The sequence below is a fragment of the Oncorhynchus nerka genome, linkage group LG1 (assembly GCF_034236695.1).
Source record: "Oncorhynchus nerka isolate Pitt River linkage group LG1, Oner_Uvic_2.0, whole genome shotgun sequence".
NCBI lineage: Eukaryota > Metazoa > Chordata > Actinopteri > Salmoniformes > Salmonidae > Oncorhynchus > Oncorhynchus nerka.
In genome coordinates, this window is record NC_088396.1 from 11,179,795 (window position 1) to 11,737,448 (window position 557,654).

At 43.6% G+C, this 557,654-nt stretch overlaps 7 protein-coding genes and 2 pseudogenes across 17 annotated transcripts in view; 4 read left to right on the forward strand and 5 right to left on the reverse strand.

The window, feature by feature from the left end:
- Positions 1–54,876: 54,876 nt before the first annotated feature.
- LOC115130711 (cyclin-dependent kinase 5 activator 1-like) lies at positions 54,877–55,767 on the forward strand (annotated as a pseudogene).
- A 13,534-nt stretch (positions 55,768–69,301) lies between these two features.
- On the reverse strand, positions 69,302–73,921 carry LOC115139280 (protein FEV). Its single transcript, XM_029676518.2, has 3 exons — positions 72,429–73,921; positions 71,873–71,944; positions 69,302–71,390 (listed from the first exon to the last, which is right to left on the reverse strand). Exons 1-3 carry the CDS (start codon positions 72,475–72,477, stop codon positions 70,852–70,854), a joined length of 660 nt encoding a protein of 219 aa, XP_029532378.1. The 5' UTR covers positions 72,478–73,921; the 3' UTR covers positions 69,302–70,851.
- A 3,461-nt stretch (positions 73,922–77,382) lies between these two features.
- On the reverse strand, positions 77,383–80,061 carry LOC115139342 (beta-crystallin A2-like). Its single transcript, XM_029676649.1, has 5 exons — positions 79,955–80,061; positions 79,470–79,656; positions 78,551–78,692; positions 78,146–78,288; positions 77,383–77,904 (listed from the first exon to the last, which is right to left on the reverse strand). The coding sequence occupies exons 2-5, from the start codon at positions 79,625–79,627 to the stop codon at positions 77,757–77,759; spliced, it is 591 nt and encodes a 196-aa protein (XP_029532509.1). The 5' UTR covers positions 79,628–79,656; positions 79,955–80,061; the 3' UTR covers positions 77,383–77,756.
- A 6,414-nt stretch (positions 80,062–86,475) lies between these two features.
- Positions 86,476–90,084, reverse strand: LOC115139401 (uridine 5'-monophosphate synthase-like). The gene is made up of 6 exons (XM_029676779.2): positions 89,840–90,084; positions 89,383–89,536; positions 88,509–89,195; positions 88,051–88,226; positions 87,687–87,801; positions 86,476–87,330 (listed from the first exon to the last, which is right to left on the reverse strand). The coding sequence occupies exons 1-6, from the start codon at positions 89,987–89,989 to the stop codon at positions 87,137–87,139; spliced, it is 1,476 nt and encodes a 491-aa protein (XP_029532639.1). The 5' UTR covers positions 89,990–90,084; the 3' UTR covers positions 86,476–87,136.
- Positions 90,085–95,908: 5,824 nt separating this feature from the next.
- Positions 95,909–114,527, reverse strand: LOC135573772 (kalirin-like; annotated as a pseudogene).
- On the reverse strand, positions 114,421–389,547 carry LOC115139459 (kalirin-like). 3 transcript variants are annotated; one of them, XM_029677004.2, is made up of 48 exons: positions 388,933–389,547; positions 284,803–284,877; positions 282,728–282,842; positions 264,171–264,363; positions 262,269–262,781; positions 255,666–255,788; positions 250,744–250,935; positions 249,696–249,827; positions 247,596–247,826; positions 227,680–227,802; positions 221,693–221,884; positions 213,675–213,844; positions 210,513–210,687; positions 203,861–204,056; positions 199,530–199,696; positions 195,678–195,797; positions 192,272–192,490; positions 191,540–191,689; positions 186,906–187,020; positions 186,438–186,553; positions 186,086–186,208; positions 182,282–182,464; positions 179,812–179,933; positions 178,525–178,591; positions 178,026–178,135; positions 177,634–177,703; positions 176,881–176,970; positions 176,470–176,562; positions 173,571–173,682; positions 172,971–173,161; positions 171,210–171,311; positions 170,656–170,798; positions 170,287–170,389; positions 155,796–156,042; positions 126,154–126,425; positions 124,861–125,001; positions 122,669–122,787; positions 122,273–122,339; positions 121,452–121,555; positions 120,795–120,864; positions 120,548–120,634; positions 120,324–120,416; positions 120,129–120,179; positions 119,766–119,843; positions 117,910–118,095; positions 117,540–117,711; positions 116,551–116,792; positions 115,868–116,125 (listed from the first exon to the last, which is right to left on the reverse strand). In XM_029677004.2, exons 1-48 carry the CDS (start codon positions 388,997–388,999, stop codon positions 115,868–115,870), a joined length of 7,080 nt encoding a protein of 2,359 aa, XP_029532864.1. In that variant the 5' UTR covers positions 389,000–389,547. The 3 variants fall into 3 exon arrangements, with proteins under 3 accessions (XP_029532777.2, XP_064859589.1, XP_029532864.1); XM_029676917.2 differs by lacking the exons at positions 262,269–262,781; positions 264,171–264,363; positions 282,728–282,842; positions 284,803–284,877; positions 388,933–389,547 and adding an exon at positions 123,957–124,052 and having other exon boundaries at positions 114,421–116,122; positions 255,666–255,765; XM_065003517.1 differs by lacking the exons at positions 262,269–262,781; positions 264,171–264,363; positions 282,728–282,842; positions 284,803–284,877; positions 388,933–389,547 and adding an exon at positions 123,957–124,052 and having other exon boundaries at positions 114,421–116,125; positions 255,666–255,765.
- Positions 389,548–390,413: 866 nt separating this feature from the next.
- Positions 390,414–392,399, forward strand: LOC115130771 (ropporin-1-like). Of its 2 annotated transcripts, XM_029662216.2 has the most exons (6): positions 390,414–390,475; positions 391,166–391,276; positions 391,404–391,506; positions 391,638–391,799; positions 392,017–392,198; positions 392,293–392,399. In XM_029662216.2, exons 2-6 carry the CDS (start codon positions 391,176–391,178, stop codon positions 392,366–392,368), a joined length of 624 nt encoding a protein of 207 aa, XP_029518076.2. In that variant the 5' UTR covers positions 390,414–390,475; positions 391,166–391,175; the 3' UTR covers positions 392,369–392,399. The 2 variants fall into 2 exon arrangements, with proteins under 2 accessions (XP_029518076.2, XP_064875504.1); XM_065019432.1 differs by lacking the exon at positions 390,414–390,475 and having other exon boundaries at positions 391,131–391,276.
- An 11,039-nt stretch (positions 392,400–403,438) lies between these two features.
- On the forward strand, positions 403,439–487,382 carry LOC115139762 (myosin light chain kinase, smooth muscle-like). Of its 2 annotated transcripts, XM_029677555.2 has the most exons (34): positions 403,439–403,627; positions 415,943–416,091; positions 421,603–421,759; positions 434,512–434,719; positions 435,868–435,910; positions 436,327–436,492; positions 436,791–436,956; positions 437,210–437,231; positions 437,395–437,954; positions 438,146–438,349; positions 439,467–439,601; positions 450,372–450,524; positions 453,830–453,967; positions 455,875–456,072; positions 456,256–456,502; positions 456,871–456,951; positions 457,295–458,076; positions 459,414–459,530; positions 460,397–460,465; positions 471,670–471,723; positions 472,103–472,150; positions 472,665–472,792; positions 473,033–473,189; positions 474,618–474,923; positions 475,082–475,108; positions 475,297–475,381; positions 475,691–475,894; positions 476,506–476,723; positions 476,987–477,110; positions 481,192–481,344; positions 481,760–481,883; positions 482,789–482,879; positions 483,157–483,285; positions 485,678–487,382. In XM_029677555.2, exons 3-34 carry the CDS (start codon positions 421,607–421,609, stop codon positions 485,914–485,916), a joined length of 5,529 nt encoding a protein of 1,842 aa, XP_029533415.2. In that variant the 5' UTR covers positions 403,439–403,627; positions 415,943–416,091; positions 421,603–421,606; the 3' UTR covers positions 485,917–487,382. The 2 variants fall into 2 exon arrangements, with proteins under 2 accessions (XP_029533415.2, XP_029533500.2); XM_029677640.2 differs by lacking the exon at positions 471,670–471,723 and having other exon boundaries at positions 403,440–403,627.
- An 18,016-nt stretch (positions 487,383–505,398) lies between these two features.
- The window catches only part of LOC115139874 (formin-like protein 2), a 119,774-nt gene continuing 67,518 nt past the window's right edge, over positions 505,399–557,654 (forward strand). For all 7 annotated transcript variants that reach the window (XM_029678202.2, XM_029677844.2, XM_029678112.2 and 4 more), the window contains exons 1-3: positions 505,399–505,992; positions 544,385–544,468; positions 550,108–550,188. In XM_029678202.2, coding sequence (XP_029534062.1) covers positions 505,879–505,992; positions 544,385–544,468; positions 550,108–550,188 — 279 coding nt within the window. In that variant the 5' untranslated portion in view covers positions 505,399–505,878. The remainder of the gene's footprint in view (positions 505,993–544,384; positions 544,469–550,107; positions 550,189–557,654) is intronic.

Sequence of the window (557,654 nt, forward strand, 5' to 3'; positions counted from 1 at the left end):
CGCCCTTGCTCTTTTTTCTCAAAAAGCTCGGTCCGGCGAAGCGAAAACCTGCCCCTCCGCCTGCCCTGACGGAACTGGGGCTGCAGTGTGTGGGGCATTTTAAAGTCCTGAGGAGGATAAACGAGGTGTGTTATAGGTTACAACTTCCTACTTATTATCGTATTAACCCCTCGTTTCATGTGTCTCTCCTCAGGCCGGTGGTGGCTGGTCCCCTACAAGAAGGTGAGGCGCCTGAGGTCCCTCCGCCCCCTCTGGACTTCGAGGGGTCCCCGGCATACACAGTAAGTGCCATTCTGGACTCGAGACGCCGGGTGAGGGGCCTACAGTACCTCGTGGACTGTGAAGGGTACAGTCCGGAGGAGAGGTGCTGGGTACCGATGGGGGACATTTTGGACCCCTTCACTCCTGAGGGACTTCCACCGCCTCCACCTGGATTGAAGGTAACTCAGTACCAGACCGAAAAATGAATGGACTTGAGTAGGGCATTTCCATCTATTTATTTAACCTTTATTTAACTAGGCAAGTCAGTTAAAAACAAATTCTTATTTACAATGTCGGCCTACCCCAGCAAAACCCTAACCCGGAGGATGCTGGGCCAATTGTGCACCACCCTATAGGACAATTATGGCCGGTTGTGATACAGCCTGGAATCGGACCAGGTTTTGTAGTGACGCCTCTAGCACTGAGATGCAGTGCCGTAGAACGCTGCGCCACTCGGGAGCCAAAAGGTAATTCCACTGTAAAACAAATATTAAAAAATCAGGAGCTTTTGTTATATCTCTCAGATATAGGACAAACATTTTGGACGTTTTAATTTTGGACTATCTGTTTTTCCATGTATGAATCTGTTTTTCAATGTATTTCTATGGGCTAATAGCAGTGAGGCCAAATTCAATGTGTTTCTAAGGGCTAATAGCAGTAAGGCCAAATTCAATGTGTTTCTAAGGGCTAATAGCAGTAAGGCCAAATTCAATGTATTTCTATGGGCTAATAGCAGTAAGGCCAAATTCAATGCGTTTCTAAGGGCTAATAGCAGTAAGGCCAAATTCAATGTTTCGCTCGCTCCGATGCTTTTTCCGGTGAAATAGTTTCAATCACTTCTGAATTTAAGGAAAGTTGGTGGGTGAACATGGCCCTGTTCGGATGCTGGAATTATTTTAGATGAACGTGTGAAGGTAACCAACTTTTTGAGTTGATTTGTTTGACAATCAGATGAAAACACCATGACTAGTTGTGTTCATTGCACATTAAAATGGCGGTGATGAACCTGGCGTTAGTGGCACTAGTTTTTACTTGATGAAATTGTAAACTGACGTGCGTTTGACACTTGCGTATCCTTAGCGCCAGCCGGAAATAGAGCTCTCTCTCTCCAGCTGACAGGTTGGGGATTAGCAGGCCTGCCTTCAAAGCCAGATCTAAGTGTGTGCAGATTTACTCAGAACACAGGGGATAATTAAGCCAAGGCCCTGCTTTACACTGCAACCACCTAGAACCAAAACACCTTTTACCTGTATTTAAGACACGATTGAAGACACCACATTGTTACCCTAAGCATTTGTGTACAGCTTGTCATATGCAGGTTAGACCATTTTAAAATATGTATCTCCATTTGCAAGTCAGCACTAAAATGTTATGACGTTTTTGACCTCTGAATCACTAACATACACTAAATAAAGTAGAGCATTGACATTCTGCCTACCACCCCCGTCTACCCAAACAAGAAGCACTCTAACTACACCATTCAACAGCATGCAGTTATGTGCTGAAGCATATAAAAGAGGTCTTAAAATCAAATATTTCATCGCAGAACTCAGTTTCATATGGCATGACCGTGCTGCCTAAGGAGTGGGTGACGTGGTCGGGATTCCCCATTGCCTGCTGTCCTGTCATCAGGTGGAGCTTTCCAACACCTTACCTTCTTCTACGTTAATCTGTGCTTGTGTAAACATACTCTGGACAGGGAAAGAGAAATGATGTAACTGGCCAGCATAAGGAAAAATTGTGAAAAAAAGAAGTTCCACGAAACTACGAACTCAAACTCATTTTCTCCTCTATGACATCTGGCTAACAGGTGGGTAACCAGCTGTGGCGGCAGGGAGATCTACTGAGACTGGAGATCTACTTCCCCTATAGGACAGAACAGGAAGCACACCCTCAGGACGGGGCTGAGGTACAGATAGGCCTCATGATCTCAACAGAAATCTACTACACAGACAGCAGATGTCAGAAAACAAGAGTGTGTGCAGTACTACTGTAAATTATTTCTCAGTTTATTGATTTTGGGATCAATGACAGCAGAGATCTCTAGATGAAAACCATAATAGCTAGATGTTGAGATGGTCAGCTCATAGGTCAGAGTTAGGGTTGCAAAGGGAAGTTATATTGTTGGAAACTTTCAAGGTTTCCCAGTAAACTACCAAAAATGTGGTAACTTTCAAGGTATTTTATTTTATCAGATGACAGATGGTCTTTTTGGAACTTCAGATTAGCACCGGTGTCTGTAATTATCTCTGATCCTTTATGTGACCTTATCACATGTGAAATATATGCAATAATTAAATAAGATGATTTTAAAATACAAAATAGACTGAGCTGTAAAACATTATCCTAAATATAAACCATCAAACTTAGTGTTTAATATGAGGGTTTCATCATGAAATATCCCTTTTTGACGAACATAGGGGCCTATTTAATGAAGACAATTTCATTAGAATCCAGCTTCTCTTTAATAACTAGAACCAGTAGCAAGGCTGTGTTCCAAATACCACCCTATTACCTTATAGTGCATTACTTTTGGACAGGCACATAGGGGATAGGGTGCCATTTTAAGGGAATTAGGTTACCATTTGGGATGCAAACCCAAGCCTTGGAGCTCAACATTCTATAGATCACATGTTGTAGGCTCTCAGTGTGTTAAAGTCTCTGTGTCATTCAGAGACCACACACAAATCATCCGGCTGATAAACCATACAACACCTCCAATCTGCATAATGCATTCCCTTAACACATTTTCTGGTAGAAGCATGCCGCAAACAAAGCTCAATGCAATGGGAGCAAGCTGTGGGCCAGATCCTAACATATAGACACAGTCAATTGATTGAAGGGGCAATCCGGGATTCAAAGAATAAGAAAGGCACTTGAACGAAGCTCATGAGGCATTTATACATTACATCATTCACAAATCAATAGCTGCAGTATATATCATTAATAAATAAAGTTTAAAAAAAGAAATGTATGCACCAATCCCATGAACCGATTACAATGACCTTTGAATGACAGACAGAAGGCTGTGAATTCTTTATAAACACAACACTATACGTGTATATTATTACAGTTATATTGTCCATATGGGGGGCAATAAAGTATCACTAAATAGAGTGGAATGTTTAGATGAACTCTTGTTAACACATCATTGACCAAATTTAGTTTGGACCTAATGCTTTGGAAAATGAAGTTAACCATATTGGTCAACCCGGTGACTTATTCATCGATTTTCTTCACCGTTCTATTCTACTAACGCCTGACATTATGTTCCTCTGGCAGCCGCTGGCCGCCCTAAGTATTTCACCGTGGCGTATTTGTGAATGACCATCCACGGTCTGCACACTGCAGAGACCCTGTCTAGAATAAAACTCTTTAAGGCAGTGATTAATGTCTGTCTGCGTTACTTTCCCCAGCACTGTTCCTTTCTGAATTGGCATTCTTTCAAGATTACACCTTTTTTTACAGGCGTTGAGGAGCGGTCTCCACCAGAGACAGTGGGACAAGCACAGGGCCCTGGGGCCCTGGTGGTCAGACAGACAGCTGGCAAACACAGACGGATGGGTATCCCCGCTGGGGCTCTCACATCACACTACCTAACTACACACTTAATGGGGAAATCTGGATTTGATTCATCATTATATATAGCCTTTGATTTTGGAACGGGGGAAAAAATGATAGATACCTCCACGAGCTTTTATCCCATCGGAACCCAAAACACAAGGTTGTTTAACTCCACTGTTTCGATTAAAAGCATGGTTAAAACTATAATTTCGTTCTTATGGCTGGTCAGTCCTTGAATCCATAGCGCCGTCTATTAACTTGAGAGTGGTTACATTTCTCCATCCCCTCAGCTGTGTCGGGCTGACCTATATGTTGTTGTTTGAACCCCAGACTGCCAATTTAACCCCATGGTATGGACCCGTTTAAAGACCAGCACTGGCACTAGGACTTGCATCAACAGCACTGTTTCTCCATGTTCAGTAATGTTTGCAGAGGGGGGGGTTCTTGGAATCAAGTGGGAGACTAAATGAAACCAAATGATCTTCCAAATATGTGTTGGGTCCCTGACAACTCAAATTAAATCATTAACTTCCAAACAAAAACACCCAGCTAAGTGGTTTGGGCTGTTGGTGGCCCTGACTAGTTATTCACATGCCTTTTTGATTTGATTTATTAGGATCCCCATTAGCCAACGCCATTTGCGACAGCTAGTCTTACTGGGATCCAACATATAACGAAAAAGACAGAACACAGACAAAATACTAAACAAATTACATATATTTAAAAACATGAACATGTAGTGTGTGTGCATCTATCAGTTACCCATGCATGTCAGTACATACACACAAAAAGAACGTCACGTGAGGGAGAGGCGTTGTGCAGTGAGGTGTTACTTTATTAGTTTTTTAAAAACCAGGTTTGCTGTTAACCTGTGCTTTATAAGATGGACATGGGGACTATGAAAAGACCCCTGGTGGCATGTCTGGTGGGGTAAGTGTGTGTGTCAGCGCTGTGTGTAAGCTAGTCTTTCCTCAACTCTTAGACAAAACAGACTGGCATGCATAGTATTAATGTTAGCCCTCTGATTACAATGAAGAGCAAGACGTGCCGCCCTGTTCTGGGCCAGCTGCAGCTTAACTAGGTCTTTCTAATCAAAATAAGATAAAACTAGAGCCTGCAAGACTCTAGTCTGTGGAGTGGAGTGTGGTGTCAAAAAGCAGAGCATCTCTTTATTATGGCTCGACCTCTCCCCATCTTTACAACCGTTGAATCTATAAGTTTTGACCATGACAGTTTACAATCTAAGGGAACACCAAGTAATTGTACCTGTACATAGCCCACCTATAATTTAGCCCAAACAACTACCTATTTCCCAACTGTATTTAATGTATTTATTTATTTAGCTCCTTTGCACCCCATTATTTTTATTTCTACTTTGCACATTCTTCCATTGCAAAACTATCATTCCACTTGCTATATTGTATTTACTTTGCCGCCATGGCCTTTTTTTGCCTTTACCTCCCTTCTCACCTCATTTGCTCACATTGTATATAGACTTGTTTATACTGTATTATTGACTGTATGTTTGTTTTACTCCATGTGTAACTCTGTGTCGTTGTATCTGTCGAACTGCTTTGCTTTATCTTGGCCAGGTCGCAATTGTAAATGAGAACTTGTTCTCAACTTGCCTACCTGGTTAAATAAAGGTGAAATAAAAAAATTAAAAATTGAGTCATCTCAACTTGTTCAACAGCCACACCATGCATTTCCAGTGGTGTGGGGGCTGTGCTTTGGCAAAGTGGGTGGGGTTATATCCTTCCTGTTTGGCCCTGTCCGGGGGTGTCCTCGGATGGGGCCACAGTGTCTCCTGACCCCTCCTGTCTCAGCCTCCAGTATTTATGCTGCAGTAGTTTATGTGTCGGGGGCTGGGGTCAGTTTGTTATATCTGGAGTACTTCTCCTGTCCTATTCGGTGTCCTGTGTGAATCTAAGTGTGCGAATTCTCTCCTTCTCTCTTTCTTTCTCTCTCTCGGAGGACCTGAGCCCTAGGACCATGCCCCAGGACTACCTGACATGATGACTCCTTGCTGTCCCCAGTCCACCTGGCCATGCTGCTGCTCCAGTTTCAACTGACCTGAGCCCTAGGACCATGCCCCAGGACTACCTGACATGATGACTCCTTGCTGTCCCCAGTCCACCTGGCCATGCTGCTGCTCCAGTTTCAACTGTTCTGCCTTACTATTATTCGACCATGCTGGTCATTTATGAACATTTGAACATCTTGGCCATGTTCTGTTATAATCTCCACCCGGCACAGCCAGAAGAGGACTGGCCACCCCACATAGCCTGGTTCCTCTCTAGGTTTCTTCCTAGGTTTTGGCCTTTCTAGGGAGTTTTTCCTAGCCACCGTGCTTCTACACCTGCATTGCTTGCTGTTTGGGGTTTTAGGCTGGGTTTCTGTACAGCACTTTGAGATATCAGCTGATGTACGAAGGGCTATATAAATCAATTTGATTTGATTTGATTTGATTTCCAGATTCAGCTGAGGTCCAGAACCTAGGGAATGATTTGTAACAAATACAATGCTCTTAGTTTTAAAGATGTTCAGGACCAGTTTATTACTGGCCACCCATTCCAAAACAGACTGCAACTCTCTATTAAGGGTTTCAGTGACTTCAATAGCAATTGTTGCTGATGCGTATACAGAGCATTCATAAAGTATTCAGACCCCTTGACTTTTTCCACATTTTGTTACGTTACAGCTTTATTCTAAAATGGAATAAAGAGTTTTTCCCCTTGTCAATCTTCATACAATACCCAATGATGACAAACGCATAAACAGGTTTTTAGAAATGTACATTTACATAAGTATTCAGACTCTTTACTCAGTACTTTGTTGAAGCACCTTTGGCAATGCTGTCAACATTGAGTCTTCTTGGGCATGACGCTACAAGCTTGGCACACCTGTATTTGGGGAGTTTCTCCCATTCTTCGCTGTAGATCCGCTCAAGCTCTGTCAGGTTGGATGGGGGGCATCGTTGTGCAGCTATTTTCCTGTCTCTCCAGAGATGTTCAATCGGGTTCAAGTTTGGGCTCTGGCTGGGCCACTCAAGGACATTCAGAGACTTGTCCCGAAGCCACTCCTGCGTTCTTAGGGTCGTTGTCCTTCGCCCCAGTCTGAGGTCATGAGCGCTCTGGAGAAGGTTTTAATCAAGGATCTCTCTGTACTTTGCTCCTTTAATCTTTCCCTCGGTCCTGACTAATCTCCCAGTCCCTGCCGCTGAAAAACGTCTCGACTGTATGATGCTGCCACCACCATTCTTCACCGTAGGGATGGTGCCAGGTTTCCTCAAGACGTGATGCTTGGCATTCAGGCCAAAGAGTTCAATCTTGGTTTCATCAGACCAGAGAATCTTGTTTCTCATGGTCTGAGAGTCTTTAGGTGCCCTTTGGCAAACTCCAAGTGGGCTGTCATGTGCCTTTTACTGAGGAGTGGTTTTCGTCTGGCCTCTCTACCATAAAGGCCTGATTGGTGGAGTGCTGCAGACATGGTTATCCTTATGGAAGGTTTTCCCATCTCCACAGAGGAACTCTGGAGCGCTGTCAGACTGACCATTGGGTTCTTGATCACCTCCCTGACCAAGACCCTTGTCCATCGATTGCTCAGTTTGGCTGGGTGGCCAGCTCTAGGAAGAGTCTTGGTGATTCCAAACTTCTTCCATTTAAGAATGATGGAGGCCACTGTGTTCTTGGTGACCGAAAATGTTTGGTACCCTTCCCCAGATCTGTGCCTCGACACAATCCTGTCTCAGAGCTCTACGGACAATTCCGTCCAACTCATGGCTTTGTTTTTTCTCTTGACATGCACTGTAAACTGTGAGACCTTATATAGACAGGTGTGTGCCTTTTCAAATCATGTCCAATCAACTGAATTTACCATAGGTGTACTCCAATCAAGTTGTGGAAAGATTTCAAGGATGTTGAATGGAAACAATATGCATCTGAGCTAAATTTTGAGTCTCATAGCAAAAGGTCTGAATACTTATGTAAATAAGGTATTTCTGTTTTTTATTTTTAATGTGCAAAAATGTCTAAAACATATTTTTGATTTGTCATTGTGTACATTGTTTTATTTAAGCAATTTCATATTAAGGCTGTAACAATACAAAATGTGGAAAAAGTCCATGTGTCTGAGTACATTCTGAATGCACTATATGGTTGAATCATCAGCATACATGGACACAAATGCTTTATTTAATGGCAGTGGCAGGTCTTTAGTAAAAATAGAAAAGGGTAGAGGGCCTAGAGAGCTGCCCTGCGGTACACCACTCTTTACATTAGAGGAGCTTCCATTAAAGAAAACCCTTTGAGTTCTATTAGATAGATAGCTCTGAATCCACAATATGGCAGACGTTGAAAAACCATAACACATAAGTTTTCTCAACAACAGGTTATATATGGTCAAAGGCTGCACTGAATTCTAACAGTACAGCTCCAACAATCTTATTATTATCAAGTAGCATTGTATTTGGTCAATACAAAACAAGGTCTGGCAGCAAGCTGATAGAGTCTGCTGTTAGAACAAGTAAACGTCGCTTTACCACTCTTGGGTAGCGGAATGACTTTAGCTTCCCTCCAGGCCTGAGGACAAAGACTTTCCTCTAGGTTCAGATTAAAGATTAATTAAACAAATTCAACTTTGTTTAGCAAATACACATAAAACATCTGACTTTAATCCATATTTTCACACTTAGATTAAGCTCACAATTCATTGTAACACAATCAGTGTCTTGGACTCATTAAAAAATTTATTAAATATCTTACTTTATGAGTGGAGAGATATTGAATTGTGAATGTTGAACTCCGCAGATAATCACTTCTCCAGAATAATTTATTGTGTTAAAAAAAAATCATCTTTAGGACATAATTGAAACCTTGTGAACTGTCCTCCAATGTATGCCTGTCTTCATATTCCTACTGTATTATCATGAATAGTCAGGGGCTTTATCCTATTACATTATGCCTGTAGACAGACCCCCCCCCCCCCACACACACACACACATACACACACACAAAGAAGGAGAAGATCTGTCCGCATACCTAGAAAAGGCCTCCTGCCTAATTTAGGTAATGAGCTTTAGGCCGCATGCCCTAAAAATGAACTGGATTCAGCTCTGTTTTACTAATTAGATTTTGGCATTTCTGCCATTCACCATCAAGTGTTGCACTCCCAGAGACATCAGTTGGCCTCTGCAGATCTTCTCTGGCCATCTGAATCAAATCTGTTTCATATGACTTAGCTACCAGAGGTCTCACAGAGTTTATCCTGAACCTCTGATCTGCTCTTTGACTCCTGAGTGGTTTTACTTTGGTTCATCTCTTCAAATAATCTCCCAAGGTATTATCATTCTGGTATCTACTAGTTGTAGGATGACAGTTGATCAAATGCTTAGCCTACTATGAATCACTGTGTGGTCTTTTTTATGTACCGCCGACAATCAGAAATGCTTGAATCAGAAATGTCAAGACCGTGTACATTGAGGGGTTTAACTTTAGTTTGGTAGCCTCAGATTGGAAGTTTCCAATGAATGTTTGTAAAGGAGCTTGATTTTCTCCTCCCTCAAATTGATATCATGCTTGTCTATTCTGTTTTATCTACCAGAGGGTGGGAATGGAAGCTAATATTTGGATTGCCATGTTGCAAAAGGCTAAAGGTGATGGAATACCTCTGCCTCTGACAGTATTTTCCTGTGTGGATCAGTTGGTAGACCATGGCTCTTGCAACACCAGGGTTGTAGGTTTGATTCCCACGGGGGACTAGTATGGAAAAAAAGTATGGAAATGTATACACTGTAAGTCGCTCTGGATAAGAGTGTCTGTAGAATGACCTTCTTGATCCAAATCAGTCAGGTTTCAAGACTAGTCATTCAACTGAGACTGCTCTTCTCTGTATCACGGAGGCGCTCCGCACTGCTAAAGCTAACTCTCTCTCCTCTGCTCTCATCCTTCTAGACCTATCGGCTGCCTTCGATACTGTGAACCATCAGATCCTCCTCTCCACCCTCTCCGAGTTGGGCATCTCTGGCGCGGCCCACGCTTGGATTGCGTCCTACCTGACAGGTCGCTCCTACCAGGTGGCGTGGCGAGAATCTGTCTCCTCACCACGCGCTCTCACCACTGGCGTCCCCCAGGGCTCTGTTCTAGGCCCTCTCCTATTCTCGCTATACACCAAGTCACTTGGCTCTGTCATAACCTCACATGGTCTCTCCTATCATTGCTATGCAGACGACACACAATTAATCTTCTCCTTTCCCCCTTCTGATGACCAGGTGGCGAATCGCATCTCTGCATGTCTGGCAGACATATCAGTGTGGATGACGGATCACCACCTCAAGCTGAACCTCGGCAAGACGGAGCTGATCTTCCTCCCGGGGAAGGACTGCCCGTTCCATGATCTCGCCATCACGGTTGACAACTCCATTGTGTCCTCCTCCCAGAGCGCTAAGAACCTTGGCGTGATCCTGGACAACACCCTGTTGTTCTCAACTAACATCAAGGCGGTGGCCCGTTCCTGTAGGTTCATGCTCTACAACATCCGCAGAGTACGACCCTGCCTCACACAGGAAGCGGCGCAGGTCCTAATCCAGGCACTTGTCATCTCCCGTCTGGATTACTGTAACTCGCTGTTGGCTGGGCTCCCTGCCTGTGCCATTAAACCCCTACAACTCATCCAGAACGCCGCAGCCCGTCTGGTGTTCAACCTTCCCAAGTTCTCTCACGTCACCCCGCTCCTCCGCTCCCTCCACTGGCTTCCAGTTGAAGCTCGCATTCGCTACAAGACCATGGTGCTTGCCTACGGAGCTGTGAGGGGAACGGCACCTCAGTACCTCCAGGCTCTGATCAGGCCCTACACCCAAACAAGGGCACTGCGTTCATCCACCTCTGGCCTGCTCGCCTCCCTACCACTGAGGAAGTACAGTTCCCGCTCAGCCCAGTCAAAACTGTTCGCTGCTCTGGCCCCCCAATGGTGGAACAAACTCCCTCACGACGCCAGGACAGCGGAGTCAATCACCACCTTCCGGAGACACCTGAAACCCCACCTCTTTAAGGAATACCTAGGATAGGATAAAGTAATCCTTCTCACCCGCCCCCCCCCACCCCCCTTAAAAGATTTAGATGCACTATTGTAAAGTGGCTGTTCCACTGGATGTCATAAGGTGAACGCACCAATTTGTAAGTCGCTCTGGATAAGAGCGTCTGCTAAATGACTTAAATGTAAATGTAAATGTAACACTGAATAACACAGTCCTGAATGTTTAAAAAGACAGTAAAAAAATGAATCCCAAGGAATAAGGTTTTGAAGTGTCTGTCTTATCTAAGTGAAATAAGATAGCTCAGGAAATATTTTGGGACACATATTTAACCCCTTATTTTTGTTGCCACAAATGTACCTCCATACTTCCAGTCATTTGTATGGGTTACCTTCAGACGAGTCCCCTGACACTTGCTCCAGTCAAGCTCTATGGCTACCATTTCCTGTTTTTGTCTGTCACTGCCTCCAGGCACCCGCAATGCAATGTCAGCTTGTACCGCACTGTCGCCTCTCCACCAGCAGGGTGTCCCTCTCCTTCGACCTCTACTGTTTTCACTGACCCATGACTTCCACCCCTGCAGCGTCTCACCTTCCATCCATACCAGCAATTAACTCCCACATCCCAGCCAGTTATAAACCAACTGCTCCTGCAGGGGTTCGGCCCCTGGTCTTCCCAGCTTCAACGCTCTCCTAGATCAGTGAACCAACTGCCTCTGTTCAAGTCTTCAACAGCTGTCCGTATTCTAGCCTTGCGGAAGTCCGCCACCCCCCTCCGTCTGCCTACATCCAGATGCTGAGATCAGGTTACGTCACCATTACAGTCTCTCCAAGCTGGGATTTATTATTCTATTGACGTCCTTTTGCTCCCTGTGATGTTCAAAGGTTACATCCCCATTGTCTACCTACTTCCATTATTTTTTAAATGTATGTTATTTTACCTTTATTTAACTAGGCAAGTCAGTTAAGAACAAATTCTTATTTTCAAAAATGGCCAAGGAACAGTGGGTTAACTGCCTTGTTCAGAGGCAGAATGACAGATTTTTACCTTGTCAACTCGGGGATTCAATCTTGCAACCTTTCGGTTACTAGTCCAACACTCTAACCACTAGGCTACCTGCCACCCCTTTATTATCTCATCATGTCTGTCATCACTGTCCTCCAGATACCCTCATCTTCACAATCAAACACAGGAAATCGATCAGTTTGGCACAACCACACAAGTCTACCTATTCTAGCTACCATCTACCCTCAGCCCTTACGAACTACTCACCTACTTCCTAAAGCTCAGTCAATCTCAACATGCCTCTACATCTGATCTGGCTCCTCGCCTCTCGCAAATGGTTCCATTCCCATCTAAGACAAATATTATCCCAGTCCGACTATCTTGCCGACCAATTCTCTGGACACTCCTTCAGCATCTGAGCTGCCTCCATGGCACCTTGACACGGCATCCCAGACCACACTGTACAACTCATCGGAGGCTGGTCCGCTCAAGTTTATTGTTCCTACATCCGCTCTGACATCAACAACATCAGGACAGCCCACAACATGCTCATCTCTCAAAACCTGCATTAACTCAAGCAGTCCCTACCTCATTTCCACCTCACACACTGAATCCAACCCAACCAGCCAAAAGAGCATTGTCTCCCCAGCTGAGCCTGGTCCCTCTCAAGTTTATTCCTTGCCATCGTCGCTTCTGCTTGCTCTTCTGGTGTCAATTGTTGGGTCACTATGTGGGCATCTCATCCATATGCCTGGACTACCTCAACTATATTGCCAGTCATTCAGCACCTGAAGTCCAGAACAGCTCACTTCCTCTCCAGTGTCCGACTAACTTGGAGTTCTCTTTTTGGGGATTGCCATCCCCACAGCAGCCAACCTACCACGTCTACTAATGATGTCTACCTGTGACTATAAGCCCAACTCTACTGAGTCCACCCCCTGGATCCTTCATCTGCAGCCCTTGGCTCATCTGGTCCATTCTAATTCCTCTCCTGAAACATCATTTTTGCCTCCATTCCTCACCAAATATTCTAAACCCGTTTAAATGTCTGGTCCTTAAATTTGTGAAATAGTGTTAAAAATGTACAGAAATTCAGGAGAGAGTACCAGACTTGAATGCAACACTTTTAACTAGTTGCATTGAACCCAGCTCCCTAGCAACTCAACAAGCACCAGCTGCTACGAATTGCCAATCAGCTCCAACGCCTGTTTGCAACACTTTGACTAGTTGCCTTGAACATAGCTCCTCAACAAGCATCAGCTGCTACCCATTGCTAATCAGCCGCCACACTTGTCCTCACTCTCCTTAATTGCCACTGACCAAATGAACATTCCTCCCCTTTGTTCTACAGTGCATGTTCTAAACGCTTTATTACATGGTGTTATTATAAAGTGTTTCCCTTTGATATGGGTTCTGTTTGAATCGACTAAAATGAACAGCTTTGTATTTTACATTGTCATGCTAGCTCCATCATGTTGGCGCAGGGGACTAATTTCATGGAAAGAGAACAAAAGGTCAAACGTTGAAATATCACTGACGCTGTACCGCAATAAAAAATAAAAAATCTATTTATTATCAATGCCTAAGCAAATGAATTTCATGCATCCTATTGGTACTTGGCGTTCAAAACAATTCAACTAAAAGCTATTAGTGTTTTTGAAAATCTTATTGAAACATTCAGTGAAAGTTTGAAGGAAGTTATTCAAAAACCTTTACATTTGAGTTCAAAACATTTCACAACATTTAGAGACTCTTCTCAGAGTCTCTTCTCTTCTTTGAATCTAGCATTTCCATTCTCAAAACATGAATAAAAACTCACAGGAGAACTTTCAGGGAACCATAGTAAAACATTCAACCTAAACATGTACGTTCCCAGAAGAGGCTACATTTTCACTTCCATTCTCAGAACGTTTAAAAAAACGTCCAGTTTACCGGTCAGTAAACGTATGCTTCCATTCCCAGAACCAATAGGAAACCAAATAAGTACTTTCTCACCTTCCAAGGAACCAAATGTACTAGCTGGGCTATAATCTGGAATGCTTTACCAGTTGGTATGGGCTATACAATTTGTGAAAAGAAACATTTATATCCAACTTTAATTGAATTTACCAAATTCACACCATATCTCCCTAAAGGTGCTCTGTCATCTGGGATCACACGGGAATCTCGCGTTGCAGCTACTAATGAGTATGGTGACTAGGGAGTAAACTTCGGAAAATTCAGATTTAAACATGTATTTTTTACACACATTGTCCAGCCCATACCGACTGATAAGGCATTCCAGTTTGTAGGTTTGCATTCGGCTTCAGGTAAATTTGATTTGATACAGGTAAACCAGAGTGCAGGTAAATCTGTTTTTGTGGTACGGGATGTTGCCTTCAGTGACGAGAGATCAATGTGTACAGGTCTCCCAGAGCAAAGAGGCTACAAAATCCCAGTTTTTTGTTTTATTTACAATCTCAGACAAGACAACACTCCCCCCAACACAAACCCCCACACACCAGGGTTGGGGTCAATTAAATCTAAATTCCAATCAATTCAAAAAGTAAACCAAATTCCAATCCAATTATAATTTTTTTAAGAGAATTAGAATTGGAATTTCAGTGAACTTCCTGAATTGTCTGGAAAATAAATGGAGTTGACCCCAACCCTGACATACACCCACACACACTCCCAAATGCACTCTCCCGTGTCTGGAGTCCCTCGTCAGCACAGGTGTGGCCGTTGTGACAGCGTTCACACATTATGCCCTGTCATCGGCTGGTTTATTTTCTGACCCGTGGCCACCCTTCTCTCACTTCTGTACCTCTGACTTTGCTTTTTCTATAAACAAATACATTTGGAAATGTTCTGTCACTGTTTATGGGGATGTGTGTGTGCGAGGCGAATGTCTAAGCCCATATCGTGGAAACAAGTGATGTTTAGATCTGATAATCCCTTTTATTGCGGGAAATGGGTTTCAGATGTTGCTCTCTGGCTGATCACTTTGGGCCTGAGCTCCCTCGTCATGTCTTATAAAACCACTTCAAGGGGAGGCTGATGTGGGATGATAGCGGCTTCGGAGATGGAGGCTCAGGAGTTAGCCTAAATGCTCCCCTGGGTCCCTATGAAAGAACAACTGCAATATTAGCAGTAGCAGTGTGATCTATTAGCCCATGGTGGAATAATAAAACAATAACAAACTAAACATTTAACCATGTTCAGTACAGATGCTAAAACCAATAGCTTTTAGGATTTATTGATTGGATGTTGAAAAGGCCACTTAGCATTTAACAGGGCTATATAAAACAAATGAACACAACATTTACTATAATTCATTTCCGACACCTGTTGGAAGGATCCAATAAGAAGCCTGTGGATGTCACAGCCACTATTCCAGTAATAGGATGATTCTGTTTATTTTCTTTGGATGACTTCTTTCTACCAGGGTGAAGACTTTGGTAATTCACTAGGGAGGCCTGGGAGTTGATGTCATGGTGAGAGGGAGAGAAGGTTGAGAGAGAGTTAGAGAGAGTTAGGGAGAGTTAGAGAGAGAGAGAGAGAGAGAGAGAGATTCAGATTCAGTAAGAGAAAGAGACCACCATCTACAGCAGAGAGAGAGAGAGGGAGAAGGACGGAGGGATGGTGGTGGGGAGGGGGGAGAGAGATTTGGTATCCTTTGTTGCCCTCTGTTGGAGGTTACACAAGGAGATGCTCAGACAGTACCAGTATACAGCAGTGGAACTGGGCAAAATCAGTCTCCAAGATAAACTCAAAACCAATTATGTTCATAAGTATATTTTGACCCTGTATCTGATATCTCACATAGATGATTGCAAACATCTATGAGGGGGTGAGTGTTTTCTTTAATATATTTGTCAAATCTGTCTACTTTTTGCCCATAATGCCAGATCAGGGAGCAGAACAGGGTCTGTTCTTATATCTTATAATGATGTTCTTCTGTTCATCAACAGGTGGAACATCTCTCTCCGGAGACCACCGCCTCTCAAAGACGCTTTCCCCAAGACAGAAACAGTGACCTTATTACTTCCAGAGGGAATACTTCTTTCTCTCTTTTCTCTTTAATTTGACAAGTCATAGTGTTGTGCTATAGTGAGATGGAATTACATCATCCACTGCATGGAACAGAGCAGAGCTAGGCACTGCTAGGCCTTTTCAACATGTGCTGTTGATCTTGGCCAAGGTGTCTGGAGCAGTGCAAGGCCCGGTGAGAGGTCCGGGAAACAAGAGGTCCCTCTCAGGCTAGGAGGAGAGGGTCGGTAGGAGGGATGCAATGATAGCAGACCTCTACAACCACCTGTCGATAAGAATGCACCTACCAGTTGGCCTTGGAGCTCTCCCTTACTGCTGGCTTCTGCGTCAAAGAGATAAACCCAATGGCTACATCCCGAATGGCACCCTGTTCCCTATATAGTGCACTACTTTGTACCCAGAGGGCTCTGTTCAAAGTAGTGTGCTGCATAGGGAATAGGGTGCCATTTGGGATGTAGCCATTGGGTTTATCTCTTTGACCCAGTACCACGCAGTACCACGCACAGTCATATCAATGAATTCTCTCATTGTGTAACAGCGCACCTATATGTGTGTCATAACTACTCTACAATACGTATTCAAGGACATTTGCTTGGCTACTAAGATGTGTTTTCATTGAGTTATACATGTGATGCAATTTGGGTGTTATTCGTTATTTTCTTTAAAATAGCCAAGTTAAATTACCAATCTGCTGTTTTGTAGCCAAGAGGTGAACACGGTACACAAGCGACAATATGGAGCTACTTAAAGTAGTTTATCACATGGATTTCTTCCCTCAGAAAGAAGTGTGAGACAGCTCTCTGAATGGTAAAACATCTCTGAACATCAAAGGTGCTAGAATGTGGGCCTGGGGTGAAGGAATCTTCCCACTGTGAATACAGGGTTAAGACAGGCCCCACTCCGCCGTTCACTCCTGTCATAAAAAACAACAGGCAACCAAGTGATGATCATACAAATGTATTTATCTGCCCTGAAATCAAGCGCTGAGAATCTTTCCAGCCAATTGGATGTCCGAGTGTGATTCCCAGGGCCGGGGAGGAAGAGGGTTTATTTTTGGGAAGGAGAGGGCTGGCCCATCAAAGACCAGGCTGATGACAACAGGAGTTGTGTGTAATGTATTTATCTGCTGGGTTCTGCCTTTCATGACGCGCTTCTTGTTAAATGTAATCAGGGCTCTGTGTGTTTGTCATGGCAGGGCCTGAACATTAAGGACAACCCTGTCTTACCATACAGGACTAGCATTGTCGACTGATACACAGTAGTCGACACTCACAGGTCACAGAAAACGGGCAAGGCCGCCACCTGTCAGGCATTAAGGGTACTGCACTGACTGTTGGGCACAGGTAATGTTTATCATGACATGCCAGACAACACAAGCATTTTTTGCTGCAGGTTATTGTGGTTTTGATAATTAGGACTCATACTCGTCTGATACAAAGTATGAAAAAGGTTCAGAAATCACCAAAATGGTCTCTATTACTGCTGTCATACTATTCACATTATATCGTGCCTCAGAATTTATTTTAAAAAACTTTAGAAAAATAAATATTTCACAAAACCAGGTGAAGTATTAGCTGGAAGATAAGTGTGTGTTGTGAATGGATTGTTTTGAGGAGAGCCGACAGAGCTGTAATGTCCCAATCAAACACTCTATTTAGTCAGATATCTCCCAGGACAGAACACATCTATCAAGGCCAGCAGGAGAACCCCCATTCTTCACATTGCTCTCCCATCTCTTCTCTTTTTCAATGTCTATGTCCCAAATCACACCCTATTCTCTATATTGTGCATTAGTTTTGAACAGTGCTCTAGTCAAAAGTAGTGCACTATAAAGGGAACAGGGTGACATTTGGGATGCACCTTTTCCATTCGTTTCTTGTTCATGAAAATGTTATCGCTGTTTTGTTTTTATAAGCTATATGATAAAGGGTAACGGCTATAGGAGAATGAAGAAGGACATCTGCAAATGACTGTTATTTTGTATTCTCAATGTTTCTTTGACCAAAGAGAGTCAAAAGTTGAGTTTAGAATGAATCACATGATCAATGAGACAGAATCACGTAAATAGTTATCCAGATGGAATTCATTTGGTCATCCTGTCTGCATACCTCGACTGAGATGGCTGAACGCTCATTGTTCAGGTTCACTCTAAAGGGGCAAGTATTTATCTTACCAAGCGGTTGCTTTATCAAGCACTTATCTAACCAAGTAATATATTTTCAAACAATATAGTCAATGCACTATTTTGTTACAAGGGATCTATATTATAGTCATATGAATCACCTTCATGTGTAGGTGATACATCAAATTTTTTAAAGAATCATAATTAAAAAAGAACCCCCCCATCATGTCCACTATGAGAGATGTTTGCGTGTGTACGTGTGTGCTTGTTTGTGTGTGCAGTGCTGCCCCTAGCCTTCTGGGAACCCTAAGTGAGACTTGGTTAGTGGCCCCTCTCCTGACAATGGAAAGAAGCATTTAAAGTTTTAAAGTTAATTTGCTGCAATTCTACACATTTTGCCTTGGGTTGTATAGAACATGTTGCAGTTCTATAACTAATTTCATGCAATTCTACTCATTTTGTCATGGGGCAGAGAGTATAATTAGCAGTTTTACAACTCATTTCCATCAATTCTATAAATTTTGCCATGGGGTGTAGATTTGTTTTTGCAGTTTTAAAGCTAATTTCCTAAAATTCGAGACATTTTGCCATGACCGCTTATGTCGATAAGCACGTCCGGGCCTTTTAACTGAGATCTGCTCTGCGCCTCCCTAAATGGCAGCCTTAGATCACCTGCTACTCTACAGAAAGAATGCTTGATTTCATTGATGTGTTTGATCTCTGTTTTATCCCCAGGCCACAAACAAACATTTCTCTATTACTGTGCTATTTAGGGTTAGTCCCAAATGAAACACTATTTCCTATGTATCACAGTACTTTTGACCTGGGCCCAGGGCGCTACATAGGGTACATTTTGTAATTTGGGACGCAAGCCCTGCTATGGAATTCTGGCCCTTGACCTTGAAAGCTTTGTAGACTGGTTGGCGTTTTTCTCAATGAGAATCTGAAATACTCCTGAACACGGCAGTCTTTCTGTTCTTGTGTTGCACGAAACTCCTCTATGATGGCCCAAACAATTTTTCCTACTCAAGGATGGGAAATATAGAACAAATGTGAACTCCTGTGATGTCTGATGTGGTGGGAGTGTGTTGGCGTGTGTGTGTGCGTGCGTGCGAGCTTGCGTGCACATGCACATGTGTGGGAGTGTATGTGCTGTGTTTCTCATGTCCCTTCTCTCTAGCCGTGGTTTCACCTTGCAATAACATGTGGTTGTCATCATCCGATCAAGATGATCGGATCACTATCTGATTGAGATTTGTTGCGTCCACACAATAAAATGTGTATATTGCTGCACACTGCGTCCGTACTGTGATCAGATTCTCCGGTCCCTCCCTATATACAAATGAATCCAACCTGCCTCGACTCTCCCCTCATGACCAAAGTTATATAAACCGACAGAAAACAACGCACTATTATAGTCAATAGTTTTATGGTCTCATCATTACAGCTTACTTTTCTTATCCAATGATTTAAGACTGAGCATAATGGACTATGTTCCGATATCCTCGACCTGTCCACAGCCGTACAAATAAATATTCAGATAATCTTTCTGATCCTTAAAAAAGTATCTGGATGTGTGTACAAAATACAATGACACTTAGGCCCTAATGCACATCAGCCATCTAGCTAATGTTAGCGTTGGCCACCTAGCAAACATTAGCCACAATGAATTGGAATTCGTAACATATCATACGTTTTGGAAAATGTAATATAGTGTACATTTAGAACACTCGTAAAATATTGTACGTTTTGCAAATTCGTAACATATGATGGACAACCACAAATTAATACATAACATACTTTACGTACAGAACAATAGGAAATGCTCTGAGACCAGGTTGAATTTTTCACTCAGGCCCTCCTTCCAAAATTTCCTATACAAAAAGTAATATATCGCCATATATATCAAAGAACGTGACATATATTTAAAAATATATCATCATATATTTTAATAACATATACTGCATGACCGACAGTATGTGAACACCTGCTCGTCGAACAGCTCATTCCAAAATCAGGGGCATTAATATGGAATTGTTCCTCCCTTTGCTGCTAGAACACCATCCACTCTTCTGGAAAGGCTTTCCACTAGATTTTGGAACATTGCTGTGAGGACTTGCTCCCATTCAGACACAAGAGCCTTAGTGAGGTCGGGCACTTATGTTGGGCGATTAGGACTGGCTCACAGTCGGCGTTCCAATTCATCCCAAAAGTGTTCAATGAGGTTGAGGTCAGGGCTCTGTAGAGGCCAGTCAAGTTCTTCCATACCGATATAGACAAACCATTTCTGAATGGTCCTCACTTTGTGCATGGGGGCATTGTCATGCTGAAACAGGAAAGGGCCTTCCCCAAACTGTTGCCACAAAGTTGGAAGCATGGAATCATCTAGAATGTCATTGTATGCTGTAGCGTTAAGATTTCTCTTCACTGGAACTAAAGGGCCTAGCCCAAATCATGAAAAGCCCACCCCCAGACCATTATTCCTTCTCCACCAAGCTTTACACTTGGCACTATGCATTGGAGCAGGTAGCGTTCTCCTGGGATCCGCCTAACCCGGATTGGTCCGTCGGACTGCCAGATGGTGAAGCGTGATTCATCACTCCAGAGAATACGTTTCCACTGCTCCAGAGTCCAAAGGCAGCCAGCTTTACACCACACATGCGTTGGGGCTCCTGAGTTTGCGCAGTGGCTTAAGGCACTGCATCTTAGTGCTAGAGGCATCACTACAGAACCTGGTTCGATTCCAGGCTGTATCACAACTGGCTGTGATTAGGAGTCCCATCGGGCGGCGCACAATTGGCCCAGCGTCGTCAGAGTTAGGGTTTGGCAGGGGTAGGCCGTCATTGCAAATAAGAATTTGTCCTTAACTGACTTGCCTAGTTTAATGAAGGTTAAATAAAAAATGTAAATGGTGCATGGTTATCTTACTTTTGTGTGTGGCTGTTCGCCCATGAAAACCCATTTCATGAAGCTCCAAACGAACTGTTCTTGTGATGATGTTACTTCCAGAGGTAGTGAGTGTTGCAACCAAGGACTGGCAATTTTTACACACTACGTACTTCAGCACTCGGCGGTCCAATTCTGTGAGCTTGTGTGGCCTACCAATTCACAGCTGAGTTGTTGTTGCTCCTAGATGTTTTCACTAGCACAATAGCACTTTACAGTTGACCGGGTCAGCTCTAGCAGGGCAGAAATTTGACTAACTCACATGTTGGAATCCTATGACAGTGCCACGTTGAAAGTCATTGAGATGTTCAATAAGGCAGTTCTAGTGTCAATGTTTGTCTATGGAGATTGCATGGCTGTGTGCTCGATTTTATATACCTGTCAGCAACGGGTGTGGTTGAAATAGACAAATCCACCAATTTGAAGGGGTGTCCACATAATTTTCTATATATAGTGTATATGTTTCCACCATGCATGCCTATATACATATATTGCCATATTTAATTTTTTGGTACGGGTGGGGAATATCTCGCGCTCCTTATCTATTTCTATGGGCACAACACAAGCACTGTTCATGACACAAACTATTCACACCCCTCTTGTTGGTGAAGAAACAATTTGGCAACACCAGATTGGTAGCCTTTTGGCATGAGCGCATCGGCGGATCATTGGGTGAGTCAGAGAAATGGAAAGCTATTGATGGATTCAAGATGAGGTCGTTTATATTGATTCTCAGTTTGTCAGTGTCGAAGTAGCCTGTCATTTCAATCATTTGTGCGGTATTAAAAAAGTTTCTGCCAAAGGCTTCGTCGTGATGTGACTATAAATGAATCTGATGACTGTTATTTATCGAATCAAACTATCTATGTTTAATTGTTACTCGATTAAATTAATCATGTCACAATCAACTCAGGAAATTTGGGGCACCATGAGAGAAGTGGTTTACCGATTTACCATCTCCTGAATGAACTCAATAATATAGATTTTGATACCAGACACTAATTCATAATTTCCTCATATCAGTCTCATTCTGAACGTCGCATACTTCATGAATCTGCACAAACCCGAGTCTTAGTAATCATCCCGTACCACACAAATTGATTTGATTATTTAGGTTACACACATAGGTTATTGATTAGAAACTTAATACGATGACAACAAGTCCCTAGCGGACTAACACAATATGACACTTGTTACATAAGATGGAGTGAGAAAAAGAGAGAACGCAAGAGAGAAAGAGAAGCAACACATGGATACATTTGGAAAATATGCTCACAGTGACCCTAATACCATACTAGACACCAGAAAGGAGTTGTCTGCTGCATTACAATTTACGATCGACATGAGATGTAAAAAAAAAAAAAAAAAACACATCAACCCTTCTTTGCAGGTGAGAGGGCTCTATAGACGCTGATCCACTGTCCTGATCTTTGGATCCTCACAGGAGAGTCTCCAGTCATTTGACATGACAATTGCATGAAATGTGTTTCTAAAAGGCTACATTTTTCCCAGTCCCTACACAGCAAATTGGCCAGTGTTGATTTTTCAGTGTAACTCTGCTAGTTAGGTTATTTTCCTGCTGAAAGGGAAATTTGTATCCTTGTGTCTGGTGGATAGCAGACTGAAGCAGGGTTTCCTCTAGGATTTTACCTGTGCTTTTCTGAAAAACTCCCCAGTTCTTAACGATTACAAGCATACCCATAACATGATGCAGCCATCACTACGCTTGAAAATATGGAGAGTGGTACTCAGTAATGTGTTGTATTGGATATCCACCAAACATAACACTTGTATTCAGGACAAAAAGTGAATTGCTTAGTCACATATTTTGCAGTATTATTTTAGTGCCTTGTTGCAAACAGTATGCAATTTTTTGAATATTTTTATTCTGTACAGGCCTTCTTCTTTTCCCTCTTTTCAATTAGGTTAATTATTGTGGAGTAACTACAATGTTGTTGATTCATCCTCAGTTTTCTCCTATCACGGATAATGTTTTAAAGTCACCATTGACCTTATGGTGAAATCCATCTCCAGCAACTGTGTTCGGAAGTACTCCTGTATCTTTGTAGTGACTGGATGTATTGATTCCCCATACAAAGTGTAATTAATAACTTTACCATGCTCTAAGGGCTATTCAATGTCTGCTTTTTTTATTTGCCCCATCTACCAATAGGTGCCCTTCTTTCCAAGGCATTGGAAAACCTCCCTGGTCTTGGTGGTTGAATCTGTGTTTATAATTCACTGCTCGAATGCGGGACCTTATAGATAATTGTATGTGTGGGGTATAGAGATGAGGTAGTTATTCAAAAATCATGTTAAACACTATTATTGCACACAGAGTGAGTCCATGTAACTTTGGTGACTTGTTAAGCACATTTTTCCTCCTGAACTTACAGTATTTAGGCGTGAATAATTATTGACTCAAGACATTTCAGCTTTTCATTTTGAATTAACTTGGAAAAATGTCTGTGTGTAGTCCAGTGAATTTTTGGGGGACATTTAAAATATTTTCAATTTAGGCTGTTAGACAAAAACAATTGAGAAAAGTTAAGGGGTGTGAATACTTTCTGAAGGATGATTAATCTTATGATTAATCTTATGCTACATAAAGATAAACAACATACATACATTTTTCTAAACGCTGGTAGATTACTGAAAACAGGTTGGAGGTGAATACAAACTCCAAATGTTGGATATCCTAACTCTGGCTGGATTCCAAAGGAATTACAAATCGCTTTGCCAGCAGCATAATGTAACTTGCAGGCCTGACGTAGCCTATGTAACATGTAAACCAGGATTTTCCTAATACCACTGTGTTAGTGTAAAACTAGGTCATCAAAGTAAGGCCTTATGATAAGTGTAATGCATTGTCATGAAGTTTTAACAATAACGTTCACCTAGGTACTCATTTGGTGAAAGCACAGGCCTTTAAAAGGAAACCATTCAACAACCATGTCTTTGTCACTAACAAATGCACCAATGGGTGGTAACTCTAAAATCACCTCCGGGAAAGAAAAGGCACCATAGGAATTATGCAAATTAGGCTTTACACCATATCAACACCCAAAATCACTTACTGTAACAATTATTTTGCATAACACTAATAGGAATTAACTCTAGATTAATAATAGTGTTGAACAGAAACAATACTGTGAGTCCCCGGCATTTCCTGGTTGCAAACAATTCTAACAGTTCGGCTAACAGTTCGGCTAATTTATGTGACAAAACAAGCAAGTATAGTGTCTGTAAGCACCTCTACTCTACTGCTTTATGCCACTGCGCAAATGTGATGATATGCATGCAATGCTTTATTATACACTGCTCAAAAAAATAAAAGGAACACTTAAACAACACAATGTAGCTCCAAGTCAATCACACTTCTGTGAAATCAAACTTAGGAAGCAACACCGATTGACAATAAATTTCACATGCTGTTGTGCAAATGGAATAGAAAACAGGTGGACATTATAGGCAATTAGCAAGACACCCCCAATAAAGGAGTGGTTCTGCAGATGGTGACCAGACCACTTCTCAGTTCCTATGCTTCCTGGCTGATGTTTTGGTCACTTTTGAATGCTGGCGGTGCTTTCACTCTAGTGGTAGCATGAGACGGAGTCTACAACCCACACAAGTGGCTCAGGTAGTGCAGCTCATCCAGGATGGAACATCAATGCGAGCTGTGGCATGAAGGTTTGCTGTGTCTGTCAGCGTAGTGTCCAGAGCATGGAGGCGCTACCAGGAGACAGGCCAGTACATCAGGAGACGTGGAGGAGGACGTAGGAGGGCAACAACCCAGCAGCAGGAACGCTACATCCACCTTTGTGCAAAGAGGAGCAGGAGGAGCACTGCCAGAGCCCTGCAAAATGACCTTCAGCAGGCCACAAATGTGCATGTGTCTGCTCAAACGGTCAGAAACAGACTCCATGAGGGTGGCATGAGGGCCCGACGTCCACAGGTGGGGGTTGTGCTTACAGCCCAACACCATACAGGACGTTTGGCATTTGCCAGAGAACACCAAGATTGGCAAATTCGCCACTGGCGCCCTGTGCTCTTCACAAATGAAAGCAGGTTCACACTGAGCACATGTGACAGACGTGACAGTCTGGAGACACCGTGGCGAACGTTCTGCTGCCTGCAACATCCTCCAGCATGACCGGTTTGGCGGTGGGTCAGTCATGGTGTGGGGTGGCATTTCTTTGGGGGACCACACAGCCCTCCATGTGCTCGCCAGAGGTAGCCTGACTGCCATTAGGTACCGAGATGAGATCCTCAGGCCCCTTGTGAGACCATATGCTGGTGCGGTTGGCCCTGGGTTCCTCCTAATGCAAGACAATGCTAGACCTCATGTGGCTGGAGTGTGTCAGCAGTTCCTGCAAGAGGAAGGCATTAATGCTACTGGCCCGCCCATTCCCCAGACCTGAATCCAATTGAGCACATCTGGGACATCATGTCTCGCTCCATCCACCAACGCCACGTTGCACCACAGACTGTCCAGGAGTTGGCGGATGCTTTAGTTTTTTCCCTTTATTTTTTTGAGCAGTGTATATATTGTGCTTCGGTACCTCAGAGCTACCCAGGTCACTATTTTCTAAACCAGGGGGATTTGTTAATTTTGAGCACCTTTCCCCTGAAAGGTCTGTGCACGGCCCTGTTTAGGTTTATTTTTTCAAATATTGGTTTTAAGCTGACATTGGACGTGGGAACGGGCGAACCCTTTTTCACTAAATCGCAACTTTAAATGCTTGGTTTAATTCTGATTGGACTGTGGAATTAATAACTTGCTTTCTAATGACGACCATTAACTTACTTCTGGATGAATTGTAGTCCAATAACGGACTAAAGGAGCCTAACATAACTCCTTATAGTCCAAGGACCTTACATGTTCTGTTCAGAGATGAATTGGCGCTTGCAGCCAAAACAGCCTAATAATCAGTGGCAATTTTAGCATGTAAATCTTATTGGGGGGGGGGGGGGTGCATGCCAACAAAGCCACTACACAACACTAAACAATACATTAAGTGCATAAAATGGTGACAAACGGTGCCCACAAACTGTTAGGGCCGACATAAAGCTGTCCCAACAGCAGTCCCAACATCTTACCACTGCTGCACCTGGCTATCAGCGGAGCCTTGTCTGGCAATGAAACAGTTCATTGATTTAATGCCTTCAAAAAAAGATTGCTGACGCCGCTGACTTGCTTAAACAAATGTGTTTTTTAATGACGATTGAGATGTACAAACTATGGCATAAGGGGACGACAAGAGGAAAGGAGGTAATCCGTCATTTCGATTAAGACATTAATGAGCGAGCTAGGACAGACGTAGGGAATAAAATTATTTTTTTCAGCACTTTTGGAATGTACAGATATAGAATTCAGAACATGGGCCATTCTTACAGTGTTCTCCCTGTACATCAAGTCAGAACTGTAGTATAAATAAAGGGGACATATAATCATACAATGAAAGCTCTTACAATATTCGATGATTCCATTTCTATAAGACAGTTTATAGGCTACATGTGCACCACCAAGTCAGACCAGTTGACAAAATTAAGAGGGGTAAATAGACCAAATTATGAGGCACATGGGCAACTAACATCTTACTACACAACATACACATAGTATTACTTTCTTAGCTACAGTATGCACATCTCCATGGCATATTACATAATTTATGCAGCAGCATACAATACATTTTTGGACTCACTTTGTTGTACTGTCTTCACTTGAACAGGAAGGTCCTTCGTGGGCATATTTTGTCATCAAAGTCTGACATTCTCTGGATTTATGGTTCTTTCAAAACAACTGGGAACTCAGAAAAAAACAAGGTTTAATCATGATGACGTCATTAATCTTCAAGTCGTAGCTCTAGAAAGAGGCCGGATTAACAATTCTGAGTTGGATGACCGTTCAAAACTTATTTTCTCAGTCGGAGCTCATTTATTCATGACTTCCCAGTTGTCTTGAACTCACTGAAGTCAAGCTTTCGCAGTTCCGAGTTAACAGTTGTTTTGAGCGCGGCACAAATCATGCTTTATTGACAGCATGGCCAATGTTGACTGTTTATCATTTTAAACGTGGAAAAGAGCCCCTTAATCCCAGATTTGGGACCACACAGCCACTGTCACTGATTCCTTCCAAACCACTCCTTGTTGAATTTGCGATTTCCAACTCGTTGTGTAATGTTTATGCCCAATGGCCGATGAGCACCGATACGTTTTACCTATAATTTCTCTTCCATATTTCTCTTCATATGACAAGGATTAAAAAGGATTTGCCAGTAGATTGTTGACTTGATTCATGATGATGACTGCTAGCTTAGATTTTGAAAGTATGATGTTGACATAATCAGTCCAATCAATGTTATTGTACATATAATGTGATTTGATGTAATTTTATCTGAGGTCAATGACCTTGAGCCTTCTTGGATGGGCACTTCTAATTCCATTTCAGCACCCAAAGGGCTAGAATTTTCGAGGTCTACCCTTAGACTTGGTGGTAATGCAGTGTCCCCATGAGTGACAGAACAATGCGCCATATTTTCTGCTGGCTTGCCCCACCACAGAGAGCACTGAATTAGGCTGAAACACCTGCATTTTGGAGCTGCCTTTTTCAAGAAAACAAAAAAAGAGACCATGTTTGTATGCGGCTTTATTAACTTAATGATATATATTTATTTTCATATGAAAACTGGTATGTGACATGTATTAATGCCAAAATAACATGCGAAACAGGCAAATATAGGCGCGAAAGGTAGTTAGCGTCTGTGAATGTTTTAGAAGAATTGTAGAGGTATCATTGTCCATAATTATCCCTCAACAGGCTGGTGTGATACATTTTTGGATGGCAGGACAACATCGACGTTGGCCGAATGTAAATGATTTTGCTTTCAGGATTTGTTTACACTTCAAGGATATCCGTACAAGATACGTCTTCGACCACCTCCATAGGTGGTTAGGATGATCTAATCACAATCAGATCACAATGCATCTTTTGATTGTCTACACCTGTCAACAAATGTGGACAAGTTCAGGACAACAGACACATGTCAGAGCCAGCTATAAACAGGGCTTTTGTTGTGCTGCTGTGTGTCTTATCAGGCTGTCTATGGCCAGCTGCAGTGGCAGGCAGGCAACTCCCCCATGGAAGGACCTGTGATCTGGCTTGCCTGCCTGCCACCCCCTTCCCCCTCCCTCCCTCGTGCCTCTGGCCACAGTGCTGTGCAAAGCCCCTGCTGAAGGCCTTGATGGACAAGGCCTCGATAAGACAGGATACCTGATCCCTCTGTTTGCTTTTGATGTGCTTCACGACAACAGCCAGACAGATTCTTCTTGTAGAGAGAATGGGCTGAGGGTATAGGCTAGTGGGAAAGTGAGAGGCTTCATCTTTCTGGGAATGAGTGCTGAATGATTTCAGTGTGGTAGTCCAATTAAATGTATTGTATTATTTCTTACTACTTGTCCTATACCATAGCATTGTAACTGTCTGGGATTGATTTATTTCATGTATCTAATAATGGATTCACAGATGTATCTAACTATTTGTGAATAGTTTCATTCTCAAGCTTTTAAGAGCACTTGCCTTGCCATATAAATGGTTGTGTCTAAACATTAAATGAAGAACAATTAAGTTAATGTATTTAGCAGAGAAATAGCTTTTCCTGTAGTAGTAGTTGGTATAGGCAGGTCGTTTCCATTGGTTGTGTGACTAGACTCCTGGCAGTGGCAGATGGGTTGAAAGGAGGATTCTGTCATGATGGGCAATATTACCCTGATAGAGGCATTGGGGTCTACCATTTCACCGTCTGGACTAATTAAAATGCTTGCTTGAAGTGGTGAAGACTTGCTGACAGAATAGATCAACACGCTGCCTCCATAGGCATATATTCACTATTGGGACACATTCACTGTACATCTGACTGAGGGACGAGCCTGCACCCTGGTGTTCGTTTTCAATAGTTCAGAAACAACTAGCACTTGTGACATATTAGTTCCTGATGCACTACAAGAATAACAGCCAGGCCAGCACTTGTGACATATTAGTTCCTGATGCACTACAAGAATAACAGCCAGGCCAGCACTTGTGACATATTAGTTCCTGATGCACTACAAGAATACAAAAAATACTCAATTGAATCTGTGTAACCCTACAATTAAATGTTTGCACTGTATAATAACAATTTTCAAAATGACATGACCCTCTCTTTCTAAATTAGTAAATGCAATTAAAACATAATGTAAAGTTTTGTTACATTGTCGTAAAAACTGAAAATAGGAATAGACACTTTTATTATGACATTTTGGAACACAGGTGGTTCTCTGCACTATCACTAGCACTAAATGACCACAAGGTGGAAGAATGCAACTTTGAGAATGGAAAGTAAGCTTTTCAGTGGTTCAGCACAGCAAGTGTTCAACCATTGAGTTAATCAAGACGCTTAAATAACAATGTAAACTTGATTAAGAACTAATCAAAATTACAATGACCACAATATACATGTAAAATAAATGTTGATGTTCATTTCATTTTGTCTGTGCAACTTCCCTATTTTCCTATTATGTGCTATTGGTTGTCATGAATAGTATTGTGGTGCAAGTTGCTTTTTACTTGTGTGAAACTGAATTCTTCCAACCGATATTCTACATCTGGTGGATTTGGACACAAGCCATTTCCTCCACCCAACTCCAATTGTTGTTAGTGAACAGATGTGATGTGAAGCCTGTCACTTCTCTCTACACTCACACCCACTCACTCACTCACTCCCCCTCCCTCTTTCCCTCTCTCTCTCTCTTTCCTTCTTTCGATATCTCTCTCTCTCACTCTCCATCCCTCCCTCTCTTTTGCTCTCTCTCTCTACCCCCTCCCCCCTTTTCCTGACAGCAGTCATCTCTCTACAGCAGACTGACAGTATGAGTATGAGACTGAATCAAACTTTCACGGGAATCACTTTGCATATTCCCACGTCCAGTGCCAGCGCAAAACCAAATATTTTAAACACTATCAAATCGGCCCCTTCTGCAACACTGTCGCTTTCCTCCCTCTCCTCACATCCCAAATAGCACCCTATTCCCTTTATAGGTCACTACTTTTGACCAAGGCCCTTCGGCACTCTAAAGGGAATAGATTGCCAGTGAGGGTATTATAAAATCAAGATTTACTCACATGCAGTGAGTTTATACATCTTTACTGTACCATGAAAAACCATGAAGAACTCTTTTGCTAATATAAATCATTATTGTAGGAGGTTGACAACACTCCTAGAACAGGTTTGCAAACCAGTGTCCTGTCTGTTCCTTTGACCAAATACAATTAAATCCGAATACATCCAGATGGCGTAGCAGTGCAGACGTGGTTTGTTGTCCTCTCGTTTACTTTTTGTATTTTTCGTCTTTTTTGTATATATTTCAATTTGTTTTTCAATCTCTTTTTCCATTTTTAAATTAAATATACCTTCCGGTAACCCGCCTCACTCAATGTGACACGGATCCGCTCTTTTTTTAGAACCTATAGCCAAAACTTTCATCAGAAGGTAGCCAGCTAATTAGCTAAGTTACTAGCTATTTAGTCATTGTTAGCCACTGCTAGCAGCCTTTACCCTCTGCACAGGCACCAGCCGTTTATTTAGCCTGGATAATACCTGCCAGCCTCGGACTGTTTTTCTCCACTACAACGCCAGATTCCAGCTGTAAACCTTGGACCATTGATCATCACAGCTAGCTAGCTGCCACTGAGTGACCCAGCCCCGAAGCTAGCCCTGAGCCATGCGCATCTCCCGGCTAGCAAAGGAGTTTACCACAACTACAATATCTCCTTTGCCATCTGGCCTGGTCCCTTCGTCAACACGGCACCCCGCTGTACCACCATGACTGGTCTGCGGACGTAATTCCTTCAGCTGTGCCTCCAACCGGCCTTTACCGAACGACGAGCTTCTTACCCCGGACTGCTAACTTTAAATGCTGTGTCTCCCACGTGATAGCGTAGCAACGACTACCCCGCGGCTTCCCTGTTCCATCTATTGCTGTACACTGGACCCTATGATCACTTGACTACATAGCTGATGCCTGCTGGACTGTTCATTTATCACGGTACTCCACTTTGTTTACCTTTACCTCTGTCGGCCCTAGCCCCGAACTCAGGCCCTGTGTGTAGTTAACCGACCTTCTCTGCCCATTCATCGCCATTTTACCTGTTGTTGTTGTCTTAGCTGATTAGCTGTTGTTGTCTTACCAGTTGTTGACTTAGCTAGCACTCCCAATCAACACCTATGATTGCTTTATGCCTCACTTTATGTCTCTCTCAAATGTCAATATGCCTTGTATACTGTTGTTTAGGATAATTATCATTGTTTTAGTTTACTGCGGAGCCCCTAGTCCCACTGTACATGCCTTAGATACCTCCTTTGTCCCACCTCCCACAGTGACCTCACCCAGTATAACCAGCGTGTCCAGAGATGCAACCTCCCTTATTTTATTTTACCTTTATTTTACTAGGCAAGTCAGTTAAGAACAAATTCTTATTTTCAATGACGGCCTAGGAACAGTGGGTTAACTGCCTGTTCAGGGGCAGAACGACAGATTTGTACCTTGTCAGCTCGGGGATTCGAACTTGCAACCTTTCGGTTACTAGTCCAACACTCTAACCACTAGGCTACCCTGCCGCCCCATCATCACTCAGTGCGTGGGCTTACCTCCACTGTACCCGCACCCCACCATACCCCTGTCTGCACAGTATGCCCTGAATCTATTCTACAACGCCCAGAAATCTGCTCCTTTTATTCTCTATCCCCAATGCACAAGACGACCAGTTTTCTCGGCGTTACTCTGGACCCTGATCTCTCTTTTGAAGAACATATCAAGACCATTTCGAGGACAGCTTTTTTCCATCTACGTAACATTGCAAAAATCAGAAACTTTCTGTCCAAAAATGATGCAGAAAAATTAATCCATGCTTTTGTCACTTCTAGGTTAGACTACTGCAATGCTCTATTTTCCGGCTACCCGGATAAAGCACTAAATAAACTTCAGTTAGTGCTGAATACGGCTGCTAGAATCCTGACTAGAACCAAAAAATTTGATCATATTACTCCAGTGCTAGCCTCTCTACACTGGCTTCCTGTCAAAGCAAGGGCTGATTTCAAGGTTTTACTGCTAACCTACAAAGCATTACATGGGCTTGCTCCTACCTATCTCTCTGATTTGGTCCTGCCGTACATACCTACACGTACGCTACGGTCACAAGACGCAGGCCTCCTAATTGTCCCTAGAATTTCTAAGCAAACAGCTGGAGGCAGGGCTTTCTCCTATAGAGCTCCATTTTTATGGAACGGTCTGCCTACCCATGTCAGAGACGCAAACTCGGTCTCAACCTTTAAGTCTTTACTGAAGACTCATCTCTTCAGTGGGTCATATGATTGAGTGTAGTCTGGCCCAGGAGTGGGAAGGTGAACGGAAAGGCTCTGGAGCAACGAACCGCCCTTGCTGTCTCTGCCTGGCCGATTCCCCTCTTTCTACTGGGATTCTCTGCCTCTACCCTGTTACGGGGGCTGAGTCACTGGCTTACTGGGGCTCTCTCATGCCGTCCCTGGGGGGGTGCGTCACCTGGGTGGGTTGATTCACTGTTGTGGTCGGCCTGTCTGGGTTGGCGCCCCCCTGTTGTGCCGTGGCGGAGATCTTTGTGGGCTATACTCGGCCTTGTCTCAGGATGGTAAGTTGGTGGTTGAAGATATCCCTCTAGTGGTGTGGGGGCTGTGCTTTGGCAAAGTGGGTGGGGTTATATCCTTCCTGTTTGGCCCTGTCCGGGGTGTCCTCGGATGGGGCCACAGTGTCTCCTGACCCCTCCTGTCTCAGCCTCCAGTATTTATGCTGCATTAGTTTATGTGTCGGGGGGCTACAGTTTGTTATATCTGGAGTACTTCTCCTGTCCTATTCGGTGTCCTGTGTGAATCTAAGTGTGCGTTCTTTAATTCTCTCCTTCTCTCTTTCTTTCTCTCTCTCGAGGACCTGAGCCCTAGGACCATGCCCCAGGACTACCTGACATGATGACTCCTTGCTGTCCCCAGTCCACCTGGCCATGCTGCTGCTCCAGTTTCAACTGGCCTGGGCCCTAGGACCATGTCCCAGGACTACCTGACATGATGACTCCTTGCTGTCCCCAGTCCACCTGGCCATGCTGCTGCTCCAGTTTCAACTGTTCTGCCTTACTATTATTCAACCATGCTGGTCATTTATGAACATTTGAACATCTTGGCCACGTTCTGTTATAATCTCCACCCGGCACAGCCAGAAGAGGACTGGCCACCCCACATATGCTCTCTCTCTAATTCTCTCTTTCTTTCTCTCTCTCTCGGAGGACCTGAGCCCTAGGACCGTGCCCCAGGACTACCTGACATGATGACTCCTTGCTGTCCCCAGTCCACCTGACTGTGCTGCTGCTCCAGTTTCAACTGTTCTGCCTTATTATTATTCGACCATGCTGGTCATTTATGAACATTTTAACATCTTGGTCATGTTCTGTTATAATCTCTACCCGGCACAGCCAGAAGAGGACTGGCCACCCCACATAGCCTGGTTCCTCTCTAGGTTTCTTCCTAGGTTTTGGCCTTTCTAGGGAGTTTTTCCTAGCCACCGTGCTTTTACACCTGCATTGTTTGCTGTTTGGGGTTTTAGGCTGGGTTTCTGTACAGCACTTTGAGATATCAGCTGATGTACGAAGGGCTATATAAATAAATTTGATTTGATTTGATTTGATTTTGCTAGTCTTTAGCCGTACCCTCATCCTACTCCTCCTCTGTTCCTCGAGTGATGTGGAGGTTAACCCAGGCCCTGCGTGTCCCCAGGCACTCTCATTTGTTGACTTCTGTAATCGAAAAAGCCTTGGTTTCATGCATGTTAACATCAGAAGCCTCCTCCCTAAGTTTGTTTTACTCACTGTTTTAGCACACTCCGCCAATCCTAATGTCCTTGCCGTGTCTGAACCCTGGCTTAGGAAGGCCACCAAAAATTCTGAGATTTCCATACCCAACTACAACATTTTCCGACAACATAGAACTGCCAAAGGGGGAGGAGTTGCAATCTACTGCAGAGATAGCTTGCAAAGTTCTATCTTACTTTCCAGGTCTATGCCCAAACAGTTCGAGCTTCTAATTAAAAAAAGTAATCTCTCCAGAAATAAGTCTCCCACTGTTTCCGCCTGTTATAGACCCCCCTCAGCTCCCAGCTGTGCCCTGGACACCATATGTGAATTGATTGCCTCCCATCTATCTTCAGAGTTTGGTCTCTTCGATTATAATTACAGCCGTATATATTCCCCCCCAAGCAGACACATCGATGGCTCTGAACTAACTTTATTTGACTCTTTGCAAACTGGAATCCACATATCCTGAGGCTGCATTCATTGTAGCTGGGGATTTTAACAAGGCTAATCTGAAAACAAGACTCCCTACATTTTACATTTACATTTAAGTCATTTAGCAGACGCTCTTATCCAGAGCGACTTACAAATTGGTGCTTTCACCTTATGACATCCAGTGGAACAGCCACTTTTTACAATAGTGCATCTAGGTCTTTTAAGGGGGGGGGGGGGAGAAGGATTACTTTATCCTATCCTAGGTATTCCTTAAAGAGGTGGGGTTTCAGGTGTCTCCGGAAGGTGGTGATTGACTCCGCTGTCCTGGCGTCGTGAGGGAGTTTGTTCCACCATTGGGGGGCCAGAGCAGCGAACAGTTTTGACTGGGCTGAGCGGGAACTGTACTTCCTCAGTGGTAGGGAGGCGAGCAGGCCAGAGGTGGATGAACGCAGTGCCCTTGTTTGGGTGTAGGGCCTGATCAGAGCCTGGAGGTACTGAGGTGCCGTTCCCCTCACAGCTCCGTAGGCAAGCACCATGGTCTTGTAGCGGATGCGAGCTTCAACTGGAAGCCAGTGAAGAGAGCGGAGGAGCGGGGTGACGTGAGAGAACTTGGGAAGGTTGAACACCAGACGGGCTGCGGCGTTCTGGATGAGTTGTAGGGGTTTAATGGCACAGGCAGGGAGCCCAGCCAACAGCGAGTTGCAGTAATCCAGACGGGAGATGACAAGTGCCTGGATTAGGACCTGCGCCGCTTCCTGTGTGAGGCAGGGTCGTACTCTGCGGATGTTGTAGAGCATGAACCTACAGGAACGGGCCACCGCCTTGATGTTATTTGAGAACGACAGGGTGTTGTCCAGGATCACGCCAAGGTTCTTAGCGCTCTGGGACGAGGACACAATGGAGTTGTCAACCGTGATGGCGAGATCATGGAACGGGCAGTCCTTCCCCGGGAGGAAGAGCAGCTCCGTCTTGCCGAGGTTCAGCTTGAGGTGATGATCCGTCATCCACACTGATATGTCTGCCAGACATGCAGAGATGCGATTCGCCACCTGGTCGTCAGAAGGGGGAAAGGAGAAGATTAATTGTGTGTCGTCTGCATAGCAATGATAGGAGAGACCATGTGAGGTTATGACAGAGCCAAGTGACTTGGTGTATAGCGAGAATAGGAGAGGGCCTAGAACAGAGCCCTGGGGGACACCAGTGGTGAGAGCACGTGGTGAGGAGACGGATTCTCGCCACGCCACCTGGTAGGAGCGACCTGTCAGGTAGGACGCAATCCAAGCGTGGGCCGCGCCGGAGATGCCCAACTCGGAGAGGGTGGAGAGGAGGATCTGATGGTTCACAGTATCGAAGGCAGCCGATAGGTCTAGAAGGATGAGAGCAGAGGAGAGAGAGTTAGCTTTAGCAGTGCGGAGCGCCTCCGTGATACAGAGAAGAGCAGTCTCAGTTGAATGACTAGTCTTGAAACCTGACTGATTTGGATCAAGAAGGTCATTCTGAGAGAGATAGCGGGAGAGCTGGCCAAGGACGGCACGTTCAAGAGTTTTGGAGAGAAAAGAAAGAAGGGATACTGGTCTGTAGTTGTTGACATCGGAGGGATCGAGTGTAGGTTTTTTCAGAAGGGGTGCAACTCTCGCTCTCTTGAAGACGGGAGGGACGTAGCCAGCGGTCAGGGATGAGTTGATGAGCGAGGTGAGGTAAGGGAGAAGGTCACCGGAGATGGTCTGGAGAGGAGAGAGAGAGGAGGGGATAGGGTCAAGCGGGCAGGTTGTTGGGCGGCCGGCCGTCACAAGACGCGAGATGTCATCTGGAGAGAGAGGGGAGAAAGAGGTCAGAGCACAGGGTAGGGCAGTGTGAGCAGAACCAGCGGTGTCGTTTGACTTAGCAAACGAGGATCGGATGTCGTCGACCTTCTTTTCAAAATGGTTGACGAAGTCATCTGCAGAGAGGGAGGAGGGGGGGGAGGAGGATTCAAGAGGGAGGAGAAGGTGGCAAAGAGCTTCCTAGGGTTAGAGGCAGATGCTTGGAATTTAGAGTGGTAGAAAGTGGCTTTAGCAGCAGAGACAGAGGAGGAAAATGTAGAGAGGAGGGAGTGAAAGGATGCCAGGTCCGCAGGGAGGCGAGTTTTCCTCCATTTCCGCTCGGCTGCCCGGAGCCCTGTTCTGTGAGCTCGCAATGAGTCGTCGAGCCACGGAGCGGGAGGGGAGGACCGAGCCGGCCTGGAGGATAGGGGACATAGAGAGTCAAAGGATGCAGAAAGGGAGGAGAGGAGGGTTGAGGAGGCAGAATCAGGAGATAGGTTGGAGAAGGTTTGAGCAGAGGGAAGAGATGATAGGATGGAAGAGGAGAGAGTAGCGGGGAGAGAGAGCGAAGGTTGGGACGGCGCGATACCATCCGAGTAGGGGCAGTGTGGGAAGTGTTGGATGAGAGCGAGAGGGAAAAGGATACAAGGTAGTGGTCGGAGACTTGGAGGGGAGTTGCAATGAGGTTAGTGGAGGAACAGCATCTAGTAAAGATGAGGTCGAGCGTATTGCCTGCCTTGTGAGTAGGGGGAAGGTGAGAGGGTGAGGTCAAAAGAGGAGAGGAGTGGAAAGAAGGAGGCAGAGAGGAATGAGTCAAAGGTAGACGTGGGGAGGTTAAAGTCGCCCAGAACTGTGAGAGGTGAGCCGTCCTCAGGAAAGGAGCTTATCAAGGCATCAAGCTCATTGATGAACTCTCCGAGGAACCTGGAGGGCGATAAATGATAAGGATGTTAAGCTTGAAAGGGCTGGTAACTGTGACAGCATGGAATTCAAAGGAGGCGATAGACAGATGGGTAAGGGGAGAAAGAGAGAATGACCACTTGGGAGAGATGAGGATCCCGGTGCCACCACCCCGCTGACCAGAAGCTCTCGGGGTGTGCGAGAGCACGTGGGCGGACGAAGAGAGAGCAGTAGGAGTAGCGGTGTTGTCTGTGGTGATCCATGTTTCCGTCAGAGCCAAGAAGTCGAGGGACTGGAGGGAGGCATAGGCTGAGATGAACTCTGCCTTGTTGGCCGCAGATCGGCAGTTCCAGAGGCTACCGGAGACCTGGAACTCCACGTGGGTCGTGCGCGCTGGGACCACCAGATTAGGGTGGCTGCGGCCATGCGGTGTGGAGCGTTTGTATGGTCTGTGCAGAGAGGAGAGAACAGGGATAGACAGACACATAGTTGACAGGCTAGAGAAGAGGCTACGCTAATGCAGAGGAGATTGGAATGACAAGTGGACTACACGTCTCGAATGTTCAGAAAGTTAAGCTTACGTAGCAAGAATCTAATTGACTAAAATGATTAAAATGATAGAGTACTGCTGGGGTAGGCTAGCTGCGTTGTTGACACTACCCTAATCAAGTCGTACCGTTGAGTGTGAAGTTTCTACAATGCTGCTTTTCGGGAGCTAGCTGGCTAGCTAGCAGTGTTGGTTACGTTACGTTGCGTTAGGAGAACGACAATAGCTGGCTAGCTAACCTAGAAAATCGCTCTAGACTACACAATTATCTTTGAAACAAAGACGGCTATGTAGCTAGCTATGTAGCTAGCTACGATCAAACAAATCACACCGTTGGGACTGTAATGAAATTAAATGAAAAAGTGATACTACCTGTGGAGCGACGCGAATGCGACCGAATGCGAAAGTTCTATTCAGTAGACGTTGGCTGGCTATTGGCTAGCTAGGAGTGTCTCCTACGTTAAGGACGACAAAATAGCTGGCTAGCTAACCTCGGTGAATTAAGATAATCACTCTAAGACTACACACTCTAAACTACACAATTATCTTGGATACGAAGACAGCAAAGACAACTATGTAGCTATCTAATACTACACTAATCAAGTCGTTCAGTTGAGTGTGATAGTTACTACAGTGCTACGGTAGCCGGTGAACGTATGCTAGCTGGCTAGCTGCTAGGCAGATAGGAGGGCGACGAAATACGATAATAACGCAATTATCACTCTAAGACTCCACACTCTAAGCTACACAATTATCTTGGATACGAAGACAGCAAAGACAACTATGTAGCTAGCTATGTATCAGCATAAATTGTATCAGCATATCGATTGCGCAACCAGGGCTGGTAAAACCTTGGATCATTGCTATTCTAACTTCCGTGACGCATATAAGGCCCTACCCCGCCCTCCTTTCGGAAAAGCTGACCACGACTCCATTTTGTTGCTCCCTGCCTACAGACAGAAGCTAAAACAAGAAGCTCCCGCGCTGAGGTCTGTTCAATGCTGGTCTGACCAATCTGATTCCACGCTCCAAGACTGCTTCCATCACGTGGACTGGGATATGTTTCGTATTGCGTCAAACAACAACATTGACGAATACGCTGATTCGGTGTGCGAGTTCATTAGAACGTGCGTTGAAGATGTCATTCCCATAGCAACGATTAAAACATTCCCAAATCAGAAACCGTGGATTGATGGCAGCATTCGCGTGAAACTGAAAGTGCGAACCACTGCTTTTAATCAGGGCAAGGTGACCGGAAACATGACCAAATACAAACAGTGTAGCTATTCCCTCCACAAGGCAATCAAACAAGCTAAGCGTCAGTATAGAGACAAAGTAGAATCGTAATTCAACGGCTCAGACACAAGAGGTATGTGGCAGGGTCTACAGTCAATCACGGATTACAAAAAGAAAACCAGCCCAGTCACGGACCAGGATGTCTTGCTCCCAGGCAGACTAAATAACTTTTTTGCCCGCTTTGAGGACAATACAGTGCCACTGACACGGCCAGCAACCAAAACATGCGGACTCTCCTTCACTGCAGCCGAGGATGAGTAAAACATTTAAACGTGTTAACCCTCGCAAGGCTGCAGGCCCAGACGGCATCCCCAGCCGCGCCCTCAGGGCATGCGCAGACCAGCTGGCTGGTGTGTTTACGGACATATTCAATCAATCCTTATCCCAGTCTGCTGTTCCCACATGTTTCAAGAGGGCCACCATTGTTCCTGTTCCCAAGAAAGCTAAGGTAAATGAGCTAAACGACACTCAATTCCGCCATGAAGTGCTTTGAGCACTCAACGTAGATCCATTCCCACAAAATAGAAGGAGATGATTGCCCTGGACTTCATCGGCTCAAAAAATAACAGCAGAACAAAAAGAAGGAGATGATTGTGGACTTCAGGAAACAGCAGAGGGAACACCCCCCTATCCACATCGATGGGACAGTAGTGGAGAGGGTAGTAAGTTTTAAGTTCCTCGGCGTACACGTCACAGACAAACTGAATTGGTCCACCCACACAGACAGCATCGTGAAGAAGGTGCAGCAGCGCCTCTTCAACCTCAGGAGGCTGAAGAAATTTGGCTTGTCACCAAAAGCACTCACAAACTTTTACAGATGCACAATCGAGAGCATCACCGCCTGGTACGGCAACTGCTCCGCTCACAACCGTAAGGCTCTCCAGAGGGTAGTGATGTCTGCACAACGCATCACCGGTGGCAAACTACCTGCCCTCCAGGACACCTACACCACCCGATGTCACAGGAAGGCCATAAAGATCATCAAGGACAACAACCACCCGAGCCACTGCCTGTTCACCCCGCTATCATCCAGAAGGCAAGGTCAGTACAGGTGCATCAAAGCTGGGACCGAGAGACTGAAAAACAGCTTCTATCTCAAGGCCATCAGACTGTTAAACAGCCACCACTAACATTGAGTGGCTGCTGCCAACACACTGACTCAACTCCAGCCACTTTAATAATGGGAATTGATGGGAATTGATGTAAAACATATCACTAGCCACTTTAATCAATGCTACTTAATATAATGTTTACATACCCTACATTATTCATCTCATATGTATACGTATATACTGTACTCTATATCATCTACTGCATCTTTATGTAATACATGTATCACTAGCCACTTTAAACTATGCCACTTTGTTTACATACTCATCTCATATGTATATACTGTACTCGATACCATCTACTGCATCTTGCCTATGCCGCTCTGTACCATCACTCATTCATATATCGTTATGTACATATTCTTTATCCCTTTACACTTGTGCGTATAAGGTAGTAGTTTTGGAATTGTTAGTTAGATTACTCGTTGGTTGGCTGCATTGTCGGAACTAGAAGCACAAGCATTTCGCTACACTCGCATTAACATCTGCTAACCATGTGTATGTGACAAATACATTTGATTTGATTTGATTTTGTTAGGTGACCTAAACTGGGATATGCTTAACACCCCGGCAGTCCTACAATCTAAGCTAGATGCCCTCAATCTCACACAAATGATCAAGGAAACCACCAGGTACAACCCAAAATCCATAAACATGGACACCCTCATAGATATTATCCTGACCAACTTGCCCTCCAAATACACCTCTGCTGTTTTCAATCAGCATCTCAGCGATCACTGCCTTATTGCCTGCATCCGCTATGGGTCCACGGTCAAACGACCATCCCTCATCACTGTCAAACGCTCCCTAAAACACTTCTGCGAGCAGGCCTTTCTAATCGACCTGGCCCAGGTATCCTGGAAGGATATTGACTTAATCCCGTCAGTCGAGGATGCCTGGTTGTTCTTTAAAAGTAATTTCCTCACCATCTTAAATAAGCATGCCCCTTTCAAAAAATGTAGAACTAAGAACAGATATAGCCCTTGGTTCACTCCAGACCTGACTGCCCTTGACCAGTACAAAAACATCCTGTGGTGGACTGCAATAGCATCGAATAGACCCGTGATATGCAACTGTTCAGGGAAGTCAGGAACCAATACACAGTCAGTTAGGAAAGCAAAGGCTAGCTTTTTCAAACAGAAATTTGCATCCTGTAGCTCTGATTCCAAAAAAGTTTTGGGACACTGTAAAGTCCATGGAGAAAAAGAGCACCTCCTCCCAGCTGCCCACTGCACTGAGGCTAGGCGACACGGTCACCACCGATAAATCCATGATAATCGAACATTTCAATAAGCATTTCTCTACGGCTGGCCATGCTTTCCTCCTGGCTACCCCAACCCTGGCCAACACCCCTCGCAGCTACTTGCCCAAGCCTCCCCAGCTTCTCCTTCACCCAAATCCAGAACGCAGATGATCTGAAAGAACTGCAAAACCTGGACCCTTATAAATCAGCTGGGATAGACAATCTGGACCCTCTCTTTCTAAAATGATCCGCCGCCATTGTTGCCAGTCTATTACCAGTCTGTTCAACCTCTCTTTCATCTCGTCTGAGATCCCTAAAGATTGGAAAGCTGCCGCGGTCACCCCCCTCGTCAAAGGGGGTGACACTCTAGACCCAAAATCTTACAGACCTATATCCATCCTGTCCTGCCTTTCTAAAGTCTTTGAAAGCCAAGTTAATAAACAGATCACTGACCATTTCGAATCCCACCGTACCTTCTCCGCTGTGCAATCCAGTTTCCGAGCTGGTCACGGGTGCACCTCAGCCACGCTAAAGGTACTAAATGATATCATAACCGCAATCGATAAAAGACAGTACTGTGCAGCCGTCTTCATCGACCTGGCCAAGGCTTTCGACTCTGTCAATCACCGTATTCTTATCGGCAGACTCAATAGCCTTGGTTTCTCAAATGACTGCCTCGCCTGGTTCCTGGTTCACCAACTACTTCGCAGTTCAGTGTGTAAAATTGGAGGGCCTGTTGTCCGGACCTCTGGCAGTCTCTATGGGGGTGCCACAGGGTTCAATTCTCGGACCGACTCTTTTCTCTTTATATATCAACGATGTCGCTCTACACCTATCTGGTGTAATACTCATATTTGGTATCCTATGTGATCTTAGGTACTGTATGTTCCCTGTAATTCTCTCACTCTCTCGCTCTCCCCTCCCAGAGGACCTGAGCCCTAGGACCAAGCCTCAGGACTATCTGGCCTGAGGACTCCAGGCTAACCATCTGGTCCTGCTGCTGATCCAGTTTCTGCTGTTCTGCTGGCGGCTACGGAACCCTGACCTGTTCACCGGACGTGCTACCATGTCGTCCTGCTGATCCAGTTTCTGCTATTCTGCCTGCGGCTATGGAACCCTGAACTGTTCACCGGTCGTGCTACCTTGTCCCAGACCTGCTGTTTTGACCTTCTCTCTCTGTCTCTATCTCTCTCGCTCTCTCTACCACACCGGCTGTCTCGTCCTCTGAATGCTCGGGTATGAAAATCCATCTGACATTTACTCCTGATGTGCTGACCTGCACCATCTATAACCACTGTGATTATTATTTGACCCTTCTGGTCTTAATGGCCATGCAATCTTATAATCTCCACCCGGCACAGCCAGAAGAGGACTGGCCACCCTTAGGACTTGGATTTCATGTAATGGATTTACACAAAATAGTCCAAATTGGTGAAGTGAAATGAAAAAATTTAAAAAATGAAAAAGTGGTGCGTGCATATGTATGTTGTTATGAAGCCCTTAAATAATATCTGGTGCAACACTTACCTTCAGAAGTCACACAATTAGTTAAATAAAGTCCACCAGGAGGCAATTTCAGTGTCACATGATCTGTCACATAATCTCAGTATTTTTACACTTGTTCTGAAAGGCCCCAAAGTCTGCAACACCACTAAGCAAGGGGCACCACCAAGCAAGCGGAACCATGACAACTAAGGAGCTCTCCAAACAGGTCAGTGACAAAGTTGTGGAAAAGTACATATCAGGGTTGGGTTAGAAAAAATATCAAAAACTTTGAACATCCCACAGAGCACCATTAAATCCCAAAAATATTTAAAGAATAAGGCACCACAATAAACCTGCCAAGGGAGGGCCTCCCACCAAAACTCGCGGACCAGGCAAGGAGGGCATTAATCAGAGAGGCAACAAAGAGACCAAAGATAACCCTGAAGGAGCTGCAAACCTCCACAGCGGAGATTGGAGTATCTGTCCATAGGACCACTTTAAGCCGTACACTCCACAGAGCTGGGCTTTATGGAAGAGTGGCCAGAATAAAGCCATTTCTTCAAGAAAAAAATAAGCAAACACGTTTGGTGTTCGCCAAAAGGCATGTGTGAGACTCCCCAAACATATGGAAGAAGTTACTCTGGTCAGATGAGACTAAAATGGAGCGTTTTGGACATCAAGGAAAATGCTATGTCTGGCGCAAACCCAACACCTCTCATCACCCCGAGAACACCAGCTCCACAGTGAATGAAGCATGGTGATGGCAGCATCATGCTGTGGGGATGTTTTTCATTGGCAGGGACTGGGAAACTGGTCAGAATTGAAGGAATGATGGATGGTGTATTTCTGTGCATCAGAGGAACCCATCCATCTTGAAGGAGCTGGAGCAGTTTTGCCTTGAAGAATGGGAAAAAAATACCAGTGGCTAGATATGCCAACCTTATAGAGACATACCTCAAGAGACTTGTAGCTGTAATTGCTGCAAAAGGTGGCTCTACAAAGTATTGACTTTGGGGGGGGGGTGGGGGGGGTGAAAAGTTATGCACATTCAAGTTCAGGTTTATTGTCTTATTTCTTGTTTGTTTCACAATTTTAAAAAATCTAAATGGTAGGCATGTTGTGTAAATCAAATGATACAAACCCCCCCAAAAATCTATTTTAACCTCAGGTTATAAGGCAACAAAATAGGAAAAATGCCAAGGGGTGTGAATACTTTCACAAGCTGTTGTATGTCAACTGCTGATGTAAATAAATTTGATCAATTGATTATTGGTCTCGAACACAAATGTATATGATGGTGTGTATAAACATTATGGATAGTATATGAATAGAAAGGGTGTGTACAGCAGTAGTTACAGTATATAGGATGAGCCTTGACTACAATACAGTATATACATATAAAGTGGGTAAAACAGTAGGTAAACATTATTAAAGTGTTTAATGACTATGTACATAGGGCCGCAGTCTCTAAGGTGCAGAGTTTTTTTTTTTTTTTTATTTCACCTTTATTTAACCAGGTAGGCTAGTTGAGACAAAGTTCTCATTTGCAACTGCGACCTGGCCAAAATAAAGCGTAGCAATTCGACACATACAACAACACAGAGTTACACATGGAATAAACAAAACATAGAGTCAATAATACAGTAGAAGAAAATAAAAAACAAGTCTATACAGTGAGTGCAAATGAGGTAAGTTATAAGGAAATGAATAGGCCATGGTGGCATGGTAGATCGGCAGAAGATGAATGTGCAGGTAGAGATACTGGGGTGCAAAGGAGCTAAATAAATAAATAAATACCAGTATGGGGATGAGGTAGGTAGATGGGCTGTTTACAGATCTGTAAACTGCTCTGCAGTGATCTGTAAACTGCTCTGACAGCTGGTGCTTAAAGCTAGTGAGGGAGATGTGAGTCTCCAGCTTCAGAGATTTTGCAATTCGTTCCAGTCATGGGCAGCAGAGAACTGGAAGGAAAGACGACCAAAGGAGGAATTGGCTTTGGGAGTGATCAGTGAGATATACCTGCTGGAGCGCATGCTACGAGTGGGTGCTGCTATGGTGACCAGTGAGCTGAGATAAGGCGGGGCTTTACCTAGCAGAGACTTGTAGATAACCTGTGGCCAGACGAGTATGAAGCGAGGGCCAACCAATGAGAGCGTACAGGTCGCAATGGTGGGTGGGTAGTGTATGGGGCTTTGGTGACAAAACGGATGGCACTGTGATATACTGCATCCAGTTTGTTGAGTAGAGTGTTGGAGGCTATTTTATAGATGACATCACCGAAGACGAGGATCGGTAGGATGGTCAGTTTTACGAGGGTATGTTTGGCAGCATGAGTGAAGGATGCTTTGTTGCGATATAGGAAGCAGATTCTAGATTTAATTTTGGATTGGAGATGCTTAATGTGAGTCTGGAAGGAGAGTTTACAGTCTAACCAGACACCCAGGTATTTGTAGTTGTCCACGTATGTCAGAGCCGTCCAGAGTAGTGATGCTGGACGGGCGAGCAGGTGCGGGCAGCGATTGATTGAAAAGCATGCATTTAGTTTTACTTGCGTTTAAGAGCAGTTGGAGGCCACGGAAGGAGAGTTGTATGGCATTGAAGCTCGTCTGGAGGTTAGTTAACACAGTGTCCAAGGAGGGACCAGAAGTATACAGAATGGTGTCGTCTGCGTAGAGGTGGATCAGAGAATCACCAGCAGCAAGAGCAACATCATTGATGTATACAGAAAAGAGAGTCGGCCCGAAAATTGAACCCTGTGGCACACCCATAGAGACTGTCAGAGGTCCAGACAACAGGCCCTCCGATTTGACACACTGAACTCTATCAGAGAAGTAGTTCGTAAACCAGGCGAGGCAATCATTTGAGAAACCAAGGCTGTCGAGTCTGCCAGTAAGAATGTTGTGATTGACAGAGTCGAAAGCCTTGGCCAGGTCGATGAATACGGGTGCACAGTAATGTCTCTTATCGATGGCGGCTATGATGTTGTTTAGAACCTTGAGCGTGGCTGAGGTGCACCCATGACCAGCTCTGAAACCAGATTGCATAGCGGAGAAGGTATGGTGGGATTCGAAATGGTCAGTAATCTATTTGTTAACTTGGCTTTCGAAGACCTTAGAAAGACAGGGTAGGATAGATATAGGTCTGTAGCAGTTTGGGTCTAGAGTGTCACCCCCTTTGAAGAGGGGGATGACCGCGGCAGCTTTCCAATCTTTGGGAATCTCAGACGATGCGAAAGAGAGGTTGAACAGGCTAGTAATAGGGGTTGCAACAATTTCGGCAGATGATTTTAGAAAGAGAGGGTCCAAATTGTCTAGCCCGGCTGATTTGTAGGGGTCCAGATTGTCTAGCCCGGCTGATTTGTAGGGGTCCAGATTTTGCAGCTCTTTCAGAACATCGGCTATCTGGATTTGGGTAATGGATAAACGGTGGGGGCTTTGGCGGGTTGCTGTGGAGGGTGCCGGGCAGTTGACCGGGGTAGGGGCATCCATGTGGAAAGCATGGCCAGCCGTAGAGAAATGCTTATTGAAATTCTCAATTATAGTGGATTTATCGGTGGTGACAATGTTTCCTAGCCTCAGCACAGTGGGCAGCTGGGAGGAGGTGCTCTTATTCTCCATGGACTTTACAGTGTCCCAGAACTTTTTTGAGTTAGTACTACAGGATGCAAATTTCTGTTTGAAAAAGCTTGCCTTAGCTTTTCTAACTGCCTGTGTATATTTGTTCCTAACTTCCCTGAAAAGTTGCATATCACGGGGCTATCCGATGCTAATGCAGAACGCCACAGGATGTTTTTGTGCTGGTCAAGGGCAGACAGGTCTGGCATGAACCAAGGACTATATCTATTCCTAGTTCCATTTTTTTGAGAGGGGCATGCTTATTTAAGATGGTGAAGAAGGCACTTTTAAAGAATAGCCAGGCATCATCTACTGACGGGGTGAAGTCAATGTCATTCCAGGATACCCCGGCCAGGTCGATTAGAAAGGCCTGCTCGCAGAAGTGTTTCAGGGAGCATTTGACAGTGATGAGGGGTGGTCGTTTGGTCGCAGACCCATTGTCGCAGACAATGAGGCAGTGATCACTGAGATCTTGATTGAAAACAGCAGAGGTGTATTTGGAGGGCGAATTAGTTAGGATGACATCTATGAGGGTGCCCGTGTTTACTGATTTGGGGTTGTACCTGGTAGGTTCATTGATAATTTGTGTGAGATTGAGGGCATCAAGCTTAGTTTGTAGGATGGCCGGGTGTTAATTAAGCATGTCCCAGTTTAGGTCACCTAGTTGAGTACCGGGTGGTACACAGCTAGTAACAGTGACTGAAGTTCAGGGCAGGGTAATGTGCGGAGGCCGGCTAGCCTAGCTGTTTTCCAGTCTCTCGGTCCCAGCTTTTATGCAACTGTACTGTCTCTGCCATCTAGATGGTAGCGGGGTGAGCAGGCCGGGGCTCGGGTAGCTGAGCTCCTTCATGATCTTCTTGGCTTTCCTGTGACACCGGGTGCTGTAGATGTCCTGGAGGGCAGCAGTGTGCCCCCAGTAATGCGTTGTGCTGATCGCACCACCCTCTGGAGAACTCTGCGGTTTTGGACAATGCAGTTTCGGGTCTTACCTGACACCCTGGACCCATTACAGTTTGCATACCAACACCACAGATCCACGGAAGACGCAATCACCATTGCACTGCACACTACCCTATTCCATCTGGAGAAGTGGAATACCTATGTGAGAAAATGCTGTTCATAGACTACAGGTCAGCTTTCAACACCATAGTCGCCGCCAAGCTCGTCATTAAGCTCAGGGCCCTGGGTATGAACACCTCTGTCTGCAACTGGATCCTGGACTTCCTGACGGGTAGACCACCCCCTCCTCAGCCCCTTCCTGTACTCCCTGTACACCCATGACTGTGTGGCCACGTACAACCCCTACAATATCTGCCAAGCGGTATCACAGCAGTGGCATCATTAGGCCTGGGCTTGTTTTAGATCCAGCCCCAAATCTTCTGATGGTACGATACATATTTTTGTCCCCCACAAAATGTCAGATTGGTTATAGAAACTGAATAAAAACAGCAATATACTGCTAGGCAGTAGCAGGCATTACAAGAAGCCACTAGAGTGACGCGGTGCCTGCTGTAATTGGTCAAGATTTCACAACGCATTGGACCGCACATGTCCATTTTTCCCCCTCCCCACACCTACAGTACTGGTTAGATGTCAATGAAGAACTCAGAGAAGAACTCCTGTCAGTCAGTATTCGCAATGTCTTCTGTAAGAGACGCAAAATAAGCGAGCAGATTGAGCCGGAGCAGGCAGCAGTGAATGAGGTGTAGTGGGTAGAATAGCTAGAAAGTCAAAGTGCAGCAGCAGCAGAGTTAGCCACAGGTTTGGGCAGGGTTGGTGGTAGCTAACTAGCTAGTTTCTCTCAGCATAAGAGCTAATGCGAATAAGCTAGCGTTAGCGCTCAGCATCCTTAATCTATTGGGTGTCAGTCAGAGTTATTTAACAGTATATTTAGGGAATGGGAAAGCTATGGATGTTAATATAATTCACAATATTATTATTTACATTTATATTTGATGAGGTTTGTTACTGTAGCTAGCTAGCATGACTGGCTAGTAACTTTAGCAGCTACTGGCTGGCTAGCTAGCTGAGACCAAAGAGATGAGAAAATAAATTCTGACTAAAGCACATTATCTTCTGACAGTGACACAGTGGACTGAAGCTGAACATTACTACAACTAGATAGATTTAACCCTGTTTAAAATGGGCAATGTTGAGTTGGTAGAACGGACCAAATTAAATGAATCGTCGAGGTCTTATAACCTATTCCATTATACAGGTAAACATGCTTGGCTCATCTCTTTTTATTTTTTATAAAGGCTGTGTAACTATTTGTAAATAACTGCCCATTATTACATTGGTTGAAAATATTTAATTGAGCTTTCTTACTTTTTTAAAATTGTTGTTGCATTGTCGAGAGGTGAACCTGCATGTAAACATTTAATTGCAATATGTACTCTGTGTATATCCTGTGTATATGTCAAGAGAGACACACCAGACAAGACACAGAGATAGCAACAGAAGAGTATGATATGACGAAGACACACCAGACAAGACACAGAGATAGCAACAGAAGAGTATGATATGACGAAGACACACCAGACAAGACACAGAGATAGCAACAGAAGAGTATGATATGACGAAGACACACCAGACAAGACACAGAGATAGCAACACAATAGTATGATATGATGGAGACACACCAGAGAAGACACAGAGATAGCAACAGAAGAGTATGATATGACGAAGACACACCAGACAAGACACAGAGATAGCAACACAATAGTATGATATGATGGAGACACACCAGAGAAGACACAGAGATAGCAACAGAAGAGTATGATGTGATGGAGACACACCAGACAAGGCACAGAGACAGCAACAGAAGAGTATGATATAATGGAGAGAAACACACCAGAGAAGACACAGAGACAGCAACAGAAGAGTATGATATAATGGAGAGAAACACACCAGACAAGACACAGTGACTGTAAAAGAAGAGTAGGATATGATGGAGAAAGACTTACCAGACAAGGCACAGAGACAGCAACAGAAGTATAGGTGATGGAGAGAGACGCCAGACAAGACACACTTTTACAGTTTTTCCAACCAGGACAGGACGAGAGAGGAGGGTAGACAAAAGAGACAACAACATAAAGGACTTAAGAGACAGAAACATAAGAGGGCATACAAGAGAGACTGCGACAGACAACACAGAGAAAGTGATGGAGTGGAACAGAGGGGTGAGCACAAAGTAGACTGTATCACTTAAAGGCTAACTCTCAACCCAATTTCAGCCGTTGCACAACCCCTTCAAAAAAATGCATTCAGGTGAGACGTTTTGGGTAGAGGGAATTGCTCATAAATAATCATTTTTGGGTGGCTAAACACAGTTGTACCTGATTAGGGCTGTTGCTGTGACCGTATTCCCGCCACACTGGAGGTGTGTCACGAGGGCAGTCAAATTCCACGTGACCCTTTAGTCACTGTAATTAGGCATCTCCAAGCTCTGATGCTGCTGATGGTCATTAGTAGCCTACCAAAGTTGCTAACTGCCTGGTACTCAGCACCCTATTGTCCCTCAAATCACTCTGACATAAATGCCAATGTAATTGAGTCCATGAGCTCATGTTGCTTAACATTTCTATAGGCTATGCAATTGTGTGAGAAAACAGAGTGAGGGTCCCATCAGCTTTCTATAGGCTGAGACTACTATATTTATATATCAACTTTCCAAATTTTAAGCACATTGCTTCTCTTTAAAACAGGAGTATAGCCTACCTGCCTGGCAATAAAAGGAACCTTGGGAAAGCGTCCTCCATTCACCATTCAAGTGCATAGATAACATGTATTTTTTCTCGCTGCCCTTGTTTCGAGACAGATGCATGATAATGGTCCATTCTAAATCAAAATACATTTTACACATATTATTTTGTACATGTAAAGACAAGATTAAATCAAGAATAGTGTGACAATATTAGCCTATCACTTGTGAATTATGTATTATCACTTGTGAATGACACCCAGCTTATTAAGGCAAACAGCCCATGCTTTCTTTTGTGACATTTTCAAATCATAGTCTCACACCTCATGTAGCCTAGCCCATAGGACTATATGTTTTGATAAGGTTTGTATCAGAACTAAAGTGTCCAAATACCTTCTTAAAATTAGACACATTAATCCACTTTACAAGGGCTGTAAAGCCTAACTGGCATACATACACAGCACCTTGAGTTTCAAGTTCGGGGAAGATCATTTTCACCATAAAAAGTAAATGTGGGCAGTTCTTCCAATATCTTCAATATGCACCTCGGAATTGGATAAGGACGTGCGCAGGTGCATCCCCGATGTGTCTGTCTTCACTTGTAGCCTGTGAGAAAGACCCAATCACATGACGGAGAGCCATGTGAGTGAGAGGTGCTTCAGCAGGCTGCAAAATAAAATTATTACAAGGCTAGGCTAGCCGGCCTCCGCACATTACCCTGCCATTGGCCGAAAAAGGCATGTCTTTTTTTCACTGCCAGACAAAGGGGATGCAGTGAAATTTGAGGTATTATCAAGTGTTTGTCAAATTGTGAATAAGAGACTGATGAATTGTGTACAGCCTGTGCAAAAAAAACAAAGCAGAGCTCATGCCTTTTATGCAACTGTATTCAAATCATCATTAGAGTCGCATCATGCAGTCTTAGAATGTATTAAAAATCAAAACATATAGCACAACATTTCTATCATTTCTATCATTTCATTTCTATCTATCACAAGTTACATAAATAACTCTAAATTAAGCATATGGCAGTACCTGTATCTTTGTTAACCGCTCAACACAGATACCCACATGTGCGCACCCCCTCAAATCGTTTGGAGAAAATATCCTTTCTATTTCATTCAGTTATGTTCAATTATATTCTTCATACTACAAAATAATATAAAATAATGCCACGAAATTCTAAGCAAATCTTGTCTGCTAAATGACCTAGTGTAGCCGACAGCAAAGCCAGATCAGGGTCTAACATAAGGACAACTCAGAGTATGCAATTCTTTTCAACTGAAAGAGAAATCTGAAATCTTCATATCATGTTTCTTTAGATCTATCTAAAATAAGTAATATATTTATTGTGATGGTGTAGGTTGGTATTACATGGATTTATTAAACTTTTAAAATTGTAGATGTTCTAAAGGTCTGCATCAGTGGCTTGTAGGCTGTGTGTGGAAGCCAGGAGATGCTAAATGTGTTTATGTTAATTAACGGTCAATTACCGTGAGACCGGCAGTTACTTGCTTGACAAATTTAGTTAACTAGGCAAGTTAGTTAAGAACAATTCTTATTTACAATGACGGCCTATTTGTCATTGTACGCTGCCCTATGGGACTCCCAATCACGGCCGGATGTGATACAGCCTGGATTCGAACCAGATACTATAGTGACGACTCTTGCACTGAGATGCAGTGCAGCTAAATACACATCATTCTCTCTCTCTCTCTCTCTCTCTCTCTCTCTCTCACACACACACACACAGTCAACGTTGCTGTTCAATTACATACTATTTATTCAACTGCGTTACCAAGACACTATCTACTTTACATTTGTAAATACAGTCATACTTGACATAGCACATTCATAATCTATACTGTATACCACAGGAGACTGCTGAGGGGAGGACGGCTCATAATAATGGCCGGAACTGAGCAAATGGAATGGCATCAAACACATGGAAACCATGTGTTTGATGTATTTGATACCATTCCACGGATTCCTCTTCAGTCATTACCACAAGCATGTCCTTCCCAATGAAGTTGCCACCAACCTCCAGTGCTGTATATCCTATTGTGTACGTATCAGTTTATTACGATGCATACTATCTTATTCTGATTACATGTTGTTATTTTTTGTTGTTGATACTTTTATTTGTATTATTGATATTGATTATGGAACTGCAATGTTGGAGAGCTAGCGTGTAAGCATTTCACTGCACCTTTATACCTGCTGTAAACTGTGTACGTGACTAAATCAATTCCATTTTTTAAATGTATTTTTTATCGTTAAACCCATAACCACCTCCCTATTAGAGAACAACTTTACTGTTGCAGTTCATTTTAAGTTATATACAGTGTTGGGGAGTAGAGAACTACATTTAGTTCAACTAGTAATTTAACTACATTTTGCAGTAGCTTGGTGGTAGTTTAACTGAATAAAAATGTTGGAAGTGTTTTCAGTAGTTAATTACTTTTTTCCATGTCGTGGTGTAGCTAACTACTGGAAATACACACTACTTTTTGTCTAATTCTCACTTGAAAGACGTTGGGTTTAATAGGCAATTACACATTGTGTTAGCATCTGACTCCAGAGTGATATGTTCTTGAAATTAGTAGTCTATGATATTTCAGATTTAGATGTACTGTACACAATGTACAGTAGTTTGGATGTAGTGAAATCCTTTTTCAAATTACCTTGAGTTAAGTAAGCTATATTTTTTTAAAGTGTAGCTTTAATATAGCTTGGTAAACTTAACTCAGCAAAAAAATAAACGTCTCTTTTTCAGGTAATTTCAGATAATTCGTAAAAATCCAAATAACTTTACAGATCTTCATTGTAAAGGCTTTAAATACTGTTTCCCATGCTTGTTCAATTAACCATCAGCAAATAATGAACATGCACCTGTGGAACAGTTGTTAAGACACTAACAGCTTACAGACGGTAGGCAATTAAGGTCACAGTTATGAAAACTTAGGACATTAAAGAGGCCTTTCTACTGACTCTGAAAAACACCAAAAGAAAGATGCCCAGGGTCTCTGCTCTCTGTTCTGCGTGAACGTGCCTTAGGCATGCTGCAAGGAGGCACGAGGACTGCAGATGTGGCCAGGACAATAAATTGCAATGTCCGTACTGTGAGACGTCTAAGACAGTGCTACAGGGAGACAGGATAGACAGCTGATCGTCCTCGCAGTGGCAGACCACGTGTAACAACACCTGCGCAGGATCGGTACATCTGAACATCACACCTGCGGGACAGGTACAGGATGACAACAACAACTGCCCGAGTTACATCAGGAATGCACAATCCCTCCATCAGTGCTCAGACTGTCCGCAATAGGCTGAGAGAGGCTGGACTGAGGGCTTGTAGGCCTGTTGTAAGGCAGGTCCTCACCAGACATCACCGGCAACAACGTCGCCTATGGGCCCAAACCCACCTTCACTGGACCAGACAGGACTGGCAAAAAGTGCTCTTCACTGATGAGTTGTGTGTTTGTCTCACCAGGGGTGATGGTCGGATTCGTGTTTATCATTGAAGGAAGGAGCATTACACTGAGGCCTGTACTCTGGAGTGGGATCGATTTGGAGGTGGAGACCGTCATGGTCTGGGGCGGTGTGTCACAGCATCATTGGACTGACCTTGTTGTCATTGCAGGCAATCTCAGCGCTGTGCGTTACAGAGAAGACATCCTCTTCCCTCATGTGATACCCTTCCTGCAGGCTCATCCTGACATGACCCTCCAGCATGACAATGCCCCCAGCCATACTGCTTGTTCTGTGAATGATTTCCTGCAAGACAGGAATGTCAGTGTTCTGCCATGACCAGAGAAGAGCCTGGACCTCAATCCCATTGAGCACGTCTGGGACCTGTTGGATCGGAGGGTGAGAGCTAGGGCCATTCCCACCAGAAATGTCTGGGAACTTGCAGGTGCATTGGTGGAAGAGTGGGGTAAAGTCTCACAGCAAGAACTGGCAAATCTGGTGCAGTCCATGAGGAGGAGATGCACTGCAGTACTTAATGCAACTGGTGGCCACACCAGATACGGACATTATTCCATTTCTGTTAGTCACATGTCTGTGGAACTTGTTCAGATTATGTCTCAGCTGTTGAATATTGTTATGTTCATAGAAATATTTACACATGTTAAGTATGCTGAAAATAAATGCAGTTGACAGTGAGTTGACGTTTATTTTTTTGCTGAGTTTATATTTTCAGAGTAGCTTTCCCAACACTGGTTGTACATTATATAATGTACTTACTTTAAAAGCCCTAAATTCCCCTAAAAGTATGCCTTCCCCTATAGGTCCTTTCAATACTTTTAATTTGCTCAAATTATTCATATTGCTTTGCGCCATGTAAATCTAGATGTTTAAAGTCTTCTTAATGAGGTGTTTGATAGGATTAAGTCATCTACTGATTGGGTTATCTATCAATGGAAGCTTGTTCTCGAAAATGATATCCAATAAAATGTCATGTGGTCACTGATTATCTCTCTCATTGGTCCAATCAGCTGACAGTCTTACCCTATGTATGGGGGTTGGCAGATTTGAACAACTAGTCCTTGTTTACAGAATTATCCCTGCTGCTTTTGACTGTCTCTAAATTCCTCACTCAGTGTAAAGTTCTGTCTGTTTACTGTTGAGTGTTTGTGGGGAAGTGTGTTCTACAGAGTGGTGATGTAAGAGGCGAGCATCACCTTCTGGAATTTCACCCATCAATATCCACTTGACTCCTAGCAGCATTTCCACCGCCTACGATATGGATCCGCATAGTCAATGGACTTAAGTCTGTGCTCTGACTTAACCTCCACCGTATCCCGGAGCGAATTCTCTGCAGGGGAGGAACGTCATCTCTCCAGGCCGTAGCTGTGAAGAGAAGATTATAGGATGGGAACGGTGCTCTCCATATACCCTACATCAAAGAATGAAGCTATTCTGGATGAGGGGGGGACCATGCAATTAAAACGGGGGGCATAAAAAAGCAGTCCATGCTTGTCTCAGCTCTCACATTTAAGAAAATGGTTTTTCGAATCGACCAAGAAAAAGAGTCGCAAGAAAGTCACCCCAAACGCCTCACAGGTGAACAGCAGCCACGTAAATCAGCTTAATAATGAAAATAACAAGAAATCCCAGCAATCGAGTACAGATGGTAAGAAAGGACCACTCACTGTACCAGTGCCGATGGTTACTACCCAAAGTCTTCAACCCAATCAACCCCAGGTCCCCTCTAAGAATGTGGAACTCTTAGCTGTCCAAAAGCAACCTAGCAATGTAGACCTCCTCTCACCGAGGTGTGTGATTATCCAGGCATCGAACGGGGAGCAGTTGCGCTGTCTGGGAGAATTTACATGCCGGAGATGCTATAAAGTGAAGCTCACTTACAGTGAGGTCATTATATGGTTCCGAAATGTCGACCAAACCCTTCTCCTCTAAGGCTGGCAGGACCAGGGATTCATTACAACTGCTAACTTGGTCTTCGTCTACCTGCTCTGTAAGGTATCGATACCCGATGATCTCGATAGCGCATCCGAAGTCCATAGTGTCTTCCTGCTCGGTCTCTATTTATCCTACTCGTACATGGGTTGCGAGATATCTTACCCTCTGAAACCCTTCATGATTGTGGCCAATGACGATCATTTATAGGATAGTTCTATGAGCATCATCAATAACACGAGTGCCAAAATGTTGCAGTTAAATGCAGACCCTTACTTTTTCACGGAGGTGTTTCAAGAGATAAAAGCTGAAGGAAAGTCTAGGGACAAAGACTTGGACCATTAAATCAAAGGAGAACTCTGATGAATGTTTCACAAAACCAATGGAGTCGTGGTTTGAATACACTATTTAACCGTTTTCAAGGCCAAGGCCTACTAGATTGGAGAATCCAGTCTATTCGTTTCTAAACTATTCATGTTGACTTGTACCAGTGTTAAAGAAAACTGTAGTAGCCTACAGAACAACTGAAGTATTCTAAAAGTAGGCATATCTCCTTTGTAAACTTTTGCAAAAACTGTAGGAATGTAAAAGGGACACTGTGGATAATAGAAATGTCTGCAAATACATCAATATATGGGTAATCTAGTGTACTTTTATAATTATCTGGGTGTTCGGTTATGTAGATCTGATGTGGGCAAGAATAGCAGCATGTTATAGGTCAAGATGCTGAGCAAACCAATGTACTGAATAGCCTTTCTTTACTCATCGTTCCCGTTGAAGCCTATTCTAGCCCTTTGGACATGATGGAATGGAATGTATAACTAAAGAGATTATTTATCGTCATTTGTGCCAATTAAAAACTGGTTTACATGAAATTATAACAGATTGCCTACATTGGCAAAAAATATAATTTTTTTGTATAATTTTTTTATTGAGCCATTTTGTTGATGTACTTGTTGAAGCAAAAAATATCAGTTACACTGGTTTCTGAATGTAATGTGCCCTATTTGTAAACTTGTAATGGTGCAAGAGCTGGCAGCTGCTTTTCAGCATTGTAGGTGCATCTATCCAATCACCCTGGTCTCAGAGCATTTTGTATTATTCTGTACGTACATCAGAACACTCCAGTTAGTATGATATGTTACATTTTGTGAGGTTACAGATGGCTACTTAAGGCAAAAATAAAAGGAGGGTGTTTGGTCGAGGTGGATGGGTGGACGTATAATGCAAACGTCTAGAAACCCAAATGTTGTGAGCTTGAATCTCATCATGGGCAACCTGAGCATTTTAGCTAATTAGCTACTTTGCACCTACTTAGCATGTTAGCTAAACCTTCCCCTAACCCCAAACTTAACCCTGTTAGCTAACCCTTCACCTAACCCTAACCTTAACCCTTTTAGCTATCCATTCACCTAACCCTAACCTTAACCCTTTTAGCTATCCCTTCCCTAACCTTAACCCTTTAACCTAAACTCCTAAATTTAACCATAACTCCTAACCGCTAACCCCTAGTCTAGCTAATCATAGGAAGCTCGCTAACATTAGCCACCTAGCTAGACTTCGTAACATATCATACGTTTTTCAAATTCATTACATATTGTACATTTAGCAAATTTGTAACATATAATACAAATTGTATTCATAATATAGCATACGCAATGGGTGATGGACATCCACAAATTAATACATACCAAACGAAATGTAACATATCATACTAAATGGAGGGTCTCAGATTTAAGAAATACAAAATGCTCTGAGATCAGGTTGCTCTGCATTGAAACATTGGAGAAGATTTGCAGCTATTTGCACAGTCTGAAAGAAGGCCAAGCCAATATAAGGTATTTAAGCAACAAGGCACGCGGGGCAACCCATTTACCTGTGACTGTCTTCATGATACAGCACTGCCTCGGGTGCCTTATTTATTTTATAAAATGGTTACCAACATATAAAAAGTCTGTTCTGGACTTGGGGACTGTGAAGAGACCTCTGGTGGCATGTCTTGTGGGGTATGCATGGGTGTCCGAGCTGTGTACCAGTAGTTGAAACAGACAGCTCGATGCATTCAACATGTCAATACCTCTCACAAATACAAGTAGTGATGAAGTCAATCTCTCCATCTCTGATCAATCTCTCCATCTCTCATCTCTGCATATTCAGAATGTTAGCTCTCTGTGTACATCCAAGGTCCGGCCGTGCTGCCCTGTTCTGAGCCAATTGCAATTTTCCTAAGTCTCTCTTTATGGCACCTGACCACATAACTGAACAGTAGTCCAGGTGCGACAAAGCTAGGGCCTATAGGACCTGCCTTGTTGATAATGCTGTTAAGAATGTAACACTTTATTATGAACAGACTTCTCCCCATCGTACCTGCTGTTGTATCAATATGTTTTGACCATGACAGTACAATCCAGCGTTACTCCAAGCAGTTTAGTCACCTCAACTTTCTCAATTTCCACATTATTTAGACACCCTAAAGACTGCACATCATGGTTCACCATCAGCCACAAACATCTTAAGAATAGGCTACCAGCCAAACAAGCTTATAAACAATGTAAACAACACATTTGAATCTTTCCTTACATATTTTCATTTAAATTCATACAATTTCGTTCTTCCACCAGAAGATATAGTAGGCTTGCGGTTGATGTAGAACGCCTCCTGGTGGCCATGTTGGAAGACCACCACATTCATTCTTCTGACAACAACAGCTGAGTGGCTACCCCAAACTGTATGATAACAGTGCCTAAAACTAGTTGATTCATCACCTCTGTCATTTTCTGTGGAGTATTTGGCTGCTCTGGCAGATTCCCACAATCATGAAACCACATTGGTGACATCAACGAGATAAGACTCAAGAACTGTCAGAAAAGAGAATGAACCTTTTTGGCCCGTCAAGACCTCAACACAGACAGCAGTCAATACAAGGTTACAACAACACTAAGTTAGCCAAAATTAGCTAGCTTGTAGTCTAGTTATTAGCATGTGTCGCTTGAGTTTCATGTTTTGGGGAAGCAATTTTTTCACCCTTTAAATCAAAGGATTGCATGCATGCATCTAGCATCGCATTGGCAGATTATTGTAAGCCTGAGGAGTAGATTGGATAGTGGTAATTTAGGCTAATAATAAGCACGTAGTGGCATAGGTTTATAGGCTATACCAGAGACATTTCTTTCCTTTGCAGGGGGGAAATGTAGCCTTTGATAAACATTTAATGCAATTCTACTACACTTTATATGACTGGAGAGGAGAATATTTTTTAATACGATGGTAGTCTAGGCCTACTCTACTGACACTGACAACAAATTCATAAAAACGATCTCGTCTTGAAAGCAACCATGTAATCTAGAATGAAAAGTGGTCCTGGATAAAAGGGATTCAGCTTTTGTCAAATTAACGTAAACATTTATATTTTTGCATTTTAGCTAAACTTAACCTAATTCTCCTAAACCTGCTGCATAAATTATCCTAATCTGCTATGAAATGTCAAATATTACATTAATTTGACAAAAGCTGGATACCTTCTAGCCATGATCAGGTGTGCTTCTCATTTGTTTATGAACTGTGGGTTCACCAGCTGACCTCTAATCAAGACACCCATGTCAACGGGATTCCCACTGTGGAGATGAGCAATGCCGCAGCAGCATCAGTTTCTACTTCTACTTTGTCCTTTTCCAGATATGAAAGGACACATTCGTCAGTTATACGAGATTGTCATATGCTGTGCTTTGGACAATCTGAATGATCCTGTTGAGCCATTTCAGTAGAGAGCACATTCACCTTGTCATCATGACAAACGTTCCCCCTTAAACTGTGTGAATATATAAAGTGTCATTTGGAATGTGTAAAATAATATTGTTGATATTGTAAACATACTGTATTTTAATAATAGGCTATGTTGTTGTATGAGTGAAATGACAATATTTTGTCGTGTCTGCCCTGCCTAACCCCATTGAATATTGTAAATATCAAAAGTAAGCTTTGGCAATATGTACATTGTTACGTCATGCCGAGAGAGAGAGCGGGGGGGGCGGGAGAGAGAGAGCGAGAGAGAGAGAGAGAGAGAGCGAGAGAGAGAGAGAGAGAGAGAGCGAGAGAGAGCGAGAGAGAGAGAGAGAGAGAGTGTGTGTGTGTGTGTTCTGGAAGTAAAGCTGTTGCTGAGGCAGTGATGACGTGAAGAGCCTCTCATCCACTTTCACTTCCTAAGCCTTTCGCCTTCATCTGTTGGCTATTTGCATCCTTTTTATGCAATATATATTAGAATAAATATGCAGGCCATACAGTTAACAGTATCATAACATTAAGGGGTGGTTGGATAGTCTTTAAATAATCAAAGGACTTTACGCATTTCAAGAGAGTGAAACACTGATACTTTATGGATATTTGCGGCTACTAGAAACCCTATTAACATACTTGGTCTATAAAGATACACATTTCATTTTGGAAATACATTTTGGTCATGACAATAACTTATGTGATCAGTATTACAATGACCAACTTTACTCATGAGACAATGTGGTTAACATTGATACAAGAGGAATTCCCCAGAACTAGAACACGTGGGCCAAAGGCTCCTCCAGTTGATTGGTTGGAATTTGCTGCAGTCTGATAGAAGTGTCTGTGTGACGACGGGGTAGGCTGCAGTCAGAGCTTTGTCGGGTCCTAGGAATATATAATCGAATAGGGTGCCATTTGAGATGCAGCCCGGGTCTGATGGCCGGCTGGCGCATTCCTCTCCTCTTCCTCGTCTCTATAGTAACCAGTGGATTACTGAATGACTATTGGCCACATTGTCACATCAAGCATTGGCCGAAGAGCAACACTGCAGACAGAGCCCACTGTGGAATCAATAAGAACACTCATCCACAATGTCTGAGTGTGAGATGACCCATGTACTGTGGGCGGATATAGGCCTGGTACTGTGGGCGGATATAGGCCACATTAAGTTTTTCAAAGCTTCTTTATCTATCATATTGACCTAGGTAATGTCTAATGGATTAGAAAACAAATTATGCAAAATGTCATTGTAGTGGTGCTGAGGTATAGCTTGGTGGTCAGTCTGTTTTTGATATTAACCAGCTCTTTTCTGTTTTCATTCCCATCCTCATAACAAAATGGATTTCTGAGAGAAAGTCCACATGAAATGCAACATTAGTCAACATTTCCATAAATGTCCTTTGACCTGACAAATTCATTGAATACAGCTCAGCGTTCAACTCCATAGTAACCGCCAAGCTCATCACTCAGCTAAGGACCCTGTGACTGAACACCTCCCTCTGCAACTGGATCTTGTTCTTCCCCTTGTGGTGAGGGTAGGCTACAACACATCATCCACACTGACCCTCAACACAAGGGCCCTGCAGGGGTGCGTGCTTAGTCTCCTCCTGTACTCCCTTGTTCACCCACGCCTGAGTGGCCGCACACGACTCCAACACCGTCATTAAGTTTTCCAACAACACAACGGTGGTAGGCCTGGTAGACACACACCAACACAGTCATGGAGAGGGCACGACAACGCCTCTTACCCCTCAGGAGGAGGCTGAACAGATTTGGCATGGGCCCTCAGATCCTCAAAAAGTTCTACAGCTGCACCGTTGATAACACTGACCCGCCATTCTCTACAACACTGTCGTTCTCTACAACACTGTCGTTCTCTACAACACTGTTGTTCTCTACAACACTGTAGTTGGACAAAGTTAGCTGCACTTTAGATCTCTAGTACATAGAGATGTAGGATCTTAATTTGAGCCAGTTAGATTCAGCAGAAAAATAATACTGCAGCATCAGGAAATGGGAATTATTATGTGGATTATAATTAACTGACATTTTTTGTAGGGGTTGGTACAATTTTCATTAGGGCAAATTAAGTCTGAATTTTCAAAGTGGAATTTACAAACTTTAGAAGCCTTTTTAAAACTCAAATACACTACAAGTTTGCAATTCTCAGCAGCAAAAGAGTGATCGAAATTAAGTTCATACATCTTTACACTGAGACAGAATCAGACAAGTTGACCAGTCATTGCTTCAACTACACCACTTCTAAGACCCCTGTAACATTTTCGCAAATTTCTCCTTAGATAGGCCAGCTGCAAAGTCAAAAATGGCTGTATTGTACAAATGTAATTTAAGGTTAGTGTTAGGCATTAGGGTTAGAAGTGTGGTTAAGCTTAGAGTTAAGGTTAGGTTTAAAATCAGATTTTATGACATTGTTGCTGTGCCAGATAGTGACCACTCTGCAAAGCTGCCTCCAGATTAATGACGAAAAATGCTAGAATGCAACATTTTCACTCAGATGATATATTACAAGGTCAAAATATCTGTGCATGACCATCATGTCTATGAATAGTAAAATCATTCATATACTATTTAGATGGGTGTTTTAATGTTGATTTATATATATTAGGTTTATATTTATCTTAAATGTTGTACTGACTGTAGTGAAAGTCCATCTTTTGGTCTTTGTGCCACTGTGGTAGAGGTATGACTTAAAAGCAAAGTTCAACTAAATGGAAAAGGAACATGAGGGATTATGGGCTATTCTTTTCACTTACTATAACTGCCACTCCTAATCTGTTCAACAAGACTATACCTGATCCTGCATGTACTTGCAGTCAACTCGACTAGCTACAGTATTGGACACCACTCAACTGCAGCTATATTGACTGAGCTTAATCCACTTTAGCCCAGTTAACAGTGAATGGGTTGAGGTAAAAGATCACGCTGTGGGTGGTAGAACGTGCAGATGTGAATGGTAGCTGAGGACACAGAGTCATGTTTACCATTGAGAGAGAAAGGTGACTCCCTTTGCTGAAAATGTATGACGGCTAACACTTCTAGAAATAAAACAATGGATGACCAACTGACTAAGAATAGTGAACCCTGAATTTCAACAACCTACACATTTATCTGTGTCCCTGTTCTTGTACTGCACCTTATGGATGATCAAAACTCAATTACGGGCGCCCAACCAATCACCGCCCAAACAGATCCACAGATGATGCAATCACTATTGCACTCCATGCTGACCTTTCCCACCTGGACAAAAGGAACAATTATGTGAGAATGCTATTCATTGACTACAGCTCAGCGTTCATTTACATTTACATTTAAGTCATTTAGCAGACGCTCTTATCCAGAGCGACTTACAAATTCAACACCATAGTACCCTCAAAGCTCATCTCTAAGCTAAGGATCCTGGGACTAAACACCTCCGTCTGCAACTGGATCCTGGACTTCCTCAACACTGGAGCTCCCCAGGGGTGCGTGCTCAGTCCCCTCCTGTACTCCCTGTTCAACCATGACTGCATGGCCAGGCATGACTCCAACACCATCATTAAGTTTGCAGACGACACAGCAGTGGTAGGCCTGACCACCGACAACAACGAGACAGCCTATAGGGAGAAAGTCAGAGACCTGGCCGGGTGATGCCAGAATAACAACCTATCCCTCAACATAACTAAGACTAAGGAGATTATTGTGGACTACAGGAAAAGGAGGACCGAGCACGCCCCCATTCTCATCGATGGGGCTGTAGTGGAGCAGGTTGAGAGCTTCAAGTTCCTGTGTGTCCACATCAACAACAAACTAGAGTCCAAACACACCAAGACAGTCATGAAGAGGGCACGACAAAGCCTATTCCCCCTCAGGAAACTAAAAAGATTTGGCATGGGTCCTGAGATCCTCAAAAGGTTCTACAGCTGCAACATCGAGAGCATCCTGCCTGACTGGTTGCATCACTGCCTGGTATGGCAATTGCTCGGCCTCTGACTGCAAGGCACTACAGAGGGTAGTGCGTACGGCCCAGTACATCACTGGGGCTAAGCTGCCTGCCATTCAGGACCTCTACACCAGGCGGTGTCAGAGGAAGGCCCTAAATATTGTCAAAGGCCCCAGCCACCCCAGTCATAGACTGTTCTCTCTACTACCGCATGGCAAGCGGTACCGGAGTGCCAAGTCTAGGACAAAAAGGCTTCTCAACAGTTTTTACCCCCAAGCCATAAGACTCCAGAACAGGTAATAAAATGGCTACCCGGACTATTTGCATTGTGTGCCCCCCCCACCCCTCTTTTTATGCTGCTGCTACTCTCTGTTTATCATATATGCATTGTCACTTTAACTATACATTCATGTACATACTTCCTCAATTGGGCCGACCAACCAGTGCTCCCGCACATTTGCTAACCGGGCTATCTGCATTGTGTCCCGCCACCCACCACCCGCCAACCCCTCTTTTACGCTACTGCTACTCTCTGTTCATCATATATGCATAGTCACTTTAACCATACCTACATGGACATACTACCTCAATCAGCCTGACTAACCGGTGTCTGTATGTAGCCTCGCTACTTTTATAGCCTCGCTACTGTATATAGCCTGTCTTTTTACTGTTGTTTTATTTCTTTACTTACCTATTGTTCACCTAACACCTTTTTTGCACTATTGGTTAGAGCCTGTAAGTAAGGTCTACACGCTGGTCCGACCAATCTGATTCCACACTCCAAGACTGCTTCCATCACGTGGACTGGGATATGTTCCGTATTGCGTCAGACAACAACATTGACGAATACGCTGATTCGGTGTGCGAGTTCATTAGAACGTGCGTGCGTTGAAGATGTCATTCCCATAGCAACGATTAAAACATTCCCAAACCAGAAACCGTGGATTGATGGCAGCATTCGAGTGAAACTGAAAGCGTGAACCACTGCTTTTAATCAGGGCAAGGTGACTGGAAACATGACCGAATACAAACAGTGTAACTATTCCCTCCGGAAGGCAATCAAACAAGCTAAGCGTCAGTATAGAGACAAAGTAACAAAGTAGAATCTCAATTCAACGGCTCAGACACAAGAGGTATGTGGCAGGGTCTACAGTCAATCACGGATTACAAAAAGAAAACCAGCCCAGTCACGGACCAGGATGTCTTGCTCCCAGGCAGACTAAATAACTTTTTTGCCCGCTTTGACAATACCGTGCCACTGACACTGCCCGCAAACTAAAACATGCGGACCTTCACTGCAGCTGACGTGAGGAAAACATTTAAACGTGTCAACCCTCGCAAGGCTGCAGGCCCAGACGGCATCCCCAGCCGCGCCCTCAGAGCATGCGCAGACCAGCTGGCTGGTGTGTTTACGGACATATTCAATCAATCCCTATCCCAGTCTGTTGTTCCCACATGCTTCAAGAGGGCCTCCATTGTTCCTGTTCCCAAGAAAGCTAAGGTAACTGAGCTAAACGACTACTTCTGTCATCATGAAGTGCTTTGAGAGACTAGTCAAGGACCATATTACCTCCACCCTACCTGACACCCTAGACCCACTCCAATTTGCTTACCGCCCCAGGTGGTGAGGGTAGGCAACAACATCTCCACCCCGCTGATCCTCAACACTCGGGCCCCACAAGGGTGCGTTCTGAGCCCTCTCCTGTACTCCCTGTTCACCCACGACTGTGGCCACGCACGCCTCCAATTCAATCATCAAGTTTGCGGACGACACAACAGTGGTAGGCTTGATTACCAACAACGACGAGACGGCCTACCGGGAGGAGGTGAGGGCCCTCGGAGTGTGGTGTCAGGAAAATAACCTCACACTCAACGTCAACAAAACTAAGGAGATGATTGTGGACTTCAGGAAACAGCAGAGGGAACACCCCCCTATCCACATCGATGGAACAGTAGTGGAGAGGGTAGTAAGTTTTAAGTTCCTTGGCGTACACATCACAGACAAACTGAATTGGTCCACCCACACAGACAGCATCGTGAAGAAGGCGCAGCAGTGCCTCTTCAACCTCAGGAGGCTGAAGAAATTTGGCTTGTCACCAAAAGCACTCACAAACTTCTGCAGATGCACAATCGAGAGCATCCTGTCGGGCCGTATCACCGCCTGGTACGGCAACTGCTCCGCTCACAACCGTAAGGCTCTCCAGAGGGTAGTGAGGTCTGCACAACGCATCACCGGGGGCAAACTACCTGCCCTCCAGGACACCTACACCACCCGATGTCACAGGAAGGCCATAAAGATCATCAAGGACAACAACCACCCGAGCCACTGCCTGTTCACCCCACTATCATCCAGAAGGCGAGGTCAGTACAGGTGCATCAAAGCTGGGACCGAGAGACTGAAAAACAGCTTCTATCTCAAGGCCATCAGACTGTTAAACAGCCACCACTAACATTGAGTGGCTGCTGCCAACACACTGACTCAACTCCAGACACTTTAATAATGGGAATTGAAGGGAAATTATGTAAAATATATCACTAGCCACTTTAAACAATGCTACCTAATATAATGTTTACATACCTTACATTATTAATCTCATATGTATACGTATATACTGTACTCGATATCATCTACTGCATCCTTATGTAATACATGTATCACTAGCCACTGTAACTATGCCACTTTGTTTGCATACTCATCTCATATGTATATACTGCACTCAATACCATCTACTGTATCTTGCCTATGCCGCTCTGTACCATCACTCATTCATATATCTTTATGTACATATTCTTTATCCCCTTACACTTGTGTCTATAAGGTAGTAGTTTTGGAATTGTTAGCTAGATTACTTGTTGGTTATTACTGCATTGTCGGAACTAGAAGCACAAGCATTTCGCTACACTCGCATTAACTTCTGCTAACCATGTGTATGTGACAAATAAAATTTGATTTGATTTGATTTGTTGTATTTGGCGCACATGACAAATAAACTTTGATTTGAAATAACGAGAATTCTCTTGTATGTAAAATGGCCGGCTCTTGATTGTAAGGAATTCTAGATCGGGTGAGCAGAAGGACTTGGGTTCCTGTATGTTGTTATGATTACACCATGAGTCGTTAATTATAAAGCATACACCCCCGCCCTTCCTTTTCCCAGAGAGGAGTTTAGCTCTGTCGGCGCGATGCATGGAGAAGCCTGGTGGCTGAACGATTCCGACAGCATATCCCAAAAGAGCCATGTTTCCGTGAAACATAGGATGTTACAATCTCTGATGTCTCTCTGGAAGGCAACCCTGGCTCAAATTGTGTCTACCTTGTTGTCAAGAGACTGGACATTGGCTAGTAATATACTCGGGAGTGGTGTGTGATGTGCACGTTTACGGAGCCTGGCCAGGTGGCTGCTTCGTAGGATGGCATATCACTGCAGAATACTGTGGTAGCCATGCTGATTACATGTGCCTTGAATTCTAAAGAAATAACGGACAGTGTCACCAGCAAAGTACCCCCACACCATCACACATCCATGCTTCATGGTGGGAACCACACAAAGACACAGCGGTTGGAACCAAAACAATCTCAAATTTGGATTCATCAGTCCAAATGACAGATTTCCACAGGTCTAAATTCCATTGCTTGTGTTTCTTGGCTCAAGCAAGTCTCTTCTTATTATTGTTGTCCTTTAGTAGTGGTTTCTTTGCAGCAATTCGACCACGAAGGCCTGATTCACATAGTCTCCTCTGAACAGTTGATTTTGACATGTGTCTGTTACTTGATCTCTGTAACTCATTTATTTGGGCTGCAATTTCTGAGGCTGGTAACTCTAATGAACTTATCCTCTGCAGCAGAGGTAACTCTGCGTCTTCCCTTCCTGTGGTGGTCCTCATGAGAGACAGTTTCATCATAGCGCTTGATGGTTTTTGCGACTGCACTTGATGAAACTTTCAAAGTTATAGAAATTTTCTGGGTTGACTGACCTGTCTAAAAGTAATGATAGACTGTAATTTATCTTTACTTATTTGAGCTGTTATTGCCATAATATGGACTTAGCCTTATTAAAAAACGTCTTCTGTATACAACCTCTACCGTGTCACAACACAACTGATTTTCTTTCCAGGTGACTACCTCTTGAAGCTGGTTGAGAGAATGCCAAGAGTGTGCAAAGATGTCCTCAAGGAAAATAGTGGCTTTGAAGAATCTAAATAAAGAAAACCCCTGGAATGAGTTGGTGTATCCAAACTTTTGACTGGTACTGTCTATTAAAAAATCTTGTAGGTTTTAGCATAGCTTTAAACAGTTTAGATCGGTATACATATCTTGCTTGTGCTCCTTTTTTAATCTTTTGAAAGTGAATGTCATTGCTATAGGGACATTTCCTTTAAGTGTTCTATAGTGTGAGAACAAGAATAGAGAAAAACTGAGATCATGCCTTGGCCTCTGTTGGTCTGTCAATGTGCAGACAGAGGGAGAGGAGACCGGGTATTTGAAATGGGTCTGGTGTTTCGAGCGCTGCCTGCCTGACATCAATAGATGGCTCTATTGATATGCAGGTCACACACACATACACTGCCATGTTCTTATCAGCCTCCTCACAATATGCAACCATGCGGGAGGCATTCTCCATCTATGACTTCAAATGGGCTCCACAGACAACGAGTGAATAGTTGTTTCTCTGGATCTCAAACCACTGACAGCACTGCATGTCTAGATGTAGGTTTAGGTTACATACAAGCTTATGTGAAGTAATTCTTTACCAGATACAGGCAATCTGACATGGAAGGCATGTTGACCCATACCATCAATATACTGTAGTTAATCCACAATAATAACCTAAATGACAGAGTGAAAAGAATGGAGCCTGTACAGAAAAGAAATCTTCCAAAACAGGCATCCTGTTTGCAACAAGACACTAAGGTAATAATGCAAAATAATGTGGCAAAGCAATTCATTTTTTGTCCTGAATACAAAGTGATATGTTTGGGGCAAATCCAATATAACACATTATTGAGTACCACTCTCCATATTTTCAAGCATAATAGTGGCTGTATCGTGTTATGGGTATGCTTGTAATCGTTAAGGACTGGGGAGTTTTTCGGGATAAAAAAAATAAGCTCAAGCACAAGCAAAATCCTAGAGGAAAATCTGATTCAGTATGCTTTCTATCAGACACTGGGAGATGAATTCAGCTTTCAGCAGGACAATAACCTAAAACACAAGGCCAAATCTAGACAGGAGTTGATTACCTCGAAGACAGTGAATTTTCCTTACTGGCCAAGTTACAGTTTTGACTTAAATCTGCTTAAAAATCTATAGCAAGACCTGAAAATGGTTGTCTATCAATGGTCAACAACCAACTTGACAGAGTTTGAAGAATTTTGAAAAGAATAATGGGCAAATGTTATGCAATCCAGGTGAGGAAAGCTCTTAGAGACTCGCCCAGAAAGACTCACATCTGCCAAATATGATTCTAAAATGTATTGACTCAGGGGGTTGAATACTTATCTAATCAAGACATACAGTATTAGTGTTTTCATTTTATTTTTTTTATTTTTTACATTACAGAGTATTTTGGGTTGTTTTTTGACAATTAAAAAATGACAATTGAATCCATCATAATCCTACTTTGTAACAAAACAAAATGTGGAAAAAGTCAAGGGGTGTGAATGCTTTCTGAAGGCACTGTAAATGTGTCCAATGACCTGATCCACAGCAATGAAGGTGAACAAATATTTTGAAATAGCACAACTTCATTTTGGTCTAGATTTAAAGTAACACAAAACGTTTCTCCCTCAAACCAGAATAGCACATGGAACAGTGGGTCATGTTTTTAAATGTAGATCATTTAAATGTTATATAAATGTTATGGAAACAGTATGACGCCGCGCCCCTGTGTGGCTTAAAATAATGTAGGCTTAATTACACGTCACCATAAGATCCTCAACCAAGCTGAGAGCGAAAGATGTGTTGCGCACTTGGAAAAATCATCTGCAAATTCTAATGAGGATAATGATGGTCTTGTGCACATTTTCATACATTCTGTGATAATTCAGCAAAAAATAAAATGCATGTAAAATAACATGCTAAGTTCACAAAATGTCACAAATCTAGGCTACAATAGGCCTAATAGCATGCATGCCTAAACCTTAACAAATGACAATCAACCACTGTACAAATGACACTCGATTTATTCAATAACATGTTCATTTTATAGGCTACAGTAGGCTAACAACAAGAGAACGAATAAGATGTAATGGAATAGGTACACGTGAAGAGTTTAATTCCAAAACGTTATATAGACCTACCCATTTTCAGAAATGTTGGTAAATTAGCTTTTATTGTTTAAACAAATTATGAAAGAGGTTAGTGGGTTTTTTCCCCACTATATCTAATCATGGCATGGGGTTGTTCAATGACAGATATGTATTTGTTTAAAATCTATCACTTGATGGTTTCATTTCAGAGACAAATAATTACGTGTTTTTCAAAATGCTACATATGCGCCTCACTCTCAGGGAAATAGGTAGTACTGCTAGGTTTTACAGAGTCAAATGTAACAAGTAACAAAAATGTGTATAAATAAATGTACAAATTATACATTTAGGGCACAACATACATATTTTTTAAATCAACTTTTTTTCATACAGTAATATGAGATCTGTATCTAAAACAATTAGCCTACATTTTCCATTTGACAGGATATGAACATTCCATTCCAGCTAAACAATGGATGTATAACATTTTGCAAAAAAAAGTATAATAATCATACACAAGAAAATCTGAGAACAGTACTATTTTACACATAAATTAAGGTACCTATAAGCAATCATTTCCGATGAAAAACACAAATGTGAAAAATTGGTGGATATAGCTTTTCGGAAAAATTAGCCTACAATTTCAAAGATCATTTCTAAGAGGTTTTAAGTGTTAATCGAACAATCTATGTATTTTTTTCCGTGCATAAAAATGTCGAATCTGTGTGTCAAATGTAAAAATAGTCTATAAAGAAAACGTATGAAAACGAAAAGGCAACCCCTTTTGTTGTCGTAATCTAGTAGACACCTGCACTGCATTGTAAACTGCCTGTGTAAGCTACATCTACATAACGAAGGCTATTTAAAGTGACGATATATCTGTATCTCCATAATGTTTTTAGAGTCGCAGTAATATCTCTACATTGAAAAGTACACTGCAAGCTTATTTGAGATCAAATCAGTATTTATATGCCGAATTAATAGCCACCTGGAGGCGCTAGAAGCCAGACAATCTCTTGCAGACACCAGGAATGCGTTCAGCAGGACGCATCGTTTTGCAACGTCCGGGTAGCGAAAACATGCATCTCTGACATGTAGAATAAGGAAATTACGTCTGGTCTATTTGTAGTATTTATATCTGCAACGTTCGAGAACTTTTTCGTAATGTCTTATCAACGAGAGAAAAATAGGCAAGACAATGGTTCTTAATCTAGATTTTGTTTGAAATAGGCTTCATATCTTTAAAAAAAAAAAAAAAAAAAGCATGTGTTTAAATTTTAAACTTTCCATAAATGATTCGTGATTTTCCCATAGACCCATTTATTGAGGATTTAAAAAAAATGTTGGTCCACAAGAGGAAAAATCATAATTCAGAGACCTAATTTAAAAAGGCGCGCGCCTTCAGCTACCATTGTGAATTATGATTAAGCCTTTTTTAACAACGTTATTGGTAGAGTTAATAGGAGTCAATTGTAGTGGTTATTGATATTATTCAGGTTGTTGATGTTGTTGACGCAGCTGATGTGCGAGGCAGACACAGAACCAAACGGTCCCGGGGGTTGGAGGTTGTGACTGTGGTAGAGAGTCGGTGGCGACCCCGGCCAATAAGAGAATCCAGACGAACCGACGCCTGGACCAACCAGGTTTAGCTTTGAAATCCCCGAAAAGGGAATGGGGGCAAAATTACTCTGGAATTTATAAAGAGCTTGCTCTGTTGATGAGGGTTGACAAACCTGAGCCAACCCGTGAAAGTCGAACTTGTAAGCATATCGCTTCCCATGGACCTTTGTCATGATGTTTTTGTCATAGTAGTACCGCAATGCGCGGCTGAGTTTGTCGTAGTTCATGTTGGGCTTGCTTTTGCGCTCGCCCCATCTCCGGGCCACCTCATCTGGTTCAATTAGCTTGAATTCTCCATTCGTCCCTTCCCAGGCGATGCAGGACATGTTGGCGCTGTCTGACAGGAGTTCGAGGAGAAACTGCCATAGCTGAATCTGTCCACTGCCTAATCAAAATAACACATAATAGTACACATGTGTGACGGTGACAATACAGGAAAATAAGCATTCATCCTTTGATAGGCTATTTGAAAAATGTATTTAACTTTATTTCCAAAATAAGTGTACAATTACGCATAAAATTAACATGTCGATAACCTAGCAGTAGTTGGACAATAATTTGGTTCAATTTCCTCCATGTCTATGTCTTACAATTACAAAAGCAAGAAAGAAAATGATTTGTCAAAAAAAATGTGCCTAGTTCACAAACAACCCAATTACGTATTTATTGTCCACTCTTGTAGAACCCCTTTTTAAGCGTGTTATCATTTTCTTTCATGTGATCAATCAATGGCAGTGTTTCTATGGACGGTAGATTATTACAATTATTAAAAGGTAAACGCTTATATTAATTCTTAAAAATGCTCTGAATAACTACAATGTTGGGTTGGGATGCATATATAAATACAAAATTTAAACAATTTCTTACCTTTTTGCACTCCTGTGTTTATGGGACTCCAGGATGCACCTTTGCTTTCTTTCAACAGATTTTCTGTTGGATCTGCAATAGACCGGTCATTAACACAAATAAATATGTTATTAAACCAATATTATTTGAAAATATAGCATATATTAATGTAAAATAAGTTTTCATTGCAAAATTATGTTAAAATACAATGAAACATTAGAAAATTCTGCAAAATATATCCTTATTCCACGTTGAAATATCTATCTTCAGATTGAAAATATTATAAAAAGCCTTAAAAAGCTATGGTTTCATTTTATATAATCTAGTCTCTAACTAATGCTCGGTTTTCTAATATTTGTAGTTTTTTTCCTCCAAGCTTTACGGCTGAAGCCAGGAAACGCGTTCAGGAAAGAGGATATCCGATTTCCGACAAAAGAGGAGACAGGTTACAGATTGAAAAGGCAGAGCAATCGCTAGCTAGAAGCAGAATCACTACCGAAGGAATAAAGACGATTTCCCTCATCTGAATAGCCTATAAATAAATAATATTTTCAATGTCACGTACAAAAGCACGAACCTGAGAGATACATGTTAAACATAAGGTTTCCTCCGCAGTTCTGTCTCATTGTAGCTGTTGTTCAAGAAAGGGTTGGATTTCATTCGGGCAAAGATTTTTATTAAACTTTATCTCATAACTGTGATCTGGAATAAATGTGGGACAGATTGAAGTTTCCAGGCAACTGTCACAAACCCCATCTCGGAGACAATATTCAGACAGCAATTTCCTCTGGTGCATTGCTTTAATTAAAAGAGCAATTTGCCTCTGTCATCTCTCCCCGGTCTCCACAATAAAAAGATCCGAGAGAAATTCGGTCTTATCAATCCACCATCAGGGTTTAATAAAGTTTCCGCGTTAAGATCAGAGTTTCTATGGAGAATTGAAGTGTTTGACATGGAAAACCAGTTCAGATCCCCTCTCTTTTCCGCCTCTTTACCTCTTTGCAAACACAGAGGCCTATTTCATGTATGAAAATAATATTGACCTTAAAAACACGCCTCAATGCACCTGGGAAAACAAGAAAAATGTATCACCGACCTTATGTTTATAGGCATAAGGCTATATACAATCGGAGTGTAATGAGGCTAAATCTAAAACAATATCTTAAATTATGTTTATCGATGTAAAGCCACGAGAGAACAATTCTCTTTTAATCAAAAGCAATCCTGCAAGGACGAGCGTCCAAACTACCCCCCAAGACCCCATCCATGATCCACAAAAGCCCATTAGCCTAATAATAGCATAACAATAACAACAATAGGCCTACAAATAATAATAACAACAATAGGCCTAGTAATAATAATATAAGGAATCCTAATCATACTCAGAGCCATACCCATTATCATGAATAGGCCTAATAATACTGAGGCTCGGTATACTAATAAGAAATAATAATAAGTATTTTTAGAATAATGACAATGCATTTTCTTTATTAAGATTTTCCTTGAAATACAATAACTGTATCCATATAAACGTGGCCTAGTCCTAGCCTAAGGAATATGAAGAAAAATACACTGTGGGCAGATAACATTAATGAGATCAGCTATGAAAATATGCAGTGAGTAAGTGTAATAAAAAGGGAATGACAGTATTTAAGGCAAACACTTTATTAGCTGTCATATGCCATGGACATGCAAAATGTACAGCAAATTGTAGATTTTGTAGACGTTTTATGCTACTTTTACCAACTTCATAATACGTATTTCTAATCACAACACCGGACAATAATTAAATGCAAATAATAAACACAACATATTACATTTCTTGTAAATCAACATGTATTGATGCAAATGTAATATTTTCACGAAAATGTGTTATCAAGTCATAGTTGTCTAGGGCAAAGATAACAGGAGCAAACGATATGAGACCAGAGAGTATGTATGTGACTGCTAAGCAAGGCTATTATATGACTCATGGAGTAGGCGACAATATTCCACGTCCCCACCACGCCTCTCTCTCCACGCGTTCCGCTGCTGCCGCTCTCAGAAGAGTTGTGTCTGGCGTCCCAGACTTGCTTTAGCTGCCTGAGTCTTTAAACAGGTCGCAGGCAACTTAAAACAAGCCTCGAATGCTAGATCATTTTCGAAAGGTTTGAATGAAATATTATTGTCCCGTTCTGGTGTGTTCCAAGTTATAGTTTCAGTTTTGATGTCCTTATAGTGTCCTTATAGTTTCAAATAAATATTTGTCAATTCAAACAAACGATAGGCTCTAAAACTCTTCGAATCATAATTTGACACATGTGCGCATAAATCATATTGTCAGTGGTGGTAGTTATGCACGAATCTCAAATTAGGATTCCACCCTTCAATAACACTTTAGATAAAGTCTATTGACTGTAAAGCAATCCCACAGAAATACCTATATAATTGTATGCATCTGATTACAAAATGAGACCATTCCTATGTGCGCACAGTAAATCGATGGTGAGAAGCCAAGACAAGTGCAGTGCCTTCTGCATTTAAAATAATTCCCAACTCGTTCACAGGCAAAGAGAGTACTAGGCTACCTAAAAGACTATTTATATATTCTCTTACTCATCGTTGGACTTACCAGTTTTTCGGGATTGAAACACAAGCAACACTGGCCTAACCTATTCCCCCACCATCCGAAACGACTGCCAAGCTCCTCTGCACTGTGCGGCCGTTTTAATCAGTCGGGATAGAAATGTGTATTTGGGAAAGGTGTGTATAGTTGAACATTTATTAAAAGATCCTGGACTGGGTGTGGGCCTGTGTCTTTTACCGGTCTGCGGTTCATGAGCAAGTCTCTGGGTGTGTAGGCTAACGCGGAATTGAATGTCCTGGACCTGAACTGTCAGACCACACAGCAAACAAACATTCAATAAGGATGTAGCAAGTGTGATTTAAAACGTAATCCGGTTCAAGTAAACATGCATATATTATACACAACTTGGCAAATGTGTTAGCCTTATCATGCAATGGCAGTCTCAACGATAGCCTGACCCTACATAGCGGGGCTCTCCCCCAATTTAAATAGTTTATTTGGTCTTAAATTAGTTTGTCATGGCTGCAGTGGTCAGCACCTTGGACAACTCACATTGTCTGGCTGCATGTTAGTCGCCTTGGGCCAGGTTTGGAGAGAAGCCTACTTCATTTCAGATTAAGAGCCTTCTGCCTTCATTCATTCATATGGGCATTAATCATGGGCATTAATATGGAGTTGGTCCCCCCCTTTGCTGCTATAAAAGCCTCCACTCTTCTGGGAAGTCTTTCCACTAGAACTTGGAAAATAGCTGCGGGAACTTGCTTCCATTCAGCCACAAGAGCATTGGTGAGGTCGGGCACTGATGTTGGGCAATTAGGCCTGGCTCGCAGTCTGCGTTCCAATTCATCCCAAAGGTGTTCGATGGGGTTGAGGTCAGGGCTCTGTGCAGGCCAGTCAAGTTCTTCCACACTGATCTAGACAAACCATTTTTGTATGGACCATGCTGTGTGCACAGGGGTATTGTCATGCTGAAACAGGAAAGGGCCTTCCCCAAACTGTTGCCACAAAGTTGGAAGCACAGAATCGTTTAGAATGTCATTGTATGCTGTAGCATTACGATTTCCCTGAAAAACAGCCCCAGACCATTATTCCTCCTTCACCAAACTTTACAGTTGGCACTATGCATTGGGGCAGGTAGCGTTTCTCCTGGCATCTGCCAAGCCCAGATTCGTCTGTCGGACTGCCAGATGGTGAAGCGTGATTCATCGCTCCAGAGAAGTTCCACTTCTTCAGAGTCCAATGGTGGTGAGCTTTACACCACTCCAACCTGCGCTTGGCATTGCTCGTGGTGATTTTAGGCTTATGTGCGGCTGCTTGGCCATGGAAACCCATTTCATGAAGCTCCCGGCGAACAGGTCTTCTACTGACGTTGATTCCAGAGGCATTTAGGAACTCAGTAGTGAGTGTTGCAACCAAGGACAGATTATTTTTATGTGCTCTGCACTTCAGGACTTGGCGATCCATTTCTGTGAGCTTGTGTGGCCTACCACACAAGCCGTTGTTGCTCCTACATGTTTCCACTTCACAATAACAGCACTTACAGTTGACTGAGGCAGCTCTAGCAGGGCAGACATTTGACGAACTGACTTGTTGGAAAGGTGGCATCCTATGAATGTGCCACATTGAATGTCACTGAGCGCTTTAGTATGGGACATTCTTTTAAAAAAACATATTTGAAAGGTATTTTGAAGTTTTATTGATAGCCTACCTTTAGGGCAGAGAGGGATGTAGAACACCAAATAATGCATGCAGAGCAGAATTAGGCCGATACCCACTAATTATCAAAATCCAGAAAAGAGCCGTTAAATTCTATAACCACCTAAAAGGAAGCGATTCCCAAACCTTCCATAACAAAGCCATCACCTACAGAGAGATGAACCTGGAGAAGAGTCCCCTAAGCAAGCTGGTCCTGGGGCTCTGTTCACAAACACAAACACACCCTACAGAGCCCCAGGACAACAGCACAATTAGACCCAACCAAATCATGAGAAAACAAAAAGATAATTACTTGACAATTGGAAAGAATTAACAAAAAAACAGAGCAAACTAGAATGCTATTTGGCCCTACACAGCGGCGGAATACCTGACCACTGTGACTGACCCAAAATTAAGGAAAGCTTTGACTATGTACAGACTCCGTGAGTATAGCCTTGCTATTGAGAAAGGCTGCCGTAGGCAGACATGGCTCTCAAGAGAAGACAGGCCATGTGCTCACTGCCCACAAAATGAGGTGGAAACTGAGCTGCACTTCCTAACCTCCTGCCCAATGTATGACATTATTAGAGAGACATATTTCCCACAGATTACACAGATCCACAAAGAATTCGAAAACAAATCCAATTTTGAAAAACTCCCATATCTACTGGGTGAAATTCCACAGTGTGCCATCACAGCAGCAAGATTTGTGACCTGTTGCCACGAGAAAAGGGCAACCAGTGAAGAACAAACACCATTGTAAATACAACCCATATTTATGCTTATTTATTTTATCTTGTGTCCTTTAACCATTTGTACATTGTTAAAACACTGTATATATATAATATGACATTTGTAATGTCTTTATTGTTTTGAAACTTCTGTATGTGTAATGTTTACTGTTAATTTGTATTGTTTTTCACTTTATATATTCACTTTATATATTATCTACCTCACTTGCTTTGGCAATGTTAACACATGTTTCCCATGCCAATAAAGCCCTTGAATTGAATTGAATTGAATTGATATGTCAGAGAAAGTGAGTGTCGTAACTGGGGGTCGATCCATTGCCTCCAGGGGCATGTATGTGGCATATATTGTCGATTTCGCTTGGTAAAGTTTTATGGCTCTTTTGATTGTTGTCACAGTAAAAGAAAGGTGGTCCTTTGACGCCCCAGTTTAGCCCCCAACCCCTCTTTTTTTTTGTATAGGCTTCATGGTAGGCTACGACAAAACACAACATTGCAATAACAAATGGTGGAAACAATAGTGATCTCTTGCTTTTGTTTATTGGAAATAAGATACAATCTGACAAGAACAATATACATCCTATCCTAACAGAAAGGTGGTATTTACCCTGGTTTATGTATTGATGTATTTGTCAGGTCATGAAATGCCTTTGTGATTCACTTGTGTTGGAGTATACAGCTAGCCACTGTGGCAATGGGTTGTTAAGACTCTACCACAGGCTTTTAAACAGCTAGATAGCTAGCAATATGTCCTGATCAAGAGTCCGTTTTTTTTAAAGCAAGGAATTGCCACAATCACTCTGTTTCCGTAGTTTGAATAAAGCCTTTATTGCCTATTTTTAATATATGTCATGGTCAGTACATGGTAGCCGCTGGAGGATAGTGTCAAGTGGACTTAGTGCTGGATTCTGCGGATAGACTGGACCTGGTTGGTGTGAGCCTGGGTGCTGTACTCATTGTAGTGTCTGTACTCTCCCTGGTGTCTGTCTCTCTCCAGGATGTACTGGTAGCCACGGTAACCGGGGAACTGATAGGCCACCCAGCTGTGAAGAGAAGGGCACATGTTTTTCACTTGATCATTTTTCTAATGGGACTCTTATCACACAAACTATATGAGGCTGCTATGTAGGTAACATGTGACCGGGTGCAGTCCTAAGCTGTTATGAAATGTACAAAACCAATCGTCTTGGGTGATTATGTCTTTGTCAATGTACTCTACGTATCAGAGCCTAGAGTGTTTGTAACGGAAGCATACATAGGTTACAGGAATAAGTAAAGACTCACGCTCCGGAGTTGACTTTAATTGAGGGCACCTCCTTGCTGCACCAGCCCATAGCCTGTAGAGAGGGGTAGTCATCGCACATCTCGAACTTGCGCCCCTGGAAGTCTTCACACTCGTACAGAGTCACCTTGCTGTCACTGTGGTTCTGTTGATAGAGGTGCAGAAGCCTTGATTCGTTTTCATATGGCCTCATCATATTTTAGAGATTTTTGGGAAAATCCAAAACGGATGGATTTGAGAATTGTGGTATGATTGTACCATGATCAAATATAAACACAAGCATCATCTGTGAATATATTAACCTTAACCTAAAAACATTATTAATATTACTGTGCTTCATTCCGAAATATGCTTTAGATGGGCGTTTTCTTTATCATTGAAATGACATTTGTGTGGGAGGAACTTACAGCACACTTAATAGGTCTGAAGGAAAGCATATGCTCGGTCCTGTAACTGCTGTTTCCGCTCCAAGCCTCGTAACGGGGGTAGTCTCCCTTCTCAAGGATGAACTGCTGGCCCTGGAACTCAGGGTACTCAAAACCCACCCAGCTAAACGACGGGCAGGGGGAAAGAGGGAATCAGAAAGAAAGAGAGAAAGAAAGAAAGAGAGAGAAAGAAAGAAAATGGAGTGCCAGGTTAGTTCACAAAAGTGCAACGCCCCATGGCACAGAGCGCTGTGTTGATTACAGGACAAAGGGCCAAAGCAAACACCACATGCTGCGCCTTTGGACCATTATCAGATCGCCAGTCAGCCGCTTGAACAGAACACAAGGCCGGCAGCTGGGACTCAATGGAGATTACAACAGTAGTCTACTTAGACTGACTGACAGAAACAAAACAACGAGCTACATTTAAGGTTAATAACGCGCACAAATCGATTAGCTCATGTATTGCGTTCAGCTATAACATTTGGTCCAACCCATGTGAAAATGATACATAAACTATATTGCACACAGATTGCCCAAATCAGGCTATCAAGTGTTGAGTGGACATGATAATGATAACGAAACGTAGCATTGTCATACCAAGCTTTGCTTATCATCTGAGGGCAGGTTCACAACAGTACAGTACAACTGCAATTGTAGAATATAATATTCAAGTATACATTAGCTTCTGAGAGGAACTAAGGCTAGAAATGAATGTTACAATGACCATATTTCTCACTTTCTACTCAAACACAACCTATGAGCTAAAAATCCTCAATACCATTGATTGACCAAACAACAACCATGGATCTGATATAGTAATACTACATTACTACTCTACCAGTAATGTAGTACAGCTCCTCTGTTTTAGGCTGGTGTAGACATCCAAAGAGAGACTTACGGTCCGTTCTCGACCTTGATGGAGCGGATCTTTTGGAATCCCCTCTCCATGATGTTCTGACACTCCAGCAGGAACTCACAACGCTTTCCCTGGAAGTTCTCCTCCTCCCAGACAGTGATCTTGAACTGGCCCATCTGCTCCATCTGCTGAGTGTTCATGGCTGCTACTTCCACCGTGAGGTTGCTCTCTACCAAAGGGGGACAAGGAAGACCAGAGATGAGGAAACTAGGCTAAAATGGAGAGCTTCACTCTGGGTTCTCTGGTAGCTAGCTATACATGAAAGTGAACACTGATTCCTGAGCTAGGTGCGAAGCACCAAACAACTCATGTTGAATGAGTTGAGCTCTCAGTTTGCACTGGGGAAATATCAGATACAAATATCAAATATATATCTCCCATACTGGATGTAATCAATCCCACTGGTTGGCAGGCCGATGCACAGGAATCAGATGTTCACATTCTACCTAGGTAGTGTGAATACTTACAGAGAGTACTGAGGTGGAACAGATCCAGTGTAACAATGTCGAGTCCTAGGCCCTCACTTCTGTTTTTATACTACCAAGCCCCTCGTTTACTGCCGCTTTCGCACAAGCCTTGCATACTCAGCAGCGGCAGGCTGAAAGCGTGCATTAGTCCACACCATTGTGGAGGCTCCAGAGGCCTATTGTGGGAAGCTTAGATTCACTGACTCATCAAAATTGCACCCAGAGCCTGTGCCAGCCTGATGAACCCGGCCACAATAGCAACACACTGACACGACAGTTTGATTGGAAATTGGGGATAATGGCAGAATTCTTGGAGATTAACCCCAGAGGTGGGTACAAGGGCACGAATGTGTGGTTGCCTCTACCCATGCCACCGCACAGCACCCAACATGGCACCACTGTCATCTCTCATTGGAAACAAAATGAGAAACAGACAGATTTTCTTTTCAGGAATAATTCATATTCTTTCATGTTGGATCATGTTTATGCTTCATATGGTTGAAAGAAAGCATCTTAAATGTATAACCCTTGTGATACCTATTGTTGTTCACGCTAAATCTATTCTCGTCATATTAATTGAAAGGAACGTGAGAAAGGATTCTGACATGTTCCTGTTAGCACTCAGTTCTCATCCATTTACAATGCAGATTGTTCTATGACGTCAGTGTTTTTCAGTTGCTGAGTTGTCAATGGGTCCAAATAGTTTCTGTGCCTTTGTGGAGCTTATGAATGCAAAGTGGAATGTGGATCTGTGGATCTTCTCATCAATACGGATGGTTGACTTATAAATGTGTATCATATTTTATTTAAAGAGGCGCTTGGATATTGCAGTGTTACTTCATGATCTGGATTCTTAGTATAATAATACAAATGGAACCTAGTCATGTCAGTCAACTTGCAATAATACCTGCCTGCAGTGACATCTTGTGGCACAACAGTTCATTACAGCGACTGGTGATAATAGGCTGTAAATATGACGATGACACATTTGAAGTGAGGCAACATATCATAGAGACATATGGTATGGTCAGGTGACGTTATAATAGGAAGAGAAGTCTGTGCATAATAGTATTGTATTTTCATGAACAAATTCACTAGGTGAGGGCTTTAGAAGGTTGTTGGCCTAACTCTTGGGGGGACGTCCCAAATGCCACCCTATTCCCTATAAAGTGCACTACTTTTGACCAGAGCCTTGTGGCACTGGTCAAAAGTAGCGCACTAAGGGATAGGGTGCCGATCGGGAAGGAGACTTGGACATTTTGAATTTCAGTTTACTTCCTGAATTGACTGGATTGAAATGGAATTGACCCCAAAGCTGTGGTAGACTTAAATATACTTGCTGATGGAAATTGAAAGTAATCAGACTTCAGACTTGGATGGGTCCTCTGTAAATGTGTTTTTATGGTAGTTATACCCTTTTCTGTTGTCTCCGTGTGTGGCCACGTGTGTGTGCCTATATGCTTCATTTCTTGTGTGTACAGCAGCCCCTTTGAGTGGGGTGGGTTCATTGTTCTGTCTTACCTGTGTGGCCTTGTTTGCCCTGGGGCAGGTGGACATGGTGACAGAGCAGTAGTCACCCATCTGCTGGCCTTTGATCCCCCATTGGATAGATTAGATTTGTCAGCTCATCAGCTGAAGCCTAATTTCACTTGGAAATTCAGCTCTCCCTATTTGCATCCGACACATAGGGCCTACAGTAAAGGCTCAGAACTCAGAACTCTACTTTGAATCTTTATCTCCTTTACAGCAGTAGTAGGAAAGTAGTAGGCTAGTCTATTCTTCTGCTCTGGTCTCACGGGTCTCTGATAGAGGGGATATTGCTCATGAAACTTTTAAATGCTCGGTTGTACCATTTCTATGTTTATAAATGAAATGGAACCTGTGAAATATGATCATATCAGATGCTTTTCACAATAACAATGAATATTTACTTATTGTGCATTGGAAAAGTGTTGGCAAGTCTATATTAATTTGACTCTGGCTACAAATACCTTTATATTTTATTTCAGATATTATAGATACTATTTAATATATTATTTGTGTTGGATAAAAAGAGAGAACGCATAGAAATGTCAATCTATGGTCCACTGCACTTTGACAGGTTGACCACTTCATTTAGCAATGCTGGTACTATGTTTGCCATCCTGAGTAGCCAACCTGCAAACAGTTGGCGGAGGTGCAGGTTGGAAGAACCAGTCAACCAGGCAGCAACCAGAGCAAACAACATTGTTTGAACATCTGTTTTTTTTCTCCCTCACAGCATTTTCTCGTATCCATTCATTGTATCTTACACGTTTCGGCTAATAAACCATAGAGTGATGTGAGATGAACCAGGCTAGAGACAACTTTAGCTATCACAATTATCCCCCTTCATTTATTTTTTAAATCAATGCCCCTCTATAGGGCAACATGTGTACGTGTGATAACTGTGTGGTGTAAGTGAGGCAGACTGTTTCTCAGGATCCAGTTTCTCCATGGTAACAAAGCCCTCCAGCCCTGTGCCTATCTGACTTAGTCAGGGAGGTTGCGTAAGCATTGATATATTGTCAGGAAGTGATGCTGCTATTGCCCACAAATTCATAGTTCCAGGTTACCCTTCAAATTTATTTTGTATTTATTCGATTTGTATTTATACACGGAGTCAACATTGAGACCCAGGTCTCTTTTTTCAAGTGAGCCACTCAAACAACAAGAAAATATGATGGATAATGCTATAGAATATACATTGAGTTGTACCCCTTTTGCCCTCAGAACAGCCTCAATTATCCGGAGCATGGCGTCTACAAGGTGTCAAAAGCATTCCACAGGGATGCTGGCCCATGTCGACTCCAATGCTTCCCACAGTTGTGTCAAGGTGGCTGGATGTCCTTTGGGTGGTGGACCATTCTTGATACACATCGGAAACTGTTGAGCGGGGGAAAAAGGCAGCGTTGCAGTCCTTGACTCAAACAATTGCACCTGGCACTGACTACTCTACCCCGTTCAAAGACACTTACATCTTTTGACTTGCCCATTCACCCTCTGAGTGCCACACATGCACCATCCATATCTCAATTGTCTCAATGTCTCAATTGTCTCAAAAGCCTTCTTTAACCTGTCTCCTCCCCTTCTACACTGAATGAAGTGGATTTAACAGGTGACATCCACAAGGCATCATGCATTTCACCTGGATTCACCTGATCAGTCTATGTCATGGAAATGCTTTGTGTATGTTTGAACCAAGGACATATCCATACACATACCTGATCAGACACTGATCCCAACATGTGCAAATATTCACTTACAGCACCTTTCTTCAGAATATCGCCTTGAGGAGACACAACTCAACAGAAGATAAGTGGCATACAATACAACTTTATTGTCCAATGTGAATCAGAAATATCTATTTTTATTGCTATAAGGTTGTAAATGGACAGGTCTTGTGTTCTGCTTCAACGTGAGTTGGTGCTACCTGAATAGTCAGTGAGTGAGCAGACGCAGACCACCACCAAATGACCTGCTCCCTGTGTGTTTTTCCCCTCTCTGCTGCTATAGAAACAAATCCTCCTAAGGACAAATTTGAACAGGCCATGACAGCTCAGGCAGGTGACATCTGCTCTGTGAATGGCTCTGGCTCTGCATCAGAGTGAACCGCAACAAACAGGCAGGATTTACCCGAGGCCAAGACAGGGTGCCTCCGAAATGGCACTCTATTCCCTATATAGTGGACTACAAAAGTAGTCCCCTATATAGGGAATAGGGTGCCATTTCAGACGCACCCAGAGAGGTGCTGCAGAGCCCTGGATTCTCCCCCTCCTTCTCCCAGCCTCTGTGCTCCACTGCTTAGGTAAAGCCAGGCAGTTACAAGAGAAACAACCCCCAGGCATTTTCATATTTCATTAGCAACCTCTTTAACTGTCATTTGAAACAGCACACAGCCCACAGGGCAACACTTGTCCTCCACTTAGGCAACAGGTAGCAGTTGAACAGGCACCACAAATGCAATCATGCTTTTCTACAGACACACACATTTGTCTGGGTGTTATGATAGCCACAGACCTAAAGAATAATAGCCCATGGGGGAAAAAAATGAGCTTATTTGATCTTACACATAATTCTCTCAAGATGATGTAATAGGATAAGAGAAGGTTGATTTGATATCTGTATAGTCAGAATGAATTGAAATAGTCACAATTTGTTTGCATCTGTGAGAGAATCCCACACAGTTTTATAGGTTGCTGAGACAGGGCAAATAATAATTTTCGTTAAGTAATTTTGTCCCAGTCATGTTTATCCATAAAACAGAGCAGATATGAAATGATAAGAACATATATTGCTCCATGAAAGACTGAAAGATTGAAGACTTGCCTGAGACACCAGGGAATGACAAAATAATATTGTGGGTACATATTTTACAGAGCCAATAACTGCTCTGTAGAGTAAGTTGAGGAAGTGTCATGTTGGAGGTTTAGGGTGTAACTGCAGCATAAACTGTCACTAGCATGAGAATATGGGCTGTGAAGTCTCCTTACACTGACTTTAAACAAATATTTACTGGAACTTTGTAGGGAAACATGAGAGCAGAAATGATTACATGGGAAAGCCTTTACCAGGCTGTTTAGTGGCTCGTTCATACAACGAAAACGGGATATGCAAATGTCTACCTGCAGTTATGCTCAAAGTAGAATGGAACTATACAGATACACGTGTTAATCATCTCATCGAAGTGGTGTGTGTGTGGTGGGGTAACTGGCACTACAAATTATACTGTCGGAGGTGGAAAATAGATGTTTCTGAAACGTATGCAAAGCAGTGATATGCCTATAGTGTATGATGTCTCTGTGCTTAACTGAAATGCAAAATGTTTTACAGTGCATGAGCAATGGAGAATGACGTGCTGTTTTTATGATGAGCTGTTTGTTATAGGCTACATTCTGCATTTACTGGAATAAATGTCCAGACACCTATGAATTTCATAGCTCATTTAACAGAGTAGCCTTGCCTCTTCAGAGGTACAGATCCCAGGCACCTGAGGATCCAGCCAGCAGATGGTCCATATCAGATGGCTGTTACTTGGCTGGTTAATGATTAAGATAGCTACAATTAAGAAATGACCAGCTCCCTGATTCCCGGTGCACTCTGACATAATGATGACACTATTGGCGCTAAATGGTTGGATATCATCATTACAGCATGTCCATAAAGAAAAAACCTAATGGTATTTAGTAAAAGGAAATAACTAGGTAATATACGTCTAATAACTAGTCATAGTAAAATCCATGGAGAGAACAAACAAAAAAATGGTAACATAACTGTATCCATATAAATCAAGAGAATACTATTTTTTTTTTACTTGTCCAGTTGCCCCCAAAAAATCGGGGTTCGAAGTGTGTATTTGTGACAGGAAAATACAGCAGCATCAATGAGAACGACTTCATGTCGCAGTATGAACTTGCTCTTCTGTTTTGTAGAAAATCTGTACCTGCTTAACGCGAGCCGAACGAACAAAACTTCATCTTCAGGTATTGTGCGTGTGGCTCAACGTGAGGCAAATACAGAAAATCAAACGAAATATGATGATCCCGTCTTGGAAAAGCAGTTGCAGACGACGTTATACTCTCCATTTCTCGCTGCGTCCACACACCTGGAAAGGTGCAAAGGTTAACATTGATGCCAATACAAAAAAATGCAGCCTACCTGTCTGTAAAATTGTCATTCACAATTTAATCCAACATACACATTTTTCCCGACATAAACTTACCATTGCCTCTCTATTGTCGGAGAAACAAAAGTGAGAAGACATTTTAAAAACGCACTAGCAGTAATACCTGCGCATTGTGTACATCTTATAGGCAACACTGAATGCGTCTGGCACGTTGTAGGTAGCCTATATATACTCCTGGCATGGTAGGCCATCCTTCCATTTATCTTCTCTCTCCCTCTTTTTTTCAGGTTGGTTTTAAAAAGAGAGAGGATTCTCCAGTGGACACCTGTCGCACGGTGCGTTGCTCAGGTCCAATATTGACACAACAGCCAAGGGGAGGGAGAGCAGACGTAGACGAGTTTAGCTCTTTATTATGCCAACCCTCCCTCTCTATGCAAACCAACCGTGCTTTGCGCTCGGTCCAATCGATGAGATGGCAGGGTTTGCTGACCTTTGTGCTCAAGCTGAACCGGTGGAGAATGGGACATTCAAAGGTGGCTTCATTCACCTGTGTTGAAGGTAGGAGAAAACCCACCTGCCTGCCCCCCTGCTCTGTTCCCCATCATGTCATTTACACATATTTTCATATCATGTGGCTTGCAAATTAGTTCCTTACCTCGTCATCAGAGCTTGCCTTGCGAAAACACTGGCGTGTTATGTAGACTATGCTTGATTTCACAAAGTAAAAAGTAGATGCAGACGCTTCCACACCTGCATTGCTTGCTGTTTGGGGGTTTTAGGCTGGGTTTCTGTACAGCACTTTGTGACATCGGCTGGTTTAAAAAGGGCTTCATAAATACGTTTGATTGATTGAGATACCATATAAAATGAAACAAGCTCAGCATATTCACGCTTTATTAGTGGCTAGAGTATACAGCAAACCCTACACCTGGATGGCACATCACAAATAATCATCAGAGGGACAAAGACTTCACTGGTTCACCAATACCTTGTTAACACAAGTCAATTGATTGTTGCAATGTCAATGAATTACTACACAATGCCAAGGTTTGTTTTGTAAAATTAATCTTTTGACAGTCTTCCATCTGTAGAAAACACCCCTGATAAAATGTTTATAGACTTCAAAGAACACTGATAATTACAGCAAATGTATTTATTTAATTCATTTCACAATTCCATATTCAACACAAATCAACACAAATCATTTAAAAAATGGCAAATTAGATTATATAAAAATAACACTATGGGAGAAAAAAAACTGAAACATATCCCTGTCGCCAAAGGTTAAAATAGCATTGTCGCAGTTCAGTTGATTTAGCAAGTTTTGTAACTAGTTGTGGCTAAGAGAAAGGTCTCAGCAGCTGGTTGGAGGGAATAATCATGTTTCACATTAGCGATGTGGTGTCTGCTCTAGTCTTGTCAGCATCCAAATGGCACCCTATGTGCTACATAGTGCACTACTTTTGACCAAGGCCCATAGGGCTCTGGTCAAAAGTAGTGCAATATATATGGAATAAGGTGCCACTTAGGATGTAGCCCTAGTCTTTAGCGTCTCCTTGGCTAGATGTGTTGAGTCTCTTGGTGTATGCGTTCCAGCCTGCCTCTCTGTACTCTGCAGCAGCCTTCACCCTATCAGAGGCCCCCAGGATACCACGGCCCACGATGATGATGTCAGAGCCTCTTTTACAAATCACATCATCAGGACTGGAGTACTGCTGGCCCAGACCATCTCCTGAAACAGAAAGGATGAAGATTATGATCAATGAACAGTGTGGTGCTGAAGAAAACACCACCCTAGTTTGTTGCTGAAGAGGTAAAAAAAAAAAACTATGAAAACAAGGGCTGCAATTCAAAATGGCACTCTATTCTCAACATAGTGCATTACTTTTGCCCATAGGGCTCTAGTCAAAAGTAGTGCACTGTTAGTAATAGGGAGCCAATACAGACAACCAAGATAAGTGACCCAGTCTTCATTTATTGGACACTAGCACCATCTAGTGGCAAGGAGAGCTTACAACAGGACATTCTGAAAATGACAGAACACTGGACAGGATGGATGAAGTGGTTAACAGGTATAGAGTGTGGTACCTCCTGACTGCATCTGCACCCCTGGAGTCATGTGTACAAACTCAGGCTTGTTGCTGATCTTGGCGCCAGAGATGAACCCAAAAACAAATTCAGAATGCTCCTCAGCCATTTTCACCTATGGAATGACAGAGACAAAAAATCATGACAGAGATTAAGGATTACATTAAGGAATCCAACTATTACTACAGTTAATTTGTCCGATGCAAACACCCTTATTAAAACATACTAGAATGTAAAACCGGCTTTCACGGTGACCCTGCAAGATGACACTGTGTCCTGATTTGTAACACATTGCAGAGAGCTGTGGGAGGTTAGAGAGGGACAGAACATTCTGAGGAAATTCTTGCTGGAGCGCTTTGCTTACCACAGCCTGCGTGTAGTCCCCTGTTGCTAGGGAACCCTGGGAGCTCATCTGACCTATGAGGACACAGCCGCGGTCCAGCGGGCGGCCCACCGCACTGAGCCCCTTCACCACCCCAGGGCCTGGTACCGCATGGGCATTAACGATGTGAGACCACGAGGAGATCTGGTAGAGCCCACCTGAGAAATAGAGGAAAACACACAACAGTCAGAAGACTTAGAAATAATAGCAACCAGATATTAATTAAGATTGAAAAGCATGTTTCAAAAGGTTAAGGGGACAACTGCTGTACAACAATGCCCCTTATTTGCTGGAGTTGGACAATGTGTCTATTTTAACACGGGGCGTGTTAGTTTTGCATAGCCTGGGGCTCTGGGTGGGAAGAGTTTGCACATTTAAAGTGAAAACACCACCCACCGAGGGGCACACAGCAATGCAAAACGAGTGCGCCCACTAATCACCTTCATACTGGTGCTTGACAGTGTTCCCGATGTCAGCAAACTTGCGGTCCTCAAAGATGAGGAAGTTGTGTTTGAGGCCCAGGTCCCTGAGGGACTGGGTGAAGGCTGGGCTGAAGTCCTGAAGGATGTCCACGTGGGTCTTCAACACACACATCTGAGGCCCCAGAGAGTCGGCCAGCTGCAGCAGCTCCTCGCAGCCCGTCATGTCCGCCGACACACATAGGTTGGTCTTCTTTTCTTCCATCAGTCTGAGGAGCTGGGCGGCCAGAGGGTGTGTATTCTGGAGCTGGGCCCTGTCTCCATAGCTCAGCTCCGCCGGCTTGCAGGGCTTTTTGGCTGCAGGCGAGCCGTTCTTCTCCTCCTCACCAGAGGGCTTGTAGGTGTTGTTCTCCTGGATGAACCTGCACACGCTCTGGGCCGTGAGCGAGTCGATGCGCTCTGCCTGAAACAGGGTGTTGAGGAGTTTGGAGATGGAGATGACGGAGTGGAGCGTGATGCCCCTCTTGGCCAGCATGGCCCCGCCGCCCTGCTCCCGGTCCATCAACACGATGGCATCAGTCACCCTTAAACCCTCCGCCTGGAGCACCAGAGCCGTCTCCATGACGCTGCTGCCGCTGGTCACTACATCCTCGATGATCAGACACGTGTCTCCAGGGTGAATAGTCCCCTCTATAATCTTCTTAGTTCCTAGGATAAAGAGATGGAACATATTGTGGCCATGATGGATGTCTGATATGAGAGATCTGGAATCTATTTAGACTGATGAAATGCTCTAACACTTGCTAGCTCCAACTGTAGACTGAACTGATGGGATGCTTAAAATTAAAAAAATACTCAAAGAGAACAATCAAATTTGACCATCATGAAATCGCACCATAGTCTTTGGCTTCTTTTCTTCGGATGAGCATGGGCAGCTCGTGATTGGAGCAGATGATTGTAGCCAAGGGCAGAGCAGTGTATGGGACTCCACACACAGAGCTGTATTTTAAGTCCTCATCTTTGGCGCGTTGATAAAGAAGACTTGACACCTAAAGGCAAACAAACCCATCAAAACACTTACTCAACTCCAACTAATGAGCTCGTAACATACATTTTACAATTTGATTACCTCCGAACAGACGTAGGTCAGCGTTTTCATAACTCGGTCCTCGGGACCCCAAGGGGTACACGTTTTGTTTTTTGCCCTAGTAATCAAGCTTTGGTCATTTGAATCTGCTGTATTGTGCTAGAGCAAAAACCAAAACGTACACCCCATTAGGGTCCCCATGACCGAGTTTGGGAACGCCGACATTGCTGTTTCCAATACTCATGGAAAACACGTGTTTACCAACCTGGTTCATGAGAGTTGGGTAAGAAACAATAACTCTGAGATCAAAATAAATCGGCGAGGTTATTCCACTCTTCAGCGTGAACGTTCCGAATTTCACTGCCTGAACATCATGCAACTTTAATATTAAACTTTCAAGACAGACGTTTTCCATTTTCAATGTTTTAACTCCGCTTGCAAATATCAGTAGGCTTAGATAGCGGTCTCACTCGTCAAGCGGCATCTCGTCAGACACTTAAAAAAGTGTTTCCGGGTCACGGAATTTTCAAAATAAAGGTCCACAATTTAATATTATAAACGTGACATTAACATGTATTTATTTAGTCATGATATATGCTTTTTTTTTCTGTCTAAACACGAACAATTATTAATATTTGTTCATATTTAAGTGACATGTCCATTACATTTCGGTCAAATAAATACCCCCAATGCAATACACTGTAAATGAAATACATACTGGCTTATAGAAAGAACTATTCTAGGTGCTGAAGTAAAAGTGGGGTTGGGACTACTCACTAGGGTCTATAGAATCTATATATTGTTTTTATTTCATGGGGGACAGAGGTCTACATGCCCGGTAACACTTTCTACTCCAACCCACTCCATTGGTGCCTATAAATTACATATTGGCTTATAGAGAGAAAACTATTCTAGGTGCCGAAGTAGAAGAAGGGTTGGAATTTTCTCAGTAGGGTCTGTAGAATCTAGATATGGTGTTATTTCATGGGGGACTATGTCTAAATACCCAAATATCCACCCACTCCCTGTTCACTGCAATGCAATACACTGTAGGCCTATAGGTGATTACTTACTTCCAATACACAATGTAAACAATGATGGTCAGGCATACCTGTTAAAGACCTGGATTAACCTAATGATGATGAGCCAATTGCACATTTTACACATTTAATCAGCCCAAGGCCAGTGTGCACCTATGCCAAAAAATGGATCTTGGCCTGAAACGACTTAAAATGGAGCCACTGTACAGGAAAAACGATAGATTGTGTATCCATAAAACCAGGGTCCAGACTACTCACTAGAGGCCCTAGAATACAAAACAGCAATTCAAGCCTAGGATGAGGTACACCAAGGCCAGACCTGCAAGGCTTGGTAATCACATCTACTATGAGGCTACGCGGTCAGTACACTCATGTTGAGTCTAAATCAACATGTAAAGTGTTTCATGTTTCCATGTTTCATGAGCTGAAATAAAGGATCCCAGAATTTTTCCATATTAACAAAAAGCTAATTTCTCTCAAATTTTATACACATAGTTGTTTACATCCCTGTTAGTGAGCATTTCTCCTTTGCCAAGATAATCCATCCACCCGACAGGTTTGGCATATCAAGAAGCTGATTAAACAGCATGATCATTACACAGGTGCACATTGTGCTGGGGACAATAGAAGGTCTAAAATGTGCAGTTTTGTCACACAACACAATGCCACAGATGGGTTTTCCAATCCTGTGGCGGTCCTCATGAGAGCCAGTTTCATCATAGCACTTGATGGTTTTTGCGACTGCACTTGAAGAAACTTTCAAAGTTCTTGACATTTTCCAGATTGACTGACCTTCATGTCTTAAAGTAATGATGATGGACTGTCATTTCTCTCTGCTTATTTGAGCTGATCTTGCCATAATATGGCCGTGGTCTTTTACCAAAAAGGGCTATCTTCTTTATACCACCTCTACCATGTCACAACACAACTGACTGGCTCAAACTCATTAAGAAGGAAAGAAATTCCACAAGTTAACTTAACAAGGCACACCTGTTAATTGAAATGCATTCCAGGTGACTAGCTCATGAAGCTGGTTGAGAGAATGCCAAGCGTTTCCAAAGCTGTCATCAAGGAAAAGGGTGGCTATTTGAAGAATCTCAAACATAAAATACATTTAGATTTGTTTAACACTTTTTTTGGTTACTAAATGATTCCATATGTGTTATTTCAGAGTTTTGATGTCTTCACTATTATTCTACAATGTAGAAAATAGTAAAAAATAAAGACAAACCCTTGAATGAGTAGGTGTTCTAAAACGTTTGACAGGTAGTGTACATCACATTGGGGTTTAGATCAGGGCACAGTACCATTACTGCAACAACATTCGTTTTTAAATAATATTGTCAATGCTTTACATTGGGGAATGAATTGTACTGCCTTGTTTGTGGACTATTGTGGCCAGGTTAAATCTCAATTCCTTGAAGTGCATAAAGGGGTACCCCAGGGTTTGATTCTGGAGCCATTATTATTCACGCTGTATATAAATAACATTGGAAATACTGTGAAAAATGTGAAATCTTTATGCCGATGATACAGTATGGTATTCTGTTGCACCATCTGTAAACATAGCCTTTTCACATTAGCATTCGGGATTTCCAAGCACTTACAGTCACTCTTGGATCTTAAGTTGGTACCTAATGCAAACAAAACCAAATGCATGCTATTTTCTAGGTTTTCCAGACTTAAGTAACCTTGAAGTTACTAGCCTGAACACAAATTGTTTTGTTGAGTTCCCTCCCTCTTTATAAATATCTTGGTGTCTGGCTAGATGGTCAATTGGAGATCAAAATTGGATTATTCTACAGAAATAGAGCAGGTGTAGTCTGTTGATAATAGAAAGTTGTCCATGCCACTTTTATGTCTGTTTTAGATGCAGCTTCCACACTTAAACCTCTAGATGCTGTTTTCCATAGTGCCCGTAGATTCATTACTGCCGATTTAAATCTTATAACTCACCCTTGCGTATTGTATCAAAAGGAGGGTTGGGCCTCTCTATTTGTAAGAAAGAAACACTCGTCAAGGTTAAAACAATAGAATACCGTAGAAGAGCACAATATTGGATAGTGCTAGAGATTCCAAGGGTGGCTTCTGATTTAGGGAATGGCTGCTTTGGTTTTTATGCTCCACAGATGTGGAATGTGTTGCAGAGGAGGCTCAGGCTTGAATGCCTGTTGTCCTTTATGATGTGTGTGTTTTGTATTGTGCAGGGCTCATTTGGAAAAATGGACTTGGTCTCAATATGACACCCTGTAAAATAAAGGTCAGTAAATCAAATACAAGTCTCTATCTTTCCACATTGGATTGTGCAACATTTGCCCATTATTATACTTTACAAAAATATAAACCAAACATGTAACAATTTCACATTTTTTACTGAGTTACAGTTCATGTAAGGAAATCAGTCCATTCAAATATTCATTAGGCCCTAATCTATGGATTTCACATGACTGGGCAGGGGCACAGCCATGGGTGGGCCTGGGAGGGCATAGGACCACCCACTGGGGAGCCAGGCCCAGTCAATCAGAAGGAGTTTTTCCCCACAAAAGAGATTTTTAACAGACACAAATACTCCTCAGTTTCATCAGCTGTCCGGGTGGTTGGTCTCAGATGATTCCGCAGGTGAAGAAGCTGGATGTGGAGGTCCTGGGCTGGCGTGGTTACATGTGGTCTGCGGTTGTGAGGCTGTTTGGACATACTGCCAAATTCTCAAAAACAATGTTGGAGGCAGCATATGGTAGACAAACTAACATTCAATTGCCTAGCAACAGCTCTGTTGGACATTCCTGCTGTCAGCATTTCAATTGTACGCTCCCTCAAAAGCTTAGAAATCTGTGGCATTGTGTTGTGTGACAAAACTGCACATTTTAGTGGCCTTTTATTGTCCCCAGTACAAGGTGCACTTGTGTAATGATCATGCTGTTTAATTATCTTTTTAATATGCCACACCTGTCACGTGGATGGATTATCTTGGCAACGGAGAAATGCTCACTAACAAGGACGTAAACAAATGTGTGCACAACATTTGAGAGAAATAAGCTTTTTGTGCGCACGGAACATTTCTGGGATCTTTTATTTCAGTTCATGAAACATGGGACAAACACTTTACATGTTTTGTTTTTGTTCAGTGATTTTCAGAATTCTTCAAGCTTGGTCAAATTGGTTGAATGATCATTGCTGTTTTAAAGTCATCATTGGCCTCATGGTCAAATCCCTGAGTGGTTTCCTTCCTCTCCGCAACTGAGTTAGGAAGGTCTGTATCTTTGTAGTAACTGGGTGTATTGATACACCATCCAACATATAATTAATAACTTCACCGTGATATTCAATGTCTGTTTTGTTTTTTATTTGTACCCAAATACCAATAGGTGCCCTTTGTGAGGCATTAGAAAACCTCCCTTGCTCTTTGTGATTGAAATGCACTGTTCGACTGAGTGACCTTACAGACAATTGTATGTGGGGTACAGAGACGAGGTAGTCATTCAAAAACCATGTTAAACACTTAGTGCACACAGAGCCCATGCAACTTATGTGACTTGTTAAATTATTTAGGCTTGCTATTACAAAGGGGTTGAATTCTTATTGACTCAAGACATTTCTAACATAATAATTCCACTTTGACGTGGAGGCTAGTGACACAAAATCTCAATTTAATCAATTTTAAATTCAGGCTGTAACAACAAAATGTGGGAAAAGTCAAGGGGTATGAATACTTTCAAAAGGCACTGTAATCTTAAGCATTTTACCACTTAGTTTTAGGTAGCAATAGTATCACATCTTGCTAACGTGAAGCAGAACTGATTCACCAATTTGCTCAGTAGTAGGTTTGAAGCACTGTAAAATGGAGCATACTACCAGCTTTGTATTTGGTTAGGCATGTACACATTGTTATAGTTTTATGGTTGTTTATGAGTTGCCATTAAATTGCCTTGCCTGTAGGTATGAGAAAAATGTCATCAGCATAACATTTAAATATTTGATGACGAAGATTGATTTTTGTGAGAGAGTCTACTGTACTGTACAACCTACCTATAGGAATGCTTAATGTGCTTCACAAATGGCACCCTATTCCTATATAGTGCACTGCTTGACCAGTGCTATAGGCCCTAGTCAAAACTAGTTCACTTTGTAGGGAATAGGGTGCCATTTGGGAAGCACACATGACGAATGAATGATAGGTCTCTGCGTCCGCTGTTACAAAATGTTAGAAGCATCCTTTCATAATTTGAATAAATACATAACGATTTAAAATCAATCAAGTTATACCAGTTCTCATATTTAAATAAATAATACATCCAGAAATTAAGTAATTAAGGTCTGGGTTTTCAAATCCTACACTATTGGGGCAATACTACATTAAGTGTTCAATCAGTGTTCTAGACCCTGAGTGCTAATTGCACAAGTAAACTTGTAAAAAAGTAAAAAATATTGAGTAAATGGGTGACCAGTACTAAGTGTCACAGGTGGGATCTGAACCCCAGTCTCTGAGTTCGGGAAACCAACACCTCAAAGGTCCAATGCAGCTGTTAAAAAAAAAACTCAATATCAAATCAATTCTGGGTAAAAATTAAGTGCCTTACTGTGAATGTTTTCAATTAAAATGATCAAAAAGAAACCCAAAATAGCTTCCTAGCAAAGAACAATTTCTCAAATAAGAACTTTGCTAGGACTGACTGGGAGTGGTCTGAGTGGGGAGGGGAAAACTATAAACTAGGTGTTATTGGCTGAGAGGTTTGGAACTCTCTTATTGGTCTAATAAAGAGATTCTCACCAGGTGGGACAAAATTCCATCCCAACAAAACAGGCTGAAATTTCAGGTGGTCTTTTCAAACAGCTCTAACACTAAAAGGCCATTATCATTATTTTCACAATTTCACAGTATTATTCCAACCTCATAGTGTGGAAATATAGAACGCAGGAAAGTCACGTTTTTGACTGCACTGGCCGTTTAACCATTAGACACAAATTCCTCTTGGGTCGAGGGTGACACTGATTTTGAAGTCGCAGGGCAGTCCGACTCACCTCAACTACATGAGCGATGAGAGCTAATGTGAAGACTTCAGATTTGTTGTAAACGATTTGGGTCTAAGAAAGAGAAATATGCAACTCGTTGTTTGGTCACTGCCCTATTCGGATTGAAATTTGCAGCCTGTCCTTCCAGCTTTGACCATTCAAATCACAACTAAACCTGAGACCTATGAATGGGGAACCAACAAAATGCATTCAAAGTGAGCTTGGAGGTGACAGACGTGTACCAACAAACAAGAATGATGTACAAAAGTGATGTGAGAAGTTAATCGTGTTGGATTCTTTCATTCATATCTCAAACCGCACCGTTGGAAAAATAACCGTTGTACTATATCTCCACACTAAGGGATCAACGCTGAATATTTCTTCACAGACAATAGCACTTCTACAAAGGCTGACCACATTCTACAATAAATTACATTCAACAGTTCTATTACCGTTCATAGATCTTTCTCTGATAGTTAGTTAATCATTTCCAAGGATAATATATTACAATTTTGGCATTTCCAATACATAGACACCATAAGAGTGGTAGGGCTTCATACTACAGCTCTGAAACATCTCGATCAATCAAATGCCAATGTCTTGTCTTCTGGCATCTTGAACACAGTAATGATATTCACACAACATGTTTGTTGACAAGCTACAGGTATTATCTAGTATCCAGAGATGGAAAACCATGTTTCAATGGCGGAGTCCTGGGGTGTAATCATTAGTCCAAACAGTAGCAACGAAAACAAGTTTCTATTGGACAAATTCAGGTAGGTCCCTCCCCGTTTGGTTCAGTTTACTATCGGTTTGGTTCTGTTAAGTGCCTAGTGAATACACCCCCGAAGTACTACTAACAGAGTGTTTTTTGTTTCACCTTTGTGTTAATTGACTGTTCACGGGGTAATTATAGGGTGTGTCCCATGCTGCTGGTCAACAGTCCCTTGATGTTGGTTACAGGGCGCACGTCGTGTAGTTGTCTCCGTCTGTCGATGAAGGATGCCAGACGGCCCGTGTCCAGTGGGGTCTTGGAGTAGTCTCCACTGTGGGCACTCACCCAGGGGTGCTGAAGACAGATGGTGGCAATGGGCCTCTTCCGGGGGTCCTGCTGCAGGGTAGAGCTTATGAAGTCCCTGGCCGCCTGGCTCACTCCCTGGAAGTAGTCCTCTGGGAAGCAGAAGTCCAGCTTGCAGATATTGACGCAAGTCTCCTCCAGGCTCTCGTCCAGGAAGGGCGAGACACCGCTCAGCATGACGTAGGCCAGGACCCCGGCGCTCCAAACGTCAGTGCTCAGGGACACCGCTGTGCCCTGGATCAGCTCAGGAGCCGCAAACTCGGGGTTGCCCAGGAGAAGATGGACATAACGGTGCCGAGACACCTGGACCGCATCTCCAAAATCTATGAGCTTGATAGAAGGAACAGGCACGTGGAGATCCACCAGGAGGTTCTCAGGCTAGAGACACGATATGAATGCGTTTGTTAATGGGTTTGACCAAGATCAGGTTAAAAGGGACATTTCACTGAAAGTTTCTCAGGTGCTTTTAGACCACAAAAGTTAACTAATTTCCATTCATTTGGGGCGTCGTGGGACGTGGTTTCATCTTGACAGGCTACTTTAGAGGTCTGAAAACATCTGTCAAACTAAAGTGTAACGTCACTTTAATATATGTTCTTAGCATTGGTACTGTTGTGTGCTTTGTGTTCACCTTAAGGTCTAGATGGGCCACTCTGCAGGTGTGGAGGTGCTGCAAAGCCTCTAAGGTGTCCTTCACAAAGAAGGCCACCTTCTCCTCCATCAGCTCATCATGGGCCACCAGGTAGTCCAACAGCCTCCCGCCCTCCAGCCTGGGAGCAACACGAGACAAAAATGTATACAGACCACACTATGGCACTAGGTGCGTCCCAAATGGCACCCTATTCCCTACATTGGTCAAAATCAGTGCACTGTGTAGGGAATAGGGTGCCATTTGGGACGCAAACAATGACTATGTTTATTTACACTAACAAAGCCAAGTGTAAACTATAATCCCTAGCCTGGGTCCTATACTGGGTTCTCTTCTATGAATTTCATTCCATGAGCTTCACATGTTAATGTTGGCAGTTGGCAACACAGCGAGAAGTTGGCTAAAAGCAAAAAGAGACAAACACCAGGCTGTACAATAATCTATCCCTCTTTCTCAATTAATCTTTCCTCGATTCCTCTCTCCTTGCCGCCTCCTCAATCGTATTGGAGGATAAGGTCCAAAGTCCCTGCACCCGGACCTTCTTCTCCAATGCATTTTGAGAAGGAGGTGAGCAGAGATGACGCAAGGAATCAAGGGAAATATGAATTGAGAAACAGCCCAAGTCCACAGCAGAAATGTCCTTACAGCTCGAAGACCAACATGAGGGAGGTGGGGGACTCGTAGGTGTCAGTCAGAGCCACCAGCTGAGGATGCTGGACGTGGCTCAAGATGTCTGCCTCGTGGTCCACCTGCTCCTTCTTTTGCATCTTCTTAGTGATGTACTTCACAGCCACCTCCTTCTTGCTGGCCTTGTTCAGACACTTTCTCACTACGGAGAATCGACCCCTGGAGAAGGGAGAGGAGTAGGAGGGTAGTTGTAACAGGTAAAACATTTAATTGTTGTAAACTGCTGCTGTGAGCCTTTATGAGAATTTTTATGAAAAATACCAATAAAATACAACAAATTATTATGATAGGCTGCTTTAAAACAGCGGGGTGGGGGGGGTGTACTTTACCGTCCAATCTCACAAATTTCCGTGAAACTCGATTCAAAGTTGTCTTTCCACTGAATGCCCATTCCATCGTATGTGGAAACTTAGAATAGAGAGAAAACAAATGGAATACTTTATTAGTCAATATTTACATTGTCGCTACATTCGTACAGTAACGTTTCTTTCTTCAAGGACCTCTCGATCTGCCATGACTGGTTTTTGTGATGAGGGTGAAATGCCAAGACAATGCTTCCAAAATGGCACCCTATTCCCTTTATGGTGCCCTACATTTGACTATAGGGCTCTGGTCAAAAGCAGTGCACTGTATAGGGAATGGGGTGCCATTTAGTATGGATTCTAGGAGCAGGCACCTGGGCCCTGGTCAAAAGTAGTGCACTATATAGGGAATAGGGTGCCATTTAGGACGTATACATAGTCTAGGTATAGCTTAACTCCCTCCCTGCTTGTAATGTGAAGGATGTGAAGGAGGGTTTGACTCACTCCCGCTGGGCAGGGTCACCATGTTGGAGGGCTCGCTGGGTGGACTGACACCCCAGGGGTTACTGGCACTGACCCGGAACTGGTAGTGCCCCCCAGGGATGAGATCTTCAATCTTAACACACACATCTACCGTAGAGACCACTGACTGCTGCCACAGTAGGGAGTCTGCAGGGAAGAGAATGAAGAGGTCAACAAGTTCTAGCTCAAAGATCTCAGGTGACTGTCAGTAGCTTGTGAATTGTAGGTGAAGTTGGGCCTAGATGGTGATCTTGGGTCAGTTTTGCATTTCCCCTACTAATGGTTAGGGTTAGCATTGGGGAGGTGAGGCTGATCCTAAATCTGTATCTTGGTGCAACTTCACCCCAGAGCCAGAAGAGATGGGTCTACTGTACCTTCCTGCCTGTACTCTACTGTGTAGCTGGACACGGCACAGCTAGCTGAGCTGGCAGGGGGGAGCCAGTGGACAGTCACCGCATTGCCACGGGCCTGGCAGGTGCTGTTGGGATACCTGAGAACAGACATCAGCCCAACATCAGTAGTCTCCATGGTCATAGAGAACCTCACCTCCTACCTCATTCCTCCCTACATCCATCATCCATAACCCCCCTCTCTTCCTTTCCTCTTACCTTGGACTTTGATAGAGGCAGAGGAGGAGGCAGTGCCATGGTCGTTGACAGCCATACAGGTGTAGATGCCAGTGTCCTGGGGCATTAGGTTACAGATCTTCAGCAGAATGTCACCCGTATCCCTGGAGACAGACAGAGAAGAAGAGGCCCGGTTGGATTGGTTGCTGAAAATGGAGCTTGACCTATGTTACATTTGAGTTCAATCCCAAATGGCACTCTATTCCTTACATAGTGCACTACTAAAATAGACCGTAACCCTATAAGTCCTGGTCAAAAGTAGTGCACATAGGGAATTGGGTGCCATTTGGGACAGAATGTTGATGTATGCTTTAGCTGATTGCTTCTTTTACTGAGCTCCATCTAATGTTCATGCTAGTCCTCCAACAACAGGTTTAGTCTACTTAATGGATGGACAATGGGATTAGGCTACAGGCATTACCTTTAAGCAATTCTCAGACAATAGATTGGAACTTTTCCCTATATAGTGGGGTACCACTGGAATGGAACTATCAAACATATGGTTTCCACGAATTGGACACGTTCCACTTAATTTATTTGAGCCATTACTGTGAGCCATCCTCCCTCCATTAGGCTCCACAGGATGTCGCTAAATACCTGCGTTCATCTAGACCAGGGGTTCCAAACTTGTTTCCCCAGGGCCCCCTATATAACATTTGAAAAATGTCAAACTGGAGGGCCTAGTAAAATGTTGTTGTTTTGAAGCTAATTTCCTGCAATTTTACATAGTCTAGCAAGACTCATGGCATCTTTTAGGTAGGCTATTTAATGATAATAATAATGGTTAAGGAAAACAAAGTTTAGATCTGATTTCCCCAAATGTTATTCCACTACCAAATATGTTATGATCATTTATATGAACCCTCAATTTAATTATACATATTCTCTTTTACAGAAAGTGAATAGATCAATTGATAGTGACAGTCACACATTGTATAAGATCCCTTTCCAAGCAAAGTCCGATTTCTTTGACTCCTCGACTTTAGAAGGTTGTAGCTCAGCTTCTGAATGTCAGAGAGACAAACCATTCTCGTGAATCAGAGTTGCATCTTCCTCGGGCATTTTACTACTTGTTTCTAGCCTAAAGCATTGTCGATTTCTGTTTAGTTTTAGATCGATATCAACAATTGCGAATTGTAAAAAAATATATATTACAAAATAAGGAGCACTACCCTCCTGTAGGTTTTCGCTCTGAATAACCTGATTCAGTTTATCAAACAGCTAATTATTAGAATTAGGTGCCATAGATTAGGGTTGGAGTGAAAACCTACAGGACAACCTGCATTGTCATCTTCTGTACGTAAATCCGAGACACTGCTTTTAGTATGATATGTTTGTACGGTATACAGTACCTTCAGAAAGTATTTAACCCTGGACTTTTTCCACATTTTGTTGTGTTACAGCCTGAATTAAAAATGGATTAAACTGTTTTCTCTCAACCATCTACACACAATACCTCATAACAACAATGTGAAAACATGTTTTGAGTAATGTTTGCCAATTTACTTGAAAATTAAAAACAGAAATATAGCATTTACATAAGTATTAACACCCCTGAATCAATACTTTGTAGAAGCAACTTTGGCAACGACTGCAGCTGTGAGTCTCAAAGCTTTTCACACCTGGATTGTGCAACATTTTCCCATTATTATTTTTTTAAATTCTTCAAGCTCTGTCATATTGGTTGTTGATTATTGCTAGGCAACCATTTTCATCTAGATTTAAGTCAAAACTTTAACTCGGCCACTCAGGAACATTCACTGTCCATGGTAAGCAACTCCAGTGTAGATTTAGCCTTTTTTAGGTTGTTGCCCTGCTGAAAGGTGAATTCATCTCCCAGTGCCTGGTGGAAAGGAGACTGCACCAGATTTTCCTCTAGGATTTTGCCGGTGCTTAGCTCCATTCCATTTATTTTTTATTCCTGAAAAACACCCTAGTCCTTAACGATTACAAGCATACCCTTAATATGATGCAGCCAACACTATGCTTGAATATATGTAGAATGGTACTCAGTAATGTGTTGTATTAGATTTGCCCCGAACATAACATTGTATTCATTGTATTCAGGACAAAAAGTGAATTGCTTTGTCAAATGTTTTGCAGTATTACTTTAGTGCCTTGTGTGAGAGCAAAATTGCAAGATTGTTATAATGCTGTTATTGCATCAAATGGTTGTTTTACTCAACAGAATATGGGGTTGTTAGAATGCTCATCTGTGTGTGACATCTGTGTGTGACCTCAATCCTATAGAAAATGTGTGGGCAGAACTGAAAAAGTGTGTGCGAGCAAGGAGGCCTACAAACCTGACTCAGTTACACCAGCTCTGTCAGGAGGAATGGGCCAAAATTCACGCAACTTATTGTGGGAAGCTTGTGGAAGGCTACCCGAAACATTTGACCCAAGTTAAACAATTTAAAGGCAATGCTACCAAATACTAATTGAGTGTATCTGACCCACTGGGAATGTGATGAAAGAAATAAAAGCTGAAATAAATCATTATCTCTACTATTATTCTGACATTTCACATTCTTAAAATAAAGTGGTGATCCTAACTGACCTAAAACGTAATTTTTCAGGAATTGTGAAAAACAGAGTTTAAATGTATTTGGCTAAGGTGCATGTAAACTTCCGACTTCAACTGTATGTTGTTGGACATTGATCTAGTAATGACACCAGGATAATTTTACCTTGTTATGGAAAAATAGAGACCAGTCATATAATATAATATGGGAGTGAATCGTTTGACTCGGTGGCGAGATACATGTTGCAGTGTCTGAAGGTGCCTGGGGGTTTCATTATCTCCTTGAAATGTTTCCCCGGCCTGTGGTCTTGGGGAGAGCAGTGAGTGAGATTGAGGCCAAAAACTACCAAATTTAATAAGGCCTGGCCATTTGTGTGTTTTTACCTTAAGGTTTGCAAATACCCACACACACAACACACTTGTTATGACTTTGTTGGTGTTTTTAAAATACTATGTTTTGATTTTATTGTAAGTGTACTATTTCATTTGGGTTTAGTGCCATGTTATCTTAAAAAGGGGCACACGCAGACATTTCATTTTCTGAAGTTTCCTTTTCAGAGTTTTAATTGAACACGTTAATTATTTTCCTAAGACATTTACTGGAAACCTGGGATATGAAATGTTTGACTGTTTCTTATGAATTTGTCTAATATAGTAAGAAACACTTCTTTGGAGGGTTTGTACGACCTCTGTCCTGACTTTCCTGTGTGGTTTGATCACTCTCACTGGAAAGCCATTTGGATAATGAATTTAAGGTCATTTGTAATACTGATTTGAAGGTTATTTGTAATATTGATAATTATGATATAGTTTATAATTCTTTGACATATTTGTGATTTGGACCAATGTGAAGAAGGAGAGGGTGTTGCCTTTGACTGAGGGTAGGCTGTCTTAAGTCTATTTTCCTATGACCTTATGGGTATACCTTTTTGTTCTTTATGGAGTTAAGGATTAGTGTTTCTATAGTTCTATTTTGACTAGTAGTGTTTTTTTTTTACACATTACTCACATGGGGAGTTGTGTGTCAAAATGGGGGAAGTAACAGTCCTCTGAGGTTTTGGATTGAAGTTTACACACCTGGAGTGATATGTGAAGGAGTGTATTGTTGTGTTGTTTGTTCTGTTCTGTTTTGATACAAATCTCACCAGATTAGGTCTGCTGGATTGTTGGGATTTCTCCCGGTGGGTTATAGGTCTAACATCCTGATCCTGTGGCTCTGCGATGAAGTTGCCAGTGTGACGGGGAGTATAAGCCCATTTGAAAATAAATAATTCAATTGAAAGGGTTGTTATTCTCTTTGACACATGTTTAGACATTGGTATTAAGAATAATTGGTAAAAGTAATAATTGATCATATAGTCAATGCTTGTCTGGATTTCCCTGAATCAAAAATGAACTGAACTAAACTATTGTTCTGATCTGTTCTCTCTTGAGGTTATCATGAAGGGTGACGTGAGTCTGTGTCTTAATGCACGGAAGAGATAATGCGGCCGAACCGTGGGTGTACCTCAAAACCCCTAATTGACTGAAGAAAAGCGGGGGGGAAAGCGTGCAATACGGCCCTATCCGCACCACTTCTACCGAGAGACCTTAGTCCTGAGCCAGCACCCTGTGTGCAGCGTCCAATTGGAGCCATCAACTGCTTTTCTCTCAGGAGTGTGACAGGTGTCCACGTGGAGGGAGCATGGGGAAAAATCTGTTCCAAACTTCTCTTATGTTGCTGGTATACATACTGGTTGACAAATGGACAAGACATAATGGGTGGTAAAGGTGGTGGCGGCTCAGGTGAGACATTGAAATTGGGACATTATCATGGGTCATCCACTTTGAACTGTAAAGCTATTGGAGGAAGGCAATGAGGAAGATGCCAGAAGAATCAGTGCCTCGAGGGGTCAGGTTGATTGTAGAGGTCCACAAACTACATAAAATGTATAGTAAATTTAGATTAAGAATGCATTAGGACACTGATCTGTAATTATAATCATGATAAGTTAAAACTAGAATTATAGCATAATTATACTGTATGTTAATGTAAATGTACATTCTGCCCGTGTTGATGTGCGTTAAATTGAGGGGTTTTGACTGAGTGACGGGACTCATTTAAATCACTGAGCAATGTCATTGTAAATTTGGGTTGGATAATTAAATGGGTTTTGATTATGATTTGGAAAATGAATAATTTTTGTTTAGTATGTTATTAACTATACGAGTGAAGCAATTCATGTATTATGGAATGATTGTTTTGATTGCTGTTATGAACTAAAGATGTTGACACTATTCTCAGCATGCCCTGGTGAATGGAGAGGGTGAACTCTGATGCGGAGAGTGAAACTGATCCTAATCTATTTGGTCTATAGGCATTGCCTTATAAATAGTGGAATCATGATGCTTGTCTTGGGTCATGTTCATTAGGCAACAACGGAATACATTTTACTTAAACAAGAGCCACTACCTGGATTTGTCCAACAAGATATGCTAATTTTAGTTTCTAGTCATTTCCACCATGCTGATCCATTGGAGTGTGATAGATAACTAAAGCTTATTTTATTCAACTCCATTGTTGCATGCACTTAATTATGCATTAAATATGAGCTTTTCACCATCTATGAAGATGCACACTAACGTTCAAAAATTTGGGGTCACTTAGAAATGTCCTTGTTTTTGAAAGAAAAGCACATTTTTTTGTCCATTAAAATAAAATTGATCAGAAATACAGTGTAGACATTGTTAATGTTGTAAATTACCATTGTAGCTGGAAATTACTGATTTTTAATGGAATATCTACATAGAGGCCCATTATCAGCAACCATCACTCCTTTGTTCCAATGGCATGTTGTCTTAGCTAATCCAAGTTTATAATTTTAAAAGACTAATTGATCATTAGAGAACCCTTTGCAATTATGTTAGCACAGCTGAAAACTGGTGTCCTGATTTAAAGAAGCAATAAAACTGGCCTTCTTTAGACTAGTTGAGTATCTGGAGCATCAGCATTTGTGGATTCGATTACAGGCTCAAAATGGCCAGAAACAAAGACCTTTCTTCTGAAACTCGTCAGTCTATTCTTGTTCTGAGAAATTATGGCTATTCCATGTGAGAAATTGCCAAGAAACTTAAGATCTCGTACAACGCTGTGTACTACTCACTTCACAGAATAGCGCAAACTGGTTCTAACCAAAATAGAAAGAGGAGTGCGAGGCCCCAGGGCACACCTGAGCAAGAGGACAATTACAGTAGTGTCTAGTTTGAGAAACAGACGCCTCACAAGTCCTCAACTGGCAGCTTCATTAAATAGTACCTGCAAAACACCAGTCTCAACGTCAACAGTGAAGAGGCGACTCCGGGATGCTGGCCTTCTAGATAGAGTTCCTCTATCCAGTGTCTGTGTTCTTTTAATCCCATTTTAATCATTTATTTTTATTGGTTAGTCCTAGATATGGATTTTTTTTGCAACTTTGACTAGAAGGCCAGCATCCCAGAGTTGCCTCATCACTGTTGACGTTGAGACAGTAATTAAATAATGTTTTATTGTTTTGAAGAAATGTAAAAGTCTCCTTTTGATTACAAAAATTCCACCACACTTGTTGCAAACAAATCCAATCTAATTTTATCGGTCCCATACACATATTTGGCAGATGTTATTGCGGGTGTAGCGAAATGCTGGTAGATATTGAAGACTTGCGCAAAGAACCTCACTAAAGATGGCAGTGATGGAGCCGTAACATGGAGCCTTAGAACGCCTGGCCATGCTACCCAGCTCTAAAAGGTTGCATGTTTTGGAATATTTTTTATTCTGTACAGGCTTCCTTCTTTTCACTCTGTCAATTAGGTAAGTATTGTGGAGTACAGTGCATTCGGAAAGCATTCCGACCCCTTGACTTTATCCACATTTTGTTACCTTACAGCCTTATTTTAAAATTGATTCAATTGTTTTTTTGGGTCACCTTCCTGACCAAGGCTCTTCTCCCCGAATTGCTCAGTTTGGCCGAGTGGCCAGCTCTAGGAAGAGTCTTGGTGGTTCTAAACTTTATCCATTTAAGAATGATGGAAGCCACTGATCTTGTGGATCTTCAATGCTGCAGAAATGTTTTGGTACCCTTCCCCATATTTGTGCCTCGACACAATTCTGTCTCAGCTCTATGGACAATTCCTTCGACCTCATTGCTTGGTTTTTGCTCTGACATACACTGTCAACTGTGGGACCTTATACAGACAGGTGTGTGCCTTTCCAAATCATGTTCAATCCATTGAACTTACCACAAGTGGACTCCAATCAAGCTGTAGAAACATCAAGGATGATCAATAGAAACAGGATGCAACTGATCTCAATTTCGAGTCTCATAGCAAAAGATAAAGTTTTTAATTTTTTTTTTTAGCTTTGTCATTATGTGGTATTGTGTGTAGATTGATGAGCATTTTAGATTAATCCATTTTAATGTATTGGAAAAAGTCATGGGTTCTGAATACTTTCCGAATGCACTGTAACTACAATGTTGTTGATCCATCCTCAGTTTTCTCCTACTGTATCACAGCCATTCAACACTGTAACTGTTTTAAAGTCACCACTGGCCTCATGGTGAAATCCCTGAGAGGTTTCCTTCCTCTCTGGCATCTAAGTTAGGAACGATGCCTGTATCTTTGTAGTAACCGGGTGTATTGATACACCATCCATTTTTTACCCATCTACCAATAGGTGCCCTTCTTTGCAAGGCATTGGAATACCTCTCTGGTCTTTGTGGTCGAATCTGTGTTTAAAATTCACTGCTCGACTGAGGGACCTTACCTTACCTTGTATGTGTGGGGTACAGAGATGAGGTAGTCCTTCCAAAATCATGTAAAACACTATTATTGCACACAGAGTGAGTCCATACAACTTATTATGTGACTTGTTAAGCACATTTGTACTCTTGAACTTATTTAGGCTTGCCATAACAAAGGGGTTGAATACTTATTGACTCAAGACATTGCAGCTTTTCATTTTTACTTAATTTGTAAAAAAAATTAAATAATAATAACATAATTCTACCTTGACATTATGGGGTATTGTGTATATGTCAGTGACCCAAATCTATTTTAAATTCAGACTCTAGCACAACAAAATTTGGAAAAAGTCAAGGAGTGTGAATACTTTCTGAAGGCACTGTATATTCATTTGTGGAAGTCCATCATCCATGTTGTATTATATGTTGCGAATTGCAATTGGTTGTGGCTAACATTAGCTAGGTGGCTAACGCTAACATTAGCTAGTCTAGGTGTTAAGGGTTAAGGTTCAGTTAAAGTGTTATGGTTAGGAGTTAGGTTAAAGGGATGAGTTAGGGTTGGGCAAGGGTTAGCTAACATGCAAAGTAGTTGCAAAGTTGCTAGTTAGCTAAAATTGACGATCAGTTTCGAACGCTCAACCTTTTGGTTGCTGCACATTCGTGTTATACCCTCGACCAACCACCTTTTGTTTTTTTTGCATTAAGTAACCACACCAAACGTAACATACAATATCATACTGATTTGAGTATCTTTACAATGTTATGTCTAGTCTATGAGACAAGACTGTACAGGAGGGTAGCGCTCCAGGAACAGGGTTGGAGATCAGATCTAGAACTTCTAACTAGAAACCTTATAGTCCATTTACCTAATGTTGATAGTGAACCGACAGTTGTTGACAACCGGGCTCTGATCGGGTCCTTTCAGAGTGATGTTGGGTTTGGGACGTCCACACACTTTACAGCACAAGACCACCGTCTCCCCAAATGCACATGTCACATCAGCTAGTGGTATCAGGAATTCTGGAGCCACTAAATACATTCACACACAGTGTCAGCTAACCACACCACATTCTAACAACAAATATATGCTACATCCTAAATGACACACTGGATAGAGCACTACTTTTGACCAGGACCCATGGAGCTCTGGTCAAAAGTAGTGCACTATTAGGGAATCGGTTGCCATTTGAGACACAACCAGACTCAGGATCCATGACATATCAGTAATTAAGTAATTGATTTCACTCTTAAGCATTGAAATGCAGGGGCTTATGTTCTGATAGTTCATCTTACCTTCTTGTATAAAATTGGGGTTCATTATCTGCAAAGAAAAGGTACGGCTGTTAGGCAATATGAATTAACTAATGTTCTTGTTTGGAATACGCACTGTTTTATAGTGAGTGAATACATACATACCTCAGAGAGTTCTGTGTTACAGTTGTGTACTACCATTTAAACATTATTTGCAATATAGGCAACTGTACAAGGGCATCGTACCCCACATTTATTTGTGACATTTAGGCATACTATGCCTTTAAAAATATTCAAAAACCCATTTGAACAAAACGCATAATAGAAATATTGTTCTCAATAAAAAACAGCATGGGATGCAAGCACCAGGGGATCCAAAAGAAGATGGGTCAGGAGTAGTAACATGCTTCAAGGGGTTTGTGAGAGGCTTTTTTCACATTCATGAACCTATTCCAAGGTAGGAACACTAGGTTGCAGTAATGCTCCATGGAAACCACACTGCTACACAAGAAGAGAACGTGTGGATGCTTGAGCTCAGACAAGTGGAACATGCAGCACCTACAAAAATATCACTAAAACTGCTTTAGGGATATAATGACATGAAATAGGAACAATTGTATTGAAAATCAAAAAGGATGGACATCTTTACAACAGACTAACACACCTGCTGATAGGTCAAGTCTGTTAAAGGCAAAGGAGGATGCTTTTCCAATACAATGACCACGAACTGGAACGGAGGAGGAACTTAGAGCATTTTCAATAGTGTAATATGTGCCATTTAGCAGACTATTTAGCAACTTACTGTTGGTTGTGCGTGTATCTATTTTTAATATGGGTTGCCCGTGAAGGAATTGAACCCGCCATGCTCTACCAACTGAGCCACACAGGACCAAGTGAGCTTTAGAGGGGAGCAGGCTGGTTTAGTTTATTAGGATCCCAATTAGTTGTTGCTCATGCAGCAGCTACTGTTCCTGGGGGTGCACAGGCTGTAGAGGAGTTACAATTATGCAGGTGAGCACAAGACGTTGAAAATACATATTTTCAACGTCTTTTCAACCAAAAAGACGCATTTTAAATGTTTTTTCTTTTGCTCATGTGTTTCAGGGGTGTAATCACTAGGAACCAAACAGAGCCAAACGGAACAAAACGGTGAGGGACCTACCTGACTTTGTCCAATATAAATGATTTTTTTCGTTGAAAAACATCTTCCGTTTGGAGTAAACAGTTTCTGTTGCAATACGTTTCACTAAGGATTACACCCCAGGTGCCTATCTGATATATTAATATTGTGCACCAATCAGTGGCTAATGCATTTACAAACTCCACCCATGGCCTCATTGAGGCTGGATCCAGAAAATGCAGATAAGATAAGGAGCAGGAACAAAAACTGGTTCCTGTTGGTTCCTGTTCAGGGTACATTTTCAAAATGGCCGCCAGTCCACCCATTGCATAACCATTGACTTGGAAGGGGATGTCTGTCCTAGTGATGATATTTCTATGGATGAAACCTCTGTATCTAGTGCAACAATATGTGGAACCTGGTGTTTTGGGAGAATGCTCCTGACCACAGTGGAAACCCCTAAGATGCTCTGTGTAGTTTCCTCTTGCTAATATGTAGACTTCCCTACGAGCAAAAGACGTTGAAAAGACGTTACAAATACGTTTTGTTGGTTGAAAAATATGTTGAAAAGACATTTTCAACTTCTTGTGCTCACTGAGTTAGCTACAGAAACTCAACTGGGCAGCATGCATGACGGCAGATCAGCGTGTACTACTACCTCCATGCTAGTTTTGGGGAGTTCATCATCGCAATCTGACTCCTCTGAGCTGTTTGACTCCTGCGGTTTGGGATGAGAGAAAGCAAAATTAGAGAGGTTACAAAGGCCCTGGGTCCCCAAGCTAGAGGCATGGTCAGGGCCCGTATTCACAAAGTGTCTCAGAGTATGAGTGCCGATGTAGGATCTGTCCATACAATCTTATTCATTATGATCGAAAAGTCAAACTGATACTAGCTCAGTCAGCACTTCCACTCAGAGAAGCTTTCTGAATGTGGGCCAAGGATTCTTTGTAGGCTATTATACAACGAGTGGGTCTAATCCTGAATGCGGATTGGTTAAAACCGCATTACAGCTGGTGTCTATTCCACAAGTTACCACCGGACTAAATCTATGACTTAAAATGCCTATTTACTCTGTTCCATCAGACTGTGCAATCCACTGTCCCATCAGCCCAGCCAAGCAATTTACAAACCTGATCTCCACTATAAAAAGCATCTAGAGATTATCTCACATTTCTTTTAGACTAACATTTCGTTTTCAACAGCGGAGATATGTATAAAACTTGCTGTCGGTTTCTCCGACATTTGCAACACTGTTTCAATATTCAAATTCGATCTCCAGCTGTCCCATTGTAATGAACAGGAGTTGGGACAAGACAGGCAGCGTTTCTTAGCCAATCGAAATCATGAATCGGCTGGCATTATTTTTATGGATATATACAAAGAAATGTCACCTGAAAAAAGGTACAACAAAACGAAGTGCAGCTAGTTTGCAGTCTTTCCAGCTTCTATTTGAAATAATTGTGTTCACTGTGTTGTTGGCTAGCTCCTTTGAACAACAGTGTCCTGACGAGAGAGCACATTTTCTATGCCAGGCGAAATCTCGCCTCATTAGCTCATTGTTTTGGGTGTATACAAATATTGGACAGCTGTAGATCAAATTTGAATATTGAAACAATGTTGGAGAGACCGACAGCAATCTTTACAAATAGCTACCTTGCTGTTATTCTAGCTGCTCTTTTTGATGTGACTGTAAATTAGCTGTTGTTGTCTCCCTTACAAGCAAGGGATAAGAACGTTGCCAGCCAGTATGGCAATGGAACATTTAGAACGAACGACTGGGTCGCGTCCATACTGTACATACAGAACATAAAGACTGAACAGAGCGCAAGGATGAAATAGTATGAATAAATTCTTCAAAGTAAATTTTTTAATGAAAATATGTCAATCATTATTTGAATATGTTGGTAACCTGTTGTATAAAAGTGATAATGCCAGAGAACAGGATATAATATATTGGCACCCGTGCCAATATATTCTCCAAACACAGGCTTCTAGGGGCATTATCACTTAACTGTGTATGGGATTTAGGTTCATCCTTGCACAAGACATAGTCCTGACACAAATCTAGGGTTGCTATCCAAACCGGCTGATCGTTCGTTTGTTCTATCAGTTTGTTTGCTAGAGGCGCGACCCAGTCGTTCGTTCTAAATGTTCCATTGCCATACTGGCTGGCAACGTTCTTATCCCTTGCTTGCTAGGGAGACAACAGCTCATTTACAGTCACATCAAAAAGTGCAGCTAGAAAAACAGCAAGGTAGCTATTTGTGGCACACGTGCCAATATATTCTCCAAACACAGGCTTCTAGGGGCATTATCACTTAACTGTGCATGGGATTTGGGTTTACTAGTAAATATAGTGCTAAAGACAGAGTATATGTAGACCATACTCCCCAAGCATTCCTATATATCTGAAAGGATTGGATACATACACCTACAGTGCAAGGTAACTAATTGTTTTATCTTGGATGGCCTATGGGGGGGATAAGGGCTAGAGGTCCAATCCAGCATGTAGTATGTGGGAAGGCTTGAATGTACGAAAAGAAAGAGTGAATCTGCAACGTAGAGTTGCTTGGGAACGACCGAGCCTATTGGACGTAAATGTATGAATATATACATATTGGATGAGCTGGAAAATGTAGCTACATTAAATCATAGAAATTATCGAGCTGACACCTGAAACAATGCAATCTAACAAGATAATTAACAACACACTAAAGCAGACCTGTGATTATGTGCAGGTCTCTTTTTCAGTTCATATTTGATGATGGGAGTGTAGGGGTAGTGCCATAAATATTAAAACAACCCATGACGAGGACAAACTTGCAAGCAAACTTTGTGTGATTTTTTTTGAATGGTCATAATTGTCAAATTAAAACAATGTACTCTAACATGCTTAAAATGATAGCTGGATTGGCAGACTTAGCATAGCATCATTTGGAATTGATACGGGTTTACTTTGAAATGCACTAATACTGTACATTGATACAGAAAGATAATGTAATGTACAGTGCATTTGTATTCAGTATTCAGACACCTTGATTATTTCCGCATCTTGTTACGTTAGAGCCTTATTCTAAAATGTATTAAATAGTCTTTTTTTCTCATCAATCTGCACACAACACCCCATAATGACAAAGCAAAAACCGGTTTTTAGAAATGTTTGCACAAAAAATTATCACATTTACATAAGTATTTCAGACCCTTTACTCAGTACTTTGTTGAAGCACCTTTGACAACAATTACAGCCTCGAGTCTTCTTGGGTATGACGCTACAAGCTTGGCACGCCTGTATTTGGGGAGTTTCTCAAATCTCTGTCAGGTTGGGTGAGGAGCGTCGCCGTACAGCTTTTTTCAGGTCTCTCCAGAGATGTTCGATCAGGTTTAAGTACGGGCTCTGGCTGGGCCACTAAAGGGCATTCAGAGACGTGTCCCGAAGCTACTCCTGCGCTATCTTGGATGTGTGCTTAGGGTTATTGTCCTGTTGGAAGGTGAACCTTCGCCCTCAGTCTAAGGTCCTGAGCGCTCTGGACCAGGTTTTCATCAAGGATCTCTCTGTACTTTGCACTGTTCATCTTTCCCTCTTCCCTGACTAGTCTCCCTGTCCCTGGTGCTGAAAAACATCCCCACAGCATGATGCTGCCACCACCATGCTTCACAGTAGGGATGGTGCCAGGTTTCTTCCAGACGTGATGTTTGGCATTCAGGCCAAAGAGTTCAATCTTGGTTTCATCAGTCTAAAGAATCTTGTTTCTCATGGTCTGATAGTCCTTGAGGTGCCTTTTGGCAAACTCCAAGCGGGCTGTCATGTGCCTTTTACTGAAGATTGACTCCGTCTGGCCACTCTACCATAAAGGCCTGATTGGTGGAGTGCTGCAGAGATGGTTATCTGTCTGGAAGGTTCTCCCATCTCCACAAAGGAAGTCTGGCGCTCTGTCAGAGTGACCACCTGGTTTATGGTCACCTCCCTGACCAAGGCCCTTCTCCCCCGATTGCTCAGTATGACCGGGCAGCCAGCTCTAGGAAGAGTCTTGGTGGTTCCAAACTTCTTCCATTTAAGAATGATAGAGGCCACTGTGTTCTTGGGGACCTTCATTGCTACATACATTTTTTGGTATCCTTCCCCAGATCTGTGCCTCAACACAATCCTGTCTCGATGCTCCACGGACAATTCCTTCTACCTCATGGCTGGGTTTTTGCGCTGACATGCACTGTCAACTGTGGGACCTTACAGTATATAGACAGGTGTATGCCTTTCCAAATCATGTCCAATCAATTGAGTTTACCAATCAAGTTGTAGAAACATCTCAATGATGATCAATGGAAACAGGATGCACCTGAGCTCAATTTCGAGTCCCATAGTAAAGGGTCTGAATAGTTAAGGTATGTTTTTTATATACATTCATTTTTCTCTTTGTCATTATAGGGTATTGTGTGTAGATTGATGCAGACATTTCTTTTTATTTAATCCATTTTAGAATAACATAACAAAATGTGGTAAAGGGGAAGCGGTCTGAATGCTTTCCGAATTCACTGTATAGTGAGATCCAGTTTCAGTGTGTTTTAATTGAACAGCTTATAATACCGTCATGCTAAACACATTCTCTGGAATGAGGACTTTCATTTAGGAGATAGCTTCATGGGTTCCAGGACATATGTTATCAAAATGGTGGTTTCACAGTGGCATTAATGTAAACAAAAGTTGTTAATTTGAACAAAAACAAAAGTTAGCTTAATCAAAAACCAAAACCACCACAATTCACAGACAAGAAGTCACTTGACTCGTTAGTGTCATGCATAAGGGGGAGTCAAACCAAAGTGAGAGCAGACAGTGAGTGCAGTTAGATGATCATGTTCAAGTGTTGGGAGATTATTAACATCACGGGACACAGGTGAGGGATTGGCAGCCAGGGTCATAGAACTCCATCTCCGCCGTTAGCCTGCTTACTCACTTCGACAGTGACCTTGGTGCTGAGAATCTCCTTGGGCTTACGGAGTCCATTCTCAACCCTTGCGTCACCACCCTTGCCATTGATATCCTTTTCTGTCCGCTTTCTCGAGCGCAGGGTATTCCATGAAAGAGATTTCCTGTTGTGCCAAGAAATGTACCAGTCAAATCCAGGCTTATTCACAGTGAGGGGAGAGGAGGTGCAGGGGGGACTGAGTGGGGGCTAGCCAACTTTATTGAAAGAAAAGAAAATCAGAGTGAGATTGAGATCAAGAGAAAGCAAAAGAAAGAGAGAAAGAAAAGTACCTTCTTTGTAACAGAAAAACAAAAGGCTAATGTTCATATTTGTATCACAGTGTATTAGAAATTTAGACACACAAGACGGACAAGCTATTTAAAATGTGACTTCTCCATATGCTACCATACCTTGATTCTCTTACACCATAGTGGACACACAATTTGTGTCAAAGCAGCATAGTTTGTTGCGTCTGACCAACCATTCAATGGCTCTACGTTGTCATGAGATTTTCAATGATGCTGCTTTGTACACAACCAACTTTTCTCGAGGACCGGTGGGGTTAGTACAAAATTGAAAATAAAGTTGTCTACTATAATAAAATCGGACTACATCAACAAAACGGGTAAAAAATAAACAAATCATATAGAAAGTGAATAAAGTGCTGTTGAACTAATGTCTTCACTCCTTTATGTAGATCCCAGAAGTGGTGTTTTGTGTTTTGTCAATGTATTTATACACCACCGGGACCAGGCCCATGAGAATGATGATCACTTTAATAAAGCCCATGATTTAGAAATGGTCCATCATTGGGAAGAAATGGATGGCAAGCCACAATCAAACTTGATAGAGATCTTTACACATGAAAATCAACATTAGAAAATAACTGGTAACTGATTTCACTATTCATTTGATCCTCAATGTGAGATAAGAATGGAATCTAGGTCTAATGCTGTGAGAGCAATGGTCAGCGGAGAAAGGTACAGTTTGACTGCAGAGTTGGCGATATAAAACAACGTCACTGATGTTCTTCGAACGCAAACAAGTTCCACTTCTGTTGCCTTGCAAATGCATGCTTACGTCAAAATGGTCTTTTTACATATTTCAAATGCATTTCAAATGTCTAGTTACACTACAAGCACAATGATTAACATTGTGACTATCATTATATTGCACAACCTGCCTTCTTTAATAATGGATTCTCTTAAATAGTGCAAAATACTTCATACAGGAATGTACTGAAGAGAGTGCATCAGTAAACAAACCAAATTAACGCTTACAGTAAACCGCCAACATATCTGATAGTAACAAAATAAAAGTTCTAAAAATAAAATAAAAACACAATCTGTACAAATTGCCATAGACAATAACAAACTTTCTCCACTTTGAGAAATAGGCTTCAGTCCATCAGGCCGTTCTTTTCCTTTTTCTCTCTCTTTTTTAAACGTGTAAAGAAAAAAACGATGTTAGAAACAGAAATGAAAGTCCAGACCAGTCAATTCCACATTGATGTAAGATTTTCTCTGTGCGTTTTCTCTACCATGAAGCCATGATTCTCTACAGTCCGTTAGCTCTTTTCAGATAATGATTTAATAAGCCTTTACATATATTAACAAACAAAAAAAGGGAGAAAACATGATCCCTGTGTAGTCCAACATTTCCGAGTTAGTTCCCATTAAGGGGGTTGGGGGTAGGGATTGGAGCAGACAACTTTCACCTCATCCAATCAGAGCAGCTCCGTGGGTGTGGTGGCAGGGCTTACGGGACACTTACTTGATGCTTGCGTCAGCAGCACTGTCTTTGAGCGTTTTAGTGAGGGGTCCCAGGATGTGGCCTGGGATCCAGCCCTCGGCTGCAGGAGACTGGCTGTTGGCAGACCGGTAAACTAGGTACATGTTCTGCTGGTTGGTGGCCATGATCTGCACCATCTCGCCCTGGATCACACAGATCTCATTCTCCTTCAGTGCACTGTAGTCCTGTGTCACCATCATTGTGGAGGACATGCCGTTACATCCGCCGCCGTGCTGCTGGGTGGGGGGGGGTACAGGAAGGAGGATGATTATATTACAACAGTGGAAATCACAGCACTGATACAAACCTGTATACACATTCAAATAACGAACCTTTCAAAAGGGCCCGAGTCATCACATACAGTACAGTACATCGAGTCAATTCCTTAACTCTGGCTTCAGTTCTTCTTGTCAGCAAGTTTGAACACGTCGTCTCCTGCTGAAACGCAGTAAAACTAGGCCAGCCATCAGAACTAATAATAGCCTGAATTCACACCTGCAATGTTCCAACCTCCTTAGTTCTGCAGTGCTAGAGATTTGAGAGGGGGGGGTAACACTAAGACCTGGGTGTGTCCTGGCAATTGGCATTGGACAGAACTGGACTAGACTGGAGTGATCTGGACTGGTGTGGTCTGGACTAGATTTAACTAGACTGGACTCACCCTGGTGGACTCGTAGCTTTCGCTGTGTTTCGTGGGGTCGAAGCAGGGGCTACCGTTGGAGGTAGATAGCTCGAGAGGGGTGGGGGTCCGTCCCGGTCCCGCCAGGGGGGGCTTCTCTGCCCCCACAGAGGAGGAGGAGAGGGGCCTACTGTTACAACTAGGGGGCCGGCTGCCCGATGGGTTTCTGGTGAGGGAGTGAGAACTACCCTTCTCCTTCTGGTACTCAATAGGAGACTGCAGGGCTGTGGAGATAGTCAATTGTTACACACACTAGTTAATGGCAGATAATCCACATAATACACAGACAGATCAGGACCATGATAGAGGTGAAAACTACTCTGTGTTGAGGCTGTAGTTATGATTAAACCATTCTTGATATATCTAGGGTTGCAAATTTTCCAGGTTTTCCAGAATTCTTGGTTGGAAGTTTACCTGAATCAGAAGTGAATGAGCATGAATTCTGGAATCCTCCTACTTGGATTTCTTGAAATTATTCTGGGAATCTTACTAGAATCTTGCAACCCTAGAGCTGGCTAATGACAGTAGAGGTGTTTGATGGCAAGCGGTACCAGAGTGCCACGTCTAGGACAAAAAGGCTTCTCAACAGTTTTTACCCCCAAGCCATAAGACTCCTGAACAGGTAATCAAATGGCTACCTGGACTATTTGCATTGTGTGCCCCCCCCAACCAAACCCTCTTTTACGTTGCTGCTACTCTCTGTTCATCATATATGCATAGTCACTTTAGCTATACATTCATGTACATACTACCTCAATCAGCCTGACTAACCTGTGTCTGTATGTAGCCTCGCTTCTTTTATAGCCTCGCTACTTTTATAGCCGGTCTTTTTACTGTTGTTTTATTTCTTTACCTACCTATTGTTCACCTAATACATTTTTTGCACTATTGGTTAGAACCTGTAAGTATGCATTTCACTGTACGTGACAAATAAACTTTGATTTGATTTGTCAGGCAGGACATTCTCTCACCAGACAGGAAGTTGCTCTGGGCATCCAGGACCTGGCTGACATGTTGGACCCACACCTGCTTGATGTCCAGGTTGACTGCCTGCAGGGTGAAGCGCTCGGCCGACCCTCGACACGACAGCACAAACTTACACGGGTCATTTTCAACATGCTCCTCCAAGCCCAGGTAGCTCACCTGTTACAATGAAACACAAGCATGCTAACCCATCAATGCACAAATCATTATCAACGCAAAAGTAGGAAATAGGAAAGTTTTCAGAAACAGCCAGTTTGGCCTTTTAATCATAATGAATAAGAGGGGTCAGCACTCTGAGACGCTTTGTGAATGTGGGCCCTGATCTTATTGATTGTGGTCGTGGTTGACGTAATTCACCTTGATGCTCTTCTTGAACTGGTAGCCCGGCGTGGATGAGCCCTTGCGGAGGAGCTCGCTGAAGATGACGATCTGCTCAAACAGGAAGACCCTGCGCTCCTTGCTGCGCGACAGAACGCCCGTATCCTGCTCTGTCACGAAGAATGTTTCCTGCTGCAGCAGCTTACCCTGGCTGGTCAGCTTACCCTGGGGGACGGAACAGGAACACACACGCGCAAACACACACACACACGCACAGGTTCAGTTATGACTGGTAGGCCTGATCACCGACAACGATGAGACAGCCTATAGGGGAGGAGGTCATAGAACTGGCAGTGTGGTGCCAGGACAACAACCTCTCCCTCAATGTAAGCAAGACAAAGGAGCTGATCGTGGACTACAGGAAAATCAGGGCCCCATTCACATCGACGTTGGCTGTAGAGGAGCGGGTCGAGCGATTCAAGGTCCTTTGGTGTCCACATCACCAACGAACTATCATGGTCCAAACACACCAAGACAGCCGTGAAGAGGGCACGACAAAACCTTTTCCCCCCTCAGGAGACTGAAAAGATTTTACATGGGTCCTCAGATCCTCAAAAACTACAGCTGCACCACCGTGAGCATCCTGACTGGCTGCATCACCGCCTGGTATGGCAACTGTTCGGCATCTGACCGTAAGGCGCTACAGAGGATAGTGTATACGGTCCAGTACATCACTGGGGCCAAGCTTCCTGCCATCCAGGACCTATATAATAGGTGGTGTTAGAGGAAAGACACCCAAGTCATAGACTGTTCTCTCTACTTCCGCACAGCAAGCGGTCCCGGAGCGCCAAGTCTAGAACCAAAATGCTCCTAAATGGCTTCTACCCCCAAGCCATAAGACTGCTGAACAATTAATCAAATGGCCACCGGACTATTTACATTGACCCCCCCCCCCCCCCCATTTGTTTTGTACACTGCTGCTACTTGCTGTTTATTAGCTATATGCATAGTCCCTTCACCCCTACCTAAATGTACATTACCTCAACCAACCTGTATCCCCGCACTCTGACTCGGTACCCCCTGTATATAACCTCGTTATTGTAATTTTATTGTGTTACTTTTCATAATTTTTTAAACTTTAGTTTATTTAGTAAATATTTCCTTAACTCTTTTTGAACTGCACTGTTGGTTAAGGGCTTGTAAGTAAGCATTTCACGGTAAGGTCTACACTTGTTGTATTCGGCGCATGTGACCAATAAAGTTTGATTTGATTTGACTCAACGTCTATCAACACTGGAGAATAAAGCAGAGTCAGCCATCCCCAAGTCTGTCTGTCAACACAGGGGTATTACACGGTCCATCAGCCCCTTCTCTCCTCACCAGGTCATAAAGCTAACAGCAGGCACTTGGTCCGAGACCAGGGTTGCGTCTCAAACGGCACCCATATAGTGCTCTGGTCAAATGTAGTGCACTATATTGAGAATAGGGTGCCATTTGGGACGTAGCCCAGGCCATTGTCAAACAGTGCTTTCATCTCCCCACGGTTACAGCAGGCAAGGCAAATCTTTGCTTATCTTGGAGGTCAGAGATTTCATTTAGTCGTGAGTGTCGTCAAAGTGACTTTCACGATGGCTGTGGAGGAACAAACAGACTGAGCCCTGGCCTGGTCCAGACAGGTAACACAGCTTCATTCGTACATTTTGAGCATGGGATTGAAACAAACCTAAAATCACAGCGCTAACTTCCTGTACACGTATGACATAACAAATCACATCATATCGTGCTGTTTTCTATTTAATGTATACGCCTTTATTGACTCCCTGGGAAACAGTGGCAATTGCTACTGAGTGGAATATCCTGGCTAAATAAATACATGACATGAAACTGTACAGCACCTCATAGCCTTGTAGTCTGCCAAGATTCATCATGTCATTGCACAGCTTGGGGACCTGGGACATTAAACCAACTGCTTTCTGTAAAACACATTAAGAATGGTGTGAGCATTGAAGTAGATATAGCCACGCTGACGGATACACAACACAACAACTAAGGTTACAACTTCCAGTAACTTTCCCAAAAAAAGCCTAAGCTTTCCAGAAATCCTGGTTGAAAGTTTCCTGGAATCAGGAAGATTTCTGAATTTTTCCCTACAGATTTCATGAATCTTCCAAATGGGATTTCAGAAAAAAAACAGGTATTTTTGGGAAACCCTAAACAACACATACTCTATAGCTTCAATCGCAAATCGTTTCTGTTACCTCTAACTCTTGGCAATCTAGTCCTGCTTTGGAACTATACTTCAAGAAGTCCTGAAGGAAGATACAAATAAAAAGAGTTAAGTAATTAATAGGGTGAACAATAAAATAATGGAACGTTTGGTGTAAATCGAGTATATCTAAGACTTTCATATTACAGGGTTCCTTGAATGCTGGAGTTGAGAATGTTAGCCTTACCTTTAGAAGTAGCTGATACTTGGTGATTCTCTGAATTGGCTTTATGAGAAAGTCACTTATGCCCAGTCTTGAACTGATCTCTTGCTGTAGGCCCTAAAGTAGAATTAGATGCAAATAGGATTTGGCTTATTTATAATGCAAATATATATATATAAAATATATAAAAAATATATATTTTATGCACAGACGTTCTCAGGCTGCTGTGTATGTGTGGTATGGCTCACCTCGAAAAATGTGTCGTACTCAGCGACGATAAATTCAGACTTGGGCTTGTTCTGGCAGTAAACCACATACATGTGTAGTCGCCTCTCCTGTTCAAAAGGAGCCACAGTATTAGTACATTTATTTTCCAGTTATATGGTTGAAAATGTCTGAAAAATACTTTTAAACCCCAGTAAGTCTGTTAAATGTGTCTAACTTGAAGTTCTACAACACCCATCATCTCATCCGAACAACAAATGAGACACGTACATGTTTTATGAAAAGCTCAGGAAGGTGCTCGTTGTCTTCAAGACATTTCTCCAGCTCACCGACAAAAAAACTGTGGGAGGAAGCATTCTCTCAATCACAGTGTATGGTTATGAGACAAGCCAAAATAGTGGTATATTTTACTACACGCCTACGTTTGGTCTTCTACCAGGGGTTCCCAACATTTATCCCCAGCACTACCTTTTTCACATTTGAAAAATCCCCCCCTTTACATGTTTTTATGATTGCTTACTGAGATGGCTATATTAAATACACCACCAGCTTGATTTTGTTTAATTTGAGGGAACAAGGAAAATTGACAAACGTGTTGTTTTGAAGCTCATTTCCTGCAATTCGACATAGCTTTAACAATACTCATGAAGTCTTTTCGGCAGGATATTTAATGATAATAATAATAAATAAGGAAAATAAAGTCTAGATCCGATTTCCCCAAATGTTATTCAACTACCAAATATGTTATGTTATATTATGATCATTTATATGAACCCTCAATTGAATTACACACGTTCTCCTTTACAAAAAGTGATTTGATCAATTGATAGCAACAGAGTCACATTGTGGTCAAAAATAGTGCACCACGTAGGGAATAGGGTGGCATTTTGCACACAGACACAATCAGCAGACTGGAAAACGACTTACTCTCTGTGCCAGTCGTAGATCTGGTGAATATTCCCAAAAACCATTTTGTCTTTTCCTTTCATATCTTCAGGTACTCCCTTCTCCTCCATCTTCTTCATGAACTCCTACAAGGGGGGAAAAAAAGAATAATCAGACCGAATTCAGGTCGTGACCTTGATGTGACTCGTCAAGGGAAACATGAGAGTCCGACAATAATCAGCAGTGTAAAACTATCATGTGGTGGAAAAAGAGTATAGGATTACTACATATGGTTGAATTCCTGGACTGCATCCCAAACGGCACCATATTCCGTAATTAGTGCACTACATTTGACCAGGGCCTATAGTGCACTATATAGTGAATATGTTGTCATTTGGGACTCAGGTCCTGGACGTGAGAAAACCCCTATGCCCTTATCTCCCTATGTAAGACAAAACTATACTCAAATGAGGTTTTCTAAACTGCACATAAATATGGTCATAAGTCAGAGAGCTTCTCTGTGACTTTGACATAAATACCAAAGGACACAATGCAAATAGGACGACAACAAGGACACAGCCTGGCTGCTATTCCAGCACCAAACACTTGTATGTGTCCCAAATGGCACCCAAATCCCTATATAGTGGCCCATAGGGCTCTGGTCAAATGTAGTGCACTAAATAGGGAATGGGGTGCCATTTGGGACGCACATCTTGGAGATTTACGACTTCTAAAACTAGAGCAGTGACTGGTCACATTCCCCACTGTTACTAGGACACCACTGTTGCCTCTCTCTCTCACGCTCCTTCTGCACTTTTGAGGCTGAATAGTCCCCTGCTAGGACGAGATTGTTCTCAACTCACCTCCACTACAATGCCCAAATCCTTGACATAGTCCTTCTCCGTCTGTACCAGCTCATTGAGGACAAACCTGAGGAAAAGGACAAGTGTGTTCAGTGACCTGAATACACACAGGAGGCAGCATTTCTCTGCAGAGTGAACCACCTCTATACACAGTCATGCTACAAACAAAGGGACTTTAACTTGGGAGTGTCAAGAGAGGCAAGGGCCCTAGTTTGTGTGCCACTTTCTCTCAAAGTGTGCACTTGAACACTCCCCTTCATGGACTTAAACCCAATGCATTGGTGTAATCACTGGCTGGAGGAAGTTTCCACCATAGTTAAATCCATGATGGGGAGTGCGCAAATGCACACTTTGGGAATTGGGAGTCAGCCAGAGGTTTAGCTACATGTCTCATACATGCGTCCACGCAGAGCTTTAGCCTTCTGCTCCAGTTCAGGGTTCCTGGGCAGGGCTGGGCTGGTCTGTTCTGGAGGAGTCAAATTGGTGAAGCTGGGATAGGCACCTGGCTCCAGATTCTAACAAGGGGGAAGAGAGAGAGGATATGAAGCCAGAGGTCAGAGGTTATAGTCACACAGTCCACTGCTGTGACTCAGGGAGAGGGAACTGATGAGATCACTCTGCTTTAATGAGCTACATAATAAGTCTATGCATCTCAAAAACAGTGTTCGATTGTATTGTGCTCTTTTGGAAATGGCTCCACGTGCACAAAGCTGAAAGAGAGTTATCAAAAACATTGTCAAATTAACAAACATTTGGCCTCCCGAGTAGCGCAGCGGTTTAAGGCACTGCATTGCAGTGCTAGCTGTGCCACTAGAGATTCTGGGTTCGAGTCCAGGCTCTGTCGCGACCGGGAGACCCATGGGACAGCGCGCAATTGACCCAGCGTCGTCCGGGTTACGGGAGGGTTTGGCCAGCAGGATGTCCTGTGGCGGGCCAGGCGCAGTGCACACTGACACGGTTGCCAGGTGTACGGTGTTTCCTCCGACACATTGGGGCAGCTGGCTTCCGGGTTAAGTGGGCATTGTGTCAAGAAGCAGTGCGGCTTGGTCGGGATGTTTTCGGAGGACCTTTGCCTCTCCCCAGTCTGTATGGGAGCTGCAGCGATGAGACAAGACTGTAACTACCAATTAGATACCACGGAATTGAGGAGAAAAAGGGGTCAACATTTTTTTTAAATAATAATTTTACGAACATTCACAAGGAAGCTACTGTGCATTAGATACTCGGAAACGTATCACACGATCTCTCATCTGACGCCATACTACTTCATCTTAATCTTTATCTGATCTGTTTGTGGCAAGAGAGGCTGAGCCTCAAATGGCACCCGATTCTCTATGCCCTATGGGCCCTGGTCAAAAGTAGTGCACTAGGCAGGGAATAGGGTGCTATTTGAGACGCAGCCTCTGTTCTATCAACCACATTGAGAGAGGAAGCTGTGTGTTAACTGTCCGGCGCGATAACATGAACATCTGATGTGCATCTCAAAATGGTGGCCCCCAGTCAGCATGACATGGTTGCTTAGTGGCCTTTGAGAAGCGGAAGTTGGAGTGAGTAGATGACGTCAAGAGAAACAGGGGGTTAGTTTAGAGATGGTTAAGAGATTGTCACCGACTGTTAGCAGTGTGCAAAGACAGCGTAGAAATTGCCCAATGCCATTTTGTATTGCATTCACCTTAGCACTTACCATCTTAGTTTGGACCAACTTTTCTATTGCACTGACAAGATCCGCAGTGCTGGGGACATCGGCGGAGCCCTGACGCGCAGTATGCAATGCGGAGGACTGTAAAGGCACGGTTTGGGAGGAAGGGAGTGTTAGTAGCAGGGAGGAGGAGAAAGGGAACAGGGACAGGGAGACAAAGGTAGTTATTAGTCAGGACCTTTGAGCAGCTACAAAAGGCAAGCTTTAGTGGAGAAATGTGAGGTGCTATTGGAATTATACACGAGCTAGATCAGTAAGCAGTAGGCCAGAGACAATTTAGTGACAAAGAGTGCGTCCCAAATTATAGTGCACTAGTTTTGACCAGAGGCCTTGGTCAAAAGCGGTGCACTACAAAGGGAATAGGATGCCATTCGGGACACAGTCCGTGTGGCGTGATCTTGTATATAGAGTCAAGTGAGAGAGTGAACGTGACACCGTGCAACAGTGTGTTAGTTAGGTCAAACACAGTGCAGCAGCTCTTCCAGCTGTAAACCAAGCCAGTGTACATAATGCCTCGCATTCATCAGGGCACAGCAGACACAGACTCTGCTGTAGACACATCTGGTAGTTTGTGGCATAGTGTTGTACTGTACACAGAGACAGCAGAGGGGAGGGGGCTGCAGGTGGACACGTCTTATGAGCCTGTGCTGAATGACATAACAGATTCTCTGCGACCAAGGTGCTTGAACACAAGTCCATTAACCGAAGGGAAGATATTCCTTTTGAAATGTTTTTGTCCTATTTTCTCATTGTTGCTAAGTCTGCCTTCCAAAGGGCACCCTATTCCCTACATAGTGCAATACTTTTGACCAGAGCATAACAGGGTGCCATTTTGGACGCATCTAGAAGAGGTACTACGATGTCAGAGAGAGAGGGTGTCATGTCATACCTTCTCCTCCTGGGACGAGGGGTCCTTGATGATCTCCATGGGGGGCGGCAGGGGGGTGTGAGAGTCATCCTCGGGCTCCTCCTCTCCTCCGCTCTGCATTCCAGAGGAGGGCTTGGACAGGGGACCCTCCTTTCTGCCCCTCTGTAGAGATAGAAAGGGTAGAGTCAGGGGGGGAGCAGGGGGAGTTAATGTGAGCCATTGTCCCGGGGTTCACTGGGGTGCCCTGCTCCACCACAGTGCCTCTCTGTCTCAGAATCACACTGGGAGCCACACAGCCACCCAGTAGGACGTCACTTCAGGCCTGGGGCTGCATCCCAAATGGCACCCAATTCCCTATTATGGTGCACTGTACAATTAGAGAGAATAGGGTGCCATTAGGGACGTGGCCCTAATTACAGTCCCACTGATCGGCGAGATCAAATCATGTGGGACACTTCTGTGACCATTCCTTGAGGTTTAAAAATATATATATATCATGGGGCTCCGCTAGGAGTGAGAACAAGGAGTCTACTTTTCAAGGTACTGTGAAATTATACTGTAGCTGTCTAATAACATATGGTGATTATGCATTTCTCTCACTTTTCTATCCTTGTGGGAGGCATCTAAAACATTTAGCAGTGGTTATAGTACAGCACAACATTGCGCTGCAATCCGCACATTTAAAATGGAAAGATACACACTAGTGCACTGACTAAAATAGCTTGAAGGCTCCAATTTACACGATGATGCCCATTGTTCATGACTTGTGATTAAACCAACATTGCCTATGCACCCTGTAGAATTGTCCCATGGTAATTGGGCTAGGATGTCATAAGATAACAGCTCATACTGTATCCTTGGGAAACTGCTCCTCCATACATGGGAGGGTCAAGATTCGCTTTAGATAAGCAATCCTTGTAACGGACCTTTTCCTACAGGTTCAAGAGAAGTTCAACAGTCGGATCTAGAGGAGAATCCCATTGGTTTGGATAACAATGGGTTAAACTGGCGTTGCCTGAGCTGTACTTCTAAATTTGATCCAATCACTTAACCCTTTGTAAAAACTAAAAGAGCCTGAAAGAAGCACAAGTCCACCATAAGCGGTCCCTGAAGGACCGTGATGGACACGTCCCTTAGAAACCCATCACTGTATGTACAGAGACGCGCTGGATGGAGAGAGTGGAAAGAGAGAGAGGAGGCTGAAGAGGACGCAGAAGAGACGGTGATTGTTACCTCGTCTGCGCTCGCGTCCTGCGAGAGAGTTGAAAAGAGAGAGCGAGAGATGCTGTGGAGAGGAGTCAGGACACTCGTTACCTCGTCTACGCTCTCGCCGTGCAGGGTGCTCTCGGGCGGCCCCAGGTCGATGCTCTTGCGGCCGTCCCTCTTCTTGTGCTTGTTGGGTAACTTCTTGATGCTGCTGCCGTGGCTGAGGCGGCGCACAGGGCTGGTCAGCCACTTCTTCAGGGTGTTCCCCGAGCGCTTCGGTCCCGGAGAGCTTGAATGGATGGAGCTCTGGGATGCCTGGGGCTGCAGGCTGGCCACCGACTCGGTCTTCGCTCCCTCGGGCCCACTGACCGAGTAGTTCTCTGGAAGGAGACAAGACAAACAGCATTTTAGACTTCAGAATTCCACCCTGACAGCATTCTGTCATACACACACCTTTATAGTACCCAAATACACAGCATGAGCCTCTGAGTCACACACCAGCACTCTCTCGTTGGCTTTGTGTGCATCCCAAATGGCATCCTATTCCCTATAGTGTACTACTTTTGACCAGAGCCCTATGGGCCCTGGCCAAAGTAGAGCACTACATAGGAAATAAGGTGCCATGTTGGATGCAGACTCTGTCCATACACAGTGCTAGCTTTCTGTACTAACTATGCCTTAGTTATCCCTTGCAGTCTGACATCCACTAAGAAATACCAAACTTCCCAAAAGCACAGGGTGAACAGTACACAGTCATTTGTTTATTAACATTGCCCAATGTAATACAGTGTAGGAATGCAGCCATGTGTATACCGACAATACTCAATGGAGCCTAATACTGTATAGGGATGCAAGTCACACAGTGTGCTCATTTCAAGCCTCGGTTTCAGAACACAACACATCTCCTTTTGACCGTTGATATTATTTCTACAAACAGGGCCTGTGACAAATGTTATTTTTTCCCCCTCAAAGATATATTTCCAGTGTGTTAGCTGATAATTATGCACTTTTCTCTGTAAATATTTGATGCTCATGTTTGTTTTAAGCCAGTAAAAAGATAGTGGAAATGTTTACTGGACAGTTGCTTTTCTGACTTTTATGTTAATAAACTGCAACTTGCTTCATAATTGCTAAAAGGTGGACTAGTTTAGGCTATTACTAACTATTTAACCAAGTTGAAGACATACAGTGCCTTCGGAAAATATTCAACCCCCTACTATTTTTCCACATTTTATTGCGTTACAAAGTCGGATTAAAATGGCTTCCATTGTTATTTATTATCAACAATCTACACAAAATACTCTAATGTCAAAGGGGAAGAAAAATTCAGACATTTCTCAGAAATGTATCATTGCTAGACAGCCATTTTCAAGTCTTGCCAAAGATTTCAAAGCCAATTTAAGTCAAAACTGTAACTAGACCACTCAGGAACATTCAATGTCATGTTGGTTAGCAACTCCAGTGTAGATTTGGCCTTGTGTTTTAGGTTACTGTCCTGCTGAATGGTGAATTTGCCTTCCAGTGTCTGTTGTAAAGCAGACTGAACCAGGGTTTCTTCTAGGATTTTGCCTGTGCTTAGCTCTATTCCGTTTTTTTTATCCCAAAAAACTCCCTAGTCCTTGCTGATGACAAGCAAACCCATAACATGATGCAGCCACCACCACGTTTGAAAATATAGAGTGCTACTCAGTGATGTGCTGTGTTTGCCCCAAACATAATGCTTTGTATTCAGGACAAAAAGTACATTTCTTTGCCACATTCAAAAATCATGTTAACCACTATTATTGCACACAGAATGAGTCCATGCAACTTATTATGTGATTTGTTAAGCACATTTTTACTCCTGAACTTTTTTAGGCTTGCCATAACAAAGGGGTTGAATACTTATTGACTCAAGACATTTCATTTTTTCATTTTTTATTAATTTGTAATAATTTATCAAAACAAAATTCCACTTTGACATAATGGGATATCGTTTGTAGATTAGTGAGACCAAATCTCAATTGAATCGATTTAAAATTCAGGCAGAAACACAACAAGAAATATGGAAAAAATGAAGGGAAAAATGAAGTTGAACACTTTCTGAAGGAACTGTATGTGCAGTTGGATCCAGACTAGCTCTGGTCTACAGGGCGAGGACATTTGCCTCTGCACTCTGTTACAAAATTCCTCTATGGATGGATACATAGACCCAAAAGAGAGCAGAGGTCCTCACATAGATCCGACTGGTGCCAGAGAGTGATTTGAGCAAAAGCTCCTGAATGACGTATTTGTCAAACTCCTCCCGGTCCACCACCATGCAGTCAAAAGCGAAGTACAGTAGGGTACACCATAACAAAACATTTAACAACAGAACACACAAAAAAATCCATTTTCTCCCAAATGAACACAATCCTGAAGTATCGTCAGTACTACTAACCATAAAAGCAGAGAGAACATCCATCCCCTTGAGATAAAACATAGCTTGATACTAAAGGAAACATTTGGCCAAGCCATTGAGAAGAAAGGGGAGATATGTTTGTGCTGTGGAGGCAGGCCTGCTGTTGACCAGGCCCGCCAGGTCAACCAACATACAAGTCTGTCCATGATGTTGAAAAGACCCAGGATGTTGTTATCAGCCGGATAGGGAGATACAGTGGGGCAAAAAAGTATTTAGTCAGCCACCAATTGTGCAAGTTCTCCCACTTAAAAAGATAAGAGGCCTGTAATTTTCATCATAGGTACACTTCAGCTATGACAGACAAAATGAGAAGGAAAAAAATCCAGAAAATCACATTGTAGGATTTTTTATGAATTTATTTGCAAATTATGGTGTAAAATAAGTATTTGGTCAATAACAAAAGTTTATCTCAATACTTATATACCCTTTGTTGGCAATGACAGAGGTCAAACGTTTTCTGTAAGTCTTCACAAGGATTTCACACACTGTTTCACACATTCCTCCATTGCAGATCTCCTCTAGAGCAGTGATGTTTTGGGGCTGTTGCTGGGCAACACGGACTTTCAACTCCCTCCAAAGATTGTCTATGGGGTTGAGATCTGGAGACTGCCTAGGCCACTCCAGGACCTTGAAATAATTCTTACGAAGCCACTCCTTCGTTGCCCGGGCGGTGTGTTTGGGATCATTGTCATGCTGAAAGACCCAGCCACGTTTCATCTTCAATGCCCTTGCTGATGGAAGGAGGTTTTCATTCAAAATCTCACGATACATGGCCCCATTCATTCTTTCCTTTACACGGATCAGTCCTCCTGGTCCCTTTGCAGAAAAACAGCCCCAAAGCATGATGTTTCACCCCCATGCGTCACAGTAGGTATGGTGTTCTTTGAATGCAACTCAGCATTCTTTGTCCTCCAAACACGACGAGTTGAGTTTTTACCAAAAAGTTATATTTTGGTTTCATCTGACCATATGACATTCTCCCAATCTTCTTCTGGATCATCCAAATGCTCTCTAGCAAACTTCAGACGGGCCTGGACATGTACTGGCTTAAGCAGGGGGACACGTCTGGCACTGCAGGATTTAAGTCCCTGGCGGCGTAGTGTGTTACTGATGGTAGGCTTTGTTACTTTGGTCCCAGCTCTCTGTATGTCATTCACTAGGTCCCCCTGTGTGGTTCTGGGATTTTTGCTCACCGTTCTTGTGATCATTTTGACTCCACGGGGTGAGATCTTGCGTGGAGCCCCAGATCGAGGGAGATTATCAGTGGTCTTGTATGTCTTCCATTCCCTAATAATTGCTCCCACAGTTGATTTCTTCAAACCAAGCTGCTTACCTATTGCAGATTCAGTCTTCCCAGCCTGGTGCAGGTCTACAATTTTGTTACTGGTGTCCTTTGACAGCTCTTTGGTCTTGGACATAGTGGAGTTTGGAGTGTGACTGTTTGAGGTTGTGGACAGGTGTCTTTTATACTGATAACAAGTTCAAACAGGTGTAATTAATACAGGTAACGAGTGGAGGAGAGGAGCCTCTTAAAGAAGAAGTTACAGGTCTGTGAGAGCCAGAAATCTTGCTTGTTTGTATGTGACCAAATACTTATTTTCCAACATAATTTGCAAATAAATAAATTAAAAATCCTACAATGTGATTTTCTGGATTTTTTTTCTCATTTTGTCTGTCATAGTTGAAGTGTACCTATGATGAAATTTACAGGCCTCTCTCATCTTTTAAAGGGGGAGAACTTGCACAATTGGTGGCTGACTATATACTTTTTTGCCCCACTGTATGTGCTGCTCCAGTCAATCCTATTGTGGCAAACAAAAGAGGGAGAATAACACTTCTCGCGCCCGCGAGCAATTGTAGACCGGGTCCCATTTGGGACACATTCAGTGCCTTCAGAAAGTATTCAGACCCCTTGACTTTTTCCATATTTTGTTATTTTACAGCCTTATTCTAAAATGGATTCAATTGTTTTTTACAGACAATACTCCATAGCAAAAACAGGTTTTGTATTAAAAAACAAAAAACTGTAGTATTAGACCCTTTACTCTGTGATTACAGCCTCGTGTCTTCTTGGGTATGACGCTACAAGCTTGGCACACCTGTATTTGGGGAGTTTCTCCCATTCTTCTCCACATGATTCTCTCAAGCTCTGTCAGGTTGGATGGGGAATATCGCTGCACAGCTATTTTCAGGCCTCTCCAGAGATGTTCGATCGGGTTCAAGTCTGGGCTCTGGCTGGGCCGCTCAAGGACATTCAGAGACTTGTCCTGAAGCCACTTCTGCATTGTGCATAGGATCGTTGTCCTGTGGAAGGTGAATCTTCTGAAGTCCTGAGGGCTCTGAAGCAGGTTTTCATCAAGGATCTCTCTGTACTTGCTCTGTTCATCTTTCCCTTGATCCTGACTACTCTTACAGTCCCTGCCGCTGAAAAATATACCCACAGCATGATGTTGCCACCACCACCATGCTTCACCGTAGGAATGGTGCCAGGTTTCCGCCAAACGTGACACTTGGCAATTCAGGACAAATAGTTCAATCTTGGTTTCAGCAGACCAGAGAATCTTGTTTCTCATGGTCTGAGTCCTTTCGGTGCCTGTTGGTAAACTCCAAGCGGGCTGTCATGTGCCTTTTACTGAGGAGTAGCTTCCGCCTGGCCACTCTACCATAAAGGCCTAATTGGTGGAGTGCTGCAGAGATGGTTGTCCTTCTGGAAGGTTCTCCCATCTCCACATAGGACCTCTGGAGCTCTGTCAGAGTGACCATCAGGTTCTTGCTCACCTCCCTGATCAAGGCCCTTCTCCCCCGATTGCTCAGTTTGTCTGGGTGGCCAGCTTTAGGAAGAGTCTTGGTGGTTCCAAACTTCTTCCACTTAAGAATGATGGAGGCCACTGTGTTCTTGGGGACCTTCAATGCTGCAGAAATGTTTTGGTACCCTTCCCCAGATCTGTGCCCAGACACAATCCTGTCTCGGAGCTCTACAGACAACTCCTTCGACCTCATGGCTTGGTTTTTGCTCTGACATGCACTGTCAATTGTGTGACCTTATATAAACAGTTGTGTGTATTTCGAAATCATGTCCAATCAATTGAATTTACCACAGGTGGACTCCAAGTTGTAGAAACATCTCAAGGATGATCAATGGAAACAGGATGCACCTGAGCGCAACGGAGTTTCATAGCAAAGGGTCTGAATACTTACGTAAATAAATTATTTCTGTTTTCTGCCAAAATTTCGATAAACCTGTTTTCGATTTGTCATTATGGGGTGTTGTGTGTAGATTTATGAGGATTTGTTTTATTTAATCCATTTTAGAATAAGGCTGTAACGTAAGAAAATGTGGAAAAAGTCAACGGGTCTGAATACTTTCCGAATACACTGTATTGACAGGAAATTGCAGAGTGGGATAGCGTAGCCTGTGTTGCTGCTGACTTGTTGCTTATGTGCTAGGTGACTCATTATGGGGAAGTGAGCTTGTGAAGAATCATGTGGACAAAGCCTGTAGTTAGATATTATTAAGTAGATTAGCTCAGCAGCCCATAGGGGTATCACAGCCATATCATATCCCAGCCACAATCTCTCCCTGTGGGAGACAGTCAACAACAGGGCTGAAAGAGAGAGAGGAGGAAAGAGAAAGAAGGGCAGTCTGAAGGAATAGGCCTTTTAAAGGGATAGTTCGGGACTTTGGCAATGAGACCATTTATCTACATCTCCAGAGTCAGATGAACTCGTAGATAACATTTTTATGTATCTGCGTCCAGTATGAAGGAAGTTAGTGATCCGTTTGCAAGCCGATGCTAACTAGCTTAGCACAAAGACTGAAAATCTTTGGGTACAGCAAGCATACTACCTCTTAACTTTTTATAATTTAAAATATATATATCTTTAACTCTGCCTTGTTGGCAAAGTACCCGTAAGTAAACAGTTCACTGTTGTTTCCAAAGAATTTGACTTGGTATCCACAAGTTCACCTGTCTCTGGGAAAGTACAGTTAATAAAGGGCATTAATTTACCAAAATCCTGAAATATCCCTTTAACTGAGGTGACCCACAGTCCCTCCTCTCCATGTGGAGTCAACTGATGAAATGGCTCTTTGATAACATGAACACTGCTTTTCAGACAGGCCTTCTCCATGGGCCTTTGTCAGAGAGAGAGAACACTCCAACACTTGGCTGCATGGGACACGTGTGTACACTTACAGCTATGACCTGCATAGCTGCTGTGGAGCATAGTGCTCCAGGCTAGGCCTCCTCTGTTCAATAACCACCATACATGAGGGTTTCTACTCCACTTCAAAGATATTTGGGATGCTTCCCAAATGGCCTAATTCCCTACATAGTAAATGGCAGCATAGTCCCTATATAGTGCACTACTTTAGACCAGAGCCCAGGTCAAAAGTAGTAGACTATGTAGGGAATAGGGTGCCATTTGAGACGCAGATTCGGGAACATTCGCTGCAGGCTGTCTGTGGTAACAATCTCACTGTGACTGGACAGTGGCTTGTTGAGCTGGCCTTGTGACGCCACACATGATTGCCTGCTTGAAAAGCACTTCGGAGAGCAGCGCGTCACACTGAGGCTTGCTGACGACAGCAGGCGCTCTCATGGTCACGTGCTACAAAAATAGTGGCTCCCTTGGCCGGCCAATAGGCCCTGCTCTTTGTACACGAGGGCTGTGTCCCAAAAGGCACCCCTATTCTCCTTTATAGACCAGGGCCCATACGGAAGATCATAGGGCTCTGATCAAAAGTGGTGCACCATATCGGGAAGAGGGTGCCATTGGGGACACATTGTCCTCTTAAGCGCCTTCATTTCCCACCTCGACCGCTTAATGGCCGCACTAAGAGAGAGATATTCTCATTCCTCACTCGGCTGTCTCACTGCTACCTAGTGCTTTCGCAGAATCAGCACTTTCTATCACACACCTTTTGCTTTCACTAGAAAAAGCCACCAAGAATAATCCCTTCTTACCACAAAGGGGGTAGATTATTTCCAACCCTATATAAACATTGCGTAATGAGATATTGGAGTTAAACAGTCATCAGGGTTATAATTATGTTGATAAAATAGGACTCCTCAACACGAAATCAAAAGGTTTGTAGGTGTTTCTTTGACCTGCTCTGATGGTGAATTTAGTTTCAGACCCATCAAAATGTTTTGTTATAACTATATTTTCTGTAGGGTTTTTATGCTTTGGGACCACTGCTCTAGTTAAACTGTCTGCCTGTTTGAAATGCTTGTGTGAGGTATTATCGCATAGAGCAAACAGAGTGTCATATTTCTGTGTCACCGACTGTGATTAAGTTATGTGATATAGAGCCAATCTCACACAATGGCAACCTGTGGAATGACCTTGAGAGTCGCTCCATGTCATTTCAGCAAGCCATGACACCCTCACTACATGCCCTGTCCATAGAGTGCTTACAGGCTAAGGAAACCAACACGTCATTTTGTAATTTGGGTGAACTATCCCTTTAACATTGAGAGGAGGGGGGGGGGTTTAAAAAAAGAAATAACCCGGAACGGCACCATCTAGTGGCCAGAACCTGGTAATAGCAGGATGTAGGATGGTACCATTTCAATGACAAATTTCTCTTAACGGGGGATAACACTTACCAAATTCACTGGTAATACATTACATAGCATGAAGAAACAATACTCTGAGCCGCAGCTCCATACTACGTCAGACATAGGGAACTGATACTATATATTCGTTGTTGGGGTGGGATTGGTGTGGGGTTACAAAAAAGTTTGATCCAAATTGGATGTTAGGTACTATATTTATTGAATATTATATGAATCCTATACATTTAAATGGCCTATTTGGGTGCAATCATTTAGCTTCATTGCGCAGTTATCAAATGATATTACAACAAAATAATGTCGCATGAATGCTAATCTTAAATGTTTCCAACAGAAACAATTTCAGAATCATCAGAGATGGTGGGTGTCAAAATCCTCTTTCTTGTGCTTTTTGAGGTGGAACGACCCTCGAGTCAATTACCTAGTCTCAGCTTCAGAATGCACAAAAGAGAAAAAGCAGAGAGATAACCATTTTCCCAACAATAGCCAGAAATGGTTTCTCCACCGGCATGCTGTATCACAAAGACTTGAAGTGATTTCTAATTGAGCCAGGGTTGACAATAGAATGGGGAAAACATGGACACATGTACTGGAGCAGGCCGGCAGCTGGAACATGTGAGCGGTAAAAATGCCTGAGATGTTTTCTGTTGAGGATCCATGGTCCCCTAGCAACCCGCTTGCGTGTGAAGCAGGCAGGCAGGCCAGTCTTCACCTCAGTGCACAGGGCTGGAGGGGCATGGAGGAGAAAGAGGGGGTGGAAGAGGAGGTGAGCACCTCAGGGGCAGTACGTATCCAATGTCTGATTTAGGATCAGTTTAGCCTTTTAGATCACAATGAATAAGATTACATGGACTGGGGGGAGCGGATCCTAGATCACCACTCCGAATGAAGCACTTGATACATACTGCCTCAGGCTTCTTGTCACCCTCTCAGAGGCTCCATTGCTTCTGGCCACAACTCAACAACACAGCCTTCAGGCTGCTATCACTCTCAATACACCTAATTCCCCATTCTCACCGCACATAAGAACAACGGCTGACAGTGTACTGCTCTAGTCTACACACAATCTCCTCCATGACAGCCTGTCTGTTTTCTAGTTTTTTTTTTGTGACTACCTGTCCTGATATGTGGTGTCAAATATGCAGTAACACAGGTTCTTAGTACAGTATACCCACATTTAAGGACGTGTACAGTATGGAATGTCCCACAGGTGGACGTATTCATTAATATACATTAATTAAATTGAAGAGAATCTCTGGGGCTATGAGCAGTGTCTGTTCAGGAAAGAGTTGAATTAGCCTGAGAATCCAGCTTTAGTCACCATATGGCTCTCTGAGGTCCTTAAAGAGCCCATGGCACTTATCGTAAGAGTAGGGGTGTTAACCCCGGTGTCCTGGCTAAATTCCCCAATCTGTCCCTCAAACCATCACGGTCACCTAATAATCCCCAGTTTACAATTGGCTCATTCATCCCCCTCCTCTCCCCTGTAACTATTCCCCAGGTCGTTGCTGCAAATGAGAACGTGTTCTCAGTCAACTTACCTGGTAAAATAACGGATAAATAAAAATAAATAAATGGCTAATTATCGAAGTACAACTGTTCACAGAACATTCCGGCAACTTGCATGTGTTATTCTACTTGCCACAACCGTATCTTCTCTTCTGGAAACTTCATCCCAAATGGCCTTTTAAAAGGCTAAACTGAAGGCACTCTATTGCCTATGTGGGGCACTACTTTTGACCAGGGCCCATAGGGCTGTCTTCAATAGTAGGGCACTACATAGGGTGCCAATTGGGACGTATCCTGTGACTGACATGCCCTGTCAGCAATGGAATAAATCAGCAGAAACTTGTTATCAGTTGTTTCTCCGTGAGGTATTTTTTTGCGTCTACTCTACTAGGAAACAGAAAGTTGAATTCCTTGCATGCGTGAAACTGAGGGTCCTGCTTTTCCTGACCGGGTGTTACGGGTACTACGCCAGAGTTTTGGTATTTCTATTCACAGACAGGTTTTATTTCCTCATCAGTCCATCATTGTCACGCACTTTGTGGCATTCTTATATTGTGTAACGCTCACATTCCACGCATATCCGAAGAGTTTTCAAATCGCTTTACTAGCTACCTCCTAAGTGTGGGTTACATTATCAGCATGTCGGTGTCCATTTGCTGAACGGGCAAAAGGTGAACCCCTAAAGGATGTAAAAACAAAAACAACAAGAACAAGAGCAGTAATAAAAGCCAGACATTTGATGCAAAGAGGAAAACATTCCTGCTAGTTAACTCGCTGGGCAACAATTAAAGGAGAAAGCCATCCCATCCACATTCAGACAGCCCACCCTAAAGTTCCCCCTAAGAGTCATCTTCAAAGAAACTTGTTTTAATGCTTCACATGAAAGAAGATTTGTGGCTAATTTGGTCTTCAAAGACACCAGCGGTGTTACTATCTACCCTCAAAAATAATCTAGGTTAGAGAGTTGAAAAACATGACTTCCACGTATATTATCCCACATTCTTGAGAGACATACCATAACAGAAATGTTGAAAATGAAAATCCATGACATTTGTAAGACTTATTAATGAACACCTCGCATGTTATGCAATTCTTAGTGACGCGTTCAATGTTTATGAATGGGAGCCTACTCTGCTGATCCAGAACCTAACGTATTGTTGACACGGCTTCATCCCCATCCCTCTGAATCTCTGCATCCTCTTGCATGGAGACAGCATAATGATACAACAGCGTAACAATAGCTGTTGGCGCCAGTGCAGCTCTCATTGAGTGTTCACCATTGCAGCAGCTATCTCCCTTATTGTACACAGCCCAGAGATGCTTCCGGAGTTAATATATAATGAGGCAGTACTTAAGGTCACATTAGTGCTCAGCAGAGAGGCACTTTGCCTCTGTCCACTCCACAGCACCAAGCCTTAAAACATCAGCAGACAAGTAAACACTAGAGAAATGCAAATGCAATATTAAAACGGGAGAGATTTTGTTTTCAGGCTGTCAGCCAGCCACTATGAAGGATGTGAAGTCAGACACAAGCTTTCTCTCACAAATGTTTGAGTGAGTAGCTCCGGTCACACTAAAAAGCGTTAAGAGATAAACTTTGCCTCTGTGCACTCTACACAGCAAGAAGACACCCAAGCCTTAGTGAAAAACCACAGCAAAGGAAAAGAAAGGGAATAGACGGGGAGGAAAGATTCCGGTTTGAACGCACGCGAGTGATAGAGCGCTGCATTGTCCCACTAAGATTCTACACAATAGATCCCCGAAACATCCGCAAACAAGTAAACACTGGCAAGGTAAAGCCATGCAATATTAAAACAGGAGAGACGTCTAATAGTGTCAACCAGCTACAGCACGGAAAGTCAGACACAAGCATTCTCTCACAAATGTTGGTAGCAAATACAAATTCAAATGGTAAGTAACCTCCCTGGCTGATGTCCAGATAAAATAATTGCTTAACAATATTCAGTATCTCCGTTCTAAACCACGGACTTACACGCATAGGGCTCCTGTCAGGGTTACGATCAGAGAACAGATTCTGTGTTTTCTCACAGCTGAGCTTCTCACGGAAAGATCTTCCATATCGTTAAGCTGCGCTTCTGTCTGGACATCAGCCAGGGATGTAACTTACCTTTGGAGTTGTACTTCAGCCAGCAGTAAAGGTACGCACCTGTCACTTTGTAACCGCAGCAGCAACACTTAGCAAGAATCCAACCACAACAGGAGCAACAATGCCTCCCACTTTTCATCCTGGCCAGCTAAAGGAAGCGCATGGCTCCGGGAGACGAATGATAGGGAGAGAGGGGAGATAGATGCAACATGCACCTGTACTGCAGTCCAGTCAACCAGCCACGAGCCGCTTCAAGTTCAGCCTGTTCCACTTGCCTCCACTGAGGGGAGGGACGGACCGGGAGGGAGGGAGGAGGGAACAGGGCAGGCACACCCTACACTCCCAGGCACTCACTCACTACCTCTGATTCACAGAGAGCAGCTTGGGTTAGAGTGAAAAGGTGAACGTAATAGGTCACTTTGACAAAGGCACCACTAGCCCTATCGGTATGGTCCTAGCAAACATAAAGACAACACTCAGATTGTTTATAGTATATTGTATATAGGTCCAATGCAGCCGTTTTATCTCAATATCAATTCAGTTCTGGGTCGAAATGAAATACCTGACTGTGATTGTTTTAAAAGGGACAAAAAGAAACCAAAATAGATTTTTTAGCAAAGGACAATTTCTCAAACAAGTATTTTGCTCGGACTGTCTGGGAGGGATCTATGTGGGCAGGAGAACTGAAAATTAGCTCTTATTTGCAGAGCGTTTGGAACGCCCTTTCTTATTGGTGAATGACACCAGGCAGGCCACAACTCCATCCCACCAAAACAGCCCTTGCACTAAAAGAGCATTAACATAATTTAAACAATTTCACAGTATTATTTCAACCTCATACTAGAGTGGAAATACACTACCGGTCAAAAGTTTTAGAACACCTACTCATTCAAGGCTTTTTCTTTATTTAGACTATTTTCTACATTGTAGAACAATAGCGAAGACATCAAAACATCAAAAGACATCAAAAAGACACACATGGAATCATGTAGTAACAAAAGAAAGTGTTAAACAAATCAAAATATATTTGATAAATATCCCCCCTTTGCCTTGATGACAGCTTTGCACACTCTGATGTCTCAACTATTATTCTAAAATGTAGAAAATAGTACAAATAAAGAAAAACCCTTGAATGAGTAGGTGTTCTAAAATGTTGGACTGGTAGTGTATATAAAACACAGTAAAATCAAGTTTTTGACTGCACTGTGCCTTTAACTGCACCCAGTCTACCAGTAGTTAAAATAGGCTTCATGGGTGGGAATGGCTGTCAAATGTCATGTGCGGGCACATTCTTGACAAGCAGATATGAACACCAAAATTATTACTTCTTATGCTACTGAGGAAAGACAGCCAGGTTTCATTATGTTAATTGCCATGTTACGCCCTGAAAATAAGTCCTTTCCCACTATGCCCTCTCTAAATCTCCAAGTAAAGCTTCTGAAAAAGCTTATGTGAGAAGCACCTTGTGTGTATCAAATCCTATAGAGGATAAATAAGGACAGGTTGTGTTGCATACAGACAAAGTGCCCTTGGTGCTGTACTGAGAACTAGGACACTGCAGGTAAGGAGCTGTGTGATTGTTATGGAGCATATCTGGGCTATGTGGCTGTTGGGGACACAGAAAGACAGAGCAGTGCTTCAGGGAAGACACAGACTGAGCCCCACACAGCCAGATAGAGCACAGACAGGCCAAGGGTGTTTCAAGATGAACAGGTAGAACTGGTACTAGAGCAGTGAAGAAATAGACCACCAATGGGACATTTTCAAGTTAGACAATATCAACATAAACTCAGCAAAAAACAAAATGTCCTCTCACTGTCAACTGCATTTATTTTCAGCAAACTTAACATGTATAAATATTTGTATGAACATAAGATTCAACAACTGAGACATAACCCGAACAAGTGACTAACAGAAAACCCTGGCTCAATGCAGAGCTGAGAGGCCTACGCTCTGCCAAGGAAGAGGCACATAGGAGTGGCAACATGGACCATTACAGAGTAGTGAAAGAATCTGGATAAGGGGATTAAAGCCGCCAAAGGACCATACAAGGAGAGGCTAGAACAACAACTCTCCACTAACGACTGCTCGTCTGTCTGGTGGAGTCTTCAGAAGATCACAAATTACAAACAAAAGAACACCTATGCATTGGGTGATCCCCTTCTACCTAACCAGCTCAACGAGTTTTACTGCTGCTTCGAAGCACAAAGGACCGTCAGCCATCAAGCCATGGTGTAGGTGTGAGTCGGAGCTGCAGCGCCAGTCAGGCCCTGGTGAGGACATCGTCCGGGATGTCAATCTGCCTCCTGCCCACTCCTCTCCTGATCGTGTTGGGGGCGATGTTGAGGGGGAACTTGTGACTGAGCTGACCGGGTCCTTTCCTGTCCCTGTCCGTACAGGGGAATCGGAGAGACCTGTGAGTGCATCTGCGCTTAGCCTGAAGGCGACTCTACAGCAAAAGGGTCTGGATATGCCCCAGGGGGGCAATGTTTCCCCGACCATTGCTCTTGTGCCCTTGGACTGCACAGGGAGTGGTGGAAAGCTGACCCAAGTCAAGAGTCAGTCTGCTGCTGACAGTTCTACACAAATCCAACTGACCATTGACCATTGCTGACTTTGACTTCTATGTGAGAGACAATTTTCTTTTTTTAAAGGTACCTATGAACTGAAAAGTTGGCGGTGGCGAACTGTGTTCAGACCTACTCATATGCACCTGAGAAATGGCGCAAACTGAGATTTTCACAAATGTATTGAAAATGAAATACAGAAATATCTCATTTACGTAAGTATTCACACACAGTCAATACTTTTTAGAAGGACCTTTAGCAGTGATTACAGCTGTGAGTCTTTCTGGGTAAGTCTCTAAAAGCTTTGCACACCTGTCAAAGTTGTTGTTGATCATTGCTAGACAGCCATTTCAGGTCTTGCCATAAATTATGAAGCGGATTTAAGTCAAAACTGTAACCAGGCCTTGTTTCTTTCAATGTTGTTTCTCAATGTCTGAAAGTCCTTTAGGTGCCTTTTGGCAAACTCCAAGCGGGCTGGCATGTGCCTTTTACTGACAAGTGGCTTCCAGCTGGCCACTACCATAAAGGCCTGATTGGTGGAGTGCTGCTGAGATGGTTGTCCTTCTGGAAGGTTCTCCCATATCCACAGAGGAACTCCGGAGCTCTGTCACAGTGACCATTGGGTTCTTGGTCACCTCAATGACCAAGGCTTGTGTTTTAAGTTATTGTCCTAAAATGTGAATTGTCTCCAAATGTCTGTTGGAAAGCAGACTGAACCAGTGTGCTGAGCTGTATTCAATTGATTTGGATCCTAAAAAACTCCCTAGACCTTGCTGATAAAATATTAAGAGTGGTACACATTGATGTGTTGATTTGCAAACAGGATGCATATTTCGTAATATTTTTTATTCCTTATTTTTACTATCATTTAGGTTAGTATTGGGGAATAACTACTACAATATTGTTTATCCAGTTCTCCTATCACAGCCATTAAACTCTGTAACTGTTTTAAAGTCACCATTGGCAGTTTCCTTCCTCTCTGGCAACTGAGTTAGGAAGGACAGCTGTATCTTTGTAGTGACTGGGTGTATTGATACACCATCCAATGTGTAATTAATAACCATGCTCAAGGGGATATTCAATGTCAGCTTTTTTTTTTTTTAACCCATCTACCAATAGCTGTCCTTCTCTTGGAGGCACTGGAAAATCTTCCTGGTCTTTGACTGAGGGATCTTACAGATAATTGTAGGTGTGGGGTACAGAGATGAGGTAGTCATTCAAAATGTTGCACACAGAGCTAGTCCATGCAACTTACTATGTGACTTGCAAAGCACATTTTTACTCCTGAACTTATTTAAGCTTGCATAACAAAGGGGTTGAATACTTATTTACTCAAGACGTTTTAGCTTTTAATTTAAAATTAATTTGTAAAAAAAAAAATCAAAAAACATAATTCCATTTTGACATGTGGTGTGTAGACAAGTGACACACAATTGCAATTTAATCTCAATTTAAGCAGCGTTCACCACAAACAAATTCCTTGCATCTTTTCACTTTGGCTTTAAGAACCATGATGAGCACAGGCATGTCTGATTAGGCTTCGCTGTACCGCCAACTCTGACTCTAAGTAGCCTTTCATCAGCCTACTACCAAAGGTTGAACATTGGAAGAAAACTGCATGTCTGGTAGCTCGCGATCTGTCAATGAGTATCTCGCAGACTCGCAAGTAGATAGTGAGAAATAATCAGTAGGCCTAATATTAAATGATTAAATCTGTGGGGGAAAAAAATGCTCCCCAAACTGTTTACAGGCATTTAACACCCTTCTGCATTTTTGCTATCTATTTTCCCAACTTCAAATTTAATCACATTGTTAAAATGTTTATATTTAGTTGCAAAAGTAACAGTCCTGGCTGAGCCCCATATGCGAGCGCACCATGGCTGGCTTTGTAGTTACAACTGTGTCCAGTGGTGGGAAAAGTACCCAATTGTCATACTTGAGTAAAAGTAAAGATACTTTAATAGAAAATGACTCAAGTAAAACTGGAAGTCGGCAAGTAAAATACTACTTGAGGGCCTCCCGAGTGGCGCAGTGGTCTAAGGCGCTGTACTGCAGTGCTAGCTGTGCCACTAGATATTCTGGGGGTCCATAAAAAAAAATAAAAAAAAAAAAAATAAAAAAATACTAATAAAATAAATACTACTTCAGTACTACCTCCTAAAATGGAGGCCGCTTATGGTAGAGAAATGTTCATTATATTCTCTGGCAACAGTTCTGGTGGACATTCCTACAGTCAGCAATGCCAATTTGAATGCTCCCTCAAAACTTGAGACATATGTGGCATTGTGTTGTGTGACAAAACTTCACATTTTAGAGTGGCCTTTTATAAAGGTGCACCTGTGTAATGATCATGCTGTTTAATCAGCTTCTTGATATGCCACACCTGTCAGGTGGATGGATAATTTTGGCAAAGGAGAAATGATCACTAACAGGAATGTAAACCAATTTGTGCACAAAATTGGAGAGAAATAAGCTTTTTATGCGTATGGAACATTTCTAGGATCTTATATTTCAGCTCATGAAACATGGGACCAACAATTTACATGTTGAATTTATATTTTTGTTCAGTGTAGTACTTTAAAGTATTTTTTCTTTAGTACCATACATCACTGGCTGTGTCTGAATGCACCAGGATATTTTTGTTTTGATAAAACAGCTCTGCCTGCAGGCCCGGATCCATGATGGGGCAAAAGGGGACATTGCCCCTTCAATTAAAACTTGTGCCACCTCAGTTTTAGTTTTATGTCCCTATATAAAAATAGCCCAAATGTTGCAATGATTGAGTGACAGGTTGTCACGAAATCTGTATCGCGCTGTATCAGCACCACGGACAGAGCATGTTTGTGTGTAGGGGGGCTAATTGAAAGCCACTGGGCGGTTAGTTAGGCTACGACTCCCTTGGGTTTCCATAAAAAGCTGAAAAGAACACTGTTCATCTGTGGTAGGCTACATGAATAATGTGAAACGCCTCAGCTTGTAATAATTGATCTTGATTTATAAGTATGAAGCTGCTTCACTCAACTCTGCCTCACGCCCCACCGCTAGAGTTTAGCTTCTCTGCTAGCCGCAAAAGGCGTTAGCGCTATTAGCCTGTATAGCTCTAACCAGCTAATCTGCCACTGCCACGATGGATATTAAAATCAAAGCAGCGATGCCACTGCCTAGCTCCAGCAAGCTACGCGTGCAGAACATACCCCCCTTTCACAAGCACCGCCAAGATAAATGGCTCAACAGCCCCCTGCACCTCCGACTGTTCCTGACGATCTTAGAACAGAGGAGCCAGCCTAGAATCCTAATTGCAGACAAGGCCTTCACCCAAGGTGGGTATTTTAACTGGAAGCATTGCTATTGATTGGACCAATGGATTCGCTAGGCACGCATCAAGCAAGTAGCATTTGAAATGCACTGCAATGTGGAAAGATAAACAAGTTTGAAGTGCTACGGGAACTGAGGTGTCGATACTTGTTAATAATATAGGCACCTGGCAAGAACTCATTTTCCACTTTGACAAACGTGTTCAGTCAGCACAGATGAATCACGCTACATCCAAGGAAAGCACAACTAATCCAACTGGCATTTCAGGGCGATCTTACAAGAAGGTTTTGGTGAGAATGGAATGATCGATTACTCAGGAAGTTCAACAGAGCATCAAGGAAGCTGCAACTATTCTGAAAAAGGTAAGAAACAATCAAGCTGGTAGGTTTTGATCAGAATCTTGGTGTTATAGCCAGTAGCATCACTTTCAGCAAAAACCTAGGGTTAATGGAATGGCAAAGTTACTTATTTTGCCAGCCTACATTTTCATGACAAATAGGCCTTTCTTTTAATGTGTAGGGCTCTGTCCATTGGGCTGATACAGTGGAGATACAGAGATGTCATGCCAACCTGTCACTTCAAAAGCACTCAATGGTCTCGCAATCTCAGGGTTTGAACTTTACCATAATTGTGGTATAGCGTGATATAAGCGGAATTCAATTGAATTCCAATGCAAGAACCCCACATTTTTTGGCCCCCTCACTGATTTCAACTGTCCTCTTAGTCATTTTATATTGGCGCTGGGTCTAATATCGACCAAACAAGCCATTTCTACCCTCTTTGCATCAAATATGTATGCTGCTGAGACAAGTTGCTAAAAAAATGTAATAATGTTGACAGCATTTCAACCCCCCCAAAAAAAAGCTTTCGCACCCTCACTTTCAGACAAAGTCAGGCACCCATGGACCTTCTATTTTGCTACCCAGTTAATGACCAGTTTCTGAAATGTGGACCATGACTGTGCCCCTACGGCATTTATTTTGCAGCATTGCCTTTTCATAAGGTGACGTGTGTGTGACGAACACACACACAGTCTAATCACTATCTAATCTACCATTATATTTAAAAAGTGTTTCCCTTATGCATTTTGCCATTTCTTTCTAGAAGCATTATACTGCACATGACTATATTATTATTTTGCACCTTTGCAGTAAGCTCCAGTTTATAGTTCATGCCCAGTTCGGTAGGAACATTGTACGTAGGTAGAGGACGTTTTGTATAATCTGTTCCAAACAATGTAGTACATTACCTGTTTCTAGCCTACTCAACAGTGGAAGGTTGTTTCATGTGCACAGAATAATCGTAACAGCAACAAGCTAGAAACGGTTTATTTTATTCTGTTAATGCTTTCCTTTGTTCATACTTCCCGTGTTGTCAGAGCTCCATGTGTCTGTCCCTGTCATTTGGGTTGTGCGTCAGCGGTGCGCACGCATTCGTGCACCGCCATACAGTACGTTACTGGGTTTCTGCCATTTGCCAGTTCCATTCGTGTAACCATTCATGATTCATGTTGTTCAACGTGTGCTTCATTTAAAGTGTACATGGAAGTGGTCAATTCGGTTTTAGACCGAATATATGTCATGTGCTAATTATGAGAAAGCCAGCTACATTTGTATTAGTCAGATTTGTTTGATGTTGACTTGTTTGATGTTGATTGGTATGTTCCAGGAAGTGTACTTTCTTAAACTGTATAAGGGCTCTTTTTTGGAGAGAAATTCAGTTCTGCTTTAGAAATCAAGTGGGGAGGCTGCTTGAGCCAAGCACACTCCCAACCTGTAATAGCTATGGAAGCTACAGGCTAAGCCTGTTTCAGGCTTATTGCAGTTGATTTTGTTTGAGAAGCAAGTCTGTCGTCGATCCGTTTATCTTGTGGATATCTTTGCCGGGCTATCACTACTGAACACTGTAAATAAATATCAACACTTAGGCACCTGAACCCCTCCTCCGGAAATATCTGCCCTGCATCTCTACATTACCCTTTTCACACTGGAGTATTTTCTTCTTGCTGTGCAAATTTCCATATTGTATAGCTGTGACCATACGACAGCTCTTAGTTTTGCATGCTGCCATGGAAAAACAAGGCCAGCTCTTCTCTGAGGAAAGTCTTAGCCAGCAGTATGCAGTGGATAGGCAAATGAGTTGATCCCTGAAACAAACGAGAGTTAATGTGTGTCTTATTGAACAGAACATGGCGAGCAACCGACTACACATACACAGGACGCCTCGCTTCGGTGGCCTTCATTTCATTGACCGTCATTTAACTAACTCACACTTTCTCTAAATAGCTCTAACTAATTCTAACTCTAGCGCTCACCAACTGTCACTAACAACAACAAAAAAATCTGGATGAAATATTAATACATTATTAGGGTTAGGATCATTCTTCCCTGAAACTATGACGAGAATGTCTGAGTTACATGATCATTAATGACATGCACTGGTGAGACGACAACACCACCACCACCACCACCAGCTTATCATTGATCTTGCTTACTTCCTTGAACTTTGTACAGCCATAGATAGCTGTGCAAAAACACACAACCCTACATGAGGTGGGTGATGAGAGATTACTTGTTTTCATCAGAGAATGTTCAAACCCATGGGGAACTGGTATTTCTCTGACAAGATCATGGGCAGAAGGAGCATGTTCTATTGTAAATGTGAGAATATTTCAGAGAAAATTAAAGAGAAAATGTGTGAGTGTGGGAAAAACAACGTAGTGTATCTACGAGGCCACAAGAATGGGAATTTCCTTATTGTGGTGAAAAAGTTCAAACCAGACATACACTACCGTTCAAAAGTTTAGGGTCACTTAGAAATGACCATGTTTTTTTTAAAGAAAAGCACATTTTTTGTCCATTAAAATAACATCAAATTGATCAGAAATACAGTGTAGACATTGTTAATGTTGTAAATGACTATTGTAGCTGGAAACGGCAGATTTATAATGGAATATCTACATAGGCGTACAGAGGTCCATTATCAGCAACCATCACTCCTGTGTTCCAATGGCACGTTGTGTTAGCTAATCCAAGTATATCATTTTAAAAGGCTAATTGATCATTAGAAAACCCTTTTGCAATTATGTTAGCACAGCTGAAAAATGTTGTCCTGATTAAAGAAGCAGTAAAACTGGCCTTCTTTAGACTAGTTGAGTATCTGGAGTGTCAGCATTTATAGGTTCGATTACAGGCTCAAAATGACCAGAAACAAATAATTTTCTTGTGAAACTAGTCAGTCTATTCTTGTTCTGAGAAATTAAGGCTATTCCATGTGAGAAACTGCCAAGGAACTGAAGATCTCGTACAACGCTGTGTAATACTCCCTTCACAGAACAGCGCAAACTCAAAGCTGTAATCGCAGCCAAAGGTGTTTCGACAAAATATTGACTCAGGGGTCTGAATACTTAGTGCATTCTGAATCAATCTACACACAGTACCTCATAATGACAAAGCAAAAAGGGTTCGATTTTTTTGCAAATGTATATTTTAAAAAACAGAAATACCTTATTTACATAAGTATTCAGACCCTTTGCTATGAGACTCCAAATTGAGCTCAGGTGCATCCTCTTCCCATTGATCATCCTTGAGATGTTTCTACAACTTGATTGGTTGATTGGACATGATTTGGAAAGGCACAGACCTGTCTATATAAGGTACCACAGTTGACAGTGCATGTCAGAGCAAAAACAAAGCCATGAGGTCGAAGGAACCGCTGTAGAGCTCCAAGACAAAGATTGTGTCAAGGCACAGATCTGGGGAAGGGTACCAAAATGTCTGCAGTATTGAAGGTCCCCAAAAATACAGTGGCGGTAACCAAGAAGGGAGGTAACCAAGAACCCGATGGTCACTCTGACAGAGCTCCAGCGTTCCTCTGTGGAGATGGGAGAACCTTCCAGAAGGACAACCATCTCTGCAGCACTCCACCAATCAGGCATTTATGGTAGAGTATAGCCAGATGGACTCAGTAAAAGGCACGACAGCCCACATGGAGTTTGCCAAAAGTCCCCTAAAGGATCTCAGACCAGGAGAAACAAGATTCTCTGGTCTAATGAAACCAAGATTGAATGCTTTGGCCTGAATGCCAAGCGTCACGTCTGGAGGAAACTTGGCACCATCCCTATGGTGAAGCATGGTGGTGGCAGCATCATGCCATGGAGATGATTTTCTCCAGAAGGGACTGGGAGACTAGTCAGGATCGAGGGAAAGATGAACAGCGCAAAGTACAGAGAGATCCTTGATTAAAATCTGTTCCAGAGCGCTCAGGACTTCAGACAACGACACTAAGCACACAGCAAAGACAACGCAGGAGTGACTTTGGGACAAGTCTCAATGTCCTTGAGTGGCCCAGCCAGAGCCCGGACTCAAACCCGAACCCGATCGAACATCTCTGGAGAAATCTGAAAATAGCAGTGCAGCGACGCTCCCCATCCAACCTGACAAAGGCTGAGAGGATCTGCAGTGAATAATGGGAGAAACTCCTCAAATACAGGTGTGCCAAGCACGTATCGTCATACCCAAGAGGACTCGAAGCTGACTCGAAGAGGACTCAATTCCTGCCAAAGGTGCTTCAACAAAGTATTGAGTAAAGGGTCTGAATACTTATGTAAATGTGATTTTTTTTTGCAAACATTTCTAAAACCCCGATTTTTCTTTGTCATTATCGGGTATTATGTGTAGATTGAGGAGGGATTTAAAAATATATATATATTTTAGATTAAGGCTGTAAACATAACAAAATGTGGAAAAAGTCAAGGGGTCTGAAAACTTTCCAATGCACTGTATGTAAATGAGATATTTCTGTATTTAATTTTAAATAAATGTGCAACATTTTCTAAAAACATGTTTTCACTTTGGAGTGGATATTGCTTACATCCGCTATGACAGGCTCATTGTCCACCCTCCCTCCCTCCCAGAAGCCTGGAAGGGATGAGAGAACCAAGCCTATGTGTTTGTAGCTTCAACCCTGCAGAGCGCACACACACACCAATTGATTAATGGACTGCTGAATGTATATTGTTTCCTCTTGCTTTGTGTGCTCTTTTCCATATTATGTCTGTCTATATCTGATAAGCTATCCAGGAAAGGGCTGAAAATAGCCCATATTAATATATGCAGCCTTAGAAATAAGGTTCATGAAATCAATAACTTGCTAACATCAGATAAAATTAATATATTAGGAATTTCTGAGACTCACTTTGATGATACAGTAGTAGCAATACAAGGATATAACATCTATAGAAGAGACAGAAAGGGAAAGTCAGTTGTACAAATGCTTATGGGGAGGTGTTGCTGTATATATTCAGAGCCATATCCCTATAATGCCTATAGAAGATCTCATGTGAATTTTTATTGAAGTGTTGTGGTTGCAGGTTCACTTGGCACATCTAAAGCCTTTCTGTTCGGGGTGTTGCTATAGGCCACCAAGTGCTAACAGTTTCTAAATAATGTGTGTGAAATACTTGATAGTGTATGTGATGTAAACGGAGAGGTCTACTTTCTTGGGGACCTGAATATTGACTGGATTTCATCAAGCTGTCCGCTCAAGAGGAAGCTTCTCACTGTAACCAGTGCCTGTAATCAGGTTCAGATTATTAACCTACCAGGGTGTTTACAAACACAACAGGAACAAGATCATCCACATTTATACTAATACTGTAGAACTTTGGATGCAGTGATCACAATATAGTGGCTACATCCAGGAAAGCCAAAGTTCCAAAAGCTGGGCCCAAAATAGTGTATAAGAGATCATACAAAAGATTTTGCTGTGACTCTTATGTGGATGATGTTAAAAATATTTGTTGGTCTGATGTGATTAATGAGGAGCATCCAGATGTAGCACCTGAGGAATTTATGATGGTTGATAAACATGCACCTGTTAAGAAAAGGACTATTAGAACTGTTAAGGCTCCATGGATTGATGAGGATTTTAAAAACTGTATGGTTGAAAGAGATGGGGCAAAAGGAGTGGCTAATATGACTGGCTGACTTACTGCAAATTGAGAAATGATGTGACTAAACTCAACAAAATAGACAAGAAATTGTATTATGAAGCTAAGATCAATGATATAAAGAATGATGGAACATGACGGGCAGGAAAACAAATTCAACTCCCATCTTTCATCGAATCAGATGGCTTATTCGTCACAAAACCATTTGATGTTGCCAATTATTAGAATGATTACTTCATTGGCAAACTTAGGCAGGAAATGCCAACAACAAACAGTGAGCCATCGCATTCATGCATAAAAAAACAAATAATGAAATAAAAGCATTTGCAAGTTTGAATTTTGTAAAGTTAGTGTGGAATAAATATTGTTATCCATCAATCAATAATGACAAACCTCCTGGCATTGACAACAGATGGAAAGCTACTGAGCATGGTAACCGGCTCTAAAGCAACTCCTATCTGTCATGTCTTTAATCTGAGCCTAGAGAAAAGTCTTTGTCCTCAGGCCTGGAGGGAAGCCAAAATCATTCCACTACCAAAGAGTGGTGAAGCAGCCTTTACTGATTCTAACAGCAGACCTATCAGTTTGCTGCCAGCTCTTAGCAAAGTGTTGGGGGAAAAAAATGGTGTTTGACCAAATACAATGCTATTTCTCTGTGAACAAATTAACAGACTTTCAGCATGCTCATAGAGAAGATAATTCAACATGTACTGCACTGACACAAATGACTGATGATTGGTTGAAATAAATTGATAATAAGAAGATTGTGGGAGCTGTACAGTTAGATTTCAGTGCAGCCTTTGATACTATTGACCATAACCTGTTGTTGAAAAAATATACAATTGAAGTTGGAAGTTTACATACACATAGGTTGGAGTCATTAAAACTCGTTTTTCAACCACTCCACAAATGTCTTGTTAACAAACTATAGCTTTGGCAAGTCGGTTAGGACATCTACTTTGTGCACGACACAAGTATTTTTTCCAACAATTGTTTACAGACAGATTATTTCACTTATAATTCACTGTATCACAATTCCAGTTGATCAAAAGTTAACATACACTAAGTTCACTGTGCCTTTAAACAGCTTGGAAAATTCCAGAAAATGATGTCATGGCTTTAGAAGCTTCTGATAGGCTAATTGACATCATTTGAGTCAATTGGAGGTGTACCTTTGGATGTATTTCAAGGCCTAGCTTCAAAGTCAGTGCCTCTTTGCTTGACATCATGGGAAAATCAAATCAGCCAAGACCTCAGAAAAAAATTGTGGACCTCCACAGGTCTGGTTCATCCTTGGGAACAATTTCCAAACGCCTAAAAGGTACCACGTCCATCTGTACAAACAATAGTACGCAAGTATAAACACCATGGGACCACGCAGCCATCATACCGCTCAGGAAGGAGACGCGTTCTGTCTCCTAGAGATGAACGTACTTTGGTGCAAAAAGTGACCTTGTGAAGATGCTGCAGGAAACAGGTACAAAAGTATCTATATCCACAGTAAAACGAGTCCTATATTGACATAACCTGAAAGGCCCCTTAACAATGAAGAAGCCACTGCTCCAAAACCGCCATGAAAAAGCCAGACTATGGTTTGCAACTGCACATGGGGACAAAGATCGTACTTTTCGGAGCTCTGTCAGGAGGAATGGGCCAAAATTCACCCAACTTATTGTGGGAAGCTTGTGGAAGGCTACCCTGAAACGTTTGACCCCAGTTAAACAATTTAAAGGCAATGCTACCAAATACAAATTGAGTGTATGTAAACTTCTGACCCACTGGGAATGTGATGAAATAAATAAAAGCAGACATAAATCATTCTCGCTACTATTATTCTGACATTTCACATTCTTAAAATAAAGTGGTGATCATAACTGACCTAAGACAGAAACTTTTTACTTGGATAAAATGGCAGGAATTGTGAAAAACTGAGTTTAAATGTATTTGTCTAAGGTATATGTAAACCTCCGACTTCAACTGTATGTGTTATGGTTTTTCAACCTCTAATAGAACTCAACGTTTTTTTTTAATGGAAGCTTCACTATTGTCAAACATGTAAAGTGTGGTGTACCGCAGGGCAGCTCTCTAGGCCCTCTACTCTTTTCTATTTTTATCAATGACCTGCAACTGGCATTAAACAAAGCATGTGTGTCCATGTATGCTGATGAATCAACCATATACGCATCAGCAACCACAGCTATGAAGTCACCGAATCCCTTAACAAAGAGTTGCAGTCTGTTTTGGAATGGGTGGCCAGTAGTAATCTGGTCCTGAACATCTCTAAAACTAAAAGCATTGTATTTGGTACATATCCATCCCTAAGTTCTAGACCTCAGCTGAATATGGTAATGAATGGTGTGGCTGTTGAACAAGTTGAGGAGACTAAATTACTTGGTGTTACCTTAGATTGTAAACTGTCATGGTCAATACATATAGATGCAATGGTTGTAAAGATGGGAAGCAGTATATAATAAAGAGATGCTCTGCTTTTTTGACACCACACTTCAAAAAGCAAGCCCTACAGGCTCTAGTTTTGTCTTATCTTGATTATTGTCCAGTCGTGTGGTCAAGTGCTGCAAGGAAAGACCTAGTTATAACCTGTTGAATCTAGGGGGCACTATTTTCATTTTTGGAAAAATAACGTTCCCAAAGTAAATGGGTTATTTTCTCGGGACAAGATGCTAGAACATGCATATAATTGACAGCTTAGGATAGAAAACACTCTAAAGTTTCCAAAACTGTAAAAATATTGTCTGTGAGTATAACAGAACTGATATTGCAGGCGAAAGCCTCAGAAAAATCCAATCAGGAAGGGACTCTTATTTAGAAAGCTCTGAGTTCCTATGCGTCCCTATTGAGCAGTTAATGAGATATCAATCAGATTCCTTTTTCTATGGCTTCCCTAATGTGTCTAGTGTCACAATACATAGTTTCAGGCTTTTATTTTGAAAAATGAGCCTGAACGTCAACATTGCGTCAGTGGTCAGCTGGAGGCTCTCAAGAGTGTTTTGTGCGTAAAAGACAAATGCAGCCATTGTTTCTCTCTTTCCTACTAAGAAGCCACCTGTCCCGGTTGATATATTCTCCACTGGCTTCCAGTTGAAGCTCGCATCCGCTACAAGACCATGGTGCTTGCCTACGGAGCTGTGAGGGGAACGGCACCTCAGTACCTCCAGGCTCTGATCAGGCCCTACACCCAAACAAGGGCACTGCGTTCATCCACCTCTGGCCTGCTCGCCTCCCTACCACTGAGGAAGTACAGTTCCCGCGCAGCCCAGTCAAAACTGTTCGCTGCTCTGGCCCCCCAATGGTGGAACAAACTCCCTCACGACGCCAGGACAGCGGAGTCAATCACCACCTTCCGGAGACACCTGAAACCCCACCTCTTTCAGGAATACCTAGGATAGGATAAAGTAATCCTTCTCACCCCCTTAAAAGATTTAGATGCACTATTGTAAAGTGGCTGTTCCACTGGATGTCTTAAGGTGAACGCACCAATTTGTAAGTCGCTCTGGATAAGAGCGTCTGCTAAATGACTTAAATGTAAATGTATATATTATCGAATAGATATTTGAAAAACACCTTGAGGATTGATTATAAACAACGTTTGCCATGTTTCTGTCGATATTATGGAGCAAATTTTGAATATTTTTCGGGGTTGTCGTGACCGCAATTTCCCGTCGAATTCTCAGCCAAACGTGAAGAACTAACTGAGTTATTTCGGGCTACAAAAATAACATTTGCTATCTAACTGGGAGTCTCGTGAGTGAAAACATTCAAAGCCCATCAAAGGTAAACGATTTAATTGGATTGCTTTTCTGATTTTGTGACCAGGTTGCCTGCTGCTAGCTAGGCATAATGCTATACTAGGCTATCGATAAACTTACACAAATGCTTGTCTTGCTTTGGCTGTAAAGCATAATTTCAAAATCTGAGATGACAGGGTGATTAACAAAAGGCTAAACTGTGTTTCAATATATTTCACTTGTGATTTCATGAATATGAATATTTTCGAGTAATATTTATGTCCGTTGCATTATGCTAATTAGTGTCAGTTGATGACAATTCTCCCGGATCCGGGATGGGTAGATCCAAGAGGTTTTAAGCTGCAGTTGGCTGAGAACAGAGTGGCATGTCTTGCTTTTCATTGTAATCAGAGGGCTGATATAAATACTATGCATGCCAGTCTCTCTTGGCTAAGAGTTGAGGAGAAACTGACTGCATCAATTATTTTAATAAGAAACATTAATGTGTTGAAAGTCCCAAATTGCTTGCATAGTCAACTTACACACAGCACTGACACACACACGTACCCCACCAGACATGCCAACAGGGGTCTTATCACAGTCCCCAAATCCAGAACAATTTCAAGAAAACGTACAGTATTATATAAAGCCATTATTGCACGGAACTCCGTTCCATCTCATATTGCTCGAATGAACAGCAAACCTGGTTTCAAGAAACAGATGAAGCAACACCTCACGGCACAACGCCTCTCCACTATTTGACCTAGATAGCGTGTGTGTATGCATTGATATGTAGGCTACGTGTGCCTTTAAAAAATATATGTAGTTCTGTCCTAGAGCTGTTCTTGTCTATTAATGTTTTGTATTATGTCATGTTTCATGTCAACCCCAGGAAGAGTAGCTGCTGCTTTTGCAACAGCTAATGGGGATCCTAATAAAATATCAAATTACCAAAATGATGGGGTATTGTGTGCAGATGGGTTTGAAAATAAATATGTTTAATCCATTTTGAATTAAGGCTGTAACGCAACAAAATGTGGAAAATGTCAAGGGGTGTGAATACTTTTGGAAGGCACTGTACATGCAAAATGACTAACTTGGATGTAATGGATATGAAGAACCTAACAATGCTCAGCAAACTTTATTAGCTTAAGCCTAGTGGTATCACTGTGCTACTCAATCAACCAACACTACCATAAACTATATTCCAAAAATAATCGCTTTTCACAGAAGCACAGGAAGCAAGGGTGTCCACAGCATCTCAGAATAGGAACAAGGGATGTTTTAAGTCCAAATCAGCAAAACAAAGGACATTCGGGACAGGAGACAAATTAATGTCCTATGGACAATAACAAGAGGTTCGTCAAATACTCACTGAGGCGGCTAACAATAGCCAGTCATTTCACAACATGGACTCCTAGAAAGCACACCGGCTCTGTTACAAATGTTTAAAAAAGCAGACTCAATCGGCATTAGAACTTCTAGATCTTTAACTCTGCATTGTTGGAAAAGGACCCGCAGCATTTCACTGACACCTGTTGTTTACGAAGCATGTGACAAGTAGAATTTTATTTTATAACTAGAAGAAATCCCTACGGCAACCACTGTGCTCCTTTGTTAAGTTGCTATGGATGGGCTGTGTTCGAAAGAGCATAATGGTGCTCATTGTTGGGCTAAATGTGACACATAGTGACCCCTAAGTTCAACTCTATAAACTCCTGTGGTACGCTCTCTCTCTGTTTGACACAAAAGTTTCATTCGGACATTGGATACCTCTACGTAAATTAAAGTTACAGGACAAGTGTCAAAACGAACCCCCTTTCAACGCTACATCAAAATCTAATTACAATTCCATATACACAACATTAGACCACGCTAGAGAGAGCCTCCATGAAAGTCGTAACGGAACCTCTTTACGTTTGTCCTGGAAAGCAGGGAGGCATTAGCTACTATCACAGTGTGAGCAGCATGTTGAAGTGAAAACCGTTTGAGAGAATTGCCATCATTATACCCAAAACCTTTCTGAGTGACGTAAGTGGAGACGGATATTGTACAGAGGTAAAATGTCAAGGGTTTCTTCAGAGGCAAAATGTTCCCCTAGCTGTCAAATGGCCAACCTGCCTCGAATCCTAGTGACAACCAACACCTCCCTCTACAGGTAGGACTAAGACATGTAGAGTTGTCTGGGAACAAAATGCTTCCAAGTTCTGAAAAATCCAGCAGTGCCCGTAGCAGGTGAAACAATGGTAAACATTTGCTGCGGGTTTATTCATATCAAATCTTTCCACAGCTCTGACATTGAATGAGAGATACAAAGAAGTGACATTACCATGCTGCCAAACAAAAACAACAGAGGACCAAGACAATTGTAAGATTTCGTTCTATTGAACAAGCCATCACATTAAATGCATTGTACTTTTACAAACAGTCCATTGGTCCTTCTTGTTTTTGTTGACCAAATGTCACCTTCATTCTATAAAGATCTACTGGTAAATCTGTCCTTCTTTATTCAACTGTAAAATGGTTGATGCCCTTACCTTTCCCTGTGGGGAAGAAGCACTCCATCTCCACGCTGCTGCGGGAGTGGGAGATACAGAGGGCCGAGCTGGGCACCAGGCCCTCCTGAGGGGGGCTACGGTCGGTGGTCCGCACCAGACACCAGCCGGGGCGGTCACTGGGCCTCTCCAGCAACTCTACCGTCTGACCCGTCTGAAGGCTGAGCTCACTGGAACAACCTGCTGTGAAGTCCTGCAGCACCACCGTCAACTCACAGCCCCCGGAGAGCTGAGAGAGACAGAGACAGAGACAGAGACAGAGACAGAGACAGAGAGAGAGAGAGAGAGAGAGAGAGAGAGAGAGAGAGAGAGAGAGAGAGAGAGAGACAGAGACAGAGACAGAGACAGAGACAGAGACAGAGACAGAGACAGAGACAGAGACAGAGACAGAGAGAGAGAGAGAGAGCGACAGAGACAGAGACAGAGACAGAGAGAGAGAGAGAGAGAGACAGAGAGAGAGAGAGAGAGAGAGAGAGAGAGAGAGAGAGAGAGAGAGAGAGAGAGAGAGAGAGAGAGAGCGACAGAGACAGAGACAGAGACAGAGACAGAGAGAGAGAGAGAGAGAGAGAGAGCGAGAGAGTGAGTTATATAGTCTTTAAAACAAGGCGGGTCTTTCGCACAAATAATACTATTATCATGGCTCATTGTTTTTATGCATATGCTCATAGCACTCCATTAAACTAATATCTGAATGCCGTCATAACCACAACAGGGCTTTTAATTGTCTTATTTAACTAGGCAAGTCAGTTAAGAACAAATTATTTTTTACAATGACGGCCTAAAGGGGAACAGTGGGTTAAGTGCCTTGTTCAGGGGCAGAATGACAGATTTTCCTTTGTCACCTTGTCAGCTCGGGGATTCGATCCAGCAACATTTCGGTTACTGGCCCAACATTAACCACTAGGCTACCTGCTTGACCTACACTGGGACCTGAGCTGTGAGCTTTGCAGGGAATAGGGTGTCGTGTGGGACAGCTTATGATAATTATTACAGATAATTATGACTGAATCGTGAACAATGATGAGTGAGGAAGTTAGATGCACAAAGATAATTTAATCCTCTAACTTTCTAACTCATCATTATTCACAATTCATTAATGATTATCCGTAATCATGATAGCGTCCACTATAATGTAGTGTTCAGAAACATATTCCATTCTTCTTTACAATAAAAGTGACTCCAAAATGATACGCTACATTATTTACCATTCATTTATACAACATAGCAGAAACACAACCAAAACACATTGAAAATGCATCCAACAAATTTGTAGAGTCACAAGCTTGATGTAGTCATTTAATATTAGGAATATGGGACCAAATACTAAACCTTTGACAATATACACTGTAAGTGAACTTGTCCAAATACTTATACCTTCAAGTGGGGGGACTAGATACATAAAGTGATTTCATTTCTACGATAAAACGGCAAAACAGATATGTACAATAATAAGGTCAAATAAAAGGTGACATTCTGTACTGTCACCTCATAAAACATTTGACCTCAAATCCAAAATGCTGGAGTAACACGCCAAATTAAATATTTGAGCTTCTCTGTCCAAATAAATATGTAGGAGAGTGTATCAGTTCAACACAGTTGACCTCGTCATGAACTCATTATCAGTATCAGAGATCAGCTGCATTTCTAGAAAGAGAAGCCATGCCGCCATATTAATAGCAGGTTAGCCGTGTGTGTCACAAATCTTGTTCTGGAGGCAGCAGAGTGATCACTAGCTGGCACAGCCACAAAGTCTTAAAATCAGACTTTAAATCTAACCCTAATGCCTAAACCTAACCTTAAATGTTTACAATATAGTACATTTTTGACTTGATGTGCAGCTGGGACATCTACTGGAAATCGCTCAGTTCAGCCTTCAAGGCAAGATTCAACCTGCTCATATTTACACCCACTAAATGACTCAACTGGATGGTATTATATGACTATGTTAGTGAAGTGTGGTAATAAACGGACGCATACAGACTATATCTCATAGTCGTCTGGTGATTATGGCTGAGTCTCAAAAATAGCAACCCCGTTTGACCAGGGCCCATAAGAGGTCTGGGTCAAAAGTAGTGCACTATATAGGGTGCCATTTGGTACGCATGCCTATGGGAACTCTACACGAGGGAGCGGTTGTGGCACTATACCGGTTTGATCGATGAGAGTCATACATTTATTTATTTTTTATTTTACCTTTATTTTACTAGGCAAGTCAGTTAAGAAATTCTTATTTTCAATGACGGCCTAGGAACAGTGGGTTAACTGCCTGCTTGTCAGCTCGGGGATTTGAACTTGCAACCTTTCGGTTACTAGTCCAACGCTCTAACCACTAGGCTACCCTGCCGCTCCCAGTTATGAGGAAATCCCCAGTCCTCTATGATTATTCATGTTCTCCTGCTGAGGAAGATTATCTCTGGTTTCACAATCATCATCAAGCTAGGAGCCAATTGGAAGTCAGTAAATCTCCCACCTTGCACCTTGGGAAATGAAAATAGGATAGGATCAATCCTCAGGCTGTCACTTACAGTCGACTCAACACTTCCTCATCTGCTCAGACGCTCTACTCTGGTCCCATATCCATAGCACACAAATGACTACATCAAACGTGTGACTCGACAAACTTGTTGGACGCATATTCTGTTCGTTTTGGTTGCGTTTCAGATCATTTTGTACCCAAAAGAAATGAATGGAAAATAGTGTTATTTTGAAGTCACTTTTAAATGCAAATAAGAATAGATTCTAGACTCTTCTACATTATTACGGATAATCCTGAATGAATCGTGAATAATGATGAATGAGGAAGATCGACGGACCAAATACTAAACTTTTTACTACTTTAATACCCAAGTGAATTTGTCCCAATACTTTTGGTCCCCTAAAATGAGGGGGACCATTCACCTGATATGGATGAAAATGCCTTCAAACTACAGCTGACAGTCTGCACTCGTATCATTTCAAATACGTGCTGTTCAAATAAGTGCTGGAGTACAGAGCCAAAACAACAATAAATGTGTAATTGTCCCAATACTTTCGTAACTCACTGTATATCAAGACAGACCACCCACATCTTTCTGGAAGCATCATCAGGCTATGCATCACTCGCTACATTGTCCCCCCCATTTCCAAATTCCCATTTCTGACCACTGAGGATCACTGAGCCAAAACATGTGCTTCATTAAAGAGCTCACTATTATTAGAATTGTCACTGTAAGCCCCAGTTAAGTTACATGGACATGGCAAACAAGACTGTTTGAGGGCAAAACGCTTAGTCTATTACATTGTCTATAACAACAACAACAAAAAAACACATTGCCATGCTCAATGGAAATTCTTCATTGAAATAGGGTTTTAGTCTGGGAAGAGGCTTATTTTGTGTCCGGGAAACCGGGCCCGCAGAGTTCAGTGGTATATCTGCCTGACTGCAGAATCTAATACACACCTCTCAACTCAATAGGCTGACTAATATGCCCACAGCATTGATAAGAGGCATGAGTCATGTCCGAACGCTACCATCATCAACAGTTCACACCCAGTGCATAATAGGACAGAGTTCACAGAGTCAACAGAAAGCTCTGGGTCAAAGTTGACCATAGGTAGAGATCTAGGATCTGTTTCTAACCTTAACCATGGGTTGGGAAATGCAAAACTGACCCAGGATCAACATCTAAGGGCAACTCTACCCTACTCGCCAGGGGTGGAAGTAGATTTGATTTCTTACCGCTACGGGACCTACTACATTTTTTTATGGGTCTCATATATATAAATATAGAATCCCTATTAATTTAATATGATCTCTGTCGGCCCAGTAAAGGTTTGCCATGGAACTTTCATCATGTATTACATTTTAACATGGCATAAACACAACCAGTCTTGATGTTTTCATCCGATTGTCAAACAATCACTTCAAAAAGCGCTCCTGTTGGCTACCCGCGCATGTTCGTCCACTCACAAAATAATTACAGCATCCAAACAGTGCACTGTGCACCCGCAATTTGATGAATGGAAAGAGACATCGGTTACCTGAACTCGTAAAGACATTTCGACGATTCTCATATAGGCCCACTACACTTGTAGTCCACTGCTGTAAGCGCACATCTGGTTCTCGGGCCACTTATATCCGACTTGGCAAAATGTTTGTGTTATTGTCGAACCACAATGCAATTTGGAGTGCCAAGTCAATTCGGTCATTTTCATGCAGCTGACCTTCAGCAGGCTAATGTTAAACTATGGTGCAATTGCCTATAGTTCTCTTTGCATTTTGTTTTAATTACTGTGATAGGCTCACGTTTTACCGGGACGCTGTACCGGACCCGGCTTACTTTACCCCTGCCCCATTGGCCCTGAGAGCAGAGGTAACTCTGCAACGTACATGGTTGGCCATCTGGTCAGAGGTAACTCTGAGGTAACTCCTGGATGGCTATCTAGTAAGGGGTAACTCTGCGAGCTGCATGATTGGCCATCTGGTCCCAGCTGTAAAATTCATGAGTGCAAGTGGGGCTCAGACAGCCTGGGCCTCTCCTCTTCCTGTCTATGGATGTCATGTATGTTGACTCTCAACAGGCAGGCAGGCCATAGGCCACAGCACCACCTCAGTGTCTGTCCTTACAGGATCCAGCCTGAAGTTTCCCCTGGGTACAGATCTAGGATCAGCGTCCTCTTCCCCCAATCCTAACCTTAACCATTAGTGGGGGAAATACAAACTGACCCAAGATCAGTGTTTCACAACATGTGAATAATGCGATAATAATAAGATTCCCTCAACATATTTTATAGGAGACAGCTAGCTGCAGGATCTGTATTTCACCCTCTCTCCTAAATCAAACAACAACCTCCCTGTGTTCCAAAGCCAACGGAACATCAGTGAACTGACCTCTCATTAAGTGGTGTCTTACATTGAAACTGTCCCCAAAGGAGTTAATTTTACAAAAACAAACAGCCTGCAGAAGAATCCCTTGTTACTATAGTGATAAATACTTGTTCGTTAATACATCCCATGGTTTTATACTGGTGAGCAGCACAACAGACCTCCACATGATTAATTCTGTCCAATTAGTAGAATAACAACTGCCAGTAACTCAGCCTAATTATCGTGGTGACCATAATAAAATATGTTTGGAGCTGGACAGTTAAGGGGGATTCACAGTATGCATACATAGAAGGACACAAGGCCAGATTCATGTGAAATACATTGAGGGAGACTGTTTCATGGCCATTGTAAAAGAGACTAAATAAAAACAAACATTTCATGATGGCATGCAACAGTTCCTATTTTAACCTCTCCAGCAAAGCCACCTGGAAAAATAGCGATGTGTTATGAGCGAGGGATAAGACACTGTGGTAGAACCGTGTGGGTGTCAGTGACGAATCTTCCAAAACAATAAGGGTGTGCCCTCTGTTTTCAAGAGTCACAAAAAACAAGGGCTGAGTCCCACATGGCACCATATTCCCTATTTCATGCATTACTTTTTACCAGGGCCCATACAGCTCTGTTCAAAAGTAGTGCACTACATAGGGAATTAGGGTGCCATTTGAGACGGGCCCAAGGAGTAGGGGTTAAAGCATTATATTTAAACTCCACTTCATTTTTATGGCAAATAAAACCAACTTTTGTTTGAGACATTAACCCATTTGGAAAAGCCCAAAACATTGAGACCCAAGTCAAAAGCATAAATACAGGACTCTTCAAATGTTTGCTCAACCTCCATAAATAACACACTGAGGACAACATTTGGCTCAGTGTGTTGAGATGCAGAGTGAGACAGTGAGTGAGTCAGTGAGTGAGACAGTGAGTGAGTGAGACAGTGAGTGAGACAGTGAGTGAGACAGTGAGACAGTGAGTGAGTGAGTGAGACAGTGAGTGAGTGAGTGAGACAGTGAGTGAGTGAGTGAGTGAGTGAGTGAGTGAGTGAGACAGTGAGTGAGTGAGTGAGACAGTGAGTGAGTGAGACAGTGAGTGAGACAGTGAGTGAGTCAGTGAGTGAGACAGTGAGTGAGACAGTGAGTGAGACAGTGAGTGAGACAGTGAGTGAGACAGTGAGTGAGACAGTGAGTGAGTCAGTGAGTGAGACAGTGAGTGAGACAGTGAGTGAGACAGTGAGTGAGACAGTGAGACAGTGAGTGAGTGAGACAGTGAGTGAGTGAGTGAGACAGTGAGTGAGTGAGTGAGTGAGTGAGTGAGTGAGTGAGTGAGTGAGACAGTGAGTGAGTGAGACAGTGAGTGAGTGAGAGACAGTGAGTGAGTGAGACAGTGAGTGAGACAGTGAGTGAGTCAGTGAGTGAGACAGTGAGTGAGACAGTGAGTGAGACAGTGAGTGAGTGAGTGAGTGAGTGAGTGAGTGAGTGAGTGAGTGAGTGAGTGAGTGAGTGAGTGAGTGAGACAGTGAGTGAGTGAGACAGTGAGTGTGAGTGAGTGAGTGAGTGAGTGAGTGAGTGAGTGAGACAGTGAGACAGTGAGACAGTGAGTGAGTGAGACAGTGAGTGAGTGAGTGAGACAGTGAGTGAGTGAGACAGTGAGTGAGTGAGTGAGACAGTGAGTGAGTGAGACAGTGAGTGAGTGAGTGAGACAGTGAGTGAGTGAGACAGTGAGTGAGACAGTGAGTGAGTGAGTGAGACAGTGAGTGAGTGAGGGTGAGAGAGAGAACCCAGTCTGGGTCAAAATAGCGTGGATGTCAGAGCCGTGCCGACTAAGGGGAACAGGAAATTGTAAAGTGTCTGAGTTTCCAGGGCTGTGGCGGAACCGATCCAAGACTAACGTTTCGGCCTTAATATTAAAAGGAGCTGCCATTTTTTGAACTATGTCACCTAGTCATAGGAGTTTGGGTGAAGACAGAGGAGAAACAGATAAATAATTATAACCCACCAAATGATCACAGCAATGCGAGTGACGTCCATGTTTCATTTGTTAATTAGCTGAATGAATGATAAACACTCAGCAAATCAAACTGTGATAATCAACTACTGTGCCAGTGACTATTCTGCAATATTGTTCAAAGGGAGGTCATTGCAAGCCAAGCAACTTCTCTATAGTAATGATAATAATCAGTGTGAACATTAACAATAAATAATCATAAGAGCAATGCTCAACATCTCCATGTTCCATGTGCAACGTTTTGACAATGAGTTCTAAAAGTTAAGTAAATCAAGGTCTTCTGAATGCAAATAGCACCCTATCTCCTAAGGGAACTGGTTAAAAGTAGTGCACTGAATAGGGTGTAATTTGGGACGTGGATGGAGGCTTTACGGTACAATGGAGCTGACATGGCATGAGCCCTCTGTCCCCCAGCACAGCTTTGTCCATGAAATGTCAGCAGCTGTTGGGTCTAAGCTGCAGCAAGCAGCAGATGTGGCCGGTGTCGTCTCATCTCGGTATTGTCCCAAATGGCACCCTATTCCCTATATAGTGCACTACTTTTGACCAGAGCCCCTCTGTGTAGGGAATGGGATGCCATTTGGGACGCAGCCCTCATCTCCCCTCGACACCATCTGCACGGTATCAGGTCTCAGGTCACCTCCACCAGGGGGAGACGGGGCCCGTTGCTAAGAGATCTCCAGGCCAGCCAGAGATGCGGTCGAGCCTCTCTCAAGGTACACACGTCAAATAATGCTCACTCGGGGTCGTATTCATTAGGACACACCACCACAAAAACATTTTGCAACGGAAGAGTTTCGTGTTGGACAAGTTCAGCTAGTCCTTCCCTATTCCATTTTCTTCCATTTGTTGCCTCACGAATACATCCCTGGTTAGGATGGCCACCGGCCACAGTCTTGGTGATGGAGATTGCTTTTCCTCGTGGGTGTTTTGATTCATTTTTATTATGATTCAGAAGCAAGGCTGGGAGTCCATGAAGAACAAATGTAACACATAAGCCTACAAATTATGTACAATTGACAGACTAAATATATTCAAACTTAACTGAATTGGAACTTCAGACAATTAGAGTAGAAAGAATATACATGGGGGGTAAATGCGATACTCAGCACTGCTGGAGTGGTCAAGGCTTTTTTAGTAGCGTTGAGTAGGGATGTGACGGTCATGGAATTGTCTCCATAATAACTGTTAGAACAGAAAAAGAAAAAAAAATCTCCTCTCCTCACTGTATGTGCTGCCGTAGAAATAGAATAGAATAGAACGGGCGTCCGCATTTAAGTCAATGACGGTATAGTGGGTGGACTGGCGGCCATTGCGAATGAACCCATAGGATCAAAGCAGAAAGTAAAGTATGTGGTGTGATTTGTTGATTCAACAAGAGATACTTTTGAGGAGATGGGGAAACTCCATTAGAATTGTCACGACTTCCGTTCCTCTCCCTGTTCGGGCGGTGCGCGGCGGTCAGCGTCGCCGGCCTACTAGCCATCACCGATCCATGTTTACTTTTCCGTTTGTTTTGTCTTTGGTTCATTCACACCGGGTTTTCCTTCGCTTTCATTTCTGTGTGTATATTTACCCCTGTTTCCCCGCTTAGGTTTGTCCGGGATTATTTTCTTGTTGCTTGTGGAGGCTTTTCTCAGTGTATTTCGTGTGTGGTTATTTTAGTAAGGTGCGTTGTGTTTTTATACTGTCAGTTACCATTGCCTTGGACGTTGCTTTTGGGTATTGTACTGTACCGTGTTTTTGGACATGCCCTGATTAAAATATATACGCTACACTTACATCTCTGCTCTCCTGGTTTGACTCCTCACCTACCTTCAGTGCGTAAAACGCAACAGGAATCTTATTAATGCCCATTGTGTTCGTTGCCCATGAGTAATCAATGGGCCGCCTAGTGCATTCTGGGAAGTTATACTGTCAAATCACCCAGTTTACTATTCCCAAGTACTCCCACAAAATATTGACATTTGTGATTGTTATTTTCAAGGCATGAAATGATTATTATTTTAAAATACAATCTCTTTTGGAGCTTAGTTGTTCTGGTCCCCCGGTATGCGGAGCGGCTTCCCGAGTGGCGCAGCAGTCTAAGGCACTGCATCGCATTGCTAGTGGCGTCACTACAGATCCTGGTTCGATCCCAGGCTGTGTCACAGCCGGCAGCATCCGGGAGACCCATGAGGGGGCGCACAATTGGCCCAGCGTCGTTCGAGTTAGGGAAGGGTTTGGCCGGCCGGGATGTCCTTGTCCCATCGTGCTCTAGCGACTCCTGTGGTGGGCTGGGCGCATGCACGCTGACATGGTCGCCAGTTGTATGGTGTTTCCTCTGACACATTGGTGCAGCTGGCTTCGGGTTAGCGAGCAGTGTGTCAAGAAGCAATGCGGCTTGGCAGGGTCGTGTTTTTCAGACGACGCATGGCTCTCGACCTTCGCCTCTCACGAAAACGGGGTAAAAAAATACAATAAATAAATCAATCAAACAATGGCCTGCGGCTGAATCTAGATACCTATCCCTGGTTTACAGTACATTTTTGCTCAGTAAACGTGGGGGGCCAAATAAAATCACTCGCGGGCCATAGTATGACCTAATTTTGAATGCCAGACGAGCATTCATTGTGTTTCAGTCATAAAGACATACCCGTCTGCTGCATACTCATCTCAACACAGCCTCCATCCTCATTCTCTTAGACTATATGAACACAGACCTGGGTTAAAATGCTATTTGAAATCTGGAGAGTTTGCTTTAGCCTGCCTGGAATGCCAGGTGTGCAGGATTTACACTAGGAACTTTTCAATCGGTTCCATTGCAACAGGCAAGCTTAATCAAGCACAGATACAGGATTTGAAATGATTTTCTAAAGTATTTGAACCCAGGTCTGCGCATACATTCAGTAAAACAGTAGACAAGACAAGCCACTATAGGGTTAATCTACTGCAACCATGTCTTTAGCCAGAGCCAAACATATCCTATAATTCAACATTTTGATCAGTTTCTAGAATTAAACTTTTCCTGACCAAGATGGATGTTTTTTTTTGTCATGTTGCTAGGCTGCCAATATCCATAATTCTATGTTCAGAACTGCACAGTGAGTCAGTAAGTACTGTCTCATTGAGGCAGTTTTAATAGCCTGCTTCCTTTGTCGACTGGCCCAGCCAGCCCTCACAGTTTAACCATTAATCTGCTCTACTGCTGGGACATGAGGGAGGGAACTCCCTTTCAACACAGCAATGTGCTTCTTCTCAGTGCTCCGGCATAACATTACAACCATCTGATGTTAGCCACATTAACACATTTCATGTGACTCCAATATGATTCCCATGAATGATATGCCTATGTGGTGAGATATACATTTTCTCTATTATGGTGAATATGTGGAGAAGCTATACATACCTGTAATGTACAGTTTGGACTCGTGTGATTCAGACAGTAGAATTACAATCTTAAAGATCCTGATCAGGCTAAACATTAAATCAATAGATTCAACTAATTCATTTGGTATGATTTAAAATTGCACAGCAGACAAGTGCCTGACAACATCTGGCAGGACTCGTAGCCTAGACAAAACGACCCGTAGCCTAGACAAAACCTTCTCTAAACGTCACAGGTCTTTAAAAGATCCAAGGTACTTCGGTAGAGAAGCTAGGGTCTATTACTTACGCGACTGCTCTCCTTGAAAAGTTTAAAGCTCATCCACTTTGGCATGGTGTCTCTTGCTCTGCTTTCACTCTCTCTGCGCTGCTGTGAGTTAAGCTCAGTTCAAGTAGCTCTGCCTTCTGATTGGTTGAGCCAGACAGGCAGGCTGTACAGTAGTGTTTGTTATTATGACCCGTCTCTACTACTCATAGTAAGCCTGTGGAACACTGGATATCCCAAGCTGCTGTGATGATCTACACTCTGACAGTATGTGTATTAGGGAATGTGTGTGTTTGCTTGCTTGCTTGAGGGAGGGGAGGGAGGGAGGGAGGGAGGGGCACCGCTAAGCCCAACTTGGCCCAAAGCCTTCAGATGGAGGGAGAGGGAAAGAGAGAGAGACAGAAAAGTAGAGAGAAAGAAAAAGAGAAAGAGCGAGAGAGGGAAAGATGGAGAGAGAGAGAGCGTGTGAGTGAGGGAAAGAGAACGTTAGAATAGAGAGAGAACCCTCCTCTCCCATCGGAGGAGCATGAGGGTCGTCTTGTGACTTATGGATGCAGCGGTGGCGATGGGAGAATAGCTTCATTATATGGTGAGACAGGGGTGGGGGTGGGGGGGGGGTCAACTTTTATTAATGGAGAGAGGCATACAGCCTTGCCTTAGTGAATGAGCAGAGCACAGCAACACATCCATGATATGTGTAGCATGAGGGACAGAGGCCAAAAACCCTTGTGAACTATGGGTCATATTCATAAGTGCATACCGTAGTAAAATGTTTTGCAAAGGAAAACAAAAAACAGCCTTTCCTACTGGACAATGTTCAGGTAATTCCTTCCCAGTTTCGGCCCAATTGCTTCCATTTTGTTCCTCGTGAATAAGCACACCCCTGTTGTACACCCAAAATAGTTACATTTTAGAAAACTGTTTTCATCATGTATCAATCTACAAGCCAAAAATGTACAACAAAAAAGTGTTGTTGTTGGACTTAATACTCTATAATACTCCATGGAGCCATGGGTTGGGTGGATCTACAGGGGAAAGTAGACACCGCTGAAAAATACAAGTTGGAGACAGACGGCAGCAAGACAAGCCCAGGATGCAGCCTATGTGTGCGTCCCAAATGTCAGCCTATTCCCTATGTACTGCGCTACTTTTGACCAGGGCCCATAGGGAATCCCATAGGGCTCTGTACAAAAGTAGTGCACTATAGGGAATAGGGTGCCATTTGGATCGCAGACGAGCTCTTCCAGCTCCATGCAGGGTGAAAACAAATCCTCCCTCAGTGGAAGCCACAGCCACTGGGCCATAGCAGTGGGTGCGAGACAGGAGTCTGCATGTGTCTGTGCAGAGTGGCAAACTTTCAGCTTGGATCAGACGAAGGCATTGGAAGGGCTTGTAAAGACCTCAAAACCAAGTCTGTGGAAGAATTGACATGGCTCGGCTTGCGACATAACAACAGAGAGAAAAAAAACTAATGACAGTCAGTCAGTGATACTTAGCCGCTCAAATTAGTTCAGGTTTGGCGTTGTGAACTGTGATTTGTACTATCCAGCCTTCCCCTACCTATTCACAACAGCATAAGCAACATCGGAATTTAGCGTATCGGTCTTGCAATAAACTATAAGGGAGCTCCAGCACTGAGCCTTCCAAGAAGAGCAACAAGACAACACTCCCATCTCAAGACTGAATGAAATAATATTGTTCTTCAGTTGAGACAACCTCCAAGACAAAAGCAGTCCCAACTGTCAGGAAGGGCTGCAAACAACAGAGGAGAGTAGAAATTGTGTTGGGTTCCAGAGATAAAAACTAGGCAAGAGTTCATGGAAAAAACACACGAGAAGAAGCCCAGGAAGGACATACACACACACACACACACACACACACACACACACACACACACACGGCTGTTCCATAAACTTCCCTCACATCAGGCCCATTCATCACCAGTCCAACAAAGCCATGTCACTCCATTCTAGAGCCTTGTCTGTCTGTTGTGTGTGGCAGAGTGACATTTAGCACTGGGGCAAAGCATGGCATGTGGTGGACTGTGTGAAAAGGCCATAGGGCGTCACAAAAGCCTGGTCAGGCCTCCCTCTCTGGCTTGCATCCAAAATGGCAACATATTCCCTATTTAGTGCGATACTTTTGACCAGGGACCGCGGGGAGGGTCAAAGCGAGATCTTCCATCCAAAAGACAAAACAACAAACAGGCACGACCAGAGACAGCTTCACAACAGAACGCCCATCAGGGTCACGTTCAACAGAGTGCAATGTTGTGGAACGCTCAGATAGAAATAGGAGATAGGACAACCATGTCTTTTTGATACGCAGAACAAGGAATCGTGTCAGCGCTATTTATTTCATTTCTATCCGGAACATTTGACTACTAAACGTGGCCCAGCTTAACTCCCACACTAGCTGATTCAACACCTTGCGCTTGCTTTCAGCTGCACTACAGGGTCAGACAGACTGTTTAAATTAAGACAGAGGAGCTGGAGTGAGATATGGCTCGGAAAGCTTACCTCAATCGAGGGATGAGAAATGCGCTCTCCCCCGAATTGTCCCATTATCCCAACTGTGACACCGAGAAGATTGAATGACAGGCACTTAAAAACCAGTCGTTCAATCTTCTCTGTGTAACGGTCGGTAGTGCTGGGGAAAATAAGCTTCCTGAGGCATTGAGGTTTTCCAGTCAATTGTGTCAGAAATGGGTTCATTACTCAAGGCTTTGTTCAACACAGCATAAACTAGTGGCAGCTGCTGGTCAAAATCATTTAGAACAGCCAAATGATTATAGACAGACTTTTTGTCTTCTACCAAACCAAATCAGGTGGATGTTGGACGAAAACGAAGCTTCGGACGTCATTGAACATGTGCTTCTGATAAAGTGATACAGGCATCGGCATACTTGCTTCGAGGTAGTGATTTCGACTCATGCCTTGAAGCTCCGGTATCAAACGTAACACCACTAACAGTTGGGATAAAGGGACAATATGGTGTACAACACATTTCCCATCCCTGGATTGACGTATATTTTCCAAGCCTTATCTCGCGCCAGCTCCGCAGCGTCTTAATTGAAGCAAATGGCCTGTCCGACCCTGTAGTGCTGCTGTTAGCAAGCGTAAGGCATCAGATTTGCTGGCTACTCCCACTCAAACAATACAGTGTCTTCTAGCTCAAGAGAAACCATTTAGCTGCAAAATAGTTTGAAATTAGCCTTACTTTGATTTCATATGGTCCTTCATATGTTGAGTGAGGGCACATGCCCGCACAAAACCTTAACACCCTTTTCATAGCTTCACATGATTGTTGTCTAACCTAGTAGCATCTACATGGGGAGTCTAATCTCTAATGACAGGCCACAGCCCCTGCTGCGAACATAAGAGAGGCCAGGGAAACCCTGTTTGTAAATCACCTCTCCATCATGTGACCTACAGGGGGCAGAGCTAGGGAGGAGTCAATTGGCCAGACTGACCACATTGCAAATGCATGCCAGGTGTCATGATGCTACGATAAGTGTTTAACATATCAGCTAACCGCATCACATGATTTAGCAATTGTATTCCCGACTGTGCAGTCGAAGACGCGGCACGTCACCATTGGTTTATGTAATGCAATGTCTGCAATGCACAGTGCCTTCAGTATTCAAACCCCTTGACTTATAACACGTTTTGTTGTGTTCTAGCCTGAATTCAAAATTCTACACACAATACCCCATTTAAACAAAAAAGTGAAAACATGTTTAGACATTTTTGCAAATGTACTGAAAATTAAATACATTTGTAGTCAATAATTTTCCAAAATGTGGAAAAAGTCAGAGTGTGAATACTTTCTGAAGGCACTGTAGGTGACCGATATCACTGTAACTTTTTGTTTGTTTGATGCAATACACATCCCACAATTGTGAAATATGTGTGATGGTAATATCTTGTGTAGCCCTATTGGGAATAGAAGAGATGTTCCTGACGTCCTCCTACCTTATCACTGTCCACAGTGTTCTGGGAGGTCCTGGAGGCGATGGAGACGGTGTCTGGCTGGCTGCTGCCATCACCCTGGCTGTCGACATCCTCACCAGCATCCCTGGACACACACACACACACACACACACACACACACACACACGGAGAGTTAAAAGGGATGTGTCACATGACTGTCTGTCTTGATGTTCGTTTGTTGATGGGGATGTATCGTATCTTTAGCCATCCTAATCGAAAAGATGGACCAAATCAAATATAATGAGCCATACTGATCTACCAAATATGGTTATTGTCTATTTAATTATTGTTTATTCTTCCAGGTGTTGCTTATGTGGGTGCCTGCCATGGCAGAGTGATGGGCCTGCTCACCTTTTGCTGTTGTTGCGTGGCTTGGCAGGGGTTTTGGGCATGTGGATAGGCTCCTTCAGCGCCCCCTTGAGGTGGATGATCCTCTCCTGGATCACCTCCCGGATGTTCTTGATCCATTCCTGCTTTGCTTCAATGCTGGACGCCTGGGGAGGAGAGTGAGACACACCACATCACATTGAACGTTTTGGATCCTCTGGCCTCTGTCACTTGAAGTTCACGAGAAGGTGTTGGCGTACAAAGGAGACAAACTGCACTGTAACCCTGAAGCTGTTGCTGTGTAAATGATGCCTTCTGCAAGGCATGGCCCTTACAGGCCTAGTCCTTAGGCAGACTATATTATATGTCGCCTTTAATGGCCCTCAATGTCCTGAAAAATCTTGAAGATCAGTAGAAGGCAGCTTTAAGAGACCTGGGACCCGTATTCACAAAGCGTCTCAGAGTAGGAGTGCTGATCTAGGATCAGGTCCCCCCGTATAATCATAATCATTATGATCTAAAAGGGAAAACTGCCCTAAACTATCTTTAGGAATCAGTAGATGCCTTTGTGGACGTACCTTGAGGACAGTCTTGTTGTCAGATGAGGGGGTCCTTCCAGCCCACAGGGCAAACTTACAGGGGTCCCCTTCAATGTGCTCTGTCACGCCCAGTTCTGATGTCTGGAGATGGAGAACAACAAGTTCTTAAACACTGTTTTCAAATGCTTGTTATGAATTGGAGCATCCCAAATCATGTGTTCAGTATACCATTGAATATAATGTAAAACCCTCCAATAGCAACGTTCCCTTTATGATAAGGACATGGCATTTAAGAGGTAAGATACGGTCATAATAAATCCCATCCAACTTTCCTCTTTGTCCCTGTGGACTGTAGTTCTTGGGTCCTGGCTGGTCTCGTGTCCCAAATGGCACCCTATTCCCTAAATAGTGCACTAATTATGACCAGGGCCCATAGGGCTCTCTCCATAAAGGCAAATAGGGTGCCATGTGGGAAGCAACCTGGAACAGCTGCTATTGGACACGCACATATGCATTCATAATTCATGCTTTAATTCAGGACTGAGACCACTCCATCTGCTCGGGGTTTCATGTATTCAACACCTGCCTCTTTGTGTTCTCCCTCCACAGCTTCCTCTAAAACACCCTGAAATACTGTAGCCTATTACACAAGCGGGCAATTAACACGTATACCGTAGTCCAGTCCTGCTTACACATAATCTACATCTTAGTCATTTTAGCAGGCACTCAATTGAGAGTGACATTATTGAAATAAGAAGGCAAGAATATCTACATTTGAGCGTCGTACGAATCGTAGCCCACAATAGCATAAATACTCTGCGCACTCATCCGACGCAGGCGCACGCGCAGGCGGGCACACGCACAGGCACACAGGCACGCGCACACGATGGGGGCTTTACATCTCATCCAAGGCTGGATGCAGATAAAAGGGAATGGGTTGGCTAACCTCTTGGCCCACAGTGTGGAGCAAACATCTCCACTGGTTAAAAGCACCTGCCTTTCTGATCCAACTCCCCAGGACTCCCCAGGACACATGCAAGGCATCACATCGTTATAGTAGTATTAGGTTCACAGCTTGGCCAGCTGGATGACACAATATCTACATGAAAACACCAGCACTGTCTTGTGAAAATGCCCTTGAAAAGTTGCAACTCCAAATGACTATACGTGACCAGTCTCATTCCTCAGAGTCAAGTGCAGCTTCATTCCTTTCAAAGGGACCTCTGACTTGAACTTTAGCTGTAGAGCAGGTAGGAGAGGAGGGGAGAGGACGAAAGAGACAAGGAGAGGAGAGGCGATGAGAGGAGAAGAGGCGAGGAGAGGAGAAAAGAGGCGAGGAGAGGAGAAAAGAGGCGAGGAGAGGAGAAAAGAGTCGAGGAGAGGAGAAGAGAGGCGAGGAGAGGAGAAGAGAGGCGAGGAGAGGAGAAAAGATGCGAGGAGAGGAGAAAAGATGCGAGGAGAGGAGAAAAGAGGAGAAAAGAGGCAAAAAGAGGCGAGGAGAGGAGAAGAGGAGAAAAGAGGCGAGGCGAGGAGAAAAGAGGAGAAAATAGGCGAGGAGAGGAGAAAAGAGGCGAGGAGAGGAGAAAAGAGGAGAGGAAAAAAGAGGCGAGGAGAGGAGAAAAGAGAGGAGAAAAGAGACAAGAAGAGGCGAGGAGAGGAGAGGAGAAAAGAGGAGAGAAAAAAGAGGAGAGGAGAAAAGAGACAAGAAGAGGCGAGGAGAGGAGAGAAAAGGAGAGGAGAAGACAGAAAAGAAGGACAAGGAAAGCAGAAAAAGTGTCCAGGAAAGGAGTCCAGTCCTACCAGCAGTTTGTTCTTGAAGGCATATTTGGTGCGGCCGGCCGAGTCCTTGATCTCCTTGCTGAACACCAGGGAGATCTCGAACAGGAAGAGATGGCGATCCCGGCCCTTCCGGATCAGAGACTTGGGATCCCACACCTGGAATGTGTCCTGGATGAACAGCTCTCCCTGCACGTCCAGATTCTCATCGAAACCTGTCGGAGATCACATGGCTCTTTAAATACAGCAACGCACTACGGACTGCAGAGTTGGGGCCAATTTGACTTGAAGTCAAGTAAGAACTTCAATTTAGTATTTGAAATAGAAGCATTTTTTTTTTGCAATTATGGAATTTGAAATTTCGGCAATTGGAATTGTCAGACTTAAATTCCAATTGTCCCCAACGCTGACAGAGAAACAACAACCTTACAGCTCTATACTTGCCTACTAGATAGTGTTATTCCATGCAGTGCAGGTCTTACTGTACATTTCACAATTGTCCCTTAAAAGGGACAGATACGGTTAGTTAGTTTACCTCCACATGAAGTGATGGAACACCCTTTCTAAGAGAATTGGAGACGTGTTAAATAGAATGCAAGCACACAGGCCTCCCTCCTGCTGTACCTTCCAGCATGGCAACGTGCATGGCGTCGTTGGCCCTCTTGGGGACACTAAGCATCACCTCCAGGCCGTCCTTAATCTCCCCCTTCCCCTCCTCACAGCAGGTCAGCAGCTCCTGAAACATGACATTTGGACCGTTTTCATCAGTTCCAGTGCATTGATGGGGTTCCTAAGTCTACAGTTCCTTGGCATGCATGTTAAACACAGGACAATCATTTCCCCAGCTGGATACTGTTTTATTAGGAACAGTCATTTGGAGAAGACACGTCTGGAAATGGTTTCAGTGCTATTTCTTATGCCAGGCACTGTAAAGGGGGATCTCTGTATGTAAGATACTGGCTTACGTCCTAAATGGCATAAGTGCACTATATAGCATAGGGAATAGGATGCCATTTGGGATGCATCCTACGATACTGTGTGATGACGCTCTGTACAAGCGGACACATCACTAAGTGCTGCTATGGACATTTTAACACAGAGCTAACGGTCCACACACAGGCAAGGGAATCCACCGACTCATGGGAAGCCATTAATGAGCGTGGCCCTTAGCTCAACGTAAACATACTGATACAGAGTAAGGGAGGGCTGCAGGGAAGGAGGGAGAGGGGGAGGGAGGGGAAGGAGGGGAGAGAGGGGTGATGGAGGTAGAGAGAGAGAGTGAAAGAGAGAGGAGGGAGAGAGGGAAATAGAGAGAGGGAGGCAGGGTGGGTGCATATGTAGGTGGGAAGGGGGGGATGCTCCAGAATGGATGAGGGGGAGAGGGGCTCCCAAAATGGCAGAGAGAGGTGAGGCAGGGTGTTAAGAACAAATTCAAATGTTCAATGCATATGTGTATAATATAAAATATTACAAATAATGGTGGGAGGGAGGGATAGAGAGAGGACACCCTGGCCATAGAGAGGCTTTTATTCAGTGCTCCAGAATGTTTTGGATTTCTTTGATGTTTCATATTTCCTGGGGTTTTCTGTTTTTGTGTCTGCAAGTGGGATGGATAACAATGGCTCCCAGGTTTCCTCCTTGTCCCAAATGGCACCCTATTCTACTAGTCCCTATGACATGAAAGTAAAGCTTTGGCCACACACACTAGTAGTGGGTTTGGCGTCGAATAGTGCTGAGGGATTAACCAAAATGTTTGTATTTTTGTTTTTTTAAACGACTAATTGATCAAAATTTATTCAATTATTTGAATTCCATTTAGTGGTCAATGTGCACCATGCACAGTTTCTCCAGAGATGAATCAGATCAAGCCAGAACTGTGCGATGTAGTAGGGAGTTGTAGTTAAGCACAGAAAATGTTAGCTACAACAGCTAGGTTTCCATCTAATTGGTGACAGATTTTTAATTGAATATAAAAAAATCTCCAAGAAAATAGTAGGCATTTTCCCACCAGTGCTATTTCCACCAAACGGACTTGTTGCTGATTAAGGTCAGTGCGTGATGACAGTGCACACAAAATGTACTTTTTCGCCATTCCCTAGTTGCTAATCAGTTCACGTGACAAAACAAGCAAGTATAGTGCAAAGAATCACTGTACCATCGAAATCACTGTGAAATATATTTTCCATAAACGAAAATATTGCATTTTCAGCTATTTGAAGCTGGTTAACAAAATCGAAATTAAAAGACGCAAAAACTAAATTGCACACACAGAACAGATCTACCGCTTCTTAGACTTACTTTCAATCAGAATGACAAATCTATCACTCACATTTCTATGTGGACTTGGTCAGGTCGCCCAAAAAGTTACATATTGCAGCTTTAAGTTTTCATGTACCGAATAAAAGTCTAAAGTTCAATGTGCTTCCATCGCATTTTCAACTCTACAATAGTTTAAATAGTTAAATAGCAAATGTGCCTACCTGGATCTCTAGCCAACAACTCTATAACAGTTTTTGTATTGGCCTCATGATGAAATCACTGAATTGTTTCCTTCCTCTCTGGCAACTGAGTTAGGAAGGACGCCTTTATCTTTATAGTGACTGGTTGTATTGATACACCATCCAAAGTGTAATTAATTACTTCACCATGCTCAAAACACTATTATTGCACACAGTGAGTCGATTCATCTTATTACGAGACTTGTTAAGCAAATGTTTACTCCTGAACGTATTTAGGCTTCAAATAACCCTTGAGGGGTTGAATACCTATTGACTCAAGACATTTCAGCTTGAATTAATTTGTAAAGTAATGTGAATAAATGATAAGCAGTAATGGGCAGTCACTACCATCATGGGACTTCTATAAAAAAATCTGTGTTACAGCATTCAACCCACAGTGCATTTAATGTTTTAAAGAAATATCGAATAATCGAAAACGGTGTTTTAAAAAACAAATCGGACCTCAAATCACTAATCGCTCAGCACTAGTGTCAAAAGGACGCAAATAACCTCATACCTACTGTAAAATATTGTGGTGATCTTTGATGTTATGGGAGTATTTTGCAAGGTCAATGGCATCATGAACTTTACCCAGTTATCAACATTTTACAATGGCCATCTCGGTCTCCGGACTTGAACCTCATTGAAAACCTGTGGTTTGAATTCACAAGGGAAGTCCATAAGAGCAGATGAAGGATATCAAGGATCTTTTTTCTAAAAACATTTTTAGAAAAAAGCTGTCTCGTTATCCTCGCCAGGGGAGGGTGCTGGAGTATTGAAAGCAGGGGTGCCAATAATTTTTTATTCTTATCTTGTTGAGAAAAAAAAGCAATTGTATTCATATAAAATAATACAATTTCCTTCTTTTAAAAATAATCTTTACCAATGTCGCCAATCATTTCAGTCATGACTATAGTGCACTACTTTTGACCAGGGCTCATAGGGCTCTAGTCAAAGGTAGTGCACTATATAGGTAATTGGGTGCCATTTGGGACAGAAATCTTTTGTCCCATCATGTTCCCTACCTTGAGGAGAAGCTGATACTTAGTGATCCTCTGCACTGGCTTGATAAGGTAGGAGGAGATTGAGTTGGCCAATCCGTGTCGCTGCTGGATTTCCTGCACACAGAATTGACGACATCATGACGATTAAAGCATATTGATGTTGACATTGAGATACCCTAATGTGATGCCTATCATCATGTGTTTGTCCGAAATGACACCCTATTCCCTATGGTCACAGTTCATATGTAGTGCACTGTAAAGGGAATAGAGTGCCATTTGGAACAGAAGTCATAAGACTGAGGATGGCTGTGCACTGTCATGCAAAGAGACTGATGGTAGCAAGCAGAAAATTATGATTCCTGTGTTTTAGGGTTGAAATAAATGGCTAATTGGCACCACCTACAGGCATAAAAGGAAAACTCATTCACTTACATCGAAGAAGCTTCCAGCATGCTCCAATATGAGTTGGCTGGAATCTGGTTTGTTTTTACAGTAATTTACATACATGTGGAATTTATCAGCCTGCAAAACAGAATGGGAAAATCCAGTCAAATTCAAATTACTGAACATATATTTTCTTACGTGCATATATTTTTCCATATATACAGTATATCACTACAACTACGGTAAGCAACGTTCACTGCCAATGCTTAAACCAAGCAGCTTTACAAGAGGTTATCATGGGGCGGCAGGTAGCCTAGTGGTTAGAGAGTTGGACGAGTAACTGAAAGGTTGCAAGATCGAATCCCCGAGCCGATAAGGTAAAAATCTGTCGTTCTGCCCATGAACAAGTCAGTTAACCCACTGTTCCTAGGCTGTCATTGAAAATAAGAATTTGTTCTTAACTGACTTGACTCGTTAAATAAAAAATGAATGCTACTGTATGCCTGTTTATGGAAAAAAGGGCTTTATAAAATACGATTGATTGATTACAGATGTTGTATAAACTAATTGCACGACAGTAAACAACGTTCACATGTAATCATGAAGCCACAAGTCAGAAGTGCCCTGTGGGCGGTGTAAGCAAAAAACTAAACACTATGGTCGTATTCACTAGGCACGAAACTGGATGGGACTACCTGGACGTGACCAATAAGAAATACTCATTTTCGTTTTCCGTTTCACAACGTTTTCCTTTGTGTGCTCTAATGAACATGACCCATTGTGTGAAAACAGGAGTCTTACCCATGTGACAAAACAATGGCCCACATCTTCAGGTAGCTGTTCATAGTTCACTAGCTCTTTGAGGAAAATGCTGCAATTAGACAGAAAAGAGAGGGTTAACCATGATAATATTCACTGCTTATCATAGAATACGTATTTTCTCAACCAAAATCACATGAAATAGAAGTGATTTGAATTGGTCTCTCATGCAATGATTTGCACCTGAAACACAATAACAAAGCTAACTGATATAACAAGTTGGAATCTCTTTCAAATTAAGGATGTTTCCCAGATGACACCCTCTTCCATATATGGTGCCCTACCTTTGACCCTGACCCTGGTCAAAAGAAGTGCACTATATAGGGCATAGGGTGCCATTTGGGACGCATCCTCAATTTGAAAGAGACTCCTACCTGTTATGGAAGTCATAAATCTCCTGGATGTTGCCGAAGATGATGTGCTCCTTGTTGACGATGCCAGGCGGGATCTCCTCCACCCCACTAGTCATCTCCCACAGGTACGCCTAGACAGGACGAGGAGATGAGAAAGACACACAGCAAATTACATCCTATCATGTCCTACAACCAATCCTCACAAAACTTGGGCTTGTTTTTTCATCCTGGCAACCTTTTCGAAGAAGGGTTATAACTGTAATGTGTTTTTTTTCCTCAGAAGAATGTGTTGAATGCACTGGCTGTTAGTTGCTCTGGATAACTAAAATGTTACTGTAATTGAAATACTTGTGCCTGTGACGACCAATGACTGTGTAGGTGGAAAAACAATGAACAAATCTGACTTATTATATCATTAAAACACCCCAAGAACCACTTCTATGAGTCCATGCCAAGGCCAATACAACACTGAAAAGACGAGTTTCATTGCCAAGCGAAAATGGAAGAGGAATAAGCTTACCTCTAAACATTCATGCAAGTCCCTGACATAGGCCTTCTCAGTCTGAAGGAGTTCAGCCATTATGAACCTGGATAAATAAACACATGCGACATTATCACCAACCAGTACCAGTCAAACATTTGGGCGCACTTACTCATTCAAGGGTTTTTCTTTATTTTGACCATTTTCTACATTGTAGAATAATAGTGAAGACATCAAAACTATGAAAGAACACAGATGGAATCATGTAGTAACCAAAAAAAGTGTTAAACAAATCAAAATAGATTTTAGATTCTTCAAAGGAGCCACCCTTTGCCTTGATGACATCTTTGCACACTCTTGGCATTCTCTCAACCAGCTTCATGAGGTAGTCACCTTTAATGCATTCAATGAACAGGTATGCCTAATTAAAAGTTAAGTTGTGGATTTTTTTTCCTTCTTAATGCGTTTGAGCCAATTAAGAAGGTATACGTTTGCCCCAGCCCTTCTCCTCCGATTGCTCAGTTTGGCCGGGCGGCCAGCTCTGGGAAGAGTCTTGGTGGTTCCAAACTTCTTCCATTTAAGAATAATGGAGGCCACTGTGTTCTTGGGGACCTTCAATCGCTGCAGACATTTTTTGGTACCCTTCCCCAGATCTGTGCCTCGACACAATCCTGTCTCAGAGCTCTACGGACTATTCCTTCAACCTCATGGCTTGGTTTTTGCTCTGACATGCACTGTCAACTGTGGGACCTTCTATAGACAGGTGTATGCCTTTCCAAATCATGTCCAATCAAGTTGTAGAAACCTCTCAAGGATGATCAACGTAAATAGGATACACCTGAGCTCAATTTCGAGTCTCATAGCAAAAGGTCTGAATACTTATGTAAATAAGGTATTTCTGTTTTGTATTTTTTATACATTTGCAATCATTTCTAAAAACCTGTTTTCATTTTGTCATTATAGGGTATTGTGGGTAGACTGATAAGGAAAACATTTAATTGAATCAATTTTACCATAAGGCTGTAACGTAACAAAATGTGGAAAAAGTCAATGGATCGGAATGAACTGTATATAAACGAGGGATACAGCAGAAAAAGTGAGTGTCGGAACGGGGATCTAACCACTTCTTCAAAGAGCATATGTGTTCTGGCGTGGGCAGACGGCAGCACTACCACTTGACCAGCCCCCAGCACATCATGAAATGTTAAACATAGGCCTATACACCTTATGAAAAGCCATAGTACTACCATAGACTTGAGTACTTCGCAACACCTGCTTCCTCCAGCGATTCTTCCCTATTTCTCTCTGTCTGCAGTGTGTACTCACTCTTTCTTCCTGGCTGACTTCCTCTTCTCCTCGTTGACCTCGTGGTTGGGGTCGCGGAGCTTCACCTCCCCAGGATCAGTCAGGCTGGCTGGGATGATGTCCAGCTCCAAGTCCTTATTATCCTACCAGAGACAGAGGGAGCTGTCAGCACACACCCCAAATGGCACCCTATTCCCTATGTAGTGCACTACTTTTGACCAGAGCCCTATGGACCCTGGTCAAAGTAGTGCCATACATAGGGAATAGGGTGCCCTTTGGGACGCATATTTAGAGTCATGTTATATTCCCTTCAACATGGTCCTTGATGACTCAGCATTCAGCACTCTGACATCAAATAGACTTTTGAAAAAAAAACAACCTCTCTTTCAAGTAGAGGAGAAATCAATAAATCAATGCCTGCGTGTCGAGATGAGGACAGGGTTTCAAACTGAGATGTGTTAGGTCATGCCCCCGGTTTTCCTCGACCCAAGGCAGTAGCGATACTAGCTATAGTAAAGGTATTGTATTGAGCTCACTGGAAGCCGTTTCTTTGTGAGACAGTCACACTTACAGCTGAAGTCGGAAGTTTACATACACTTAGGTACACCACTCCACAAATTTCTTGTTAACAAACTATAGTTTTGGCAAGTCGGTTAGGACATCTACTTTGTGCATGGAACAAGTCATTTTCCCAACAATTGTTTACAGACAGATTATTTCACTTATAATTCATTATATCACAATTCCAGTGGGTCAGAAGTTTACATACACTAAGTTGACTGTGCCTTTAAACAGTTTGGAAAATTCCAGAAAATGATGTCATGGCTTTAGAAGCTTCTGATAGGCTAATTGACATCATTTGAGTCAATTGGAGGTGTAACTGTGGATGGATTTCAAGGCCTACCTTCAAACTCAGTGCCTCATTGCTTGACATCATGGGAAAATCAAAAGAAATCTGTCAAGACCTCAGAAAAAAAATTGTGTTTCAGACCACCACAAGTCTGTTTCATCCTTGGGAGCAATTTCCAAATGCCTGAAGGTACCATGTTCATCTGTACAAACAATAGTACGCAAGTATAGACACCATGGGACCACGCAGCCATCATAGAGCTCAGGAAGGATACGTGTTCTGTCTCCTAGAGATGAACGTACCTTGGTGTGAAAAGTTCTAATCAATCACAGAACAACAGCAAAGGACCTTGTGAAGATGCTGGAGGAAACAGGTACAAAAGTATCTATATCTACAGTAAAACAAGTCCTATATCGACATAACCTGAAAGGCCGCACAGCAAGGAAGAAGCCACTGCTCCAAAACTGCCATAAAAAAAACAGACTACGGTTTGCAACTGCACATGGGGACAAAGATCATAGTTTTTGGAGAAATGTCCTCTGGTCTGATGAAACAAAAATAGAACTGTTTGGCCATAATGACCATCGTTATGTTTGGAGGAAAAAGGACGAGGCTTGCAAGCCCAAGAACACCATCCCAACCGTGAAGCACAGGGGTGGCAGCATGATGTTGTGGGGGTGCTTTGCTGCAGGAGGGACTGGTGCACTTCACAAAATAGGTGGCATTATGAGGTAGGAAAATGTGTGGATATATTGAAGCAAAATCGAAAAGACATCAGACAGGAAGTTAAGGCTTGGTCACAAATGGGTTTTCCAAATGGAAAATGACCCCAATCATACTTCCAAAGTTGTGGCAAAACGGCTTAAGGACAACAAAGTCAAGGTATTGGAGTGGCCATCACAAAGCCCTGACCACAATCCCATAGAAAATTTGTAGGCTGAACTGAAAAAGCATGTGCGAGCAAGGAGGCCTACAAACCTGACTCAGTTACACCAGCTCTGTCAGGAGGAATGGGCCAAAATTCACCCAACTTACTGTGGGAAGCTTGTGGAAGGCTACCCGTAACGTTTGATACAAGTTAAACAATTTAAAGGCAATGCTACCAAATACTAATTGAGTGTATGTAAACTTCTGACCCACTGGCAATGCGATGAAAGAAATAAAAGCTGAAATAAATCATTCTCTCTACTATTATTCTAATATTTCACATTCTTAAAATAAAGTGGTGATCCTAACTGACCTAAGACAGGGAATATTTACTAGGATTAAATGTCAGGAATTGTGGAAAAACTGAGTTTAAATGTATTTGGCTAAGGTGTATGTAAAACTTCCGACTTCAACTGTAAGTGTATTTGCAGGACCTTTCTAGTGGGGAGGTGACCTCTAAGGGAGTTATAACAACAGCAGCAGATGAAGGACTATCTTTACATTTAAGGGAGCACAAATTATAACTATCATATGTTGGACAAAATTTGTTTAGTTTCATACGTCCTTTGAAAACACACTCATTAGCAAGAGAAAGACTAAGCCTAATTAGTTGCCAGGGACTGTTATGTTATGTTTATGAATGAGCATTCACAGCAGGTGGGGTTAGCCCTAAACTCTATAGGGGCCTTACAGGGGCCCTCCAGGGGGCCTTACCTCGGAGCTGATGCCCAGTGATTTCTCCAGGCTGGAGCGATACTTCCCCATCCGGAGGGAAAAGTCTCGGTAGCGCTTGTCCACTGTGGTGACCCACTTCTTCAGCTCAATGACGTGCACATGTCCCTTCTCGACGAAGCTGTCTGCCAACTGAATGAGGAGCTTCACCTTCTCCTTGGTTTGCTGTAGGAAGCCCACAGAGAGATGAGTGTGTGTGTGTGTGTGTGTGTGTGTGTGTGTGTGTGTGTGTGTGTGACACGAGTGACACAAGTGACCAAGTGGTCATTCTCTCTTTCTCCCCTTACCCATCTGTCTATCGCCTCCTTTGAATTCCATGCTGTCACAGTTACCAGCCCTTTCAAGCTTAACATCCTTATCATTTATCGCCCTCCAGGTTCCCTCGGAGAGTTCATCAATGAGCTTGATGCCTTGATAAGCTCCTTTCCTGAGGACGGCTCACCTCTCACAGTTCTGGGCGACTTTAACCTCCCCACGTCTACCTTTGACTCATTCCTCTCTGCCTCCTTCTTTCCACTCCTCTCCTCTTTTGACCTCACCCTCTCACCTTCCCCCTCTACTCACAAGGCAGGCAATATGCTCAACCTCATCTTTACTAGATGCTGTTCTTCCACTAACCTCACTGCAACTCCCCTCCAAGTCTCCGACCACTACCTTGTATCCTTTTCCCTCTTGCTCTCATCCAACACTTCCCACACTGCCCCTACTCGGATGGTATCGCGCCGTCCCAATCTTCGCTCTCTCTCCCCCGCTACTCTCTCCTCTTCCATCCTATCATCTCTTCCCTCTGCTCAAACCTTCTCCAACCTATCTCCTGATTCTGCCTCCTCAACCCTCCTCTCCTCCCTTTCTGCATCCCTTGATTCTCTATGTCCCCCCTATCCTCCAGGCCGGCTCGGTCCTCCCCTCCTCCCGCTCCGTGGCTCGACGACTCATTGCGAGCTCACAGAACAGGGCTCCGGGCAGCCGAGCGGAAATGGAGGAAAACTCGCCTCCCTGCGGACCTGGCATCCTTTCACTCCCTCCTCTCTACATTTTCCTCTTCTGTCTCTGCTGCTAAAGCCACTTTCTACCACTCTAAAGTCCAAGCATCTGCCTCTAACCCTAGGAAGCTCTTTGCCACCTTCTCCTCCCTCCTGAATCCCCCGCTTGACCCTATTCCCTCCTCTCTTCTCCAGACCATTTCCGGAGACCTTCTCCCTTACCTCACCTCGCTCATCAACTCATCCCTGACCGCTGGCTACGTCCCTTCTGTCTTCAAGAGAGCGAGAGTTGCACCCCTTCTGAAAAAACCTACACTCGATCCCTCCGATGTCAACAACTACAGACCAGTATCCCTTCTTTTTTTTCTCTCCAAAACTCTTGAACGTGCCGTCCTTGGCCAGCTCTCCCGCTATCTCTCTCAGAATGACCTTCTTGATCCAAATCAGTCAGGTTTCAAGACTAGTCATTCAACTGAGACTGCTCTTCTCTGTATCACGGAGGCCCTCCGCACTGCTAAAGCTAACTCTCTCTCCTCTGCTCTCATCCTTCTAGACCTATCGGCTGCCTTCGATACTGTGAACCATCAGATCCTCCTCTCCACCCTCTCCGAGTTGGGCATCTCCGGCGCGGCCCACGCTTGGATTGCGTCCTACCTGACAGGTCGCTCCTACCAGGTGGCGTGGCGAGAATCTGTCTCCTCACCACTCGCTCTCACCACTGGCGTCCCCAGGGCTCTGTTCTAGGCCCTCTCCTATTCTCGCTATACACCAAGTCACTTGGCTCTGTCATAACCTCACATGGTCTCTCCTATCATTGCTATGCAGACGACACACAATTAATCTTCTCCTTTCCCCCTTCTGATGACCAGGTGGCGAATCGCATCTCTGCATGTCTGGCAGACATATCAGTGTGGATGACGGATCACCACCTCAAGCTGAACCTCGGCAAGACGGAGCTGCTCTTCCTCCCGGGGAAGGACTGCCCGTTCCATGATCTCGCCATCACGGTTGACAACTCCATTGTGTCCTCCTCCAAGAGCGCTAAGAACCTTGGCGTGATCCTGGACAACACCCTGTCGTTCTCAACTAACATCAAGGCGGTGGCCCGTTCTTGTAGGTTCATGCTCTACAACATCCGCAGAGTACGACCCTGCCTCACACAGGAAGCTGCACAGGTCCTAATCCAGGCACTTGTCATCTCCCGTCTGGATTACTGCAACTCGCTGTTGGCTGGGCTCCCTGCCTGTGCCATTAAACCCCTACAACTCATCCAGAACGCCGCAGCCCGTCTGGTGTTCAACCTTCCCAAGTTCTCTCACGTCACCCCGCTCCTCCGCTCTCTCCACTGGCTTCCAGTTGAAGCTCGCATCCGCTACAAGACCATGGTGCTTGCCTACGGAGCTGTGAGGGGAACGGCACCTCAGTACCTCCAGGCTCTGATCAGGCCCTACACCCAAACAAGGGCACTGCGTTCATCCACCTCTGGCCTGCTCGCCTCCCTACCACTGAGGAAGTACAGTTCCCGCGCAGCCCAGTCAAAACTGTTCGCTGCTCTGGCCCCCCAATGGTGGAACAAACTCCCTCACGACGCCAGGACAGCGGAGTCAATCACCACCTTCCGGAGACACCTGAAACCCCACCTCTTTCAGGAATACCTAGGATAGGATAAAGTAATCCTTCTCACCCCCCCTTAAAAGATTTAGATGCACTATTGTAAAGTGGCTGCTCCACTGGATGTCATAAGGTGAACGCACCAATTTGTAAGTCGCTCTGGATAAGAGCGTCTGCTAAATGACTTAAATGTAAATGTGTGTGTGTGTGTGTGTGTGTGTGCGTGCATAGGTGAGTTTGCATATATGTGTGTGTATTATAACATGTGTGTGTGTGTGCATGTAAGCATGATTGCGTGTGAGTCTTTCAATAATCTGTAGCCTCCACACTCCCCGTCAATGTCTAGGCTGACACTTGAGAGAGTGCAGACATCCCTCAGGAGAGATCTAACACTTGTTTGCTGCCTGAACCACTGATAATGCATTCGCGGTGAAATGCATCAGCAAGTGAAATTAGGAGGCTGCAAATTGCACAGAACAAAGCAGCAAGCATTGTTTTAAGGTGGAGATATGGTTCTTTTGTTGTAGTCATGCGCAATGCTCTTGGTTGGTCATCAATCAACAAGATAATTGTAAAAAACATGCTTATTTTATTTCATAATATATGTGTTATCCAGACAGAAAGGAGAAATAGGCAAAATAACATTTGGATTTAGAGCAATAAAGAAATTGAATAATTTAACTGAGCAAACCAGAAACCACTCAATATATACATTTAAACAATACTTTAAAACCATTTAAATACAACACAGAAATGTTGTGTTGGACTATAGCAGATGAAGAATCAATATCTTCTTAGACTGAGTATTTAACGGGTCAATATGTTAGTGTATCATGTCTGTTTGTAACAGTGTGTTTATATGTGAAAATGTGTTCGTATTATAAATTGTATTTTAATGTTTAAGGACTCTCGGAAGATTAGTCCAAATGAGGACTAAAAGAGAAGTGTTTAGTGTAAGTGTTTAGCTAATGTGATATGCAGGTAGAGGGTCAGCAGTAAGTGAGGGAGTCAGAGCAGACTCCGAACAGTAGCTCTAGGGTTGTGTCCCAAATGGTACCCTGTTCCCTATGTAGGGCACTTCTTTTGACCAGAGCTCTGATCAAAAGTAGTGCCCTACATAGGGAATAGAGTACCATTTGGGAAGCAGATGTGGGATGCAGACTATATCTGCTTCCCGGCACCAGCTCCATACCTTGGCGGAGACTCGGAATTCCTCATACTCCTTCAGTAGTTCCTGACTCCTCTCGCCGCTCTCTCCAGGGGAGGTGTGGGTGGAGAGGTAATACTCTCCTGTTTCCTGGATCCAGTCTAAAGCCTGTGGAGAGAGACATGGGGGGAAATTAGTGAAGTGAAGAGCTCCCTCATTCCATATTCTCTTCCTCTCTGCATGTCCTCTATCTTTCAACGTTGGCTGTGCTGGCCATCGAAAGCAAATAAAACCCCCACGTATTCCTGGCTGGGTCCAGTCCAGGAGGCCAGATGTTATGGACATGCAGTAAAAACACAGCACTCTGAGTGCTTGGGCTGCGTTCAGGAGAGCTCACCTGTTTGGCGCTGCGTTCAAACACCACGTACTGCTGGCACTGATCCAGGCGGCGTTTCTTCATGGTCCAAAAGTGCAGAACCCGGTTCTCCCTCTGGAGTAGCTCGTTGAGGATGGCTAAAGAGGAGAGGGAGGCCCGGGAGCACAGAAAGAAGTTAGCAGATCTTCAAATCACATTTTATTGGTTGCATACACATATTTCGTATATGTTATCGCAGGTGTAGTGAAATGCTTGTGCTCCTAGCTCCAACAGTGCAGTAATAACTAACAGTGGTGAATACTCCAGAGTTTCAAACAAAACCTCACTAGTCAATATAGAAACATAAGAAACGTTAGAAGTAAGTTTAACTGAAAGTAAACTGAATGTGAAAATAAATATGTACATTTCCTGAAGAAGAGGAGCCTGAAAAGAGTTAAGTGCCATTTGGGACAAACACCATGCTAGTCCAATAAGGCTGTTGTGACTGACCTTTAACCTGCTGCTCAGGTCCTCTGGCATGGCCTGAAGCACCAGGTATACCCACATTATTCCTGTGGATGTACTTCAGGAACACCTCAGCATTTCTCCTGGCCAATGTGCAAGCCTGTGGGACAAGAAAATACATTGTCGAACAGGTTCCTTGCAATGGACAATGTATCCACAACTACCATCAAAAATACAATGAGAGATTAGGATATTGCATGTGTATCTATCTTAAGACAACATACAGTTCATTCGGTAAGTATTCAGACACCTTGACTTTTCCACATTTTGTTACGTTAAAGCCTTATTCTGAAATGTCCTCATCAATCTTCACACAATACCCCATAACGATGAAGTGAAAACAGACATTTTTGCTAATTATAAAAATAAATGAAAAACCTTATTTACATGAGTATTCAGACCTTTTGCTATAACTCCAAATTTAGCTCAGGAGCATCCTGTTTCCATTGATCAACCTTAAAATGTTTCTACAACTTGACTGGAGTCCACCTGTGGTAAACTAAATTGACGGGACATGATTTGGAAAGGCACACACCTGTCTATATACGGTCCCACAGTTGACAATGCATGTCAGAGCAAAAACCCAAGCCATTAGGTTGAACGAATTGTCCGTAGAGCTCCGAGACAGGATTGTGTCGAGGCACAGATTACTGGGTACTGAAGGTCACCAAAAACACAGTGGCCTCCATCATTCTTAAATGTAAGAAGTTTGGAACCACCAAGACTCTTCCTAGAGCTGGCCACTCAGCCAAACTGAGCAATTGGGAGAGAGGGCCCTTGGTCTGACAGAGCTCCAGAGTTCCTCTTGAAAGCCCGCTTGGAGTTTCCTAAAAGGCACCTAAAGACTCTCAGACCATGAGAAACAAGATTCTCTGGTCTGATTAAACCAAGATTGAATTATTTGGCCTGAATCCCAAGCGTCAAGTCCGGAGGAAACCTGGCCCTATCTCTATGGTGAAGCATGGTGGTGGCAGCATCATGCTGTGGGGATGTTTTTCAGTGGCAGGGACTGTGAAATTAGTCAGGATCGAGGGAAAGATGACCAGAGCAAAGTACAGAGAGATGCCTGCTCCAGAGTGCTCAGGACCTCAGACTGGGGTGAAGGTTCACCTTCCAACAGGACAACGACCCTAAGCACACAGGAACGACAACGCAGGACTGACTTCAGGACAAGTTTCTGAATGTCCTTGAGTGGCCCAGCCAGAGCCCGGACTTGATCCCGTCCTAATATCTCTGGAGAAACCTGAAAATAGGTTTCCATCCAACCTGACAGAGCTTAAGAGGATCTGCAGAGAAGAATGGGAGGAACTCCTCAAATACAAGTGTGCCAAGCTTGTAGCGTCATACTCAAGAAGACTTGAGGTTGTAATCCCTGCCAAAGGCGTTTCAACAAAGTACTGAGTAAAGGTCTGACTACTTATGTAAATGTAATAACCTGTTTTTGCCTTGTCATTATGGGGTATTGTGTGTAGATCGATGAGGTATTTAAAAATATATATATTGTAGAGTAAGACAGTAACGTAATAAAACGTGGAAAAAGTGAGGCGGTCGGAATACTTTTTAAATGCGCTGTGGATACATCACTGTTAACATGGTTATTTGTTTTTGTTTGACAACAAGTAAACTGGCATCCACAACATGGACATGGTGGACATGTATTCCAGCTCTGTAAAGGGAAAATAAATATGTAACCAAACAGCTACGTGTTGCAGAATAACGATGAGCTCTACTGAAAAGAATCAGACAGACAGAACAGCATCAGTTCAGGGTCTGTGAATATGGAGCAAATGAATGATCAATAGAACATGGGTTACGTCCCAAATGGCACCCAATTCCCTATAGTGCACTACTTTCCATGCAGCACTCATGACTGTTTTGGGAAATGTGTTCCCATCCCCCTGGGTGATTCTTAGGAGCTGGGGGGAGTAGGGTGAAGTTGCCCCTAGCTGATCTTGGGTCAGCTTTGCATTTCTCCCAGCTGATCTTTCCTGCATTTTCCTAGGTACAGATATAGGATCAAATTCCTCTCCCTCAATCCTACCCTTAACCATTAGTGGGGGAAATGCGGAACTGACCCAATATCAGATTCCAGGGGCAACTTCACCCTCCCCAGGGAGGCGTCAGAAACACTTCAAAAAAGAAATGAAAATATAAGGCCACATTATGGCTGAGAAGAAGCAGCCGGAGTAATGGCAGCTGGTAGAGCTTTATGAGTTAATGCAACATGGCGGCAACTTTAAGACACAATAACTGTTTGAACAGTTTCATACTACAGCGGATGAAAGAGCGGAAGGAGCGCGGAGGTGTGGAAATGGACAGCTAGGAAGAAGGAAAGGAGCGGAGTGTAGAGGGAAGCAGAGTGCTGAGAAAGATTGTAAAGTACAAAAAGATAAAAACATACTCCGGTAGGTCAGAAATTGAACCTGACGAGAGTAAAGATGAATTACCTACGGTGGCAGGTGTGGTGAAGACCACAGAGTTCAAGCCTCGCCCTGATGATGACAAAGATGATTCCGGTGCAGTAGGAGTGAGATTTTTGGAGAGAATGGATTGCCTTCTGGCTGATCCATATGTGGTGTCAGGTTGGGTGGAGAAGAGGTTGGGGACTGTTGAATTGGTGAAAGTAACTCGAAGTGGACTCGTGATTGCTTTTTTGTGTGTCTTCCGTCCAGAGGGAGCGGGTGCTCAGCACAATGCGCCTCAGGACAGGACCTGTGACTTGCTTTGATATGGAGCGGGTTGCTGTTGAAAGGAGTGATAACTGGGGTGGCATTTAAATGTTAAGGAGGATCAACTGAAATGGAAGATTGCCGGTGTTTGTGACACCCGCCGTTTGCTGTGACGCAGACACGGTGGAGAGCATGGTGAACCACAGAAGACACCATCTGTCCTGCTGAGTTTTAATGCAGAGTCTTTACCCGACAGTCAAGTTAGGAGGTTTCAGTTATCCCGTGAGAGCTTTTGTCCCGAACCCATTACAGTGTTTTAGGTGCCAAGCTTATGATCATGTTGCAGCAGTGTGTAGGAGGGACATTCCTAAATGTGAGAAGTGTGCAAGAGGGCATGAGTCAAAGGAATGTGTAGTATCATTGGAAAATGCTGTGTGTGTTAATTGTAGGAGTACCCATGTTGCTGGAGATCAGAAGTGTCCGGTGAGAGAAAGATAGATCGAGGTTGCCAGGGTCAGAGTAGTACAGAAGATGTTGTATGCTGAGGCATTGAAGAAAGTAGTAGAGGAAGATGGTACATGGTGAGGGATCCTAAAGGGCTCCCTGTGAGTAGGCAAAGGGCAATAGAGAGTGACAGGAATAACATGTGCTTCAGTAAGGTTGGCTTCTTAGCCATGGTTATCAACACAGACAATTTACTTAACAAAATATAAATGCAACATGTAAAGGGACCCAGAAATTTCCCCCAAAAAGTTATTTCTCTAAAATGTTGTGCACAAATTTGTTTAAATCCCTTTTAGTCAGCATTTCACCTTTGGTAAGATAATCCATCCACCTGACAGGTGTAGCATTTCAAGAAGCTGAATAAACAGCATGATAATTACACTTGTGCACCGTGTGCTGGGGACAATAAAAGGATACTCCAAAATGTGCAATTTTGTCAGACAAAAACACAATGCCATAGATGTCTCAAGTTTTGAGGGAGTGCACAATTGGCATGCTGATTGCAGGAATGTCCACCAGAGCTGTTGCCAGAGAATTTCATGTTAATTTCTCTACCATAAGCTGCCTCCAACGTCGTTTTAGAGAATTTGGCAGTACGTCCAACCGGCCTTACATCCGCAGACCACATGTAACCGTGCCAGTCCAAGACCTCCACATCGGGCTTTTCCCCTGAGGGATCATCTGACACCAGCCACCTGGACAGCTGATGAACCTGAGTAGTATATCTGTCTGTAAATAAAGCTATTTTGTGGGGAAAAACTCATTCTGATTGGCTAGGCCTGGCTCCCCAGTGGGTGGGCCTTACTCCCAAGTGGGAGGGCATAGCCCACCCATGGTTGCGCCCCTCCCCAGTAATGTGAAATCCATAGATTATGGCCTAATGAATTGATTGAAATTGACTGATTTCCTTATATGAACTGTAACTCAGTAAAATCGTTGAAATTGTCACGTTGCGATTTTGTTTCTTCAGGTGGCAGCTGCAGAGAGGTACTTGGGTGTATGAGGTTTTACTGCAGAAGAGTTACAAGGTGTGTTGAACGATAGTGTCCCGCCCTGTAGGATCAGATAGGGCCAAGTGGTGGAATAGCGTGTGAGGCTTTATTAATGGGTGTAGGGTTACTTGGTAGGGCAATATTTCGTCCCTTTCCCAATTATCATTCCCTACCATATTAGTTTCACAAAGTGTAATGAATTTATAGAACAGTAGGCAGACACAGCCCACACATTAGACGGTGGTGACGGTTAGCTAGCTACGTTCATCTGTTTTTTGTTAACATTGTAGCTAAATGGGATTGCTAGCTCGCTACTTAATTATTCGTACTATATACTAATTGTCTGTGTTTGTTTGTTATTTTCTTTGCAGACGATCATGATATACCGGCACAGACAAATGAGGCACAGGGAAAAGGGCGCCATTTGAGACGGAACCATTCTTCTCTGCTGTACCTTGAGGAAGGCTTCCTTCTGCTCCAGGTGTTTGCTGATGAGGGGGATGACATGGTCCGTCTCAGCCATGGCTCCCAGCTTGTCATGGCCACCACACCAGTCCTCATCTCGCCTGTACTCTTGCTCCAGACTCTCCAGCACACTGCATACCTGAGGAGGGCACAGTCATCTCAGTTAGTCCTCACAATAGGTCACACACAGTTTCGAGGTGCCAAGGAACCAGAAGTACAGCCGTTATGCAGCCTTTTCCGTCTTTGAGTTTAAAAAATAAATACAAATAATGTACCTTTATTTCACGAGGCAAGTCAGTTAAGAACAAATACTTATTTACAATGACGGCCTAGGAACAGTGGGATAACTGCCTTGTTCAGGGACAGAACGGCAAGATTTTGACCTTCTTAGCTTGAGGATTCGATCTAGCAACCTTTCAGTTACTGGCCCAAAGCTCTAACGACTAGGCTACCTGCCGCCCAGTTTAACCAAACACAAAACCACATCATCCTCTGTGTCTTTTCATTTTATTAAAGGAGTGGGAATTCATATTTTTTTATTGTTTATTGAGGATATAGCTAGAGACAGGATGATGTGATTAAAGAGAGAACGCCTCTCAAGTAGGCCCTCCACCACCATTTGTCTTAATGGATGGGAAATGCTTGAGGCGGTTTTTGAGTGATTCAGCTAAAACTAAAAACAATTCAGGGAGCACTGCGTGTGGGTGGGGTGGACACACACCTGCTCTGAGGTCTTGTAGAAGGCCACAGAAGCGTTGACCAACTTGAGTCGATCCTCCATCTTGAGCATGAGCTGCTGCCAGTGCATGGCCACCTTCTCGGCGCAGGCCCGTATGCCGTCCGGGTCAAAGTGGCCCGCCTGAAGCATGACCTCAGCCTTCTGCTGCACCTGCAGGGCACTCTGGTGGGTCTTCTGGAGGGAATTGGCATGAAACAGGGACTGAGGGGACAGAGAGAGAGATGGTTGTTTAGGGTCAGGGTAAGTGAGGGGTCAATGTTACATGATCGTGTCTTAATTGTAATGTACATGGTAAATATGAAGTTTTTGAACATGTGCTTTAAAAAAAAATGTTTTAACATGTGCTAAGACTTGAGATCGTTTCATGTTTACATTTTTCTTCTACAATTATGTTTTTTGGGGGCTGAGAGAACATTCACTAAGTGCGTCATTGGAGCATGTCGAAACTGAGAGGTTCAAAAGAAAGGGTAGCGCTGCTTTCGGATCAGCTTTCCACATTCAAATCTTACCTTAATTACTTCATAATACTGATGACGGATCAGCTCCTAGAGAGATATTATCACCTATGGCTGCACATACAGAGGTGGCTTATTCTAACGCTCACCCAATAATGATGCACTAAATCACAGATTTGGCATATCATTGCGCATGTTGTTACACACCATGAAATATATTGAGACAGAAGGCTACAATTTGCACAACTTCAATATGATTTCCTATAGGCCTACTGTATTTATCTTTTAATGTAGTCATCTCGGTTTTCACTTGAAGCATGTTTTCATCCCTCCGCATGTTTAACAATGGCCAACTTTGTATCTGTTGGCAACTTCTGAAGTTTTCAGCGGTCACAGAGAGACAGACGAACGTCTTGATTCCATGTTTGGCGGAGAGAGGGGCAAAAGAAAGCATCTAACAGCTGTGCTACGTTGTCTGAGGCAGGTGCTAAATAACAAGCGTTTTTCAAGTTCCAACTTTTTCTAGCTGTTTCCCAAAAATGTACGGCTCGAAAAGATTTAATGACGCTCCTACGATGGTTCTAATTATGAACTTAGCCATAAGATGCTTTTGGGAAACTGGGCCTGGTCAATAGTAGTGCAAGGTATGGGAAATAGGGTGCCATTTGTGATGTTCCCTAGTCTGCCGACTTCCTCTCCTATTTTTTCATCATCTCACATACGTATGTCCTCTAGGAAGGAAAGATTCAGTTGTAACCGTGTCAAACGGCTGCCTGTTTCTGTTGCTTGGCTAGTCAGCAGCATCACAAAGGAAGAAATACATCTACATTTAAGAGGTACCGAATGCACGTTTTTACAAGTGTACTCAATCTTACGGAATTCAATCCTGACAGGCAAACTACCATGTTGTGCTTTCCCTGCCAGATCCAGGCCTGGTTTACAACTATAAATTCACCAGAGATAACCAACGCAGGAGAAACGGAAAGGATGCAGTCAAGAGTCATTCAACATTTCTGCACTTACACAAGAAGGAATACAGTATTTAACTTTTAGTTACTACTTTGAATCAAAAATATGATGATTTGTGTATTGTCAAAAACAAAGCAAAGTTCAGGAATTGTCTCCAAACAGAATGCGATCAATTGAGTATGTCTTTTGAATTGAGTTTGAAAATTCCATTTGAAATATTTATTGAATCGGTACAACAAGGCAATGTACCGTTACATAACAAACATGGACTTTCCTCACTGGATGACTCCTGTTACCCAACACTATAGGCCTTCCTACACTATACCATGGAGCATGCTTGCACTACGTTCGCCCTGGGCCCATAGGGCTTTGGTCAAAAGTGGTGCACTACAGTATATAGGGAATAGGGTGCCATTTGGGATGCACACCAGGCAACTGGTCCACAGCTAATGGAGGGTAACTCCTCAGGGAATGACAGGAACAGCCATACACCTTTCCTAAAGCATCCATCTCAGAGGAGTATTATACCAAATAACGGTTGTTGGATTCCTGTAGTGTAGAACGCTCTGCCAATGCAGTTACCTTAACAATATCCATTTAGCATCTAATATGATACACTACAAGAACAAAAGTATGGTGACACCCTTTCAAATGAGTGGATTCAGCTATTTCAGCCACAACCGTTGCTGACAGGTACACAAGAAATGTTCGTCGGGAGATTCATGAAATGGGTTTCCATGGCCGAGCAGCCGCACACAAGCCTAGGATGCCCATGCGCAAAGCCAAGGGTCGGCTGGAGTGGTGTAAAGCTCGCCGCCATTGGACTCTGGAGTGATGAATCACGCTTCACCATTTGGCAGTCCGACGGAAGAATCTGTGTTTGGCGGATACCAGGAGAACACTACCTGCCCCAATGCATAGTGCCAACTGTAAAGTTTGGTGGAGGAGGAATAATGGTCTGGGGCTGTTTTTCATGGTTCGGGCTAGGCCCCTTAGTTCCAGTGAAGGAAAATCTTAACAACAGCATACAATGACATTCTAGACGATTCTGTGCTTCCAACTTTGTGATAACAGTTTTGGGGAAGGCTCTTTCCTGTTTCAGCATGACAATACCCCCGTGCACAAAGCAAGGTCCATACAGACATGGTTTGTCGAGATCGGTGTGGAAGAATTTGACTGGCCTGCACAGAGCCCTGACCTCAACCCCATCGAACACCTTTGGGATGAATTGGAACGCCAGCTGCGAGCCAGGCCTAATCGGCCAACATCAATACCCAACCTCACTAATGCTCTTGTGGCTGAATGGAAGCAAGTCCCCACAGCAATGATCCATCATCTAGTGGAAATAATGCCCATGATTTTGGAAAGATGTTTGACGATTGATACATGTAGTGTCTCAACCGGCTGGTTGAGCACATTTTTACCTTGCTTTTTATCCTTTTTACATGTTAACTATTTATTTTCACATTCCTACTATTCAAGGTCTCTACTAACAGGAAGAGCTTATTTTCATTCCCACAAATGGATTCAGAGCTGTGCTGGACGGGATTCAGGACACACGCATGCATGCTCGCACAAAAGAATGCACTGGAACAGGCCACTGGGCCTCCGGTACCAGGCTCCAGTTCTCAGAGTGAGAGCCACGGCAGAGCCTGTGTGTGCTGATACAGGACTTTACCGGGCAGCCCCATCCTGTGTGTGTGTGTGTGTGAGCGTTTGCCGTCATGCTCAGACCAGCAGCTATTTAAAGAGCTGAACGAAAACAAGCAGTGCACTGGTGTTGAGAGAGAATGTTTGTGTGTGTGTGTGTGTGTGACTAAGCGTGTATGGAGTTTACACCAAATATATGTGTATGTTTGTGTATGTGTGTGTGCGTGCGCCCATGCGTGTGTATGTAGTTTCATGACAGCGCACATTGAAGTGATTAGCCTTGTCAGTCTGGTTTGGCGGGGGGAAGCAGTTACCTCGATGGCCAGCTGGAACTGTTCATGCTCCCTCTGGAGTTGCTCTGCCTCTGACAGCGAGCTGGCATTCACCATGCTGGCATTCAGCATGGAATCCCCATTCCGGATCCAGCCCAGGACCTGCACAGGACACACAGAGTAGGAGTACAGTTAGGCCTGGGCCAGAAGAGGCTGGTGAGGGTAGGACGGCTCATAATAATGGCTGTAATTTGGTGAATAGAATGGCATCAAACACATGGAAACATGTTGTTCCTGTGTTTTTCATACCATTCCAATTATTCTGTTCCAGCTACTACTATTATATGAGCCTGTACTCCGACTTAAAGTGCCACCAGCCACCACTGGTGGGCAAACGTTCTGGGCAAACATCAGCTCGCAGGAAGCTATGGTCAATGTGGCTTGAAGAACTCTGGATTATTGGTTGGCGTCACGTAACATAATACAGTACACATAATGTCACTTTCTTTATGAGCATGAAGATACTCAGACATGGTTAACTGTAAACAGCAGTTGAAAACCTAAGGATGGATTTAGAAATACACAAAGTCATTTAGACAGAGCTTATGTAATACATATCTAATGCAATCCCAAAATCAAGCATGAAATACAACTAGAGGCACAAAGCGCTTCAGAACAGTTTAGCTTCATAAAAGCACACATTTTTGGCATAGTTCGACATAAACAAGGGAATAAACTAGGATTAGCAGTAGTATTTTCTTCACGGGCATTTAACTATTAGATATTACATATGTTCCCTTTTGTTCATTTAGGAATCCCACGAGGGATTAGAAACATGGATTGTTTTTCCTCTCTAGCTTCCTAAAACTCAGAGACCCCCAGGTCAGGGGGATACTGAGGATGGCTAATCTCTACCACCCTCTTTCTTTCTTTCTTTCTCTCGCTCTCTCTTTCTGTCGGTCTGTCTCTGTACGTGTCTGTCTGTCCCTTCCCAGAAGCCTCCTTCAGAGATACTCTGCGACAATCAGGCTTATTTCCTGCCTTCCTTCCATTAGAGTGCATCATGCAAAGTGGAGCCTCTTCACTCCCAAATCCCCGGTGACAGCAGTTTTGGCCCTCAATTACTACAGCCCAAATGAGAATAGTGCAGAATGCGGCTAGCGCGAGGCGAGACACCGAGGATGGTGTGAGGGAAGTTAGCAGCCATCTGGGAACACCTTCCGAATACTGAGTTGCGCAATCCATGTATCAATCGTCTCAAGGCTTAAAAATCCTTCTTTAACCTGTCTCCTCCCCTTCACCGATAATAACTGAAGTGGATTTGACAAGTGACATCAATAAGGGATCATGGCTTTCACCTAGATTCACCTTGTCAGTCTATGTCATGTTAAGGTGTTCTTAATGTTTTTCATAGTCAGTGTACGCGTGTCACTACCACTGCCACAAACACAATTCATGATTTACGGAAACTGCAGCATTTTTTCGGCTGAGACGTGTTTCGTCTGGAAATATTATCCAATATATATATATATATCAATTTCATTTGATATTGAGGCTGAATAATTAAATAGTAGATTTAATATTGACTATAAGAAGTGATTTGCTATGTGGATCGCCAGGTTGAATTCAGTCTGAGAGACCGATCCAGCATATTTTAATCATCCATCTGTATTTCCACAGTTTGTATTTCTTGAATAGTGAATACTGAATGTGCCCTCTGTCAAACTGACATTCAGATTAAAATGTCCTCAACGAGCTGCTCTCTCAGACTGGCGTCCCAAATGGCACCCTATTCCCTACATTGTGCCCTACCTTTGCCCTGGTCAAAAGTCATGTACTATGTCAGGAATAAGGTACCATTTGGGGCGCAACTTCAGAGTGACACAGATGATACTTTACTAGCCTGTCGGAGGATGATTAAATAACCACAACAGCTGAAGAAAATGCATTTCAAGTTTAGTGTTTTTCAATGGCACTGGCATACATTGAGTTGACATTTGACCCTAAAAGCAGAAAAGTAGTTAGAAACATGTTTGAGTGAAAAGCAGCTGATACAAGCCAAACATTGAACCACTGCTGGCAGCCATGCACTCACACCGACTGTTTGATGTAGGGTGTATCCTGCTGCGTTCTCCCATTGTGTGTGTGTGTGTGTGTGTGCGTGCGTGTGTGTGCGCTGGAAACAGCTATGGACTCTCACCAGTCCAGTTCACCCTAATTAGCCATAGAGTGTTTGCGAGTGCAGATACAGTGCCTTCAGAAAGTATTCACACCCCTTGACCTTTTCCACATTTTGTTGTGTTACAGCCTGAATTTTAAATTCATTAAATTGAGATTTTGTGTCACTGGTATACACACAATACCCCATAACGTCAAAGTGGAATTATGTTTTCTGAAATGTTTACAAATTAATACAAAATGAAGAGCTTAAATGTCTTGAGTCAATATGTATTCAACCCCTTTGCTATAGCAAGTCTAAATATGTTCAGAAGTAAACATTTGCTCAACAAGTCACATGATAAATGGCATGTGTACAATAACAGGGGTTAACAGGATTTTTGAATAACTACCTCATCTCTGTACCCTACACATCATTATCTGTAAGGTCCCTCATTCGAGCAGTGACTTGCACACACAGATTCAACCACAAAGACCAGGGAGGTTTTGCAATGCCTCACAAAGAAGCGAACCTATTGGTAGATGGGTAAAAAATCAAACAAAAGCAGACACTGAATATCCCTTTGAACATGGTGAAGTAATTAATTACACTTTGGATAGTGTATCAATACACCCAGTCACTACAAAGATACAAGCATCCTTCCAAACTCAGTTGCCGGAGAGGAAGGAAACCGCTCAGGGATTTCCCCCTGAGGCCAATGGTGACTTTAAAACAGTTACAGAGTTTAATGGCTGTGATAGGAGAAAACTGAGGATGGATCAACAACATTGTAGTTACTCCACAATACTAACCTAAATGACAGACTAAAAATAAGTTTAAAAAATAAAAATATTCCAAAACATGCATCCTGTTTGCAATAAGGCACTAAAATAAAACTGCAACAAAATATGGCAAAGAAATGTACTTTATGTCCTGAGAAAAAAAGTGTTATGTTTTGGGAAAATCCAATACAACACGTCACTGAATACCACTCTTCATATTTTTGTTATGGATGTTCTTGTCTTCAGCAAGGACCAGGGAGTCTACTTTCCAACAGAGAGTAGGAGACAAATGCACCTTTCAGCAAGACTATAGCCTAAAACACAAGGCCAAATATGCACTGGAGTTGCTTACCAAGATAACATTGAATGTTCCTAAATGGCCTAGTTACAGTTTTAACTTAAATCGGCTTGAAAATATATGGCAGGACTTGAAAATGGCGGTCTAGCAATGATCAACAACCAACTTGACAGAGCTTGAAGAAATGTTGTACATTCCAGGTGTGCAAAGCTCTTAGAGACTTACCCAGAAAGACTCACAGCTGTAATCGCTACCAAAGGTGATTTTAACATTTGAGTCAAGGGTGTGAGATATTCCTGCATTTAATTTTCAATAAACTTGCAAACATTTCCAAACATTTGTTTTCACTTTGTCATTATAGGGTATTGTGTATCACAGGAGGATGGTGGCACCTTAATTGGGGAGGAATGGTATCAACAACATCAAACACATGGTTGCCATTCCATTCGCTCCGTTCCAGCCATTATTATGAGCCGTCCTCCCCTCAGCAGCCTCCACTGTTGTGTATAGATGGGTGAGAAAAACATGTATTTAATCCACTTAGAATTCAGGCTGTAACACTGCAAAATGATATGGAATAAGTCAAGGGGTATAAATACTTTCTGACGGCACTGCACATTATGAGCGTGTGTATGTGCGTGCGTACTCCCACCCACCTGTTTGACCTCTGACTGCAGGTGGCGGAGCTGCAGACACTCCTGCAGTCTCTTCTGGGTCTGGTCAGCGCTGACGTCCAGCTCATGCTGCTTCTCATGGAGGAACTCCAGCAGCTCCTGGACCTGAGTGGCCAGATCCACTTCTTTTTCCCCAGTCAGCTCAATGCCTGTACCACCACAAGGAACTACTGTCAACACGACCACATGAAACCATACAGTCACATATAGTTACATTCCATAAGTTAGCCTATTCGGGTTGTCGGGTTTTAAAGGTTCTGCTCTTCTTCCTGTCAGCAGACCTGAACGCTAAGACCAAATTGTATTGGATTTGTTTGAGTGTTCACCCTACCACTGGGCAACAGGAGTGGCTGCAGACCCTTTGTGGTATATATGAAGGATGTGTTATAAACTGTAGCACTAGGTGGCGCTAGTCCACCAGTCCTTCTCCATTTCAATCTGCCGTGTTCCTTCTCAATTAACAAATTAAATCACCCTACTTAAAAAGACAACACTTCCCTTCAATGTCTAATTAAATAATGACTGTGATTACCCCTAAACCCCGGGGTTATCAAGTCTATCCCAAATGGAACCCTATTCCCTATGATGCACAACGTTTGACCTGAGCTAGGAGGAGCACCACTCCAAAAACCTGCAATGAAACTGTCCATACTGTAAATGCACACTATAAAATGTGACACTAGTACAGCTGGCTATTTTAACCTCCCATCCTGAAATATTGTCTAGAGCCCAGCACAAACCTTTGGAGGGCTTAAGTCTCCATTGGTCCCGACTGAAGGGGATGTCACAGTCCACACAGTCCATGAAGGGCACACGAGGGTGGCCCAGATTTCAGCTCCACCCCCCTCCCTCCCCTTCCACCCCCCTCTTGGCACAGAGTGATGGCTGGCACGGTGGATGCTCCTCACCCCTCTGGTGTGTGTGAGGGGGGCTATGGGGAGGTGGTGTGGGCGCGTCCCAAATGGCACTCCATTCCATATTAAGTGCACTACTTTTGACCCGGGCTCATAGGGCTCTGGTCAAAAGTAGTGTATTATATAGGGAATAGAGTACAATTTGCGATGCAGCTCAGGCCTCGTATTAAGCCCCATGCAGTGCAGTGGGGAGGGTAAGAGGATTGTGCTGAGGGAGAAGGAAAGCCATGCTTTTTTAACCTAATTCCTGACTCCTCTCTCTCCAGATGGTTAACTCCAGATTCGACCCAGCACCTCTGATGCTGCCTCCCTCCACCCCATCCTACCTATCAACTCCTTCCACTTGGCCCAAGTCAGGTGACCTCTGCTCTCTCTCAGTTGGAAGGGCAGCACATTCTCAGTCACATCAATGCTCCTGTCCCAATCTCTGAACCCGCAGACACAATAGGAGTCTTACAGCCAGAAACAGACTGGCAAATTTCAGATGGGCTTTTTCATTTTTAGCCCAGCCGGCATGTCTAAATAATTTTTTTAGTTGTTGTGCAGAATGATCATTGTTTGGCTAATAATGGGAGCCTGAAGGGAAGAAATGGGACTGTTTTTGGGCCTTCAAGACAAAAAAATGCAGCTGTGTTAGAAAAGGCTGGACCTCAGCTAGAAAGGTGGCTGTCAGAAGTATTACAATGTAAACATACTTTTAATCTGCATATTTCAAGACATGGCATATGGGGGTGTAGTGAGATACCCAATGGACTGGACGATTCTCTTCTCATCACTCATCTTGAAAAAACGTATACTTAAAACTTGAAATATGTATATACTAAAAACTTGGAAATCAATCAACCCACCATCAACAGAATGGAAAAATCGAGTGATTTATTATTAAAATATTGAAATAGCACGGGCGACCGAGAAAAACAAATTGATACAATTTAAGGCCTAGTGGCAAACAATCATGCAGGCACTAGGGATGGGGGTGTGGCCAGGCACTATGGGGATGGGGGTGTGGCCAGGCACTAGGGATGGGGGTGTGGCCAGGCACTAGGGATGGGGGTGTGGCCAGGCACTAGGGATGGGGGTGTGGCCAGGCACTAGGGATGGGGTGTGGCCAGGCACTAGGGATGGGGGTGAGGCACTGGGATGGGGGTGGCCAGGCACTAGGGATGGGGGTGTGGCCAGGCACTAGGGATGGGGGTGTGGCCAGGCACTAGGGATGGGGGTGTGGCCAGGCACTAGGGATGGGGGTGTGGCCAGGCACTAGGGATGGGGGTGTGGCCAGGCACTAGGGATGGGGGTGTGGCCAGGCACTAGGGATGGGGGTGTGGCCAGGCACTAGGGATGGGGGTGTGGCCAGGCACTAGGGATGGGGGTGTGAGCTTGCGATTCTGGGCAGATGAGATGTAATCAATGTTTGTGTGCGTCTGTAAGTTCTTGTTCGTATGTATAAGTTTGTAAATGGAGTAAAAAAAACACAAAATACAAAAAGAAAAAAGAAAGTTAAAGGAGAAATGCTTCAACCTAAAAAAAAAAAAAGGAAGGCCTTAAAAATGGTCAAAGACTCCAGCCACCCAAGACATAAACATAACACCGGGAAGTGTTATAAGCATTAGAAAGTATATATACTGTAAATAGGCACATGTCTGGATTTGATTAGAGCTTTGATCTAGCCTGATGCAACCTGAGCCTGATGAGCCATCCATAAAAAAAGAAATGATGAGCCCTACATTAAAGTCATTTAATGATCCCCAAAAACAAATTATTGTGCCGTTATCCAACACAAACACGATATAGGCTACAACACATTACGCACAACAGAAAAAAAAGCCCATAGATGTAGCTAGCTATATGCTCTCTTGGGTAAATAAATGAAACCAGCTCCAGTAGGCGAATCTGTTTTAGTGTGAACTGTATTACTGTACTGTATTGTATCATACGGACTGTTGAAACCATGATAAAGCGGGGAGAGAACATGTGATTCTGGTGCAGCACATGCAGCCTACAAAGTTACAAGTATAAACTAGCTAATTTGATTGTTATTTAGAAATTTAATTAGGGCCTATTTGTATAATTAGTAGGCTGACGCATATATACCTTATGTCGGCTGACACATATACAGTAGGCTGACACATACACACGCATATTCCCCTAATATTATTAGCCTACCTCCTCTTCCTCTCTCTATTGTTGCTTCAATCCTTCCTCGCTTTCAACAGTTGAATGAAATAAGTTTAGTTGTCCTTATCTTATCATTCTAATGACATCCTTGAATAATATAGGACAAAAATGAGATGCAGAAGGCTTTCACTTCTCTTCACAAAAATTGAATGCTTATGGGTCTGAATAAATAACTCCTATATCCTACCGCCATCGCTCGTTCGCTGTTCTTTCAAACTACCCGTGAGTTCTATTTGGCTGCTTTATTTAACATTCAGCCAACAAGAGTTTGCGTCCCTCTTCGAATAGTCTATTGGCGTAAAAAAAAAAAGCACAAATAAAATAAAAGTCCAGCAAGCTATTCTAGTCTAGCTTTTCCTGCATGGGACTCCAAGAGCTAAGGAGCGTTTAGTAATGAGAGGCCAGGGGAGCACAGCTGCGTGTGTATTGGGCAAGAGACAGAGGTCATAAGTTCGAAGCTTATTATGCACAACCCATCATTAATTAGATACATAAAAGGATAATACTGCATTGGATGTATTACTGTATGTATTAAAGAGGTAGGCTAGAACATCTATATACAAGGGCTATATTTATATATCAATATCGAACAGGATTATCTATTTTGGATGCAATTAGAATGGAGTGGATGGGGAGAGAGAAAGACTGTCGAGAGTTTTCACGCGTGCACTGATTTAAAGCAACGATATTCGATTGATAGCCTGTTTTAAAACTCTGCAGCTTCAATTTAAAAAGGTAAAGCCTTTTACGATTAAAAAAATAAGGTGACCCGAAAGACAGATAAGAGGTGGGTAAAATAGACGCGCATTCGGTCTTTATATTACTGTAGCATAAACTATGCTGCAGCAAATGCAGGCCTACCGGTCACAAGAAATAAAGTTACCATGATGGGATGATAGGTCTACATGCATTGTGAACTGCGCTCCATACTGAGATGGGCTGTCTGTCCCCATCCTGTGTGTTGATGATTCATCATGCAGAGGCCTTAGAGAGGCCAGATTTAGACATCACATATAATGGAACAGTTCCATTTCACATCATGCTGTTCATATAAATCATTTATTATAATTTACCAGTTTCTCACAGTTATTTATCCCGGGAAAAGGGAGTGGTTTTGGGTGGTAAATCCCGGTAAATCTCGGTAACAGGGTTTCCACTATTCAAATGATGTACTCTCCCTCCCTCCCTTGTAACCGGCTCCAGTCTGGTCTCAGTATCTCTCACCTGAGGCCTGGACTTCCATGATGTACTGGTGCAGGTCCTGTCCCTGCTGCATCACCTCGAAGGTCATGTTGTTCATGGCCAGCTTGCGCTCCGTGTGGCGCTGCAGCCGCTGCTCGGCCAGGTTCAGGTCCTCCGAGTTGAAGTCGTTCACCTGGCGCAGCAGGTCCTCGTTCCACGAGTCCAGCTCCGCCGTCACCTGCAGGGAGGTCAGCCAGGCAAGGTTAATGATGTTAGTGTTGCACCTGGATGGGCCAAGGTACTCACACTGAGACCGAGTGTTATCGATTATGGAATTAAGTCGTTATGTGCAGCTCAGATGATACTGTGAAAGATGAAGCTATACCAAACAAAGCTATTCCACTGGACATACAGTACATTACATGGATAGTAGCTATATCCCAGTATTATTGTTCTTCATGACAGCATTGGGTAATAATCCCCCCCCAAGTGAATTACTACTGTAGTCATTTAAGTTCCACTGGTAGTCTTTCTTTTATTCACTGTGGTATAATGCCATGTTTTTCTGAAACTGTAAGAGCCTAGATACACCCATTGGTAATTCACGGCACGTCTCGGCCTAGGACATACCAAAGAGCAACACTGCTCCACACTGCAGTTCAGTGGAGGCCCAGTCCTCATCAGGGACTACATAGACAGTTATCTATCAAAGTCAACTGACATTAGGTCTCTCCAAGCCTTATGCTAATATCATTAGATTACTGTGTGGCCAGCAGATGCCATCTCACAAACACACGAACACATTCTCATGCGCATACACACACACACACACACGCACACACACACACACACACACACGCACACGTTTAAACAAGCACACACACGTACGTACGCACGTACACACATGTAGACACCAGTGGAGGCTCCTCATAAGAGAGGGGAGGACCATCCTCAGTGAATTTCAGAAAAATACAAATATTGAAATATTTAAAAAGTTATAATTTTCAGATAAAACTATACTAAATATACTCATGTCACCAAATAATTGATTAAAACACACTGTTTTGCAATGAAGGTCTACAGTAGCCTCAACAGCACTCAGTAGCGTAGCACCATGGTGTAGCAAGAGGACAGCTAGCTTCTGTCCTCCTCTGGGTACATTGACTTCAATACAAAACCTGGGAGGCTCATGGTTCTCACCCCCTTCTGTAAACTTACACAGTAATTATGACAACTTCCAGAGGATGTCCTCCAACCTATCAGAACTCTTGTTGTCCACCCAATCAAAGGATCAGCGAATAAATCTAGTACTTAGAGCATAAGCTACAGCTAGCTAGAAAATGGAACAACTTAATTTCTTCTTCAACAATGAAGGAGAAGCAAGAGAGAGAGAGTGAAAAAGAGAGAAGGGGCTAGCTAAACTCAGCAAAAAAATAAACCATGACCCTGTCTTTCAAAGATAATTCGTAAAAATTGAAATAACTTCACAGATCTTCATTGTAAAGGGTTTAAGCATGCTTCCCATGCTTGTTCAATGAACTATAAACAATTAATGAACATGCACCTGTGGAATGGTCGTTAAGACACTAACAGCTTACAGATGGTAGGCAATTAAGGTCACAGTTATGAAAACGTAGGATACGAAAGAGGCCTTTCTACTGACTCTGAAACACCAAAAGAAAGATGCCCAAGGTCTCTGCTCATCTGTGTGAACGTGCCTTAAGCATTCTGTAAGGAGGCATGAGAACTGCAGATGTGGCCAGGTCAATAAATTGCAATGTCAGTACTGTGAGACACCTAAGACAGTGCTACGGGGAGACAGGACTGACAGCTGATCATCCTCGCAGTGGCAGATCACGTGTAACAACACCTGCACAGGATCGGTACATCCAAACATCACACATTTACATTTAACATTACATTTAAGTCATTTAGCAGACGCTCTTATCCAGAGCGACTTACAAATTGGTGCATTCACCTTATGACATCCAGTGGAGCAGCCACTTTACAATAGTGCATCTAAATCTTTTAAGGGGGGTGAGAAGGATTACTTTATCCTATCCTAGGTATTCCTTAAAGAGGTGGGGTTTCAGGTGTCTCCGGAAGGTGGTGATTGACTCCGCTGTCCTGGCGTCGTGAGGGAGTTTGTTCCACCATTGGGGGGCCAGAGCAGCGAACAGTTTTGACTGGGCTGAGCGGGAACTGTACTTCCTCAGTGGTAGGGAGGTGAGCAGGCCAGAGGTGGATGAACGCAGTGCCCTTGTTTGGGTGTAGGGCCTGATCAGAGCCTGGAGGTACTGAGGTGCCGTTCCCCTCACAGCTCCGTAGGCAAGCACCATGGTCTTGTAGCGGATGCGAGCTTCAACTGGAAGCCAGTGGAGAGAGCGGAGGAGCGGGGTGACGTGAGAGAACTTGGGAAGGTTGAACACCAGACGGGCTGCGGCGTTCTGGATGAGTTGTAGGGGTTTAATGGCACAGGCAGGGAGCCCAGCCAACAGCGAGTTGCAGTAATCCAGACGGGAGATGACAAGTGCCTGGATTAGGACCTGCGCCGCTTCCTGTGTGAGGCAGGGTCGTACTCTGCGGATGTTGTAGAGCATGAACCTACAGGAACGGGCCACCGCCTTGATGTTAGTTGAGAACGACAGGGTGTTGTCCAGGATCACGCCAAGGTTCTTAGCGCTCTGGGAGGAGGACACAGTGGAGTTGTCAACCGTGATGGCGAGATCATGGAACGGGCAGTCCTTCCCGGGAGGAAGAGCAGCTCCGTCTTGCCGAGGTTCAGCTTGAGGTGGTGATCCGTCATCCACACTGATATGTCTGCCAGACATGCAGAGATGCGATTCGCCACCTGGTCATCAGAAGGGGGAAAGGAGAAGATTAATTGTGTGTCGTCTGCATAGCAATGATAGGAGAGACCATGTGAGGTTATGACAGAGCCAAGTGACTTGGTGTATAGCGAGAATAGGAGAGGGCCTAGAACAGAGCCCTGGGGGACACCAGTGGTGAGAGCACGTGGTGAGGAGACGGATTCTCTCCACGCCACCTGGTAGGAGCGACCTGTCAGGTAGGACGCAATCCAAGCGTGGGCCGCGCCGGAGATGCCCAACTCAGAGAGGGTGGAGAGGAGGATCTGATGGTTCACAGTATCGAAGGCAGCCGATAGGTCTAGAAGGATGTGAGCAGAGGAGAGAGAGTTAGCTTTAGCAGTGCGGAGCGCCTCCGTGATACAGAGAAGAGCAGTCTCAGTTGAATGACTAGTCTTGAAACCTGACTGATTTGGATCAAGAAGGTCATTCTGAGAGAGATAGCGGGAGAGCTGGCCAAGGACGGCACGTTCAAGGGTTTTGGAGAGAAAAGAAAGAAGGGATACTGGTCTGTAGTTGTTGACATCGGAGGGATCGAGTGTAGGTTTTTTCAGAAGGGGTGCAACTCTCGCTCTCTTGAAGACGGAAGGGACGTAGCCAGCGGTCAGGGATGAGTTGATGAGCGAGGTGAGGTAAGGGAGAAGGTCTCCGGAAATGGTCTGGAGAAGAGAGGAGGGGATAGGGTCAAGCGGGCAGGTTGTTGGGCGGCCGGCCGTCACAAGACGCGAGATTTCATCTGGAGAGAGAGGGGAGAAAGAGGTCAGAGCACAGGGTAGGGCAGTGTGAGCAGAACCAGCGGTGTCATTTGACTTAGCAAACGAGGATCGGATGTCGTCGACCTTCTTTTCAAAATGGTTGACGAAGTCATCTGCAGAGAGGGAGGAGGGGGAGAGGGGGAGGGGATTCAGGAGGGAGGAGAAGGTGGCAAAGAGCTTCCTAGGGTTAGAGGCAGATGCTTGGAATTTAGAGTGGTAGAAAGTGGCTTTAGCAGCAGAGACAGAGGAGGAAAATGTAGAGAGGAGGGAGTGAAAGGATGCCAGGTCCGCAGGGAGGCGAGTTTTCCTCCATTTCCGCTCGGCTGCCCGGAGCCCTGTTCTGTGAGCTCGCAATGAGTCGTCGAGCCACGGAGCGGGAGGGGAGGACCGAGCCGGCCTGGAGGATAGGGGACATAGAGAGTCAAAGGATGCAGAAAGGGAGGAGAGGAGGGTTGAGGAGGCAGAATCAGGAGATAGGTTGGAGAAGGTTTGAGCAGAGGGAAGAGATGATAGGATGGAAGAGGAGAGAGTAGCGGGGAGAGAGAGCGAAGGTTGGGACGGCGCGATACCATCCGAGTAGGGGCAGTGTGGGAAGTGTTGGATGAGAGCGAGAGGGAAAAGGATACAAGGTAGTGGAAAGGGGAGTTGCAATGAGGTTAGTGGAAGAACAGCATCTAGTAAAGATGAGGTCGAGCGTATTGCCTGCCTTGTGAGTAGGGGGGAAGGTGAGAGGGAGAGGTCAAAAGAGGAGAGGAGTGGAAAGAAGGAGGCAGAGAGGAATGAGTCAAAGGTAGACGTGGGGAGGTTAAAGTCGCCCAGAACTGTGAGAGGTGAGCCGTCCTCAGGAAAGGAGCTTATCAAGGCATCAAGCTCATTGATGAACTCTCCGAGGGAACCTGGAGGGCGATAAATGATAAGGATGTTAAGCTTGAAAGGGCTGGTAACTGTGACAGCATGGAATTCAAAGGAGGCGATAGACAGATGGGTAAGGGGAGAAAGAGAGAATGACCACTTGGGAGAGATGAGGATCCCGGTGCCACCACCCCGCTGACCAGAAGCTCTCGGGGTGTGCGAGAACACGTGGGCGGACGAAGAGAGAGCAGTAGGAGTAGCAGTGTTATCTGTGGTGATCCATGTTTCCGTCAGTGCCAAGAAGTCGAGGGACTGGAGGGTGGCATAGGCTGAGATGAACTCTGCCTTGTTGGCCGCAGATCGGCAGTTCCAGAGGCTACCGGAGACCTGGAACTCCACGTGGGTCGTGCGCGCTGGGACCACCAGATTAGGGTGGCCGCGGCCACGCGGTGTGGAGCGTTTGTATGGTCTGAGCAGAGAGGAGAGAACAGGGATAGACAGACACATAGTTGACAGGCTACAGAAGAGGCAACGCTAATGCAAAGGAGATTGGAATGACAAGTGGACTACACGTCTCGAATGTTCAGAAAGTTGAGCTTTCACACCTACGGAACAGGTACAGGATGGCAATAACAACTGCAGAGTTACACCAGGAACGCACAATCCCTACATCAGTGCTCAGACTGTCTGCAATAGGCTGAGAGAGGCTGGACTGAGGGCTTGTAGGCCTGTTGTAAGGCAGGTCCTCACCAGACATCACCGGCAACAACATTGCCTATGGGCACAAACCCACCGTCGCTGGACCAGACAGGACTGGCAAAAAAGTGCTCTTCACTGACGAGTCGCGGTTTTGTCTCACCATGGGTGAAGGTCGGATTCGCGTTTATTGTCGAAGGAATGAGCGTTACACCGAGGCCTGTACTCTGGAGCGGGATCGATTTGGAGGTGGAGGGTACGTCATGGTCTGGGGGCTGTGTGTCACAGCATCATTGGACTGAGCTCGTTGTCATTGCAGGCAATCTCAGCGCTGTGCGTTACAGAGAAGACATCCTCCTCCCTCATGTGCTACCCTTCCTGCAGGCTCATCCTGACATGACCCTCCAGCATGACAATGCCACCAGCCATGTCTCAGTTGTTGAATCTTGCTATGCTCATACAAATACTTACACACGTTAAGTTTGCTGAAAATAAATGCAGTTGACAGTGAGAGGACGTTTCTTTTTTTTGCTGAGTTTATAGTTAGTTGAATTTTTTTCCACTTTCACTGACTTATCTAGCGAATGCAGCTAGTTAGTTTCACCTACTCATACAACCGGCTGAAAACAGAGAGGGATTCTAGGTTAGCTAGATGACTATGGCTATCCAACACTGGAACTCTTCCAAGTCAAGTTAAACTTTTGCTTGTTTTAATTTATTGCCACCAGTACCCACCAGTGTATCTGCTAAACTACATGCTGTACACTGTACTGCATGATTGTAGCGGGTCTACTAGTGCATTAGTTCTAGTAGCTATGTTGACTATGATGTTAGCTAATATGGTGATAACGATGTAGGCTGTGTGTTGGGGTTAGTGGTTATGAAATTAAATGAAAGTTTGGCTTGGATAGTTTTTTTTGCCTGTTGTGTTGTACAATGAAGTCCACAAACGAAGGAAAAAGCTGAGAGGAGGAGAGCGCATAGATGCGAGAAGGAATTATACAACGAGCAAAGTGATCATGTTTCTTGGTGGCTGCTATGAAAGTGAACGATGCGGGGATCAGGGGTGTATTCATTCCGCCGATTCTGTTGAAAAACGTTTCTTAAACGGAAGAAAACAGAATGAAACGGGGATAAACCTACCCGAATTTGTCCATTAGAAACTCTCGGTTTGCAACTGTTTGGACTAGTGTTTACACCCTAGATCAGCTAGATGCAGGCAAGAGCGTGCAAGGCGGTATTGAATGTGTCACTGTCTGTCAACTTGATTACTTACATTTTTCTCCTGACCTGTGCACCTCCGTCGTAAACTTTAATTTGTAGGCTAGGTTGTAGCAACCTTATGATGGGTATCGGGAAAAATGTGTAATAAAAATAAGGCCATGCTCATAAAAAAAATAATCGTCCTCCCTGATCTTAAACAGCACCGCCGTTGGCACACACCCAGCCACCCCCACGCACAGACCGTCCCCCCTCTCCCGCTCCTTTCCCTTGACCCCCACCCCCCAGCCTCTGGTGCCTCACCTCGATGGTGTACTGCTCAAAAATGCGTAGCTGCAGGAAGATGTCAAGCTTGATCTTCCTCTCATGGAACAGCTCCTCCATCTGGCCCTGGGCCTCGTCCAGCTGCTGCAGGACACTCTCAATGTGGGCGATGGAGCTGTTGTGGGGCATCTTGTTGGTGGACATGGCAGCGTCCCTGGAGGGGGAGAGAGAGAGAGCAGCAAGATTTGTGACCTGTTGCCACAAGAAAAGTGCAACCAGTGAAGAACAAACACCATTGTAAATACATCCCATATTTATGTTTATTTATTTTCCCTTTTGTACTTTAACTATTTGCCCATTGTTACAACAACATATATAGACATAATATGACATTTGAAATGTCTTTATTATTTTGGAAATTCTGTGTGTCATGTTCACGGTTCATTTTTATTGTTTATTTCACTTTAGTTTATTATCTACTTCACTTGCTTTGGCAATGTTAAGATATGTTTCCAATGCCAATAAAGCCCTTGAATTGAGGGGGGGGGGGGTGAGAGAGGGGGAGGGAGGGATTGTTATTATTTCTGGGGTTATTGCTTTGCTTGTGTTGACAATGTAAGTTGCTAACTTTTCATGTCAATAAAGTACATTAGAGAGAGAGAGAGAGAGAGAGAGAGAGAGAGAGAGAGAGAGAGAGAGAGAGAGAGAGAGAGAGAGAGAGAGAGAGAGAGAAAAAAAACCCTGAGCTGTGAGATGGGTAGTACTAAGGGAGACACTCAAATGGCAACCTATTCCCTTTATTGCGCACTACCTTTTGACCAGGGCTCCTAGTGGCGCATTTCCATTCACGATTTACCCAAAAGGCTCAAACTTTTCTGTTTCCATCTGCGCGGGACTGCTCCCGTGTCTCACTGGGCCATGGCTCCGGCTGACCTGCTCTGACTTGCAGCCAATTCCAGGCCATTGGTACATTACTGATGTCATTTACATAACAAGGGCCAACTGTGAACTTGAACACCTTCTCACAAAGCAACTGTCTTAATGATGCAGATGTTGTTGATTCTGCTCTCCCCAAGTTCTTAGTGTCACACACCGATTGGAAACACAATTACGCTAGAGTTCACATTAACATGGGGGGGGGGGGTCTCCATGGAAATGCGGCACTAGGAGTCTGTTCAAAAGTAGTGCACCATATAGGGAATAGGGTGCAATTTGGGACAGCAGAAAAATATAAGCAAAATAGGAGCAACGGAGTGTTCTTGTCATGGTGTTAGTGTTCAATAAGGGAGATTTTAAAATATGTCAGAAACGGAATAACCCAATTCTCCTCATTGTAAAGGCACTTTAACGCACCTGCCCTTGGAGTGGACCCGGTCACGGCACTTTGTGGTACAGCCCGGGATTGAACCAGGGTCTGTAGTGCCTTAGACAGCTGTGCCACTCGGGAACACCTATCACCATGTAACACCGGTCACCATGTAGTATTGAACTTATTGTGTCTAAGTCTAACGGTCTGACCCCCTTGACCCTCTCTCCTACGCAAGGACCCGAGGCCCATAAAACAAGTGAGTGTGTTTTGATGACTGCAGTGAGATGGCGTTATATTTCCATCACTCTTGACAATACAGTACAGTATTTCATAAATCGAGTGCTGATCTAGGATCAGGTACCCCTTTGTCCGTGTAATCTTCTTCATTACGATGTGGAAGGCAAAACTGTTCCTAGATCTGGGCCATTCATAAAGTTTCTCAGAGTGATCCTTTAGGATCAGGTTCCCCCTGTCCGTGTACTCTTACACCAGGGTTGGGCTTAATTCAGAACTGATTTGAGAATGCATCATAAATTCCAATTCAATTCCTGAATATGAATCGAATTTGAATTGAAGTAGTAAACCGAATACAGAATTGCAATTTGAATTTGAATGAAAGGAAATACAATACAAATCAAATTCCTATTCTATTCTATATTAGGTGTAGTCTATACAAATATACAGTACATCTTGTACATAAAACATCCAAGGCTACCTGGGGTGGCAGGTAAACTAGTGGTTAGAGCGTTAGACCAGTAACCCAAAGGTTGCACGATTGAATCCCTGAGCTGACAAGGGTCATTCTGCCCCTGAACAAAGCAGTTAACCCACTGTTCCTAGGCCGTCAATCAAAATAAGAATTTGTTCTTAACTGACTTGCCAAGTTAAATAAAGGTAGAAAAAGTGCTTTATTCTTTGTTATCTGAAAGTGTGACCTGTCAGATTCAATTAACCTCTCATGTTCTATGACTGGGTGGAATTTCTTTGAATTGCACTGAATTCAATTCTACTTCCGGTCAGTCAAACTCAAATTAAAATTATACTCCCTGTGGGGTTTGGCCAATTAAATCTGATTTTCAACTTGTGAGTTGAATGTGAGTCAATTCCAACATTCTTAGATCAGCACTCATACTCAGATGATTTATGATATCAGGCCCAGTAGGAGCGCTGATGTATGATCAGTCCCACAGCCCCCTGCTGGGCTGTAACACATTCCAGTAGGAGCGCTGATGTATGATCAGTCCCACAGCCCCCTGCTGGGCTGTAACACATTCCAGTAGGAGCGCTGATGTATGATCAGTCCCACAGCCCCCTGCTGGGCTGTAACACATTCCAGTAGGAGCGCTGATGTATGATCAGTCCCACAGCCCCCTGCTGGGCTGTAACACATTCCAGTAGGAGCGCTGATGTATGATCAGCCCCACAGCCCCCTGCTGGGCTGTAACACATTCCAGTAGGAGCGCTGATGTATGATCAGTCCCACAGCCCCCTGCTGGGCTGTAACACATTCCAGTAGGAGCGCTGATGTATGATCAGTCCCACAGCCCCCTGCTGGGCTGTAACACATTCCAGTAGGAGCGCTGATGTATGATCAGTCCCACAGCCCTCTGCTGGGCTGTAACACATTCCAGTAGGAGCGCTGATGTATGATCAGTCCCACAGCCCTCTGCTGGGCTGTAACACATTCCAGTAGGAGCGCTGATGTATGATCAGCCCCCTGCTGGGCTGTAACACATTCCAGTAGGAGCGCTGATGTATGATCAGTCCCACAGCCCCCTGCTGGGCTGTAACACATTCCGGGGGGAAGTTTCTAGGATCAGCATCCCCTTCCCCAATCCAAACCTTAACCAGTAGTGGTTAAAAGGCTCAACTGATCCAAGATCCGCACTGACCTGAGCTGCTGGATGAGGTCCTCTCCCTCCTTGATGACGTTGAGCGTAGCCTCCAGCGTGGCCGTCTGCTGCTGCTGGAACTGCTTGATGAGCTCCTGGACCGACTCCACCGAGTCTGAACACACCTCCTCCAACAGCTCCTTCTGGAGATCCTCCATCCACGTCCACAACTGGAGGGAGGGAAGGTGAGAGAGAGGGATGAGAGAGAGAGACAGCAACACAACTAGACCCAACCAAATCATGAGAAAATAAAAAGATGTTTTCTTGACACACTGGAAAGAATTAACAAGAGAACAGACCAAACCAGAATGCTATTTGGCCCGAAACAGAGAGTACACAGTGGCCGAATACCTGACCACTGTGACTGACCCAAACTTAAGGAAAACTTTGACGATGTACAGACTCAGTGAGCATAGCCTTGCTATTGAGAAAGGCCGCCGTAGGCAGACCTGGCTCTCAAGAGAAGACAGGCTATGTGCACACTGCCCACAAAGTGAGGTGGAAACTGAGCTCCTGCCAAACGTATGACCATATTAGAGACACATATTTCCCTCAGATTACACCGATCCACAATGAATTCGAAAACAAACCCAATTTTGATGAACTCCCATATCTACTGGGTGAAATGCCACAAGTGTGCCATCACAGCAGCAAGATTTGTAACCTGTTGCCACGAGAAAAGGGCAACCAGTGAAGAACAAACACCATTGTAAATACATCCCATATTGATGTTTATTTATTTTCCCTTTCGTACTTTAACTATTTGCACATCGTTGCAACACTGTATATGGACATAATATGACATTTAACATGTCTTTATTCTTTCAGAACTTCTGTGAGTGTCATGTTTACTGTTCACTTTTATTGTTTATTTCACTTTTGTTTATTATCTACTTCATTTGCTTTGGCAATGTTAACATATGTTTCCCATGCCAATAAAGCCCTTGACTTGAATTGAATTGAAAATGAGAGAGGGAGAAAGGTTGGAGAAACGGGAGGGAGGAGGGTTGGAGGGGGAGAGAGAGGCAAGGGAGGAGGGTTGGATGGAGAAAGAGTGAGAGCGAGAGAGACAGAGACAGAGAGAGAGAGAGATTTAACACTACAGTACACAACATACCCACACCTTGTGGGAAAGCATGTCAACAGATACAACATGTGCAATGTTGAGGACAACTGAACCACTATGTCAAAGTAATGCAATTGCTTAGTCAAAATAGACTAACTTCAGGTATTTTCTTCATATGCACAATACATACGCAGCACATCTTGCTCTTTAGAATTCTTTAGAATGGTTTGACAGCGGGGAAGAAAATGCATTTCCATCTCCACAATTAGCAAACTGCTCCCCAAACGCACCTAAAATAGACTTCCATTCTTCAAGCTATAGTGATTTTTCACAGAGAAAGATTAACCGGCACTTTAATATTTCAGTTAGGGAACAGGAGCTTGAAATACAATTACACACAACACCTGAAGCATAATCCGAGTAAATTGGCAGGAGATGTTTGATTGTGTTAAGGGGGAAATGAACCGCAAAGTTCAGCATGTGCTTTGTCATCTTTTCAGCATCCGTCCACACGCTAGCTTGGCAAGACGTTGTGCGCGTCCCAAATGGCACCCTATCCCTATATGGTGGACTACTTTTGACCAGGGCCCTTAAGGTTCTGGTCAAAAGTAGTGCACTATATAGGGAATAGTGTGCCATTTGGGATGCAGTGCTCTCTCACTGTTAGTCGTTGGTTAGAGCTCTACTGCGATGCACTGTTGATGTTCTTAATTTACATAAACCCTTTGTGGGCATAGCTGTGGTCTGCTAGGCCTGCTGTTCCTCAAACGCATATTCATAGGACATTATGGTAATCGTGATGCTGCTCTGCCCTTTTCACACTCTCAGAGAAGTCTGTGTGTGTGTGTGTGTGTGCATGCATATGTTGGAAATTAGTTTCACTCATTTAAGTTTCTCGTATCTAGAGTTAACCCCTCCTGTCTCAGCCTCCAGTATTTATGCTGCATTAGTTTATGTGTCGGGGGGCTAGGGTCAGTTTGTTATATCTGGAGTACTTCTCCTGTCCTATTCGGTGTCCTGTGTGAATCTAAGTGTGCGTTCTCTAATTCTCTCCTTCTCTCTTTCTTTCTCTCTCTCGGAGGACCTGAGCCCTAGGACCATGCCCCAGGACTACCTGACATGATGACTCCTTGCTGTCCCCAGTCCACCTGGCCATGCTGCTGCTCCAGTTTCAACTGGCCTGGGCCCTAGGACCATGTCCCAGGACTACCTGACATGATGACTCCTTGCTGTCCCCAGTCCACCTGGCCATGCTGCTGCTCCAGTTTCAACTGTTCTGCCTTACTATTATTCAACCATGCTGGTCATTTATGAACATTTGAACATCTTGGCCACGTTCTGTTATAATCTCCACCCGGCACAGCCAGAAGAGGACTGGCCACCCCACATATGCTCTCTCTAATTCTCTCTTTCTTTCTCCCTCTCTCGGAGGACCTGAGCCCTAGGACCGTGCCCCAGGACTACCTGACATGATGACTCCTTGCTGTCCCCAGTCCACCTGACTGTGCTGCTGCTCCAGTTTCAACTGTTCTGCCTTATTATTATTCGACCATGCTGGTCATTTATGAACATTTTAACATCTTGGTCATGTTCTGTTATAATCTCTACCCGGCACAGCCAGAAGAGGACTGGCCACCCCACATAGCCTGGTTCCTCTCTAGGTTTCTTCCTAGGTTTTGGCCTTTCTAGGGAGTTTTTCCTAGCCACCGTGCTTTTACACCTGCATTGTTTGCTGTTTGGGGTTTTAGGCTGGGTTTCTGTACAGCACTTTGAGATATCAGCTGATGTACGAAGGGCTATATAAATAAATTTGATTTGATTTGATTTGAAATAATTTTTGCCATGAAAATAACATCAGTTCAACCGTAGTGAAGCCAGCCATAAAACAATGCTTGGATTTACTGATTGCTAAGTGACTCCCAAGTGGAGCAACGGTCTAAGGCACTGCATGTCTGCATGACCCCGGTTCGATCCTGGGCTGTAACACAACTGGCCGTGATCGGGAGTCCCATAGGGCGTCGTCCGGGTTAGGGGAGGGTTTGGCCGGGGTAGGGCGTCATTGTAAAATAAGAATTGGCTCTTAGCTGACTTGCCTAGTTAAATTACATTTTAAAAAGTGTTCATCAATAGATAATTGGAAGATGGAGAGCACTACAACAAGAGCACGGAAGAGAGGGAGAAAAAGCATGGCAGTGAGGTTGAAAGCATGGCAGTGAGGGAGAAAAAAGCATGGCAGTGAGGGAGAAAAAAGCATGGCAGTGAGGGAGAAAAAAGCATGGCAGTGAGGGAGAAAAAAGCATGGCAGTGAGGGAGAAAAAAGCATGGCAGTGAGGGAGAAAAAAGCATGGCAGTGAGGGAGAAAAAAGCATGGCAGTGAGGGAGAAAAAGCCATGGCAGTGAGGGAGAAAAAGCATGGCAGTGAGTGAGAAAAAGCATGGCAGTGAGTGAGAAAAAGCATGGCAGTGAGTGAGAAAAAGCATGGCAGTGAGTGAGAAAAGCATGGCAGTGAGGGAGAAAAGCATGGCAGTGAGGGAGAAAAGCATGGCAGTGAGGGAGAAAAGCATGGCAGTGAGGGAGAAAAGCATGGCAGTGAGGGAGAAAGCATGGCAGTGAGGGAGAAAGCATGGCAGTGAGGGAGAAAGCATGGCAGTGAGGGAGAAAGCATGGCAGTGAGGGAGAAAGCATGGCCGTGAGGGAGAAAGCATGGCCGTGAGGGAGAAAGCATGGCCGTGAGGGAGAAAGCATGGCCGTGAGGGAGAAAGCATGGCCGTGAGGGAGAAAGCATGGCAGTGAGGTTGAAAGCATGGCAGTGAGGGAGAAAGCATGGTAGTGAGGGAGAAAACAAGCTAATCATTGAATCATCAGATACAATGATACGATAAGTTATAACAAAACAAAAAAACACTAACAGACAAAATTGTATTCCAGGAACCACAAAAACACCTTCCAAGATACTAGAATGTCATCTCTCTCCAGTGACATACTGCATGCATCCCAAATGGCACCCTATTCCCTATATAGTGCACTACTATAGCCCATATCCTTGGTCAAAAGTAGTGTGCTAGAAAATGAATAAAGGTGTCTACCATCTCCCCTCTACAAATGGCTATACTGTACCTTGAACCTGATTTTGTGATGTTACGGTGATCTATGAGAGACAGTGGGGATGTGGCTTTAGGAGTCACACAGCGTGGCGCAGAGGGTGACTAGGGAGAGTGATTGATGAAGGATCGTAGCGGCGCAGTCTCACTGATGGGAAAGGAAACGCTCAGACTGAGGAAATATAGTGGTCAAAATGGCAATGATTTGAAAATGGCTCATTTTACGGGGCATGTATACAGCTGATATTAAACTTTGCTACTTTTTTTAAGCCTAAGTCTCCACCTTGTAATATTTCCAACAGCTACTCCCTACTCTTTTGCAAAGCCTATTTGGTTGGAGTAATTGACTGGCTGGCTCGCGGCTACATGATCCAGTATGGTAGATTGCTTATGGATGATGATGGGATCTGTGGGATCACTCTGGCAGTCAACAGTAGATATTTTTATTGGAGTTAAGCAAAGGGAAGTGGTAATGCCGTGGGACACCAGAGCTGGATATGAAGTAGCGGTCACACAGAACATGCCTGTTAACAGTGACCGACTGGGCCACTTGTCCCCAAGGAGTGGCCTCCACTTGGACAGCTCAGGGCTGCATCCCAAATAGCACCTTATTCCCTACCTAATGGACTGCTTTTGACCAAAGCCTCTAGTCAAAAGTAGTGCACTATGTTGGGAATAGGTATTTGGGATGTAGACCGTGAAACGTGGTTGGATTCTGATAGAACAGAGCAAAATGTTTTGACTTTAAGGGGCTTTGATAGTTTGGCTTGAAGATGCAAACAAACGTATGCCAAGAATGGCCTGAGATAAGACTCCTAGAGTTTGAGTGTTATCCTGAAAGCCAAGGCCACATCCATGATTAATGTAGAGACCGATCCTGCTTCCCAAATGGCATCTTATTCCCTATCGTGTACAACTTTTGACCGGAGCCCAATTGCACTACATAGGGAATAAGGAGACATTTGGGACACAGTCCAAATCCCCCTTTATAGGGCTGGTCAGTAGTAGTGGCCCACTAGAGGAGATGGCATTACTTTTTAAAAGCCTAATGACAGGACATGGTCAGATTGCCAAGGGCACACTCACTGCATCGGATGTGTCGCTAATGCCAAAAAATCAACACTGGCTCAACTGACAATTACTGACAACTTTTAACTTTGGTGTTTCCTGTCAAGAGGAAGTTGTCGATTTTGTATATTCTCATCTCACGTAAAACGAAACGATGCGCTCTGCCTTTTTGATTTTACGAAGGCGTTGTCACTCCTTACCCCTCTGTAAAGTATGAAAAGACGTATCTTTTTCATTTTCCCAATCCGTTGTCTCCTCGGAAGCGTCGGCCTTCAGCTTGCGCTTATATATCTGTCTTTATATCAATTGGCATTTAATATACTTTCTACCAGAAAAACAGAAAGCAGCAATTAGCTTACAAGAAGGAATGCTTGTGGCTGCTGTGCCGTGCAGGAAGAGGGTAATTTTCATTCTGGAGAATGGTCTACATGGAGACATACTGTAGTGTGCATCCCAAATGGCACCCCATTCCGCCTTACCATGGGGTCTGGTCAAAAGTAGTGCACTATATAGGGAATAGGGTGCCATTTGGGACGCCAGCGTGCTGGTCTTCGGCAGGCTGCTGGGCGGCTGACTGGGTGCTAGGTCGAGCTGCACCATCAAACAGACGAGGAAAGCAATCAGAGCCGTGATTTAGCAATCACAGAGAGGACTGTTGGGAAGCCTCTGTCTGTCCGCCACATGGTTGTGACACAAAAAGAGAAACGGCTGTCCCATATGGCACCCTATTCCCTATATAGTGCATTTGACCAGGGCCCGTAGGCAGTGTATGCTCTTAGAGAACATTATCAGTGCCTTTTGATCGCCCCAAATTAATTTCAAAACAGGCATTTTAGTGTTCGGTATTACAAATATAGTGTAGATGTAGTTGCTATGGTAATTTACAATGTCTTACCTCATTTCTGGGTTAAATAAGATAATGAGATATTGACATTCAGCTCATTTTACTCCTGGCTCATGGATGAACAAACACAATGAATGAAAGCATCTGTAGAATAGAAGACACAGGACATTCCTAGCTCACATGCTTAACATTTAGAAGTATTGTAACGGTTTTCTTGTGTCGAAGGAGAGGCGGACCAAAATGCAACATGAAGTTCATGTTTTTTAATAAGACAACTAAACATGAATATAATACAAAACAACAAACATGGAAAACCAAAACTGGTGCAACAAACACAGAGACAGGAACAATCACCCACAAAAACCCAACACCAAACAGGCTACCTAAATATGGTTCCCAATCAGAGACAATGACTAATACCTGCCTCTGATTGAGAAACATATCAGGCAAAACATAGAAATAGACAAACTAGACATGTAACATAGAATGCCCACTCAGATCACACCTTGACCAAACAAAACATAGAAATATACAAAGCAAACTATGGTCAGGGTGTGACAAGTATGGCATATATGTCTATGTGTATAGTCTATTACAATACTACAAAGCCAGGAATCCTGTAATATTGTAATAGACTATATTGTAATAGCCCAGAATTACAACTGCTGTGGCACAACCTATTTCACCCTAATCCCATGTCTGAACTCAGGTTTATGGTGAAATCAGTGTGTTAAGTGTGTGTTTGTACTGTATATTCTATCACAGTAATCCAAACCCGGGATGACAACTGCTGTGTCACAACCTATTTTATCTTAATTCAGGTTTATGGTGAAATCTGTGTGTAAGTGTGTGGTAGCTGTTTGCGTGTGTCATGCCCAGTGCAGCACAAGCACAGCCAGGATCCTTCAGCTAGAGCAGGAGTCGCACAGAGCACGTTCAATTCTGAGCGTGCTCAGATCAGTCATGGGGAGCAGTTACCATGGGAACCACAGTGCAACCTCTGCTTTATGGATTTTGTTAACCCTTTGAGACTCCGGGAGAATTCCATCTGTGTCTGTATGATGTGATAGGTTCTTGTGAAATGATGGCAGTGGTTTTGTCCCAAATGGGACCCTATTCCCTATATAGTGCACTACTTGTTGACCGGAGCCCTATATGGGAATAGGGTGCCATTTGGGGGAAACCCACACAGTCTTCCTGAAGTCTCCAGTTTAGCCCTTGGCTGGCTCACAACTGGTATGGATCAGGCTGCGCTAAGTAGAGCAAAGACTCCCTGCATACCTTAGTAATCTTGGTATGTCTGCCCTGTCTGTCTGTCTGTCTGTCTATCTGAAGTGATCAGTGACACTCACAGACGGGCATCTGAGGCTGCATTAACTCGAGCCTCGACCCCTTGCCAACTTACTGCACCTTAAACCCAACCACATCCACTGTCACTTACGGTAATATTTTGTACATGCATAAAGAAGGGGTAGTATTGCAGAGCCCGTGGTCTAGTGATAACCACCCGTACTTTACGCACACGTTTGCACTCCCCACCGGAGCCTGGGGTTCAACCCCCGGCGCCACCCCTCTACATTGTTTCTTCCACTTCCTTACCCGTCTCCCTGTCTGATTTCAGTACAGTCTCAATAAAGTAATACAAAAAAATCCACTTCAAAACAAAGGTCACTAGACCCCATTATGCTCTTGAAGACAGAGAGAGTAAACCATCCTGAAGGGCCTTTAGATCTGAACTCTTGCATCTTTAGCGTGGGTGTTGAAGTTAGACCGACAAGGCTACTGCATCCTACCACATCCACTCCCATTCTATCATACCATACCATGCATAAATAAAGAAGGAAAAGGTGTCCGGGAACCCCAGAACTCCCCAGACATACAGTGGAAAGTGATCCATCCCACAGGTCATGTAGGTTAGGGGTCGGGGGTCACATCTTACCTCTTTGGTGTGGGTGTGGAAGGAGACCGACATGTCCAGCAGCAGTTTCCTCTGCTCCACCCGCCGGACAAAGTCTTGGATCCTGACCTCCAGGTGCCGTGCTGCTTTGTAGATCTCCTCCGGGTCACATTCCCCAGTCTGGGCCAGCTGCTCTGCCGCCTCCAGGAGTTTGTCTGCGTTGGTGTAAGTGTTCTGGTACCCAGAGAAGACAAGCAGGCAGCTCAAATTAGATGAGGACAACACAAGCAGGTAAAGAACTGTGTCTGTCTAAACTCTCTGCAGGGCCCGACTACTGCAACGCTGAGGCCTCTTGAGTTGGTAGAGAATTGTGTCTGTTTGTCTGCACTCTTGTCTCTGCCCGCTTTGACTGACTACTGCACACTGACGTCTCGCTCTCTCCTCCACCGCCAGAGACGGACAGGACCTCTCTCTCTCTCCGATTGGCGCCTCCACTAAACTGCCCCAAAAACAGTTCCATTCACACGTATACAGTGGAGCCATCGGTGCAGAGTGTTAGGGTAAATCCCTGGCTATCTTCCAGATGTGCTAATCCCACAGCCTGGCAGAGGACAAGTGTTGTCTCTGGATGGACACAACAGTGGAGACCAAGTCAGTAAAGCAACAGCCATTAGGGCAGGACAGATGAATGGCTAGGTAAACCGTAGCATGTAACACCGTGCTGATCAGTGTTGGGATGGGATGGCCCCATGGCTCGGGACCTGGTAACCTTCTGTAAGGTCGTGGCAGTGAGTCACATTCACTGGGCCAAAGGGTACCCTATTCCCTATATAGTGCACTACCAGAGCTCTGGTCAAAAAGTAGTGCACTATAAACAGTCACATTCACTGGGCCAAAGGGTACCCTATTCCCTATATAGTGCACTACCAGAGCTCTGGTCAAAAAGTAGTGCACTATAAACAGTATAGGGTAAACAGTATAGGGTTTCATTTGTGATGCATCCTGGTCCATTTAGGAGTAGAGACGGACACTGACCTAGTGACCCACTACCTGGAGAAGAAGTGACACTATGGGACAAACCCTAATCCCAGTTAAGTAAATAAACTCCTACCGTATCTGTCTCCTTATCTGCCGTGTCGGCCTTTTTCACAACGTCAAAATATCCCAATCCATCTATTTTTTCCAAATGAAGCAGAATCCCACTTTTACACACAGTCTCCATGTCACATTGACATTTGCTCTGGCCCAAATCTAATTGATTCCCAGTGAATAGAGAGGGTCAGCGCGTTATACAGCGTACAATGGAGGGTCAATTCAATGGACATGGATATAGTAAACAGGATAACATTTGGAGCGCCCATATATACGCTGAGTGTATAAAAACTTAGGAACACCTTACTAATATTGAGTTGCAACCCCGTTTACCTTCAGAACAGCCTAGATTTGTCGGGGCGTGGACTCTACAAGGTGTCGAAAGCGATCCACAGGGATGCTGGACCATGTTGACTCCAATGCTTCCCACAGTTGTTTCAAGTTGGCTGGATGTCCTTTGGGTGGTGGACCCATTCTTGACACAAACTGGAAATGGTTGAAAACCCAGCATCGTTGCAGTTCTTGACACAAACTGATGCACCTGGCACGTTCAAAGACACTTAAATATTTTGTCTTGCCCGTTCACCCTCTGAATGGCACGTATACACTCAGTGTACAATGAGTCTAAAAAACATTAGGAGCACCTGCTCTTTCCATCACATAGACTGATGAACCCAGGTGAAAGCTATAATCCCTTATTGATGTAACTCGTTAAATCCACTTAAATCATTGTAGATGAAGGGGAGGAGACAGGTTAAAGAAGGATTTGAAAGCCTTGAGACAATTGAGACATGGATTGTGTATGTGTGCCATTCAGAGGGTGAATGGGCCAGACAAAAGATTTAAGTGCCTTTGAAAGGGGTATGGTAGTTACGTGCCAGCTGCACCGGTTTATGTCAAGAACTGCAACGCTGCTGTGTTTAGCACTACTTTTGACCAAGGTCCTTAGGGCTCTGGTCAAAAGTAGTGCCCTATATAGGGAAAAGGGTGCCATTTGGGAGCCAAAGTGGTGTGTTGGGTGTATTCCACACAGCAGCAGGAGGCCTAGGCAGCACACAAATTCCATCCCATCAGAAGAACTCCTCTGTCTTTGGTCTGTCATCTCTTCTAGCTCCAGAGAGGTGAAAATCAATAACTCCATGCAGGCTTTCCCCTCACAGAGTTGGCTGGGCTGATGTGGATTCGTTCGTTCGTCCCTCCCCCCCCTCCCTATCTTTGTCTCTAGTCTTTTTGAATACTATGCTGGATTCCCTCTGTACCGCTTTCATTCAATCTGTTGCACGCGCAGGACTTTTATGAGCATGATGCCAGAAACAAAAGCTCTGTGTCTCTCTCCATATGAAAGAGGGAAAAACTTCTGTTGAAGATGAAGAGAAAGAGGAGGAGCAAAGGTATTGTGAGAAATAGGTTGTGAGGGAGTAGGGAGACTCTTATTTAACTCAAAGTCCTGGTTGTCTGGCTATCTGTCTGGGCACGGTGTTGACAGTGGACTCAAATGTACCAAGGACTACTTTGTCTCGAGGCTATAAACTGTGATGCACAACTCTTCCTTCAGAAGTGGAAAAGTAGAATTCTGAACAGTAGATTTAGACTGTAGTCAAGCCCAAAGTTGTCCATCCTCTAATACATGGTGTTAGCCCTAGACATGACACTCACTTCTACTGTGTCCTGTTTTAAATCTCTTCCTTTCTCTCTCTCTCTCTCTCTCTCTCTCTCTCTCTCTCTCTCTCTCTCTCTCTCTCTCTCTCTCTATTAAGAAGGGCTCAGCCTAAACAAATACCCCCATCGCATGTTTTGTTGGTGGAATACATCAGAGGCCAATCATTAGAGAGGGAGCTGCACTATTTTTGTCATCCAGGCTATTTAGGGGGGTTTTCATCTACAATGGCATTATATTTGAGCCAGTTAGAGGCAGATTTAATCTGAACACAATCTCTCTGATTTAATAACATTTCAATGTGGTGTCATAATTTTTTTTTATTCCTCATAAATTGCTCGATGGTATATTATGTAGAATATCAAATAAAGGCTTGTGCGCCAATCTGGTAAGGTGTCTTTGAAAGATGCTGGTGCCATATGTACATATCTTAATGAGCTGAAATCAAACATATTCCAATAAGAAGCTCTTTATTTGATTCAGTAAGCCATTTGATCCATTCTGCAGGAGTAGGAGTGAATTACACATCCTCATCTCTTACACTTCCCCAGAGAGAATTTCATTGGTGGAAAATAGGATAAATAATGTAGAGTCTGATATTCAGGTTGCGTCCCAAATGGCATTCTTTCCCCTATATAGTGCACTAGTTTTGAACAGGGCCCAGACTTTGGCTTGCCCTGAAGAAAGACACGTCGTCCATCTTTAAAGAGTGGCAAACCGCATGACCCAAATCAAGCCAATCCATCAACGGAAGGGCTACAATATTGCCGTAATACCCGGATTACACATCCTTTTACCATTAAAACTCAGCCCTAAGCACTGCTGTTATCACTAGTCACGGCTCATGCTGCTATGGTTACACTCAGGAAGTTAGCAAAGTGGAAGAAATGTGCCTGGTGATTCTAACATTTTCCTATCTTGCTGGGAAGCCGGGTGGTATCCGATACAGATGTAGGATCTTAATTTGATCGACCTGTTGCAAGAGAACTTTCCTGAAATGAAGGAAATGTCAAACTTGGAGAGTATTTCAGGTTTAAAAAGGCTCTGTAATTTCCACTGAATCAGACTTCCGACTTTGTATCAACCCTGACCAAAAGTAACCGTTAATTGTTCACATTTCCAGTTGCTTCAGGATAGATTTCCTAGAGTAGCAAACTGACTCAAATTATAACCTATTATCTCGCAAGCACTGCTTTTAGGGTTGCAAAATTTTCCAGAGTCAAGGAAAGAAATGCAACACTCGCACCTGTCCTCATTCCTTGCACATATGATGATCATTATGCCACCATGGGGCACTGTGTAACCACAGAAGCACGACTTGCTTACATACAACAACAACAACAAAAACGCTTATATTATTTGCCCCTCCTCTGTTATTAAGAGAAACTTTAGGAAACTTTCTGAATAGACATAGAGAGAATTAGCAAACACACACACACACACACACACACACACACACACACACACACTAAAATGACCTTAAATCAATCAAAGCCACCAGCGAAACCTCAGACATACACTAATCATACAAATGTATTCAAAAACCTAGGCTCACCTTCAAGTCCATCAGAAAGTAGGTCTAGGCTACATTATAGCATAGCCTAATGCTAAAATAACATTGCCTATCAAATGAATTGACAAGGAAAGTTTGAAGGGGGGAGAGAGAGACAGCTATGGTATTACTAGAGAAGTTGGTTATGAAATGATTATCCAAGCAAGTGACTTATTCTAGAGGAAGATATATCTATATCTATTTGATCTAGACGATCAAAGGATACAATGATCACTCATGATTGGCTGCTAAATATAGGCTACAGGTGTCCCCATAGGTCTAATATTTCAAATTAGGAAATGTGATCATAAAAGTGTACTTGATATGTGTTTATGGATGAGAAAGTGAACTTCCCATTTCCTAAAAACGAGCTCAGCGGGTAATGGCGATTCCTGCTTTGCGATTTGTTGCCTACGTCAACAGCCGGGCTTTCGTTAAAAAGGCCTAGACACTATTCTTTTCTATCGCACATTTAATTAAAGTGACGCATTTGGCGACGTTCCACTTGAATTCATTGGCACAAAACGTGTGTCAGAGCAAAATACTGTCTTGTCTCGGGCTTGCATAGCACAGGTGGTGGTTGTCTAAGTTCACTGTAGTAGGGTAGGCTAAAATATATAGGCTAGCATACGAACGGTGGATTAATAGACCAGCCTATGAATTCACTTGTAACGTACAATTCTCTGTTCCCTTCTTGCACAACTCATGCATCTCGGCCCGGCATCTCCACTGGCCTCTCTCTCTCTCTCTCTCTCTTCCAGCTCTAGAACTAGTAGCCTAGCAATATAGTTTTGGTCCCTTATTTTGAGCGATTAAACAAACACACAGGGTAGCGGCAGGGTAGCCTAGTGGTTAGAGCGTTGGACTAGTAACCAGAAGGTTGCAAGTTCAAACCCCTGAGCTGACAAGGTACAAATCTGTCATTCTGCCCCTGAACAGGCAGTTAACCCACTGTTCCTAGGCCGTCATTGAAAATAAGAATTTGTTCTTAACTGACTTGCCTAGTTAAATAAAGGTAAAATAAAAATAATAAAAAATAAAATAAAATAAAATACAGTAAATAAATAAAATACAGTATATACTGTACATGAGGAAAGAAGCACCTTGCTCTTGCTTGCTGGATATAAAATAGGCTACAGCGTTCACAATGAACTGGATGGGAAGTTTGAATGGCCACAGCTTCTCTGGTGCAATAAACAAGGGTTCCACTATTCTCCCCACGCCCAATATTTATGTTCACAATGAAATGTATGACGTCAGAATGCCCAATCAAATGTATGAATTAAGTTAGAACATTTCCTATCAGTCTAACTTGCATAAACATTGTGATTGGGTGATAGCTGCGAGGGTTATCGAATAAGGATCAAATCCTCTGATCTCCTCCAGCTCATTAACGATAGAATGTTCATATTTGAAGATTGCTAAAGAGACTGATACCCAGGCTACAGTTGATGAGGCATTTCAATCTAAAAATGCCATCCACAGCCTCAACAGAGTAGGGGGAAGTTGCCTATACACGTTCATCTTGGATCAGCTTTGTATTTCCCCCACTAGTGGTTAAGGTTAGGATTGGGAGAGGGGAGGCTGATCCTAGATCTGTACCTAGGGGGAACTCACCCCGGGGCCTACTCAACAATGTGGGGAGGAGATTCCCACCAGGATATGACCAACGACAAGCCATTAGCACTATTAAAATGTCCTCATTGGCACACATAGTGGTACTCTCACCTGTGCCACCTCCTCAAAGTCGTCGTGCCGTTTCTGCAGTGCCCTGGCGCGGTGGAGAGACTTGCCCACGCCCGTGTGTTTGCTGAGGAATGCCTCTCCGTGGTTCTCTATCCAGTCCATCACCTGTACACAAGACACACAGAAAGACACTCATGTTAACCAATGTTCTGAACAGCCCATGTTTCTGCCCTCAACCCCTAGCTCCAAAGGAGACAAAGACTCACACTGTACAAGAGACAGGCATGTTGGGTTCCAGGGGAAGAGACACCACTGTCACTCTGTCAGCCTATATCACAACAGCAGTCCATCTTCAAGGAGGAAGAGGAGGTTTTGTGAACTGTTTCAGCCAAGCTATAGGGGATCTCTGAAATATCCAATAGCATCATTCTCTCCTGATGCTGGGCTTTCACTTAGCCTGGGAATACTTTCACTTTAAGTTATATATCTCGATGGCAGTCAATGAGAAGGAAGCCAAATGTGCATAGCAAAGGGTAGACAAAAAGTGCAGTGAACTTCGCATAACTCCCCTGTAGAGTTCAAATTGAAACTGTTGCGTGACTAAACATGATCGTCAGAATACCCAGCGAGGCAGAATTTACAGTGCGAGATGTTAATGAATAGTTGAGAGGTCATAAAATGAGATCATCTGTGTGGATTTGTGTTGCGTGTCCCTGTGGGTGTAAGCAAACAGCGTCTGACTGAAACAGAGAAGAGCACAGCAGCACCCTGTGGCAGTGGCTTTCACCATTCTCTGGCAGACCTGAGTTCAAGCACTATGCTAAATCATTTCAGATACTTTCTCTGTGCTCGATTGAGGTTGCCTGGTTCAATGGAACCAATAGAATAGTCCCAAAATGATAAACCCCGCCCATCTGGCACTCTAGGCAGGCTAGAGCAAACACTTAACATATTTGAAAGATTTCAAGTACTATTTGAACCCAGGTCTGTTTTTTTATTCCCTTTTCTAATAACTCTCTCTATGGTCATTTGAGGGAATGTGAAACCAAAGCTTGCCAGTCCTGCCCCACTTCAATTATCTTGTTATCCTGTGTTGTCCTCAAGTATAGCCTCCCTGTCTTGATCGCGTTTGATTGCCGGTGTGTGTGTGTGTATAGTTGCATGTGAGTGTGTGTGTGTGTGTGTGTGTGTGTGTTTGTTTGTGTGTGCGTGCATGCATGCGCTTGCCTGCGTGTGTGTGTGTGTCTAGTAGGAGATCGGAAGGGTCCTCTGATTGCGTGTGGTGTACAGGAATGTTTAATAAACATGTCAGTGGCTGAGCAGACAACCCTTGTTTTCCCCTGACTGATTAGAGTCGCTGCATGCACAGGAACAAGCAGGAGTCTAAAAGTGGCCTGGCTCAAACATGGTAAAAAATTGTCACACGAACATGGAAAGGGCTGAGAATAGAATAGATTATTAGAAGAGATACATATAATTTATTATCTGTCTGAGGATACCATGCCTCAGACAGGAGGGTCACTTCTGGATTATTCCCTATGTCGCCCATACGACGCTGGTCAAAAGTAGTGCACTACATAGGGAATAGGGCGCCAGCCATTTGGGATGTGCTATCAGTCTTGTGATGTCTCAGCAGTCACTCAACACCAAGATGATATGCAAGTTATGATGATGAGGAAGTGGGCTTGAAATATTGGACTCTGAAATAACACCCTATTATTCACTATTTAGTGCACTAATTTTGACCAGAGCCTAAGGGTTCCGTGATAAGAGTCACTGACTCAAAGCCACAAGAGGGTAGAACATATTTCAAACGTTGCTTGTTAGTTCTTCAATAGTTGTACGCAACCTGTGTTTGTGATGCTGAAGCACAACACCACTAACAAATCAGAGGAAAAGTACAGTACATGAAAATGACAGTTTCCTGGAAAAGTAGTACGCAAAAACATGATTCACCAGAAGCCCGATGCATAAAAACAAAGATGCCCTGGAAAAAACCATAAAAGACAACAAGACCATAAAAGTAAACAGAGGAAGCTGGAAAAAGCAGCAGGCAAAACCACTGGACGACTATTTTCTTGATTAAAACTCGAGGTCCATAGGAAAGAGCAGCACTTGTGTGAACATTGTGGTGCTTAACATGATCTTGGTCTAAATCTGTTAATTGTTCCGGGTATACACATACGATCCAAGCCCCTAAGGAGGCATTTGAAAAATGTACTGTACAGAAGAGGCTGCCAAAAGTGCTTTTTCTTTTCACCGTTTTATTTCTTTTGACAGTGTATAAGTGAAAGCAGTCCTCAGTTCCTGGTTATATGATGGCCATAGAAAAGATAAAAACAGAGGCTGCGTCCCAAATGGCATCCTATTCCTTATATATAGAGCACTACTTTTGAAAAGATCCCTATGGGACTGGTCAAAAGTAGGACACTGTATAGGAAATAAGGGGGCAGTTTGGGACGCAGACAGAGGCAGTAAAACTCAAAGAAAAGACCATAATTTTTAGACTTACACTATGCCCAGCTAGCACATAACGTTTTGAGAACCATACTGCATGTTTTTTAGAGCTTGGTGAGAGCGTGTTTGTCCTATGTTTATTTTGCATACTGTCAGAGTCTATCTAGAAGATAGCGAAGGAGTCAGGCGCAGGACACAGGTAAGAGTAACAAACACTGATTTACTCAATCAAAAAATGTAACAAAATCCCATTCCAAACAAGGAACAAAACAGGACTCAAAATCCAACACACCGGAATACACGAAAGACAATCACGCACAAAACAGAAAGGGAAACCAGAGGGTTAAATAAGGAACATAATTATGAGATGGGAACCAGGTGTGTAAACAGACCAAACAAAAGGAAAAATGAAACATGGATTGGTGGCGGCTAGAAAGCCGGTGACGTCGACGCCGAACGCCGCCCGAACAAGGAGAGGGAACAACTTCGGTGGAAGTCGTGACACATACAACCTTCCCACAACTTTCTGGGAATGGTGCAGGATAGTTGCTTGGCTTTGGAACATTCTCAGCACATTAAAGTATTTTGTTGGTATTTCATTACTTTAACAGAGAATTTCCTAAAAGTTTGAACATGGTTAGGGCTGTGGCGGTCATGAAATTCTGTCAGACAGTTATTGTCAAGCAAATAACTGCCCGTCTCACAGTAATTGACAGTTAATTAACATAAACACATTTAGCAACTCCTGGCTTCCACACACAGCCTACAAGCCACTGATGCAGACCTTTGGAACATCTACATTTAAAAAGGGATAATAAATCCATGTAATATACTGTATCCTACACCATCACAATAAATCCATTATTTATTTTGGCTATGCCATATTGCTGTGGGCTACACGAGCTCATTTAGCAGACAAGATTTGCTTAGAATTCTGTGGCATTATTTTAAATGATTCTATATTAATACAATTGAACATATCTGAATAAAATATAAATACTATTTCTTGCGGCTATTCTGTGTTGAGTGGTTAACAAAGAAAATCGTCCTCCTAAATGCTTAATTTCGAGTTATTTATGCAAATTTAGATGTGATACAAACGCTGTGCTATATGTTTTGATTTTTAATAGATTCTAAGGCTGCATGATGCGATTCTAATGATGATTTAAAAAAGTTGCATAAAAGGAATTTTGCACACTTTATCAGTCTCTCATTCACAATTTGACAAGCACTTGATAATGCTCAAATTTCCCAGTGGCATCCCCTTTGTGTGGCTGTAATGCCCCCTAAAAAAATCCAGGCCTTTTGCGGCCAGTTGCCGTTGTGCCCTTGGCCTGAATATAATAATTATAATTCCCTTCTCCCGGTTGTGTGCTCCGAAGCACCTCTCACTCACATGGCTCTCTCAGATATCTCAATTCCTATTAGCCAATGCCCATCACCTGATTTGGTCTTGCTCACAGGCTACACGTGAAGACAGACACATCGGGGATGCAACTGAGAGCGTCCTTATCAAATTCTGAGGTGCATATTGAAGATGTTGAATGAACTGTCCACATTTACTTTGTCAGCCAACAAGATGAGCAGGCCTAACAAACAGCGAATGCACTAGCCTATGCCAATCAACTATCCCCCATAGTGCAAAAGTTGACCTATTCTATTCTGTGCGGGAAATAAATATTCCAAGCATAGATCCCAAATAATACAACCACTAGCATCAAAAACTGTAAAAAGAAATAAGGCTAACGCAACAAATCCAACGTTTAGCTTCGCTACACTCGCAATAACATCTGCTAAACACGTGTATGTGACCAATACAATTTGATTTGATTTCAAATGTTGATAAACTATCAGGCAATTTCTTCACTTATAAGCACAGCAATGTACACACGCAGTAGGCTATAAGCGCGAATGTTCCAAAATGGAATCAATTAGTGGGAAAACACCATTCTCAAAAGTGACCACAAATGTGATTATGCATGTAATGCTTTTATTATAAAAGTGAATGTCTACGGTGAAAATGATCAACTCCAAATTTGAAACTCATGCACTGTGTACTGTATGAATGCCAGTTAGGCTCTACACCCGTTGTAAAGCGCATTAATGTGCTTAATTTTAACAAGTTATGTGGCTACTTTAGCTATGATACAAACCTTATCAAAATATGTAGACCTATGGGCTAGGCTACATGAGGTGTGCAACTCTGATTAGAAAAAGTTGCCCAAAAGAGGCACGCGCTGCTTTTTGCCTTACTGCACACAAGCTGGGCATCATTCACAAGTGGTAATATATAATTCACAAGTGATAGGCTAATATTGTCACCCATCAGACTATTCTTGATTTAATTTTGTCCTTTACATATACTAAATAATATATGTGTGAAATTAGTTTTGATTTAGAATGGACCTCAATCATGCACCTGTCTCGAAACACGGTCAGGGAGAAAAAATTTCATCTATGCACTTAAATAGCGAATTGAGGACGATTTCCCACTGTTAATGTTCATGCCAGCCATGCTATACTTGTGCTGTAAAGAGAAGCAATCTGTTTTCTAACGTGCTAAATTAGGAAAGTTGAGAAATAAATATAGTAGGCCTAGCCTATAGAACGCTGATGGGATCCTCCTCTTTTGATAGAGGCCTTTAAAACTCTGTTTTCTCACGCAATTGCAAAGCCTATATAAATGTTGCAAAAACATGAGCTCATGCGCTCTCATGAAGTGTTTGATTACATTCTCGATTACATTTGCATTGATTAGAGGGACAATAGAGTGCTGAGTACCAGGCAGTTAGCAAGTTTGGTAGGCTACTAATGACAATCAGCAGTATCAGAACTTGGAGAAGCCTAATTACCGTGACATTATAGGTCACATGGAATTTATTATTATTATTTTTTTTTACCTTTATTTAACTAGGCAAGTCAGTTAAGAACAAATTCTTATTTACAATAACGGCCTACCAAAAGGCAAAAGGCATCCTGCGGGGATGGGGGCTGGGATTAAAAATAAGAATAAACTAAATAAAAATATAGGACAAAACACACATCAGGACAAGAGAGACAACACAACATAAAAAGAGACCTAAAACGACAACATAGCATGGCAGCAACAGATGACAACACAGCATGGTAGCAACACAACATGGCAGCAGCACAACATGGTAGCAGAACAAAACAGGGTACAAACATTGTTGGGCACAGACAACAGCACAAAGGGCAAGAAGGTAGAGACAACAATATGTCACGCAAAGCAGCCACAACTGTCAGTAAGAGTGTTCATGATTTAGTCTTTTAATGAAGATATTTTTGGCATGTTTGTTGCAGCTCGTTCTAGTCGCTAGCTGCAGCGAACTGAAAAGACGAGCGACCCAGGGATGTTTGTGCTTTGGGGACCTTTAACAGAATGTGACTGGCAGAACGGGTGTTGTATGCGGAGGATGAGGGCTCAGTAGGTATCTCAGATACGGGGGGAGTGAGGCCTAACATGCTAACTACACCGCTCGCGTTGCAAAATACATTTAGAAATCTATATTATTCAATTATTGCACCCACACTGCTCGCGCGCGCCAACGAGCTAAAATAGAAGTCAGTTCTATTTCTGACGCAGATCGAGTCCTGCCTCTCCCATATCCTCATTGGTTTATAGAAACAGGTACCCATGTGCCATCTCCTCATTGGTTATACCCACGTGGGTGACTGAAAGACGAACGAGGTCATTGGCGGTAATGCACCTAATTTATGAAAGTTGCCAATCGCATTATAAAATCAAGAGGAAAAAAAAGCCTGGAAGGAAGAGAGATGACTAGAAACGATTCGGTTGACCATTTTATGTGTGGATTAATTGGCGGAGCAGAGGACCTTGTGCATTTCAGGTAAAATAGCAACTCAATGTTTATATCCCAGGACAAATTAGCTAGCAACAGCAAGCTAGCTAAATAGGACAAATTAGCTAGCAAGTGCAAGCTAACTAGCTAAATTGCCATAAACTTAATATTTCTAGACCTGTCCCAAATTAATATAATTGGTTCAGAGTTTGTTTTGATATTTTGCGTGTCGTGGTCGCGTTTGGTATGTCGGGACAAAATATATTTATCCACGATGGCGCACGGGTGCAGCCAAATTGGGTTTTGTGCAAGAGGGTTTTATAAATAGGCATCAACCAGTGGGTCTTGCGAGAGGTATACAGAGATGACCAGTTTACAGAGGAGTATAGAGTGCAGTGATGTGTCCTATAAGGAGCATTGGAGCACTGATGGCCGAATCATAAAGAACATCTAGCCGCTTGAGAGCACCCTTACCTGCCAATCTATAAATTACGTCTCCATAATCTAGCATGGGTAAGATGGTCATCTGAATCAGGGTTAGTTTGGCAGTTGGGGTGAAAGAAGAGCGATTACGATAAAGGAAACCAAGTCTAGATTTAACTTATTTGCTGAGAGAAGGACAGTATACCGTCTAGCCATACTCCCAAGTATTTGAATGAGGTGACTACCTCAAGCTCTAAATTTTCAGAGGTAGTAATCACACCTGTGGGGAGAGGGGAATTTTTCTTACCAAACCACATGACCTTTGTTTGAGAGGTGTTCAGAACAAGACTAAGGGCAGAGAAAGCTTGTTGGACACAAAGAAAGCTTTGTTGTAGAGCGTTTAACACAAAATCCGGGGATGGGCCAGTTGAGTATAAGACTGTATCATCTGCATATAAATGGATGAGAGAGCTTCCTACTGCCTGAGCTATGTTGTTGATGTAAATTGAGAAGTGCGTGGGGCCTAGGGTCGAGCCTTGTGGTACACCCTTGGTGATAGGCAGTGGCTGAGACAGCAGGTTCTGACTTCATACACAGCACTCTTTGAGAGAGATAGTTAGCAAACAAGGTCAAAGACCCATCAGAGACACCAATACTCCTTAGCCGGCCCACAATAATGGAATGGTCTATTTGACTGCCGTCATGACTCGTGACCGCAGGTGTGGCGGTCACCGTAACAGCCCTAAATACTAATAATAATAATAATAAATAATAATAATAATAAATAATAATAAATACTAATAATTTAATACAAATTTGGTAACGTTCTAGGAACTTTCTCCAACTGGGTTTGCAGTGGGAATGTTCTCCAGTAGCTCAGAGAACGTTAACTTCTTGGATATAGGGGGCTATTTTAATTTTGGGATGAAAAACGTTCCCATTTTAAACAAGATATTTTGTCACGAAAAGATGCTCGACTATCCATATAATTGACAGCTTTGGAAAGAAAACACTCTGACGTTTCCAAAACTGTAAAGATATTGTCTGTGAGTGCCACAGAACTGATGTTACAGGCGAAACCCAGATAAAGATCCAATCAGGACGCATTTTTTTAAACAGCCTCATGCCAATGACTCCTTATATGGCTGTGAAGCAGCTAGGAGTCAGCTTACGTTTTCCACGTTTTCCCTAAGGTGTCTGCAGCATTGTGACGTCTTTTTAGGCATTTCCATTGGAGAATGGCTGTAAGAGACCAAATAGGGCAAGTGGACGCATGGTGTCTCCCGGAGAAAACATTGCATAAAATACTGAGGTAGCCATTTTTCCAATAGTTTCTTATGAGAACTGCCTCCACGGATATATTATTGAATACATATGTTAAAAACACTTTGAGGATGGATCCTAAACAACGTTTGCCGTGTTTCTGTCGATATTATGGAACACATTTTGAAAAAAGTTTGGCGTTATAGTTGAAGTATTTTCGGTCGATTTCTCAGCCAAGCAGGATGAACAAACGTGACGTTTTTCGCCTCCAAAAATATTCTTTTTGGAAAAAAGGAACATTTGCTATCTAACTGGGAGTCTCCTGAGTGAAAGCATCTGAAGTTCTTCAAAGGTAAATGATTTCATTTGGTTGCTTTTCTTATTTTTGTGAAAATGTTGCCTGCTGCCAGCACAGCCTAGCATAGCATTATGCCATGCTAAACTTCCACAAATGCTTGTCTAGCGTTGGCTGTAACGCATATTTTGAAAATCTGAGATGACAGTGTTGTTAACAAAAGGCTAAGCTTGTGTTTCAATATATTTATTTCATTTCATTTGCGATTTTCATGAATAGGAAACATTGCGTTATGGTAATGCGCTTGAGGCTATGATTACGCTCCCGGATACGGGATTGCTCGTCGCTAGAGGTTAAGAAACAACATTCTTCTGTGGGAATTTCAGTGCTTCAGCATAATGCTTCCTACAGGTTTCCTAATGATTTGATTTAGAAGTCATGTTCTCACCTTTGCTCCGAGAACTTAAAGAAACAACGCTCTTCTGTTGGAATTTCAGTGCTTCAGCATAATGCTTCCTACAGGTTTCCTAATGATTTGATTTAAAGTCATGTTCTCACCTTTGCTCCGAGAACTTAAAGAAACAACGCTCTTCTGTTGGAATTTCAGTACTTTGCATAATGTTTCCAACAGATTTCATCATGGTTCTATTTAAGGTCATGTTCTCAAATTGTTCCAAGAACGCGAAGAAAACATTTCATAAAAACCACAATAAAACGTTATCATTTATTAGGTTTGAAGAATGTTATTTAAAAACATACAGTATACATTCTGTTCTCAGCATCAAGACAACTCTATCCTCTAGCTTCTAAAGTGTGTTCAGATGGTTTGGCCACGCACACTAATTGGCCGTACCTGATCTTAGTGAGTTCTTGTTTCCTTTGAAATGGCATCTGTTTGGATAAATCAAATCAAAGTTTTTTTGTCAAGTGTGCTGAATACAACAGGTGTAGACCTTACAGTGAAATGCTTACTGACAGGCTCTAACCAACAGTGCAAAAAAGGTATTAGGTGAACAATAGGTAAGTAAAGAAATAAAACAACAGTAAAAAGACAGTGAAAAATAACAGTAGCGAGGCTATATACAGTAGCGAGGCTATAACAGTAGCGAGGCTATATACAGGCACCGGTTAGTCAGGCTCATTGAGGTAGTATGTACATGTAGATATGGTTTTAGTGACCATGCATATATGATAAACAGAGAGTAGCAGTAGCGTAAAAGAGGGGTTGGCGGGTGGTGGGTGGCGGGACACAATGCAGATAGCCTGGTTAGCCAATGTGCGAGGAGGGGCACCGGTTGGTCGGGCCAATTGAGGTAGTATGTACATGAATGTATAGTTAAAGTGACTATGCATATATGATATACAGAGAGTAGCAGCAGTGTAAAAGAGGGGTCGGTGGGGGCACACAATGCAAATAGTCCGGGTAGCCACTTTATTACCTGTTCAGGAATCGATTTGGCTTGGGGGTAAAAACTGTTGAGAAGCCTTTTTGTCCTAGACGTGGCACTCCGGTACCGCTTGCCATGTGGTAGTAGAGAGAACAGTCTATGACTGGGGTGGCTGGGATCTTTGACAATTTTTCAGGCCTTCCTCTGACCCCGCCTGGTGTAGAGGTCCTGGATGGCAGGCAGCTTAGCCCCAGTGATGTACTGGGCCGTACACACTACCCTCTGTAGTGCCTTGCGGTCGGAGGCCAAGAAATTGCCGTACCAGGCAGTGATGCAACCAGTCAGGATGCTCTTGATGTTGCAGCTGTAGAACCTTTTGAGGATCTGAGGACCCATGCCAAATCTTTTTAGTTTCCTGCCCCGTCGATGAGAATGGGGGCGTGCTCGGTCCTCCTTTTCCCGTAGTCCACAATAATCTCCTTAGTCTCTAGCGGTTTTATTAAAAGTTCTGTTAACATTATTTAATTACACTCAAATAACCTATAATTTCCTTTGTTAATAAAATTAATAAAAAATCCCAGGAAAGCCTTCAGGGAACCATAGTTAAACATTCTCAGAACCTCCCTGCAACCTAAACATCTTTGTCCCCAAAACAGGTGAAATGTTCACTTCAGTTCTCAGAATGTTATAAAAAAAAGTTCAGTTTTACTGGTCGGAAACATATGGCTTTGTTCGCAGAACCAATGAGAAACCTTGGAAGTTCCCACAACTTCCAAGGAATCAAATGTGCTAGCTGGGTGAATAGCACATTGGGGTAGAGAATTTCAGATACATAAAGCACCATCTTGCTGTTGCCTAAGTAACAGTTTATTTCATTTGAGTGCTATCCCTTTCATTCGTTATCCACTGTCACATAAACCTGAGTGAGAGCATCACTATATCTTACCCCTATCCAAAAATATGCTATACCTTGTGAAAAATGAGAGGAATGTCATTAGATTAACACAAATGTGGAGGGAGGAGAGTATAGAGAGAGCCCTAGGTTCCCCAACTCCTCTTAAATCTGGCTACAGTTATAGAGCAGATGACCTTGGATAGCGCAGAACTTCCTCCACGTATCCTCCAACACTGCTTCCTCCTGACAAGCCACTTGCAGTTGGAAGCCCAAAGTATTTCCACATCCCAAAATGGCACACTACTCCCTACCTAGTGCACTTCTTTTGACCAGAGCCCTATTGGGAATAGGTCACTAAATAGGCAATATGGTGCCATTTGGGACACATCCTATGAGTCAGAGGCTTGAAATGTGTCCCATTAACACGGTCTGTTGCTTGGTGGTGCAGTGCGGCGCAGCAGTCACTCATGTGCTCTGCTGATAACCCCAGCCCTGACCTGCTATTGCGGAGGCTTCAATCACTGACCAAAAGCCCGGCCTAGCCAGTAAACGTAGAACAAAGGATTACGTTTGATTATCTCTAAATTAGACCGCCCTGCGTTCAAAATCAAAAGAAAAAAGGGAGAGAGAGACAGAGAGAAAGGGGGATGCCTAGTCAGTTGTACAACTGAATTCATTCAACTGAAATGTGTCTTCCGCATTTAATCCAACCCCTCTAAATCAGAGAGAAAGGGTGGGGGAGAGGGGCGGAGAGAGAAAGCATCATCTTGTCTTGCTAAACTGTTGACAGGGTAATCCGAACAGGAAAATGAGAAGCTGTACCAACTCATATGAGAAAGAGATCTCTGGAGTAACAGAGATTATGGGAGTCTGCAGGCCCTGATACAGTCTGTCAACTGAGTGACAGACAGAAACATTGCAGAAAGTAGGGGTGTCAAGACATCATCTCAGCTCATTCTTGGTGATTCACATTAAGTCACTCGCAATCATTGATGCAGTTATTCTCTCGCTTAAATAGAACAGTGCCTTCAGAAAGTATTCACACCCCTTGACTTTCCCCCCATTTTCTTGTGAAACAAAGTGGGATTAAAACAGATTTAATTTTATTTTTTTTGTCAACAACATATACAAAATACTCTGTAATGTCAAAGTGAAAGAACTTTGAACTTTATAAAATTGCATTAATGGTAAAGAAAACATTAACACATTTTGATTAGATAAGTATTCAACCCTCAGTTAATACATGTTAGAATCACCTTTAGAAGAGATAACAGCTGAGACTTTCTGGGTAAGTCTCTAAGAGTTTTGCACACCCGGATTGTGCAATATTTGCCCCTTATTCTTTTAAAACTTCTTTCAACTCTGTCAAGTTGGTTGTTGATCACTGCTAGAGAGCCATTTTCAAGTCTTGCCACAGATTTTCAAGCTGATTTAAGTCAAAACTGTAAACAGGCCACTCAGGAACATTCAATGTTGTCTTGGTAAGCAACTCCAATGTATATTTGGCATTGTGTTTTAGGTTATTGGCTTGCTGAAAGGTGGATTCAGCGATTCAGTCTCCCAGTGTCTGTTGGAAAGCAGACTGAACCAGGTTTTCATCTAGGATTTTGCCTGTGCTTAGCTCTATTACTTTTCTTTTGATCCTAAAAAAAACTCCCTGGTCCTTCTCGATGACAAGCATACCCATAACATGATGCAGCCACCACCATGCTTGAAAATATGAAGAGTGGTACTCAGTGATGTATTGTGTTGGATATAACAAAAACATAATGCTTCGTATTCAGGACAAAAAGTTAATTTCTTTGCCACATGTTTTGCAGTATTACTTTAGTGCCTTATTGCAAACAGGATGCATGATTTGAAATGGTCTTATTCTGTACAGGCTTCCTTCTTTTCACTCTGTCAATTAGGTTAGTATTGTGGAGTAACTACAATGTTGTTGATCCATCCTCAGTTTTCTCCTATCACAGCCATTTAACTCTGTGACTGGTTTAAAATCCCCACTGGCCTCATGGTGAAATCCCTGAGCGGTTTCCTTCCTCTACGGCAACTGAGTTTGGAAGGACGCCTGTATCTTTGTAGTGACTGGGTGTATTGATACACCATCCAAAGTGCAATTAATAACCTCACCATGCTCAAAGGGACATTCAATGGCAGTTTTTTTGTAATGTATTTGTATCTACTAATGATGCCCTTCTTTGCGAGGCATTAGAAAACCTCCCTGGTCTTTGTCATTGAATCTGTGCTTGAAATTCACTGTTTGACTGAGTGACCAAACAGATACAGTGGGGCAAAAAAGTATTTAGTCAGCCACCAATTGTGCAAGTTCTCCCACTTAAAAAGATGAGAGATGCCTGTAATTTTCATCATAGGTACACTTCAACTATGACAGACAGAAATTCATTAAAAATCCTACAATGGGATTTTCTGGATTTATTTTCTCTCATTTTGTCTGTCATAGTTGAAGTGGACCTATGATGAAAATTACAGGCCTCTCTCTTCTTTTTAAGTAGGAGAACTTGCACAATTGGTGGCTGACTAAATACATTTTTGCCCCACTGTAATTGTATGTGTAGGGTACAGAGATGAAGTAGTCATTCAAAAATCATGTTAAACACTATTATTGCACACATAGTTAGTCCACGCCACTTATTATCTGACTTGTTAAGCACATTTTTACTCCTGGAGTTATATAAACATGCCATAATAAAGGGGTTGAATACTTACTGACTGAAGGCATTTCAGCTTTGCATTTTAAATTAATTTCTAAACATTTCTAAAAACATAATGCCACTTTGACACGATGGCCTATTGTGCGTAGATCAGTGACACAACATCTAAATTGAAATGATTTGAAATTCAGGCTGCAACGTAACAAAACGTGGAAAAAGTCAAGGGGTCTAAATGCTTTCCGAAGGCAACCATGTGTATACAGTGTGTACTAACTAAATGTACAGTACAGTCTTCATGGACATCTGTTCCTAACAATATGTAATTAGTGGGCTGTAAACAAAGTCACCCCCCTACCACTGAGCTCGACTCTGACTGCGGGCAGAGGGCCGAGGGCAGGGGCCAGACACACAGTGGACTGCACAGTACACCGTTTCTGTTTCAGCAAGTCCAGTGTGGCTTTCAAAGTGGTGTATTCTATCTCGTACATTTGTTGTATTACGCTGTGTGTGTCCCAAATGACACCCTATTGCCTACTGAGTGCCTATAGGGCTCTGGTCAAAAGTAGTGCATTATATAGGGAATAGGATGCCATTTGGAACAAAAACGCTCTGATCTGAAGCTCTACACCCAGCTAGCACGTAACTTTCTGTAATAACATGTGTTTCTTAGAGCTTGGTGAGAGCGTGGTTGTCCTATGGCTATTTTGCATATAATCTTCCCACAACTTTCTGGGAATGTTGCAGGATGAAAAATAAAATAACTTGGCATTCTCAGCACATTTAAGGAACTTTATTTTCTTGTTTTTTCTGTACTTCAGCAGAACGTTTCCTAAAAGTTCAAACGTGGTTACATTTAAATGACATTTTGGTAATGCTCCAGGAACGTCCTCCAACTGGTTTGACATTAGGAATGTTCTCAAATAGTTCAGAGACCGTTAAGAAACAACGTTCTTCTGTGTGAATTTCAGAACTTCACCATAACGTTTCCTACAGGTTTCCTCATGGTTCTATTTAAAGTCATGTTCTCATTGTTCCGAGAGCGTTAAGACAACGTTACACAAAAACCACAAGAAAACTTGAGTAAAGTTCAGAGAACATTCTAAGAATGTAATTTAAAAACATATACATTCTGTTGTCAGCATCAACAAAACTCTCCATCTTGTTAAGTTTGTTTAGGTGTGTTAGCTGAGCCCACTAATTGGCCACACCCGATCATAATAAGTGCATGTTTCCTTTGAAAAGGGGTTTGTTTCTAATAGACAAAAATGTGAGATTTTTGATTTGTATGAAATGAAAAAACATGGCATGCTAGCTCCATCCTGGTGATGCAGTGGACTAATTCCATGGAGAGAGAACAGAATATCATAGGTTTGAATCTCACTGATGCTGTGCCACAATAAAAAAAGAAATGTGTTTTCAATGGCTAATGCTTAAGCAAATGAATTTCCATGTGTCCTATCTTTGCTTGGAGTTTAAAACAGCTAACCCAAACTAAGCAAGCAGTGATATTAAAAGTCTTACATGCTCTTAGAATGTTAATGAATTACCTTCAAATGACCTATCATTTCTGTTCTCAAAACGTTAATTAAACCTCCCAGGAAAATTTTCAGGGAACCATAGTAAAACCTTCTCAGAACCTCCCTGCAACCTAAAAATGTATGTTCCCAGAACAGGCAACATTAAAAAAAAAAAAAACGTATGAATTCATTCCCAGATTGTAACGATCGTTGTCCTCCTCGGATGAGGAATAGGAAGGATCGGACCAAAACGCAGCGTGGTAAGTGTCCATTTTAATAAAATATAACTGAAAACTGAATACAAAATAACCAAAGTGAAACAATGACACTCCAAACAGTTCTGTATTGTGAAACACAGACCATGAAAACAACTACCCACAACCCATAGTGGGAAAACAGGCGGCCTAAGTATGGTTCTCAATCAGAGACAATGAGAACAAGAACCATACCCGGCCAAAAACACAGAAATACAAAAACATAGAAAAAAAGAACATAGAAAGCCCACCCTAGTCACACCCTGGCCTAACAAAAATAGAGAATAAATGGCCAGGGAGTGACACAGATTCAATGGGAAACCAAAAACGTACTTTCCCACAACTTCCAAGGAACCAAATGTGCTAGCTGGGCAGACACACAGGTTGAAGGAGTTCTATTTCTCAGATGAAACTAGAGACACAAATTGTCTCTCTTCGTTTTGTGTTGAAATGAATGTGTGCAGTGCAGCGATACAGGGTTCAATACCTTCTCAGAGGAGAGGGAGAAAGGTTGGTTTACGGAACAAATCAGAACATGAAAGCACACGTCGGATACGGAAGCAGATCGGACTGAAATGAAAGAGAAAGAAAAAGAGAGAGGCATGCATACTGTAGCTGCTGATAGCAGTCGGTGCTGTCAGACAGATAAGGGTGTTCATTAAACCACTCCAAGTAAACATCATTGACATGATATGGATATCAATGAACTACCCTGATGTGGTTCCCTTGAGTAAATGTAAATAAACTAGTGCACTGTGAGTATACACTGAGCATATGAACTAACTAAATGCATATGCTACTCTCTCCATGGATGCATCCCAAGTGGCACTCTATTCTTTATAGAGTACACTACTTTTGGCCATTACCCTATGGGGCCCTTGTCAAAACTAGTGCACTCAACCGGTAATAGGGTTCAGTTTGGGTCCTATAAATGAGCTCCACTCTGACTGTGGGCAGGTGGACTCACTGGACTGCACACTACACTGTTTCTGTTTCCGTCTCTCCAGTGTGGCTTTCACTGTGGTGTATTCTATCTAGTACATTGTTCTATTACTCGAGTTGCTTCCCAAATGACAGCCATTTCAATACCCTCTCAGGGAAAGAGAGAAAGGTAGGTTGGTTTACGGAAACAAATCAGAACAGCAGAAAACACGTCGGAAGCACAATAGACACTGAAGCAGATCGGATTGAAATGAAAACTGGCCGACAGTCGAGCTTGTCTTTTCTTCATTTTTATATTGAATAGGCCCTAATCAAGGAATGATAAATCCGATCACACTAATTTCACTGGCTGTGCCTGTGAAGTACTTTCTGGCATGTGTTCTCTAATAAACACACTTCAATGACTGGATGTGCGTCCCTAAATGGCATTCTATTCCCTATATAGTCCACTACTTTTGACCAGAGCCTCATGGGCCGTGGTCAAAAGTAGAACGGTATAAAGGGAATAGGATGTCATTTGGGACTCACATTGGATGATGAATAGTAGAGACTGGCCTCATTGAGGGGGGAGTGGACTCGTTATCACAGTGAAAAAGAGGTAGGGAGAGGAGGAGATATGAGAGCAGCGGTGAGAGGTATTCACCCAAAATGAGCCATACTGCAAGAGGAGGAAGGTGTGAGAGACGATGTGTGATTATGAATCTCCCTGAGTTGACAAAGAAAGCTGAGATACACACGCACCCTACCACACACACGCACCCTACCACACACACGCACCCTACCACACACACACCCTACCACACACACACACACACACACACACACGCACCCTACCACACACACACACGCACGCACCCTACCACACACACACACACGCACCCTACCACACACACGCACCCTACCACACACACACACACACACACACACACACACACACACACACACACACCACACACACACACACACACTACCACACACACACACACACACACACACACACACACACGTTACACAGCATTGCTTTTTTAGGCGATTGAATCCTTGGTAACATTTTCTAAGATTATGCCTAGTAATTATTCCTTAAGTTTGTGAGGTAAGTGAGGCTTGAGTCAACAGCGCCCCAGTGTCCCTGGTGGACTGGTTATACATTGTTTGGCTTGGCTGATCAGAGGTCAGTTCTTGATTTGTATCCCAGACTTGGCTCGGTGCTGTTGCTGGAATTAGAGCTGACTCCAACGGACCTCGTCTAGTTTGTTCTCCAGTGATTGTACATTCTCCACTGGAACAGAGAGTAGAGGTGGTTTATTCACTCGCTAGTTTCATCAGGCTGTCCCCACGTTGGCCTCCATATCGTAATTTCATCAGGAAGCCCCCACATCAGCCTCTATATCGTAGTTTCATCATGCTGTCCCCACGTCGGCCTCTATATATTTGTTTCATCAGGGTGCCCCCACGCCGGCCTCTATATCGTAGTTTCATCAGGCTGTCCCCATGTTGGCCTCTAAATCATAGTTTATCAGGGTGCCCCCACGCCGGCCTCTATATGGTAGTTTCATCAGGCTGTCCCCATGTTGGCCTCTATATCATAGTTTCATCAGGGTCTTCCCATGTGGCCTCAGTATCATAGTTTCATCAGGCTGTCCCCACATTGGTCTCTATATCGTAGTTTCATCAGGGGGCCCCCAGGTCAGGCATCTATATCGTAGTTTCATCAGGATGTCCCCGCGTTGGCCTGTATATCGTAGTTTCATCAGGGTCTTCCCACATTGGCCTCTATATCGTAGTTTCATCAGGGTCTTCCCACGGTGGCCTCTATATTGTAGTTTCACCAGGGTGCCCCCAAGTCGGCCTCTATATCATAGTTTCATCATGCTGTCCCCACGTTGGACTCTATATTGTAGTTTCATCATGCTGTCCCCACGTTGGCCTCTATATCGTAGTATTATCAGGCTGCCCCCACGTCGGCCTCTATATCGGAGTTTCATAATGCTGTCCCCACGTTGTTTATCAGGCTGCCCCCACGTCGCCCTCTATATCGGAGTTTCATAATGCTGTCCCCACGTTGTTTAGTTTCATAATGCTGTCCCCACGTTTTATCAGGCTGCCCCCACGTTTATCAGGCTGCCCCCACGTTGCCCTCTATATCGGAGTTTCATAATGCTGTCCCCACGTTGTTTATCAGGCTGCCCCCATCAGGCTGCGCCCTCTATATCGGAGTTTCATAATGCTGTCCCCACGTTGTTTATCAGGCTGCCCCCACGTCGCCCTCTATATCGGAGTTTCATAATGCTGTCCCCACGTTGTTTATCAGGCTGCCCCCACGTCGCCCTCTATATCGGAGTTTCATAATGCTGTCCCCACGTTGTTTATCAGGCTGCCCCCACGTCGCCCTCTATATCGGAGTTTCATAATGCTGTCCCCACGTTGTTTATCAGGCTGGCTGCCCCCACGTTGTTTATCAGGCTGCCCCCACGCCCTCTATATCGGAGTTTCATAATGCTGTCCCCACGTTGTTTATCAGGCTGCCCCCACGTCGCCCTCTATATCGGAGTTTCATAATGCTGTCCCCACGTTGTTTATCAGGCTGCCCCCACGTCGCCCTCTATATCGGAGTTTCATAATGCTGTCCCCACGTTGTTTATCAGGCTGCCCCCACGTCGCCCTCTATATCGTCGTATTTTCCTCTTCCTAGTGTCGAGTATAATTCTTCATCCAAATCGAGATTAGTGATCGCTGTTCTAAGTCCAGAAGCTCTTTGCCGTCATAGGAAACAATGGTGGAAACATTATGTACAAAAAAAAGTTACGATTAGTGCAAAAAAACACACAAAATAGCAGAATTGGTCAGGAGCCCGTAAAACGGCCGCTATACTGTACATGCCAGCGCCATTCTGTATAGGCCCTGGTCAAAAATAGTGCACTAAATAGAGAATAGGGTGCCATTTGGGACACACTCCCAGACTGCAGCTCTTCCCTTCTCCGAAATGGCCAACGCAAGGGATACTAACTGTCCTCCTGAGCACGTTCCAGATGAGAAATATTAGAGTAACAATTCTGCTCATGAAAAGTCATTACCCTTAACTGTTGAAAAACTCCTCTTTCTTCACGCTGCTCGTTTGAAATATGGACTCCTTTTTCAAACCCAGAGTCAACACAGAGCCATATGAGTTATGAGATGTAAATTCATATTTTGCTGCAGTATCAGGGCAAGGAACTGTGTTCTCTAAAATGGGCTCAACCAAAACAATAAATGAGTCATGTTCTACAGAGCAAATTGACACCGTGACCTACTAACCTCATACTGTTAATAAACTAGTGTGCCATAAAGCATTTCTATAGGCAAACATCTAAGTCCTTACAACTCCCACAGCCCTAACAAGTGACTAAAGAGGCGGTGCACCAACATATGAATCAAGATGCAGAATTTCTTTTACACTGTGTCGTCATGTTCAATTTGCTATTTACAATACAGTTAGTGATGTACAGTAGGAGGCCGAACACACAGGCCATTCGTCCAACAGGAAACAGTAAGATGGCCTGTGTGGGTTTGCCAGGGGATGTGAGCGGCATGGAGCTACGTTTGTAACAGTGCTAAAGTTGTCTAGCAACTGTCAAATGTGAGGCGCAACAGAGCCAGTTACAACGGAAGTATCTGATGATGAATAGATTAGAGAATAAGCTATTTGTTTTTTAACACAGTGGCCACAGCCTATCACCTACTGTAGGTAAGCCCTTGTTTAATAGCCTACGACATGGTGCTGAAATGTTACGACATTCTACTTCAAAACCAAATGGTACATAGTCACAAAAGTATTTGTCAAATTAAAAAAAGAAACGTGAAAAAAAGAAATGGAGCGGCATTCTCCCCCCCCCCCCCACCCCCCCCGTGAGCACTGAGCGATTTTTTTGCAGAGCGGGGGAAAAGATGTTGAGCGCCAGAACGGTGTGCAAAGACCAATCCGAGATCGATGAGTGGAATTTCCAACCGCTCAAATACTCTGGCGTGTGCACGTGTATATAAACACTAGTTACCTGTTGGACGTCCTGTTGGAACACACAGAGCTGTAGCCTCTGGTGCAGGCGGACCTTGCGGTGCTGCCAGATGCTCTCCAGGCGTCTCTGATGGTGCAGGACCTCGTGGACCACGTCCAAGATACAGTGGACCGCCTTGGAGTAGTTGGCTGTGGCCGTCAGAGACTCCGAGTTCCCCGGGCTCAATGGTCTCTGGAGGACATCCAGCAGTGCCTTGCCATCCTGACTGACCTTTTGACAGAGAGGGATGTGATATTTATTTATTATTTTTTTTTTTTTTAAAACTTTATTTACTAGGCAAGTCCGTTAAGAACAAATTCTTATTTTCAACGACGGCCTAGGAACAACGGCCTAGCCTAGGAACAACTGCCTGTTCAGGGGCAGAACGACACCTTGTCAGCTCGGGGATTTGAACTTGCAACCTTTTATGCTAACCACTAGGCTACCCTGCCGGGTTACTGGCCCAATGCTCTATCTGCTAGGCTAGAGCTAGGCTAATCCTCCTAATAGAGGCAGCAGGTAGCCTAGTGGTTAGAGCATTGGGCCAGTAACCAAAAGTTTGCTGGATCGAATCCCTGAGCTGACAAGGTAAAAATCTGTTGTTCTGCCCCTGAACAAGGCAGTTAACCCACTGTTCCCCAGTAGGCTCTCATTGTAAATAAGAATTTGTTCTTAACTGACTTGCCTAGTTAAATAAAGGTTTACAAAAACAAAACAAAGGTTGCTAGTTCAAATCCCCAAACTGACAAGGTGAAAAGAATCTGTCAATCTGCCCTTGAGCAAAGCACTTTACCCTAATTGCTCCAGGGTCACTGTCAATAATATCTGATCCCTGGCAGTAACACCACTGTCTCAGGGGGAGATGGGATATGCAAAAAACACATTCCCATTTTACACCTCACACTCGTAAATGCATTGAAACACGACAAATATAAGCACCCCCCATTTGACTACAGGGTTGCAACTTTCCCAAAATTCCCAGGTTCTCCACAAATCACATTTGGAGGATTCCTGGATTTCCTCCCGATTTCAGGATTTTTGGGGGGAAACCTAGGAATTTTGAGAATGTCCCAGAGATTTTGAAACTCTATGTCTGCATTAGATACAGTAATCACAATTAATCTTGAAGCGTGTCATGTCAGTCAAATCTTAGTTTCATTATGTGGAAAGAAAAGTTTGAGGAAAATAAGGGATTTGAAAGTCAGTTCCTTGGTAATCACCTCTGTTCTGTTCTAGCTGCACATGCACCGTCCTAAATTAAGCAAAGTCAAAGCTAAATCGCTAAATGACATGCACTTTCTTGTGCATTAGGATGAGTTTTTTTTCTTCTTCATCTATGGCACAATATGGAAGAGAACAGCAAAGCCTTTCTTTTTTTGGTTCAAACCACAGAGACGTTTATAGCAACCTATTCAGAGATGACACGAAAATAAAACAACCAAGGAGGAAAAAAGTAAGTGGGGTGCAGAGTCATCTAGTGAAATGCTACACAACCACAAACCTATCATCATACAGGATCTTCTGTGGGGAGTAAATCTGACATGGAAGGACAGAGGTCCACGTAATGCATAACAGGCCACGTGTCACACAGGGTGCAATGCAGATGGATTCAATGTGGCGGGTAAAGGTCATGTTTGATATAAAACTGTAGGACAGGGAAACGTTTACATGAAAGAGTTTTGTGTTTCTTCATTTAAGGGCAACATTTCAACGTTATGTGCAGAGTACATCCATGCTTAGATTGCTTATGATAATGTTAAGATAACTTATGACAGTCTTTTAAAAAGCATCGTATATATATCATATAAAAAGGGGGATTACAATTGTGGTCATTCCCCTTAAAAGCTATGTGGTGGGATCTTAAACTAGCACAGAATGCCACTATAAACCGGAGTTTAGTTAGTGCTCTAACTGGGTGAGTGTCAGGATTGGGGACAATACCATATCAATTCAGACAGTAAACCAAATTCCAAATCCATATTCTCCAATTCCCAATTGAAAAGCATTGAAAATAATTGAATTCTTAGTGTCCTTCCTGAATTGACCGGGATTGAAATGGAATTCGCCCCAACCCTGGTTTGTGTTGTGAGGGTGTCTCACCTCGGTGTAGGCCTGGGTCACTTGTTCGTAGAGGGTCTGGTGGTGGTGGATGGCCAGCTCCAGGTCCTGCATATCCGAGGGCAGTCCCCCCTCACTACACATCTTACACCAGGCCTCCACCCCAGCCAGGAACTGTATGAACACAGCCCAAAAAGACACATTCACACAACAGAACAGAGACAGATAGATCAATCAACAGAGCCCGGGGATAAATTTCATAGACAGAGGCCGGCAGGGAGGGAGGAAGGGAGGTAGGGAAGCAGGGAGGAAGGAAGGGAGGTAGGGAAGCATGGAGGGAGGAAGGGAGGTAGGGAAGCATGGAGGGAGGAAGGGAGGGAAGCATGGAGGGAGGAAGGGAGGGAAGCAGGGAGGGAGGGAAGCATGGAGGGAGGAAGGGAGGTAGGGAAGCAGGGAGGGAGGGAAGCATGGAGGGAGGAAGGGAAGTAGGGAAGCAGGGAGGGAGGGAAGCATGGAGGGAGGAAGGGAGGTAGGGAAGCAGGGAGGGAGGGAAGCATGGAGGGAGGAAGGGAGGTAGGGAAGCAGGGAGGGAGGGAAGCATGGAGGGAGGAAGGGAGGTAGGGAAGCAGGGAGGGAGGAAGGGAGGAAGGGAGGTAGGGAAGCAGACAGGCAGGCAGACCCTCTTTACGAGAGGCTGAGGAAACCCTGGACCCCGCCTGCCTGCCTGTCTGGCTCTCTGTAAAGCAGCAAAGTCTACAGCCGACAGGCACACCTGTAGCCCCAAACAATCTGCATCATAGCAGCTGCTGCCAAGGCAACGCAGGTCTATCTTAACGACCTCGACACAGCAACAGCCAGAGAAATACAGGACAACACTGACACTACAATCTCTCTCAGACGGCTGTGGGCTGGAAGGATGGTCATGCAACGCTTGAATTATCATGCAAATCCCCCTTTGATGTCAGTACATGTTTTACATAAATGTCTGCGTTACGTGCTCAGACTTCAAGTTAGGTAGAATTCAGGGCTATGTGACTGAGTGACAACAGTATGAGGGTTGCAGCCCGTAGGCCTACTGTCTACCGCCAACCTGTTCCGACTTCTGGTGGAAGACGGCCGACATGGCCAGGATGGTGCTGCGTTCATCCAGGGCGGCGGCGAAGCTCTTCCACTCCTGGTCCAGCTGGGCCGAGATCTGTTTGATCTGCTGCGAGGCGTAGTGGCCCGCCTCCGACAGCCGCGACGCCACCGACATGATCCGGTTGATGTTCACATAGGCATTCTGCACCGAGGGAGGGAGGGACACACATAGAGAAGACATCATATATTATGGGAAAGATCCAGGGTCTATATCAGGGTTATTCAACTTGTACCCGATGAGGTCCGGAGCTGGTTTTCCATTCTACCTGATAATTCATTGCCAGAGTTGAGTTTGAGGGGTCAATATAACTTAATTCAGGATCTATTTAATTTAATTCAGGATATATTGAATTAAATTCAGGATATTGTTTTTAATTGAATTCAGGATCTATTTGCTCCTTATAGCCCTGCGACCAACCATCAAACAGGCAAAGCATCAATACAGGGCTAAGATTGAACACCGGCTCCGACGCTCGTCTTATGTGGCAGGGCTTGCAAACTATTACAGACTGCAAAGGGAAGCACAGCCGCGAGCTGCCCAGTGACACGAGCCTACCAGACGAGCTAAACCACTTCTATGCTCGCTTCGAGGCAAGCAACACTGAGGCATGCATGAGAGCATCCGCTGTTCCGGACGACTGTGTGATCACGCTCTCCGTAGCTGACATGAGTAAGATCTTTAAACAGGTCAACATACACAAGGCTGCAGGGCCAGATGGATTACCAGGACATGTGCTGACCAACTGGCAGGTGTCTTCACAGACATTTTCAACATGTCCCTGGTTGAGTCTGTAATACCAACATGTTTCAAGCAGACCACCATATTCCCCAAGAACACAAAGGCAACCTGCCTAAATGAGTAGCACTCACGTCCGTAGCCATGAAGTGCTTTGAACGGTTGGTGAGGGCTCACATCAACACCATTATCCCAGAAACCCTAGACCCACTCCAATGTACATACTGCCCAAACAGATCCACAGATGATGCAATCTCTATTGCACTAGACCTTTCCCACCTGGACAAAAGCAACACTTATGTGAGAATGCTATTCATTGAGTACAGCTCAGCGTTCAACACCATAGTACCCTCAAAGCTTATCACTAAGCTAAGGATCCTGGGACTAAACACCTCCCTCTGCAACTGGATCCTGGACTTCCTGATGGGCCGCCCCAAGGTGGTGAGGGTAGGTAGCAACACATCTACCACGCTGATCCTCAACACTGGAGCTCCCCAAGGGTGAATACTCAGTCCCGTCCTCTACTCCCTGTTCATCCACGACTGCATGGCCAGGCATGACTCCAACACCTTCATTAAGTTTGCAGACGACACAACAGTGTCACCGACATCGACGAGACAGCCTATAGGGAGGTCAGAGACCTGGCCGGGTGGTGCCAGAATAACAACCTATCCCTCAACGTAAACAAGACTAAGGAGATGATTGTGGACTACAGGAAAAGGAGGACCGAGCATGCCCCCATTCTCATCGATGGGGCTGTAGTGGAGCAGGTTGAGAGCTACAAGTTCCTTGGTGTCCAGATCATCCAACAAACTAGAATGGTCCAAACACACCAAGACAGTCGTGAAGAGGGTACAACAAAGCCTATCCCCCCTCAGGAAACTAAAGAATTTGGCATGGGTCCTGAGATCCTCAAAAGGTTCTACAGCTGCAACATCGAGAGCATCCTGCCTGACTGGTTGCATCACTGCCTGGTACGGCAATTGCTCGGCCTCTGACTGCAAGGCACTACAGAGGGTAGTGTGTACGGCCCAGTACATCACTGAGGTTAAGCTGCCTGCCATCCAGGACCTCTACACCAGGCGGTGTCAGAGGAAGGCCCTAAAAATTGTCAAAGACCCCAGCCATCCCAGTCATAGACTGTTCTCTCTACTACCGCATGGCAAGGGGTACCGGAGTGCCAAGTCTAGGACAAAAAGGCGTCTCAACAGTTTTTACCCCTAAGCCATAAGACTCCTGAACAGGTAATAAAATGGCTACCCGGACTATTTGCATTGTGTGCCCCTCCCAACCCCTCTTTTTTACGCTGCTGCTACTCTCTGTTTATCATATAAGCAAAGTCACTTTAACTATACATTCACGTACATACTACCTCAATTGGGCCGACCAACCAGTGCTCCCGCACATTGGCTAACCGGGCTATCTGCATTGTGTCCCGCCACCCACCAACACCTCTTTTACGCTACTGCTACTCTCTGTTCATCATGTATGCATAATCACTTGAACCATATCTACATGTACATACTACCTCAACTCAGCCTGACTAACCGGTGTCTGTACGAAGCCTCGCAACTTTTATAGCCTCGCTACTGTATATAGCCTGGCTTTTTACTGTTGTTTTATTTCTTTACTTACCTATTGTTCACCTAATACCTACTATCGCTTATTAGCCAAACAATCAATGCTACAGAGATACTGTATGACCTGTGAGCCAGTCCGGCATGAAATTATGGTGTAGAGCTTAGCGACAACAAGCGTGACAGATTTCTGCAGCTTTGACAGAATCGCTCAATCTCTGGCAGGCCACCCCTGATGTCTTTGACACACAAACAGGTAGACAGACATTTACATCCTCTGTGCTGCCATCTGGCTCTGTAGTGCACAAAACCCACCCACCCATCCCTCCACTATGGGAGTTTAATCATCTCTGGCCGCTTTAGGCCCAACCATTTATCAGCTTCACATGATGCACCCACCGTGGGCTTTATTTACCGCTAAACCTGATTAGAACTGGTAATGAAGGCATGAAAAACAAACAGCTCGCTGGTTTAAAGCAGGGCTTTAGTGAACTACGTTCAGACATGGTAGCTACATGCTGGACACGCTGAGCCAAGACACGTCAAAACATAATAACAGCATGATTTAGGAGTCTGTATGAGCAGAGCGGAGCAAGAGAGAGTGTGGAGGGAGCGAGCGAGACAGAGAGAACGAGAGAGAGTGAGAGAGAGTGGTTCTTCAGTGAGAGCCAAGCTGCCTCTGAGTGGGGAGGTTTTATTGTAAAAAAATACAATGGCAAAAGAAGGCTAGAATCAGACTAAAAAAATAAAATATATAAGTATTGAAAAATATACTGTGTCTGTATAATGTATTTAGTATGTATAAGCTGGAAGTAGAAGCGTTGTTGTCCATTAGTTTACTCCAATTAGGTGGTAGGGGTGTTAGGGTTAGGGGGAAATATATTAATATATATATATATATATATATACAATAATATACAATATATACAATATATATATATATATATTGAGGGATTGGAAATTATGCAGACAATAACACTGATGGAAGGCACAATCTATCAACAATTTTAAAGCTGATCTACCCCCCCCTAAATGCTAGGACTTTCCATGCCATTCAAATGTGCATGTGGTGTGTTTGGTACATACAGTGCCGCAGAAAAATGATTTGCCCCCTTTCTGGTTGTCTCTATTTTTGCATATTTTTTTATACTGAATATTATCAGAACTTCAACCAAAACCTAATATTAGATAAAGGAAACGCGTGTTTACAAATAACCGACAAATTGATACTTACTTCATTCATTTAATTAACAAAGTTTTGCAACACCCAGCTCCCCTGTGTGAAAAAGAAAGTCATTGACATGGGTCCCATTATGCCTGGTGGAAACCAAACACCGCATTCTACAGTAAGAACCTTATACCAACGGTCAAGCATGGTGGTGGTGGTGTGATGCTTTTGGTGATGCTTTTCTGCCTCAGGACCTGGACCTGCACGACTAAAAAGCAACACATTTGAAGTTTTGGAATGGCCAAAGTCCAGACCTAATCCCAATTGAGACGTTGTGCCAGGACTTGAAATGAGTAGTTCATGCTTGAAAACACACAAATGTCGTTGAGTTAAAGTATTTATGCATGAAAGAATGGGCCAAAATTCCTCCACAGCAACGTGAGAGATCTGATCAGGAAACGTTTGGTTGGAGTCTTTGCAGCGAAAGGTGGCAGAACCAGTTATCGAGTGCAAAGGTGCAATGACTTTTTCACACAGGGGCATTGGATGTTGCATACTGTAACTTTGTTTATGAAATAAATGAAATAAGTATGTAATTGTTATGTTATTTGTTCACCTTTATCTAATATTAGGTTTTGGTTGAAGATCTGATAACATTCAGTATCAAAAATATGGAAAAGTAGAGAAAATTAGAAGGGGAGCAAACGTTTTCCCAGCACTGTATGTGGCTTGATTTCTGAACCAAATAGCACCAAACATGTCTTCATTCTGTCAGAGCAAAACTACAGTAGAGGCCATTCCCTACTCTAAGGTGTATCTCAAAAGGCACCCTATTCATACTTATGACCAGGGCCATGTAGGTAACAGGGTGCCATTTGGGAAACATCCGAACAGTAATTTAGTAATGGCAGTGTAACTGGTGAGTAGAAGCAGAGGCAATCAAATCAACATTGAGGAAGTAGCCTGCGATTTCAGTAGAGCAATACAAATCTGAACATGTGTGTTCATATGCAAAATGGACTTTGCCAGCGCTCCATCGCCAGTGGCCTGCGCTAGATCATTGGTAGCTGTACGAGCATGTTTCTTTCACAACCCTATTTGAAATACTAATACAGTAATTGAAAGGCTTTTTGACTCGCTCCTCGAACATCGACCAGTCTGTCTTTCAATAATTCCGCTTTTACTCCGCTCATACAAAGTGAAATCACTGAGCCATGACTCAGAGTATTGATGTCATCCATATTATTAGATCCCCCATCCCCATACACTGTTTCCTCTCACACCACATAGTCCTCTCACACCGCATAGTCCTCTCACCCCACCTAGTTGCCACACCCCATTTAGTTCCCACATCCCATATAGTCCTCACACACTACATAGTCCTCACATACCATAGAATTCATGGCAAAGTGATTGTGCTGCGTCTGGAGGTCCACGGCGTGTTGGTAGCTGACTCCGATCTCTGTGTGGCTCTGCAGGAACACTTCCTTATTGTGACTGATCCAGTCAAACATCTATGATGGGAACAAACAAAGATACATAAGGTTAGTTAAGGTTGCTGGTTGGGTTACTGGTCCTGTGTGGCTCAGTTGTTAGGGCATGGTGCTTCTGGGTTCGATTCCCGCTGGGCACACCCATTCAGAAATGAATGCACGGCTTGCACGCATATAAATAGCATATTATATATAATCAATCAATCATCATAATGATCATTCCCATTGATGGTTTAGCTGTTGTCACTCATCACAGCACAGCAAACAGACATTATTTCATTTGCAGGTGTATTGGACAGGATCAAGAGAGAGGAAAGACACAGCAAAGGGCTGGATTTGAACCCATGCTTCAGCAGTATATGTGACCCAGAGGCAGCAGCTTAGACCACTAGACCATCCTATGACACGGCAGATTCAGAACATTCAGTGCTTTACATGATACTGTAGTCCTCTCTCTGGTGTTAATTATACCCTAATGATCATTGGGAGGCTTGCCATCGCTCTTTATTAAGATCCTGCACCAGTACACTCAACTACATGATCAAAAATTAAATAACGGTGGCGTGACAAGCATGATTATAGGGTCACATTAGGACAGCCCTCTAGGCCAGCAGCTTTACAGCAGCTTTACACCCCCGCTCTGAAGAGCCTGCGACATTAGAATACATCTATTTAATCAGGTTTGATTGAGCTGTTAATTAAACATTGGCTCAAGTGTGACCTCTCAGCCCTGCCTTCCAATGTAAGTCCTTATAAAAGGCATGAGTTGTCTGATGTGTTTGTACTGATATAACAGATTACGGAGCAGGTGTTGCTATAGACAATTTGCTCCGATTTAGACGTTTTTTTTTAATGAATAGTGCTATGGTAATTATTATCCTACTAAACCATGATCAATTGCAGTAAAAAGTTACAATGGCTTTTCTTTCAATAAGCAATAACTTTAGGAAATAGAATGGGAAAAGCAGAAAAGTGGCAAGGAAAAAATGGTCCTCCATATATTTTGGTTTTGAATCATATTTCTTACCCTCAAAGTAGGGTTTGATTTAATCAACTTTATTGTCAAAAGACCATATGATTGAAACGATACTTAGAAATTCTCTAACTTGTCATGCTTATTAAATTAAATCTTGACAGCTTAATCTAATCATTTACCAATTAAACGGAGAGAAGCTAGCTAAAGAATAATTAGCTCAATGACTGTTTCCTTTTTTTTAGGGTGGACAATTCTGGCTCAGTGCAGTTGCTGATAAATGACTCCCTATCATGTTCACTTGACGATAAGGAACCGTTTGCACTACAAGTTTGCAAGTGCAGGAAAATTCTCGGCAACGAAAGAGTGTTCAAAAGAGTGATCCTACATCTGTGTATCATTATCCAAAATGAACAACAACTTCTTCCTTATCATAAACCTAAAATGTACTCTGTAAAAATGACATATCCCTTGAAATAAATATATTGATTGCATCAAAAGAGGTATTTTTGTTTTCTCTCTATGGAGAACAACATTGATTTTAATCTAGAACTCTCCTGACTAAAAAAAAACATGTGAGATTTTTTCCCATCATATGGCGTTGATCATTACCAGTGCATGATGGGAGAGGAAGACGGCGGCGTGGAGGCCAGGCGAGAGGAGCAGTAATTGTTCATTTTGACTGGGACCCAAATGGCACCAGAATCCCTATAGGTCTTATCACCAGCAGCGGTGAGTGGGTAACATCACAGGGGAAGCCATGCCAGGGAGGGAAAAGCCAATATTACAACCTATGTGTTGTGATAATTGCCCTGTTTGCTCTATAACCTGTTAATTCAATCATATGCTTTGACACCTAAGGCCGAGACAATAAGAAGACACGGCGGCAGAATAAATTCAACCACACCGTTGTTTCATCACAAAACCAGAGAGCAACATCTATCCGGTGAAGTCCACAAAACATATTGCATGTAACAAACAGTTAAATGACCTACAGCATGGTCAAGCAAGTTAATGTTTCCATTTTTGGATCGCTAAACAACTATTGATTTAGAAACACGGATAGTTAGTGCAAGTCACAAAGAAAACTGCATCCACTATTTCAACGTCAGCATTTCAACATCATCTAATCATCTATGCAGTGACAACTAAATGATACCAACAACTATGTAGTCCAATAAATGTCATCTAAATATGATGTGGCTCTCCATGGTACTGATTTCTGTGTGTATGCCCGTGTGCGTGCTTGTGTAGCCGATGTGAAATTGCTAGCTAGTTAGCAGTGGTGCGCGCTAGTGGCGTTTCAATCGGTGACGTCACTTGCTCTGAGACCTTGAAGTAGTGGTTCCCCTTGCTCTGCAAGGGCCGCGGCATTTGTGGAGCGATGGGTAACGCTGCTTCGAGGGTGACTGTTGACGTGTGCAGAGCGTCCCTGGTTGCGCCCAGGTCGGGGCGAGGGGACGGACATAAAGTCTATACTGTTACACTTGCAAGTAGAAAAAAACATGTTCACTCACCCTACTTGTAGAGAAACGCCAATGGCATCCTCCTCTTTCATATTGCCTAAACGGTCTATGTCTCTGTCATACAGTACACTCTTTAAATTGTTGTTGTCCTAAGCTACCAGGCTAAAATGCTTGTTCACTAGCCTAACTTCCTTTCATGGGCAACAATGCGCCAGGCCAACTAGTTAACATTAGCCTACTACATCTAGCTGCATGTTGAACAGGCCAGGGGCACAATGTATGAATTTATGGTTGGATCAGAATCGGTGTTATAATAATTGGCCAGTACGTAGAATTAAGTAAAATCACAAGTCCAAATCCCCATCTCCATCCATGGCTAATTTAGGAAAGGGCCTATTGGAGCTAGCTAGCTAACCACCAGGAGGACAACAATGCAACGACATGCAACAATTCAATGACGTTTGGTGAGAAGCCAAATCCAAACTGGCTTCCCTTGACACCTTTTTTTCTGATGCGCCAGGACCATTCACAGCTGAGCTCACTCAGTTTAGCTCAATGCTGATTGGCTAGTATTTTATTATTTTTTTTATCCAGGGAGGCCAAATGCTCCTGCGAATTGAAGGAAATGTATGAAACACAGAGAGAACAAAGTTAAATTATTTTGTATGTTTTTTTCTTGGTGACATTTTTGGAGAAGCATGGCTTCCCTTGGCATGAATACGCACCATTGCTTATCAATAAAACGTCACAATATGGTGCAGAGCATTCGATTTGGCTGCTGGCGGGCAAGGAGACCCCTAGCTCCACTAAAACCATTGACAACTACCTGACGTAATTTCACATCGGCTACACTCACCCCCCTTTTGACCTCCTCCTCTTTCCGCAGCAACCAGTGATCCGGGTCAACAGCATCAATGTAACAATATAGACTTTACGTCCGTCCCCTCGCCCCGACCTGGGCGCGAACCAGGGACGCTCTGCACACGTCAACAGTCACCCTCGAAGCATCGTTACCCATCGCTCCACAAAAGCCGTGGCCCGTGCAGAGCAAGGAGAACCACTAAGGTCTCAGAGCAAGTGACGTCACCGATTGAAAGGCCACTAGCGCGCACCACCGCTAACTAGCTAGCCATTTCACATCGGCTGTCGGCAGCAATCTGTTTTTAAGCGTGTTTAATCCTATGTTGAAAAGGGATAATGTTAGCTAACTTCACTAGGTAGAGCCTACGTTGGTTGGAAAAAAGTACATTAGGTATACTTATCACTCTGTTTAGCCAACTGTACAAAGTTTCTACTGGTAGCTTGTCAAGCAGAGCCCACAAAGGATGGGTAATTGACCTAAACCACTCATACTTGTCAGGTAGAGAGTTCCCTTTAATTTTATGTCAGTAAAATATCAAATTAATGGTGGCCAATATTGAGAGATATCGTATCAGAAATTACACCATCAATTGATGTTTAATCAAATCAAATGTATTTATATAGCCATTCTTACATCAGCTGATATCTCAAAGTGCTGTACAGAAACCCAGCCTATAACTCCAAACAGCAAGCAATGCAGGTGTAGAAGCACGGTGGCTAGGAAAAACTCCCTAGAAAGGCCAAAACCTAGGAAGAAACCCAGAGAGGAACCAGGCTATGAGGGGTGGCCAGTCCTCTTCTGGCTGTGCCGGGTGGAGATTATAACAGAACATGGCCAAGATGTTCAAATGTTCATAAATGACCAGCATGGTCAAATAATAATAATCACAGTAGTTGTCGAGGGTGCAGCCAGTCAGCACCTCAGGAGTACATGTCAGTTGGCTTTTCATAGCCGATCATTCAGAGTACTGATCGTGTCCTGATCGTGAAACGCATGTAGTTATTTGCTGCTAAATTGTTTTGCATGGAATAATCAAACATTTTTAGTTCTGACTATGATGATAATATTACAACCAAAGTTAACATTTATTTGACAATCCCTTAAAAACTGCCCTCGGGTGTCAATGGTTTTAGGGGGTTTTGGGTCTCCTAGCCCCCCCCACCAGTCAAATGAAACGCTCTGCACCTTATTGTGACGTTTTACTGATAACGACCTATAGGTCCTGGTTAAAATAAGTCCCATATGTAGGGAATAGGGTGCCATTTGGGGTGCAAGCCAAAGAGAGCGCACAAGGTCATTATGGAGGACCAAAATAAACATGGGTCTATCCTCCCCTCCATCCTCCTCTCTGTCTGTTATTGTTCCCTTTGATCTTGATCCACACATATATGTAGTGCCTTTACTGGGGTTGCACACTGACAATTTCATTTCATTGTTCAAAAAATACCCTTATTAATGCTTGAGCTTCAAAGGTGCCCTGTTATAATACGCTCAGTGTTTACAGTCACTGTTCAAATGGCTGGAGTGCAGGTGTGCAACCACAAACGCTACTATGACTGTGCTCTAAGTGCTCGGTCGGATCCGAATTAAAAATAGTCTTATGGAATCTGAGCTTACAATATGACCAGTAGGTGAACTGCTGTAGCTATCCTGTTAGACTGTGAGTCGCGTAACACATTGTTAGTGCAGTGTTAGCAGGCAATCACAGACCAATTGGAGAGGACACATGGAGGGACAGACAGAGTATGTGTGCCAGGCCTTAATTGGCATTGTCCCCAGGGAAATTAATCTTTATCTGGGCCTGGCCTAATCATCAGGAGGAACCATGGGGCTCCACTGTCAGTAGAAAAGGGACTGACTGCACTTATCCAGATGAAGGCCTTTGTCTAGAATCCAGCAGGCATTGGCCTACTACTTCATCATTGTAGGGTATGTTGGGGGGAGTGCGGGCTTGAAGGCTTGGAGGGAATATTGCATGGTTAGGAGAATGCCGTTTTTCTTCCTTTCTGTCTGTATACACTAGCTGTGTGGCCATTTCACTGTAGTTTATTTGTTTGAGTTCATTTGTCCGGTTGTATTGGGAAACGGCAGATGACCTGGCAATGTAAAACATTGTTTTGAATGTGTGATCATCATTGTCATCTAAACCCAACCACCTTTTCTCGCAGGCTCACCTGTGTCTCTGACCTTGCCAGAGTTATATAGGTCCTAACATGAGGTCATGTTGTCGTCGTTGTGTTATTCCTAATGAGTTTTGGGGTATTTAGGCAATATGAGGTTTTCCTTTAAAAACCAAAAATAAATGACCAAAAAAATGATTATGAAATTATTACATATACCTTTGGGCTCATCTGGACAACATTACTGCCATTGTCAAGGGCGATGTGTGCGCAGAGGAGAATAAATAGTTTTTAATGCACACTTAAAAATACCTCACTAATTGGAAAAGTGGGCAAAATACATGTTTATTCCCTAAAATAGCATCTCGGGAATGAGGTACTGAACTGTTCTGTTTTTTCAGAATCTTGTAAAACCACATATCCTTCTAAAAACACAGGCTGTTATTATATCCCATTTAATATGCGTTTCAAATAAATAAACAAAATGCCAGCGTTTATGTATTCAGGCCCTGCATATAAACAGAGAAAGTCTGTGTCCAAAATGTCACCCGATCTGTACACTTTTGACCAGGGCCCAGAGGGCTCCGGTCAAAAGTATTGCACTATATACAGTCGGGGATTGAGGGCCATTTGGGATGCAACCTTAAATAACATCTAGCCAGAAGTTTGTTCATCGCTGTCATACTGAGGACTTTCACAATGTGTCTCTAGGATAAATATTTGCATCCAAGGATCAGGGATATTTATATGCAAAAAACCTCTCAATCAGTTTGCAACCTTTAAAAATAAATTCCATGTCGACGTTTGTCTGCCTTACTGTACACAAGGCACACGTTTGGCAATTAGAATGGTCTTACTAGCTAAACGCCCTGCATATTATATTATGAACGTCAAATCACCAGTGTATTTAATGTACGGTGGGTTCATTTTGGTTATTCTGTTAGCACGTTTGTAACCACGAGTTAAAGACAAAAGTCCATAAAATATTTCAATGGACATAAAGATTTTCAATTCAGAGATCAACTCAGCAGAAATGGTTTTATTGTGAATGTTTCTAGATCTCTGAGCTTGGTCACTCACCTTCTCTGCGTCCTGCTCAAAGAGGCGGAGCTGGAAACACTGGTCAAGCTTGAGCTTGCGGACGTGCCACATCTGGTGCAGGTGCTGTCTGGTGGAGTGCAGCTTGTCCAGCAGGCTGGCGATCTTAGGCACCACGCTCTGGAAGTCAGCGCTACCCGAGATGCAGTTCCTCCCAGAAAACCCGTCGCTAGATCGGATACACTGAAGCAGTCTCTGGCCCTCCCTGTCCAGCTCCTCCACGGGAGCCTTCATCACCTTCTTCTTGAGCTGCGTGTGCTCGTCGATGAGCCGCCGGGAGCCCTCCACGTCCACCGGGAACTCCTTCTTGGCCAGCAGCTCCTGGAGGTCCTCCAGGCGGGAGAGGAGGTGCACGGCCGAGCCCATGAACTCCTCCAGGGCCACGCGCAGATCCATCCACTCCTCGTGGTTGTACTCCAAAGAGCCCTCAAAGTCGTCTGTCAGCTGGGACGGGTCCACCAACTTAGTCAGGCCCTCCACTGACACCATGCTAGTCTGTCAAGTCAAATCCATATCAAGTGTTATTTGTCACCTGCTTCGTAAACAACAGGTGTAGACGAACAGTGAAATGCTTACTTAAGGGGGCCCTTCCCAACAATGCAGAGAGAAAAATTGAAAAATAACACAAGGAATGAATACACAATGGGTACCAGTACCGAGTCGATGTGCAGGGGTACGAGGTCATTGAGGTAGATATGTACATATAGGTAGGGGTAAAGTGATAATAAACAGTAGCAGCAGCATATGTGGTGAGTCAAAAGAGTTAGTGCAAAGGGGAGTCAATGCAGATAGTCTGGGTTGCTATTTGGCTAACTATTTAACAGTCTTATGGCTTGGGGTTAGAAGCTGTTCAGGGTCCATTTGGTTCCACGCTTGGTGCACCAGTACCGCTTGCCGTGTGATAGCAGAGAGAACAGTCTATGACTTGGGTGGCTGGAGTCTTTGACAATGTTTAGGGCCTTCCTCTGACACCGCCTGGTATAGAGGTCCTGGATGTCAGGAAGCTCGGCCCCAGCGATGCACTGCGCTGTACTCTCTGTAGTGCCTTGTGGTCAGATACCAAGCAGTCGCCATACCAAGCGGTGATGCAGCTAGTCAAGATGCTCTCAATGGTGCAGCTGTAGAACTTTTGGAGGATCTGAGGGACAATGCCAAATCTTTTCAGCCTACTGAAAATTCTTTGCGACTGTGTTGGCGTGTGTGACCCATGTTAATTCCTTAGTGATGTGGACACTGAGGAACTTGAAGCTCTCGACTCGCTCAACAGCACACAATCAAGAGGTTTGCATGATGTTACCCCAGCCAAAACATATATAGGCTTCATTGGATGCGTCCCAAATGACACCCTATTCCCTATATAGAGCTTTACTTTTGACCAGAGGCATACGGGGCCAAGGGTGCCATTTGGAACGCAGAAATTCTGTTTCTCATTAGCACTACAGTTCACTGTGGATGGTAGGAATGAGAAAGGGGAGGACCAAGGGGTGTAAGCTTAACCTCACACTACCTAGCACACTACTAATGGCTGACTTCTGTATAGCATTACATGCAGAGAATATGGGGAAAATCGTGGGGGGGGATAATCATTCTTTGCCATCTTTTCTCGCCAGTTCCTTTGAAAATACGGCTCTGTGCTTCCTGTCCATTTTAGAGACAGACCAAAATTAACAACTGTTGTCAAGTAGTGCTTATAGTCCTGTGATAACATCACAATAAAATGTTTACTATTCAACTCCGGATGAAATACATAATCACGATCAAAACAGGCATGCTGACTAGAGAAAATGCCTGTACGAGAGAAATATAAAATATTTTAACAATGGGCAACCAGACATGCCAACTAAAACAAGGCTCAGTTTTTTCCCATTCTGAGCTCTCCCTTACCTCAAAAGTGAACTTGGCACTGCCAAAGTTGGTTTTCTGCTTCTGCCAGAAGTTGTCCGGTTTGATGATGAGCGCCACGCAGATCTCAGCAGAGAAGGCTTCCTGCAGGGTCTTCAGTAGAGGCTTGATCAGGTCCCACTTGGAACCACGCATATCAATGATCACTGTGAAGCCCCGCTTGCACACATCCTCACTGGGAGATAGAGATGAAAGAGCGAAGCGAGAGAGAGAGAGAGAGAGAGAGAGAGAGTGAAGTGAGAGAGGGAGAGAGAGAGTGAAGCGAGAGAGAGAATGAAAGAGAGAGAGGTGAGGGAGAGTGAGAGTGGGGGTGGGAGAGAGAACCAACCGTTAGTACGCAGTATGCCCTACACATCACACCAACTCCAGGGGAGCCTGGGGGGGGGGGCTCTCCACACTATCCTCCAACACGCCCTACTTAATGTCCTTCAGCCAAGTTGGATCTGAATTGGTCCCTTGACTCCCCAGGACTCTGAGCCAACCACGGTGATGCTAAAGCCATTACACCACCGGAACTCGTTTAACTGCTATGGCTAAATGACAAGCGCTATTCAATTGGACTTGTTTTAAGCTGGCCCCCTCGTTCTACCTTCAGAGTGATGATTAGCTCCCACGATTCTAACTCTCTGACAAGCCTGTCATCGACGTTGAGCTCTTTCATTCTGGATCAACATACAAATAAGACTATCACACACATATCTCATTCTCTCCTCCTGGGCATGTCCTCTTTAGATGTAGTAGGCTTATTTGTTGGGATTCTCGTTTAAATTTCACCCCCCCCCATAACGAAAGGCCTCACTTTTCTAACAGGTTATGAGGCTGAAATAATATTAATGGTCTATTCTTAGGTCCCGATACTTTGAAAGCACTTGACTGTGATTGGAAGATAAAAATAACCTGTAATTGCTTTGGCCCGCCACATGCCCTCCTCCTCAAGCCTCCCCTACTTCTGGAATTAATATGATCCTCTCCACATCGTTTGTGTTGGAAGACTGGGGGACAAACAAGGGAAAATGTCTACATCCCAAATGGACCCTTATTCCCTATTTAGTGCACCACATTTGACCAGGGCCCATAGGACTATATAGGGAATAGGGTGCCATTTGGGGTGCACATTTTATTACATGAAGCATCTCCTTCCCCAGTGGTCACCAACCTTTTCTGAGCCAACATTTTATTTAAACATGACTTAACAAATGTAAGCCTATGCAACATTAATACCTACTAAAAGCAGTTATGTAGCCATGAGGGTTGTGCAGTAGGCTATAGGCCCAATACATTATTAAGGCATATTGGCAATGCTTGAATTGCCCTGCCAATTCGGATCTTCTCAGACCATTTAAAAATTATATTTAAAAATTGAGGTGTATGATCACACTGGTCACTTGTTGTATTACTTGAGCATAAATTGCATATTTTATTGGACTAATGGTGCCTGCATCTAATGGTCAGTCTCTCAGCAAAAGGAGGGAGGGAGAGAGGGAGAGAGAGAGCAGTGGAGGCTGCCTCTCACCATCCCTCGGGTCTCCTTCCCTCCGCTGAGACGAGACACTGTCTTCCAGCTGATGGTGAAACTGGAGTCGCACTTCTTTACTTCTGCCTAATGCACAAATTCATGTTTTTTTGTCCAGAAAATGTCAAATATTCCTCGATTTTAACAATGCAAGCCAATCGATACACTTTGTAGTCGGAGTTGATAGGGAGAATCACGTTTTATGGCTTATTAAAGTATTGAATGAAGTGTTGACAGTGCTGAATAAAAACTTAAACATGAACTTACTCATAATAACAGCAGCTCTTTGCTGTATTCATTTAAGTCTCTCTCTAGTCATGGTTTTAAACGTTTTGAAATGTCACAGTATCAACTTCGCTGTGGGATCGTGGACGCTGCAGGCATAGGTGATCTGAGCTATCGGACTGGCCAGCAGTAGTATACTGTAGATGCATTTGATTTGCTCCCCGGGCCCACCGGGTAGGCGGAGTTTGTACCTTCGGACACATAAAATGGTCCAAAATGGGAACACTTCGACTACCCAGCGAGCAGGGCAACTGAATCACCAGCTAGCACATTTGGTTCCTTGGAAGTTGTGGGAAAGTACATTTTTGGTTTCCTATTGGTTTTGGGAATGAAGACCAGCTTTAATATTGCAGCTAGATTTACGGTTCTATCAATATAATTGTTTGCAAAATGTCTAACCCCCCTTTTTATATATACAGTGCCTTGCGAAAGTATTCGGCCCCCTTGAACTTTGCGACCTTTTGCCACATTTCAGGCTTCAAACATAAAGATATAAAACTGTATTTTTTTGTGAAGAATCAACAACAAGTGGGACACAATCATGAAGTGGAACGACATTTATTGGATATTTCAAACTTTTTTAACAAATCAAAAACTGAAAAATTGGGCGTGCAAAATTATTCATCCCCCTTAAGTTAATACTTTGTAGCGCCACCTTTTGCTGCGATTACAGCTGTAAGTCGCTTGGGGTATGTCTCTATCAGTTTTGCACATCGAGAGACTGAATTTTTTCCCCATTCCTCCTTGCAAAACAGCTCGAGCTCAGTGAGGTTGGATGGAGAGCATTTGTGAACAACAAACTCTCTCCAGAAGTTCAGTGAGGATCTCTGAATGATCCAATGTTGACCTAAATGACTAATGATGATAAATACAATCCACCTGTGTGTAATCATCCGGGTTGGAGCGAGCCGGTCGCATCCGCGCTTCGGTCTCCAGGTTGTATAACTTTTTCATTACATTTCATTACATTTCATTATAGTACAACGGTCTGATTTGTCTAATCTTAGCAATTTCTTCTTAGCTAGCTACATAGCCGTCGTTGTATCAAAGATAATTGCGTAATTATCGTATTTCGTCGTCCTCCTATCTGCCCAACACGTTCACCGTCTACCGTAGCACTGTAGTAACTATCACACTCAACTGAACGACTTGATTAGTGTAGTGTTAGCTAGCTACATAGTTGTCTTTGCTGTCTTCGTATCCAAAATAATCGTGTAGTTTAGAGTGTGGAGTCTTAGAGCGATAATTGCGTTATTATCGTATTTCGTCGTCCTCCTATCTGCCTAGCAGCTAGCCAGCTAGCATACGTTCACCGGCTACCGTAGCACTGTAGTAACTATCACACTCAACTGAACGACTTGATTAGTGTAGTATTAGCTAGCTACATAGTTGTCTTTGCTGTCTTCGTATCCAAGATAATTGTGTAGTTTAGAGTGTGTAGTCTTAGAGTGATTATCTTAATTTACCGAGGTTAGCTAGCCAGCTATTTTGTCGTCCTTAACGTAGGAGACACTCCTAGCTAGCCAACAGCCAGCCAACGTCTACTGAATAGAACTTTCGCATTCCGGTCGCATTCCGCTTCGCTCCACAGGTAGTATCACATTTTCATTTCATTTCATTACAGTCCCAACGGTGTGATTTGTTTGATCGTAGCTAGCTACATAGCCGTCTTTGTTTCAAAGATAATTGTGTAGTCTAGAGCGATTTTCTAGGTTAGCTAGCCAGCTATTGTCGTTCTCCTAACGCAACGTAACGTAACCAACACTGCTAGCTAGCCAGCTAGCCCCCGAATAGCAGCATTGTAGAAACTTCACACTCAACGGAACGACTTGATTAGGGTAGTGTCAACAACGCAGCTAGCCTACCTCAGCAGTACTGTATCATTTTAATCATTTTAGTCAATTAGATTCTTGCTACGTAAGCTTAACTTTCTGAACATTCGAGACGTGTAGTCCACTTGTCATTCCAATCTCCTTTGCATTAGCGTAGCCTCTTCTGTAGCCTGTCAACTATGTGTCTGTCTATCCCTGTTCTCTCCTCTCTGCTCAGACCATACAAACGCTCCACACCGCGTGGCCGCGGCCACCCTAATCTGGTGGTCCCAGCGCGCACGACCCACGTGGAGTTCCAGGTCTCCGGTAGCCTCTGGAACTGCCGATCTGCGGCCAACAAGGCAGAGTTCATCTCAGCCTATGCCACCCTCCAGTCCCTCGACTTCTTGGCACTGACGGAAACATGGATCACCACAGATAACACTGCTACTCCTACTGCTCTCTCTTCGTCCGCCCACGTGTTCTCGCACACCCCGAGAGCTTCTGGTCAGCGGGGTGGTGGCACCGGGATCCTCATCTCTCCCAAGTGGTCATTCTCTTTTCTCCCCTTACCCATCTGTCTATCGCCTCCTTTGAATTCCATGCTGTCACAGTTACCAGCCCTTTCAAGCTTAACATCCTTATCATTTATCGCCCTCCAGGTTCCCTCGGAGAGTTCATCAATGAGCTTGATGCCTTGATAAGCTCCTTTCCTGAGGACGGCTCACCTCTCACAGTTCTGGGCGACTTTAACCTCCCCACGTCTACCTTTGACTCATTCCTCTCTGCCTCCTTCTTTCCACTCCTCTCCTCTTTTGACCTCTCCCTCTCACCTTCCCCCCCTACTCACAAGGCAGGCAATACGCTCGACCTCATCTTTACTAGATGCTGTTCTTCCACTAACCTCATTGCAACTCCCCTTTCCACTACCTTGTATCCTTTTCCCTCTCGCTCTCATCCAACACTTCCCACACTGCCCCTACTCGGATGGTATCGCGCCGTCCCAACCTTCGCTCTCTCTCCCCCGCTACTCTCTCCTCTTCCATCCTATCATCTCTTCCCTCTGCTCAAACCTTCTCCAACCTATCTCCTGATTCTGCCTCCTCAACCCTCCTCTCCTCCCTTTCTGCATCCTTTGACTCTCTATGTCCCCTATCCTCCAGGCCGGCTCGGTCCTCCCCTCCCGCTCCGTGGCTCGACGACTCATTGCGAGCTCACAGAACAGGGCTCCGGGCAGCCGAGCGGAAATGGAGGAAAACTCGCCTCCCTGCGGACCTGGCATCCTTTCACTCCCTCCTCTCTACATTTTCCTCCTCTGTCTCTGCTGCTAAAGCCACTTTCTACCACTCTAAATTCCAAGCATCTGCCTCTAACCCTAGGAAGCTCTTTGCCACCTTCTCCTCCCTCTTGAATCACACTGCCCTACCCTGTGCTCTGACCTCTTTCTCCCCTCTCTCTCCAGATGACATCTCGCGTCTTGTGACGGCCGGCCGCCCAACAACCTGCCCGCTTGACCCTATCCCCTCCTCTCTTCTCCAGACCATCTCCGGTGACCTTCTCCCTTACCTCACCTCGCTCATCAACTCATCCCTGACCGCTGGCTACGTCCCTCCCGTCTTCAAGAGAGCGAGAGTTGCACCCCTTCTGAAAAAACCTACACTCGATCCCTCCGATGTCAACAACTACAGACCAGTATCCCTTCTTTCTTTTCTCTCCAAAACTCTTGAACGTGCCGTCCTTGGCCAGCTCTCCCGCTATCTCTCTCAGAATGACCTTCTTGATCCAAATCAGTCAGGTTTCAAGACTAGTCATTCAACTGAGACTGCTCTTCTCTGTATCACGGAGGCACTCCGCACTGCTAAAGCTAACTCTCTCTCCTCTGCTCTCATCCTTCTAGACCTATCGGCTGCCTTCGATACTGTGAACCATCAGATCCTCCTCTCCACCCTCTCCGAGTTGGGCATCTCCGGCGCGGCCCATGCTTGGATTGCGTCCTACCTGACAGGTCGCTCCTACCAGGTGGCGTGGCGAGAATCTGTCTCCTCACCACGCGCTCTCACCACTGGTGTCCCCAGGGCTCTGTTCTAGGCCCTCTCCTATTCTCGCTATACACCAAGTCACTTGGCTCTGTCATAACCTCACATGGTCTCTCCTATCATTGCTATGCAGACGACACACAATTAATCTTCTCCTTTCCCCCTCTGATGACCAGGTGGCGAATCGCATCTCTGCATGTCTGGCAGACATATCAGTGTGGATGACGGATCACCACCTCAAGCTGAACCTCGGCAAGACGGAGCTGCTCTTCCTCCCGGGGGAAGGACTGCCCGTTCCATGATCTCGCCATCACGGTTGACAACTCGTCCTCCCAGAGCGCTAAGAACCTTGGCGTGATCCTGGACAACACCCTGTCGTTCTCAACTAACATCAAGGCGGTGGCCCGTTCCTGTAGGTTCATGCTCTACAACATCCGCAGAGTACGACCCTGCCTCACACAGGAAGCGGCGCAGGTCCTAATCCAGGCACTTGTCATCTCCCGTCTGGATTACTGCAACTCGCTGTTGGCTGGGCTCCCTGCCTGTGCCATTAAACCCCTACAACTCATCCAGAATGCCGCAGCCCGTCTGGTGTTCAACCTTCCCAAGTTCTCTCACGTCACCCCGCTCCTCCGCTCTCTCCACTGGCTTCCAGTTGAAGCTCGCATCCGCTACAAGACCATGGTGCTTGCCTACGGAGCTGTGAGGGGAACGGCACCTCAGTACCTCCAGGCTCTGATCAGGCCCTACACCCAAACAAGGGCACTGCGTTCATCCACCTCTGGCCTGCTCGCCTCCCTACCACTGAGGAAGTACAGTTCCCGCTCAGCCCAGTCAAAACTGTTCGCTGCTCTGGCCCCCCAATGGTGGAACAAACTCCCTCACGACGCCAGGACAGCGGAGTCAATCACCACCTTCCGGAGACACCTGAAACCCCACCTCTTTAAGGAATACCTAGGATAGGATAAAGTAATCCTTCTCCCCCCCCCCCCCCTTAAAAGACCTAGATGCACTATTGTAAAGTGGCTGTTCCACTGGATGTCATAAGGTGAAAGCACCAATTTGTAAGTCGCTCTGGATAAGAGCGTCTGCTAAATGACTTAAATGTAAATGTAATCAAGTCTCCGTATAAATGCACCTGCACTGTGATATTCTCAGAGGTCCCTTAAAAGCGCAGAGAGCATCATGAAGAACAAGGAACACACCAGGCAGGTCCGAGAAGAAGTTGTGAAGAAGTTTAAAGCCGGATTTGGATACAAAAAGATTTCCCAAGCTTTAAACATCCCAAGGAGCACTGTGCAAGCGATAATATTGAAATGGAAGGAGTATCAGACCACTGCATATCTACCAAGACCTGGCCGTCCCTCTAAACTTTCAGCTCATACAAGGAGAAGACTGATCAGAGATGCAGCCAAGAGGCCCATGATCACTCTGGATGAACTGCAGAGATCTACAGCTGAGGTGGGAGACTCTGTCCATAGGACAACAATCAGTCGTATATATTGCACAAATCTGGCCTTTATGGAAGACTGGCAAGAAGAAAGCCATTTCTTAAAGATATCCATAAAAAGTGTTGTTTAAAGTTTGCCACAAGCCACCTGGGAGACACAACAAACATGTGGAAGAAGGTGCTCTGGTCAGATGAAACCAAAATTGAACTTTTTGGCAACAATGCAAAACGTTATGTTTGGCGTAAAAGCAACACAGCTCATCACCCTGAACACACCATCCCCACTGTCAAACATGGTGGTGGCAGCATCATGGTTTGGGCCTGCTTTTCTTCAGCAGGGACAGGGTAGATGGTTAAAATTGATGGGAAGATGGATGGAGCCAAATACAGGACCATTCTGGAAGAAAACCTGATGGAGTCTGCAAAAGACCTGAGACTGGGACGGAGATTTGTCTTCCAACAAGACAATGATCCAAAACATAAAGCAAAATCTACAATGGAATGGTTCAAAAATAAACATATCCAGGTGTTAGAATGGCCAAGTCAAAGTCCAGACCTGAATCCAATCGAGAATCTGTGGAAAGAACTGAAAACTGTTGTTCACAAATGCTCTCCATCCAACCTCACTGAGCTCGAGCTGTTTTGCAAGGAGGAATGGGGAAAAATTTCAGTCTCTCGATGTGCAAAACTGATAGAGACATACCCCAAGCGACTTACAGCTGTAATCGCAGCAAAAGGTGGCGCTACAAAGTATTAACTTAAGGGGGATGAATAATTTTGCACGCCCAATTTTTCAGTTTTTGATTTGTTAAAAAAGTTTGAAATATCCAATAAATGTCGTTCCACTTCATGATTGTGTCCCACTTGTTGTTGATTCTTCACAAAAAAATACAGTTTTATATCTTTATGTTTGAAGCCTGAAATGTGGCAAAAGGTCGCAAAATTCAAGGGGGCCGAATACTTTCGCAAGGCACTGTAGATGGAGACTAAATTCTACACTCCTAAAGCAACCTGAATTTTGTGCATTCATCAAAGAGCAGATCAATATTTTTACTTTGACAAACAAACCCTCTGCTCCTGACAGCTTCATTCTTTGGGACATATTGAAGGCCTATCTGAGGGGACAGATTATTTCCTATACTAAAGGGCTGAAGAGAAAACACGGTGCGGAACTGAGTGCCCTTGAATCTGAAATCTCCGAGCTAGAGAAAACCTACCAAAGAGGCCCGACTAAAGATCTATACAGGCTTTTGGTAAATAAAAAACTTAAATATAATATTCTGAACACATATCAAGCTGAGAGGGCCATCACTAAATCAAAACAGCGTTATTACGAGCTTGGAGAGAAAGCTCACAAAGTATTGGCATGGCAACTGAAAGCAGAGGAAAGTAAGAGGACAATTAATGCCATAGAAACTCTTACTAATGAGATATCTTTTGACCCTACTGAAATGAATAATACTTTTAAGAAATACAATGAAGACCTCTACACTTCCCAATCAAGCGATGATCTATCAGAGATCGACTCCTTTCTCTCCTCTCTCAACCTCCCATGCCTGTCAGGGGAAGACAGCGAGCGCCTGAGTGAACACTTCTCAGTTCCTGAATTGTTGGAGGACATTAAATCCTTACCTTCTAATAAATCTCCTGGGGAGGATGGCTTCCCTCCAGAGTTCTATAAAGAATTTAGGGAGCTGTTGGTCCCCTACCTTATGGAGGTACTTAAAAAAGCCAGAGAAGACAACTGCTTTCCAGAGTCCTTCTCTCAAGCAGTGATTACTGTAATCCACAAGAAAGGGAAAAACCTGCTAAAGTGTGCCTCCTATAGACCAATCTCTCTCCTTAACACAGATTGTAAACTGGTCACCAAGATGCTATCTAAGAGACTGGAGTCATGTTTTCCCCTGTCGGTCAACCCAGATCAGACTGGCTTCATAATTAATAGATTGTCCTCCAATAATCTCAGAAGGTTCTTTGATATAATTCACCTTGCTAACAAAAACAAAATACCTAGTGTCGCAGTCTCCCTCGACGCTGAAAAGGCCTTTGATAGGGTTGAATGGCCATACCTCTTTTGCGTCTTTGAAAAGTTTGGTTTAGGTACCGTGTTTGTAAATTTGATAAAATCACTCTACAAATCACCTAAAGCTAGGATTGCTACCAATGGGATTACTTCCTCCTCTTTCCCTCTTTATAGGGGGAACAGACAAGGTTGCCCAATTAGCCCCCACCTCTTTGCCCTCGCCATCGAACCGTTGGCTGAGGCTATTAGAACATGCCCTGACATACATGGCTTTGAGGTGGGCCCCCATACCCATAAATTATCACTCTTTGTGGACGACCTTATCTTATTTCTAACAAACCCAGAACACTCCCTCTCTCACTTGCAGATCCTACTACAGTGTTATAGTTCTTTCTCTGGATATAAGGTCAATTTGATAAAAGCAAAATCTTACCGTTGTCTGTCTTTGACCATCATACCATCAAGCACAAGTTTCCTTTTAGATGGTCGCCTATGGGCTTCACATATTTGGGCATAATGGTGGATGGTAATCTGAACAACCTCTATATACTCAATCTGGCCAGTTTGTTGCAAAAGGTGGAGGTTGACCTTTGTAAATGGATGGACTTACCTCTCACTCTACTGGGTAGAATCAATGTAATTAAAATGAATGTCCTGCCCAGATTTCTATATCTGTTTCAATCTCTCCCTATCCCTATTCCCGCAGCATTTTCTTTCATCTCTCGACAAGCTAACCAGACGGTTTATCTGGCACGGCAAAACCCCTAGGGCTGGCCTGGATAAACTGACCCTTGACTACAGTCAAGGGGGCTTAAACCTCCCCAATTTTAGAATGTACTACTGGTCTGCACAGTCTAGGTTTCTGGCTCAGAGGTTTGACAATGGTCCCTCTCCCTCATGGTTGAACATTGAAAAGCTTGAGGTAAATGATGACACTGGGGCAGAATTGTTTTACAAATCAGACAGAAAATCTATAAAAACCATCACAGACAACCCTTTAATCATACATTCTGTCCTGGCATGGTGCAAACTGCATGAGCTGTTTGGACGAGGGGGATTCCTTTCCCCTAAAACCCCTTTATGGAACAATAGATTGATCCCTATGTTTTTCCAGAATAGTAACTTTAGACCATGGTCTGATAAGGGGATCACTCTTCTGGAACATTGTTACGAGGAGGGAGTTCTTATGTCTTTTGATCAGCTGAAACAGAAATACCACTTGCCTAACAGGGACTTCTTTAGCTACCTACAACTACGAAACTTTATTAGGGTGACTCTCAAGGGACAATGGAACCTACCTAAGATGTCACCTACTGAACAACTCTGCCACGCAGACCAACCACTGTTCAAGACCATTTCCCGTGTATACGATGCTCTTATGTCAGGACTAACATTGCCTGGGCTAGATAAACCCCGACTTAGATGGGAAAAAGATCTGGGTATTGATCTTGATGAGGATCTATGGAGTGACCTATGCAGGGATGGTGTTACATCCACATTGAACTCCAGATACAGACTGATCCAGTTTAATTTCCTCCATCAGCTCTATATCACCCCATCTAGACTGCACAAGTTCAACCCAGATATCTCCTCCCTATGTTTTAGATGTGGCTCAGATGAAGGAACATTCCTCCATTCCACTTGGCAGTGTTCAAAACTACACGGTTTCTGGCAGGGGGTATGCGATACCATATCCTCAATTCACGGGGTTGCATTCCCTTTAGACCCGGAGGTCTGTCTACTGGGTAACTTTACTAACACCAATCTTAGGCAAAGCCATACTATAAAGCTAACAGAAATATTGCTAGCGATTGCCAATAAATGTATTGCCTTGAAATGGAAATTGGATTCCTCCCTGCCAGTTGCAATGTGGCTATCGGAAGTTAATAGTTGTATCCATTTGGAGAAAATCACTTACTGCGTGAGGAATAAGTTAGACATTTTACAGAATTTGGCAACCTTTTATTGACTATATGGAGAATCTCCCCCCACATCTCATTGATTGAATCTATATATAATCCTCACATAATGTTTCACACGTAATGTATAATATGTAGCCTACGGCAGGTGATCCAATGTCTCGTTATAATTGTTTTTCTTATTGTATGTTTGTTTATATAATTATTTTTTTTTATTTTTTTGTTACGCTCGTCTGTTACTGTCACTTTGTCCTATCGTTGTCTAATATCTTTTCACTTTTGTTTTGAATGTTCTTAATTGGAAAATGCAAAAATAAAATATATTTAAAAAATAAAATAAAAACATCTGCTATCTGAGCATCTAACCGATCGCTGCAGCTGTACATAGTCCACCTGTAAATAGCCCACCCAATTTACCTACCTCATCCCCATACTGTTTTTATTTATTTACTTTTCTGCTCTTTTGCACATCTCTACCTGCTCATCTGATCATTTATCACTCCAGTGTTAATCTGCCAAATCATAATTATTCGCTCCTATGGCCTATTTATTGCCTCCCTCCTCATGCCTTTTGCACACACTGTATATAGACTCCTTTTCCCCCTACCGTGTTATTGACTTGTTTATTGTTTACTCCATGTGTAACTCTGTGTTGTTGTCTGTTCACACTGCTATGCTTTATCTTGACCAGGTCGCAGCTGCAAATGAGAACTTGTTCTCAACTATAAAAAAAACACTGCCCTAGACCTTACTGCAGCTTAGCGGATGAGGTTACTCTGGTTATATCTACTGTAGTGCACTATGCAGGGAATAGGGTGCCATTTGAGATGCAACCAATAAATCTGTACCAGCACCGTGCAATTCCCACAACAACAGCATCCCTATTAAACCCTTTTTATTTTCTGCAATTTATTCTTCTCAATGGGTCACTGGTCCAAGAACAACAGAAAACAGCCATGACACAGTCATACTAGTAGGAAAGGCAAGTGCTACTGATTTGATGACTTTCTCCTTCGTGTTGAATAAATGAGGTGCTACATGAAAACACTCATTTTCACATAGGCTGAAAAGTCAATGGATATGTAGCCTGTGACCTTTAGCTTTGCCACACTGATTTTCAGTGAAAAGCAGCATTCATGAACTTGGGATGTGTCCTTAATGACCTTAGGGGTCAAAAGTAGTGCACTATAAAGGGACCAGGGTGCCATTTGGGATGCAACCATCGACTTGCTAATTCCCTTTTAATTGAAGGAACATGTTGAAGTGATTAGGCAATGACATCATCGTCTCAGTTTGTAGTTTCACTGACCCACGAGAGCACAGCTAATTCCAAAGAGCTCAAAACAAACAGACTGTTGCTAAAATATCACAGCAAATAGCTTAGCGAATGCATATCCGAGAGTTATAAATAGTGAGGATATAAAAATGTCCTGGATGCAGAGAGGGAATTCCAATAAATGCCTGGGGTACGGGATGGGGGATCAATACCATTGATGACCAGCAACAAATCACGGGGATATCGTGATCTGGAGCTACTGTATCAACACAAGCCTTGACGTTCATAGTCACACACCACTCATTATGAAACCATAATACTGAAAAGCAACAAAAAAATACATTCAAAAAACAAACAAATAATTTCTATCGTTTCGTCTAATTTCATGTGCGGAATTTAAAAAAAGAAGGGAACCGAAGGAAAAACCCAGCTCACTCCAATACCTCCTGTGGATATGACGGAGAGATGTAAAAGCTACTCCGAGAGAGAGAAACTCAAAACCACAAAAGTGCTCTTGATTTGAATCAGGAGAGAGGCTCTCATTTCTTAATGGTTGACAGCACTGCTCTAGAAGTGTGCCATGTGGCCATCCCCCGCTCCCCACTCTCTAATACTCCTCTCCTGGCTAAGTCCCAAATGGCACCCAATTCCCTACATAGTGCACTACTTTTGACCAGGTCCCATGAGTCTATGTTTTAAAAAGTCCACTATATAGGGAATAGAGTGCCATTTTGGGTATCCATTTCCATGCTCGACATGTGTTGGTGATAGTGGCAGGTCAGTTAGAGGGGAGTCGGAGGGGACTCTCACTGGCTCTCCGGGCCAGCCAACCGGGCTGGCTGGCCATTTAGACTCTCATTAAGCAGGTCTTTGTTCAGAGCTACACAGAGGCTTTGAAGCTGACTTAATAGGGCCCACTGCCAGGCCTGATCAATGGCTGACAGCACCCTAACACACACACACACACACACACACACACACACACACACACACACACACACACGCATGCCATATTCACATATGCATACACACACATAGGCACACACACGTACAGTACCAGTCAAAAGTTTGGATACACCTACTCATTCAATAGTTTTTCTTTATTTGGACTTTTCTACATTGTAGAATAATAGTGAAGACATCAAAATTATGAAATAACACATGTTTAATCATGTAGTAACCAAACAAGTGTTTAACAAATGAAAATAGATTTTAGATTCTTCAAAGTAGCCACCCTTTGCCTTGATGGCAGTTTTGCACACTCTTGGCATTCTCTCAACCAGTTTCATGAGGTAGTCACCTGGAATTCCTTTGTGGAATTTCTTTCCTTCTTAATATGTTTAAGCCAATCAGTTGTGGTGTGACGAGGTGGGGGGTTTACAGAAGATGGCTCTAAAAGACCAAGCCCACATCATGGCAAGAACAGCTTAAAAAAGCAAAGAGAAATGACGGTCCATCATTACTTTAAGACATGAAGGTCATTCAAACTGGAAAATGTCAGTTGCAAAAACCATCAAGAGCAATGATGAAACTGGCTTTCATGAGGACCGCCACAGGAAAGCAAGACCCAGATTTACCTCTGCTGCAGAGGATAAGTTCATTAGAGTTACCAGCCTCAGAAATTACAGGGGGGCTCTAGAGATCATTTGAATAAGATAGACAACAAACCAATTTCAACATTGCCGACCCACGAGGAGTTAGCTGAAGATGCTAGCTCCCAAGAGTTCCCCACAGAACCTACTCAAAGTGACCTACTGGCTGCCATAAACTCACTGCATGAGGTTCAGCAGATGACAGTCGATCACAAGGAAAGGCTACAGGACATAGAGAAACAGTGCACAAAGTTCAAAATTACAACAAAACCCTGAAAGCCCGATTGGAAATGCTCGAGTTGCATTCAAGACGCCAGAATATCCGAATATTTGGGATCCAGGAGGACACTGAGAAAGGGAAACCCACTGAATTTGTCTCGGAGCTGATACCGGCATTGCCTGAGAGTGAACACTTCAAAACGACCATCCTGAACGACCGCGCAAACAGATCACAGGCAACAAAGCGGGCGTGCCACCAAGGCCATTCATTGTACGGCTGCACTATCCCCATACCAGGGATCTCATCCTCAAGCTGGCTAGTCAAAAGTTCCTTAACTATAACGGAGCTAGGGTGTCTTTCTACCCAGATATTACTTTGGAGGTGAGGAACCAACGGAAAGAGTATGATGAGTTACTACGCAACAAATGCAGGGCGGCCAACATCCGATATGGATTCCTCTTCCCAGCCCGGTTTAAGGTGGCAGTCGAGGGATCAACACGCACGTTTAACAACCCAAAAGAGGCCGATCTGTTCTTGTCAAGCAAGCTCCCTAGCTGAGGATACAGAACGACTGTGTCAACCGGCTAATTGGCCAAATACAGGCCAGGAATGTGTTTGAATTTCCTGCCTATGTCTTTTCGATCAGAAGATCAGAAATGGGGATTATGTGATGGGTGAGATGTTATGGCTTATATAGCATTGTTTGGCCTATCGTGTTTTAGCGCCAATCATCCCCTAACGTGAGAGTTAAGTGTTATTTAACTTTAGTTTATATGCGGAACATCTATAGATGACGAGTTAGTTCAAGCTGTCTAGACTCCCTAAAGTCTGTGTGTTACACGGAACCCAAACCGGCTGCGCGCGTGCGCCATCGTGGATGAATGTATTTTGTCCCCCCACACCAAACGCGATCACGACACGCAGGTTAAAATATCAAAACCAACTCTGAACCAATTATATTCATTTGGGGACAGGTCAAAGCATTAAACATGTATGCCAATTTAGCTAGTTAGCTTGCACTTGCTAGCTAATTTGTCCTATTTAGATAGCTTGCTGTTGCTAGCTAATTTGTCCTGGGATATAAACATTCAGTTGTTATTTCACCTGAAATGCACAAGGTCCTCTACCCCGACAATTAATCCACACATAAAACAGTCAACCGAATTGTTTCTAGTCATCTCTCCTCCTTCCAGGCTTTTTCTTCTCTTGACTTTATAATGCGATTGGCAACTTTCATAAATTAGGTGCATTACTGTTCGTCTTTCAGTCAACGTGGGTATAACGAATGAGGAGATGGCACGTGGGTACCTGCTTCTATAAACCAATGAGGAGATGGGAGAGGCAGGACTCGATCTGCGTCAGAAATAGAACTGACTTCTATTTTAGCCCTTGGCAACGCAGACGCTCATTGGCGCACGAGCAGTGTGGGTGCAATAATTGAATAACAAAGATTTCTACATTTATTTTGCAACGCTCGCATCGCATGTGGTCAGCCTGCTAGTCAGGGAGTGCTTCGTTTGGGGAAGTCACTCAGTAATGGGAAGTGGAGGGGGGATGAGGTCTGTGTTTTATGTTCACATTTATTAATACAGGCGGCGTGACAAGCTCCCGCAGGGCGGGACGTTTTTCTTTTGGGCTTTGTATGACAGCGACAATTTCATCTAAAATAAGAAATGCCACATAGTGACCGAGCACAGAGTAGACCTGGTGGAATAAAGATAGTCAGCTGGAACTGTAATGGCTTAGGGCATTGCTGGGGCGGCAGGGTAGCCTAGAGGTTAGAGTGTTGGACTAGTAACCGGAAGGTTGCAAGTTGAAATCCCCGAGCTGACAAGGTGCAAATCTGTCGTTCTGCCCCTGAACAGGCAGTTAACCCACTGTTCCTAGGCTGTCTAGTTAAATACAGGTAAATAAAAATGTGGTCAAATGAGCTAAGGTTTTTTCTCATCTTAAATCACTGGGCGCTGACATAGTGCTTCTTCAAGAAACTCATATTAAACGCTCCGCTCAGGCCAAGCTACAAGTCGGCTGGATCGGTCAGATATACCAGTCTAACTTTGATGCAAAAGCGAGAGGGGTAGCAATCCTGATAAGGAAAAACATTATTTTTCTTTACTCATCCTCGATTTCATATCCTAATGGTTGGTATATTATTGTGGCTGGTACACTGACAGCTAAGACATGTACAGGCATCTAGAGCTATTCACAAAATAAAAGACAAGAAGGGTAAAATAGTAACAGATCCGCAGGATATTCAAATCAAATCAAAGTTTATCTGTCACGTGTGCCGAATACAACAGGTGTAGACCTTACAGTGAAATGCTTACTTACAGGCTCTAATGAATAGTGCAAAAAAGGTATTAGGTGAACAATAGGTAGGCAAAGAAATAACAGTAAAAAGACAGGATCTATACAGTAGCGAGGCTATAAAAGTAGCGAGGCTACATACAAACACTGGTTAGTCAGGTTGATTTGAGGTAGTATGTAGTATGGTTAAAGTAACTATGCATATATGAGGAACAGAGAGTAGCAGTAGCGTAAAAGAGGGGTTGGCGGGTGGTGGGTGGCGGGACACAATGCAGATAGCCCAGCTAGCCAATGTGCGGGAGCACTGGCTAATTGAGGTAGTATGTACATGAATGTATAGTTAAAGTGACTATGCATATATGATAAGCAGAGAGTAGCAGCAGCGTTATGGCTTGGGGGTAAAAACTGTTGAGAAGCCTTTTTGTCCTAGATATGGCACTCCGGTACCCATTGTGGTCAGAGGCCGAGCAATTGCCGTACCAGGCAGCTGTTTTTTTCTTATTTTTTTTGTTTGAATTTTATCCAATTGTTAGTAGTTACTATCTTGTCTCATCGCTACAACTACCGTACGGGCTCGGGAGAGACGAAGGTCGAAAGCCATGCGTCCTCCGAAACACGACCCAACCAAGCCGCACTGCTTCTTAACACATCCAACCTGGAAGCCAGCCGCACCAATGTGTCGGAGGAAACACCGTGCACCTGGCAACATGGTTAGCCTGCACTGCGCCCGGCCCACCACAGGAGTCGCTAGTGCGTGATGAGACAAGGATATCCCTACCGGCCAAACCCTCCCTAACCCGGACGACGCTAGGCCAATTGTGCGTCGCCCCACGGACCTCCTGGTCGCAGCCGGTTAGTCTCTCTGGTGGCACAGCTAGCGCTGCGATGCAGTGCCCTAGACCATGGCGCCACCCGGGAGGCCCAGCTGTAGAACCTTTTGAGAATCTGAGGACCCATGCCAAATCTTTTTAGTTTCCTGAGGGGGAATAGGCTTTGTCATGCCCTCGTCACGACTGTCTTGGTGTGTTTGGACCATTCTAGCTTGTTGTTGACGTGGACACCAAGGAACTTGGTTCCTCTCAACCTGCTCCACTACAGCCCCGTCGATGAGAATGGGGGTGTGCTCGGTTCTCCTTTTCCTGTAGTCCACAATCATCTACTTAGTCTTGGTTACGTTGAGGGATCGATTGTTATTCTGGCATCACCCGGCCAGGTCTCTGACCTCCTTCCTATAGGCTGTCTCGTTGTTGTCGGTGATCAGGCCTACCACTGTTGTGTCGTCTGCAAACTTAATGATGGTGTTAGAGTCGTGCCTGGCCATGCAGTCGTGGGTGAACAGGAAGTACAGGAGGGCAATGAGCACGCACCCCTGTGAAGCTCCAGTGTTGAGGATCAGCGTGGCAGATGTGTTGCTACCTACCCTCATGGATGATCTCTGCATGTGTGGTTCCCACCTCCAGGCTGTCTAAGGGCTATTTGACCAAGAAGGAAAGTGATGCCGTGCTGCATGAGATGACCTGGCCTCACACAATTGAGATGGTTTGGGACGAGTTGTGCCGCAGAGTAAAGGACAAGCAGCCAAGAAGTGCTGCCATCGAGGCAGAGGGTGGCTACTATGAAGAATCTAAAATCTATTTTGGATTTGTTTAACACTTTTTTGGTTAGTACATGATTCCATATGTTATTTCATAGTTTTGATGTCTTCACTATTATTCTACAATGGAGAAAATAGTAAAAAATAAAGAAAAACCCTTGAATGAGTAGGTGTATCCAAACCGTTGACTGGTACTGTATATATTTTTGTATTTAATCCATTTTGAATTCAGACTAACATGACAAAATGTGGAATAAGTCAAGGGTTATGAAAGCTTTCTGAAGGCACTGTACATGGATAAAGCATGTTCCTCCAGCTAGCCACATACATTAAGCCATGTTTACATTAGCACGGTCAGATAGTCCAGGGGCCGTATCGCCCGCATGTATCAAGCGTCTCAGAGTAGGAGGTGTGCTGATCTAGGATCAGGTCCCACCTGTCCATGTAATCTTATTCATTGTGATCTAAAAAGCTAAACTGATCCTCGATCAGACACATATCCTCTGTTCTTACCTGGGCACAGTGGAGAGATAGGTCACCAGCCGCCTCAGTTCCTCGTGTTTTATTCTGTCATGGTTGCTTCTGGCAGGGAAGGTCAGTATGGGGCCACCTCTCTTATCACGACCTCCTGTAGGAACACAGATAGCAGAAATCTCCTGATTTATGAAAGCCCTATGGCAGAGATAGATAGAGCTTTAAGTACACATGGGGTTCTTCCCAAATGGCACCCTATTCTCTATATAGTGCACTACTCTTGACCAGGGCCCAAAAACATCCCTCCATTTTCTCAAAGTGCCTGTATAGGTCATTTACAGGATGACATGATATACAACATAATGAGAGTAGAAAGGCTCTGTCTTCATATCTCTTATTTAGTAGGTATTTGTCCAAAAAGGCACCCTATTCCCTGTACTACTTTTGTCCAGAGCCCATGGTCAAAAGTAGTGCACTATAACAGGGAATATTGTGCCATTTGGGACGCATCCCATGTTTGGAGAGATGCATGACCAGATTGATGTTGAAGTACAGTGCACGTTTGTTTATCCCCGGTGCTCATGGGACTTTGTGAGCAGCACCAGGAAGGCAGACATGGAGGCAGGGAGGCAAAGCAGCAGCGCCCCAGAGGGAGGGCATGGAGGGAGAGGGGGGGCATGGAGGGATTTTGGTGGTGACAGATCTTTGTTGACACTTTTTGGAAGCACCAACCCCCACGGATGGCAGTGCTCCCCCGTGCTTCTCCCTCCCCTCGACCCTCTGACATGTCCACCACTCTGTCATCCTCAAGCCCCCCCCCCCCTCCTGTGTGTGTGTATGTGTGTACCACACACTGGGCCTCGTCAAAAGAGATAAGGCCAACAATATTACTCTACTGCTGCTGGGGAAACCTCTGATGTATTTTGGGGAGAAAAAAACATCAGTGAGATGCATGCCAGAGTAGTCCCATCTCCCAGGGGAGAGAGAGCGAGACGGAGAGCAACAGATAAAGAGAGAGTGAGAAAGAGGGAGAGATGAGATATCTATTCTCAACAGCTCAAAGGCTGCCTTAAGTTAACAGCCTTGTGTTTATTAGACTAAATGAGATTTTCTCTATTTTACATGGCGTTTAGCTTATTTTTTACAACAGCGCTCCAGTCAGGTCCAGTTCCCCGCCAGCTCTCTTTGCCAGCATTTTACCTGGTTACCCTGTTCATTGAGAGATGAGTCAGAAACCGTTTTTAGTCACACGGCTGGCTGCATTGTATTACCGCCACACCGGCAGTCATGACCGCAGTAAAATTCTACATGACCGTCGAGTCACGGTTATCTCCTTTATGCCCTCTGGACATGTGTACACAACTTGCTATGTACCATCAGGTCCTAATGGCCTGATACTCAGGGCTCTATTGTCCCTCTGATATCAATGCAAATGCAATCACAATTCACATCAAAACAGTATTGTGCTTTTAAAACTCCCCTTGCTGTGATGATCAATTTGAAGAATAGAAGTTCAACAGCAGGTTGAAACTGAGTTTAAAACATGGTCGTTGTGGATGTTGTTTCAAAGCCTAATTCAACGAAATGGACAGCTGCTTTCTAAGGTGATGATTAATTCAAAAACAACCATACGCATATATTAGAGCTTATGCATACGCATAGGCTTATGAGCCTATGCAAACTGAATTAAAATTATGATTGCGCCGTTATACAATACATAGCCTTCCGCATATTACGCACGGCAGAAAAACAGAAAACAAAATAAATGTAAGAAGTCTTTGGTACATAACTGGTCTGTGCACTAATGAAGATGATATTGTAATCGGAAGTTCCAGCACATGAAAGTTGTTTTGCCGATGGTTAAATGTCAACATGCTTGTCATGTACTACTAATCATGCTTGTCATGGGAATTTCCTCAGCACAGGTCTGCCAAGAACACTGACAGCCAGAACAGAAAATATCTTCATGATTCCCCATTGTGGATTAGTCAAGATGAAGCATCACAGGCTGCAAACCAAACGGCACCCTATTTTACCTATGTAGTGCACTACTTTAGAACAGGACTGATAGGACTAGGGAATAGGGTGCCATTTGGGACGCGAGACACACTCACCTGACACAAAGGCCACTTTCTCTTTCAGCACAGGCAGGACATCAGATGCCTTAATCCCATCATTCCTGAAGGACCCTGGAGAAGAGAGACAGATCAGGACAAGATTCAGATAATCAACTTTCATCTTCTGTAATCTCATTAAGAGATTTACATTCCTGGACAAATGGAACACATAACTACAGGCTGATGATGATAACAGAAAGATAAGCTCAGTGTTCTTCTTAAAGTTATTCCCAGACCCTGAGAACTTTTTTTCCCCTCCAACGTTTTTAGAAGTCAATAAACAACGATAAAACAGAGAATTAGGCCGGACAGCATTCTCTGCTAGAGGACTCTATAGTAGGGTGACCAGATGTCCCTGTTTACCAGGGACAGTCCCCATTTTTGGTGGCCTGTCCCCAGCTGGAGCTGTCCCCGGAAATGTCCCCGTTTTTTAACTGTGCGTTGAAAACAGACTGCAAAGTGAAAAAATATTTAAAGTGTCAAGAAAGACCGGGCAGCAGAGCTTACCCGTTGATGTCTCAATCGCGTTGTGCTTGTTTAGGCCAACAGAGGGGGCTGCTGGCTATAGCAGCTTCCTTCACTCTTCTTCTACTAACTACTTGCTCGCGCTAGTTTAGAAAAAACTCATGTGGAAAACTTGGCCAGAAGCTAACAAGTGTCAAGTGACTCCACAACATCACCACAAATGTGTTTTCAAGCCAGGTATGTTACAATTGTTTGAGATACTAGCTAGTGATGTTATAATGTCACAATTTATTATATAGATAGATGAATATAGATAGATGATCTGCTCTGTAAGGTTTTAAATAGGTTATGCTAGCTAACGTTAGCTATGTAGACTAAGTTAGCTAGCTATGTTAGCTAGCTACTGTCATGGTAGCTAGGTTTTAAAAAAGTTCACAGGTAAACATGCAGTGGACGGGCTATTTTGAAAATATGATTATATTAAATGAATGCACAATTAATTTTGGGAATATTTATTTGTATTCTTTGTGTTCATGGATAACGTTAGCATAATGTTTTCTGTTAGAGTGGATAGGAAGGAGAGGAGGAAGATTGGATAGGAAGAAGAGTAAAGGAGATGAAGGAGGAAAGGTAAACATATGATTACAGAGCCTGACAATGTATTATTCCAAACAATGTTTTTGAGATAAAATACAAAAATGAGGCAATAGGAATCTGTGAACCAGAAGTATTTTATCTAATAGTGTACTATTTATTATTAAAGATTGGAGAGTAAGACGGACAAATGAAGTGACGCAAAGGAGAATGAGGTGGAAAGGTAAAGAGAAGGAAAGGAAGAAAGAGAAGGAAGACGAGTGAAGAAAAGAGAAGGAGAAAGATTGGAGGAGTAGAAAAAGTTAAGAGAGTAAGAAGAGTGGCACAAGGAGAGTGAAGATGAGCAGACAGAGGAGGTACAATGGCTCTTTCGCAGAAACGGAAATGACATTTTAATGACAACATGAGATAATTTCCATTTATACATTCAGGTCAAGACGATAGAATGGTTCACTGCACTCTTTGTAATTCCTCTTTTTCAATTGGCAGCGGGGGAAGAACGGCAGCGGTAGAACATCAACAGACGACAAAACATAAAGCCTCTCTGATTGGCCGTGTTTGTATGCCCTCTGTCACCACATTCTTCAAGAAGGTAGAGCCTTCCCAATAAGAATATGATTTAGCTGTGCAGGAGGGTCTTTGCATACCACACTATGCAACACAATCACAGTTACAGATCTATGCACTGCCCAGCACAACTGACACGGAAGCTTTATGAGCCAAAGTTCACATGTGCAAAAAATTGACAAAAAATGTGACGCCATAGTGAGTAACATGTTAGCACCATGGGTAACTGTTTTGTGGGACACAAATTCAATCATGGGCATGTAAAGCTGCTGCCAATAGTAGTCAGATATCGTAAGATATATGATGGCAGCACGTCTGTGGAAACAAAACTGCTTGATTTTGTTGAATTGAAAGGAGAAACAGCATAGAAAATTGCAACGGAGTTCCTGGTGATCATCAACATTTAACCTGGAAAACAAAGTTGTGGCGTTCTCTGCCGACAACACAAATACCAACTGAATAGGCTGGGGAGGGTCAATGTCCATACCAAAGTTAAAAACGCTCTGCAGCGGGAGGTGATTGGCTTAGGTTGTCCTGCCCACATCATTCATAACACGGCCAGAACAGCTTTGGATATGATTCCCCATGATGTTGAGTACCTGCTCACAAAGATATTTGGATATTTTCACCGTCAGAGTAGAAAGACAGAAGAGATGTTGTGAGTTTGTTGGCCAGGAGTACCATAGCATTTTAGGACACAGCAATGTTCGCTGGCTGTCCATGCTCCCTGCTCTAGAAAGAGTCCTGAAAAGGTATGTGCCATTGAAATCCTTTTTTCTTTCTGAAGACAAATGCCCTGTTGTCCTGCGAACAATATTCGAAGATTCACCTACTGAACTTTGTCTGGCATTTGTCTATGGAAACCTGACCGTATTCAGTGACACGATCAGGATGCTTGAAGGCCAGGACAGCTGTGCTGTGAAGTCAGCTGCAATTCTGAGAAACGTTGAGGCAAAATTGAGGCAGAATTTTATTCCAGTTTTGATCAGAAGTCTTCTGAGAGAACTAGAGGAAAATGGAGCAATGTCCAAAGAGAGCTGTCTCAAAACATCCCAAACATTCTTCACTACGGCTGTGAATTACTACCAAGCATGGGGGAAGCACACAGATAATCGAAAAAATGTACATTGTCTCCTTCTAAAAACGGGACCTCAGCATGAAGAGATCCAGAAGGCAGCAGCCACACTGCAGAAGAAATGCACCAATGTGACCATCAAATTAGGATGCATTGTTTGACAAGGTTTACTGGCCTGCAAGAGTTCTTAAAGGGGGGATCGCTTGAATAATAGAAAACATCTGAGACACCACTTAGTCAGAGATGGAGAACGGTGGTTACCCACTTCAAAGAGAATGACATCCCACACACTAACCTGGCTAGATTAGCGTCTGTTGTCATGTGCTTACCTGGAAGTAATGCACCAGTCGAGAGAGTGTTCTCCCAAATGAATGATATATGGACAGCAGCAAGAAATAGGTGCACTGTACCTACCATCGAGACCATGCTTATTGTGAAGACAAACTTCATCCTCCCCTGCCAGGAGTTCATGGGGAAGCTGGCCAAAGACTGAGCAATCCTGAAGAAGATACATTCTTCTGAGAAATATACAGATTAGGTTGGTAACTAGATAATATACTTATACCAATCTCATCAGCATCTTGTTTTTTTTTATTATCTTGTTAAGTATTTCACATATACTATTGTCCCTGTTTTTTAAATTTTCATCATGTTCTCATTCTACCAAGACTACCTGGACCACTGAATGGCTGTTCAGACGGGACAGTTCTGTCTTGTCTGTAGTGTTTCTGTAATATAGTTGTTTTCTCTGTCTGTCACAGTGTGCCTGGAATTGTCCCCCTTTGTTATTTCATAGATAATACCATTGGATATTTTAATGATATATTGACCGCCGAACTGGAAATGTCCCCGGTTTTCATTCCAGAAATCCGGTCACCTTACTCTATAGTATACACACATCACCGATACAAATGTATAGCGATTACACAGTTGAAGTTGGATGTTTACATACACTTAGGTTGGAGTCATTAAAACTTGTTTTTCAACCACTCCACAAATTTCTTGTTAACAAACTATAGTTTTGGCAAGTCGGTTAGGACATCTACCTTGTGCATGACACAAGTCATTTTTCCAACAATTGTTTACAGACAGATTATTTCACTTAGAATTCATTGTATCACAATTCCAGAGGGTCAGAAGTTTACATACACCGAGTTGACTGTGCAGCACTGTAAAGTAGATTTTCCCTATTTTACATGGCGTTAAGCTTGTTTTTAGAACAGCGCTCCAGTCAGGTCCAGTTACCCGCCAGCTCTCTTTGCCAGCATTTTACCTGGTTACCCTGTTCATTGACACGGCTGGCTGCATTGTAGTAAAAGGGATGCTGGCCAGCAGCATTGTATTAATGAGCATAGTCATGGATATTTCAATCTCCTCTCTCCAGACATGGGTTCAAACTCTATTTTAAATCATTTCAAATGTAGCTATGCTTGATTGACCTTGCCTGCGGCAATAGCATACTTGCAAAACTGCAAATCCCACCCATCTAAAACAAACACTAAAAGTATTTGAAAGACTTGTTGTCTCTCAAAGATATCGTTACAGTTTTTGATAAATTAGCTTGCGAATTTTAGCCATATTAGTACAGAAGTGACATCAGTCAAAACAAGACATGGTATAAAGAACAAGAAACTAGCTGAAACAAGCCACCTATGATTCCCCAGATGGCAGCTTCTTGTGATTGTTGCTAGGTATCTGGCCATTCAGATATCTGGTCAATTGGGGTGGCAGGGTAGCCTAGTGGTTAGAGCATTGGACTATTAACCAAAAGGTTGTAAGTTCGAATCCCTGAGCTGACAAGGTACAAATCTGTCGTTCTTCCCCTGAACAGGCAGTTAACCCACTAAGTCATCATTGAAAATAAGAATTTGTTCTTAACTGACTTGCCTAGTTCATTTGGGTCAAAAGTTTTGGGTAGCCTTCCACAAGCTTCCCACTCTAAGTTGGGTGAATTTAGTCCCATTCCTCCTGACAGAGCTGGTGTAACTGAGCCAGGTTTGTAGGCCTCTTTGCTCGAACACACTTTTTGAGTTCTGCCCCAAACTTTTCTTTACGATTGAGGTCAGGGCTTTGTGATGGCCACTCCAATACCTTGACTTTGTTGTCCTTAAGACATTTTGCCACAACTTTGGAACTATGCCTAGGGTCATTGTCCATTTGGAAGACCCATTTGTGACCAAGCTTTAACTTCCTGAATGAGGTCTTGAGATGTTGCTTCAATATATCCACATAATTTTCCTGCCTCATGATGCCATTTATTTTGTGAAGTGCACCAGTCCCTCTTGCAGCAAAGCACCCCCACAACATGATGCTGCCACTATCGTGCTTCAAGGTTGGGATGGTGTTCTTCGGCTTGCAAGACTCCCCCTTTGTCCTCCAAACATAATGATGGTTATTATGGCCAAACAGTTCTATTTATGTTTCATCAGACCAAAGGACAATTCTCCAAAAAGTACGATCTTTGTCCTCATGTACACTCTCAAACCATAGTCTGGCTTTTTTATGGCGGTTTTGGAGCAGTGGCTTCTTCCTTGCTGAGCGGCCTTTCAGGTTATGTCGATATAGGAAACGTTTTACTGTGGACATAGATACCCTTGTACCTGTTTCCTCCAGCATCTTCACAAGGTCAATTTGCACTTTTCGCACCAAAGTACGTTCATCACTAGGACACAGAACGTCTCCATCCTGAGCTATATGATGGCTGCGTGGTCCCATGGTGTTTGGTGGTTGTACTTGAGTACTATTGTTTGTACAGATGAACGTGGTACCTTCAGGCATTTGGAAATTGCTCCCAAGGATGAACCAGACTTGTGGAGGTCTTCAATTTGTATTCTGAGGTCTTGGCTGATTTCATTTGATTTTCCCATGCTGTCAAGCAAAGAGGCACTGAGTTTGAAGGTAGGCCTTGAAATACATCCACAGGTACACCTCCAATTGACTCAAATGCTGTCAATTAGCTTATCAGAAGTTTCTGAAGCCATGATATCATTTTCTGGAGTTTTCCAAGCTGTTTAAAGGCGGCACAGTCAACTTAGTGTATGTAAAATTCTGACCCACTGGAATTGTGATACAGAGAATTATAAGTGAAATGATCTGTCTGTAAACAATTGTTGGAGAAATTAGATGTCCTAACCGACTTGCCAAAACTAGAAATTTGTGGAGTGGTTGAAAAGCAAGTTTTAATGACTCCAACCTAAGTATATGTAAACTTCCGACTTCAACTGTATATATAAAATACAACAAAATCATGTTTTTGAAAGCACTGGGCCTTTAAATGTGCTGAGAATGTTCCAAAGCCAAGCAACTATCCTGCACCATTCCCATAAAGTTGTGGGAAGGTTATATGCTAAATAACCATAGGACAACCATGCTCTCACCAAGCTCTAAGAAACATATGGTTCTCAGAACATTATGTGCTAGCTGGGATATAACAATAGTTTCTACCACTCTTTCCTCTCATTGACTTTGCACCACACACAGACTTGGTAGTCACACCAGTGCCCGGCCACTTTCCTCAGGCTCTCTCTCTTGATCTACTCAACCGCACAAAAACACAGGGGGAGAGGCGAGGCAACGGCATCGATCATAACACAGCAGCTAGTACAATGAACGAGCTGGAGGATGAAGAGCATTCTCCACACAACACCACAGCGTGATGTGGAAAACACACAGCAGCACTGAATCATCCGTGTGTTCAAGTTAATGTCTACAAACAACAGCGGCTTCTCATCTGATTAATACTTAAATGGGCATTCTGGGATTTGAAAAACAACAAAGCAGGCACCCCGCCACTTTTATTTGGAAAAAGTTGGGGGATGGGGCAGCTGGAGAAATGTAACTATTCTCAAATTCATAGACAGAGCTTCAGATGCATTGCCTGGCTACCCATCCACATCGCTCCTGGCCAACTGAGGTTTGTTCTCCACGATGAGTGGATTTGACTCCCTCCCTGATGATTTCTAGAAGGCAAAAACATTCTGACCGTTCTGATTGGTCCTACAAACCGATTGGGCCAGAGTCGGCCTACATGATGACGTTATCAACTTTCATACTCTGATTGGTTCAATTTGCTAGACAATCCAATCCCTAATTAATTTGTTTTGTACAGCGCCCTTCATTATGAAGTCAAACAAATAACTTCTTGGGTGGCAGTTTCAGACTGAATGTATGTAGTGATCGATAGAGCAGCGAAATTAAATTCAGCAATGCAAGGACACCATCCGTGATATCAAAATCAACCAAAAATTGTACTAATCCCAGATTGCCCTTTTAAAACTGGACAAAATAGACAGGAAAAAGTCTACTACTCAATATTTGCAGAATCATCTGACCAAAATATGCTATGATTTGTCTTGTCCAATATAGAGCACCCAATCAGAGTATCGCATATGCACGACATCAATGACCAAGAAAACCGCCCCGCAACGAGTCATTACATCTAGATATCTAATCATAAAGTGTGCACTGGTTTCCTACTGATTTCTATTAGAAAAGGTCACTTGTCCCTATGGCCCCACATTGTTTGAGCAATAAAGTCTCTCTCTCTGTCTTTTTCTCTCTCTCCCTCTCTCCCTCCCTCCCAGTTCCTTCAGCTGGACGACCGTCTGTTATGAAACCCAGTGTCCAAAAGGACAGGATTCAAAAAACAAGTGTACATGTCCACCATCGCCCGCTGTGGCTATGAGACACAAAGAACATGCTTTACCAAACACAGTCTCCAAAGAACATTCCAGAGTATCCAGAGTAGACCAAGTGGAGTGATATCTCAACAGTACAGAGGAGCCAAGAAGAAGAAGACAGGAGGACTCTGTAGGCCTCTCAGAGAGAGAAAGAGCTCACCTCCCATGGAGTTGACTTCATGTCTTACTGCCTGTTCCTGACATGGCCTGTCAGACGGCTGAGGGCCGTAGCACCAGGCAGGATGGATTCACATTTGTTTTAATTTGACAAAGGCTGTTTCTTCTCAGTTTAGTGGAAGACCCTTGTCCTCCCTGAGCGATTAACGCAGCCCATTGGAGTGGAGCAGACTGCCAGCAGAGGCAGGCAGACATCCAATCCCACAGAACCCTGTAAAAACATCTGTCCTGGGATCCAGAGAGTGGAGAGGAGGAGGGAGGAAAGGAGGAGAGAAGGAGGATGACCCAGCTCTGGATATCAGATTCTCCCTATTTCTTTACCTTCTAACCCGGGTGACCATAAAACACAAGAGACATTCTTCATCCTGGCCTGTGGTGCGCTACGTAAAGACAGCGGAAGTGCACTCCACAGGTACCACCTGTCCATGGCACACTACATCTTCACCAGAATGTTCCCTATTTAGTGCACTACTTTGTAATATTGGTCAAAAGTACTGCTTTTTTCAAAAGGAAAAGTGTGCCATTTGGGACGCATGCCAAATCGTAGAAAAAGACTTCAAATACTTCAACCTGATTTAAAAGATGTTATTACTCAATAATGACCGCAGCTAAGTTTGAGATGCCACCACCATTGTTACTTCAGGCCGAAACATGTGCTTGTCGGCACCAGAGTGTCACAAACATCAGCCGGTCTGCTTTTGAAGTTAGGAGTAAATCGTTAGGAGAGCAATCTGTTGCCTCACTAATCCTAGTGTTGACAGTTGGGGGCACAGGGACCAACAGGACAGGACATCAGAACAAGTTCATGATAGAGGGAGGGAGGGAGGGAGGGAATGTGCCCATCCCAGTCTCTGTTGTCTCTCCAATCTGTTTCTGATACCTCTCATGGCATTCTTTATGCTTACAAGCCTTCCCTTTGAATGATTGCATTTAAACCTAAAACCTTTCCTCCATCCCTACGCATGTTAAATGTATTGCTGGGATTAAGTGCCTTCCTCGGAGCCTGATACAGAGAGCAATGAAGGGGTAGATGTGTTTGGACACTTTCCAAATTCCCTTAGTGAGTAATTACATTTACCTTAAACACACCAATTACGACTGGAGGAGAGGCAATGATGATTGAGCTTGGAAAAGCAGCAGACACATCCAATCGGTCATACAGACTAAGGATGTGTCGCAAATGGCACCCTATTCCTTACAGTGCGCAGTACTTTTGACCTCTATGGGCCCTGGTCAAAAGTATGGCACTATGTAGGGAATATGCTGAAACAGTGATGGAACTGAGGGTCAATCACTGGGCACTGCAGTTTGTGCATAGATGGCCTGTACCACCTCTGATTAGAATCATTAACAAACACAAGAACAGATTCTTGTTTTCATACAGACAAGAGTGATGTATAGCTGATTTCATAGCAACACACAAGGAGTGTATTTATTAGTGCACACTGTAGCAAAATGTTTTGTAATGGAAAACATTTCGCAACAAAAACTAGAGTTTCTTATTGGATAAATTCAGTTAGATCAGCCTTAAAAAGAATATCTGATGTGATTGATCAATTAGTGGGAAAAAGATCAGAATAGGGTCTTTGGAAAGGAACCCTTAAAAAGCAACGGATCCATTTGAAAACAGCCTGTGGCATCAATATGAGTCTACAAAGTGTAAATACAAAAATGCAGTAAGTCTCGTCCAAAACAGAGTTTGGAACATCCGTGCGTCACAACGGGTAAATGAAGGTTGGAACATCCGTGCGTCACAACGGGTAAATGAAGGTTGGAACATCCGTGCGTCACAACGGGTAAATGAAGGTTGGAACATCCGTGCGTCACAACGGGTAAATGAAGGTTGGAACATCCGTGCGTCACAACGGGTAAATGAAGGTTGGAACATCCGTGCGTCACAACGGGTAAATGAAGGTTGGGTTTTGATTTGATGATGTCCATTTTCCATTAACATGGGGTGAATAGCTGCGGTGATTGGTCTCTATCCAATAGCATAGACAGTGAGACAGACCTGCCCAGCAGCTCCGACTTCGATTACAGAAGAAAACACGTCGCAAATGTTTTTTTCTAGAGAAATTCTGCACCAAACACCTTAGTTAGATGTGAAATTGCGCAACTAAAACTTCAACATTTATTACAAATTTCTTGAGTTATCAGATTCATTCTGCGGATTTCGCTTCTAGTGTCACATGGGGGAATCGGTCAGGAAACACACCTACCTTCTAATGAGCAACAGAAAAATACACATGCCAATCGGCATATTAATCTGATTGGCTGTGAGTACTTTTCAAAGACTTCCAATCATTTCTGAATAGCATAGATTTATGGGGGGAAAACTAAAAAATCCAAGTTACGTCCAAATGGCACCCTATTCCCTACACAGTGCATACTTTTGACAAGAGCTCAAAAGTAGTGCACTATATAGGGAATATGGTGCCATTTGAGACAGCCATAGTCATATAATAGTGATATCACTTCAGCACATCCTTGGGTTATGTGCGAGACAGAATAATAATGATCCATGATCATGGGCAGAATATCAGAAGATAGTTCAATTGGCCTTAATGGAATTTAGTTTTATTTTCACTGTCTGTCATTGACTATAAAGGCAAGGTGCATGATTCTAATCTGAATCATCAGGTGTTTATTTGTAAAGGACCACAGGAGAAGGCAGGTAGCTGGGTCCAGGGGCAGGCAGAAGGTCATACATAGGGGGTCCAAAAAAGCAACAGTACAGGCAGGGAAAAGGCTAGTAACGTCGTCCGGGAGATCAGGCAATAGGCAGGGAATAGGCAAAAAGGCGTCGTTAGCGAGGCAGGCAAAAACTTACACAGGAGGATTAAATTACAGTGGGAAACCAGCGCTCCGAATAGAAGTGTGTCACAAAACAAACAATACCTCACAATGATAGGGTGCAAAAAAACTGAACTAAATAGTGTATGATAATGACATACAGGTGTCTGAACAGGTGATCAGTATTCAGGTGATTGGGATCTGGAGCGTGACCTGCGTTCAGAGGATCTAGGTGTTTGAGAGTGTGAGCTGGAGAGTGGCCTGGAAAGTGAGCTGCGTTCAGGGGATCTACGTGTTTGAGAGTGTAAGCTGGAAAGTGGCCTGGAAAGTGAGCTGCGTTCAGGGGATCTATGTGTTTGAGAGTGTGAGCTGGAAAGTGGCCTGGAAAGTGAGCTCCGTTCAGAGGATCTATGTGTTTGAGAGTGTGAGTTGGAAGCAGACGTTACAGCTCTGAATTAAGATTCAGATGTCTGCAGAAAGAATAGTATGTCAGCTATGACATGACACCTTAACTTTGAAAAAAAAAAGTGGGTTATTGAACTACACTAAGTATAGTGGATTTACACCCGGTAAAATAATTGTGGTAACAGAATTTCAACATCGGTCCCTAATCTGTAATACACAGAAATACATAATGATGTATATGTATGTCATTCTCTTCATGGTGATGTATCCTAAATAAGAACACAAAGGCAGAAATATCCAATATCCTCCTTTGCATATTTGGTTATTTAAAAGTTTAAATGGATTAAATTGAGCTTTTTTGTCACTGGCCTATACACAATACCCCATAATATGAATTTTTACAAGTTAATAAAACATTTATAGCTAAAATGTATAGAGTCAATAACTATTAAGCCCCTTTGTTATGGCAAGCCTAATTTAGTTCAGGAGTACACATTTGCTAAACAAGTCACATAATAAGTTGCATGGACTCACTCTGTATACAATAATAGTCTTTAACATGATTTTTGAATGACTGCCTCATCTCTTTACCACACACATACAATTATATGTAAGGTCTCTCATCGAGCAGTGAATTTCAAACACAGATTCAACCACAAAGACCAGGGAGGTTTTCCTATGCCTCGCAAAGAAGGGCAACTATTGGTCTATGGGTAAAAAGAAAAAAAGCAGGCATAAATAAATATCTCTTTATCTTTATCTCTTTTTTCGCTACAACTCCCATACGGGCTCGGGAGAGACGAAGGTTGAAAGTAATGCGTCCTCCGATACACAACCCAACCAAGCCGTACTGCTTCATAACACAGCTCTGTCCAACCCGGAAGCCAGCCGCACCAATGTGTCGGAGGAAACGCCGTGCACCTGGCAACCGTGGTTAGCGCACACTGCGCCCGGCCTGCCACAGGAGTCGCTGGTGCGCGATGAAACAAGGATTTCCTTACCGGCCAAACCCTCCCTAACCCGGATGACGCTAGGCCAATTGTGCGTCGCCCCACGGACCTCCTGGTCTCGGCCGGTTACGACAGAGCCTGGGCGCGAACCCAGAGTCTCTGGTGGCGCAGCTGGCACTGCAGTACAGTGCCCTTAACCACTGCGCCACCCGGGAGGCTGAATTCCGTGTTTTAAACACGTAATATTTCCTAAACAAAATTGATATCAGTAAAAACACTCCACCTAATTGATAGGTTTGTTACGTCCGTTGGTAGGAGACCAAGGTGTAGCGTGGTAGGCGTACATTTTACTTTATTTTTCAAATGACACCAAAAGACAACAAAATACAAACCAACGTAAAGTTCTGCAGGCTCCATAGCAACGATGCAAAAACAAGATCCCACAAACTGAGGTGGAAAACAGGCTGCCTACGTTTGATTTCCAATCAGAGACAACGATAGACAGCTGCCTCTGATTGGGAACCATACCCGGCCAACAAAGAAATAGAAAACTAGAATGCGCACCCAAATCACACCCTGACCTAACCAAATAGAGAAATAAACAGGCTCTCTAAGGTCAGGGCGTGACAAGTTCTGCCTTCACTTGTTACTTCTGTGAACCTTCAATATCCTCCATCCTCATGAGGGAGAGAAATTTGATAAGATAAGTATGTGGGGTTTTGGTAATGTAATTTCAAGGCACTAGGCAATGTTTCTTAAACTTACAGAAGGCAGAAGAAAACTAAATATACGTGTTGATATTAGTTGGCAGGGGTCTTTATTTCAACATTATTGGATTTTGATGTATTGCTAAGACTTTTTCTGGTACATATTTTCTAAGACCCCGTTTCCACCAGAAATCAATGCCTTTGCTTATTCCTAATTTTTAGTATGGAAAATAGTGGAAAAATGTACAGAATATATGCCTTAATAAAAAATAAAGAATCTTCGCTTTCATTTGACACCCAATTTGTGTCACGGTTTTCATATGGTGAAGGAGAGTCGGACCAAACTGCAGCGTCTCGATTGCGATTCATATTTATTAAACAAACGTAAAACACGACTAAACACGAACACTACAAAACAATAAACGAACCGAAAACCGAAAACAGCCTATACATGTGTCAACTAACATCTAACAAGGACATCAAGACACTCAGGACAATCACCCACAATACAACCAAAGAATATGGCTGCCTAAATATGGTTCCCAATCAGAGACAACGATAAACACCTGCCTCTGATTGAGAACCACTTCAGACAGCCATAGACTCTCCTAGAACACCCCACTAAGCTACAATCCCACTAAGCTACACACCACATACAAAAACCCATGTCACACCCTGGCCTGACCAAATACATAAAGAAAAACACAAAATACTTCGACCAGGGCGTGACAGAACCCCCCCCTAAGGTGCGGACTCCCGAACGCACCTCAAATCAATAGGGAGGGTCCGGGTGGGCGTCTGTCCATGGTGGCGGCTCCGGCGCGGGACGTGGACCCCACTCAGTTAATGTCTTAGTCCCCTCTCCTTGCGTCCCTGGATAGTCCAACCTCGCCGCCAACCATGGCCTAGTAGTCCTCACCCAGAACCCCACTAGACTGAGGAGCAGATCGGGACTGAGGTGAAGCTCGGGACTGAGGTGAAGCTCGGGAGCGAAAGGAAGCTCGGGAGCGAAAGGAAGCTCAGGAGTAAGAGGAAGCTCAGGAGTAAGAGGAAGCTCAGGAGTAAGAGGAAGCTCAGGAGTAAGAGGAAGCTCAGGCAGGTTGGTGGATCTACCAGATCCTGGCAGATCCTGGCTGACTGGCGGATCCTGGCCGACTGACAGATCCTGGCTGACTGGCAGTTCTGGCAGATCCCGGCTGACTGGCAGATCTGGCAGATCCCGGCTGACTGGCAGATCTGGAAGAGCCTGGCTGACTGGCAGATCTGGAAGAGCCCGGCTGACTGGCAGTTCTGGCAGATCCCGGCTGACTGGCAGATCTGGAAGAGCCTGGTTGACTGGCAGATCTGGAAGATTCTGGCTGACTGTCAGATCTGGAAGAATCTGGCTGACTGGCAGATCTGGACGAGCCTGGTTGACTGGCAGATCTGGAAGATTCTGGCTGACTGGCAGATCTGGAAGAGCCTGGTTGACTGGAAGATTCTGGCTGACTGGAAGAATCTGGCTGACTGGCAGATCTGGAAGAGCCTGGTTGACTGGCAGATCTGGAAGATTCTGGCTGACTGGCAGATCTGGAAGAATCTGGCTGACTGGCAGATCTGGAAGAATCTGGCTGACTGGCAGATCTGGAAGAGCCTGGTTGACTGGCAGATCTGGCAGATCCCGGCTGACTGGCAGATCTGGAAGAGTCTGGCTGACTGGCAGATCTGGAAGAATCGGACTGACCCCTGCTGACTGGCGGCTCTGGCTGCTCCATGTAGACTGACAGCTCTGGCGGCTTCTTACAGACTAGCAGCTCTGGCGGCTCCGTGCAGACTGGCAGCTCCTTGCAGACTGGCAGCTCCTTGCAGACTGGCAGCTCCTTGCAGACTGGCAGCTCCTTGCAGACTGGCTGCTCCTTGTAGACTGGCAGCTCCTTGTAGACTGGCTGCTCCTTGTAGACTGGCAGCTCCTTGTAGACTGGCAGCTCCTTGTAGACTGGCAGCTCCTTGCAGACTAGCAGCTCCTTGCAGACTGACAGCTCCTTGCAGACTGACAGCTCCTTGCAGACTGACAGCTCTGGCTGCTCCATGCAGGCTGACAGCTCTGACTGCTCCATGCAGGCTGACAGCTCTGACTGCTCCATGCAGGCTGACAGCTCTGACTGCTCCATGCAGACTGACAGCTCTGACTGCTCCATGCAGGCTGGCAGCTCTGACTGCACTGAACATACAGGAGACTCCGGTAGCGCATGAGAGGAGAAAGGCTCCGACAGCGCTGGAGAGGCGGGAGACTCCGACAGCGCAGGAGAGGCGAGAGACTCCGACAGCGCAGGAGAGGCGAGAGACTCCGACAGCGCAGGAGAGGCGGGAGACTCCGACAGCGCAGGAGAGGCGGGAGACTCCGACAGCGCAGGAGAGGCGAGGCGCACTGTAGGCCTGATGCGTGGTGCTGGCACTGGTGGTACTGGGCCGAGGACACGCACAGGAAGCCTGGTGCGGGGAGAGCTGCTACCGGAGGACTGGGGTGTGGAGGTGGTACTGGATAGACCGGACCGTGCAGGCGCACTGGAGCTCTTGAGCACCGAGCCTGCCCAACCTTACCTGGTTGAATACTCTTGGTCGCCCTGCCAGTGCAGCGAGGTGGAATAGCCCGCACTGGGCTGTGTAGGCGAACCGGAGACACTGAGCGCAAGGCTGGTGCCATGTAAGCCGGCCCAAGGAGACGCACTGGGGACCAGATGCGTAGAGCCGGCTTCATGGCATTTGGCTCGACGCTCAATCTAGCCCGGCCGATACGCGGAGCTGGAATATACCGCACCGGGCTATGCACCCGCACTGGGGACACCGTGCGCACCACTGCATAACACGGTGCCTGCCCGGTCTCTCTAGCCCCCCGGTAAGCACAGGGAGTTTGCGCAGGTCTCCTACCTGGCGTAGCCATACTCCCTGTAAGCCCCCCCCCCGGGCTTCCGTCCGCGCCGCCGAGTTGGCTTCGCCAACTCCATTCTCCGATAACCTTCCGCGCACTGCTCCATCGAATCCCAGGCGGGCTCCCGCACATTCCCTGGGTCGACCGCCCACCGGTCTATCTCCTCCCAAGAAGTATAGTCCATACTGTCCTCCTTTTTGGGCTGCTCCTGTTGCCTCATCTGCTGCTGCACCTTTGGGCGGCTACACTCCCCTGGTTTAGCCCAGGGTCCTCTCCGGTCGAGGATTTCCTCCCATGTCCAGAAATCCTTTTTCCGTATCTCCTCTTTGGGCTGCTCCTGCCTGTGGACACGCTGCTTGGTCCGTTGGTGGTGGGTGATTCTGTCACGGTTTTCATATGGTGAAGGAGAGTCGGACCAAACTGCAGCGTGTCGATTGCGATTCATATTTATTAAACAAACGTAAAACACGACTAAACACGAACACTACAAAACAATAAACTAAACGAAAACAGCCTATACATGTGTCAACTAACATCTAACAAGGACATCAAGACACTCAGGACAATCACCCACAATACAACCAAAGAATATGGCTGCCTAAATATGGTTCCCAATCAGAGACAACGATAAACACCTGCCTCTGATTGAGAACCACTTCAGACAGCCATAGACTCTCCTAGAACACCCCACTAAGCTACAATCCCAATAAGCTACACACCATATACAAAAACCCATGTCACACCCTGGCCTGACCAAATACATGAAGAAAAACACAAAATACTTCGACCAGGGCGTGACAATTTGACATATTCCTATAAACTTTGCATGAAAATGGCCCAATCTAACCTAGAATATCAGGCATTTCATATTTATATTAGGCACGCTCAAATTATATTAACAAAACAACAGAATTAGGCATACATGCACTGGCAATTCCAATAAATGTTTTTCCACACTGTTCACCTTACTGGGAAGTCTCCACAATGTGATGTTTTAATAGACTAGTGAACTACTACACCAAACACAGTGTTAGCCTGACAACTGTCTGAGACAATAAACAGAGGGCACATAGACTGTGGCTGCATCCCAAATGTCAACCTTTTAGCCTACATAGTGCGCTGCTTCTGACCAGGGCCCATGACCAGAACCCTATGGGCCCTGGTCAAAAGTAGTGAACTATGTAGGGAATAGGGTGCCATTTGGGACACAACCAGACAGTCACCATGGCTGAGCAGAGCTAGACAGGCTCCTTATCTCCTTGTCTTCCAGCTGCACTGCTGCTTTCTTTCATCTGCCCTCCTCCAGAAACACCCTTCTATTGGCTGTGACAACGGTTTCCCATGGCAACGTATCCACAAAGGAAACCAGGTCAAGCCCCGCCACCTCCCTCTGAGATAAAGCATCCAGCTAGAGACCCAGCCCCAGCCTCACCACAATTACCGACCACTGTGGGGATTTTATATCGCTGCTGCTAAATTGCTAAATTTACTATGGACTTTCCAGACAAAAAAAAGGTCCCTGCTCCCATTTTAAGGGGGGGGGTCACAGAGCAGACACAGGCCCGGCCTGCGACACGACCCAGCCCCTGCCGTAAAACCCTTCATGGGGTAATGATCAGAGAACAGCGAGACCAAATTGGTTTGCATCCGATCCTGAAGACGGAACAAAAGGGCTCTGTGTCTAATCCTTTACCCAGAACACACTGGGTTGAAGACAGTAAAACCCTCATAATTACATCCCCATTTATTCCCACTAAATCAGCTTTGTTCAATCGCAGTGTTATCAAACGCTACATAAAGAGACAGGGCGGGCCACTGATTTCTAGAACATGCCTGAAGCTCAAAAATACTTTTGTTTAATGTACCTATACAGCATGTTGGGTCAATGATAGCATATATTTCTAAATACTCCATTCTGCAGTCTGCAGTATATCACTCCAAGGTAAATCTTTCAGACATTGCATGTCATATGGGCTGTGAGACGTGGTTCATTCAAGAATGAATACCATAAAAATTGGACCAAGTGACCATATGACCATACCAGATATTCATTTCCCAAGGGCGGCTTTTGAACAAGATGATTTTTAAAGCCAAGAGTAGTATAGTATTCGATGGAAGTAAGAAATCATTGTCATTTGGACATGCTTTGGCAGCAGCATGTGTGTGCTTTCTCAAAGCGAAATGTTCAGGTCTTGAACTTACAACCAAACGAGAGCCCCACAGTAGGATCAATGCCAATCTATTCTTGCTGTTAGAATACTCTCCACATTTCTAAACAATTACCCAAACCAGAGGAGCAATAAAATATGACAATGCAGTCAAATTAAACTTTGAGAAATCCTTACAAAGCAGAGGCCTCTACAGTTTGCTAACAATCACTCTGTCATAGCATGGTAAAATATGGCGTATCTGAGTGGTACATGCAACCTCGACAGTCCAGCTCTGTTGCTATTACTGTAAACTAGGGCTTGCCCCGACAAAAAAATATTGGTCTACCAAGAGACGTCTGTTCTTTCGACCAATTGAATGGTCGCCATTTTAAAACGTGTATTTTTCCATATATAGACAGGTGGTGTTTTAATTCAATCAACTATACGTAGGCTACTGAGCTTGTCTGATGCTTTAAGCACACTGTGATTGAATAATTAAGACAACCAAATGACTCAAGAGGGAGCCAGAGATCAAGATAGCCTAACCAGAAGAAAAAAAACTGCACCTCCCCTGCTGCTGGCCTTCTGCCATTACGTTTCCACAACCTTTTTCATTTGGAGTGCCAATTTATCTTACAATTTCTACTGATTTGCATGCCCAATATGATTTTCATGTGCATATTTTCTTGGAACAGTTTCATGTCTTTTATAATAAAGTATTTGTTTCTCAAAATCATTGTCATGTGATTAATACAAATCTAAATGATCTAATCTAAAATTTTGATTGCCATTGTCAACTATGTAAATATAGCATACATAAAGCCAACAAATTAAAACATTGCAGGCTGCAGGTAGAAAATATCCTGATGAAAACAAATCACATTGACTACACATGTCTGCAAGGAACTTGAAACATTTGATCAACTATCAACTTGGTCCAGCCCTAAGCTTGTTCTAACAAACTTGCAACATTGTATAAAATAGTCTGGGAAAATATTCTGGACACTCAGGGTTTCCGTGAGCTCCGGAGACACATCTATAAGCTATTTGCGCAAGGGATAAGAAGTAATCAGGTTCACCTATTTTATGACGTTTCCACCAGATCAGAGCATGCCATTTCTTTCCCTTTTCACCACCAAGTGGTTATTGAAAGAAAGAGAGCTGGAAATATGTTTCAAATAGGCTATATTGAGGAACTATTGTCAGTCTCAATGGATGTAAAAACAGACTTTGTTTACTTCTTCTTCTTTGAGGTTAAGAAAAAATTACTTTGAGAAGCTCCACAGCTCATTAGTGGTGGTGAGTTAAAATAATCAGAAATACTATTAGATCCCAAAATAGGCACATTTATAAGCCTACATTTGTGCGCAGACCAGGTATCCAAGGCCTACTTCTATGAGTAATCCAGGGCGCGTCTTTACTCAACATTGACAGGGGCGATCCAAACAAAACACAATGAATCAATTGGCAACTCGTAAAAGGAATGAAATAAACCTAAATGTGTTTCACACAAGTGTAGCCTAGGTTGTGCGTTCTGCAAACAACATGTCAACTTCGATACTGAATGCATTAACAGAAATTACGTTAACCAAACAAACATTGTAGATTAGAAATTATCGGTAAATGTACTACTGGTGTGTTATCCCCGCAGCCTCCGCAATGGTTTAGTCCAATGAGTCAGGCGTCAATCAAGACGTGCCATAAAACATTTTTTTGCAACTGATCGACTAAACCATTATCTGTCGACCAACAGCATATCAGACTCTATCTTTAAAACGTATGCCAAACAAAAACCATTGATTTCAAAAGGTTAGCAAACCATACAACTTTATACACAAGGACTACTTTGAACAATTTCCACAGAAAATGTCACAAAAACAAATGTACTTTCTCCGGAACATTTGTATACTTTTTAGCCAGTAGTTATGAAAATAGCGCTCACAAGCCAAAAGTGGTCCCTGAAAATTGCGTACTACGTCATATATCTGCAGATATGTATGTGCATCACATCATCTCTCGCTCCGCTGTGTGTGCATCTTGCTAGCAGTCACTCAAATAGCGAGGGGCTGAAGCTGATTGGCTAGAACTAGTATTGCTACGGGCTGGCCCACGTGGGAGAAAATGTCAGTACAATGGTGCCGCACAGCTTCCAGACAGTCACTTTCAAACACGGGATTTTATGGCTAATTGAGGTAAGACCATAATTCTACTAATAGATTTACACATCCAGCCCAAAGCGGGAAGTTTAAAAAATACTTATTAGTCACCAATGTTCCGGAGCATGTTTTTAAATATTCAAAGATGTCTGCAGAAAGAATGGGGGGCCAGCTATAACAAAACAATCTATTTTGGTTATTGAACTACAGTAAGTGAAGTGGATTTATGCCAAGAGTGTGCAAAACTGTCATCAAGGCAAAGGGTGGCTATTTGAAGAATCTCAAACATAAAATGTTGTTTAACACTTTTTTGGTTACTACATGATTCCATATGTGTTATTTCATAGTTTTGATGTCTTCACTATTATTCTACAATGTATAAAATAGTAAAAAATAAAGAATAACCCTTGAATGAGAAGGTGTTCTAAAACTTCTGACCGGTAGTGTATTTCTCTAGAAGGTGTCTATCCTCAGATTCTTAACTAACTCATCAATGTTCTTTTTAAAAGACAGCTTTTCATCTATCCAGATGCACAGATATTTGTGAGCAGGGACACGATCAATATGGATACCATCCAAAGTACGTATGCTTAAATCATTAGTTATTTTTATGTGCTCTAGAAAGCAACATATGCTTAGTTTTACCTGCATTCAATATTAAATTCAGGTCAATAATGTTTTTCTGTAATATAATGAAGGCAGACTGTAGTTCAGATAGAGCCTGGTCAACCGTGGGGGCAATAGCATGCACAACAGTATCATCGGCATACAAATACAGGTTACAATTTACAGACTATATTGTCGATATTGCTAATGTAAATAGTAAAAAAAAGTATAGGACCTAGAATTGACCCCTGCGGGACACCTTTAGTAATGTCCAGGAAACCTGATTTAACACCATCAGTAGATACACATTGAGTTCTATCTGTCAAGAAATGTTTAAACCAGTTACATGAAGCCTGATATAGGCCAATTGAGGAAAGCCTCTGAATTAGCAGAGTGATCAACAGTATTGAAAGCCTTTGGCAGCTCAACGGTGCCTTTTATCCATACAGTTAACCACATCATTTTTAACTAGGGATGCAGCAGAGAGATAATGCTATGACCGTGTCTAAAACCCGACTGATGTACATATAGAATACATTTCAAAGATAAGAAAGATCTTAGCTGAGAATTAATCAAGGATTGAAATATTTTTGCTAGGCAAGAAAGTTTAGAAATAGGTCAATAATTATTTAGGGTTAATGATTCAGCAATCAGGGGGGCAGAGAGCTGCAGCACAAATGGATCAAGCATGCAAGCCCCAGTGAAATTTTTTTAAAGCAAGCCATCTTGCACATCACAGATAGTAAATTGTTCAAATGAGAAGTTGATGGGTTAACCGTTGAGTCAGCTAGAGGCTGGCAGAGGGAAGAGCAGTCGATTGACTGACCAGAGTCAATTAAACCACCGTTTCTCTCAAATAATAAGCCTGCCGAGATGATAAAATTATGATTAAAAGCATTACTTATCCCATTCTTCTCAGTTATTATGCCGGAGTCAGACAGAACTTGCTTAGGCAGGGAAGAAGAAGAATTTGTATGATTTTGAAGGATCACCAGCAGAGTCAGAGATGGAGCTTAAAAATAACTTAGTTTAGCTTTCTTAAGCGAGATAGTACATCTGTTTCTCAATTGTCATAAAGATGCCAGTCCACTACAGAGTCAGTTTTCTATGCTTTGGCCCAGGCCTGATTTCAGATAGATCTAACCCTTGGTTTTCTTCTGATCTATCTTTGACTCTGAAGTGTTGAAAAGGGGTGAGTTTATTTGCCAGAAGAATAAATATGGAGGATACATTTTCTTGAGCCAAGTCAGGGTCAGAAATACAGGAGATGGTGGGTAAATCAGAGTAGAACATTTCATGTAAAAACCCTTGAGGATAGTACCTTTTTTTAAAGGATTAGCATTTTGGCTGTTTCATATCTGTAAATACATACTACTGGACAATGATCACTGAAATCATATGCAAATACTCCACTTGTAACGATGTGCGCTCGGAGTCGGGAAGCTCAGGGAGTGAGTGTTTTAATAAAATAAACGGAACCTAATACAAAACAGGAACCACTAACAGCACGCAGACAAGAAACAGAAACAAAATAACGCTTGGGGAGGGAACCAAAGGGAGTGACATGTATATCGGGAAGGTAATCACGGAAGTGATGGAGTCCAGGTGAGTCTGATGACGCGCAGGTGCGCGTAACAATGGTGACTGGTGTGCGCCTTAACAAGCAAGCCTGGTGACCGAGAGGCCGGAGAGGGAGCACACTAGACCTAAAATGTCCAAATCCATGGACACAAAGGTGTTAAACACTCGGATATAGCACCAATAGCATCCGCCACGGCAGCAGGGGGGCAGTAAAATCCCAGCAACAAATACATGTGCATTCTGGTTTATGGATGCACAACCAGGAGCTCAAATTTCTTGGGAATTGACATATTTAAAGATTGGGATGCCATGAAATTAACCAAAACTTCCCTGGGAGGGAGGTTGTGGGGGGAATTTAGGAGGGTTGTATGGAGGGCAGTGTGGCTGGCGAAGCTCCAAACTCTGCATGGGGCCTCTTTGACTGCGTACGGCTTGGGCATACAGTAGTTCAGTGTGTCTGCATGCAGTTCCTGGGAGAGATGTGGTGGAGGCTGGTGGCGTGGGCAGTGTTGCTGGCTGTTCTCCAGTCCCTGTGAGGTGCTACTGGATGCAGGTCTAAAAGGAGTGTCTGATTTGTATCGGGGAGTGGGTGGCTGGTCTGTTGCTCCTGTGGGGAGAGGTGGACTGGCCAACCAGAGCAACAGCCTTTTACGTTCTAGCGAAGGTTGGATCTGCCTCTTTGTACAGGTGTACATTGTCGTAAAGATAGTGCAGGCTGAGGGTGGGATGGTGGGCCAGGTGTACGTTGGGCCATAGCACACAGTCCCAAGAGAAGCTGGCATTTACCCTCTGGTTGGTGGCAGGGTGGAATTCTCTCCTTTGGAGGGGTAGATATATCTTTGCAGAGGGGAAGATGGTGGAGGCCCTCTCTATCTCTCCCCTTAGTGATGTGGCCACCCTCTCTTGTTGGGCACGCAGGTCGTTGGTCCTCACGCGAATGATGATATGGCTTGGGGAGCCAAGTTAGGCCACAGTCAAGAGCTCCATAGCGCTCTTTGTTTTGGGTCACCATAACTTTGCCACCTATTTATTTGGGAAAAGTTTATTCTCTAATATAAACTTTCCATTGGAGTCCATCATTACAGTACAGTACACTGTACTAGTGTGCTCTACTGAACTGAACTCTAGGCCTGCTGTATTGAACTATACTCTTATTTTTCCTTTACTGTACTGTGCTGTCCAAACTTGTGAATCACAGATGTTAAGGCAGCACGATATGGGCAAAATAAAATCTAATTGCAATTGCCCCCAAATAATGGAAACCCTTGAGTAAATGAGGGCTATAAAATATATTGAAAGCAGGTTCTTCCACACAGGTGTGGTCTTTGACCTTGAGTTAATTAAGCAATTAACATCCCACCATGCTTAGGGTCAATCTGGACAGTTTTATCTCAATCTCTTCATTCAAAGACTCAATCATGGACACTCTTACTGACAGTTGTGGCTGCTTTGCGTGATGTATTGTTGTCTCTACTTTCTTGCCCTTTGTCCTGTTGTCTGTGCCCAGTAATTCTTGTACCATGTTTTGTGCTGCTACCATGTTGTGTTACTACCATGTTATTGTTATGTTGTGTTGCTACCATGCTGTGTTGTCATATGTTGCTGCCTTGCTATGTTGTTATCTTTAGGTCTCTCTTTACGTAGTGTTGTCTCTCTTGTCGTGATGTGTGTTTTGTCCTATATTTATATAGGACTTTTTAATATGTTTAATCCCAGGCCCTGTCGTCATTGTAAATAAGAATTTGTTCTTAACTGACTTGCCTAGTTAAATAAAGGTTCAATAGAAAAATAAATGTTTAAAAATGCTGGGCAGGCCATTATTTTAGCCATTATTTTGGCTACCATGGCTATGCCCCTGTAGGCCTCCATCCACAGGGCACGTGTGGTCACTGAATGGTTTGATGAGCATGAAAATGATGTAAACCATATGCCATGGCTGACACCAGATCTCAACCCAATTGAACACTTATGGGAGATTCTGTAATATGCCTGAGACAGAATTTTACCACCAACAAAACACCAAACTATGGACTGTATTGTGGAAGAATGGTGTCGCATCCCTCCAATAGAGTTCCAAACACTTGTAGAATCTCTGCCAAGGTGCATTGAAGCTGTTCTGGTGGCTTGTGGTGACCCAACGCCCTATTAAGACACTTTATGTTGGTGTTCTCTTTATTTTGGCAGATACCTGCAGACCAAAACACTTAGGTGAACTGTTGGAAGCATATAAATATAATGCTTTATATTAAAAAGCGAAGTGGAAAGCAGCATCATTCTTGTTATGAACAATCTGTTGACTGCATTTGACCTAACAGAACAGCATGTAAACTTATAGTGAATCTAACAGCGAGGAAGAACTGTGCTGCTTGAGTGATGGGCCGGGGCTTGATGTGTGTTTGGGATATGACAAATGGACGATTCTTCTTAATGTTTAAACTGCCATTTTGTTATCAGTTTTCTGTTAAAACGATACAAAAACAATCATACAATTCCACGTGAATTCACAAGGCAGACTGTCTACATCTCGCTTCCCACGGAGATGAACTTTTTTAGGTATAATTTATGCTGCTCGTGCTCTTTGCTTTTCACAAGAGTGGCTGGTGGAGCTTGTTGTCGCTGTCGTCCAATCACAAGTCATCAAACCGCCACTAGGCTGCAGTCATAGAGCTAGAGCCTGTGCTATGTCATTAGGAGATATCTGGCAAAAATGACAGAACTAAAAGTTATATGAGAACAACAGACTATAACAGCAAGAACCAACAGGTAGGCTGCTACCTAATCATCTGAATGGAGTTGTCGTTATTTGCTGTAGGATTCGGAAGTGGAGAAAGCACACACTTCCAGTTTTGTAGTCTCAATTAGCCTCCTTGTGACGGAGAGAAATTAGGGAATATCTTCAAGATATGTGGGGGGTTTTTGGTAACGGAATTACAAGGCACAAGGCAATGTTTCTTAAACTTACAGAAGGCAAATCAGTTCTCCAAAAGAAAATATGTTGTTGCTATTAGTCTTCACTTGTTTTCATCTCATCTTAATACCTTTTAACACATTGTGTTGCAGATGTTTCTAAGAGCCCATTTCAAATCGGTTTGACCATAAATCAAAGCTATTACTTATGCCAAACCCCTATGGAAAAGGGTTCATCTCCCCAAAATATAGCCTTCATTTGATATGCTCATATGAACTTGTTGGTGCTCATGGGTCCCTTTCACCTGTAAATGACCTTTACTAACAAGGACACACATGTGAGCTGGAGCACATGCATCCAACAAAGAGTCTCCAAGGTTTAGATCAGAGCCGCTCTTTATGTTGTATCTATGCCCAGCCAGCCTGCCTGGAACGGAGGCAAATGTCACAGCTGCCAATCACTCACTGGTCACATCTCAGCCCAGGGAGACTAAACCAGGGCCCAGCCTGTCAGACCTCCTCACCCAGCCACCCAGTACAACAGCACCCAGGGGACTACCCATTTAGGTTCCCGCTAACCCCTAACCACCAGCCTTAGAGCCCCGGGAGGAAGAACACTCACACGCCGCAAAGCCAACCCAGACTGAAGAAAAATAGAGAAAAAACACACAGGTCAATGCTGCTAGTCATCACTTCACTACAGCGTCCATATAATGTTGATTTTATTAACAGCCAGGCTGACAAGTCAACTAACAAGATATACACCTTTGAGGTTCGCTGGTTTCTGCAATACCGCGAGTCCTAGATACGAGCCAATATTTTACCACAAGTCCTAACTAAGATACAAAAACCCCGTGGACAAGAGAGAGAGAGACAATATTGATGCACCACTTGGTCAGGTGTTTTAACAGAATATTTAGGGCTTGCTCCTCAGGTGGTACAAATGTGTCTTGTGCTAGAAAATGTTGCCTGGGAAATCAACACGCAGTGTCCCACTAGGCAAACACTGACGGAATCAACGTTGTTAGCACGTCATTGAAGAAAACGCGATGGCGTTGAATCAACTTGGAAAACTTACTCGATATGCTGGAAGCCATCAATGTAAGGGAACTTTTAACCTAAATCCAATGACATGGTAACATTGTTGTTGATTTAAGATTTCATTCAAGGTAGTTGACAACTCAACCAAATGTAAAACAAAACTAGACGTTAAAAATGATGCCTGTGCCCAGTGGGGCATTGTCCTCACACTGCCATTAATGAAATGTGACAAAACCACATTTGCCTTACAAAACAACCTAACAATGTCAATGAAATGAAATGCCACAATCCCTTTCATCAGGCAGCCTTCTTTTACTGGAAAGAGCAAGGACTCGAGAAAGAAGCAGGGAGAGGAATGGGGGAGGGAGACAGAGAAAGAAGGGGGGGGGTCTCACTCTCTGGCATAGGCTGAGCGACAGCGAGGGAAAGGCGTCTGGTGCTAATACACACTCGGGCTCAGAGGAAAAAAAATGCATGCAAACGACGGGTCATAACAACTGAAAAGCACGACTCCATCTCATAGAAATCAGGTGGCAAGTCCCTTGGGCAGAGCGCTTCAGATAAGCTTTATACTGTAAGCATGAATGACAAGACCATTGTTGCATTTTATGTTGAAATGTTTTCGTTGCCGAAGTGAGATAATGACATCAACAATCTCTCTCGCTCCCTCATTTACGCAGAGAAGAGGAGGGGAAATGGACAAGAGAGGAATAAACAGAGAGGGGAGTATGAGTGCAGAGGAGGGAGTGTGTGTGTTAAAAACATTCCCAAAGAGCTCCAATACAACAAGAACATGCTGGGTGCTGTTCATAGGAAAGAATAATGGCTCTGCAGGGAGGATCCTAATAGGTCCAGGGACTTCCCGCCTCTCCTGTGATTCCTGCAGAAAGGGAGACCTTATGCTGAAACCCTATGGGTTTCCTCTTTTGGGCAGTACTCATTATGACAGACCGCAGAAAAACGTTTTGCAACGGAAGACGGAAAAATTGTGTTTGTTATTGGACAAATGCAGGTAGTCTCCCAGGTTCAGTTTGTTTTCTTCCGTTTGGTGCCTAATCAATGCGACCCTGCTCTGAACTAGTAGAATCAATGGTGGATGCTGGACCACGCTGTAACACGTGTGCCCTAGGCTGGGATCCAGGGCTGGAATAAGCCCTTGATATGGATTGCTAGTCAACGCATGAAAAGTAGACACACTTCATTAGCTAGAGATGGAGAAAACTAGCACTCTGACTACTACTGTAGGTGTCGAAGGCTGGTGTCCCAAATGGCACCCGATTCCCTTTGTGGTGCCCGACTTTTGACCAGGGCCCACAGGCTGTGTCATAGAGCTCTGGTTGAAAGTAGTGCACTACATAGGGAATCGGGTAGCCTAGATGAGCACATTGTCTCCCACACCAAGAAACTAGAGAATATCTCAGGGCGAGAGGGTGATTGTTTATGGTATATTAATATGAACTAATGGGAATGGAAATACAACCTGGTCTACGGGGGATTTGGGATGGTAATTCATGCAGATGGGTACCCAATGGGTCCTGGTCAAAAGTAGTGCACTATAAAAAGGGAATAGGGCACCATTTGTGACAAACCCAGTGTTACGCTTCCCTGCTTGAGCTGTAGTCTCCTGAGAACGCCACTGCTCCACAGAGGATCACGCACCTGCATTTCAACCATCCATGTGTGGCGTGGCCGGGCTATTTATATCGTACTGTGTATCTATTAACCTTTTGTAGGAAGAAAGATGTGTACAGACATCATAAAAGCCTATTAGACATAACAATACAATTCAACTGTAGCAAACGTAGTGGTGATTACAAATAAATGAAATTGGAAATATTTGAACATGAGTATTGTTGCTCTCAGAAATAGTTGGAATTGCTGTGACGCATGTGCAGGTCCTATGCTCTCTCAACACTTTAGTCGCACATTGACCGTGTCCCAAGTGGCACGCAATTCCCTATAAAGTGCACTACTTTTGACCAGAGACCTGTGGATACTTGTCCAAAGTGCACTGAATAGGGAATAGGGTGCCATTTGGGACACAGACTATGAGTCGGCAGGATACGTTTGTCGGTGGCCAACATTTCAAAAGCCTTTCCTTCAACGATACTTCAAAAGGAATGCTGGTAAATGGCAGAACTTTCAGAAGAGGACAGCAGAGCATATTTCACCGGGATAAGCAGCTTTGAGCCTCCCTCAAATCTCTGAACATTGGGACAGCCCAGATAAAAGTGATATCTAATCAAAAGTGACAAAAAAAAACCTCTCTCTTTTATCTAGGAAGCTCCAAAACAAGGAGACAGCTGTCACTGTCAGCCTGTCAGCAATCCCTAATGAAACAATCGAACACTAGAATGACAATGTCAAATAAACAGAACTGAAATGCGGCTCTCGCTTCTGACAGACTCAACTAAAGTCACTGGTGGACCAAATACAGCAGATAATGCAGGCAGACACACACACACACACACAAAGGCAAGACATTCAAGTCCTTAATCTGCTAAACTCATCTCCATAAATACCTGTCTTGGTTGCTTCTCCAGTGCTGAAACAGCTCGCCAGCATGCCACTTTGATTTGTCCATCAACAGATGTTCAGTTGTGAGTCGTCACATCAATATCCTGCCCCACCACAACCAAACTCACCCAAAGGCCACCCCACAGCCAATCGCTCACTCTCACACACACACACGCACACTGACGTCAATACACACACACACATGCTCACACACACAAAAGGGCTGCTGGATGCATGTGTAAGTGTGACAGGAGGGACTCACATGATCTAATTAAATCAGGGTTTGGTTAATCCCCCATAGAAGCCCAGCCGGAGATCTCCCTCTCCATCTCTCTGTCCTTGGGAGACTAGCATCACGTACTGTGCTCTACTGTGGCAGCATGTGCTGGAGTTGATCCCTATTCCCTACATAGTGCACAATTCTTTAACCAGCCCCCCCCCCTCTACGAAAGTAGTGCGCATTATAGGGCATAGGACGCAATTTGGGACGCAGGCCGCACGATCAACAGGGTTTACGACGTGACCGACTCAAATCTGTTCCACCCGAGTCGAGAGCGTGGGGGAGAATCGGAGTCCGAAGCATGGCTGTTTTATAAGACGGGAGGAGAACGAGAGGAGAGAAAAGGATCCCCTTAAGAGCCAGAGACGAGCTCCGTTAATGACAGCATGAGGTCATACATTCAAGGGCGGTGCATCAAAATGGAGCGGCACTTTAGGCCATTAGCGCTGTGTTTATGGGAGGTGGGCGGGGGGGATTCTGTGTGTGTGCGTTTGTGTGTGTGTGTGTGTGTGTGTGTGTGGGCACAGTAATGAGTGTTGCGGACGCCGGATGCAGTAAAGCACCTCTGAGCACCACAGGGAAAGCCCTGAGTATGGAAATGGGCCGATGACATTCTCCGACATGGAGCATTGGCCAGCGTTAGCACATACAAATGCACGCTTGTGGCCAATCTTTCACAGCTCCACAAGGGCCCTTCCACCAGCAGCACATGCTAGCAGCCCGGATGGATACACATCGTTTACCATGTGCTCCCTCGAATCCACACACACACACACACAAAGAGCCCTCGCTTGCCATCGTTATGCCAAACAGGCACAGCTCCTTCTGTGCACTAAACCAATGGTAACTGCAAATTAATGTGGAAGAGCGCCAAAATAATAATGGGTTTCAGGCAATCTTTCGTTGGTTTGTTGATGTTTGTTTTGAGTTGCTCTGGTTTTCTAAAACCAGCTAAAGGTGTTCCCCGGGCTTGAGGTGGTTACAGCAGCCCTTACCAGCCTGTCATATTAAATGATAAAGGAGCATGGAATAAATGAAAGAACCACAGAAGGGCAATGCCACATAAAAACGGTGAAAAACCCCAAGTGTTCTGCTTGTCATTAATTATAGGGCTGGAGTTTGGAAGCTTTGTAGTCCAACTTGACAAGAGAGGGATGGATGGGCCACCTCCACATGGTTTCCATTTCTCATCATCAGTATAATCTCCGTCTGTCTGTCTGTCTGTCTGTCTGTCTTCATCATGGCATCTCCAGATGCAGAGCCCTTGTAAACCCTAACTGTTCACTTCCCCCTTCTTAAAGCCTGTGCTTCCTCAACAGATGGAGCACATCCATCTTTCATGCTTCCGTGTCAAATGTGGATTTCAATTCAAGACGAGATACTGAGAGTTCCTGCAGATTTCTTTTCTTTTCCCCCCCTACCAAATTAAAGGAACCCTACACTCAATAACCTCCCGAGATGGAGCAAAACCTTTTGTTGTTGCCCTGCGCTAAAAAAGGTGCTCTATCTTGAAAACTTGACCGCCGACATGCTACATTGGTTGGGATTGTATTAAAAGTGAACCAACAAACAAAATACTGAAATATAAGTTTTGTGTGTAGTATTCCTGTAACCACGACATTACACCAGGCAAGTTCTCCCTCCAGTACCCATTTCCCACTGTGTTCAGACGAGCACAGCAAAGCGAGCTCTGAGCCATTGCCTGTCCACAACATTCTATTGATCTATTATACAGTGCTGGATGTCCCGTGGGGGCCATGGCATGGTAACACTGCCACGCTGTTATTATACAGTGATTGTTCCATGTTTTCCTGCTCCCTCTCTCCCAAGCTGAGCATTCTTTACAGGGGAAACTACATCTGCGTCCCAAATGGCACCCTAATCCTATTTTCCCTCACCCCTAAACCTAACAATTACCCTAACCCTTAATCTAACCCTAACCCCAAACCCTAACCCTAATTGTAACCCTAAACCCTAAGCCAAAAATAGCCTTTTTCTTTGTAGGAACCGGTGAAATGTCCCCACCTGTCCGAATTATCCTTGTTTTACTATCTTTGTGAGGACTTCTGGTACCCACAAGGATAGCAAAACCAAAGAGACACACACACACACACACACACCCTCTCTAGCTCATTCCTCTGTCAGTTCCTATCAGTGGGGAGAGCAGCTAGGGAGCACTAGGAAGTCTTGGAGCTGAAAGGACAGACAACCAGGACAGCACACTCCTGTTGTTACACTCAAATCGCTGGCCTTTTAACCAGCCCAGACAATGTCACTGGCTGTGGCCATCAGCCCAACACAAAGAGGGACTGACACAGCCAGAGTGACTTGGTCAGAGCCAGACAGCCCCCCAGCTACAACACACACACACACAGTGTTTATTACAATGAAACACAAACACCAGTCCAATTATCTTACACACACACAGCAAGTTTCCCCACAAGCAGCCTAGTCACTTTCACACACATGTCAGATCAGGGCAGATGTGAACACAGGTGATGACATATACTAAGGTATCCCGTGTTTAAATGGCAGGGGCACGCAACAAGCCAGACCAAACACTCTGCTACCCGCTGAGAATCTATCCCACCTTCCCAAATGTTCAAACGCGTCACTTCAATTAGAGTACAGGGAAATAACGAGGAGGCCCAAGAAATGGGACCACCTGGCAGCGAGCCAACTAGGCCCCACCAGATCACCGTCTACACAGCAGTATCTGTGAAGGAGGTCCTGTAGAGTTTGCAGCGGTGCGCTTCCGTTTTCGTGGCAACGGGCGTTCGGCAGAGTAAAAAGATCTGGGTGTGTGTAACTGTGCGCTGAAGCTCTTTCGTGTACGCACACGCCTGTCCATCCACATTCACGACCGCATCCCCATACGCACCAGAACCACTCAACAAAAAACACACAGAGACACGTTGTGACACCTTCCAATCCCCCTCTCGCTCCATGTCTGTGTGATACTTTCATCTGTCATCTGACTGGAAATCAATAGGTAATGTGACGTTACGTCAGAGTTCAGGTTGGCTGAGTCACCGTGCTGTGTGAACGATGTGAAGCAAACCCTCCGTGTGAATGCAAATCCCGATAACTGCCTGGGCAGGGCTGGTGGTTGATGGCTGGTCAATACAAGGCTGTCACAGGGGATAGGTCCCAAATGGTAGCCTATTCCTTTTTTAAGTGCACTAATTTTGCCCAGGGAAAATAGTGCGCTGATCAAAAGTAGTGCACTACATAGGGAATAGGGTGCCATTTTGGACCCACATAGGGTCTAAAAAGCCACACCATCATGGAACACTGATTGAGCCATCGTGGTCCAGCTTTCTGTCACTCCACAGCACCTAAGGGGACCCGTTTTTGCCCTTCACTCAGTGATTCCGTCTGCACCCCAAATGGCACCCGATTCCCTATATAGTGCACTACTTTTGACCAGAGCCCATAGACATAGCCATAGGGCTCTGGTAACAACTAGTGTACCCAATAGGGAATATGGTGTCATTTTGGACACAAGCTGTGAAAAGACAATCTTTCCTGGCTGTCGATGTCGCCAGTGCATGAGGTCATGTGGTGTGTCGGAGTGAGGAATAAGCCATTCTTCGGTTTTGAGGTCATACAGCACTACAGCACTTCATAAGAATAGCAAACACGAGTCACAACCCGCCGGCGCCGGTGAGTTGTCCGGCGCCGACAGAGATGGCCGCCTCGCTTCGCGTTCCTAGGAAACTATGCAGTTTTTTGTTTTTTTACGTGTTATTTCTTACATTAGTACCCCAGGTCATCTTAGGTTTCATTACATACAGTCGAGAAGAACTACTGAATATAAGATCAGCGTCAACTCACCATCAGTACGACCAAGAATATGTTTTCCGCGACGCGGATCCTGTGTTCTGCCTTACAAACAGGACAACGGAATGGATCGCATGCAGCGACCCAAGAAAACGACTCCGAAAAAGAGGGAAACGTAGCGGTCTTCTGGTCAGACTCCGGACAAGGGCACATCGCGCACCACTCCCCAGCATTCTTCTTGCCAATGTCCAGTCTCTTGACAACAAGGTTGATGAAATCCGAGCAAGGGTAGCATTCCAGAGGGACATCAGAGACTGCAATGTTCTCTGCTTCACGGAAACATGGCTTACTGGGAAGACGCTATCCGGTGCGGTGCAGCCAACGGGTTTCTCCACGCATCGCGCCGACAGAAACAAACATCTTTCTGGTAAGAAGAGCGGCGGGGGCGTATGCCTCATGACTAACGAGACATGGTGTGATGAAGGAAACATACAGGAACTCAAATCCTTCTGTTCACCTGATTTAGAATTCCTCACAATCAAATGTAGACCGCATTATCTTCCAAGAGAATTCTCTTCGATTATAATCACAGCCGTATATCCCCCCCAAGCAGACACATCGATGGCTCTGAACGAACTTTATTTAACTCTTTGCAAACTGGAAACCATTTATCCGGAGGCTGCATTCATTGTAGCTGGGGATTTTAACAAAGCTAATCTGAAAACAAGACTCCCTAAATTTTATCAGCATATCGATTGCGCAACCAGGGGTGGTAAAACCTTGGATCATTGTTACTCTAACTTCCGCGACGCATATAAGGCCCTGCCCCGCCCCCTTTCGGAAAAGCTGACCACGACTCCATTTTGTTGATCCCTGCCTACAGGCAGAAACTTAAACAAGAGGCTCCCACGCTGAGGTCTGTCCAACGCTGGTCAGACCAAGCTGACTCCACACTCCAAGACTGCTTCCATCACGTGGACTGGGACATGTTTCGTATTGCGTCAGATGAAAATATTGACGAATACGCTGATTCGGTGTGCGAGTTCATTAGAACGTGCGTCGAAGATGTCGTTCCCATAGCAACGATAAAAACATTCCCAAACCAGAAACCGTGGATTGATGGCAGCATTCGCGTGAAACTGAAAGCACGAACCACTGCTTTTAATCAGGGCAAGGTGTCTGGTAACATGTCCGAATATAAACAATGCAGCTATTCCCTCCGCAAGGCTATTAAACAAGCTAAGCGTCAGTACAGAGACAAAGTGGAATCTCAATTCAATGGCTCAGACACAAGAGGCATGTGGCAGGGTCTACAGTCAATCACGGACTACAAGAAGAAACCCAGCCCAGTCACGGACCAGGATGTCTTGCTCCCAGGCAGACTAAATAACTTTTTTGCCCGCTTTGAGGACAATACAGTGCCACTGACACGGCCTGCAACGAAAACATGCGGTCTCTCCTTCACTGCAGCCGAGGTGAGTAAGACATTTAAACGTGTTAACCCTCGCAAGGCTGCAGGCCCAGACGGCATCCCCAGCCGCGCCCTCAGAGCATGCGCAGACCAGCTGGCCGGTGTGTTTACGGACATATTCAATCAATCCCTATACCAGTCTGCTGTTCCCACATGCTTCAAGAGGGCCACCATTGTTCCTGTTCCCAAGAAAGCTAAGGTAACTGAGCTAAACGACTACCGCCCGTAGCACTCACTTCCGTCATCATGAAGTGCTTTGAGAGACTAGTCAAGGACCATATCACCTCCACCCTACCTGACACCCTAGACCCACTCCAATTTGCTTACCGCCCAAATAGGTCCACAGACGATGCAATCTCAACCACACTGCCCTAACCCACCTGGACAAGAGGAATACCTATGTGAGAATGCTGTTCATCGACTACAGCTCGGCATTCAACACCATAGTACCCTCCAAGCTCGTCATCAAGCTCGAGACCCTGGGTCTCGACCCCGCCCTGTGCAACTGGGTACTGGACTTCCTGACGGGCCGCCCCAGGTGGTGAGGGTAGGCAACAACATCTCCTCCCGCTGATCCTCAACACGGGGCCCCACAAGGGTGCGTTCTGAGCCCTCTCCTGTACTCCCTGTTCACCCACGACTGCGTGGCCACGCACGCCTCCAACTCAATCATCAAGTTTGCGGACGACACAACAGTGGTAGGCTTGATTACCAACAACGACGAGACGGCCTACAGGGAGGAGGTGAGGGCCCTCGGAGTGTGGTGTCAGGAAAATAACCTCACACTCAACGTCAACAAAACTAAGGAGATGATTGTGGACTTCAGGAAACAGCAGAGGGAACACCCCCCTATCCACATCGATGGAACAGTAGTGGAGAGGGTAGCAAGTTTTAAGTTCCTCAGCATACACATCACAGACAAACTGAATTGGTCCACTCACACTGACAGCGTCGTGAAGAAGGCGCAGCAGCGCCTCTTCAACCTCAGGAGGCTGAAGAAATTCGGCTTGTCACCAAAAGCACTCACAAACTTCTACAGATGCACAATCGAGCATCCTGGCGGGCTGTATCACCGCCTGGTACGGCAACTGCTCCGCCCTCAACCGTAAGGCTCTCCAGAGGGTAGTGAGGTCTGCACAACGCATCACCGGGGGCAAACTACCTGCCCTCCAGGACACCTACACCACCCGATGTTACAGGAAGGCCATAAAGATCATCAAGGACATCAACCACCCGAACCACTGCCTGTTCACCCCGCTATCATCCAGAAGGCGAGGTCAGTACAGGTGCATCAAAGCTGGGACTGAGAGACTGAAAAACAGCTTCTATCTCAAGGCTATCAGACTGTTAAACAGCCACCATTGAGTGGCTGCTGCCAACACACTGTCATTGACACTGACCCAACTCCAGCCACTTTAATAATGGGAATTGATGGGAAATGATGTAAATATATCACTAGCCACTTTAAACAATGCTACCTTGAATAATGTAGGGTAAGTAACATTATATATCTCATATGCATACGTATATACTGTACTCTACATCATCGACTGCATCCTTATGTAATACATGTATCACTAGCCACTTTAACTATGCCACTTTGTTTACTTTGTCTACATACTCATCTCATATGTATATACTGTACTCGATACCATCTACTGTATGCTGCTCTGTACCATCACTCACTCATATATCCTTATGTACATATTCTTTATCCCCTTACACTGTGTATAAGACAGTAGTTTTAGAATTGTTAGTTAGATTACTTGTTGGTTATCACTGCATTGTCGGAACTAGAAGCACAAGCATTTCGCTACACTCGCATTAACATCTGCTAACCATGTGTATGTGACAAATAAAATTTGATTTGATTTGATTTGAATGGAAAAATGTCACACTCAAACTGCTGTTGTCGCACATGAACAAAGGGGCCTTGAGAACACTGAAAACTGCATTGCGGGAAGTGAGCGCATTTTAAGACTACAATCACAGGTGAGACATAGTGTAGCCTATTCCATGCGTCGAGGGCACAATGAATTGCAGTTGAGAGACGTGGAGAGCTGCTGATGTGCTGATGGAGGGGAGAGCTGACAGCAGCCTCTTTTCCTCCAACAGGCTTTCACACCTTCCCTTCTTCCACTCAGCCAGTCTGCCTACCTACCTTCGCCCACCACGCAACATTCTAAGGTTGCATTCCAAAATAGCACCCTATTCCCTATATAGTGCACTACTTTTGACCAGAGACCAAAGACTGATGGATTCTGGTCAAAAGTAGTGCACTGTATAGGGAATACGATGCCATTTGGGACACAGGCATTCTTAAGTCAATTCACCCCAGCATGGTTCAGCCACATTACATTGCCTGTCAATCAGTCAGCCTCCGTGCAGTGGGCCATACATGCCTGCCAATCACATCGCCCGCACTGGCACTCAGCCCTGACTCCAAGGGGTCTCCATGACAACAGAGTAGGCCTTCTCTCAACATGGCTAAATGCAGAGATTCTGTGAAACTTATTTTGAGGAAGAGAGCATGCAGCCTCTTAGTGTGTAATCAAACCTTTGACATCATTGACGAAGGACTAACAGCTCAAAGTTTTTTTTGCAAGTGTTGCCTCTAATGAATAAAATAGCCGAAAATCAATTATTTTGATGTGTGGACCCTCCGCAAATGAATCACTGGTTTGATTCTACCACGTAGTGAGAGAAAAGAGACGCTTGTTTGAGCACAATCAATCCCAGAAAACTGCGCAGGAGGAGGCGAAAGCACTCACAAAAAGCACTCGCAGCACACCAGTCACGTTTCAGATTTCCTACAGGCGCTATGTAGTCTTGCGTCAGCATTTCACTCTCTCTCTCTCGGAGAGTGATGCCAATTACTTAACTGTATTACAGTAATACAGATCAAACCCCATCATGTGCACTTTACTCGGAGATCAAGCCTTGGACTCGGACGGGGCCAAAGCTCTGGCAAGTGGCAACCTGCTTTTACGTAATGCTCAAACTGCACGCCATCTGGTGCAGGGACTGCTGCCAGCTAGTAGGGCTCTGCAGAGAGAGAGAGAGCTCTCTGGGTCTGACTGAGCACTGGTCCTGCTCAGGAGAAACATTGAGGGGAGCTCTGCTGTTGCTGAGCTTAGACCAAAACACTACTGAGAGGAGGGGAGCTTCAAGTTTCAAAGTTTATTTATGTGCAAAGGAGACAAGAAGAGAACCCATGCCAGCACTGCACTGCTGACACCAGTAACACAGAGAGAGATTCTGCCTGTGTCCCAAATAGCACCCTATTGGGCCCTGGTCAAAAGTAGTACACTTCTGTTAACCACACTCTGACGCAACACAAAGGCACAGGGAGGCAACATGGCGATAGGAGTCAAACGCAAATGAGACCATACCGTGTTGTACTGACAGCGCTCATTTTCTCTTACTTAATATCAATCTCATAAGCACTTAAAATCAGCACAGCGACAGTGGTGCAGCTATTTCATGGTGTTGTCAGAACCTGCTGGTGATGGAGAGAGGAAGAGGGTGTGATGCCACACAAGATACACAGAAAGAACATGATATTACATCCAAGACAGAACTATCAACATTAGAGAAGCTGAAGGAACGGTGGAGAGGCAGGCTGCTTCGTCTCCTGCACACACACACACACACACCCTCCTTTGAACCCCTGAAACCACATGCTATCCCAATTACAGATGTTCGCTGGAGAAAAGCACCTTTTTCTTTTTTGACTGTGGCCCTGTGACTGTGGAGATAGTTCGCTAGCTAGTGGTGATCACTCCACCATGTGAGCAGCGAGGCCCCCTTGTCTTGTTAAATGACTTAACAAGACAAGGCACACAGGTGTTGCTCCAGCTTACATGGAAGGAAACAGCCAGAGGTTATTAGCTGACAACAGTCAAAGGAAACCGGGGAGCTTCGCTATGATAATGACAGGCTGGTTCTGTATCCTTTACGCTTTCACTAGCAAGATATCGCCTGCATCCCCAATGACAGCCTATTCCCTATATAGTGCACTACTTTATAGTGCACAACTCATAGGGCTCTCATAGCACTATGTAGGTAATAGGGTGCCATTTGGGACACATGCAGTGCCTTCAGAAAGTGTTCACACCCCTTACATTGTTTTCACATTTTGTTGTGTTATAAGGTGGGATTCAAATGGATTTGATTGTCATTTTTTGTGAACGATCTACACAAAATCCTCAAAGCGGAAGAAAAATTCTAACATTTGTATAAAATTTGTGAAAAACACATATATTTTGATTATATAAGTATTCTACCCAACATCTTAGAATCACCTTTGGCAGCGATTACAGCTGTCAGGCTTTCTGGGTAACTGTTAAGTGCTTTGCACACCTGGATTGTACAATATTTGCACATTATTCTTTTAAATTCTTCAAGCTCTGCTAAGTTGGTTGTTGATGGTGAAATCCCTGAGCGGTTTCCTTCCTCTCCGTCAACTGAGTTAGGAAGGATGCTATTGTCTTTATAGTGACTGGGTGTATTGATACACCATCCAAAGTGTAATTAATAACTTCTCCAAGCTCAAAGGGATATTTAATGTGTACATTTTTTTACCCATCTTTGTGGTCGAATCTGTGTTTGAAATTCACTGCTCGACTGAAGGACCTAACAGATAATTGTATGTGTGGGGTACAGAGATGAGGTAGTCATTCATAAATCATGTTAAACACTGTCATTGCACACAGAGTCCATGCAACTTGTGTGACTTGTTAAGCAATTACATGTTTAATCCTCAACTTATTTAGGCTTGCCATAACAAAGAGCCTGAATATTTAGACTCATGACATTTCAGCTTTTCATTTTTTATTAATTTGTAAACATTTCTCAGAAAGTAATTCGACTTTGACATTATGGGTTATTGTGTAGGCCAGTGACACAACATTTCAATTGAATCTATTTTAAATTCAGGCCGTAACAACAACAAAATGTGTAAAAAGTCAAGGGGTGTGAATACTTTCTGAAGGCACTGTATGCATTATTTCAGGGTTCCCCAACTGGAGGCCCGCAACTGGTTTTATTTCGCCTCCCAAGTTTTCTGAGCCCACCAAAAGATTTCGGTAACTTTCCTTGTTGGATATAAAAAGACTGTAAAAACACAAGGAAATCAGCTCCAAATGATTTGAATTCAAGAAATCTGTTCCCAAGTATTCCCAATCATAATATAGAGACACGTGATCGTACACAAATGAAAGCAAGGTTTGAAATGATTATGTTGATGATCCCTGCATTATGTTGTCCTAATGGGTAACTGAAACAGTAAATGTTCCTCTACCTGACTTGTTTTTTTTTTTATTGAAAAATTATAATAATTCTCATACTTAGGTGCTGACAGCGAATTTCCACATCTGAAGAGGGAGATCGAGGTTGACCATTTTCTCATGTTTATTTGGTTCTGTGTTGCTTTGAGTGAGTGTAACAGTTGACCACTCTCTCCCTGTCCCTCTTCTCTGTACTCAGATGGCACCCTATTCACTATATAGTGCACTACTTTTGACTAGGGCCCATAGGGCGCTGGTCAAAAGTAGTGCACTACATAGGGAATAGGGTGCCATTTGGGATGCGGATGTTGTCTCCTAATTACAGGCTAGTCCACCAGAGACCCTGGACAGCCCTAGGCTGGCAGAAACACAGGGTCTGTGGGCACAAAACATCAATACAACAAATCTTCTCTAGGAGTTTGGCAACAATAAGAGGATACAGTCATAAATCACAGTCGCATGCGGCGACATGAAGCAGGATATTCTAATTACAACAACGAGAGGAATTAGAGTAAAAAGCCTCTTTGATTCTAATTGAATATGGAGTTATTCTCTTTAGGCCTGGTCAACAAGCCAATTATCAGTCCGAGGTGGAATCATCAGTCGCCCTTTCTCTAACAAAACAGTTGACTAGTGAACAACGAGCGGGAAAGAAAGGCAGCTGGTTTTGGCCCCCATCTGTATAGTTCATAGTTAATAGAGAATAGGAAAAGAGTAGGAGGTTTTCCAGAAATCCAGGTTGCAATCAGGAGGAAATAAGCAGGAAAATCTGGAATTCTCCAACCAGGATAACAGATTGAATAACTGACATTGTGTTGTCTTGAGAACTTATCTGAAGCACCGTGCCCATGGAACGCAGGAGGACTGGCCATGCAGAGAGAGTGTTGCTGAGCTGCTCTCCATCTCTCATATTCACATCTCAATACAGCAATCACTAGCAGATGTATGGTCGTTCCAGAGGCTGAGGAGGTCCTAGTCAACCATTGTGTCTCTCTCACAGTGGTTACAGTGTAAACCTTAGAGAGCTCTGTAATCTATAGAGGGAGACGCTCAGAGGCTGTGTCCCAAATGGCACGCTATTTCCTATATAGTGCACTACTTTCTACCAGAGCCCTATGGGTCCTAGTCGTAGCACACTAAATAGGGAACATCGTGCGATTTGTGTCCCTAATGGCATGCTATTTCCTATATATTGCACTACTTTCTACCAGAGCCCTATGGGTCCTAGTCGTAGCACACTAAATAGGGAACATCGTGCGATTTGGGATGCAGCCAGAGTCCACATTCGGAAAATGCATTATCACCGCCCCAGATCTTGAAAGAGCCTGAGTTTCTTTTAGAAGGCCTCTTAAGTGCAGGGAGGGATGTTGTTGAGTGCTGAAACTCCCTGTGTGTGAAGTGTTTTGTCCTTGCCATTTGGAAGCCACGCACACACACACACACACACACAGCTAGCTACGCCGAAACGATTGTTTGGTTATCCTAATAACCGAAGAGCTCTTCTACCTACAGAATAGGTCAGCTACTGAATATGCAGAATAGGAAAACTGGCTTTGTGTGGTGAAAATACAATGTAACCTATGCATATTGATGAGATAAACCCTTCGCTCATCAATCACTTCACAGTAACAAAGTCACATTAACAACACTATTTGTCACCAAGAACGATGGCAATTCCCTGACCTGTAAAAAATAAAAAATATGACACGCTACTTTTTAATAGAGCCTACGGGATCTAGAGCGCCATTTGGGACGTATGCCCAAGTCACTGTGAAGGCCTGAGATGAATGCATTACCCGTATAATAAATTATAACACTTCCGCCGTACTCTGGCCAATGCATATTTCATTAAACTTATATTTCAATCAATAACTTACACAGCACCACTATCTCTGTTGAAGCCATTATACCAATATACTGCATTCAACCCGGAAATAATCTCATTTACAACACAAATGTGCTGTAATGACAGGAAAGTGGTGTCAGGGATAGAAACTTTTCTGTGGGTGCCTCCCAAATCATACCCCATTCCCTATATAGTGCACTACGTTTGACCAGAGGCCCCCTATATAGAGAATAGTGTTGGTTAGTACCATTAGCCATCATAATTCATATTGACATCAAAACCATCCATTCAGGAGCCTCTCATCTCTGCATCCCCTATTTCATATTGTTGTCTCACTATGTAGGATTGTAACAGACACTGAACATGTGGGATGTTCATGTGTACTGAACAAAAATATAAACGCAACATGCAACAATTTCAAAGATTTGAATGAGTTACAGGTCATAAAGGAAATCAGTCAATTGAAATAATTTCATTAGGCCCTAATCTGTAGATTTCACATGACTGGGAATACAGATGTTCATCTGTTGGTCACAGATACCTTTAAAAAAATATGGGCCTCAGGATCTCGTCAAAGTATATTTGTGCATTGAAATTGCTATCGCTAAAATGCAAATAAATCGCTGGCTACGTCCCTTCTGTCTTCAAGAGAGCGAGAGTTGCACCCCTTCTGAAAAAACCTACACTCGATCCCTCCGATGTCAACAACTACAGACCAGTATCCCTTCTTTCTTTTCTCTCCAAAACTCTTGAACGTGCCGTCCTTGGCCAGCTCTCCCGCTATCTCTCTCAGAATGACCTTCTTGATCCAAATCAGTCTGGTTTCAAGACTAGTCATTCAACTGAGACTGCTCTTCTCTGTATCACGGAGGCCCTCCGCACTGCTAAAGCTAACTCTCTCTCCTCTGCTCTCATCCTTCTAGACCTATCGGCTGCCTTCGATACTGTGAACCATCAGATCCTCCTCTCCACCCTCTCCGAGTTGGGCATCTCCGGCGCGGCCCACGCTTGGATTGCGTCCTACCTGACAGGTCGCTCCTACCAGGTGGCGTGGCGAGAATCTGTCTCCTCACCACGCGCTCTCACCACTGGCGTCCCCCAGGGCTCTGTTCTAGGCCCTCTCCTATTCTCGCTATACACCAAGTCACTTGGCTCTGTCATAACCTCACATGGTCTCTCCTATCATTGCTATGCAGACGACACACAATTAATCTTCTCCTTTCCCCCTTCTGATGACCAGGTGGCGAATCGCATCTCTGCATGTCTGGCAGACATATCAGTGTGGATGACGGATCACCACCTCAAGCTGAACCTCGGCAAGACGGAGCTGCTCTTCCTCCCGGGGAAGGACTGCCCATTCCATGATCTCGCCATCACGGTTGACAACTCCATTGTGTCCTCCTCCCAGAGCGCTAAGAACCTTGGCGTGATCCTGGACAACACCCTGTTGTTCTCAACATCAAGGCGGTGGCCCGTTCTTGTAGGTTCATGCTCTACAACATCCGCAGAGTACGACCCTGCCTCACACAGGAAGCAGCGCAGGTCCTAATCCAGGCACTTGTCATCTCCCGTCTGGATTACTGCAACTCGCTGTTGGCTGGGCTCCCTGCCTGTGCCATTAAACCCCTACAACTCATCCAGAACGCCGCAGCCCGTCTGGTGTTCAACCTTCCCAAGTTCTCTCACGTCACCCCGCTCCTCCGCTCTCTCCACTGGCTTCCAGTTGAAGCTCGCATCCGCTACAAGACCATGGTGCTTGCCTACGGAGCTGTGAGGGGAACGGCACCTCAGTACCTCCAGGCTCTGATCAGGCCCTACACCCAAACAAGGGCACTGCGTTCATCCACCTCTGGCCTGCTCGCCTCCCTACCACTGAGGAAGTACAGTTCCCGCGCAGCCCAGTCAAAACTGTTCGCTGCTCTGGCCCCCCAATGGTGGAACAAACTCCCTCACGACGCCAGGACAGCGGAGTCAATCACCACCTTCCGGAGACACCTGAAACCCCACCTCTTTCAGGAATAGCTAGGATAGGATAAAGTAATCCTTCTCACCCCCCTTAAAAGATTTAGATGCACTATTGTAAAGTGGCTGTTCCACTGGATGTCTTAAGGTGAACGCACCAATTTGTAAGTCGCTCTGGATAAGAGCGTCTGCTAAATGACTTAAATGTAAATGTAAATGTAATTGTGTTCGTTGTCTGTAGCTGATAGCCTGCCCATACCATAAACCCCCCGCCACAATGGGGCTCTCTGTTCACAACATTGACATCAGCAAACCGCTCACCCACACCCACACAACAGTTGGACGTACTGCCCAAATCTCTAAAACGACGTTGCAGACGGCTTATGGTAGAGAAATTGACATTACATTTTCTGGCAACAGCTCTGGTCGACATTCCTGCAGTCAGGGATTATCTTGGCAATTGAGAAATGCTATCTAACAGGGATATAAACAAATTTGTACACAAAATTTGATTTGAGAGAAATACATTTTTTGTGCAAATGGAAAAATTCTGGGATCTTTTATTTCAGCTCATGAAACGTAGGACCAACACTGTACATGTTGCTTTTATATTTGTATTCAGTATAGAGCATGTGAGCCAGAACAAGTGGAAAACCGGACATTCATCCCATGGGTCCTATTGTAAGAAATACAAATCATTCACTGGATGGAGAATTGCAGAGCCAGTACATGTGAGTGTAGACAGAGTATGCCTCCCGAATCGCATCCTATTCCCTATGTAGTGCACTAAACCCCTCAGAGTCCTGGTCAAAAGTAGAGCACTAGATAGGGAATAAGGTGCCCTTTGGGATGCAACCACAGATAAAGAATGGTCTCTGTGGGTCATCTGACAAGAATCTGAATTCACACACACACACACACACACACACACACTACTAATAAATACTCAAGAGATATCTGTAATTTCTCCTGGAACTTAAATAGCAAAATGTTTGGACCATTCATTTAGCTGGGGTTACACTTGGATATATTGAGTTAATATCCTGCTCCTCCAAGGCTCTGCTGATGGGCGGCAGCTAGTCTAGCGGTTAGAGCACTGGGTAACCGAGAGGTCGCTGCTTCGAATACCCGAGCATGACAAGGTGAAAAATCTGTTGATGCGCCCTTAGGCACTTAACCCTAATGTTCTCCAGGAGCACTGCACTACTATGGATGACCCTGTAAAACACAAGTGTCAAACTCATTCCATGGAGGGCTGAGTGTCGCTCCTCCCTTGTACTCAATTTATTCATTAAATCACTAATTAATGAGGAACTCCTCTCAGCTGGTTGTCTAGGGCTTAATTGAAGGGGGAAAAAACACAGACACTCGGCCCTCCGTGGAATGCACCTATTTGGTGAACATACATTTTTCCATTTTTATTTGCTTACGGCACCTGGTATTCCCATTTTGCTTACGGCACCTGGTCTCCCATCCCAGTACTAACAAGGCCCAATCATGAACAGGTATGTTCAGGGTGGTATGTTTTCTCCCCAAATTAGGTTCCTTGGCTCATCTCTGCAACTCCTCAATGGGCGCAGGAGAGGCGAAGGTCGAGTCATGCGTCCTCTGACCCGCCTGTCCACCTACTTATCACACTGCTCTCTAACCAGGATGTCAGCCGCACCAATGCGTCAGAAGAAACACTGCTCGACTGATGACTGGCGTCAGCTTGCAGGAGCCTGGCCCTGTCACAAGGAGTCACTTGAGTACGATGAGCCAAGGAAAGCCCCACTGGCCAAACCCTCCCCTAGCCCAGACGGCGCTGGGCCAATTGTGCGCCATCCTATGGGGACTCCGATCAAGGCATGTTGGGACACCGACTGGGATCGAACCCCAGGCTGTAGTGGAGCCTCAGGACTGCATTGCCATGCTTTTGACAGATGCACCACCCAGGACCCCCTTAAAACATATATTTCAGCCAGTCAAGACTGAGGACACATTTCAGAGAGCCGATCAGGCTGCACTAATGCTCTGGATAAGAGCATCTGCGAAATTACTGAAATGTAAATGTATTAAATTGGCTCAATTGCTCTCTCCCCTAGATACCAGGAATTGTGGGAGTAAATGCTATATTCAAGACACGAAGCACAGCCTCCGCTAATGCACCGGAACCTTCTATTTCTAATGAAAACCTTTAATGGCTATAAAACACTGCCCTGAGAAAAGTCACAATGATTCAGAAAACAATTTGAATTCTCACACTGTTTTTGCAGCATTCGTGGCAACACAACTTGTTTTCTACCAAGCTCTCTGAAAGCCCAAACCACTTAAGTTGCGCTAATACATCCGAGAGAAGATACAATGTGCCGGATCTTTTTTTTCTCTACTATGTGTTTATGCAGTTTATATTACTGTAGTGTGGAGGCACTGGGTGTCCTCTGTCGCAAATGGCACCCTATTCCCTATACAGTTGAAGTTGGAAGTTTACATACACTTAGGTTGGAGTCACTACAACTCGTTTTCAACCACTCCACAAATTTCTTGTTCACAAACTGTAGTTTGGGCAAGTCAGTTAGGACATCTGCTTTGTGCATTTTTCCAACAATTGTTTATAGACAGATTATTTCACTGTATCACAATTCAAGTGGGTCAGAAGTTGACATATAATAAGTTGACTGTGCCTTTAAACAGCTTGGAAAATTCTAGAAAATGATGTCAACATAAGTCAGAAATAGCATTATAAATATTCACTCCCAGGAATCCCAGTTCCACAATAAATGTTTGATTTGTTCCATAAAGTCCATAATTTATGTCCAAATAACTCATTTTGGTTTGCGCGTTCAGTACACAATCTAAACTCACGATGCGCGGGTAGGTCCAGGCAAAAGTTCAGACGAAAACTCATATTACAGTCCGTAGAAACATGTCAAACGAAGTATAGAATCAATCTTTAGGATGTTTTTAACATAAATCTTCAATAATGTTTCAACCGGAGAATTCATTTGTCTTCAAAAAAGCAATGGAACGCGAGCTACCTCTCATATGAATGTGCGTGACCAGCTTGTGGCACTCTGCCAGACCACTGACTCAGAGTCCTTATGAGCCCCTCCTTTATAGCAGAAGCCTCAAACAAGTTTCTAAAGACTGTTGACATCTAGTGGAAGCCTTAGGGAGTGCAAAATGATCCCATAGACACTGTGTATTCGATAAGCCAAGAGTTCAAAAACTACAAACCTCAGATTTCCCACTTCCTGGTTAGATTTTTCTCAGGTTTTCGCCTGCCATATGAGTTCTGTTATACTCACAGTCATCATTCAAACAGTTTTAGAAACTTCAGAGTGTTTTATATCCAAATCTACTAAAAATATGCATATATTAACTGGGACTGAGTAGCAGGCAGTTCACTCTGGGCATGCTTTTCATCCAAATGTGAAAATGCTGCCCCCTAGCCATAAGAAGTTAAACAATTTAAAGGCAATGCTACCAAATAAATCAAATCAAATTTTATTTGTCACATACACATGGTTAGCAGATGTTAATGCGAGTGTAGCGAAATGCTTGTGCTTCTAGTTCCGACGATGCAGTAATAACCAACAAGTAATCTAACTAACAATTCCAAAACTACTACCTTATAGACACAAGTGTAAGGGGATAAAGAATATGTATGTATGTAAACTGGGAATGTGATGAAATAAAAGCTGAAATAAATCATTCTCTTTTATTATTCTGACATTTCACATTCTTAAAATAAAGTGGTGATCCTAACTGACCTAAAACAGGGAATTTTTACTAGGATTAAATGTTAGGAATTGTGAAAAACGGAGTTTAAATGTATTTGGCTAAGGTGTATGTAAACGTCCGACTTGAACTAAATAGCACTACTATTGACCAGGAATCATAGGGCTCCATAGGAACCAAAGTAGTGCACTATATTTGGAATAGGGGAGCTATTTGGAATGTAGGCTCTGTGTTTGTGTTTCTGGCAGGAACATAAGGCCATTTCCTATGGTGAGGATGAGTCGTTTGGGGAGATTGCTTGCTATGGACCGCTAGCTATGGACACAATACAGTTAGCACCTTTAAACTGACCATGAGAGGTTCCAGTGGGAGGCCATTTGAGGAACTCCCGCTCAAATTTTCCACCGAAAAAGTAGTCATGCTTGGTATTTTTATCCTCTACAATAACATTGGTAAATGCAAGGTAAAAAAAAAAAAAAAATGTAATGAAAACAAATGACACCTCTTAATTGGTGACCCAACACCAAGATTCCAAAGTCAACATCAAGATTCACCATGAAACACTGCTTTAGACATGCATATTAGGATTTGTTCCTTTCTTTCCTGAAATCATTTTCCGTTTACATTGGAGTAGAGGCTACATAAATATCACCAATGGACGGCAAATATAGTTCATGTTCTGTATCAGTGGTGTGACTTCAGTCAGAGTCTATTTAGAATTAGTGAGGAAGCTACGCTTTAGACCAGGAGACACGTTGCTTTTCCCCTTTCTACTGTACCACTCGGTGACATCACATCCCATCCCTCCCTGCCCAGTGTCACGGATGAGCACGAACAAAGAGGCACACACACACACACACACCTCTCCTTTGTCCTTGGCCTCCACTGCCTATTCTACTCTACACTAAGTCTTGCTTCTATTGTTCCTGATCGCGCCAATTTCCTACACAGCATGTACTAGGAAAACATCATGTCAGCCTCCCCAATATTACAGCCATATTTCTTCATTGGTGGGGCAGGACCAGGCGGGGAGCAGGGAGGAGAAGACAAGAGAGTAGCTGGAACTGCATGGGAACAGAGACTAACAACAGCCAGAGCTTCAATCCCTAATGGCACCCTATTCCCTATGTAGTGCACTGCCTTTGGTCAAAAGCAGAGCACTACATAGGGAATAGGGTGCCATTTGGGATGCGTTCAACAACAGCACAGAGCCTCATCAGCGCTTGCAAAACCAGGAAATGAAAGGCAGAAAAACGAAAGCTTCAGATAACGACAGGGTAACTTCCTAGCAATACAGCTTTTCAATTAGAAAACAGGTCTCAGTGCACATTCCTGAGCACCACTTCATAGGCCCAGGCAGCTGAGTCATCAGACAGCCATGTTTTAAAGTTCATTAGGGCCGTATGGTCACTCTGTTAAACCAACTCAACTCTTTTTACTCTCTCACCTCGGGAATCAATGAATGAAGAAATGCAGCAACAACAGAAAAGGCTTGAGTCGGTTCTTCTGATTTGATACTGGGGAGGAAATTCTAACATTACATAATGCCCCAAATCAAATATGAATGGCTCTTTCCTGATTTTCTCCAATCAGATTGACAACAAGATATGCTTTGAACAGTATACTGGCAAAAGCACATCTACTTCACCACTTCAGTGGAAAGACCAGAAGTCCCAATGGGAAAAAATATCACTAAGGAAACAAACTGGTAAAGCACAAGGTCTCTGTCTTCTGGCGATAAAATAAATAGTAGAGACTCTCTCAGAGACAGAGAACAGGTTGTGCAGGTTTCCAAACATAACAATACACTTCCCAAATTGAATGGGTAACAGTTATGCTAACGTGGAGCTCAATTTGAGCAGGTAAATCAGAGGCAATGGAGGCAGGTTCAAATTACTCCTAGGCTGCGGCCTAAATATCTCATAGGCACATAGGCCTCTGTTCAAAAGTAGTCCACCAGGGAATATGGTGCCATTTGGGATACATCTCCTGTCTGCCCAGTGTACTTGAAAGATTTGAGCCTCTGCTCAGTCAGGTTTTGCCCACTCAGACAAACCTCGCAATGAGCAGAGAGAGAGCATAGCAGAGAGCAGTGTAATGTGATTTTGTGATGAGCTGGTCACTTCCTGGTGCAGCAGAGGTAAGCAGATACTGATCCACTCTAGTACCAGGCAGGGATGCGTCCCAAATGGCATCCCTATTCCCTATATAGTGTAACACTTTTGACCAGGCCAAGAGGGAGACCCATAGGGTGCTGGACAAAAGAAGTGCACTATATAGGGGACAGGGTTTGATTTGGGATCCAGACCAGTTCCCCTGACATCTCAAGGCAAGACAAGGGCACAATCCAGTAACACCAGCAGCCTCTGAATCCGTTTGTGTCCCAAATGGCACCGATGGGCCCTGGTCAAAAGTAGTGCACTAAATAAGGAATAGGCTGCAATTTGGGATGCAGAGAGTGTCAGGATGAGAGGTGGTACTGGTCAGAACAAGGCGCCAGCCATGCCAGCCACCACGCCAGCCTCACAATCAGGCACCAAGGGCAAGCCAGAGGAGACATGCTAACAACATTGATAACCAGAAAGGCTTTGGGGGGACAATGGCAGGCACACTTTAGTTACTGTCCCCCTACCTGAGCAGAGAGGAGAGCCCGGTAGCCCGCATGATTAGAAGGAAGCTCCATAAGGTAATGAATGGATTATTCAGACTTCACACGATTGACATTTCTTGTTTTTCTATTTGACCTTCATTTTCAATGGATGATGGTGGGGCACCATAGAGCGCTCGATATTAAGACAGGGGATACGTCCTAAATGGCTCCATATTCCCTATTTAGTGCACTACTTTGACCAGGGCCCACACAGTAGGTTACCCATAGGGCTCTGGTCAAAAGTAGGGGCTCTGATCAGGGAGGCAGGTAGCCTCAAGGTTAGAGTGTTGGGCCAGAATCCGAAAGGTTGCTGGTTCAAATACTGGAGACGACAAGGTAAAATAACAAATCTGTTGCTGTGCAAGACATGTAACCCTAATTGCTCCAGGGCAGCTGTACGATGTTGGCCATGACCCCACTCCCTGCCGGTGTCTCAGGGGGATTTAGGACACAAAAAAAAACATTTCCATTACACACGTGTGTGTAAAAGTTCAAATACAAGCACCCCCAAAATGATTATAAGTAGGGCACTATATAGGGAATAGGGTTCCATTTGGGATGTTGTCTCAGAGTATCATGGTGCTGGTTTGTTTGTGTATTTTTCTGAAGTCTCAGACAGAGAAGGAATGCCAGCAGGCGTGAGTGTGTCGACACTCTCTCAGATCTCTGAGGTCAGTCATTCAGCCTCTCAGTGTGGAGGGAAATCTGAGAGCACAAACTCCCCTGCTTGACCAAATCTCCCCTGAGAGGAGGACATAGGGCCAACATGCACAAACACAAAATATCTCTGCGCGCACGGACGCACACGTCTTTAGTGCGTGAGTTTACTGCGTCAGTTCCACAAAGGAAAGCAGCTCTACACAAATCTACTTTCACTGACTGACAAAAGAATAGAACTACATCCCTTCCCGTATCTACACAGTGCCACACCAAAAACAACATTATAGCCACTTTTTATCTCACAAAGAAAGTTATCTGACAGTAATATAGTTCAGTGTGTGTGTGTGTGTGTATGTGAGAGAGAGAGAGATTCGTCCTGGCCAGGCCCAGTGTGTTACAGCAGCAGTAGGGTTAGAGGTCATGTGTCACCCCTGCTTAAACCATTAACACTGATGTCCCTGACCTGTCAGCCAGCACGCAGACAAATGCACACTCACTCTCACGCACACACAAACCACACACACACTTCAATGGACCTCCAATGTGATGTTTATACCTCAGGAACAAAATTCACACGCGCAAGACGCTCACATATGCTCTCAAACACACCCACACTGACTGGGAACTAGGAAGTGATGTGGCTCTCTCTCCCAGTGCTTCTGTTGTACTGCAATCAAAGGCTGATTGGAGATTGAGGGGGCAGACCACTGAAGCTCAGCAGTGCATAATGAATTCTGACACATCCGTCAGTCGTGATGAAGACAGTCTTTCATCCTGCACTGGAGACTGCGAGCGGATCTGTGTCCCAAATGGCACCCTATTCCCTATTTTAGTGCACTAATTCTGAACAAGGCACATAGGTAGGCCCAGAGCACTGGTCAAAAGTAGTGTACTACAGCATATGGGGAATAGGGTCCCATTTGAGATATAGCCATGGAAATCCCCAATTAGCCTATATGACCCGGGGGACACGTTGGACACTTCGTGACAGAGTGCGCAATGGAACCAACCCAGGTCCAAGGCTGTCCAAAATGGCACCCTATTCCCAATATAGTGCATTACTTTTGACCCTATCTGCCCTCAAGGAATATGCCTAACAGATGAACAAGAGGCACATATAGGCCCATGGCACTGTGAGAAGCATTCATTTACATGGTGCGTAAGTTCCAGAATATTTGTCCCTAATGAATACTCTGAGGTAAAAGACACTTCACCAGCACTAATTACCAGTAAGGAAGTATTCATGGGAAGCTGAGCAGTGTTGAGGCTGCTCTGTATGCAGCTTATATCAACGACCCAAAACCAAGGAAACCGAGGCTGTGTTTCAAATGGCACCCTTATTCCTGATATGGTGCACTACTTTAGACCAGGGCCCATAGGGCTCTGGTCAAATGTAGTGCACTGCATTGGGGATAGGGTGACATTTGGGATTCAGAATTACACTCAGAAAAAGGGGTTCCAAAAGGGGTCCTCGGCTGTTCCCATAGGGGAAGGGTTGTACATTGAACCCAAAAGGGTTCTAACAGAAACAAAAGGGTTCTACCTAGAACCAAAAATAGTTATTCAAAGGGTTACCCTATTGGAACAGCCAAAGAACCCTAGGCATACCCTTTTTAGCAGACAATTCACTGAGTAATGAATGTGAAATGAATGGGACAAAGCTCCCCACACACACTTCATGAGAGCAGATTACGGAAATGTCCTGCTGAAGGCTATCTCAAGGTTTCAGGCCCAAGACCTCGGCCTCATGGCCCATTGCTCTCCATTCCCACTGACTGACCGTCACTGTAAATGATTCCTGCTTGTAACCTATTACCTACATAGTGCACTACTTTTGATCAGAGCCCTATAGGCCCTGGTCAAAAGTAATGAGCTACAGTGCCTTGCAAAAGTATTCACCTTCCGTTGGCGTTTTTCCTATTTTGTTTCATTACAACCTGTAATTTAAATGGATGTCATGGACATACACAAAAAAGTCCAAATTGGTGAAGTGAAATGAAAAAAAAAACTTGTTTAAAAAAATGATTACAAAAATAAAAAACGGAAAAGTGGTGGGTGCATATGTGTTCACCCCCTTTGCTATGAAGCCCCTAAATAAGATCTGGTGTAGCCAATTACCTTCAGAAGTCACATAATTAGTTAAATAAAGTCCACCGGTGTGCAATCTAAGTGTCACATGATCTGTCACATGATCTCAGTATATATATATATATATATATATACACACACCTGTTCTGAAAGGCCCCAGAGTCTGCAAAACCACTAAGCAAGGGGCACCACCAAGCAAACGGCACCATGAAGAACAAGGAGCTCTCCAAACAGGTCAGGGTGTCACACCCTGGTCTTAGTTATCTTCATTTTCTTTATTATTTTGGTTAGGCCAGGGTGTGACATGGGTGATGTATGTTTTTTGTCTCATCTAGGGTTTTTGTACTGTCTAGGGTTTTTTGTAGATTTATGGGGTTGTGTTCATTCTAGGTGTTTATGTAAGTCTATGGTTGCCTGGATTGGTTCTCAATCAGAGGCAGGTGTTTATCGTTGTCTCTGATTGGGAACCATATTTAGGCAGCCATGTTCTTTGGGTATTTTGTGGGTGATTGTTTCCTGTGTCAGTGTTTGTGTCACACGGGACTGTTTCGTTGCCAGTTCACTTTATTATTTTGTATTTGTGCTCATGTTTAGTTTTTCTTATTAAAAACCATGGACACCTACCACGCTGCGTATTGGTCCGATCCTTGTTTCACCTCTTCAGAGGAAGAGGAGGAAATCTACCGTGACAGAATCACCCACCAAAACAGGACCAAGCAGCGTGGTGATAGGCAGCGGCAGGAGGAGCAGTGCAATCAGGACGTGGGAAGAAATCCTAGATGGGAAAGGACCCTGGGCACAGCAAGGGGAATATCGCCGCCCCAAGGCAGAGCTGGAGGCAGCGAAGGCAGAGAGGTGCTGTAATGAGGAGGCAGCACGGTGGCGCGGTTGGAAGCCCGAGAGTCAGCCCAAAACAATCTTGGGGGGGAGGAAAAAAGTGAGTATGGTGAAGCCAGGTAGGAGACCTGCGCCAACTTCCTGTGCTTACCGTAGAGCGAGAGAGATCCTGGCTGACTGGCGGCTCTGGCAGATCCAGGGACAAAGTTGTGGAGAAGTACAGATCAGGGTTGGGTTAGAAAAAAATATCTGAAACTTTGAACATCACACGGAGCAACATTTAATCCATTATTAAAAAATGGAAAGAATATAGCACCACAACAAGCCGCCCACCAAAACTCACGGACCAGGCAAGGAGGGCATTAATCAGAGAGGCAACAAAAAGACCAAAGATAACACTGAAGGAGCTGCAAAACTCCACAGCGGAGATTGGGAATATCTGTCCATAGGACCACTTTATTCCATACAATCCACAGAGCTGGGCTTTACGGAAGAGTGGCCTGAAAAAAGCCATTGCTTAAAGAAAAAAATAAGCAAACACGTTTGGAAGAAGGTACTCTGGTCAGATGAGACTAAAATGGAGCTTTTTGGCCATGAAGGACAATGCTGTCTGGCTCAAACCCAACACCGCTCATCACCCCGAGAACACCATATATTTTTAATCGCCAGGGACTGGGAAAACTGGTCAGAATTTAAGGAATGATGGATGGCGCTAAATACAGGGAAATTCTTGAGGGAAACCTGTTTCAGTCTTCCAGAAATTTGAGACTGGGACGGAGGTTCACCTTCCAGCAGGACAATGACCCTAAGCATACTGCCAAAGTAACACTCGAGTGGTTTAAGGGAAACATTTAAATGTCTTGGAATGGCCTAGTCAAAGCCCAGACCTCAATCCAATTGAGAATCTGTGGTATGACTTAAAGATTGCTGTACACCAGCGGAACCCATCCAACTTGAAGGAGCTGGAGCAGTTTTGCCTTGAAGAATGGGCAAAAATCCTAGTGGCTAGATGTGCCAAGCTTAAAGAGACATACCCCAACAGACTTGCAGCTGTAATTGCTGCAAAAGGTGGCTCCACAAAGTATTGACTTTGAGGGGGTGAATAATTATGCACGCTCAAGTTGTATGTTTTTTTTGGTCTTATTTCTTGTTTGTTTCACCCTCAAAAATATGTTGCATCTTCAAAGTGGTAGAAATGTTGTTTAAATCAAGTGATACAACCCCCCCAAAAAATCTATTTTAATTCCAGGTTGTAAGGCAACAAAATAGAAAAAATGCCAAGGGGGTTGAATACTTTCGCAAGCCACTGTACAGTGGGGCAAAAAAGTATTTAGTCAGCCACCAATTGTGCAAGTTCTCCTACTTAAAAAGATGAGAGAGGCCTGTAATTTTCATCATAGGTACACTTCAACTATGACAGACAAAATGAGAAAAAAAAATCTATCACATTGTAGGATTTTTAATGAATTTATTTGCAAATTATGGTGGAAAATAAGTATTTGGTCACCTACAAACAAGCAAGATTTCTGGCTCTCACAGACCTGTAACTTCTTCTTTAAGAGGCTCCTCTGTCCTCCACTCGTTACCTGTATTAATGGCACCTGTTTGAACTTATCAGTATAAAAGACGCCTGTCCACAACCTCAAACAGTCACACTCCAAACTCCACTATGGCCAAGACCAAAGAGCTGTCAAAGGACACCAGAAACAAAATTGTAGACCTGCCCCAGGCTGGGAAGACCGAATCTGCAATAGGTAAGCAGCTTGGTTTGAAGAAATCAACTGTGGGAGCAATTATTAGTAAATGGAAGACATACAAGACCACTGATAATCTCCCTCGATCTGGGGCTCCACGCAAGATCTCACCCCGTGGGGTCAAAATGATCACAAGAACGGTGAGCAAAAATCCCAGAACCACACGAGGGGGACCTAGTGAATGACCTGCAGAGAGCTGGGACCAAAGTAACAAAGCCTACCATCAGTAACACAATACGCCGCCAGGGACTCATATCCTGCAGTGCCAGACGTGTCCCCCTGCTTAAGCCAGTACATGTCCAGGCCCGTCTGAAGTTTGCTAGAGAGCATTTGGATGATCCAGAAGAAGATTGGGAGAATGTCATATGGTCAGATGAAACCAAAATATAACTTTTTGGTAAAAACTCAACTCGTCGTGTTTGGAGGACAAAGAATGCTGAGTTGCATCCAAAGAACACCATGCCTACTGTGACGCATGGGGGTGAAACATCATGCTTTGGGGCTGTTTTTCTGCAAAGGGACCAGGACAACTGATCCGTGTAAAGGAAAGAATGAATGGGGTCATGTATCGTGAGATTTTGAGTGAAAACCTCCTTCCATCAGCAAGGGCATTGAAGATGAAACGTGGCTGGGTCTTTCAGCATGACAATGATTCCAAACACACCGCCCGGGCAACGAAGAAGTGGCTTCGTAAGAAGCATTAAGGTCCTGGAGTGGCCTAGCCAGTCTCAACCCCATAGAAAATCTTTGGAGGGAGTTGAAAGTCTGCGTTGCCCAGCAACAGCCCCAAAACATCACTGCTCTAGAGGAGATCTGCATGGAGGAATGGGCCAAAATACCAGCAACAGTGTATGAAAACCTTGTGAAGACTTACAGAAAACGTTTGACCTCTGTCATTGCCAACAAAGGGTATATAACAAAGTATTGAGAAACTTTTGTTATTGACCAAATACTTATTTTCCACCATAATTTGCAAATAAATTCATTTTTTTTAAATCGTACAATGTGATTTTCTGGATTTTTCTCATTTTGTCTGTCATAGTTGAAGTGTACCTATGATGAAAATTACAGGCCTCTCTCATCTTTTTAAGTGGGAGAACTTGCACAATTGGTGGCTGACTAAATACTTTTTTTGCCCCACTGTATATTAGGAACAGGGTGCCATTTGGGACGCAGTCAGTGGGGTCAGCAGCAGCACCAGCAGAGGCTCGGACAATCGTGGAATTGTTCCACAGATATTAGGCTACTGATCCTTGTCTTTATCACGTGGAACAATAGGCAAATAGGTCAGAGGAGAGTGTTTACTATGCCAAGGAACAATGGCATGTTTGTAGTTAGGGCACCGACAGCAACGGTTCAGCACCACACTCACTCATCTAGATGTGGGAAAGGGAAGTCAGAGGGTGTCAGTTCAGAGTACAACCATTTTACAAGACGTACACATCCACACAGACCGACAGAGAGAGACATACAGACACACGCGCACACACACACACACTGAGATACATGTCTAACCACTCATCCTTTCCATCCCTTGCACTAGACATTTCAGACACTGCATAAAACTGAAACAGTGGGATATTTCTGGATGCAACTCAACTGCATACAGAAGCAGGATCATCTCCAGATTCAAGTGGTCAAATGGCAGTCTATTGCCTACATTGTGCACCACTTTTGACCAGAGTCATATGGGTCCTGGTAAAAAGGAGAGTACTATATTGGAATAGGATGCCATTTGGGATGCAGACAAGGTGCTATGTTCCTAATGTGATGCCTTCATTTCAGGAACTGTAATTACCCATTGTTCAAATCCATTTATAACCTTCCACTCTCAGCATTTAATTGCTTCAGCCTTATTCAAATTTGATTCATTGAGTTTACTTTGGGGAAATTGGTGGTGATTACAGATATGATATATTCTCTGACAGGGAACCATCCTTTCACACTTGTAGAAAGTTACTCAGGAGAGAATGACACTGCAAGTTTGGTGTGAAGTTGTTGCTGTAGTAGTATTCTGCAGTGTAACTGGTTAAAATAACACGAATCATAGAGTTTTACAGATGGCAGAATGAACCTTGTTTGGTGTTGTCAACATCATAGTAGCAGCAGAGATGCTTGTTTTGAATTAAAAAGAAAGCTAACCTCAGGTTAGACAACCTCCCCATTCTTTCTCTCGTGTGTGTGTGTGTGTGTGTGTGTGTGTGTGTGTGTGTGTGTGTGTGTGTGTGTGTGTGTGTGTGTGCAGTCACTGACAGGGGACTGCCAAGGAAATATTTCATTGACATACTAGCTTCCTGGCCTGAATGGCTAACATGGAAATGGATAAATCGATACAGCAATATTGCGGTAAGGGCAGCATCATATTTAACATATGCACAAAGGACGAATAGAAAGCAGAGCAAAACAGAGGTGGAACCTTTTGAGGCAATTCAATCTTTTCAGTCTGGAAAAATATCAGGGCTTGATGGTGTACCAGTAGAAGTATATTAGCATGTTTGAATTACTCCTATAAAATTGCTAGACTTTCAGGTTTTCAACAAGAAGGTCTGATTTCATTACTACTGAAACAGGACCCAGGTGGTCAGTGTGTCAAGAAGCAGTGCAGCTTGGCGGGTCATGTTTCAGAGGACGCATGGCTCTCAACCTAGTCCGTACTGAAGTTGCAGCGAATGGGACAAGACTGTAACTCCCAAATGGATATCACAAAATTGGGGAGAAAAATTGTTAAAAAGCACAAAGATTTTTTTTTAAATAAAGTGTATTTTAGTGATTGATGCATCCCAAATGGCACCCTATTCCCTATATGGTACACTACTTTTGACCAGATCCCTATGAAAAGTAGTGCACTAAATATGGAATAGGCTACCATTTGGGATTCAAAGATTGTACATATTCATTATATTTCTATCTGCAATGATTAGAATCAAAACAACAATTCACCTGGCTGAATATAGGTTTCTCCTTTTTGTTTTGTTATGTTTACTAAACATTAAGAACACCTTCCTAATATTGAGTTGTCCCCTTTGCCCTCAGAACAGCCTAAATTCGTCAGGGCAAGGACTACATAAGATGTCGAAAGCGTTCCACAGGGATGCTAGCCCATGTTGACTCAGACAGCTCCTACGGGTGTAGCTATCCCCCATCTGCAAGGCACTTGGCCACACAGCCTCATTGGATTTGTGACAGTGCTCTAACTGATTATGACTGATTTTGAAACAAATACATATCTTTACACTAAGGGAAGTGCGTTCTAATGACACTGTGAGATCGGCCCGTCTACACCAGGTCTCTTTTGAGGAAAAGAGGAAGCAGTAAACCAAGCCATGTGGAAAAAGAATAAACATGAAAGTGTTCAAGTTAACTGCGGGCAAGACGCTGACAGACACAGATTCACAAAAAAGACGCACACACACACACACACACAAAGCTCAGCGTATCATCACCAAAAACACACACATATGGTATCCAGCAGCATGAAGCAAAGCACCTCAGGGGAATGTTGTGTCAGTCTGGGCTGCGACTAATTTCTCATCCCTCTACTCCAATGTGTCACACTGGAGAACAAAGAGTTCCCTCCCAAATGGCACCCTATGCCCTATATAGCGCACTACTTTTGACCAGGGCCAATACGCAGTCTAGACACAAAGCAGACAGACAGCTCAGACCTAAACTACTCAGGCTGTGTGTATCTAGTGCTGTCAGACAGAGCCATAACTAGTCTCTTTTCAGAGTTTCCCCTAGGTACAGATCGAGGATCCGCTTCCCCTCCCCCAATCCTAACCTTAACCATTAGTGGTGAAAACAAAAAATGGACCCAATGCATAAATACTCTCAGTCGTACAATGTAGAGACGGGTTAGCTGACAACGTCATGAAAACGATGCGCACGCGCCAATGGGGCAGAAGGCCGTGGGTTGTGGTTCTGAATGGCCAGATAGCTAGCAACGATGACAAGAAGCTGCCATCTGGGGAATCGTAGGTGGCTTGTTTCGGCTAGTTTATCTTGTTCTTTATACCATGTCTTGTTTTGAGGTGTTTTGACTGATGTCACGTCTATACTAATATGGCAAAAGAATTCACTAGCTAGCTAACCAACAACTGTAATGATGTATTTGAGAGACAAGTGCTCATTGTGAAAATGTATTTATGTTTTCAAAAAACATTGGAGACGAAATATAGTTTACATGTTGTCAACAATCTAAGACAACCCCGTCTGTTTTTCCCCATAGGTGCGCACGTGTCAGTTTTGTTGCTAAACAACCAACCTGTCTATAAAGAATGATCTTTTTTTTTTTTACATACAGGTTGTTTGGTTGCTTTCACATAAGGCATCACACCATTGTACATCCAGCAGAGGAGAGAGCTAGGCTGAGCTGTTGCTAAGAGACATAGCAAGCCTCTTTGAGCTAAGTGCTCACTGACTTGATTATTGGAAAGACCCCAAAGTAAGATAGATCAAAAGGGAAGGGGGGGAGAGACGGGAGGGGAGGGAGGGAGAGAGGGGAGGGAGGGAGAGAGGGGAGGGGAGGGAGGGAGACGGGAGGGGAGGGAGGGAGAGACGGGAGGGGAGGGAGGGAGAGACGGGAGGGGAGGGGAGGGAGGGAGAGAGGGGAGGGGAGGGAGGGAGAGACGGGAGGGAGGAAAAGATCAAATAATATTCCAGAAGCAGTAAAACAGAAGAGGACTGGCGATAAGAGTGATAGCTGGGATCTGGGGGCATAGCTGGTCCTCTTGGAGCGGCAGAAAGCCCAGACACTGACAGATGACGGGTAAACAATAGACAGAGGTAAGGGCTGTGGGGAGGAGAGGAGGAGACATGGCCAGGATCATTACGTCAGCCATCCAACAGGAGGACATGAGAGGCATCCCAAATGGCACCCTATTCCCTATGAAGTGCACTGCTTTAAAAAAGAAATACAAATTTACCAGAGCCCTATGGGTCCTGGTCAAAGGTAGTGCACCATAAAAGGGAATAGGGTGCCATTTGGGATGTAAACATGATCAATGAGAGGACAATGGGAGAGAGAAAAAATAGAGCGAGTGAGAGGGAGAGAGGCAGGATGCCAGAGTCCCTCCCCTCCCCTGGGACTTCCAGCCAGCCAGCCCACCAGCACCAGCTCTCTGTCTGTGTCTCCCTGATAGGACTACAACAATTGACACCGCACGCCCTGCTGATGGATTGAATTATTTCTCGCCCCGGCTCTCTAAATTAGCTTAATGTGTTTCTGGCTGGCGAGCAGAACACACAGCGGACGGTGGGACACAACAAGCCGGTGGGCCTCGTTTAAGCGCATTAGCAGAGCAGGCAGAAGAGCGGAGACAGACAGGGCTGTAGATTGCTGTAATAAGGCATGAGAGGACACTCACAAATACATACGGCTGGTTCCCAAGCCTCGTCCCAAATGGCACTGTATTCCCTATATAGCGCACTACTTTTGACCAGAGCCCTATTGGCCTTCCTATGGGCCCTGTTCAAAAGTACTGCACTAAATAGGGAATAGGGTGCCATTTGGGACACGGACCAGGCCATACTTTCTTTTTACAGTACTGGGATGTCCTTGTTCCATTTACATTTTTTTATTATTGAGAAAACTAATTTTACTCACAGGACTGTGCCCACTATTCCAAATATCACATTTTTCGTACTACAGAAAGTGTGTTTTGTCTTTGAGCAGTACAGATGTTTAAGCGGTCATCCTAAAAAACAACATGCCCCGGGCTGTAGACTTTATCAACTAACCACTTTTACAAAGGGCTTCTGTTCCAGTGACCTTAACTAACAAAGGAAATCCAGTTCAACGCACTATTGGACCGTCACACAACGGCTGTACAAAATAGGCAGACATTGAGCCTGGCCAGTACAGACCTGGGGCCCTATGTATCAACCGTCTCAGAGTAGAAGTGCTGATTTAGGATCCGTTTTGCCCTTTAGATCACAATGAATATGATGGACATGGACAGAAGGGAGCTGGGCCTAGATCAGCACTCTTACTTCTTCCATTAGGCAGTATGGGGACAGGAGAGTTATGGAGGTGAGCTATAGACCTGCAGCCCCATGATGCAATGGGGGACTTTCCTTCACTGGGAGACCCTTGCTACTGGTTGGAGGTCTGGGTTATTGATGGCACCGTGGACAGGGCCACGTCTACATTAATCGACAGTAATATCATTCAGCTAGTCAAACACCCAGGTCTGATGTTGCACTGGGGACATATTGAGGCAGAGGGACTGAGGGCGTGCTGAAGGATGATTCAGAGGCCTGTATTTCCTTAACCCCAGCAGCAAGTCACTCTGAAGCTTTCAGCACCACCACCTCCCCAGTGAGTCTCCGGCATGAGGAGCAGGCCGCCCGCAACACACACTGCTGCAGACTACAGCTGTCTGTGTTTGGCGGCGCCGCTTTCAGCAGCCGTGTTGGAACCTGGCTCTTCTCAAGCACACACATAACTGTCGACACACACATGCGTATGCATGCACGCACACACACACACACACACACGTGTTCAACTTGAGAGATTTTCAGTAGCATTTCAGTAAGATGAAGGCTAATGAGAGGCTATACTTCTTTCCACAGCCATAACATCATAGAGGAAACATTGGGGATTATTTGAATGTTTTATCAGTGCTAACGTTGGCACATACTCAATCCATCATGCCTGTGCATTTCTCTAATAGTGTGTAATAGTTCACCTCATTCCCAGTTCAGAAGCAGAATGACTGTGAGACAACAAATGGACACATACATGCACATGGTTTCCATTTGTGAGGAAATAAAACAGTGCACCCACTGTGGTCCCACTATCATTCCAGGCCACACTAGCCTTTTTCATTGAAGTAAAACTAAAGGTAGATGAGAATGAGTATAGTGAAAAGAAGCCAACACGTTGTTATATAGTTGTGGACAAAAATGAGAAGAATGTTGGTGTGGCCAAATGGACTGTGTGCAACTACCTATTCAGGTTTGATGCAATCTTCTAAGTTTGATTTATTTATTTTCGTATTTATTAGAAATTGTTTTGTCATTATTATTGTAGCCTATCCTATATCGTTGTTATTATTGTAGGCTAGGTTGAAGAATCTAAACCAGTTTTTTAAATATGCATTTTTTAAACATACCTTTTTCATTTTGTTGCAACATTTTCGATTGCTAAATTATGTTTGAACTGTCTTTTTAATTGTGTGCTCCATTAATTCAAGATAGGTTCAAAGTAGGCCTGTTTTAAAATAAATATGATTAGCCTATTGCGGTCATTTGTTGGGTAGTTTAATTTCTGCAATAGGCCTCGTGTCACGTTCGTCATAATGATGAGACCAAGGCGCAGCGTGAGTAGAGTTCCACCTAATTTTATTAAACTGAAACTCACCTAACAAAACAACCAAACGAAACATGCCGCTATACAAATAGTGCAGACAGGCAACTATACATAGACAAGATCCCACACCAGAAAGTGGGAAACAGGGTTGCCTAAATCTGATCCCCAATCAGAGACAACGATAAACAGCTGTCTCTGATTGGGAACCATATCAGGCCAACAATAGAAATACAAAAACCCCTAGACCTACAACAACCCTAGACATACAAAACCATAGACATACAAAACCCTAGACATACAACACTAGAGTACACACCCTAGTAAAAACAGAGATATCTAAGGTCAGGGCGTGACACCTAGACTCTTCAAAACTTTTGTTAAGGTTTAACCCAGTTCTTTAAAGTGGAACTGACAGCATTTGAACTACTTTGCAGATATGAAACAAACAGACAATAATATCAGTAAAAAATATCAAATCCCCAGTTTATGCTACAAAAGCAACTTTATAAGAGGTTTTAAAAATAGGTTCTATTTGACTCAACATTCCATGACGTACAGTAAGGCATTGTTGGCAGAATAGATGGATGCAGTTCAATGCATGATTCATGTAATTCACCAATACATTTCTTGGTAGTCCAAAAAATATTGCTATCAGATTGTAAATCACAGCTTGCCTTGTACAGGATATTCCTGGCTCCACACACTCAGGATGCACTGTTAAAGTTTCAATGACAAAATATTTATGGGAAAAAACAGATGAATGTAACTAAGGCTGGGAATGTCAATACAATAAAACTAGCAAGGGCAATGACCACAAGTCAGTCATAGTAGGCTACTGTATATATTTATTTATTGAACTATTTATTTAGCAAGCTAAAAACACAGAGCCTAACATTAGCTAGCAAGCTAGCTGCTGGGAGGATGTCACGTCATTGGAGGAGTGGGTGAGTGAGTGACTTTTTCCCCTCATATCGTATTTCGGTGGCTACAGCTGGAGATTCAGGTGTCACTTGGTTAGCTAGCAAGAAATGTGAATCGCTAGCTATGCTGAACTTGAAAGACCGTTATCCAGGCTTTGTTCATAGATTCACTCTGGCTATCTACTCCGATTTCAGAGCACTTTCATCTGAGTGTACCTGAGTGCAGAACACCTGATGAATTTACGAACCCACAACACCCGCCTTATATGACTGGTGTCAGTAAACATTGCAAAAAAAGTTATTCAATTGTTGACAGCAGCATAGTTAATCACTCACGCCCTAGATAACATGTAAACAGCTTAACCAGCTCTGCTAGGGTGAGTAACATCGCCAGAGGGAGGTGTTCTCATTTGTGTCTGGAAGTAGTTAGCAAGCTAGCCAAAATTTGCCTGTTAGCTTGGGTGCTTGACTGCCGTTGTGGGGAACGCTCGGATCAACTACACCTCGGCCAAATCGTCCAGTATCAATAATACAGTGTGTACTCTGAATTTACGAACAGACAATCTGACAACACTCTGAATTTAGGAACGACTCAGAGCGTATTTTGGCATCAATCAAATGTATTTTGGCATTGATCAAATGGACGGGCAGGCAGGGAAGTTCCCATTCAGTTGTCAAAACGTGGGTTGGGACAAGCATGCATTGGCAGGCAAGCTGCAGAAGGATGAACAGGCTACTATTCCACATCGTTTATCAGTGCAATTTTGACAGCCAACTAGATGAAAAAGTTTGAGAGGATTTATCTAATGTTCCCTCATTAGATTTGTATCTCATCTCGCCCTGGCTAGCATTAGTTGTTGATCTTGTTGATGTGCATAACCGAAGGACAGATAACCATGAAAAGGTAGGCTGTTTGATCAACATGACTGTGAAGTTCCCAAATGTAAGGACTCCCGTGGTATGTACATTGGAAGGAATTTTAATGTTTGTTCTTTTCTTATAACTAATTTCTGTGTTCTATGCATGTGCTGTTCTATAAACCAATATCTGTGTTCCTTGTCTTTGTGAGACGCAATGTAGGTGAATGGATGATTGCCACATGTGTGGTTCCCACCGAGAAGCATGTAGGAGGATTTGTGATGATGTGGGGGTGCTTTGCTGCTGACAATGTCTGTGATTTATTTAGAATTCAAAGCACACTTAATCGGCATGGCTACCACAGCATTCTGCAGCGACCCGTCATCCCATCTGGTTTGCACTTAGTGGGACGATAATTTGTTTTTCAACAGAACAATAACCGAAAACACACCTCCGGGCTGTGTAAGGGCTATTTGACCAAGAAGGAGAGTGATGGAGTGCTGCATCAGATGACCTGGCCTCCAATCACCCAACCTCAAACCAATTGAGATGGTTTAGGATGAGTTGGACCGCAGAGTGAAGGAAAATCATCCAACAAGGGCTCAGCATATGTGGGAACTCCTTCAAGACTGTTGGAAAAGCATTCCAGGTGACTACCTCATGAAGCTGGTTGAGAGAATGCAAAGCTGTCATCAAGGCAAAGGTCCTACTACTTTGAAGAATCTCAAATATAAAATATATTTTGATTTGTTTAACACTTTTGTTGACTACATGATTCAATATGTGTTATTTCATAGTTTTGATGTCTTCACTATTATTCTACAATGTAGAAAATAGTACAAATTAAGAAAAACCCTTGAATGAGTAGTTGTGTCTAAAATGCTGATCTGGTACTGTTTATAAACATTTTGGATTTGGCACATTTTTCAATATATTGTTGAACATAATATACTTAATGGGAATATCAAAGTTCCAGAGTGGGATACCTACTACTTTTAGAGTTATGATCCAATTTTGTATTTGTATTTTTATTTCACCTTTATTTAAACAGGTAGGCCAGTTGAGAACAAGTTCTCATTTACAACTGCGACCTGGCCAAGATAAAGCAAAGCAGTGCGATCCAAACAACACAGAGTTACACATGGAGTAAAACAAACATACAGTCAAAACACAATAGAAAAGTCTATATACAGTGTGCGCAAACGTGGGAAGCATGGGCCAGCATCCCTGTTTTGCTACTGTAGGTAGCATTAGGCAGCGTTAGTCAGAAGTACCTGCGCCAAACGCTGGCATTTTTCATCCTATACCTGGTTCTCCATCTTCTTTTTAAATAGTCAGACAACATGTTTCCGCACTTTTATTTCCCTGGCTGATCAAAACTAGTTGTTTTCTCATGCTCCCTCGTCTCTCTGCAGTAGACATAGTGAGCAATGTTTGGAACATCAAATCACAATGAAATTGCAGTATCGAATTGCGATAGATAGAGAATCGTGAGAATCGCATGTGCCAAATCAAAAATGTTTAATTTTCAATAAAAGCCTGGGGCATGTTCGGGTAATTTAGAGAGATATTTTTCTAGCGATTCCACGGGGCAGAGCTCGTTCCCTAGGTTTTCATACATGCACTCGTGATGATTCTCTGTCGCTTTCCATTGGATTTTTGTGGTTCTTGGTTTCTTCATTGAAACTCAACGTTGCGTATCTCGATCCATTTGTGTCCTCTATTATTACGAATGAGTCTGGCTTCAGTTTTCGATTTCCTTCGTTGCCTCTTCGGCCAAAGTGCAACTGCAGTAGTGGTAGTGTGTTGCTAGGTAATGGTGTAAACGACGCCACGTTATATGAACTTGGCCTTGTGTACGCTGTCTCATTATACAGTTGAAGCCGGAGGTTTACAAACACTTAGGTTGGAGTCATCAAAACTCGTTTTTCAACCACTCCACAAATTTCTTGTTAACAAACTATAGTTTTGTCAAGTCGGTTAGGACCTAACTGGCCTAAAACAGGGAATCTTTACTAGGATTAAATGTCAGGAATTGTGAAAAACTGAGTTGAAATATATTTGGCTATAAGACGTATGTAAACTTCAGACTTCAACTGTATCGTGGGTAGGAGATGCTCTAACAATGGGAATTCCAAACCACCTGTTGTATAAATCAGAAAATAATGTAAGAAACAAAGTTTTGGAAATCAAAATACTACTCATATTACAGAGCAAGCTGTATAGCTTCATATGACACCAATGTTTGCTTTGTAGCACCTACAAATAAAACACTATAGAGTCTTAAAAGAAGGCCTGGGTAAGGCCAAAATGTCATACATATGCCAACTTTGATTCATCTCAATTATGCTTTTAGATACAAATGTCAAATATATGTCAACGTTCCTTCCTCCAAAGGACTATTCTATTTATTACATTTTGTGAAAATATCCCAAAATCAAGGGTTTCGTGAGGAATCACTCACATAAAGAGCTTATCCACCTACATACATAAGCCCCCTTGCTAGAGAAACAAGACGAGCAGAATTTTAAAAATTGACCCCTGTTTAACAAACTTGCGCCGTTCGGGTTCTCCTGTCTGTGAATACCACTCATAGAGCGCCACCCATTCATTTCCCCTGCAGGGGCAAGAGATGCCAGCAGTCCAAGTGGGAAATTCCAGACAGCATGTTTTGAGAGAGCGAGAGAGAGAGCGAGAGAGTAAAGCTGCCCTGTTTCGAACAAATTTTACACTCAAGAGCCTCCTGCCTGAAAAAAACCTGCATTCAATTCATTACTCTACACAACATGCTTTATAGGGGGGAACATATCCATGCGTTTCTGTTCTCTCTGATACACTATCAATCTCGGTTGATTGGATTCTATGGGGCAGGAATACATTATTGCTTCCCTAAAGGAAAGCAATACTATTAAGTGTAATTTAGTGCCGTCAATATCTCATCTGTATTTGTAGTGTAATGACTGGTTGTTGTTTGTATTGCATCTGCTGCTGCTGTAACCCCAGAAGCAGAACAAAGTATTCTCCACACACAGGAAACGTTAACTCATTCTCAATGTGATTCAGCCAGTATTCTATGTCGAGGAAAGAGAGGCCTCAATTACCCAAACAGTGTGGTTGGAATGAGAGCCAAGTTTAACAAGCCCAGATAGCAATGCCATAACTGTCTGACTCTATCGTCTCAGATATTCAGATTTGTCACATTCGGTGGAGCGAAAGATCATGAAAAAGTTGCATTGGTCAGTGAAATATGAACCCAATTAAAGGAGAGGACTTTTGGGCTTCAGTATGACGCACATTCCTCTCTCTGCTGAATAGCAAAAAAAGAAGAATGGAGGAAAACAAGTCTTATTGGAACTGACACAAATACTCCCTGCAAACTTCTGAAAATTCACCTGCGTTGAAGACAAAAATCTCTGAGCAGATGTAATCTCAGAGATTAAGTGCTTTTGAGTGAAAGCAAACATCAGCGGCAGGGTTTGATTTCAGCCTCAGCCGGCTCGGTCCCCTGCACCAAAACTTGCTTTATGATTCATAAAGTCCAAGAGCAGACAGGAATCAGAGCATACTTCCTGTGCAGTGAGGTATTCATTGCGGGTGTAAATCAGTAGGACATTTCACACCCGTAAGTGCCCCTGAGCCTAGCTGAGAGGAGGAAAGCTAAGAAGGCTATTGTGATCCAGGCAGGCGATTGGGTTCCTGTCTCTCTGGATACAGACTGCTATTTGGCTGTAACCCTCTGACTCCTCTGCCCTGTGTGTGGGAAGACTGGCAGGTGAAGATCACGCCCCCTCACCCTGGTAGAATGATAGTGGTGCTCATTGATCGGACTGAGACATCTCCTTCAGATTATTGGACAGAAGAGAGCTCCTCAAAAGAGATTGATGTTGTGCTTCCACTTAATAATGAAGTATGATAGATAATCCTATCCCCACTCAAGTGATCTGACATCACAGCAAAAGGCTATTAATTAGAGACCAGCCATCAGCTCTGTTCAAAATGCTGGTGTTAGTCTGCAGTAGAGGGAGAGGAAGGAGCAGCAGTCCACTGTGGGAAAAGACAGCACATAAGAGAAAAATAGAGTGCAAGAAAGTAGACTGAATGATGTAAGATCTGAGCACGGAATGGAATACTGCAGAGTAAGATTCATTCCGAAGAGAGACTGGGCTGCTCAGCGAGACAAGCCAGAGATATCTAAAAACAACTGCACTCATTCAAACTCCATCCCCAGCTATTAAAACAATGTCTGTTTCATTTCCTTCATCCCAATTACGTAGTGTTGTGCAGTGAGGGGAGGGTGAATAGTGCATCAGATAAGATGTCCAGTGAGGAATGCTGTGAGCGGCTGAGCGGAGAAGAGAAACTCTGCCAGCTGCATCGCTTCAATACAATATTATTGTGACTCGACAATGGGCCTAACACTGAGCCCTGAGATGTCCCTCCAAATTGGCCTGTGAAGGAGATAAGGTGTCATAAACCATGGTTTGGGCTGCTATGTGAGCAATCAGAAGACTGGACTGTATGTCTGCTGACAAGCCTTTGTGTTCTCGTTTTGAATAATGGTTCCTGTTTTGCATGAAGTTCTTGGAAATGATAATGAAAGGATAGTGTAGGAAGCCCCACCTGGTCAACACGGCCATCTTCAACGGCACGTTACAAAACCTCAGGGTGGAGTCATGACTGATTACAACAACGCTCAGTTCAGCATGGATCTCAGGAGTGGGATATATTCATGCTTTATGGTTGTCACCCTCAGAATCACAAAGTCCTATTTCTGTAACGTTCCCATCAAGTGATCGTCTTGAATTGCTCTCAGTTGTCACGTTTGGCTGTATATATGGCAAGGGGAAATGGCAGGTGAGAACCGGGGTTCAATTACTGGATCTTAGCAACAGCTGCCACGATAACACCCTGACCCTAGTCATATCCGGTTTAGGGACATTTTTCAGCAGCAGGAGAATGAATGTGGATGAATGTTTTTCTTCACACGACAACATATGTCACACAGATTGGGGGTCAAGAAGTTCTTTGTCTCTCTTGCTGGAGCACTTTTGCACGTAAATGTTTCCCTGCAGCTCATACTACTCAAATCTGAAAAAGGACAGTCTACAAGATTACGTTTTTCAGCAGGACAAAAATTGCAAGGACAAGGCCATTTGATTCAATGTAAAGCCGTTTGTGTTTAGATATCGTGTTGGATAACATTTGTATAACACCTGTATTGTACAATATTTACACATTACTCTTTAAAAAAAATCTTCAAGTTCTGTCATGTTGTTTGTGGATTATTACAGCCATTTTAAAGTCTTGCCATCAATTCTCAAGCTGATTTAAGTCAAAACTGTAACTAGGCCACTAGTTACAGCCACGACATTCAATGTCGTCTTGAAAAGCAACTCCAGTCTACATTTGGCCTTGTGTTTTAGGTTATTGTCCTGCTGAAAAGGTTAATTCGTCTCCCAGTGAATGTTGGAAAGCAGACCAAACTAGGTTTTCCTCTAGGACTTTGCCTGTGCTTACCTCTATAACTTTTTTTTTTTATCCTGAAAAACTCCCCAGTCCGTAACGATTACAAGCATGACCATAACATAATGTAGCCACCACTATGCTTGAAAATATGGAACGTGGTACTCAGTCATGTGTTGTATTGGATTTGGCCCAAAAATAACACTTGTATACAGAACAAAAAGTTAAATGATTTGCCACATTTTTTGCAGTATTGCTTTAGTGCCTTGTTGCAAACAAGATCCATTTAAAAAAATATATATTTTTCTTCTGTACAGGCTTCCTTCTTTTCACTCTGTCAATTAGGTTAGTTTTGTGGAGTAATAACTACAGCGTTGTTGATCCATCCTCAGTTTTCTTCTATCACAGCCATTTAAACTCTTAACTGTTTTAAAGTCACCATTGGTGCCATGGTTTCCTTCTTATAAATATTTTTTGCTCGGAAAACTTGGGGGGCCAAATAAAATCACACGAGGTCCAAATTGGGGAGCCCTGGTCTAAGTTCTCAGCAAAAGGTTCATTCTACTAGAATTATTCCATTCAAATGGCCAGCTGCAAATATATTTAATATTTCCCTTACTTTGCACTGTTTACTCAAACCGTAATCACAGACTCCCATTGAGAATAGACCCTATGCATAGACACTAATCCAAATACCTCCATAATGTACACTTGGAAATGTCCTTGTTTTTGAAAGAAAAGCACATTTTTGTCCATTAAAATAACATCAAATTGATCAGAAACACAGTCTAGACATTGTTAATGTCGTAAATGACCATTGTAGCTGGAAAAGGCAGATTTGTAATGGAATATCTACATAGGCGTACAGAGGCCCATTATAAGCAACCATCCCTCCTGTGTTCCAATGGCACGTTGTGTTAGCTAATCGATCATTAGAAAACCCTTTTGCAATTATGTTAGCACAGCTGAAAATGGTTGTGCTGATTTAAAGAAGCAATAAAAAAACTGGCCTTCTTCAGACTAGTTGAGTATCTGGAGCATCAGGGCTCCCGAGTGGTGCAGCGGTCTAAGGCACTGAATCTCAGTGCAAGAGGTGTCACTGCATTCCATGGTTTGAATCCAGGGTGCATCACATCACAATTGTCAAAGACTCCAGTCATCCAAGGTATAGACTGTTCTCGTACGGCAAGCGGTACTGGAGCGCCAAGTCTAGGACCAAAAGGCTGCTCAACAGCTTCTACCCCCAAGCCATTCGATTGCTGAACAATTCATAAAAATCGTCACCGGACAATTTACATTGACCCCCCCCTTATACACTGCTGATACTCACTGTTTGTTTGTTACCTATGCATAGTCACTTAGCTCCCACCTACATGTACAGATTACCTCAACTAGCCTGTACCACTGCACACAGACTCGGTACCGGTGCCCCCTGTATATAGCCTCGTTATTCTTATTGTGTTACTTTTTATTATAAATGTTTATTTTAGCCTACTTGGTAAATATTTTCTTCTTCTTGAACTGCACTGTTGGTTAAGGGCTTGCAAGTAAGCATTACATGGTAAAGTCTACACTTGTTGTATTCGGCGCATGTGGCAAATAAAGTTTGATTGGATTTGAACACAGGAGTGATGGTTGCTGATAATGGGCCTCTGTACGCCTATGTAGATATTCCATAAAAAAATCTGCTTGTCACACCCTGACCATAGAGAGCCTTTTTATTCTCTATTTTGGTCTGGGTGTTCCTATCTAGTTTGTTTAGTCCAATCAGAGGCAGCTGTTTATCGTTGTCTCTGATTGGGGATCATATTTAGGCAGCCATTTCCCCACTGTGTTTTGTGGGATCTTGTTTTTGTGTTGTTAGCTTTGAGCACTTCATCTACATCACGTTTCATTGTTTCTTTATTTTGTCTTGTTCAAAGTTCCACTTCAATAAATATGTGGAACCCAGATCACGCTGCGCTTTGGAGTATGCTTCCAACGACGATCGTGACAGCCGTTTCCTGCTACAATAGTCATTTACAACATTAACAATGTCTAGACTGTATTTCTGATCAATTTGATGTTATGTTAATGGACAAAAATGTGCTTTTCTTTCAAAAACAAGGACATTTCTAAGTGACCCCAAACTTTTGACTGTTGTCTCACATCACTCTAGCTAGGTGCAGGTTCAAACCTATTGTTTGTTGCTAGAAACGCCAACCCCCTTGTCTGTGTTTGTTCAGCTGTAGTGGATCAATTTTAAAACTCCATCTCAGCCAGTTTCAAACACACGTTTCAGTGAGCATCGGATTAAGGAACTGATTTAAATCAAAAAGAGTTTAGAGGCCTTGTCTGGCCGCTCCGCTGCACAGGCCTGCCGGTCTGGCATGTGTGTCTGCCGCTGCACCAGTCAGTCAACCCAGGTCTGGTCTGCAGGGATTAATGGAGACTGGGCTGGCTGAGCTCACTGACTCTCTAATGACGTCTCCAATATCAGCCTGCCCACCGCTCATTTGGGAAATGCTGAGCTATAACGGGCAGTTGTAAACATTGGGTTGGTTTCAATGCGTGCGTTTGTAGAACATACTGCAAGTGGCTCGTGTCATATGAGTTGATGGATGTTGTGCATAGTCTGTGAGTGGCACGGTTACATACTTCAACTGCAGCGATCAATCTGATTGGCTCTGTGGGAGTGTAGTGTTCGGCAGGATCTGGAAACCGACAGAAGCAGCCATATCATACACACAAACTCAACGCTTCGACACCTTAAATAAAGGACAATTCGAAGAGATGCTAAAAATGTGCACATTTTGTCTTCAACTGTCCAGCTGAACCGACAGAGCGACAGCTGTTGTGAAGGCTACACCACCACCGTATGAAACTGGACCGAAGCGTGTGTGTCCCCCCACCCCCGGCACTAGGACGTCACCCCTCCACTCAGCTGCTCAGTGAAGACAATGCATTGTGATCTAGAGAAAGGAAGACTTCCAGTCAAGTCGAGGCCTGCAGGCTGTGCCAGCCCCTGCTAACAGCTAGCTCCACGAAACATCTGGGCTACAATACAAGCGGGGGGGGGGGGGGGGGGTCAGTCAGATGTCATGGCTGAGTACCACACAGTCCAGGAAGAGTACGTCGGACAAGGAAACATTAAGATGGACTTTTATTAGACATCGGTTTGTCTACCTTGAGATACGGGAGCCAGGTTTGACGTTTATGGTTTTCTGCTGGGGAGGATGGCTGTATATTTTGTTTAGCTCTAGGGATTGGAATTGACTAGGTATCCGAATAAGACGTTTATACTAAGGGCAAGGTTTTTCATAAAGAGTCAAATATAGGGCAATGGGACACTGACAAAGTTTCCTTCAATCTAGAGAGGTTAAAAAGAGGCCAACTGTCCATGTCACATGTTGAACCACAATAGAGGAAAGAATGGATCTCGACTTGATTAGTGACAGTAGTAGGACAACTCATGCCCATCCAAACCATGTTTGTCTTTATAAAATGGCAGAGAGAACACCGTTCAATGTTATGGCCATTTAGAGACGACTGCAGTGGAAAGCAAAGACGGATACACAACCAGAGGAGCACAAACGCCATCCTCATTCAACCGTAATCCAATTGTCGTACCGTACCTCATTTTTCAGATGGCTGCCGTTAGACAGCAGAGGTTTGAAACTGTAATAAAGCCTCATTTCAATAGAGAAAAACACCCACCCAGACCACGATGCTAGCATGTACATGTTCCCCTTTGGATGAGATGGGGGAGTGTGGAGCATGTCAATGTGGTTGGGAAGTAGAAGGCTGATGAGCCTTCACACGAACCTTCACATTCTCCCTCTCTACCACACTGACACATTCAGGTGGCAGGGAGGGGATTATTTTCACCTCACTTTAAGTGGAGGTAACTGGCACATCCCCACAAAAAAAAAGACTTGTCCTGTAATGCATATATGCCAGAGCCAGACACTCAACAATAGAGAGCAGGTATGAGGAGCCAGGCAGGTCTGGGGTAATGAGCCATCAGCAGCACACTGCTCTCTGTCTCCTGTCAGGTTTCAAAGACCCCCCCCCCCCCCCCGCTATCATCAGTATTTCCTGAAGAGCGCCAGGAACCAGCAGGCCCAGCAGGAGAGGGCCAGAGGTGGGAAGCAACCTGAACATCATGTAATGAGGAGGAGAGACACTGATGACCTTGTTCAAATAAACATGCTCGCCTCCCCTTCCTTCCTCTCAGATGTGCACTAGCCCTTATTGCTCTCAGATGGTCTGCGATTGAGTGGTTGCCCAGCATAAAAGGTTGTGTGCTACTGGTACAAAGTCAGGTGCAGGAAAGCAGTGAGTTGTGATCAGGCACACTTTTATTTGGAAAAAAACACAAAAGACAGACGCAACTGCGCCCAAAATCCTCCAGCCACAGGTAAAAGTCAATCAGCTCGAAAAGACTCACAAATACACAAATGTTTGACAAATACATACAACAGGTCAAAATACGATACCCGGGGGGAAAACCAGTCTGGCGCATAACACTAAACACGTAACAAAACAATTTCACACAAAGACATGGGGGGAAACAGAGGAATAAATACATGCAGTGTGATTAGGGAATGTAAAACAGGTGTGCAGGGAACAAGACAAAACAAATGGAACAATGAGAAAATGGAACGGCGATGGCGAGAAAGCCAGTGACGTCGACCGCCGAACGCCGCCCGAACAAGGAGAGGAGCCGACTTCGGCAGAAGTCGTGACATTCGTAAACAACAGGTGTGGACTAACAGTGAAATGCTTACTTACGGGTACCTCCCAATAATGCAGAGAGAAAAATATAGAAAAAATAATAACACAAAGAATAAATACACAATGAGTAATGATAACTTGACTGTATACACGGGGTACCAGTAGTGAGTTGATGTGCAGGGGTACAAGGTAATTGAGGAAGCTATGTACATATAGGTAAAGTGACTAGGCAACAGGATAGACACTAAACAGCAGCAGCAGCGTATGTGATGAGTCCAGAGTTAGTGCAAAGAGGATCACTGCAGATAGTCCAGGTAGCTATTTGGTTAACTATTTAGTAGTCTTATGGCTTTGCGGTAAAAGCTGTTCAGTGTCCTGTTGGTTCTAGACTTGGTGCTTTGGTGCCACACTGACACCGCCTGGTATAGAGGTCTTCTGTTGCGCCTTGCGGTCGGATGCCAAGCAGTTGCCATACCAAGCGGTGATGCAGCCACGTAAAGGTGCTCTCAATGGTGCAACTGTATAACTTTTTGAGGATCTGAGGGCCCATGCCAAATCTTTTCAGCCTCGTGAGGGGGAAGAGGCGTTGTTGTGCCTTCTTCAAGACTGTGTTGGTGTGTGTAGACTAGAGGTCGACCGATTATGATTTTTCAACGCCGATACCAATCCCGATTATTGGAGGACAAAAAAAAACCGATGCCGATTAATCGGCAGATTTTTAAAATGTATTTGTAATAATGATAATTATATTATATCAATAAAATCAATTTAGCCTCAAATAATTAATGAAACATGTTCAATTTGGTTTAAATAATGCAAAAACAAAGTGTTGGAGAAGAAAGTAAAAGTGCAATATGTGCCATGTAAAAAAGCTGACGTTTCAGTTTCTTGCTCAGAACATGAGAACATATGAAAGCTGGTGGTTCCTTTTAACATGAGTCTTTAATATTCCCAGGTAAGAAGTTTTAGGTTGTAGTTATTATAGGAATTATAGGACTATTTCCCTCTATACCATTTGTATTTCATATACCTTTGACTATTGGATGTTCTTATAGGCACTTTAGTATTGCCAGTGTAACAGTATAGCTTCCATCCCTCTCGTCGCCCCTACCTGGGCTCGAACCAGGAACACATCAACAACAGCCACCCTTGAAGCATCGTTACCCATCGCTCCACAAAAGCCGCGGCCCTTGCAGAGCAAGGGGAACAACTACTCCAAGTCTCAGAGCGAGTGACTTTTGAAACACTATTAGCGCACACCCCGCTAACTAGCCAGCCATTTCACTTCGGTTACACCAGCCTAATATCGGGAGTTGATAGGCTTGAAGTCATAAACAGCGCAATGCTTAAAGCATTGTGAAGAGCTGCTGGCAAACGCACAAAAGTGCTGTTTGAATGAATGCTTACGAGCCTGCTGCTGCCTACCACCGCTCAGTCAGACTGCTCTATCAAATATCAAATAATAGACTTAATTATAACATAATAACACACAGAAATACGAGCCTTAGGTCTTTAATATGGTCAAATCCGGAAACTATCATTTAGAAAATAAAACGTTTATTCTTTCAGTGAAATACAGAACCGTTCTGTATTTTATCTAACGGGTGGCATCCATAAGTCTAAATATTCCTGTTACATTGCACAACCTTCAATGTTATGTCATAATTATGTACAATTCTGACAAATTAGTTTGCAACGAGCCAGGCGGCCCAAACTGTTGCACATACTCTGACTCTGCGTGCAAGGAACGCAAGAGAAGTGACACAATGTCACGCCCTGGTCTTAGTATTTTGTGTTTTCTTTATTATTCTGGTCAGGCCAGGGTGTGACATGGGTTATTTATGTGGTGTGTTTTTGTCTTGGGGTTTTTGTAGATTATGGGATTGTGGAATAGTATAGTAGTCTAGGAAAGTCTATGGTTGCCTGGAGTGGTTCTCAATCAGAGGCAGGTGTTTATCGTTGTCTCTGATTGGGAACCATATTTAGGCAGCCATATTCTTTGAGTGTTTTGTGGGTGATTGTTCCTGTCTCTGTTTGTGTGCACCAGGTAGGGCTGTTTCTGTTTTTTTGTATTGTTCGCTATTATCTTTATTAAAGATGTATCAAGATATCCACGCTGCGTTTTGGTCCTCCTCTCCTTCACCGGAAGAAAACCTTAACACACAATTTCCCTAGTTAAAATAAATTTGTGTTAGCAGGCAATATTAACTAAATATGCAGATTTAAAAATATATACTTGTGTATTGATTTTAAGAAACGTGTTGATGTTTATGGTTAGGTACACATTGGTGCAACGACAGTGATTTTTCACGAATGCGCTTGTTAAATCACCCGTTTGGCGAAGTAGGCTGTGATTCAATGATAAATTAACAGGCACCGCATCGATTATATGCAATGCAGGACCAGCTAGATAAACTAGTAATATCATCAATATCATCAACCATGTAGTGATTATGTTAAGACTGATTGTTTTTTATAAGATACATTTAATGCTAGCTAGCACTTTACCTTGGCTCCTTGCTACACTCGCATAACAGACAGGTAGTCAGCCTGCCACGCAGTCTCCTCGTGGAGTGCAATGTAATTGGCCATGATCGGTGTCCAAAAATGCAGATTACCGATTGTTATGAAAACTTGAAAATCGGCCCTAATTAATCGGCCATTTCGATTAATCGGTCGACCTCTAGTGTAGACCATGTTAATTCCTTAGTGATGTGGACACAGAGGAACTTGAAGCTCTCGACTCGCTCCGCTACACCGCTGTCGATCTGAATGGTCAGTATGGATGGTTAGCCCATACCAGCAGCACAGAAAGGCTCTTATTGCAGTTCCTCTCCAAAGTGGATCTGTATTGCAGTTACAGGCAGGTTGGTGCCAAAGAGAGCACTACAAACCCTGCGGCTTGTGTAAGACAGCCGTAGGCTCGTCTCTGCCTCTGTAGGCAGAAAATTGAACATTGCTCCATTTTAAATCAGCAGCCTGTACAGTAACAGGGAGGATCCTGCCATTTCACATCATCTTTTCTCAATCTCTCATTGTCTGCCCGAGGTCGTTCCTGCCAGGCATCATGCTGCAGAGGCTAATGCTAAACTGTCTTGGGTTTCTCCTGCAGCCTCAGGGCGAAATTCATCACCGGAGCCATTTTCAAGAAATGACAGTGAATGACATTTCCAGTCATTAGGCTTGCCATAAATGAGCACACAAGGAGCCCATGCTTTTAGAGAAAGACGTAGGTCACACACAATCTCCACACACGCGTCATTATATCCACAGAGTGTATGCTAGGCAGCGTATGCATTATACATTTGAGAGGAGTTTCTAAGTAGCTGCCATGATGCCCAAGCATCAATCATCTGTCTTTCACCAGTCATTCTCCTTCGTTTCCAAACACTTTGCCATTCAAAGGCGAAGGCGAGTGTTTTGTATGTTGTTTCTACTTCACGCCACAGTCCCTCTCCTTAACAGCTCTGGCTTTTAGAGGTAATAACACAGGACAGTTGGGAGGAAGCCATGGCCATATCCTCCCCCTGCATTTCACACCTCCAAAACCCAACATTTCACAGAGAGGATGATGGAAGGAAAAACAATTCAATTTCACAATTACGGGTATATCTAGATACGTAATCAAAATGCAACACAAACCATAAAGAGCGGGAGAAGGCGAGGTATTGTGTATGGGGTAGTGATTAAACTCTCTCTCTCTCTCTCTCTCTCTCTGGTGCTGCAGTTAAGAGTTGTAAAAAAATAATCTAATCTTCGGGTGCATTCTCTCAGAGTTCACATGGCCTATATTTCTGGATAATCGACTTAAAATGAGAAACGTCATCCATCGTTTCCACCGCAATAACAATGAGCTTTTCCTTCTATTAAACAAAAACAACATGCAGCTGAAGTTCATGAATCAAATCAACACACAGCGATTATTAACAAAGAAACGTCTTGTCTGTCAGGGTGCCTAATTAGGCTGAGTTTTTCTCAAATGTAGTTTACGAACATTCAATCAGGAAGACTGGCCTGAATGTTCATTTAACTTAATCCAGTAAGTATAACATCATTCACTTCGTTTCCTGTTCTACGGACGTAGTGGGAATTAATACAAACGTAACGTCGTCAACATTGTTTCTGCTTATTTCTCTCAAATTCTGTGCACAAATTTGTTTACATCCCTGTTAGTGATCATTTCTCCTTTGCCAAGATAATACATCTACCTAACAGGTGTGGCATATCAAGAAGCTGATTAAACAACATGATCATTACATAGGTGCACCTTGTGCAGAGGACAATAAAAGGCCACTCTAAAAGGTGCAGTTTTGTCACACAACACAACGCCACAGATGTCTCAAGTTTTGAGGGAGCGTGCAATTGGCATGCTGACTGCAGGAATGTCCACCAGAGCTGTTGCCAGATAATTTCATGTTAATTGCTCTACCATAAGCCAGGCTCCAACATTGTTTTAGAGAATTTGGCAGTACGTCCAACCGGCCTCACAAATGCTGACCACATGTAACCCCGCCATCACAGGACCTCCAATTCCAGCTTCTTCACCTGCGAGCTTGTCTGAGAGGGGAGAGGGTGGTACTGGGGAGCATTTCTGTCTGTAATAAAGCCCTTTTGTGGGGAAAAACTCAATCTGATTGGCTTGGCCTGGCTTCCAAGTGGGTAGGCCTATGGCCTCCCAGGCCCACCCATGGCTGCACCCCTGCCCAGTCATGTGAAATCCATATATCCATTCATTTATTTAAATGAACTGATTTCCTTATATGAACTGTAACTCTGTAAAATCTTTGAAATTGTTGTTCAGTATATTTAATAAAATGTCATATTGCACTCAGTGTCACAACTTCCGCCGAAATCGGCTCCTCTCCTTGTTCGGACAGTGTTCTGTGGTCGACATCACCGGTCTTCTAGCCATCGCCGTTCCACTGTTCATTGTTCCATTTGTTTTGTCTTGTTTCCCCGCACACCTGGTTTACATTCTCTAATCACACTACATATGTATTCCCTCTGTTCCCCCCATGTCTTTGTGTGGAATTGTTTGTTTTGTTACATGTTCAGTGTGTTGCGCCAGGCTGGTTATTTCCCCCCTGGTATTCTTGTGTAACCCATCGGAGGTTGGATTATTACGTTTGTTTTTTGTGACTGTATTTTGCGCAGTTCTCTTTTGCATTTTGGCTGGAGGTTTGACGCTGTTGTGCTCCTGCCCAATAAAGAGTGTGCCTGCTCACAAATCTCTGCTCTCCTGCACCTGACTTCAAACACCAGTAGCGCATACGCTGACACTCAGTTTTTTTTTTACTCGATTGAACTGCAGAGTGCAAAATAGAGCAGGGTTGGAATGAAAACTAGACTAAAATGTGTCGATTCTGAGGAGAATCTGAAAAATCTGACATGTTCCTTTCTTTTCTCATGTCCTCTTTTCATACCAATTGTATGATAATATTCCTCAAATGAACACCAGCCTTTCAGTAACTGTGACAACACCTCTCTCGGACTCAGTGGCTCTCACATCAAATGCCGTCGCATTAAAAAAAACATCAATACATGACTCATTTCACCAACAGAGGGAACCAATTCCATTAGCCCCAGCCCTGTTCTGTTCCCTGTGCCGCTGTCCTCCTGCATGGCTTCAGTGGCATGAGAGAGAAAGTGCCTTCTGAAGGCTGAGTCAGCAGCAGTAAAGAGCAATGACTTGACAGCACCAGCTAGGTCCCTGGCCGGGGCTGAGAAACACCACACGGGACAATGGACTTGCGGCCTGAGGGGAACTTCCATAGAGCAGCCACAAACACTTTTCCCGGGGTCGTGTTTCTGTTGTCTTAACATCTAGAGTGTAGTGTAGTGTTTGTGTTTGCTACTTTCACACCTTGGCAATCAACCTTCATATTTATAACCTCCGTGGTATCGTGGGCCAGACAGAGTAGTGATCCACTGAGCACTGAGCCGACATCCACCGCGGATGAAGGGGAAATGGATCTAGACACAACAAGAAGGTCGAGACTGAAATAGTAGAGAGTGAAATAGTCTTCCCTCCCCTTGTGCTGAACCCAACACTTGTAATGACAGAAGAACACGGGAGTGTGCTTTTCACACACACACACAGACCAAGCAGAGTCTGTCGTTTTTACCCTGAGGAGAGGGCGACCATGTTTCTCCGTTTGAGAAAACAGAGGTGTTCCTGTTTTTCTTTCAAATGCTAACCCCTCGTGGCTGCCTTCCTCACAGTGAAGACGTTGGTCGGGGTGTGCACAGAGAAAGAAAACATTTATCTTTCTTCTATTATTTCATATTTCAGATCAATGGGCACCTGGAACGTAGAGGGTGTGAAGATATCCCTGCCTGGTATACTAAAACAGAGACCTGGGGAATGGGGATATTAAACTCAATCTGACCTGATTGGAGCTGCTAATACCTTCCTGGGTCTCAACGTGTGCTCAGTGATGCTCAGCTGTGTTGCCAGCAGTAATTCCCCATATTAGCTAGCTAATCCCACACATGAGCCGGGAATTAAATGGCATTTGATTCTAATGTGTTCAGCTCAGATCCAAGTAATTGAATACGAGGGGAAAAAAACATACTACACCACCAGAAGACAATAGGCACAACAACCACTGTAGAAATGTAAGAGGGCAAAAGAACCAGTGCATCAAAAGCCAGCGGGTCAGCCGCTAAGACAACGAATTGCTGTTTTCCTACCAAGGGGAGTAAAAGTACTTGCTAGACAAGTTAGCTAGACGATCGGCACATGTTTCCCATAGGTAATGCCATAACCAATATTTTCTTGGGTTCATTTGAATTCCAGTCAATTGTATCAGTTTTCTCAGACGGAGCAGCTGGGGTTGTCCTTGCATATGCAGGGCTGAAGTGGATGCGGAGGAAGGGAGTGGGCCTCCAGACCAGATGACTAGAGAGGACACGTGCATACATGAACTAGACATCAGCTGCTGCTGGACCCTTAACACAGACATGACAAACAGGTACTCACTGGCGCCAAAAGGTCTACCAACTGCCAACAGTTTGTCCTATAAACAGCTCACAGGATGACTGCTTCCGATACACTAACTTTTCTGTCTGCTTTATGATTGAAATAAATACATTCAAGTCCTGTTAATAATGAATCTAGCTTTCATCATAACACTGTTTGTCCATCTGTTTTAATAGCATTGTACCATAGCATGATTAGATTCACATGTGCTGCTATCGCTATCAATATTTCAAACCAAGGCTGTAAGTCCTGCTATGACTGTTCAAAAGCAGAGTTAATTATGTTGATTTCCCATGTACTCTGCACTAGAGGTCGACCGATTAATCAGAATGGCCGATTAATTAGGGCCGATTTCAATCGGAAATCTGTATTTTTGGGCGCCGATTTATAATTTTATTATTATTAATAATAATTATTATTATTTTTGTACTTTTTATACCTTTATTTAACTAGGCAAGTCAGTTAAGAACACATTCTTATTTTCAATGACGGCCTAGGAACAGTGGGTTAACTGCCTCGTTCAGGGACAGAACGACAGATTTTCACCTTGTCAGCTAGGGGATCCAATCTTGCAACCTTACAGTTAACTAGTCCAATGCAATAAGAGACCTGCCTCTCTCTTGTTGCACTCCACAAGGAGACTGCCTGTTATGCGAATGCAGTAAGCCAAGGTAAATTGCTAGCTAGCATTAAACTTATCTTATAAAAAACAATCAATCATAATCACTTGTTAACTACACATGGTTGATGATATTACTAGATATTATCTAGCGTGTCCTGTGTTGCATATAATCTGACTGAGCATACAAGTATCTAAGTATCTGACTGAGCGGTGGTAGGCAGGAGCAGTTGCGTAAACATTCATTCAAACAGCACTTTCGTGCATTTTGCCAGCAGCTCTTCGTTGTACATCAAGCATTGTGCTGTTTACGACTTCAAGCCTATCAACTCCCGAGATGAGGCTGGTGTAACCGAAGTGAAATGGCTAGCTAGTTAGCGTGTGCTAATATCGTTTCAAACATCACTCGCTCTGAGCCTTCTAGTAGTTGTTCCCCTTGCTCTGCATGGGTAACGCTGCTTCGATGGTGGCTGTTGTCGTTGTGTTCCTGGTTCGAGCCAAGGGAGGAGCGAGGAGAGGGACGGAAGCTATACTGTTACACTGGCAATACTAAAGTGCCTATAAGAACATCCAATAGTCAAAGGTTAATGAAATACAAATGGTATAGAGGGAAATAGTCCTATAATAACTACAACCTAAAACTTCTTACCTGGAAATATTGAAGACTCATGTTAAAAGGAACCACCAGCTTTCATATGTTCTCATGTTCTGAGCAAGGAACTGAAACGTTAGCTTTCTTACATAGCACATATTGCACTTTTACTTTCTTCTCCAACACTTTGTTTTTGCATTATTTAAACCAAATTGAACATGTTTCATTATTTACTTGAGTCTAAATTGATTTTATTGATGTATTATATTAAGTTAAAATAAGTGTTCATTCAGTATTGTTGTAATTGTCATTATTACAAATAAATACCTCTTTTTTTTTAATTGGCCGATTAAATCGGTATCGGCTTTTTTTTGGTCCTCCAATAATCGGTATCGGCGTTGAAAAATCATAATCAGTCGACCTCTACTCTGCACCCAACTGAAAAGCCATTGGTCAAGTTTTCCCTCTTTGTTCAGTTAATAAAATCTAGTGCAATGACGAAATAAGAACCCTGGAGTAAATTTGCTTTAATTGCGCTCTGTTTTTAAATACAATTCCGGAAGGAAGTAGACTACACATTTATAAATCTGTCAAAGAACACCAGTTGAGAAATGTGTTATTTCCCCCCCCCCCTTTTTTTTCAAAAGAATAAGAAAATCTAAATTGACCACACATAGTTGGCAGCATGGTGAGAAATAGGCTGATCTCCTGCCAGATGACATAGCTGGCATAAATGCATTTGTGGTGAAGCAAATAGGATTGATCTCCATAATCATCTCCATAAGGAGGGATTGGGGTAAAAGGAGAGGAAAATGTCTTATGTCAAGAGGCAACGCAGCCTTTTCCAAGTGTCTAGGTCTAGGATACACACACGCCAAGCCTATCCAGCCGTCTAAACCGCTGCATGCAATGCCCCCCGGACTCTAAAGCTGACTATGTCTTCTTTGAATAACAGCAGCCAGACAGAGAAAATCCAAGTCAAATGAACACATTTCACATTTCTGACACTTTGGCTCATGATCTTTCCCTCACAAAAACCCTACATGTGGAGTTTAACTCCTTGCCATATTTTGAAAGCTGCCTTTCTGAACACCATCATCACACTTTCACAAACAGCAGAATCCTGTGTGTTTCCTGACCAAATGCCATAAAATAACTACAAGTTATTTTCTTGCATTGGTCTATGAAATGGAACGAATCATATTGTAATCAGTTGTGTTTTAGTTCTGATTGGATTGCAGGCATATTCCGTTGGACTAGAGTCCGTGTTTAGCAAGGTGGCAAGACACTTAATCTGCAGAACAATGAAGGTGAATGAGGATTCCAAGTGAGATAAGTACACTGAACAAAAATATAAATGCAACATGTGAAGTGTTGGTACCATGTTTCATGAGCTGAAATAAAAGATCCCAGAAATGTTCCATACGTACAAAAAGCTTACATTTCTCAAATGTTGTGCACACATTTGTTTAAATCAAATCAAATCAAATCAAATCAAATGTATTTATATAGCCCTTCGTACATCAGCTGATATCTCAAAGTGCTGTACAGAAACCCAGCCTAAAACCCCAAACAGCAAACAATGCAGGTGTAAAAGCACGGTGGCTAGGAAAAACTCCCTAGAAAGGCCAAAACCTAGGAAGAAACCTAGAGAGGAACCAGGCTATGTGGGGTGGCCAGTCCTCTTCTGGCTGTGCCGGGTAGAGATTATAACAGAACATGACCAAGATGTTCAAATGTTCATAAATGACCAGCATGGTCGAATAATAATAAGGCAGAACAGTTGAAACTGGAGCAGCAGCACAGTCAGGTGGACTGGGGACAGCAAGGAGTCATCATGTCAGGGAGTCCTGGGGCACGGTCCTAGGGCTCAGGTCCTCCGAGAGAGAGAGAAAGAAAGAGAGAATTAGAGAGAGCATATGTGGGGTGGCCAGTCCTCTTCTGGCTGTGCCGGGTGGAGATTATAACAGAACGTGGCCAAGATGTTCAAATGTTCATAAATGACCAGCATGGTTGAATAATAGTAAGGCAGAACAGTTGAAACTGGAGCAGCAGCATGGCCAGGTGGACTGGGGACAGCAAGGAGTCATCATGTCAGGTAGTCCTGGGACATGGTCCTAGGGCTCAGGTCCTCCGAGAGAGAGAAAGAAAGAGAGAAGGAGAGAATTAGAGAACGCACACTTAGATTCACACAGGACACCGAATAGGACAGGAGAAGTACTCCAGATATAACAAACTGACCCTAGCCCCCCGACACATCAACTAATGCAGCATAAATACTGGAGGCTGAGACAGGAGGGGTCAGGAGACACTGTGGCCCCATCCGAGGACACCCCCGGACAGGGCCAAACAGGAAGGATATAACCCCACCCACTTTGCCAAAGCACAGCCCCCACACCACTAGAGGGATATCTTCAACCACCAACTTAAATCCATGTTAGTGAGCATTTCTCCTTTGTCAAGATAATCCATCCGCCTGACAGGTGTGGCATATCAAGAAGCTGATTCAACAGCATGATACTTACACAAGTGTACCTTGTGCTGGGGACAATAAAAGGCCACTCTAAAATGTGCAGTTTTGTCACACAGCACAATGCCACAGATGTTTCAAGTTGAGGGAGCGTGCAATTGGCATGTTGACTGCAATAAATGTCCACCAGAGCTGTTGCCAGATAATGTAATTTTAATTTCTCTATCAAAAGCCACCTCCAACGTCGCTTTTTGAGAATTTAGCAGTACGCCTCGCAACTGCAGACCACGTGTATGGCGTCATGTGAGCAAGCGGTTTGCTGATGTCAACGTTGTGAACAGTGGTGGCGGTGGGGTTATGGTATGGGCAGGCGTATGCTACAGACATCGAAAACGATTGCATTTTATCGATAGCAATTTGAATGCGCAGAGATACCGAGATCCTGAGGCCAATTGTCGTGCCCTTCATCCACAGCCATCACCTCATGTTTCAGCATGATAATGCACGGCTCAATGTCGCAAGGACCTGTACACAATTCATGGAAGCTAAAAATGTCCCAAATCTTCCATGGACTGCATACTTACCAGACATATCACCCATTGAGCATGTTTAAGATGCTCTGGATCAACGTGTATGACAGCATGTTCCAGTTCCTGCCAATATCCAGCAACTTTTCACAGACATTGAAGAGGAGAGGGACAACATTCCACAGGCCACAATCAATAGCCTGATCAACTCTACGCGAAGGAGATATGTCGCGGTGCATGAGGCAAATGGTGGTCACAACATCTACTGACTGGTTTTCTGATGAAGGTATCTGCGACCGACAGATGAATATCTGTATTCCCAGTCATGTGAAATCCATAGTTTAGGGCCTAACGAATTGATTTCAATTGACTGATTTCCTTATACATGAACTTTAACTCAGTAAAATCTTTGAAATGGTTTCATTTTTTCCTTTATATTTTTGTTAGCAAACCCTTGTTAAACATCCATTTATTTTTCAATCAAGCTAATGGATCGTCTTCAGGCTGTGAGCTGTAAATTGGCACACCATCAACCTAGGTGGCATGAAACAGCGCTGACAAGTGCCTATGACAATGACTAACAGACATTTACATTTACATTTAAGTCATTTAGCAGACGCTCTTATCCAGAGCGACTTACAAATTGGTGCTTTCACCTTATGACATCCAGTGGAACAGCCACTTTACAATAGTGCATCTAAGTCTTTTAAGGGGGGGGGGGGGTGAGAAGGATTACTTTATCCTATCCTAGGTATTCCTTAAAGAGGTGGGGTTTCAGGTGTCTCCGGAAGGTGGTGATTGACTCCGCTGTCCTGGCGTCGTGAGGGAGTTTGTTCCACCATTGGGGGGCCAGAGCAGCGAACAGTTTTGACTGGGCTGAGCGGGAACTGTACTTCCTCAGTGGTAGGGAGGCGAGCAGGCCAGAGGTGGTGCAAGGGGTGGTGCAAGGACATGCAAGTGTAGCGTGTAACTCAAACAAACTGAGGACAGAATGCGAATGAGACAGTGGCATGCCATTGATTACATTCGGTTCAATAGCTATAGTGTACCAGATGTGAGTCCTGTGTGTGCATCCAAACCATGATTCAGACTGAAATGAGTAAAAATGGGGCTTCTTCACTTTGATCCTTTGAAGTGGCCCAACGATCAGGCTTGGAGTGGAGTGAGAAAGGGTCATATTCCACTCTCTCTCCTTCACTGAGACTTTTAACACACGGTTAGTGTATCCTGGCACTGCAACTGCACAACGCTGGTGCCAATGCTCCCAGTGCGTTCATTAATCCAGCAGCTGTGTTATATACGCTGGGCGAACTTGACCATTACACCACGGTATGAAACACAGCAATCAGGCCTGGGCCGCTCGGCAGCGTGCGCTCGCCACCTTTCAACTGCTTTACAGATCCTGCATGACACACCATTCACACATCTGACTCGGCTGACAGAGTTATTTTCCAATTCCCTCTCGCAAAGGGAGATAGGTGGAATGCGCTGGAGTGGAATGAGGGACCAATCGTTGGCCTCACTGTTCGTCTCACAGGCTACGACCCAAATGGCACCCTAATTCCCTTCATAGTGCGCTACTTTTGACCAGGTCCCTATAGTGCACTAAAATGGGGAATAGGGTGTCATTTGGGACACTTAAACAGTCTAAGAGCAGGCAGCCATGATTGGGCGAGCAACAGCTCTGTACCATTGAAAGACGTTTTTTTCCTACTCGGGCAAAGTCTAAAGGCTTTTTTTATTTTTTATTAAATGCGATGAGCTGGTCTCTCCCTGGGCGAATGGCTTTTCCAGATGTTTCTAGTAAGCTCTAATATATGGGTATTATGGGTCCAGTACAGTGAACTTGTCAGTGTGGGGGACCCATTGTAATCCCTGCATGTGTGTAACCCTACCTTCCTGCAGATCTAAACCCTGTGATATTGCTAAAACTAACCCCCAATACAACCCTGGGTTTTTACTCTGCCCTTTGAGAGGCATGTCATTCACAGCATGCTAAGCACATACCTCTAACTGTTAATAAAATTTGGAAGTCTTACTTACGGCTGGTATCTCCTGCAAGCCAATCCATATAGGGTCTTTGTGTGCCTTTTTAAATACATGACTGTTACTTACAGAGATCCTATCATCGACAATCGCAGACTGAATCAACACTGAACCAGAACAAAACCAGAGGAGGTTTTCCACCATACAACCACAAAGAAAACAACGACAGCAGACATATTATTGCTGAGTCTTTCTCCCTGTCCACTCAATGGCAGGCTGTTTATGTGTTAGGGTGGTGTTGAGCAAAACCAGGAGAATTCAGTCCACACTACACGTTAATAAAACATAAGCCAGAACCTCGGAGGAACACGCATATCAATGAGGTCATCCACATGATGCCGTTTTCATTACTCCCCCACGCAGATGAGGAGCAGAAGCAGCACACAGACACACTGGCGTAGCCCACCGCAGCATGTCGCAAACAGCACATCTACTAAGGGCTTATTTAACATTAAACACACAGCGAAGGTCGCTGTGAAAGGGTCAGCCCATTAACAATGACTGCAGTCAGTTGGGCTTTCGTTGTAATCAAGTTTCGGGCCCAGGCCGGGCCAGCTAGCCCTGGGGAGTCATCAACATGACCCTGCTCAGGCCAAGATACACAGCAGCGGACCAGCTGAGCTGAGGGGCTGAATAAGCCTGGGTCGGTCTGGGCCGGGACCGGGGCCGTATACACTAAACAGACAGGAGCCCGGTAAGAACTGAGTGTGTGTCCACAATGGCACCCTATTCCCTACATAGTGCACTACTTCAGACCAAAAGTGGCACACTGTGTAGGGAATAGGGTGCCTTTTGGGACGCATAACCAAGACACGATGGAAACGGTACGCAGAACAAATGTAGTTTGCCTTGCGAAGAAGCTAATGGACATTGATATTTGAAAAAGTCCTCATCTGTAGAGGGAAACCAGTTAAAAGTAGTTCTGCATAAGAAAACCAATGTGTTGAGGGAATTTGTCAGTCTGAGGTGGTGAAAGAATAAAGTATTTTGTTTGCTTTAGCCTCGCTGGTTTGTTACGTTTTGAGAAAGATGTTGTATTTGTTTCATCAGTCGGCTTCCACTGCCAGTCACACTTCATCACAAGCGGGTCTTTCCATGTTACTTCGGCTATGGGTGTGAACATTTAAACGCTAAAAGTTTAAAACGAAGTTGGGATCCTTCAATTTGTTCCGTTTTTTCTTCTCCACACAATATTAAAATCACAGTGCAGTTAATCGCAAAACACATTTTTACATGTTATAACCTAAATAGACGATAGGCTGCAATGGCTGGGGAAAGTTGTGTCATTTAAATAAAACCAGAGAGCGAGAGGGAAGCGTTTGGCTACTTCGGTGAATTTGCAAGTCATGCAAGACAGGACATAGCAAGATGCAGATTACCAAGACATATGGTTCTGCCTGCCCCTCTTTCTCCATTTCGCTGACCTGTCTGCACTTCCTCTTTGCTAATGATGCCAGTGTGTGTTCAGTCTTCGGTCCGTAGGGTGTAGAATATCCTAGGCTATTCATGGCACCGATGTCACTGGGATACAGAGGCATCTCCGGGCCAGTCTTGTGAGCATGAGGTACTTTATGTTGCTGAGTGGGAGGGAGTGTTTTTGTCTCATAATATGAAATTACAGTAGGCTACCGTATCCGTATCGATGACCTTTTGAGACATAATGGAATGTGACCCTTTCTAGCACCTCGACTATGGTATGTTTGTTTGTCTGTTACGGTAGGCTTCACAACGGCTTTTTAAATGCCAACACAAAACCATCCCTGGACATATGAACAGGCATTTTACTTGTCTGTAAAGGAATGCCCGCTTCCGAAGCGGGGCTAACGTCCATCACTAGGCAGCCAGAACTGTCAATCAAATAATCTTGAGCTTCAGTGCCCAGCCTTCCTTCTGCCCGTGCACAGACCACTCTCTCCTTAACAAGTACTTTAAAGTTTGTGAAATACAGTGGGATTGGCGTGGGATGTAGGGGGGGGGGGGGGGGGGGTCAATAGGTGTCTTTTGATTATTTCTTTGGATTCTAACTCATTGTTAGAAAAAATGGAAATGGAATGGAAATGGCTAATTCGGGTGCTACCAATTAGCTTATTTTCTCAGATATCAAATTATATTTCAACAAAATGTTTCAGGAATGCTAATCTGATCTGTTTCTAACTACAGAGAGGATTTCAGAACAATCTGACATGGTGAGTGTCACAATCCTCTTTCTTGTGCTTTTTGAGGTGGAACAACCCAAGCATGGTTACTCATTTTAGGCCTAAACTATACTCTGCCATACTCTCCTGGGTTCCCACGTGTTAGAGACACATTCAGGGTAACTCTGTAGGTGAAAAGAACTGCACTGTAACACTTTACGTTCACCCGTCTACCTGTGTAGTAATGCTGTATTTACGACAGTAACAGCATAGCACTTCAGCATGGATACTAAAGTACTATGCTGTTACTGCTGTTACTATGCTGCTACAGCTGTGGTGTGTACTACTTGATGTGTATACTATTGGTGTGTCGCCTGTTACAGTTATCAGAGAGCTTACAAAGATGTAAGAGGGAGAGGCGGTTGCTCAAAAAGGCATTTTACTGGCATCACTTCCTGTAGGATCTCTATTGGGCGCCTCTTACACCCTGTTCACATCCTTTTTCTCCTCAATCGTCCCTGCTCCAGTTACAGTGAAATATTGTGTTGGAAAAGTGTTAAGGGAACCATCTTTCCATTGACAGTGTGATTCTGGCTCTCTGGCTCTCTCTTCCCCTTATTTGACATAACTAGGGCTTTTTGGGTGCATGCTGACACCAGACCAATCTTGTGGGACGTGTGCTGAACACCACTTTTTAACAGGCTATTTATGAACAGGTCTTAACTGCTGGCATCATAAGGCCTTTTAGTTAGCCCATCTCGACACAGAGTCGTTAAGACAATAGGACAATAGGACAACTTTTATGTGCAACAGCCCTCAGCTCCATTTTTGTTACGGAGATGAATCATCAGAGAGAAACAAGGTGACAGAGGTGATGCTGCAGGGGCATCTTTAATACAGAGGCTTAATAAGAGGCAGACAGACAGTGGTGCCTTGTAGTCGTCCAGTCCAGCCAGCCTCGTGTTTTGCCCCAAATGGCACCCTATTCCCTAAGTAGTGCACCACTTTTAACCAGGGCCCATAAGGCTCCGGTCAGAAGTAGTGGACTATATCAGGAAATAGGGTGCCATTTAGGGTGCCATTTGGGACGCAGACCCGGCATAAAGCAGAGGAGGAATACAGTAAGTTGACTGGAGGAGAGCAGAGCAAGAGATGATGAAAAATTCATGAGTGCTCTCCAGTTCCATCCCATGCGACCTTGTGGCTGACAGTGAGTCAGGGCTGAGTGCTCAGAGAGGAGGGAGGTCAGGGGCTAAGGCACACAGACACACACGTACACAAATACCCCCTCACTCACGCACACACAAATTGCACATGAACGCACTCACACACACACACACACACATCTGTGGACAGGACAGGGAATGAAGATAAGGGGGGGGGGGATCTGAAGGAGGAGAACAATAAAACAGGAGACTGTTCGAGCTTTCCCTTGAAATGACTAACTCTCTCATATCCATTTCATTTTCTCGTTATATCATGGCTATTACCCCCGGAGACTCCTGCAGACAGATATAGACACTGGCGTCAGAGGGGGTCTCAAAAGCAATGTCTTCATCACAAGGCAAAACAACAGAACATTGAGACTCTGCTGAGTCTCCTCACCACTCCTTTCAATCCCTTGTTCTTGGCAGAGAGAGAGGCGGATAGAAGGACGGAGGATTGAAGGAGTGGTTTCCCTATGGGCATGTGTAAGCGCCAGTCCGAACCGAGAGAAAGTCAATAGAAAATCCTCCAATAGTAATGCTCTGGTTTACATGCTTTCCTTCCCTGTGGACTCCTGATGTGGAGCGGTGTTTGAGAGTGTAATCTCTCTCTTTGACACACATACGCACGCACGTGCAGCACCACACACACACACACACTAGCCGGCTCCTCTCCCTGCTTAACTCTGCCATTGTAGGCCCTTAACACGCAGGCAGCCACTTGGGACCCAGCCATCCAACTATCATCCTCACATTACTGCTATGAGTAGCTAATTTGACTTTCAGGTGGCAGCGCCGTACTTGACCCCCATGTAATTAGTTACCACCGACTCCCTGAGCCCACCAATTAACCACTGCCATTTAGGGTTGCACATTTTCGAAACGTTCCGTGGGAATTAACGGGAATATATGCAAATTAATATTAACACCGTTTAAAGGTAGATGTTTTTTGCATTGCATATATTTACCATATCATATGGAGACAGAAACATAAACATATGACTTTTTACCTAGACATAATTGCAAATGATTAAATCCTTCCAATATACATTTTTACAACTATTTAGTTACGAATTGAACTTGAATCAAACGAGTTGACTCTTCACATGGGATGACTTCACTGAACAACCAAAGAAAGTAAATATTGAATGATCCTCAATGATCCATCACATCTCCCAAAAACTTTTTAAAAGTACATCTGTAAAATGATAGTCTAGAAACTAAAGGGGAACGAGGCTCAGATCCACAAAGTCCCTTCCACCAGGTGGCTGATGAGATGTTGGCACGACTGCCATATCAAACATGATGACAACACCACCCCAACAGGTGTTGCTGAGCAGCATCAATGTGGTGCTCTTATTCTTCTCACTTTGCTTGGTGAAGTAGATTGCTGCTATAACTTGATGACTCTTCACATACCTAACCATTTGCTTGGCTCTCTCCAATGTTTGGCTATCTCCATTGTTTTCAGTGCCATGGTGTCCTTGAGGAGCAGAGTCAATGCATGAGCAGCACAGCCAATGGGTGTGATGTGAGCGTAGGACTCCTCCACTTTAGACCAAGCAGCCTTCATGTTCACAGCATTGTCTGTCACCAGTGCAAATGCCTTCTAAGGTCCAAGGACATTGATGACAGCCTTCATCTCATATGCATTGTAGAGACCGGCGTGTCTGTTGTCCCTTGTGTCTGTGCTCTTGTAGAATACTGGTTGAGGGGTGGAGATGATGTAGTTCATTATTCCTTGCCCACAAACTTTTGAACACCCATCAGAGATGATTGCAATACAGTCTGCTTTCTCTATGATTTGCTTGACCTTAACTTGAACTCTGCTGAACTCTGCGTCTAGCAAATGAGTAGATAAAGCATGTCTGGTTGGAGGGGTGTATGCTGGGCGAAGAACATTCAGAAATCTCTTCCAATACACATTGCCGGTGAGCATCAGAGGTCAGCCAGTTGCATATACAGCTCAAGCAAGACATTCATCAGCATTTCTCTGACTACGTTCCTCCATTAAGTCAAAAAAGCTTCTGATTCCAGGAGCACCATGAGCTGTTGCTATTGATAAAGTGTCTGATTCATCCTTTGTATGCTATTTATGTCAGTTGTCTTATAGGGAGATAAATCTACAGTGATGCAAACTAGTGAGGGCCCAAAAAGGTGCCACTTTTTTGTTGTTGCACTGAAACATGCAAAAACATCCCTGCTAGTGGGAAATGCAGGTTATAACTAATTATACAACAAAGAATATGATCTACACAGGTATTCGCAAACTGGCATTCGCAAAGGGGTACACACAATGCCGTTGGGGGTACGCCAAATAGTAAGTAGTAAGACATGTATAAAAGCAACAGGTACCATTAATAAGAAGGGGCTAGAAGCTACAAAGTGGCTAGGACAGGCAAGCCCCATACTATTGTGGAGGACTTAATTCTTCCTGCTGCCGCGGATATGGCTGGTACAATGCTGGGGGTAAAGGCCCAAAAAACTATACAGACAATACCTTCATTAAACACCACTGTTTCAACGACGTATCAGTGACATGGCAGGAGATGTTTTGAAACAATTACTGCTTCACAATACAAGTCAGGTAATTCTATGCGTTATAGCTGGATGAGTCAACAGACGTGGCGGGCTTGGCACAGTTCCTGGTATATGTCTGTTATGTTTATGGGGGTTCAATTAAGGAAGACATCCTCTTCTGCAAACCACTGGAAACCAGGACAACAGGAGAATATCTTTTTAAAGTACAGGGCAGCTTTGTGACATCAAATGGACTTTGGTGGTCAAGATGTGTTGGTATCTGCACTGATGGCGCAAAAGCCTTGACAGGGAGACACAGTGGAGTGGTAACGCGTGTGCAAGCTGTTGCTCCCAACGCCACTTGGGTACACTGCAGCATCCACTGAGAGGCTCTTGCTGCCAAGGGAATGCCTGACAGCTTGAAAGACATTTTGGACACTACAGTGAAAATGGTTAACTTTGTTAAAGCAATGCCCCTGAACTCTTGTGGATTTTGTGTACTTTGCAATGTTATGGGCAGCGACCATGTAATGCTTTTACAACATACAGAAGTGCGCTGGTTATCAAGGGGCAAAGTATTGACACGTTTTTTAAATTTGAAAGACAAGCTTAAAGTTTTCTTTACTGACATTATTTTCACTTGTCTGACCGCTTACATGATGACGAGTTTTTCACACGACTGGCCTACCTGGGTGATGTTTTTTCGCCTGAATGATGTGAATCTAGGATTACAGGGACTCTCCGCAACTATATTCAGTGTGCGGGACAAAACTGAGGCTATGATTAAGAAGTTTGAGCTCTTCTCTGTCTGCATTAACAAGGACAACACACAGGTATTTCCATCATTGTATGATTTTTTGTGTGCAAATTAACTCAAGCTTACAGACAATGTCAAATGTGATAAAGCGAAGCACCTGAGTGACTTGGGTGCGCAATCACGCAGGTACTTTCCCTAAACGGATGACAAACAACTGGATTCGTTATCCCTTTCATGCCCTGCCTCCAGTCCACTTACCGATATCTGAACAAGAGAGCCTCATCAAAATTGCAACAAGCGGTTCTGTGAAAATTTAATTGAATCAGAAGCTACTGACAGATTTCTGGATTAGGCTGCGCTCAGAGTATCCTGCCTTGGCAAATCGCACTGTTAAGACACCCTTTGCAACCACGTACCTATGTGAGAGTGGATTCTCGGCCCTCACTAGCATGAAAACTAAATACAGGCACAGACTGTGAGTGGGAAATGATTTAAGACTGAGACTCTCTCCAATACAACCCAACATTGCAGCGTCATGTGCATCCTTTCAAGCACACCCTTCTCATTAACCTGTGGTCAGTTATTCACAATTGTCGATGAAAAAATAAGGTTTTATATGTAAGATGGCTAAAAATGATAGACTATCTGTGCCCTGGTCCTATAAGAGCTCTTTGTCACTTCCCACGAGCCGGGTTGTGACAAAAACGCACACTCATTCTTACTTTTAATAAATGTATTGTATAGTGTGTGTGTGGCAGGCTTACAATGATGGCAAAAAACAACATTTGAGAGTGCGCTGACCCCGGTGCTGGAAGGGGTACGCAGCTGGAGGTTGAATGTTTGACGGGGTACGGGACTATAAAAAGTTTGGGAACCACTGATCTACATGATCAGTCTCTGTGTGTAAAATAAAAAGTGGTTAATGTGAACTTAACTTACAGCTAAAAAATGTAAAGAAATAAATTCAATGTTATTTGTTGCCTAGACTTTACTGCAAATGACACTCAAGTCTTGAGAAAAAAAAACAGTTTGCCATAACCACCTTTATAATAGAATGCTTGTGACCACACACATCTAAATATTGCTCTTGGGGAAAAAAAACATCTTAAAGTACAAATAGAATGAAACAAACAGCAATTCTATTTTTGCTCTATTATAGTGGCCACTATAGTAGACATCAATCAAGTGCACAAGGCTACATGTGTGCAAAAATAACGTTACATGAGTAAAACATGTAATAACACCCGCTCACTCACACACAAGTGTCACTGTCAAGTTCAACAGAACAAAAGCAATATATTTGGGCTACACAGCACATTATTACCTTGTACACTTGTATTACCTAGTGGTGTGGGGGCTGTGCTTTGGCAAAGTGGGTGGGGTTATATCCTTCCTGTTTGGCCCTGTCCGGGGGTGTCCTCGGATGGGGCCACAGTGTCTCCTGACCCCTCCTGTCTCAGCCTCCATTATTTATGCTGCAGTAGTTTATGTGTCGGGGGGCTGGGGTCAGTTTGTTATATCTGGAGTACTTCTCCTGTCCTATTCGGTGTCCTGTGTGAATCTAAGTGTGCGTTCTCTAATTCTCTCCTTCTCTCTTTCTTTCTTTCTCTCTCTCGGAGGACCTGAGCCCTAGGACCATGCCCCAGGACTACCTGACATGATGACTCCTTGCTGTCCCCGGTCCACCTGGCCATGCTGCTGTTCCAGTTTCAACTGACCTGAGCCCTAGGACCATGCCCCAGGACTACCTGCATGATGACTCCTTGCTGTCCCCAGTCCACCTGGCCATGCTGCTGCTCCAGTTTCAACTGTTCTGCCTTATTATTATTCGACCATGCTGGTCATTTATGAATATTTGAACATCTTGGCCATGTTCTGTTATAATCTCCACCCGGCACAGCCAGAAGAGGACTGGCCACCCCACATAGCCTGGTTCCTCTCTAGGTTTCTTCCTAGGTTTTGGCCTTTCTAGGGAGTTTTTCCTAGCCACCGTGCTTCTACACCTGCATTGCTTGCTGTTTGGGGTTTTAGGCTGGGTTTCTGTACAGCACTTTGAGATATCAGCTGATGTACGAAGGGCTATATAAATACATTTGATTTTATTTGATTTACACTTTCTGCCTTTGTACGCATAATTGATCTCTTTCAGGCAGAGAGTATATCTGGAATACCCCTTTTTATCCACTGTATTGAAAAAGTGAGAGAGGGAACGTGTGTGGTGTTCCTTTCAACTCTATAGTGGCATCCAGCATAAGCCAGGCCCAGCTCCAGCTACACTTGATCCCTGAATCCACAAGCAATGCCTCATTTTCACCTAATTCTCTCATTCTGAAAATAAACCACAGACTGTAGAAGGAAAACATTAGTTCACAGATAGTAGTTAGTTTGTTAGCTAGTTACTCACAGATTGCCGGGGTCCAGTAAGCAACTAACGCTTTATAACTTGAGGAACGGCAAGGAGTCCTATAAGCTACCAGTTGATACTATAGTGAATTGGTTAGGGTTACTAATGTTAGCTCATCTGATGTTGTAGCATTAGCTAGCCATCGTTTAGCAGTCTGACTTTATTAGCCAGCTAATTTTCACACCATAAACCCAACTGACTATCCTACCGATCCTCGATTTCGGCGATGTCATCTACAAAATGGCTTCCAACACTCTACTCAGCAAACTGGATGCAGTCTATCATAGTGCCATCCGTTTTGTCACCAAAGCACCTTATACCACCCACCACTGCGACTTGTATGCTCTAGTCGGCTGGCCCTCGCTACATATTCGTCGCCAGACCCACTGGCTCCAGGTCATCTACAAGTCCATGCTAGGTAAAGCTCCGCCTTATCTCAGTTCACTGGTCACGATGGCAACACCCATCCGTAGCACACGCTCCAGCAGGTGTATCTCACTGATCATCCCTAAAGCCAACACCTCATTTGGCCGCCTTTCGTTCCAGTACTCTGCTGCCTGTGACTGGAATGAACTGCAAAAATCGCTGAAGTTGGAGACTTTTATCTCCCTCACCAACTTCAAACATCAGCTATCCGAGCAGCTAACCGATCGCTGCAGCTGTACATAGTCTATTGGTAAATAGCCCACCCATTTTCACCTACCTCATCCCCATACTGTTTTTATACTGTTTTTTTATTTTATTTATTTATTTACCTTTCTGCTCTTTTGCACACCAATATCTCTACCTGTACATGACCATCTGATCATTTATCACCCCAGTGTTAATCTGCAAAATTGTATTATTCGCCTACCTCCTCATGCCTTTTGCACACATTGTATATAGACTGCCCATTTTTTTTTTTTTTTCTTCTTTTTTTTTTTTTTTTTTTCTACTGTGTTATTGACTTGTTAATTGCTTACTCCATGTGTAACTCTGTGTTGTCTGTTCACATTGCTATGCTTTATCTTGGCCAGGTCGCAGTTGCAAATGAGAACTTGTTCTCAACTAGCCTACCTGGTTAAATAAAGGTGAAATAAAAATAAAATAAATAAAAATAAAAATTATTTGATCAGTTAAGTTGGCTAATGTTGCCCAACATTTCTCTGGCTAGCTAACAGAGAATTCGATCCAGCTAGCGAGACACTTAACAATTCCAAACAATACTTGTTCCTCCACACTTTCTCCCTCACCTCAAACTTTCATTCAGGGGATGTGCTGCTTATCGTTCAGGGGATGTGCTGATGTAACTGGCAAACTGCCATTCCACTCTCCGCTGTCTTTCCAGAGCGCACGCTGATGCTGTAACTAGCAAATTGGTTGTCTATTCTCTCTTCAGTCGCGTGCTGCATTCTGTTGTTATGTGAACAATTGGCTGAGCCTTGGATACAGCCAGGATTGCTCCAAACGCACATCCCTCATTCGCGTACAGCCCGTAGTATGTCCCCTCTCCCAAACTTTTCTCATCGGATCTACACGAATCACGTAGGTCACCTATTTTGGATTCAAAATGCAGAATTTCGCCAAAAGGTGACTAGTTTGCATCCCTGAATCTAGAAAAAAAATACCTGAACATAGCATCTCTACCTTGCACAAATACAGCAATGTCTGTCACACTCACTTGCTCAGCAAACTGCAGACTGGAACGATGTTGCAAATTCGCTAGGAAGAGCGCAAGCTCAAACCAGACAGACACATTTCTCAAATTGATGTATTAAACGATTGGCGGTCGATTTTTAAAAAATGTTCACGGCCATTCTGTCACAGGTTCCGTTTATGTGGTTGTTGTTCCCTTGAGTTACCGCTGAAGGGCACCCTTGCCTTGTGTTCCAGTTTCCAGGTTACCCTAATTATTACTTATTGGTTTCACCTGGTTTTGATTACTTTCTTAGTTCACCTGGTTGCCTTGCTAATTAGGTACCTCTGTTGCTTGTATCTGTGCTTAGGTCTTATTTTTAGTGCACTCTTGTGCTGTTGCCTTGTTTTTGTCAAGACTTTAAGTAAAGAGGTGAATTTACCTTTACCTCTGCTTGCTGTGTTTCTCTGTGACTTGGTTCAAGTTCGTACAAAGATCACCGCAACACATTGGTTTTCCATAATTGTCAGTATAGGATTAGAAAATGGCCAGTCCCCTTACCTACCCCTCTTAAAAACAGCACTATTTAGGCCTCTCACATCATGCTAAAATCTGATGGCTACAGCTGGCAACTATTTGGTTGTAACCCGTAAGCTTTTTTCAAGCTTACCCTATCAGGTATGCTTTCCATCTTCAATCTCAGAGGCCTCGCTATATTTCCCATCTAGAGTTTACGAAATGCTTGAGAGTTCATGGACAAGAGGGGGGAAATAAAGGAATAGGCCTATCCACTTGAGTGGATATAAAATATATTAAACTAGGCGGCAAAGATGGGGTGAGCAGGTGGTCTAAGCTGGTTGCCGTGGCTACATCGCAAATAGAACCCTATTCCTGATTAGGGATGTGACAAATGCAAAAAATATATATTAGCGTTTAAAAACAGCCATTTTTTTCAGTGTTTATTTAAATGATACATGAATCCACAATGCAGATATGGTTCTGCATATGACAGCTAGGGAGCAATGCAGTTCCATCTACCGAAGTCATGGCTATCAGACAGAGCTCACCTTACTGCTGTCCCCCAACCCCAGACGTTGGGGCGGCCAGTAGCCTAGTGGTTAGAGCATTGGGCCATTAACCGAAAGGTTGCTGGATCGAATCCCTGAGCTGACAAGGTAAAACATCTGTTGTTCTGCCCCTGAACAAGGCAGTTGTTCCCCAGTAGGCTGTCAATGTAAATAAGAATTTGTTCAATTTAAATAAATGAAAAACCATTGACATCAACACTGTGATTTTCAAAACTCCGCCCCTTCTTTCTTGTGAAGAGCTGCTGCCAGCAATGGTTTGGATCTCAGCATTTCTCCCTTTCAAATGGTGAAGCATTACACTTGTACTGCCACTGTAGTTCAATTCCAGCTCACAAAGTTTGCACCTTTTCATTTAAACTTCTCAAAGTATTGCCTTACAGGACTTCGCTGCTGTCGCCTCCCTGCCTCAGTCTTTGCCATTGTTACAACTGTTAATGCGGAGCACTTTATATCTGTGGCTAGGGTTGAAATTAAATTCTCTGGTTTTCCCAAAATCCCGGTTGAAGACTTCTAGAATCAGGAGAGAATAAGCAGAGAATCCAGAATCCGCCAACCAAGATTTCTGGAAATTAGTGCACTATGGAGTAGGGTGCCTTTACATCACAGGTCAGAGTGGAGTCCCAAGCACCCATGTCATCTAAAGTACAGACACCGATTCCTTAATAGTGTACTCTAAAAGTGTAATAAACCTTTTATAAAATCCCATAACCATACATATCTAGATTAGCCTGTACATTAATTCATTCAACACAAATGTAGAGATATTACAGCACCAATTATGTTGAGATTTGTTAAGGATTTAGTCAATCCTGTAAATTCCCAGCAGAAATGGATAACAGTCTCTGTGACCGTGAGATGTAACACTTTACTGTCATCATCACAGGTTTTATTAGACATACTGAAACGACAAGACTGAAATGACTGCTGCAATGACTGGTTCAAATTGTGCAGTAGCACATGTATTAAATATGACAAGGAAATATTATGCAGGAAAACAAAAATGAAAGCCTCTAAAACCAGCCACTCCTGATTAACAATCAGGCAGAAGAAAACGTCAACTACTGTTATGTCTTTAGACTCTTTATCAGACAGAATAAACACAGATGCTGTCCTTAGGGAACTGCTTCGACTGCTTTGTCAATTTCTCTAAAAGCCTTTATATTCCAGCAGTAGCGATCTGCTAATAAGGTCTCCCTCCGTTACCCTCTCAGACTAACCAACCAGACCGCCCTCAATAACACACATGCAGCATATGGTTCGACATGAGCAGTGACGAGCCTGCTGCTTTTATGAGTGGGGGACATCCCTCTTTCTGCCTATCCCTCCTCCACGTCAGATCATGACTCAATAATCCTCACAAATCTTCTCTCACTCTCTCTATTATCCTAGTGGTTTACGTCGGCTAATTAGCCATCTGCCACCCTGGTGGCGCGGTGCAGTATAGACTGAGCCTGGTGCTTCTGGCTGGCTGGCTGGCCGCCCGAGGGGAGAGGGTCGGGGAGAGAGGGTTCAGTATACACCCATTGTTCCGGCTGACAGTGGGGGCATCGGAGACCCCCGCCCCCTAGTCTACCCATGAAGCACAGCCACCATTAACTACTGGGGCCAGGCCAGTCAGTCAGTGTGGTACCACTACCAGGAGGAGGGGGCTGCCCGGCGATGTAGTACCCAGGCCAGGGCTAGTCACGGTGGAGTGGAACCTGCCTGTCTGTCGGTCTGCCTCTCAGACTGCAGGGACACCATGACTCCATTCAGTTAGCGGTGTTTCATTCCCTTTCACAGATTCTCTTTCATGTGCCAGGATCACAACACCCTGGCCTGCATTGTTTATGTTTGGTCAGAGCAGATGTGCCGTTTTGTAAGTAGGTCTATACTGTCTCAATTGTCAATGCATGACCTGGCAAAATAGGCACTACAATGAGGTAGACTATACATTAAATTACCATTGTAACAATCATGTAATAATGATCTGTTACTTTTAATTGTATGGGCCTATTACCAAGGGGGAAATGAAGTGAAAACATAACAAAGCAAAGCGAGCCGTGTGAATTAACGTCAATATTTGTCCTGACACTGGGGAGCCAATTACACCGAGGTGTTTTTATGTGATGTTTTACGTGCATGTGATGCGCCACGCATGAATCAGGTGACTGAATGCATGGAGTGCCTCATCTGCAGTGCCATGATATTACCCAACAAAGTGGAGCTATCCAAATCAAATCAAATGTTATGGGTCACATACACATATTTAGCAGATGTTATTGCAGGTGTAGCAAAATGCTTGTGTTCCTAGCTCCAACAGTGCAGTAGTATCTAACAATTCACAACAATACAAACAAATCTAAAAGTAAAATAATGGAATTAAGAAATGTATAAGTATTAGATTGAGCAATGACAGACTGGCATTGACTAAAATACAGTAGAATAAAATATAGTATATACATATGAAATTAGTAAAGCAGTACGTAAACATTATTAAAGTGACTAGTGTTCCATTACTAAGGTGGCCAGTGATTCCAAGTCTATGTATACAGGACAGCAGCCTCTAAGGTGCAGGGCGGCATAACGGTCAACCTTAGCTTTTAAACTAAGTAAAAAAGCATCGCCCCTCACCAAACTCAGCTCAGATAATAAGCATCAGAACCTAAGCCTAACCGTCCAGTCCAGGCAGCCTTTGTGTCATTGAGAGCATCCCAAATGGCAGCCTATTGCCTACATAGGTAGTGCACTATATAGGGAATCGGGTGCCATTTGGGACACAAGCACTGGCTCCCTGAGGGAGCAGGTCCTATATCACATGGTGAAGTGGAAAATGAAAAAGGTCCTGGGGGCACCAGGGTCAACCAGCTGCCCTAGCAGATTTGAGCAAGCTGTGTGACTACACACACACACTACACCCCACTCTCATATTTAGCACCAACACACTGGCCAGGGCTTTTAACAATGAATAGAGCTAACTGTCTACAACGCCCAATAGCCACTAAGGAATTGTGTAAATATAATTTGGGTTTTATAACACAAATACAAAATGTAGGTCTAGTTGTGTTATCAATTCATTTGGTTAATAAGCCTACTTCATATTCACAATGTCGGGAAGGTCCAATCAGCTAAAGTAGCCCCTTTCAACCCAGCTGCTCTGGGTTTTTTTTTCTCAGCTTGACTTATTTCTGGCAGACTGAAATGCTAAAGCAAATCAAATACTAATCCACGAGTTTGCCTCTGTCAATCTTCAGAAATTATTATCCGGACTGATGATGGCCCTCGCTCTGCTAGGGAACTACTTAAAAGCCAAGAGCAGCAGCCAAAATTACCCAGCAAAGTGATTGCCATGGCTACCAATTACATATAATCAAAAAGGCAGACGGAGGGAGAAATACAGTTCTACACAGCCCTCTGATTACTTTGTGAGCCTGAAGAGGAAAAGACCTATGTCATGTACACAAGAAAATGCTTCGACTCGGAATCCACTTTACAAAGAGGGGTGAATTAAAGTTCGCATTCGAGGTTAATCTACCTCTAAGCTCCCGAATAAGCAGGCCTGGAGTCTCCTGTGAGGCCCGGGACATAAACCCACTTCAAGTGCTCTTTCAGCCGGCCGTTGTGAATGGATTACTACTCATTCAGCCACATAATGTCTTTCTCTCGCACGGTAAACACCCACTCCTAGTTGGTGCTGTGGTTGAGTGGGACCGGGCAAGGGGCCTTTCATGGTTTATGGTCTCTCCCCCTGCCTGCCTGCCCCCAGGGTAGGGCCTGCCATGTTGTATCAATACAACTATCAATGATAGATCGTAGATGGAGAAACAGGAGCAGATGTCCTCTTTTGGTCTCCACTGTACCACCACAGCAAAGTCATATTCCTCGCCAGTGGCTTTTACAGATCTCGCCATCTGGGAGTCATTTCAAATCCATCTTAGTGTAGAAGAAGAAAAAGCCAGCGCTGCTGTAGTGTGGTTCTGCAGACCTTGACACCAAAGGCAGAATGTATCTGGGCCCGGGGCGCCACTTTTCCCCCAGCTTGTGTTTTGTCCCACTTCCTGGTTCTTATCTGCTCTCCACCTACAGTGGAGGATGCCTGATAAGATTATGCTCCAGTTACAATGAGGATGCTTTGCATAAAAACAGTAAGAGCCTTTCCAGTATGACCTCCCTCTGAGGAAAGAGGAAGGGAGCTCCTACTCTCATTCTAACTGACTTACAAAAAAGGAGGGAACACAGTCAGACAGCCACAACTAAAAGAATATGGCACCCTATTCCCTTTATAGTGCACTACTTCACCCTATTCCACTACCTTTGACCAGTGTATTCCCTATAGTGCACTACATTTGACCAAAGCCAAGGCCCTGGAAAAACTTTGTGCATTATTTAGGGAATAGGGGGACCATTTGGGATGTAGACCTACTCTTTTGCCCGGCCCTAATAACCGCTTATCCCACTAATTAAGCTGTAAATGGAGATACATATCTACTTCGTAGTGGGTGCGTGGCGGCAGAGCTGGGTGTGATTCCCATGCACTAGACTAGAGTGAGATGGAGAGGCAGGGTGTGTCCCCCCTTCTCCAGTAGAGCAGGCAGAATGTGTGCGACACACACACACGGCAGACTGCTCAAGGATACACATTGTGTAGAGGCACTAAACATGAGCAGTGTCAGACGGCTAGGGTTGTCCCTGAGAAACTGCCTTTCCACTGTGATGGGAGTCCCCCACTGACGGATACAGGCACCCATTAAGCAGTCCAGGGTGTGTATACTCTACTTTATGAATGGCATAATATCATCTTCACTTCCCCTGATGCCAAGTGTTTACTAACACATACTGTATCTCTGTCTGTGTGTCTGTGTGTGTGTGTGTGTGTGTGTGTGTGTGTGTGTGTGTGTGTGTGTGTGTGTGTATGTGGTGTGTGTGTGTGTGTATAAGTCATTAGTTCACGGTCCTGCAATAAGAGTGTATGAGGGTAAATATCCAACAAAAGCAAGTGTCCTTTATACACTTTCCACCCCCAATACAGCCTAATTGAACATTCATATATAAAATATGACATAATTTTACAGATTTCCTCCATTCAATGCTTACGGAATGTAAATGAATACCAATGACTGTGAAAACCACACTCTTTGGACTGGTAACTAAGCCGAGGAACTCACAGAAACCAAGTGTGGCTATGAATGAGATGGAAGTGCCATAGGTTCAACACAATAGCCTACCCCAAACAACACTGGATGTCTCAAAACGTTTCACTTCACAGAGTGAAATGGTTTCAAATACTGTACTTTCATCCTACCGGTTTTGAAAAACGCATCCGTATCGGAATCATTTGGACCCTCCTCGGCTCCTTCAGCTGAATTCATGTTTTCTCCTTGAGGATGTCAGAGACAATGTAGCGCAAAATATATCCAGTGATTACTATAACCAAATCAGTGCACGAGCTTCTTCATGTTCTTGAGTTCTTTGTCACAGCTGTTCGCTTTCCAGTCGTAGGTTCCCGTCCTTGTTACAAGCTCCAAGGAGCAGGGCTGTATTTTGCGCTCTATTGTTTAAAACTCTACCTCCTCCTCTCGCAGCCCCGGCGCCACAAAAGGAAGCCAAGGCGCGTGTGACACAATTGAAGATACCGTAAGATTGCAAATGGGTTGTTCTACTGGCAAAACAACGGATGTATTATAAACGCCACACGTCTTGAGTATAATACAGCCGGAGCAGATGTAGCCTACAAAGACAAGGCATCAGCATGTGGTTGCATTAGAACGGTTTCTTGGCAGTTAATTCTAGTGATGTCACGAAATCTGCATAATGGTACTGGTCTGGCTATATAAAAAAAAGCATCAACATGATTTTACATCTGTACGTTTTCAGGAGAAAAAAATCGCATAATAGCAGGCTAATATTCCAACAAATTAATTGTATTCTTATTGATTGTAAAATTCACTAAACGCGCAGATACAAGCAGTATCATCAGGGGTGTATTCCTAACAATAGCTCAGAATCGGACCCCTCCGCACCCTCCTCCGCCCCTAAACACACGCCCCCTAAACAAACCCCTTTCCCTAAACAGGTAATTGCTGGTGAGTAAAGTGCTCGCTGTAGAGAAAGTTTACACAAGATGCCATGTAATTAAATATATCTACTTTCTACAAACCTATGTTTTTTTAGCGGGGGGGGACAATCACAAAATTAAAAATTACCCTGCTAAGGATCATGACTAGAAAAAAACGATTTGTTAATCGATTGGACAACCCCTCTCGCTCCCTTCATCCAATGAGTTAACAAGACCACGTCCTGCTATTCAAATGCACCATTATTGGTCCCGCTGATGCCCTCTATCGAGATATATGTCATAATAGGCCTAATTGGGAGGAAATTCGATATGGGAGCACATGGGAACAATCCCAAAAGTAATTCTATGACATTTAGTAGCCTGATTCTTGTCAGCAGTTTCCGGTGGATTTGAATTAAGTATTTGTGTAGCTTTCCCAAAACATGAAAGAAGATTAAAGTTAAGGTTCGCTGTTGATATTTCATTAGGCTTATTAAAATCATAAATGGATCGCATTCAATGTGGCACTGTGATCACGCTGTTGTCTGTCAGCTCGATATAGAAAGCTAAACATTACCCTCTAGTGGTAGCCTGGTGTTTTCTGTTGACCACCAACAACGTGAGACAGCGCAATTAAACCTAAACGTCACAAGAACGTCACGCTAGCGGCGTTACTTGGCTACCTACCTGGCAGGTATTCGTTTAAAAATAAACATATTAAACAGAAACGGAGAGGAGTAGGCTATACTAGATGTGTTTTCTTTCTTGGGATAGAGCTAAAAGAGTTTAAGTAAGTTTAAAAAATCTTATTTATTATTTATGTTGGAATTCATACCTATGTTTAAAAAACATGCCTGTGCTCACTGGCAGAAAAACATGTTGGATTGTTACCACTAAAGCTAATGGTTAGTCCTAAACAAAACATTAAAATAAAAAAAAATGGGGCTTAATGTTACATTTTCTATCAAGGCAAACTTGAAAAACAGTGGGATGAACTTCTTGATAAAAAAAAAACCCACTTGATTTACTTGGCATTTCGATAGAAATATGTAAAAACAGCATGACAAACCAATTCATCCGGGCATCAGGATTTTTTGAATGGTGACATGGGGGCTCGAAAATCACTATTAGGGTGCAACAAATAACAATCAAAAACATGTAACATAATTAAATTAAATGACAGCCTAATGAAATGTTATAGGGGTGTGAACATAAATTATAAGAATAAAGAAAAGAAAAACAGAAAAAGTTAGCTATATAGCTATATATAGTATATATATAGTAGATGAAAAAACATTGATAAAATGCCTCTCTCTCTCTCTCTCTCTCTCTCTCTCTCTCTCTCTCTCTCTCTCTCTCTCTCTCTCTCTCTCTCTCTCTCTCTCTCTCCTCTCTCCTCTCTCCTCTCTCTCAGAACACCTTTAGGACCCTTTGTGTTCCCAGACATGTCTAGGCCTAATTCAAGTGGAAGTGGATGCAGTCACACTGGAATGAGTGTTCATATTCCACAAGAGTTGCCAGACTTTTTGCTGCAGTTCACCAAAGATGCCATCAGAGCTCAGCCAGAGGATATTATTGAGTATTCCACTGCGTGAGTTAAAAAAACACTTGAAGGAGCAGATGCTTCTTTGTATTCCAGCATTTCACTGTATGCACCACATTTGATTGTAAACACACAGTGAGGAGGTTTCAAAGCCCATACTATTTCGTTTGTGTAGGTACTTCACAGCTATGGTGAAAGGACAGCCTTTTTCAGTGAAGCCAAATCCTGAAACCAAACTGGAACTGACAAATGAGATATTGGGAATTCTACATTCCCAGGTATAATATCTCAGGTCTTTTCTTGATGTATGATTTGAGTACACTTGCAGTTAACAAATTGTCATGATGCCGAATCAAGCAACACAGGTTAGGCCAACTAACCTGGAGTCCTTTTCAAATCTATCTCCCAGTTATCTGAAAGGGAGACCGTTAGAAAGTTGGAGATTGGGCTCATATGGAAAAGTTTGAATATGCCAGAGAATACCTTGAACCACATCCTTTCAATGGGAAAGTTTGGTGAAGAAATTGAATGGAATAAATTCCTTGCTTCATGCTGCAGTTATCATGGAAAGGTACATCATATTTACTAAATATAAATGCATTCAACATGTAATTATTTTTATGTCATTTCATTGTAGAATGTGCATCTCTCACATTACCAATGAAGTATGTCTCCCTTGAAAAAGAGGACTTCTGAGCTCAATGGGACTTCCTAGTTAAATAAAGGTTAAATTAAAAAAGTACACTATATTCAAAAGAAAGTCAACCTCTTAGTCCATCTCTTGACAGAATGTCAAAGATGCCTTGACTCAGGCCTGCTACATAATGAACTGCGATTCCAACTGTAAGCCTCCAGATGCATGTGTGTCCTTTGAAACCTTCCGGTTTCTCTACACCTACCTGGCAGTTGGGAATGAGAACATCTCACAGTCGCAGATTGACAGAGTTCTCAGCTATCTGCAAAAGAGAGCGTGAGTACAAAGCATTTATGACACCTCGATAGATAGGGTTTGAAGATGATAAATTATTCTTTTATTTTCTCTGTACCTGTTTTGTTTCTCACAGGATCTCGAACAACGGTGTGGTAAAAGTATCAGACTTCATCAACAATCGCAAATTGCGTCTGGATCCAACTAACTGATTCATCTTTACAGGCTGTCAATCAGGTCCCATTGTAGTGGAAATAAATATGATTATATTTAACTTAGACTCAAAGTAGTATTTTTTTCTGCTTTACATTGACTGCTAAAACATTTGATCTTACCAGTTTTCTTTTATATCGCTTTGGTACTATTTTACTTGTGGTAAATTTTCACAACTCTTAGTACAAAACTCCAAACTGGTCTCACTTGTAACGCAGCCAGTCTTTCAGTCAAAACCTGTCATTGTGCATTCACTTAGATTGTAAACATCTCTCACCACACAACCATTGATTTTGAAATCTAATGATAACATTGGTTTAATGATCAATCCACAATATAATGATATATTGTCAATTTAGTCGTTTTAACTGTCAGTTAATCCAATAGTAAATAATGCAAGATACGCGTTTCAGAACACTTAGACATGCTGAAAGGAATATTCTACATAATATCTATCCAATGTGTAATCAAAGGTGTGATCAATGAAGACGTCCTCTAAAATAATTCATGCAAACAAAAATGTTTCTCATATAACTGCAACATAGGTGCACTGTGTGTAATCAAATGTAACAAAAAATCGAATTAATGAAAATAACACAATGTTTTGCACGCACTCATTTGCAGCAAGCCTGTCTTGAGCATTTGGCCATAAATTCTCATCCATATCACAGTGAATGTCCTCATTGTTCATGCACCGCAGGAAAAACCTTTTGGCATAGCGAATCCAAGCTTGACATTGGCCTCATCCATGGCCAGAAAGAGGGTGGCATGCTCATGGGATGGTGATCGTACACGTTCCACCTTCATGCTGGAAAAATACATCCTCCATTGGGTTGAGAAAAGGAGAGTATGGGGCAGGTATAGGGCCACAAATCGGGGATGGACCCGAAACCATGCCTTTATGGTGGATCCTGACATTGACAATGACATAGGTGACCCCTTGACCTTGACAGGCCTGCTCAATTTCATTTAGAAACACAATGGCCCAGGTCCTACCACTCCAACTTCAGAGATAGCTGCGCACATGGAGATGTTTCCCCCACTTTGTCCAGGCACTTGGACGGTCGCCCATTGACCGATGAGTTTTGGCCAGGTTGAAGCACGCTTCATCAACAAAGATATACTTGTGATGGTTCACAGCAGCATCAAGCACCATCTCCTTCTAAAAATATATTTTGGTTAGTTATTTTTACAGTATAGTTCCAATATGATATTGTGAAGTAGTATGTGCATCTAATAGTAAAAGTAATACAGTATATAGTGTTGTACCTGAACATACTGTCACGCCCTGACCTTAGTATTCTTTGTTTTCTTTATTGTTTTGGTTAGGTCAGGGTGTGACATGGGTGATGTATGTGTTTTTGTACTGTCTAGGGGTTTTGTAGGTTTATTGGGTTGTTTACCATCTAGTTGTTTATGTATGTCTACGGTTGCCTAGATTGGTTCTCAATTAGAGGCAGCTGTTTATCGTTGTCTCTGATTGGGAACCATATTTAGGCAGCCATCTTCTTTGGGTATTTCGTGGGTTATTGTCTATGTTAGATTCCTGTGTCTGCACTAAATACACACACACACATATATATATATATATATATATATATATATATATATATATATATATATATGTTATTTAGCTTCACGTTCGTTTTGTAGTTTGTTTATGTGTTTCTTCGTCGTCGTCATTAAAGTAACATGTATTCATATCACGCTGCACCTTGGTCTCCTCCATTCAACGAACGTGACACATACTCTGCCCGCTGTTGTTTCACCTGATTGTTGTTTCTCTCAAAAGGCACCAGGTAAATGTGTTTAATAGATACCTGGTGCCTCTTCAAAAGGTGGGAGATTGAGCAGGCCTGTCAAGGTCACTTGGTCTGAAGCAAAGTGATGAAATCTGTTGGTACTATCAGAAAGATTAGTGCTTTGGTTTATCAGGCTTGCTTCCTAACTTTAGACCATAGCTTCATTTACCCATATCTCAATGTAATATTGTCTGGGTCATCATATCTCATACAAAATAACCTCAGCTTTGTTTAAGAAACTCAATATCTTGTTTATGTATGACATTAATGTACTCCAATTCTGCACTTTCATCTACAAATACTCACACCTCCCAGACAGTTACCTAAAACCTTCAATGGATTCTTCCAGGTTCAGTCTGACATCCATCAATGTACCACAAGACACTGTGATAACCTTCCCCGTCCCCACTGCCGCACCTCACATAGTCAATTCTCTATCAGATACAGAGGTACCATACTCAGGAATTCTTATCTTCACATTGCAAAAATATCATCATCCCTCAATAACTTCAAGCGAAGACTTGGTCAGCTGGATGAACCAAACTACTCAGTAATCTCCTCCATATAGCCTAACTCTCACATGCACACACACATTTAAACAAATATGTGTATATATATATATATATATATATATATATATATATATATATATATACACTACTCAAAAAAATAAAGGGAACACTTAAACAACTCCAAGTCAATCACACTTCTGTGAAATCAAACTGTCCACTTAGGAAGCAACACTGATTGACAATACATTTCACATGCTGTTGTGCAAATGGAATAGACAACAGGTGGAAATTATAGGCAATTAGCAAGACACCCCCAATAAAGGAGTGGTTCTGCAGGTGGTGACCACAGACCACTTCTCACTTCCTATGCTTCCTGGCTGATGTTTTGGTCACTTTTGAATGCTGGCGGTGCTCTAGTGGTAGCATGAGACGGAGTCTACAACCCACACAAGTGGCTTGGGTAGTGCAGCTCATCCAGGATGGCACATCAATGCGAGCTGTGGCAAGAAGGTTTGCTGTGTCTGTCAACGTAGTGTCCAGAGCATGGAGGCGCTACCAGGAGACAGGCCAGTACATCAGGAGATGTGGAGGAGGCCGTAGGAGGGCAACAACCCAGCAGCAGGACCGCTACCTCCGCCTTTCTGCAAGGAGGAGCAGGAGGAGCACTGCCAGAGCCCTGCAAAATGACCTTCAGCAGGCCACAAATGTGCATGTGTCTGCTCAAACGGTCAGAAACAGACTCCATGAGGGTGGTATGAGAGCCTGACGTCCACAGGTGGGGGTTGTGCTTACAGCCCAACACCGTGCAGGACGTTTTTCATTTGCCAGAGAACACCAAGATTGGCAAATTCGCCACTGGCGCCCTGTGCTCTTCACAGATGAAAGCAGGTTCGCACTGAGCACATGTGACAGACGTGACAGAGTCTGGAGACGCCATGGAGAACGTTCTGCTGCCTGCAACATCCTCCAGTATGACCGGTTTGGCGATGGGTCAGTCATGGTGTGGGGTGGCAATTCTTTGGGGGGCCGCACAGCCCTCCATGTGCTCGCCAGAGGTAGCCTGACTGCTATTAGGTACCGAGATGAGATCCTCAGACCCCTTGTGAGACCATATGCTGGTGCGGTTGGCCCTGGGTTCCTCCTAATGCAAGACAATGCTAGACCTCATGTGGAGTGTGTCAGCAGTTCCTGCAAGAGGAAGGCATTGATGCTATGGACTGGCCCGCCCGTTCCCCAGACCTGAATCCAATTGAGCACATCTGGGACATCATGTCTCGCTCCATCCACGCCACTTTGCACCACAGACTGTCCAGGAGTTGGCGGATGCTTTAGTTCAGGTCTGGGAGGAGATCCCTCAGGAGACCATCCGCCACCTCATCAGGAGCATGCCCAGGCGTTGTAGGGAGGTCATACAGGCACGTGGAGGCCACACACACTACTGAGCCTCACTTTGACTTGTTTTAAGGACATTAAATCAAAGTTGGATCAGCCTGTAGTGTGGTTTTCCACTTTAATTTTGAGTGTGACTCCAAATCCAGACCTCCATGGGTTGGTAAATTTGATTTCCATTGATCATTTTTGTGATTTTGTTGTCAGCACATTCAACTATGTACAGAAAAAAAGTATTTAATAAGAATATTTCATTCATTCAGACTAGGATGTGTTATTTTAGTGTTCCCTTTATTTTTTTGAGCAGTGTATATTCTTTTTTAGTTTTTACGTGATTACTGATCAATTCATTTATAATTAGCAGGTTTCGTTATCTGTTTTATCAAACCGTTTAGATTTTTGTATTTTTTTGTGGTGTGGTTTTACTTTTTATATAAACCCTTGGGCTTCCAAGCACACACTAATTGGTCTTTTAAATGTGTTTTTATCTGTGTTGTCTATCACTTGTTTTCTTTGGTGCAAATAAATAAATAAAACAAAAAGGTAAATGGCTGCCACATTGGCAAGGTGTCATCGTTCACCTCAATGGCCTGCTTAATTTCGGACAACTGTATGTAATTCCTGGCCCTCCCCATTTCCCCCACTGCCCCCTCCTGCTGGTCGATCAGCATACGACCACCACCATGGCGTCTTCTGTAAATTCTGAGGTTAGAACAGAGTCTACTGTCAATAGATCATACTGCAAGAATACTGTAACATGTTTTGTGAATGTACATACATTACAACATGTCATTTACTCTAAATGTAATGGTAAAGCATAGTGCATATCCTGCAGACTTACTTTCTTGGGGAAATGTTCTCATGATCAAATTGAGAGTTGAACTAATCTGTCTGCCTCTGCCATGGTAAGGCTTTTGTTTACCACATGGTCAACGACGATGGCCCAGACTTCATTCGACATAACAGTTCCCTGCCGTTTGCCTCCCTCTCTCTGATGTACACCTCTTTGACGGGCCCATGCCCATCTCTTTGACAAAGCCCATGCCCATCTCTTTGACAGGGCCCATGCCCATCTCTTTGACAAGGCCCATGCCCATGTCTTTGACAAGGCCCATGCCCATCTCTTTGACAAGGCCCATGCCCATCTCTTTGACAGGGCCCATGCCCATCTCTTTGACAGGGCCCATGCCCACCTCTTTGACAGGGCCCATGCCCACCTCTTTGACAGGGCCCATGGCCACCTCTTTGACAGGGCCCCTTCCCACCTCTTTGACAGGGCCCATGCCCACCTCTTTGACAGGGCCCATGCCCATCTCTTTTACAGGGCCCCTTCCCACCTCTTTGACAGGGCCCATGCCCACCTCTTTGACAGGGCCCCTTCCCAGCTCTTTGACAGGGCCCATGCCCACCTCTTTGACAGGGACCCTTCCCACCTCTTTGACCTCTTTGACAGGGCCAATGCCCATCTCTTTGACCTCTTTGATGGGGCCCATGCTCTCCTCTCTTGGCCGTTTGATTTCTCTCTCTCCTTTGCTGTCTATACTGCTCCATGTTGAACAAAAATTGCAATTCTTCACACATCCCCTTTTGCAGTATATGGTGACCAAATGTGGTTACCACAATGTGAAATCAATTAACAATAACGAGTAGTCATTATGTATGGTTACCATGTCTCATACATGTCTTTTAGATGTTTATACTTTTACAAGCACACATTTTTTAACTCAAAATCCATATTTAGTAGACAACCCCGTTTAAAATCTATAGGTTTACCAAACGGTGATTAACCATTAAGCGCAGTTGGATTAAGTGATGGCCAAATGTATTTAAACAAATGAGAAGAGAATCATATGAAAAGTATCATGAGCATTGCATTTGACTTTCAATGAAAGATATTTCTAGATGAAACACTGATTAGGTTTGGTGAAAAAGTTACTGTGTGATTGTGTATTGAAAATGTGCTTAAAGTTGAGTTGAGTTGTGAAATTGTACCAGATACTTGTGAAAATAATACCAATAGTACTACAAAAGTGGCTTATTTTCCAAAGTAACCTTCAATATGATAGCAGCAATGTTTTCACATGGTGCAGAGTTCTGTAGTACAGCCAGTGTGTGCGCGCGCGTGTGTGTACAGTACGCATGCATATTTCTGTGTGTGCGTGCTTGCATGCTTTCATGTGTGTATGTGAAAGTGCACTGGGAGTGTGTCATCCCACAGATGGACCCGCTGGGCTACCAGATGCCAGGAAGTGACAGCCTTCCTCAACCAACTAGGTCATCCCCGCCACGGCCACCAATACACAAAGTTTTCTCGGGCTATTAAGCTTGCTCAACTCTGAATGTGTGTGTGTGTGTGTGTGTGTGTGTGTGTGTGTGTGTGTGTGTGTGTGTGTGTGTGTGTGTGTGTGTGTGTGTGTGTGTGTGTGTGTGTGTGTGTGTGTGCTGTTTGCATTTCACTAGGGCAGTCCAATTCAGATATTTTCTTCTCACTAATTGGTCTTTTAACCAATCACATGAGATCTTTTCACATCAGCTCTTTTTCATTAGTGAAAAATAAAAATCAGAAGCCTGTGTAAATGCAGCCTAAGCTACATATAATTTTTATGATTATCTGATTTCTGGCAAACCATGTTGGATTTGGTTTGGTATTTTCTTTGCCCATAGCTATATCTCCAATTAACTTGTGGTAATTGAAACTGTGTGTATCTTGTGTATCTCCTTTGTGTCATCAACAAATGCTAAGTTGAATTTTATTTGCTAAATTGTAATTTCAGAGATAGATTCCTTTGTGTGTTGTGTTCGTGATTGGAATATGCTGTCTACTAGGCCTAGGCTATACATGCGGGTAGATGAGATTCTACTAGGCCTAGGCTATACATGCGGGTAGATGAGATAATATTGTAAATGGTCCTCTGATTTCTCAGTGCGTTCCAGCTCCTACCGTTTCCATGGTCACCTGAGCATGGAATGTTCTGCAGTCTAAGTGAGCTGTGGGCCAGGCAGCCTGGAGCCATCAGACTATGGCCTGTTAACAGGGCATTGAGCACTGGTTCTGCCAGGATCCTCATGCTTTACCCACAGACACAGGCCCACAGGATGAGACAAATGCACAGCAAATGATTAGCATCCAACATCCAGGAAGTCCTAATATGGACACCGTAAACCTAAGTCAGGTTTAAGTTGAGTGTATTATGGGGGGGAGCCTATACCTTGTCTTGGAAGAATGATCATGACTATGTGGACATTTCCCTTAGGATTTCAATTGTTTGGCCAGATTTTACCAAGTGAAGAAAGCAGCTGTACTGTTCATAAAATACATCACAGAGCCATGAAAATCTAGAGACAGTGAAATACCTCCTTTGAGTGCTTAATATGCTCCGATCCTCTTCATTACAAGCTCTATATAGTATATTCCTGAACCCTGGTTATGGGAAACGAAGCCAAGGCACGTACTGCATGCACCCTAAAAGGTATCATCCTTTATAGAGTAGATTTAGCGTATCTGCAAATCACAGGTAAAATAGTATGTAGGAAAAATGAATATTTCGAAAGAGATTGGCCAGATGACCACAGGTCCTTATGGGAGAGTGGGAGAGCGGGACAGCTGGGACACATCATTTAGTAGGACACTTTCTAACTTCCGTCAGGAGATGGCGCTATAGGCACCAGAAGGCTTGGGTTACATTGTAATGCTGTATGGATAAACAATTATGGATTTTGCAACATATTTGCAACATAATCACTGTCCACAAAAATGACACAAATTGGACAACTGCAATATTCCCACCAAAAGTCCTAACACAAATAAGTCTCAGTACCTTACACATTTCAGTTTACGAACCAAAAACCTCGCCTCAAAGGACAAGCTGATGTTTTGCCAGCATAGCCAATATCATTCTCCAATTGGAAAATTTTGTGGCCAAAACCAGGCCATAAAACATTCCTAAAAACCACACAGTGGGTTGAATGCTTTAATCAGTGGAGTGTGTTGGCCAATTACAGAGATACAGCCACAAACTGACAGGAAGAAAATAATTACGCCATCAACTAAATGAGATAAGCAGATCAGTGGCGCCTGAGATCACCACCCTTTCAAACAGACTCCTCTAAAGGTCAAGGTCAACAAGGTTATACAATAGCTAGCTCTGGTCCAGGGTGTTAGCGCAGCTTTTAACACTGAGCCCCTTAATTAATAACAGCGTTAGCAGCCATACTAACGCCCTGGACCAGAGCAATAAAGTAGCCTACATGTTATGGTAAGGTCAGGACCATTTTGAAAATGAGCATTTATGTTATATTATCATAATAAAATGTTCCATACTGGTTCAAATGTTATGGTCGTTTTTAATAGGCCAGTGGAATATATTTGGAAATTACTCCAATAAAGCACACCAAATGTTTTTCACTGCATGATTTAAGATACACAACTAACGTGTAGGAGGAGATGATTTTGCCAACTCTCCATATTGAAACGTAAATGTCAAACTGCCTTCCCTTGAGCAGGGTTAACACTGCATGTGGAGGAAATCACAGAGGGGGGTTTCCTATACATCTGTGTTTCAGACAGTTTAGGATTGTTTTGTCTGGAGTTTTCGTTTGAGGCAGCACTCCCAGAGAATGTTTACTTTTACCTTTCCGGTGGGCTAGCTACTCTTGATCTGATTCCCATGCTGAAGTAGCAAGGCCTGCCTCTTTCTAGAATGGGTAGGGGGGAGTCAACATATTTACATGTAATATGACATTACTTTATAGAAGCTGAACACATAACAGTGTATCTCGTTGTTTTATGACGTTTGTTGTAGCTAACCATCCAGAGGTATAAATACTATTGCTCCTTTGCTTGACCAACACAGTTCATTAGAAGGTAGGAAAAGACACAGTTACAGATAATAAATACACTGATATGCTGATGTACTGATAAACTGAAGTGTAATAGTACAATATAGTACAATATCCACTAGAGAGCACCGATGTAACGCTGATGCTGACTCAATGCACAATTGGAAAATGAGTTCACTGTTAAAAAAAGTTAGATGAGGTTATGGTGAGTTTGCATTTTGCAGTTTGACTTATAGAGCTTCCAATGTGTGTTATTTGATCAAATCGGTGACCATACTAAATGAACGCCATGCTTCCTTTGCATAAACCTAAGAAACCCCATCATATTATCATCAAATCACAAGTTATATTGACACTTTCTCTCAAGCTCTTTTGTTTCTTGCATATGGGCTGTTTCTTACATCCAGCCCACTGACATCTTTTTGCTTCCTGTGTTTTCTACATAGCACTGCCATCACTGAGTGTTGACAGGCTGTGAAATCAGCTGCAAGTCAAGAAATGCATTTCACTGGGTTCTGTAACAGCCAGAAGACGTGGCAGGTGTTTTCACTATTCAGCCTCTTACTTGAATCCCACACGGACTAAATGACCATTCCACATGTTACAACTGTCTGCCTCAACTCTTGCGATAGCTCAGCTCCAAGAAGATGTATTTTTCACAGTAATATTTAATTGGCACAGAAATAACTACACTTTAAATGGGGCTTTCCAAAATGGTGTTCAAACCAGTGGCTGTTCGTCCCTAGTTACCACAGCCACAAAGTCAAATGAGGCTAGGCATAAGGTTAGCAGTGTGGTTAAGGTTAGGGTTGGGTTATAAATCTGATTTTAAGAAAATAAATGGCAGAAATAGGTGGGGATTAGCCATAATTATACTTTGTGGCTGTGGTAACTAGTGACAACCCGTGTGGCTCTTGGTGATAGTTGTGAACTATGGTGTTTGAACTGATTGTGGAGTGAATACAGTGACAAATGCAGAGGAGAAACAGCCCTAGACTGTCCTTTTTGTTTTGAGTAATCACAACCTGTCCAGGTAATGATGCAAGTAAGCCTGAGAGGCTATTTCAGTTTCGTAACTTGGTATTCAAGGTAATCAATACATCACTATATATACAAAAGTATGTGGACACCCCTTCAAATTAGTAGATTTGGCCATTACAACCACACCCGTTGTTGACCGGTGTATAAAATCAGGCACACCGCCATGCAATCTCCATAGACAAACATTGGCAGTAAAATGGCCTTACTGAAGAGCTCAGTAACTTTCAACAAGTCAGGTCATCAAATTTCTGCCCTGCTGGAGCAACAACAAGTAGTAGGCCACACAAGCTCACAGAATGGGACCACCGAGTGCTGAAGCGCGTAGTGTGTAAAAAGCGTCTGTCCTGGTTGCAACACTCACTACCCAGTTCCAAACTGCCTCTGGGAGCAACATCAGCACAATAACTGTTAGTCTGGAGTTTTATGAAATGGGTTTCCATGGCCGAGCAGCGCACACAAGCCTAAGATCACCACGTGCAATGCCAAGCGTCGGCTGGAGTGATGTAAAGCTTGACGCCTTTGGACTCTGGAGCAGTGGAAACGTGTTCTCTGGTGTGATGAATTACGCATCACCATCTGGCAGTCCGACAGACTAATCTGTGTTTGGCGGATGCCAGGAGAACTCTACCTGTCTGAATACATAGTGCCAACTGTAAAGTTTGGTGAAAGAGGAAAAATGGTCTGCGGCCGTTTTTCATGGTTCGAGCTAGGCCCCTTGGTTCTAGTGAAGGGAAATGTTCATGCTACAACATACAATGACATTCTAGACGATTCTGTGCTTCCAACTTGGTGGCAACAGTTTGGGAAAGGCACTTTCCTGTTTCAGCATGACAAAATGCAGAAATAGTTTGTTGAGATTGGTGCAGAAGAACTTGACTGGCCTGCACAGAGCCCTGACCTCAACCCCATCAAACACCTTTGGGATGACTTGGAATGCGAACTGCGAGCCAAGCCTAATCACCCAACATCCGTGCCCGACCTCACTAATGCTCTCGTGGCTGAATGGAAGCAAGTCCCCACAGCAATGTTCCAACATCTATTGGAAAGTGTTCTCAGAACAATGGAGGCTGTTATAGTAGCAAAGGGGGCACCAACTCCATATTAATGACCATGATTTTGGAATGAGATGTTCGATGAGCAGGTGGCCACATACTACTCATGTAGTATATGTGTTAAGGACTGAAAGTTTGTTACGTTTCAGAATATGGCTTTCTTTTGTACTGAATAGCCTATGTAAGTTATCTATTTGAATTTACCAGTTGAAATGTATGAACTAATCCTCAAATAAATAGTGGAAGAAGCTGAGAGCAAAATACATCATTTCATACATCAATTTACAAATGCTGTGTGACCCAGACCAGGCAGTACATTTGGGGATAGATCTGCAGATTTTCAGACCTCCCCCTTTCCCATCTCGCACGACCAATGAAATGTCTCACAACGTATGTTAGGATTGACGCCAAAAACTTTGATAGTGGCAACGAATCCCGCAAGATCTTACTAAAGTAGACGGCGATACATCCGACGGATAAGTGACCCATCTGTCTTTGAAAGCGTAATACATTTTCTCTGCTGAATTGTTCTAGGAGAAGTTTATCTCATCAGAGTGAAAAGTTAGAGCAGAGGAGCAGCGCTTCATATTGGCGAGACGCTATTTTGGCAACGTGCTGTTTTGGTAAGTCCAACTGAAATATTGAAAATGTTTGTCTCAGCCTACCTGTAACTCTGGGATATCACTGCACCTACAAAAGGTTGCTCTGATCATGGTAGGCTATTGCATAAACGTTTCAAATGAAGGAACTCTGATCATGACAATAGATAACTTTTATTATTGCCTCTTTAGGTCATTGATTTAGCTTACTCTTATTGATGTGACTTTACAATTGTTTGTATGAATTTCCATTTTCAAATACATCGACCTTTTCATTTATTTATTACTTTAAATTAATCTGAAATTACTAGTGATATTATTCTACTGAATTATTTAAAATAGCCTAATACTTTACCACAATATTTTCAATCTATAGTTCTTGTTGTTGAGCTTTTCATTTTTTGCTATTTAGTTTCAAATTCCACATAAACCTTGCAGTAGATGATTCGAAAATCATGTGGTGTTTTATTTCAAGGTGTTCTCAGGGCAATTTGTATTATGCTGTACTTAAATCTGTGTCACTCCATTTAGTATGATATATTACGTTACGTTAGATTATGAATGGAATAGCAGTCGTACAATATCATAGATATTACCCGGTCATGCAATAGAATACGAATTGGATGACGTAATTTATCATGCGTCTTGGAAGACATGTATAATTAAATACGTGTCCACAACAGAGGATCGAGTAATCGAATTGAACGGTTTATTAACCAGAACTCACAGGCTGCTGTTTTGGCCATATCCTACTCCAAATAAATCCGTAAACAACAACAGGCTTCCAACTCTCTGTCAGGATGCAAAAAGAGAGCAAACAATAGCAAGCATGGTCTTTCAACCTGCAGTGCCTGACCTCCTGCCTCCCTCCACCAACCACAAGGGCACCTAGCACCAGGACATTCCAGGCATTCTTTTGGTTGGCAGACAACAGGTTGACGGGATACTGGTAAAGTGCACCACAATAAAGGAACAACATAACTTAGGGACACACAGTTGTCTATGTGGGTCGCTACACCCCCACCCCACCCACCTCAAAGTCCCTCGTCTCCGAGGGAACACACAAAGTCTTCAGAAGCAAACCGGAGGTCTCCTTTGTCTGCACGGGCGTGATGGGGCAGAGTGGCTTTTCTTTGGAAGGTGTCTCCTAGTGTACTCCGACCCCCGGGGGAACAGCAGAGCTATCAGGGGGCTGTCGAAATGCTATCTCCGCAGGGGTGCGGATCTCCCCCAGCACGAGAAGGGCAGGTGTGCATGAGGTGGCGTTCTGGACAGTGGAGTGGCACGCCATGAGGACAAGGGGCAGATGATTGTCCCAATCATGCTGGTGTTTGGCAGAGATGTTCAGCTGCTGTGCAAGCGTTTTGTTGAAGAACTCCATGAAGCCATTGCCCTGTGAGTGGAGTAGTGCGGATCTTGAGAATATCCAGCTGCTCACACCTGGTGGCTAACACGCAGCACTCAAAGTTTCTGATTGTGAATGGACTCCGCAGCGCCAAACTTGCTGAACGTAACTGCTGTGAGGGCGTCCACGATGGTTTCTTCCTCTTGGTCAGGCAGAGCGTAGGCCATTTTGTAAAATAGTCCATGGCCGTAAGCACCCAGTGGTTTCCACTGTCTGGTGGGGAATGGACCAATTACATCCACTCCTACTCTCTCCATGGGTGCCTCGACTGGACACTGTTGGAGTTGTGTGTGGAGCGGCCTAAAGGGCTCTTTCTCGCAGAGCCCCGAACTTTTACCACCGCCCTTTGGTGAGAGCGTTGCCATTCAGCCATGTTGACCACCTGCAGCTCACAGCAGACAGGCACGTGACATAATATGGCACAGGCCCCCTCCTCCGTACACAGCTCTCTCACGGGCCTCTCTCCGCTCAGTGGTGGAACCTGTCTGCAGTACACGGCCGGTGGGACGTGGCATTGGAGTGGCTTATGACTGCAGCTCCTTCAACCAGCATGCGACCATCCTCTCTGGCACTTTGAAAGACTTGAGGCACTGGAGGGCAGAGTGGTCAGTCCTTACCATGAAGGGCAGGCCACCAAGGTAATACTTGGAAGTGACACAGTAGCGGCACTCATGTTTGTTGAATGTCTTGCTGAAAGTCAGTCACCACTTTCTCCCCCCTCTGGCCCCACCTAGGCCAGCACCCCACCCATTCCCACATTGCTTGTGGGGGGCGAGCATGGAGGCCTCGATCAGTGCATGCTGAAGGGTGTTGAAGTCCTCCTGGCACTCCATTGTCCATATCAAGGCCTTGTCGGCAGCAGGCGGTTTAGGGGACCGGCGAAACTGGAGCAGCCCTGTACAAACCTCCTGTAGTGCTGCTGGTCAGTGGGGGTAGGCCAGTCTCGGACAGCCCCCACTTTGTTCTCCATGGTGCTGATACCCTCTCCCCCCCCCATCCCATCCCCACTTTGTGCTCCAAGAAAGAGAACCTCTCTCCTCATGAAGTGGCACTGCACCACATGCCGTAGCACTCCCAGGGCAGACTGGAAGGAGCTGCCGTGGGCAAGGATGTCATCGAGGTAGACCACGCACTCCTTTGGTGGAGATGCCGTCCAGCATCCTGTCCATTAACCTCTCAAAAGTAGCTGGTGCTTTGCAAAGGCCCTTGAACTGCCAGTGACCTCTGCCCTCTTGGCTCTGGCCTCTGGAGATATGGGCACCTGCCAGTAGCTGCTGCAGAGGTCCAGATCAAGCGACTCATTGACGCATGGTAGGGGGTATGAATGCTTCCCGGTTACCTCATTCAGCCGCCTGTTCTTCTGCACAGAACCTCAGCTTACCCTCCTTTTAAGGAACCAGCCCTGGGGCTGTCTGAGGGCTCGATGAAGTCCTCTCCTGGCGTGCCATGCAGGTACAGCAGGGACGCACCTTGATGGGCAGAGCGTTGCCGGTGTCGATCTCATGTGGGTCTGACCCACCTTATCCTCAGAGCATTGTTCAGAACTTGAACAATGACTGCCACAGATGTTCCACCTGCTATGAGTCAAGACCATCACAGTTATTTTCCCATATCTCCTTCACTGCCAACAGTGTCCTCTCCTATCTGGAGTAGCTGGGCTAGGGGGGAGGTGTCATTGAGGTAGCTGGGGGAATGTCACACTAAGCTGTGGGGGCTTAGCTATAGTGTGCAGCTGGGGGAAGGTCTCACACAGGTGTGGGGGAGGGGCAGGGCAGCCATGAGTATTTGGTGACTGCAGGCCCTCCCTGGAAGCTAGTGTGGCCCTGTCTAGGCCTAGCTGGAAGCCTGTGCTCCTAAGAAAGTCCAACCCCAGGGTACATGGGTACTGTACAGCTGCTACCCACACAGGATGATGCACTGTCCTGCCCCCTACCCTTTCATGGGTACCAGCTCACCTGTGACCGTGTGGGCTGAAACTGAGTCCAACCTGGTACAACGTCTGACTTCACCGGGGTTACTGTGGACTCAGGGCACCTCCTTGACAGGGAAGTAACAAAAGTCCCCAACACAGTTCCTGCCCACCGACAATGCAGGCTACATCTGCACCACAGCCCGCACAGTGGGTGTATCTCCAAACGCCCCCACTGTTTGCTGTTAGCTGGGTCTGTGTGTGTAGCTCCGTAGTAGAGCGTGAACTGGTCACGTGCCAGCTCGCTCTGCACGGAGGGGGCATGTGAGCGCATGCCTGCTGAGTGATGCGTTCAATGTCATTAGCGAACACCCGTAGTGGCTTCCCTGTATCTACTACTCAGTTTGGAGCCCAGCAGCTCGGGTTGTAAGTGGTGTCCAAAGTGCCTCATTGTTCCAACTAACACCCCATAATCATGTCTGTCCTCCGGGCTAAGCAACAACAAACAGGACAAAGCATCATCCGTGAGGCACAAAGCTAGTTGAAGTCCTCCATCTTCATCCGATCACCTGCCTAAATGAGCTGTTCTAACTGGGCATGATACTTCCCAAACCACCTTACCAGAATACAGTAATGACCTTTTATTAAATAATAAATCAAATTGTCCACAACAGGACTGAGTTCTCGATTGAATGGTTTATTAACCAGAACTCACAGGCTACTGTTTGGCCATAGTTTACGCCAAATAAATCAGGATTCATCCAATGGCATTGCGGAGTATACCACCTCGGTCATCGGCTTCATCCATAAGTGCATCGACGACGTCGTCCCCACAGCGACCGTACGTACATATCCCAACCAGAAGCCTGTAATCCATGGCAACATCCACATTGAGATAAAGGCTCGAGCTGCCACTTTCAAGGAGTGGGACTCCTTGAAATCCGGGCACTTATTAGAAATCCCGCTATGCCCTCCGATGAACCATAAAACAGGCAAAGTGTCAATACAGGATTACGATTTAATCCTACTTCACTGGCTCTGACGCTCAATGGATGTGGCAGGGCTTGAAAACTATTGCCGACTACAAAGGGAAACTCAAATGTGAGCTGCCCAGTGTCGCGAGCCTACCAGAAGAGCTAAATGCCTTTTTATGCTCGCTTCGAGGCATGCAACACTGAAGCGTGCACGAGAGAACCAGCTGTTCTGGATGACCGTGATAACGCTCTCGATAGCCGACGTGAGTAAGACCTTTAAACAGGTCAACATTCACAAAGCTGCGAGGCCAGATGGATTACCAGGACTTGTACTCAAAGCATGCGCGGACCAACTGGCAAGTGTCTTCACTTACATTTTCAACCTCTCCCTTAATGAGTCTGTAATACCTACATGTTTCAAGCAGACCACCATAGTCCCTGTGCCCAAGGAAGCGAAGGTAACCTGCCTAAATGATAACCGCCCCGTAGCACTCACGTCGGTAGCCATTAAGTGCTTGAAAGGCTGGCCATGGCTCACATCAACAGCATCCTCCCGGATACCCTAGACCCACTCCAATTCGCATACCGCCCCAACAGATCCACGGATGATGCAATCTTAATCACATTCTACACTGAACTTTCCCACCAGGACAAAAATAAACCCTTTGTGAGAATACAGTTCATTATTTAAATGGCCACAGGACTATTACATTCACCCCCCCCCCCCCCCCCCAATGCATAGTCACTTCACCCCTACCTACATGTACAAATTACTTCAACTAACCTGCACCCCCACACACTGACTCAGTACCCCCTGTGACTCAGTACCCCCTGTACAGTATATAGCCTCGTTATTGTTAGATTTTTTTTTTTTCCGACCCAGTTGTCATGTCAACACAGCCGTCAGTGCTGCGCAACCTGGAATCAGGGCTGACAGAACAGACGAGCACAGTGGTATAAACATTATTGGCTTCATGGTTTATGTATATGGTTTAGCAATCAATAACTAATTTTGAGGTGATCCTAAACCTCTCACTGAACAGTTTCAACTGAAATTTTCCAACATGAACTGTGCTAGCTATCTTAGTTCGTTGCTAGCTTGGTTAGCACATTCCTAGCTAGCTATGTTGGTGTTTTGCAATGTCATTTTGGCTGGCTAGCTAAATTATACAGGCTACAGGTCTGTATCCTTGCTGTTACAATAACCAAACGTTGGAGAAACAAATAATTTGTGAAACCAAGATGTAATGCAGCAGATGACATGCGGTGGGTTCTGAATTCTCAAACAAGCAGCTTCAATTTGATTGGCCGTTGCATGCAATTAGGGTTTGAGTTTCTTCATGTAACAGCAAAATTGCTTGAGATGTCACTTGCAACTGGAAATAAAATGGCGTGAGTGTTACTTCGTGTAACCCAAGCCTAAGGCGCGGTAGATCTGTACTATGTACACCATTTCTTATGTTTTGCCGTTCTTAGGTTTCGATTTTGCCTCTTTTGTACACCAGCTGAAAATACAATATTTTTTGTTATAGAAAATATATTTCACAGTGGTTTAGATGGTACCATGATTCTCCACACAATGACTGCCTGTTTTGTCACACAAACAGAAATTGGGCGATCTACTGAAATTTAAGCAATCAGGAAATGACGGAGTGAATTCTGCATATTGCACCTTAAAGCCTGCAGTGCCCGGCCCTCTGCCCTAACCCGCGCCGCTCCACCAACCGCAAGGTTAAGTTTAGAATAAGAGTTAGAGGAATGTTAGTTAAAATGCTGCAATGGTCCTTGATTCAAACATGCAACCTGTTGGATTGCTAGACGGTGACCGATTACTCCTCCCCGACCAACCATTCTACTTCAGACAGAAACGAAATTAGACCGTTAGGGCCTTTCATTTATTGCCTTTGAGTGACAAGTCAAATCGAATCACATACACATATTTAGCAGATGTTATTGCGAGTGTAGCGGAATGCTTCTGTTCCTAGCTCCAAAAGTGCACTAGTATCTAACAATACACACATCTAAAAGTAAAATAATGGATTCAAGAAATCTATATATTAGGACGAGCAATGTCGGAGTGGCATTGACTAGAATACAGAATAGATGCATGAAATGAGTAAAACTGTATGTAAACATTATAAAAGTGACCAGTGATTCCATGTCTGTACATAGGGCAGAAGCCTCTAAGTTGCATTTTTGATTAACTGATTGGTTGCTGGCTAGTGATGGCTATTTAACAGTCTGATGGCCTTGAGAGAAGCTGTTTTTCAGTCTCTCAGTCCCAGCTTTAATGCACCTGTACTAACCTCACTTTCTGGATGGTAGCGGGGTGAACTGGCCGTGCCTCAGGTGGTTGTCCTTTTTTTCCTTCCTGTGTAATTGTGTGGTGTAAGTGTCCTGGAGGGCAGGCGATGTGTCCCCGGTGATGTGTTGGGCAGACCGCACCACCCTCTGGAGAGCCCTGCGGTTGTGGGAAGTGCAGTTGCAATACCAGGCAATGATGCTGCCCGACAGGATGCTCTCAATTGTGCATCTGTAAAAGTTTGTTAGGGTCTTGGGGGCCAAGCCAAATTTCTTCAGCCTCCTGAGGTTGAAGAGGTGCTGTTGCGCCTTCTTCATCTCAATGTCTGTGTGGGTGGACCATTTCAGATTATCATTGATGTTTACCCCAAGGAACTTGAAGCTTTTCACCTTCTCCACTGTGGTCCAGTAGATGTGGATGGAGGCGAGCTCCCTCTGCTGTCTCCGGAAGTCCACGATCAGCTTCTTTGTTTTTAGAGGTTATTTTCCCGGCACCACTCTGCCAGGGCCCTCACCGCTTCGCTGTAGGCTGTTTCGTAATTGTTGATAATCAGGCCTACTACTGTTGTGTCGTCAGCAAACTTTATGATTTGAATTGGAGGCGTGTGTGGCAAAGCAGGCGTGGGAGTACAGGAGAGGGTTGATCATGCCCCTTTGTTGGGCCCCTGTATTGAGGATACGTAGTGGTGGTGTTTCCTTCCTTCACCACCTGGGGAGTGGCCTGTCAGGAAGTCCAGGACTTAATTGCACAGGGTGTGAGGGTTCAGACCCAGGGCCCCGAGTTTAATGATGAGCTTGGAGAGTACTATGGTGTTGAATGCTGAGCCATAGTCAATTGAACAGCATTCTTACATGGGTATTCCTCTTGTCCAGATGGGATAGGGCGGTGCAATGGCGATTGCGTCGTCTGTGGATCTGTATACAAATTGAAGTGGGTCTAGGGTATCCGGTAATGTGGAGGTGATTGGATCCTCAACTAGCCTCTCAAAGCACTTAATGATGACAGAATTGAGTGCTAAGGGGTGATATTCGTTAGTTAAGCTACCTTTGTTCCGGTACCCAAGAAAGCAATGGTGGACATTTTGAAGCAAGTGGGGACAAGTGTCCGTAAACACTCCAGCCAGCTCGTCTGCTCATGCTCTGAGGACTCAACTAGGGATGCAGTCTGGGCGGGCAGCCTTGCGAGGGTTAACACACTTACATGTCTTACTCACGTTGGCCACGAAGTCCACGTTGAGACTGGTGTTTTGCGGGAACTATTTAATGAAGCTGCCAGGTTGAGGACTTGTGAGGCAACTGTTTCTCAAACTAGACGCTAATGTACTTGTCCTCTTGCTCAGTTGTGCACCGGGGCCTCCCTCTCCTCTTGCTGTTCTGGTTAGGGCCAGTTTGCGCTGTTCTGTGAAGGGAGTAGTACACAGCGTTGTATGAAATATTCAGTTTCTTGGAAATTTCTCGCATGGAATACCCTTTTCTCAAAACAAGAATAGACTGACGAGTTTCAGAAGAACATTCTTTGTTTCTGTCCATTTTGAGCCTGTAATTGAACCCACAAATGCTGATGCTCCAGATACTAGTCTAAATGACAGTTTTATTGCTTCTTTTATCAGGACAACAGTTTCAGCTGTGCTAACATAATTGCAAAAGGGTTTTGTAATGATCTATTAGACTTTAAACATTTTAAACTTGGAATAGCTAACACAACGTGCCATTGCAACACAGCAGTGATGGTTGCTGATAATGGTCCTCGGTACGCCTATGTAGATATTCCATTAAATATCAGTCGTTTTCAGCTACAATCGTCATTTACAACATTAACATTGTCTACACTGTATTTCTAATTAATTTGATGGACAAAAAAAAAGCTTTTCTTTCAATAACAAGGACATTTATAAGTGACCCCAAACTTTTGAATGGTATATAGCTAGATATATAACATTTTACCCCCCCCTTTCTCCCCAATTTCGTAATATCTAATTGGATTGAAGTGCCTGATGTAAGTCATCCCGGCTTTGCCGCCTCTGACGCATTCTAAACCATTATATAGTCTAGTGGATTTGATTTCCTTTACCAACATGAATGACGACAATGACCGTTTATAATGAAAAGGATGCCTATTAATTTTTTCTATTAATTTTCTAGTCTTCTATTCTTGGAATTTTAGAGTTGTAGGATTTTATTGGTGTTTTTTGTTTTTACCCCGTTTTCTCAAATTTCGTCATATCCCGTTGGTAGTTCAAGTCATGTCCCATCGCTGCAACTCCCTACAGACTCGTGAGGCGAAGCTCGAGAGCCGTGCGTCCTCCGAAACAACCCTGCCAAGCCGCACTGCTTCTTGACACAATGCACACTTAACCCGGTAGGCAGCTGAACCAATGTGTCGGAGGAAACACCGTACACCTGGTGACAGTGTCAGCGTGCATGCGCCCGGCACGACACAGGAGATGCTAGAGCTCGATGATACAAGGACAACCCAGCCGGTCAAACCCTCCCCTAACCTGGACGACATTGGGCTGATTGTGCGTCTCCTCATGGGTCTTATGGATACCGGGCTGCTCGAAAAGCATTAAACATGTATGGCAATTTAGCTAGTTAGCTTGCACTTGCTAGCTAATTTGTCCTGGGATATAAACATTGAGTTGTTATTTTACCTGAAATGCACAAGGTCCTCTACTCTGACAATTAATCCACACATAAAACGGCCAACTGAATCGTTTCTAGTCATCTCTCCTCGTTCCAGGCTTTTTCATCTTTGAACTTATATGGTGATTGGCATCTACACTTTCATAGTATTACCACGACGACCGGCATTTTTTTTTATTTCAATCACCCACGTGGGTATAACCAATGAGGAGATGGCACATGGGTACCTGCTTCTATAAACCAATGAGGAGATGGGAGAGGCAGGATTTTCAGCAGGATTTGCGTCAGAAATAGGAATGACTTCTAATTTAGCCCTTGGCATCGCAGACGCTCGTTGGCGCATGCACAATAATTGAATAGCATGGATTTCTACATTTATTTTAAGACAGGCACGCGACGTGTCCGGTCTGGTCAGCATGTTAGACCGCTGCGCCACTCAGGAGGCCCCTGTTGAATTTCTTCTTAATGAGCTTGATCCATAATCAGTTGGACATGAGTAGTGCCATAAGTAATGAAACACAGGTGATTGAACAGGAATTCCAGTTAATACTGTAACACTAATAGTAATCTTCACTCTTCACGCTATTTTATTGGGCATCCAGAACCTAAGGACGGTCTTGAGTAGGAGCAGAAGTCTTAGGTCAGCACTTTTCCCTGTCCAGACACTGACTATAGGCAAACAATGGAGCTGGTTGGTGTTACAGTAGGTTATGTAAAATTCCCAGGTTTTCCAGAAATCCCATTTGTAAGAATCCTGAAATCAGGAGGGAATAAGCAGGAAATCTGTGATCTTCCCATGTGGATAAAAAACAAACACATTATTTCACCTTTTATTTAACCAGGTATGCCAGTTGAAAACAAGTTCTCATTTACAACTGCGACCGTGCCAAGATAAAGCAAAGCAGTGCGACAAAAAAACAGAGTTACACACGGGATAAACAAAAGTACAGTACATATTTATGGAAAACGAACTTATTACGGTTTGATATGACATGACTCGGCTACAGTCACAGTTGGCAACTGAAACTGTTATGAGGCATGGGCCCTGGTCAAAGGTAGTGCACTATATAGTGAATATGGTGCCATTTGGGACGCACAATGAATCACCAGGATGACAAACCGGTGTACAACACGGAGGGGACTGCAGTTAAATACAAAAGGCATAATGAAAGGAGAATGATGGGGCCAAACTGGATAACGTGTGTATGAACACAATGTCTAATCTTACTCAGAGTAGAGTCACACTTGGAGCTTTTGGTAAATGTGACACACTGTTGACTGACAGCTGGGGGAAACATGAGTTAGGAGAATAAAAAATCTAATAAAAAAATGAATAACAAATAAATAAAAACTGGGTCCATGATGTACATGGACAATACTACTGCTTGTCAATAGCATCAGGAAGCTCATAGGACAGGACTGTGATAAGGCTAATAACAACCCAGTAACCCACGCCTCTCAACAAAGTACATCCCAAATGGCACCCTATTCCCAATATAGTGCTCTACTTTTGCCCAGAGCCTGGTCAAAAGTAGTGCACTACATAGGGAATAGGGTATAATTTGGAATGTGTATACCTTATGTGCTGTGGGTTATCTCACTCTAATGGCCTCGAGTGAAGGTGAATGACCCCATGGCCATGTAAAAGTGTTTGCTTATTGCTAGCAACGGTCCCCCAAATTGTCAGAGTACATCTCTCCCAGCCAGGTATTCCAGGTATGCATATGTGACTTAACCCTTAGATGAAAGGAGCATTGGTATTGGAGTACTTTGGATGGAACCAATATTCCTGTGGGCCTCCTGGGCCCATGTTGTTAAGGGTTAACACAGTTAAATAGTCTTATGTATGGAAATAGCCACGGTTATGTGGGTTTGCAATAACAGTGATACATTTTTAGTGGTTTGTCTTCTATCAGCTATTGCAAGCATTTTTATTTGCCTGCTTTTTATTATGCCGTGGTTCTTTTTATTGATATTGGTTTTTAAAGGGTATGAACCTTACTTTGACCATGTCGAATGTGAGGTATGAAGCATGACTGACTCGAGGCCATGCAAAACATCATAGCTCAAATAAACTGAATATACATTCTGCAATGTGTCCACTGATAAAGCACCAATGTGCCTATCTTGGTGTTCCAATAAATAATTAATGAAACACAGGTCTGGCTGTGTTTTTGCTGATAGTGGCCCACTGTTATTATTTCATAGATGGCAAGCAACATGGCATCCTGATGATGGATTACAGAATATACATCCCAAATGGCACCCTATTCCCTATATAGTACACTACTTTTGACCAGAGCCCATGGATCATTTGGGACACGGACAGAAGAATGCATTCAGAAAAACAACAGTTCTGTAGTTAAGGGCAACCTTTTGATGTTCGTGCTATGCTTAGAGGGAACTGTTTGTCAAATTTGTGTACAGAATAACAACTAACAGTTGTTTTTTTTCCCTGTCTTGATGGTTTATACAGCAAAAAGGGACTTTGTTGGGTATTATAGGCCTTGCACATCCTGTCAATTAAATGTTTTCTCAGACAGGAACCATTTATGTTAATTCCTGTGGCTGATGGAAAGTCAATACAAGCAACACAACTGTTTTCATTCTCTAGTCCTCACCAAGCACATGTTTAGATTCCACCTGAGGTTATACTCCAATTTTGTTTGCATCAGTTTCTCCTCGTTTTCGTTTTGATTTCCAACTGAAGAGAAGCTAATGAATAAAACAAAGTATTTAACTTTTAATCGAGACCATGTGTTCTTCCTTGATAGGTGTGTTTAACGTGATGTTGTGTTAGTTGAACAAAGACTCAGACTTCTTTTGGAAGTAAGCCATCATTTGACAGGCTAAATAGAGTAACATAATATCGACTTTTGAGAATCAAATGGAAAAAGAGGACAAAATTGGAAATCGGACGCCTTTGGGCATTTATTGTGTTTTATCATCGGTCATTTAAAAAAAATCAGGCTGGAGCAACTTTATACTTATGAATTCAATCAATAAACAAATGAACCAATCACTCTCAATCCATGTGAAGATGTGCAGCTCTGTTTGTCCTTAGACAAATGTGTTCCTACCTTAACTAATTTTATCCATGCAAACAGGAGAAAAAAGGAGGGACGCTCACAAACCCAGCCCCAGGGGTAGCCAGTGGTGATTCCTCCGACGAGCAAGCATCAGGCTTCCTAAACAGAGGCAGGCCTTGGTCCTCCACTGCCCCTCCTACGGCAAAGGCAGCCCAACACAGAGTACAGTGAGTTGGTTTCTCTCTGATTTTATGTTTACCCTCCCTCTTTCTGTTGCACATACAATAAACATTAAGTCATTAAGAAAGTATGTAGTATGTATTTTTGTGTTGACATGAATGTTTTAATGCAACACGGCGCATGGTGATGTCATCATTGAAGTCTGTCATTGTCTGTCCACTGCAGGGCAGAAATGGCATCTTTATAAACTCTGCAAAAAAGAAACGTCCTCCCACTGTCAACTGCATTTACTTTCAGCAAACTTAACATGTAAATATTTTTATGAACATAAGATTCAACAACTGAGACTTAAACTGAACAAGTTCCACAGACATGTGACTAACAGAAATGGAATAATGTTTCCCTGAACAAAGTCATTAAGTACTGCAGTGCATCTCCTCCTTATGGACTGCACCAGATTTGACAGTTATTGATGTGAGATGTTACCCCACTCTTCTGCCAAGGCACCTGCAAGTTCCCAGACATTTCTGGGGGGAATGGCCCTAGCTTTCACCCTCCGATCCAACAGTTCCCAGACATGGTCAATGGGATTGAGATCTGGGCTCTTCGCAGGCTATGGCAGAACTCTGACATTCCTGTCTTGCAGGAAATCACGCACAGAACGAGCAGTATGGCTGGTGGCATTGTCATGCTGGAGGGTCATGTCAGGATGAGCCTGCAGGAAGGGTACCACATGAGGGAGGAGGATGTCTTCCCTGTAATTCACAGCGTTGAAATTGTTATTGTTATTGCAGCCAATCTCAGTCCGATGATGCTGTGAAACACCGCCCCAGACCATGACGCACCCTCCACCTCCAAATCAATCCCGCTCCAGAGTACAGGCCTCGGTGTAACGTTCATTCCTTCAATGACAAACGTGAATCCGACCATCACCCCTGGTGAGACAAAACCGCGACTCGTCAGTGAAGAAACCTTTTTGCCAGTCCTGTCTGGTCCAGCAACGGTGGGTTTGTGCCCATAGGCGACGTTGTTGCCGGTGATGTCTGGTGAGGACCTGCCTTACAACAGGCCTACAAGTCCTCAGTTCAGCATCTCTCAGCCTATTGTGGACAGTCTGAGCACTGATGGAGGGATTGTGCGTTCCTGGTGTAACTCGGGCAGTTGTTGCCATCCTGCACCTGTCCCACAGGTGTGATGTTTGGATGTACCGATCCTGTGCAGGTGTTGTTACATGTGGTCTGCCACTGTGAGGACGATCAGCTGTCCGTCCTGTCTCCTTGTAGCGCTGTCTTGGGCGTCTCACATTACGGACATTGTAATTTAGTGCCCTGGCCACATCTGCAGTCCTCATGCCGTCTTGCAGCATGCCTAAGGCACATTCACGCAGATGAGCAGGGACCCTGGGCATCTTTCTTTTGGTGTTTTTCAGAGTCAGTAGAAAGGCCTCTTTAGTGTCCTAAGTTTTCATAACTGTGACCTTAATTGCCTACCGTCTGTAAGCTGTTAGTGTCTTAACGACCGTTCCACAGGTGCATGTTCATTAATAGTTTATGGTTAATTGAACAAGCATGGGAAACGGTGTTTAAACCCTTTACAATGAAGATCTGTAAAGTTATTTGGATTTTTACAAATTATCTTTGAAAGACAGGGTCCTGAAGAAAAAGGGACAAAAGTTTTTGCTGAATTTATATATAGATCCCCTATGGTATTGATCTCTAGTTCTCCCCATTGCTCTAAGGTGTTAGAGGGGGCAAAGGAGGGAATTCTGGCAACAGGAAGCAGGAATGATATTGGTGTAAGGTCAAAATAGACTTTAATTTGCTTCCAGATTCGAACCGTGCTGTGTATAATAGCATTGTCACTATAAAGTGACATCAACTTGACAGGTGACAAAATCACAGTGCCAATAGAGAATTGGGGGCAATCCTCACGCTCCATACTAAGCCAACTGGATGACGGAAATGCATCATCCAGCAAAAACCTAACAGCACAGAGGTTAGCAGCCCAATAGTAAAATAGAACATTTGGGAGAAACAATCCTACTTCCATCTTGGAATTACAGAGGTGTTTTTACCTATCCTGTGTTTTATAATCCCAGATGAATGGATTGATAATTGAGTCCAGTTTAATGAAAGGATTTAGGTATGAATACTGGGATGTTCTGGATTAGGTAAAGAAGTTGTGGTAGGAAGACTATTTTAATGGCATTAATTCTTCTGAGCAATGAAATTGGGCGAGTTCTTAAATTGTGTGTTTGTCTTGAGTTTTTGCATCAGAGGGGTGAAATTCTCTTTAAATAGTGAGCGGTATTGTTTGGTAACTACATGCAGTGCCTTGCAAAAGTATTCATCCCCCATTGAGTTTTTCCTATTTTGTTGCATTACAACATGATGGATAGTGCTAAATACAGGGACATTTGAGGGAAACCTGTTTGTCTTCCAGAGATTTGAGGTTCACCTTCCAGCAGGACAATGACCCTAAGCATACTGCTAAAGCAACACTCGAGTGGTTTAAGGGGAAACATTTAAATGTCTTGCAATGGCCTAGTCAAAGCCCAGACCTCAATCCAATTGATAATCTGTGGTATGACTAAGACTGTGGTACACCAGCGGAACCCATCCAACTTGAAGGAGCTGGAGCAGTTTTGCCTTGAAGAAGGGGTAAAAGTCCCAGCAGCTAGATGTGCCAAGCTTATAGAGACATACCCCAAGAGACTTGCTGTTGTAATTGCTCCAAAAGGTGGCTCTACAAAGTATTGATTTGGGGGGGGGGGGTGAATAGTTATGCACGGTAAAGTTTTATTTTCTTGTCACAATAAAAAATATCTTGATCAAATGATACAACCCCCCCCCCCCCCCCCCAAAAAAAATAAAATAAAAATAATATATGACATTTTAATTCCAGGTTGTAAGACTACAAAATAGGAAAAATGTCAAGGGGGGTGAATACTTTCGCAAGCCACTGTATAGGAGAATGTCATCTGTGTATAGTGAAATCCTATTATAGCCGTATATCGCCTAAGCGAGAGGTTCAATGATTAGAGCAAAAAGCAGAGGCAACAGCGCACAACCTTGCTTTGTCCCTATATAAAGGTTAAATCGTGGTGACAAAGTTTGGTACGTGGGTATTCTCGCACAGGGGTTCCTATATAAAAGCTGGATCCATTTTGTGAACCCATCTCCAATATTACATTTCTGTCGGACCTTGAATAGATAGGACCACTCAACTTGGTCAAAGTCCTTATCGGCGTCCAAAGATATAACGACAAGGTCCACTTTGGGTAACCTCTGAGAATACATAATGTTGAAGAGGCTCCTGGGATTGAAGAATGAGTTTCTGTTAGGGATAAAGAAGACGGCATATTTTAGAAAGGCCTTTTATTGTCCCCAGCACAAGGTGCACCTGTGTAAGGATTGTGCTGTTTGATCAGCTTCATATGCCACCTGTCAGGTGGAAGTATTATCTTGGCAAAGGAGAAATGCTCACTAACGGATGTAAACAAATTTGTGCACAAAATTTGAGAGAAATACACTTTTTGTGCGTCTGGAACATTTCGGGGATATTTTATTTCAGCTCATGAAACATGGAACTGACATGTTGCATTTTAAAATATTTTTGTTAGTATACTTGCAGAGTAATAATACATGAACTTTTTGTAGATAGACTGCATTGACGTTGGGGCCAATCAAGCTTCTTTTGTTAGATTCATTTAATGTCACTAACATGTTTGCCCAGAGCTCAAGCTAAATCCTTCCCCTTCTTGTGATGCTTTTGTTTGCTGACAGGGCATGTCAATGTCATGTTTTGAGTGTGTCATGCCACGTCTGTGAGGTAATAACCCAATGGCAAAGGCTGTGTCCCAAATGGCACCCTATTCCCTATACAGTTCACTACTTTTGACCAGGGCCTCAACCAAAAACACATTTCAAAGCCCCTCAGTTACCCTGAACTGACACCGCTCTCACACCACTGAAAGAGCAAGAGGGCTTTACAACACGCCACATCAAATACACAGCTGTATTGACATCATTATTAATCCCATGTGATGTTACGTGGCATTGTGTGGATTTGGGATATGAATTGTATTAAATTCTAATAAAGGCTATGCTCAAGTTCTTTGTTTGAGGCTTGAAAGCCACTGCCATTGAACCGTAGAGTACAATAAGTGTTTTTTTGCAAAGTTTTTTTTTTGAAGCAGATTAATGGAACTAAATGCGGCATGAGCTTTCATCCTCTGCTCAAAGGTGTGACTGCCTTTCCTGTTTCCCAGTGGAACTGGTAGTTGTGAATCATCAAATCCTTTTGCTTAATACCACCAGTACTTGTTGTTAAGCTGGAGAGTAGTCCAACAAGCCCTTCTGGCATCTCATGGAGGTAACATTCATGGTTTTCTACCCTGTGCCACTCTCGTTCATCCTCAGGGGGCACCGGCTGCAGCTCCATATGGCTGCAGACTGAAGGCCCCGTGTTTATACCAGCGTTAGGCATCTAACGTCTCAAAACAGGCAGGATAAAAACACGTGTACTTGTCCCAACTCCTCTATTGAGACCATGGTGGTGATTAACACATTCCACACATGGGATATACAATGACCAAGGCATCTGTCGGACCTACTGAGTACAGTATGTGGGTGTTGTCCTTATTTAGCTATTCTAATGACTTAGATTAGATACGCAGGGATGCAAATGTTGGCCAGCTAGAGCTAGATTGAGCACGTACTGTGATCCAGAAAACTTTGAGTAGTCAAATATGGGGATTATTTTTTTGTTGAATATTTTTTGGGGGGTTGCTTATTTGCTCTTAATTTGACTTTTGACTCTGTCACAGAAATGTGGTCAGGGGCTGAAAAGGTGTCTGAGAATGCCATTTCTGTTCAAGCCTGTTCTGGAAAATAAACATGGGAGGTATTTCCCCTAAATCGTCAGGAAAAGGAAGTTGCAGTTATTTTCTAATATTTCCTTAACTACCTCTACAGCTTGGCCTTCCAAAGCTAAACTAGGTGTATAAGAATAACAAGCTCAAAACTTGCAAAAGTAATGATTGTTAAAAATCATCCATCGATTCACAATTGTTTTCATTGTTGATAAGGTCTACTGATTTGGCTCGACACCAGGGTGTATTCATTATACCGTTTCTGTTGCAAAGAGGTTTGTACGCTTGCAACAGGAAACGTTTACTCCAAACTGAGAACATTTTGCAACAAAAACAAGCATTTCTATTGGACAGATTCCGGTAGGTCCCTTCCCATTTTCATTCCGTTTGCTCTGTTTGGTTCTTTTAACGGTTTACGTTGCGAGACGTAATAAATACACCCCAAATGGTGGATTAGATTAAAGAGAAAAATATATAAAGACAGGAATCACATATTTCTATTTTATCTGTAATATGTGAAGCCAAACAGCCTTTAGCTGTGTCCCTATTCCCTTTATAGTCCCCTATGAACCCTGGTCAAAAGTACTTCACTACGTATGGAATAGAATGCCATTAGGGATGTGGCCTATAAAAGTGAAGAGCATTATCAAAACAATTTACAAAAAAGTAAATCTATCCTTTACAGAAATATGGGGGATGTGCAGCTTGTGACTACAACGCGGATCTCCAAGACCAGCTTGACATTAGGCCGAGGTTCTCCAAGTCCGGAGTCTCCAACCTTCACTCTCCCACCCCGCAATGCCCGGGTCAGCCCAGGAGAGACCGCACGCCTTGATGGGAAGGTAGGAATCGCTCTCTCAAAGCCTGTCCCAATTCGCTCCCTGTATCCCTTCCCCTTGGTCCTATCTTCTTTGATGTTAGCATTTCTGAATAGGTATAACCAGTGTAGTGGTAAAGCTTCCACCATATCTGCAAACATTGAAAGATTAGGGCCATAAGTAGGAGAGGGATCCAATTTGGGAATGGACGAAAAATGTATCTTTTTTTCCCTCCCTCCTGACTTTGTACCGGTTATATGTTTATTTTCAACCCACCCGAGTGTGTGAGCTGAGCATGTTGTATAACCTTCATTGTGTTTGGAGTAGAGGTGCTGAAGTGTACTTTGTTGCCTTGGGTTAAGGTCTTGTGTTGACCCCCCACCTCCTGTTAACCTCCTGTTAGCATGCCCAAGGCTCCTACTGTGCTGTTTACTGAGCTCTCCTTGGCATCCCTCTCTGAGTATCACTGTCTGTTTGGACTTGGCCCAATCCCAAATCGACCCCTACGCCCTATGCACTTGTGGAGATGAGCAATATGGTGAAAACTCCACCTAGCCTATCCAAGGGGCAAGGTGGAGATATTGCCATATCACTAACACCTATAATATCTTTTCGTATCTCCACGTGCGTAGGGATTGATTTGGAATTGGGCATCCGTGTCCAATTTATCAGCTCACCCAGTGTGGTCATGGGTGAGCAACCAGGCTTTTTACAAAAAAAAATGACCGTCTCAGAATGCTTTTCCCAACGTACTTGAGGCTGGCAGACTGTACTGTCAGGTCTTGATTTATCGCAAAGGTCCTTTTGGCAAAGATTGTTGAATTCCCATTTTCCAAATGATTAATGGATGGTGACTTGTTATCCTTAAAAATACATTTTTGCCCAATATGTTTTGAAGTTAACCAAACATTTAAATCATTGATGGTAGGCTATGCTTTTTTTAAAAATACACTTAAAAATGTGGAAAAAAGAGATCCATGTTGATCGGGATTAAGTTAGAGGTTTATCATGGGTGAAATGCTAGTCAGGAAGAATAATATAATTTATGCCATTTAGCAAACACTTTTATCCAAGCAATTTAGTCATGTGGGCATAAATGTTTATATTGGTGGCCACAGTGCGACTCGAACCCACTATCCTGGATGTGCTAGTGCCGAACTCTACACAGGACCACAATGCATTTCTCCAATACATTTTATTTCCTAACTATATCTCCAGAGTGTAGGTCATTGGTTTTGTGATTTTGATTTGTTATCCCCAAAAAATGCACGATTGAAATGTTACTCTGTCCACTGCACATGTCGTCAGCATGGCCAGTCAGTTAAGCTAGACAAACTCTCTACAGTGGCTTTGCTCTGTGTTTGGAACCTTTTCATCATGTACCCGTGTCATGTTTTGACACTCACCTAAGGGTCGGTTCTGCTCCTCAGATGTCCCGGTCTCAGTTCCTGTCAAGTCTCCCCACTGCTTTCCATGTAAAAGGGATAGTTCACACACAAAATAAATGACATTGGTTCACTTACATTGTAAGCAAGCAATTGATAAGGTATGGCAGCAATCAATACTTTGGTTATGTTTACCTTACTGCTCTCTTCAAATGCTAATGAGTCTTCTTTAAAGGGGAAGTTCAGAATTTTACAACTTGATGTTCGATGGTTCCTCACCCTGAAAGTAGTCTACGGGCCAGGAGAAACTGTAATCCATGGTTCGGTTTTAACGACATGAAGGCAGTGTTATGGCCCTGCTGTGTGTGGGATCGCTCTTCGATTGGAAAGGATGTGTGACTAATGAGACTGGTGTTACAGAAAGCAGGCTCCTGTCGCTTTGAGTTCACCTCCACCGTACACATGGTTTTCATTCGGCTTCCCTGTCTCTGCTTTGAGTCTGATGTGAAGTAATGGAGTCATTTCTGGGGCTCATGGTAAAAATCCAAATTGCATCCTCTTTATGAAACTATAAAGGAAAGCGGGGTTCCCCAACTGGCGGCCCGCGGGCCAAAACCATGTGTATGGTGGACCCCCATGTTTTGTGGACATAAGATAGAAAAACACCAGGAAATCAGCTCCAAGTGATTTTCAAATCTGTTCAAGTATTCCCATGCATATTAGAGACATTCTGTATGTGATCGTATACAAATAATAATTGATTGGCTTTTAGCGCTTTTCTACAAACTGAGGAACTGCTAAGCACTTTTTACATAGTAGGGGGAAACTTACCTCATCCACCATCAATGTGTAGCACCCACCTCAGGGATGCACGGTGACCATTTTCGTGCCAGAATGCTCACCACACATCCGGTGAGGAGTGATATATGCCGATTAGGTGGGCATGATGGAATGTGGCCAGGTTGGGAATTTAGCCTTGATACCGCTGTGAACTCCCCTACTCTTACAATAAGTGCCATGGGATTTTGAATGGCACCCGCTTTAATGTCCTATCCGAAAGACGGCACCCTACGCAGGGCAATGTCCTTAAATGTAATCCAGTTGTGAAACGATTGTTTTAGTCAAATATTCTATCTGTTTAGTCAGTCAATTTGCAGCCCCACCATCTGCTCAAGAAACATTTGCCCCGCGGCTGAATCTAGTTAATGATCCCTGCAGTAAAGTCTTCAAGAAGGAGAGAATTCGGAAGGAACTGTTAACAGGCATTTGCCGACAATTTAAAGTCAATAAATAATGCCTATCAACCAATCAGCATCCAGGATCTGAACTACCCGTTTCCAAAGTTGATTCAACTAAACCAGGCTGGACTTAAACCAGTGCTCATGATCAAGATCCAGTATGAATGTAAAAACCTCCCCTATCTTCAACTTCCTCTGGCTTCTCTAACATACCATCTTTGCCTGTGTTGCTGTCAATGAGCTTCCACATTTTAGTTGATTTTTTTCCCCCTTCTCAAATGGCTCTTGGTACTCTCGCCGCCCGCAAACCCTTGTGGTGTGCTCCTAAAACACAGTGGGTAAGGCAAAGGGAATTGAAATGATAAATGCCGCTGCAGTCTGGAGCCGGAGCCAGGGAAGCTGCAGGAGCATGGAGCTAGAAGCCTGGGACTGCTGAGGGAGTTAGAGGAGAACTGGACTGACTTTGTCTGACAGTGACTGCAGCTCAGACGCTCGGTCAGAATCCATTGAGCTGTGGCCACAGATGTTTAACACCACAGAGCACCACAGGTCCACAGAGCACCCTGTTGTGCTCCACGTGTGTAGCTCACTCGCAAAGGAAGCTCATCCCTCCACCCTGTGTCGTCCTAATCTATGGGTTTATTTGAATTTGTCTGGAAATGTATTTAAGATCTTTAAAGTCAAGTTGTGTTGGATGAAATGTGAATAGGGAAAAATTCATAAGGATCCAAGTTGGGTTGCTGGGATTTCTGGAAAACCTGGGAATTTTGGGAAAGTTACCATAGATTCAAGTATGTCTCACCCGCCTACTGTAATTCCCATGTTAAAGGATACACACTTCTGACTGTTGTCATGACACACCCCTGACATAATGTAAGGAAGCACATTATTGAATCCCCCACAAAAATATTGAGATGGCATGATAATGGCTGCCTCAAACAATTCTGGTCATTGATAGCAAAGCCTTTGGCAACCAAGTCTAGAGCTGTTTCCTGAGAGAATGGAGCTAACTGTTGGAGTTGAGAGGTCCAGTTTGGGGGAACTGTTCTGTTAGAAACCCATTTTAGCACTGTTTTTAGATACAGTACCGATCATATAGGTTCATACACAGCGACCCTAATATGTCATTCTATGGGTTCATATGGTTCAAATTGGTTTATTCTGGGCATAATAACCCACTGATATTGAAAGTACTTTAAATGTAAGTACAGCTAACTTGAATATCTTTAATTTAAAAAATAAAACTGACACAATGGAAATTGTTTCTGCAGACTGACTACTCGCCTGGGTCACTTCTCTTCTGGCACATTGACAGTATGGATAAATCTGTATTATTTATAGTTTCTAAACACATACCTTTTGCATTCCTGTGCTGCACGTTGGACCAACAATAATACCTTCAGTTCTAATTCTCTAGCTCTTTCTATAATGTGTAACAGTCTTGGCATTTTAACCTTCGTACAGTGATTATGTAAACAAGATTTTGGACAACACTTTTTTTTTTCCAATTCTAACACATTGTATTTCCATTACTGTTGATACTAAACCAACGCTAAATCCAACATCGAAATAAATGGATGTGTATTTTTGCTATGAGGATAGTCTAGTCCCGCCTTATGCATCACTTCCTTATCCTTTGGGATTGGTCGTTTGTGATGAGGGTGAGATGCTTGTTAGCAGAGGAAGAGGGAGCCAGCATTGCGGTGTCTGATTCAGTACAGCCTGACTGTCCAGTGGTAAGGATACCTGGGTTCAAATACTATTCAATGCTATAAAATGCTCCCAAAACTGTCACTCCAAGCAGGCTAGTCCAAACGCTCAAGTTATTGAAAGAATTGAAATAGTATTTGAACCCAGGTCAGGTGCTGAGACAGAGTAGATATATGGAATGCGTCTTGATAGGGATTAAAAGATCTTAGTCTTGTGACTTTCAGCTTCCTGAGGTATTGTTTTTTTCAGAGCCGCTGGAGCAGAACCTAGTCAGCTCCTCTTCTGCTTGGATGCTCTGCAACAACACAGAATTTCTCCAACTGTTACTTTTTGTGGAGGTGTACAGTAGTACCTCAAACTGTGAGGGAGCTAAAGCATGTTTGTGTGCAGTGAGAGCATCTTGGTGAAGGAATTTTGAAATGACTTTAAAAATATTGTGTGGTATGTAGAAATGTTCAGCACCAACCTTAAGACTTTAGGTTCTTTGGTATCGATGGAATGGAACACTTTGGACATCTGCCAGCCAAATGCCCCACACACACACACACACACTGTTAGATTAAAGCGGGCTCCCACCATCTATGATTTACAGACGACCTTCAAACAAGGGTATCGTGTGCACATATGGTTATCTGCTTCCAGGAGGAGGTCATGTGTCAGGGAGTTTGTTACTTTGTTCTGTTGCTCTCCCAGGCAGCATTCATCACTACTGAAGAAAAGATCCATCACCTCTCCTTACGTCTGTGTCCCAAATGGCACCATATTCCATATATAGTCCACTGCTTTTGACCAGGACCCGTAGGGCTCTGGTCAAATGGAGTGCACTATATATGGAATAGGGTGCCATTTGGGATGCATACTAAGTACTTACTCTTGACATTGAGGATCCAAGAAGAAGAAACCTTCCCAGTGCTCTAGGTCATGGTGCGTCCATAAATACCACTGTCCCCCTTCTTTTGCCCGTCTAGATTGAAGCTTTTTCAATGGCTCTGTGTTACGTAGCGGGAAACTTGACTTCTCTTTTATCAGAACGGTGCAAGTTGTAGCTCCTCTGGCACTAAGTAAAGATATTTGTGGGGTCAGATACTGATCTCGATGCAGATGTTCCTGTTTATGCAAATCCCCCTGTTATCATTATAACATAATCACTAGAAGCAGCATACAAGGCGATCCAATTTTTACTTTGTTATTTTTATTATCCGTGGAACCCTTGCCCCAGGCAATTCATACATTTAAGGAAATGATGTATTATATATCTCTAAAATATACTGACCACTTCATCTCATTATACGCAGTCAATGTTTTACTATATCTAGACAATGTATCCCAATCGCTCCCAAACGCATTAAAAAGGTCATAGATAAATTCAGCGCCATCAAAGTTTTATCAAATTAATCAGCCCTACTGCCTCTTAAGACTCTGATGGAGGACTCCATCTCTACTTATAGATTCCCAATTGTTTCCAATTTTAGAAATTTGGGAGTAGATACATTTCTTTCCTTAGATAAAACCATTTGCAGAAACTTTAACAGAACACTCAAATCAATTCAATCCGACCTCAGTAGATGAACTAACGGTTGCTTTAACCGGCAGAATAACCATTATCAAAATAAATATATTGCCACAGCTGCATTTCTGTAGGTAAATGCTTCCCATGGTTCCCACTTCTGGCTAACGGGATAAAATGCGTAGTGTAGTTTAAAAATGTATATGTCAAGATAAGCCATCCTGAATAACATTTATAAACTTACAAAGAGAGAAAGACGTAGGAGGACTATCCATACCAAACTTTAAATTCTATTTTCAGGCTCTAGCCCCGTCAAATTGGTTTAGACATGATTTATTCTGCCCACTCGCTGAATATAGAGAGGTCGTGTATCGTATTACCCTGGAAGAGGCTGTCTTTACTGATTTATAAGCCTTAAACAATGCAAATCACACTTTGTTCGAAGTAGAGCTCTGAGACAGGATTGTGTCGAGGCACAGTTCTTAAACGTAAGTAGTTTGGAACCAACAAGACTCTTCCTTGAGCTGGCCAAACTGCGAAATTGGGGGAGAAGGGCCTTGGTCAGGGAGGTGACCAAGAACCAGATGGTCACTCTGACAGAGCTCCTGAGTTCCTCTGTGGAGACGGGAGAACCTTCCAGAAGGACAACAGTCTCTGCATCTCTGGCCAGACGGAAGCCACTCCTCAATAAAAGGCACATGACAGCCCGCTTGGGGACTCACAGACCATGAGAAACAATATTCTCTGGTCTGATGAAACCAAGATTGATCTCTTTGGCCTGAATGCCAAGCATCACATCTGGAGAAAAGCAGGCACCATCCCTACGGTGAAGCATGGTGGTGGCAACAGCATGCTGTGGGGATGGTTTTCAGGGGCAGGGACTGTGAGACTAGTCAGGGTCAAAGGAAAGCTGAACGGAGCAAAGTACAGCGAGATCCTTGATGAAAACCTGCTCCAGATCACACAGGACCTCAGACTGGGGCGAAGGTTCACCTTCCAACAGGACAATGACCCTAATTGCCTAGAATACACCGACAGCGTCATTGCGCAAAATAGTACGCAGCATCATCTGGATATATATGCAACAAAAGTTCAACATTTACCTAGTGTTAGCATTTCTGTCAAGACGTCTATGCATCCAGTTTGATGCATACGTTCTATAAATCCAACGTATGCACCACACCGAACGCACTGCAACTGCTTCTGCAAGGCAAACGCAGTGTTTCATTGGAAATTAATGTAATTCTGGTGTACCAAAATGCGATGTCGGTGTGATCACAGGAGTGGCTGCAGGACATGTCTCGATGTCCTCGAGGTTCCCAGCCAGACCTCAGACTCAAACATCTCTGGAGAGACCTGAAAATAGTTGTGCAGCGACCCTCTCCATCCAACCTGACAGAGCTTGAGAGGATCTGCAGAGAATGGGAGAAACTCCCCAAATTCACGTGTGCCAAGCTTGTAGCGTCATACCCAAGAAGACTCGAGGCTGTAATCACTGTCAAAAGTGCGTCAACAAAGTACTGAGCAAAAGGGTCTGAATATTTTTTTATTTAAAAAAAATGACTTTTTCTAAAATTTCTAAAGCATTTTTGCTTTGTCAATATGGGATATTGTGTGTAGATGGAGGGGGATTAAAAAAAAAATCCACTATAGAATAAGGCTGTAACGTAACAATGTGGCGATTGAATACTTTCCAAATGCACTGTTTACTGAACAAAAATATAAACACAACATGTGAAGTGTTGGTCCCATGATTCTTGAGCTGAAATGAAAGATCCCAGAAATGTTCCATATGCACAAAAAGCTTATTTCTCTAAGTTTGTGCACAAATTTGTTTTACATCCCTGTCCATGAGCATTTCGGCTTTGCCAAGATTCTCCATCCACCTGACAGGTGTGGCATATCAAGAAGCTGATTAAACAGCATGATCATGACACAGGTGCACCTTGTGCTGGGGACAATAATAAAAGGCCAATCTAAAATGTGGACTTCTGTCACACATTGCAATGCCACAAATGCCAAGTTATGTTGACGTGGTATTACACTCTGGGTCAATAGCCAGGCCCAAAGCATCGATCTAAATATGACTCTGGCCAGGCATAAAGTACATTCAACTGTCCTAGTGGCCAACAAATATCTGGCCAAAAGAAAAAACATGTCAACATAATTTAACAGCTAAGTTTTGAGGGAGCGTGCAATTGGCATGTTCATTCCTCTACCAATATCCGCTTCAATGTCATGGCAGTATGTCCAACCGGCCTCCCAACCGCAGACCATGTGTAACCACACCAGCCCAGGACCTCCACATTCGGCTTCTTCACCTGCGGGATTGTCTGAGACCAGCCACCCGGACAGCTGATGAAACTGTGGGTTTGCGCAACCGAAGAATTTCTGCACAAACAGTGAGAAACCGTCACGGGAAGCTCCTCTGAGGGCTCATCGTCCTCAACATGGTCTTGACCTGACTGCAGTTCGGCGTCGTAATCAACTTCAGTGGGCAAATGCTCACCTTCGATGGAGAAGTGTGCACTTCATGGATGAATCCCGGTTTCAACTGTACCGGGCAGACGTGTGCGAGCAGTTTGCTTATGACAACGTTGTGAACAGAGTGCCCCATGGTGGGATTATGTTATGGGCATGCATAAACTACGGACAACGAACACAGTTGAACTTTATCAATGGCGATTTGAATGCACAGTGATACCCTGACCAGATTCTGAGGCCTGTTGTCATACTGTTCATCTGCCACACTCACCTCGTGTTTCAGCATGATCATGCACGGTCCCATGTCGCAAGGTTCTGTACACAATTCCTGGAAGCTGAAAATATCCCAGTTCTGCCATGGCCTGCATACTTACCAAACATGTCATCCATTGAGCATGTTTGTGATGCTCTGGATTGACATGTAGGACAGCGTGTTCCAGTTTCTGCCTACATCCAGCAACTTCGCACAGCCATTTGAAGAGTGGGACAACATTCCACTGGCCACAATCAACAGCCTGATCAACTCGATGCGAAGGAGATGTTGCTCTGCATGAGGCAAATTGGTGGTCACACCAGATACTGACCGGTTTTGTGATCCACGCCCTTACCGTGACCAACAGATGCATATCTGTATTCCCTGTCATGTGAAATCCATAGATAAGTGGCTAATGAATTTATTTCAATTGACTGTTCTCCTTATACTGTATGAGCAGTATCTCAGTAAAATATTTTGAAGTTGTTGCGTATATACTTTGTTCAGTGTGGTGTGTGTGTGTGTGTATGGTGCCATTTGGGACATGGACAATAAGTAATTGGGCGGTGCTGCAGGACTATTAATATGGCATAATTACAGACTCTCCTGAAAGAATATATAAATAAAAAAATGTAATGTGTTCATTGGCAGTGAAAAAGTACTATAGTCGTGCTTGTCTATATTCTACAGTAGACAGTGCAGTTGTCCATCGCAAACTAGGTCTGTGTCCCCATTTGAGGTCAGCTGGTCGTGCTTCCTGATGGTGACCGTACGTGTTTTTTTTACCTTCCCGGCAGGCATTGTTGTTGTCATGCTCAAGGGGCATGTTCTTAATGTGAGGGGATGCTCCTCTGAAGACGAGGAATGTCCACCAACATGGAGGCAGCCATCTGACATGCCACGGGTCAATGTAGCGCCTCTCTCCCCAGCCTCCCAGTCATTTTAATGGCCTGCCAAGGGTAGAACTCATCCTCCTAAAGAATTCTATTATTACATCATTACGAGCCAGTAGGAAAATATAGGGGGAGCAGCATGCGAGGGAGTCTCCATGTGAACACTGTGAAAGGTATGCTGCCAGAAACCTGATGGTGGTTGAAACTGCTTGCCTATTGAAAGCAGATGTGGACCACTTCTAGGCTACTCCTACACGGCTCCACCCTGACTCACCGCTCCGCTGACTCCTCTGACCAGTGTTAGAGAAGCGGCCATCTTTCTTCTGCTGCTGGTTACATTCAAATGTTACATTTTGGTTTTAATGGCGTATGCTGTTCATAGGCTACTTAAATGAAGGCCTTTTTTTCCCGCAGAGAGCGGTCTCATCCGTCCACTGACCGTTGTTTGGAACGGTAATTGAACACGGGTAATTATTGTCTTTTGCGTGTGTAATTCATGGCAGCCTTTTGGCAGTCTGGCTTGGAAGTGGCTGCGAAGCCAGGAAAAATGCAATGTTGATGAGATGAAGACATCAGGTTGTTTTTGAATGGTGAAACAGCAGTCAAATACTTAATTTTTCCCCCTCCAATGGAATGTTAGCTCAGGATTAAACATGAAAATGTCCCTAAATGATGTTGGATTCTCACAATGTGGATAGTGGCTATTCACAGCACTGTGAGAATCAACTTATGGATAACTCAACCTGACAGAACAGGGATGTGTCTCAAATGGCGCCCTATTCCCTAAGTGCGTTTCTTTAGAACAGAGCCCCTATGGGTCCTGGTCAAAAGTAGTGCACTATGAAGGGAATAGGGTGCCATTTGGGACGTTAACCTGTTCTGACAACTTGGTGGGAATACATACAATAGGTTCTGCTGAACTGTACGTCCAATGAGAATTAGCCAGACAATTATTCTTGAGTCTCTGAGAGGCCAGCTCCAGCTGTAATCCACTACAGGTGTCTTCCAGAATGCAAAGTTGAAAAGTAATTCTCTGCACAAGACCTTTTGAGAATTACCGGGCCAAATAAACCATAGGCATATTTCTTGGGGAAAGGACAAGGCCTTAGTTCCAAATGGAACCCTATTTCCTATATAGTGCTCTACTTTTCACTAGGACTTTGGTCAAAGGTAAAGCATTAAATAGGACATAAGGTGTCATTTGAGAAGCAGACAAGAAAATGTCCGATGCATTTATTGATTTGGAGCAGCGTCTTGTCTAAAGACACAAGGGATCAAAATAGTTGCTTCACATGGAAACGGTGGCAGTATAAATCGCTCTGCTCTCATGATTAAAATAACAAACTTCAGCTTCCCTTTGATCATTTTCCTCTTCATTATGAGGGGATTTCGTTGTAAAGTCTGCTTTTATCCCAGAAGTATTAGCCTTGTTATGGCAAGTTGTAACGCTTGATGTGGTGATACATTGGGTACCAGTAGCGTGACTCAAAAAGCACTAGAGACAATATTCCTCGCTTTGTTCCTCATATGTCTCTCTCCCTGTTTACTTGTCTTGCATTCTTGGGTATTTCGATGCTCTTTGGGAGCTAGCCTGTATGTCCACGATGGATCAGCAGTCAAGGCTCTCCTCGGCTGCCAGTGCATTGATCCATAGTCCTGTCGCAACCTTTGTTTTCATGCCATTTTTCCCTTGACAAACCAATATGGTACTTGTGTCCGGGTTTTGTATAAACTTGACTCGGTGTGTAATCAACCCGTTGTTTCTCCTATACTCGACATGTGAACGTGGTCATTTGGGATGTTTGAGGTCGAGAGGTTGACCACAATAAGTTTTGTGAACGAGAAGTCTCGACTCTGCTTCAAGATTTCTGTGGCACTGAACGTCAAGCAGCTGAGGTTTAAGAGGAAATGCCAGTGTCTGTTTGATTTAATAACGACTTTAAACCTAGTACTGCTATTTTTGGGCAAGCCTGAGGAGGACTGGGTACAGCAGAGGTAATATTTTATTGAAACTGAGAGGCTAGTTTGACAGACTGGAATGAGAGTGGTCGATTACAGAGAGAAGCTGGACTTTCGCAGCTTTTTTGTTGTTTTACCTCCCCTAAGACTTGAGTTCCATATGGAATCAATCTATTGTCTATGAGCTGTCGAGCCATATTCATTTGTATGTTCAATCTGAAATGCGTACCAGCTGCAGTGGTTAACAATTTACATTTTTTTTGCTGTTAATTTAAAGCCAGTATGTGCAAGGGCTTGTATTGCTTTGCAGAGTGAGACCCATTTAATGTTCATGTTTGGGTTTACCATGGTTCTCCTCCGAAATGGTATTTTACAAAGTCCCAGGGGTTCAAAGGGAGGATGGTTGGCAATGCTACCACCGGAAACACAGAGTGGGAGAGAAAGATTGCCCATCCGCTTTCCTTTTATTAGCTGTGGTCTCTGCCTGTAGATTTGTGATGCTTCAAAGACTTCAGAGAAAATAAGCTGTAGTGCGATTATTATTTTTTTAATGGAAGTCGACAAAGAAGTGAAATGAATCGGAGAAAGGTGAGAAGCTCCTCCAGATAGACGGGATGTTTGCAGTGTTTCACAGAGCTTCTGTACCTGTTCATCCCTGCCATATCGTGTTCCCTTTCAGCACCTGTACTCCACTCTTCACGTGGTGTTATTAGCGATGGATACTGACCTGGGACAAAAAGCATTGAGAGAATGGAAACGTCAGAGAGGACTGAACTTGAGTAATACAATATGCACTGGGGATAGGAAGTTGTGGAAATTTAGGTTTTGTTGGAAAACAGAAGACCGGGATAATTAAACAGACATTAATTACTGCCACAAGTTGTATTCTGGGAAGTCGGAAACGCCGAGAGTAATCAGTAGCTTCCCAGTTCGCTTGCTGATTGTTGATATCAATGCTTGTCATATGTTTTTGTAAATATCCTATTGTTTGCTGTGTCCATTTTGTTTTTACGTGTTATTAAGTTGTAATTAGGCTATGGGCCACAGATTCAGTCAGTTTCACACACCCAGGGAGTTCCTGTGCTCCGACTCCAATTGTATTGAGAAGATAAATGGATGTATGTGAACACATACTAGACATGGGGATTGTCACGGAGCTGGTGTCAGTCAGTGGCCTAAAAAAACTCATCTGCTAGTTAAAAAAGTAATTTCTTACAGAAACCGTTTTCATTGTGAGTAGCACACCGTTGGGCTGTGTTTCAACCATGACCATTAACCCCTGATGCCCCATATGTCTTCTGTTTTTGTATAGTTAAAATCCACTGAAACACATCAATCTATTCCCAGGTGAGAGGACACCCTGAGCCCCAGGTCATGTGGTCCAGGAATGGGAAAGCGGTGATGGCTGGAGATCGCTTCGCCATGGAACAAAGTAGCCGTGGAACCTTCAGCCTGGTGGTCCACGGTATCCAGGAGGAGGATGCGGGACGTTACACGTGTGAGGCAGTCAACGATGCCGGAAGTCGCCAGGTCACAGTGGAGATCACTGTAGAAGGTACAGAAGCGCCTTCAATTTGTTTCCCAAATGGCAGTCTAGGCTTCCATTTGGAACACAACTTGACCCTCTCCGTCAGCAAACCAGATAGATAATTGAATGGTCTGTCAACAAATGTTTTGGCAGGGTCCACTGGCTTTGCTTTGTAGCTCCTTTTCAAATGTAGCATGGAAAGCAGACTTCTAAGGAACCCTGAGAAATGCACGGCCTCAAAAGCTCATGTGAAATTAAAACCAAGACTGTGTCAAGTATTTTAAACACCAGCACATTTATTCAACTCCATAAAATATAAGATGTCCTGTAATACGGGCTTTTATACTGCTTTTATACTTTGCCCAAGTGATGTTTTAACTCAATGTAATGATAGGGATAAGGTTGAGTATGGATCATCTTCAAAAGGACCACTTTGTTTTTGATTTATTGCAGATAATGTCCTTTTCTATTTCCCCGTTCAGAAGGAACTCATTAGAGCAACCCATCCAAAGCCAACAGAGGTTTTCGTCACAAATGGCCCCCTATTCCCTATATAGTTCACTACTTTTGACCATAGCCCCATAGGCCCTGGTCAAAAGTAGTGCAGTAAATGGGGAATAGGGGGCCATTTTGGATTTATACTGTCCTGTTAGCATAAGCGGTGTTAGCACACTTAGAAAAAAAATACTATTCCTTGGTGTAGACATGCCAGCTGTGCCTTTCCATGTCCGATAGTTACACTGTGGATACTTGGGTAACATTATGCATGATAGAGGGTGGCCGGCACCTACTGCTTTCCGGGGAGAAGTGGAGGATGTCCGAGTGTTTCCATACATTTTGTTCAGCTTTCCAAGATCATAAACAGCTATTTAGGCACCTCAGGCTCACTAAACATTAACATATGGAGCACGCCCTTTCTAACAAGTAGCAGAACAAACACATCTTACAAAGCATTGGACTGAGATATGAAGCACTCTGCAACACTGCCCATTCATTTACGTGCTGCTGGAATTGCACCAGCGACATATTCTATGGCTGTCTCCAATGGCACCCTATTCCCTATATAGTTCACTACTTTGGACCAGGTCTCTGGGCACTACATAGGGAATAGGGTGCCATTTGAGACGCATACTTTTAGTTTTTTTATTCATTATCTGAGGCATGTTTTCTCTCAGGGAACACGGGGAAGAAATACAGCCTCCCCTCCAGTAGAACAGGGTAAGATGTCTTTGGTTGTGTCCCAAATGGCACCCTATTCCCTATAAAGTGCAGTACTTTTGACCAAAGCCTTATGGGCCCTGGTCAATAGTAGGTCACTATATAGGGAATACGGTGCCATTTGGGACCCATTTTTCTTTGCACATGGTGGTATGATTTCTCTTTTTTAAATCAACCTTCCTATCCTGTTCCATCTGTAAAACCAGAATATTTGTTGCATGAGATGTTTAATCTTGTATTTTTTTATATTTAGAATAATGCAGATATGTTTTATGTTGGTGTTAAAAATATAGCCAGTCAGTCATATTGCTATATTAAGTCATTATTTAAATGTAATTTGTTTGTTCAAGTGATGTTATTGAGCAGACATCTTTGGACGATAAGGTAGTGAGTCAGTGTTTTCTCTCTGACTCCAGCGGGCGGTTTGGAGTTCCAGCGGTGGAGAGCAGGCCCAGTATTTGGGGGGAGAGCCCCCCCAAGTTTGTGACAAAACCCTCACGTATTTTTGTCAGAATGGGACAGACTGGCAAATTCTCGGCCAAAATCACAGGACGTCCACAGCCCCTGGTTACCTGGCTCAAAGTGAGATGGAACACAGAGTTTGGCAACTTCTGTAACTTTCCCCAAGTTTTCCAGAAATCTCAGTTGTAATGTTCTTGGAATTAGGAGGGAATAAGTATGAAATCTGACCAAGATTTCTAGAAACCTGAGAATTTGGGGAAAGTTACCGGAATTTTGCAACTCTAGATGGTATAGAGAAGACATTCTGTCTTTCAAAGATAGAGGATGGTGAGTCTTCATCTCTGAATTTCTGACTTCACTCTCTTCCTCTCTCCCCCTTTCTTTCTTCCTCTTTCTCTGTGATGGATGGCTGTCGCAGGGAGATGAGGAGCTCCATGCTTCTCCCCACTTCAGCATGTTTGAGAAGTCCGGAATCCACTTCCTAGAGATCCGAGACGTGTGTGTAGACGATGCAGGAATGTACACCTGCTCTGTAGCCAACAGTGCTGGGAAGGCCACGGCTACAGCGGAGTTGATCGTTCAGGGTAGGACACTGCAGCCAATCACACAGCCTGTTATTCAGCCATCAGCCGTCAACACACAGGTTGTGGCTCGGATGGCACCCTATTCCCTTTGCAGTGCACTTATTTTGACTTGGGCCCACTAAATAGGGAATAGGGTACCGTTTAATGTCACAGTAAATCATCAGCAGCGCCAGTTCTGAATACCGAGTTATATTTCGGAAATGTTGATTCGTATTTGAGAGAGGAAATTCAGTGTGTATCCATTCCTTTTTAGGTTCAGGCAGTGACTCGGGCATGTGAGTATGTATCTCATAAAATTCCCTGCATAGTGGTATTACTGTGTGACTACATGAGTAAGCATTTTTGTGAGTTGGCTGAATTTCTAGAAAATATTTCCACAATTTCTTCACAGTGAGGTGTTCAATCTTTTGACAATGTCATATGTTACTACTTCTACAGCCTAAGTCCCTTGGCTCTGGTAGCACCTGTCCCAAAGACAACTGACTCACCTGAAGTCAAGCCCACAAGTAATGGCCTGCTCGCAGACCAACGATCCCCTGCCAAAACAGGAGACGGGACTGAGACCAGGCTCACCACTCTCACCAGGGAGACCAAAGACAGCACAGAGATCAAAACTCCAGCATGGAAGACCAGCGCAGCATCTCCCAAGACCACCGTCGTGACTTCTCACAAGCCTCCTGCGGACCTGCCAGACAAAGCCCCTAGAAAGCCTGGTGTCTCTCCCCCCAAGACTGCCAGCTCCACAACCCTGCAGCACCACCTGGGAGGCCCTCACCCCCAAAGCAGAGCCCCTGAGAGGGATACAAGAGATGCGTTGAAACCCCCCCTAAAGGGAGTCCCAGAGCCGTCGCCAGAGCCCACCAGAGAGACCAGAAGGCAGACCAGAGAGAGCCGGTCAGAGAGGCGAGCAGTGACTGCAGGAACTCAACCCAAATTTGACTCTGTACCTCAGAGCCAGGATGCTACGGAGGGGACCCCAGTCACATTCAAATGCCAAGGTGATTCAAAAACCATTCAAAAAATAAATAAATCTATTTAATCTGAGAAAATAGTACATGACCTTCCCAACACATTCCCAACTTTTAGATGTTTTTGGCATTTTAATAGGCCATTTGGACAATGTTCACTAACAGCTACTTCATTGTTGCATGTTTATCCCATTAGATTTACTGTTGATGTGCTCTTCCAGTCTCAGGTTCTCCTGTGCCTGGCCTGAGCTGGGTTAAAGATGGCCTCCCTTTGAGACCCAGAGCAGGGCTGACCTTCCAGCAAGATGGCAACACACACATCGTCACTGTGACCAATGTCCAGAAGAGGGACAGTGGAACTTATGGATGCACCATGACCACCAGCACTGGGAAGGTTTCTTCTACTTGGATCCTCGGTGTCAAGAGTAAGTACTTAGGATGCATCCCAAATTGCACCCTATTCCCTATATAGTGCACTACTTTTGACCAGAGCCCTATGGGTCCTGGTCAAAAGTAAGGCACTATATAGGGAATAGGTTGCCGCCTGGGATGTAGTTTTACTGTAAATAAGTACATTTAGCTTTAATAGGGTGAACTAAGGCCCGTGTTGTGTAGGCTCATTACATTACTCCTTTTCAGTGAACAGGTCTATGTTTGTGAAAGTGTAATAGTTTTGAGCAGTTTCTGGTCTCCAGCTCTGCCTTTGGGTAAAAAAAAACCCATCTAATTCCTTTCCCCTGGCTGTCTCAATCAAAACATGGTAATGATGAAGGCAGGATAAGTGAGCACATTGAGGTTAAGTTCATTCCTCAGCTACAATGCTGAGTTGATCTAAAACGAGACTGTTGCGTTTGGAAACGAGACTGTTGCATGTCCTTATAACCCCCCCAAAAGTTGCTTGTTTATTTAATGATAATCAAAGTGAAACTATTTTAGTGGAGGATTTGGAGAGGTTTTGATATCTTGTCTAGTTGTTTTTGTTTGGATTTGGCAGACTGGCACCAGTCGACCAGTGATTCAATTTGCAGCAAAGGGGGAGCGTCTGGCATTTTATATTGTGTTTATTTTCTCTAATTCAGAACAGTGCCAAACACTATGCAGATTCAGTTTGCTTGAGACGAGCAGTATATATTTGTTGGGAGTGAGCATCCTTTAGGAATGACTGTAACAGTTCTTGTCTACCTATGCCATCTATTGGAAAGAAGGAAAATTGCATCTTGTCAGATACCCAGTATGCGTCCTGATTTTCTCAAAGTGTGGCACACTGGCACACTCCCCGTCATCGATATAAAAGCTTTGGTTTGGTGTCAGCTTTGGTTGGAGGGCATTTCCAGCATTGTTAAATCTGAGATGGGAGTGTGCAAGTGCACACTTTGGGCAAAGGGTGCAGAATCACGATGGACCTCCCCCCACTTTGCTAATATCACATTTGTCACTCTTAGACTGACCATTACCACACATTTCATTTGAAATGTACTGCAAGCCTCCAATACAGCATACTGTAAATGTTCATACACCATCTGTGTACTCCCTCCCCTGCAGAACCACGGCAGGAGGGCAAGCCCCCGGCATTCAGCACAGTCCTGAAGGGATGTTCAGTGAGTGAGGGCCAGGACTTCCTTCTACAGTGCTCAGTGGATGGAAAGCCTCGACCTGACCTCTCCTGGCTCCTAAACGGTGAGAGAGCCTATCATCTCCCCCTGCAGTAAAGAAGGGTTGCAAAAGTTTTCCAAAAATCATGGTTGAAGGATTCTGGAATACTTCCTGATTCTGGGGAATCTTCCAACCAGGATTTCTGGAAACTCCAGGAGTTCTGGGAAAGTTGAGGGAATTTTGTAACCCTTTCCGTACCAGTCATCACGTCCAGTTATGCCGCTTTACCCACTAGAGGGGGGTGACTTCCTGTTTTCAAGGCTTTGCACCCACAGGACTGACCAACTAAAATCAGGTCCATTTCTATGAAAAGTGAAGGATGATATGAGAAGGGGGAGGAATACAAATTTCTCTGTACTTAGAACCCTCTTGAACAGATCAGCTAGACTGGGGGTGTGAGTTATTGTTTGTGTGTCCCAAATGGTGCTCTATTTCCTATATAGTGCTCTACTTTTGACCAGAGCCCTATGGGATGCCATTTGGGAGGCATTATAGGAGTTCTGCTACTGCTTTCCCTCTCAGCCTGAGGGCGGCTGATCAGAGGACCAACATTTCACAAGTCTGGCTGCTCTGCTGCTGAAGGCTCATGTGTCTCTGTACCACGTCCAGATCACACACAGTGTTTATTTTTCATCTTTAACAGCTCCACATATTGAACGTCAGGGGAAACCCCCTTGAATGTTGTTTTATAAGGTTACAATAAAAAATTAAAAATGTAAGCATTGGCGTTGACAATTGATCTAGTAGAATTTCAACGCAACACAGTGAAACCAGGTTATTATAGTTTTGTGATTTTTCTATTTGTTTTTATTTCTGTTTCTGTTTTCAGACTTCATCTACTATTTTTTTATTTAGTTTGAGTATTCTAAAATGTCTATTGTTTTTATATTGAGTTTCCATTTTAATGTTAGGGACAGAAAGTAGCACGTGTGGGAGGCTAGGATCCATAGTGTTTTTTGGGGGGATGTCACTTGTCACTGGGGGGGAGAGTAATCCATTCAGATTTGATTTATGAATTATAATTTAAATGTAACTTAGATTTAAAACGAGAATTGTCTGCCGCGCAGTTCAAAGCTATGGCCAGCTCTGGTCATGGGTCTTTTGCCTGTTGTGTAACAGCTTGATAGCCTTGACTATGTTCGCCCTGTTGTCAGTTAGGACGAGAAGGATCTTCTCCTCTGGTATGTCCAATGTGCAGTCAATTACCTCTCCGGTGTGCGGATGCTAAATCCGATGGAGGTTGAGCAATGCATGCTGTGCCTTGTTGAATGAGGGTTGACAGAAGCTGACTGAAATGCTCATAAATGAAGCAATCAGTCCTTTCATGCTGTTTGTCTACGCCCAGGGTTATTTTTCATGCCTCATTCAGAATGTGATAACTTTCTGGGTTGCTGTATCAATTTGCAAAGTAATCAACCCATTTACTCTAGCACCGGCAGGAGTTTTGAATAAAATACAATTCTATTTGTCACATGCTTCATAAACACTGCTGTAGACTAAAAGGGAAATGCTTACTTAAGGGCCCTTCCCAACATTGCAGAGAGAAAGGAAAAATAATAGAAAAGTAACATGTCATTTTTAAATTTGCAATGAGTAACTACAGGATACCAGTACCGAAGGGGTCCAAGCCTTCGGTCAGATGCCAAGCAGTTTCTATACCAAGACCTGCAACATTTTAGAATTCTGGATCTGGACCCGCTCGGGTCCCATACCGGGTCTTGGGTATTCGGGTACAGGTGGATCCTTGAAGACCTCTAATCTGTGGATCTGCTTGGGCGCTATACGAATTGGAGTGGGTCCTGGGTGTCTGGGATGATGGTGTTGATGTGAACCATGACCAGCCTTTCAAAACATGTTATGGCTACAGTTGTGAGTGCTACAGGGCGATAGTCTTATAGACAAGTTACCTTGGTGTTCTTGGGAACAGGGGATATGGGGGTTTGCTTGAAACATGTAGGTATTACAGACTGGGTCAGGTAGAGGTTGAAAATGTCAGTGAAGACACTTGCCAGCTGGTCAGCGCATGATCTGAGTACGTGTCCTGGTAATCCGTCTGGCCCTGCGGCCTTGTGAATGTTAACCTGTTTTTAAGGTCTTACTCACATTGGCTATGGAGAGCATGATCACACAGTTGTCCGGAACAGCTGGTGATCTCATGCATGGTTCAGTGTTGCTTGCCTCGGAAGCGTGCATAGAATGCATTTAGCTTATCTGGTACTGTAAGTTTGCATTACTGGTCAGCTCGTACCTGGGTTTCTCTTAGTTATTTGTGATAGTTTCCAGGCCCTGCCAGATCCGACGAGCGTCTGAGCCAGCATAGTAGGATTCGATCTTAGTCCTGTTATTACGCTTTGCCTGTTTGATGGCTTGTCGGAGGTCATAGTGGGATTTAATATAAGCGTCCGGATTAGTGTCCCGCTCCTTGAAAGTGGCAGTTCTAACCTTTAGCTCAGTGCTGGTGTTTCCTGTAATCAATATCACCAAGCCGGTGACTGATGTGGTGAACACCTCAATGCCATCGGATGAATCCCAGAACATATGCCCATCTGTGCTAGCGAAACAGCTTAGCATCCGCTTCATCAGACACTTCCGTAATTGAGCGTGTCACTGGTACTTCCTTTTTGGAATCAGGAGAATATACACTGAACATAAATATTAACACATGTAAAGTGTTGGTCTCATGTTTCATGAGTGTTGGTCTCATGCTGAAATAAAAGATCCCAGACATTTTCCATATGTACAAAAAGCTTATTTCTCTAGCATTATTGGTGTTAGGGAGCATTTCTCCTTTGCCAAGATAATCCATCCACCTGACAAACTCATTAAACAGCATGATCATTACACAGGTGCACCTTGTGCTGGGGGCAATAAAAGGCTACTCTAAAATGTGCAGTTTTGTCACAACACAATGTCCTCTAGAGCTGTTTCCAGAGAATGTAATGTTCATGTCTCTACCATAAGCTGTACTCAATTTCATTTTAGAGAATTTGGCAGTGTCCAATCAGCCTCATAACCATAGACCATGTGTATTGCTTTGTGACGGGGCGAGCGTTTGCTGATGTCCATGTTGTGAACAGAGTGCCCCATGGTGGCAGTGGGGATGTGGGCAGGCATAAGCTACGGACAACGAACACAATTGAATTTTATCGATGACAATTTGAATGCACAGAGATACCATGATGAGATCTTGAGGTCCATTGTTGTGCCATTCATCTGCCGCCATCACCTCATGTTTCAACTTGATAATGAACGGCCCCATGTTGCAAGGATCTGTACACAATTCCTGGAAGCTGAAAATGTCCCAGTTCTTCCATGGCTTTAATACTCACCAGACATGTCACCCATTGAGCATGTTTGTGATGCTCTGCATTGACGTGTACGATAGTGCATTCCATTTCCGCAATATCCAGAAACTTCGCACAGCCATTGAAGAGTGGGACAGCATTCCACTGGCCACAATCAACAGCCTAATCAACTCTATGCAAAGGAAATGTGTCGCTCTGCATGAGGCAAATGATGGTCATACCATAACTGACTGGTTGTGTGATCCACGCTCATACTTTTTAAAATATATTTTTAAGGTATATGTGACCAACAGATGCATATCCCAGTCATGTGAAGTCCATAGATTAGGGCCTAATGAATTGATTTTAATTGACTGATTTCCTTATACTGTAACTCAGTAAAAAAAATTGTTGCGTGTTTACATTTTTGTTCAGTAGAGTTTGTTTTTCTTAATTTTATTTCAGTTTCAGAAATTGTTTTTCCAATTACGTTTTTTTATTTTAGTTTTTGTTTACTTTTATAACCTTGCCGTTTATAACCCTATTTTCTGTATTATTGTAGCTGGGTTATTTTTATCCTTCTGTATTTATTTATTTATTTACCTTTTTATTTAACTAGGCAAGTCAGTTAAGAACAAATTCTTATTTTCAATGACGGCCTAGGAACAGTGGGTTAACGGGCAGAACTACAGATTTGTACTTTGTCAGCTCAGGGATTTGAACTTGTAACCTTTTGGTTACTAGTCCAACGCTCTAACCACTAGGCTACCCTTCCGCCCCAATGATGCATTAATTATAATCATATTCTGTTGAAGTTTGGTTTGATCTGTATCCATCACCCCAGCCTAACTTGATTCAGTTCTCAACTCTAACTTTCATTACCAGTCAATAGTTTGGCCGCTGAAATTGTTTGTAAACTGATAGGGGTGAGTCTAGGCCAGTGTAATTGTTTGTAAACTGATAGGGGTGAGTCTAGGCCAGTGTAATTGTTTGTAAACTGATAGGGGTGAGTCTAGGCCAGTGTAATTGTTTGTAAACTGATAGGGGTGAGTCTAGGCCAGTGTAATTGTTTGTAAACTGATAGGGGTGAGTCTAGGCCAGTGTAATTGTTTGTAAACTGATAGGGGTGAGTCTAGGCCAGTGTAATTGTTTGTAAACTGATAGGGGTGAGTCTAGGCCAGTGTAATTGTTTGTAAACTGATAGGGGTGAGTCTAGGCCAGTGTAATTGTTTGTAAACTGATAGGGGTGAGTCTAGGCCAGTGTAATTGTTTGTAAACTGATAGGGGTGAGTCTAGGCCAGTGTAATTGTTTGTAAACTGATAGGGGTGAGTCTAGGCCAGTGTAATTGTTTGTAAACTGATAGGGGTGAGTCTAGGCCAGTGTAATTGTTTGTAAACTGATAGGGGTGAGTCTAGGCCAGTGTAATTGTTTGTAAACTGATAGGGGTGAGTCTAGGCCAGTGTAATTGTTTGTTTTGTTGTGCTTTGGGGGCCAAATGTGTTGAATTATCCTCTTCAGAAAACATCTTAAGCACTAATTGAATTGACTTGTTTTAGAGAAGTATCATTGTCTCAGTCCCAAATGGCACCCTAATCCCTTCATAGTATAGTACTTTTGACCAGACCCCTATATACCCTGGCCAGAAGTATTGCAGTATATAGGGTTTCATTAGGGATGTACTCATAGTTTCCAAATGTCAGCTTCTCTTAGTGCTCCAGGTTTGAGCTGTATGTGCAGGGCTGTTGATGTTAGCCTCTTAAAGACGGATAGACAATTAATGGCATCATATTCAACTCAGGGAAGAGAAATAGTCCTGTTCCCAGCAACTGTGTAGGGATCCCAGTATCAATCCATTCACAGCCCCTCTGTTCTCTTCTGTTCCTACCGCTGGAAAATACACCCACAGCCATTAAACAAATATGAAGCCGAGGAACCATATAAAGGAAAAACATGCATCCCTCCTTCCTGAAACCCTGCTGAAGTATTACACCCAGACTTGGCAAGTGTTTGTGCTCCCTAAGCAGACATCTGAGATTCTCTTTTTCTGAGACTCGGACTTGCGCAGGCCGATTCTGAAATACCTGCCAACAGGCTCCCCTGGATTTCAAAGTGAATGCCTTTCTTGGGATCGGGTTGTCCAGCACTGGGTGCGGGAGCCATTTATAATTGTTGGTGGCAGAGCATCACAACTCATCCAGGTTAAATTCAACACCGAGCTAGCTAGCTTCCCGACTGTGAAATGTAGGCCTGCGAGGAAAGATTAATACATAGTGCCTTCAGAAAGTATTCATACCCCTTGACTTATCCCACTTTTTGTTGTTAAAGCCTAAATAAAAAAAGTATTAAATATTTTTCTCACCCATCTACACACAGTACCCCATAATGACAAAGTGAAAACATATTTTTTAGAAATGTATTCAAATGGATTTAAAGTGAAATACTAACATAAGTATTCACACCCCTGAGTCAATACATGTTAGAATCACCTTTGCCTGTGATTACAGCTGTGAGTCTCTTTTTGGGTATGTCTCTACGAGCTTTGCCCACCTGGATTGTAAAATATTTGCTCATTATTCTTTAAATTCTTCAAGCTCGGTCAAGACAGCCATTTTCAAGTCTTGCCATAGATTTTCAAGCTGATTATAAGTCCACTTTAACTAGGCCACTCAGGAACACTCAATGTCGTCTTGGTAAACAACTCCAGTGTATATTTGGACTTGTTTTAGTTTGTCTAGCTGAAAGGTGAATTTGTCTCCCAGTGTCTGGTGAAAAGCAGACTGACTAGGTTTTCCTCTAGGATTTTGCCATTCCATTTTTTTTTTTTATCCTGAAAAACTCCCCTGTCCTTAAGGATTACATGCATACCCATAACATGGTGTAGCCACCACTATGCTTGAAAATATGGAGAGTGCTACTCAATAAAGTTGTTGATATGATTTTCCCCAATTTGTATTCAGGACAAAAAATTAATTGCTTTTCCAAATGTTTTGCAGTATTACTTTAGTGCCTTGTTGAAAACAGGATTCTTTTCACTCTGTCATTTACGTTAGTATTGTGGAGTAACTACAATGTTGTATCTCCTATCACAGCCATTAAACTGTTTTAAAGCATCATTGGCCTCATGGTGAAATCCATAAGACCGTTGCCAGAGAGGAAGGAAATCGGATCTTTTTATTGACTGGATGTATTGATACCTCATCCAAAGTGTAATTAGTAACTTTTTGAACATGACTGTCTGCTTTCTGTATTTTTACCCATCTACCAATATGTGCCCTTCTTTATGAGGCTTTGGAAAACCTCCTTGGTCTTAGTGGTTGAATCTGTATTTGAAATTCACTGCTTGACTGAGGGACCTTACAATTATCTGTATGTGTGGGGTACAGAGAGGAGGCACTCATTCAAAAATCACATTAAACACATTGGTATTGATTATTATGTTTTGTAACTTGTGAAACACATTTTTGCCCTTATTTAGGCTTACCATTACAAAGGGGTTGAATTCTTATGGACTTGAGGCATTTCAGCTTTTCATTTTGTAAGTTTATTTGTAAAAAATTCTAAAAACATAATTCTACTTTGACATTATGGGGTATTGTGTGTGTGTGTGTGGGCCAGTGACACAATCTCAATTTAATCCATTTTAAATTCAGGCTATAACACATGTGGAAAAGGTCAAGGGGTGTGAATAAAGAAGGATATTTTGCAGTTGTATCAGCATGTACCTCCGTGAGGTGTTGTCTTTTTATGCCTCTGCATATTTATTCGTTTTTATGAGCGATTTTACAGCAAGCATACGTTTGCTTAACATGAATGAACGTCAACGGGACATTAAGAACTGTAAAATACTATGCTTTATCGGAGTAATGGCTGAACAAAGACATGCATTGGCAGGACAGAACAGCATCATCTGGTAAGATCCGTAGGGGTGGGGTTTGTCTGTTTGTGCACCAGTCTTTGTTCACAATCTCTAATATTAAGCAAGTCTCAAGGTTCTGCTCGCCGGAGTTAAACCTCATGATGAGCTGTAGACCATACTATATCTATATTTTTTGTAGCTGCTTAATTACCACCACAAACCGATGCTGGCACTAAGACCGCACTCAGCGAGCTGTATAGGGCCATAAGCAAACAGGAAAATGCTCATCCAGATGCGGTGCTCCTAGTGGCTGCTGAATTTAATGCAGGAAAACTGAAATCCGTTTTACCTCATTTCTACCAGCATGTAACCTGTGCAACTAGAGGGGGGGGAAAAACACACTAGATCGTCTTTACTCCACACACAAACAAAGCTTTCCCTCGCCCTACATTTGTCAAATCTGACCATAACGCCAACTTCCTGATTCCTGCTTATAAGCAAAAACTCAAACAGGAAGTACCAGTGCTGTGCTCAATACGGAAGTGGTCAGATGAAGCAGATGCTAAGCTATAGAACTGTTTTGCTGGCACAGATTGGAATATGTTACGGGATTCATCCGATGGCATTGAGGAGTTTACCACATGAGTCACCGGCTTAATTAAAAGGTGCATTGAAGATGTCATCCCCACAGTGACCGTACGTACATATCCCAACCTGAAGCCATGGATTACAGGTCACATCCGCACTGAGGTAAAGGCTAGTGTTGCTGCTTTCATAAGCAGGACACTCAACCAGACGCTTATAAGAAATCCCGCTACAACCTCCGACGAACCATCAAATAGGCAGTGTCAATACAGGACTAAGATCAAGTCCTTACAACTGGCTCTGACGCTCATCGGATGTGGCAGGGCTGGCAAACTATCACAGATTACAAAGGGAATCCCAGTCCAGAGCTGCTCAGTGACGTGAGCCTACCAGATGAGCTAAATGCCTTCTATGCTTGCTTCAAGGCAAGCAACACACGTGTGAGAGCACCAGCTGTTCCGTATGACTGTGATCACGCTCTCCGTAGCTGATGTAAGACCTTTTCACAGGTTTAACATTAACAAGGCCACAGGGCCAGACAGATTACCAAGACACATACTCAGAGCATGCGCTGAGCAGCTGTAGAAGAGTGGGTTGAGAGTTTCAATTTCTCGGTGTTCACATCGCTAAGGACCTATCATGGTCCAAACACACCAACACAGTAGTGAAGAGGGCACAACAACAACAACTCTTCCCCCTCAGGAGGCTGAAAAGATTTGGCTTGTCCCTCAGAGCGTCAGTTCTACGGCTGCACCATTGAGAGCATCTTGACTGGCTGCATCACTGCTTGGCATGGCAACTGCTCGGCATCTGACCGCAAGGCACTACGGACGGTACATCAGTACCAGTACATCACTGGACCCGAACTCCCTGCCATCCAGGACCTCTCTACCAGGCGGTGTCAGACTGTTTGATCAGCTACCGCATGGCAAGCGGTACCAAAAGTCTCCCGAACAGCTTTTACCCCCAAGCCATAAGACTGCTAATTAGTTAACAAAATAGCTACCCGGACTAATCGGCATTGACCCTTTTTGAACTAAATCCATCCTTTTGACTCCATGCACACACACTGGACTATCATGTATATAAATTATAGCTTGGCTCTATATACATTGGGGTACCAGTACCGAGTCAATGTGCAGGGGTATGGGGAAATTGAGGTAGATATGTATGGGGTAAAGTGACAGGATACATAAGAGAGTAGCAGCAGCGAAAGTGTGTTGCAAAAATATTTGCCCCACACATCACATACGCCAAGTTGTCATTGCTCATTGTCTTATCCCTTGTTAAAATGTTTTTCTATATTTACAGTACAGGTCAAAAGTTTAGACACCTACTTATTTCAGGGTTTTTCTTTATTTGTACTATTTTCTACATTGTAGAATAATAGTGAAGACATCAAAACTTTGAAATAACACATATCAAATCATGTAGTAACCAAAAAAAGTGTTAAACAAATCAAAATAGGTTTTGAGATTTTTCAAAGTAGCCACCCTTTGCCTTGATGACAGCTTTGCACACTCTTGGCATTCTCTCAACCAGCGTCATGAGGTAGTCAACTGGAATGCATTTCAATTAACAGGTGTTCCTTGTTAATTTGTGTAATTGCTTTCCTTAATGTGTTTGAGCCAATCAGTTGTGTTGTGACAAGGTAGGGGTGGTATACAGAAGATGGCCCTATTTGGTAAAAGACCACGCCCATTATATTGGCAAGAACAGCTCAAATAATCAGAGAAATGACAGTCCATTACTTTAAGACATGAAGGTCAGTCAATCCGGAAAATTTCAAGAACTTTGAGCGTTTCAAGTGCAGTCGCAAAAACCATCAAGCAATATGATAACTGGCACTCATGAGGACCGCCACAGGAAAGAAGTTACCAGCCTCAGAAATTGCAGCCCAAATTCATCGTTCAGGTAAGACCAATCTCAACATCAACTGTTCAGATGGGACTGAGTGAATCAGGCCTTCATAGTCAAATTGCTGTAATGTAGTAGTACACAGCGTTGTACGAGATATGCAGTTTCCTGGAATTTTTCTCGCATGAAATAGCCTTCATTTCTCAGAACAAGAACAGACTGACGAGATTCAGAAGAAAGGTCTTTGTTTCTGGCCATTTTGAGCCTGTAATCGAACCCACAAATGCTGATGCTCCAAATACTCAACTATTCTAAAGAAGGCCAGTTGTATTGCTTATTTAATCAGCACAACCGTTTCAGCTGTGCTAACATAATTGCAAAAGGGTATTCTAATGATCAATTAGCCTTTTAAAATTATATACTTGATATATTAGCTAACACAATGTGCCATTGGAACACAGGAGTGATGGTTGCTGATAATGGGCCTCTGTACGCCTATGTAGTTTTTGTAGTCATTTACAACATTAACAATGTCTACACTGTGTTTCTGATCAATTTGATGTTATTTTATAGAACAAAGTGCTTTTCTTTCAAAAACAAGGACTTTTCTAAGTGACCCCCAACTTTTGAACGATTGTGTAATTTTTGCATTGTTGGGAAGTAAGTGTTTCACTGTTATGCTACACCTGTTTACAAAACGTGACCATTCAGAATTGATTTGAAGGAATACACTCTCTTAGTCCTGTGATTTGATATGAAAATGGATTTACACAACATGTCCTGCATGGTAAACGTCTTCATTTGACAAAAATGTAAAAACAAAAATGACATTTGACAAAAATGTATTTTATGTTGTACAGTGTGTATCATGTATAGAAACTCTTTAAGGTTTTGAACGAGAGGATTTTTTTACTGTTGTTATTTTTAAATGGCTCAGACCTCTGAATTAAATAAATCCTGTTTTATTGTTTATAAAACAAATGATCTTGTTGCACATCAATATCATAGGGATGTTACTAGATGACATCACATGCATAGATGAATATTAACAATTTACCTTACTGAAATGATCTCTCCCCAATACGGCCCTGCTTTACCGTGACAGCAAAAGTGTACCCTGCTCTGTGTAAGAGAAACTATTTTTGCTAGGAGTGGGTTGTGTTTAGGTGTTCCTCAAGTGTGACACATGTTCCTCTCTCTTCCACCATCAGACAAGCCCATGCCGTACGCCCGCTCTTCCTTTGAGAATGGCCTGGCCCAACTCACAGTCCAGGGCGCCCTGCCAGAGGACGAGGGCCTGTATACTTGTGTTGCTGAGAACATCCATGGGAGAGCCGTGTGCACTGCCAAAGTCATCATCAAAGGTGGGCCTGGGAGCCTCTACAGAGGCCATATGTATCGAGTTTCTCAGGCTGCGTTTACACAAGCCGCCAAATTCTGATGTTCTTTTCACTAATTGGTCTTTTAACCAATCAGATCTTTTGCCAATAATTGGGCAAAAGATCAGAATTGGACTTCCTGTGTTAACGCTACCTCAGAGTAGGAATGCTAGGATCAGCTCCCCTCTGTCCATGTAATCTTATTCATTGTCATCTAAAAGGCGAAACTGATCTAGATCAGCACTCCCCTCTCTGAGACGCTTGATACATCCAGCCTCAGATGTTTCTTTATCCTTTGCATCTTTGAGAAGACACATTTAATCTGTGATTGATGTATCAGATATTTCCCAGAGGACTACCCCAATAGAGCACATATGTATGTAATTATTTCTCAAAATGATGCTGATTACTTGTACTTTAGCAGTTCCGCTATTAGTCCCCGAAGCCCTATAGTTTGTAATATATTCAAATGTTATGACTTTGGCTTCCAAAAGTCTGCAGTGCTAAAATTAGGGGAATGACCAATGAATGTTATTTTGATAACTGGGTTTAGATTTTACGTTTTTGAACATCTAAACACGCGTTTTGTTTTGGCTAAATTGAGAATGCGCTCAATTCATGAGATAGGAAAATGCTTCTTTTTTTTTAGAAGAATGAGTATTGGACAGTTTGCTAAAGCCCTGAAATGTCTCTTGTGAGTACTTTGAGCCTCTTTGAAGAAGTGCTACTCTAAGATAATAGCTATTTAGGGATCCGATGTAGCATTTAAGGAAACATCTGCTCTCTCTGTTCCAGCATGCAGTTTTAGTCCCAAATGACACCCTATTTCCTTAAGTAGTGCACTACTTTTGACCATGGCCCTGATCAAAAGCAGCACGCTGAAAAAAAAAATGGTTACCATTTGAGATGAAATCCTTGTCTATCAGCACACGCCAGGCTTCAAGGTGGAGGTTCAGCTATTTGTTTCGCTTGGGGTAAACATTTGAAATACCACCATTTTCCCAGGGGCACACTCCAACATTCAAACCTCATTTCCAAACAAAGCATGTGTGTTTAGTAAGTCCGCCAGAGGCAGTAGGAATGACCAGGGATGTTTGGTTGGTAAGTGCGTGAAATTGACTATTTTCCTGTCCTGCTAAGCATTCAAAATGTAATGAGTAGTTTTGGGTGTCAAGGAAAATGTATGGTTGTAAAAACTACAATATTTTCTTAAGGAATGTAGTGATGTAAAAGTTGTCAAAAATTGAAATGATAAAGTACAGATACCCTCCAAAAACGACTTAAGTAAAAATACTTTAAAGTACTACTTAAGTACTTTACACCACTGGTCAAAGGTGGTGCGCTAATAAAGAGAATATGGTGCCATTTGGAATGCTGGCTGAGGCAGCAGTGAAGCAGGGCTGTTTAAGCAACAGTGCTGATGGAAACATGCTGGAGATGCCTTGATTCTCCCTCTGGCATGCTGGATATGCATACAGTGGGCTGTGTTTATGACAAGCCTGCCTCCCTGTCTGTTGGGTCCTGTCATCCACAGGGTTAGAGCCATTTCAATTTATAAACTTGGGGGAAGGGAGGTGGGTTGACTACGTAAAACCAAACACCATACATGGTGTGCATGAATCAAGGAGCGAGGGCCAAAAAGTTCCCGTTGGTCTCTCGTTCTCTCTCTTCCTCTCTCTCTCGTTCTCTCTCAGCGAGGCTGGCCTGTTTTGGTGCCCAGACTACCACTCTGTAACAGCATGAAGCGAACCCATGCGCAGATACTGTGTATGACTGTGAGAGCGAAGTCTTGAGTCTCGCTCATCTTAATATCTGCGGTGTTGTTCGTTGCAATGTAATTCATCCGAGTCTACCTTTTAATGGACTAAAGCGTAATGATTTGATTTTGGACTCTCAAAGACCTTGGCAGGAACATCGTCCCTATGGTCGTCTTTTAATGAGATTATTCCAGTGTTTGCATATTCAGGAAAATGTTCCTTGCATGTTTGCCAAGATCATCACAATATGGGGAGCTGACTTCGTAGAACCAAGCACAATACATGCTGGTAATGTTCAGGATGTGTCTAATATTCATGATCTGCATTCCAAATGGCACCCTATTCCCTATGTAGTACAGCACTAAATAGGAAAAACGGTGCCATTTGGGATTCAGACTCTATCAGAGATGGTAGAGAAACCAAGACACCCCACTCCCTTATTTTATTTATTTATTACCCAGACCGGAACCTTGACCATTTTTTTCCAATGGTAAACTGCCGGAGTTAATTTTATAGCGTTCTGCTCCATAGCCTCTGGAAGTGTGCAGACAGTGGCTGCTGCTGCAGCACCTATATATGCTTGGCTGCCAATGTCATTAAGAACATAAACAGTTTTCCACAGATTCTTTGGTATGGGTTCTTCAGTATTTTAGGTTTCGGATATCCTGCAGTAGACTGCCAGACAGCTCATTTCCTGATGTAGGAGAGCTGTTGCTCTCTCCCAGAAGGTTATCTTTTTCTGAACGAGCAGAGACTCCCAAGAGACACACAGGGAGTTTGTTAACATCAGCATGTTCCTCTTTTGTTTTTCTAAATCATCATGACTGTGTCCCAAATGGCTCCCTATATAGTCTACTACCTTTGACCATGGGCTATGGTCATAAGTAGTCCATTATATGGGGTGCTATTTGGGATGTATTTTAAAAGATCTACTCCAGCCTCTATATATAGTACTCCAGGAATCCATGTTGAGGTAATATTTATTTACATGACTGTGAAGGAAAGACCTTCACTTGGAGAAGACTCTCTTAATATAGCATATTTAACTGTGAAGCAAGTAATGTTATGTCTTTGACTGGAATGGAAAATGAACAAAGACAAACTCCCAATAGCCTGCACTGATTGACATATGCACACACCCAACTGCTAATTGTCTTGTTAATAAGTTGTTGGCTGTTTAATTTCACACTGGAGGACTGACACAGGTGCAGATGATATTAGCTTAATGAATGAATGTATTTTTAACCTGTGTCAGAAGTGTTTGGAGAATCCTCCAAGCAAGGCTGTTTTTTTCTGCCAATGGTTTTTACTTGCTCTGCAGTTTTAAAATAAAAATAAAATAAAAAAATTTTTACCTCTCTTTTTATCTGTTGTTTTAAGCCTTTTGACTGTTAGAGTAGGCCAGCTCCCTCACGATGACCGTCGACTGGGGTAAAGTTAACCGTTGTTGGTTCTCTAGGCTTAGTGTGCTGTTCAGTGAATTACTCATGTTCCTGTTCTGTAAAAAGTAACCCTGCAAATGTTACATTTCAGCTAAGAAAAGTGCCAAGAGGACGGACCCTCCAAATGCAGTCGACACCAAGAAGCCATCGGCCCCTGTATTTCTCAGAGGTCTGAAGGATCTAAAAGTCATGGACGGTAGCCAAGTCATCATGACCGTGGAGGTGACAGGTAAGAGAAGGCCTCTCGGGTCGTATTCATTACGCACCAAACGGAAGAAAACAGACAAACAGGAGAGGGACTACCTGGACAAGTCCAAGAAGTGCTCCCCCCCCCCCTCTATTAAAAAATAACCTTTACTTTGAAAAACATTTTGCTGTGGTGCACCCCAATGAATACAACCCTGGTGGGTGTCTCGTTTTAGCCCTGATTCCCATTAATCAGAATGGAAAACTCATCGTGTGTGTTTTCAGCGACTGTTTGCTTTAGAAGCTGGTATTTCCTGCTTGGCCCCCCAGAGATACTTGTTTGGTTTTCGGGTGTTTTCTGCATTTCCATTTCCTTCCAATGTGTGACCTGAGGGGATGGATTGACTCTGGTATTATCACTTCTTATTATTACGTAATCTTCATTATCCCACTGAGGTTGTTTGCATGGGGGAGGAGTCACTAGTAATGCGTCGTATGATTTACATTATTCTAGACCTAGTCTTTTTAATGTGAATAGTGATGGAGCAGGAGGTTCTCTTGCTTTATTTTCTTATAAAGATTTCTAATAGCATTAAAGCACATGCATTTTATTTTGATCATGCCTATGTGAAAAATGCATACAATTATGCAAGACAACTGTATATCATTGAGTGTGTTATGTAATACAACCTGTCATAACGGCCTGCTACTATAGGGCACAATTTAAAGGGGTAGTTCACCCAAAGTTAGAATATGATTTTAGTTTCCCTACCATGTAAGCGGTCTGTGGACAAGGTGAGACTGAAATCTGTACTTTGGTTTTGTTTACCTGTCCACTGTCTCCAAATGCTTACTTTTTTGCTTTTTTGTCCAAACCGTGAATTTGAATTAGAGGAAGTAGAATCAATTAAAAGAAATTCGACTAACATATGAAACGTAAGTCTCATTATTTTGGCAAATATTTTTGCCAAAAGTATCTCCCACCTCTTACTTAACCAATAAGGCCCGAGGGGATGTGGTATATGGCCAATATACCCTGGTTAAGGGCTGTTCTTATGTATGATGCAACACGGACTGCCTGGACACAGCTTTTAGCCGGGGTATATTGTCCATATCACAAACCCCCAAGGTGGCTTATTGCTATTATAAACTAGTTACCAACATAATTAGAAAAGTACAAATAAATGTTTTGTCATACCCATGGTATACAGTATGATACACAGTACCACGGCTGTCAGCCAATCAGCATTCAGCGCTCGAACCATCCGGTTTGTAATAAAGAAAAGATACCATTTCAAATATTAGTTTGATTATAACTCAATGTTGAACAAGTTTTTGCTTTGAGATGTAAGGTCAAAGATGGTGGATAAATGAAGACATCCCATAAAGGCCATTTACCAACTTTTTGTTGTTGTCAGAGTTCAGTTCTACTTAAAGTAAAGAATCATCCATTTTGAATATTATATTGTATTTGTGCATCTCTGAGTGATGTTCTATCTATTTCCAGGAGAAAGTTCATGTTTTCATGTGTATCTGAGCTATTCGGCATTCAAGCAGGCAGAAATACAGCCGGGAAATGGCCCTGGGAATTGATAGATCGTATTTGTTCATCTCCGAGCGATGTTCTAACATTCAAAATGGGTGAATCTTTCCTTTTAAAGGGGTGGCTCTCCCATAGGCAATAATCAATAGTAGCTGGGCTGGTCTTTGGTTCATGGACTGTATATGAACCAGAAAAAAAAGTGTTAAAATAAACAAATGTAATTAAATGATACCTTTAGTTCCAATTGTGGCCAATTGACTAACTCGCAACTCCATTCTGAATTTACCTTAACCCCGGTCCAAATCATCTTAAAGTCACTTTATTGATCTACACAATCCCATTTTAGACATGTTGAAATGATGTGGACATGAAACACAAGGTTTAATGTGACCTTTTTATGGTCGTAGGGAATCCTCATCCAGAGATTGTGTGGCTCCACAATGGGAAGGAGATCCAGGAGTCTGAGGACTTCCACTTTGAGCGGAAGGGGAACCAATGCAGTCTGTTCATCCAGGAAGTCTTCCCTGAGGACACTGGGAAGTACACCTGTGAGGCGTGGAACAAAGTAGGGGAGGTTCGCACAGAGGTCTCACTCACTGTACAAGGTAGGCTAGCAGCCTAGCTAACTCCACTTGAGATAGCTCGGTGTGTCAGGTGAAATTGTATGCATTAAACTGTAGCAGACGTAGTTTATGCCTAGGGTTACAAAAATGTGGGTAACTTGACCAGCATTTTGCAACCCTGTTCATGCCATAATGACCTGTTGGTTATCCATGTCTGTCTTCCAGAGCCCCAGGACGGGGTCCAGCCCTGGTTCATCACAAAGCTCAAGCCCACCACCGCCTACCTGGGCCAGAATGTCCTGCTGTCCTGTGCCATCGCTGGGGACCCCTTCCCTCAGTGGAGCTGGATGAAGCAGGGCCAGGTGGTGACCACTGACCTGGACTATGAGATACTGCAGAAGGAGGATGTGGTGTCCCTGCTCATTAGACGAGTCCGGTCCCACCACGCCGGGGACTACGAGATCAGCCTGAGGTAGGCTTCTACATCCCAAGTGGCACCCTATTCCCTATGAAGTGCACTACTTTTGACTAGATGACCAGGGGATGCACTTCATAGGGAATAGGGTGCCATTTGGGACATAGTGGGAGGACTCCTTATACAGTAGATGACTTAAATGTTTCACTGTTTTGTTATGCTTTGATTGGTTATTATAGTACATTGGTTAGAGTTACATATTGAAAAGTCATGTTAAGGTCATCTAAAACTGCCATCACTGAGACACAAGCCCTCTTCTTGATGGTGTCCCTTTTTAGAGGGATTTGGTCTGAAAGGACCAGTTATGGTCAATTAAAACACTCCCTCCTCCAGTTTTCCATTCCTTTTCTCATCCTCTCTTCTAGGAACAAAGTGGGTGACTGCAGTTGTGTTGCCACTCTGGTGGTCAGTGAGGGTGCAGTGGTGTCCAGTGGAGAGCACCAAACGTATGTAACTAACTAGCCTACTGCTTCATTGTCGAGGTCCCTCAACCTGGGCTATTTTTGCCTTCCCTTCCCCAGACCCCAGTTTCAAATCCGCTTAATCGCTGAATATAACCAAATAAATAGTTTACAGTACCTCCTCCAGCTGTGCCATTGTTCAAAGCCTGGGGGCTGGGGCCCTGTTCAGGGTGCATGCCCTTATAAGGCTACTGAAGTCATCTCTGATGTAACATGTTGAGTTGTGTATCTCCCCCAATTAACTAGTGGAGGCTGAGCCAGCCGGGGCTTTTAAACAACCCCTGTTTTTTTTCCTCTTCCACACCTCGCTCTCTCTGTGTTGCTGCAGCCCTGAGCCTTGTCAGCGTGTGGGAGGAGTGGACGGGACAGTGCGAGGCAGAGCACCACCAAGCAGCAGCTCCATTCCGCAGCAGGGGTCAGAAGAGCCAAGCACAGCCCGGGGACTCCTGAAGAGGCGCGTGGAGACCAAGGAGCACCGCGAGGATCAGATCCGCCTGCAGGAGGCTGAGCAGCGCGACTTCCGCACGGTGCTGGGCAGGAAAGTCACCACCAAAAGCGTCTCCGAGGAGGACCTGAAGGAGATCACGGCGGAACAGATGGACTTCAGGGGCCAGCTCCAGCCCAGAGGGGGCAAGCCCAAGACACTGTCTGAAGATGAGAGGAAGGTCAACGCTCCCACGCAGGTGGACTTTAGAGATGTGCTGGGGAAAAAAGAGGGCACCACCGCCACCTCCCCGAAACCAGGTACCGCTCCTACTGAGAAAGGAGAGCCTACAGATTTCAGATCGGTTCTGGCCAACAAGAAGAATCAGACGAGCTTGGAGAAGAATGGGGAGAGCCCTGCTCCAGAAGCAGCAACACCGAAAGCCCCTGCTGCCACTGAGAAGGAGAAGAACGCTATCAACTGCGTGGCAGGTGGGATTATTGATGAGAGTAACAACATTGGAAAGGAGCCTTTGTTCAGTCAGAAGCTGAGTGATATGAGCGTGGTGGATGGGGCTTGCCTGAGGCTACATTGCCAAGTGACCTGTGACCCCCCAGCTACTATTACCTGGACTCTAGACGGGAAGGTCATCAAGCCCTCCAAGTTCATCAAGCTGTCCAACGAAGGTAAGTATGTGGACCACTACTAGGCCGACCATGTCTGCGTCCCAAATGGCACCCTATTAGGTTTTTATAGTGCACTACGTAGGTAATTCGCATCCCATGTGTTTGGAGGCTTGGCTTCTAATATTATGAAGTAGTGTGACAGACAGTGATGTGATGGAGTTTCCCCTCTTGCACCACTGCATTCGATATGGGATATGATGGAAACATATCCCTGTACATAGAGGGAGTCGATGTTATCATAGTGCTGAATTGTTTTGTTCTGGGTGCTTGTAATTGTCTCCTTGTAGAAAGCCCTACATATTTACAAGGTGGTATGAATCGACTGTAGAGTAAGAATGGCCAAAGGATTCCCTGTTTCTGGGCTCCTGGGGGTCCCCTGACACACCGCCAACACAGACGTCGTGTTCGTCCCAAATGGTACCCTTTTCCTGAAATAGTGCACTGCATAGGGAACGAGGTGTAATTTGGGACGTGTTCGTCCATAATCACTGCTCTGTTATTTCAGGCAGTTTGTGTTGGTGCAGATACCTGAAACTCTGGCTATCTTGAACCAGTATTTGTCAGTCCAGTTAGAGTGCATTTTTGTCGGGATAACAGTTCAGTACAGAGTTGAGGCAGGGGTTAAGCGTTGCTCTGGTCCCATAGCTTGACGATGACAACGGCGAGTTGCCTGTCTGTTATTGAGTTCAACCAAATGACTCCCCTTGACCAGCTCTATGGGTAAGGGCTAATTTAACAAGACAATCAACAGGCAGCAGCACAGTAATATAACTAGGCACACTGCTCAACCACCAGCTGTTATGTCCTGTGACACAGCCCCAGATCTCAACCGTCACACATCCAAGTCAGGGCCTCGTCTAATGAAATAATGGAATCATGTATAGGTGACCCCCCCCCGCAGGTCATTTTTATTCTCCTTTTAGTATCACTGTGGGTCATGTTGAAGAATGCACATTTTTTTCATTTACGTCCCACCATAACAAAAGTAGTATGTGAGTTATGTCCTCATGGAGCCGTAGGGTAGTAATGGAGGCTACTCTGGCTACGGTTGTGTGTGTGCTGGGGGCCACTGTAGCTATGGTTGTGTGTTCTCGGGGCCACTGTGGATGTGATTGTGTACTGGGGGTCACTGGCTATGGATGTGATTGTGTACTGGGGGCCGCTGTGTGTGTGTGTACTGGGGGCCGCTGTGTGTGTGTGTACTGGGGGCCGCTGTGTGTGTGTGTGTACTGGGGGCCGCTGTGTGTCTGTACTGGGGGCCACAGTGACAAAGTTTCTCTGTGTGTACTGGGGCTACTCTAGCTAAGGTCCTCTATGTGTGTGTGTTTTTCTTGCAGGAGGCCAGTGCTCCCTGACCATCGACAAGGCCCTGCCCGAGGACGAGGGCCAGTACAAGTGCCGGGTGGAGAACTCGGCCGGTAAAGCAGAGTGTTCCTGCATGGTGCTGGTGGATGGTGAGTTGTTCCTGGCTGCCGTGTCCCACTCCCATGAGTCCCCCTTGGACTCCCGGCTGCCCCGGCATAACCCTAGGCACTTCCTGCAATTACATGGGCCAGATTAGCCGAGCTGGAGTCCCTGTTCCAGGCTCCCACTGCACGTCCGCCTTGCCCAGCCCCCCAGCACTCACGAACAGGCCTGCATCAAAACATTAGGCAGGCACGCACGGTTCAATCCTAGTTTTAGATTAATTCGCAATACACATTGATTGAACTGTCGCATACTTCTACTACTGTTGCCATCAATACAAAAATATGAGATTATGAAATGTAATTTAGGGAAAGGGGGTTACCTAGTCAGTTGGACAACTGAATGCTTTCAACTGGAATGTGTCTTCCGCATTTAACCCAACTGAATCAGAGGGGTGCGGGGGGGGCTGCCATTTAGTAAAGTGAGTCGAGATAAAATATGTTTAGCAGGAGAGACAAAGATTGATACAGGGACATATCTCAATGATTCAGTTCACATTAAATGGTCCATTGGGAATCATTACATTTTTAACATTGACTGGTTCATTTCATGTATGGTTCACTGTCCACACGGTCTATACACACCATTATATTCCGGACGCTGACATTGCTCGTTATGATATGTCTACATTTCTTTTTGGATTATGTGTATTATTTTGAATTACTGCACTGTTGGTGTTAGGAAAACAAGCGACCAATAAACTTTGATTTGATTTCTATAAAGTACTGTACAAGACTATGGTTAGTTTTTTTTAGTTACTGATAAAATTCGTAGGGATTATTTTTAGCATGAAAGAAATGGAAATAATCATGTGTGGAAATCTGAAACATGTTTTCGTTTTCCTCTCCCATAGATCCTACAGACACAAACTCGACAGCAGCTGACAAGAAGAGCAAGAAGCCATCCATCCCTACCTCCGAGAGTGAGTTTCCAAAATATGCTTATTCCCCAAAGAAGGAGCGGCATGGGATCTGCCTTTCCCACTGCTGCAGCCTGTCTGCCTCCTCAAGCTCAGGCACTTTTATAGCATGTCAACAAAAAATATATATATATTGTTCTTACCCTGTAATCGGCTTGCAGTATGTAGAGAACAAAGGACCGATATAAGGTGTAAATAGCGATCAGTAAATGTTTTATCCGAAGTAGGTTCGATTTACACTACTAGAAAAGATTACTAAGAAGATGTGCTTATCTTAATAGTCCTCTTAATCTTTCCAAGCTTGAGGAATGCATAGGTAGTTTGACAGAGTTATGTGCTATACCCCTGCACATTATTTTCCATATGATTTAATGATGTAAGCCTGTAAAAAAAAAACAGCCGAATCCTCCTTCTGAATCAAGCACATAAATCTTCCATTACATAAAAGGCTTTGGATCGGGCACGCTTAGGGCTGAGCATGAAGCATGTCCGTTTAGCCCTTCAGCCTGGATGGTTCCTTCCAGGGGTCAGAGGCCACTACGACACCCCTCTCCTCTGTGATGTTTGACAGAGCTAATTGACTGCTGTTTGTCTTTAAGCCCGGGACACTCGCTGGCACTTAAAACAAGCCCAAGGAGGGAGGGAGAGGAAAAGGCAAGGAGGAAAGAGAGGAGAGGGAGGAAGTGAGAGCGAGAGACCCTTTGCATGGCTGCCCCGCTTACTCAACCTCCTCTCCCGAACTTCCATGTAAGGCTCCCTGTTCCTCAGCCATCTCTTGATTCAGCCAGAAGCACATGCTCCGGCCTCTTTTTCCAATACTTGGAGGTTCTGCAGAAAATCTGCCAGCTTTGGGATACGCTTTTGTCCTGCTGGAATGTGGCCTGACCCCAACAAGCTACAAAACTCAGAGCTGTAGGATAGTTTGGAGCAGTTAAATAAAAGCAGGAGGCTGAGACCTGACACAAGAGCCCCAGATTTATTAAGGCTAATCTCTTTTGATGTTGGATTCCCAAGTAGGGTAGATTTGAAACAAGGAAAATGTTTTCAAGTCCGGTGTCGGGTATAATTCTGTTTTTAGAATGATTCATTCACTACAATGTTCCAATGGGGTATTGGATGTCATGTGAAGCTATAACCCCGATTTGTGATAGTTTGTGTCAGTGCTTATACTGTAGTTCTTACATATTTTGTTATTTTACATGGTACTAGAAAGCTTATTGTTGCCAAATGTAATGTTAGTTTTATAGCTTCATTCTATAGCTGGAGGACTCCTGATATCCGTAGGAGTGTTTTAACTTTTTTGTCTTTATCTGTTGTGGTCTGTCTTTTTGCTAGCTAGGGCCATCTACTTTAAGTGCTGCCTGTTTTCCCAGTGGCTGACTTGGTGTGTGAACTGCTGACTGCTCATCATTTGCAGGTAGTTGTTGACACATCAACCAGGATCAAGGGGCTTGTTTTGCTCCCCTCCTAAAGAAATTAATTGCCTGACAAACCTGCTTGCCCGACCCCATCTCCTCCCTTCTGGAGACCTCATTTCCCTCATCAACTCATCCCTGACCACTGGCTGCATCCCCTCTGACTTCAAAATGGCTTGAGTTGCGCCCCTCCTCGAGAAACCATCACTTGACTCATCGTCAAAAACTATAGACCTGTATCTCTTTTCTTTCCAAAACACTTGAGCGTGCTGTCTCTGATCAACTTTCTCATCTCTCTCAGAATGATCTTCTTGGCCCTAACTAGTCAGGCTTGAAGACTGGTCATCCAACCGAGACTGCTCCTCTCTGTGTCAGAGGTTTTCCACACTGCCAAAGCTTACTCTCTCTCCTTTGTTCTCATCCTCCTAGATCTATCCACTACCTTCGACACAATGAACCATCAGAGCCTCCTCTCCACTTTCTCAGGGCTGGATGCCTCAGGCTCTGCACACTCTTGGATTGCATCCTACCTGGCAGGCCGCTCCTACCAGGTGACGTGGAGTTGATCAGTGTCTGCACCACGTACTCTCACTACTGGTGTCCCCCAGGGCTCGGTTCTAGGCCCTCTCCTCTTCTCCCTATACACCAAGTCACTCGGCTCCACCATATCCTCACAGTTTCTCTCCTATCATTGCTATTATTACCTTTATTTAACTAGGCAAGTCAGTTAAGAACAAATTCTTATTTTCATTGACTGCCTAGGAATAGTGAGTTAACTGCCTTGTTCAGGGGCAGAACGACAGATTTTTACCTTGTCAGCTCGGGGATTCAATCTTGCAACCTTTCGGATACTAGTCCAACGCTCTAACCACTAGGCTACCTGCGGATGACGGTTAACTACTTTTCTCTTTCACCCCTTCTGACACCCAGGTGGCAACACGCATCTCTGCGTGCCTGGCAGATATCTCAACTTGGATGTCGGCCCACCACCTCAAGCTCAACCTCGACGGAACTGCTATTCTTCCTGAGGAAGGCCTGCCTGCTCAAAGACCTATCCATCACGGTTGACAACTCAACAGCCGCCTTCCCAGAGTGACCCCGGACAACACCCTGTCGTTCTCTGCAAACATCAAAGCAGTGACCCGCTCTTGCAGGTTCATGCTCTACAACATCTGTAGAGTACGACCCTACTTCACACAGGAAGCGGCACATGTCCTAATCCAGGCACTTGTCCTTTCCTGTCTGGACTATTGCAACTGGCTCTTGGCTGGGCTCCCCGCTTGTGCCATTAAACCCCTGCAACTTATCCAGAATGCAGCAGCCCGTCCAGTTTTCAACCTTCCGAAGTGCTCTCAGGTCACCCTGCTCCTCCGCACCCTCCACTGGCTTCCAGTCAAATCTCGCATCCACTACAAGACCATGGTGCTTACCTACGGAACGGCAAGAGGAACTGCCCCCTCCTTACCTTCAGGCTATGCTCAAACCCTACACCCCAACCCGACCACTCCGTTCTGCCACCTCAGGTCTCACGGCCCTCCCCCCTACGGGAGCCCAGTCCAAGCTCTCCTGTGTCCTGGCACCCCAATGGTGGAACCAGCTTTCCCCTGAAGCTAGGACAGCAGAGTCCCTGCCCATCTTCCGAAAACATCTGAAACCCAAACAGTATCTTAAATCATTCTCAACACTCAACTAGCACTTGCACTTGACCCCCCCCCCCCTTCTAGCTCCAACTCTACTGATAGCTACGTTGAGGAACAATGTACTGTCTATGCCTGTAATATGTGGTTGTCCTACCTAGCGATCTTAAGATGAATGCACGAACTAAGTCGCTCTGGATAAGAGTGTCTGCTACATGACAAAAATGTAAATGTTTTGATTCAGATTCTCATCCAGATGCATGGTCGTATTACGTCCAAGTGCTTTATCGAGTGGGCTATCGATGTTATTCGCCATGTTATGGTATTATTAAGCAGTCCCTGTTTCTCGTGCTTGTGTGTTATCTAATTACAGCCGCAGAGCGTGGTGAGCCATGGGAAATGCGTCAGTGGTGTAGTGCTATGAAAACAAGCAGCTTTTTCATCCCCGCTGGAAAACTCTAACCCCTGCACATTTATTTAACTTGCGCTCGGGGGCACTGTCCAGCACTGCAGGGTCCTGGAGAGCTCAGAACGCACTGTCCCATCGGGACACTCAACCGCTCCTTTACCTCATATCAAACTGCTTTCATCTGTGCCCTCCACTCCTTTTGACAGCCCGTAACAATGCTGGACAAGTGAGATGGAATGTTCTCCCTCTGTTATGACGGAGTGTGTGCTCATCAGGTAATTCAATGGTTTCTCTAGATTCCATGTTGGGGGGGTGGGGCGATTTAAAAAAAAGATTGTGATACAGGCCTGTGTCTAAACACAATGAAAGTAGAGCGAACTGACTCCAAGCCTTTGAGAAGGAACCAGATCAGGGCTCTGTGGAAGGGTTAAGGCCGGACTTGTTTATTTATTTATTTCACCTTTATTTAACCAGGTAGGCAAGTTGAGAACAAGTTCTCATTTACAATTGCGACCTGGCCAAGATAAAGCAAAGCAGTTCGACAGATACAACGACACAGAGTTACACATGGAGTAAAACAAACATACAGTCAATAATACAGTATAAACAAGTCTATATACAATGTGAGCAAATGAGGTGAGAAGGGAGGTAAGGCAAAGGCCATGGTGGCAAAGTAAATACAATATAGCAAGTAAAACACTGGAATGGTAGTTTTGCAATGGAAGAATGTGCAAAGTAGAAATAAAAATAATGGGGTGCAAAGGAGCAAAATAAAATGTATTAAATACAGTTGGGAAAGAGGTAGTTGTTTGGGCTAAATTATAGGTGGGCTATGTACAGGTGCAGTAATCTGTGAGCTGCTCTGACAGTTGGTGCTTAAAGCTAGTGAGGGAGATAAGTGTTTCCAGTTTCAGAGTTTTTTGTAGTTCGTTCCAGTCAATGGCAGCAGTGAACTGGAAGGAGAGGCGGCCAAAGAAAGAATTGGTTTTGGGGGTGACTAGAGAGATATACCTGCTGGAGCGTGTGCTACAGGTGGGAGATGCTATGGTGACCAGCGAGCTGAGATAAGGGGGGACTTTACCTAGCAGGGTTTTGACAGCTTCAACACGTCTCCGGCTGGGTAACATGGTGCAACTGCTCTGCAGCTCACAAGGCTTGATATCCTGGGTGCTGGCATAAGAACAGTTTAGTAGCAAGTAGATGAGAATTCTCCACTTCACAATATGTACATAACATCTCAATGGATAGTAATTGTGGAGTTCTCAGCTGAAAGCGTCCACATGCTTTCCATCCGAAACAGTTCGGAACAGTTCGTGACGTTTTGGTCTTCGCCAAGTTTTTTTGTTTTTTTGGGGCTGTTCGTGCACAAATATAACGTGGCAAGCCAAAGTCTATGCCCCTTCGGTGATTGGTCAACAGTAGGGGTCATTCAACGAGAGACTAATTGTTTTCATGTACATTTTTTCACTTGAGCAAAACTGCAAACGTCTTAGTTGGATGTAAATTTGTGACATAAGACCTCCTTGACCCCAAAAAAATTATGGGATTTCTTGAGTTACACTACATGACCTAAAGTATGTGAACACCTGCTTGTCGAACATCTCATTCCAAAATCATTGGCATTAATATGGGGTAGCCTCCACTCTTCTGGGATGGCTTTTCACTAGTGAGGGGTTGGCAATTTCAGTCCTCGAGGGCCTGATTGGTGTCACAGTTTTGCATCAGCCCCAGCTAACACACCTGGCTCCAATAATCACCTAATCATGATCTTCAGTTTAGAATGCAATTTGATTAATTATATGTGTTTGCAAGGGATGGAGAAAATGTTGACAAATCAGGCCCCAGAGGACTGGGATTGCGCACACCTGCACTAGATGTTTGAGCATTGCTTCGGGGACTTGCTTCCATTCAATCACACAGCATTTGTGAGGTCGGGCACTGGCTCGCAGTCGGCATTCCAATTCATCCCAAAGGTGTTTGATGGGTTTCAGGGCTCTGTGCAGGCCAGTCAAGTTCTTCCACACCAATCTTGACGACCCATGGACCGCGCTTTGTGCACGGGGGCATTGTCATGCTGAAATAGGAAAGGGCCTTCCCCAAACTGGTGCCACAAAGTTGGAAGCACAGAATCGTCTAGAATGTCAATGCATGCTGTAGCATTAAGATGTCCCTTTACTGGAACTAAGGGGCCTAGCCCAAACCATGAAAAACAACCCCAGACCATTATTCCTCCTCCACCAAACATTACAGTTGACCCTATGCATTGTGGCATGTTCGTGAAATGCTTATGCTTCTAGATCCGACAGTGCAGCAGTATCTAACAGGTAATATCTAACAATTCCACAACAAAACCTAATATCTAACAATTCCACAACAAAGTCTAATACACACAATCTAGTAAAGGAATGGGATGAGAATATAAAAGTATAAAATATATGGATGAGCAGTCGTGCTAGTCCTGGCTGTTTAACAATCTGATGGCCTTGAGATAGAAGCTGTTCTTCATTCTCTCCCAGCTTTGATGCACCTGTACTGACCTCGCCTTCTGGATGGAAGTTGGGTGAACAGGTAGTGGCTCGGGTTGTTATTGTCCTTGATGGTCTTTTTGGCCTTAATGTGACATCGGATGTTGTAGGTGTCCTGGAGGGCAGTTAGTTTGCCCCCTGTGATGCGTTGTGCACCACCCTCTGGCGAGCCTTGCGGTTGTGGGCGGTGCAGTTTCCGTACCAGGCGGTGATCTAGCCCAACAGGATGCTCTCAATTGTGCATCTGTAAAAGTTTGAGGGTTTAAGAACAAATTCTTCAGCCTCCTGAGGTTGAAGAGGCGCTGTTGCGCCTGCCTGTGTGGGTGGACCATTTTCAGTTTGTCTGTGATGTGTACATTGAGCAGTGTATCATTTTTATGGCGCTGGTCTGATCCTTTTGCTACCAAAGTCGATTATTTCCTGAAACCGCTGTTCCATTTATCTAGCGCTTTGATTTGTTATGTGTGAATGTCCACTATGTCTGGGCTGGCTGGCTGTTTTTCAAGGATACACAAAAAAGCGGTTTGGTTGAACTGTAGATGGGAAGGTCAACCTTTGCCCTAGTCTGAGGTCCTAAGCGCTCTGGAGCAGGTTTTCATGATACTGCTACCACCATGCTTCACTGTAGAGATGGTGCCAGGTTTCCTCCAGATGTGACACTTTGCATTCAGGCCAAAAGAGTTCATACTTGATTTCATCAGACCAGAGAATCTTGTTTCTCATGGTCAGAGTCCTATAGGTTCCTTTTGGCATACTCCAAGCAGGCTGTCATGTGCCTTTTACTGGGGAGTGGCTTCTGTCTGGCCACTCTACCATAAAGGCCTGATTTGGTGGAGTGCTGCAGAGATAGTTGTCCCATCTCCACAGAGGAACTGGAGCTCTATCAGTGACCATCTGGTTCTTTGTCACCTCCCTGACCAAGGCCCTTCTCCCCGATTTCTCAGTTTGGCCAGGCGGCCAGCTCTAGGAAAGAGTCTTGGTAATTCCGAACTTCTTCCAATTCTGTCTCGGAGCTCTATGGACAATTCCTTTGACCTCATGGTTTACTTTTTTCTCTGACACGCACTGTCAACTGTGGGACCTTATTTAGACAGGTGTGTGCCTTTCCAGATCATGTCCAATCAATTGAATTTACCACAGGTGGACTCCAAGTTGTCGAAACATCAAGGATGATCAATGGAAACAGGATGTACCCGAGCTCAATTTAGTCTCATAGCAAAGGGCCTGAATACTTATGTAAAAGTATATATTTTTTAATGGATTTGCAAATTTTATTTATTTGAATTTGCTTTGTCATTATGATGTATTGTGTGTAGATTTAGGGGGGGGGGGTTAAAAATAATCAAATTTAGAATAAGGGTGTAACGTAACAAAGTGGGCAAAAATGGAAAGGGTCTGAATACTTTCTGAATGCACTGTATCCATAGCCCTCAAACTCAACTGTGGACTTTGAAGCCAGTTCCACTGTTTAAAAAAAAAAAATGTGTTCCCCTCTAATCAGTGATGATTTTGACCTGGGACACCAGGTGGCTGCAATTGATTCAGGTAGAACAGAGAACCAGAATACTCCGGACCTCGTAGGGTAAGAGTTCAATACCCCTGATCTATAGTATGACAGCATCAGCAGTTGGCTACCAACAGCTGGCAGACATATTTACATTTGCTTAGTTTGATCAATTTTATTCAGATGGAAAACGTGAGCTTAATGCTAGCTAACGTTAGCATAGAGATAGAAAGCTAGCTCTTTTGACTTTCACTTACACCGTTTGACTTCCATGCATGATTAGTTTATTTTGGACCAAAGCAAGATTATTTTTAATTGTCAAACGGCAGCCATGCATCGACTGTCACCAGAATAAGACCCTTAATATTTATTGGCGCATCAAGCTCATCACCTTGCACTTTCACAACCCTGTGAAGTTCACAATTTATTTAATCTGTAGCCCCAACCCTAATAAACTGCATACATTCCCGAAGAGTCATCGTGGGAGTCCAAGTTTACTTCAATATGGTTATTATATCAATATTTGAGCATCAGTGTTTTCACCGATATTTCTCACATTTATTTTAAAGACACATTAAGATCCGGGCCTCCCGGGTGGCGCAGTGGTCTAAGGCTGTGCCACCAGAGATTCTGGGTTCAAGCCCAGGCTCTGTCGCAGCCAGCCGTGACCGGAAGGTCCATGGGGCGACACAAATCATCCGGGTTAGGGAGGTTGGCCTAGCGTCGTCTGGGTTAGGGAGGGTTTGGCCGGCAGGGATATTCTTGTCTCATCGCGCACTAGCGGCTCCTGTGGCGGGCAGGTCGCTAGGTGTTTCCTCCGACACATTGGTGCGGCTGGCTTCTGGATTGGATGTGCGTTGTGTCAAGAAGCAGTGCGGCTAGGTTGGGCTGTGTTTTGGAGGACGCATGGCTCTCAACCTTCACCTCTCCCGAGTCCGTACGGGAGTTGCAGCGATGAGACAAGACTAACTACTACCAATTGGATACCACGAAATTGGGGAGAAAAAAGGGGTAAAAAAAAAGACTAAAGATCCCACCTTGTATGCATGTTACTTGATTTATTTATTTTTTTACCCCATTTTCTCCCCAATTTCGTGGTATCCAATTGGTAGTAGTTAGTCTTGTCTCATCGCTGCAACTCCCGTACGGACTCGGGAGAGGCGAGGTCGCGAGCCATGGGACAAGGACATCCTGGCCGGCCAAACCCTACCCTAAGCTGGACGACACTGGGCCAGTTGTGCACCGCCGTATGCATCTCCCGGTCACGGCTGGATGCGACACAGCCTGTGATCGAACCGAGATCTATAGTGACGCCTCTAGCAGTGTGATGCAGTGCCTTACACGGAACCCAAACTGGCAGCACGTGTGCGCCATCGTGCATACATTTATTTTGTCCCCCCACACCAAACGCGATCACGACACACAGGTTAAAATATCAAAACAAACTCTGGACCAATTATATTAATTTGGGGACAGGTCGAAAAGCATTAAACATTTATGGCAATTTAGCTAGTTAGCTTGCACTTGCTAGCTAATTTGTCCTGGGATATAAACATTGAGTTGTTCATTTCCCTGAAATGCACAAGGTCCTCTACTCTGCCAATTAATCCACACATAAAACGGTCAACCGAATCGTTTCTAGTCACCTCTCTTCCTTCCAGGCTTTTTCTTCTCTTGACTTTATATTGCGATTGGCAATATAAACAATATGAACTTGTTAGTCCATATGCCTTGCGACGGTGATACAGAGATGTATAAGGCCGAGACGATAAAACCGGAGAGCAACTTCTTCCCTATTCCAGCACCATTTCAACTTCAACATCATCAAATAACCTATGACAGTGACAACTAAAATATACATAAAACAATTTAGTCCATTCAACGTAAACTATGTGGCTGTCCATGGCTAAAATGTTTGCTCTAAATTCCTTTCATGGGCAATGATGTGCCAAGCCAGCTAGTTAACATCTAGCTACATGTTGAACTTCCATCCTCAGGCACAATGTATGAATTTATGGTTGGATCAGAATCGCAGTTAGAATCATTGGCCAGTATGGAGAATTAAGTAAAACCACAAGTCCAAGTCTCCATCCATGGCTAATTTAGGAGAGGCAATTTTAGCTAGCCACCATAGGACCACAACACAACGAGATGCAACAATTCAAGTTTTTTTCTGTCAATGACTTTTAATTTTGCTTTCGATGTGATTGGAGTGAGGCCAAATCCAAACTGGCTTCCCTTGACACTTTTTAATATTATTAGAATTTGTTTTGATGTGACAGGACCATTCACAGTTGAGCTCACTCAGCCAATCAGTGTTGAGCTAAACTATGTTATATTTTTTCAATCAAAGGAGGTCAAATGCTCACTGGCTTCTCTTGAATTCAGTGCTATGGATGGCAACAACGTCATACTCTTTTTGACCAGACAGAGTCAGACGGGTACTGTTTCGCTCATTTTGATGCTTTCTCTAGTGAGATACAGCCTCTTGCGAAATGAAGGAAAATTATGAAACAGACCATTTCTGGGGGAAGCCTGGCTTCCCTTGGTACCCATGAATACACACACTACCTTTTAACTGCAGCTCAAAGGCTGGGTGCAGTAGTTTATTTAGAATTCAGAACTGAACTGATGTATGTGAACTTTACAACTGGACTAATTAAGCATTCGTTGTTCTTTAAAGGGAAAATCTATCTATCTTTTGTTTTTTTTTCTTTTCTTTTTCATAAGTCCGCTGTTGATACAGTCGCGACATATTTTGCATGTCAGCAGTCAAGTTTGCAAGACTTTGGACTTTCAAGATGCAAAGTGTCACCGGCCCCATCACGTTGTCATGATGCAAAATGTATTTGCATCATGATGTGGCCGGTGACACATTGCTTCTTGAAAGTCCAATATCTTGAAGATTTGACTGCTAGCATGCAAAACATTTAGAAAAAAATACCGAAAGAGTGGATTTCCCCTTTTAAGTTCTCTACTTGTTTTGGAAACTTCATGAACACAAGCTTTTAAAGAGTACACTATTTCCCGCATTAAACCCTTTCACGGCCATTCAGTGTGCTCATAACAATTTTAGTGTGTTTAAAAGCCTGTTCTCTTTGTTTGGCTGTCATTTTCTGTATTTGCAATTAAACTTTTTATCAGCTTCATGTTTTGTTTCAGTACACTGGGCAAAAATAGTTGTTGTAAAAAGGATGTTCTTTCCAGACAGGAGGATCTCATGCAGAAAAGAGGGAAGTAAAAGACATTGCGAGCCTAAGCTGTAATTCATCAAGGTTAATATTCTGTGTTGCTCCTCACTAGCTCCATTAGTTTGTTTTTACTGTCACATTCATTCTTGTCGGCAATCAAATGTAATGTATATTGTGCCAAGAGCTATTTCCTGAAGACTTTTTTTTTTTTTTTTCATGACCAAAAAAGGCAAATACCAAAGGACAAGGCAGCACTTTCTTCCAGGACATCCACAAGATAATAGTTCCCTCCCCCAAGTTCACTTATCAGACAGTTTGTTCTCGGTTCCCATATACTGTCCTGGGAAGAACTAACATTTTCTATGAAGTTCATAATGCCTTATAATACACTAGTTATGGCAGACTATACGCCTAAGTCTTCAGAACTCATAAGTGGTTATAAAACCAAAATGATTTTATAGTTGTACTATAAAGGCAAATGCTTTAAACAAGGATTCTGAATGTACGAATGTGTTATTTCCCACAGTATGTGCTCCGTCAGAGGCTAGCCTACAAACTGGACTGGTGTTTCAAACTTGTGGTAAATGAGCTGTACAAATTCAATCTTCATCTATGCTTTGATCAATAAGTCTTGTCAATAGTAACAACTGGATTCCAGCTATATTGGTGCAGGAACACTGAGTGATTATGTTGGGAAAAGAACAGGAACTTAAACGTTGATTTACTGATGCTTGCTGCTGCTGTTGCTCACAATGTAATCAATTGCAATGACATTAATTTATGCGAATTCTACACCATTTTTAGAATCAGTCTGGGTTCTGATCAATATAAATTTTACTTGAATAATTGCGTTGAAGATTCACAAATGGGAATCATTTGTATCAAATCTCATTGATCTATTATCAACTGCATTGACATAACTGCGGCCTTCCCAATTTGTAATAATTTATTTTTTCCAGGTGAGGCAAGGATAAAGAAACCGAATACAAAGACTCCTCCCAAACAGGGTAAGAAAGACTTCCTCATACATGCAAAAGGTATCTCTATGTACCAAGCTTCTCAGAGTAGGAGTGCTGAAGTAGGATCAGCTCCCCCTGTCCAAAAAGACCAAATGGATCCTAAATCAGCTCTTCTACTCTGGAGCACTTGATACATAGGGCCCCTGTACTAAAACTCTCTGGCCTAATAGAGAACGACCCAAATGTCAACAAGCAGGATAGATGATCCCCCTAGCCTGTGCTCCAGCCCAGCTCTCATTCAGGCTAGAGGGCCTAGCTCATGTGCCAAAAACTGGCTGAACTCAGCTGCTCTGTGAGAGCTGCTCCCTGCTCTGTCTGAGGGTGCCTGTAATAGCAATGGGAGATTCCCCCTGCCAACCCATCTCAGCCCCCAGATTATTGGACAAACAGTGGACGGGGGGAGCCAGATGAGTACTGAACGCTTTACCTGGAGGTTTGTGCTGATGATGGATAGAGATGTTTCTTGCTGAAGTGTGTGTGTGTGTGTGTGTCTGTCATCCAGCTATACCACCTCAGATTGTTCAGTTCCCAGACGACATGAAGATCCTGGCAGGAGAGAAGGTGGAAATTCTCTGTAAGTTTGGAGGAGCTCCTCCAATCAAATGCACCTGGCTCAAGTTCCGCAAACCAGTAAGGACAAGTCTGTACCAGTCCGCCCCTTTATGTATTGATTATATATTGACTCTATTGCTCTGCCCTGTCTATGATCAACTCCAACCATCACCTGAAATGAACCACCATGTCCAATTTCTAATTATTTATCTATATTTATCTATATATATTTAATAACACTATAGTAACTCTAACTGTTTTACTGAAAGTTTCCTTCTCCGTGATATGACTGACCTTTTATGGTGGTTTTGTCTGCAGATCCAAGAGGTCAAAGGTGATTTAACCATTGAAACTACTGAGTCCAACAGTAAACTGACCATCGCTGACAGCCAGCAGGAGCATTGTGGCTGCTACACCGTAGAGTTGCGAAACAACTACGGCGTGAGACAGGCTGCTCTCAACCTCACCGTTGTTGGTATGTTCCATTTATCCAAATCAGGCCGTATTGAGTTTGGCCTCTAGGCGCTAGGCAGTGACGCCATTTTTAGCTCCATCATTGAGATTCACAAGACAATTAAGACATCTTTCCCTGTGAAATTATTTTTGCTATATCGCATGATTTAACTCGCCCCACTACCTATCATGTTCGTCTCTCGTAAAAATGGCAGTCCTGTAGCTTTGGGGAATGTGGTTGGGGAAGGGAAGGTACGCAGGCCGGGAAAGCTGGAGCTCTCTAGGTCCTAACACTAACAAGCCACTGCAGGGATCTCCAATGGCCTTTTAAGGCTTGTGCTTTCTCTTCAGCTGTTGCTTTAATGAGGCCCTTTGCCACTTCTGTCAGAGTGGAGTGTATCCAGCCTGACTCAGGGAAAATACGCAGCAGCCTGGGAGACGAGTTATTGAGCTGCTCCACATAAACGCAACCGTTTATGTGCCCAGAGAACTGTTAATAGCGTACAGACACAGCACTTGTTACACACTGGTATAAGCAGCCCCCTACTTAGATGCTTGTTAATATGTAATGATCCTCACGTTACTATTACAACCTTCGACTGCATGTATGGCGTATAGAGGTTTTAGTATTGAATTGTTTCATATAATTAGTTTCATTGACTCCTCCACCATTGCAAGCCTGTTGGTGTCAAGCTGTGCTCTTTGAGGCGGATTCCTTTGGTGTTTTACAATGGAACCCTGTGGATTAAGTGGGGGTATGCTTGTAACAGCTTGTGTAACATGGCTCGCACCCCTTCAACAAAGCAGGGAGAATAAAGTGCACTGTAGCTGGCTGTACATAAAACTGATCCAGACTTCTTGTGTGGATCCTCCCTCCTCACTGATCATCTGCTCTCACGTATAGTCTCCTGTACTGTGCCCTTTAATGGACACCCTGCCATGACTGGATATGGTGAAACTTGTTGACGGTTCAGAAGGTAGCCACTATAGCCAGACAAACCTTTTTTCATCACCAACACGGCTGTGCTTTTGTGTATGGTGACTACTGAGTACTGACATTTGTGAATGGAAGGTTTGTTTGTCCTTCCTGGAACTGTTATCATTCGATCTCCCCCTCAGGTGGTTCATCTTGCACTACACATTTATCAGATCCTGGGACTGGGAGTCTAATCTGTCCAAATCTTCACGAGTCGACTAACTCAACTCGCGCCTGTGCAGCGGCCGAGAAGTGGGGGTCTAGGCTTTGTCCCAAATTGAACCCTATTCTCTAAATAGTGCACTACTTTTGACCAGGGCCCATAGGTATCTGGTCAAAAGTAGCGTACTATATAGGGACTGGGTTACATTTGGGACAAAGCCTGGAGTATGTTTCACATCAATGTAACCCGGACCAGTGTTCAGAATTCAGCGTTGACCTCTTGAGTGGCTCTGTGTGACCTCTGTGTTCCAGACAAACCTGATCCCCCTGCCCGTGTTCCAGCCGCCTCAGACATCCGCCGCTCTACCCTCACGCTGTCATGGTACGGCCCCACCTACGACGGGGGCAGCGCGGTCCAGTCTTACAACCTAGAGATATGGAATTCTGTGGACAACGAGTGGAAGGATCTGGTCTCCTGCAACAGCACCTTCTATAATGTTCACAATCTGCTGGGTCAACGCCAGTACAAGTTCAGGGTGCGGGCTGTCAATATCTACGGTATCGGCGAGCCCAGTGCAGAGTCTGAGCCTGTCACAATGCTAGAGGAGGATGTAGAGGGTAAGTGGGGGTCTTTTGGTGTACTGCCACTCATTGGTTACACTTGTCACTCGTTGTTACAAGCTATTTTCCTTGACATTGTCGGACAGTGATTCATACTAATGATTATTGATTCATACCAATGACTAACGATATTTCTTTATCATTTTATCGAACAGAAAAGGAGGAGGTTGAGGATGATGAAGGTATGTCTAATCCAATCCATGTTTCGACATAATTGTTTCCTTCAAAAAAATAAAAATGGCTAACACCTATGAAGCACATATGTAAAATGCTTTATTTCGTCCTTTGTTTTGCAACGTGCTTATGTGTTATGACTGACTAGGCATATATACACTGTCATAACTCCACAGTGTCATGTTCCTATTTTCAGACAAGGAGCCAGACTACAGAGACGTGACTGTTAGAACAGATGTTAAAGTCAAGGATCTGTACGACGTGGAAGAGCGCCTCGGAACGTGAGTACCCATCTACAAACGTTGGTCAGCAAAGCATTTATTTAATTGTGCTCCTCAGGCTCAGTCAGTAGAGCATTGCACTTGTAACACTTGAGTCGTTGGTTCGATTTCTGCTCCGGGTCCACATATGAACAGAGTATGCTCTACTACTGTACGTCGCCTTGGATAAAAGCTTCTGCTAAATGGCATATATTTCATGCAAAGCATTGATCTACATTGACACTTGTCCGCAATAGGCCTATTGTACATGCCTCTCATCCATGATCTCTATCAGATTCCCCAAAAACATTTTTGTCTTCTATGTTGTAGGGGGAAATTCGGACAAGTATTTAAACTTTTGGAGAAGGCAACGAAAAAGCATTGGGCTGGAAAGTTTATCAAAGCCTACTCTGCCAAAGAGAAAGATAATGTGAGACAAGAGATTGCTATAATGAACTCCCTCCATCACCCCAAACTTGTCCAGTGCATTGATGCCTTCGAGGGCAAGTCGGACATCGTCATGGTTTTGGAAATGTGAGTATATTGCATTTCACTTTTATACCTTACAAATAATATTAATTTCAGTTACCCTGTGGGGCCTGGTCCAAAGTAGTGCACTATATAAAGAATATGTGCCCTTTGGAGGACAGGCCTATTTACAGTAGTTTGGCTAGAAATGTTATTTAGTAGATGATGACACTTGTATGTTTAAAAAATAAAAATAAAAATGATATCATCTTTATTTTGGGGAAGGAATTTGTTTTCCATTTCCAACATTTCCGTCTGATTTATTTTTTTACTAGACAGACACTTCAGACAGAACTATCGGCTTTTTTTATATGGTTATGCTTTGAAAAAGTTCACTTGCCAAATATTTTAGACATGTAAACACATTAGACTGAAACATTTCCCCTTTTTCTTTTTATAGCATTGTCAAACAGTTGACTGACACAAGAACACTTGACTCGCATTAAAAACCGCAATTGTCCTTAGTACCAATTTTAGATATGCCTTGTAAGCTGAAAAATGATATTCGAGATACTCTAGATTTGACAAGGATGTGGTATCCAGTGAATGATTTTCATATTTAGCTGTGATTATCTATATTGCAGGATCTCAACCATCTTTTCTCTCTCCCTCTGCAGGATCTCTGGTGGGGAACTGTTTGAGCGTATCATCGATGAAGACTTTGAGCTGACGGAGAGAGAGGTCATCAGGTACATGCTGCAAATCGTGGATGGGGTCCATTACATCCACAAGCAGGGCATAGTCCATCTGGACCTGAAGCCTGAGAATATCATGTGTGTCAACAAGACTGGGAGCACCATCAAACTCATCGACTTTGGCCTCGCACGCAGACTAGGTAACCAGGCCTCATGTGCAGAAGACATTTTCAGGATTAGAGTTGCAAAATTCTGGTAACTTTCCCAGAAATCCTGGTTAGAGGATTCCCAGATATCCTGCTTATTCCCTCCTGATTCCAGTAATATTCCAACTGTGATTTGAAAACTTGGGAATTTTGGTCAAGTTACAGGAATTCAGAATCATGATGTTTCTTTTCAATAACTTCCTATGCTAAACTTCAACATTTCATTCTTGAAACCCTCTTCCCTTGTGTGCTCCTAGAAAACTCTGGAACATTGAAAGTTCTTTTTGGAACCCCTGAGTTTGTGGCCCCAGAAGTGATCAACTATGAAGCAATCAGTTACCCAACAGACATGTGGAGTATAGGTGTCATCTGCTACATTCTGTGAGTGTCAAGCAAGTTATAAGTACCCTTATAACCACTATAAGTACCCTTATAACTAGTCTTATTTGTAATGTTTGTGGTAAGCTTCTATGGTAACACTTTATTTGGATAGTCCCAAATAGATGGTTTGTAGATTGTTCAACTAATTGTCAGCAACATTTCAACTAAATATCTACTTGCCCTAGCCTTAAAAGGCAACATTTGGGTTGTTATTATGAAGTATTTACTGATGTCCTACACAGTTTGTGTAATTTTATGGTTTCATGTCTGACTGTTGTTGGAAGGTTGCTTGGGCAGTCGCTGAGGCTGTATTTGTCTTATTGTTGAAAACACTATTTCAGGTGCAGCAGGTTTAGTGCGTTAGCTAGCTAGCATTGGTAATGTTGGCAACAAAGACACAGGCTGAGACTAGGACTCCTTAATGATTTGCCTATACATTTTAGAGTAAATGTTGTGTTCTTCTGACAGGCCTACATGTTAAGACAGTTGCTAAGATGAAACTCTGCTGTTACTGTTGCAAACTCTATTATTTTGGATGTAGCAGTCGGGCTAGCTAGCATGCCATCTAGATGCAGTAACTCTTATGGTTAGCGTAGCTAGTTAGCATCTAATTATACTTTTTTTGTGGGTTGCAGTTGATTGGTGACAATAACATGAACAGATATTCAGCATGACATTCATCCAAGCACTATAATTTACAACCCAAAAGTAATGTGAAATACACTCAGAACTTATGGTGTGAGCAAAATATTTAGACTAAGCCTAAGTCTGTGCTTGATAGCCAGCCAGCTAAGCTAAAAGCAGGCGGAGCATTGGGAGGCGAAATGTACCCTGAGAATCATAGTATGCTGTAGGGGAGTGTAATACAGAAGCTTCAAAATGACAAACGAGGAATCGTGCAGTATGACTAACAAAAATGATCTAACAGTAGTGTATACTCACTGGCCAGTTTATTAGGTACACCTGTCTAGTACCGACTAACAAAAATGATCTAACAGTAGTGTATACTCACTGGCCAGTTTATTAGGTACACCTGTCTAGTACCGGGTCGGACCCCCCTTTGCCTCCAGAACATCCTGAATTATTTGGGGTATTCTACAAGGTGTCGGTAACATTCCACAGTGATGTTGGTTCATGCTGACGCAATGGCATCACGCAGTTGCTGCAGATTGGACGGCGGTTCATTCATGATGCGAACAGCTTGTTCCATCTCATCCCAAAGACGCTCTATTCGGTTGAGGTCTGGGGACTGCGCAGGCCACACAAGTAAACTGAACTCATATTCCAGGTGATGTTTTTTCACTCCTCAATTGTCCAGTGTTGGTGATTGTGTGCCCACTGGAACCACTTCGTTTTTAGTTGATAGGAGTGGAACCTGGTGTGGTCGTCTGATGCAATAGCCCATCCGTGACACGGATCAGCGAGTTGTGCATTCCTAAATGCCGTTCTGCACACCATTGTTATACATTATTTGTCTGTTTGTGGCCCGCCTGTTAGCTTACACAATTCTTGCCATTCTCCTTCGACATCGCTCATCAACAAGCTGTTGTCGCCCACAGGACTGCCGTTGACTATGTTTTTTGTTTGTCACACCATTCAAATCAAATTGTATTGGTCAGACACCATGGTTAGCAGATGTTAATGCTAGTGTAGCGAAATGCTAGTGCTTCTAGTTCTGACAGTGCAGCAATATCTAACAAGTAATCTAACAATTCCACAACAACTACCTAATGCACACAAATCTAAGTGAAGGAATGGAGTAAGAAACATAAGATGCAAGATGCAATAGATGGTATAGAATACAGTATACGAGATGAGTAATGCAAGATATGTAAACATTATTAAAGTGGCATTGTGACTTGTGATCCATTTATTAAAGTGGCCAATGATTTCGAGCCTGTATGTAGGCAGCAGCCCCTGTGTCAGTGATGGCTGTTTAACAGCCTGATGGCCTTGAGATAGAAGCTGTTTTTCAGTCTCCTGGTCCCAGCTTTGATGCACCTGTACTGACCTCGCCTTCTGGATGGTAGTGGGGTGAACAGGCCGTGGCTCGGGTGGTTGTTGTCCTTGATCTTTTTGGCCTTCCTGTGACATCGGGTGCTATAGGTTATCCTGGAGGGCAGGTAGTTTGTCCCTGGTGATGTGTTGTGCAGACCTCACCACCCTCTGGAGAGCCTTGCGGTTGTGGGCGGTGCAGTTGCAGTACCAGGCGGCGATACAGCCCAACAGGATGTTCTCAGTTGTGCATTTGTAGAAATTTGAGGGTTTTAGGTGATGACACATTTCTTTAGCCTCCTGAGGTTGAAGAGGCGCTGTTGAGGCCTCCTTCACCACACTGTCTGTGTGGGTTGACCATTTCAGTTTGTATGTGATGTGTACTCAGGAACTTAGCTTTCCACCTTCTCCACTGCTGTCCCTTCGATGTGGATAGGGTGCTCCCTCTGCTGTTTCCTGAAGTCCACAATCATCTCCTTTTGTTGACGTTGAGTGAGAAGTTGTTTTCCTGACACCACACTCCAAGTTCCCCCACCTCCTCCCTGTAGGCTGTCTCGTTGTTGTTGGTAATCAAGCCTACTACTGTTGTCATCTGCAAATTAGATGATTTGAGTTGGAGGCGTGCATGGCCACGCAGTCATGGGTGAACAAGGGAGTACAGGAGGGGGCTGAGCACACCCTTGTGGGGCCTCAGTATTGAGGATCAGCGAAGTGGAGATTGAGGTTGTTTCCTACCTTCACCACCTGGGGGCGGCCCGTCAAAGTCCAGGACCCAATTGCAGAGGGCAGGGTTGAGACCCAGGGCCTCCAGCTTAATTCTGAGCTTGGAGGATACTATGGTGTTGAAGGCTGAGCTATAGTCAATGAACAGCATTCTGATGTAGGTATTCCTCTTGTCCAGATGGGATAGGGCAGTGTGGTGGCGATTGCATCGTCTGTGGACCTATTGGGGTGGTATGCAAATTTATGTGGGTCTAGGGTGACAGGAAAGGTGGAGGTGATATGATCCTTGACTAGTCTCTCAAAGCGCTTCATGATGACAGAAGTCAGTGCCACGGGGAGATAATCATTCTCGGTAAGCCCTAGACACTTGTGCATGAAAAGCCCAAGAGGGCGGCTGTTTCTGAGATACTGGATTCGGCGTGCCCTGCACCAACATAGTTTTGCCCATTTTAACGTTCAGTCAAACAGTAACTGGATGCCTGTTTGCCTGATTTATGTAGCAAGCCACGAACACTTGACTTATTGTCTGTAGGAGTGATCCATTTTCGTGAACGGGCTGGTGTACTTAATAAACTGGCCTGTGGGTGTATACAAACAGCATAACTGGTTATAAAGTGGCAGAATTGTATTTTAAACCTAACCAGCAAGCTGTTGCAGTAATAGTTGATAGTTTGAGCATATGTATGTCATCTATAGGGGACTATGCAAATAAAGTATGGCTGTCTATGTGCTACAATGTGTCCCTAATCTCAAACCAGCCGTATCAGGTTTTTCTGGGCTTTCATGCTCTCTGCAACAGATACTTTCCACCAGCAGGCAGTGTATGGGCCTTTCCGTCCTCTATGCCTGTAAATGGATATAGAGGAAGAGCACAGCGATATTCTCCAGTGCCCCCAAACCTCTGAGGTCTCCTTGGTCCACAAAGATTTATTACACACTGCTTACAGAAGTGTTACAAATGAGGCTCTCCCCGTATCTCTGTTGCGTCAGATTCCAGAGTGCGTCCCAAATGGCACCCTATGTAGTGCACTACTTTTGGCCAAGGCCCTATGGTAATAGGGTGCCATTTGGAGAATAAAAAAGCTTTACTGATGTACCGTTATACACCTACAGTATGGAAAACACCTGGATGTGCCCAATGAAACAAGTAGCTTTGTTGAAATTTACCAAGACCACCAATAGTAATAATTTATACTACAATTTGGCCTTTCATAATTTAAAAGTAAGCAGGTTTTAGGGTGCCGCCAGGGTGTGGTGTACTTTCCATGCAAAGCAGAAGTGTTTTTTTGTAGATATTGTTGTGCAATTTTTGTCGGTCAACCATCACAATCCTCTATCGCTTTGCCTCTTTCTCTCTCCCCAGCGTGAGTGGCCTGTCCCCGTTCATGGGGGACAACGACAACGAGACCCTGTCCAACGTGACCTCGGCCACCTGGGACTTTGAAGACGACGCCTTCGATGAGATCTCAGAACACGCCAAAGACTTCATCACCATGCTGCTGAAGAAAGATATGAAGTAAGCACGATGGTGCTGCTCTCTGAAACACAACATGATGAAAGACCGGATGCATCCCAAATGGCACCCTATACCCTACATAGTGCACTACTTTACCATATTTTAGGGTGCCATTTGGGATGAAGTCCCAGTCCTGACATGATTTGAGTGTAATTGTTGTAGAATGGCTTTGTTCAGCCTGCCAGATGTCTGTTTTCAATGTTGAGGTGTAAGATGTACGTAATGCTTCCTTCCCAAATGGCACCCTATTCCCTGGGTTGTAGACTACTTTTGACCAGGGCTCTGGTCAAACGTAGTGCACTATATAGGGTGCCATTTGAGACTCGACCCAAATCACTATCTGATGTGTTGGAATACAATGAGAATGAGATCTTTACGCCTCTCGCTCAGTGCTCATGTGTTTCTCTGATCGTAGGGCCAGACTAACATGTGATCGCTGCTATGAACACCCATGGCTAAAACAAGACACGGGCAAAATGGAGGCCAAGAAGCTGTCCAAGGAAAGGATGAAGAAATACATCCTGAGAAGGAAATGGCAGGTAGGTGCAAGCAGAACAGATCGTGGGCTTTGTCCCATAGGGCTCTGGTCAAAAGTAGTCGACTGCAGTATATAGGGAATAGGGTGTCATTTTGGGATGCCGCCCATTTCTCATGTCACAGTGCAACATAACGGCCATCCATCTTTAACAGTAGGGCTGTGCTCCGCAGTGTAAAATTGTTTAAATGAGAAACAAGACTAGCACTGTAGTATGGCACAGTATATGAATCATCCAAAACATGTGCGTTTGAGAATGTTATTTAGAATTCTGCTATAGGAGAGGCTACAGAAATTGTTGACTTGCCTCATTTGGCCGTCTCGATGAGCTTCCAAGTTGGTTAAGAAAAGTGAATCTCACTAAGTCCCTGCAGTTCAACTCATTCTCTGAGTGCTCACACATGAGTAGACCGCTCATTTTACAACAAAGTCAACATGGAGGTCCATTAGTATTTCATGAGGTTGAAAAGGACAAACTGCAAGCATCATGTTGGAAAACTAGAGCACAAAACAGTAGACTGTGAAAGTGGAGCGATGTCTCTTTTTTTTGTCCTTTATCAATCCTGAAGGCAACAATCTCAGGGATCAAGTTATCAAGCTTTGGTTGTAGTAGTAAGCATACTTTTAGGATCACAGGCTGGTTGTGTCCCAAATGGCATCCTTCGCCATATATAGGGCGCTACTATAGACCAGCTCAGTGCACTATAAAGGGAATAGGGTGCCATTTGGGACTCACACCTAGTCTATACTTCATGGCCAACAAACAGGACATTTCAAATTGATACAAACGAGCCCATTTACTTATAATATTGCGGTTCTAACATTTCTGGAGGATGTAATTATCTTCTAGCCTAAGGACTGTTTGTACTGCTCAGACATGTAACGATTGCATCGTTGATTTCATGGCAGAAAACGGGACATGCAGTGCGGGCCATAGGAAGACTGTCGTCCATGGCGATGTTGGCGGGCGTCAGTGCCAAGAAGGGCTCCCCTACCGAAGGTGGCATGGCAACAAAACATTTTATTTATTTTTTACTCATGAATGTTCTAAACCTTTCTGTTGTACCCCTGAGCAAGGGATGGCACTCAGCTAGGGGTGTTTGTTTTATAATGCCACTGAAAATATTTGCCCTCATTTTTTGGAGCACTTTGGTTGGTACAGTAGGTGGTGCTGCCAAGGGAGCTGCTGCTCCTATTTGAAGTCAAAGCAGCACTCTCTGCACCAGTTTAACTTGAGGCTAAAACAATGTCATTTTGTTTTGTCCCATATTTTGCAGAGGACAACCAGTTCCTTGAGTTCCTGGAGTCTGAGGAGAGAACCCAGGTCAAGCCCACCTTCAGCTCCATGATAAAGGATGTTGAGGTGGTAGAGGGGAGCGCAGCCAGATTTGACTGCAAGATTGAGGGTAATGTCTCACAAACTCCTCATTTACATATACATGCAACATGGCCTCCTAATTTACATATACATGCATCACAAGTGCTGTATCCATTCATCTGCCATGAAGTACATAAACCAAACAGAAGGAAGGCAAATATGGTTTTGTGAGGCAGCACACACAGTGTAAACTTTTCTCTCGATGGTTGTCCATAATTGTAATCTGTTCGATCCCATTCATATTTCTAATACTATACCTGCATCCTATGAATACCCATTGAGAAACACAGCCTGCATCCCGAAGTGGCACATGCTACAATATGCCGTTCATCCTATAAGAATGCTGCTCATTGACTACAGCTCAGCCTTCAACACCATCGTGTCCTCCAAGCTCCTCACTAAGCTCAGGGCCCTGGATCTGAACCCCTCCCTGTGCAACTGGATCCGAGACTTCCTGACGGGCCAACCCCAGGTGGTGATGGTAGGCAACAACACCTCCGCCAGGCTGATCCTCAACACAGGGGACCCACAAGGGTGCATGCTCAGCCCCCCTCCTGTGTACTCCCTGTTCTCCAACGCAATCATCAAGATTGCTGACGACACAACAGTGGTAGTGAGGAGGTGAGTGGTGGCAGGAAAATAACCTTTCCCTCAATGTCAACAAAACGAGCTGCTCACGGACTACAGGAGACAGCAGAGAGCACATCCCCAAACACGTCAACAGACTGCAGTGGAGAGGGTCAAAAGCTTATATTTCATGAAACCAGTTTTAACCATGGCAGTAGCAAATTGAGTTAGAAAACCATGATAAATCTGCAACAATCAACTATCATGTTGAAGACAAAGATGCCTAGTTTATGGCACAGTATCGTATTTTAAATCAATTCCAGCAAAAATGTAACATTTCACCCCAAATTCTCATTACTGAAAAGTGTCATTAAATTATCGGTTCATTTTATATAGTTGTTCTTCTAACTTATTTGAATAAAACACATTATGTTGCTGTAGTATGTCCATAAATTATAATAATTGTATACCTAGTTGAAGTTCAACTATAATATTAGTACATAAAAAGTGTCTGTGGACATGTTTCTCATTACCATAACACTTTCAAGTTCCTATATATTTTTTTAATAGTTTTATTCACGTATGATGCATCATCTATTGAAGTAGTCCTTAGATGAGTACAAGTTAATATCTTCACTTATATGCCTTCAGAATGAGGATCTTATTCTGAAGGCATATTTCGGTAATATAAGCTAATTCTAATGTATAGTCAATGTGGTGCGCTGGGCTGTAACTTTAATTTACTAGGACCACTGCTTACATATAGTATAGATTTTTTATTGTTGTCAAACATCAATTATTTGATTAAGTCGAGGTTGTCAAGAAATATGGTTGTATAAACCCAATTTTGTTTCACTTACAGCCACAATCTGGAGTTTGTCTTTCAGCAAAGAACAACCCCACCACTTAAAGGAGAATATCCCCCATTTTGATGTGTGTGTGATTTTAGTATTCAAGTTATTTGGATCAACAAATTAGTTCCTGAATCTCTAATGGAGCTCAGTACAGTTTTTTTTGTTTATGGCAAACTATGCACACATTACCAAAACATACATTCTCATCTCAGAAACCTGCTTATCATTACCGTAATGCACCAATATTTAGTAAATGGTAAGAAAAATAACTAAGACAAAATTACTGAAGTATAAATCTAATAGTATGCCTTTATCCAAATGTTTACATAAAAATAACATGTCTACACAAGTAATTATGACAAACAAGATTCAGAAGGTTACGTGTTGCGGTAATGAGAAATTACTAAATGTATTTAAAATTCAATGTTATGTTTAACTCAGGCATTTTCATTAGGTGATCAATGTAAAAAATGATTTTTTAAAATTGATTTGTTTACCTTTTTCGACTTGGAAAACAGTTGTGGAAATTGTGGTAAAATGCATAATATCAGGTCAACTAACTTTAACAATAATTCTGAAATGGCAATTGCACCGCCTGCAACCGCAGGGCTTTGCAGAGGGCAGTGCAGTAAGCCCAATGCATCATTGGGGGCACACTACCTGCCCTACAGGACATCTACAGCACCTGTCACGGTAGGCCAAGAAGATCATCAAGAACCTTGGGCAACTGCAGCCTGGTGATCTCTGTGAGGTGAGCCCGAGCCATGGCCTGTTCACCCTGCTACCATCTAGAAGTTGGAAGCCGTACAAGTGCATCGAAGCTGGGGACCGGTAGACCGAAGCTGTTGATCAATCTCCGGGCCATCAGACAGTTAAATAGTAACCACCACCACCCAGTACCCTGTCCTGAACCTTAGACACTGTCACTAGCCGGCTACCATCCGCTAAACTGTACACGAACCAAAGTAATAAAGTTGGTCTGTATTTTGTGGTTCCCAGGCTACCCTGATCCAGAGGTGGTGTGGTACAAAGACGAACAGCCCATCAAGGAGACGCGCCACTACCAGATTGATTACGACGAAGAGGGCAACTGCAGCCTGGTGATCTCGGAGGTGAACGGCGATGACGATGCCAAATACACCGTCAAGGCTGTCAACAGTCTGGGCGAGGCCACGTGCACAGCCGAACTCCTGGTGGAGGTGATGGCGGAGGAGGAGGAGGAGGAAGAAGAGGAATGAGTGGTGCAACCAGTACAAAACAAACAGATATCCCCTGTTTTTAGCTTTTACTATATTTTTTAATAGCTGTGTTGGTAATACACTCCCCTTCTCTAACACACTCTGAAATGGGGGGGGCGAGGGAATGGGCTTCATTACCTTTTGCTATGATTATGCACTTTCCTACTTATCAGTTATAGTAGATATCAGATGTTGATATTTCTAACATTACCTTGACATTAACCGCATTCCAGCTGTTTGTGTGTGATCCATTTATTTGATTTGCTAAATTTACAGTCTCTACAGTTATCTACGGTTTTCTCCCCTCAACCAAACAAACCCGAAGTCAGTGGCGTGTTTGTGGGTTGTTTCACCAATTCGGTGCCTTTTGAGAAGTGTAACTTGGTCAACATTTTTTATTTTATTTCACCAAATGTTAACTTTGTCATAGAGTGCACATGTTCAACTTAATAACAAACACATTTTCCTAAGTGTGTAAGTGCCAAATAATGTAACACGGTTGACAATTTCATCTTATATCGGCCATGAATCCCCTAGTGACGGGGGAATGGAAGTTTGTGTGCAAGCTTCACAAAAACATGTTTAATTGTTAAAACATTTCTAGCCTGTCTATCTATGCGTAACAGAGTTGATGTGTTATGGCTGACCCGCTCAGTTTTTTTCCACCACAGGAGTAGAAACCAGCTCCCCTGCTTTTACACTATGATTTGATTGTTAGATGTTGAATGTTTCTTTTGAAAAGAATATTTAAACATTTATAGTTTCACCGTTATTTGAACGAGTTCAGTTCACGTAACAAGGTTGACCCTTAAAATGAGGGACAGACATAAAGGAGTCACGAATCACATTACATAAAGGATCATCTTCACACTTGGCTTTGTCAAAGCGGCAAAATAACTAAGGCTTTACAATGATGGTGAAATGTTGGGGTTAAGTGGGTTCAAATGTTCCTAGAAGTCAGAGGGTGCACATCAAAATGCAGAATTTAGCCACTTTATTAGCAAGTTATTATTTATATAAAAAATCTGATTTGAATTGTCCATGTGGTCTGTTAAAGGGCACTTCATTTAATATAACAAGGGTCAATTCAATATCGGTGACCAATTTCTACTTATATAAAAAGGCAATAATTTTGTGGAATGACCCTTGTGTTTTATCAGCATTATGGTATTTGCAATTACTTGGGCTTTTAGAATGTTTTTTAAATGATTTAAGCACAGTCTTGTTATCATATTTGAGCATCAGTTTTGTGATCTTCTCTGCAAGCACGTGTCCACCATTGTTACACATTTGCAATACTAAACAGACCAGTGAATTATCACACCTAGATTTTTATTTTGTATTCGATTGTGTGTAGATTATATTTCTTCAATTTTTATAAATGTATCAGTATGAGAGATTACATGTAATGAGAACACTACAAGTGTAGTTGCTCACGGTTACAAAATAAATTATCACAAAATCAAGCTGGTTGTATTTCGTGATTGGGATGAGTTTCCTATAGTGTTAGAAGCATTGGGAAATAATGTCTAGATTGTTTTTGTCAGTTAAAAATAAAAACAAACAGAAAAAAAAAGACCTACCGGCATTGCTCAATTAATTGACTTATTTCTATAACTTAACTGAAGAGGCTAATATGTACACCATAAATACTATAACTGCACAACTATGAAACTTGGCTTCAGATACCCTCACCTCTGGGATAAAGCTATTCTCAAAACGATAAGCCAGTCATCCAAAACCATAATTGACGGCTCTACACTCAGGTGCTCCTGCCAAAGGACAACCTGTGACCCCTTCTGGTTCTAGACTGAGACCAACTTCCTTCACAAGGCCCAGGGTAACAAGGAACAAGCTCCATTATGTTGGCAATTGTGAGACTTGGAGCAACCACCACCAGGGACAAGTGAACATCAGCAATGACTTCCAAAAAAACTCACCAGGAACACGTCCACGTTCCTTAACGCCCTCTTCCTCCAGCCCTGAGCACTCGCTGGAGGGGACCTGTTAGCCATTGCCGCCTCACTCTGACTTTGAGAACAATCTCTACCTTCTCCAGAGCATTAGTGTTCCTCGAGTATTATCAATGGGGAAACACTAACTGTATTCTCACCTCCGTATGGTCATTTTCACGATTTCATAAATTAATATAATGCAACTTTAGATCATTAGAACGCATTCCCCAAAAGCCACACAATACCCCTGAACGGATTTATGCAAATATGTCAAATACCACGTGAGTCCTCTTTTACATTCGGGGTCGTCGCAGTTCGATTGATCAAACAACCCTGAAAAGGCAGGCTATCGTTTCCTCAGTTGCCTATTGTTATGGGTTGCGTAAATTCGACTCTGGTATCAGGATAAATATAACAATGAGTCACCGATTTTATACTATGTGTTTTTTATTAGCGAAGTAATAAATGGCAAATGCAACTTTCGTATATACGGGCTCACTGTAATGCCACGCAGGGCAGAACAGAGAACTGACAAGATTCGCACAAGTAGACAATGGACCTGATCGGACAGCTCAGAGCCTCTGCTCTTTTCTGTCCATAAGAAACAATTGGATTGGTGGAAGAGGCAGGGCAGGCCAGCAACAAGGAAGAAGGGTGTGGTCAGCAGGGCATCCCCCGAGGCTGAATGCCCTAAGGTTTTTATCAGAACGGTTGTAGATTAGTTTCACCTTTTTGCTTTTCCCGACATGAGTTCGTGGTGTTTTGTTTTAAAAATAGAGGTAAAAATTAAAAGAAAAAGTAAAAAAGAAAAAGAAAAAAGACTGACAAGATGTATGTAAAACAGTGTTCTTATACTGTGATAGACATTAGGCCAACAGACTGGTTGGAACAATGTCTATCACAGTAGAAACTGGGCGTGGTTTAGACTCACCCAGCCTATTGTTGATTGTTGTCATACGAGCTGGGACCAGCCCCCGGGCGCTCCAGTTGATAGATGTAACTATATCTAGTTGCTCTATGTGCTCATGCTCGATACCGTTATCTCGCACCTGGCTCCTGTTATCTAACAAAAGACCGCTTGTTCTCGCAACACCCCGCTCTGAATGCCCCCAACTCATTGCACAGTTCCTGTCTTCCTGCTACTCTGTATTTTTCCATCATGAGAAAGGCCCATGGCCCTGAAACTGTTAACAATGTTTCAAGTCAGCTATGTTGCATAACACATACATACATCCACACAAGCCAACAGCAGATAATATTCAATCATATATATGGTAATGGCTATAATGTAAAACACAGAATCCAACACTATGCACATCAACAACTAATGTTAGCCAGAGTGAGATGCGCTAAAATCTAAAGAAGGAATACCAAGATAAACCCTAAACTTTTTCAGCTAGTTGGCCGTCAACATTTTAGCTATTAAGAGAGATGCTAACTGTGGATAACAGTCATTCAAGATTTCAGCATAGCTAGCTAGCAAAGCAATTCACATGTCTTGCTAGTCAACCAAGTGACACCTGCATCTCCAGCTGTAGCCACTGAAAAACAATGAGGGGAAAAAGTCACTCACTCACCCACTCCTCCAATGACATGACATCCTCCCAGCAGCTAACGTTAAACTCTGTTTTTAACTTGCTAAATAAATAGGTAGTGCCAGAAATAGACAAGCTAGCCCAGGGGTGTCAAACTCAATCAGCACATGGGCCGTATTGAAAATGTGGTGCACTCAAAATGTGTTGTTGTTGAGTAGCCAGTCTAGGCTACTGCTCAAATGATGCTGTAATAGGCCTACATGTTTCTCCTTTGTATGGTGTTTTGTTGCAGGTTTAGTGTTTTAGGTTATTAATTGTCAAGCTTTAGAAATCGAAGCCACTGAAAGCAAGCCCCATTGAAGTTGAATTCACCATTGCAAGAACATTGAGCTGTACTTTTATAAAGTAGACTGTTGACTCATTTTATATTTGCTTGTTTGTCCAATTTGGTTCAAGGGCATTGTTTGATACCTGTACTAGCCTATTATTTACATTATGACTGACTTGTGATCTTTGCCCATGCTAGTTTGATTATATTGACATTTATTTTTGTATTTACTTAACCTTTATTTAACTAGGCAAGTCAGTTTAAGAACAAATTCTTATTTACAATGACGGCCTACACCGTCCAAACCCGGACGACGCTGGTCCAATTGTGCCTGCACTGAGACTCCCAATCACGGCCGGTTGTGATACAGCTTTAGTTACAGTAGTCCATTTTAGTTCAAAATATTGAGTCATTGAAACTGGAACAGTGCATCCCAAATGGGTGAAGGCAGCAAACAATGTACCAGGCCAGCAGGGATTTACAACTTCATTGCGATATTTTTTTGGACTACCAAGAAATTGGTGAACTATATTAATCATGCATTGAACTACATCCATCCATTCTGCCAACAATGCCTTACTCTACGTCATGGAATTTTGAGTCAAATAGGTTCTATTTTTAAAACCTATTTTAAAAGTCAGTTTTGCAGCATAAACTAGGAATTTTATATTTTTTTACTGCTGTTATGATTGTCTGTTTCATATCTGCAAAGTAGTTCCAACATTGTCGGTTCCACTTTAACAGAAGAAAACACTACATGCTGCATGAACTGTCGACAGCTCCTCAACAACAGGAAGCGACAACTCCGGTGGATCTGGCTTTCCCCGCAACCTCTCTTCTTCAAGCTCCTGATTCTCATCACAAGATACAACCTAAAGAAAAAGTCTTCCAGCGGAACCTCACTAATCTCACAACATGACTGGGAAGAGTCTCCTCCCTCTCACAGCTCAGTGAGAAATGTCAGCTAAATCAGCACCTGACAACCAAACAACCTCGTTGTCAGGCTGTGGAGGAACCACAACCTCCACTACTCTGGTAAAGGACATGTCAGCTAAAGGACCAAAATATAATCACTGACAACTTCTGAATACAGTAGATCACTTGGGGGAACCAAATCCTTTCTCAAACCACCAAGATAACCTAGTTCCTCAGTGTCACTCAACCCAATAAAGAACGTCTCCCCTAAATAGACACAGGAATCAACCTCAGCCAGCAGAGGGTACACTATATCACATATCTCTGCCCAGGTCGTCTCTGCTTTTCCTCATTCGGGAGAACCATTTCCTCCAAGTCCCCACACAAAACATCCTCCTCCCTATCTGGTTTTCCATCAGCACTCTTCTGAACATGAGTTACTTCACAACCTATGTGTAGTTATATTAGTTAGCTACACTGCTACATGGCAGCAAAAAAAAAGGTATTAAAGGCCCAGTGCAGTCATGTTTTTCCTGTGTTTTATATATATATATATATTCCACACTATGCGTTTGGAATAATATTGTGAAATTTTGAAAAGTATTTTGCCCTTTTTAGTGTAGAGCTGTTTGGAGCTAGGTTTGCCTAATGGTTCTGTAACCTGAGCTAATGCGTGGAAGTATGAGTATGCGGACTGTGTTGCGTGCATGTGCCCCCAGGAGACAGCAACCTTATCTGGGTCCAGGGCCAGCTCCGTCATGACCTCCATTGGTCGGCCAACCCAAGCTGAGTATTAGTTGTTGATAAGGAATACCAAACTCTCTGGATAAGAGCGTCTGCTAAATGACTTAAATGTAAATGTAAATGTTAATTAACATAACACCGACCACATCTACATGCGCACAGTATTCTGGATAATATCTCGGTTAAAGGTCTTATTCAGGACAAGCTGTTAACATGCATCTTTGATATCCTGCTCACGAGTAACCATGAATAAACAGAATATTCTTTATATTTCCAGGGACGGCGGAACAATTGATTTTACATGTACAAAAAATATATAGATAATTTTCGGCTACCTACATGAGATTCCTATTATGTATAAAAGAGTGAGATTATTTTATTTGTGAAATGGCAACCGAGCATTGATCGTGTCACCAGAATAAGATCCTCAATATTTATTGGAAAGCAGCATCAACCTCATAACTGTGTACTTTCACCACCCTGTGCAGTTCATAGTTTTGGAAAAAGTACTCAATTATCATACTTGAGTAAAACAGAAAATGAAAAGTGAAAGTCACCCACTAAAATACTGCTTGAGTAAAAGTATCTGGTTTTAAATGTACTTAAATAAAGTGGTAGAACAAGTAATCAAATGTCATACTTGAGTAAAAGTAAATGCTGCACATCAAATTCCTTATTAAGTAAACCAGATGGCACGATTTTCATATTTTTTTTATTACGGACAGACGGGCACACTCGAACACTCAGACATAATTTGCAAACACAGTTTTCGCGAGTCTGCAAGATCAGAGGCAGTAGGGATGACAAAGTGTTGTATTGACAGGTGCCATAATTCTGTCCTGCTTTAGCATTCTAAATGTAACGAGTACTTTTAGGTGTCAGGGAAAATGTAAGGGGTAAAAAAATACATTATTTTCCTTAGGAATGTAGTGGAGTAAAAGTTGCCAATAATATAAATAGTAAAGTACAGACACTCCAAAAAAACGACTTAAGTAGTACTTAAGTATTTTTACTTAAGGACTTTACAACACTGGCAGTTCATGGCTCAATTCATCTGTAGCCTAATAAACTGCATGCTTTCCTGAGACACAGTGGGAGAACTACACAACATATCATTGCATGACTACAATTTTACATTGATATGATGGTTGTAAAGACTCCAGCCACCCTAGTCATAGACTGTTCTCTGCTACCGCACGGCAATCGATACCGGAGCACCAAGTCTAGGTCCAAGAGGCTTCTAAACAGCTTCGACTCCCAAGCCATAAGACTCCTGAACATATAATCAAATGGCTACCCAGACTGGCCATCAAAGGTGAACATTTGCCTACTGAAGTTGGTTACGACGCAGAACTGCAGTCAAGTCAAGGCCCTGGTGAGGAAGACGACCACGCAGATGAGCTTCCCTGAGACGGTTTCTGACAGTTGGTGCGAATCGGTTGTGCAAATGCATAGTTTCATCAGCTGTCCGAGTGGCTGTTCTCAGATGATCCAGCAGGTGAAGAAGCGAGATGTGGAGGTCCTGGGCTGCTGTGGTTACACGTGGTCTGTGGATGTGAGACCAGTTGGACATACTGCCAAATTCTCTAAAACAACGTTGGACGTGGCTTATGGTAGAGAAATGAACATTAAATTATTTGACAGCTCTGGTGGACATTCCTGCAGTCAGCATGCCTATTGCACGCTCCCTCAACTTGAGTCATCTGTGGCATTGTGTTGTGTGGCAACGCTGCACATTTTAGAGTGACCTTTCAATGATCATGCTGTTTAATCAGCTTCTTGATATGCCACACCGGTCAGGTGGATGGGTTATCTTCGCAAAGGAGAAATGCTCTGTAACGGGGAACATTTCAGAGAAATAAGCTTTTTGTGCTTATGGAACATTTCTGGGATCTTTTATTTTTAGCTTATGAAACATGGGACAAAGACTTCACATGTTGCGTTTTATATTTTTGTTCCATGTAGAATCCACAATCTAACTCCTTGATGTCTCTCAGCCTCAGAGACATTTTGAGTCTCCAGGTCCTGGGTGATCAGACTCACACTGCCCTCATAACCCCTCCCCCTGTCACCTGGCCATTCTTATACAGGTAAAAACACTCTGCCATCTTAAACCACCTTATCGTCTTTGCAATAGCGCTGGTTTCAACGGGAGATATGACAGGACAGGGTGGCAACTTCAACAACATAAGCATTCACAGTCTTCAGTAGTGATTTAAACTCATGAGTTTAAACTCGTCTGTTCAGAAAGAGAGAGGATTTCTGGTTTAACCCTTAGCTAACCGGGACCAGTTAAGCAGGGATTAGGATGGCTTCAGGAGACCCCAAATAACACATTTCTATGCATTATTAAATGAGTGGTTGGCATCTCGTAAGGTCCGTTGTCGCATGTACTGTACGTCACATGGATATTTTATGTGACATGGGGAGAGTGGGGTAAATTTAGCCATTTTTTTACATTCAGCATCAATCAGTCAAGGGAAATGTAGTATTCTTTCTAACAAATATATCTACATATATTTCAGGATGTTGAGTATCCCTGGAAATGATCAGAATTCATGCAAACATTACAGTTTTGAATGCGCAAATATTGGGAATATAACCACAAAGTATTGTTTTATGAAATCAATCAAATCAATTTGATCAATGTTGAAGCCCATACATTTCTGGAGTGACATTTATTTATTTTTCCTACCATATACAGTGCACTCGGAAAGTATTCGGACCCCTAGACTTTTTCCACATTTTGTTGCTTTACAGCACATATGTCAGAGTCAAGGCCCGCGGGCCACATCCGGCCCGCAAGAAGGTTTTTTACGGCCCCTGGGATGATCTTGATTTATTATTAGAACCGGCCCGCAGCAAGCCGGCAGCCCGCAGATCTTTTACACGCACCAATACTACATTTCCCACAATGCAAAGGTGACGCACCGAGCAGTAGGCTGCTTCATTTCAATATTTATTGGCACAGCAGTCGTCAGCATCACAGTAAAATTAACTTTCAGATACCCATCAAAAATGGCAAAACGGAAGGTGGATACTGAGAACCGGGGTTTCAAACAAGGTGGGAGTCGGAGTATATGTTCACGAAGGTAGCTGGAAAACCTGTGTCTTCTGTGTGGAGAAAGTGTGGCGGTACTGAAAGAGTATAATCTGAGACGACATTATGAAACGAAACACGCGGACAAAAACAAGAATATGGACATGGAACAAAGGCTACAAAAGGCAGAGGAATTAAAACGGGCCTCAAATCTCGACAGGCTCTGTTCAAAAAAGCCAAATCACAAGGCCAGGCTGCTGTCAAGGCCAGTTTTATTTTGGCAGAAGAGATCGCTAAATCAGCCCGGCCATTTACGGAGGGATTTCATCAAAAACTGCATGATTAAAGTTTGTGACGAAGTTTGCCCAGAAAAAGGCAACTCTTTTTAAATGTGAGTCTGAGCAGAAACACCATTGCCGAGAGAGTAGACCAGTTGTCCATCAATCTAAAAGAGCAGCTTGTGAAAAGGGAAAAGATTTTATTGCATATTCCTTGGCTGTGGATGAGAGCACCGACATTTCTGACATTGCCCAGTTGTCAATTTTCATCCGCGGAGTGGACTCCAACCTAAGCGTGACAGAGGAGTTTTTGGCTTTACGTCCTATGCATGGCACAACTACGGGGCATGATTTGTATGAAGAGGTGTCAAGATGTGTAAATGAGATGGAGCTGCCTTGGGAAAAACTCGTGGGTTTGACAACCGACGGAGCACCTGCGATGTGTGGACACAGGAGCGGACTGGTGGCGAAGATACGGGAAAAGATGCAAGAGGAAAACGCGACAGGTGAGCTGACAGCTTATCATTGTATCATACACCAGGAAGCGTTGTGCGGTAAAGCCTTGAAAATGGAGCATGTAATGAGCATCATCACGCGCACAGTTAACTTTATCAGAGCCAAAGTTTGAATCACCGCCAGTTCAAGGCATTTCTGACGGAGTTAGAAACGGAGCATGGTGATTTGCCTTATCACACAGAGTGCGATGGCTAAGCCAGGGAAAGGTGCTTCAAAGATGTTTGAGCTTCGTGAGGAGATTTGTCTGTTCTTGGACAGCAAAGGGAAAGACACAACACAACTCCGAGACCAAATGTTTCTGTGTGAAATGGCTTTTCTGTGTGACATTACAGTCATCTGAATGCAATAAACTTGCAGCTGCAGGATCGGGATCGTGTCATCTCTGATATGTACAGTACAGTGAAGGCATTTAAAACCAAACTGACTCTGTGGGAGACGAGATGCGGAAGAAAATTTGAGCCACTTTCCCAGCTGCCAGACCATGAAAGAGAAGCTCTCTACCAGTGCGTTCCCGAGCACACAGTTGGCTGATAAAATAGGTATGCTTGCCGCTGACTTTGAGTATCCCTGATTTGCTGACTTTGAAGCACAAAAAAGCAGGTTGGAACTGCTCGGTAACCCATTTGCTGTTGACGTGGAAAGCTCACCACCAAACCTCCAAATGGAGTTGATTGACCTCAATGCAATGATGCACTGAGGGCAAAATATTGGGTGCTGCGGAGTTCGCCCGTTCCTCCCGGCACAATGCCCCAGCTGCGCATCCAGGCTGCTCATTGTCTTGTTTGGCAGCACATACCTGTGTGAACAACTGTTTTCTTTGATGAACCTGAACAAAACATCACACAGAAGTCGACTTACTGCTGAACACCTCCACTCAATTCTGAGGATTTCTTCAGCTCAGAGCCTTACCCCGAACATTGATGAACTTGTGGAAAAGATGGGACACCACCAAGTATCACCCTCAACCTCAAACAAGTGAACATTACTGTGCAATCACATATTTAGAGTTTTTACTCAGTTCAAGTTTAAAAGTTAAAATTTAATATTTGTTTTCACTGCATGTTACTTCTCCTTAAACAAAGTGTTGTTTTTGATTAATAGATTTTTGCACTTTATTTTTTTGTATTTCAATCCAATTATATTTTAAAAATATTTCAGTTGAGTGGATGATAGAAAATATAGTCTACTGATGGTGCCTTGAATACCGGTTTCTTTCATTTAATGTTCATGTTATGGGGATATTTATATAAAGGAAATTTGTCTTTTGTGTCTGTTGAAAATTAAAGATTACTGACAGAGCCATAAGAAAATATTGCTTTATTTATCTGATCATATTGTAATATATTTGTTAGGTTTTCAGTAGGTTCAATTAGGTTCACTAGACTATATGCGTCATTTAAAAAATTTTCAATGAACATTCGAACAGTCCGGCCCTCGTCTTGTAGCTGATTTTTTTATTTGGCCCTCCGTCCATTTGACTTTGACACCCCTGCTTTACAGCCTTATTCTAAATAGGATTAAATAAAATGTTTTCCTCATCAATCTACACACAATACCCCATAATGTCGAATAATCCAGCACTATTCAGACCCTTTGCTATGAGAATCGAAATTGAGCTCTGGTGCATCTTGTTTCCATTGATCATCCTTGCGAGGTTTATGTAACTTGATTGGAGTCCACCTGTGGTAAATTCATTTTTTTGGACATGATTTGGAAAGGGACACACCTGTTTATATAAGGTCCCACAGTTGGGAGTGCATGTCAGAGCAAAAACCAAGCAATGAGGTCGAAGGAATTGTCTGAAGAGCTCAGAGACAGGATTATGTTGAGACACAGATCTGGGGAAGGGTACCAAAACATTTCTGCAGCACTGAAGGTCCCCAAGAATACTGGCTTCCGTCATTTTTTAAATAATGAAGTTTAGAACCACAAAGACTCTTCCTAGAGCTGGCCCCCCAGCCAAACTGAGCAATCAGCGGAGAAGGGAGGAGGACCAAGAACCCAATGTTCACTCTGACAGAGCTCAAATGTTCTTCTGTGGAAATGGGAGAACCTTCCAGAAGGACAACCATCTCTGCAGCACTCCACCAATCAGGCCTTTATGGTGGAGTGGCCAGACGGAAGCCACTCCTCAGTAAAAGGCACATGACAGCCCGCTTGGAGTTTGCCAAAAGGCACCTAAAGCACTCTCAGACCATGAGAAATGAGATGCTCTGGTCTGATGAAACCAAGATTGAAGTCTTTGGCCTGAGGATCGCGTCTGAGGAAACCTGCACCATCGCTACAATGAAGCATAATGGTGTCAAAATCATGCTGTGGGGATGTTTTTAGGTGGCAGGGACTGGGAGACTAGTCAGAACAAAGTACAGAGATCCTTGATGAAAATCTGCTCCAGTGTGTTTAGGACCTCAGTCTGGGATGAAGGTTTACCTTCCAACAGGAAGTTTACCTTCCAATACCCTAAGCACACAGCCAAGACAAGTCTCAGAATGTCCTTGAGTGGCTCAGCCAAAGCCCGGACTTGAACCTGATCGAACATCTCTGGAGAGACCTGGAAATAGCTGTGAATCGACGATCCCCATCCAACCTGACAGAGCTTCAGAGGATCTGTAGAGAAGAATGGGAGAAACTCCCCAAATACCGGTGTGCCAAGCATACCCAAGAAAGACTTGAGGCTGTAATTTGTCATCAAAGGTGCTTCAACAAAGTACTGAGTAAAGGGTCTGAATACTTATGTAAATGTGATATTTAATAATTGTTGTATACATTTGCAATTAAAAAAAAACTTTTGATCTGTGATTAGGAGGTATTGTGTGTAGAGTGAATGTGTGTGTGGGGGGGAGAACTATTTAACATCTATGGGATTGGTGTCCCTGAACCGGGATGGTTGTTGCTCAGAATGCTATAATGTGACTAGAAAATGTTGTATACAACAGCCAACTTTCCGGGACATAGACATGTCTTATATGGGCAGAAAACTTCTTGTTAATCTAACTGCATTGTCCAATTTACAGTAGAAAAATACCATGATATTGTTTGAGGATAGTGCACAACACTTATCACGGCAACTGATTTGATACATTCACCTCTGAAGGTAAATCATGTACTTACATTCAGTAATCTTGCTCTGATGTGTCATCCTGAGGGTCCCAGAGATACAATGTAATGTATTGTAGTTGTGTTTGAAAAAATCTCTGGCTCCACAACCACCCCGCCCGGCCATCTAGATGTATTTTATGTAGGGAAGCTAACGAACCACCATGTATGACATTCCTGGGAGTGTGTAAACTCAAATGTTTTATTGCCATAGCATTTTTGTATGTTCTCTATAGTTATGTCCTTGTAAATGTATAAATTGGCCAATTCAGCACATTTGGGCAAACTCCCGGCAGACTTGATGCCAACTATTGTGACTCTGGGATGCTGACCTTCTAGGCAGAGTTCCTCTGTCCAGTGTCTGTGTTCTTTTGCGCATCTTAATCATTTATTTTTATTGGCCAGTCTGAGATATGGCTTTTTCTTTGCAACTCTGCCTAGAAGGCCAGCATCCCGGAGTCGCCTCTTCACTGTTGACGTTGAGACTGGTGTTTTGCGGGTACTATTTAATGAAGCTGCCAGTTGAGGACTTGTGAGGCGTCTGTTTCTCAAACTAGAAACGGCGTCAAACTAGTACACAGCGTTGTACCAGATCTTCAGTTACTTGGCAATTTCTTGCATGGAATAGCCTTAATTTCTCAGAACAAGAATAGACTGACACGTTTCAGAAGAAAGATCTTTATTTCTGTACATTTTGAGTGTCACGTCTAATCAAGGTGGGTGGAATCAGGCGCAGAGAGCAGATAGCGATATAAAGTTTATTCTCCGTTGAACAAAACAAACACGGTGAACCCAAACACACACAGGGTGAAATTATCCAACACAGGATAACAGAGTAACCGGAGAATAAGAAACACAAAAACACCGATAGACGAAAATAATGACAACATAAACAATCCCGCACAAAACAAGGGTGGGACAACCTACAATATATACAGACACTAATTAACTAAACAACACACAGGTGAAACCAATCAGACAAAACCAACAGATAAACGAAAAGGGATCGGTAGTGGCTAGTAGGACGGTGACGACGACCGCCGAGCACCGCCCGAACGGGTAGGAGAGCCAACCTCGGCGGAAGTCGTGACATTGAGCCTCACATCTGAAAGTGAAAATCAAATGAGCAGTTTCACACCTAAACTCCACATTTTACTTAACATTTGTTTGTAAACCAAGTAAATGCAAACAAACACTGTATAGCTTAAAGACATGGTTAGAACTATATGGATGGTCAGTCCTTGGTATCCATAGCATAGTCTATGGATTTGACTGGTTCTATTTCTCCAGCCCCATCCTTCAGCTTTTTAGCAAAACTGTGGCGCTATGCGTTTACATACATTTGCTCTTTTCTAAGAAGCTGTTTTTCTGTCTTGAACATTTAATCAAAACAATCACAGTATTTAAGGTATTTAATTGTTACCTAGAAATGATTTGATATTGAGATAAAAACAGCTGTATTGGACATTTCTTATTGAGTAATAGTGTTATATGGTGCAACCCAATCCTATAGTGAGTTACTTTTGTGCTATTTAATATAAAGCTAAACTTATGAAGTCGAGAACAAAATTACTAGTATTGCAAGCAAAAATAATGACATTACTAGCCAAACTAAACATTGAAATGATATCATGTTAAATGCGAGAGCAAATAAATTGTAAATGGACGCAAAAAAAATAATGTTTTATGATAAGGCGATTAAAATAAAACGCCTCCCTCTTTGCAATTTTCCCTATCTTTGGTTATGCTACCTTGGCCTTTGCTTCTCCAATTGCAAATGTTGGCACATTAATTCCAGCAAGATAGCACCCTTGCATCCCACTGCTGGCTGCCTCTGAAGCTCAGCAGGGTGGGTTCCGGTCAGTCCCTGGATGGGAGACCGTGTAAAGTGGTAAAAATAATCCTGTGGAAAAAATAAAGGTGTGAAAAAAAAGTCACGTGGGGATTTTTTTTTTTAAACGAGGGATTTACATGGGAAACTAAACACATTTCCCGAAACCGACGTCTGACTCGTGATTTTTGTTGTTAGTAATTACATTTTTACAGATTACATTTTTAACTAGGTTATTCAAATTTTCCGTTATTGTCTTGCTGGAAGATTCACTTGTGTCAGCCTCCTGTCAGATGCATACACGTTTTTGTCTAAAATGGTACCTGGTAAAGTTCAGGATGTCACTGACCTTAACAACGATCCACTACCATATTTTACTGTAGGTATGAGGCATTTTTCTGCACACGCTTCGGTTTTTCAATGCTAAACCCACCACTGATGTTCTTTTTGGCCATGCACACCAGTGGTGGGTTTGGTGGAGGGAAGGGGGATATGGTTTACATAATTGTCATGGTCATCAAAACATTCAGTGACCACTCGAGCCCTTTGGAATTTTGGATGGGGGCATTGTCATCCTGGAAGAGACCACAGGATAGAAATGCTTCACCATAGGTTGAAGGTGATCACTCAGAATGGCTGTGTATTTGTTGCCGTTTTACCTTGCCCTCGAAGTGGTTGAATGAACCATGACAGGAAAAGGCACCCCACACCATAAGACTCACCAGAACCCTCATTTACTCAGGTGTCTCCATTATTTTTTTTCATTTACTTGTGTGTTTCAAATGTCTGATTCACATAGCAAGAAAGGAATTGTATCACATTTTTCTTCTTCTTGAAATACACTTAATATACACTAGAGGGCGTTTTCGTTCTATGGGACATTACTTTCTCAGCTTTGGACCTCACTCAGAAAATGTCTGGGTAAAGCCTTCATGCAGCTTGAATCTTTAACAAGCCCAATATTCTGTCCACATTCACGATGCTTAGTTGACCTGAATACTATATCTTCCTGTCTCCTGTTGTCTACTCTGAACCGAAATGGACGCTTTGACGTGACATTTTATTCACGTTTATAGAATGTCCTGAACGAACTCCCTGTGTGGGTGATGTGTAGACTTTTGCCCACTGATTAACAGACATCGTTGGGGGTTAAAGGAGGGTTGTAAAACTCTGGCTCTGTTGTGGCTCCACAACAATGTTCTCTTGGTGTCACATCTCCTCCCTCTCATGAGCGTGCACTCTAGAGCAGTGTTTCCCAAACTCGGCTGATTCAAATAATCAAAGCCCCCAATGGTGGAACAAACTCCCTCACGACGCCAGGACAGCGGAGTCAATCACCACCTTCCGGAGACACCTGAAACCCCACCTCTTTAAGGAATACCTAGGATAGGATAAAGTAATCCTTCTCACCCCCCTTAAAAGATTTAGATGCACTATTGTAAAGTGGCTGTTCCACTGGATGTCATAAGGTGAACGCACCAATTTGTAAGTCGCTCTGGATAAGAGCGTCTGCTAAATGACTTAAATGTAAATGTAAATGTGAGTTGGTTATTCGTGTCAGCTGTGTAGTGCTAGGGCAAAAAACAAAATGTGCACCCGGGGGGGGACTGAGTTTGGGAAACCCTGCTCTCGTGTTTGAGAACACAACGTCCTTTGGCTGCGTTGTAGAGAAATATAGCAACAGCTGTGAATTGGTGTCCCTGGGAGATTCCTGACACAGAGATTTGATTGTGCTCTCTTTATTTTTGGCATCTGTTTGGCATTTTACATTTCCGTGTGGTGCGCCTTGGGCTCTCTTAGGAGTGCCTTCAGTGGGGATTTCTGTAGGCCTCTCAGCACTGTGCAGCTGTGCGGTGTCTCCCCCTGAACCACCATATTCCCCCATTCTCTATGTGGAGTAGGCCAAAAAAGCCTGCCCTGGAGGAGTGTATTATGTCATTGTTTGTTGTGATACAAAACATTGACCAAAAAAACGAAGGCATTTACTATAGTATTTGGCCTAGCGGTTGTCATAGTAACACATTTTAGCCTATTTGTCACAAGATAATGCTGGTGCAACGCAATGTGTTGTTTACATGTTAAAGTTCGGGGAATGTATTCCACCTTCGTGCTCAGACACTGATGACGGCATCGTATCTAGTCACGTGCACTGGGTTATATCAACGGGGTAACTTGCCCTTTCATAGTCTTTCTATCAAATACCTGGTGTCAGAGGCCCCCTTCATTCCATCATTGTTTGTGGGGGGCACACGGGCATCTCTCTCTCTCCCTTTTTTGTCTCTCTCTCTCTTTCTCGTTCTCTTTCTCTTTCTCTCTTCTCTCTCTCTCTGTGTGTGTTCCAGTGGACTGACACGATCTCCCTGCCTTTCTCAGCCAGCTGAGGACCTGGCCTGTTTGCAGCTACCACCACCACCCTACACCAGGCAATCAATGTCTCTCATTTCCATCTACACACAAACACACCATCTCCTGTGTCTAGCTCATCAGCTGCATCAGGTCTATCCCACTCACTCCACAGCCTTGGCTACTGTCCACTGCAGACGTCTGGGAGAGACCCTACTATTGTTGGACTGTTAATTGTTTTGTGTGTGTATTTTACAGGCATAGCTCTGCTGAGCACTACTGTTCTGTATGTTCATTACTTCATTTGTGGTGAATAATAGGTCAGTTGTTGAGCTCCTAAACCAATGGGATTACGACTTCTAGGGGAAAAAGAAAGGCCAATTATTATAGCTACTGTATGTGATTCAGGTTGTAATATTATGTTGAAAAGATATATCAATGGAGATGCCACTGACAAGGTCATTTTGATTGTAATTACAGTGTTATGAATATATACCCACCGGTATTAGATGGTATTTGATGTTTTGTTGTGTGTCTGCAAAGGGGAAGAATATCAAAGGGAAAGAATATAATATCTTAACTTTGAGTATTTTATTTTATTTTTTCATTTCCATGTGGAATTCTAAGAAATGATATTGGAATTGAAAATAGAACTCTATTTGTGCTAAACATATATGTAGGCCTACTTTTGTTCCTCACAAACTTGATCATTTCACATCAACTGACTAAAATGACTGGAATGACCGTGATCTATCCAGCATATTTTTATGCTTTGCCCATGACCCCAAATATCACTTTTGTCAACTGACTCAGTGACTGTCAATCAAGCCAGTCAAAATCCTGCTTAATCACGATGCTCGATAATTGATTTACGAGAAACGAGACGGAGGAGGAGAATGTCAGAACATGTACGTCGCCAACAAAAACAATTTGGAGCATTTTGGTGTGCCTCACTCTTCATTATGTCCCTGATGCAATTTGTGTAGCCAGCTAACACAGCTGACCCCCTGATAACGCCCTGTTGACACAGTCTGTGTTGTTCACTAAAACCACTGTGCATCTGGAGAACCTCTCATTTTCATGGAACCTCTCCCCAAACTGATGTCATCCTCTCTCACAAGCAATGGGACTCCACCCTGTTTGGCTATACATTATCTCATATCTTCTGCAAACTAAAAGCTTAATAGATTCTTTGCTCTTTTTTCTCTTTCAAGCCTAGTGAATAGCTGGGTTATTCTATCTACGGTGCCTTCGGAAACAATCTACACACAGCACCCCATAATGACAAATCAAAAACAGATTTTCAGGGTTTTTTGCAAAAACAAATCTGAAAACATCACAAGTATTCAGACTTTACTCAGTACTTTGTTGAAGAATCTTTGGCAGCGGTTACAGCCTCGAGTCTTTTAGGGTATGGCACTACAAGCTTGGCACACCTGTATTTGGGGAGTTTCTCCCATTCTTCTCTGCAGATCCCCTCAAGTTCTATCAGGTTGGATGAGGATCGTCGCTGCTCAGATATTTTCAGGTCTCTCCAGCGATGTTCGATCAGGTTTAAGTCCGGGCTCTGACTGGGCCACTCAAGGACATTCACAGAGACTTGTTCTGAAGCCGCTCCTGTATTGTCTTGGCTGTGTGCTTAAGGTTGTTGTCCTGTTAAGGTGAACTGTCACCCCAGTCTGAGGTCCTGAGAGCTCTGGAGCAGGTTTTCATCAAGGATCTCTCTGTACTTTGCTCCGTTCATCTTTGCCTCGATCCTGACTAATCTCCCAGTCCCTGTCGCTGAAAAATCTTGGTTTCATCAGACCAGAGAATCTTGTTTCTCCTGGTCTGAGAGTCTTTAGGTGCCTTTTGGCTAACTTCAAGCGGGCTGTCATGTGCCTTTTACTGAGGAGTGGCTTCCATCTGGCCACTCTACTATAAAGACTTGATTCGTGGAGTGCTGCAGAAATGGTTGTCCTTCTGGAAGGTTCTCCTATCTCCACAGAGGAACTCTAGAGCTCTGTCAGTGACCATCGGGTTCTTGGTCATCTTCCTGACCAAGGCCCTTCTCCCCCAATGGCTCAGTTTAGCCGGGCGGCCAGCTCTAGGAAGAGTCTTTGTGGTTCCAAACTTCTTCCATTTAAGAATGATGGAGGCCACTGTGTTCTTGATGACCTTCAATGCTGCAGAAATGTTTTGGTACCCTTCCCCAGTTTTGGTACCCTTCCCCAGATCTGTGCCTCGACACAATCCTGTCTCAGAGCTCTACGGACTATTCCTTCGACCTCATGGCTTGGTTTTTGCTCTGACATGCACTGTCAACTGTGGTACTTTCTATAGACAGGTGTGTGCCTTTCCAAATCATGTCCAATCAATTGAATGTACCACAGGTGGACTCCAATCAAGTTGTTGAAACATCTCAAGGATGATCATTGGAAACAGGATGCACCTGAGCTCAATTTCGAGTCTCAAAGCAAAGGGTCTGCGTATTTATGTAAATAAGGTATTTCTGTTTTTTATTTAAATTTGCAAAAAAGTCTAAACCTGTTTTTGCCTTGTCGTTATGGGGTATTGTGTGTAGACTGCTGAGGATTTAAATTTAAATTTGATCCATTTTAGAATAAGGCTGTAATTTAACAAAATGTGGAAAAAGTCAAGGGGTCTGAATACTTTCTGAGTGCACTGTATAATGGTTCTAAAGGAGGACTTCTAATTAGGCCTTTCCTAATTCTTGGGGATATGGGATTTAAATACTGGACTACGATTGTAATAAAGGTTGTGGACTAAGTAAATAAGGTTGTTATGCACATGTTATACACCATGAGTAGACTGCATATACCAGCATGCAATCATACAAAACATTGTGCGGCTTATGGCACGCCCAAGTAGTAGGCTTGTCTGAAAGAGCTCGTACTCCAACGTGTAGAGATGTGATTGTGAATGCGGCGTGTAGAGTCGACAGGACTCTACTGTATTAGTTAGTCATCACTGGGGAGATTTAGCTAGCTACACATACGAGGATTGCTAAACCTGAATCATGCACATCATCATTACATCTAACTGGGAGTGGAGCAGAAATTGTGCAAGATATGGATAGGAGTTATCTTTGGTTCTAGAGATTGCGCGGTTGTTGCTCCGAGTCAAGTTTCCAGCAAGTCCCATATTCCATAATGCTTCACGAGGACTCGACTCATTGGAACCATGTGCACATTTCCTCACGTGTGTTTCATGTTGAAGCGGTGAGGCTGGGATAAAACGGGAAAATTAGCAAACAACAAGCATCGGTGCATATATATATTTTTTTTTTGGTGGGGGGGGGTAGTAGACTTTCTGTGATTTCTGAAGTCGAGGAGGAAGGTGTGGACGGTAGTTGTGATCCAGCTCAAATAAATCAGAAACATGGGGAACGCAGGGAGTATGGACCAACAAACTGATTTCAGGGGACACAACATGCCTTTGAAACTGCCCATGCCGGAGCCAGGTGAATTGGAGGAGAGATTCGCAATCGTTTTGGTATGTTCACTATACTTTCTTATCGAACACTGAGTTTCCCATTCTTTGTCTTGCGCCATGCCTCATTTGCGCTTTGGCACTGCACAACCGCTAACAGTAACTAGCGCAGCATTCTCCCAACTCGAGCTCGTTCATCTTTTGTGTTGATTGAGTTCGACTTCGAGGGGACATTTCACAAACATACAAGTTTGTGTTTTTTTGTTTAGTCTTTTTACGCATGCCATGTTAGGTTAGTGTTAACGCTAGCTGATAAGTATGGCAGTCATTGTTTTGTTTTTCTTTCTTGACACGTTTTTACATGGATCCGACTGCAACAGACAATCACATGTAGTTGTTATGTAGAGAACTACATGGACAACATTCAAAGAGTTTTAACAGTTTAGACATTTCCTTTATTTTAACGGGTGAAGTTATACAGGTAGCCAGTGAAGGCAACTGACCTCGGCAAGTTTGCTCCCTTATACGATCAGCATGTCAATATAACCTCAGACATTTGAGTAGTTAGCTGTTTGCCCCATACATGGACCAAACGGTAGTCTGGCAAATTCGAAAATGCCTTTCTGTGTGTGACATTCGTTGTGTTTAGTCAGAGAGTGTTTGTTCAGCCTGTATACGCCTAGGCTATTTACCTACACAGCATGCTTCTGTAAATGTGATGTGTGGCCAACCTGTGTTTACTCAAAGAACCACCTGCACAGCTGTCAAGACAAAATGAGCAAGTTAGCTACTTTATTGACTTCTGCTCATCTCCATGTTCTGTTTTTTTTAAAGATAAGATACAGCCTACATGACTAATACACCTTCTCAATGTTTCAGTATCCTAAATCATGGCCTTAAATCATCATCCTTTGCATTACATACCATGCACGACAACCTGTTCAGCTATTCTGCGTTCAAATGCGATGACAATTGTGCATTTCTGTGCTATGTGTTGCTGCTTCAGGGGCACTTTACAGTACAGCCCTCCAGTCAAGGCACATGTGGAGGGGGTGGGGGGGGCTCATGACTGTAAGGCCCGGTTTTGTGAGGTTGTGTAAATGTGGGTCAGACGTTATTGTAGTCAGACCTAATACTCCACTCAACTGAGAGTAGGCGGCTCTGTTGTGGGACCTGGGTGCCTGCAACACACTTAGTCTAACACAGACCTACTAAGAAGGCCATGCAGTGCCATGTGACTTCAGCGATCCTGCAACTGTACTTGTCAGAAGGAATGGTTAAAAGAGGAAATAACTGTTACCTGTTTCATTCTGTGTTTCCCCCTTTTCTCTGCCTTGGCGTATAGTCTGTTACTCTGTTTGCTGACTGTGCTGGCTCAAGCCATTTTGCCTGTTATTACCTAATGGAGCAAGTTTTTTTTTTTTCCTGTGGGAGTAACTAATGCGTGTCACAGTGTTCTAGTTGGGGCGTAATTGCTGCGTGTCCTGGCCAGATGAATCCCATTCTGTGTTGGAGAGGGAGGCAGGGAGCAGACTTCTGTCTAGAGATGGGACGCATCCCAAATGGCACAGTATTCGCTTGACCAGAGCCCATAGGTAGTGGACTTTATATGGAAAAGGGTGTCATATGGGACAGAGACAGGGTTGACGTCACACTGCCTAATCCCGTCTGCTTTTAGGATCACCTGGCTGCTTCTCATGATCTGCCTGGCTCGAATACCTACTTTTCAAACTAACAGGCCGAACAAAGTAGGACAGAGGAACGGAATTGAACTGCCTTAAGGCGCTACTCTGAGGATGCCGCATCATTGAGTTCATAGTAACAGTTAATGGTCTGTTAGCTTTTCCCAGCATGCTCATTACCCATATTTATTTTCCCTCCGTAAAGGTGTAGGGCATTGATGGCCTAATGAGTCGTATTGGAAATGGATCCTATTAGTAAATGCTACTAGCTGAATCCATAAGCACTGGCTTAAACAACAGAGTGGGTCTGGTGGCACCAGGAGTAATCAGTGCTGGGACTGACGCTCACTGAAGAGGGATGGATGTGACATTGAGGGAGTTCCAGCTAGAATGTTCTTCAGCATGGTTGGCATGTCAGCAAAACTCCCTCCCTCTGCCAGTAGGATGTCTTTACTCTTGGCAGGAAGCGAACCGTGCGACATTAGGCGAGTTTAGCGTCTTAATCACAGCACGTAGCTATATTTAATGCGATTTAAACCCTGTTGCATGTCAGCCATGCCCGTTGGCTGGTGGCTCCCCCTATGCCTCGGTGAGCGTGTGAATCTGGTAACCTGGTGTGTCACTTTAACCTGCAAGGCTAGTGATTGCAAAGATGTATTGGGCCCCTCTATCATTGATCAATACCACCATACATACACTCACTGGTTGATAAGTATGTGCAGCAGGCTGATGGTATCACGGGTTGGATGTTATGGCTGCTCATTTCTTTCTTTGCCAACTCAAAAAATCATTCCAATCTCCATAGATTGGGCCTATGTAAAACAGCGTATTTCTATGATAAACAGGTAAACAGTATGTAATGAAATTATTTGAGAAAATATCCCTTTCAAACTGCGATGCTATATTGTCCGGGTATATTAGTCCTATATTTAGAGAATTTTAAATAGCTTTTGCCTTAAAAGTTCCTTGTCCAAATGGTTCTTTTTAGCCGTAGAGGTGATTTAATTACAACATGTTTACATAAGAGCTCCCTCTTAGTCTGATCCTTAGGGATCTAGAGCAGTGGTCACCATGGTTGATCTTCAGGGCATTCCTAGTCGATCACCAAACATTTCTGTAGAAAAACCAATGCTATTGGTTAGTGCTCTTTTTTTCTTTCTTTTTTGCGCTGTTGGCGGTAGGTGCACTTGATTCAGAAGCCCAGGTAGGCAAAGTGTTCCCATTTTTAACTATTTAATTTGTTTAAAAGAAAAACTCTGGCTACCTGGCGAACTGGGAGAGCTGTGGCCAAATGAAGTGTGCCTACTGCGCTGTCCAATCAGATAGCTCAAATCACTGTGCCTACAGCTTCCACGACCCTGGCCACAGCAACATTTTATACTAGCCTACTTGACATTTCATAACTTTTAAAACCATGACCAGATAGAGAGACTGTCAAAGAATACAGCAAAGAGATTCTGGTTTTATGAGTGAGTTCATGTTGAAGTTTTTATTCAGCACTGTCAACCCTGTTTTTATTCAACACTTTTACAAAACATAAAATGCACTCACGCTGCAGCTGAAATGAAATGAGTAGCCAAGTGTATTAATAGGACTGCATTTTTATTATTAGCAGCTCGACGTTGTCACGTTCTGACCTTAGTTCTTTTATCATGTCTTTGTTTTAGTATGGTCAGGGCGTGAGTTGGGCGGGTTGTCTATGTTCATTTTTCTATGTTGTGTTTTGCGGTTGGCCTGGTGTGGTTCTCAATCAGAGACGGGTGTCGTTAGTTGTCTCTGATTGAGAATCATACGTAGGTAGCCTTTTTTCACCTGTGTTTCGTGTGTGATTATTTTCTGTTCTGTGTTTTGTATTTCACCGTTCAGGACTGTTTCGTTCTCGTTGTTTTTGTTTTGTGTTCATATAATAAATACAATATGGACACTTACCACGCTGCGCATTGGTTCTCCGATCCTTCTTACTACTCTTCCTCAGAAGAGGACGAGGAGAATCGTTACAGACGTGTCTATTTTAATATTAGTTTAATATTAATAATAGGAAAATGCCACTTTCTCTGGTCAAATCAAATCAACGTTTATTTGTCACATGCATCGAATACAACAGGTGTAGACCTTACAGTGAAATGCTTACTTGCAGGCTCTAACCAACAGTGGAATTTAAAAAAAAGAAGGTATTAGGTGACCAATTGGCAAGTAAAAAAGTCAAAACAACAGTGAAAAGACAGTTAAAAATTAAGGCTATATACAGTAGCGAGGCTATATACAGGCACCAGTTAGTCAGGCTGATTGAGGTAGTATGTACATGTAGATATGGTTAAAATGACTGCATATATGATAAACGGAGAGTAGCAGTAGTGTAAAAAAGGGGTTGGCAGGTGTTGGGTGGCGGGACACTGGTTGGTCGAGCTAATTGAGGTAGTATGTACAAGAATGTATAGTTAAAGTAACTATTCATATATGATAAATAGAGTGTAGCAGAACTGTAAAAGCGGGGTTGGGGGGGGCACACAATGCAAATAGTCCGGGTAGCCATTTGACATGTTCATTCATTACATGTTCAGGATTCTTATGGCGTGGGGTAAAAACTGTTGAGAAGCCTTTTTGTCCTAAACTTGGCACTCCGGTACCGCTTGCCATGCGGTAGTAGATAGAACAGTCTATGACTGGGGTGGCTGGGGTCTTGAACAATTTTTTGGGCCTTGCTCTGACACCGCCTGGTGTAGAGGTCCCAGTTGTCTTGAAAGTACCATGACCATCAGATGCAGGTACGATCAGTTCAGTAAAACAAAAAAGCGAATTATTTCAATTTATGCTCAGCTGTGCCTTGCAAGTGCTACACGAACGGATCTATTTGTCATCAAAGCTCGAGTTTTGAAATATGAGAAGAACAATATTGGCAAGCCACGCATAAAGCCAATATGCTGTGATTATGTATTAGGCCTAGTGCCCAAACCTCATTCCTACAGAACTGTTTTGAATGGGTTAATGTTACATTTTCTAGGTCATGTTGCTTTTTGACTGCAAAAGGTGACCACTGATCTAGAGGGTAGCTGCGAAGGCCCTGCCAGCTCCTACATTAAGAAACCAGGTGGATTTAACAAGGTTGGGAGGGATTTGGCTAAATGAAAGCATTGACTTCTCCACAGACCCTGTAATGTTCAACCCAAAACAACTCTATGTCCATGATCAGCAGACAGCTGTGCTTTTTTTTAGGCTATGTGATGCACCTCATTACAGGTTTATTCTATTTGAGGTCACAATTGACTGTGTAGTAACACTGTAATTACCATAGTAACAACATTGTAACATGTTGTTACCTAGGCTTATAAATAGACTAATTGCTTTGTAATTACATAGTAGGGGAATTTGGTTGTTATTACGCAGGTGGAATAGTGGACTTTATATGTACTTGTACTGTAATCATAAGAATAGACATTGAGAATAGAGTTAGTGTGCTTTCAGGTAGCCTTTGCCTGGAGAAGTCTATGTTTGCTCCAGGCTGATTCTACTAAGCCTAACCGTTTCCCCTTACAAAGCAAATTGGCTTCCATTGATACAGCTGCTGTAGGGGACTCAAATAATCCCTAGAGCTATGGCTGATATTTAAACTAGACATAATTTGAATGTAAGGCCTCTGCCAAGATAAGGCAACGTTTTTCAAATGCGACCTTGACCATGGAGAGAAGATAGTATAATGTGAACTTCCATTTAAGGCTGTTACGATTATGCCATTTTTGGTAACAATGAATTGTCATTGTAAATGGCCCCGTTTTTGTCATAATTGTTATTTTTTTTTGTCATTATTTTTTTGTTGTTGTTGTAGTGCATCATAATGCATCTTTCAATATTAGCTGCAACATACCTAATGAATACAACACAGCTTTACCCCTGTCTAAAAAAAAGTATGGTTTTAACCGCTTATAACTTTTGGAAATGAAGCTTCTCTTTACTGTGCCGTTCTCCTCTTAAATTGACTACTAACATTTCCCACTTCATGTAAAAAAAAAAAAAGAAAAGACAACTTCTATTGTGTAAACTACTCTATATATACAAAGTATGTGGACACCTTCAAATGAGTGGATTCAGCTATTTCAGCCACACCCTTTGCTGACAGGTGTATAAAATCGAGCACACAGCCATGCGATCTCCGTAGACAAACATTGTCAGTAGAATGGCCTTACTGAAGCGCACAGTGACTTTCAACGTGGCACCGTCATAGGATGCCACCTTTCCAACAAGTCAGTTTGTAAAATTTCTGCTCTGCTAGAGCTGCTCCGGTAAACTGTAAGTGCTGTTATTATGAAGTGGAAACGTCTAGGAGCAACAATGGCTCAGCTTCGAAGTGGTAGGCCACACAAGTTCATAGAACGTGACCACCAAGTGCTAAATAGTCTGTCCTCGGTTGCAACACTCACTACCGAGTTCCAAACTGCCTCTAGAAGCAAAAGATAGCACAATAATTGTTCGCGGGAGCTTCATGAAATGGGTTTCCATGGCTGAGCTGCCGTACACAAGCCTAAAATCACCATGCGCAATGCCAAGTGTCGGCTGGAGTGGTGTAAAACTTGCCGCCAATAGACTCTGTAGCAGTGGAAACGCTTTCACTGGAGTGATGAACCACGCGCCATCATCTGGCATTTCAACGGATTAATCTGGGTTTGGCGGATGCCAGGAGAACGCTACCTCCCCGAATGCATAATGCCAACTGTAAAGTTTGGTGGAGGAGGAATAATGATCTGGGGCTGTTTTTCATGGTTTGGGCAAGGCCCCTTAGTTCCAGTGAAGGGAAATCTTAACGGTACAGCATACAATGACTTTCTAGACCATTCTGTGCTTCCAACTTTGTGGCAACAGTTTGGGGAAGGGCCTTTCCTGTTTCTACATGACAATGTCCCCCGTGCACAAAGTGAGGTTAATACAGAAATGGTTTTTTGAGATCAGTGTGGAAGAACTTGACTGGCCTGCACAGAGCCCTAAACTCAACCCCATTGAACACATTTGGGAAGAATTGTAACACCGGCTGTGAGCCAGGCCTAATCGCTCAACATCAGTGCCCAACCTCACCAACCTGCTCTTGTGGCTGAATGGAAGCACGTCCCTGCAGCAATGTTCCAACATATAGTGGAAAGCCTTCCCAGAAGAGCTGAGGCTGTTATTGCAGCAAAGAGGGGACCAACTCCATATTAATGCCCAAGATTATGGAATGAGATGTTTGACAAGCAGGTGTCCACATACCTTTGGTAATGTAGTGTATATGTAATTGAATATAAAGTTGAAATTCCCTTCTTCTTAAAGGAATGTATTAAGACGATTATGAAGCAAAATAACGTTTTCACGGTTATTGTCCATAATTAATGGTTATACAATAAAAATACAATAATTGTGCCAGCCCTACTTCCATTATCTTCTATGTAGATTTGATTAAGTAGCAGGACTGTAATTTCATTTCCATTAACACAGTTTTGCTCGAAGGGCTGTTTTTACCAGGTAGCCTAACTTGTTCTTTGTAGGTAATACTTTGTCGCAGTAAAAACATGTTTATTTTCGTGTGCATAAGGCCTATGACAATCATTTTTTACAAACGCTCAGTTTTAATCATACTCAATGTATTCTAGCTGTCATGCTTATTTTACAATGAAGGGTAGGCCGTCAATAGTAAATAAGAATTTGTTCTTAAACGGACTTGCCTAGTTAAATAAAGGTTAAATAAATACAAAAATAAATGTCAATACAATCAAACTAGCATGGGCAAAGATCACAAGTCAGTCATAATGTAGATAATAATAGGCTAGTGCAGGTGTCAAACACAAGGCCTTTGAACCCAATAGGACAAACCAAGCAAATATGAAAATGAGTCAACAGTTGCGTTAACTACTTCATAAAATTACAGCCCAATGTTCTTGCATGGGTGACTTCAACTTCAATTGCGCTGCTTTCATTTGTTCCTAACTGTAGGCCTCAACACTCTGCTATGTCCCCTTGCTGTAGTTGCTTACATTTCTGTCATTTATTGCGTTGTGTAGTAAACTGTCATACTGAACGTCCCTCCATTGATCACTGTCTAAGCCCCTCTGTTTTTGGTAAGCATGATGAAGACCGCTCATTACGCACTAATGCTCTGTTTTCATCAGAAATGTGGACGTTTCCATTTTTCATCGAACACAGAGGTGGAAAACAGTCGGTCTAAGTGAGTTTGGCATTTAGGCTAGTCGTCTCTTTCGCTCAGGAGCATGTCTGTAAGCTCTCGTGTGGTTTCCATAGCACCCATGACATTAGCGTTGGCTGTTTCAACATGGGAAATAATCAAAGAGATGGGTTGCACTAGACTAGAGGTGTTTTCCTGTTTTTCGAAAGGGCAATTCCACAGTAAAGGACCCCATTTTTCACTTAAAATTCTATTCACTACTTTTAACAATTTACACGGAACATTTTACAAAAACACATTTACTGGAAGAACTGTGCAGATGCAAAGTTTGGTAACATATCACTGTTCACCATGTTAAAGCAGTGATGGATCTTCATTTAGGCTTTGCTGTATACACAGGCTTGTGAGGGAGGCAGAGAAGTTTGAGGCAGTTATTGGGACTTGCTTGAATACCATATGGGGGCTGAGGGTTTAGCTTTTGTCGTAGCTGGAGTTCTCAATAGCCAAGATTACTGTATATATAAACTGCTTTGTTTAAAGGAAGCCAAAGGACCATGAACTTTTCTTGTTATTTTACCCTGAGATACTGTACATTTAAAAAAAATGTTTTGGTAAACGGGCTCGCTCTGGTTAGAGTACATTTGCCATTTTAACGTACCTTTCTCCTTGCCCACTCTATAGGCCTATATCTTTTGAGAAAAGACATGCAAACACTGGTAAAGGATAAATACATTAATAGCCAGCATTCTTTTCATTTTTCATGCTGACTCTTCATTAAAAGAGTCAAATAAATGGCTATTCTCTGTGCCGCAGAGCCTGGCACTAACGCTAGACTGGCAGGCAGCTAGGCTAGTGGCCGTCCCTTCCCCGGGTCCAGAGGCCAGCTCCGTCCCATAGCGCTTAGTCTGGGGATGCTTCTGACCTGGGCTGCTTCTGCTGGGTCGTTCAGGGGATTGATTGAGAGGCAAACAGTCGACGTGGTGTCAGTACTCCAGGATGCTCCCGGACTAATTAGCCGTCGCGCAGAGGAACACAAAACTGTTAATGGAGAGAAGTAGTAGGCTTAGTGATCCAGCTAGCACCACATTGGCAAGTCCAACCCATCACAAGTCTTAGGCTGCTGTGGTGTGCGATGGGCTTTTTAAAGCATACACTGCAGGCAGGCAGGCAGGCAGGCAGGCAGGAGGCAGGCAGGCAGGCAGGCAGGCAGCAGAGCTTGAAGTCTTCGGCCTCGCTCCCTTTGCTGGCATAGAATCGTCTGGTTGTGTGGGAACCAGCCTTTGGCTGTGTGCAAGGAGTGTCAGGTCGAAACCGTTTGGCTTCTCTTGGGTTCTCAGTCTGCACTTTCGGTACAACACCTCACAATAGGGAGTCGCACTCTCGCAAGCTCGACTGAAGAACGTACGATCACGCCTGACAAGGCCAATGAAACTCAAGCCTCGCTGGAAGCCCTGCCTTCCACAGGTGATAACACTGAGGCTCGGATTAATTTCTTATTCTTCAGGTCTTCACATCGAGCTGAGTAGAACGATTAACGCTGCTATCTTGAAACAAACATTGGAAATCGAGACTGTCAAACTTGTGTGCTAGAGTTTGTATTTTGTTTTTGTTGTTTCCCTCCAAACCAATTATACTGAACAAAAATATAAACGCAACTGTTAGTGAGTATTTCTCCTTTGCTGACAGGTGTGGCATATCAAGAAGCTGATTAAACAGCATGATTGTACAGGTGAACCTTGTGCTAGGGGCAATAAAAGGCCACTCTAAAATGTGCAGTTTTGTCACACAACACAATGCCACAGATGTTTTGAGGGAACGTGCAATTGACATGCTGACTTGGAATGCTCACCAGAGCTGTTGCTAGGGAATTGAATGTTAATTTCTCTACTTTAAACCACTTTCAACGTCGTTTTAGAGAATTTGGTAGTACATCCAACTGGCCTCACAACGGTTAACCACGTGTAACCACGCCAGCCCAGGACCTCCACATCTGGCTTCTTCACCTGCGGGGTCGTCTGAGACCAGCCACCTGGACAGCTGATGGAACTGAGGATTTCTGTCTGTAATAAAGCCCTTTTGTGGGGAAAACTAATTTTGATTGGCTGGGCCTGGCTCCCCAGTGCGCCCCTGCTCAATCATGTGACATCCTTAGATTAGGACATAATGAATTTATTTCCATTGACTGATTTCCTTATATGACCTGTAACTCAGTAAAATCATTGAAATGGTTGCATATTGCGTTTATATTTTTGTTCAGTATAGTATTCTTCGAGTTGCTTAGCCTGGCTATAGAAATGAGTTAGATGGCCAAAAATGACTGACACGACGAAGACTGACATCCAGGCATGGGTTTGCGACCATGCCCCCAGCTATTCTACAGCACTAAAAGATACGATTGTTGTGTTGTTTGTCTCGGCTTGGCGCACGATCAGGCTGCCCTCACTCGAACCAGTCTGGGTGCGCATTGCCACTGACCTCGTGCAAAGTCTCTGGATAAATGTGTAGCCTTCTTGAGGAAGCTTTGAGTTTCTGGTAGTGACTTTCCTCTCCCGGATGTCTGTACCTCGGCTGATGCTGAGTTGCGGGAGGCGGGGATGGGAGCTGGGGCTTTGGTCAAATCAGATGTCTTGTTTTTGCCTCAGCTTGATGCATGCGGATGCTGCCCTTGCTCAACCTGGTCTTGTGTGTATTGTCACCGGTTGCAGGAGACTACTCTCACCGCTTGCATCCCTTTTCAGTATTGGTTGACTAAGGGTTCAGTCTTACGAGACTTTTGAGACTAGGCTATAGCGAAATGTTGAAAAACGTGCTACTAGCTATTCTATTCCTGCCTTCCCAACGGGGGAATTGCTGGTGTAGTTCTCTTCTTTAGTGTGCGTAGCGTTCAGTTGCTTGGTTATTCTAAACTGACAGGTCCCACCTCACAGTGCTACGGTCAGAGATTTTCAATATCGGAGGAAGGCTCCACAAGCTCAGGCTTGGCTACTAATCCACTGGGCGAACGCCAGCTATCTGGCTACTAGCTTAGCTTTGACTAAATCCTCATGGCTAATGTCGGCTAGTATACATAACTAACAGAAAATGAAACTACTAGCTTTTTCCCGGTGTTATGGCAACCCCACCCCTATGTCCAATTTTTGGAGGTGTAGGGAGTGGAGGAAGCGGGGCATGTGTGCGCACCTCTGGTGAGGATGCAGCCCCCGGGCATCTACTGTATCTTGGGTAACCCCCAGAGCGAGGGGCTTGTGGGACAGGTCTGAGTCACTAGTGTTCCCCACCATTTAAAACAACAGCGGCCCCATTTGGTTATGGTTAAACTAGATTGCCGTTGCAGGAGCCCCAGGCACCCAGAAAGGTTCCCAGGTTCCATGCAGGCTATACAGTCTCACGTGAGCACAATGTATGCTGGAAGCTAGCCTCTGCCAGGTCCCCAAAAACGGATGTTCCGGTTTTCAGGGTAAATGGAAAGAGCCTTACGATTTTGGATGTTGAACAGAGATCTCTATATAATGACGAGATGCTCATGTCTCTGCCCTAACGATGGGAGTTGTTGTCCCAAAGCTGGAAATAAGCCCATGAGTGAAACCTCTCGCTTCGCCTCTTCCTCTCTGTCTTAACAAGGCGACACTCCATCTTAGCTCCTCCTCCACATTTACTGGATGTGGGATTTCTACTCTCTATATCCAGACATTTTGTCACCTTGAGTATGTAGGAGGAATAACTCGCTTTCTGCCCATAAGGGGTCACCCTTCCCAAATATATATATTTTTTACTGGGTTTTCATCCGGGATTTCATCGCCAAGCCAGGCATGTGCGTGCTAGTCCCTATGGGGTCTGGTGATGCAGGTTAGGGACTTTATAGGCGATCTAATGGCGATTGTGGAGTTGTGGACGGAACAAGGAATGCTGAGTTCAACCTTGCTGTTTCTCACACACAGTCTGAGGTATGACCTCACGATGCTCGGTCTTCCTCAGTCTCACCACATTTAGTTCTGGTTTTCCCCGGGGTTTATTTCTAGTACGTGCGTTCCAGCGCTGGGTGTTAGCCAGTCCAGGTGAAAACTATGATCCCTTATTGATGTCACCTGTTAAATCAGTGTAGTTGAAGGGGAGGGGATGTTTAAGAAGGGTTATTTAGCCTTGAGACAATTGAGACATGGATTGTGTATGTGTGCCATTCAGAGGGTGAATGGGACAGGTAAAACATTTAAGTGCCTTTGAACGGGGTATGGAAGTAGGTGCCAGGTGCACTGGTTTGCGTCAAGAACTGCAACGCTGCTGGGTTTTTCATGCTTAATAGTCCTCTATCCATTGCTTTTAGAATTTTAAATGCTCTCTGACTGTCTAGCTTTCATTTCGATGACTGCTAGCAAGCTGGACAGAGTGAAGAGACTATAAATATAGGCTCGTTATCATTTCTACACAGTTTTGATTTAGTTTGTCAGTCCAATGTCGATTAAGATATTTTTTTCCCCTGAGGAAAAACAAATCAAAAATGAATATATTTATTCCTTATGTTTGAAACCTCTGGTTTAAAGGGTTGACTGTAGGGGATATTTGTGCGAAGGCGACTTGGGCATCGCCATACACTTTGTGAGGTTTTATCACTTGATGTCACTGCTCTCGGTGTGGCCCACAGTGCGCTTACAGTTGGGACAGGAGAGGGTCATTAGGCAGTGGGCAGTTTGCGCAAAACCAAGACTTCCGCATCTTGCGGGTTGGTGGTCTGCCATGGGCCATTTAATTTGGTATCCGTTGGTGTCGGCTTTGGGCTGGATTGTAGTTCCCCTTAATGGAGTGTTCTACTGAGAGTACCTGCTGAAAGGGAACGTAACGTTATGACTATAACTACTGTTCCCTGGAGGAAGGAATCGCGGTACAACACCTGCTTGGCCTAGCTCTGCCCGGTTCTGGGCTCGGTGAAGTGCAGTACCGAATTGAAGGAATGAATCCGACCCTCAGTGTTATCACCTGTGAAAAGCAGGTCTTCCAGCGAGACACTGTTTTTAATGGCCTTGTCAGGCATGATTGTATGTTCTTCAGTCGTGCTCGCGAGAGCAAATTTTCCACAAAGCAGTCGTGTGGGTTGATAGGGATGTTCGAGGGTTACTGTGTAACTAGGCATGAGTGACATGGGCCAAGTTAGAAAACATGTAGCCTAGGCCTATTGAAAGGAGTTGAAATGGATGTCAATTCAATCAGTTATACCTTCTTCTAATCACTCATACAACTTCTAGGCCTAACCAGTACTGCCAAGTCATTTTTTGACATGAGGTCTGTACTGAACAGAAGGCTAGGCTATGCGCTAGTATGATTACAGAGCTATTTTAACAGGATTCAGGCTTGGCATCCTTCAGTCGGTAGTACACAAGTTTAAGTGCATATATATAGCCTCATCTAACCCTGTTAAAAATGGAACAGATCTGCACAATGCCAGGATGTCATTGAACATTCATCATGACACAAACATGGCTTACAACTTTCACTACACATTCACTTTTTCCACATTTTATGTTACAGCCTTATTCTGAAATTGATTGTTTTTCCTCATCAATCTACAGACAATACCCCATCATGACGAAGAGAAACAGTTTTTTTTTTTAAATGTTTGCAAAAAGCTCCAGAGTTCCTTTGTGGATATGGGAGAACCTCTGCAGCACTCCACCATTTAGGCCTTTATGGTAGAGTGGCCAGACAGAAGCCACTCCTCAGTAAAAGTCACAGGCTGCTTGGAGTTTGCCAAAAGGCACCTAATACCCTGACTACATCGCTCCCGTTGAAAAATACATGTAGAAATCTGTTATTCAATTATTGCTTGCGCGCGTCAACGAGTGTCTGCGTTGCCAAGGGCTAAAATAGAACTCCTTTCTATTTCTGACGCAGATCGCGCTGCAAGTCCTGCCTCTCTCCCACCTCCTCATTGGTTATACCCACGTGGGTGATGGAAAGACGAACTGTGTTTCCGGTTGTCATGGTAATACTATGAAAGTTTAGATGCCAATCACCATATAAGAGAGATGACTAGAAAGGCTAGATGACTAGAAAGGATTCTGTTGACCGTTTTATGTGTGGATTAATTGTCGAAGTAGAGGACCTTGTGCAGTTCAGGTAAAATAACAACTCAATGTTTATATCCCAGGACAAATTAGCTAGCAACAGCAAGCTAGCTAAATAGGACAAATTAGCTAGCAAGTGCAAGCTAACTAGCTAAATTGCCATAAATGTTTAATGCTTTTTGACCTGTCCCCAAATTAATGTAATTGGTTCAGAGTTTGTTTTGATATTTTAACCTGTGTGTCGTGATTGCGTTTGGTGTAGGGAGACAAAATAGATGTATGCATGATAGAGCACACGCACAGCCGGTTTGGGTTCCGTGTAAAGGACTCTGACGATGAGAAATAAGATTATTTAGTCTGATGAAACCAAGATTGAACTCTTTGGCCTGAATGTTAAGCATCACGTCTGGAGGAAACCTGGCACCATCCCTAGGGTGAAGCATGGTGGTGGTAGCATCTAGCTGTAGGGATGTTTTTCAGGGACAAGGAGACTAGTCAGTATCGAGGGATAGATGAACGGCGCAAAGTACAGAGAGATCCTTGATGAAAACCTGCTCCAGAGCACTCAGGACCTCAGACTGGGGCGAAGGTTCACCTTCCAACAGGACAACGATCCTAAGCACACAGCCAAAACAACGCTGGAGTGGCTTCGGGACAAGTCTATGAATGTCCTTGAGTGGCCCAGCCAGAGCCCGGACTTGAACTCGATCAAACATCTCTGGAGAGACCTGAAATAGCTGTGAAGCGACGCTCTCCATCCAACCTGACAGAACTTGAGAGGATCTGCAGAGAGGAATGGGAGAAACTCCCCAAATACAGGTGTGCCAAGCTTGTAGCGTCATACCCAAGAAGACTCAAGGCTGTAATTGCTACCAAAGGTGCTTCAACAAAGTACTGAGTAAAGGGTCTGAATACTTATGTAAATGTGACATTTCAGTTTCATTTTTAAACAACTGTTTTTGCTTTGTCATTATGGGTTATTGTGTGTAGATTGTTAAGGAAAATAAACAATTTAAAACATTTTAGAATAAGGCTGTAAGGTAACAAAATGTGGAAACCGATAGTGGTCTGAATACTTTCCGAATGCGCAGTATGTTGCTTCACTACCATCCATGCAGTTTTTTGTATTGGTAATTTCTTAGCTGTTGTTCTACCCTACCGTAATGAGCAGGTGTAAGGTGAGGCAAGTTAGACATGGTCCAGCTTGGCTCCTTTATGTTGAGCACAACCAGTTACAGCCAGTCCTCAGTATGGCCCAACGCAGCAGCCCTACAACAGTCACACAACAATAGGAGAGAAGAGTCACTGTTGGCACTCAGCCTCTGGAGTGAACTGCCTTGCGAAGTGGTTCTTTGCACAGCCCAAGGTGACAGCTGTTTGAAACAGCACAAAATTAGACACTGTTTAGACTATCTTAAGTCTGGGTGTTTTTCTGTTTTTGTCATTTTGAATTGTTTTATGTTCGAGCTGTTTTATTTGAAGTTCAACTTTATGATTAAAGCAAACCATGCTTCATGTTCCTTCAAAACAGGAGAGAATGTTTTACACTGAGGTCAGTCATGAATTAGAATCTGTGTCCCGGGCACCAGAGGCATTGTTATCTTGTGTTGCCCCTTTAGATTTCAAGGACTTATGCGCTATCAAAGGTGTTTACGTCTGACAGCACAGAGAACGGTGACTGGCTCCTTCAAATAGTCTCAGACCATTTAAACAAATATTTCCTTCATTTTCTATACCGCTTCTTTGAGTGAAAGTCAGTTAAGAGTTAAAAAATAAATAAATCAGGTTACAGTAAATGAAGTCCATGGCCTTTTTACCCTACAGCCAGACTGTATCTAGCCTACTCCTTTCCTAATGCAAGCCTACTCCATTGTGAGTGCAAGGCCATTGTGTCTATCATAGTTATTAGATCTCGGATCTACTGAAGCTGAAATATTAAGGCTTTTGCAGAAAGCTCTGCAGAAGTACCCCCCCCAGTACTGACTGATGCGCAACAATCAGCCGGAGTTCTCTTGAGACATGTGTTGCCTTTTGAAGATGTCTGAGTAAAAGGAGGGTTTTGTAGGGTAAGCTCTTGCCAGAAGCAACATCTGCAGTGAAAATGTGAGGTCCTGCCTTGTGCATTTGAATGTACTCTCATGTCATGGTTTGATATAGGCCTCAGAGACAGCTCCTTAGGCTCAAAACAATACAGCAATCTGCTGTTACAGGTTTTTTGGGCTGAAAACCAGCCTCTCCCCCTGGACCTCGCACATCATACACACACATTGGGCAAAGACCTGACGTCAACATCCTGTCAACATCACATTTTAGTTGGCTGAGTGTACAAAACATAAACTCTTTATTGCTCTTTCCATGACAAAGACTGACCAGGTGAAAGCTATGATCCCTTATTAATATCACTTGTTAAATCCCCTTCAATCAGTGTAGATGGGGGGGGGAGACAGTTTAAAGAAGGATTTTCAAGCCTTGAGAAAATTGAGACATGGATTGTGTACAGTGGCTTGCGAAAGTATTCACCCCCCTTGGCATTTTACTTATTTTGTTGCATTACAACCTGGAATTCAAATGGATTTTGGGGGGATTGGTATCATTTGAAGATGTGAAATATTTTTTATTGTGACACAAACAAGAAATTAGACAAAAAAAACAGAACATTTGCATAACTATTCACCCCCCCCAAAGTCAATACTTTGTAGAGCCACCTTTTGCAGCAATTACAGCTGCAAGTCTCTTGGGGTGTGTCTATAAGCTTGGCACATCTAGCCACTGGGATTTTTGCAAAACTGCTCGAGCTCCTTCAAGTAGGATGGGTTTCCTGGTGTACAGCAGTCTTTAAGTCATACCACAGATTCTCAATTGGATTGACTTTGTATAGGCCATTCCAAGACATTTAAATGTTTCCCCTTAAACCACTCAAGTGTTGCTTTAGCAGTATGCTTAGGGTCATTGTCCTGCTGGAAGGTGAACCTCCATCCCAGTCTCAAATCTTTGGAAAACTGTAACAAGAATTTACCTGTATTTAGCGCCATCCATCACTCCTTCAAATTCAATTTCAGTTTCCCAATCGCTGATGAAAAACATCCCCACAGCATGAGGCTGCCACTACCATGCTTCACTATGGGGATGGTGTTCTCAGGGTGATGAGAGGTGTTGAGTTTGCGTCAGACATAGGGTTTCCTTGATGTCCCTGATTTTTTTTTACACCTTTATTTAATGTTTATTTAACTAGGCAAGTCAGTTAAGAACGCATTCTTATTTTCAATGACGGCCTAGGAATGGTGGGTTAACTGCCTCGTTCAGGGGCAGAAAGACAGATTTTCACCTTGTCAGCTCGGGGGATCCAATCTTGCAACCTACAGTTAACTAGTCCAACGCTATAACCACCTGCCTCTCGTTGCACTCCGCGAGGAGACTGCCTGTTACGCGAATGCAGTAAGCCAAGGTAAGTTGCTAGCTAGCATTACATTTATCTTATAAAAACAATCAATCATAATCACTAGTTAACTACACATGGTTGATGATATTACTAGTTTATCTAGCGTGTCCTGCGTTGCATATAATCTGACTGAGCGGTGGTAGGCAGCAGCAGGCTCGTAAGCATTCATTGATTCATTCATCAAATGAATGCTTGAATGAATGTTTGAATGAATGCTTACGAGCCTGCTGCTGCCTACCACCACTCAGTCAGATACTTGTATGCTCAGTCAGATTATATGCAACGCAGGACACGCTAGATAAACTAGTAATATCATCAACCATGTGTAGTTAACTAGTGATTATGATTGATTGTTTTTTATAACAGCAGCTCTTCATTGTGCATCAAGCATTGCGCTGTTTATGACTTCAAGCCTATCAACTCCTGAGATGAGGCTGGTGTAACCGAAGTGAAATGGCTAGCTAGTTAGCGGGGTGCGCGCTAATAGCGTTTCAAACGTCACTCGCTCTGAGACTTGGAGTGGTTGTTCCCCTTGCTCTGCATGGGTAACGCTGCTTCGAGGGTGGCTGTTGTCGTTGTGTTCCTGGTTCGAGCCCAGGGAAGGAGCGAGGAGAGGGACGGAAGCTATACTGTTACACTGGCAATACTAAAGTGCCTATAAGAACATCCAAAAGTCAAAGGTTAATGAAATACAAATGGTATAGAGGGAAATAGTCCTATAATTCCTATAATGACTACAACCTAAAACTTCTTACCTGGGAATATTGAAGACTCGTTAAAAGGAACCACCAGCTTTCATATGTTCTCATGTTCTGAGCAAGGAACTTAAACGTTAGCTTTCTTACATGGCACATTGCACTTTTACTTTCTTCTCTAACACTTTGTTTTTGCATTATTTAAACCAAATTGAACATGTTTAATTATTTATTTGAGGCTAAATTGATTATATTGATGTATTTTATTAAGTTAAAATAAAAATACTTTAAAAAAAAAAATGTGTTCGATTAATCGGTATCGGCTTTTTTGGTCCTCCAATAATCGGTATCGTCGTTGAAAAATCATAATCGATCGACCTCTAATTTGTTTACCAAACGCGCAAACAAAAGGAGGTATTTGGACATAAATTATGAACTTTATCGAACAAAACAAACATTTATTGTGGAACTGGGATTCCTGGGAGTGCATTCTGATGAAGATCATCAAAGGTAAGTGAATATTTATAATGCTATTTCTGACTTCTGTTGACTACACAACATGGCGGATATCTCTTTGGGTTGTTTTGGTCTCTGAGCGCTGTACTCAGATTATAGCATGGTGTGCTTTTTCCGTGAAGTAAAAAAAAAAAAATCTGACACAGCGGTTGCATTAAGGAGAAGTATATCTCTAATTCCATGTATAACACTTGTATTTTCATCAACATTTATGATGAGTATTTCTGTAAATTGATGTGGCTCTGTGCAAATTCACGGGATGTTTTTGGAGGCAAAGCCCAATGTAAACTGAGGGTTGTTCGATATAAATATGAACTTGATCAAACAAAACATACATGTATTGTGTAACATGTTGTCCCGGGAGTGTCATCTGATGAGTGATTATTTTTATTTATTTTTTCGGGTTAGTGATTCATTTTATCTCTATTTCTGCTTTTTGTGACTCCTCTCTTTAGTTGGAAAATGGCTGTATGCTTTCTGTGAAAAGGTGCTGACCTAACATAATGATATGTTGTGCTTTCGCCGAAAAGCCTTTTTGAAATCGGACACTGTGGTTGGATTAACGAGAAGTTTATCTTTAAAATGGTGTCTAATACTTGTATGTTTGAGAAATTTGAATTATGAGATTTCTGTTGTTTGAATTTGGCGCCCTGCAATTTCACTGGCTGTTGGCGAGCGGAACGGAACCCCGTTCCCTGACAGATTAATGGTGTTGCAGACTCTGGGGCCTTTCAGAACAGGTGTATATATACTGAGATTGCACACAGGTGGACTTTATTTAACTAATTATGTGACTTCTGAAGGTAATTTGTTGCACCAGATCTTATTTAGGGGCTTCATAGCAAAGAGGGTGAATACATATGCACGCACCACATTACCATTTGCATTTTTTGAAAAAAGTTTTTGGGACTATTTTGTGTATGTCTATTACATGACATCCAAATAAAAATGCAACAAAACAGGATAAAACGGCAAGGGGGATGAATACTTTTGCAAGGCACTGTATGTGTGCCATTCAGAGAGTGAATGGGCAGGACAAATTATTTAAGTGCCTGTGAATGAGGTTTGGTAGTAGGTGCCAGGTGCACCGGTTTGTGTCAAGAACTGCAACGCTGCTGGGTTTTTCACGCTAAACAGTTTCCTCTGTGTATCAAGAATGGTTCACCGCCCAAAGGACATCCAGCTAATTTGACACAACGGTGGGAAGCATTGGAGTCAACATGGGCCAGCATCCCTGTGGAACGCTTTGAACACCTTGTAGAGTCCATGCCGAGGGCAAATATTAGGAAGGTGTTCTTAATGTTTTGTACACACAGTGTACGTAAAACAAAAGAAATGTGTGTCCTGTAAACCTAAACCTTCTCCAATCCGTTTTTTCTTTGTATCATACTCAAGTTCTCAGATAACTATGCTTTGAAATTCTGTTTTCAAAGTCCCAAGTTGTCGTATGATTTGAAGTCGATCAAACCAGCACCTATAGATGTGTATGATACAGGCGTGTATTTTTCCAGTGGGCACCTGTAGTTCAGAGAGCGTCAATGATCTCCCTACGGAGAGAGGTGGGTCTGAGTTTCTTACTGCTCTCTGTTCAGAGAATTCCTCAGAGTTCTCTGTCGAAGAGATTCATGTCTCAGATGTTGGCCTGATCACTGTGGCAGTATTACAGGGTTAATGGGTCCTGGGTCTTTTATCTGTAATCCCATTTCCCTTTGTCTGAACTGGGTGCCCTGGCACTGTCAGAAATGTTAGCAGTGCTGCCAAGACGCAGAGCCTAACCAGCTTTGAAAACAAGTGGGCCAATAAGGTGGCGAGGCTACCGTCTGCTACTGTACTGTATGTGCTGGGGGGTATTCATCTGATTTCCACAAAAAATCTGACTACGCTGACTTAAGTGTTTTACACATCAGCAAACAAAAAAGAAAGTCGGCAGCATGTTTTAGGTATATGCCCAAAAGGGGAACTATTTAGCAGTTTTCATGTCAGAACATAAGGCTACAGTCGAACCAGACCGTCTTAGAGGGGTGTCACAACTGGTCTGACGAAACTAGGCTAAATAATGTTGACTTGCCACCTTCACAGATTAAATAAGAAACTGATTTGTGTCTAAATCTGATATTTTTACTAGATTATAGACTAAACGTGCTGAGTAAAGGCTTGTTCTTTACCCATCTCATTATTTTAAGTTTAGGACAAAGTTTCAGGCTAAAATTGTGTCCAGGTGACTGATGTAATGAAATGACCAATTACCCCTGTAAATTACACTCTTAAAGCCACAGTGCAGTCAAAAACTAGACTTGTGATTTATATGTGATTTATATGTATTTCCACACCATGAGGTTGAAGTAATATTGTGAAAATTAAGATAATGCCCATTTTAGTGTAAGAGCTGTTTGAAAAGACCACCTAAAATGTCAGCCAAGTAATTTTTCCAACAATTGTTTACAGACAGATTATTTAACTTATAATTCACTGTATCACAATTCCAGTGGGTCAGAAGTTTACATACACTAAGTTGACTGTGCCTTCAAACAGCTTGGAAAATTCCAGAAAATTATATCATGGCTTTAGAAGCTTCTGATAGGCTAATTGACATCATTTGAGTCAATTGGAGGTGTACCTGTGGATGTATTTCAAGGCCTACCTTCAAACTCAGTGCCTTTTTTTGCTTGACATCATGGAAAAATCAAAAGAAATCAGCCAAGACCGCAGAAAAGAAATTGTAGACAAGTCTGGTTCATCCTTGGGAGCAATTTCCAAACGTCTGAAGGTACCACGTTCATCTGTACAAACAATAATGGCTATATTGTACTTTCAACCTTTTCCCGTACTAGTTGCAAATATCTCTGTCGCCCCAGCATCTTTGGTTTTTATGCGCTTGATGTCAGAATGTACTCACTGTTCCAAAATGTGATTGTTAGGCAACAGGACAGTTAACCCACGCTGCCCTCAAACCAAGGCACGCTTCCTGCTAATTATCTATAGGCTATGTTTCAATTAGGCTATGTTTCAACACAATTGAGCTGTGTTCCGCCTCCTCATTCATTCATATAGAAGTAGCCCATTTCACTGTTGCAGGAAATGTACGTTTGAGGCAGTAATGAGCCAGATAAAACTTCTCTCTTTGACGAGAACCCAAGCACAAACTTTTTCCTCCCTGGCACATTTTCTTGCTGGCACATGCATTGCTTTCACTAATAATAATAACTTTGTACATGCGTGCGTTCATCTCGAAGTAAGTGCCTTATTACGTTATCATTAGAGTTTCTGTATATCGTGTTGTCGTGTCTACTAAGCACACCGTATGTATGGAGCATAATGTATTGACTGTTTTATTAATGTTTTAAAGTACTGGTGACAAATCTTGCATAGATTGAAATGGACAGATTTGATGTATGTAAAATACTTTTTGGAAGGTTGGACTGATTATGCTGAGCTAATGCTAACATCTGACCAAAGATGTTATAAAAGAACGAGGTGAAGAGATGGTTCACTCGTCTTTCGAGTACATTTTCGGAAGTGAATGATGGAAGTGAATGGTGAGGTCTCCTGTGATCTGATGAATTGTGAATAGTAATTGCTATTAGCTAATTCCTATTATGGTTTCTGTCAGCCTAGAGTTAGCTAAATATTATTGTTTGTGTTAGGTCTAGGGCCTACCCAAATGAGTTAGATTGTTTGTCGACCGAGATAGTTGTAGTCGAGCAGTAAGAAATATATGTTTGCGCCCATCTCGGTGAACTAATCCATCGCGGAGGCCTAGACTTAAAGCCAATATATGCTTGATCTGAAAATGTGGTCGGAGGTGCCATGTGGACTGTGTGAAGCAATTGCGAAGCCTCCAGAGGCCAAATCAAGCTCCATACATGCATTGCCATGCGCCTCCCAAATGTTGTGACAATGCGGAGGGCTCTGTACAGCTTCGTGCTTCTCCCTCCAATTTGTGCACATTCATTGTTTCATAACTTTATTGTGTGAATTGTTTGCCTTTGACTGTTAGTTTATATCAATTCCCCCTTTACATATATCACCAGTAGACATTTACCGTTAATTCCTATAATTTCTAATCTACAATGTTAGTTACTTTGGTTACGGTAGTTTATGTTAATTCATTCAATATTATAATTCCTGTCTTACATTCTTTGCGGAGTGCACAACCTATGCTACACTTGTGAGAAACAAGTTTTTATTTCATTCTATTTACGAGATTTGTTAATTTAGTCATTGTCTTTTGTTTGGAGCGCACCTGTCAATGTTGAGTAATGTGTAGGCTACCTGGCCTGCGTGCAAATGTAGGCATATAAATGTGCCCATTTGGGGATCTGATAGTATTTCTGATTGGCTTTACGCACCACCACTAATGACCTGTGGAGTTTCTCAAAGTAATGTTTTCTTCACCTCGAACAGCAAGCAAACAAGTCTGTATCTACAGCCATTGAAAATTACACAGGGAATCTCTGAGAGCCCAGCTTATTTTATACAATGCTTCAAGTTCGCTAGTGCATGCTTCCCAAGTTAATAGTTGATACAATGTTTCAATTCCATTGCAGACAGGCCATGTGTAGCCAATGTGATTTATAGAATATTTATTTTTATCAGGATATTTTCTAACCGCAGGCTGCAATGTTTTTTTGTTGGCTTTATGTAGGCTATTTTTACATAGTTGGCAATCGCAATAGAAGTTTTGAGATATGAAGACGAAATTATAAATTAAATTAAACTGTTTCAAGAAAATGTGCATATGAAAACCATAACTGGCACGTAGATCGATAGAAACGGTAAGATAAATTGGCATTCCACATTAGAAAGGTTGCCGACTCCTCATGTAGCCTATTACCGGCAACTTCAGGAGAGTAATTCCAGAATCTGAGGAAGCCAGCAGGAGCGGGAGGAGAATAGTTGGGACAGGTTATGTTGGGCCAGGAGAATAGCTGGCGCTCTCGAGGCGTTTGTCTTATTTCATCAAACCGTAAGCTTAAAGCATCAGACAATCTCAATGCATATTGTTTATTTTATTTAAACACATAGGGTGTGTCTATATATGGAAGAATACACAATAAAACATGTCTATCAAACGATTGGTCAAAAGAACAGAACACTTTTGGTCGACCAATAATTTTTTTTCGGGACAGCCCTAGTTTTTTATTTATTTAATTTAATTTTACCCCCTTTTCTCCCCAATTTCGTGGTATCCAATTGGTAGTTACAGTCTTGTCTCATCCCTGCAACTCCTGTACGGACTCGGGAGAGGCGAAGGTCGAGAGCCATGCGTCCTCCGAAACACAACTCAACCAAGCCGCACTGCTTCTTGACACAATAAGCACTTAACCCGAAGCCAGCTGCACCAATGTGGAAACACTGTACACTTGGTGACCGTGTCAGCATGCACTGTGCCCGGCCTGCCACAGGAGTCGCTAGTGTGTGATGGGACAAGGACATCCCTGCCGGCCAAACCCTCCCCTAACCCGGTCAACGCTGGGCCAATTGCGACAGAGCCTAATCCTGGACTCGGAATCTGTAGTGGCACAGCTAGCACTGCGATACAGTGCCTTAGACCACTGCTCCACTTGGGAGGTCCAAGGACAGCCCTAGTTAGGTCACTCTTTCCTCAGTTAGTGCTACAACTAATGTAGTTTACATTTTCCAGTTTGGATGATAATTTTGTTATGCTGTCATTACTTCTGTGAATGTCTGAACATTGCATCCCAAAAAATAAACTGTTCACATTAAGGACATAACATTGTAAAGACCGTGTTTGTGCAAAACGTTTCTGTGGAAAAACAGTGTGGCCAGCTCAAACGGTGACTGTTGCGTCAATCGTAACTGGACGTTCTAAACAAGTTTTCTAATCACACCGATTTGAGGCTACGCTGCAGGGACCACTTTGACACATTCGTATGTGTCAAAGGGTTAACAAGCCTGCTACAATCACAAAGTCTCTTCACTTTCTCCCAATGAAACCCAAATGGTTGTGGCCATGAGTGAGCAATGTCTCTTTGAGAAGCCACCCACAGTTTGAACCATGTCAGGAATGCCCCCTCCCTGGGATGTGCCTTTTGCAGCCTAGCAGGTAGAGTCTTTATGGCTCCCAGGCTGGCCCTGTCTTAGAGCCCAAGGCTCTGTGGAGCATGGGCCTGTTTACCCAGCAGTAAAGTTCTGTGTCTGGCATATCTGAAGTGGTAAAGTAGAGGCAGACCCCTGGGTACTACCACTTAGGCCTGAGCAGACTGCCTCGATGTTCCAGTGTGGCGATCATGTCACTGCGGTCAGGGCCTGAGGTGGATGCCTCTCAGGTTCGTGACGCTGACTGCATGAGACGAAGCTTTTTCAGAAAGCTCCTTGGTAAAGATCAGGCATCACTGCTTTGTCAGCCTTACATTGAATGTGCCAACATCTTATTGAGTTTATTAGACTAAACTAATTGTCTGAAATTAATATCAGTTTAGTACTTTAGAACAATACAGGACTGACGAAGGCAAGTCTGTTTAACTGGCTTGGCTAGCTATAGCTAGCTAGTTGGCTAAAACTAGTTTGAATGATGCATCAACACCTGATCAACACAGCATCCGCTATTTATTCTACCTGCTCCTGTTTCTGGAAAGATGTGGACTACAGTTTGAGGGGATGACAGAGGTTCGCCTTGTAAGGACACTGTTACTGATTACTGCAGAGGTGTGGTGGTTTCTCAGGCGCTTATAAATGCCGAGGCGTCACCCAAGGAGATGCTACACAGTTGGTGGAGGATGTTCCAGCCTACCTGCAGTACAGAGGAGGAGTAGCTGTGAACTTCAGACAGGTGCCTGATGAAAAGCTAGGGTCTGACTGATGGTTCTCCCTCCCTGCCTGCACCTCAAGCTAATTCAAGCTAATTCTTTACTGAACTGCCTCATCTAGCTGTGGAAGAGCATCTCCCCTTGAACTGCCTGCTCCGTGAATTATTTGTATTTTTGATTTAAAATGTATAATTAAAGCGACTTTGAGATTCTGTATGAAAAGCGCTATACAAAATACATCTATTATGATTGTAAGTCATTAAATAAATCAATTGCTAGCCTAGCGTTTAATCAGAGGGCAAATGAAGTGCCGAGGCAATTTTCATTGTGATTCCTGGAGGTTTCATGAGTGTGTCTTTGTCAGGAGTTCAGAGAGATGCATCTACATCTACTCTGCTCACATGACTCCTACCAGAGAGGGCAGGAGGCTTTGAAGGCCCTGTAAAGCCAATGAGGTAGTGGGGCCATTAAAGTTAATTACCAGGCTTTAAAATGACTGCTTTGCAGAAGACCATTGCACAGAAATCAATGAGCCAACAGGGGAAGGCTAATTGGAACACTTTTTTATCTTCTGACATGAAAGTAACTTTGTAACCGCGCTGCTTGCCCATCCAGACTTTATGTCGGAGGCGGCTGATGTAATCGCTACACAGCAGAAGCACATGGAGGAATAGCCATGAAGTGTCAAACAATCAGCCTAATGCTTGTGACGTGGGAGCCGCATTAGATCAGAGTGTATGCTCCGCGGTGCTGTGTGGTGCCGCATCTTTGGGATGACGTAGAAAATAGAACAAATCAAGTTAAGGATTATGGGTTGGCATTACAAATCCTGATTTCATCAAGGTGCATTCCCCAATTTCAAGCAAACAGGAATCTAGGTTGTAGATTTAAAATGGTACAATACCGTAAGTGTGCGAGTATAATCTTTTGTAGTAAAAATTGTGTCTTCTAGCCTATTCATTTGAGTTCACATTGACCCACATTTGCAACACAACCCCCCCCCCCCAAAATAAAAATAAATCCAACAACATTAAAATCACAGTGCAGTTATCACAAAAAATATACTTTTCCTTTTAGTCTAACCAGACTATATGGCTGTAAATGCCTGTGGAAAGTTGTGTAATTTAAATAAAATCAGAGAGGAAGAGGCTACTTGGTTGAATTTGCGAGGCATGCAAGACAAGACGTTACGAGATACAGATTACCAAGACATTCTTTCTGCCTACCCCTCCTCTCTCTCCCTCGCACTGGCTCGCCTGCACTTGCTCTTTGCTAATGATGCAAGTGTGTGTTCAGTCTTCGGGCCTATTGCGTGTAGAATATCCTAGCCTATTCGTTGATGATAGGCTCTGCTTTACTGAAGTTGCGAGACATTGCAAGCAAAAGAAATCGCAAGATACACTATTCCTTTTGTGAGATACAGCTTTAGATAGGCTTTAGTGCATGGTTCTGACTGTCTGCCTGGTGGCTGACCGTTTTAATGGAACCTCCCCCCCTAAACATTTTTTAGTGTAAACGTTAATACATTTTTTTCTGGTATTCCAGTATGTTCAACATGTAATTCCTTTTTCAAGCAAGGACACTCAGTCACTCTATCCATGATTGAAGCAGTTTATGTAATGTATTAGAATTGTGCAAGGCTCATTGGCAATGGTATTTGCACCCTGGCAGACACCTATTCACCTGGGAGCATGGACTGGGCAACCCTATTGGGAAGTAGAAAGAGTTGTTTTACACTTCTATACTAGACGGGGATTCAATTACTAAAACAAAGGAGACTATTGGCCTTTAGGGACTCCCGAGTGGCACGGCAGTCTAAGGCACTGCATCTTAGTGCTATAGGCGTCACTACAGACCCTGGTTCGATGCCAGGCTGTATCACAACCGGCCTTGATTGGGAGTCCCATACTGCGGTGCACAATTGGCCCAGCATCGTCTGGGTTAGGCCGGGGTAGGCCGTCATTGTAAGTAAGAATTTGTTCTTAACTGACTTGCCTAGTTAAATAAAATAAAAAGGAATACGAATAATTATGAGTAAAAATAATTTTTTAAGTCTGTGGAAAAACATTAAGCAACCAAGTATCATATTAAACATTACAGTGTTATGATAAGGGAGACTTGCAGCAAATGTCTCTACGTTTGTTTGGCATAGGATACATTCCTGTGAACAGCTCTCCAAACAAAAACAATAGCCTGTCATGATGGTGGGTTAAGCCAGGGGCCGGGCAGGGGGGGTCCCCAGGATTACACGGCTAATCTGAGGACAGACGAGGGACACCTGTGCCACCACATAATTCTGACTGGAGGATTATGGATCCACACTGTGCTAATGAGGGGAGGATGCTTGGCTGTGCTTGGCCAGGACACACACAGTCTGGGTTAGTGGAGGGAGGGCCAATGTAGAGGGACAGCGAAGTGCTGCCTGATAGCTGGCATGCACATTTATAACCCAGCTGCTGCAACCAAGTGGGTCTGACTGTCTGAGAGAACATTTTATGTTTTATTTATCTGTTATTTTACCAGGTAAGTTGACTGGGAACACATTCTCATTTGCAGCAACGACCTGGGGAATAGTTACAGGGGAGAGGAGGGGGATGAATGAGCCAATTTGTAAACTGGGGATTATTAGGTGACCGTGATGGTTTGAGGGCCAGATTGAGAATTTAGCCAGGACACCAGGGTTAACACCCCTACTCTTACGATAAGTGCCATGGGATCTTTTATGACCTCAGAGAGTCAGGACACCCGTTTAACGTCCCATCTGAAAGACGGCACCCTACACAGGGCAGTGCCCTGGGGCATTGGGATATTTTTTTTAGACCAGAGGAAAGAGTGCCTCCTACTGGCCCTCCAACACCACTTCCAGCAGCATCTGGTCTCCCATCCAGGAACTGACCAGGACCAATCCTGCTTAGCTTCAGAAGCAAGCCAGCAGTGGTATGCAGGGTGGTATGCTGCTGACAAACATGGCACACACAGTCATTTCCTGAACATTGAGCAACTCTTAGATTAGTGTTATACAATGACTTGTTATTACCAGATATATTTTTTTACAACGTCAAAGTGCATGTTGTGGCCTGCAGACTGCAAAGTCAAAAATACAACAAAGATAGGGCAGATAGAGGAGAGTGGGGGGAATAAAAGTTGCTTTGAATAGTCATATTTATGCCACAGAAGGCAATTTGATTTGCAGTCCTCGTGTCATTATCATTCTCCTCCTGGTTTTATTCCCCCTCGCTCTCTGGTCTGATCCAACCCACTCTGCCTTAGCCTCTCCTGGGAAAGCCATCTAATGTTGGTCCTGGCTTGGAGAAAGCCAGACTGGATACACAGCTCAGGAAACGCTGAGGAAATACAGTAATGTGAAAAAGCCAAGCGGAGAGGCCTGGCTGGCTGGCTGAAGAGGAGCCCACTCATCCAGTCACAGATTCAGTCCTGTGTGTGTATGTGCAACAGCCGAGCAAAGAGCCCAGCCATCTCACCAGACCATGCAGATCAGCAAAGCCTCCAGTACACTCTCCCATTCTGTTCTGTACAGCAGCTATACTACAGCCTCCCTGGATCCTCCTGACACTGTTGCTTGCAGTGGATGGCAGCTGGACTGTAGAGGCGTAGGGGGGCCCACACGCTCATCTGACAGGTCCTGGCTGGATCAGTGACAGGTTGCGGGGGCGGAAGGGAGGGGCATGCTCTACTCCCTCATTGTAGCTAGACAGTCCCCTGGGTCGTATCAATCAAAGGCTCTTAAAAGATCTGAGAGGATGTGGGCGGGGGAGAGATGCTGCATTGCAGACACTATTTTGTATTTTCCGAATCCTGCAAAAGTGAAGTAAACTAGGCTAAATATGCTACTGTAGGACATGTTCTGGCTTGCAGAACTCTTAAACTGGTGGGCAGATGGTGATAGATCACGGGTCACTGTCCGCATGAAGGATGAATGCCGTCAGAAATAAACAGACACTGTCAAGATTATTATTGGCCTCAGCCATTTTCCTATGATTCACCAGTGTGCTCAGAACGGTGGTGATCAGAGTTCCCAAGTTGGTTCTTTTAATAGCCTAATCACAATGCCTACTGTCTATGTCAGAAGTTGACAAAAATGTGTTTGCTGTGGCATAGGCCATAGTGCTTTTGTCCAAAGCCCCATTGAATACTTTTTCACCATATACAAGCTTGAGGTTTTAGGCTATTGACTTCCTCTACCAAGCAGAGAAATTAGGCCTAGGCTAATTGATGTATCCTATCTCATGGTTCAAGGGTAGCCCATGTTTGGGGAGGGGTCTCTGCTGGTCTGTGACGACAGCAAATGAAGCAAAAAATAAGTGTTTTTTTGACTAGCTATGTGAAGCCATTTTTCTTTGGATCTCCCAGGGAGATGGTGGGTAGAGGTGGAGGGGTTGAGTCAAGTGCTGTCCGTCTGTCTGCCTGGCCAGTATGACTCACGTAATGGGAGGCTGCAGTTTATTTAAAGGTAATGTTGTTGTTAGTCAATGGAGGTCCTCGTTCACGGCGGTCGGAGCGGACTGAATTCTCATCTCCGCAATACACGAGGATGAATATTTCACAAAGGTTGTCCACGTAGTGTGTTTTATGTGCCACGTTCAGGAATGTATTTTTTCCACATTTTGTTGTGTTACAAAGTGGGATTTAAAATGGATTTAATTGTAATTCAACTATCTATACAAAATACTGTAATTTCAAAGTGGAAGAAAAAGTCTTAACATGTAAAAAAAAATATATATATATATATGAAAAATAAAACACTAATATATTGTGTCTTGATTAGACAAGTATTCAACCCCCTGAGTCAATACATGTTAGAATCACCTTTGGCAGTGATTACAACTGCAATGCTTTCTGGGTAAGTCTCTAAGAGCTTTGCACACCTTGATTGTACAATATTTAATATAAAACATTCGAGCTCTGTCAAGTTGGTAGTTGATCGTTGCTAGACAGACATGTTCAAGTCTTGCCATAGATTTTCAAGCCGATTTAAGTCAAAACTGTAACTAGGCCACTCAGGAACTGTCAGTGTCATCTTGGTAAGCAACTCCAGTGCATTCGGAAATTATTCAGCCTTATTCTAAAATTGATTGAAATAAAAATTGCCCTCATCAATAAATGATGACAAAGAGAAAACAGGTTTTTAGAATTTTTTTGCAAATGTATTAAAAATAATAAGTCTTCGAAAAATCTGTTTCCGCTTTGTCGTTATGGGGTGTTGTGTGTGATCCGTTTTAGAATAAGGCCGTAACGAAATGTGCAAAAAGTCAAGCGGTCTGAATATTTCCTGAAGGCACTGTATAAGGATTAGTGAAAATGTTAGACCTTTCCAGAAACTGAAGAGGAAGACCAGCATTGTTTACGGCGTGCAGGCCAAGAGATGCATTTTTCATTCTGCCGAATTGATTGATTTAGCCATCTCTCTGTTTTATTTCAAACAAGTTTGTTCAAGACTATTTTTCATTTGTTTAATGCAGCCTTTTGTACACAGGGATTGTTTACACAGCGATGGGCTATGTCAAGACCACTGGGAGCCAATTAAATATGGCAATGCAGTGACATCCCTGTTGGGCATATTTAATTTTGACTGTAAAGTTCACGTAAAAGTTTATTCTATGCTTCATCAGTAGATGTCTAGGCCTACATCAAACTAGTACATAGGCGTAGCCCACAGTTCACAAAACAACCATTGGTGTTGTTGCCATCTCGACAGCTAGGCCTTTAAACCTTACATAACATACTGTAGCAGGGCTATTACAGGCTGATCTCCACAAGTCAGCTCATGCCTGATTTCTTGGATTCTTGATTTGGTTTGACCTCCAACGAGGCATGTTTCTGAACTCTGGGGGGGATGACCTTCCTGTAGGCGGGAGGATGGTCAGGAGATGAGTTGCCATACACCTACACGTCAGTCAACGACGCCGCCCCATTCATACACACACACACACACACACTTCCGTAGCCTCCGGCGAGGGAAACCCAAACCGGGTGCTCTAAGAGCTCATTTCAGAGGCGGGAACATTAAAGGTGCTAGAAGGCCTCTGCTTGAGTTGGAACACAGGAAAGCTAGCCCACAGGGGCCGAGGAAGCAGCCAGCAGGCTGCGCTCAGGACTGCACATTTAACAGCACCTACGTCAGTGACACTGCCACAGACCCATATGTCTCGGGGCCAAGGGCTACTGCTGGGCTCCAAGTATAACAAGGCAGCAGGCAGGAGGAATTAACTTTCATTAATGGTTTCGCCTCCCTTATTTTGAGCATGTCATCCAATTGATTAATATGGGTTGTGTTTCAGTGGCTCGGTGGATATAATACGCTGCCCACGGCTTGTGGTTTTATGTCACTCTTGTGACTGACTGCTCAGATGTAGTGTTCTCTTTTAGGGACCGGAAGGGGGTAGCTACTAGCTAGCGATGTTAGGGGTCTGGTTCCTAGCCAGACCAGTCGATGGAACTCGGGGAAACTCCAATTCCCTCCAGTCAGCAGGCTGCTTGTTTCCGAGCCGCTCCTGAATACGAATGTCATTTTCTGTTTCCTACGGTTGTGGGAGAGAGTGCATGGCAGTTCAGTGCTATTACGGGCATGAGTGCTTCTTGTGTTGTGTAGGCTCTGTGTGCTGAATCAGACATGGATCCTCACATGGCCTTTTCCCCCAACAGCATCCGTCACCATGAGACAATGTCGTAGAGATCCACCCACGGGCTTGAGTTTCTTCTCAGCTAGCTAACATTCAATGCAGATACATTCCTGAAAGGCATTATTTAACACTATCTTATCACAGCACTGGCAAACCATGACCAACCATGACCAACTCCCTGACCGAAAAGGCTGACTCATAGAATTAGTGATTTAGAATACTAGAATGTACTTGGATCTTCTTATGATGGGATCAAGGTCAGCCATTTTGGTCAGGGAGTTGGTCATCCATGGTTTGCCAGTGCTGTGACAAGATATTGTGTAAAACCATTTGAATAATTGATCTGCACTGTATGTTTGTTAGCTAGCTAGGCAGTTTCAGAAGAATGGTAACATACATTTTTCAAATTAAATGCCAATATGCAATTCAAACAATGCTGTCAATCTAAAGCCATACAATGGCTGAAATCAGTTGATGAAAGACAAGTTGTAAATGTAACAAGTACTGCTATCGTTCCCTAAATGCAACAAGTACTGTTCCTTGTTCCCTAAAGTAAAGTTGAGGCCGTGTGGCGGATTGATCTCGGAGTATGCATTTTGATCAGGTTTTATGCATTTTGATCAGGTTTTATGCATTTTGGGAATTGTGAGAAACACTGGTCGATATCCTTTTTATCGCTTTTGAATGAGAGAATCAGATTCGGCTTTCTTTTTTTTTACCAGGCAACACTTGGCATGTTATTCCTTTCCTTCCTAACCCTGATGCCAGCTCTGTCTAGGCCAGGCCCTTCCAACACACATTGCATAGACACAGATGTGAGACATGGGGTCATCTCCGGCTGTTTCCTGGTATCACTCGGTCACGGAAAACGACACATGGCGCCGGAGGGAATGGCGGCCGTTTTACATGCTATTTTGTGTATTTTTGGGGCGCTGACCGTAATTGTTATTATGATGATTTATTTTTTACATGTTTTCGCCATCGTTTCCTATAACTGAAAAGAGCTTCTGGACATTAGAACAGCCTCGTTATTGTTTTTATTGTGTTACTATTTCCTTTTTATTTAGCAAATTATGTGTCTTATTTTTTAACTGCATTATTGGGAATGGGCTCATAAGTAAGCATTTCACTGTGAAGTTGCATTCTGTTGCATTCGGCACATATGACCGATACGATTGGATTTGATTTTAGTTGCAGGATATCCCCCCCATCTGTCTTCCATTAGCTGTCCTCACCGTGTGGCTCTGGAAACTTCAGTGGCGGAAAACCATAGACTAGCTAGTCCCAGTGCTGAACACACATTGATAGATGATCCTGACGATTGAATCAGAGTTAAAAAACGAAACAAAAAAACAAATCTGCACTAGACTGTAAAAGTGGCCAAATTTTTTCCTTCCTTAAGCAGTGGAAAATATTCTCCCTGCACCACTAGTAGTCTGTGTTTAACAGAGACATGGTATTCAACGGTCATAGTAACAGAATGGACCACAGCCCTGGGTTGTAATTTCATGACAATCACACAAATGCGGAATATCTAGGTTCTTGGTTATAATCTGCGTTTCTCATCTGAAGAATGTTTTAGCCTAACACCTTTAGTTGTTTTCCGAGTAATAACGAAGGTTATGGTTCAATAGGGTGTGTTTTCTGTCAGTGAGTGTGCGCTAGGATAGGCAATGAATTTGGGTGTGTGGTGGCGATTAAGCACCAGCTAATTGTTTCAATATTTTCTAATGCACTTATGGGTGGGGTACAGTGAGGGTTGTGGCCAAAACGAGACAACCACAGTCTTCAGGGGGACATGACATAAAGCAGATGTTGATTAAGTAGGGTAGGCGAACCCGAAAAAGAAAGGGCTTCGTAAACAACAGGTGTGGACTAACAGTCAATTGTTGGGCCCTTCCCAACAATGCAGAGAGAAACTTCTAGAAAAGTGAAACACGTAATAATAGATTAACAATGAGTACTGATAATTTGGCTACATACAAGGGGTAGCGGTATCGAGTCGATGTGCAGGGGTTCGGTTACGGTACAGCGGACAAAAATGAAATGCTAACAGTTACTCTAGTTCATTTTTTGTTTATTTGGCTAAATACGCCAAAATTAAAAAGGCACCCTATTTGTGACCCAAGTCCAGTTTCTGTGACATCATTCCCAATGTTTCTGGCTTTGTCTGTTGTGACAGGGATTATTATACCGGGCCTCTCAAGAAGTTGTTCCCGAAATGGACCTGGAGCTTTCCCACCTGGACAAATATGCATAAATACATTTTTTTCAATATATCGACATGGTCGGATCCGAGTGAGGGAAGCAGTAGAAGAGTCCGTTTGTAAGCTACTTTATTAGCCGGAGATGACACGGCGTGAGGGAGAGCAGGCGCGGGAGGGCCCTTGCCTTGTGTTACTGTGAGCGAGACAAACAGGAGCAAGGAGGAGGTAGGGAGCGACAGAGAGACAGCAGCCAACCATAACAAGCCAACTCACGCTAGAATGCTAACTTCGAGCTTGTCATAGCTAGGTTATTTATCATCCAATAAGATTATTTAGTAGCTGTATTCACTGCTTCAAACCTGAGAGAAGCTAATTGGCTTAGATAGCCAGTTAGCTAAATTAGCTAGCTATTCAGGCTAATTGAGTCTGCATGCGCTTTCTTCCTGTTCTACAGTTACAAATAACAGCACAAGGGCCTGTTGGCTCTTGGTAGTTGTACAGTATACTACTGACTGTAGTGGCGCTTTGATGACTTGTGACTGGCCGACAACAACAACAAGCTACGTGCACCACTCTGGGCTATTCTGGTTGAGCAGTGGAGAACATATGATTAACGTTTTATCCACAACTCTCTGTCCCTCGCCGTTGTAAACGACTGTGAAGCCAAAATGTACCCAAGCTGGAGTTTTAAACAATGATCGAGGATCCCACAATTCTGGTTTTATCGAGCACACCACTCGCCATCTACAGAGTTCCCGGCTGCCCCTCACAAAAGGATACTTTGAAAATTTGCCAGTTAATATTAGAATCTTGATTACAACGGGCGCATAGGCTGTAGTTTTAACGGAATATCCTACAATATGTTTTCAGCTCAGATTTACTCACGAGGCAATGGCATACCACCCTGCATCCCACTGCTGGCTTGCTTCTGAAGCTAAGCAGGGTTAGTCCTGGATGGGAGACCAGATGCTGCTGGAAGTGGTGTGAGAGGGCCAGTAGGAGGCACCCAAGGGCAGTGATTGGGGACATTGCCCTGTGTAGGGTGCCGTCTTTCGGATGGGAAATTAAAGATACCATGGCACTTATCGTAAGAGTAGGGGTGTTATCCCCGGTGTGTTGGCTTAATTCCCAAACCCACTGGCTCCCAGGTCTTGTATAAGTCTTTACTAGGTAAAGCTCAGCTCACTGGTTACCATAGCAACACCCGCCTGTAGCACATATATTTCACTGGTCATCCCCAAAGCCAACACCTACTTTGGCCGCCTTTCCTTCCAGTTCTCTGCTGCCAATGACTGGAACGAATTGCAAAAATCACTGAAGCTGGAGACTTATATCTCCCTCACCAACTTTAAGCATCAGTTGTCAGAGCAGCTTACCGATCACTGTACCTGTACACAGCCCATCTGTAAATAGCACACCTCACTACCTCATCCCCATATTGTTTTTTTGTTGGTCTTTTACACCCCAGTATCTCTAGTTGCACATCATCATCTGCACTTCTATCACTCCAGTGTTAATGCTAAATTGTAATTATTTCACCATTATGGCCTATTTATTGCCTTACCCCCCTAACCTTACAACATTTGCACAGACTGTACATAGATTTCTCTATTGTGTTATTGACTGTACGTTTGTTTATCCCATGTGTAACTCTGTGTTGTTTTTGTCGCACTGCTTAGCTTTATCTTGGCCAGGTCGCAGTTGTAAATGAGAACTTGTTCTCAACTGGCCTACCTGGTTAAATAAAATTTTAAAAATCTGTCCCTTATACCATCACGGTCACCTAATCATCCCCAGCTTACAATTGTCTCATTCATCCCCCCTCCTCTCCCCTGTAACTATTCCCCAGGTCGTTGCTAAATGAGAACGTGTTCTCAGTCAACTTACCTGGTACAATAAGGGTAAAATAAAAAGAATACAACGCAGCATAGCCTAAAGGCCTGGTGTTTTTATTTAAAGATATTTTCACAGTGCAAACCGAACATAGTTTCCTGTACCAAACAGTTCGGTACGAATATGTGTACTGTTACAGCTCTAGTCAAGGCAGACAGTTTGGGTAGCTATTTGGTTAGCTAATTAACAAACTATTTAGCAGTCTAATGGCTTGGGGGTATAATCTGTTGGTTGCAGACTTGGTGCATTGGTACTGCTTGCTGTGTGGTAGCAGAGAGAACAGTCTATGACTTGGGTGGCTGGAGTCTTTGACAATTTGTAGGGCCTTCCTCTGACACCGGCTGGTAGCGAGGTCCTGGATGGCATGGAGCTCGGACCCAGTGATGTACTGGGCCGTACGCACTACCCACTGTAGCGCCTTGCGTCGAATGCTGAGCAGTTGCCATACCAAGCGGTGATGCAGCCAGTCAAGATGCTCTCAATGGTGCAGCTGTAGCACTTTTTGAGGATGCCAAATTCCCTCCTGATGGGGAAGAGGTGTTTCCGTGCCCTCCACGACTGTGTTTGTGTGTTTGGACCATGATAGTTCCTTAGTGATGTGGACACCGAGGAACTTGAAGTTCTTGACTCTCTCCACTATAGCCTTGGTGATGTGAATGGGGGCGTGCTCGGCCTTCTGTTTTCTGTAGTCCACGATCAGCTCCTTTGTCTTGCTGACGTTGATCGAGAGGTTGTTTTCCTGGCACCACACCACACCTCCCATTAGGCCGGCTCATCGTCGTCGGTGATCAGGCCTACCACAGTCGTGTCATCTGCAAACTTATTGATGGTGTTGAAATCGTGAGAGGCCACGCAGTCGTGGGTGAACAGGGAGTACAGGAGGGGACTAAGCACGCACCCCTGAGGGGCCCCCGTGTTGAGGATCAGCGTGGCAGATGTGTTACCTCCCTTCATCCCCTTGGGGGTGTCCCTTCAGAATGTCCAGGATCCAGTTGCAGAGGGAGGTGTTCAGTCCCAGGGTCCTTAGCTTAGTGATGAGCTTGGAGGGCACTATGGTGTTGAACGTTGCGCTGTAGTCAATGAACGGCATTCTCGCGTAGGTGTTCCTTTTGTCGCAGTGGTGAAAGAGCAGTGCGGAGTGTTGAGGCGGTATGCGAATTGGAGTGGGTCCAAGGTGATCCATGACTAGCCTTTTCAACGCATTTCATGGCAACAGATGTGAGTGCTATGGGGCGATAGTCATTTAGACAGGTTAACTCTTCTTGGGAAGAGGGACAATGGGCTACATGTAGCAGGGACAATCTGCAATTCAAGCAGTAACAAAGCATAGAGTGTCATGAATTGAACCAATGCGTTGGATAGCAGGCCGCTAATACAGCACATCACTTCCTGCTGCATGTCACTTTCAAATCCTCTCCATAACAAAGTAGCTTTTTGTTTCCAGTTCCCATTTACCAAAGAAAATGGAATCGAAAGTTGTATTTTCTGGCTAAACCGTTTGGTTGGATGTTTACAGTTTGTTTTACGGAGTGGTTTCGCTACAATAACTCTTAAGATTGCATACGGTATATGTGAGACAATCATATCTCATTGCAGAGGACCTATTTCAAGGCAGAAAGAAGTTAGGATTTCCTTAGTGAGGATACGTAGCACCGGGGAGACTAGGCCTTGTTATCTATGCTCTCCCTCACAGCCTTCCTCCCCTATCTTACTCTGTCAGTGTTGTGTACTTGTGTGGATCCAGAAGTGCAATCACATAGAATGATGACACGCTTGCACACACACACACAAAACCCACACACGCATGGTGCTGTGCCTGGGGATCCCTGAGGGATTAAATGGCGCTGAGTGATTGTACTTGATGGTGCTTATTATGATGAAGGGACGTTCGTCTCAGAGAGAGAGACATGGCTCCTAGCGCTACAGACGGGTTATATTATACAGTAGTGCAATCCCATGGATGACACACTGACACACACACACACACACACACACACCCCTGTATACAGACTACAGAAAGGGGTTAGTTCATCCCCCCCCTAGACACAGCCCACAGAGTCAGACTCATTAGGAGATAGTTCTCTCCTCACCCTGCTACTCCTTAACCTCTATATGTCACAAGCCATCACAGTCTCCCTCACGATGACAGAACAGTTATTAAAGCTGCGTCGCAAACGGCAACCTATTCTCCAAATAGTGCCCTACTTTTAACCATTGGGCTCTGGTGAAAAGTAGTGCACTATACAGGGAATAGGGTGCCATTTGGGAACCATCCAGTTTACATTTCCCTCCCACTTTGTCTGTGTTGTCTTCTGACAGTTCGGGTCGACGTTTCGTCATTGTTTTACATGTTATTATTGGCACCTGTGTGAAAGTGTCTTGTGGTGATGTTTTCCCTGATTCTCTTTCAGAATTCGATGAACCTTCCTCCAGACAAAGCGCGACTACTGCGGCAGTACGACAACGAGAAGAAGTGGGAGCTCATCTGTGATCAGGTGGGATGTTGCTCTATCAATAATCTGTTCACAAACTCCTAGTTTGGGATCTCATGTCCGGTGTGTCAGTGACTCACAAGTCTAACCAATGGCGAGGGCACTCTGTGGTTGCATCCCATGTATCACCATGTTTTCTATATAGTGCACTACTTTAGACCAGAGCCCATTTGGAACTGGGTCAAAAGTAGTGCACTCTAAACGGTATAGGGTGCCATTTGCGACGCAGGTGTTGTGTTCAGCAGACTGAGTGCTCGGCCCTTCTGCCAGTGTGTTTTCTGCTTACCTGAGCAGAGGGAAAAGAGGAGAGTGAGAGAGGGACCACCAAGCACCCGCTCAGGCTGAGGATACCATTGATACGAAGCCCCCCTGAACACAATGAAGCTGGAGTGCGACACTGGGAAGAATTTGCAATTTGCTGCCTGGTCATTTAACATTTTTTCGCCTTTTTGTATCTGGCTTGAGTCAATGTGTCTGTCACTGTCGTACACCAAGTGATGTGTGAGGTGGTCTGGCATTTCTCAATGCAACCCTATTCCCAATTTAGTGCACTACTTTTGACCATGGGACCATAGGGTTCTGGTCAAACGTTTTTTTTTTTTTCATCTATATAGGGAATACTATAGGGTGCTTTTTGGGACACAGCGTCAGAATGACACTTCTCCTTCTAAACAAAGATTGATCAAGTAGTGGTGTAGGGATCGACTGGTGTAAATCTGTCCTGGGAATGTTTTGGCGTGAGATGTGATACGCCAGGATCCAATATCTTCTTCACTGTTTGTGCAAACAAAGTTGGATCATGTTTTCTAAAAAAAATGGACTCCTGGGTTTTCATGTTTGCCGTCAAAATAACGAACCCATGTTTAAAGCCTTGAATAATATGCTTTTCCATGTCACGGTATAGCTACACCGAGTTTCTCGATGTATAATCATGGAAACGGCGATGTTCGTAGGGGTAACCAGAGAAACAAGGCTGATAAGTACATTAGCTTTTAACAATATTTATCCTGAAAAAATATTCAGAGGGGTTGAATTATTCAATTCTTGGGGGGAAATTAAGGAGATCGATCAAATATTAAAGATGCTCTCACAACAAAAACAATGTGAGGAGATGATTCGAAGGAGGCCTGCATGAAGAACATGCTGAATTCGTCAATGTCCAATTATCCTCATCAGAGACTGTAATCACCTAACGAGCCTTACTCTGCCCCTCAGTAGACCTCTCTCATCTACATCATGGGTTCGTCCCAAATGGCACCCTATTCCCTATATAGTGGACTGCTTTTGACCAGAGACCTGTGGGCCTTGGTCTTAAGTAACAAACTAAATAAACAAGAGTGCCATTTGGGACATAGAGCATGGCTTTTCTGTTTGTCAATGCCATGTGGATGGAATGTTGGTACAGCAATGTTTTTGAGAGATGGGTCGTTTCACAAAAAGAGTACCTTTTGATATTTGTAAAAATATATATATTTTTACCCTATTTTCTCCCCAATTTCGTGGTATCCTATTGGTAGTTACAGTCTTGTGTCATCGCTGCAACTCCCGTACGGACTCTGGAGAGGCGAAGGTCGAGAGCCGTGCGTCTTCCGAAACACAACCCAACCAAGCCGCACTGCTTTTTGACACAATGCCCACTTAACCCGGAAGCCAGCCACACCATAGTGTTGGAGGAAGCACCATGCACCTGGACACTGTGTCAGCGTGCACTGCGCCCGGCCCGTCACAGGAGTCGCTAGTGTGTGATGCAGTGCCTTAGACCACTGCGCCACTCGGGAGGCCCTTATTTAACTTTTTCATAGGAACATTTGTTTTTCATTAAGTTGAACATGAGCTTTGCATTAGAGGTCGACCGATTATGATTTTTCAACGCGGATACCGATACCGATTATTGGAGGACCAAAAAAAAAGCCGCTACCGATTAATCGGACAATTTCTATATATATATTTGTAATAATGACAATTGCAACAATACTGAACTTTTATTTTAACTTAATATAATATATAAATAAAATCAATTTAGTCTCAAACAAATAGTGAAACAAGTACAATTTGGTTTAAATAATACAAAAACAACGTGTTGGAGAAGAAAGTAAAAGTGCAATATGTGCCATGTAAAAAAGCTAATGTTTCAGTTCCTTGCTCAGAACATGAGAACATATGAAAGCTGGTGGTTACTTTTAATATGAGTCTTCAATAATCCCAGTTAATAATTTTTAGGATGAGTTATTTTAGGAATTATAGGAATATTTCTCTCTCTACCATTTGTATTTAATATACCTTTGACTATTTTATGTTCTTATAGGCACTATAGTATTGCCAGCCTAATCTCGGGAGTTGATAGGCTTGAAGTCATAAACAGCGTAATGCTTGAAGCATTATGAAGAGCTGCTGGCAAACACAGGAAAGTGCTGTTTGAATGAATGTTTACGAGCCTGCTGCTGCCTACCACCGCTCAGTCAGACTGCTCTATCAAATCACAGACTTAATTATATTATAATAAACACACAGAAATACGAGCCTCAGTTTCCGGATTTGACCATATTAATGACCTATCATTTCAAACACAAAATGTTTATTCTTTCAGTGAAATACGGAACCGTTACGTATTTTATATAACGGGTGGGACTCATTTCGTGGAATGACCCAGTTATTCACGGTGCTTCATCCTCAGCCTTTAGATTGGGAAAGCCCTTGAAGCGAAGTGTCTCTCGACTTGTTCCTCCTGCAACACAGGAGAGAGACATCTGCTTTCCCCATTCATAGAGGAGTTGTAACGATTTGCTCGATCAGCTGCCTGACGGCCCAGTATGGTGCATGTTCAGTGATTCCTCTCTGTCCCTTTGAAATGGGAGAAGTTTCTCTCATCTCCTTCTCCTCTTCCTTTTCCTGTCCCTCTCATCCACACTGCAGTGCTGTTTCTGAGAATGGGGGAAGCGTGCTGCCTGGGATTTTAAAGAGATTCTCTGGTACTTTTGTATACTTTTTAGCCAGTACGTCTGGAAGTAGCCCTCACAATCCAAAAGTGGTCCCCAAATATGTCGTAGTAAGTCACGTATGTGCAGATATGTGCACCACGTCATTGCTCTCTCTCTCTCTGCTGCGTCCAGTGAGCCGTTGGGCCCGCCCTGCAACCTCATTGGATAGTGCTGAGCAGGCCTCTTTCTAGTTGTCACTCAAATGCAAGAGACTGAGGCAAGACATCTAAATGCTAGCGGGCTGGCCCACGTGGATGGAAATGTAGGGAAATTTACACGGCACAGCTTCACGAACTCAGTCGCTTTCGCACTTGGGATTTTGTGGGTAATTGAGGTATGACAGTAATTCTGCTCAAAGATTCTGAATGAATGAACTTCGCTTCAAGGGCTTTCCCAATCACATTGACACATCCAGCCTAAAGCGGAAGGTTTCTTAGTCGCCAAAGTACCGGAGCATGTCTTTAACTCAGGGATTTACAACGGGGCTGGGTTGTAATTACCAGGAATTCACTCCTCTTTATCTGGCGGCTATACCAAGCTCCTCTTTCCCTCCACACACAGGATATTACATAAGCTCCTGGCACAGTGCCCTTTAACCCCTACCTTCCCAGTCTCCCACTTCCTACTCTCCCAGCTCCCTTAACCCCTACCCTCCCAGTCTCCCACTTCCTACTCTCCCAGGTCCTTTAACCCCCACCCTCCCAGTCTCCCACTTCCTACTCTCCCAGCTCTTTTAATCCCTACCCTCCCAGTCTCCCACTTCCTACTCTCCCAGCTCCCTTAACCCCCACCTTCCCAGTCTCCCACTACCTACTCTCCCAGCTCCCTTAACCCCTACCTTCCCAGTCTCCCACTTCCTACTCTCCCAGCTCCTTTAACCTCCACTTTCCCAGTCTCCCACTTCCTACTCTCCCAGCTCCTTTAACCCCCACCTTCTCAGTCTCCCACTTCCTAATCTCCCAGCTCCTTTAACCTCCACTTTCCCAGCCTCCCACTTCCTACTCTCCCAGCTCCCTTTACCCCCACCTTCCCAGTCTCCCCCTCCCCTGTCTTACTCAGCCCCCATGCTGCAGGTGCAGAGGAGAGGAGGAGGGATTCTACTGCAGTCTAGATCGAATCCAGACCATTACCCTTCCTATATCCTCTCTCAGACCACTTGTATAGCTGTCCTAGACCATGCAGGAACTCTCTTTTATATGTGCCCCTATGCATCTCATATACTTTCTCTACTCTATAGGCCCGCCACATATATTCATTTCCCTGTCCTTTTCTATCAGCAACATATGCAGCCTGTCTGTCACCAACAATGGTTTCCATGTTTGAGGCCTAAATAACACCTCATATCTTGCACTACTTTTGACCAGAGCCCTGTGGGTGACCCTATGGGCCCGGGTCAAAAGTAGTGCAGTATAAAGGGAATAGGGTTCCATTTGGGACTGAGAGGCACTCACTCACGCATTGATGTGACGGCCGAGGCCATCGCCATCATCACACAGCCAGCAATGGGATGATCAAACCGCTCGCCCCCGAAACATAAAAACCACTCTGTCTGCGTCCCTGCATGTCTGACCTGGGTTGCCTAGCGACATGTAGTGAGCTCTGGAGCACCGTGGGGGAGGGGGGGACCTGCCTACTGCCAGTCGGTCAGTGCAGCCGGGGGTAGCCAGCCTTCCTCCTGAGCTCTTAGTAGGCACAGATGAATCACCGCAGTGCATAAATACAGCATAGACACAAAGCTATTGTGTGGGAACAGGGGCTGTGTGGATTAGTTAATCACCCTTCTGGACTGGCCACTTTTTTTGTCCCGATAGGCACCCTATTCCATATATTGTGCACTACTTTTGACCAGAGTCCATCAGACTACCTCTGCCAGGGTGGTAGCGAACAGCACGCTGAGGCATATTGGTCACGTCCACTCCAGTGTGAGTGGAGAGTCAATCAGACATAGGGCCTGTCAGAAATGACACCCTATTCCCTATATAGTGCACTTTCTGGGGATTGTAGTACACCATATAGTGAATAGGGTGCAGTCTGGGACTCAGACTCATTCAAACAGACTGCTTCCCAGCTCTCCAGCCTCTCACAACACAACAAAGCCCTATGATTTACATTGACTGGATGGATGATGGTGATTCATGATGGGGCTTTTGCGTGATTCAATAATATAAAGAGGGGTGTCCATCTCAAGATCAGCTGTTATTGTATCCACCACCAGCTGGTTTCACATTAAGACGAGGGAATCAAAAAGGAGTCTATGATTTTGGGGTCCCTGTGAGTGATGATCTGATGGCCTTTGATGCTAGTGCCGTTACAAAACAACCGCAATGTTTCTGAGTCCGCAGGCTTGAGCAAAGTAGCTCGTAACCGCTGCTGAACAAAAAGTAAAGTATTCGAATGTGTCTTGTGTGTTCTCTCTCTCCTCCTCTCTTTCTACTCCTTTCTCTCTCTCTCTCTCCTCTCGCTCTCCTCTTTCTCTCTCCTCTCTCGCTCTCCTCTTTCTTTCTCTCTCCTCTCTCGCTCTCCTCTTTCTCTCTCGCTCTCTTCTCGCTCTCTCTCCTCTCTCTCTCTCTCTCTCTCTCTCTCTCTCGCTCTCTCGCTCTCTCTGCTCTCTCTCGCTCTCTCTCGCTCTCTCTCTCCTTTCGCTCTCCTCTTTCTCTCTCCCAGGAACGATTCCAAGTGAAGAACCCACCTCACACATACATCCAGAAGCTGAGGGGTTATCTGGACCCAGCGGTCACCAGGAAGGTGAGTGAGTGTTGATTGTTCCCAACCAACTGTTCCACTGCCTCAGCCTCTTCCTTCCCCTTTCAACCAGCTCCACACCACCAGGATATCCCAGCGTCCCTATGGCTGTGGAAAGAAGGCCCAGTGGCCCCGAGAAGTAGTGGACCCCTTGGCGTTAAAGGGACATTGCACGTTCAAATCAAAAATGTGTCAGATGTTTTCAGACCTCTAATGTCAAGATGAAACCACGACCCACTGCAATCGGTTGTGTAGATCCAGCTACTGTATGTCTCCACTCCAAATGAGTGCACCGTCATCATGGGAAATAGGCATATAGGTGTCCTTCTGACTACTTTTGAGGTCTGAAAACATCTGACACAATGTCATTTGTGAGTGAAATGTCCCTTTAAACATGGCCTTGCAGAGTCTCACCATAGTTTAAAGGAGTGTTATGATATCATCCCCACAACTTGCTGGTGGCAGCAGGGGAGTGAAGCAGCCTGTACTGGCTGAGGATGACTCTCTGGCCACAGAAGGGGAGTTTGGGGTGTGGTTTTTTTCCTTCTAAAGTACAGTGTCAGCCAACCTTCAGGCCTTGCCAATAAGGCAGAGTTTTGGCTCGCGGAGAGCGATAGTGCCGCTGTGAGAAGGGCCTGCGTCCGCAATCGCACCCTATTCCTTTTATAGTGCACTACTTTTGGCCAGGGCCGGGAGGGTATATCGGAAAGTATCTAGGGAATAGGGTGCTAATTTGGGTCGGCGGCGGCGTCTCTCTCTGTGATTAAAAACAAATGAACTGAATGACTCTGCCAGAAGAACAGCAAACTGTTCCGGATCATTTCATTACGCTGAACTGACTGGAGTGAACGTTTCAAGAGCCACATTGTACGCTCGCGGCGGCACGACGAGAGCGAGAGTTCAGATCTGTAGCTGGCGATGGATGTGACGACGGCGACAAAAATAGAATGTCTGTCTCTGCCATCCTAGGCTAATGTTGAATTATTTACAGCGTTGTTCGGGTTTTTTCTTCCTTCATAGTGTTGAACGTTTGTCCCTCGTCCCCTTCCGCGATAGAAAGAGCAAAGGGAATGTGTTATGCAGCGTGTATTTTGGCACTCCTGCACCCCATAGCTGCATTATCGATGTAGTCTTAAGGTCTATCCCAAATGGCACCCTATTCCCTTTCTGGTGCACTGCTTTGAACCAGATCCCTATGGGGGTGCCATTTGGGACGCATCCTTGGTACACTGTTTTTAATGATACCCGAACAGGGTTGAAAGATCAGCGTTTCTCTCTGGAGGCGGAGATGAAGGAGAAGGAGAATGGCAGGAAGAAGAGGAAGAAGATTGAGGAACAAAATAGGCGAGGAGAAGAGAGGAATAGAAAGAGGGAACAGAGTGGATGGTGGATGAGAAGTGCTCATATTGTAGGCAGACGTAAGACTATGAGGACGAGTGTACTGTGGGATGGGGCAGGTTTGCTCATGCATCCCAAATGACACCCTTATGTCCTATATTGTTGACCAGGGCCTAGTCAAAAGTAGTGCACTATATAGGGGATAGGGTGCCATTTGGGATGTGACCACTGACTCCAGGGCCTGCATACAGTAGGTTAGCCCTCGCTCCCTTTGTTTGTCTAGCAGCACTGACCAAAGTATGGTCGCCCTCTACCTTTATTGAAAACGTCTGTCACAATCGGACCGAGAGGCACCAGGTCTGCTCTGCTCTCGGAGGAGGAAAGACATCCCTGACCCCCCCCTGACCCCCCCGTGTTTATTTTCACATCGAAGCGTCAGCCTGTATGGGCCGTTTAGCCCCTGCCCTGGTAGAGAAGAACTGTGAGATACTCCTCCAATGTTCCTGTCTGCTCCTTCTAGCGCGCGGCTTTATACCCTGTTCCTACGGGAGTTATCGCGCCCCTCGCCGAGGTCAGCAGCCTGCACCAGGGGAGAGGGGAGAAGTGAGAGAGAGAGGGGGGAAATTGAGAGAGAGGGTGAAATAGAGAGAGAGAGAGGGTGAAATAGAGAGAGAGAGAGGGTGAAATAGAGAGAGAGAGGGTGAAATAGAGAGAGAGAGGGTGAAATAGAGAGAGAGAGAGTGAAATAGAGAGAGAGAGAGTCAGGGGAAATAAAGCGAGAGACGGGGAAAGAGAGAGAGAGAGAGACGGGGAAAGAGAGAGAGAGAGACGGGGAAAGCGAGAGAGATGGGGAAAGAGAGAGAGAGAGACGGGGAAAGAGAGAGAGAGAGACGGGGAAAGAGAGAGACGGGGAGAGAGAGAGAGAGATGGGGAAAGAGAGAGAGAGAGAGAGACGGGGAAAGAGAGAGCGAGAGAGAGACGGGAAAGAGAGAGAGAGAGAGACGGGAAAGAGAGAGAGAGAGACGGGGAAAGAGAGAGAGAGACGGGGAAAGAGAGAGAGAGAGACGGGGAAAGAGAGAGAGAGAGAGAGACGGGGAAAGAAAGAGAGAGAGAGAGAGAGAGAGAGACGGGGAAAGAGAGAGAGAGAGAGAGACGGGGAAAGAAAGAGAGAGAGAGACGGGGAAAGAGAGAGAGAGAGAGACGGGGAAAGAGAGAGAGAGAGAGAGACGGGGAAAGAGAGAGAGAGAGAGACGGGGAAAGAGAGAGAGAGAGAGAGACGGGGAAAGAGAGAGAGAGACTGGGAAAGAGAGAGAGAGAGAGACGGGGAAAGAGAGAGAGCGAGAGACGGGGAAAGAGAGAGAGAGACGGAGAAAGAGAGAGAGCGAGAGACGGGGAAAGAGAGAGAGCGAGAGACGGGGAAAGAGAGAGAGAGAGAGACTGGGAAGAGAGAGAGAGAGAGAGAGACGGGGAAAGAAAGAGAGAGAGAGACGGGGAAAGAGAGAGAGAGACGGGGAAAGAGAGAGAGAGAGAGATGGGGAAAGAGAGAGAGAGAGACGGGGAAAGAGAGAGAGAGAGAGATGGGGAAAGAGAGAGAGAGACGGGAAAGAGAGAGAGCGAGAGACGGGGAAAGAGAGAGAGCGAGAGACGGGGAAAGAGAGAGAGCGAGAGACGGGGAAAGAGAGAGAGAGAGAGAGAGACGGGGAAAGAGAGAGAGAGAGAGACGGGGAAAGAGAGAGAGAGAGAGACGGGGAAAGAGAGAGAGAGAGACGGGAAAGAGAGAGAGAGAGAGAGAGAGGGGAAAGGGAAAGAAAGAGAGAGAGAGAGAGACGAGAGAGAGAGAGAGACGGGGAGAGAAGAGAGAGAGAGACGGGGAAAGAGAGAGAGAGAGAGACGGGGAAAGAGAGAGAGAGAGAGAGAGAGAGGGGAAAAGAGCGAGAGAGAGGGAAAGAGAGAGACGGGGAAAGAGAGAGAGACGGAAGAGAGAGAGAGAGACGGGAAAGAGAGAGAGACAAAGAGAGAGAGAGACGGGGAAAGAGAGAGAGGAGAGAGAGAGACGGGGAAAGAGAGAGAGAGAGAGAGACGGGGAAAGAGAGAGAGAGAGAGAAAGAGACGAGAGAGAGAGAGACTGGGAAAGAAAGAGAGAGAGAGAGACGGGGAAAGAGAGAGAGAGAGAGACGGGGAAAGGAGAGAGAGAGAGAGAGAGAGAGAGAAAGAAGAGAGAGAGAGACGGGAAAGAGAGAGAGAGAGAGACGGGGAAAGAGAGAGAGACGGGAAAGAGAGAGAGAGAGAGAGACGGGGAAAGAGAGAGAGAGAGAGACGGACGGGAAAGAGAGAGAGAGAGAGAGACGGGGAAAGAGAGAGAGAGAGACGGGGAAAGAGAGAGAGAAAGAAAGGGAAAGAGAGAGAGAGACGGGGAAAGAGACAGAGCGAGAGACGGGGAAGACGAGAGAGAGAGAGACGGGGAAAGAGAGAGAGAGAGAGACGGGGAAAGAGAGAGAGAGAGACTGGGAAAGAGAGAGAGAGAGAGAGACGGGGAAAGAGAGAGAGACGGGGGAAAGAGAGAGAGAAAAGAGAGAGAGAGAGAGAGACGGGGAAAGAGAGAGAGAGACGGGGAAAAGAGAGAGAGAGAGAGACGGGGAAAGAGAGAGAGAGATGGGGAAAGAGAGAGAGACGGGGAAAGAGAGAGAGAGAGACGGGGAAAGAGAGAGAGAGAGAGAGAGACGGGGAAAGAGAGAGAGAGAGAGACGGGGAAAGAGAGAGAGAGAGACGGGGAAAGAGAGAGAGAGAGACGGGGAAAGAGAGAGAGAGAGAGAGAGGGGAAAGCGAGAGAGAGAGAGAGACGGGAAAGAGAGAGAGAGAGAGAGACGGGGAAAGAGAGAGAGAGAGAGAGACGGGGAAGAGAGAGAGACGGGGAAAGAGAGAGAGAGAGAGAGAGACGGGGAAAGAGAGAGAGAGAGACGGGGAAAGAGAGAGAGAGAGAGACGGGGAAAGAGAGAGAGAGAGAGACGGGGAAAGAGAGAGAGACGGGGAGAGAGAGAGAGAGACGGGAGAAGACGGGAGAGAGAGACGGGGAAAGAGAGAGAGAGAGAGACGGGAAAGAGAAGAGAGAGAGAGACGGGGAAAGAGAGAGAGAGAGGAAAGAAAGAGAGAGAGAGAGACTGGGAAAGAGAGAGAGAGACGGGGAAAGAGAGAGAGAGGGAAAGAAAGAGAGAGAGAGAGACGGGAAAGAGAGAGAGAGAGACGGGGAAAAGAGAGAGAGAGAGACGGGGAAAGAAAGAGAGAGAGAGACGGGGAAAGAGAGAGAGAGAGGAAAGAGAGAGAGAGACGGGGAAAGAGAGAGAGAGAGACGGGGAAAGAGAGAGAGAGAGAGAGGAAAGAGAGAGAGAAAGAGAGAGAGAGAGAGAGACGGGGAAAGAGAGAGAGAGAGACTGGGAAAGAGAGAGAGAGAGACGGGAAAGAGAGAGAGAGACGGGGAAAGAGAGAGAGAGAGACGGGGAAAGAGAAGAGAGAGAGAGAGAGACGGGGAAAGAGAGAGAGAGACGGGGAAAGAGAGAGAGAGAGGGAAAGAAAGGAAGAGAAAGAAGAGAGAGACGGGAAAGAGAGAGAGAGAGACGGGGAAAGAGACGGGGAGAGAGAGAGAGAGAGAGGGAGAGAGAGAGAGAGAGACGGGGAAAGAAGAGAGAGACGGGGAAAGAGAGAGAGAGAGACGGGGAAAGAGAGAGAGGGAAAGAGAGACGGGAAAGAGAGAGACGGGGAAAGAAGAGAGAGAGAGAGAGAGAGACGGGGAAAGAGAGAGAGAGAGACGGGGAAAGAGAGAGAGAGAGAGAGAGAGGAGAGAGAGAGACGGGGAAAGAGAGAGAGAGAGAGAGGGAAAGAGAGAGGAGAGAGGGAGAGAGAGAGAGAGACGGGGAAAGAAAGAGAGAGAGAGAGACGGGAGAGAGAGAGAGACGGGGAAAGAGAGAGAGAGAGAGAGACGGGGAAAGAGAGAGAGAGAGAGAGGAAAAAGAGAGAGAGAGAGAGAGAGACGGGGAAAGAGAGAGAGAGAGAGAGACGGGGAAAGAGAGAGAGAGAGATGGGGAAAGAGAGAGACGGGAAAGAGAGAGAGAGAGAGAGAGAGACGGGGAAAGAGAGAGACGGGGAAAGAGAGAGAGAGGGAGAGAGAGGGAAAGAGAGAGAGAGAGAGACGGGAAAAGAGAGAGAGAGACGGGGAAAGAGAGAGAGAGAGACGGGGAAAAGAGAGAGAGAGACGGGGAAAGAGAGAGAGAGAGAGAGAGAGACGGGGAGAGAGAGAGAGAGACGGGGAAAGAGAGAGAGAGAGAGACGGGGAAAGAGAGAGAGAGACGGGGAAAGAGAGAGAGAGAGAGACGGGGAAAGAGAGAGAGAGAGAGAGACGGGGAAAGAGAGAGAGAGAGAGAGACGGGAAAGAGAGAGAGAGACGGGGAAAGAGAGAGAGACGGGGAAAGAGAGAGAGAGAGAGACGGGGAAAGAGAGAGAGAGAGAGACGGGGAAAGAGAGAGACGGGAGAGAGAGAGACGGGGAAAGAGAGAGAGAGAGAGAGAGACGGGAAAGAAAGAGAGAGAGAAAAGAGAGAGAGAGGGGAAAGAGAGAGAGAGAGAGAGAGACGGGGAAAGAGAGAGAGAGAGAGACGGGGAAAGAGAGAGAGAGAGAGCTTGGGAAAGAGAGAGAGCTGGGAGAGAGACGGGGAGAGAGAGAGAGACGGGGAAAGAGAGAGAGACGGGGAAAGAAAGAGGGGAGAGAGAGAGAGAGAGAAAGGGAAAGAGAGAGAGAGACGGGGAAAGAGAGAGAGAGAGAGATGGGGAAAGAGAGAGAGACGGGGAAAGAGAGAGAGAGAGACGGGGAGAGAGAGAGACGGGAAAGAGAGAGAGAGACGGGAAAGAGAGAGAGAGAGAAGGGAGAGAGAGAGAGAGACGGGGAGAGAGAGAGAGAGACGGGGAAAGAGAGAGAGACGGGAAGAGAAAGAGAGAAAGAGAGAGAGAGGAAAGAGAGAGAGAGAGACGGGGAAAGAGAGAGAGGGAAAGAGAGAGAGAGAGACGGGAAAGAGAGAGAGAGAGACGGGGAAAGAGAGAGAGAGAGAGAGAGGAAAGAGAGAGAGAGAGAGAGACGGGAAAGAGAGAGAGAGAGAGAGACGGGAAAGAGAGAGAGAGACGGGGAGAGAGAGAGAGACGGGGAGAGAAAGAGAGAGAGAGACAGGGGAAAGAGAGAGAGACGGGAAAGAGAGAGAGAGAGAGGGGAAAGAGAGAGAGAGAGAGACGGGGAAAGAGAGAGAGAGATGAGAGACGGGAAAAGAGAGAGAGAGAGACGGGGAAAGAGAGAGAGAGAGAGAGAGAGAGAGACGGGGAAAGAGAGAGAGAGAGACGGGGAAAGAGAGAGAGGGGAAAGAGAGAGAGAGAGAGAGACGGGAAGAGAGAGAGACGGGGAAAGAGAGAGAGAGAGAGAGACGGGAAAGAGAGAGAGAGAGAGACGGGAAAGAGAGAGAGAGAGAGACGGGAAAGAGAGAGAGAGAGAGACGGGAAAGAGAGAGAGAGAGAGACGGGGAAAGAGAGAGAGAGAGAGAGAGAGACGGGGAAAGAGAGAGAGAGACGGGGAAAGAGAAGAGAGCGAGAGACGAAAGAGAGAGAGCGAGAGACGGGGAAAGAGAGAGAGAGAGAGACGGGGAAAGAGAGAGAGAGAGACGGGGAAAGAAGAGAGAGAGAGACGGGAAAGAGAGAGAGAGACGGGGAAAGAGAGAGAGAGAGAGACGGGAAAAGAGAGAGAGACGGGGAAAGAGAGAGAGAGAGACGGGAGAAGAGAGAGACGGGGAAAGAGAGAGAGACGGGGAAAGAGAGAGAGAGAGAGAAGAGAGAGAGAGAGACGGGGAAAAGAGAGAGAGAGAGACTGGGAAAGAGAGAGAGAGAGACGAGGGGAGAAGAGAGAGAGAGAGAGACGGGGAAAGAGAGAGAGAGAGACGGGGAAAGAGAGAGAGAGAGAGAGAGACGGGGAAAGAGAGAGAGAGAGAGACGGGGAAAGAGAGAGAGAGAGAGAGAGAGAGAGAGAGGAGAGAGAGAGAGACGGGGAAAGAGAGAGAGAGAGACGGGAAAGAGAGAGAGAGAGAGACGGGAAAGAGAGAGAGA

What these genes read in the sequence shown, in the direction of transcription:
- LOC115139342 (XM_029676649.1), bottom strand. Translation starts at nt 79,627, where the DNA reads ATGAACACTCAGCAGATGGAGCAGATGGGCCAGTTCAAGATCACTGTC. An exon ending in ATCAAGGTCGAGAACGGACC is followed by an intron (nt 78,693 to 79,469) that starts GTAAGTCTCTCT and finishes CCCGTCGTTTAG; the next exon opens with CTGGGTGGGTTTTGAGTACC. An exon ending in ATTAAAGTCAACTCCGGAGC is followed by an intron (nt 77,905 to 78,145) that starts GTGAGTCTTTAC and finishes TTCTCTTCACAG; the next exon opens with CTGGGTGGCCTATCAGTTCC.
- LOC115139762 (XM_029677555.2), top strand. Translation starts at nt 421,607, where the DNA reads ATGGGGGATGTGCAGCTTGTGACTACAACGCGGATCTCCAAGACCAGC. An exon ending in GCTAGAGGAGGATGTAGAGG is followed by an intron (nt 474,924 to 475,081) that starts GTAAGTGGGGGT and finishes TTTATCGAACAG; the next exon opens with AAAAGGAGGAGGTTGAGGAT. An exon ending in GGTGTCATCTGCTACATTCT is followed by an intron (nt 477,111 to 481,191) that starts GTGAGTGTCAAG and finishes CTCTCTCCCCAG; the next exon opens with CGTGAGTGGCCTGTCCCCGT.
- LOC115130771 (XM_065019432.1), top strand. Translation starts at nt 391,131, where the DNA reads ATGTCTAGGCCTAATTCAAGTGGAAGTGGATGCAGTCACACTGGAATG. An exon ending in GCTGCAGTTATCATGGAAAG is followed by an intron (nt 391,800 to 392,016) that starts GTACATCATATT and finishes ATCTCTTGACAG; the next exon opens with AATGTCAAAGATGCCTTGAC. An exon ending in AGCTATCTGCAAAAGAGAGC is followed by an intron (nt 392,199 to 392,292) that starts GTGAGTACAAAG and finishes TGTTTCTCACAG; the next exon opens with GATCTCGAACAACGGTGTGG.
- LOC115139459 (XM_029677004.2), bottom strand. Translation starts at nt 388,999, where the DNA reads ATGAATTCAGCTGAAGGAGCCGAGGAGGGTCCAAATGATTCCGATACG. An exon ending in ACTTTGAGGAGGTGGCACAG is followed by an intron (nt 221,885 to 227,679) that starts GTGAGAGTACCA and finishes TCTGGGTACCAG; the next exon opens with AACACTTACACCAACGCAGA. An exon ending in TTGAACGCAGCGCCAAACAG is followed by an intron (nt 186,209 to 186,437) that starts GTGAGCTCTCCT and finishes CTCTCTCCACAG; the next exon opens with GCTTTAGACTGGATCCAGGA.
- LOC115139401 (XM_029676779.2), bottom strand. Translation starts at nt 89,989, where the DNA reads ATGGAAAACGTCTGTCTTGAAAGTTTAATATTAAAGTTGCATGATGTT. An exon ending in ACCCAACTCTCATGAACCAG is followed by an intron (nt 89,537 to 89,839) that starts GTTGGTAAACAC and finishes GTTTGCCTTTAG; the next exon opens with GTGTCAAGTCTTCTTTATCA. An exon ending in GGTGCAGATGCAGTCAGGAG is followed by an intron (nt 87,331 to 87,686) that starts GTACCACACTCT and finishes TTTCTGTTTCAG; the next exon opens with GAGATGGTCTGGGCCAGCAG.
- LOC115139280 (XM_029676518.2), bottom strand. Translation starts at nt 72,477, where the DNA reads ATGAGACAGAACTGCGGAGGAAACCTTATGTTTAACATGTATCTCTCA. An exon ending in GTTTAACATGTATCTCTCAG is followed by an intron (nt 71,945 to 72,428) that starts GTTCGTGCTTTT and finishes GGTCTATTGCAG; the next exon opens with ATCCAACAGAAAATCTGTTG. An exon ending in AAACACAGGAGTGCAAAAAG is followed by an intron (nt 71,391 to 71,872) that starts GTAAGAAATTGT and finishes TATTTTGATTAG; the next exon opens with GCAGTGGACAGATTCAGCTA.